Raw genomic sequence first — 576,716 nt, forward strand, 5'->3', positions numbered from 1 at the left:
CCAGCTTTGACTACTTACCACAGTGAGGAGGGGAAAATAGTGTGGCATCTTCAAGCTCTAAGGCTCACCTACCGACGTTTCACTATTCACTTTTCAAGCCCTAGTGAGCCCCGCCCTCCCGCTCTCCTGTTCTCCAATGGTGAAGCGAGCAAACTGGGGATGGGGTGGGGGTAAGGGTAACATCAGAATCAGAATAGCAAAAAAGCGCTTTGGGCAACCCCTGAGTCCCATAGAATACTCGGTGCTTGTTGTGAATTTGTTCCAGAACTTGTGACGAGTGCCGAAACCGACGAAGCATTTTCTCTTGCAGGGTGGCGTTGTGACTCATGCAAGTTCTAGCAAGTGTAGCCAGTCCCGAGCAAGCGCTGAGTGCTGAAACATTTTCTTCTCATCAAAACGCGGCGAGGACCAGGTTCCATGAGTTCCGAAGCCGACGAGGACCAAGGTAGGACGGTAACAGAACAAGGCGCAGTATGAAATGAGTCAAGAGAGATCTAATGACTCCAATTCTACATATAATTCTGCACATATAGTCATTCTGTGCTGGGAAAACAACAAAGGTTTTATTTGTTTCACCAGCAGCCTTGGAAGTAAGCAAACTTGTAAAACAAACAAAAGCAAAAACAACTTTTTTTAAGAGAGAAAAGCACCCCCAAATAACCCAAAAGTCAACCTTGACCTGGACTAGGAAGTAGTTTTACATGATTTCCAAAGCTATTCTTACTTTATAATAAAATATGTATTATCCATCATGTCTTATTTTATAGGTGGAAATGTATGTAAATGGTTGTGTGTGTCATGAATATGTATGGGTAATGGTTTTCATAATGGCCTCTTAACCATCATGTCATTTTAAATGGACAGCAGAACGGGCGCATTATAGAACCCTGCACCCGGTTCCAGCAGGTGATCCATCTGGAAGAGCTGATGCTCCCAGAGTAGCTGCTCCCCAGGCCTGGGAGAAGCGTAAGCAGAGAGCGGCCAGGGTTTACAACTCAGGGGTTGGATTTTCACTCTTTCGGGTCGCAGGCTGCCTAGTCTCTGTGTGGTTCAGATGCGGAGGTGTGCGTGCGAAGTGACCAGGGCAGAGCCAGATGGGTGGGGGCTGCAAAAACACCTTGCGTTGTGTCATGCCTGCCACCAACGAGCTCCCTGGGGTAGCTGGAGGGGCAGGGTGCAATTAACCCTGACCCGGATTTATGGCTGGGGTCGGGGAGAAGGAAGTGGCCGTCATTCTGCCACCACTAGAAGCAGGCCTTTGAAATCTCAGAGCACACAGCTGTGTCCCTGGAGTCTGCAGGCTCCCCGCTGCCTGCGTGGATTTACTCCTGCGGAAAGGGAGCCGCCCCCTGGGGGGATCCTGTGTGTGTCTCTGAGGCTGAACCAGATTCAGGGGTCCTGTTACTTCTTGATCACTTGAAAGGAGAAGTCTTTTGACTCTTTCTGCAGTTTAAACAAGGTTCACCACAGTTTGATGTCCCCCAAACCAGAGAGAAGTGCGTGTCTGAAATGTTCCATGTTTGAGGATGTTTTCTTTGGGAAAGTCTGAGCCTGCAAGGAATTGTTTTTGGAAAGCTTCCCTCAGCAAGGAGGCAGTAGGGACTGTGGCTACAAAACCCTCTTGCAACTTTTACAATTGTGGTATAATATACTTAGGTAACATAAAAATGTACCATTTCAACCATTTTCAACTGTACAGTTCAGTGGCATTTACATTATTGTATAACCGCCACCACCATCTGTTTCCAGAAGGCGTTCGTCTTGCCAAACTGAGACTCTGTCCCCGTTAAACATGGACTCCCTGTGTTCTCCCCTCCGAGCCTCTTCCACGTTCTGTCTCTGCGAGTTGGACTCCTCCTGGTCCCTCCTAGGAGTGGAACCATCCAGTGTCTGTCCTTCTGTGACCAGCTCATTTCACTCAGCACAATGCCCTCGGGGTTCATCCACCTTGCAGCCTGTGTGAGAATTTCCTGTCTTATAAACCTGAGTAAGATTCCATTGTAAGATGGAACACATTTTATCTCCCCATTTATCCATCAGTGGACCTTTGGGCCACTTCTCTGGCACTTTTAAATGAGATATTTCCCGCCAGCCTTATTTCCTTTCAAATAAAAATTTCAGAAAATGTTATTCCCATAGCCCTTAACATATGCCAGCAAAATGATGTTTTTCTTTTGTTTTGATAAAAATAAAAATTAAAACCCAAACGGGGTTAGTCATTGGATTAATACTTTTAAATGACTTAAAATCTTTGAATTTTACATCGAAACCAACCCAGGAAACCCTCCCCTCACTTCTGCCACCAGCAGCAACGTGGAGGGTGGGGCACAATGGAAACCGGAGTCCCCGGGGATGTTCTTTAAAGAAGCAGGATAAGATATGAGAAGGGTCAGGCCCAGGATATGCACAGATTGAGGAAGGGGCAGGGGCAAATCTGAGAGGAGCCTTGGGACTAAGACGTCAGTTCATAGTGGGAGTGAGGGAGACCAGAGAATCCAGGAAGGCTCCTTTGTGGGCACCAGGAACCAGGTGTTCTAGATGATTAGAAAGGCATCAAAATAGGTGAGGTTAAGGGGGCTCTTCCTAAGCCTCCAAGCAAGGTGCATGCCTCATACAGCACACAGCCCTGGGGCTTTTCGATAAAATAAAAAAAACCCTGGATTTTGTGACTTTCATGTTGGCTGCTAAGAGCTTTTTCTTTTTTCCTTGCTATGTCCTGGTGTTATGCTGTTTTGGAAATGGTGGGGTTAAGAAATAATTGTTAGTTGGTTAGGGTATTTACTCTGTCTGCATCTGTATATTACCACCTCTTATACTACATGACACACTCTGTCTTCAAATTCATCCTAGACGATCCATTTACTTTATATGCAATGATATGTAGTACAACACAGCGTAGAATTTTCCCCATCGATAATGTAAGTGTTGTGTGAGTGAAGGCATTACTACGGCACTAATGAAGCTAAGTCTTCAACCTCCCTCACTTTCTCCAATCTTTCCAAGGCCCTGAAAAGGGACTTAGCAGTTTTGTAATTATAATTTTTTATTCTTTTTTTAAAAATGAGGGTCCCCTGAGTTTTATATGCTTTCAGCCCTTCAAAATCTGGATTTGCCCTCTCTGTGAGTCAGGGCTGAGCTGGAAGGCCAGGAGCCTGAGTCACTTTTTCCCAAGGGTTTCCAAAGGCTTTTCCATCTGATAAACGGGAGAACATTTGCCATTAAGTCAATGGTTCCATTTACTACCAACCACCCACCCACCCTCGATACCCCCAGTCCCCTTTCCAAATCTTTTCCACTATTTATAGAACGCTTTTGAAAAGAGGTTTGCTGAGCAAAAATGAAAACACAGCACCACCATAACTGAGATGATTGTCTCAGTTGAGACGACTATCTGTGGTTGGATTTTAAAATTTTGCTTAGTTTTTCCTGAAGTCGCCCCAATTCTGGTTGTCCTCCCTACTCTCCCGTCCTGTCCTTCACACGTGCTCACACACCACCCTGGCAGGGCCACAGGTGCGCCGCTGGCAATCCGCAAAGACGTGAGGATGAATCGAATCATTCTCTTTACAGAGAAATTGGGTTCTGAGCAGCAAACCAATGGATAATCCATGTGCATTTTTAATGTCCTTTCCTCCCTTTTAACACCATCCTTCTACCCAGACCCACTCCTCGGAACAATGGGAAACAAAAGCCCCTTCCCCTTGCCCCTGCTGGTTGTCTCCCAGCAGTTGGGCTCTTCAGGGGACTGGGAAGAGCAGCTGGCAGAGACAGACAGGCTGGGATGGGGGGAGGGAGACTAAGCCCTCCCCCCAAGGGATGGAGGCTGGATTTTGGTGACAGATCACCATAATCACTGCCCGCACAGAGAAGGAAGGGCAAACAATAAAAATCTATATTTTCAATGAATAAAACATGGCCAGATTCACGTGGGGAAAGTAAAATAATGAGGGAGTCTTTGGTGGGTTTGCAAACGGATGTGTTTCTCTTTCACGATTCTCTGGAATCACTCTGAGTTGCCCGGTGATATGAGGCCCTGGTGCTGATTTTTAGAGTTGGGGTGGTGCTTCCCCAGCGTTAACTCCCACAGAGCCCAAGAGACATTTGGAGGAGGATTTTGTACTTTTGTATATCTAAACATTGAACAGCCCTGGCTGGTGTGGTTCAGTGGATTGAGCACTGGCTGCGAACCAAAGGGTTGTTGGTTGAATTCCCAGTCAGGGCACATGCCTGGGTTGCAGGCCAGGTCCCCTGTAAGGGGTGTGTAAGAGGTAACCACACATTGATGTTTCTCTCCCTCTTTCTCCCTCCCTTCCCCTCTCTCCAAAAATAAATACATAATATCTAAAAAAAAATACATTAAAAAAAACAAAAATTGAACATAGTTTTTCTTAGGACAAAAAATAACATTCAACTCTGTGTTATAACTTTGAAATTTTTAATTAAAATAAAAGATACATAAAGTACACAGATCATAAATATACAGTTTGATAAACACTCACAAAGTCAGAACAGCAGAGAAACCATAATAGTACACAGAAAAGTAAATAAGAAAGAGAACCTGGAGCCCTCCCCTGCCCGTCTCCCAGTCATTTCTTGCCCCCTCACCACCCAGCCCTAACTTCTAATACCTCAAAGTAGTTTTGCTTTTTCTTGAAATTTATCCAAATGAGGCCATGTTATGTGGACATTCTTATTTCTAATGTGTTGTGCTCATACTGTATTTGTGAGATTCCTCTACGTTTTGCACATCACAGTAGCTTAGCCCTTTTCCACAAGTGTATAGTATTCCATTGGGTGAACATAATGGACTTTACTTTTCCATTCTATTGCTGTTGGGAATGTGACTCATTTCCAGTCCTGCTACAAACATTCTTATCCATATCTTTTAGAACATAAATAAGCATTTTGGAGAGATATTCCTAGGAATGAGATTATTGGATCACAGGGCATATCTACATGCAGCTTTAGTTAACACTGAAAATCAACCAAACCAACTTGTTTTTCAATAAGTTTTTGTCCAACAGTTCTAAGAATATAGCACTCTTTTTGACTATGAAAGAAATACAAAAAAAGAAAGAAAGAGAGAGAGAGAGAGAGGGAGGGAGAAGACATAGCCCCACCCTCCCAGACTTACAGTATGGTCAAGGGACCTGCCGTGAAAGAGTGAGGAAATAGGACAACTTACCTGCCTGGGCACCACACTGAGGTTATAGATTGATGCCAAGTTCCACAAGGCCAAAGTCACAGGTGGAGGAGAACACCCAGGCCTCTTTTCCCCTAACGATAGTAGGAAATCTGTCTTTACAGGGAGGTACAGGCGTGGGTTTGTTGAGTTCATCCATTTTGTGATATCTACTCTGTAACCCCCAAAGGGGCTTGCTCTTGTACCTACTCTTTCTCTGCAGCAACCTTGCCTCTGTGCCTTTAATTCTTACCCCATCCCATAGACGGCCACGGTACCTATGGATGAGGTACCATCACATAGAAAATCAATAATAATGTAGAGATTTCTCCTTACGGAAAGTTCAGCCAAGGTTTTTTGAACTGACCTTCCTCCCCAAAGCAATCCACATTTTCATATTCAAAACATCCCCTTATCAAAATGGAATAACTGACAAAATAGGAAAGACCCAGCAGACCAAAGCTTCCGGTGAAAGGGAACTTGGACTCTTAAGAGGAGTGCTGAGGCCGCTGTGGCCCTTGGTTCTTTGCCAAGGCAGGAATGCTGGGGCTTCAGATTTGGAAGCTTTGAAGAATGAGAAGCCAGAAGTGAAAGCCCAGAATTGATCCAGGTGGGCAGGCTAATAGGTCACTTTCTCCATATAAACTGGGATCTATGGCTTTGGGGTAAATGTGAACCAGAAATAAAACCACCCCCACTTTCCACCTCTCAGAGACTGCAGGTAACATTGTCTTGGTGCCAAGCAGAGCACAGGGAAAAAGAAAAGGAAAAGGAAAACAATGACCTGCCCTTCAGAAGTCTGATGGCAAGCTGACTCTCACAAAGAAATGCATAGTAACCTCCTGCTGCCTGGGTGGTACAGGAAACCACGAGCCACGAATTTATTTTAATGAGGTTCTAGGCTGGTAATGCCTGGGAGCGGCCTGGGAGAATCAACCACAAATCCTTTTTGTGTAAATGTTTCCTCTACATTGGCTCATAAACACTTTCACGGGAAAAATGAGCAGCACGCAGTCAGAAATGACCAGGCACACAGGGAAGGAAGGCATCATAAGAAAACAAACAAACAGCAAAACAACAAACGGAACAAATATGCCTTTAGTATTTAGATATTGGAATGACCAGACGAAGCTTATTAAACAACTATGCTCCCTGTGTATAAAGAAGTAAAACAGATGTGAAAATATCTTCAGGCAACAGTAATCTATAAAAAGTGACCCAGTGTATTTGAAAAAGAACCAAATAGAATGTCTGCAAATAAAAACACAATGCCTAAAGTTTAAAATTCCTTTAGTGGGTTTAATAGCAGGTGAACAGGATTGAAGAGAGAATGATTAGATTTTATAACATCCAAGATACCTTAAGATGCGTCATTATTTTATGAACACCAAGAAAGACAAGAAAGAAGTCACCAACTAAACCGTGGCACTCCTTTCACCTCTTAGAATTTTAAATTTATTCTTACTGAAAGCACTCTTTTAGGCATATATTGTCCTAAAAATCTATACTAACGTATCCCATAGAAAGGAAAATCTGACTGAAATAATCTGGTTAAAAATGTTCCTCAAACTTCTTTGCAGTCAGAGTCTGATTCTTCTAGGTCATTATAGCTCAGGCCTTGGCTGTGCTCTTCCCAAGCTGGTGATGCAGTGTTTCTTATAAAGTGTTTCTAGGATCTTCTTCCAAGCCCTTAAGGCCCACCCTCTTTTTTTATTCTGGTGCTTTCATGTCCTTACCAGAAGTGATCAGTTCATAAACGGCTTTTCACTGAAGTTCAATTCCACGCAAAGCTTTTAGATTCCTTCCTCAAGTCGCCTTGCTCGTTGTCTGGGACATAGACGCTCTTCAGCGGCCCAGTCCTACCGCCAGGAATACCCATCCCGTTCATACCAAGCCAGACAGTGATTATACAACACCATCACTAATAACACACAGCCCCATTTCAGGATGTTGCAATGTGCAAAGAGCATGAATCTCAAAGGGATAAAATATGGTAGGTGGAGAGCTGTTTGAAGCCAGACTGTAGGGTTTGGGGACCCTTTTGCTTTATATTCCCAGCTCCCCATTCTCACCTCCATGGTTCCTCTGGACCTGGGCTGAGCCTTGGGCACTCTGAGTAGAAGCTGTGTCCTGCTGCGTGGAAGAAACCCAGCCCTTCCTCTCCTCCCTCACCCTCTCCCACACCTCCTCTTGCTCCTCTTGTCAGGGCTCCTTGCCATCTGGGCTCCCAGCTGTTGCCATTGCCCAAGCCGCATCTCTTACTCTCTGTGGGCGATGCTCCTGTTCCACGTTCTCCACAGCACCTCCTGCCCCCCACCAGTACCTGCCCCTTGTGAAGCTTCGTTAATGTCTTAGTACTGAAGACCAGAGTTAATGCGTAGACACACGTCTTATGAAGCGATAGTCACAGACGTGCCTTTGAGCCAACAAATACTTCTGAAATTTCTGCTCTCAGGCCCTGTGAACAGAGCTCCGGAAGGCACCATCGGGAATTCAGATGCCTGGACCCTTCCTCCAGGAATGGCGGTTCGAGTGCGTCCTGGACCATGAGAACAGGGAATGCTGGCCTAACGGGGCTTTGAGAACTCCTAGTGAAATGTTTGAAATGCATCTACATTTTAATACTGCATGTGGTAGGTCAGAACAAAACAATTCATAATTGAATTTCTGTTGGACATTTGTGCCCCCTCACCACGGACCCAGGCTTCATTTTTTTTTTAAACATAGGACAGTTTATCATTTTATCTTATTATAGATCCTATAGAACTAGGATCTCAAATGAGACTGCTTTGTGTAGAATTATACATCTATCATAAATTGTGAGGATTTTTTTTACATATCATTCACACGTCATTTCTATTCAACCAAAGTTATTAAAGAGATTCATTCATAATCAGGGAAGGGAAGCGTGGGTTTCCCATTGGCCAGCCCTTTCATAAATAGCAAATTTATTTGTAGATTCTCTCTCTCGAGACAGCTTCCTTAGCCGTGAGCTCACTTGGAGTTTGATGGTTTTGCATGGATGAAAGTCTTAAGGTTTGTGTATTCTTTTCCTACTCCTGCTGCAACAAATTTTCTCAAACCTGGTGGCTGACACAATAGAAATTATTACTTGCGGTCCCAGAGGTCAGGATCTGATACAGTTCTTACCAGGCTAAAAGCAAGGTGTCATTCCTTCTGGGGGCTCTTGAGGACACACCATTTCCTGGCCTTTTCTAGTGTCTAGAGGCCACCGACACTTCTTTGCTCGTGGTTCTCTTCCTCCGTCCTCAAATCCAGCAACGTCCCATCTCTCTGACCCTTCTTCCGTCGGTTCATCTCCCTTTTCACTTTTAATGGCCCCTGTGATTACATTGGGCCCAACCAGACAGGGCAAGACACTCTTCCATCCTAAGGTCAGTTCATCAGCAACCTTAATACCATCTGCAAATTAGATTCCCCTTTGCCACAAAACAGGACGTATTCATGGGTTCTAGGGGTTAGGACGTGGATTTCTCTGGGGCCATTATCTGGCCTCCTTCAGTCTGGATACCATGTGAACGAACTGGCAGACCATAAAGAAGGGACCCTTGACCTGAATTGCTTCCTGACCCAAGCACCACACGTGGGGAAGAACTGAGCCTCGAGAACCTATGTGAGTGACAAGAGTTGTAACTGTCGGTGATCTTTGTTGGTGACAAGAACACCAAGGCCCCATTGGCCCCCAAAATGTTTCTGTGGCCAACAGATGTACCACCTAAGTGTGGATTATACTTTCGGCATAGTTTAGCATTTAAAGCATTTTTTCTGTGCTTGCAATGATTATTTTTTTATTATATTTGATTGTTTATGCTATTACTATTGTTCCCACTTTTCCCCCTTTGCCTGCCTCTATCCAGCACCCCCACCAGGCAATCCCCATATGGTACGGGTCATGCATACATGTTCTTTGGCTAATCCCTGCACCTCCTTTCATCCAGCCCCCCACACCCTCTGACAGCTGCTGTGGAGAGGTCCCCCTGGATCTGAAAAGGGGGTAAATATTAAGATTAGTGGGAATTTTTGAAACTAGGAAGGTAAAAAGTTTACAAGCTCTCTTTTATCATTCAAATTCTGCATAAGTTCAGCACCTTACCAAAATTACCTTGGGCCTCCATGCCATCCTATTCAACATGGAGCGAAGACGGCACATCCATTTTATTCTCTGTATTAACCAGTGACGAGTTGCAGAGAAGACAATGCACCCTCACTAGTTTAAGCAGAGGACTTTTGGGGGTTTGAAATGGTTTGCTAAACCATTAGGAGAGCTAAGGAAACAGACTGGGGCCTCTACTTCTAGGAACCACCCCCAAAGTTGCACTGCAGAACTGGCCACCCAAGTGGCTGCCATTGCTGCTGCTTTTGGTGATGTTGCCAGCTGAACCAGGACGCCACCCCCAGAGCTGCTGTTTCTGGAGCTACCCACTCGTGCCTCAGGAGAAAGCCACCTCCAGGAAATCAGGAAACTGAGTGGGCCGTGGCTGCACCCTGTACGACCATGATCTTTCTGCCACCATGTCGTATCTCAGAGCTGCCTGCTTTGTGTCCAGCCTCTTGCCTTAGGTAACTCAGCTCTGAAGTCAGGCCTTCCAGAAAGGACTTCGCTCAGACAATCCCATCACATCTGGAGCCCCAAGCCTGGGAAGTGTGGGTTTGAGCTTTCTAGGGCCTGGGTGAAGGAAAGCTCTCTAGGAGAGCCGGGAGAGACACTAAGGAATGGGCCTACGGTGCCCATCATCACCATCAGGGAGAGGGTGGAGAAGATTCAGTCCCTGGAGACCCAAGAGGACCACCATGGGAGGTGATTTCCTGCCCTGACGATTGCCGGTTTGGAGTCTGCTTCATCTTCTTTTCTACCTTCAACATTTGCTGGGCTTCTGTTGGTTCCGTGTTTGGATTGGTTCTTGTTTTAGGTGAATGAATTCACTTTCTGCAGTGTTGTGGCTGCCCCATGAAAAGCACACATATTTTGCCTGCTCTTTTTTCCTTTTATCCTTCAGGAAAGATACACCAGCGTAGATAGAGCCCTTGGCACTGGTCCAGACGAGACAGCATGACAACATGGCCGCCGGCGGCAGAGCCGTCTGGCTGGCTCGAGGGGATGGGGATAAATGACCGAGTGCAAACAGTGGAGTGGTGCCAGCGGAGGCTGTCTTCTAGCAAGCAGTCTCCTGTGACATGTGAGAGAAGAGGCTGGGAAAAGCCCAGCTGTGGGCACCTTGCCATGTGCTGCTGCTAGCTTCCTGCCAATATTACCCAGGGTGCAGTGAATTCTGTTTTCTATAAACAACCCTTCCTTGCTTGTTTTTCTAATGGCCTCCCTGTGGTTGGGGGTCACCTGTAAGGCACAGGCTTCCTCCACCAGTCAGGCTTAGGCCTATTTGCCACATTGCAAAAGGGTTGTCAAATTCCTCACCAATGAGAGAGGACACTCTGGCATCCCTACAATGCTGCTTTTACTTCCACATGCTCACCAGCAAGATCCTCAGCTGATCTCCCCTGACCGATCAAAGATAGGTGGTAAATAGGAAGACAGATGAAGGACAGACATGGTAGATATAGAGATATATGATATGAGAGAGAGAGATGAAAGCTAGGTAGGTAGATAGATGGATGATAGATATATGACAGATAAATGGGTAATAGATGATAAATGGATGGATGAATAGGTAGGTCGATCAATAGATGATTGATGGCTGGCTAGATGGATAGATGACAGATGCACGGATGGAGGGATAGATAGACCGACCTGTGCTCACCATCAGGCACCATCTCATACCTCAAAACCTTCTTCTCTGGCCCCTGACAGGGTCCTCCACTCATCAGTTGCCAGAGTCATCGGGGACTGTACAGGGATGCTGCAGCCCTTTCTCCCCACTGTTAGTGCCCTCTTGGGGCCCCATCTCTGAGTGTTCCCGAAACCGAAGAACCTCCACGGCACCGAAAGACATACCATCTCCTGCTAGTCTCTCAGCCCCAGGGGCTGTGTCCCATTGTAAACGTGAGGAGGATGCCCCTTCTCCCAACTCTGTCACACGTTCTCAGCTGAGCCCTGAATCAAGGTGGCCTGCGCCCAGAATCTTGCAAAGAGCTTCCTCAAAACAATCCACTTCACACCGCCTGTGGCTCCTCTTTCCATGGCTCTGACCATGCCCTGGACACACGTGAGCTCTTAAGCAGGGGTGCTGGTCTGCAAGTCCAGCACCCTTCCATCAAATCTGGCCAACCCACCTGCAGGTGTGTGCACCTGTGAGTGGCGTGTTGAGCATGCTTGTGTGCTAACATGTTGGAAAGCCCAGTTTAGGCTTAGTTGGAAGCCCCTTATTTGCTTAGATGGAGGAAATCAAGAGATTGAAGACTCTTGGCAAGCTGGGGGAGCTAGGAACAGCTGTAGAGGGAAGAGCTCAGTTTAAATGACAATAGTCTCCAACCATGCCAAATGACATTGCCACACTTTTAGGTTCCTACTCTTTGGAATATCTTTTCTGAACCCCAAATAAGACCCTGGGCTGTTCCTGGGACCATGATATGTGGTGACTCAGGCCCTGAGTTTGGCTGTAGGACCAAAGGGGTCAAGAGTGTTTCCAGCACCAGCTTAACCCCCAGCCCCCATAGGTGGGTGAGAGAACCCCCACATGTCTGCCGGTCCCAATATGCCAGAGGACCGGTCACTTAATCAGAATGGAAGGGAGGAGCCGGTTCAGGAGAAACCAGCACTGCGCAGTCCTTACACACCACTGAGCGCGTGGTACCACCTGAGATGAGGGGGCAAAGAAGACCAGAGGCAAACAGGAATATTTGCTTGCCCATCAGGTTTTTGTATTTTTCCAGAAGGTTACATTAAATATAAGGCCCCGAGTAAATCTCAAGTGTGGTATGAGTGCATGAACCCAGGGAAAGTTCTAGAGCTGATGTTGTAACCATAAAAAAGCCTTTGCTCTTGCTGCTTGCAGGGGCCTGGGATGGACCAAGCCCTTCTAATGTGCAGACCTAACCTGTGGATCAGCTTCCACTGGCCCGGCCCATCCTCCATCCACACCTCATAGGCCACGGCAGTGGCTTCCCATGGGTTGGAGCTTCCCGTGGGGACACCACCTCACACAGGCCTGCTGGGAATCTAAGATGCTTTGTAAACACTATATACCATGAGTAGCAAATGTGTGGGGCCAGCAGGCAGGACAAACACACAGAATGACTAAGAAAACATCTCTCAACCATTTTGTTTGTTTGTTTTTCTTTTTGGCTGATTTTCGCTGCTTCTTCTGTGCGGCTGCTTGGAGATGAGGCCACACATCAAGCAGAGCTAGTGACCCATGCTTCGGACACAACCCCGTCATTCTTTTCCAAGTCCAAATCCAGAATTTACAAAAAACAAACAATAAACCCCAGCTTCCTTGTGTCCTGAGAGGAGAAACAGCTTCCTTGTGTCCTGAGAGGAGAAATTCCCAATATGAACTGTTTGGGGTTTTCGGGGTTTTTTGTTTTTTGTTTTCCTGGAGGTAGAGGATGGGGCAGACTGTGTTATGCACGAAGTCTTCATATCCGCTTGTAGCAGCCTAACGAAATACAACAGTATTTCAACAACTGCTATGTATCGCTTGGATGCCTGAGCCTCCTTAAAGTTAGAACACGGTTATGTTAGGGAGGCAAAGAAATACACTCCTATTTCCATCACAATGATAGTCTCCCAAGTCAAAACAACCCTCATTCTGGATTGCCAGAATGTTCTCTTTCTCTGCACACTCCTATTCCCACGTACAATTTTTATAGCTCGGCTAGATGTTGACCAGAATTGTCATTTATAGTCATGGCCTTTTTATGCTAACTGGTTTTTCGTCAAGGAAGGGGTCTTTTATCACTTTGGGAGCCTGGGCAGTGCTCTCCCCTGTGGCCTGCTGTTAGATAATGATCTCATGCACCTCAGGTGGAAACAGCCTGGCTGCTAGGATGAGACCAATCCCCACGCGACAGGGTCTGAGCCCTCAGCACACAAGTGGGGTGCGAGCACCCAGAGCCCATGGAGACAAGAGAGGCCTCCGACTTTGTGGGACTGAACTGGCCACACCCACTGCGCTGCCTGTCCAGGAGTGTCCTTGAGGACGAGGACACCACAGAGCAATGACTGCAGAGTGGCTTTTAAATCAGGCGTCTGTTTGCATTAACAATAGCTCAGGAGGTCGCGGAGAGCTGCATGAGGCAGCTGTTTTGGAAGCAGAAAGAAAGTGGGCTCCTTGGGCTGGCTGCCAATGGCCCTGCATAATGATTCTTCCATCGGCCCCACAGGCTGAAGCTGAGGAGTCAGCGTGTGCATCCAAGATCCACGGTGCTTGTTTTCACTCTTGTGTGTTTTCTAAATATTCCACAAGGAGCGTGTCTTTCTTTTCCTCTCACCCTGAATCGGCCCAAGTTCTGGATCATGGGTGGGTCTGGCGGCTGGAGTATCCCAGAGTGGGTGACCCTGTGGGGACAGGTGGCACACCTACTTCCAGACAGTTTAGTCCAAGAGCCTGTGGGGGTGTGCCTCCCAGCCACCGTTCATCAGACCCCAAAGATAAATGGCCAGAAGCTGCTGCTTTACCTTTGCAAGCTGGACTAGCTCTACCTTAATGGCCCCCAGAAACACTGCCACAATCTCTGGCCTCAGGGCCTTTGCACTTGCCCCTCCCTCCTTCCTCTGCTGGGCCAGTCCTCCCCAGATATTTACAAGCTCCGCCCTCCCCTGCAGGCTCCCTGCAGCTAGGCCTTCCTGACATCCCACCCCGTCTCCACTCCTCATCCCACCATCCCACCTCCTCTTATTTTTCTCTCTAGCACTTACGCCATCTCACGTCCTCTCCAGTTTCCATTTCTGTTTCACCCCCACCAGACAGCAGTCTCCTTGAGGGGAGGGATTTGGGCCTGTTTTCCGCACTGCTGCGGCGTCCTCAGCAACGAGGCCAGAGTCTGCACTCAGCAGAGATCTGTTTCTGTGCCGTGGAGATTCAACTGCATGTTCTGCGTCTCCATGCAGCCTTCAATCACATCACGTTTCCTATTTCCACACATGCACTGGCTACTTCAGGAACCCGAGAAAAATCCATGGACATGTGTAACAGCCTCACTGGGCAGAGCGTCTGCATGGTTTGCGGGAGTCTAGCTCTTCATCGCGTTCCGGTCTAGAGCCCTGAGGAGCGATTACAACTATGGATTATCTCCCCCGGAAAAAAAAATGTGCTCGTGCCTCAACACACATTTCCTACCCAACTTCAGGGAGGTCCCAGACCCCTCCTGCCCCAGAGACTAAGAACCCTGACTTCAGGTCAGCGACCCTTGTCCCCTCACGTCATTCCTCCCCAACACAGACACTTCAGGATTGGTGGGGATATCAGTAAAATGATGTTTCCTGTCTTTGTGTTGAATGGTCTGCCACCATGCCTACCTCAATTACTCACTGAGGGAATTTCCCACAATCCTCCTGCCTGCCCGCCCCACCCTGTTGGAAGTATGAAAATACAAACTATTTTTCCTTGAAACAACCTGGAAATAATAGCATCTGTTATGGACTAAATGCTTGTGCCCCGCTAAAATCCATGTGTTGAAGCCCTAACCCCACAATGTGACTGTTTTTGGAGATAAGGCATCTGAGGATGTGACCAAGGTTAAATGAGGTCACCGGGGTGGGGCCCTGATCGAAAGGGCTGGTGTCCTTTTGAGAAGGGGAAGAGACGCCAGTGCTCTCTGCCATGTGGAGATGCAGGGAGAAGGCGGTCGCCTACAAGCCAGGAACCGGCCTTGCTGGACCTTGGTCTTGGACTTGCAGCCTCTGGAACTGTGAGAAAATGAATTTCCGTTGGTTAAGCCATCCAGGCTGTGGTCTTGGTTATGGCCCCCAAGCTGATTCATACAGCACCCTAGAGCTCAGAGAGTGTTTATTTGCTACCTCCAATGATGATAACAGGGAAACTGAGGCCCTGAGAAGGCATTTTAAAAGCGAAGCTAAAGCCATCTCAGCAGACCTGTGAAGGAAGGGGGCTTTGTGTCTGGAAGTCTGGGAAGTTCCCAGGGAAAAAAGCTCTGAAGGGTAGAGTTTGTTCAGGAGGCCTGAGTGCCTCCTGAGGGGATACCACACGCTCTTCAGACACCCTTGTGCCCGCTCCAAAGACTCTGTCCAGACAGGGCGGCCGAGGTTAAAACAGGGACAGCAAGGTCGCCAAGGTCTGAAGCCAGACACAGGTGTTGGTCTGCACAGATTGGGGGTTTGCCCGAGGAGGGGAGAGGGGGTGGGGCAGGAGCAATGGGTGGATTGTTTTTGTTTAAATAAATTGCATAAAAATAGCTAAATAACTGTTTAAATGAAAAGAAAGAAGCACCATGAGACACACCTGGGGCATGGGGTTCCTCAGCGTGTCGGGGCCCTCCCCTGGGGCTGGTGCCGCAGGAGGGGAGATGGATGCCACAGGCAGCCAGGACACAGCATCAGCCATCACGTGTGAGGCTTTGGAGGGACCTAAGGCTGAACCCGGGGCTGAGCCAGCTAGCAGGCAATCTGCGGGAGCAGCTGAGCCCAAAAGAATTGCATCTGCTGAGATTCTGCTCCCCTAGGAGGGGAAGACAGCATCTGAGTGTTCCCGTGACAACCCCCCTTGCTTCCTTCCGTGCCTGCATCAACTTCAGAAACCCGCCATGTAAGCATAGACCTGCGCCATCCTCCGCAGCACAAAACGCAGACACGGCAGGGAGGCAAAGTCCAGAATGTTCCACGAGAGACTGGAAACCTGGCCAACCGGAACCCCTTCTGGAAGAAGGCAGGTGGTAAATAAACACACATGTGCAGAGGTGGGAAAGGAATTTCTATTGTCCAAATGCCCAGCAGTTTAGAGTTACAGCAGAACTTCAGGGAAGATGACTCCCTTTGGTCAAGAGCGGGCTTGGGGCTCCCCTGAGGAAGGACACCTGCTCACCTGTGCCAAGGTCCCTCCTTTTGCCTGCTCTTTCCCTGCCTCCGTTTCCTCAGCACCCACTGCCCATGAACCCCTTGCTGTCAAGGTCACGTCCCATCATTTACTAGAAACCTTGGAGCAGTTGCAAATGAACTTTTCGTTGCCAGACACAGTTTTTAATTGGATTTATTGGGGTGACATCGGTTAATAAAATTATATATAGGTTTCAGGTGTGTAATTCTTAATACGTCATCTGTATATCGCAATATGTGTTCACCACCCCTTGCCAGATGCAGTTTTCAGTGCTCTGTCCTTGAAAGCTCCTTCACTTCCCATTCAGTTCTATGCCCTGCCGTCCTTGCTCTTCCCCTCAATGCAATATAAATGCTTTACCAGGTCCTTGGCCCTCTTTTCCCTTTTCCCTCTTCTGTCTCCTTGGTGATTTCATCCACTCCAGAGGCTTCTCTCTCACAGCTGGGAGCCTCCCAGAGGACCTCCCTAGGCTGAATACCCCTCCCAAGTCAGAAGTCTGCATTTTTGACCATTTGAACATTTCTTTATACATCCCCAAGTCACTGCCCAGCATTTCTCTTCCAGGCAGCCAATTCAAAAGCTTGGTATTTTGAAAAATCTCCTTTATTCTGAAGAAATACAGTGTGGGACAAAAGTAGGTGTACAGTTGTTCATTTGGAAAATAATACAGTCATGAATAAATAATAATACAAGAATAATCTCACTTCTGACTGTGTCAGAGTAAACAAACAGGAATCCGAGCCAAATATCTGAAACAGCTGTCCTCAGACATGAGCCAACAGGCAGGAGAAAAGCTGTGGTCTCCAGTGGAGAGGAGGCCAATGGGCTCCCCAGCCTTCTGTCTGAAGGTGCTTTCTGCGCGCAGCTGATGGAAAGGACCCAAGGAGAGATGAGACCTCGAGAGATCAGAATACAAGGAGGTTAGGCCAGCTCTAACTTGTGGGGGCAAGGGACAGGAGGGAGCTGCAGAGAAAGAGTCCACCCATTGGTTACAGAAAATGTAGAAAGAACTCCATTGACAAGGCGGAGAATCCCAGCGGTGCTGTAAACTGAGCTCACCCAGGCCAGGACGTATTCAAACCCCAACCAGGCAGACAGGAGAGACCTGTTAGTCCTAGAAGGTCTTCGGGTGCTGTTTCTGCATCTGTTGAGTTAAATGCACTGTCTTTCACACAATATGTTGCTAATATGTTGGTAAAGATTTTTTTTACATCTTTGTCCAGTTTCGGCATCAGGGTGATGCTGGGTTGGCGACACTCCCTCCTCCTTTGCTTTTAGAAAGAATTTGTGTAGGCTTGGTGTTCCTTCTTCCTTAAATGTCGAATATAATTCACCTTGGAAACCTTCTGCGTCTGGAGTTTTCTTTATGGGAAGGTTTAATTCTACATTCAATTCCTTTACTAGATCGAGGTATATTCAGTATTTCCATTTCTTTCTTTTCACAGCTTTGGTACTATGCCATCTTTCTAAGAACTGGTTTATTTTGTTTAAGGGTGGAATTTATTGGTGTAAGTTGGTCATATTACTCTCTTGGTGTTCTTTTCTAAGTTTTTTCATCTTTCAGTTACAGGTGACACACACTATTATGTAACTGTCTAACACATCTGCTCCCTCCGATTAGTCGAGGACCCGCCTGGCTCCACACATGATTACTACATTACTGACTACATTCCCGTACTGTCCTTTACATCCCCGTCACTATTCTGTAACCACAGTTTGTACTTCTTAATCCCCTCCCGTCCTGCACCCAGACCCCACCCCCCTCCCACCGGGCAACCATTCCATTGTCCTCTGTACCTTCAAGTGTGTCTGTGTGCGTGCACATATCTTAACGCAGGGGGACGTGCCTACTCTATGAACAGTGTGATCTCTGGGTGGTGAAAATAGAGCATTTTATCATATTTTTATTTTTTTAACTTAAAAAGCGTATTACTTAAAACACACACACTAACTCATATAAAAAATAATGTGGTTGGATTTGGGGGAGGGCTCTGCTACACATAGTCGCTTCTTTTTTCTTGGGGAACCACCAGCCCCAACGCCTGGCCTTCCAGGTTATAGCAGAAGGGGTTTAGAAGGAAAGAGTTTGAAGGGAGTTGGTTTATGGGCCAGACTTTTCTAATAATGAAAGGTTATTTTTTCAAAAAAGGCTTTTATTCCAGCCACGCTCCTGTGTTCTTTTAGTTAGTCCCTAGTTCGTGCCCTCACTCCACCTTTCTCAAATACTGTGATAGAACCCCCCCCTTAGCATCGACCCACCTGTGCCCCTCCCACAGATCGCTTCATATTAATTACTACTCCTAAAACGGAAGTGTTGATTGGGCGATTCCTGTGTTGAACAAATTTCAGTGGTTCTCGCCTACACTGTGAAGTCCTAACTTTTCAGCCTGATGGGCTCAGAACCGGGTCCCGACCCACATCTCTAAGCTTAGCAACTAGTGTCCCCTGTGCTCTGCTTGGCCTACTTACCACCTGACTCCAGCTTTCCCAGCCTCTGCTCACAGCCTTGCTGGGACACCACCCCAGCTGCTGAAATCCCACCTGCCTTCCCATGCCCACCTCCACTTCCCCCACGCCCCATCCCATAAACGCCTTCCTCTGAAGTTTATTTATAAGGTCTAATGTCAAGAGTAATGTGTATGGTCCGTCCCCCTCATCAGTTTTAACCTTTTCGAAAGCGGAAATTCTTATTCAGCTTCTTATCATTCATAGAACGAGTTTCATTTCCTGCATCGAGAGTTTATTCCTCTCCCTCGGAGCCTGAACTTGGGGTGCTGACAGATAAGGAGGGCCAGCAGGTTCTCAGTAACATTGTCCCTTGTAACTATAATGCTGCCAGGCTGCCTTCCCGCAACTTGGCAATCCCTTCAGCTTTAGAGATAAGGGCTTACGGGGCGGGGAGGGAGCCCAGCCTCAGTCACAAAGTGTCCTTTTTCCTGTGGAGCAGACTGAGAAAGTGGACCTGCTGGGGTGCACTGGTAACAGGAGTTGTGGGGGTGGGGCACTAAAATATAAACTCTTAACCCCAGGCAGGCAAATACAATCTCTCTGAGTTCCCTTTGGGGGGGCGGGGGGAAGCTGAGACTCACCTGCTGGAGTTGTGGCTACACTCAATATGAATCCCAGACAATTATCCAGAACATTCTGCCCTCAGGGCCAGACCTGCAGAGACAAAGGGGGTAACTGCCCCCAATATACCTACCTAAGCAGGGACTCCAGGGCAGGGACAGGTATCTGGATTGATAATGTCACATTAGGAGTAGGGTGGCCGCCTGGGTAGGCACTGAGTGATGACTATTTTGCAGATGGGAACAGACTTAGAGAAGTACTGTTAGGGGCTGATGGGTGTCCTCCCCAAACCCAGTACCTGAGAACTTGACTGTGTTTGGAGACGGGGTCTTTAAAGAGGCAACTAAGGTAAAATAAGCCCCTGAGAATGGGCCCTAATCCGACCTGACTGGCGTCCTTATAAGAAGAGGAGATTAGGACACAGACGTGCACAAAGGGACGACCATGTGAGGACACAGGGAGGAGATGGCCATCAACACTCCGAGGCGACACTCCAAGTCCTTGGAGGAAACCAACCCTGCCAACACCTTCATCTTGAACTTCCAGCCTCCAGAAGGGTATGGAAATCCGTTTCTGCGGTGCAGGCCATGCAGCCCCAGCAGACTCACACAGCACTAAACGCGGGGGAGCTGAGAAAGAGCCTGCCCTCTGACCTGCACCCGAGCTTTTCCCGGCCAAAGCCCCTGGGTCGTAACTTAGGAGGTGCGGCCTCGCTCCTGTGGCTTTAAGAAACTCCCAAGAAGTCTCGTGAAGATGGGTGTAAGACTGCCTCTCTAGGCTCCTTTCTTCTGAGAATAAACTCAGTAGGTCGAGAGACAAAGGAAAGCCCCGGGGGACACAAGGGAGGAGACACTTCTATCCTCCTCTTGTGTTGGGGCTGCACCAGCTATAACTGCTCTGGCCCGTCTTGGCCCCTGTGCATCTCGTGTTGCCTCAAGGAGGCATAACTTCATTTCATGGGTAAATGTGGGTGGGGAACCGCATTCTCCTCTCAGCGTCTCCAGTGCTTCTTTCCCGTAGAGCAAGTGGCCTGCCGGGAATGCATGATCTTACCCTTCCATGCCCAAGTCTTGCCCCTACCATGGGGGGAAGCCTGACCTGGCCTCCCCATGTCTGAGACTGGCCAAGAAAGATGCCTGTTTGTGACATTCAATGAGCGGCACATTTCACTCTTGCAATCAAGTGAAAGCCCCGGATGAACAGTCCACATATGCAATAAGCCCCCAGGTGATGGTGCACGTCAAAGTTTGAGAAGCCCTGTCCTAGAAAATATGCGAGTTCTTTTATCCCAGCTCATTCCCAACCACTGAGAGAGATGCTAAGCAACACGGTTTAAGAATAAAGTCCTCCTACCCCTCCGGCCCTGAGAAGCAGCTCAATGACATTGTCCCACGCCATAAGCTCTCAGAGTTTCTTCAGCGGATTTTCCTTCCACTGGGAAACCTTCAGTTAAGGTGTTGAAGGGTCTTTCTGCTGACACTCAGAGCCTGGTCTCCAGCGGCAGCGGCAATTTCTGAGGCACAAAGCGTGCAGACACTAAGAAGGCACCGTGTCCTTTGTGTGGCTCATGATTTCATCGGAGAGAAGAGAGAACACATGGGAAATACAGGGGCAGGGCAGTGTTGGCCAAGACCGGAGGGAGTTACACACTATAAGCGCTCCCTGAGGGGAGAAAGAAGTCCAAGGATACAGCGGTCTGGGCAAGTTCAAGGAGAAGACAATTAGCCATGTAGGTCAATGTCATGGCCCTGGGAATGCTTTCTTACAGAGACAAGGAGAGAGAAAGGGGTCTCCTTCTGCACAGCCACCCCTACCACCTTGAGTCATGCATTGCTTTAGTTTCAGCTTTTGATAAGAAAAAAATTCAACCACACCCTTGCAAAAAGCTTAAAATACTTAACATTCTATCGTCACTTGGTTTTCCCATAGCATATTTTCCTTTGATTTTTGCAACTCCCATGAATGGGCAGGGTAGGGGAGAAACGCCTTACGACAGAGAGAAGCTATGGTTTCGGATGACGTGCAGCTCAGGACTCCCGGGCACGGAGATCACACCCACGTCACAGTCTGGTTCTCTGTCTCACCAGCCCTGGATCCTGCTCAGCAGCCCCAGTGGAAAGTTGTGGGACTCACCAATTCCAGGTGTTCCTTGGTGGCATTCAGAGATCCAGCAGAACTCTTTCTTTTTTTTTTTTTTAAAAGATTTTATTTATTTATTTTTGGTGGGGGTGGCAGTGGCGGAGAGAAAGAAAGGGAAAGAAACATCAGTGTGCGAGAGATACATGATGAGTTGCCTCTCACATGCCCCCAACTGAGGTCCTGGCCTGCAACCCAGGCACGTGCCCTGACTGGGGATCAAACCGGCAAACTTTCCGTTCACAGGCCAGCCTGAGCCACAGCAGCCAGGGCTCAAGGAGAACTCTTGAAGAACTCAGAATCTGTTTGCTTTATACTTTGCGGTGCCGGCTCCTCCTTCTTGGAGGAGAAGAGCTGTTTCCCCGCACAATCCCTAGCAACCACTGGCAGGAGCAGCCAAGCTGAGGCAGCTCTGTCGCCATCAATCATCATTATCATTCTCACAATCTTATCATCATCCCGAGTAAAAGGGGCTGTATGTCCTGTACCAGCTGACTGGCAGATCCGTTTACACGATTGTCTAAACAAGACCAAAAGGAAAACACTCATTAGCTTTGAACAGAACCAGAAAAACCTCAGACTTCCTAAAAGGAGCTGAGCTGCCGATTTTCCTATTAACATTTGGAGTTAATGCTGTGAAGCCTGGGTAGGGATGACATATGGCGTCAAACGGAGGGCCCCCAAGGGGACGCCCTGGGGTCATCACGATGAGAGTGTGAGTTTCTTTCTCCATTGTCTTTTAACTTATTCGTCCAGACCCAGATGTCTTTGATTTCTCACACCCGTCATTTGCACATGAATAGAGAGTCTGGGCAGCGGAGTGACCTACATTAGACACACCCAGGCTAACACAGGGACGGGCAGGACTCAAAACAATTAGGAGGAGAGGGTGAGTTTACAAGTCCTACAACCATGAGTTCCTGGTCTTCACTACTCATCGTGAAACTTCCTCAGCAACTTCCAACCCCAGGAATTAGGTAGAACTCTTCAAACAAGGGTGGGTTCCTCCTTCGGGGCAGTGAAGGGGGAGATCAAGGTACAGAGAGAGGAGGAGGTGTGTTAAAACTCTCAATGCAAGACACACCTGGATGGGTCTCACTCCTTAGGATCCACTTGGTATTGGTAATCTCAGTAGGGAGCTCATTGGGTGAGTGGCAGTCTGGCTTTGTTGCAGAAATTTATCACAAGTTCATGAGTACCTCACAGAAGCCCTAGGAGGGCTATACCAACAGGACACTGCCCAAAATACAGCACAGAATCCCACTAGTGAAGTCACAGTCTGAGCTTTTAAAGAGATAAAGATCGGTGGAACCTTAGACAGAATAATCTCTTTCAAGGAGTGAGACCCCATCCTTTACTCCAGTGCTCCAATCTGGACCACTCCTTGTCCCCACAGATCTGGGGCCCAAACTGCCCCACAAATTTTGCCTCTCACTTTTGTCCCACTTGACTTGATTTTTTCCTGTATGGTCACCCCTGGCCATGTCTTCCAACCTCATCCCGGGCACATACCCATGCTGGAAAGGCTTTGTGTGAGCTCCACTGAAGTCCTCCATGGTCCCTTTGGCCCTCCAGCCCAAATTTCCTTGGTCACATGGCTGCTCACATTGCCCCTGCCTTTTGACAAAACCCAGGTGAGTCCTCAGAGTCCTGTTCTTGGGACTATAGGTTCTTACTGCGATTTCTCTCAAATAACATGTCTCCAAAAATAACCTGCCTACAAAAAAAAAGGGGGGGGTCACTTGGAGCCTAGAATTACTTGGCTACAATAGTTTGGGATTTAAACTAGAGGCAGGCAGGTGAGTTTCAGGCACACAGGTAAGTTTCTCAGGTACAGCAGCTACAGAACCCATGGCTGAAAATGACATAATGCATTGTGGAGCTGTACAAACATATCTTTTCTCCTACCGTTAAGTTCTTCTAGCTGGGCTAAGCATCAGATTAACGGGGAAAAGTGTCCAAAGTTTATTATACAGATGTGCATTGGGGGATGTCATAATGAGACCCCCCAAAGAGGCACTGGGCAGTCACAGCTTATACGCAATTCTGGAACTAAGGAGGCTAGAGATCAGGTATTTAGATGGGAACATCAGCAGTTCCCAGGTAGCCAAGAAAGAGCAGAACACCTGGTAAAAAAAGTTCCTGCTAAGCAGCCGAGAAACAATGGGATGGAGGGAAGAGACGGGCTGTGCTGAATTTCTTCCTGCCTGGCTCATCTGTGCTAAAGCGGGTATGCTAAGGTTCCCCTCCCGAAGCAGGTTTTTCTATCTGAATCTTTTTAGGCAGAAAAGGGGGAGATACAAGCCCTCTCTGAAGTCTTGCATTTCTTCATAACCAGCTTAAAATCAATCTCTCAAAAACCACTGGGGATGGCAAAACTTTGGTCTCTTTCATTGTGGGTATAAGAAACGTCCAAACCTGTAGAGAATTTTTGTAAGAGTTTATTTGAGTCAAACAGAGGAAACGCTGGGATCTCAACAGGCGCAGAGACACGCTTCCAAGAAATGACAGTTCACAGCACTTGGAAGTAAGGAGGGAACGTAAGGAAGACTCCAGGAAGGTGGGAGGAAGCTGCTGACTTTGCCACTGAGCATCGTGTCCTCAGAGTTCGTCTACTGTACCACGTGTCTGGGTGGCCTCTGGGAAGAGCGCTGCTATCCACACGGTGAACAAATACCTCCGGACCCTGCTTTCCACTCCTCCGAGCACAACCCAGAAATGGAATTGCTGGATTGCCGGGAATTTTCTGAGCAACTGCCATACTGTTTTTCACAGCGGCTGCACCATTTTACATCCCCATCAGCAAGACACCAGGGTTCCGATTCCTCCCCTTCCTCCCAGGACTTGTCATTGCCTATGTAATTCGGGGGGGCGGGTTAAATTTTATTTTTTGTTCTTGTTGTTTGACAGCAGCCATCCTAGTGTGTATAAGCCTCCTTTAAAGCAGGAAACGTTTAAAATGATACAAAACATGTGAAGTTAAATTTCAAGTGTTAAAATTTTTCAAAATGACATCTTTTTAACAGTTGGAAGTTTATGGAATACTTTAAGATACATTACCTGATTTTTATCTTTATAATACCACAAAACGGGTTTGGTCCTTATCCCATTTTACAGATGAGGAAACTGAGGGTCACTGAAGGAAGCCAATGGAGGAGACACCGCTGAGATCCGAATCCTTTCTCCTTCGTGTTTCTTGCAGGAGTGCATTAGCACAATGTTCCATGGGTCTCCGAATTACTTCCCTGAACCTGAACTTCAACCTCAGAGGCCTTCGGGCTTCAATTCGTCCTTGTGTCTCCTACCTGTGAGCTCCCTTCTGTCTTCACGCCCTTCCCCGAGTGCCGGCGGGATGGGTGGGGACTCGGGCTTCAGAGGAGGCCCACGGGGTTGGAGTCTGACTTGGACTTGCCAACTGGGTAGCCTCCAACATGACCCCGCGTCCCCGCAGCGGCAGAACTGCGGTCATAAAAGCTTCTCTAGAGGACACACGAGGCAGGGAGATGTCAGTGCCCTGCTGCCGTGTGGGGTGTCCTCGCTGGCTCGCTGCCTGGTCCAGCCCCACCCGGGAACAGAGCAGCTTCCCTCTGCCTGCAGAAATCACCTACTCAGGCACACCTGAGCCTCTGCCCTGGGGCTCGGCCTAGACATGACCCTTACACGTCACCATGGCTTTTGCTTATCTCTCAAGTGCTCCTCCACCTCCCCCTGCCCATCCTTATCCACTCCATACAAATCCCAATGAGCGCACTTGCAGAACGGCTTTGCTACCAGATATGCGGTCCAGGCCCCCACCCCCAGTCCTGTGCCCGCAGACATGAGTGCCCGGGCTGGAGGGCCAGACCCACGCATGTGACCCGGTGGTCCACTCATTCACTTCAGCTCTTACAACCAGTGACCTCAGGCAGGACACTCAGCCTTCCCAGGATGGGGTGAAGATCGCACGGCATACTGTTCTGAGAGTACTCTGTGCACTGCACCACCTTGTACGAACCGCAGGTGCTGTTACAGACAATCCAGGCTTTGACCCCCGTGCAGGTGACATGCTTTTCCCCGGGTCATGGCCTCTTCAGGAGGGTCTGTACTTTGTACAGAAACAGAGGGAACTCCCCATCAGCGCTGCGCAGATGCCGCTTTCGGGGATGGCCACGTGTGTTAACTGAGGAGACGGGCCAGATACCATCTCTTCTTTGCCAAGGTGCATAGAATACGAATATCCAAAACCACGTTCTTGTGATCATATACACAGCCTTAGATATGGAAACACGTATATATTTGAGCCATCTGTTAAATCCTGATTCGTAAGCAGGAGCTGATGAGGATGTCTGGACCATACGTAATTTTATAGCTCTTTCCGCCAAATGCTCGGACTTTGACACTCTCGGGAATGTTTTCCATGCTGACCCGGCCCCTGGGGTGCGGGTGGGGGCGGCAGTGAGTCCAGTGCACCCCAGCCAGCGGGTCAGAGCTGTGCGCATGCTCCGGACCGCTGACTGTTCCCCGTTCTTATCAGGAGCAACTGGTACCTCTCTCCCTGTGTAAACAGTCAGGGAGAGGGAAGGAAGAAGCGTTAAATATTTGCTTTCCTTTAAGAGACCACCTACAAACTGTTGTGGAGACCCTGCAGGCCAAATAATCTGTCACGATTCCAGCGCTGGGCGAGTATAAACACCTGGAGTGTTTTGCAGGGAGCAGGGGGGTTCCAGATGTTCTCACAGGTTCCGTGGGGGAGGGGAGGAGGTGTTGCCCTGCTCTACTTTTCCTGGTCTCCTGTTCTTCTCCTCCTTCTTTTCTATTTTCTTCTATTCCTTGGGGAAATACATGGCCCAAGACACTTTGGATTAGAGATGGTATACGTGGACCACAGAAGAAGGTGGCTCTTATTACAAAGCTGGGTCCCCTTTCTTTTCCCGTAAAGGACACCAATGCTGAAATGGTGGCCTGTGTGGCTGCAGGAGGCCGTCAGAGGGAGAAGTCCCAAAGCCTCAGTCTTCACGAGTCACCTGAGGCCGGGTGGGTGAGCAGTGGCAGTGGGAGTAAGGTCCTAGGGCGCTGCCGAGCCAGAGCGCCCCTCAGCCTGCACCAGGTGTTCGGGTCACACTGGAGACCCCAGGGCAGAGATGACTCATTGGAAAATATGTCACAAAATGAATCTGTGCTCATTGTTGCCCAAAGCATTTTCCTCTGGCTCCCTGGTGTGGCCTGGTAGAGTGGGAGGGCTGGGTGCTCACGGGGGCTAGGCGGTGGGGAGCTGGGGAGTGGGGTGCTGGGGGTGGGGGTCTAAGGGTAGGGGTGTGGGGGCTGGGGAGCTGGGGGAATGGAGGGATAGGAAGTGGAGGGGCGGGTGCAGCCCCTGAGGAGGCTGCTTCAGGCGTGGTTTTCAGACTTCGGGGTGTTAGTTTCCTCAACTTTAAAGTGTGAGGTGGCCGCGGGGGAGTCTTGCTTTTTCTCCACACCCTTTCCCTGCACAAGTCACAGCTTTCACTGAGGCAGCGATGGAGAAGGTAGCCCTCTTCTAATCGGGGTGTAATTTTGACTTGCCCTGTGGAGTTTACCAGGGACTCCAGGAGCAGGGAAAGGAGAAGTGACCTGCGAGTTCTCTGTTTTAGGCCCAGCTGCCCTGCGGGCTCCCCTGCGGTCCTGGTGAGGGCTTCCCTTCACTGGCTGTGAGGGGCTGTGGGAAGGAGAGGCCTCTGCCAGGGGACCGGGGCACAGATCACCCAGTGGGGGGTGGGGAGGGCAGGGTCCTGCCTGGCCTGGCCTTGGTTGGCAACCCCACCCGTGTCCTCCCTCCTCGGATCCAGATCCCTGAGCAGTCTCCTCCTCTGGTGGCTTCCCAGGAGCCTGCCCTGACAGTGGCCTGTGACGGGGGCCTGGTCCTGGCAGCCCGCTCTGCTCAGGGACATCACCCCTGCAAGGCCACCTCAGGGCCTAAGAGCTTCATTTGTGGACGCTGCTTGAGACAGGCAGTGAGCAAGGGTTATCACGCTCGAGCCCCAGTTTCTCAGTGTTAAAAACTAAACTATTTCACGTTACAAGCGTTATGGTAAAACTAACCATTCAGAATGGGTTATGACAGGGGAGCACTTAGCACGGTACTGGCACCTGCTAAGTACTTGTTCAATGTTAACAAGGAAAACCAACCAGCCAAGTGAACAACTAGAAAGCACTTGTCGACATCAGCATCTTTGAGAAAGCTTGGTCTGAGTTTCTCATTTTAGCAGATCACCACCCCATGGAGCAATTATGGGTTTGGTTGGATTTTATCCCCAAATCTAAACCCCGGGTCTGTTTTTAAGTTGTTAAGAAGGATTTAAACATCAGGAATATGGTTGGAATACAGTCAGCTAATGGAGGGTTTTAGGTCCCCCGTCCAATTTCCCCACCACAGGGGACTCCCCTATAATCCAGCCCCAGCCCCACCCCCACGCCCATGGCCGGCTGTGTTTTTATGGAGGAGCTCAGAGGGCTGGTGGTCAGTGCTGGGCCAGCCAGCCAGCCTCCCTCGGCAGAGCTTGGATACAGTCTGGCACGACTCTTCCCTGAATGCTGCTTCCTGGGGCACAGCCTCACACCTTTGGGCTGACCCGAGTTTGTGTTCCTGAGCTCAGCCCTGGGGAGCAGGTTTGACAAGCAGAACTCACTAACCAGGAGCACAGCCGCTACTTGGACCACCCACAGGACACAGATGCCCCTCTGAGCCACCACCGTGTCTTGCGCACACCTGAGCCCCTGTACTTGCCCTGGCCACAGCACTGGAGGGTGACTCCCTCCTCACGCGAGCTCCTTAGAGGAGGAAGCAGGCCTCCCTGAACACAAAAGCCCCAGGCTCGGGCAGAGTGCTGGGCACGCTGGAGGGACTCATGAGATGGCTGCCGTGTGGAGAAATGACTGGAGGATTAATCTGTGCAGCCCTATCTCCTTGAGCTGCGACTGCCCACTCGTGCCGCTGTCTCCTGTGTTAGGGGACGGAGCCGGAGAGAGCAGGGAGGTCTTGTCATCTTTGCCCCTCCTGTGCCCCGACAGCTGGCCCTAGACACTTGTTCTGGCTACTCTGGTATTTGGACAGCTTCCAGCCACCTTTTGTCTGATGTCCTAACAGCCAGCGACAACCTCAGGGAAAGCTGGCAGAGAGGGTTGGGGAGCCCAGACTCACTCGCCTGACACCTGATTCCCCACTTCAGAGGGACCTGCCAACAAATCCAGGGCTCAGCAGAAAGGGTGGGGGAGCCACAAGGCAGGTGTGCGCCCCTCGTGGAGGCTGTTTCCTGGTTGTGCGTGTGCACATGCTGGGGAAGGGAGCGGGGCTTCTGGGCGGCTGGGAGGGTGAGGGGTCAGCACAGAGCAGACGTAACAAACAGGCCAGTAGGGCCTGGCAGAGAGCACGCCAGCTGCCGGGGGTGGGGGGCAGTAAGTGCAGATCAAAGCCCGGGGCTCAGACCCTCAACAAGCTCCCGTCCAGGCCCCAGCACCAGCCCTCTGAGCTGGCTGTGTGACTCTCTTACTCTTTGATAAAAAGAAAAGAGACTAATTAAAAACAAAGTGAAAGCTTCCGTGCTCCATCAGCTTGTAGGGAACCCATGCAGTCACCTGCAGGAGTCAGAGGACTTTCCCCTCCCAGCCCGAGGTGAACTTGAGGGTCACTACCAAAATCTTGCCACAAAAATGTGTGGCCCGAACCTTCGTCTGCTGGAGACCTCACATGATAACTGGTGGAAGACTGAGCCTGGAGTCCAAGCCCTGGCCCATGGCGACTCAGTTTCCTCCCCTAGAAAGCAGCCGACCCCTTGTTCCATGAGGCAGCACCACCCAACAGAACTTTCTGGGGTGAGCAAAATGTCCTAGATCTGGGCTGCCCAGTAAGGTACCCTTGTCACATGGGACTTGAGCGGTGCAACAGAGGACGTAATTTTTAATTAAGTTGATTAATTAATATTTACATTAGCGTTTAATTAACTGGCCCGTGTCCCTCTAAGATCTAACCTGGCTCTGACATTACGTCCCTTCCCACAAGTCCACCCTTTCTCTCGTTCTCATGGCCATTTTCTCCACGGAGCGGGAACGGGGCTTATTCATTCAATGGGGTCTGTAGCTATAGGACTGGGGTCAGAATGGGCAGCGCTGCCAGAGAGACAGTTCCCTTTGAAAATTAAAGACAGCACTGAAAAGGATGCCCTGGACGTCAATGCCACAAGCCCAGTGCTCCCCTTTTTGATGATGCTGAGACAACCCCGAATTGTAAGCCAAGGTCAGCTCTTGGGCAGGTCTGGGCAAGAGCACACTTTCCCTATTTTCTCCCATCTGCGGACACCCTCCCCGCCTGCCCCTTGGGATCTGTCCTGATGCTCGTGATTATAGACGTGCTAAGACAGGTGGCCTCCCAGGACAGGGAGCTTCGGGACCCCAGAGACGAGAGCATGCCTGGAGGACCCAGAACTCCAGCAGGCACAGGCCCAGTGAGAACAGAAGAGCAGGACTAAGTCCAAATACGCCTGCGCCCGGGGCCCTGCATGGCCAGCTCAGGCTTTGCTGTGCCCCCACCTACTTGGCCAGCACCAGTGATTGATTTACGGATCCAGAACCGAGGCAAGAATGCGGTCAGTTGACTTCTCTGCCTTATCAGTCCAGCAGGCAACCAAGGTAACGGGGCTGAATCCAAATTGCTTGATTAGGCTTCTGTGGCTGTTCTTACTACGTACTACTGACTCCTATATCAGAAAGCTCTGTGGGGAGAGCCACACTCCCGGCAGATCCTGCTCCCTGGGACTGCAGAGATTACACGGAGGGAGGTGGCGTGAACATTACGCAGCAAGCACAGGACAGCATGCCATGTCAGGGCAAAGCTCAGGTACGCGGTGTGAAGAACCAGTCGGATGGGAGGGTGCATCGGGGCTGGCAGCCAGGACACACCTGTTCTTCTCTGCGTCAACAATTCCTCTCGGCACGTGGCCTTTCTCTTCCAGCTGCTCTAGATGGAAGAAAAGTGCAGCAATAGCGTCTCGGCCTCCTGGGCCAAATGGGGTCTGATGTGGGTCAGGACGTTTGAGTGCCACACGCACTCAAACAGGGAGCCTGACGGCTGGAATCGGCTCATCTTGCCGCCCCACACAAAGCCTGCTTCTGGGTACTGCTGTCTCCCACCACCCCCAACCAACCCACACACCCAAGGGGTGGGTCCCCTGTGGAGGGGCGGGGTCACCTTATCTCATCCCTTCTATTCAGCGAGTCCTGTGTTGGAGTCCAGAGACAGAGCAAAAGGAATCCCTGATTCTTGGGGTGACACAGGAACCCTCTGGCCCTGTGGTCACTGACACCTCCATATGGCTCCTTATGTCACTCATAGCTGACCCAAAATGGGATGAGGTGGGATTTGGAAGACCCTGCCTAGACGGCTAGCCATCAGCAGTTTTTGGCCTTGTTAGTCCACCAAGCACTGCGCATAGCTCGCTGAGAGGCAAAACAGGACGTGCAACACCTACGCTCAAATGAAAGTGCGAAGTGGACTCAGCTACCTGACTTTGTCCCCGAAGACCACTATTCCCTGACGTCTCTGTTTTTCTGATTAGACTCACAAGTACAGCCCATGCCGATGCACCGGCTCGCATTAATCCTGCACTGGCTTTTCACCACGCCCGTCTTTTCTACGCACCCAGGCCCCCTGCTCTGGAACATCTGCTGTCGTTACTGGTGGCCACAGCTTTCTTTACGCAGGTACCTGTGGTGGCGATGACCACTCTGGTGAATGAACAGTGAACAATGAACGAGGAGCTGGGGGAGGGGGCGGGTCAAGCGGATCCCCAGGCACAGGGATGACGGCTGAATACGTGTGACGGTCAGGACTGGCTTCATGAACTGCCCCAGATAAAACCGCAGGGCCCCTTGCTTGAAAGGCAGGATAAAACCGCTGCTAAGGGTACTGAAATACCGTAGTCCCTCCTGCCCAAGGTTTCACTTTCTGTCGTTTCAGTTACTCGTGCTCAGCCTCAGCCTGAAAATATTAAATGGCAAATTCCAGCGATAAACAATTCACACATTTTAAACGGCATGCCATTCTGAGCAGCGTGGTGAAATCTCTCTCCCCCCCCTCCCCTGGACATAAATCCTCCCTTTGTCCAGCATCTGCACGTTATACGTATAGCACAATAAGATATTTTGAGAGAGAGAGACCACATTCACGTAACTTTCATTACAGGACATTGTTATAATTGTTTTATTTTGTTAGTGGTCGTTGTTAACCTCTTACTGTGCCTAATTTATAAATTAAACTTTATCATGGGAATGTATGTATAGGAAAAAGCATAGTCTATATACAGGGGTCAGTAAAATCTGTGGTTTTAGGCGTCCACTGAGGGTCTTGAAAGGTATCTGCTATAGGTAAGGGGGGGCATTGCTTGCAATAGCCAAAAGGTAGAAACAGTCCAATGCCCTCTGTGCACGAATGAATGAATGAAATGTGATGGGTGTGTCCAGTGCAATGTTATTCGGCCTTAAAGAGGAAGGAAATGCTGAGATGCGCTACCACATGGGTGAACCTTGAGGATGTTATGCTGAGTAAGCCAGTCACTAGAGGACCAATATGGACGATTCTACTGATAGAAGAAACCTAGGAGCCAGGCACAGAAACTAGAACGGTGGGTGCCGGGGCTGGGGGAGGGGAATGGGGAGTTAGTATTTAATGGGGACAGAGTTTCAGGTTGGGAAGATGGAAAAGTTCCAGAGATGGGGCGGGGAATGGCTGCCCGGCAATGTGAATATCCTTAATGTCACAGAACTGTACCCTTAAAGACAGTCAAACTGGTAAATTTTACATGTATATTTTACCACAATTTTCCAAAAGTAAATAATTAAAAAAAAATCTTCCACTTTTTGCTAACAGTTACTCATGATTGAGGGATTTCTATGTGCCAGCTGGGTGCTTTTCCATCTAGTCTACCTGTGCTATTTTGTTTAATTTCCATAATAATCTCATGAGGCAAGTACTGCTTTTCAAGATAAGAAAGCTGAGGCACAGAAAAGGTAAGTACTTTACCCAAGGACGCAGAGCTTCTTAGTGGTGGTGGATCTGAGGTTTGCATCCAGGCGATACGATTCCAGACTCCTCATTGTAGCCACTGTGCAATATTACTTCCAAAACGAATGAGCAATGCGAATGTTACATGTCATTGTTGATTCGATCTTGAGATCGTCGGTCAGTTGCTTTGCAACCCTCTCCTCGAATATAGAACTGGAACTCCGACCTCCGTCGTGTAGCTGCGACCTTCCTTCACAAAGCAGCAGTAGGGGTGGCGTGGCCAAATCCCAGTGAAATAATCTCCCAAATAAATGGTGAGTCCCATACTCACCCGCTCAGAAGGTCTTTTAAGATTGCTTTCCATGACATTCAAAGTCTCATTTGTTCCAATGCCAACTCTACTACTTACTTGCTGTGTGACCTTGGACAAGTACTTTGACTTCTCTGAGCTTCTGCTTCCTTATTTAAAAAATAGAGATCGTAACACTTTTCTTGCAGGATTGTTGTGTGACTCAAATGTCCCGAGCCCTCCCTGGCCTGTGGATATAAATGCAATCACTTCAATGTTAATGTGAGAATTTCCCTGGCTCGGGGCCCCACCAGCTCATCACACAACTTGAGCTCTGAATGCATCTCACAGTCAGCAGAGACCGCATATCTCAGGATGAGACACACACAGAGAAGATCTATACAACCATATGTATGCTAAGCAGATTGTAGCTATTATTTTGATTGCTTTAAATAGCACATCATGTCAAGGCGGAATAATGTCTATATTAACAATTTTCTGACTAATCCTCACCCGTTTTGAATAGGAAAATTAGGGGAGCCATCTTTGAACTGCAGCATGCATATTCCAGGGGGAAAAGGAAGACTTCCCAAGAACTACATAAGCATGGAATCATTTTAAAGGACTCTATCTTTTCAGACTCCCAATTTCCATAAGTACTCTTCCTTAAAACGGATCTGCCTGAGAATGTGCGTGTAGGGGAAGGGGAGGGGCCTCTTTTTCCATCATCTGACACCAAGCTGCCCTTCTACCATCTTATCGTGGTGCACGGTTTCCAAGGAACATAAATTTCCTAGGCACCCAGGAGACCATTTAAGGGAATGACTGAGAAGGCTGGGTGATGGAGTGAGGGGAGCACGCACATCTTTTTTTTTCTAACACAATTGAAAAAGGATCTTATCCTGTATGCTCCTAGGTCATTAAAAATAATTTTGATGGGTTAAATTATGCAATCATTGGCATGTCACTCAGAAAGAGTGCAAAGAATTGAGGGACATTTCCAACTCCATTCTCATCCATTTATATGATCAATGTTTGTTTCTCCTTACTTGTATCAAGAAGAAACTTAGGAATAGATTTCATGCTGAACTGTGCCTCATTCTAACATAGGACCATGCCTGGATATCTGATCTAACAATATTTTAGATGTTCTAATCTTTTATGAAGAAAAATATTTTGCATTACATTTTAATACTATGTTTTCTTTAAATTTGTCAAAATGTGCGCCCTATTACTGTAACAAGAACACAATCTAGAAAAGGGAAACATTTAACCAACAGAGATTCATGGCCACCAGGATGCTAAAATCTTTACATTTCAATTTATATATATTTGTCAAGGAACTCAGGTGGGGTGGTTAATAAATTATTATAATTTTAGGATTAGAATTGCAATACAATTCTGTTTGGGAAACTAAAGAGAAATAGACAAAGAGAAAAGTAAGCAGTGTAAAATTTCCAACTACTGAATAAAATTTGCTCATGAATCCATGAAGGTGGATATTGGGGATTATCTAAGAACTATGATTACACTGGACCCCTTTAAAAGAATGATGTAATAGTTGTATTTTAAAATAGTTGTATTTTAAAATAACATTTATAATATGTTGAAAACCTCCTTTCTCAAAATTTCATGAAAAAAAAGGTAAGGAGTATGTGAGGAAAAGATTTGAAGACTGTTGACCTAGAGCTGTTCTTGACCCAGCAAATGACCCCAGAAGGATATAACTGAATTTGCATTTAGTCCATCTTTACTGTTAAAAGATAAACTGAAGCATGTTAAAGTTTTTAAGAATTACTTTGAGTGAAAATTGATTAGAATCAAGCTGTGCCAAACAAGAAAGGGTTGACCATTCTGCCAACAGGAGCGAGGGGCAAGGCTTCTACAGAGAAGGTGCAGAAGCAGAGAAAGGAAACATTTGATTAGCTACGGCTTAAAGCCTACTTGTCTGTATGTGGTTGGTTGTCTTGGGTTTTGATTTAATCACCTTTCAGGCCTAGATTTTGGTTTGCTTAGTAAGCTGCTGTAGCATCAGACTCACATTAGTCTAATGGCTTCCTTGTTTAATTAATTTTACACCACCCATGGCCCCCAGCCAAGGAAACGGGCCAGGGAGCCTGGCTGGGCCTCAGAACAGTGCATAGAGTATGTGTGTGTATGCGTGTTGGGGGTTGTTGGGAGGTGTGTGTGAGTGTGTGCTGGTCAGCGTGCCGGTGTATGGCAGGGGCATTGCCATCCTGTACCGTGGCTATAACTGTCCCCGCACCAGGCCCCCCGGCCTGCCCTGCTCCCTGACCAGCCTCATGTCTCACCCGCGTGCGCATCGGGCCCAGGCTGATGTCTGAGTCCCCGTGCTGACTCCGGAAGTCAGGTCTGGGCGTGGCAGGGAAGGGAAGATGATGTGGAAATAGGGCTGTGGGGATTGTTTCATCGTCACTTCACAGCTGCTGGGGAGAACCGTGGCTTCCCTTGAGGTGAAAGCAGGAAAGTATAAAAATACCAAAACGCAGAAAGAGTTCTAAGTGACGGAGCTGTCTTTAATCCACTTTGGTGTAATTGCACCTCTTGAAAATACATGATGGCCGCATAAGCCGTCTCAAGCATCGTGGAGCACGGGAACCCAACGTCGTCCTCGTTCGCACAGCTGAAGCCCCGGCAGGGCAACTGTATCTTTAAATCCTCCTGGGGTTAATTGAGTCAAGAGCAGCATTCCTTGTAGAAGAGGATAGAAAGAACTGCCCTGGGGATTTAAAAGCCTAACAAGAAATCCTTTAAATTAGCAAGGGGCTGTCACGATTGTGTAGTTGATGTCACAACAAGTTTTGTTCTTGCATCCAACCCCTGCCACCTGGGTGGAGAGGAGGCGGCCTTTACTACAGATTTCAGAGAGGAAGGAGGGAGACCGGCAGCAGATGGCATCTGGATTGCGACAGCAGCTCTCCCTGCACGCTGCGTGCACAGCCACCACAAGAACATCTGATGAACCCATGACACAGAACAGGTCAAGTCACCTTTTCAACATGGCAAAAGCGTTCTCCGCTTTCCAAGGGATTCCCAGGAGAGTTCATTTAAATAGAGAGTTCCTGGCTAGTAATCCCTTTCCATTCCAGTTTTTAAGACAAGAGAACCATAATTAGACATTAAATGCTGACTACACATAGGAAAGTATTCACTCCACTAGATGGAAATTCCTTGAAATGCTCGCTTTTATTACTGCAGTGGAGGACAGGGCAATCTAAGGATGGTGTTCTCATACATTAATCAATACATGCAGAATTTAATCTATAGCATGTATTATGTATATAAATAAATTGCACATACCAGAAGGTTTAAAGAGTTCAGAATCTACACACCGACTACTGAAACGGTTTCCATGTTAAATGACAAAATTGTAAAACTGGAATCCTCGCTCATTGCAAATTTTTCAGTCTGTTAGGTAGAAAGGTCTTTAGTAAAAGAAGGTCCTACAAGTTATATGACAAAAGTCGGCTCAGATATTCGGCTGTGACTATGGCAGAAGAGAGGTCACATGGGAACAAATGCGCACATTGCTGCTGACCCTAAAAGAAAAAACAGGAAGTTCCTCTGCTGCGTGTACACAGCTTCTGCTCATGAAATATCCACACACAGTAAAACCCCGGTTCCCAGTTTTGTAAACTCAGTGAGACCCACTGATGCTCAGTGGGAACCGCTGGGTCCTCACTGGAGATCGCGTCTTTAAAAGACAGGGGTGGGGAGAACCAAGATGGCGGCGTAGGTAGACACACTGCGCCTCCTCGAACAACCAGAACTGACAGAGAATCGAACAGCAAGGGGGACCAACACCAAGGAAACAGAAAATAATCATTCATCCAGACTGGTAGGAGGGGTGGAGACGGCACTGGGGTGGAGAGGACTCGCGTGGCTGTGGCGGGACTGAGACTGGCGGAGTGTGGGACAAATGGCGCAGGCAGTCCGAGCACTAGCAGACCCTGCGGTCCCACATTTGCACAGATAAACCCAGAGGGCCGGACCCAGAGTGGCAGAGAGTGGGGCAGAAAGAGTGGCGGATAGCACCCTGCGGCACCACATTCGCCCACAGATAAACCAGACGAACGGCGGGCAGAGAAGCAGACTGCACAACCCAGGGCTCCAGTGCGGGGGAAATAAAGCCTCAAACCTCTGATTGAAAGCGCCCCTGGGGGTTGGGGCGGCAGGAGAGACTCCCAGCCTCACAGGAGAGGTTGTTGGAGAGACCCACAGGGGCCTAGAGTGTGCACAGGCCCACTTACTCGGGAAACAGCACCAGAGGGGCCCAGTTTGATTGTGGGTAGCGAAGTGAAAGACTGAAATCCGGAGGAGAGTGAAACGGGCGCCATTGCTCCCTCTCGGCCCCGCCCACACGTACAGCATCACAGCGCAGCGACCAGCATTACCCCGCCCCGGTGAACACCTAAGGCTCCGCCCCTTAAAGTAACAGACGCGCCAAGACAAACAAACAAAAAAAATGGCCCAAATGACAGAACACTTCAAAGCTCCAGAAAAAATACAACTAAGCGACGAAGAGATAGCCAACCTATCGGATGCACAGTTCAAAGCACTGGTTATCAATATGCTCACAGACTTGGTTGAATCTATTCGAAAAACAGATGAAAAAATGAAGCCTATGCTAAGAGAAACAAAGGAAAATGTACAGGGAACCAATAGTGATGAGAAGGAAACTGGGACTCAAATCAATGGTATGGACCAGAAGGAAGAAACAAACATTCAACCAGAAAAGAATGAAGAAACAAGAACTTGGAAAAATGAGGAGAGGCTTAGGAACCTCCAGGACACCTTGAAACGTTCCAACATCCGAATTATAGGGGTGCCAGAAGGAGAACAGGAAGAACAAAAAATTGAAAACTTATTTGAACAAATAATGGAGAACTTCCCCGATCTGGCAAAGGAAATAGACTTCCGGGAAGTCCAGGAAGCTCAGAGAGTCCCAAAGAAGCTGGACCCAAGGAGGAACACAACAAGACACATCATAATTACATTACCCAAGATTAAACGCAAGGACCTACGTCCAAGATTACTGTATCCAGCAAAGCTATCATTTAGAATGGAAGGGAGGATAAAGTGCTTCTCAGATAAGGTCAAGTTGAAGAGGCTCATCATCACCAAGCCCTTATTATATGAAATGTTAAAGGGAGTTACCTAAGAAAAAGATCAAAAATAGGAACAGTAAAAATGACAGCAAACTCACAGTTATTAACGGCCACACATAAAACAAAAACGAGAGCAAACTAGGCAAACAACTAGAACATGAGGGTTGTCAATAAGGGAGTGGGAGGGGGAGAGGGGGGTAAAGGTACAGAGAATAAGTAGCATAGATGATAGGTGGAAAATAGACAGGGGGAGGGTAAAAATAGTGTAGGAAATGTAGAAGCCAAAGAACTTATAAGTATGACCCATGGACATGAACTATGGGGGGGGAATGTGGGAGGGAGGGGGGTGGGCAGGATGGAGTGGAGTGGGGGGGGAAATGGGACAACTGTAATAGCATAATCAATAAATATATTTAAAAAAAAAAAAAAGACAGGGGTGGGGGCACAGGATGAAGCAGTGAGTTTTAAGATGATTACAAAGAAGGCCAATAGATCTGCCAGGCAAGGAATCGCAGTCGGTCATTTAGCCCAGAGGGACAAGGGTGCGGGCAGGCCACTCGGGGTGGTCCTCACTTGTATAAGAAGGAGGTGGGAGCTGTTACCCGAATCCTGCTTCACTGCATTCACACCTACCCCTTCCTCGTGCCTGTGGTCCAGGTGAACAAGGGCACCTTGGGTCAGGTAGAAAGAGCCGACTGCCCAGGCTTCCCCCAGTATAACCAGAGCCCGAGCCAGCTCATATAAAACCCAAGAAAAGGTGCTTTTTCCATGAAAGTGCAGTTTTATTAAAATAAGGATATATGTATCTACGACAGCCACGCCTGGGAGCTTTCCTATGTTTTACAGCGAATGCGTACCTCGGGAGTCTAAATGTAAAGGGGGAAAATAGAAATTCTATCTCGCCACTCTGACACACACTCAGAAGGAAGGTATTTCGTGGTTTAAAACATGTAACCGAGCCCCTGCTTCTGGTGACCTGGTCATTTCAATGCTCTGGCTGGCTGGTTGTTGTATAGCTGAGGGAAAATCCCTTCAAAACTGTAGGACTCCATAAAAGGCTGGTTTTTTGCTCCTAGGAGACCCCAGGAAGAACAATTTGGAAAGCAGGGAGATGTGGGGGTGGGAAACAGTGTCAGGCCTCCGCTCCTGAGTGAGCTGGGAGCGATCTTGCAGATTCTGGGGTAATCCGAAAAAAGATTCTCTTCTTTCTCATAAGCGTTATCTCAACATGGACTGAAGTGCTACCTTTCCAGCTTTGTAGAAAGGCAGCCTCACACCATGGGAAACACACAGGCGCTGGAAGGGTGCACCCTTCGGAGGACAGGCCGAATTTCTCTACACCCACAGCAGTTTCCCCGGCTGATAAATGGGAGCCGTAGCCATCCCTCCACCTTGGCCCATGCTGAAGATTACATGAAATAACACTCTTCTCATGTTTAGCCCAGGACCTGGTCAATAACGAACACAGTCTGTGGCCGCTGCTATTAATAGATGTTGTTATTCATAGGAACATGCCCCTGCTAATCTTCACCTGTTATTTGTTATTCTTCCATCTGTGCGTGGTTTCAGTTTATTCGCCTTTCACTTACTTTCTGTTCTGTTCATTGCCTTCCTGCCTGTCCCACTTGTCCTTTGGGCCTGCACCTTTTTTAGCAGGAAAGAGAAGGGCTTTCCCCCCAGGCAAGCTCCTCTCTTCTGGAGGCCCTGCTGAGAGTAGTTTATCAGGGGAGGGAGGGACTTTCTCACCCCAGGCTCTGTGTCTTGAAACTGACTTGAGTCACCCACTGCAAGCACTTAACAAGAAAGGATGTTGTCACTCAGTTTTGCATTTTTCCATCAAGTCCAAAAACTTCCTTCAGAGGGAAGAGGCCTTTCCTTTAATGGTCACTTCAAAACATTTGAATAAAATAGTCTTACAAATAGAAACCAACCAAACAAACAAACAAAAAAGTCATTTTATAGACACAGCCTGGAGAGCTAGCTCTCTGTGCCACTATGAAGTTTGAATGGTGTCTGTGGGCAATAGGAAGCTACAGGGGGGTTTGATCAGGGGATTGGTGGGATCTGTTTCATGGAAGGGGTGGGAAGGCAGGGGACCTGTGGGGGGATCTGTGAGGAGCTGCAGTCACATGACAGAGGAGGCCAAGGGCCACCCGTGCAGGCAGGACCTGAGGCTTCACAGGCAAATTCCACCAAACATTTAAGGGAGAATCAATACCCAGGCTTCTGCAACTATTCCACAAAACTGACGAGGAGGGAAAGCTTTCAATCATTGTACAAGGCCAGCATTAACCTGATACGGAAACCATATAAAGACCTTACAAAAATAAATAAAATTATAAAATTATAGAATCATACCCCCGATGAACTGCAAAAGTTCTCAGTGAAATACTAGCAAAATGGATCCAGCAATACGTTACAAGATGATGTACCACGATCGAGTGGGATTTGTCCCAGGATGCAAGAATGGTTCAATACCTGCAAAATAGTTAATGTGATACATCACCTCAACAACACCAAAGATAAAAATGGTATGATAATCTCAATAAATGCATAACAAGTCTTCGACAACATTTAACGATCATTTATGATAAAAACTCTCAACAAAGTGGGTATATGAGGAACTTACTTCAGCATGATAAAGGTACATCATTATACTCAATGGTGAGAAGCTGAAAGCTTCTCCTTTAATGTCAGGAACAAGACAAGGATGGCCACTCTAACCGCTATTATTAAATATGGTTATTGGAAGTCCTAACCACAGCGATCAGACAGGAAGAAAATGAAAGACAGCCAAATTGGGAAGGAAGAAGTAAAACTGTTACTATTTGCAGGTGGCATGATGAAATCATAGAAAACCCTAAAGAATTCATCAAAAAATAAACTTAATAAATGAACTCAGTAAAGTAATAGGTTACAAAACTGATATACAGAAATGTACCATGTTTGTATCCACTAATAACAAATGAGTGGAAGGAGAAATCAGGAAAGCCATCCCATTTACAATTGCATGAAAAGGAATAAGATACCTAGGAATAACTATAAGCAAAAGGGTAAAAGACCTCTGAAAACTACAAAGCATTAAAGAAATACATTGAAGAAGGCAAGAATAAATGGAAGGGTATATCGTGTTCATTGAAGTGATTACTATTGTTAAAATGTCCATCCTATCTAAAGCAATCTACAGACTCAGTGCCAATCCCTATGCAAATACCAGTGGCAATCTTCTTGAAACTAGACTCAATAATCCTCAGATTTACAGAAAAATCACAGACAACCATGAATAGCCAAAGAAATCTTGAGGAAGAAGAACAAAGTTGGATGTATTTTGCTTCCTGATTTCAAACGACTACAAAGCTATAATAATCAAAACATGGTTCCGGCAGAAAAACAGACACATAGATCACTGGAACAGAAATAGAGAGCCCAGAAATAAGCCCTTCCATGTATGGTCAAATAATTTCCAACGAAGGAACCAAGAATGTAAAAGGGACAATTAACAGTCACTTCAAGAAGCGGTGTTGGGAAACCTGGACAGATACATGCAAACAAATAAAACTGGACCCCTCTTTTAGACCACATACAAAAATAAACTCAAAATGTAAGACCCGAACCATGAAACTCCTGGGAAAAAAACATAGGTAGTAAACTATTTGACATCAGTCTTTCAACACCTTTTTGGATATGTTCCCTCAAGCAAGGAAAACAACAGCCAAAAACCCCCGAATGGGACTTCCTCATATTAAAAAGCTTCTGCAGTGAAGAAACCCATCAGCAAAATGCAAAGCCAACCTACCACATGGGAGAAGATATTAGGAAATGACATATCCAATAAGGAATTGACATCCAAAATATGTAGGGAACTCACAGAACTCAATACAAATAAACAATCTGACCAAAAAATGTTCGGAGGACAGACGTGAGAGATGTTTCTCCAGTGAACATGTACAGATGGCCGGCGGACCTATGACAAGATTCTCATCCTCACTAATCCTCAGGAAAATGCAAATCAAAACCACAAGGAGATACTCCCTCGCACCAGATTAATGGAAAAGCCTCATAGACACAGACAACAGTATGGTGGTTGACAAAGGGAAAGTGGGTGGGGGCGGTAGAAGAGGGTCCTGGGGGAATAAATGGTGATGGAAGGAGACTTGACTTTGGGTGGGGAACACACAATAAATATACAGATGATGCATTATAGAATTGTACACCTGAAACCTATGTAATTTTATTAACCAACGTCACATCAATAAAGTCAATACATTTTTTTAAAGTCAACAGATAACGCGTGTTGGGCAAGATGTGAAGAGAAGGGAACTCTCGTGCACTGTTGGCTGGACTACAAATTAGTGCAGCCACTATGGAAACCATAGACTCCTCGAAAAACTACAACTAGAACTAGCACATGACCCAGCAACTCCACTTCTGGGTATGTATCCGAAGAAATCCAAAACACTCCTTAGAAAAGAGAGATGCTCCGTTATGCTCATTGGAGTATTATATTTATAATAATAGCCAATAGGGGGCAGCAACCTGGGTGTTCACCGATAGAGGAATGGATGAAGAAGATGTGGTGTAGACACGATGGAATACCGTTCAGCAATAAGGAAGAATGAAATCCTACCATTGACAGCAACACGGATAAACCTAGGGGGCGCTTTATTAAGTGAAAAAAGACAGAGAGAGACAAAAACAGCATGATTCCACGCACATGTGGAATTTTTTAAAAATCAAAGCAAATGAACAAACAAAACGAAACATAAGCAGAGTCATAGAAACGAAGAACAAACAGACGGTTGCTGCAGAGGAGGGACGGGTGAAAGGTGAAGGGGAATATAGGCAATAGTAGTGTGATAACCTTGCATGGGGACAGATGTTTACTGGACGTGGTTGTGTGGTGAGCGCCTCGGAAGACGCAGAAACGTCAGAGCCTACGTCGTACCCCTGCACCTAATACAATATGGTATGCCAACGACACTATAATAAAAAATACAAGTAACAAAAATATTTTTAGTTGAGGAGGAGGCTGTATACTCTTATAGTGTGGGCGCTTTTCCTAAGCATGAAGAAAAGATCAGACATATAGGATTAAGTACAAATGACAGGTTTTTCTATGGTTTAAAAAAGTAAACTAAGATAATAGTAAAAATTATTCTACTGGGAAAAGACTTCCAATACTTAGAGTAGGAAACTGTTGAGAATGTCTACTATTTAAGGAATTCTACAAATTCAGAAGAAAAAGACAAGCTCACTGAGAAAATGGTGACAAGACTCACAGGTTCCCACAGAAGATTCCAAAAGGCCAGTAACCACCCAGAGGAAAAGATGTCAACTCCGCTGATGGTCAGGAAAGTGTAAAATAAAGGGACGTGACAATGTAAAATAAGATAACATTAAAATATGCAGCTGACATTTAAAAAAATAAAGCAAAACAGTAACACCGAATGCTTTCAAGAAAGCAAGAAACAGGTAGTGGGGCACAGTGTTAGGGGAGTGGGGGTTACTCCAATTTGGGAAAGTAATACATCAACCCATGTCCTAAAAATTGCCTATATTCCCTTACAGATCTATCTCATCTTTATGAACCTATTCTACAGAAATAAAAGCACCAATATATAAGTGTGTGCACAGGGTACTGAAGACAGCATTGCTAACGGTCGCTAACCAACGAGCGGACACAGGCTAGAAATAACGGGAGGAAGGTTTTGAAGCTGGGTCCATCTGCACGATGAAACCATAGATGACCTTAAAGAGACCTCAGCAGTGCCATATGTTAACCTGGATGTCGGGACAGGAGAGGAGAGCCATTTGCCGAGTGATCTATACAGCACGATTTCATCTCTGTGAAAGTCCGCAGTAGGACTTTCTCTGTATCTGCGCATCTGTGCTTGCAGCATGGTGGAGAGGGAAGTGGCCAGATGGGCAGCACCCAAGTGCTGGGTCACTTGTGTGATTTTAAAATTTATAAATCAAGTGTATTCTAGAGACAGTTTTTCCTACCTTCCCCCGCTTCGCAGGCCCCGTTCTGTCTGAGCAGGTGGGCACGGAGCCTGGGAGTTGGGGTGGGCGACTGGGCAACTTCCCGGGCGCGATGGGCCCAGACTGCGATTGGTGACACGTGGTATTGGGAATCCAAATTAGGTTGCATCTCCCCGCCCCCATGCCCCCACCATTTATTAAGTGCCAGGTGCTGTACAAAACACTTCTCATCCGTCAACAACGTCTTGAGGGAAATATTACCACATACCCACTTCCGGACAAGAAAACTGAAGTTCAGGGAATTGGAGAGCTTTGCCCAGGGCTCCGTGTTTGTTGGGTGAGTGGCTGCACCAGGACTGGCATCTCCACCCGCCCATGAGAGCTCAGCTTCTCTCTGCCACCACCAGAGAGGGTGGGGTTGGGGCAGGCCGACCGGCCTGGAGCCCCAGGACCAGGGAGAAAAAGCCCTGTGGGTAATTACAGCTGTTTGTCTTCAGGCACAACGAACAGACTGGCCTCAGCCCCTCAGACTGAGCTGGTGGGACTTTGGGTCTTTCTGGCACCTTCCTTTCTCAGCCTGCTGCCAGCAGCTTTGTGGACCCCACTGACACACCATGTCACCTTTCCGCTTTGTTTCAAGACACAGAGCAAAGCAGGGGTCAGGGCGGTGAGCCAGGCTCCTCCCCAGAGCCCCAGGGCATGGTTGGGAGCTTCCCAGTTAGACCAGAAAAGTGGGTCAGTCAGTCCTCTCTGCTCTTCTCTCCTCCCCTCCTGCTGGGAGAGCACTGTCCCTTTTCCCTGTCTGTCCTCAGCCCAACCTTAGGGCAGGCAGTGGTCCGGGCCCTGGGCCTCCAGCACAGACCCCAGGGCTGAGAGGTGTGCGGGTCGGGGGCAGGTTAGTGGGGGCTCGCCCAGGACGACTATGTGAGGACCTGAATTTCTTGTTGAAGGAAGGTCTGAGGGGGGGAGAGTAGAGCCGAGGTGTGTTCATCTTCTACCCTTTCATTCATTAAGCGCTGCTCTGCGCCCGGGTTCTCAGGTGCCGGGGACACACCATCCACTGAGAGAGCTCACTCTGCATCCCCAGCCTGAGGGACAGTGTGTGACACATGCGGGCTCTGGGAAAACATCTGTCAAGGAAAGGAACGACAGGCCTGGGCCCAGCCCTTTCAACACAGTCTGGAGAAGCAGACGCCACACAAGTCACCGCCCAACTGATCGGCCCCCAGTGCGGGAACGAGTGGGAAGGATTATGACGTTCAGGATGAACTTGCAATTATTTCGGAAAGCTGGAAAAATGCTTTCCTTGAGTTAGGTGTGCTTTTCAGGGTGTTCTGTTTCAATGGGGACAACTTTCTTTCAAAATTAGCATAAGTCTTAGGCAGAATTGCAGCTGTAGAATGGAAAAATAAATTCTCATTGGTGGCAAGAACGAAACACAGAAAAACAAATCAAAATCGGTTGTGTGTGTTATGTGTGTGTTTGGCCGTCCAAGCCTCCGCATCTGCACAGAGAAGGGTTCATGGGCTTCTTCAATGGCATCCCCTAGGGGTTCTGTGTCAGGTGTTTACCATCTATAACTTGGTCCCTCCTCGTGGAGTTATGGAATGCTTGACAAGCCTTTTGGTTAAGATGCTCTAAAGTGTCACTCCTCCCTTGTCCTCATTCCCCAGTCCCATAGTATGGTACGAGGCTGTCTCACAGAGTCCCTGTTGACCCCAGGCACTGGACCACTTTCCGCTGGGGTAGTTCCTCCCCACAGGACGGGCTTAGCTGTTTTCCTCTTGTCCCACAAGCTCTCTGTGAAGAGCAGCTGGCTTTCATGGCTTGATCGCCTGAGGACCTTAGTCAGTCCCTGATCATTAAAAAAAAAAACAAAACAAAAAACCCAAAACAAAACAGCAGCCCTGGCTGGTGTGGCTCGATGGATTAAGTGCAGGCCTGCAAACCAAAGGGTCGCTGGTTCGATTCCCAGTCAGGGCACATGCCTGGGTTGAGGGCCAGATCCCCAGTAGGGGGTGCTTGAGAGGCAATCACACGTTGATGTCTCCCTCTCTTTCTCCTTCCCATCTAAAAATAAATAAAATCTCCATTTATTTTATTTATAAATAAAATCTCCTCTCTAACAATAAATAAATCTTTAAAAAAATGAAAAAACTAAGCAGCAGGGGGTGGCCTCAGTGAGAGGTGACACACTTTGCAGCAAGAAGACCTTAAACCTCAGCCTGTCTGTTTTGCAAAATCATAATCTCAAACAAGTTACTTACCCTTCCTGACCCTCTGTTTCCTCATCTGCAAACTAGGACTGACAATGGTGTCCACCTGACCTGGTTGTTGAGGGGTAAGAACAAGTGAGATCCAGGGCTGTCCAAACTTCTGGCATCTCTGGGCCACGCTGGAAGAAGAAGAGTTGGCTTGGGCCACACATTAAATACATTGTGACGTGTAATCACAAAAGCATCTCATGATGTTTTAAGTAAATGTACAATTTTATGTTGGGCCGCATTCATAGCCATCCTGGGCCGCAGGTTGGACACCCTAGAAATAGCTCAGGTGTGAGGGCAGATCATGCCAATAACCCGAGGGGGCGTGCCCACCTCGCCCCCTGCCTGGGCCGGGGCAGAGCGTTGATAGCAACGTCCAGCCCTGGGCCCCAGGAGAAGGCTGAGATCGCCTCTTGTCCAAGGTCCTCCTTTCCTGGGGAAGGGTCTGTCTGTGAGGCCACTGTGAGTGTGGCTTAGTCCTTTGCCATTGCCATGAAAAAGCACCACAGATTGAATGGCTTATAAACAACAGAAGTGTATTCCTCACAGTTCTGGAGGCTGGAAGTCCAAGATCAAGGCAGCAGCGTGGTTGGGTGAGGGTCCTCTTCCTGGGTCATCGTGGGAGCCTTCTCACTGTCCTCACGCAGTGGACGGGGTGAGGGAGCACCGTGGGTCCTCCTTCAGAGGGGCACGGATCCCGCCCTCATGACCCGGTCACCTCCCACAGGCGCCGCCTCCAAATGCCATCATCTTTGGGGGTTAGCACTCCAACATACGACCTCGGAGGGACACAACATTCAGACCACAGTGGTGGGAGTGGATTAAAACAAACGAGACAATGGAAGTGACTGGCCAAGCTTGGCCCAGGGTGCCAAGGCCAGTCTGGGACCCTCCCCGAGTGTGGTTGCTGAGGCTGGGAGTGGAGGCCCGTTCAGTGTTTTTGTCCAATTAGAGCCTAGTTGCCACTCAGAGAATCCTTTAAACTCTTGAATGAAAGCAACTGGGTTTCTTTCTGCCCAGGATTCTAGAACCCTGAACCCGCAGGACACACCTACTTTTAAATCTCCCAACAAAAGCGCACAGACTGTTTATACCTGCAGAAGGGTGACCAGAACCGCCCCTTCCTTCTGATGGCAGAGAGGCTTCAGGTGAATGTCACTTGGTGTTGTTCTCAGAGGCCAAGAGCATGAGTCACCGACCTGTGAGGGAATTTTGGCTCCAACGCAAAGCAAACAGAAGCCTGATTCATAGATACAGGCAAGAAGTGGAGGGAAAAGAAACAACACAGCTAAGAAGCCAGAAGCAGCGGCCCCGCCCTCTCGCTGGGGCCGGGCTCTGTCACAGTGGCCCTGGCTGGGGCCGCTGGCCACCACCCAGGCCCAGCACAGCGATGGCACGAGGCCTTTGGACTGTGTGTGATGCAATCCCCACAGCTCAGCAGTTCGCTGGAGGAACCATGAAGCTGCTGGTGAGTAGCAGATAAGCAGAGGATATCACGGACATCCCGGCCCGTGGCCCACCCCCACCTCCCCCAAAGTCCCCTGTGGTCGAGGGAGCACCCCAATGTCCGGGCTGCCCTGGGAAGGCATCTGAGGAGGAATCACTGCGGCAGAGGTGCTCAGCAAGTCTCAGGGAACCCCTGTGGGTCAGCAAACAGAAGATGGAGTTTGGCCTCACTCTGGGGAGCAACATAGAAAGTGGTTTACGTTCTGTGAGAAGGCTCGTCGTTCAATTGTTTTTGATGAGAGGCTTTGCGGGAATTCCTACACTTGAACGTACTGGATCCTTGACCCTGCACTAAGCCATTCTGAGGTGACACCTGGATAACTCAGAAGCACAGTCACTCACCCAGGCAGCTCAGGAAGTGCCGGGCGTTCACAGGCCATTTTCATTCAGGAAAACACATGAAAACACCACCCCAAGCAATTTCAAAAGCCACCTCTTCAGGGTTAAAGTGGTGGGTGTCTGTGCCACTCTTGACCATATTTTCCTTTCTCCTGTTGGTACGGCTTACACGATGCACAAAATAAACTCCAGCCTGGAAACGCAGGCTCATCATTTTTTGTTCTAAACAGGTGGAAGCTTCTCACTGCTGCTGTGTGGTCCTGACATTCCCCCCACTGCCCCGGTGAAAAACAAATAAAAACAGAAACGACCCCCTCCCCCAACACCAAATGAAACACCACACGTCTTTGTCTTCGTTGGCCCAGTCACCCCATCCGACACAGGCAAGCGATGGCTGTCAGCACCTAGGCCTCCTGGATGCTGGGTAACGGGAGCAGACCCCAGGCTGCCTGTCCCTGCCGCTCTATAAATACACTGAAACCCGAGGAATGAATGCAGGTCTTACTCTAGGCATATTCTTGCCCGGCCTTGATCTGCGCTCTGGTGCATTAGAACGCTGACGTCGCCCTGTTTATCAGGGACCTCTGAGCTACAGAACACTCTCAGAGGCTGAGAGAAGACACAGAAGACATTTTTTAAAAACTGCATTCCTGCCCCGAGGAGTCTTCCTTCGAAGGAGCAGAAGGCGGAGTAAACCTAAACAGATACTATGTGGCGACGTGCAGGAAGGAATGCAAACTCGCCAAAGTGAGCGACCCACCCAGTCGTGGGATCAACGGAAATTGTGACCAGGGGACTCAGCGGAAACTGGTTGGGTGGCAAATCCATCACAGGTCATCAAATAAGATCACAGGTTGTTGGCTTCCAGACATTCTGGTCAGTACAGGTCACATCCTCCAACATGACTAGTAGGTGTAGGCACGCAGGTAGAGGAGGTGTCAGCGGGCTGCCTGGGAGCAAAGTGTGGGAAAGGGACATCCTGGAAGATGAGCCACGTGGAAGGACCTCTCCACGTGGACAGCCGATGCCATGCACATGTCTGTCCGTGAACTCACGTGTACTGGCGCTAGCCAGGGCCCTTCCCCTGCACCCCTTCCTGCTGAGAAGGCCGGCCAGCTGTGACAGGCAGGCCGGAACCCACCCGCAGAGCCGCATTGGAACAAGAGAATTTTGGGACCAAGTGAAGGATTGTTTATAGCATAATAGAGGCTAGAGGGGAAAACACATAAAATAACAGGACTTAGGAGAGTTTTATTTAGGAAAAAAAATAAATCTGTGACACAAAACTTGTAGAATTTTGGCCTCATTGCCTTGGGATCATTTCAATCCAGCCTAGAAAGTTCACAGTATGCACCGAGCATGCCACCACAAAAACAGAGGGATAAGGTGGGTGTTCACGAATGTTATTTGGTCAAAGCCATTATTTTCCATCAAATTCAACAACATCAGTACACCAAACACCGGGACACCATGGAGTTCAAATACTCCTCCCTGAAAACGGTCGGAGATGCCACAAGCTTTCCATCCACCTACCAATTCCCCCTCCTTGTCCTTCAAACAGGCTAAAAAGCTAAGGAAACAAAGACCATAGCTACTGGCCAACAAAGGAGCCAGGTCTAGTGTTTGGGCCTGGTACTGCGCATTCAGAAGAACCTCCAGGCCCACGTCTCACAGCACTGTGTTAAATACCCTGGACTCTTCTCTCAGAGCTCTCACAGCTGGCTTCCTACAGCCTCCTTTCCCTGCAGGTGAGCTGAGCTTCTGGCTCCCCACAGGCGCAGGTATGCTCCAGGCCAACCCCTAGCATCAGCTCCTGCAGGGGTGGGGGGGGCGGTTTGCCCCCGTGAGGCGGCCTCTTCCTGTCTTTGTGAGCTGCTTCTTCAGACACTCAAGGGTGCCTCTGTTCAGGCAGCTGCCTCTCGCCCCGTCTGGGCTGCTGTGTTCTGAAACAGGCTGGCCAAGAAGCAATATACTCATAAATGTCTCACGGGGTGCCATGAGCTTGCAAAATGCAAGAAAATACAACAATATTTTAACAGGCTAGCCAGCCAACAGGGGTCCTGGGACTTTTATATTAGGACTCCAGGACTAATCCTGTCTAAACTAACACAGGGTAGAACAATATTTAGCCAGTGAAAACTGCTGAAAGATGCTAGTGTGTGGTCCTCTGTTTATTAGAATGGGATCGAAGGGCCGGCTAATAAAGATTTCTCGGGTTATTATGCTGGCCCTGGGTTTGGGGAGGAGAGGGCAGTTCGGAGAATGTTTACCTTCCATGGAACAATTCCTGAAGCATTCCAAGAAAAATCCCATTACTGCTTTCACACCCCCAGAAGCTGGGCTGCACATTTACAGGGCTCTTTCAGGCACTCACTTTGCAAAAGGCCAAACGAGGTTTCCCATATAACACATTATTTTTATTCTTATAGCTGTGGGGTTGGCAGCTTTCTCTGTATCATCTGCCAAGATCCTGAGATTTCTCCCTGAAGCGTGAGAGGGAGGCCAGCTGGGAGGGGCTGCGTGCGCAGCCTTCCCCTGCCCCTGGCAATGGCCCCTGCAGATAGAGTCCCCTCTGAGCTCTTGGGGCCAGGGTCAGCTCTCCAAACGTGACCCTCAAGTCCAGGTAAGTCCGATGGGAGCTCTGTCTGACCAGTGCACCCTCAGACCTCCTTTTCCACGTTTTCTCTTCTCTGTGTCACATGCTCGCGTGCTCTGAATACACACACGTGTGCACACACTCACTCAAGCAAACGCACATATCTGCATACATACATACTCACACAAGCACATGCACAGCCCTGGGAAAACGGCAGAGGCAGACACAAGCTCACAGAGCTGAGAAGGCGGAAGCGGAGGGGTGGGTTGGGGGCACGAAGCCATATTTCCAGGCAGCTCAGGTTGAGATCTGGGGTCAGAGGATGTCAGAATCCCAGCTCCACCCCTCACCAGCTCGATACTGTTGGGGTCAGAACTTAATCTGAGGCCTAGTTTCTTTTTCTCCAAAATGAGGATAACACCATCTACTCAAGATTTTTTTGTTTTTCAGAATTAATGAAATGATACATACTCAAATTCTCTATAAGTTGAAATGCCATGAAGAGTCATATAGGAGCAAAGAAAAAAGAAAATGTACACCTATCAATATACTCACTTATTGTGAATCAGGGGCAAAAAGTTAATTAACGCTCTATGACTAAAAATCACGACTCCATCTAAAGCCACAGCGTTGTCATTGTCACCTGTGTTCATCTCCTGTGGGGAAGACGGGACTACCCGGGCCTGAGGGCCCCGGGCTGATGGGTAGCCACTGTTCCGCTGCACATTAACAGATTATAAGACTAACAATTTATATTTTTATTTACAATTTTGATATTTTGTTCATCATGGATTCGTTGCATTAAGTTTCAAGTATTGCATTGAATTATTATTCATCTGGACTACTGAGTTCTTCAGTGTTCTTTGGCAGGGGTTGCAGGGGGGACTGTCTCCCTTGCCCCCAAGCTCCAGCCCCAGGAACCTGGAAATAGATGTTACCCGTCATTGTCATCGGTGGGTCCGTTGTGCATTCCTAGCCGAGCCGCTTTAGCTTTCCTCCGCGTGTGCCCTATCTAGAACACAATAAAGCTACCGTAAAGGCTCTAAAAGAAGTCACAAAGCTGGTCCTTGATGTCAAGGACCCTTCAGTCTGGGACCCCAAGCCAATACAGTCTGGGGATGGTCTGCACTGCCGAGTGACACACGGCAGGGTGGCACATCCTGTTGCGGTAAGTCCTGTAGGAATTCGGAGGAGAAGGAAGACTTCTGGGAGCCACGACCCCTCTTCCAAGGACTCATCAATGTGAACCTTAAGTGAAAGAAAACTCTGGATTAGCACAGAAAAAAGAAGAGACATTTGCAACAGAGGAGCACTGCACGGGTCGTGGTGGTGCGTGTCCCCTTCCTTTTGTCTGGCTCGTGGGGTGAACCTCGGGTCTGAGTAAGCGAGACACACAGGCCCCATGGGAGTCGCAGCTGTCTGGGAAGAAGGGTTCCAATCCCCCTCCCTCCACCATTGCTCCTGAAACTCATAGCACCTGACAGTTGACCATTTTGGCCATTTCAGCACCAAATCTTAAAGTGGGCCTTAATGACATATTTATGGACAATACCAAATATACAAATTCAAGGTCATCAAAAACAAAGGAAGTCTGAGAAACTGTCACAGCACAAGGGAGCCTGAGGAGTCCTGGGTGGCATACTGGCACAGAATAAGGACATTAGATGAAAAATGAGGAGATGTGAATGGAGCCCTTTAGTTAGTGATGTATCAACATTCGTTCATTAGTACTTTCCTAACATAAGGTGTTAGTAATAGAGTAAGCTGTCAGGGCACAGGAGGGCTCTAAAACTATTCTAAACTAAAAGGTTTATGAAAGTGAGGTCTTTATGGTACAGTCAGATTAGAGTCAGGAAGAGAGATAAAGATAAAAATCTGACTATGGCAAAGGTCAAAGTCACCTGGGCTGCAGGTTCTTTTCGGAATGTCCTCTAAGGGGCAACACTTGCGAGGGCACATGGCGAGGCGCTGAGTTCCGATAAAAAGGTCGGAGGAGGAGTCCAGAGGACTCTGTGTTCCTTCAGCCAATAAAACCTCCCGTCGGTCACCACAGCCTGGGCGTTCCTCGCTGAGAGCAACTCCTATGAACATCTTCCTGGCAGAAGCACCAGGCACCAGAGGAATCATGGTCCAGGTGGCTGGGGCTTCCTCTGCCCCCTGGGCCTCATCCTGGATAGCTCTGTGATTGGGGCCACCATGGCCAGGCGCCGCTCGAGAAGCTGGGACTCCAGGCCGGTCCTTGTCTGTCCGGTGGCTCCTCCATGGTGGTCTGGACTCCCGTTAATCAGTCTACTGCTGACTCCATCGCCCAATCCCAACGCAGAAATGCCGGTGCCGAGAGGATGAGAGTAATGGAGGTTACAGTGCGGCCCGGGCACAGGAAGTTCTGCAGGCACAGGGTCCCAGCCCCTGCTTCTGGTCCCCTTGTATTCAGCTGCTCTTGGGAAACTGAGGCCAGTGCAGAGAATGAAACATGGGAGGTCTTCTTAAAAGCACACCCTGTGTGTATGTACACACGTGTGTTTTGCACGCACTTGTACACTTGTGCACACACGCACCCACTGCCAGGCCCAGCACTCTCGTTTAACGGGGCCAGACAAGCAGGAGAGTCCCGTGTGCCCACAGTCCCCTCCGGGGGCTGCCTTCCTCCCCCCGCACAGAGGGTCAGCCCTTCTGGGCTCCGCTCACACTTCCAACCCCAGGTCAGATAATGGCGCTTCCTCTGCATTTGCCTCCTCATTTTCAAAACCATAGAGACACTGCAGAGTTCTTTCCTTTTGACGTCTGTGTTTCTGCCACCTGCCTGGGAGAATTCCTGCACTCCACACCAGGCAGTGCGACCTCTGGAACAGTCAGAGGTGGGGATGGTGGCCGGTGTGGGCACAGAGCCCCACCACCCTGGTGACTTCACAACAGCAGGACTGAGACCAGCCACCTCAGCAGGGAGCCTGGCCAGCGGCCCATGCATGGTTTGCTGATCCGGGTGCAGACAGCCAGCTGAACTGTCCCCAAAGTGGGCACTTTGGGCACCATGTGGTCAAGACCTCCAGAACTGCGTTCATTGGGCCCTGGTCTGGCTCTGCCAGGGTCCCACTTCCTCATTTTGGGGACACAGTCTCAACAACTTGGTGTTGGTGGCTCCGTCTCCTTGTTGTCACCCAGCACGTGCCTCCCACGCCCTCCAGGTCTTTCTCCGGCAGTAACCAAAGCTTTCCTTGCTGACTTCCCGGAACAGCCAGTCCTTCATTTCTCCAGCCCGGCTGCACTGTCGGTGAGCATGTCACATACAGAATTGCCACGACTTTGTTAAACTGCTGTGACCTTGAGTTACCAGCATCCCTCAAAGAGTAGTACTCTGTTGTCAAGCACAGTCTGGGGTTTGGAAAGAAATTACTGGCAAGCTGTTTGATCTATCCGTTTCTGACTTTTTCCTTTCTAACATTATTGGGTAACAATTTCATTAGAGTGTTCAATACTTTTCTAACTCTAACAGTCCTTCTACCTTTATTGCCTAGCATTTTTCTGCAAGGTAGAGCCTTCCTTTATCAACTGAAGCTGCTTGGCCAGCATGACGGGCGAAATGAAAAAGTACTGTGTTCTAATGACCTGCAGATAGGATGTTGATTCTTTGCTGCAACAAATAGTGAAAGTGGAGGACCTCCCTGCTTGCCCCCCACCCCACCCTGATCATTGTAAGTTCATAGATCTTCTTCATTTCCGTTGAAGAAATAAAGCCCAGACAAGTTTCCTTTTTCAATGTTACGTAGCTAATAAGTGACAGAGTTAGGACATCTTATACCCAGTCTATACTCAGACCAAGCTCCTATTATACTCTCCTGCTTTCCTATGATCTATGGTTTATTAAAGTTTCCAAACACTCATTTTGAAAGCACAGATTCTTGCAGCTCCCTCAGTTACTCCTAGATTCAGACAGTTAACGTTGCTTGGTGGTCTCTGCCTGTCCTGGGATTTGACTTGCTCTTAATCGTCCTTCTACTCTTCCCTGGTGTCAAGCTCGTTCTCACTCATAGAGACAATGGAAGCAACACGCGAACTGAGGGACTCTGTTCTTTGCTAACATTACAGTTCTTCCCTCCGCAGCAGCCTGCCCGTTTATCATTCATCTTTTTTCTATAAACAAAGCTATAAATGTCACAAATACAGTCCAGAGAGCTCCGAGAACTTCCAGATGAAATACATTTTCTTCCTTTTTCCTGTTATTCTCATCCAAGTATTCACCACCGCAATCTCACCAGCCGTTTTGTGTTTTTCCTAGTCCCAACCTCCTTTTCTCTATTCTGTTTACATTTTTTGGAAGTAGGTACATCCTCCCTATTTGGCTCACTTTGTCCTTTCTACTTTGTCTTATCTATAAACCAGAACCCTATCCCATTCGGTATCCGAACATAAGATACACTATCTCCCAAATAAGTAAAGTCAATGTATGTATTTGTGGGTAAAGTGAACTTTTATTAACTGACATAAACCTATCATTTAGGACGTTGGTGTTAAAGAAGAGCCAGCAGTTTTGTCTTCTTTCATCACGTGTTAGGGAGAACACGGAGTCCTTTACTTGCAGGATCTCCTCTTATCCTTGCAACACCCATCTAAGGTGGGTATTTTATCATCTTCATTTTACAGGTGAGGAAACCAGGGTTCAGAAGCTGAAAAAGTGACCCATGTTAGTAGGTGGCAGAGCCAGCATTCGAAGCCAGACCTGTGCCTTAGGAGCCACACTTCCCAGCACTCTCTGTGACACTCGGAATCCCTTTGCTACTTGAAGCATGCCAGCCAGTGAAGGGGCGGCTTTGACACCAGGTCGCTCACGTGCCTTACTGTCACATGAAGTCTGAGAAGCAGACTCCCACTTTCAGGTATGATTGAGAACCCTGAGATAGACCAATGTTCCTGCCGAAAAGAACTTTAAAAGCTGAATAAAACAATTTAAAATAATTTCCCATGCATCAGACAGCCAGTGAAGCAAAGAGGGAGAGAGGGTCTGAATTCCAAGGACGAAACACCCATGAAGAAGTGGGCTGACTTTGTGTTGCCTGTTAGCTTTGGGGGCATTGGCCGAGTCTGAGAATCAGAGCCTGCCGGGCTGGAGGTTGTTGCTGAGGACAGAGGCTCAGCAGAGCTTGGGGACTTGCGGTGAACATTTCAAGGACCCATTATTTCAATGAGAATGAAGGGGCAAAGACGGGGCACTTCTTTGCCCCTTCAAGAAATTTTCCTCCAGAAATTTCTTGAAATCTGAAGTTTCCCTCCAGAAATTTCTTGAAATCTGAAGTTAGGCAAAAGAGCAGGTTCAAAGTAAGCAGACGTCCAGGAAGATGGCCTGGACGTCCACTGAGCTTTTATTCCCACTAAAAGCCTGGGCAGGATTAGAACACAAACCTCAAAGACATCGAAAGGCAGAGAAAGGAAAATAGGCTGGGGGCCTCAGGGCCTGGCAAATGGCAGGGTGATGAATTCTCTAGGTGTGTTTACTGGTTTGGGTCTGCTCACCTTACAAACCCATCACTGGGGCTGAAGAAGCCAGTCCCCTGGAGGCTGCCATGGATGCGGACCCAAAGAAGGGTCAACAGAAGCTTGCTCCCTTTGGCCAAAGGGCCAGACCAAGGGGCCAGGGCAGCCTAACAAGACAGGAGACTTTTTTAAAGCAAGATTTTATTTATTTATTTTTAGAGAAAGGGGAAGGGAAGGAGAAAGATGGGAAGAGAAATATCGATCAGTTGCCTCTCGTCTGTGGCCCGACAAGGAATTGAACCAGCAACCCAGGCACATGCCCTGACTGGGAATCGAACTGGTGACCTTTCACTCTGTTGAACAATGCAGTTACACCGGTCAGGGCAAGACAGAAAACTTATAGGCTATAAATGTCCTGCTCCAGCCAAGCACTGCAGAAAAGACTGTGGTCTCATCCCCACCCACACCAGGCAAGGCCGAGTGAGGAGCCTAGATCATGTCAACCCAAGGTCCCAACACCCCTCAGGGTAGTGTCAAAGAAGGCCAAGTGCAGGGCTAGGAACTCGCATCCACACCGGCTGGTGGGAGGCCTCCTTCCCTGCAGTGTGCCTGGAGACCACGTGGGGAGCCTGGACTTCCAGCCCCACCAGCAGTATTGAGACAGAGCCCCCTTCTGCTGCCAGAGCAAAGCCAGTGAAACAGCAGATTTAGGGAGACCCACAGTCTCATAACATACTAGGAAGCCGTGCAGGTTTCCGCTGAAAATCCCTTGTCACACCTAGAACCAGGGCGATTTCAAAGGGAGTGAAAACAAGGCAGTCACTAGATGCCAGCACGGAGGTGAGAGACGTTCGCGGCGTCTGACGAAGACTTTAAAGCAGCGGTGATAAAGTGCTTTAATAAAGCGCTGCAGCGTGAGTGCACTTACTGCTCCCCAAGTGCCCATTTCCTGGCGGGTAAGACGGTAAATGTTACGTTATCTGTACCTTATCACAGTTAGCAAACTTTTAAATGTTTCAACAAGCAGTTATGAACTTGCTTGAAAGAAGTTGTGTCAAAGCCTCGGAGACAGAAGATATAAGGAAGAACCAAATGGCTATTTTAAAACTGAAAATCCAATAGCCCAAATGAAAAGCTCAGTAAACAGGCTCAAAACAGAATGGAGTGAGGAATGAGTCACTGAACTGGAAGGCAGACAATAAATACGAAGTACTCAATCTTCACAGGACAGAAAATAGGCTGGAAAAAAAAACAATGAACAGACCCCTCGGAGACTTATAACAAAATATCTAATGTTCACGTCATTGGAGTCCTGGAAGGGAAGTCCAAGAGGGCAGGGCTGAAAAGACACTCAGAAAAACGAAGGCTGAAAGCTGAGCCAACTTCAAACCAGATAAACCTGAAGAAACCCATACCGAGACGTTTCTAATCAGGAATGAGGGAGGCCGGGAGGAAGCGGCGCGCTATTTTTCAAATGCTGGAAGAAAAAGACTGTCAAACCAGAATCGTGCCCATCAAAAACAGCCTTCAGGCTTGGAGGGGAAATCGAGATACTCGGGCTGAAGGAAAACTAAGAATTTGTCACCAGTTCACCTCCCCTAAAAGAATGGCTAGAGAAAGTTCTCTAGACAGAAAGAAAATAAAAGAAGAAAGCTTAAAACACCAGGAAGGAAGAAAGAACATGGCAAATAAAAATATTAGCACATATAACAGACTTTCCTCTTCCCGTGAGTTTTCTAAATAATGTCTAACAGTTGAACGACAGCAACAAAAACAAAATGGCAAACTTATGCTTTAACGTATCAGTAATTAAAGTAAATTCAAATGGTCTAAATACACCTATGAAAAGACAGATATTAAAGGAATGGATTTAAAAACAAGAGCTGGTATAAGATGCCTACAAGAAATCCACTTCTAATACAGGCTCACCTCAGAGACATTGCAGGTTCAGGCCAGACCACCCCAGCCAGGGAAGGTCACAACAGAGCCAGTGTAATCTTTTGGCTGATGAAGAGTTGTGCCTTCCATTTGTAAAAACGCAGCATCTGCAAAGCACCATAAACGGGGTGTGCCTGTAACACTGTGAAGCTTGAAAGTTAAAGAATAAAAAAAAGGTAATCGTGTAAACATTAGTCAGAGAAAAGCAGGAGTGGCTATTTTAGGGTCAGATAAAGGGGACCACGGCACAAATGAAATGACCGGAGACTGAGAGGGGGCGTTATCTAATGATGACAAGGTTGAGCCACCAGGAAGACATAGTGGTTCCAAACGTACATGCGCTAAAGCAGCAGAGCTGCAACTGATGGAACAAAAAGGAGGACCATCCCTGGCTGCTGTGGTTCAGTGGATCGAGTGCCAGCCTGTGAACCAAGGGGTTGCCGGTTCGATTCCCAGTCTAGGGCACATGGCTGGGTTGCAGGCCCGGTCCCCACTAGGGGGCGCACGGGAGGCAACCACACAATGATGTTTCTCTCCTTCTCTTTCTCCCTCCCTGCCCCTCTCTCTAAAAATAAATAAATAAAATATTTTTTTTTAAAGGAGGAATAGACAGCCCACACTCATAGCGGAAGACTTCGACATCCCTCTCTCAGCGATTGTTAGAACAATTTGGTGGAATGTCAGCGAGAGTATGGAAGAACTCAACCACACCATCAATCAAGAAGATCTTTTATAAGTGGCAATTATTGACTCTCCATCCAACATCAGAATACATGTTCCTCCCAGGTGCTCATGGAGTATCTACCGTGATAAACTAGATCCTGGGCCAATAGAACAAGCCCCGGGTGAGCTGTAAGAATTACAATCTCGTAGCATGTTTTCTAACCATCCTGGAATCAAACTGGGGACAGAAGCATAACAGGAATCTCCTCAAACACTTGGAAACTAAACAACATACTTCTCAATAAAAATAGAAATTAAAAATTGTGGGGCACAGCCACAGCACTACCTAGAAGGAAATTTGTAGCACGAAACATATACTGTAGTAAAGAAGAAACATCTCCAATCAATAAAGTGGGCTCTCATCTTAAAAGCTGGAAAGAAAAAAAGCAAAATAAACCTAAACCCACCAGAAAAGGGAAACAGCAAAGATTAGAGCTGAAGGCGATGAAACTAAAAACAGAAAAAATAATAGGGAAAAATAAGTGAAACAAAGATCTAGTTCTTTGAAAAGATCAATAAAATTGACAAACTCCCCATAACACAGACAAAGAAAAAAAGGGAGAAGACACAAGCTACCTCATATCAAGGATAAAATGGGGGGGGGGGGTCAACACAGACCCCGCAGATGCCAGGAATGCAGTAAGACGCTACACACAAAAATTTGACAACTTAATAAAATGGACTAATTCCTCGAAAAATACAAACTACCACAACTTATCCAATACAGAATAGATAATTTCAATGGCCCTATAAATATTAAGGAAATTAAATTCATGATTTAAAGTCTCCTAAAGAAGAAATCTCTAGGTCCGTACGGTTTCTGTAGAGGATCCCACTAAAAGTTTCTAGAAAACTAACACCAATGGCACGAAATTTCTTCCAGAAAGTGGAAAAGGAAGGAACGCTTCTGAATTCATTTTATGACGCTAATATTACCCAGGTTCATAATCAGACAAAGGCGGTACAAAAAAGAAAACTACATACTAATATTCCTTGTGAGTATGGAAGCAAAAATCCTTAACAAATATTAGCAAATAGAACTTCTAAAACTCCACAGTTGAAAACAAACGATCCAGTCCAAAAATGGGCAAAACACATAAGGAACTGTGAGGCTGAGCCGCGTGACTGACTAGTTTTGCCCACAGGGCTCTGGGCAGAAGTCACTGCCAGGCAGAGGAGCAAGGTGGTGGAGTGAGCTTTTCATGCTGTCTCCCTTCCCCCTTCCTGGGAGCCCTGCGTCAAGGGGCGGTGGCCTCAGTCGCTGCTCCACTGCCTGGAGGGGAGATTCTTGGCAAGTTAGTTGCCTCACATCCCACAAACCAGAGGCATATCTTCAGTGTGTCGGATACTGCAATTTCTGGAATTATTGGTTGCTGAGACCATAACCTGTTCTGTCTGACAAATGTGGTAGGTGAGCTACAATGTAACAGTTGAATACCTGATTCACGTTGCTGACGTTTCTCTGTCACAGAGCGATGATGCGGCTTCCAGTCATTTCCATCTGTAGTCAAGGACGGGCAGTGACTCTTTGTTTATGTTTTCACTTCACTCAGGATTTTCTTGGAGTAGGGTAGGGGTGAAGATTGTTTCCCAGAATATTTCTGAAAGCGGTATTATGGGACGAAAGAAAAGAAAGGTTTCTATTTTCTGTAGAGTAGTGCCTTTCTTAGCATCTGCTACACAAAATCTGGCCATCGTAACTTCGATGAATGAATCCTTTCTAAGACTTGCCACCGCCAATCTCGCCAACTCTTACTATTACCACGGTTTTGGCAAAGTGAATGGCATAAAGGGTTTCTTTCCTAATATTTCAGCTTGCATGGTGTTGGTTAGAAGGGAGGTTAAGCATCTCTTCGTACATTTGTTTACTAATTGTGATTCTTCTCTTCTGAATTCTAGACATGTTTGTAATTGAGGAAAAACACAGTAGCTTTGTCTGGTTGAAGCCCTTTCTTTGTTTCTTCCCCCAAATAGCAATCAATTACACTGAGAGGTGAAAAACACACTATCCCTTTCTCTGACTGCAGTTCCTTGTATGGGACAAACTCAGCTCAGCTGAGATGAGCTTTAACTAACCCTTTCAAGCTGAGATTCTCAAATGTTTTCTCATTCTGTTCAACCAAATGTTTAATGAATTTCGGTGATGATTAATTAATAACCACCATTTTTGCCATCTGGAACCAGCTCCCTCTACCTCCTGGCCGTATCGTCTCTCCAGCTCAGTTAAGAACTTAGTGAATGCATGTGTCCCCTTATTGTATTATGTTTCTTCTTTTCTCTTTGATGAGTAGTGTTACAGGGAACTCAAGTTAGGAAAATTGCTACAGGAAGCCTAGGAGAATTCACTTGAGTTTTCTGTACTCATTCTACAAATTTCTGTTGCATTTATTTGCTTCTTTTGTCTATAGCAAGTTGTTCACTAGCAAGTCAGATAAAACACCCCCAAACCCGGAATAACAACAGGGCTTTTCAGGTCTGGCCACCGCGGACTTTCGCAGTCCCCTTCCACACACAGAGCTGGACACCCTTATCGCACTAAAGGGCTCACCCTCCTAGGGCGGCCCCTCCTCCGGCATTCCTGAGTGTTACTGCCTGAGCGTTCCTTCGGCCTGGAGTGACCTTTCCCAGCTTTTCCACCTGAGAGCTCCTCTTCTCTGTTCTCACCCTGTCTGTCAGCCCGTCTGGGGAGGCTCCCCTGCCACCTTGGGCAGGAGCTCATCACTCTCTCACCTCGTCTCCTCCGCAGGACACGTCATCACGGTCACACCTTCCCCATGGCAGGGCTCTGTCCGTCCCCCTTTGGATTCGGAGTCCTCCAAAACACATCTCTCTCTTTTTGTTCCGAGTATATATTGCAGTGGAGAGTAAGATGTTTTTGTTCAGTGGGTGGCACTGGGTCAACCCATTTAGCAAAGCCTTTTCCTTCCAACTACTGACCGGGTCCCACATCATTCCTGATTGGTCATCAGAAGCGAAGCTGCAGCGGCTCCTTTGTGCAAAAGCATCCAGATGAGCATCAGAAAGCCAAGGGGCACATTGTAAGTGCTGTTATTCAGGTCTGAGTATTCCAGACCCAGTGGAGTCCTCACTCCAGCCACCTCCCTCACTCACCGTGATCTAGGGCTGTGAAATACTCTCGATATACATGGGGAAGGGGTCAGCACACAGGTTCACAGTTAACTAGCATTTGACATGGGAGCCAATAAAGCTTAACGGATAAAAGACAGTCTTTTCAATAAATGATGCTGGGAAAACTGAACATTCATATGTAAAAGACTAAAACTAACCCCCTACCCTATACCACTCACAAACATTAACTCAAAATGATTAAAGACTTAAATGTTAGACTGGCAGCCATAAAACTCCTAGAAGGAAACACAGGAAAAAATTCCTTGACATTGGTCTTGACAATGGTTTTTTGGACAAGACATCCAAAGCAAAGGCAAAAATGAACAAGTGGGGCGACAGCAAACTGAAAAGCTTCTTCACAGCAAAGAAAACCATCAGCAACATGAAAAGACAGCCTACGGCATGGGAAAACATATTTGTAAATCACGTATCTGAAAAGGGGCTAATATCCAAACTATCTAAAGAACTCACACAACTCCATAGCAAAAACAAATGATCCAATTTAAAAAGCGGGCAAAGGACCTGAATAGACATTTTTCCAAAGAAGATGTACGAGAGCCAATAGGTGCAGGGAATGTGCTCAGCGTCACTAATCACTGGGGAAATGCACACAGAAATGCTCACAATGAGATATCACCGCACATCTGTTAGAATAGCTATTATCAAAACAACAAGATAACAAATGCTGGTGAGGATGTAGAGAAAAGGGAACTCTTGTACACGTGGAAAACAGCACGGAGGGTCCTCAAAAAAATCAAAAATAGAATAAACCATATGATCCAGCAATTCCAGCTCTGGGAATATTTCCAGAGGCAATGAAAACGCTATGTCCAAGACTTGTCTGCATCCTCACAGTTATAGCAGCATTTTTACAATAGCCAAGCCAAGGAAACAACAGCGTCCACCGACACGGACGGCTGGATAAAAGAGGTGAGATGTACTCCCAGTGGAATATTACTCAGCCATAAAAAGGAAAGCCTGCCATTGAGGGCACTATGCTAAGGGATGTAAGTCAGAGATAAAAGGACAAACACTATATAGTATGAGCTCACTTATATGCAAAGTCGAAGGGAAAAAAACAAACTCAAAGATAAAAGAGATCAGATTTGTGGTTGTCAGAGGTGGGGGTTAGGATAGGGAGTTGGATGAAGGTGGTCAGGAGAATGAATTTCCCGTTTTAAGATAAATAAGTACTGAGGATAAGCAACATAATCACTAGTTAACACTGCTGTGTGGTGTATTTGAAAGTTGTCAAGACCCTGGGCGGGTTGCTCAGGTGGTTAGAGTGTTATCCCAACACACTAAGGTTGCCAGTTTGATCCCTGTTCAGGGCAGATACAAGAATCAACCACTGAATGCATAAATAACTGGAACAACAAATCGATATTTCTCTCTCTCTCTCTCTCGTTCTCTCTCTTTCTCCCTTTGTTTCCTCCCTCCCTCTGTTTCTCTCTCTCAAAAAAAAAAGAAGTTGTTAGCAGAGTAAAGAATTCTCAGAGTGAAGGGAAAAACATGTTTTCTTTTTTTTTGTATCTATATGAGATGAGGAATGTCAGCTACATTTATTGTGGTCATCGTTTCACAATATATGTAAGTTAAATCATTATGCGGCACACCGTAAGATTCCGTAGTGTTGTATATCAATTATATCTCAATAAAATGGGGGAAAGAAGTGCTAGGTCCAGGGTTGGACTGATTTCTACCACAGGTGGTAATTCTCACACACCATGAAGAGTTTTCTAAAAGGTAAGGCTGATCTTACAAAGGCACACCTTGGAACACATAATTGCTGTTTTCAGTCAAAATTATACTTGTCGTAGGACTTTGAAAACTAGAGTGTCTATCTCTGATGAACTTGGTTGATATCATCGTTCCAACACTGGTACAGCCCGAAGCCACTTGGTGTGACCTGCATGTGGGCAGGGCTTTCATGCTTGAAGGTCCCCATGCTACCTGCTGGGCCCCGCTGCTTGAAAGGGACAGGTACAGACTACCACTCAGTGGAGCCCATTAACTGCCTGGACTCCCAGGAAGACAGTATCAACGATGGAAGGGGGACTGGAGGAAAGTAAGCAGGGAAAAGGGTGCCATTTAACCCCTTTGCAGGGAACAAAGCTCCACCTAGCAATAAATGTGAAGGTCATTTTCTTATGAGCAAATCACCATTAGAGATCCAAGTCTCAAAAATGATTTCACATCCTGAGTAGTGTCATCAAAAATCCCCCTTACAAGTGGAAATCTTCAGATGTAGCTGAAGACACTGCCTTCCAGTGGCCCCACCCCCAACAGAGGACTGCAAAGGGCAGAGGTGTCTCCCTGGAGACTGGGTTTTGTGGCTCCTGTCACTGGGAGTGACACTTCCTGGAGCCTTCTGCTGGAAATGGGGTATGTTAAGTTCCAGACAGTTCAGGTCAATACTATGGACCATTACTCCATGTTTTTGTTTAAAGATGAGTCAGAATTAGTAAGCCATATCCTTCAACCAGAAAGTTCCCGGAATACAGGGTGCAAGGGGCGTTCAGAGCCATCCCAGCCGGGGACACATGTAAGGCAGCTTTGCTATGTCTGTTCCATGGTGGGCTTTGGGTTCTGAAACATCTGTGGCCTGAAGCATTCATGGCTGTTGTGGTAGGGGAAGAACATATATTTTTTAAAAATCCTCACCTAAAGTATGTTTATTGATTCTAGAGAGAGAGAAGAGTGGGGGAAGAGAGAGAGAGAGACAGAGGGAGAGAGAAACATAGATGTGAGAGAGAAACATCAATGGGTTGCCTCCCGAATGCACCCTGGCAGGGATCGAACCCACAACATTTTGGTGTATGGGTTGATGCTCCAACCAACTGAGCCACCTGAACAGCACTGACTGAATGTGGGAGAATCTGATGACAGGACAGACTTAAATATTCAAGGGCCTAACCATGTCACTGTTCGAATCTCAGATGTTTGGATACCAGGAAGAACATGAATCTAGCCACCTTAAACAAAAGGCACATGCAAGGGTCCAGTTCCCGGAGAAGAGGGTCCTCTGTCTCCCCACCCTGTCTCACTGCCGCATTCTTCCCTCACGCTGCATCTCAGGCCCCACTGGGCCAGCTGTGACCCACACTTGCCATAAACACCCCATCTCCCTCTGGAATCCCCAGGGACCTTCGTGCATTACTCAAACCACGGTCTTAGCTTCCTTCCCACCTCCCACCTGGGCTGAGTGTGAAAAGGACTCCCCGGGGCAAGGGCGCCCTCGGGAGTGTTGCTGCTCATTCCAGGAAACCTCTTTCCCGTCTAGCTCCGCGTCCAGCACACAGAAGGAGCAAGGCCCAAGCTGGCAAGCTTTCCCCCAGGGAAGTGGCTGCAACGTCGTTCAACTTGAACCCACTTCTCCGTGGCACAAGGTTAAGAAGTACTGTTGGCTTCGATTTATAGAGAGTTTAGAGAGAGCAGGGCGGTTTTTGGCTAAGAGTCTCTTAGCAAGAGAGGAAACACAAAAGTGGCTTGGACACTCTGACGGTGTTGACCAGAGAGGCCAGCTTCACTGCATTACAGAGGCACTGAGGGAGTGGGCCAACACAGCCAGGGGAGTCTGAGCGAGTAGGCGCTCTGCCGGGCTCTGCTCTTGGGAAAGCCCTCCCCTCGGGGCACAGCAGCCCAAAGGGAGAGGAGAAAGGGATTAAGACATCCTTTTGTTACAGGCAGACAAGAAGACCAGGGCTGGTGGGGAGGAGGCCAGAATGTCAGAATTTCTAAATTTTTTCTTTGTAAGATGGCCTCCAAGCCTAGACCCTAGACTCACATCCACAGCTGCCTTCTGAGAGGCCCAGTGCCACTTCCCCAGATCCCTGCCGCCCCCCACTGGCCATCCAACCCGCCCCCCCCCTACCGCAGAGGGCCCTGCTGTTTGTCTCAGGGGGGCCGTAAGGCTGGGGACTCACTGGGCGTTTCTGCTCTCCTGGGCCCACCGTTTCTTAAAATGCTGCTCCTCTGTGGCGGATGGTGGTGGACGAGGCTGCCCGCCAGCTCCCTCGTGGCTGTTATCTGTGGACCTCTGGCCCTTCGGCCCTTCCTGAAGACTTCGACACCTGACTCACAGTCATCCTGTCCCTCTCACCCTCGTACCAGCCTCCCCGTTGCTGCCATTACCTTCAGTGACTTTGCCATGTGTGATGACCTCAGACTCTTGACCTTTGAATCCTCACCTTCACCACAGATGCCCACATACCATGGACATTGTGGCCACGTGGGCAGCTCCACCCCCCAACTTCAGATGCCCTCTTTCCTCCTCCCTCCCCCTCATCCTCCTGTCTTCATCTCCCTTCCCAACTGGCTTAGATGCCAGTGCCCATCTCATCGGCCATCCCCTGCAAACATCACCACCCCGCTGCCCTCTGTAGCCTTGCCTGGGGGGAGTGATTACATTGGGCTTCTCGGTGCTTGGCCCGAGGCTGCTTGAGGAATTCCTCAGCCTTCAGGGTAGCTGTTTCCTGCAGGCATGGGAGAACCCGACACTTGCTGATAGTCCCTTGGCTGCCCTTCACCCATTCCTGCCTTGAAAACAGATGTGAGGCCAGCATCCGTGGCAGCTGGAAAAAAAATACCCTGAGAGAATGGTCCAGATGTGAGCTCTGACATCACTGAGCCTCTGAACTAAAGGCAGGCCCTGCCTCAGCTGGAATTCTGATAGCGTGCCACATTTCCTTAAGACATATATATTTCAAATGGGTGCAGGGATCTCTTTAAATTCATTGTCGTCTGTCTGCCTTGAGTCTTCATTCAACAATAAATACCTGTTTATTGGGCCTCCAAAACAACTCTTAATTATCTCCCACCTTACTTCCCCAACCCAGGCCACACGATGCCAGCATTTACCGATGCCGACCCTAACTGGCCTTCCTACTTTCTCTGTGTCCTTCTGGGGCCAGCAGAGCCATCTTCCTGAAGTGTGAGTTGACTCATATTACACCCCTGCTTAAAATGCAATTGTTGTTCATCGACTTTAGGGTAAGTCCAAACGTACGCCATTTCCTTTGCCTCTCTTGCTTTTCTATGGAATGAAAGTAATAGTACTGGACTTGCATGAAGACAAGAAGCTGTGTCCCATAATTTCTTGACATTCCTTCAGACTCAGAATGGATGCCTTTTCATTATCTTCCAATCACGGGTGGGAACTCTTCCCTCTAGTTGGGCCTTTGGATCTTTCCCCCTCTCTCATGCTGTCCTCCCCCTCCTGCTTTGCTTTCTCGGCCTCTTCCTCTTCATTTTCAACCAACTATCTTCCTTACACTCTTTCCAGAGGAGCCTCCTTCAGTCCTCACTCATCAGTCAAACAAACGTCGTTGGTTAAGTATAAACGCTTGCAGAGCTAGTCTTAGGAATTGGGGAAGCCTTTCCATTTGCCAAGCACTGTGGTAAAAACTTCACATGTGTCACTCCTTTGAATTCCCACAAGGACAGTATCTTTCTTTCTGAAAAGAATAATATAATCCACATGTTATAGATGAGAAAACTGAGGCTTAGGTAAGTGGAGTGATGTGCCCAAGGTCAACACGCCAATAAGTCGCCACCACAGTTATGCACCGAGCTCCGTATTTATTGAGTTTCTGTGTGCAGAGGCTATGTATTGGCTGTGGATGCTGCCAATCACATATCTTGTGTATGGCCTAACAGAACCCAACAGTATCAGTGAAATACTGCCTCCGTTTTTAGTTTCCTTTCTTATCAGAAGGAGTAGTAGTCAGAGCTTTCCACTGAAACAGAACCAATAGGACACACACACGCACACACACACGCACATACACATATTTAGGAAGAGATTTATTTTAAGGAATTGGCTCACTTGATTGTGAGGCCTGGTAAGTTTGAACAGGGTAGACCAGCAGGTCAGAAATTCTAGCAGGAGTTGATGTTTCTCTTAGAAGGCTGCCTGGGTGCAGAATTCCTGCTTTCTCAAGGGACCTCAGTCTTTTCTCTTAATGTCTTCAACTGATTGGATGAGGCCCACCCACTTTGTGTAGGGTAATCTGCTTTACTCAAAGTCCCTGCTTTAAATGTTAATCTCATCGAAAAAGTACCTTCACAGGGATATCTAGATGAGTGCTTGAAGCTGACACATGAAATTACCCATCACAAAAGGTTGGAGATAAAACCAAACTAACTCTCTGGGAGCCTGAAGTAGAAGGACAGCACTTTGGCTGGAGTCGAAACACAGCACCTTCACTGATGCCCTGCACTCAAGCCCGCTCTCTGCCCTGTCCTGCTGAACCATGACAACGTCCTAACACCCATGTGCTTGGTGAGTGGTTGAGAGCCTCATCCCAAATTAGGCATTCCCTCCCTCTAGCAGTACCTACCACCTGGCACAGGAGTGCTCATAGGTCAGTCTGTAAATGTTTGGCATGAGCCCCATTACAAAAAACACTTGTGGCTCAGAGGTACCTACTCTACAGTTCAACAAGCCACTCTAGAATCGATAGGTACAATTGCAATATGTTTTGTTAGCTTCTGGTAAGGCTACCTCTTGCTTCTTTGAATCAAGTTAGGGAATGACAAGGTGGTATTGGGCTAGTGGAAGCAACTGGAGAAGCAAAAAGAGAAAAAATTCTTCTAAGATACTAAGCCACCTCAGCTAGCTCCTGCTAGTTAAATGGGTATGTCTTGATCCTACTCCAGGTAACTGAGATGAGCAGGGTTTTTGACAGACAATCTCATTTCCTTCTTGTCCATTGGCTTGGAATTTGGGGAACATTCTGAGCCTGCTTCTTAGAAGCTGTCTGTCCAATACAGGACAGCTTTGTCCAGAAAAAAACTCACTTTATCTTCTGTTGGGATCAGGTTCAACTGTATATAATAGAAAACTTAAATGATAGTGGCTTAAACACACAATGATATATTCTACCACATAAAGGAACTCTGGATGAAGCAGCCTAAAGCTTTTCTATCATCCTCAGCACTTGGCTGCCATCATCAGGGTGATTACAAGGCCCAGCATGGCTGCTGGGGCTCCAGACATCAAATCCGCCTTTGAAAAAAAAAAAGAAAAGTAAGAAGAATAGAAGTTGTCCTTAGATTTCTGGCCCTCTTTAAGAAGCCTTCTAGAAGGACTTCTCAACAACTTTCACTTATGTTGTGCTGGTGAGAACTTCATCATACGACCATAACTAGCTGCAAGGCAGGATGGGTATATTACCATCCCGAATGCCACAGGAATTGTTTAAATAATAAGGAAAGTAGACATGGATGGATGCTGGGGAGCAGAAACTGGCAGCCTCAGCCATACTTTCCTTCCTTCATTCACCGCCAATGAACCCTACCTCCCAGTCCCACGATACCACTTTCATTTCCACCCCTCAAAGCGTCCCATTACTGAAATACTGTGAATGAAATGATATAATGCCAGGTGTTTGCCTAACAACGAACACCCAAGGCTGCGGGTTGGTTGTCATGAGTGAGTGTACAGAGGACACAAGAAACAGAGTTGGTCCTTGTTGAGCCTGGATGACAGACACATGGAGCCGTATCTTACTGTACTATCTGTACATGTGTTTGAAATTTTCCATAATAAATAGTTGTCATAAAAAAACATACGTTCACCACATTGTCTTGCTTTGTTCATGTGCCGACACCGCATGTTCCCCTGCTCTGCGAGGACTGAGTCCCTCTCTCTTTTTGCTCACCTTTTACCTCATAACGAGGGCCTCATACCTATTTGTTCAATGAATGAACTGATGCTCTTTCTTCTTTCTGAAAAACCTCATCCCCCATCTCATCTGGTTGAAATTCTTCATCCTCTAGAGCCCAGTACAAATGCCACCTCATCCACACAGGCTCCACTCATGCGGCAACCCAACACAGACTTACCCGCTCCTTCCTCTTCGGCTCCCTAGCGTATTACCTCATCGCTCCGGCATTTATCCCATGGATTGTCATTCCTAAATCATGGGATCATTGCTGGCCATCGTTGGGTTGTCATACTTAAGTTCATTGGCTACTGTGTGTCTGTTTCCCCAGCAAGTGAATTCTTCAAGGGCGAACACCATTTCTTAGCCATTTGGAGGCTCCTTTGGCCAGCACACTGTCTGGTCTATACAGAAGCCTCTGATAAATGCCTGGCTGGAACACAACACCTAAGATTTGTTTGGGCTCTAAAGTTAGTCCAATCTGTAGACACAATGCATTTGTATTTACAGCGAAATTTAGAATTATAGTGCAGGGCCCAGAGGCTTTGCTTATTTAGTTACAGACACTGAAATGAGGCTGAAAATCAATCATCCAAAGGAAAAGGAAAGAGCACATAAGAGAGAGGCAGTCAGCCAAGAACTGCCAACTGAAGGAGGGAAAAGGGCTCTTAGAGTTCTGGGAACAGACGGCGTCATGAAAAAGCACAGAGTAAAGACAGAGAGAGATGGAGCCGGCCGTGGGTAAGTGATCTTTTTATTGTTTCAGGGAACACTTCATGCCTGAGCATTCCAGTAAAATGCATCAACGAGACCAAAAGGGATATTGATGTCCGGCTGGCCACTCGGCACGTTAACAGCTTACGCTGCACCTTCCAGGAAGCAGTGTCTCTCCGTGCCATCCACAGCACCATGGGTCTGGGGCTCTGATTTCATGGCCATGACCTCCTTAGAGCTTCGCACAGATACTCGCCTTCTGTGAGAGAGACTCGAACAGGCTCCTTCTTCTCAGGGAAGTCCGGAGTCCTAAGTAAGCTTCTGTGGCTTTACCCCAAATGTCTGTGGTTAAGACTCTTGGAGTACCAGGATGGGCAAAGGAAAAAATAAATAAATAAAGATTAGCCCGAAGCCCAGCCCATGTCTATGCAATGAAGCCAATCATCCAGCTCCTTGTTTGGACCCTCCTCCCTCCCTCCCCACCGGAGACCAGGACAAACTAACCTCTGCAGCGGGTCTGGCTCTGCTGACTTCAGGTGGCACTTAGGACAGCGGGGGATGAAGGAGGACCCAGACAGGGGGTGAGCACCCACGCAGGTATCGAGGTGGGGAATGGAAGGGGGAAGAAGAGTGAGGAATAGGAGTGTCGGCACGGCACACCTTGCAGCTGGCTTGGGTAGAACTGCCTGAGAAGCAGCAACACAAAGTGACTTCTGGTGCGGGAGAAGCACCTGGAGATACTTCCGCCCCTCACTTCTCTCTCATCCTCTAAACCTTGGTGGCAATGCCTTCAGACCTCTAAGGAGAAAACGACTGTTATTTTGGTGGATGGGGACACTCACCATCACAGGCAGCCCTGGGACAGGTGCGTCACTCAGCTCACAAACAGGTGACCTCACAGGGGCAGCTCTGATGAGCTGGAAGAGAAGGAGGCATCATAAAGCCACCTGACTCTCGGTTATAAAGGACTTTTCGCTTGCCTGTGTCAAAACTCACTGCTCTGCTTTGGGAAGGAACCCAGGTCCTTCAGGTGTCTGCCCCTGAGGACAACTTGTGAAAAACACAGTGTGTTCAATTAGCTCCTGACCCTGAACTTGAGGAGGGAGGGCTGTTCACTGTGATGGGGTCCCTGTTGTCAGGGCACATGGCTTGTCGTTCCCAGTGCAGGTGTCAGCGGATTTGTTCAGGACGAGAAGGCAAACTGGAGGATGGAGACAGAGCTGTGTGCAAACACAAATCATTTCTCCTCTCCAGAAAGCAGCCACTTCCTCCCTTTCCTTCCTCCCAGTGCCACCTACGTCAAGCCGTGGTGTTGCCCGCCTTGTTTTTACTCCAAGCAACAGAAAGCTGCATTTGCGGGGAACAGTCACGGTGAGGGGAGCAGGGAGCCAGCCCTGTGCTCTGATCACGGGGCAGCCCAGGTCCAAAGTCAGGGCAGCCCTGAGCCGAGGTGCAGCCAGCACAGTTCAAAGTGTGCTTTGCTGTGTGGACACGAGGGGCAGGGGTGAACGGGGGCGGGGGGAAGCTGCCTGACTGTGATGATAACCTCATGGGGCAAAAGTCGCCCCGCACTGATAGAGAAAAAGGTTTCAAAGCGGTTTCTTGACGGGGTTCTCTCGGCACGGAACAGAGCCGTGTTGCACAACCCACTTCAATGCCACCGAGCAGGCGAGGCCTGAGCCTGGGCTCTCTGGCTCCCTATCTCATGGGAGGAGGTGTTTGCTCCACCTCAAAGCCAAAGTCACAAAGCCCCGTCTGGGGGATAAACGGGTCAAGTGGCTCCCTGAGGTCCCCCAGGCCCAGAGGCGGGTGGGCAGATGTGAGAAGGTGGGACAGCTGTTTTCCCCTTTGAAAAGCAAGATTCATGCTTCTTCAGTGGGTGTTGTTTTATCCCGATAAGCAAACAAAATGTCACGTGTAGAGAAGGACTCCCAGGCTGGGTATCAGGAGGCTTTTCCCCTTTCCCAGTCATCTCTGGAGCACGAGGCAGTGAAGCCCGCGAGGCCTTAATGACAAGGCCATCAGCCCAGTGCGCTACCCTGAGGTCTGGCTACACCGCCCATTCTCAGATGGACCTCTAGAATTGGGGAAGAGGAGAAAGGGGGGTTACTTATTAGCCCAAAGGTCACAGACAAGGAAAACACACACTCACACACCTGGCAAGGGTGCATGTCCTCACGGTCCTCCGTAACCTAAATTTCTTCCTCAGCATCTGCCCATCTCTTTTCTCTCTTTGCACAGGCCTTGCCTCCAAACTCCCCTTTTCCCACCAAGGAAAGACTAGATTGCAGAGGTCAAGAATTGCTGTGGGCTGACTGTACAGATCAAGCCAGAGGAGACGGTTTGTTGGGAGGTAGATAAAAAGTGGAAAGATTTTAAAGGTATAAACAATACAAAATTCACAGGGCTGGTGATTGTGGATGGAGTCAAATATTCAATTGCTTATTATTTGTGCGTTCGGTATTTGCGAATTTGCCTACTTGCGAAAATTTACCGTGTAACCCCAACATCAATACTTGCTGTGTTGACTCAAAGACAAGGGCACGGTGGTGGGAAATTTGAATCTGAAGACACTCGGCATTCTCTTCTCGGCTCTCAGACAGTAAACTATCATGCTTGTCACGGTCTATTTAGTACCACGTTAAGGTACTCAATATTTATGCTAAATTTTTATGCTTTGTGCTGGTGATTTAACTATTTAAAACGGTCCCCAAATGGAGCACCAGCATCATGTGTAGGGTTGCTAAGCACGAGAGGGCTGCCGTGTGCTTTACGAAGAAATCGTGTGCTTCACGGAGGCCTGAGTCATAGAGTTATTTGGTGCTAATGAACCCGCAATGTACAGGGGTGGACACATGTGGGCTTACAATTGTCTGTAAGGAAAACAATGCAATAATTAATACATGATACTATGAGAATAAACTCTGTTGCACATAGTCACAACTGTCAACCTCCTTCTGCCCTACGCTGTCTATTAAATAAGGTGTCTTCAGCCCTGCCCAGTGTGGCTCAGTAGGCTGGGTGTCATCCTGCAAAGCAAAGGGTCACTGGTTTGATTGATGGTCAGGGCACATGCCCGGGTGGTGCATTTGGTCCCGGTCAGGGCACGTTCAAGAGGCAACTGGTTGGTGTTTCTCTCATCGATGTTTTCTCCCTCTCTTTCTCTCTCACTTCCCCTCTACCTAAAAAGAAATAAATCTTTAAAATTTTTTGAAAAAATAAGATGTCTTTAAATAGAAATGAACATAATACAAGATTAGGTATTAATCGTTTGACAAAAATGTTGTGACTAGAGAGCCTAACGCTGTATTTCCCCAGGAGCAACAGGTCAGGGTTCACAAATTCAGCATTCAGGGCAACTTCACAGAACATCCCTGCGAATAATGAAGATCAGCTGGGACCGCCTCCCAGGCTTCTGGCCTGAAGAACTGGGTGGACAAGGATGACATGTGCTGGCCTGGAGGCCTCATCGGGGAAAAGCACGATTGCTGGGCAGGGGACAAAAATCCCTGGAGCCTTCCTCTTCTTCTGTGCATTATTTTGGTATCCTGAGCTGTGGGTGGACAAGTGTCACCCTATTTTGTGAACTTACCTGGATCCACTAAATCAGCAGACCGTTCAAGGCACTTCCTTCGGTCCAGAGTTCCATATATTTGCTTCTGAGTTCCCTGGGTATTCTGCAATTTAATCCACTCATCTAATTATGGCATCTCTTTCCCTAAACTGTGAAGTCCTCATGGGCCCGGTGTAAAGAACCTGTTTCTGGCTTAGTAGTCGTCCCAGAGTGGAAGACTACTGAATGTGTTAATGTTTCCATGTTTATATAAAATTACTCTCACGCAACAATTTTATGCCGATGCTCACTGCTTTCTTCTTCACACTTGCCTCCTCTGGCCTCTGGCCCCCCTGCTTCCCTTGGCCCACGGTGGCCTTAGTAATTGTCTCTCCTCATTCTCCTTCACTGATTAATGTTGGCATCACTGAGAGGTCAATCCTCAGTCATTCTTCCCTTTTTTCTACCTCACTTACTACCCCTTGCACAGTGATTTTGGCCATTCCCCTCTGTGCTTGGCTTCTAAACGCACTTCCCTGTCTCTTGTGAAGGCTTTGCCCTCTGCCCGCTGGAAATCACTGCGCAGATTTCCCCACAGCACTGCATGCCTAACATGTCAAAAACCATTTTCTTCTCTTTGTCCTTTGCTTATTCATCTGGACAGGCAGGGTCCCTGGGCTGAGTTCTTGAAGCCGATGCAGGGCACAGGGAAGCGGAGGACCAAGCCCGGCAGGAGCTGGAGGCATCTCAATCAAGGGCATCCAATGTCAGTATCCAGAGGGGAGTTGAAATGGAACTTCCATTCAAAAGGGCTCAGCGGAGATGCGGAAGCCAGACATGAGACCCCAACCAGCATGCCAAAGCAGGCTCGGAGGAAGAGTCTTCCGGGAGGGAGGCCGTCTGTGGGACTACTGCGCAGAAACACAGACATGAGCACGTGGAGATGTCACTTTGGATAACATCCACTCCTTCTACGTTTCCTTTTCCCTTTTGCTCAGCTGTCTGAACTAGAAACCTCAAAGTCATTCTTGATCCATCCCTTGCCTGTAGCCCACGTGAGTTAGCAGTCTTGAAGGGAGCTCCTGGGGACCTCCCTCCAATGTTTTCATCCTACCCCCGTTATCTCTGGTCTGAAGCACTTTGAAGGCCTCCGAAGCAAACTCAGTGTCTACAGCCTCTTCCCACATCAATCACTCCCAACCTGCCACCAAAATTCAGATCTGCATTAAAGTCGTCAATGGTGTCCTTTTTACCTCTAGGATAAAGTTGGAACTCCTGAGTAGGACAACCGATGTCCTACACATGCCAATCCTCGCTTGTCCTCAGCCTAGTCTGCTGCCAATCGCTCTTGCTTGAAACCCAGGCCTGCCGGAAACAGGAAGCCCTCAACACACCACGTCACACTTTGGAACACATATGCTGCCTTGCGTTTTCTACCTGCAAATTCTGGCTCATCTTTGAGAACTCTTTCCAATGGCACTTCCTCCCTCAGGGCCTTCACCTTCTGGTCAGTCCCCGTTTTCTGGGCTTGGGTATGGCTTCACATTCACCTCCTTGATCACGTACCCCAATATTCTCGGATGCCCGTTTCTACACCCACACACCCTGCTAACCCAACCAGTGGCTTCTTACGTACAACGCTAGCTTCTTACAAACACTCATGTTCCTAGTGCTTGGCTTAGTGTTCACATTGTGGACACTTCAGTATTTGTTAAAGAAGCTGTCAGCAGAGATGACGAGAACAGAAAGAAAGAAAATATGTTATGGTAAGACAGGCCCCTGTGACTCCATACCTCCCTGTCTTAGTGTAGTCGGGCTGCTATAACACAATGCCATCAATTGGGTGGGTTGTTAACAAAAGAAATTTATTTCTCACAATTTTGGAGGCTGGGAAGTGATATCCCACTTCCTCCTGAACAGCCTGCTTCTCTCTATGACCTCATGTGTTGGAGGAGGTGAGGGAGCTCTCTTGGGCCTCATTTTTATAAGGGCATTAATTCCATTCATGAGGACTCTGTCCTCATGACCTAATCACCCCTTCAAAACCCAATTTTCTAATACCATCACCTTGGGGGTGAGGATTCTAACATTTGAATTTGGAGGACACACACAGTTAGTCTATTGCACTCCCCAAGAGCTCCCATTGACTAACCACCCGCACTCAGGTAGAGAAGTTTTCTTAGCTTGTCCCGAAAGCAGGGCAAGAGGACAGGGGCTGAATAATTCCTGTGCTTTGTCGGGGGCTGGGCGTCGAGAATGACACCAGAGAAACTGACCACGGGTTGATGAAAAACAGGAGTGTGGCTCCCAGTTCATCAGAGCTGAGAGATTCTTAGCTCTCACCTAGTCTATACCTGTGATGTATAGATGAGCAGACTAAGGCCCAGAGAGGGGATGTGATTCATCCGAAGGAGTGACAGTTGTGTTTGTTACAAGGCAGATGGGGAGATAAAAGAAAGCAATGGCTGGACAGGGAAATAGATGGAGTCATAAGCAAAACTAGGTAAATTTAATCCAAAACACTGGTGACGTCTTTCCTCTCCTCGGTAGACATCTATTCCTTGAGTGTCCATAGAGTTCACAGCGTGTTTGCGTTGCTTTAGAAAGAACTTTTTTGCCATGTGCATGTTCCATAAACAAGGAAGGAGCTTGGTAGGTTTTATTGAAGATACAGCCATCCTTCAGATTTCTGGAAAATAGATTCAAAGGGATCAAAACAAGAGACAGACCAGGTCTGAGGCTATCAGAACAGAGAGGTGAGAGATGACAAAGTCAGGTCCAATACCAGGGCGGAGGGTACGGAGGGGTGGGGGGAAATGGTGAGGAAGAGAGAAGGCACTTGCTAGAAAAATATTTGGGAGGTAAAGAGTGTCTCTGAGGAGTGAACCAGAGTGGTCCAAAATAAGTGGACTTTATCATCTGAAGCTGCCTCGGAGAAGGGAAATTTTGGAGTATTCAACAGGAGGAGGGCAGTCTCTATCAAGAAATAGGATTCTGCGCCCTCCCCTCACCCAGCGAACAGATCCCACTGTGAGAACCCCCCTGAGGGAACAACTTGAAAACTGTTTCCTCCCTGGAAACAGATGATCTTTCCCTCCGCCACCTTCCCATCTGCCGCTCACTCCCAGGAGGGAGTGCCTGTGTGCCAGGGAAAGGGGGAGGTACAGCTTAAGTGTCCAAGTGCTGGGCCCTGGAGGTAAAAGGGCTCCACGACTTACTAGCTGTCCGACCTGCCCACCCCCAGCCCCGGCCTGTCGTTGTTTCCTCCCCGGTGCAGAGCCCTTTCGAGCTCTGCCATGTTTAGGGCTCACGGGGGGTGGGGGGGAGTGGGGGGGGGACGTGCGGGGTCTGTGCTGGGCTCTCATTCTCTCCCACTGACCCTGGGCCAGATTTTCTGGTCTCCCCCCACCGACTGCAGTTTCTACTCACTACCTGCCTGCCTTTCCAACCTCCAAATGAACCCCGATTAGAGAAGAAATCAGATTGTTTTTGACTCCAGCTTGATTTCCTCGTACAGACCTGTCCTGAGACCTGAGATGCTAGGGAGTGAACTAGAAGCAGGCTGCCCCACACCGAGGCTCTTACGTCTTATCCTTATGGTTCACACTGACAGCAGTAAAAATGATTGTCCTCCTTACTGCGGGAATTCCTCAGGTTTAGTCATAGGAATGAAGGAAATTCCAAGAGTAATTCAAATCAATTCACTACCTTAGTGTTTTACATATTTTTATGTTGGGCAATATGAAATTGTTGTTCTTTGACCATTCTGACCTACAAAAAGACAGATTCTTCTGGTCCAAGTTAATATTTAAACCACTGATGGAATTCCTACTAATGCAGATGGGCTGGGGAAAGAGTTGTTGGCCAAGAAACCAAATAGAGTTCTCTTTGGAGGGAACTATCTTTCCTCTGGGGAAATCCCTAAATGGAAGACTCGATAAAATCCTTTAATAAAAGATTTCCCTTAATGAGAAGACTAAAGGGAGCTGAAGCTGCTCCACTTAAGCAAGCTGGGAAGTTCTTCAGGTTTTTTGTTTGTTTGTTTGTTTGTTTCTGCTGTCTCAGACAGAGGTGGTTCACTTTTTGTTGCAGGGAGAGTAAGATTAGGGAAGCCTAGACCCCTGGAGAGCAGACCCTGGCGCTAAGGAAGAGACTGAAGAGTAATGGACTTAACCATGGCACTTGGGCTGGGAACATCAGGTGGAGAAATGCTCCACGGTCAGTTTGAAGGTGAATGGCTCTGTCTGCCATCTCCGCCCAGAGCCCGCGTTACTTACCGGCCTTGTGTTAGTGGTGTTTGGAGAGCGTCCAAGCCAGAGCCCATGTGCACAGGAGCAGAAAGGAAGGTCCCCTCAGGGTCAGGAGAGAAGGGGAGGGGCTCAGGCCCAAACCACCTCTTGAACAGAGGTGATGGGGGCACACCCAAATGCAGGCATCCTGTGGGACCTCCCAGAAATACTGCACAGCTGGGCAGGCGTAGGTGGTCCCGCAGTTTCATGTGTGGGACTTGAAGTCTGGAGGGTTTGGGGGCACGAGGAACGCTTCATTCTGAGAACCCACGTCACGTGCACCCTTGAGGCTGACTGTCCACACTAACACTCCTTTGCTCTTTCAAACAGCTCTTGCCCAGGAAAGTAGAAGTTCCAAATAACTGTGTTTCGGGAACTTTCTAGAAAAATCCATTCAAAGGAACCCCACATTGTTGGACTTCTCCATAGATCGCGTGTGTGGCTATTTTACACCCTCCCCCCTTGCCTCAAAACCCTCACAGCGCTGTCCGTGTTCGCCAATCCTAAACCCCAAAACTCTAATATCCTGAACTTTACCCAATCTGAACTAGCCCTCCAACCCTGCTGTATTGAAAGACCATCTTGCCCTAGCTGGTGTAGCTCAGTGGATTGAACACAGGCCTGGGAGCCAAAGTGTTGCTGGTTCGATTCCAGTCAGGGCACAAGCCTGGGTTGCAGGCTAGGTCTCCAGTAGGGGGCGTGTGAGAGGCAACCACACATTGATGTTTCCCTCCCTCTCTTTCTTCTTCCCTTCTCCTCTCTCTGAAAATAAATAAATACCATCTTAAAAAAAAAAAGGAAAACCATCTTAAACCCACCCCCAAAGCCTCATAAATGCTCCAACTTTGATACGTATTCTGAGGTGCTATTAAAACGATCAAGGTCGAGCTATCCTTGACCATGATGAGCCATGGACATGGTTTATCAGCAGGTTATGTGGTGGAATTTATTCAGAAGAGCTGTGGTAGATGCTGGGGGTACACAGGTCAACAAAACTCATCACAAGGAACTTATTCAATAATTGATCCTGATTTTTAAAACACAATTGTGGTAAGTACAACAAAAAAAGAAGGGCAGAGCCCCAAACAGGTGCCGCCGGACCCAACTCGTGGGAGCAGGGGTGTGTGGAGGAGCCACAAGGGCCGGGCCTGCACAGGAGCTTAGCCCTGCACTTTGCTGCATCACTCACTTTTCGTGGCGGGGCAGGGCAGGGTCTCAGGTTTCCGAATAGGGGCCTGAATTTATAAACTGAGAGACGTACACCCTAACCCAGAGTGAAGGGATTTCAGAAGCTGGCTGTGCACAGCAGCACCTTGATTAGGACAAGGAGAGGGCAAGGGACGGGGTGGGTGCTGCTGGGGAGTCAGGCAGCAGATGGGAGAGAGGACTGGAGGTGAGCCATTGAGAAGTGTGAGGAAGACGTACTCCAGAGCCCTCGCTGATGTGGCTCAGTAGCTTGGAGCATCGTCCCACACACCGAAAGGTTGGGGGCTCAATTTCTGGTCAGGGCACACACCCAGGTTATGGGTTCGGTCCCCGGTTGGGTTGCTTGTGGGAGGCAACCAATCGATTTCTCTCTCACATGGATGTTTCTCTCTCTCTCCCTCTTCCTCTTTCTCTAAAACCAATAAACACGTATTTTGAATTACTTTTAACAATGTAATTCAGAGACCTGGTTGGGGAATGAATGGCTGAGGGGGTTGGTTCTCAAAGCCAAGTTGGGGGCCTGTCCTGTCCTTCAAAGAAGACTTCACAGAATCCTGACCTGGCTGGTGCCGTGGGAGGAGGACTCTTGAAGAGGGGACAGACGTGTGCCTCCTGCTGTCCTGGGATGAGACATGGGAAGACAAGGGCAAGGGAGGGAGTGGTTTTTTTTAAGGGACCTTAAGTCAGGTCTAGAATCCAGACTCCAGATGATTATAAAGGTAGTGCCTGGTGCCCTGGAACCTGAGGCAGCTATCGCGATGGCATACCGCTCACCCCACCACACACTTACACGTGTAAGTAACCCTCCTGCCCCACTGCAAAGGAAGAGTGTATATAAGCGAGCCCACCAGCAAGATGAGGAGTTTAACAACTTCCCCAACAAAAAGCAGCAGAGCTGGACTTTAAACCCACATGCCTGATGCCAGAGATTTTGTGCACTCCTGGCTGTGGTGCTACCCGGCTCTGAGTGGGCAGGGGGAGGGGGATTGGGGCAGATCTGAAAATCCCCAGAACAGTGCCATAGCAAAGAGAGGGCTCGCCAGCAGGGAGAGGCAGGAAAACAGACTGAGAGCTGACCTTTATGCACCTCCCCTCCCCCTCAGGGGTAAAAGAAGTGGGAGAAAATGTAATTCTTTCCTCTCTGTTATCCCCACCCTTCATCTGCAGGACCGGGACTGAGTGAGCTATCTCACTCCTTAGGAATTAGATCCTTAAAGGGGCCTCCAAACTTGGAAGCATTATTGAATTCCTATCCCAGATGACTCATCAGGGCCCTAGGATAGTCAAAGTCCAAGGTGCTGAATGCTAATTTGTTGAACTTTTGAGCTTTGAAATGAATGACAATACATCACTGTTCCTACGGAGGCAATCTCCCAAATGTCTGTCTACACACACACACACACACACACACACACACACACACCCAAGAATTCTGGGAGTAATGATCAGGGGGATAAGAAGTCTCCTGGCCTCTGGGAGGAGCAGGCTTCTATCTCTGAAATACAAGTTTGGTTCAGGATTTCCAACCAGCCCCTTGTTTTCCTCTCCTGGGGACATCGGGTCTTCAGGCAATTGTCGGATGAGCGGTTGCCTGCCTCAAAAACAGATGTCCCGGGCCACCAGCAGCATGACATGTAGGCACAGCTAACCGCTCCTAAAGAACGGAATGAACAGCATTGGGGCCCAGTGAGGATAAAACCATGAAACATACCTAAATCTCCCTTCGTTCCTGTCTGTGCCGCTTAAGTCACAACACAGAAGCTTGCTTAGAACTAGACAGTGGCTCTCCCGAGGAGTCTCGCTCCATTTTACCCCGTTTCCTTAAACACTGGCTTCTCCCAGGACTGCAGGGGCGTGGAGGGCGGCTCACAGCTCACCTGGCCTGGCCTGGCCCCGGCAGGCTGCGTCCCTGGAGAGCTGACATTCTTAACAAGTACAGCAGCTCATCCGATCAGGTTATTTGACACAGAAGAGGAGAGAAACTTCTGAGACACAGTAGGCTTTCTATGGAGACAAAGAGCCTTTTGTGCTTTGTGATCTGACTCTAATTTGGTCAGTGTTTTTGCCTCAGTCTACAAGTGACCTCTAAGAGGAGCTGACGTTTGCACAGGTCCACCTTGTCCATGTCAACAGCTTCCTCCTGTTTTAAAACACAGCCTCAGATTGTATCTTCTAGCTACCTGCCTGCTGACTACACATTGCCCAATTAGGGAGACACTTGTCGTCAGCCCCGCCGAAGGGAGGGACCTGCACCCCTCAAAGGGGACTCAGGGCACAGGAGCAGGATCCAGGGACACGCGGGCATGGGCCATGCTGGCAGCTAGAAACCCCTTCTTTTCCACCCCACCCCCTTTTGCAAGAACGTCCTGAGCTGACCCCCAGACATGCAGGGCTGGTTTTCTGGGTCATTGTTTAAGTCTCTGCTCTGCCTTGGTCTCCCCGCTTGCATTTGACATACCCATGCAAGCGTATGAACAGGCTTGCTTCCGTTCTGGTTGTTTTCTGTTCGTCGCCACCCAGCTTGCCTCATCCCACGCCCCTTCAGCTCCTACTCCATGTCCAGCTCCTTAGAGCAGGTCCCCCAACCTGGACCTGAGTCCATGGGGATTCAGCACTTCCTTACACGCCAAACGCCCCTTCACTGGATTGCCCCCTGAGTCTTCACTCGCAAGGGTTAGAGGAGGTCCTTCAAATCACGTGATTGAACTTAGTAAGCAGATTTTCCTGAGTTCGCTCAGAGTAGAATGTTCCACAGTGAGGACCATGGAACAAAGCACCGGGTTTTCCTTACGTGCTTGTGAAAATGCGGATTCCTGGGCCGCACTCCAGACTTCCTCAGGCAGCACTCCTTGGAGGTGAAACCAAGGAAACTGAATTTGTAAAACACACACGGTGTGTCTAAAGCCTACTGAATGTGGGGACAGGCAGGGCAGAACGCGGTGAAGACTGTATCTCGGGAAGCCTACCCTGTTGAGGAAGTGAAAAGCGGACGTAACTGAAGCAGACAGCAGTTCCTGCTACTTCCTCAGCGGGGATGCTGGGGGGCCCTTCCCTGCCTCAGGGCTCCCATCTCGACGGTCCCTGGCTTCCAAGTCATAGGCGGTTGCCAGCATAGGTGTGTGATTTTCTGCTGCTGAGAAAGAATTATTTCCCGTACATCATTGATTCATTCATCCCAACACTTACTAAATCCTTATTGTTTTAAGCTCCTGCTTCACTCCTAGAGCAAAAAAAAGGGGGGGGGGTGAGGATTGGAGTTTCTCTTGTCAAAACTTCTCATTTTATAGAGAAAACCCCCCAGAAGTCCAGAAAAGGAAATGACTTACCCCTAGTCATATAACCCTAGGGACAGACCAGGTCTCGTGGCTTCCAGGACTGGGAAGAAGGATTGGTTCAGAATTGGGGCTCATGACTCAGAAACCTGGGTTCAAAACCAGGCTTTGGCAACAAGCTTGGTACCTAAAGCCTCCATACCTCAGTTTCCTCATCTGTGACCGGGACAGTAACTTACCTGTGACGTAAGTTTGCTGGGGGCGTTAATGAGCCCATGTCCCTGAGAGCGAGCCGCGGCCTGGCTATGCAGAGCCTCGGTCAGTGTCATTCTGGGTCAGCTCGGGCCCCAAAGGGCACCTGGCTCGCAGCTCTCTGCCTGAGCCTTCTCTCGGCTGGGCCCTGTCACGGGCTAATTATAATTCATGCCGTTTTCAAGTGCAGAGCCAAATCCAGACCTGCACCCAGGCTCCCTGTGAAATCCAGCTACCACTGTCCCCACGCAGTTTTCTAAGACCAGGCATTTGGAGCACAGCCAGGCCAAGAACCTGTCTCTGTGTCCACGTGGAAAATAATGTCAAGAATCAAGGGATGAGCCCTGGCCGGTGCGGCTCAGGTGGTTGGAGCATCCTCCAGTACACGGAAAAGTTGTGGGCTCCATCCCCAATCCAGGCACAGACAACCCGTAGGTCTGGGTGTGTACGAGAGGCAACCCATCAATGTTTCTCTCTCTCTCTCCCTGCCACCCCTCCCATCCTTTCTCTCTAAAAGCAATGAAAAAATGTCCTCCAGTGAGGATAAAAACAGAAAAAGAATCGAGGCACAAGTTCATGTCCTGACCACTGCTTTCTTTTCTCTCATCATTCCCATGTTGCAGATGAAGAAGAACCCTTTGAACTGCGGACAAGTCGTCAATCCAATCTTCCATTGTACGGGACATCTGTAGAAAACCAGAACGTTTCTTCCCTGGGAGGTGAGCCTCAGAGATTCGTAGCTGAATTTCCATGTCTGGTTCTAACCATATCCATGCCAGGCTAACGTTATTCACGTAGGCAGAGAAGCCAGAGGTGACAGATGAGGCCACTGCAGCCCAGCCCTCTGAGAGACAGGCTGGCAGGAGACCGTTCTCAGGGACAAGGGCCCTGGGCATAGGGGTTCGTCACACAGCCCGGGAGGCTCTGCACCTGGCACCTGCCACCCAGGCCCACACAGACACAGGACCAGCTGCAGTAGCCTGGCTCAGACCAGCCTCTGGCATCTAAATACACAGAATTCTGATCGCTGAGCAAACACAGACAGCCCTCAGCATAGAACCTAAAGTCAGAGAGCTGCGGAGAAGCAAAGGATGACCTCGGGAGACTCTCATTCGGGCTCAAAGCCACTGAGCAGACAAAGAAACTGTGAATTTTGAGATCAACACAAGAGCCCCCAGTCTATCTTCCTGGGGCCAGATCAGGCTGGGGCTAGAGGTGAACCAGCGTGAGGCTCTAAAATTGGTCTCCCAGGCCGGCAGAACTGTGTAGCCAGCGGGTGGCTAGCGAATCTGAGCCAGCAGATCAGGCAATTCAAATTCAGAATATCCCCCATTGAAATATTGCATGCTTCTTACCTAAGTTAGTTGCAATTATTTACACAATCACTCTATGTCATTACTTAATGACCTTCGTGTACAGCACTTTTGGCTATAGACTTATCCAAGCAACTTGTCCCTAGGAACTCGATGATTCAGGAAGAAGAAAGACGGGGCCTCCAGGAAGCCCATGTGCTCCTCGCCAAGGTGAGTGTGGCCCTAACCCTTGACCGGCCACGGGAGAGTCATCCGTCCACTGTGAATATCGCCGGCACTTCTGGCGCACACACGTCTCGCCTGTCTGCGGCTGGGACACGGCTGCTCGAACAGCAGCAAAACCTTAATGTTGTTGACATTCTCGATTCCTGTTCTTATCAAAGCAGTACACGCCCACAGTTTTTACATTTAAAGGGCATCACAAGCCCTGCGATAAAGAAGGGGGTCCCTGGACGCCTTCTCCTTACCACTGAGCCTCGGCCCCCAGAGGTGGAGCTTGGAGGTCTTCTTCTGGACCTTACCTCTGTATTTTGAAATGATACACGTACATAGCTTTTTAAATTTTTTACAACTTTAAATATCACTTACTGATTTCCTCTTACACAGGACTGGACTCCAGCTGTCTTCGGCCAACATCACCCCCAACCTGCCTTCACTCTCCCACCTGAACTCCTGCGCCCCCATCCCAGGATGGTTATGTCACAACTTCTGGCCCAATCAGCACTTAATGGTTATGTTATTCACAACCATGTGACTACAGCTCAGGGCTGGGCCCTGTAATACACCATGGTTACATTTCATTTCTACTGCAACATACTGTTTTTCCGGAGGTAATAAGTATACCCCTTCTGTTTGCATAGTTTTCTATCTACCTAACACTTAATCAAATTCTCCAAAAAAAGCTACAGAATTCCTCTTATGTAGACAAGAACATTAGGTAGTGTATCTGGGTTTTTTTTTTTTCTTTTTGTTTCTTTGGCACTATCCCCCCTGAAGCCTTCTGTCCCCGTGGCCTGCCCAGAAGGGCAGCCCTCCAGCCTGGCTCCACCCACCTGGGCACCTTCCACGCACTGTGGAGAATTCGGGAATTCCTGGTGACTCTCTCTTCTGCAGGATCCCCTGTTCCTTGAATCCCAAATCATTTTTCTTGGTTTGCTTCTTCTTTGGATTGAGTTTCTCAAGAAACGGTACGTGGGAAATACATATTTTTGAGAGCTCGTTTATCTGAAGTTGTCTTCAGAATGCCATAGGACTATACCCCAGGGGACTGTATTTAGAGTTCTAGGACAGAAGTCATATCCCCTAAGCAGGTTAAGGACGAGCTCCACCATTTTCCAGCTTCCACCTGGACAGCTGAACACTGAGCTCTCACTCTCTGTATGGAAACTTCTGTTCCCCCCCCCCCCCCCCCCGTAGGCAGCGTTAGCATCTTCGCTCTGCCCTCAGCCCTGAAAAGACGTGCTGATGTGCCTGGTGGAGAGTGTTTCTCCTTTGCCGTGTGCAGCACACGCAGACCCTGACGCCTGTCTTTCAGGCCTGAGCTTTTACTTAAACGACGCCTTTGACAAACCCTTCTCTCCATTTGCCTCATTGTCACGTGGAATTTAGTAGGATGTGGGGCCTGCAGATGGATCGTGGTCTCTTCTTATCTTTTTCACTTATTTTATTTCTTTGTATTGTTATTCCCCAGAGCAGGTATCTTTAGATATCCCTGTTTGTGACTCTCCAGTTCTGGGTGAGTGGAGGATAAATGGCGATGGTCTGACATTCACGCTCCTCGTGGAGGAACAGGAGGCTCACCCCACGCAGACAGTCCTGCGTGGCACCTAAGAGACACCTGTTGGTAGGTAGTGATCAGAGACGTCATGGGCTCCTCCCACACAGGAGACATACCCCACGCGGGCCCAGAGGGGAAGCAGTCTCCTCCCAAATCTTTCCTCAGGCGCTGTGCACACCTCCCGCTGAGACAGCTTCCAAGTCCAAGGTTAGGAAGAGAGACAAAGGCCGTTACACTCGCAGAGCGAGAACAAACAACAGGTCCATTTCCCAGTGTTCTTCCTATTAATCAAAGCAAGGGCAGCGCCTGCCTTTACCTTCTCTGTATCATACTCCAGTCAAGAGGGCTTCCCGGCTCCCTCCATTTCTCCTGATTTTGCTGAACTTTCCAGCTGGCGAGCCCACGAGCAGGTAGGGTCCCGCCCGGGGAGAGAAGGCACTGGACTCTCCTCAGGAGACGGGTGGGCCAGGCCAGCCAGGCCCTTTTCAACTCAGGAGCAAGAGCAGCACACCTCACCCCCTCCAGGGGGCAGGCCCAGGCTTCCTGCCCCACTTGCCTCCTTCATGGGTTGTTGCCAGGAATTTCAATGAAATAATTTATGTGAGTAAATATGCTCTCTCTCTCTCTCTCTTTTGCTGAGAGGTTGTTTCCTTTTGTAAACTTTTGAGGTGCAACCTGTTTACAAAAAGGTACACAACTCGCAGCGACCTAATCCCAAGTGAACAGGCTCTTGTGACGCCCTCCTGGGATCAGAAGCAGGCCGACACCAGGACCCCACATCCAGCGTTAGGCCGTCTCCCCACCACGAGCCTCGCCGATAACCACTCTCTGACCCCACAGGTCGGTTTGCCTATTTTCTCCTCGAAGTAAATAAATCATATAACACACAGTAATCTGCTGGGTCTGGGTTCTTTTGTTCAGCACTATATTGGTGAGACCCACCCATGCTGCGTGCAAAGCTGTCTTTCTGAGTGATTTTCAACTGTAAAGCAATAGACAAAATTAGGCTTCGGCTGAGCAATTCAAATGCCATTTGGGGCAATTCTTTCCTCCACTTGTCTTAAAAGCTACCAACAGAGAGAAGAATTATTTGTATTTGAAACACATTCACATAATGGATCTAAAATCCTTCCTTTTATGAAAAAGAAATGACAAGGGATCCATAATTCGTCTATTTTCTTCATAGCTTGTCAAATTCTCCGGTGTCTAATGGCTTTTGTCTGAATGTCTTCTCTGCCAGCTCCATCGCCACAGGTATCAGGGAGGGACCCCTTTCTGAAGGTAGAACCGCCCCCCAAATGAGCACCCTCTGATTACCCTAAGAGCAGAGAGGAGGACAGCGACAGTATCCAATCTTAGATGTTACTTTTATCTATATTTATGCATTATGTAAATTAGCAAGGCCACGCTGTCCATCTCCAGGGGAAATATGAACAATTAAACCGAATGCAAATAGGGTTACTACCTGCTCACACAAGAGCCTATCACCTGGCATAATTATGAGATCACTAAAATTAATGAAACTTACTTAGCTAATGAAATAGCCTGTGGCTTGGATCACATACCAATGAAATTCATTAACTTCTAATGGTGGAAGGAGGAAAGCCAAATTGAACTTTACATGTTAACGTTCTCTCAAACAAAGCAAAATCAAGCCAACAGCAAGAAACAGAGATATTTGGAAACTTAGCGAACTGCCAATGGTTCTTCTCTCTTTGCCCTCGCATTACGCACTGTGCCTGATCCTCGTTCACAGTCCGATTCTCCATTGACAGAGAGCCCACAGAAGCTCTTCAAATCTCTGTAGAGGGGGATATGGTTATCACCTAAACCATAGCAGTTTTTCAGCATAGGACGCAGCTGGCTGAGCACAGGGCCTGGCTGCTGTGTCTGTACATCTGGGGGATCCTCGCAGGACAATCCCCGCTCTTGTGCCAGGCCCTGGTTGCTTCGTGACCCAATTCCTACTCCCCTTTACCACAGTAGCTGTAGAAGTCCGTGCATCCTGATGGCGAAGACACCAGCTCGATGACTTCCTTTCGTGAAGCAGAAATCCCAGCCAGTGGCCGCATCGGAGGGAATGAGAACCCAGTGGCCCTGACTAGAAAGCCGACAGGGGCACGGCAAGCACACGCTCGGCTGCCCGGCCCCACAGACGGTGGTGTCGCCCCGCAGATGCAGCAGTGCCATTTGCAAACGGGAAACCGGCTCCGAGCCCAGCCACTAGTCCGTCGAAGGCACAGGTGACTGTGTGCGCCACTCGTGTGGGGCCAGGTTGCTTTGAGAGGAGAAGAAGGGAAGATGAGGGGGATGAAGTGCTCCAGAGAAAATCAGAGGAGAAAGAAAGAGAATGGCTCTCCTGGAGGAGTTATAAAGGGACGTCTACACAGTCGCCTCAGGGAAACCGCCCTCTCACCCATTTCAAGAACAGATGGTACGCGAGAGATGAATGCATGTTGGAGTTAACCCACGGTCTTTTTAATGACTTCTTATTGTTTTGCGTTGCAGCGTGCCGGTGGTCCTTTGAATGCGTGTGAAGAATGCCTCTCAGATGATGACTTCTAAGCAGTCTTCGACATTCCTTCCCGAGCACCGTCATTGGCTTCCTCCTCCTAGAACAAGGCCCCCACCCAACACTCAGCCAGCGATTCTCTCTACTGGCACAACGCAAGCCCGTCTGCTGAGTGTAAGGGACCCTCCACCACCAGCACCGCCTCCCTCCAGCTTCCTCTTACCCGCTACTTCCCAACAAAACTTTCCGGGGGGTCCTTCACTGAGCCCCCTGCAGAACCTGCTTGGTACTGCGCTTACTCGGTTCTGCTCTGCTCCCCTCCTCGATTCTGCTGAGTTCTGATGACCCATCACATTTCAGGTAGGATCTCTGGCCAGTGCACTCCTGGGGCCAGGCGGACTTGGCAGGAGAAGGGACTTCGTGTTCTGGGAACCAGACTGGACCTAGGCAGATGTTCATTCAGGGTGCGCAGAGAAAAAATCCAAATCCTAGCCCTGGCCGGTGTGGCTCAGTGGGTTGGGCATCATCCCTCGAAGTGAAAGGTTGCTGATTTGATTCCCGGTCAGGGCACCTCCTTGGGTTGCAGGTTCTTGCCCTGGTCTGGACATATCCAAGAGGCAATCGATGGATGTTTCTCTCTCGTGTCAATGTTTCTCTCCCTTTCTCCTTCCCTTTCTCTTTCTCTAAAAATAAAGAAACAAAATCTTTAAAAGAAGATCCAAATCCTAGCCTATGAGGAACCCGAGGATGGAGGAACCTGAGAAGTGGCACTAAGCTTCAGATCCAAAGGGCAGAGGGGGTACACCCCCTGGACACATCATGGGACTACAACCTCCATCCCCTCCCCTGTGGGGCAGCGATGGCCATGAGGCTGGCCCCGGCAAACGAAATGAGAGTGGAGTGACAATTCTGAACAGCGTCATCGCTCTGCACCGTTTTCCTTTGTTTCACGGAACGTTAGCATGTACCATTTGACTCGAATTCCTTTCTCCCTCTAATCGCAGCTGACACATGTATAGGTCACTCCTGGCCACAAACTATTTCCAAGACTTTTCACTTTGTTTAGTAATCCCATACTGGTGCCGAGTGACAGTGTCTGAGGGGTACACCCATGTGGCAAGCAGCTCTGAGTTCTTGGCTGGATTTTGTGACGGGAAGTGACATGCACCTCTTTTTGTTTCATTTAAATAAACTTTTTACTTTAGAATACTATTCAACTTACAGAAAAGTTGCGAAGAGAGTTTATTGAGCCTCCACATGTGCCTCCCCCGGTCTCTCCTATTGTTAACATCTTACGTTAACACGCCCCATTCGTCACAACTAAGGAGCCAACCTTGGCACGTTACTATGAACTAAATGCCACCTGCTCTCAGGATTTCACTAGCTTTCCCTTAATGTCCTTTTTCTCTTCCGGGGTCCCATCCCCAAAGCCACATTTGGTTGTCCTGGCTCTTTTGCCATCCTCTGGGCCACGACTCTTTCTGAGACTTCCCTTGTTTTTGACGATCTTGATGGGTTTGAAGAGTCCCGATCAGGAATTTTGTGGAATGTGCTTTAATTTGGGTCTGTCTGGCGTTTTCCTCATGTTAGACTGGGACTGTGGGGTTTGTGAGGAGGACCAGAGAGGTGAAGCAGCCTACGCATCACACCATAGCAAGGCTACGTGCCACCAACGTGACTTATTGCCAGTGAGGGTCATTACTGGTCTGGTGGGGTGTTTGCCAGACTTCCCCGCTGTGAAATTGCTTTCCACACTCTTGGGAGGGAGTCGCTGAGCCTAGCACACCTCCTTGAGGGAGGAGTACTTATGTATAGTGTTTGGAATTCTTCTACGCAAGAGCGTGGTGTCTTGTCCCTTGTGCCACTGGAACGGAAGTTCCGGCTGCCAGGGCCGGCGTTGCCACGCTCTCTCTTCCCACTGCTGTGAGGACCATTAGTGGTGGTTCCATAGCCAGGGCCCGAAGGGAGGACAATGATGGCGTGGAGCAGTGTCCCCAGCTGACCTGCGACAACCTGTCAGGTGAACCAGAAAGGGACCTTTATGTTCTAGGCTGTTGAGGTTACAGCACAATCGCAGAGCCTTTTCTTTCTCAGAGAAGGATCAGGGGAGGTTGGATCTAACAGGCAGGAGTCAGGAAGGATGGGCGGTGCACCGACTATGGCTGAAGACTGGCGAGGACATTGCAGGTCTGCTCAGGTGGGATGTGACTTGGGAGCCAGATGTGACTTGGGGGCCAGATGGCACTAAAACCCCCACCAGAGGGTGAAGCTCTCCCTTCTGGGTCTCTCCTAGCCACTGCAACATACATGGGTTTTGTCATTCTGTAACAGGGTGCAGCCAAGGGGGAGTCCAAATAGGGATTTGTAATGGGGTCGAGAACTTGGTGTCCAGGAAATATTAGGAAAAAATATATGGAAAAAAATATATATAGGATGTCCTCACCCCCACACCTGAGCTGGGGGATGGGACGCATGGAGCAGGGCCATTGAGAGTTGTTTTGAATAGCAACTGTTTTGCAGCTAACCTCTAGAATGGTCATTTAACTTATCTGTAACCTTTAACGGGTTTCATAGATACGTTAAACAGCTGTGGCCATGCTTTGAGCCAGGGGGATGGGAATGACTTCAACCCATTGTGTAACTGGGAGGCAATTCCCCCTGGTTACAGAGCCTGTGTAGGAGCTTGGAGATGATTGGCTCCACACCACAGGCCCACACCTGCCCGGACTTACTATGGCAGCCCAGTAAAGCTGGAAAAAATACAGGAATTCTGGCATCTGTGGCCAATTGTGGGAGGAGTCGGAAGTGGTGCGGCAGAAGAAGATGGGCGCTAGGATTTAAACCCAGGCGGGCAGCCACACGGCGTCTTTTTGGGATCAGGCGGCTTGGGCAGAGAAGAACCACAGACTTCTATTTCTTTTTCTGAGATACGGTACCCCAGACCGGGCAGAGGAGGAAGGAAGGACTGTGAGTTTGTGGGTATTCTAAAGGACTTTGGGATCTCAGTGAAGACATTAGGTTATTACTCTTAAGTTTATACAACTCTTTAAATAAATAATCCCTTTTTCTTTTCACCAGTCTCTGGCATTGAGAGACATCTTTCCCTGGTGGTGGGCAAGGCGAACCTAGTACAGGGTGGGAGACCCCCGGAGCACAAGGGTGGGTCCATTCGGTGATAGTGTATTGTTCACCCCGGCCCCCGGGTCTGTTCTGTAACAACTCTCCAAATCCCAAATCAAATCATCATCTCCCCCCACTCATAGCCAAATTTTCCCTGCTTAGTATTTCTGTATGTAGCTGTCTGCCCTTTAGGGTCTTCTCTTTGAAATCTCAGTGTTGTTGATTTGATTTCTCTCATGATCAATTGCTTGTAAAGGTTCTACCCCACCCTGTTACATTGATCCTCAACTTCTCATTCTCGTGGCCACTTCTGTAGCTCAGACCTTCGTCACCCTCTGTCTGGACCACTGTGATAGACCCAAATTCATGTCCTGGTCTCCCTTCACTCTCCCCTTTTTTACTTCCAGGCATCTATAGATACCTGGCAACAAATCAAAGACTGCAACTATTTCTGCTGTGTCAGCTACTGTCTTCTCGGTCTGGCAGTCATAGTCTTGCACAGTTTGGTCCCAGTCTTCCGCCCAGGCTCATGTCCACTTAGTTCCCCACATCCAGCCTACACCCCTGACATGCCTGATGGACTCATTTCCCAAGGCCTTATTTTTCTCTGTAAGAGTGTCCCTCTGCCTGTACGCCTCACCCTCTTTTCTCCTTCACCAATGGCAAATTCTGGTGCCCTCCAAGTCTTGGCTCAAGTATCGTCTCCTCTATGAAATATTTACTGACTCTTTTTTCATTCCAGACAGAATTAATCATTTCCCCCTCCTTTTGCAATTTAGAGAAACTATATTCATCCTTCGAGGTTTGATTCAAAATTCACCTTTTATTAACAGTTCTCTCTTTTTTTTCACCCTGCCCTCCCTCCCTCACTCCCCCTCTGTCACTTTCTTTCTAACTTGCCATAAAAAATAAGTTGACTCCTGTACTTTTAGTAGAAATACAACAAAGAAGACATGGTCCTTGTCCTCAAGCTGTATCTGGTCTATCAGAGGGGATGGACGCATAACCGAGTAAGAGCCAGCTCCCTTCAGAAGGAACCGTCAGCCTCCTCGGGTGCTGTCACTCCTACACCGTTGACCTTCAGGGGGACGCTGTAGGCATTTTAGACCCATAACTAAGTCTCTGAGGCACGAAATAGCAGAAACAAGACTTTCCCCTTTACGGTCAAGTCCAAACCAATGTGGAAGTGAGAAGTTTCAGTACAAAACTGTTGGATTTTTGTCTTAATGTTAGTACAGTCGCAGATTTTAGCCTGTCCTTTCAAGGATGGCACTTGCCTGACGTCCGTAGCTGGGCCCGTGATTCAGCTGCCTCATGCGTGTACTGAGTAGACAGCATGTCGGCACACTGCCTTTTGATCTGGTAAAACAGAGGGGGTCATAGGTCTCCCGGGTATCGTATCTCTCCTGAAAGTATCTGTACAGATAAGTTTGGACGCAATCACCTCGCGACCTGCCAGACCGGTGGGGCTGCTCTTTGCTGACGCTTGCGTTGCCAGCTGCTGCTTGGCGGACTCTGGCAGGGAGAGGACAGCACTCTCCAGCCAGTCTCTCACTCGGCCGCCTGCCTCCAGACGTTCTGCTTCCAACAGTCCCGTTCTCTCTGGAGCACTAACCGCGCTCCCTCATGGGCTGCGAAGCCACATGGCAGTTGGGTCATTCTGGGGGCTGTTAAGACACATGTGCTTCCTGACTCTTTTGCCAGGTCCCCACGGAATCCAGGCTGTGTTTTGCTGTCAGCACGACTACATTCTAACAGCTCACAGCACCTTTGGGGTGCCGGACGGGATGTAACACAACAGCTGTCCCCAGATACGTCTTGCCTCAGCCTCATGGGCCACTTGCTCTCTGAGGGCTCCCGTGGTGGGTGCTGAGTGAAAGCTCAGCCTCTAAAAGGAGCCTCATGAAAGGCTGAAGTTCAACGTGGGCTTTCTAATGTCTGTGCGGGAGCCAGTGTTATAAAGCTGCTTGAGAATGGAAGCAAGGGAATAGAATCTGCTGACATGTCGAAGGTTTGCCAATTGTTTGTGTGGGACGAATGACACCCACCATTAACAGAAGGGTGTGTGGGGGTCATACCTGTGTGGAGAACCTTCTAGTCAGGTCGTGGTGCAGTTTAGGTGGGAAGTCCTTGGGCCGCTGGCAAGGACCTGCCATACAGCAGGATGTTCACATACAGGGGAAACTGAGGACAGGGAGGCTCTGGCCTGTTTTTGGATCAAACGAGTGTGAAAGATTAAAGAACATGCACGAGACAGAAATCAGCGATGCTTCAGCAGAAGCGAGTAGTGCAAGTTGAAAGTTCTGAGTCAGTCAGTCCCTAAACTTCCAACGGATGTAGGAAGGAAGTTTAAGCTGATCTTATCAGAGCCATAAAGGGCAGGCTGGCCCAGCTGTCTCTGGGGAACACCTGCTTACAGAAAGTGCTGCTGATTAATGGGAGGGAGGGGGTTGGGGAAGGGAAGAACAGTGAAGCGGACTAGTGAGTACATAAAGGAAAATACTGGAGCAGAAATACCAAAATGTTGGGTAATGGGACTACAATTCTTTTTCTTCTCTTTTCTAGTTTTCTAGTTTTTCTCAATATTCTTATAATGAGAATGTATTGATTTTATGATTTTAAAGTATTAAAATAGCCCTGCCTCAGTGGCTCAGTTGGTTGGAGTATCATTCTATACACCAAAATATTTCAGGTTTGATCCCCAGTCAGGGATCCCCGTGGGGGTGCATGCAGAAGTCAACCGGTCGATGCTTCTCTCTCTCTCTCTCTCTCTCTCTGTCTCCCTTCCTATCTCTCTAAAAAAAGAAATCAACAAATATATCCTCAGATGAGGATCGTAAAAAATTCAAAAGCACTAACATAAACCGTTGTGTTTTTATATTTTATTTATGATTTAAAAATTCCTATTATATTTTCTTGTTGATGCAATTACAAGCCGTTGTTGATGGCGGTTTCCACACACAACTTCTCCCTACACATGCAGTTCCCGTGACTCATCCCGTTCTCACCACTCCACCGCAGTCCCACAAACAGTAATGGCTTTTCCAATGTCTCTCCTGCGTTAAATCGTCTGAACGGATTTATTGGGCTCGGGACAGCGTTTCAGGGATAAAGGTCCCCAATGAATAAGTGCAAGTTGAGGAGTCCTGCATCTTTGTCAGTTGATGCTATCCTGATATGTTTAGACTACGGCATACTTGTGGTTGGAGGCTAAGGTTAATTGTTAAAAAGTTAATTGTTATTGCGGCAATAAGAGATAACTCTGTCTCCTCGGGAGAGACGAATGAACTTGGGAAAGTTCAGTGAGAACAGATCAGAGAGGGAGCGTATTTATCTCTGTGTGACTTTCCATATCAAGCAGAACAAGACCGTGAAGGGCAAGGACTCTGCATCGAATAGCCCGTGGGCATTCTTACAGAGGTTGCATAATAAGTTCTTTTCTTGGTAACAGCCAGCAGACTCTTGTGGCAGAAACACATGTTCATCAGCTTCATTGTTTTCTCTATTTTGTATTATCTGAGTCTTCTTTTAATTTCTCTTTTCTTCTTTTTCTTTACTCTTTAAAAGTTTTTATTATTATTATTTAATCCTCATCCAAGGATGTATTTATTGATTTTTTTTTAGTAAATTCTTTTTTTTTAAGATTTTATTTATTTATTTTTACAGAGAGGGGAAGGGAAGGAGAAAGAGAGGGAGAGAAACATCAGTGTGTGGCTGCCTCTCGCATGCCTCTTGCTGAGGACCTGGCCTGCCACCCAAGCATGTGCCCTGACTGGGAATTGAACCAGCAACTCTGGTTCACAGGCCCACAATCGATCCACTGAGCTACAACAGCCAGGCTATTTATTGATTTTAGAGAGAGAGGAAGAGAGAGAAAGAGACAGAGAATGAGATAAACATTGACGGGAGAGAGAAACTTCGATTGGCTGCCTCCCACACGCACCCTGACTGGTGATGGAACCACCAACCTAAATATGTGCCCTGACTGGGGATCGAACCCACAAACCTTTTGGTGTACGGGACAATGTTCCAACCAACTGAGTCCCCCACCCAGGGCAGTCTTTAATGGGTTTTGATGAGTGAAAAGACCACTCACTGAACTGCTCATGCGTCAGAAAGGGAGAGGCTTTCTGTCTTCCTGTCGAAGCCTACGGTGACCCAGGACGTGACCTGCCGTGCCCTTCCTGTTGCTTCTTCCACGTTTGTGCAGAAGCGGCACACGGAGCAGCTGAGCCCAGGGATCTCAAGACATAATTGTCTGGACCAGGGTTTGGTAAAAACTACTGATTTATTAACTTGCTATTGATTTTGCTTAAGATGAAAACTCCTAAGCCTGTGGAGATCAAAGCTGAAAAGAAGCGGGATTATCTTAAAATTATAGAGAAAAGGCACCATGCCGGGGTCACAACTTCAGCTCCATGTGAGGTGGAAGAAATTATAGCCCAAAGAAATGTAATTCATCCTGTAAATGTGTAGAGGTCGGTGGCAAAGGCAGGACAAGGCCCCGGGAAGCCTGGGATAAATCCTGGGGCTTCCCCCAGCTGGGCCACACAGGGCTTCATCAGGGCATTGCCCCAGGGCAGGCACTGTCGAGTAAATCCCATGAGTGGGCGTGTTACAAAGTGCTTGGGACAGAAAGGCAGGCGAAGGCCTCAGCAGCGGGAGCTCGTGCAGAAGACCAATGAAGGATGGCTAAAGTCCGATGTTGCATCCTAGGGCATGACCACCTATGAAAATGCCTTTAGGGACGGAGGGGGCATAAAACCAGCTGTTTTGTAAAGCAATTATTTTGCTTTGGGAAACGGGTTCTTATCAGATGGTTGAGCCTAGTTTCAGTTTCGTGTGGAATAGGCTGCTGCTGATCACACCGCTAATGGTGATAGTGTTCACCCAAGGTTTGTAAAAGGGTTTTACCTACTCTGGGCTCTAAATTATTGTATTTGTCTAGATACAGCAGAATTCTGTCTGAGTTGCTGGGAATGGAAACATCCAAAGTCTATCTCATCCCGCTGTCTGTGTGCCCAGCAAGGCGACAATTTTCACTCATTTTAAGCATGTACTTACCCCCGAAAGAAGGAAGATTCAATGGAGCGTTTAGGCAACATATTGTGTCAGCCACTTGAAGAGTCAGACCCTACTTAAAATAATACAGGTGATGAATGTACCTCTTATCCCCGGAACTCCTGGCTGCTGGACCCATTGTGTTCCCCCACCCCAGACTATAATATGTACGATCCACCTCTCTCTCTCTTTTAAAAAATATTTTATTTATTTTTAGAGAGAGGGGAGGAGGAGAGAGGGAAACATCAATGTGTGGTTGCCTCCTGTGCACCCCCTACTGGGGACCTGGCCTACAACCCAGGCATGTGCCCTGACTGGGAATCGAACTGGTGACCCTTTGGTTCGCAGGCCGGTACTCAATCCACTGAGCCACACCAGCCAGGGCCGATCCATTTCTCTTTATCCAGGATGGACACACAAGCCCTGGCAGCCTCAGAGCCTCCTCCCTTTCCCGAATTCATCCACCTGGCAGGTCCAAGTAAACACACCTCCCAGCGTTCACGCGCCTGTGCAACAGCCTCCCCCTTCTGGCCACATAGTCTGTGAGGGGGGCTTTGGGACTTGCTTTGATCCGTGGACATTCACCAGCACAGGACAAATTGGCTCGATAAACCCTTGCACACTGGAGCGCTCTCTCTTGGCACACTCACCTGTGCAAGTACGTCTCCACGCTGCAGAGAAACTCAGGCACAGGGAGAGAGACCCAGGATTTCTTCCAAGTTCATCCTAGTCGAGCTCCTCTACCTACATGTGATGTCAGCAGAGCTGCCCAGCTGGGCCCAGTCAGCCCACGGGATCCCAAGAACAAACCAAACAGCCATTGTTTTAAGCCACTAAATGATGGGGTAGCTGGTTATACAGAAATAGATCATTGAACTAGAGCGTCTCTGCTGGAGATTTTGTAAGCCCCCTCTATGTCTTCCATAAAGCGTAGAAAGGGAAAAGGGAAATGCAGTTTTAAAATACTCTCGCTGAACAATGATTCTACCAAGGAAGAGTCTCTCAGCCAATTAGTCTTTTTGTTCCTCTCTTTGATAAATGAGGATAATAGCCAACAATCTAATACGCGTCTGCCATGGCTGGTGTGGGGTTGGGAGAAGTGTCGTATTTATTTATTCATTTATGGCGCAACCTGATCTCCAGAGAAGACCGACACAGGTTAGGACAATAAGTGAAATATGTTTCGTGAATGTGGCTCATAAATTTTAGACATCGTGCTGTTTACCAAAACGGTTTCTCCTTTCGTAAACTCTTCCCTAGTCACCTCTAGTAACATTTTTATAAGAACATGTTTTGTTGTTTTACCTAAACAGTTGTTGACCTAATCAATAATCAATCCTCTTCTTTTCGCATTTTGAAATAGACACACTAGATTTTCAGCAGCACCAAATCAGTTTTGGGGGGGTGAAGGTGAGATCACCTTGATTAGGGTCCTGGTGACCCGTCACACAGGACACTGTCTAGCTTTGGGTGAGTTCTTGGCAACCCAGGGCCAATTTAAAAATCTATTGATGGTTGGCAATAACTACTCATCTGATGGCCCCACCCCCATGCTTATCCGTTAGCTTCTGAAATAAAGTGACAAGGGAGGTAAATTGTGTGGATCAAATAAATGTGTTGAAAATCCACTTATTGTGACTGTCTGGTTTAGATTATTAGTGAGTAATAAAAGTCTGTGCACAGTCATCTTAGTTGGTGGTCTGGTCAGAGATTTCCTTCCAGAATGAAAATTAGGAACCCAGGAGGATCAGGGAGAGAGAAGAGACACGGAGAAGGGGGTCCGAGTGGAGGGACAAGTTTAGGGTTTGTGCGTGATTTTTGTATCTGATTTTTCTGTATTTTTACCAATAAAACCTTTAATAAATAAGTGACTATTTCTGCTGTCATTGGTACAGTTGATGACATTTTAGACATCAGAGTTCAAAGTCCCTAACAAGAAATAGCCTAAGGAAGAATGTTTCTCCATCTTCTTCAAAACCAGGCAAAGACATAAAACATTTTCATCCGCATTTTTAGTACATTCACTCCCCAGTGTAAACAAGGCAGGAATCTCTGCAGGAATCTCTGTGCTCACGTAATATGAGAAAGCACTGTTGTGGGGAGGGAGACACAGGCAGTTGGTATGATCACGGCACTCTCTCCTTGTAGGGACCTTCCTGAGATGCCAAATCATAAACAAGCTGTTTATAGTGTCTTGAAGAATAAGGAGAGACAGGAGATTTGGCTGTTTAATGATATCAAGGTAAGACATGATTTCATTCGTCTCAGAATGGATTTGTTTTTGCCAATGAGACCAGAAATACTCAAAGTCATTGACCTTAGTAGCTCTCATCCCCACTGGGGGTGACCTGGCACATCTGTCCCCGGTCAGCCAGCAAAGCCAAGAGGGGCCCTGGCAACATGGGCCCAAGGACCCCTCTGTATTCCCACATCTGCTGCTGTGGACTGCTGCGTGGTAGCCGCTGCACGAGGCCATGACTGCGGGCAGATGATCACCAAGCCCTGTCGACCTTGGAGCCAGTCTGTCTCGTTGGGACAGTTTGCCCAGCTCCACTCTGTGTTTATCTGATCATTTGCCTTGGGTGTGAAGGGGACACTTGAATTCCCTGACATTCGCATTCCTGGACAATTTCTTCACCCTTCCCTTCTACTGTGGATGACCGTAGATAATAGTATCCCTGACAAAGGCACGTACACACACACACAGACACACAGGACTGTCTATTGGTTTTCAGTTTCATTCTGCTCTTGCTAACTATGTTGAGCAGGGAGAAAGCAGGTGTTCTCCACGTGCAAATGAGTGGAGAGGAGAGCAAAACAGAAGGAAAAGCCGGTGCACAGGAGTGTCCTGGGCCCCCTCTGAGTGGAAGAATCACGTGGAGTGGACCTTCTCTGGAGTTAGGTAGAAAGAGAAGTCTGAAGTGAGCTGCAAGTGATTGCTTTTGAGAGAGAGAGAGAGAAAGTGTCATTTTGCAGAGAGACTGGAAGAAGCCCCCATGTTTGTTGGGGCATTAGAAACACTTCTCAGAGAAAGTGACATTAAACCGGAGATGCAGACAGAGGGGTTTATTGTGCAGCCACGTGGGAGAAAGAGCTTCCACATTCTGGGAACAAAGTGTACCGAAGGCCAAGGACGTGGGGGTGCAGGGTGCATTTGGATGAACCAGGTAGAACAGGGGTAGGATATTAAAGGCAGACAGGAAGTAAGATCCAGAGCAAGAAAATCTTTGCAGGCCGTGCAAACAGAAATTTAGGTTTTCTTCTGCAGGCCTGTAGTTCCCCAGCTGGAGGCCACCCCCCGCCCACCCAGGAAGCCGTGGCGTCAATGACAAATGTGAGGATGGACAGAAGCACCGAGCATTACTTGCAGAAGAATGTCACTCACGTGTACTCCGATTTTTCAACGCTATGTAGAGGCTTTCGTGATTAACTTAATACCGACCGGAAGCATTCCCAAACATAACATAAAGTGAAAATTACTTTTGCATTCACAAAGGCTTTTATTATCGTTCTCAACTAATGGGAAGGTGCGATTCCATGTGGCTTTTTCTCATTGTGTATTTTAGTGAAAATAGTCCAAGTCCAATTACTCTCCTGGGGAATCTGCAAGATTCGGAAGCATTGTCAAATGTTTGGAAGTCCGTGTTAGGGGCGACGGAGAACCACTGGACATTTTTTAGAAGCAAAGTAGCTGACACGTTCAAAGCAAACGAACAACAAGCCCTTGGCAGTGTGGAGGAGGAGACACGGGGAAGGCAGAGAAAGACAAGGTGTACCTGAACTCCTGCCGAGGTGTGGCTAAGGAGGAGAAGCACAATGAAGGTAATGCCCACCCGTGGGACTGGTAACCGATTAGATGTGAACGTGCAGGACAGGAAGTCTGGGCTGATGACAGAGTTCTGGTCTGGACACGAACACAGGGGTCAGGGTGTGTCCCCCGCATTCCCTCAGAAAAAGAGCACTCGGGGACACAGGAGGCAGGTGTTGGGGAGCAGGGAGCTGACCTCCAGGCGAGCGCTGTGGCCTGCAGAAGGAATGACCCCCAAAGATGTCTATGTCCTGTGCCTGTGACTAAGTAGGACACAGGGCAAAGAGGAAGTAAGGCTGGAGATGGAATACCAACTTCTAATCTGCTGACCTGCGTGGGGAGGATTAGCCTGAACGCTGTGGGTGGGCCAGTGCGATAGTAAGGATTCTTAGCTGTGGAAGAGGACATAGAAGTGTTAGGGAGCTTCCCTGTGAGAAAGACTAGACCAGCCACTGCTGGTGGGGGAGGATCAGGAGCCAAGGAACGTGGGTGGGCTCTAGAGCAGGAAGAAGCAAGAAAATGGACCCCCCACTCCTGAGCCTCCAGAAAGGGACACAAGTCTGTCATCACCTTAATTTTAGCCCAGTGTCACCCACAAAACAAACTCAACTGAGTATTCCATCAGCAAAAGGCTTTATTGGGGGGAAAAAGAAAGGACTGCAATCCAGTACTGGCAGCCACCACGTGCACACACTGAGCTGGGGGGAGAGGAAGTTCAGGGAGGGACAGGTACAGCCCCTGGAGCTCTGCCGTGAACACTAGTTCTTCCTGTAGGGTGATAGCTCCTCCCACAGGTCCTAGCTCCTCCCACAAACCCTCTAGTTTCTGTCCCAGTTAAGGTCTCTCTGGTAAACTTTATCACCAGTGAGACCCATTTTAGATTTCTCACCTCCAGAAGTACAAGGTAAAGAAATTTGTGTTGTTTTAAACCATTATGTCTGCGGTTACTTCAGGGATAGGAACCTGATGTAGCGTGTTCAATGCTGAGTCCCTGCTGGACATTCAGGGGGAGAATTCAGGGAAATGTGAGATGCTGCTCCAGGGTGTATCCTCCTCTCAGAGATGAACCTCGGGCTCCCAACCACGTGCCTCTTTCCTATGCAAACTGTGTCTCTTCAAGACGTGGCTTAATTGTGGGGATTGTGCATTTTATGGGAGATGAGGCAACTGAGGTTGGGTGAGTCAGACTAATAAACAATGCCACAAATGGCTCTAGATTCACAAAACCCAGAGATGCTAGACTGAAGCAAGAACTTCTTTCATGAAAGGAGTCAAGGGAAACCCTAGCCGAGGGCTGGAAAACACAGAGATCCCCTGACTTCCACACAATACTCACTTTGCTGCCTGGGCCGCACTCCCCAAACCACCTTTGTCTGCTAAAGCCAGCAGCTAAATCCAATTCGCCATCTGGGACTGGCACAGTTTCTCCTAATGGGCAGGTGGCCCCCAGCAGTCCTACCAGCTGAAAGAGCAGCATCTACTCCATAGTCAGACTGTGGACTTACTAGAGTAGTTTATATTATCTTGCTCTTGTTTTATAAAAAGGAGCAGCAATGAAAAGAAATCAGTGTGTTATTATCCGTAAAAAACAAATGCCTCGTAAAATTTGATAGAGTTGAAGATGAAAGCCATTGGGGGCCAATAGCAAGTCCATCAACTGGCTGTCCTGCTGGGAAAGGAATGAACAGATCCTAGCAACAGGGCCAGCCCAAGTGGACACTTACTGAGCGCTTACGGTGCACAAGCACTTTCTAGCCCCATCAGCCCTCTGGGGTAGGTGCCGTGCTCATTCCCTTAATAGATTTGCAAGTGTAGACACAGGGAGGTTAAGAGGTTAAGCAGCTGAAGACATCACAACTGGTAAGAGGCACCCCAGGGATTCAAGCTCCAACAGCCTGAGTCAGGATCCTCTCCTCCCCTTCCTTCCCACTGTCACCACCCCCTCCCTCCCTGATATCATAGTCTCCCTGACCTCATTGCTCCCCTCCCCTCCTCTACTCCCCCACATCATTGCCTCCCTGGTGTCATCCCCTCCCTGGTGTCATCTCCTGCTCCCCGCCCCTGCGTTCCTGTCCTGTCCACACTGGCTTCCAGGACATGTCAGACATCCCTCTGCCTCAGGACCTTTGCATCTGCTATTCCTTTCAGAAAACTTTGTTCCATGTACTTCTTATCCCCTCACCTCCTCCGGGTCACCTACACACCCCCATGAAGCACTCTGAGACCTCCTCTGGAGGGATGGGGCCCTCTGTCAGTGTGTCCTGCGAAGGCCTGTCCGGGATATGGGAGGCAGGACTGGGGCTGGGTAAGGAGGAACCTCCAGGTGCCCCTGGGCTGGGATCGGGCTGCCCCGAGGAGGCCAGTGAGGGCAAGCTGGCTTTTCACACTTCGGGGCGGGAGTAGGTGGGTTGTAGTTGCTCCCTGCACAGTATTCCAGGGCATCATGCTTCCATTTGCATTGGGTACGAAAGTTGTCGCTGGGCCTCAGAGGCACTGTGGGGAATAAAGTGGACGGACTCACTCTTTACTAAGACGGCCAGGAGCACAGTCCACCCCCGTGAGGCTGGAGGGTGGAAAGAGGCTAACACTGGCCCCTCGGAATGGTCCAGTCCCCGGGGCCACATTCCCTGCAGCCCTTGGTATAGGGCTACATCTGGGTGACGTGACAACAAGACTGACCAGGAGAACCTGAGAACGAACACACATAGCAGACAAGGGCGTCTCCCAGCGCCGCTGGCGATGGCGCACCCTGTGCCCCGCTGGTCTTCACCGTAAAGATGGGGGGCTCGTGGCACCTTTGACCTCGAATCCCCTCCACGGCCAGTAGAAATCTGGGACATTCACCGGCATATACAGATGTTTACCTGTGCATTACTGTTTACACACAAGGAAACTGGGGCTCAGACCTAGTAATCCCTCCCCCTCATCCCACACCCAGTGCTCCTCTGAGTCCGGGCTCCCGGCCCCAGCAACCGTGCTCCTGCCTTACTCTGGGGCACCAGCCCACCACCCATTACAGATGAAGAGCCAGAGAGTTCTCATATCAGGCTGTGACCCCCGAATTCTCAAAACCCCATATTGAGTAAGCGTTTATTGCTGGTTGGGGCTGTATTCCCAACATGCCCCTGGGGGTCGTGCACAATGCTTCCCGGCCAGCCCGCTTCTCCGTGTGGCTGAACTTGTATTCCCTTCCAGTGAAGCTCTTTTGGAGGAGAGGCAAATGCGGTTCTATCCGCAGGTCAGAATTTATTTCACACCAGCTTGTGCACAGCATTTGCAAGGACAACGCTCTGCTCGCTGTCATTGCACTTGACACGTGAAAGGACAACTTGGTAAGGCACCAGGGGACCACTGTCTGGGCAGACGACTTGCCTTCCTGTACAAGACCCGGGCGGTTTCTCTTAAGTCTGTGAAGCACAGAGAACGTCCCCAAGGTTCGTTTCCACACACGTGGTAAAGAGATATAAGACAGTTTGGGAATATATTGTATTTTTAAACTTTAGCCAGCCGACCGCGGCAAGCTACAGTGGCATTTTCCAAAGCACAACTCTGCTAGAATCTTCGCCGTGATACCAAGCTTCGAGTTTCACAACGTTTGAGCTTCGGAGCACAGCAGGTCTATATTTAACTCAAGCACATACTTCTCAGAGCATTCCGCCCGCATCTCCATTTTTCACAGAGAAATAAGAATGGAGAAACCCCATGAGGATGATCGATTGGGCCTTTCGTGTTTCCTAAAATGCTGCAACGTATTACAAACTGTTGGGTTTGAATGTCAGTCCCCGAGGTGCACAGGTTGTCCTGAGCTGGGATAAAAATAACCCCCTTGGAAAGCTCTCAGAACTGGGCCACATAGGTGTTCTTCGGTAACCACTTCCCACCAGGGCTCCGAAAGGCAGAAGTTGCCAAAGCCCCGCCCAGGGGGACCCAGGGGGGCCCCCGCACGCTATCGTATGCATACAACTTCAAGTTTCGTGTTCTCACTTCGAAAGTAATTTGCATTGGACTCCGTGACATTTGCTTAAATATAAAATCCTGTTTAAAATGACTCGTCAGTCAATTAACTACCTCTGCCCACCGCGGCAGCCACAGCGTAGCCCGGGAAGCTGGCTTCCCACCGATAGGTGAGCCAGGCACACCAGCTAGGAATGCATCTCCTCAGGTCCTTTGGTGGCACTTCCACAAATACAGACATTTTACTCACTCAGGTTATAACTAAACGTTTTAGGAACTTATGGCAGCCAACAATGTCAATGTATCGAGAGAGAAATAATAATGAACAATCTATGTATTTTCATTTTTAAACAAAGAAATCAGTTAATTTTATTTACTAACAGAAATAAAAGAAGCCCCTACCCTAAAAGTGTAACCTAATCTTTTACTTTGTTCTATGGAAAAACACAAGTTGGCTTTTTTTTTTAAACAAAAAACACAAGGCCCACAGATAAAACTCTTCTGTCCACTGGCTCTACAGAAATGTGTCACTGGGTCGGTTTTGGTAAATCTGCTTCACCCACTGCATCTGTGGTGTGGCAGTTTCGTCGTCCAGAAGATTAAGCCCTTAAAATCTGCCACCTTGAAGAATGCGGATGTTTCACAAATACGTGGTTTTCTGACTGCCTCAAAGTGAGGATGCAGCACAGCGCAGGAGCTGCGGTCCCAGCACACACCCCGAGTGGGCGGGGGGCGCAGCAGCAGGCGCCCTGGCCCCCCTAACCCGCTGCATTGCTCTTCGCTGTCATTTCCCCCAAAGACTGTGGATTCAACTGGTTGTTTTAACAGATTTTAAAACAGGTTCTGAGAGATGTTTGTGTTTTGTTTAAACATGGTATCAAAAGCATGTTCAGATTCCCTGAAAGTCACAGGGGATGACCAAAAAGAACTCTATTCCAAAAAGTGTCAACCAAAAGAGGAAGCCACGGGCCCTCGATCTGCGTTTGTGGCCATGCTTTCCCCATTCACTGTCTGAACATCTGAATCAGCAGCAAATGCGGCCATATGCGTGTACATGTGTGTGCGTGTGTGCGTTTGGGCTAAAGAAAAAGGTACATTCTGTGCCCCACAAACATTAGCTGTGGGCTTTTCAAAAGCGCTCACACCCTGCAGAAGGGACAGCTTCAGTCTGGAGGTTTGAAACCAGTTCAGACAGGTGCTCCCTAATGCTCAGGCGGTTTGGTGCGTGTATATTAACCGCTCACATCAATTCTGACCTCAAGATGAATCACTCCCTAAAGAAAATGTCCCTGCCACTGGCTGCCACTGGCTTTAGTCCACACGAGGTACAGCCTATGTTTATACAGCATCCACAGAAATGGTCTCAGGATGGAAAAATCCCACTAAACTATGTTTTCTTTTTGGTCTACCCAGTGCTATAGAGTTAGTGGGTTGGTGGTGGTGGTTACTTTTAAATCTTCAGCAACCGAATACTAGCATAGTGACTGGGTTGAGGTTTCGTAAGCAGAGGTCTCTCACATTTTCTGATTTTTGCTCCTTAAAAAAAAAATAATAATAATAAAAAGTGTGGAGTTTCAAAGCTAAGAGTGGCTCTCCCGATAGCTGGCCTGTGTGGGGAGTAGTCCTCGATCAGAGACAGTTAACCAGGCCATTGCATTCTGTACGTGACAATGCAGCAAAATTTCATTCCTCACACCCAGATTCGAGGCGTCTTTCTCCTATTAGATACAAATGAATCCAAAGGTCTAGAGCTCTAAATTTCCAACATTATGAAAAATGCTTAACTTACTTCAAAAATACGTTGCATAAGAGTCTCATCCCTAAGCTCAGACAAACAACGAGAAAGTCAAAGGCAAGAAAGAATACATACATGGACAGGCCCCCCTGGGGTACCTGCATGGGTTCTCTAAACAGGGGGCACACCGTTAAAGGGGTCCTTGCAGGTAATATAGCTTCTAATATTGATTTCATCTGAAAAGTCTTTCTGGGTCCCTTGCCAGCATCATACGAAACAGCAATACTTCTTCCACCAGGACTTGGAGAGGTTTTTCATTTTGTCCGGAGTCCTGCTTTTGGACTTCTTTGGCTGTTGCTGTGTGTCCGAGTACTGAATGCCAGCGACGATGGCCGCGTCAAAGACCTCTTTGAGGTTTTTCTGAGTCAAGGCCGAGCACTCGATGTAGGAGGCGGCTTTGATCTCCTCGGCACACAACTTTGCCGCGTCTTCGGGCACTGGTTTCTCTTTGCACTTGTCCAGCTCGATGAGGACTTTGACATCTTCTCTGAGATCCGACTGAGTTCCGACGAGGATGATGGGGGCTTTGGGGCAGTGGCGCCGAATCTCGGGCACCCACTTCTCCACGACGTTCTGGAAGGAGGAGGGGCTGACCACACTGAAGCACAGCAGGAAGATGTCCGTGTTGGTGTAGCAGAGAGGCCTGAGTCTGTCAAACTCATCCTGCAACCAAAGCATCCAAAGGTATTTTAAAAATGCATCTCATCGGCAGAAAGAACACCTTAAGTTTTTTGTGAAAAGGTCTGGCAGGTAATAGAAAACCCACTGGTTATGGAAAGAAGAGCCCGTGTCTTAGAAAGGACCCTGCTGTGCTCACCTAAGTGGGGCCCACGCTGCCCGAGGTACAAAATCTGCAAGTGTGTTCAAGTGTCCAACGGTGCACGTGACCTACTGGCAACTTCCCATAGGAAACGTACTTAGATGAATTGTAGAGGTAAAATTCTGGGCCAGAGTAACGGAGCTACTCTTCTGAAACGTAGACAGCATATCCACCTGATCCCCAAGAGTCCCACCGACCCCGGGGAGACCCCGTCTAGGAACACGGCTCCTGTCTGTATGAACTCAGCCCAGCCCATTCTCACGGCGCCGGTGAGCCAGGCCCACTTCCTGCCGGCTGCACTGTGCCCACCAGAGCACATGCTGCCGCGCAGGAACTAGAGCTAACCAGACCCGAGGACGGACCCAGAACGGAGGCTGAGGACCCTGTCAGGCCACCCTCTCTGACAACTCGCAGAACCTGTGCCTCCCAATGTCATTTCCGATATCGGTTAATACAGCCTCATTTTTGCTTGATACTCCTCTTTCTTCTTGCTTTATCATCTCTTTCCCCCTCCTTCCTTCCCTTTCTGTTACTTCCTTTGCCCTGGTCTCTCTGCCAACACCATAGCTGTATCTTCCCAAAGCCTCCACACACGGTGCTTTGGGAAGATAAAGGACCAGAGAGAAGGCTTACACACCTGCCCTCAGGGTACAGAGACTCAGGCCAAATAGGTCAGAGCTGGTCATGCGGAGCAACCGTCAAGCTGCTGCAGTTCCCTTCCTAGGAGAGTCCAGGCTCGACCCCAGGCACCGTGCGGGGCCGGGGGCTCGGCTGGGAACACACAGACAGGGCCTCGGCTCTGACAGAAATACGTGTCTCCCCATCAGGGTACTTTCCCTACCAAACTATACTTCCCCGTGGTACTATATTCAGCTAATTGAAAGCCTTCCCTCAACTCTCTTGTAGGGAAATGTTTGCATCACCCCATTCCCACTGAAAATTTCTATCTGTGGGTACTGACAATTCTCAGGTGTCACGTGGCATGTATTTCCCAGTGGCAAGGGAAAGTTCAGGGCGTGCTCCGATTATTGACAAACTACTACGCATGTGCACGTTATTCTGCATGCATTCTTCTCCAGGCATAAAGGAAACCTGGGCGTGTTTTATTTGAACACACTTTCTTCGTCCAAGGCTCAATATTTCCACTGCGGCGCAACCACCACCCAGCAATATTAAGGTCGACCAGCTGACGGGATCAGGAGTGACTGTGGCATTTCAGAATGCCACCGCCCCTCGTCAGTCTTCCAGAAGCGAGAGTCAGCAAAGAACGACTTGGGTTTCTTAGTGCCAACTTTGTGCTGAAAGAATAAACACAGGAGAGTTCCAGGTAGACGACGGCCTGGCTCGGCAGCTCTATTCATGAAACGTCTCTCTGTTCTCCGGGGCCTCAGAGGAAGGAGCATAAGAACTGAGCCCAGGGTGAGGTCAGCTCCCTCGGGCAGCTTGCACTGCACTGTTGGGAGGCAGTCACCCTTGGCCGGGCCGGAATCTGGGGTTGCATTACCAATAAAAAGAAAGGTAAGCCCAGGGGCCAGGCCTTCCAACAGGGTTTTGGAAATCTGGCTGCCCAGACCTCTTCTGATTCTGACTAAGGGGTTCGGGAAGCAAAGCAGAAATGAAGCCCTCCTGCTCCCTGACCGACCAGAAACCTTAGATATTTGCTGAAATAAACACACACACGTGCGATGAGACCAACATCCATGTGCCCTCCGGCCCCGGCATCTGCATGCCTTGGCCAGGTCTGCGGAAGGATCTGGTTTGGGGGCAGGCAGGCAGGCGGTGGGAGAGTAGTGCAGTAGTGCGGGTCAAGCTACAGTCTGATTTTTTATTATTTTTTTTCAGTATAAAGATTTTCCCAAGTGCCTCATGGGTCAAAAGGCTGAAGAATTTTCAGCTCCTATTGGCAACGCTACAATGAACTAGTCTTATTACGGCGATACCCCTTTCTCTCGTGCCAAAGGCAGGTTTCTCAAAGTGCTCAGTCTCTGATCAATTTTCACTGGGTGAGACGGAGTGCAGCATTACAAACTCCTTTTAACATCTTATAGACTCACCTACCGTCCCTCACGAGAAAACCCAAAGGTATAAGAAGCAACGTTAGTGATTTATCCAGCCAGTGGAGCTGTGTTCTTGCTCTGAGCTTCTGTGAAACCCGCGCTGGGGCCCCAGGTTATGCTGCCTGCGCTCACATTCTGCTGCAGGTGGAAGTGGAGATGGCTTGAGTCACTGTAAACCATGAGGCTATCAGGAGGACTGCCTGGAGGCGGGGAGTTCCATTGGCTGAGTCAACACTAAGTCAATATGGCTGGAGTCAAATCAAGTCCCTTAAAAGGTAGTTTATCAGCTCTGGAGTAAGGAGTTAGAAAAGGACAATGGCCAGCTTTGCTAATAGTCAAAAGCAATACTAATTGATACTTGGGAACAGGAAAAAAATAACCTTTATCCCAGTTGTGTATTTTTCATAGGGAGTTTTTAGAGCTAGTTTTCGATAAAGCTTTAGATAGTAGCCTCATTCATTACATAATTGGGTATACTTCACTAACCAGTACATGAGGCAAGAAATATAATAATCTCAATGAAAACATTGCTGGGAGATGAGAAAAATAAATTCCAAATAAACCAAAGCTTACCCACTTAGCACGCAAACTCTATTCCTTAAATATAAACATCTTTCATGAAAATATTTCTAAAATGATTCTCACGTTTCTCTGACTTTTAAATAGCCAATGATAAGAAAAAAAATCACTCTTCCTTGAAAATTCAGGATCACTTCTACAAAGATTTTTTTTCTTTCTTTCCTGGTAAAAGCCCTATTCCTCTTTCACAACTGCTCTGAGGTTTTCCTCCTGGATCCACCCATCCTGCACCTCAAGCCAGCACTGCTTTCCTATTTATGGAACTTCTCTGATTTCTTCCACAAGGTCCACTAACTGGTTTGTCTTCCCTACAGACTGTAAGTGTGTTGAGGGGCAGGCCCGTGACTAAGTCTGCAGTCCCGGAACCTAGCGCTCCATTCATTCACGGTGATCATGCCTACTGTATGCCAGACAATGTGCAGGCCCCAGGTGTAACCCCCCACCCAGGAGAACCAGCGCATCCCAGGTGATGGGCTGCGTGTGCACAGCGCTGCTTGTTCCACCCCTAAGGGGCCCCTGATAACCAGGCCTTTATTCTCAGGCTATTAAGTTGCCCCTTCTTGCTTCAGTGGGGAGATCGCTATTTATTGGTTTATTTCTGCTCCTGGTGAAGGGGAAGCTGCCATGCTCCAGCGGCAGGGTAAGGCCATAACAAGGGAGGCTGGATGACCACTCAGGACGCTGTGGCCACCGCCAAGGCATTCGTTCAGTGGTGGAGCCAGGCTACCCAGGACATGTCGCCTTGAGGTTTGAGAAATAAAGCTCTGAATCAGCTGCCCCAGAGTCGGTTGGTACTCAGCTCGGCAGCCCTGGCTTGGCCGAGGCTCAGGACACATGGGAAGCCAACTTCTCAAAAGGTGATCTGGGGTGGGACAACACCCCAGAAAGTGAGGCAGGCACTCTGACCTGCCCACAGAGCGGCGCCCGGCACTTTCCCTAACTCTAGCGAGTCCTGGCTCTCAAGCACTCGTAATGACCCACAGTGTCACTTAGGCAAAGTCAGGAGATGGCAGCTGGGTTCTACAGAGAAGAGAAACTTCAGTGACTTGAGCTCCCTGCTGGGGGGTGGAGGCAGGGCAGTGCTGGGTGATGATGGGCCCTGGGGCTCTTGGGGGTGCCCCAAGGGGGACTTCACACCCGTGTCCTCCCTATCACTCCCTGGCTGTCTCATCTAAGTGCCTAGCCTTCCAAACAGGAATGGAATGTTCATGGTGTGAGAGAGCAAGTTCCAGCTCAGTCATTCGGCCAGCTCAGGTCGGCTCTGACCACTGCATCTCTGCTTCAGGGGACAGGCAGCAGGAGCCCCTGTGAGTCAAACCACAGCATAGGAAGGGAACTGGTAACACTTACTGACACGGGCTCCCTCTTTTTCTTGAGTAAATGTCTTAAGCATTTGCTGACCTTTCATGAATCGATTATAAGATATTGCCAACTTATTTGAGCAATGATTACAAAGGATCATTGATAGTTTTTAATGAAAACCAGAAAGTAAGTAAGATCAGAAACTCTTGTGAGATAAGAACTGTTCTTGACCTACTTTCCTGCCCCTGCCAAGCTGGCCACACCCCGTTTTATTAGTGCGGGGCAGCTTCCCCCACCCCAGCCTGGGAGAGAGGGGCCAGTGGGAGGGGCGGGGCTACTTCATAAGGCTGCAGAACTACCCAGTTATTGAGGGGGGTGATCTGGAGACTTTTCCAAGGCCGTCCCCTTTTCCAGCGGCGACGTGATACTGACCTGTCCTGCGGTGTCACAGAGCTGGAGTCTCACCGGCCGCCCATCCACAGACACCACAGCTTGAAAACAAGACCAAAACCAGGGTCAGGGGCACGCCTCTTCACCACTTTCCGAAGAGTCGTAGTTTTAGCCTGCACTGCCATTCTCACCCAAACCCTCCGGCGCCCAGTCTGGGTCCCCTAAGGAGGTAGAGACTGGCCTAAAACAAGGGGGCCCCCGCAGGCATTTTTGTAAACCCCTCTCCAGGGCTGGCAATTCCCCCCACCGCTCCTGATGAGGCAGAAAATCCCTGAGCCTTTGATGGGCCCCGGAAGGGCCTGAGTTTGCCTCCTGGTTCAGAAGATTTATTTTCCTGTCACACTAGTTTCAAAAGACCTAAGAACAACCCCGGGGAGGGAGAAGGGGTGGTAAGTGGGAACCAACCTTTCGGATTTCAAATCGGTGGAAAACCTCACAAATGATTGTTTTCCCTTGGGAAACAGGCTGAGACTTCAGGGTTTATCATAAAATTGTAGCTTGTTTTGAGAACATGTGCAAACACTGGCTGCCTGCATTGTCCTGTTTATGGAAGAGGGCACCGCTTATCTCTCCCCGTCCCCTCAAAGGGGGGATTAAGAAAAGGAAGAGAAAGCAAGCACGCCCACCTTTCCACCGGGAGGGGGTCCCTGGGGAGGGACCTGCATGGGGCCAGGCTTGGAAGGTCCTACTTGAATTAAACAGTCAGTTCTGTCCCAATAGAACTTTCTAGATTGTTTATGCATATTTATACTAGTCAGTGGAACAAAAAAAAAGGTACGAAAACAATGCTATTTAGGTGGGAAACCCATTAGCATAGTATAGCTTATCTAGGGAACTTTGAGAGGGAAGAAAGCAAGTTGTTGCTGTTACGACTTTTTAAGACATCGAAAAGCATCCCCCAAATTGAGAGAGACGGTGAGAGATTGATTCGCACTAGCTTCTGTGGATTTTAACTTTTTCATAAATTTCAAAAAGACCTGAAAAATCAAGATAAAGGATTCCTTTATCTTTGTGTCCACCAAACTAAATGAAACAGCACCCCGATGTAAGAGCTTCAAGTAGCTTGAAGAGATAGTGAAAGATACTAAGAATCGGAAACAGCCAACGGAGGCGGTGGACGTGGGGACAGTCGGGCAGTGGAGGGGGACTCAGAAGAAAGAAATCGTGTTTCCTCTCCAGGCTTAATCCGAACCTAAGCCTTCACCAGGGCCAAATAGTACTATTCTCACTAAATCAACTATTTTTCGCTGCCTCCGCGGCTCTTTAAAGTGGAGAAGCCCTTTCGAGAGGAGTCGTGTAAAGGAAAGGAGCTGACACTAAGGGCCACAGGTAATGGCACCTGCGCGTCACCTTCCTTGTGAAACTCAGCAGCAGCGCCAGCTTACGTCGACCTGACGCAACTTTCTTTACAAGCAAATTGACCGGGCAACCTGAACTCGACCTGTTTGATTCCTGCTCTGCCCTTTTCCTTTGGCTCAGGCTCTGACTCCCGTTCCCACCCCCTCCTCGGGCTCCCGTTTTAGGGTTCTCCATTCTCTCCGCGCTCGCCCGCCTCCGAACTCGGGGACTGTCCCGCACTCCGCACTTGGTCCCATTCCCAGCCGGAGCAGGGTCCGAGGTTCTGCAGCCCCCTGGCGTCCCCGCGACCCTCGTGCTGCCCTCCCTCCTCTCCGCACGGGGTCGGTCAGCACCGTGTCCGCGGACCGCTGCCCCGCGCCCTCCCCGCCAGCCCCCGCCCCGCGGGCCGGCTCACCCGAGAAGTTGTCGAAGGCGGTGGGGATGTACTCGGTGGGGTAGCCGTTGGTGGTATAGCTCACCACCAGGCTGGTCTTGCCCACGGCGCCGTCGCCGACCAGCACGCACTTGATGCCGCGCCCTTCCGCGCCGCCCGCGCGCCCCCGGCCCCCCGGCGCCCCGGGCCCGCGCCCCCCACGCCCCCCGCGCTCCCGGCGGGGCGGCACAGGCGGCGCCTCGCAGCGGCCGGGGAATGCGGGGTCTCCCTGCTGTGGGGGCATCGGTCCGGGCTCTTGGATGTGCAGGCGCTGGCGAGCAGGGCAGGGCGCAACCGCCCCTCCGTCCCGGAGCCCTCCGGGAGGGAGGAGCTGTCACCGACCGCTGCGGGCGCGTCCCCGGCCCCCGAAAGCCGCGGTTCCAGGCCTCACGGCTCCCAGACAAAGGCGGCCGGGGAGGGTCGCGGTCTGTGCTCCGGCGTCGCCAGCCGGCTCGGCTCCGCGCGATCGGAGGAGTGCGGGCCGAGCGCCGTGGAGCCTGAGAGCTCTGTCTCCTCCTGGCTTTCCGGCGACACGACGCGTGGGGGGCGGGCGGGGAGGGGAAGGAGGCGGGTCTGGCTCGCAGGCTCCGTCCCCGCGCCGAAGCCACAGCGCCACCCGCCTGTGCGCCGGACGCCTGCACCGGCTCCGGAGGCAGAGCCGCGCCTGGCTGGCGGGGACTGTGGTCGCTGGCTCCTGAGACTCGGAACACCCGTGCCCGGGACCGACCCCTCCCCACGAATATTGCTCCGAGGTGCGGCGCTTGAAGGAGCCGTGCTGTCCAAGGGCAGGTTTCTCCTCCCCTGCCCGCGAGAGCGACCCCACCGCTGGACTGACCCGGGTGGTTCCGCCTCACTGCGCCCACGTGGGCGGGAAGCTTGAGGTTCCTCCTGTTCCCTCCGCCACTCGTCCCCCTCGCCCCCTCGCCCCCTCGCCCCCACCTCCGCTTCCCTATCGGAGCCTGTGCTGCGGGGCCCATCGCCGGCCACAGCGCTCCACCCAAGGGTTGGGGGAAGGGGAGGATGAATTCAGTGTCTGGTGGGAACATGTGGTCTTAAGGAGACGGAATTAACTAGCAACTTAAAAAAAAAAAGTCCATCGTGTGATTTTTTTAAAAAAGTCATCGTGTGATTTTTCTTCTTCTAAAATAATGTATTCTTTTAAATTTGGGAGCAAAGGACGACAAGTCCATTGTTCATGCTCATTTGACTTTCTCTTTCCCATGCCATAAAAGAGCACATTTCTTTATGGCCCCAATTCCTCCATTGGCCTAAATGCAATGTGGCGACAATATTATCTGGCAAAAGAAAGCCGATTTCTGTTTGACGACTTCCTGTCTACCTCCTCTTACCTGTAGGCAACAGTCCATTCAGAAACCAGGGACACTTCTCTGAGCCTAGTTGGGACACAAAGTCTCCTTGGGTGGGGAGTGGGGGGTGGCGGTTGCGGTGGGTGAGAAGAGGCGCATACCTTGAACACCAGTACTAATACTGCAACTAATAATACAGATGACAATAGCTAATACATATTGAGGTTTTATTATGTGCCAGACAGATGCAAGCGCTCTGCATGCACTAATTCCTCTAATCTTAACATTGCTTACACCCACGCTATGGGTGTAAGACGAGAAAATCTGAGGCACAGAGCTATTAACTAAGGTGCTCCGGTTCCACAAACTAGTAAGCGGTGGTGCCAGCATCCAAACCCAAATAGTCCGGCTCCAGAATCTAAGCTCTTAATTCCTGAAAGCAAAGATAAGCCCTTAGGATAAACTCAGACTTGAAAGTATCTGGGTGATCCCAACACAGAGGTGGGTGGGTTTATCAGAAGCTGCTGAATCCAGAGCCCCTCACCTGCAAAGAACCCCTTCCAAGGCCCTGGGGACCCTAGCAATGTGAATACATGGTTCTGTTTCTGTAAGTTTTGCAAAATAATGTAGTTTAATCATCGTGAGTTAAGTCCACTGTTTCTTTCCACCCTAACTTCCCCTCAAATTGAGTGGCTTTGAAGTGGCCATGTTTATTTGAGGGATAAGCCAAGAAAAGGGAAGTTAGGGAGGCATTACCTTAGGGTTTAATGGATACAGAGCCAGGTCTAGGGTGAGGGAAGGGAGACACCACGGGAGCAAGATTGAAGGGACCAACACTGCATTTGCCTGGCCCCCAGAAGGAGCACCCCTTTAAGTGGTGAATGAGCACCCCAGGCACCTCGCTTGCTCCTCCCTGGCCCTGACCCTGAGGGGCTATAATTCTATGATTGCCAGTTCCGGTGTGGAGTTCGGTGATGGCCAGCCATCCAGGTGTAGGAGTGGCTACCAGTGACACGCCTCCTGCCCTCTGTGAGGTCGTGCTGGTGTCCACCTGAACCGTCCCGCTTCCCCAGCACAGCACGGGTTCCAGCAGCCAAGAGGTAAACAGGGTCTGAGATGGAGGAGCCATAAGCTAAGTGTGTGGCAACTCTTTCCATCGTAAAACACATAGCGTTGTTAGAGAGGGTTCGGCTGTGTGAACCGCACCTGGCCCACACGGGAGTTCCCTCCCGACAGGGATGAATGCAGCATGTGCGATCAATCGTAAGTGCGCCATACAGTTTGGGAGGAAACCACGTGCAATAGAATGGATGTGAGTTCCCACATCAGTGAGGACACAGGCCTGTAGTAGTGACACCTGGCGAGTTCACTGGCACGTGAAGCGCATTTCTGTTCTTCTCATGGAAAACATATCACACAATTACAAAATTGAAGGAGGGGTCAAAGGGCGTGCGGCCAGGGGGATCTGAGGGGGTGTTCAAGGGGCGTAAAGTTTCGGTTGTGCAAAATAAATTAGGGTTGGCGGTTTACTCTACAATAACGGGGCTACGGTTAACTGTGTTATGTTGTGCCCCTGACATTTCTAAGGGGGTAGAGCTTAAGTGTTCTCAGTACACACACTCACACACAAGGAGATGTGAGGTGTTGCGTATGTTAATTACCTTGATTGGGGTGAATGTTTCACAGTGTATGTACGTATCAAACCATCGAGTGGTACATCTTAAATACGTAAAACTTTGAATGGTCAACTCTACCTCAGTGAAGTGTGGGGGGGTGCAGTTTAAGGGTGTAGAAAAGAACAGGCTTATCAAGGCATATCAGGCAGTTTATTAAAATGTTTTCCTGTGGAGTTTTTGAAGTTTACATTGTTCGTGTAAATTTTATAGCTTGTTGGGATGTAGTTCTCATTTTTAATAGATGTATATACGTTTGTACCTAATTTTCTATTCTTAAGTTTTTATTGTTTCTATTGCAGAAAGCCCCCAACTTTGATAAGCTTTGGGATCTGCAAAATTTAGCTCTGCGTTGCCATCTGGCCATGTGTTCATTTGTATTCTTGCTTTATTTTCTTTTTTAAATGCTGTGCTTTTTATGTTGAATTTCAGCCCATCCCTGCTCCTTTGGGTTCATCTTTCTACATTGTTTCATCACCTCCCTGCAGCCTCCTCCAAAATGCCCAGAGCTAATGCTCCCCCTATTTATAACAATCTTCTGTGAGCCACAGAGGAGAGCAGACCCGTGCCGCCCTGTGTGGCAGCTCGTTCAAGCCCAGAAGTGGAGAGGTGGTCTCCAAGTGCAGAGTGCCGACAGCAGAGGCTCCTCGGGGACCGGGTTGCATCCATCCCTATAGCCCACACTTGGAATTGTGCGGGGCAAATAGTAGGGTACTGTTTTTCCTTTTTAGGCATTTGTAAAATATGTTCAGAATGCATGAGTCAAGTTGGACTACTTCTTACAGCAATTAATCCTAAACACCACTCTGCTCTCTTTTAAGAATGTATTACATGGTAACTTCTGGTCAGGATGGCACAGTAGGTACACGCACTGCTCACCTCCTCCCAGAACCGCATCAAAAGTACAGCTAAATTATAGAACCATCACCCTGGAGAGCTCTGTGAAGCCTAGCTGGAGGGAGCTCCTGTAGCTAAGGATGTGAAGAGGAAGCCACCTGGAGACTGGTAGGAGGGGCGGAGCTGTGAAGTGGGCGGGTCCCACGCGCATGTGTAGTGGTTCCGAATCAAGAGTGTTAACTCCTCTGCGGAGGACCTTCCTTAGGAATGAGGGGTTCCAGCCCCAACCAGACTGGGGAGTTGTGGGGAGTTCTCCCCCCATGCCAGAAAGAGGATCCCCACAACATCTGGCATCGAAAATCAGCAGGAATTCTGTCCAGGTGAGCTGAAGAGCTTCTGGAAACCCAGGTCCTCCTAAAGGGCCCCCCCACAGACTCACTGGCTCACAAACGGTCACCCTAAGCCCCAGCAAGGGGACAGCACCAGAGACTTGTGGCTTCAAAACAAGGGCTGGAGGGGCAGCCACTGTTCGTCCTGTGTTGAGCCCTCCTGCCACACAACCTGCAGCCACAGGAGGGCGCCAAACCTGAGTCTGTCCACCCTGGTGGCAACCTGAGACCCCGCCCCACCCACCTGGTGCACCACCTGCCTCTCTTTCAGGGGCTGTTCCTCACAGGCAGCTGGCCTCAGCCCATGCAAACTTCCCGAAAACTCTCAAAGGTTCCCAGGCCCCAGGAAGGCAGTGGCCGGCCTTGGTGTGCCCTGTGCTTCTTGCTGAGTGGCTCCAGGCCTGGCACTGGTGGCTGCTGGCCTCGGCTCTCAGTGTGGCCTCTCTCCTGTGCCTTCAGAGCCAGCACAGGCAGCTGCCAGCCATGAATTGCCTTGTAGCTCCTGACACGTGGCCCACACCCAGCACAGTCAGTGGCTGAACTTGGGCTACACCCGAGCCCCTCCCAAGAAGCCCCAGAACCAACACACCCAGTGCCTGGGTGTTATGTTTTACATTCACTGATAAACTAAAAGTCCATGTGCAGACGTTTCTTTCCCTCGTGCACGCATTTGTTTTATTAGCGAGCAGAGCCCTTAAAGGGCGCTTCCCCTAGTCCTCAGATTCAGGTTCATCTTCATCTTGACTAACCCGGAAGCAACGATGTTTGCGAGTCTCCTTGTCAGGTGCAACCACACAGAGCCAATTGCAAAGACTGTTCTCCGTAAGGTATTTCCTGGTAAGTGATTTCCAATATCTTTTAGAGAACTGTTTCTCAGAAACCACCATGCTTTTATTCTTGAAGCATTCCATGGGAACAACAGTCCCAAGATTCTCAGTTTTTCCACGGACTTCAACCTACTCCCATAGAAACTGTTCAAGTTTTCCAGAATCAAAAGTTCCATCTTCTACTGAATGAGCAAGGTCCAAACCGAATGGCCAGGCTCTCCTCTTCGGCTTCTTGACTTTCGGCGCCATGAAAGGTGGTCTGTGTGGACAGAGAGCCCAGGGCCTGGCTTCCAACCACAACAGAGCACCACCAGTTAGCTCTGCAAAAGGCACGCCCATAGGGTGGTGTCAGCCGGCACCAGAGCTCGCCACTGTGGCTGTGGTCAGTCCTCACACCCGGTCAGCCTGGGGGTCACCCCCACCCACCGATGACGTGCCTACAACAATCCAGGCTCAACTATGACAAGAGGGCACACAGGACCCACCCGAGGGACAATTCTAGAGCACTCTTAAGTAAGACTTAACTAGGATGTGATTGAGCAGAATCCTGTGTCTACAAAACTCTTCCATATCGTGAACTACTACTGCGCATTACTTACATCTCCAGTGTTTACTGTGAATATGTGTATCATCTTCCACAGGGGCTACTCATAGGTGGTGGTGTATTTTTAACAAACCGAATTGGTCCTGCAGGATTATTACAAAAGAGACCATCGGCAAGGTAGATACATGAGCTCCTGGAGGAAAACGAAAGCAGCAGCGAGGGCCCTTGGAGAGGCGCCGGCAGTTCGCACTGAGGGCTCGCCCGAGAGGGAGGGCTGGAGTCGCCGCTGATGCTGAAAACAGAGGCCAGGCAAGACGGCTGGGCTACCCAGCAGGCACCTTTCCCTGTATCGGTCTTTCCAAACCCTGTTCTGCGTGTTCCCAGCTGTTGCAACTCTGCCACCTCTTTTGGATGAGACAGGCCACTTCCTGCTTTGCTGTACTGCACACCTACCCCCCCACCCCCAGCTGTTCTGACCCTTCTGATAGAAAAGCCTCCTTCCCAGATCTTGGCAGCAACAGATACACTTCCCACTTCCGTCCCGGGCACACATCCTAGAGACTCCCCAGGCCCAACATTTTCCAGCCGCCCAAATCCTCGCAGATGATAAGAAGTCTTTAGAGACCCCTCATAGCTATTACAACACCATGGCCTTCTCTAATTTGTCAGCCACCCTACGAAGATAAGACCTGGCCACATAGTTATTTCCCAACAACTGTAAGCACCCTGGCCAGAAATTCGGAAATGACTGGACTCTCCTACTCCCTTCCAGAAACTGCGATCATCTCTCTTTTCTCAATCTTTCCAGTTAAGGGCGGGGAAGCACCCACAATCCTTCAATGGGAGGACGAAGGAATTTCCACATCCCTCGAGTTGTCAAAATCCATCACTGGGTTTGCAATGCCCCAGAACACTTTGAATGCACATGCATCCGAATGCCTTGCAAAGCGGCCTGAGTCCATCTCTGAGCAGAATCAGTGTCGCAGGAGGCCCGTTTTCTCCGTCATACGCATCCTGGAACAATGTCTTAAAAGGTGAACGCTACTTCTGCACAAGGAAAGAAATCGTGACCTTGGTTTTACTTCGGAAGGGAAGGAGTGCAGTGGTCGGCTGTGTTACTGGAGAGAGGGATCCAACTCATGAACTTAGCGTGACTAAGCAAGAGTGAGGGAGACCAGCACAGATGTGCTTAGAGCCGACACCAAGGAGTTCATAATTCTAGGAAGACAGAAAATATTTGTAAAATCACTGTAGTTCAGGACAGGGTACGATGGTTATTGGGATGTGTGAAGGGCAATCAAAAGTCAGCAGATGCCTGCCATGGCCGGTGGCTCAGTGGGCTGGAGCGTTGTCCTGTGCACCAAAGGGTCTCAGGGTCGATTCCTGGTGAGGGTACACACCTAGGTTGTGGGTCTGATCCCCAGCTGGAGCCCGTATGGGAGGCCACTGATCAATGTCTCTGTCTCTCTCCCTTTCTCTCTCTCAAATCAGTGAAAGCTTATGTTTAGTTGAAGATTTAAAGAAAAAGTCAGACGATGCCTGAGAGCAGACTTCTGGATGGGAAATCTGAGCATCCTTTCTTCAGACAGGTGAGCAGACCACTCAGACCAAACCTGCATTCCCAGAAGACCCTGCTGGTAGAGGCTTTATTAGTAGGCTGGCGAACCAGCGGGGAGCGTCATGTTCCAGGGAGAGTTAGCAAGGGAAAGACTAAGTCATTAAAGAAATGGAAAAAAAGAAAGAAAGAAAATGAATGTAAGTCACAGCGGAGAATGTGCGTGAGCCTGGGAGCCACTGGCGTTGAGTTGGGTAGTAGCATCATCTGACTCAAGCTCCCAGGATGCCCTGGGCTGTGGATGAAAAGCTACTGTCAGGGGCAAAGGGAGCAGGTAGGCCAGTTAGGAGATGAAGGAGATGAAGGTTCCTGGCCAGAGACGGTGGGGACTCGACCAGGAGTGGCAGAGGTGGTGGTGGGAAGAAGTTGGGGATAAGACATGCCTGGAAGGTAGAGCCAGCACCATCCACCTGGTGCTTTGGGTCTTGGGTTTGGGGGTACATGAGGAGGCAAGCTAATTCCAAGGATCAGGGCATGACCAACCAAAATTGTCATTAATTGGGATAAGGACAATTCCAGCAAGTCGCAGGTTCTGGGAGAAAGACTAGAAATTCAGCTTGTACACAGGAAGTTTAAGTGGCCTGTGAGGTGTCCACGAGGAAATATTGGGTAGACAGTTGAATATATACATGTAAGTCTGGAATTCAGAAAAGGGCGGGGGTCAGAGATGTGAGGTAGTGTTTCATCAGCTCGAGGACGAAGGGTGGAAGGGGATTAGATCGTCAAGTGAAGAGTGTAGACTAAGAAGAGGAGAGACCCAAGGGCTGAACTCCCGGACGCCAATGTTAAATGAAAAAGACAGACATTTAAAATGCTAGAAATGGGCACACAGTGCAATATGCAAATCAAGTACCATAGAAATGCACACCCACAACCCATTTGCCCCATGGACCAATGTCACCCCGATACATTTAATACAAATAAAAAGCTAGAAATATGAAGTAAAGCCAAATATCAGAGGCTGGGAAGGGAGAGAAGGAAACATAGCAGCCAAATGCACCACCTGTGTGAGTAAGAGCTACCTGATCAGGTGCCTACCGCCTGACCGCACAGTTGGCCATTTGGCCCCTTTTGAATCTGAAGCAATCCTTGTGTCCTTTGCTTACAAGGTGGCCAATAATGAACCCGATATGGCACTGGGGCCACCCTACTTACAGACCGAGTGCCTCATTGGTTTCTGGTGCCGGGTTGAGTTTCAGTGAGGGGGGGAACCCAAGGGTGCAACAGAGAAAGTCAGGGAGGCCCTGGGGGCGTGTCCTCAGCACACAGCCTGAACCGAACAGTTGGTTTCCTCTGTCCATCACACCCACTGGACCTGGACATTGAGCTGGCCGGGTCGGTAAACAGACCGGCCCCAAGGTGGTTTTGCCTGATAAAGCCCACATGTGTTCCAAGCTTTCTAGAACTAAAGAGCTCCACTTTCACCAGCAGTGAAATGCCAATCATCACTTTCCTTTTAAAAGTACGTACGAAAATATCTTATTTATGATAAGTGTGTCTTAGGAAGAAAAACGTTCTCTTGGATTTGTGCAAAGCTCTTTGTAGTTACTGATTTGAGAGCCACGGGACGATTAAATTCTCGTGGCCCGTGGTGGGAGTCCAGAGGCCGGAGAAGCCACGGAGGGACCAGGGATCTGCTCTGCAACCTGAAAACGGCTACGAAGAGGATTGGGGGTTGGGAAGAAGCGGGGCGTGCAAAGAGGTGGGGTATAAAGTGACTTCATTAGAGGAAAGTGCTAGTTAGTGTTTCTTTATTTCCCTGGAGCATATTCTGTTGGCAGTGGGGTGTGGGAGATGGCTTTCTAGCCAGGTGAGCTCACACCTGAGCCTGCTAGCGCCACACGCTGGGGCAAGTCATTGTACTTCTCTAACCTCAGTTCCCCGCGTTTGTAAAATGAGTGTATTGGTTTGCTGAGGCCATTACAGCAAAACATCACTGACGGGGGGCTTAACAACAGACGTGTCTCTTCTCACCGTTCTGGAGGATAGAAGTCCAAGGTCAAGGTGTCGGCAGGCGTGGTTTCGTCTGAGCCTCTCTCCTTGGTGTTTAGATGGCCATTTTCCTCCTCTGTCCTCCACAGTCTTTCTCGCCCATGGCTGTGTCCTAACCTCCTCTTCTTATGAGGGCACCAGTCATGGATTAGGGCCCCTCTAATGACCTCATTTTAACTTATCTCTTAGGGACCCTATCACCAAATACCGTGACATTCTGAGGTCCTAAGAGTTAGGACTTTAGTCCACGAATTTTGAGAGGCTCAGTGCAGCCCATCACAGTGTGGACAATGCTACTTGTGGAGAGTATTGCATTATGCTTGTGTTACAGATTAAGAATGTATTTAGTGTTATGTATACGTAACTATATATTATCTATTGATAATTATGGTATATCTAATAATCCAAGTTCTGTTTTTAAATGTTTATTTATGTCCAGACATTTTGGCTTAAGTGCCCAGAGTCTAATTCTTATGATTACAACGTGAGGCTAATATAGACGTTTACAAAAAAGTACTTGTGTCTAACTTTTTTAAGTTACATGGATATTGTAATGTAATTTTCTTTGGGGTTATTTCAGGTAAGCTTAGGAACAATAAAGTGTCTTATCAAAAGAATCAACAACAAATGAGGGACTTGAGAGAGAGCTACTGTGTTAAGGAAAAGTTCAGATATATCATTTTAGGAGAGGTGACCCAAAGGGCCTAGACAGACTGGCCAACTTGAACTTAGCTAGTTGCAGTTTTACCATCTGTCAATTGTGTGACTTTCGTCCCCATCAATCATAAGCTCTCTTCTCCTTGACTGGTGCGGAAGCATCCTCCAGAAACAGAATATTGTGGCAATGACTATTGGAAAACACACACTTTTATAAAATGGAAAAAAATATGTTTTTTCCCTAGAGAATCAAGAGACAAACTGAATGATCAATAAACGTAGACTGGATGGATGAGAGGACAGATGGATGGATGGACGGACAGATGCATGGGGCAACAAAATGATACAGGAACACGTGAAGACGTTGTTTTGAGTCTCACTCGATCTGAAGCCTAGCCACATGTTGACTTGGCTGGTGAAGCCAACAGGAAATCTCCCTCTTCCTCCTTCTGCCCTCACTTACTTCCTCAAGGTGCTCTGGAGTCAGTGCTATTCAAGGTTACATTTCTCTTTCAAAGCCACGCTGCCCTTTGCTCTGCCAGTCATGCAGCCGAAGATTATTTGGGTTGGCATTGCCACCACGTCTGGTGGGACCATCACTTCCTCTGAGAAACCTGTTTCCCCATCTACTGAAAGACCAAATCCCTCCCGCAGTAAACACCCAGGGTCATCGCAGTGTGACTGTCCCCAGGGCATGTCCTGGGCAGAGATGTTTATATCACTGAAGGGCCATCCTAACCCTTCCAGCTCACACCTCATTCTCTAAGTTCCCAGATGAAAAAGGCAGTTTCTATCATCTCCCAAACATTCTACATCTGCGTAACTACTCTGCATACTCCTCCTTTCCCTGCTTTCGCAAAGTTCCCCGAGATTCTGGGCCCCTGGTTGTCTAATACTTGTCCCAGCCCATTTCTTCATCCAGTTGACAAGGCAGTGCTTACCTTTAGTGAATTGCAGCTTTTTCTACTCTTGGAGGCCGACATTGGGCGTAACCATTTGTGGTGGCCGGTCCCAATGGTCCCACCTCCTGGAAGTCACACCCTGTGTAGTCCCCTCCCGTACCGAGTAGGGGTGACTCATATTCTCAATAAGATAGTGCAGGAAAAATGGACTGTGACTTTTACCTGTCACAGAGCCAGTTACAACGCCATGAGAACTCTGAAGCGTCCCTGCAGGGAGAGGCCCACGTGGCCAAGAACTGACGATTCCTGCACGTGAGTGAGCCGTCCTGAAGCCAGGCCTTCCAAAAACTGCAGCCCCAGCCAACACCCTGATTACTGTCTCTTAAATCAGAACCACCCACCTCAGCTGCTCCCTCATTCCTTCTCATGTAACCTGGAAAATGACACATGCTGTTTTAAGCCACTGTGTTCTGGGTTAATTGGTTAGGTGGCAGGCGATGGATGACTCCTAAACCTCCCAAGCTGCTCAACACCTTAATAGTGGATTCTGTCTGTCCCTGAAACTTATGTGCATCATCCTAACAACTTCCCCTCGTGTCTGGAAGCAAATTCCTGGCTCTTCCTGTCTCAAAGCTCTCTTTCCTCTTCCCCCATCTACCAGAACACAAGGGACGGATCAGCATTTTTTGTAGAGGGTGAGGGGACTCAGGGTGTCATTCTCTCACTTCCCCAGATTCTCATTATGATTTCTAATTTAAGTGATTGCAAGAAAATGGTCTTCTAGAGTCCTACTTTTTAATACAGAATTTGTGTTACTATAGTAAATAGTCAATATTCTATGCAGAGAATAAGCACACACATGATTTTTACAAAGGAATTTAGACCAGGGGAAATGACCGGCATGTGTGGCCTGTAAGACATTCAGTCACGACACTAATGAGGGACATGGAATTACCCTGAGTGGCTGGATTCAAGGGTGGTGTGTTTGGTCCAAGAACCCAGAACTGATTTATACTGAGACGGGACTAAGACACTGCTCTCATTAACTGAGATGTCTGCTCACCAACCAACTCTGGTCTCTGATAGGATCATTTCATGAAAGTTGATTCTCAACTGTTTCTTACTACAAGATGCCAGAGGGCATGTCTCCAGTATATCTGTGATACAGCCCACCTGGACAACGGCTTCTCACAGTGATGGGCTGGGGTGGCAAGTGAAGGATAATGCCCTTCTCCCCATCCTACCTACCCCCTCCACAGTAGAACTAAATATACTCTAAGGGGGTGCGGAGTTCGCAGGTGACTTGGATACTCTCTTGAACGATCTAAGAACCTCTGTGCTAAAGTGATGCCGGCACACCCCAGGGGCCCAGAAGCAGAGAGGGATCGTTTTGGTTCTGGGGAGTCTGTTGCTGATGAAGAGTTTGTGTTCTGACACTTTCTGGCTCCATCCTTGCAGAGGGCTCTGTTCCTTTTGGCACCCAGCTGTTAGACACACCGGGTTTGTCACAGAAACAAAGAGAGCAATTCCCGGCACCCTTTCAAAGCAGATATCAGAAAGGTATTTTTAGATGGTTTTAGAGATCTGATTTTTTTTCTTCTTCTTCTAAAATACTGCTGGACAAGGGTGCGTGACAAGGCTAACTCCTCACTTCGTTTCCTTCCGGCTCCGTCATCCTCTCTGACAGCGTGTCCTCAGCACGACCCTTGGGGTGGACCATCGCCATCCTTTCCAGGACGCCTGCAGGGGTGCCAGCTGGTTCCAGGCTTTCTAGTCCCTGGATGAGAAAACAAAAATGAGCTCACTCATCCAAAGGTGAAAATAAGGAGAACTAGAATGTTTGCCTGAATGCCAAAGCGGCCCTCCCTCTCTCTTATGATGGATTTCAGGCTGCACCCGGGTGAGAGAACTTCGAGTTGAGCTGAGAAAGTAAATCTACATTTTTGTGTGTAGTTGTAACTGTTCTCCACCAGTCTGGAATATACAGTATATACATAAATATGACAGACCTATGGATTTATTTAACACATGCTTGTCGAATGCCAACTCTGTGGCGCCCACTGTATCGAGTGCTGGGAGTTTAACACTGAACAAGACAACGCATGGCCTCTTTTCTCATGAAGGTTACAGGAAATAAGTGAGTGCAGAAAAGCATTCCAGGAAGAAAGCAAAATGGGCTGTTTCAAAAGTCTACTCTTTCTAAGCTGAAAGTCACAAGTCACAATGGAGCAATTTCCATTACACATGTCTACACAGCAAATAATGCAACAAAACCCCCCCTTTTAAAGCAACAATGACGAGATGCCAAGCCCAGACAAAAGCACATTAATAATGCGAAACTTTGAAACATCGCTCAGAGCAAGACAGATTTAGTGAAACGAAACAATGAAAACGTAAAAGAGCTAAACAACATAATAAGGGATAACATGGCTAAATATTAAACCTGTCACTCTAATAATGGAAAATAGGACTCCTTCTCAAGGTATAAGAATTATTCGCAAAGTGGGACCTTGTAAGAGGGCACAAAGAAGATATCAGTAAGTCAATAAAGTAGAAATAGTACATGCTGAGATATGTCGGTTCTGGAGAACTGGTATGATGTCACTTATGTGTGGAATCTAAAAACACCAAACCTGTAAAAATCAATAAAATGGTGGTTACCAGGGAGTGGGGTGATAAGAGCGATAGTGTTTAAGGGTAGAAACTTGTACTGGATAGTAAATAAGCCATAGAGATCTAATGCAAAATATAACAAATGCAGACAACATAGCGCACTGTAACTACCATAAGGTGATCGACATTGCTACAATAGCAATCATACTACAGCATGCAAGCATATCCGATTAGCATTCTGTATACCTTAAGTTTACATAATGTTACACTTATTCACAATATTACATATCAAAGGGGCCCTGAGAAAGACCATTTTTAAAGATTAAGCTGAGGCTCAAGCACTTTCTATAGAAAAAAATTGAATTGTAAAATACGAGGGTTGTTTTGAATGTTCTTATACACAGGACCAGCTTTAAGAAGAGCTGGAAGAGGCCCAGCTAATGGGGCAGAATGCATTATTAACCGGGCGTGTCTGCTAAGAAGGGATGAATCATGGGCACTGCCAGTGGCTGACGGAGTGACTGTGTAAGCTGTAAGTGCGACAACGAAGGACTTGTGAACCTGGTAAGTGACCAACATGCTTACATTTGTGAGTAGAACAACCAAAGTATCAGTTAAACTCTAGTCAACATCCAAAGTGTGCTGGAAAAAATCTAAGATGTTCCTTGTCTGAAGACTCGCTAGAAGGGACCCTCAGAAGGACCATTTTTAAAGAAATCGAGCTGAGGCTCCAGCACCTTCCATAGATACTGCAAAACCATTTCTAAAATTTAACATCCATCCCTGGTAAAAATACATGAAAGTAGAAATTAATTAACACCTTCTTAATCATAGAGAGGTAGCTATAAATGTGTATCTTCATCCTAAAAGTCCTGCGGCCAGTATCTTGCTAAATGAGAAAATGCGAGCACCAGAAGCATTTCTGGATTAGGAACAAGATAAGGGTGGTCCGCTATCACCACTCTTTCAGTATGGTACTGGAGGTATGAGCAACGCAGTTAGGCCAGAGAAATAATGACACATTGTTGCAATAAGAAAAGAAGCAAAACCATGTCTAATGACAGAGGATAAGATCCTGCATCTGTAAAACTTTAGATAATCAATAATAAAGCAAACTCAAAATAACTCAGTAGAGCAACAGGATATAACACTGACATACACAAATCGTTAGCTTTTATACACACAAACATAACCAGTTAGCTGATAAAATGTTAGAGAAACCCCATTTACAATAGCAACAACAACAAAAAAAAAGGTAAAATACCCAGGAATGAATTCAACCAAAAAATGTGCAAAACCCATATGAGAAAAACTTTTTCAAATTTCCGAAGAACATAAAAGTAGTCTCGAACATACAAAAACACATCAGTTGTCCTTTGGAAGGAAGATTCAATTCATAAAGAGGCAGTTCTACCCAAGTTACTTTAGTAATAAAAGTAAAAGAATTTTTTGTAAGGCGATTTTTGGTAAGATAATTCCAATAAAAATGCTAACAAGGTTTTCATTTTTTATGGAGTTAGACAAACTTATGCTAAACTTCATATGGAAGAATAAAGGTATAAGAATAGACAGGAGCCCAGTTTTTAAAAGTGTTCATGGGGATTACCTCTGCCAAATATTAAACATACTCTAAAGCCTCTAGAATTAAAACAATGTATTACTGGTACATGAGTAGACAGACCAAAGAGAAGAATAGAATAGATAAGCCCAGAAATACACTAGACCCTTATACATAAGGAGCGTAGGTTATGTGAAATGTGGTGTCTCAAGGCACTGAGGCAAAAAAAAAGGGGGGGGGGCTTTTCAGTAAATGGTGCTAAGACAACTGGATAGTCTTTCAGAAAAAGATAAAACTAGATCCATATCTTACACCATACATAGGGATGAATTCCAAATGAACAGTGGAATTGAAGAAACCACACCAATACTGGAATAAATTATGAATGAATTCCTCTTTAGCCTGGGCATAGGGGAAAAGTACTAACCCAATGACTTCTAAATACAATATTGGGAACATGTGCCCTTGGACTCATGTGAAAAGGTTTTCTTTAACTATGAATCAAAATCTAGATGGAATAACAAATAAAGAGTGACACATTTAACACATAAAATAAATAAAAACTTTAGCGTGGAATTTAAACACCCAAGCCAAAATAAAGTTAAAATACAACTGTCAATCTGGGAAAAAATATTTGTAATCTGTACCACTGTTAAAAGGCTTCTGCATATTAAAACATACTTTGAAAAGTAGAGGAATGAGCCCTGGCTGGTGTGGCTTGGTGGATGGGTGCCAGCCTGCGAACCAGAGGGTTGCTGGTTCAATTCCCAGTCAGGGCACATGCCTGGGTTGTGAGCCAGGTCCCCAATAAGGGGTGCTCAAGAGGCAGCCACACATTAATGTTTCCCTCCCTCTTTCTCCCTCCCTTCCCTTCTGTCTAAAAATAAATAAATGAAATATTTTATTTCTAGGAATGAAAAAATTAAAACCCTGAAAAAAATAAGCAAACAATATGAGTCTGGCAGTTTATGAAGATATAAATTTGGTCCCGAAATATACAAAAAGAAAAATGCAAACCAAAAACTAAACTGAGATCCACTTGAAAGGGTGAAAAAGATATAGAATATACCCACTAGTCAAACACTAATCAAAAGGAAGCAGACTTTAGAACAAGGAAAATTATCAGGGATAAAAAGGAACAATATAGGAATAAATGTTTGACTTCTGGTCAAGATGGCTGAGTCCACAATCACACTAAAATTACAACTAAATTATAGAACAAGAGTCATCGAGAACTGGTCACAACTTGCATTGTAACTCCCATTCGGTGGCCCCAAGCCTGGCACAAAATAGTGTCCCGTCTTGGCCTGGAGCATAGCTACAGCCAAGTGGTCACAAGCCTGGCACGAGTGGTGGCTGGCCTCTGCTTGCGTTTTGGTGCCCACCGAAGGGTGCCAGTCCCAGCAAAAGTAGCAGGTAATGGGGGTTCACAGTGCAGCCTCTGCCAAGCCTGACATGAGTGGCAGCTCACCTTGGCCTGCACTTGAGCCCCGACCACCCTGGGGGCTGGCTTCAGACCGCTCTGGAGCACCACCCAACTAGCTCCACAAGTGACACCCTCAAGAGGTCATCCCCCACACAGTTCATCTGCGGTAGCTGCAGCCAAACCCTCGCAGCCAGTCAGCTTGACAGCAAACCCCACCACCTTTCATGACATCAGCCGTAAGGCCCAACAACAGGGGGCATCACCACACACACGGGGGGCCCCTAGAGCACCAGGCTCAGGTGACCAGAGGAACTACCACCGGGCCCACACAGGACACTGTCTGCATAAGCTCTCTGCCAAACCCTGTCGAAGACCGGGAGACACAGAGATCTACTGAAGGCATAGAAACAAAGATGGGGAGGCAGTCAAAACGAGAAGACAAAGAAACATGTATCAAGTTCAAAAAACAGACAAAACAACATAAAAAGAAATGAATGAAACGGAAACCAGCAATCAACCAGATACGGAGTTCAAAACACTGGTTATAAGGATGACCAGTGAGCTTAGGGGAAGAATAGTTAAATCCAGGGAGAAGTTCAACAAAGAGATAAACAAAGGACATAAAAAAGGAAGCAAAAAGTGTAAAAACCAGCCTGTCAGGAATGAAGAATGCAAAAATGAAACGAAGAATACGAGAGGAGGCCTCACCAGCAGATTAGGTGGGTGAGAGGATCGAATTGACAATCCTGGCGACAGGGTGACAGAAAACAGCCAATCAGAAGAGCAAACAGAAATAAGAATTCACAACCATAGGGACAGTTTATAGGACTTCCAGGAGAACATCAGATGTACCAACATTCACATCACAGGGGCAGCAGAAGGAGAAGAAAGAGGAAAAGGGATTACAAACCTACGAGAGACAAATAATGACTGAAAACTTCCCTAACCAAGCAAAGGACACAGACACACAAGTCCAGGAAGCACAGCAATCCCCACACAAGATGAACCCAAAGGGCCCACATCAAGACACGTCGTAATTAGAATGCCAAAGATCAAACACAAAGAAAGAATCTTAAAAGCAGCGAGAGAAAAGCCGTTACTCACGTACCAAGAATCTCCCTTTGGACTATTAGCTAATTTCTCAAAAAAACAAAAACAGAAACTTTGCATTCCAGAAGCGAACGTCACGAAATAGTCAAGGTGATAAAAAACAGTCTTGGAATCAAGAGTTATATATGCAGCAAGGCTATCATTGAGAATCAAAGAAGAGATAAACAGTTTCCCAGACAACAAAATACTAAAGGAGGTCATCACCACTAAACCAGTATTACGAGAAATGTTAAACAACTTCTTTAAGTAGAAAAGAAAAAAAAAATCAAAAACATGACTAAGAAAATGTAGGAAAGAAAAAAATGCTTCCTGACAAAGGCAAACGCTTAGTAAAAACAGTGGATCAACCAACTATATATAAAGCTAGTATAAAGGTGAAAAGGCAAAAGTAGGAAAATAATTTGTAATAAAAACAGTCCACTGAAGGACACACACACGCAAGACGTAAATAAGAATGACAGAACCATCCCTGACGGGTGTGTTTCAGCTGGTGGGGCGCCATCCTGCAAAGCCAAAGGTCGCCGATTTGATTCCCAGTCGGGGCACGTGCCAGGGTTGCTGGTTTGGTCCCCGGCTGGGGCACATACAGGAGGCAACCAACTGATGTTTCTCTTCCCCTCTCTCCCTCCTTCCCCCTCTCTCTAGAAATAAATAAAATAAAATAAAAAGTAAATAAAAAATAAGATGGACTACTATAAACAAACTAATAATCTTTAAGACATAAAAGACATGAAGAAAAAAGAATCCAAACATAACACTGGAGTCATCAGCATACAGGAAAAGAACAGATACCATAATGTTTCACTCATATGTGGGATCTAAAAATCAAAATACACAAACAAAACAGCAACAAACTTACAGACACAGAGAGCAAGTCCATGGTTGCCAGTGGGAGGGGTTTGAGGGCTGCGTGAAAGAGGTGCGGGGATTAAGAAGTACACACTGGCAGTTACAAAATGGTCACGGGGATGTGAAGTACAGCATTAAGAATATGGTCAATAATATCGTAGTAACTAATGCGATACAATGTTGTATTATAATATTGTATGTCAAGTGTAATTGAAAACGAAATTAATTTTAAAAATTTAAGTCTTCAAACACCTAAAAATAATCTAATAAAAATGTGAAAGACTTCTACACAAAACCGTATAAAAATGATGGGGAGGAGTAAATGAAAACCTCATGAATAGGGAAGAACGGTGTGTGCTGTGCAGAAGGTTTGAGACAGCCAATGGGGAGAAGACCACACTTGTCTGGAGGCAATGCAATCTCAGTTAACGTCCCAATAGGCTTTGTAGGGGTGGGGGCATTTAACAGTGCAGAGGAGACAAAAACAGGTGAGGAAAGGTGGACAAGAAGGAGAAGATAGTTGTAGGAACATCGCTGGAGACAGATGTATCATAAAGACACAGCAAAAACACCCCCCACACCAGTGTAAGCATGGTCCCGTGGACGGACCCACGCAGAGGTTCCAGAACCAAGCCTGTGTGCTCACAGGAACTCGACCGAGCAATTTAATGAATGACCTTCTCATTAAATAGTGCTGGTTCAATTACACAGTAATGTGGGGGGAACGAAACTTGATCCCTACTCAAATCATACATCACGAGCATATCGCTGCTGGTGAACGACAGATCCAAATGTGAAAAGTAAAACAACATCGGTTTTTAGAACATACTACGTGAGACTATCTCCATGACTTTGGGGAGGGAAATAATTTCTTTAAGGATACAAAAGGCACTAACCACTAAGGGAAAGATTTACAAATTGGGCTAAATTAAAAGTCAGAATGTCCGAACATCCAACAATAGCAGTACGAGAATTAAATGAGGAGTAAAGAGAGAATATGTTTGAATCACAGAGCTGACAAAGGAAGACGATAAGAAAAGACAAAGTAACAGAAAAGGGAGCAAGATAATCCCTTCACAAGAGCACATTCAAATGGCCCGTAAACGTAGGGAAACGTGCTTAATTCCACGTTTATAGAAGAAATACTTCTATAAACCACGGAAAAGCCAGCTTTGGCAAGAATGTGGAAGAACTAAAACTCTCAGAGGTTACTGGTAGGGTTATAAGTTGGCACAACCTCTTCTGAGAAATGGTTTGGAAGAATCTTTGAAAGTGGAGCATGCAGGTTCCCGCGGACCCGGGAACGCAGCCCCTGGTGTGCACAAGAGAAGTGCATTCCCGTGCACGCCCAGAGACACAGGCAGAGTGTCCAGGCAGCAGTACTGGGGGCAGCTTAGAGCTGGAAATAGCCTAGATGCCTAAGCCCCATCGTGGTGGGATGAAGGTGCATGCTGTGTGACTCCACTCCAGCAAAGCTGAAGGGCAGACAGAACCAACCTGCGGTTTCAGAAGTCAGATCGGTGGTTCCCCTCGGGAAAGTGGTCGGGAGGGGCTCCTGGAGAACCAATAACATGCTGGTTCTGGATCCAGGGGGTAGGTACGGGGCGTGGTGTTTATTTGTTTGTTTGTTTTAATCGTCACCTGAGGATATGTTTATTGATTTTAGAGAGAGAGAGGAAAGGAGAGGGAGAGGGAAACCGATGTGAGAGAGAAACATAGAGCAGCTGCCTCCCACACGCGCTAGACTGGGAATCAGTCCCACAACCTAGGTGTGTGCCCTGACCCAGGATCAAACCTGCAGCCCTTTGATGCACAAGACGACGCTCCAACCAACTGAGCCACCCGGCTGAGCCAGGGTGCAGTTCTGTACCAACTTGTCATGCTCTACACTGGGAGTATTTCGCAATTTGGGAGTATGTATTTCAATCACAATTTTTTTAGTCAAGTAAAAATGAAATTGGAAGTTGAGACCACCCTGGCCAATTGGGGTCCTTGGTGCCACTGAGCAAAAAGCAGAGAATAAGCCGAGGTGATTGACTGATCGCCAGGTGGAAACCCTGCCACCGACACCCACTGGGGTGCCAAGCACCAAGGCCGAATGCCAGCCGGTTCCCTGGGTGCTCTTTAGACGCCCTGACCTGTAGTACTTACTGGTCAATGGGAAACTGTAGCCCCGCAGGAAAGACGGGCCACTAAAAAAGGGTCGCGTGGGAGGAAGGTTTGGGGTCACACCACCTGGTAGAAACTCCGACCTCCTGGGGCAGTGGCGGAGCTGAGTTATGAAAATGGTGCATCCAGGTGCTTTAAACTAATGAGCCCCTCCCACTGCTGCATTCTAAACCTCGCCGTGCATCCCGTTCCTCCAGGGAAGGCATCTCCTTCTTCTAGTTTTCCTGATCACTTTTGACTTAGCTACACAGGTCAGTCTGACCTGGCCTCGTTTCTGGCTTCAAATTTAAGCGATGAAGTTAAATTTGCGCTAACCAAAGTTATTTTTTAAATATGAAATACCATTTTATTGAGACGCGGGCCCTAGCATTCTTGCTCTGTTTTCTAGAAGAACATTTCGTCAGTGTAAGTGGATGCAGTGACTTGCAGTGACTTGAGCTGAAAGAGCTCCTTTAACACAGGTGTGGCGGGGGCTTCCACTTGCCTGATCTCACATGGTTGTAGTTTTGCCTTTGGTACACGCTCACCGGTGATCACCGTGTTAGAGTTGAAGATACGAAGTTTAAGGGGACTTTTGCTGTGTATTCATCTCTCCTGTTGTCATATTTTTAAATTTATGTTTTCCACATTGCATAGTGACAAGAAACCTTATCCCCTCTCTGTGCCGTAAGAAAAAGACGAGAGCACACCCGCGCTGGCAGTGAGGAAAAAAGAAGTCATCATAGGGTCTTCCAGAAGAAGGCGGACCCCGACGGTAAGTGGCGATTCTCGTTGCCTGTGAGCCAGTTGCTGCCTCAGCCTTTTCCTAAGGCTGGACCCGTCCTGCGGGAGAGGCCCCAGGGGTGAGAGCTCCTGTTCTCTCTCCGGTTTTTGTTTGTGTGTGTGTGTGGTTTCTGCACTTGTGAAACGTGGATGGTAATGAAAGTACCGAAATCCTGAGGCTGTGATAAGTAAGCTTAAAGAGATTACAACATGCATAGTGCTAGGCCGCGCCTGGCACCTGGGAAGCACTTAAGCATCATTTACTTGAATAAAAATACAGGTCCTGAGACAAATGGCTTAGGCTCACTAACAGCATGACTTTATAAGTGTCACTTAACCGCTGTAAAATCAGGGCAGAAACAGTACCTATCTTGCAATGTTTTCACGAGGGTTAGACAGGTTAGTACGTCGGTTATTAAATCTTGGCAAATGAACGCACACCCGTGTTGCAGACCCTCTGAACCGCATTCCTGCAGGCGATTTTGGCTGTGTGGGGTAACGCTGCCCTCTGCTGGACAATTACGCATGTTGTCAAAAATTGACTATTACTCTTGCTCCCAAAGTCCTAATCTCATCAAGCGACTGATTAGCCAATCACCTTCAACAAGTTTGTTTTCTCTGAAGGCATTTCTTTGGCTGCTGGGATCAAACATGGCTTCAATTAAACCACCAGCTGTGAGTGGCTTTCTTCACGTGGCAAACACTTGGCAACTTACTTTGGTTGCAGCCCTATTTCCAAGTTTTATTTTTATGAAGAAAATTGGCTGTGTTGAGATATTCCTGTTTACATTTTCCAATTTTCCTGATTGTTGAGTTGAGGCTTCCTCTGACTTGAAGATGTTGTGTGAGCACCTAGTCAATGTGATTTGGTCAATGTGATGCTGGTCAATGTGATTTGTTCATAGGATTTTATTCATAAACATTGGGATTCAAATTTCACGTAATTTTCATATGCTACCAAATATTATTCTTTTTAAAAAATTCAGTCATTGATAGCAGTAACAGTCATACGGAAAAACACGTGCTGACCCATTTGGGTCTGCAGTCCATGATTTGCTGACCCCCCCCCCCCCATCTAGAGTTATCCACCAGGATTCGCCTGCTCTGGGGACCACACTGTGAATTACGCGGAGGTATGATGGGGACGCCATCCCTGCGTAGCTCGGACCGGGGAGGGTGGCACTCCTCTCTGTCGCTGCCTCGGGGCAGCAGTGTGTCTTACTTTTTGGCCACCAATTCTCTTCCCTTTCTAGGGTGAATTTCACCCCACAGGGCAAGGATCCAATATAAGCTGAGATTTTTTTCATCGATGTTCATAAGGCAAATTGCTCCGTAGTTTCTTTTCTTGTAGCGTTTTTGTCTGGCTTTGACACCAGGACTGTGCTGGACTCCTAGAATGAGTTAGGATGTAGCTCCTCCTCTTCAGTGTTTTGGAAGACTGTGAGAAAGACTGGTGTCCGTTCTCTAAAAGTTTGGTCCAACGCCCCAGGGAAGCCAGCAGATTTGGAGCGTTCCTTTGCCGGGAGGTTTTTGACTTCTGACCCAATCTCATCACCAGCGATAGGTGAGTTCAGATTTTCTTTGTGATTCAGAATTAGTAGGATTCCTCTTCCCAGGATGTGTCTATCTCATCCAGGTTATCCAGTCTGTTGGCATACACCCATTCGCAGGATTCTCTTATCACCCTTTTAATTTCTGTATGATGGACTCTTCTTCAGTTCTCATTTTAGTAATTTGGGTGAGGTTTGTTTCTTATTCGGTCTCGCTGAAGGTTTGTTGATTTTGTTAATCTTTTCGAAGAACTAACTTTGGGTTTTTTCTCTATTTGTCTATTCTCTATTTTATTCATCTCAGCTCTAATCTTCATTATTTTCTTATTTATGCTGCTTTGGGTTTAATTTGTTCTTTTTCTCTTTTTGTTCTTCTTGTTCTTTTTCAGTTGTAAAGTTAGGGTGTTTAGTTGACATCTTTGGAACTTTTTTTTAATGTAAGCATTTAAGGCTATAAATTTTCCCCTTCACACTGTTTTCACTGCATCCCATAAGCTTGCTTTGTTGTATTTTTACTTTCATTAATCTTTGACTATTTTTTTATTTCCCTTGTGATTTTTTTATTTGATTCATTAGTTGCTCGAGAGTGTGTTGTTTAATCCCAGAAGTATCTGAATTTTCCAGTTTCCTTATGTTATTGATTTCTAACTTCATTCCACTGTGGTCAGACAAGATGCTTGGTGTGATATCTATCTCTTTTAACTATTGAGGAGACAATTTGTGACCTGACATCTGGTCTATTGTGGAAAACGTCCTATGTCCACTTGAGGATACGCATGCTGTTGTCGGGCAGAGTGTTCTGAATGTGTTTGTTAGACTAGCTGATTTATTGCGTTGTCCAAGCTGTCTATTCTATTTCCTTCCATAGCCTCTGTCTGCTTGCTCTCTCCAGTATGGGCAGCGTGGGGAAGTCTCCAGCAATTACTGTAGAATTATCTCTTTGTCTCATCAGTTCCCTCAATGTTTGTTTCTCAGGTTTTGATGTGCTATAATTATAAATGCTTATAATGGTTATATCTTCTTGCTGTATTGAATCTTTCACTAAAATATAATGTCTTTCTTTGTCTAATGTAACCTTTGAAATTTAACATCGACCTTTTTGGTATTAGGATAGCCACCTCTGCTCTCTTTTTACTATTTACACAAAATTATCTTCTTCCATTATTTCACTTTCAACTTCTTTGCCTCTTTGGATCCAAAGTGAGGCTCTTGCAGACAGCATAGAGTTGGATCCTAATTTTTTAAATCCATTCTGCCAATCTCTGCCTTTTTGACTGAGGTGACATTAGCTTACAACGCCCTAGGAGGTTCGGGTACACGACGTTGTAACGTGACATCTATAGACCCGACAGCATGCTGCTCAAAGGACTAGTTTTCACTCGTTACCGAGCGTTGACTCCGTTTGCCCACTTTGCCCTCTCGCATCAGCCTCCTCTCTGGTAACCGCCATTATGCTGGCTGCAGGTTTTCTTGGTTTGTTTCGTTTGTTCATATTTTTATTCCAGATAGATGGACAGACGAAGGAGGAAAGGGAGACAGAGGCAGAGTCTGGGAGAAAGATAGACAAATACTAGGGCACAGACCATCAGAGACAGAGCCCCAAAGATGGAGATAAAAGTGGTAGGTTGCAGGAAAAGCGGAATTGGAGAGAGGAGCAATATTAGTGAGCTCGTTCTGCCTGGGAAAGCAAACATTGCTTCCACAGCCGGGCGATAAGCTTTGTATACCATGAAGACAACCAAAGAAAAAAAGTGGTTGTTTGATTATTCATTGCAGCTCCTGTATTCTTTCAAACGGAAGGCTTTGCAAAAGCTCCGTTCTTCGGAAACAATTTTGCCTTTGAATAATACCACCACTAGGGGGCGCGCTTGACACGTGGCTTTGCCGTTCCCGGCTAAAACGAGCGGGGCTGGACTTGGACGGGCTCGGCAGTCCCCCGGTCCCCGCCGCTGGGCTCCCTGAGACAGAGTGGAGCCGGAGGCGGCGCCTGCCGGGGGCTCGGGGGTGGCGGCCCGCAGGACCCGAGGCCAGCCCGCGGGAGGCAGCCCAGTGGCCGCCGCGTGTGCACGGAGTAGGGCTGCGGCCGCGCCGGCCTCCGGGACCACGGCCCTGGGTCCTCAGCGTTGTTAGTAACAGCGCTGGTAGCGGAAGGCTTTGCTGTGGCCCAAAGGACCCCAGATGGACAAACGACTGGGATCGAGCACACTCCTGCCACCTAGTGCGACACTGGGGCTCGCACCAACGACAGAGGTCACTGTGCTTCACCTAATTATCCAGACTCGCATCCACCACACATCTACCTTGGGAAGCTGCTCCTCGTCCAAGAAGAGCGTTGACCTTTGATAAACATTTTAACATAGAACCATCCTTGGAACGTGGGTTTGATCACCTGGACGTTCAAGCAGGGACGTCCGCTCACGTGGGTTAGGTTTAATTCTGATGAAGAACGTTAAGGACTGGGACTTCGAGGAAATTATTTATTTATCCCAGACCCAGCCTTTACTTACCCAGGAGGCGTTATAGACCCCACCCCAGACTGCCAGTCTGAGCTCTCAGGAGCTGATGGAGTAGTACGTTCCAGTTGGTTAGGACAACAAATACAAACAAAGCAGTGGTCTGCACACCCACAACTGAAGCTACTCCGAAAGCTAAGTGTATTAGAGATTCCTAAACTATCAGATGGAGCACGCCAAAGAACGCAAGAGAAGCTTCCTTGCACTCCGTGATGGAAGCAGTTCTAGTGACAGTCCCAAGGCCGAGTTTTGCAGCACTGTGGTCAATGATGAAATGCTTGAAATAGGAGTTGGAGTGATGCGAATGTGGGCGATGAAGGCAGCTGTCTGGCAGGTTTAGAATGCTCTTCACTTCCTCTGTGGAGCCTCGGCGCACAGGCACCGCCTTCTTTGCTGTTGGGGGCTGGGATAAATAAATACTGCCCTCCTCTATATAACTCCCTCCGTTTTGAAATAAATTTGCAGCTTGATCAGAATCCTTTGTCTTGCTGCCGTTCTTTCGCGCCTCCTGTCCCATCCCTTTTCATCCGTTGCAGGTATATCGGCGGACCCCGTTGACTGCCTCGCAGGCCGAGGCAACTGGCGCCCAACGTGGGGCTCGACTGATCGCCTGTGCGGACCGCTGTCCCCTTCGATCGCAGCGTTTCGCCCGGCTCGCCGCCAGCATTTCGCCCGGCTCACCGCGACTACCCGACCGCGCGCCGGCATTCCCTGACGACCCCCGCTCCCCGACAGCGGCATTTCAAAGGTAAGACCCAACCATGGGACAGGCATGCTCACAACATGATTTGTTCGTTGCTCAATTAAAAGAATCTCTCAAGGTGCGCAAGATAAGGGTTCGTAAAAAAGATTTGAATTCCTTTTTCACTTTCGTTTTAAAATCTGCCCATGGTTTCCTCAGGAGGGTAGCATTGACTCCCGCCTCTGGCACCGTGTAGGCGACTGTCTAAATGACTATTATAAAGTTTTTGGCCCCGAGACTGTCCCTATAACTGCCTTTAACTATTATAACCTCATAACAGACATCCTTAAAAACCACAATAATTCCCCTGACATACAGCGCCTTTGCAAAGAAGGGCAAGAAATTCTCCGTAGTCACTCCCCGGCCCCTTCAAAAGCCCCCTCAGTTCACGGCCTCCCCGACGCTCATGCTGACTCGCTTTCGCGACCCCCCTCACGAGCGCCTTCAAATTGCCCTTCTGTCTCCATCCAAATAGATACAGACCCTCAGGCCCCTTCTCTGCACCCTCCCCTTCAGGAGTTCTATTCCTCTGCTCCACCCCCCCCCCTCCCCCCCCCCCCCCCCGTTTCTCAGGACTCCGGCGACCAGTTAGATCCCTCTGAACAGGCAGAATTAGAGGACGAGGCCGCTCGCTACAATAATCCTGGCTGGCCACCACTCGTGGCGGCAGTCCTTCCGCCATTCAAACCGCCTCCTTATAGTACCTCTCACGCACCTGCCGCCGCCATTTTGCCTTCAGCGCATGGCGCGTCCGCCATTTCACCCGCGGCGTGCAAGGCACCCATTACCTTGCCCCTGGCGGCCACCACCGCATTCACTCCGCTTCCAAAGCCTTTCCTTCAAGAGACCCTCACTTTCATCCGAGATATTAAAACCATTGCCAAAGAATTCTCCGCTTTTACGATCAGTCCCCCTCCCCACGAGACTTTAGCATTCCCAGTTACTAGATCCCAGACTCGCCCAGATAGGACCGAGAACGTAAATAGTTCAGCTGCGGCTGCAGCTACCCCCCTTCCTGACAGTGACAACCCCGAGGACTCTGACAGCTCCCCTTCTGATATAGACGAAGCAGAGCCCAGTACAAGAGACACTGCGGCCCCCCAAACTTATTTCCACACATATAAGAAACTTAGTCTTAAAACATTAGAAAAGGTCAAATCTGCTGTAACACACTACGGGCCCACAGCCCCCTTTTCCCTCGCCCTAATTGAAAATCTTAGTGAGCGCTGGCTCACACCCAATGATTGGTTCTTTCTAGCGAAGGCAGCGCTAAGTGGAGGTGACTTTATTCTTTGGAAAAGCGAATATGAAGACACCGCTAAACAGTTTGTTCAGCGTAATATGCGAAAATCCTCCTCTAAAAATTGGACCATACTTAAATTTCTTGGTTCCGCCCCCTACCAAAGCAATGAGAAACAAGCTCAATTTCCCCCCGGACTTCTAACCCAGATCCAGTCCGCGGGTCTTAAAGCATGGAGGCGCCTTCCACAAAAGGGCACCGCAACCACTTCTCTTGCAAAAATAAGACAGGGCCCAGATGAGCCATACAGTGATTTCATAAGTCGCTTACAAGAATTAGCTGAGAGGCTCTTTGGCGCGGGTGAAAGTGAAAACGCTTTCGTTAAACACCTAGCTTATGAAAATGCCAACCCCGCTTGCCAAAATGCCATCCGCCCCTATCGCCAAGGAGAGCTCTGTGACTATGTTCGCCTCTGCTCCGGCATCGGCTCTGCCCATGCTTTCGGACTTGCCATTGGTGCCGCCTTACAAAATTTTATGCCCCCACAGCCGGCGCGCCCCCCTAATCGCCTTTGCTACAACTGTAACCAACCTGGACATTTTTCCCGAGCCTGCCCCCAGAAGAGCCAAAATCAGACTCAAATTCGGATCCAAAACCCAACAGGACCTAGTACTAATAGTCCAGGAGCCCCTGCCACAAAATGCCCTCGCTGTAAGAAGGGTTTTCACTGGTCCTCAGAATGCAGATCTAAGACAGACATCTATGGACAGCCCATTCCCCCGAAGCAGGGAAACTCCAACAGGGCCCAGCCCCAGGGCCCCATTCCAGGTGTGAACTCCGGGGCTACACAGTTCACCCCCCAATCACTCCACCCATGGATCCCTGCCCTCCCAGTAATCAATCACGCCGCCACGTCACAGACCTGTGGAGGGCCACAGCAGGCAGTGCAGGACTGGACCTCTGTGCCGCCACCGACACAGTACTAACTTCAGACAACAGTCCCCTAATAGTCCCCACCGGCGTTTTTGGGCCCCTACCGCCTAACACTTTCGGGCTTATCTTCGGCCGAGTCAGTTCCACCCTACAAGGGATACAAGTCCTCCCTGGCATTCTAGATAATGATTTCGAAGGACAAATCCAAATTATCCTTTCCACCACTTTAGATTTAATTACCATCCCCAAAGAAACTAGGTTAGCCCAAATAATCATCCTCCCCCTTCAACATCTTAATTCCAATTTTCAAAAACCTTTTCGAGGGTCAAGCCCCCCTGGCTCTTCAGATACATATTGGGTACAACAGGTCACCGAGGGCCGTCCCTTACTCGAACTCAGAATTAATGGTAAAGCTTTTTCAGGTATTATTGACACAGGAGCCGATGCCACTGTTATTTCTGAGTCTCAATGGCCTCGAAATTGGCCCCTAACCATAGCTGCCACACATTTGCGTGGCATAGGACAGTCTACCAATCCACAACAAAGCTCTAAAACCCTTAAATGGGAAGACAATGAAGGAAACCAGGGCTTCGTGACCCCGTATGTACTACCTAACTTGCCCGTTAATCTATGGGGGAGAGACATTCTCGCCCAAATGAAAGTAGTCTTGTATAGCCCCAGTAACGTTGCTATAACTCAAATGCTAAACCAAGGATTCTTACCCGGCCAAGGGCTAGGGAAAAACCATCAAGGCATCACTCAACCCATTTCTATTAATCCAAAGTTTAATAAGACAGGTCTAGGATATACCCAAAATTTACCCTAGCGGCCATTGACAGTCCTGCACCCCATGCAGATAAAATATTATGGAAATCCACTGACCCTGTATGGGTTGATCAATGGCCCCTTACTCAGGAAAAAACCCTCGCTGCTATTACGTTAGTGCAGGAACAGCTTGCGGCAGGGCACATTGAGCCTTCTAATTCCCCTTGGAATACCCCTATTTTCATCATTAAAAAGAAATCTGGAAAATGGCGTCTTCTGCAAGATCTCAGAGCCGTCAATAAAATTATGTTCCCCATGGGAGCCCTACAGCCTGGTCTCCCTTCACCTGTTGCCATTCCTGCCAATTATTCTAGATACCCAAACGACAGACATTTTGACAGCCACCCATCGGGCGCTAAATATTTCCAACCCTACACTAGCCCAAGATTGCTGGTTATGCTTAAGCCAAGGCACCCCCATGCCTCTAGCTGTCCCCACCAACATATCAGCCCTGAATATCACCGAACAAAATTGCACCCTCAGCATACCCTTTAGAGTTCAGCCTATGCTTTTTTACTCCTCCCCCTGCATCTATAAGAAATTACAAAATAATTCTTTTGATATTTCTGTTGGTTTCGCTAGTTTTACCAATTGTAGCCACACGCTTAATTATAGCACATCCCTCTGCCCTGGTCCAGGATGAGCATTCATTTGTGGTAATAATTTAGCTTTCACTGCCTTACCTGCCAACTGGACAGGGCTATGCGTCCTAGCTGCCTTATTACCTGACATAGACATCATCCCAGGAGATGAGCCTGTCCCCATTCCTGCTTTTGACCACTTCGCAGGATGACACAAGAGAGCCTTAGCTATTATTCCCCTGCTTGTTGGTCTAGGAGTCTCTGGAGCAGTAGCTACCGGAACTGCAGGATTAGGAGTTGCAGTTCACTCCTATACAAAACTTTCCAAACAACTTGTCGATGATGTCCAAGCCTTATCAAGTACTATTACTGACATTCAAGACCAGTTAGATTCCCTAGCAGAAGTAGTCCTACAGAATAGACGAGGTCTAGACTTACTCACAGCAGAGCAGGGAGGCATTTGTTTAGCTTTACAGGAACGATGCTGCTTTTATGCCAACAAGTCAGGCATCATCCGGGACAAGATCAAGACCCTTCAAGAAGATCTGGAAAGACGACGGAAAGCTCTGACTGAGAGCCCTTTCCTTACAGCCTTCAACGGACTACTCCCCTTTCTTCTCCCTCTCCTCGGGTCTTTAATAGCTATCAATCTCTTCCTGACCTTTGCTCCCTGGGTTCTCAGGCGCACCACAAACCTCATCCGAGACCAACTTAACTCCCTTCTTGGCAAACCTATCCAGATACATTATCACCAGCTAGAAATGAATGAACCTGGCACTGACTCGCAGCGTCTTCTCCGAGAATGTCCTCGCGCATAAGCTCCTTTTTGCACCCCCACCTCCTACGAGAACAGTATAACTCTTGGCATTATACTTTACATATAAATTGTAATGGATACCGCTAGGTGCAGAGCAAAGCATCGCAAGGAGAAGCTACCCCAAAGGTGGCCCTGCCATGTCTCCTGAGAGGCAAGTCGGCTTGCATAGAGGTCAGCGCCCCAACCCTCTCCTCCGAAAAGGGTGCTTCAGAGCTCGGGACGAGCTCAGGAGGAGCCAGACCACTGCCTCCCCTAGCCGGTTAATGTCCACTCCTCACCTTAAAAATGAAAATAAGGGAGGAGATGTTGGGGGCTGGGATAAGCCTGAAACAGGCTGATACAATCAGACCTGAAGGTTGCACCGGAATAACAGGATGCTGCGGTCAGGAGCCATAGAAACCCCCCCCCCCTGGACATGCAGCTGGCACACCAATCAGTGCCTTGATCACGTGCCCGCCATGCACCCCCCGGCCAATCGCAGGCTAGAGCACGCTTTGAAGCCACCTATCCACTGTACTTCCTCTACTGCCCTCCTCTATATAACTCCCTCCGTTTTGAAATAAATTTGCAGCTTGATCAGAATCCTTTGTCTTGCTGCCGTTCTTTCGCGCCTCCTGTCCCATCCCTTTTCATCCGTTGCAGGTATATCGGCGGACCCCGTTGACTGCCTCGCAGGCCGAGGCACTTTGCCATAGCAACATATGCAGCAATAATTCCTTAGTCTGTAATGGTGTGCAAAACTGTGCACACCGTTGGGATGGATGGCATTGTAAAGAAAATAAATAAGCAGGACTGTGAACAAATCACTAAAGCTTGTGGAATGACGATCAGCATTACATCAGGGTCTGTCTTGGTCCCTCTCATTATTTCTATTTTAGTACAAGTGAAACAGCCTCGAGGAAAGGTCACGGCTTGCAAAACTGCTTTTACTAAAACTGGATTCCAAGAAGTGTTTGACTCTCCTCATTAGGAGCTGTTCTCGCTGCGGGACAAGGAGACTCGCTGCTGGACCTGGAGGACTTGCCGGAAGGAACTGGGAGGGGCTCCCAAAAGACACGCAGCTGCTCCACCACCTCCCGCTGCGTTCAGGACCATCACAGCCAGGTTGCAAAGCCTCTGGTGGCAAACAAACCTCAGTTCCATGGAATTTCCTTTGAAATGACCTTGTACAGCCACAGCCAATGAAAACACTTAATAGCACTTTCAAAAACGAGTAGCTACCCTTTCAAACAGGTGCACGGGTGCCCTGATCAGGCCCTGGAGGGCAGAGTGATGGAGGAGATTCCCTGTGACCTTGAGGTCAGAGGCAAGGAGATGCAGCACCAGTTTCCATATCCGTCCACTTTTAATCTTCCACTAAAGGTGACGTTAATTATTAAGTGTGTGTGTTAGACAGGACAAGGGCTTTTAGACCTGGGCACTTCTTACTAAATGCTATTCTTGCTAAATATTAAAGTGTAGCAGAACAGCTGTAGACGGGCTGAGTTTGACAGGAACCCAACCAGAGAAGTGTAGCCAACTGCAAAGAGGAAATCAATGTGTAATTGACCAAACAGTGGGTATAAACAATGGCTAAGGCTCCCTTCCTGAGACAAGAGCTTTGGGAATGAATCCCCTGTCTCCTTTATGAGCTGCAAGGAAATAAAACTACCTCGCAACAGCCATGTCTTATTTTTTAACAGAACATCCCAAGGGGTGAACCTCTTGAGTTCAGAAACATACATACGCAGCCTGCAGAGCACCCTGTTTTCAGCAGCCAGCCTTGTTCTCATAAATCAAAACTAGGAAGGCTTTTGTTTTCCGAGAACCTAAGGTAATGGTGAAGTTTTTATTATCTCAGATAGCCTACATGTGTTCAACCAACCAAGGAGCTTACTCCACTTAGTAGAAAAAATAATAATTATCTATTACCTGGTGTCCTATAAAAAAGCCCGCGTTAAATGCCTCCTTTGAAGAGGGGCGTGTGTGTGACGAACAGGTGCGGGCTGCCTGCTAGTCTTAGTTAGCAACAGGAATCTGCTCTTGACTCACGCCGCTTCAATATTTTGATCACACTACAAATTTAAAATTAAGATCTTTCTTTACACTCCTTTTATTTTTTCTCTCTGAATTTAATTTGTTTTGTGTAAGCCAGCAATTTTACCATTTCATTTTCTTTCATAGATATAAGGGGTTAATGTACCACACATATCTCCACGTTGGGCATTTGCTCTGGAGTTTCTGAAAATATGATAGTTATTGTCTTAAGTTCCAATTAAGACCCAGAGTTATGCTTCATCCATCTGTTTCTCCTAATTTTGATACCATCACCTTTTAATTACTGCATCCTTAATCTTTATTTTCTGTGAGAAGTAGATGCTGTGATTGATCACCTTTAAATCATATTTTGTCTTAGTTATACTAGAAAATTTCATAATTCTGGGATGAATGTACCATTGTCAGTTATGACCTAACACTTGAAAAAGATGAATATTTCAAGAAATCCTTTGAAATTTCCCAAATTTGGTCATATTCAGTGATAGCCCCTTCATGCTTCTGAACAAAGAGTCATTTAATTCATTTTTAAGGAGGCCTGTAATTATGCTTATTTTGCAATGTGTCTCTTCACCAGATGTGTTTTATATTAGTTTTTATGAAAAGATTATTTAGCTTCTTTGTATTAGTGTATCTTATAGCATATGGTAACCAAGGTTGAGTTAAAGGAAAATTCCTAAGAAACTGTATAAGCCTTTCAGTTGCTTCTTATGTGGGACAATACATTTTTCCGGTTCTTATCAAGACTAACAACTATGTTTTATAAACTGACCTTTTGACCTTATGTTTTTATGTAATATAAGCAATAATTTAGAAAAATGATTTAAAAATTCACTATTTTAGACTTTTGATATTACTTCCTACTGTGCAAACTTTACTAAATCAAGATTAAAGACCTACATGACAGGTTTCTTTGTGTTTACATTAGCAGCTTTGCATGTAAATATGCTGTGATGGAAATGGACACTGTAACTTATTGCAAAGACCTTGGTAACGTGCACACAAGCATTCTGCTTTCTTTGATTACTGAATTTGATTTATGGTAATTTTTTCACTGATATTTGTTCTAAATCACTACACAAATCTCGTAGTAAAATATACATTGTTGCATGATTCTTCAATCCTGTTATTTATGGCACATAGGTTTTGGGTCTTAACATACATATTGGAAAGAAATCGATTAATTGAATTATAACTGAATCAGACATGGTACTTAAACAAACAAAAAAAGACTGCCCCTGAGGCCAGAAAGCCAATTTTTTGTTTTCTTTTGTTTGATTGTTTGTGGGTCTGTTTGCCCATTCCTTCCATTTGTCTCACTTTAATAGATTTTTGGAATTATGGTGTCAAAATTGCATGACAATGGATTCTTATTTTACACCGAGATATGGTTTCAAAAACAGTGAAGAAGACATCTGAGGCAGATGAGCTCCGAAGGACAAGTTCACGGGCAGAAGGAGCCTCCAGCATGGCCACAAGGGGGAGTCCTCAGCATCCCAAACGCATTTCTTTAAAGGGACTTTTTGAGACCTGAACACGTCTTCTGGTGGTTGCCCGAAGTTTCACAGACATTGCTTAGGAGAGAAGCCAGTGGTTCTCGTTCTGCCCCCCATAGTGTCCCTGACTTGGACAGCCTGCTTCTCTTTGGTGGGGGTGCTGCTTCTCGGCCAGAAAGGCCTTGAATCCTCTGGTCCCAGAAATACTAGGAAGTGCAGACACTCATCTTCGGTCAGCTCCAGGGTTGTATCGAAAAGCTACGTAGTGTTGTTTGATTATATCAGAAACTTCAGTGAAAAAAGAGTTGTGAGAAAAAGTACACAGATACGCTCACTAACACGTCAATATCTGCTTCTGCTTTGACTGTGCTATTCCTCGTTTCTCTATTCTTCCCTAGAGTGCTTCCCAAAAGAAAAGTCAAAGCAGAAATACATAAAACAGAGATTAAAAAGACAATAGAAAGGATTAATGAAATAAAGAGCTGGTTCTTTGAAAAGATAAACAAAGTCGACAAACATTTAGCAAGACTCACCAAGGAGAAAAGAAAGAAGACTCAAATAAATAAAATCAGAAATGAAAGAGAACTTATAACAGATACCACAGAAATTCAAAGGATTATACAAGAACACTCTAAAAGGTTATGTAACACCAAACTGGGCAACCTAAAAAAGGGAAATTTAGACAGCTTTTCTAGACTGAATCGTGGAGAATGAGAAAACCTGAGTAGACCCATTACTGGTAAGGAAATTCAAAAAGTAACCAAAGTCCCCCCCAAAACAAAAGCTCAGGACAGGATGGTTTTACCAGTGATTTCTACAAAACATTCAAAGGAGATGGAATACGTATCCTCAAACTCTTCCAACATATTGAAGTGAAGGCAGTGCTTTCTAACTCATTTAATCAGTCCAACGCTACCCTGATATTAAAACCAGGCAAGAATATCACACACCAAAAGAAAATTATAGGCCAAGATCTCTGATGAACTTCGATGCAAAAATCCACACCGAAATTATAAGCAAATCAAATTCGACACTGCATTAAAAGGTATATACTCCACCATCAGGTGGGTCTTATCCCAGTGGTGCAGGGTTGGCTCCACCTTTGCAAACCAATCAACGCGGCACACCACATTAACAAAGTGAAAAAATACACTATGCAATTATCTCAACAGATCCAGAAAAAGCATTTGACAAGATAGAACATCCATGTGTGATGAAAAATCTCTCAATATATGGGTGTAGAAGGAAAGTGCTTCGACAGAATAAATCCGCCTATGCCAAAACCAAAGGTATCATCATCTCCATGGTGCAGAACTGGAAGCTGTTCCTCTAAGATCAGGAATGAGACCGGGGTGCCCACTCTCACTACTTTTACTCAACATTGTACTGGATGTTCCAGTCAGAGAAGTTAGGCAAGCAAAAGACATGAAAGGCATTCAAACTGGAAATGAAGAAATGAAACTGTCAGTCATTATTTGCAGATGATTTATATACAGAAAACCCTGACTCCATGAAAACTATTAGAAATAATAAACAAATACAGGAAAGTGGCAGGATACAAAATCAATATACAAAAATGTGTTGCATTTCTATATGCTAGCAACAAACCATGAGAAGGAGAAAGGAAGAGAACAACCATTCACAATCTCAACAAGAGAATAAAATACCTAGGAGGATTTAAGAAAGTGAAAGACCTGTACATTGAAAACCATAAGGCATTACTGAAAGAAATTAAAAACACAAAATAATAGAAAGATATTATGTGTTCACTGATTTGAAGAATTAATATTATCAAACTGTTTATATTACCTAAAGCACTATAGAGATTGAGTGCAATACCTTTCAAAATCCAAATGGCGCTTTTTTTCACAAAATAAAACGAAACCCCCCCAAAATATGTATGAGACCACAAAGACTCTGAATAGTCAAAGCAATCCTGAAAGAAAAATAAAGAACCAAACAAACAAAAAACCCCAAAGCCAGAGATATGATACGTCCCAATTTCAAACTATATGGCAAAGCTGTAGTAATCAAAACAATACGGTATTGGCCAAAACCCCCAAACATACAGATCAATGGAACAGAATTGAAAGCCTGGAAATGAACACACACATATGGGGGGAACCAATTTATGAAAAAGGAGCCAAGAAACACCATGGTGGGACAAAACTCCCTTTAATGAACGGTGTTGGGAAAACTGGACAGCTGTATGAAAAAGGGTGAGCCCTTTTTTGTGAATTTGACTGTAAATGCAAGGGGAACAAAAGCAAAACTATACAAATGGGCCATTTGTATACAAATATATCAAACTAAAAATCTGCATAGCAAGAGAAACTACCTACAAAACCAAAAGGCAACCAGATGAGTGGGAGAAGATACTTACAAATGATACTTTCGTTAAGTGGATATGTCTGAAATATATAAAGAACTCTTACAACTCAACAAAAACAATATCAACAACAAACCCAAACTATTAGATTTTTTAAAAAATGGGCAGAGGATCTGAACAGTCATTTGTTTCCAAGGAAGACATACAGATGGTTAACAAGCATTTGAAAATATGTTCAACATCACTCATTATTAGGGAGATGCAAATCAAAACCACAATGAGATACCACCTCACACCTGTCGGAATGGGTATTGTCAAGAAGACTAGAAATGACAGGGGTTATAGGGGTGGAAATTGGGACACTCATACACTGTGGCTGTGACTGTGAATTGATGCAGCTTCTATGGAAAACAGCATGGAGGTTCCTCAAAAAATTTAGAATTGGACTACCATATAATCCATAAATTCCTCTTCTGGGTATTTATCTGAAGAATATAAAAACACTAACTCAAAAAAGGCATGTACACCCTATGTTCGTTGAGGCATTATTTACAATAGCCAAGATATACATACAATGTAAGTGCCTGTTGACAGGCGAACGGGGTACATATTTACAATGGAATACTATATAGCTATTACAAATGAAAATTGCCATTTTTAACAGTATTGATGGATCTCGAGTGTGTTATGTTAAGTGAAATAAGTCAGAGGGAAAAGAACAAAAACCACATAATGTTACTCATAGAAGGAATGTAAAACAAAAAAGTAACAAACTAGCAAAACAAAATAAAAAACTCATAGAGACGACATAACAGTGGTTAGCAGAGGGGGAGGGGGTTGAGGGGAGGGAGAAATGGGTAAAGGGGGTCAAATATATGATACTAGAAGGAAACGAGGCTTTTGGTAGCGAGCACAGAATAGGACACACAGATTTCAAATTATAATGTTGTACGCCTGAAGTTTATATAATGTTATTAGCCAATGTGACCTCAATAGTAAACAAACAAACAAAACCCTGCTTGAAAAATTAGGGAGTGATTTGCTCAGGTAGAGGAAATGTGGTCAAGGAATTGACCTTTAAAAAACGACAAGGAGAACTCACTCTCACGTTTCTCATTTACGAACTTTGCTTTTCCTTCAGTATTATGAACTCGTTTATTGCACATCTGGGACCATCACTGCTTTCTTGAAAGAATGTACAGCACCGGCCTTCTTTCCAGAGTCAGTGCGCACACTTCACGTTTGAGCACCGTAGCGCCAGGACATGGTGCCCACTCGTCGCTACTTTTCACCGCTGCCCCTTCCTCTTCAGCCACGGATCACCTGTTGCAATACTTCCCACCCCCCTCGGTGGCTCCATTCCTATCTGTGCCCTTTTCTCGGCTTCCCCTGCTTCCTATGGACTTGATTGGTTTGGCAGCGGGGCGCGCTTCTGACCCTGCAGCCTCCCACAGCCGGCTCCAGCTCGCTGCTGCCCAAGCCCATCTTCTGACTGCAGGCTTTGTTTCCCTCGCCCACCCCCGGGCTCCAGCCCTTGTTTTGTATTGACTCTCCTGCTCAGAACTGCCTCCCACTAACATTCACAAACCTCCTTACTGTGATTGCTGACATCACTTCCCCAGCAGGGCTTTCTGGCCCGCCAGCAACCCGGCGTTTAAGTCTTCATGTCACACTCACTTGTTCCTGTCCCTTTTGTGGCGATTTGCTTGTCTTCCATGAGAGATTGTATTTGGAGCCTGGATTTTTTTTTTTTTTTTTGGATACTTTAAGAAAATAATCAGAGGCCCTGGCTGGGTAGCTCAGTTGGTTAGAATGTCATTCATGCACCAAAGTTGTGGGTTCAATCCCAGGTCAGGGCACGCACAGGAATCGACCAATGAATGCATAAATAAGGGGAACAACAAATCTCTCTCTTCCCCCCCTGCCTAAAATCAAGAAATAAAAAAATATCAGAGGAACTGCAGCATATCCCATATTAATTACATATTACATAAACATCCATAATATTTATTTTTAAGCCAATTCTGCAAACGCAGGAGCAGAAGTAATGCTACTGCCCAGTGACCACATGGTACAATGATGCCAGAACCACACTTTTTCTCACACAGGTGGGACTTACATCGTTGCCTTTACACTTTAATAACTACTGAGATCAGACATTTTTGGACTTTTTAATAAGGCTTCCAGATGGCCATTGAAAAAACTGCCTTTATTATAGACAAGAACACCTTGTTCTTCGACTCCTTGAGTAGCTCGTTCTGTACAGTAGGTAAGACTTGAATGAAGTTGTATATGCCTTTAAAGCTCTGTGAGAGCAAATACTATTATTGTATCTTTTTCGACTACGGCACTTACCAAACTAGCTTTTGGAGGAAACATTTGTCATCGACTTGCCGCATTAAAACTTCAGGCAGTTCCCCCCAGATGAAATTCTCTTTGTCAAAATTCCCTGTGATTAGATATGGACGAATACACAAATATTAGTACTAATCAATAGAAATGACCAGCTGTGGTCTCGTCGCAAACAAAGGTCGTAGGGAAGGCTGCCCAGGCTCTCTTCAGAACGATAGCTGGCGGTCTGGGAAAAGATTAACGCTAAATGAGCAGTTCGCTGCCTCCTGCCGAGGCTCAGGAAGAAACTGCGGAGGTTCGAGGTCTTCACTTGGTGTTCTCCAAACACACCACCCAGCATGCTCTCCCCTCTCACTGATTTTCCATCGCTCTTACACTGTGTCATTTATTGTCAAGGTTAACTGTCTTTCCTTTCTCTTTGTCTTCCTGCCACATTCTCGTGTGAGCTCGCTAGAGACAGGGACCGTCGAGTGTATCGTCTGTGCCCGTGGCTTCAGCATCAGTGCAGTGTCAATGGGACGTAATGTATTCCACAAGTATTTGCTGCGTACCCGTTATGTTCCGGACACACAGAGATACGGTGGTAAAGGAGACGAGGTCCTGCCCTGCTTCTCCCCCAGAGAACAGAAACCGCGCCAGAGACAAACAAGCACCACACAAGGTGATGAGCGCGATCCCTGAAGCCAGGGTGGGAGGTCCCGGGAGCACATTGGGAGGCACCTGAGCTACTTGTAAAGCATCCAGGATGAGCTCTCCGATCAAGTGGCTTCTAACCGGCAATCCGAGGTGAGTGGGACGCAGCACAATAACCAGGAGGTGGGGGAAGCAGACACGTTTTCCCGACAGTCCCACGTGGACCTCCCGCGGTGACACACAGCAGAGCACATGGAAGGAACAATACCACCGCGGCAAACTTGGAGTTTATGTAGTGGGGGATAGGAGACGGGGATGGAGGTCTGGAGATGAGCAACGCCTCAGAGATACGAGAAGTCTGGTCTTGCGTCTTAGGATAACGAGGGGTGGCGCAGGTGTGATCACGGCTGGATGTGGAAAGGCCTGTCTGACTGCACTGTGGAGAGACGGAGGGAGGGAGGCTGAGCGCCAGGGCAGGGATCAGAGGCACAGCAGGGGGGCCGTCACCAGGTAGTGTGGGGGGGTGGAGGCAGGAGGTCGCCTTTGTCCTTCCTTGGCGTGGAGAGGGAGTGGAAAGCACTTGGTAGGTGAGTATGTGTGAACGATGTGGGGCAGAGAGCTAAGAGGGCACCCGTGTCTCCAGAACAGTCAGCTTGAATGCCGGCTAATGAATCTAGCAGTTCTTAAGGTATAAACCAGACGCGTTTGCACCGTCGGGGGGGCTGATTAAAAATGCAAATTCTCCAGTCCCACTCCAGACCAAGTGAATGAGAAACTTCCGGGGGGGGGGCGGGGGAGACCAGTGATCTGTGTTTTAATAAGACTTCTGGGTGATTCCAACCCATAACCAAGTTTTGAAAACAAGTGTTTTAGTCATAGGTCTTCAAATTACAGGGACCAGCACAGATAACACCCCTTGTTTTTCTGCAAACTGTTTTATTACAAAATCAGAAGCATGCAATTCTATAGCATAACAATATCACACTCAAGCACATCATATGATATTTTAGGTGAAATGTTCAAATTAAATCTATAAATTATTAGACTCATGTTATTGCCCCACCAGCCACACTCGAACCGGCCTTACTTCTGCTGGACCCTGTATTTTGCCCAGTACCCTAAAAGTATGCACCAGTCCTCCATTTTAAATTTTACATAGTTGCTGAAGATTTAATTTCCAACATATTAAAAATACTGCATCTTCTCAACACACTCAACGGGATAAAAACTCTCTAACAATTCGGTGCCCAGCATCACACACTAAAAAAATGAACAAGCTCTTTCTTGTTTAACAGCTAGAAATTTTATAATTTACCTTTACATCTTAGACATTTATATCCTTTTAATTTCCCTAACTGAATTTTATACTACGTTCTATTAGTCAACTTGCCATACTTACCGGCAACAAAAATATGAATATAATAAAACATTGTTTAGTTATAATTGTTTTAGCACATAATTCATAAAAACAACTTAACTCTTTTTATAAGTTTGGTAATAACTATTAAGGGTAAAACATAAAATATTTTTGAAATCCATTTCCTAATGAGATGAATAGGGTTTTGTCAATTTAGTTCATGTGTCTGTGGGTGAATATTACATGTTAATAAAATTACACAAGCTTCAGCATCCATCAGATTCAAAATTTTATTCATGTAAATATTTTTTAAAAACCCCTAAACACTGTTTATATTATAAGTAGAGGAAATGAAAGTAGTTTTACTACAGCAATTCTACTTAATTCTCTTTCCTCCTTCCAGGAGACACGCCAAAATACCATAGAGTCACCCATCACGAGTGATCTTGGTCCCCTGCTCCTGCATGTTTGTTGAAAGCGAAGAAGTGGAAAGAAACTGGCTTGCAGTGAGATGGGCTGCTCAGTCTCCGGACTTATCAGAGTTCTTCGGGAGAGACTGAACGTACAAATGGACAATGGCCAAACTACATATGACAACAAGAATCTGACCCACAGCCAGCCCAGGAAGAGCCCACACCTCATCTCTGCAGAAACTGGCCCGGAACGGTCAGCCCTCAGAGCCTGGGTCTCTGTGCTCGCTCCCCCATTGGGTTTCAACTCAGGGCCAATCAGAGAAAGGCAGGTGAGCTCCTGAACCGGGTCACATCAGACGCTCACCTCCGGCTTCCCCAGGTCAACAACCTCCAATCGGGGCACAGCTAAAGTCTTCCTTTTCATTTTTAATTTTTTTTCAATATGGAGTTCTCCTCCTCTTCTGCCTGACTGTGAGTCACCAAATGCCAGTGATGATGGCTGAGTCCACTGCTCTTGCAAGTTCTGAGTAAAGAGCCTATTTGTTCTCACGTGGGTGTTGGATTAGTCAGGGATTTCCAGAAGAAACAGAACCAGTGGGATATGTGTGGATATACAGAGAGGGGTTTATTGTCAGGGATTGGCTCATGCAATTCTAGAAGTGAAGACCCACCCCCTGCCATCTGCTAGCAGGAGACCCCCGAGAGCCACAAGAGCCACGGGGGCCACTCGAATAAGTTCCAGTCCACACCTGAGGGCTGACACCAGGAGCAGAGATGTCTGTGGACAGGGCACTATGGATGTCCCAGTTCAAACACAGAGAGGGAACCCGCCCTACTCTGCCTTCTTCTCCTATTCTCACCGGCAAAGGCTTGGAGGATGCCCTCCACCCCCAACATTGGTGAGGGCGACCTTTTTTACTGCATCTACCGATTCCAATCTAATCTCTTCCTGAAACACCCTTACAGACACCTGGATACCACACCTTACCAGTTATCCACTAGCCCCGTTGAGCCGACCTATAAAATTAACCAGCACAGGTGTTCTCTGTTCTAGGGTGAAAAGCCCTGTAAGGATTATGCCCCTTGGGTCTAATGTGTCATTTCGGGTCGACATTTCCCTACTGACTTTCTGTTTGGATGATCGGTCTACCGCTGTCAGTGGGGTGCGTGGGGCCCCTACTTTCCTTGTGTTTTTGTCAGTTGCTCCCTTTAGTTCCATTGGTAGTTGCTATATGTGTTTTGATGCTCCCCAGGTGGGTGCATATATGTTAATGTGCATGTCTTCTTGACCTATTGTACCCTTTGTCTGTAAAAAACATCTATCTTTGTTCATTGTTGCCTTTTCCGGCCATACCTGCTTTTCTCTGGATGCCCTTTGCTCGGAGAATTAATTTCCTCCCTTTCACTCCGAGTCTCTGATTGTCTTTGCAGCTAATTTGCGTCTCCCGAAGGCGGCATGTAGTTGGGTATTGTCTTTTAATTCACCTGCTGTTCTGTGCCTTCTAATTGGTGAGTTCAGTCCATCTACACCTAGGGTGACTATTGATGTAGGAGGAATTGTCACAAGCGTTTTATCTTTCGTTTTCTGGTAGCTCTGTGTCTCCACTGTTCCTTTCCCCGTGTGTTTTGTCAGTTTTGTTAGTTTGGCGGCACTCAATGATTTTTTTCCCCTCCATTTCCTCTCTTTTATGTTATGTATCTCCATTCTAGACTTTCTTTTTGGCTAACCACTGGGTTTGTGCAAACAAAGTTTCATATGGACAATAGATCTTTTTCTTCTGATTGCATCTCTGCAAATTCAGCCTTTCTTTCCTCACCTTTAATGTTTTTCTTGTCAAAAGTTATCCCGTTATATGCTGTACATTCATTTCCAAATTGCAGTAGCTACTGTCTGTTTTTTTCATTGTTTTCACCTCCGTTAACCTTTATGTTATATTTAAGTGTTTAATACCCTGTTCTCTACAAGAGTTTGGATTTCTTGCTTCTGTCTGTCTGTTAGTCATCTTACTCTCAGTTTTGCTCTGTTTGTCTCTTTGCTTCAGGTAGAAGAGCGCCTTTCAGCATTTATTGTAATGCAAGTCTTGGGGTGGTAAATTCCCTCAGCGTCTGCATGTCTGGAAAAACCTTTATTTCTCTCTTGTCTCTAATGAATAACTTTTCTGGATTATTTTTGGCTGGTGATTTTCTCTTTTCATTAATTTGAGCATTTGATTCTTCTCTCTCCTAGCTCGTAAAGTTTCTGCTGGAAAAGCTGATGTTAATCGGATGGAGGTTGCTTTCTAGGTTAACAACTTCTCTGGCTGCCTGGAGAAGGCTTTCTCTGTCATTAATTTTTGACAGCTTTAATATGATGTGCCTCAGAGAAGGCCTTTTTGGATGGAGATAATTAGGTGTTCCGTTAGCTTCTTGGATTCGAGGACTCAGTCCTTTCCATAGGTTTGGGAAGTTCTTACTGATTATTTGCTTGAATAGGCTCTCTGTTCCCTTCTCCCTCTCTTCTTTTTCTGATATACCCATTATTCTTTTTTTCCCAAAATAATTTCTTACCTGATATTTTTAAAAATTATATTTTATTGATTAAGCTATTACAGTTGTCCCAATTTTTCCCCTTTTGACCCCTCCACTCAGCACCTCCCACTGCCTCAGCCAACCCCCACACCTTTGTTCATGCCAAGGGTCATGCGTGTACATTCTTTGGCTACTCCATTTCCTATATGGTACTTTACATCCCATGGCTATTCTGTAACTACCTTTTGGTGCTTAACCCCCTCATCCATTATGCTTACATTGCTCTTTCTAATGGTGTCAGCTAGTTCTCATAGAACTTTTTTCTGTTTCTTGTTTACTCTCGATTCTCTCTCTTCTTCCACCTGAATTATTTCTTTTTTCTTTGTTATTTTTTATTGTGCTTTATCCAGCACCGTTCAGTCCCCTCCTACCCCCCCCCTCCACAGTCATCATGCTCTTGTCTATGTCCATGAGTCCTTTTTCCTTTTTGCAATTATTTCCAGGTTTATGTGTTCAACATCACCAATTCTTTCCTCCATCTGGTCTGCTCCATTTCCTAAGCTTGCCAGTTCATTCTTTACCTCGTGTATTGAGTTCTTCAGCTCCAGAATTTCTGTGCGTTTCTTTTTTGTTGGTTTTCTTTTTTTTTTCTTTTTGGTGGGGATGCTGGGGATCAAACCCAGGACCTCACGCATTGTTTGTTTTTTTAATAGTTTAATTGGTTTGGTAAAGTACTCCTTTTGTTTGTTGATGTTATGTCTGAGCTCACTGACTTCTCTGAGTTTTCTTGTACTTTGCTGTCTGTTCAGAACTGTAGTCCTGCGTACTCTGTCGTTTAACTCACAGTCTTCCATGTCTTCAAGTTTATTGTTCTGGAGGTTTTTAAATTTTCTTTCTGAACTTCATTGTCACCGTGGTTATTTACTGCACTTGATGGAGTATTTCTCTGCCTGGGCATTTGTGTGAATGAAAAAACAAAAAGGTTTTTAAATGGTTGACCGTTCACTGGTTAGCAGGTTGGTAGGTAGAAGTCTTTCTTATTCCAGTAGGTGGTGCTGAAGCACAAGCTTTATTTTCCCTTACCTGCTCTACTGGGACTCCCAGGGTCTCTGTGGGGCAGTTCTGCCTTGGCTGTGGAAGATGCCCCATGTTCCCCAAAGGGGTGGGTATCCCCTTTATGGCCCTTTTGACTCGGTTTTGTGGCACCGCCCCTGTGTGTGGCACCACCCCTGGGTTGGATGTGGCTGGTGTGGGTCTCGTGGCCTCTGTTTTCCCAGTGACACCTTCTGTAGCCAGAAGCTCTGGGCAGAGCCTCACTGTCTGAGTTTCCAGCTGTCCCTACCAGGCTGCGTCGTGATAGGTGGGGTAAGTGGCTTCATGCATCTGCGGCTCTCTTCTTTCTAGTGGCTTTAGTCACCATGAGTACAGAGTCCTTTGGCTTGAAAGCTTTTTTCCAGCCCTTTCTCCATCCGCCTCGTGAGGACTTTTCTGCTGGTTGGGCCACAGGAGGATGGGGTGGGCACGATCCTGCCTCTGTGGAAACCTTTGTCCCATGATGGTGAAGTGTGGGTTGCTGCCACCCTTTCCCCTACTTCTCTGCCCTTGGCCCTGGGCTCAGCCTCAGTGGGTGCCAGCCACTCAGGTTCAGTCGCTGTCTCTGCCCTTCTGGTTAGCCCGGTGAGGGCTGCACCTTGACCCTTTACTGCTGTCGCTGCTGTGAGCACCAGACTGCGCCTGCATCTTCAGTCTCTGTCCTCCCCGGATCCTGTCCTGTCTCCCCTGTTCACTCTCAAGATTTTTATTTATTTACTTCCCAGGAGAGGGGGATGGAGGGAGAGAGGGAGAGAAACATCAATGTGTGTGAGATATATCGATCGATTGCCTCTCACATGCCCCCAATTCAGGACCTGGGCCACAACCCACGCACGTGCCCTGACTGGAAATCGAACCTGCAACCTTTTTTGGTTTGCAGGCCCGTGCTCAGTCCACTGAGCCACACCAGCCAGGGCTCCTCTTTTTCACTTTGATTCGCTTGCCTGCAGGTATCTCAATACACAAATCACTTAGGCATGTTTGTGTGGTGAACAGGGAATCCTTCATTGAGTTATAGCTGCCCAACTTATTGTAGCTTCAAGGGGAGGGACTTAGATGTCCCCTCGTGCCACCATGCTGCTGATGCCACCTCTGAAATTATTGAATTTTACTACAGAAAATGAAAGTGCATGCTGGCTCAGAAAATGTATTCTGGGGAACCTCCCAGCTACAGAAAGATCTGGTGTACCAGGTGGACTCATGTCTGTCCTTTGTTCTGTTGGGTCATTCTTGGATAAGCGTCCTTTCCCTAAAGTGGACTCAAAGCTCAGTCAGCCTGAATTTTCTGCTTCGGAGGCCTGGGGATGCTGCCGCGGGGCTCAGTCACTTCTAATGCACACTCTGAGGCTGCGGTAGGTGAAACCCAGCATTGCAGAGCAGTAAAACCCCGGACCAATCAGAAAAGCACTCACCCCTTGGCACTCACTTAAGGGTGGCATACCATTGCTTGTCTCATACCCTTCGCTACAAAAGTAATTACGCGGGCCAGATAGTTCTTAAAAGGTAGTAGGTCGTTCATACTGCATTCTGTGATATTGAAAATAGGTAATAAATGGAAACATAAAATATTAAGAGACTTCCCAGGAACTTAGATGCTGTGAAAGGCAGATCACAGATTCTGAGGCATGAAACTACCTCATCAGTTGCTTTTACCAATAAACTACCCAGCTTTCTAATCCCGATTCACACACTTTCCTCTGCCCACATAGTTTCCTCAGGCATTTTGCTTGCTTGAATCCTTCTCACCTCCATCTTTGCAGATTTTAAGAGTTGCTTCTCCGAGAGATTTTCCCTGACCATCACTCTAAAATAGGCTGTTCCCACTCTTAGACAAAGCACTTGTGCTAACCTCCGGATTACAATTTTTAAATACGCAGTTTACTGACTTGTTCATTGTTTGGGGGAAGGGAATAAGTCAGTTTTAGTCACCACTCTATAGTACCTGCCTGCTCATATACTGCTTAGCACTTAAAGAATCTCAGTGAATCGTTCATCACATCTGCAGCACATCGGAGGGGAAAACATTTTGTAACTAAATGATGTGATGAATGTTAGCTAAACTTATTGTGGGAATCATTTTGCAACATATACTTATGCCAAATTGTTATGCTGTATACCTTAACCTTTTACAGTGTTTTGTGTTGATTATATCTCAAGAAAACCAAGCAACATAAATGGAAATAAATTAAAAGTAAAAAAAAAAAAAGAAGGAAAAAGATAAGGATTTAAGCAATGCCTTTCAAACCCACTTTTAAGTTTCTTAAATAATTGGGGGGCAAAGTAGGTTTACAGCTGTGAGTACCGGAAGCACAGAGTTTTTACTCTTGTGTTTTATTTATTAATTATATTACTTTCCACACCAACAACTGTGAACCTACTTTTGCCCCGCCTTGCATTGAAGGGAGTTGCCTCTTTCTGGGAGCTGACACCTGCTGTAGACCAGCAGGTTGCTGGGCTCACAGGTCAAGCCCTGACCTGCCCACTTCAGCCTCACAGCCGCAGCCGAGACTGAGCTGGTTGGAAACTCCCTGGCCCATCACTTCCCGAAGCCCATACTGCTATTGTCTTGTTGGAGACAGGTTAGTTCATGCCAGGCCTTTCCCTCCAAGGCACCTCTGATTAGATAACTTCAGATAATGTAAAGAATTAACACTCAACTGCTAGTTGTTTTTGTGTGTGTGTGTGTGTGTACCTGCTTTAAATGAAGTCCTGGGGAGTCAGTGGGGCAGAGAAAGAAAAGCCTAGAAACTGTTTCCTCTCCCAGGAAGCATCTAGAAGATGAGATGAGCACTTAGCCTGGGAGGGCTCCACCAGGCTTTAATGTGGTATCGCAGATTAGGAAAGGCAGGCTTTCAAATTACTTTTCCTTTCCTGCCTCCCTAACCTCTGCAGGAGGAAGGGGTTGAAGGGTTGTGGTATATACTCATAAATGAATTCCTAGCAAGCATGTAATGTCATCGATTTGCCCTGAAACTCTGGTGACAGCCATTTCTGTGCTATTACAATAAAAACTAGTTATGTTCTCAAAGGTAAAATTATCCACTGCCCCGTGAGCATCCTGAGGTCAGGTGTATGAGCGTCCTTCGGATTCATTTCTGATCAAAGTGAATTCCTCTTCGTGTCTGGGTGGAAGTGCAAAGGTTGTACGTGGGGGTGTCCAACCCGCGGCCCACGGGCCACATGCAGCTCAGGATGGCTATGAATTCAGCCCAACACAAAATTGTAAATTTAACCTTTTTTTGTTGTCATTTATTTATTTATTTATTTTTAGAGAGAGGGGAAGGGAGGGAGAAAGAGAGGGAGAGAAACATCAATGTGTGGTTGCCTCTCACGTGGCCCCCACTGGGAACCTGGCCCGCAACCCAGGCATGTGCCCCAACTGGGAATTGAACCAGCGACCCTTTGGTTCTCAGCCCACGCTCAATCCACTGAGCTACACCAGCCAGGGCTAATTTAACCTTTTTTTTGCTCATCAGTTTTTGTTAGTGTTTGTGTATTTAATGTGTGGCCCGAGACAACTCTTCTTCTTCCAGGGTGGCCCAGAGACACCCAAAGGTTAGACACCCCTGGGCCATTTGTTTCATAATGAGCAGGCAAACCCTGCCCCTAAAATAAAATATTTATTTTCTCTTCTCCTTTTTTGGCCTTGTTCCATATTGTGATAACTAGCCAAATGGACTCTTACATTCTAAGGGAAAGTGCTGATACTTAGAATTCAATATGAAAGCATATTTTAAAATCTGTAAGCAGGATTTCAGGGAGCTGCATGGTGTAGATCAATATTAAGATCATTTTGTGGAGCATACACGGGCAGACTAGTGTCTGTTAGGAGAAGCGTGTGTGCGCATGCTACTGGCGGTATCTTGGCTTAATGAAAATCCCTGTATTTGGCCTAAGTCTTGCGAGAGGCCCTTATTTTAGTAGTGAAGGCAGAGAAAAGATGGCTACAGCCGAGTAGTCTGAAAAACCTGAGGCTAAGCCTGCGTTGTTCAAGAAGAGTAGCCAGCCATTCAGCCTGCACGGCTAGGGGGCAATTGAAATGTGACCAGTCTGAATAAATGGAGGTGTTGCTGTTATTAGAAAATTCACACAGTCTCTCAAATGTTTGGTATATATAAAAAAAATGCAAGGTATCTCCTTAACTTTTATCAATGGGCTGTTGAAATATTTGAGACATTTTAACTTCATCTGTTTCCTTTTACCTTTTTGATGTGTCTCCTGGAAAATCTGAAATTACTGATGAGGTTCCTATCACATTCCTACTGGAGAGGCTAAAATTGGCTTCCTCCAAGTTGACTTCTTATTGACTCTGTCTTCAGAGTGCTTTTTGTCACTTCTTATCACAATGTGCCAAAGCACTACAAGGTTTAAAAAGGAAGTCTACCAAGGTACTTATGGGCTGACTCACAGTGGGCTATTTGAGATAATTCTGAATGGTTGACAACTCATTTAGGAGTCCCCGAGTTGTTCCTTTCAGGTATGTCAGACAAACTGAGAAAGAGCCCAAGGCTTGGCTAGAACTAAATGATAAAGATTTATTCAAGGGTCTTAGAGTTTGCAAACTGGAAACCCAGCTAAGCAAAAGAACCAGTGTTCTGAAAAGGAAAGAGCTCTGATAGTAAAAAGAAAAAAAAAAGTGCACTCTTAAGGATAATCAGCCCTGCCTCCTTTGCTCTGGGATTGGTCCAGGATGGTATCATCAGATGCGAGGTGGTCTGGACGATGAAAGCAAGGTGAGCTGGGTCATGGACGTCAGGTGGTCTGGGTTTGTGAGTCCTGCAGGGGGTAATCAGAGGGTTATCTGGAGGCCCGTGTATGTCCAGGTATTGATGCGGGACTGGAAAGTTCAAAAGTTTACGTTTTCAGGTGACAGGACAAGAATAGAATTTTTTCCTCAAGTCTCGACCTTCACAATGTTAATAATTATAGCAGCTTAAAGTGACTCCATTTTATACATTTCTGTCTTCACTCCTTCCTCAGGTAGAAAGGCCGCCTTCACTCAGAAAAGAAGGGTATGCCTGCAGACTCAACGCCAGAACTCTTTAGCTTTAAAGAGATTCCTTGTGATGTAGGAACAAAATGCGTGTTTTCGTTTCTCCCGTTATTTCTCAGTCGCCAATAACCCCAAGCCTCTGGGCTAGTGAGTGATGAAAGCTGAGGCGTGCCTACCTGTCTAGGAGGGAAGTGTGTATTCCATCTGTGTCGGGGAGGGCCACACGCCATCTACAACTCTTTGCCTTTACCTTTTTTCTGGTATAGAAACAAATCTGTAGGGCATCCTCTCAAATACAGTAGTATTTGACTTTGTCTTTCTATTTTGTAAACATTTTATTGCCAGGCGTCGCATTGGGGATAAAACGGAACCCTTTTTATCCCCAATGCGACGGAACCCTTTTTATCCCCAACCCTTCAACCCCTTCCTCCTGCAGAGGTTAGGGAGGCAGGAAAGGAAAAGTAATTTGAAAGCCTGCCTTTCCTAGTCTGCGATACCACATTAAAGCCTGGTGGAGCCCTCCCGGGCTAAGTGCTCATCTCATCTTCTAGATGCTTCCTGGGAGAGGAAACAGTTTCTAGGCTTTTCTTTCTCTGCCCCACTGACTCTCCAGGACTTCATTTACCCAGATACTTCATTTAAAGTATCTGGGTAAACAGAGCTCTAGCAATTCTCTCCTGGTTATCCTAACATTTCTGGTAAGAGCAAGGGCTTTTATAATGCTATCGAGTGTGTGCAGGGTTGTCATATTCATACAGATGCATCGTTTGATGGAATATGAATGCGTCAGAGAAACCGTAATTCCTCAGTTAAGAGATTTGGTGCCGTAGATAAAGTATTTAAAACCTTATTTGTCCTGTTGGGTACTGCTTTCAAGTTTCTGACTGAGCTTGGTTAAGTGAGAAGTGTAATTTTGAAGGAACTTTTAGCTTTCACTCATTCAGTGGACATGTATTGCCCTTTGGCTCTGGCGAGAGGCTTCACGATAAAGCCGGTGTCTCAAATACAGCGTTGTCGACATTTTTGGGCTGGGTCCTTCTTAGGGTGGGGGGGCTGCTGTCTAATACATTATGTTTAACAGCATCCCTGGTGCCATTAGCCTCCCCCCTCTCTTTTCGACAACCAGAAATGTCTCCAGACAGTGCCACATTTCCCCTGGGGAGCAAACTCATCACCCCAGTTGAGAGGCATTGATGATAACAAGGGAGAGTCGTGAGAGTTGGAGGTGGGGGTGGGGGAAGCATGGGAAGGGCAGTTGGGATGGGAAGTATGAATGGGTTTGAGAGACATTAAGGAAGAAGAATAGAGAAATCTCCGTGACTGGTGAAACGTGGGGACTTGGGGAGAGGGAGGCGGCAGCAACAAGCCCTGTTCAGGCAACTGGAGAGATTGTGGTGCTTTTACTGAAGGAAAGAACAAAGCAGGATGAGGTATATAGGAGAAGGTGAGCTCCCTTTCAGACACGTGGGGTGTGAGGAGGGGGCAGGACGGAATGGATACCTAAAACGCAATCTGATTGTTTTGTTGGAGATTCTCAAACAGTCCACCAAGGCTAAGTAGAGAAGAAAACTTAAAAAACAAGATTCGAAAACATTTCAGGATTGAGACATACCGAATTGAGATGGTGGTGGAGGAGGAGGAGAGCTGAGAGAAGAGAAAAAGAAAGACATGTAATTCCGACAAACAGGCAGGGAAGAGTGAAGAGAGGGAATTGCTTATTCATTTAGTGTTTATCGAATGCCAATAACCGTTCCGCGATTTTAATTTCAAAGAAGCTGGAAAATTAATAGTTTTTGCAACTCGCTTTCTTACACAACATTTTAGCATAAAAAATTTCAAACATACAGAACAGTTGAAAGAATGTTACAGCAACACCCACAGATCTGTCACCTAAATTATATAATTAATATTTTACTATAATGGCTTGATTACAAATCTGTCCATACTATCATCTTATTTATCTGATGCATTTTAGAGTAAGATGCAGAAATCAGCCATATGTACTCCAACCATGTCCACATATACATATTATGAACTGATGTTCAACATTTGTCTAAAGTCTGCCAATCTGGTTCTTTTTAATATCATATTCAAAGTCCCTGTCCAATTCTCTTGGTTGGAAAATGGGTAGCTCCACATTTTACTTTATATAAGTTTTCGTGACCTCTTTGCCATGCTACTACTGAAGACCTTTGCCAACAATGATGCTAGGTTAGATCCTTGAACAGAGAGGCTGGCCACATTTGCATACGTCCCTTCTGTGTCTGGGACCTCCTGTGTAGCTGGGTACAAATTTGGATCTCTAATTATTTGTTCAACGTGGTTTTGCCATATGATGTTCTTTCTCGATTGAATAGAGTTAAGCTTAAGTCAAATCCCAGGCATCTGGGGATGACTAACTTCCAAGGAATGCTTTGCCAACTTTTGTCGTTCGCCTTCGTGATGCCCTTAAGAGTCCGTCAAAGAGTAAACTGTGCAGCGTTTGTTATAGAGACTTTGGATCTACATTTGTAGGTTCAAGTGTTGCCTTTGCTGTTCCTTGACACTTGGGAATTTCACATAAGCCTTTGCGTGTAATAGAGCTTTGTCAACTGTGACCTGGTCCACAAATGTCGTCTATTGTTTGACTCTCAAAGGATGTGAAAAAAAAAGCAGCAGTCTTCATTCTCCTTTCCTCCTTCCTTGCCTCCCTTTTTCTTTCTCTTCTTTTGTCTCCAGAACTTGTAGAGTATATCACAGAAGAAAATAGTAAGGAAACAAATAGTTCAGAATCAAAGATATCCTGTGAAAGACAGAATAAAACTCAAGATTCACACCATGCTGTCTCAGTACAGAAAGCAGCAGAAAAGTCTCAGCCTCAGACGGATTGTGCTCTTGGAGGAGCCTGGATTCGAGAAGAGAGCGGTCTTGTGAAAGGCGTGAAACAAAGGCCTTTCAAGCACTCCGGAATGGCGCAGAGACCAGAGCACACCCTGGCAAAGTTACTCAACTTGATTTCCCCAAACTATTTCCCCAGAAGGGCCGCCTGAGGACAACTGGCCACCTGCCCTTATGTTCTCTATTTTAAAGAAAGTAATTAGAAAAGAGGCTAGTAATTAATTAATATTGCTATACTTTAACATGGCTTATAGGACCATTAATTTTTTTTTTGATAAAGATAGTTAAGGGGGGAGGTTTAAAAATGCTAACATGCTGGATAGTTATTCCAAAATTTCAAAGTGGCTAGCAATGAAATTCTAACTTCAATACTTGGAACATGATTGAATAATGTGACTTTAATCTTGTTTTAATTTACTGCCTGGAACTTTTACAAATACCGATGATGTTTAAAAATGCTTCTTAAATATAGGTAACTAGATTTCCTAAGTAATGAAAATAGCAACAAGATTTACAATGAGGGAAAATTTAATATTAATATTGAAGCCAGAATGTTGACAAATTTCATTACAGTGAACTGTTGCTAACTTCTGAGAAGAAGAAAGGATAGAATTTGCCTTCAAGCGTTTGCTTGGGAAAGTGGTGATTAATAGCCTGACATCTGATTTCGTGTGTGTGCCAACGGTACCTCCTTTCTTCTTCCTTTTCATAGGCAGTGACAATAGGGGGACATGTTTAATATTGATGAGTTTGACCTCCTGGGAATTATAGTATATGCACCCTTTTAAAATACAAAGTCTGCCTTATTTATATGGTAAACACAGAATTTTGGAGCTTAGCATTTTAATCAACTCTAATCTCTCAGTATTTTGTGGTTCCTCCACCTCGCCATTCTGTTAAAAAAAGAAGTTAAAATGAATTGAAGGCTAATATTCTCCTGTGGAGGGCGAGGTCTACGTGGAATATAAAAGCATTAGTATGTGTAGTAACCCTTCCTAAACCATGTGCACGTAAGTGTTAAGGAAAATCAATGATTAAAGAAGAGTTCATTCATCCCACAAATATTGATTGACAAGCCACGCTTCCGAAGGCAGGTGTGTGGGTGGGTGGGTGTGTAAGTGTGTGTAGCTCAGCACCTCTAAATTGAAATTTGGCTTCCGTGTTTCCCTGTTTCAACTTTCCCTTTCTGTTTAACTTTCCTCGGGCCTGTCCCGGAGCTGGGAAGTTCTGCGTGCACCTTCCAGCTCTCGGGGCGGGTGCAACGCATGCAATCCGCCCTGGAGATCCCAGTGGCGGAGAGAGACGGAGGGAACGTTTTTTTGCGCCCGGCCGGGGCGAGGAGCCCCGCGTGGGCCCCGCGGGCGGCGGGCGGGGAGCCAGGCCCGGGTTGCGTCCCGCGCAGCCATTGGCTGGTGCCGCGCGCCGCACTGAGCATGTTCGCGCCTCGCGGTCCCGGGCTGCAGCCGCCGACGCAGCCGCCGCACATTGTGCAGAGCGGCCGCAGCTGAGAGCGCGGCCAGCGGGGCTCGCGTGGGCCTCCCTTCCCAGCGGCTCGCCCGGCAGCCTGGCTGGTCTGGGAGACTCCCGGCGCCCGGGCCGGGGGCTCCGGAGGCCCGCGATGGCCTGAGTGCCCGAGGCGTGGCAGCCGGAGTGCGACATGGGGAACCAGGATGGGAAGCTGAAGAGGAGCGCAGGTGATGCCACCCACGAAGGCGGCGGCGGCGCGGAGGATGCTGTTGGGCCCAGGGATGTGGAGGCCACAAAGAAGGGGAGCGGGAGCAAGAAGGCTGCGGGCAAGCACGGCAAGGGGGGCGGCGGCGGCGGCGGCGGGGAGCCCGGCAAGAAGAAGAGCAAGTCGGACTCCAGAGCCTCGGTGTTTTCCAACCTTAGGATCCGGAAGAACCTGTCCAAGGGGAAAGGCGCCGGCGGCTCCCGCGAGAATGTGCTGGACTCCCAGGCGCTGCAGACCGGGGAGCTGGACAGCGCTCCCTCCCTGATCACCAAGACCCCGGACCTCAGCCTGTCCGCGGACGAAACCGGCCTGTCGGATACCGAGGGCGCCGACCCTTTTGAGGTGACCCGTCCAGGTGGCCCTAAGCAGGCGCAGGCCAGGGTCGGGGGCCAGGCTGTCGCCGAGGATTTGGAAACTGCGGCGGGGGCGCAGGATGGACAAAGGACCAGCTCCGGCTCGGACACAGACATCTATAGCTTCCACTCGGCTACGGAGCAAGAGGATCTGCTCTCAGACATCCAGCAGGCGATACGCCTGCAGCACCTCCAGGGCGCCCAGGAGCCAGCGGTGTCCCCCGTCGCCGGCTCCCCACAGCCCGGGGCCTTCCTGGGCCTGGACCGATTCCTGCTGGCGCCGAGCTGCGTGGCTGGGGAGGCCCCGGGCAGTCCCGACACAGAGCCGGCGCTGTCCGCGCTCTCTGACCTGCGGGAAAGCCCGGTCGCTGAGCCCCCGGTGCCCGAGCCACCGCCGCCCCCCAGCGGCCGCCGAGCCTCGGAGGCGCCCGTCTTGCCGGTGGCTCAGCCCACAGCCGCGGACTCACCCTCGTCCACCGTCTTCCAGTTTCCCGAGGCCGGGCCCGGGGAAGGTGCGGCCAGAGCCCCTGTGCGGAGGGCTGGGGACACGGATGAGGAAGGCGAGGAGGATGCTTTTGAGGATGCTCCCCGCGGCTCTCCGGGGGAGGAGTGGGGCCTGGCGGTGGAAAAGGCCTCGCAGGGGCTCGGGGGAGAGCCGGGGGAGGGGGCGCGAGGGCCCTGCGCTCCCGAGGCCGCCTCCCTGCCCGGCAGCCCGGCGCCCAGCCCACGCTGCTCCAAGCCCTACCCGCCCATCACCCCCTGCTACATCAAGACCACCACCCGGCAGCTCAGCTCGCCCAACCACTCCCCGTCGCAGTCCCCCAGCCAGAGCCCCAGGATCAAGCGGCGCCTGGAGTCCTCACTGAGCCGGGGACCCAGAGCTGCCCTCGCCTCCGCGGCTGCCCCAGCCAAGAAGCACCGGGCGGACGGCGGCCTCGCGGGCGGCCTCAGCCGCTCTGCCGACTGGACGGAGGAACTGGACGCCCGTGCGCCCCGGGTCGGAGGCTCCGCACACCTGCTGGAGCGCGGGGCGGCCGCCGACGGTGGAACGACCCGGGCGCCTGGGGCGCAGGCGGCTGGGGAAGGCTTCCAGAACGTGTTCACGGGTGAGCTCGCCCCGCCGCCGGGTCTGCAGGTCGCAGGTCGCCTGCCAGTTAGGCCCTCCCCTGCCACCCACCCTCTCGGGCTCTGAGAAGCCGTGACCTGCTCGTGGCGTGTCCCTTCTTCGCAGGGATTCACTCCACGTCCGGCTCCCCCGCTTAGTGAAATCTTTTTTCCTTACGTTTCAAAGGGAACAACTCAGTCGTGTCTGTCCTAAGTCATCTCAAGAATGGGCTGCTCTGTCCATTTCTCCAAAATATCTCTTGTTCTCTGTGTCCATTTCGACCAGGCAGATAAACACTTTTTTTCCATCGTTAGCTGACCCATCATCCTCTTTCCTTCCTCATGCCCACCCACAGCATTAAAAACAAACAAACAAAATTGCTCACGGTCCGTGTGGAGAAATAAAGCATTTGTTTGGTGTGGTCTGCCTGGAGGTGGTGTCTCCCTGCCGGGATATAGGTTCGTATCTGTAGGTGAGTGATGGCTTCTATCTCGCCGCACTCCTAACTAGTGGACTGCGTGGTGGAGTTCCTCCTGCTTCGTGATGCAATCAAATCCAATGCATAGCATTAGGAACTTAATACATAATGCAATAGGATGTTAGGGGTAATTTTCATTTCCCTAATATTCTGGTTTCATGGTCATCAAAACAGGGGGGAGGTTGGAGCTAGTGAAGGTGGGAAGGCCCCAAGCACCCCGTTATCCAGCCGGTACCTCTCTTTTGCGTTTGCTGTAGACTTTTTTAGGCACCAGAAAGCCCAGCTAACGGGTTAGTTTACTGCGGTAAATGCCTGGGGGTACTATGAGGTTATCCTTTCTTACAGCCTCGTAGACACCAAGGGCTTGCCTTAAGAGCCCACTCAAGCAGTGCCAGTTTGCTTCATGCTCACCGCCTTCTCCTCTTACTGATTAAATGGAATACTGAATGTAAGAATTCAGAGAGTAGGAAACTAATGAAAACTCGTGCCGGTACTGATAGGTTCGGGATAAATATTTAAATACTTTAACTTTTCAAAATATAATTGGAAAAGCTAAAGTCATGTGTTGTGTTGTTTTAATAAATAAGTCATAACATATTGCTTAGATGACATTTCTCAACGAGCGTGGCTACTTCTTAGCTCACTAATGGTGTCAATATTTTGGTATTTTATTGATTGACCACATTTTTATTTCAATGTATGGGCTGCCTTTTATTTTATATTTATTGATTCTTATACTTAAGTGTAATATTTTACATGCTTTCTCTCTCCCTCTCCTTTTTACTTCTTTTCCTTTCTTCTTTTTATTGCATATGTTAAATTTAAAGAAATATTCCTAGTCTAGTTCCCACTAGGCGAATTGTAAACAAACAAACACAACCTCCCAAAAGACCATTTTTGAAGGAAGAAGATTGGAAATTTGAGTTGATTCCTGTGAATTTAATGTTGGTGAGAAATCATGTATTTTCTCTGTATTTAGGTAACATTCTTTTCTTTTTTTACTGTTCCAAGTCCTTTATTTTTTATTTTTTTCACATTTTTTATTGTCGTTCAAGCACAGTTGTCTCCATTCCCCCCCCCCACTCCCCCCACCAGCCATCCCCACTTCCCACCCTGGATCCCACCTCCTTTGGTTTTTTCCATGCGTCCTTTATCCATGTTCCTGAAAACCCCTCCCCCTTTACCCCCAGTATCCCCGCCCACCTCCCCACATTATTTTTCTAAAAGTGAGAATGTCACCATAATTAAGACTATCATTCATGAATATTAACTGTTGCCCTTTCTAATAACATTAGATTTTGTAAATATAGTCATTTCATTCATTTAACAAATATATATGTATGTGTATGCACATGGCAGCCATATGTACCAGGCACTATTTTATATGTACATATATACCATGGTTCTACCTTTCCCAGGCTCACATGGGAGCTTTGAGGGATGGATGTGCAGAACCATGCTCTGGAAATGTCAAGGATGCAGTGACTTAGCCCCTTGGCAGGGGCTAAGGGAAGAGGATTTCATGGAAAGATTGGTCAGAGTCCTGGAGGTAATAGAACACCAAATAGGTCAAAGTTTTGCTTTCCTAAAGGCAAAAAAGTATACTCTTAGAACTTGCACGTTATGCGAAGTACTTCCAGTTTTGCAGTTGGAACTCTGTTAAAGGCATCCTGCTCAGGAAGTACCTGGGTTTTGTCGACCTCTCTCTAGGCAAAACTTTTTTTACTGTGCAGTTAGTTGTTTTAATATGGACATCGCCTACTTTGTATTTGACAGGTGGAGATATTTGGTCAGTGACCACTACGTACTTACATCTCAGCTTCCATAGAGTTTTATCACTCACCCACTTTCTTTCCATAAAAGAAAAAAACCCACAACAAAGAATCGGTAGGTTTCACCTAATCTTGTAACCGGTGGGGATATGGGGGTAGAGAAAGGGATGAAGTAATTTTCTTAAGGTCAGACTGTGATTCATTCAGGGCCAGAGCCAGAAATAGAAGCTGCCTGGACTGATTCATGTCTCAATGTCCTTGCTTGTTACTCATTCTTGGATGTTCACCGCTGTGAGACACCATAGACATAACATTAAAAACAAATATGATAGCATTTAAGGCCCTCACAGCTGAGGTTTTCTAGTTGCTGTGTTGAAGTTTGGACATGGTCGACCATGTGGCTGGACTTGGGCAGGATCAGAGGTGATTGTGGGTTGGAGTGAGCTGCGTTTTCTGAGGCAGCTCCCGTGGAAGCTGTTCTTGCGGTGGTAGAATGAATCCAGATCGACCCAGGCCCCTGATTCTCAGCTGTTGTCTGTTTTCTTGTCATCTGTCATCGCATTTGGTTCTTTGCCATCCTTCAGGATTTTATGGGTGTCTTGGAAATTGCCAGAGGCCCAGGGAGTACCAGCCTTGTCCGTAGGGAAATTGTGTTTTGGCCTTTTTTTTGCCTGTCTTCCAGTCAATTAATTGCCAGCTGCCTTTGGAGCAGGTGATCATTAATACTCCAAATTTCCATAAACATCTTTTATTTTTAAACCATAAAATGAGGGTTGTCAGCTCTGCAGGAAGGGACAGATGTTTTTTTGCTTTTCACTGACTTTCAAACGTGGGGAGAAAATTCAAGGGGAAGAGATCTCTGCGACATGTTTGTATTTGTTTGGTATCTATGTTTGGTGTATAAAAAAAAAACATTTATTTAGCAACGATGGAGACCAAAGCTTTCCTTTCTTTTTAGCTGTGAAAGAACCGATGACATCTTAGACCACTGCACTGAAATATTTCACAGTTAATTTGAAATATATCTGCTTCTGTGTGTGGAGAAAAAAAATTGCTTGTGAAGTTCGAGAGGTTCCTTTGCACAGGAAGTCTGACAGAAGCTTGTGAAGGGAATTTTGCAGTTCATTAACGTTTAGGCATGGAAGTGGTTAACGTTGTAATGCTCAATCACTTTTGATAGGAATCCCAAGTCAATCGTGTGCTTGTCTGTCTTTTTAAAAAATCATGGAATAAAAGTCTGGTCTATTTTAAAATGGATTTATGTCACCTTCGTGCTCATCGTTGTTCCATCCTGGGAGAGCCCTTGCGATACCCTAACAGGTGCGGAAGTGTCCCGCTGGCTCCAGCGGCTTGTTTCGGAGTTTCCAGATCTGTGTAGTTTGCGCGAATCCTTCCTTACTGTCAGCCATGGGTTCCTAGAGCTGTCTCTAGTCTCTTCTCCCTCCACTCCATCACTTCTAATTTGATTTTTCTGATTGATTTGTCACTGGTTTCTAAATCCAGTAATTGTGATACTAGCTATATTGGCTACACTTCTCTTAAACGCCAGGCTCTGCGTTGCTGCATTATGTAATTATCTCGAATCATTACCCCAGTCTTGAAGTGGAGCTTTTTATCCTCTTTTTTTTTTTTTTTCTTTTCCCATTGAGCAAACTGAGGGTCAGGCAGGTGAAGTAACTTGCCTAGGGCATTAAGCTAGTAAATGGCCCATGTAGGATATGTATTCAGAAGACCATATCTGTCGTTAATGTGTATAAAGTAAAACCACGGCCTTATTGTGTTTGTGGATGACTAGCTAGTTAATAAAGGGCTTGGGCTTTAGTATTTGGATTGTGTGATTCTCATTTTGGCTTTTCTAAAGTTATCTTGATTTCTATGTCAATAGGATTCATATAGCTTATTAATTATTAAGCTGAATTTTTAAAGGCCAGGAGCGGCCTTATTTCTAGCAGTACCATTGGACAGACTGCAGATGGCCACTTAATGTCCAACAAATGAATGAAGATCAGGACTCATTCTGGTGTAAGGCATCTGTCCTACTATAACAGGAATGCAAAAGGAAGGCCGTTGTTCTCCCTATGCCTTGCCTTACTGGGTTCCATATATCTAAATAGAATTTAGCAGCATAAGCTGGGCCTGGGATCACTGTTTTTAAATCATTTTAGTTTGGTCGGAAGCATCCTTTCTCATTTTTTGTTTTGACTGTGGTTTGGACTGAAGTCAAGTACCCGAGTAGCTTCAGTGATGGGTTTTAATTACTCCTTTATGAGCAGAGGACTGGCCTAGTTTTAAGTGCATTTAGGCTTTTGGATCTAAGCCACGTGTATTTGAAATTGAACAGGGGCTTTTTGAGCTGCGTTGCCTTCTGATTCTATTAAAGAGGTGCTGAACGCACATGGTTGGGTGAAGGTAGCACTAGTAATTAGAATTTAACTGCTATTATTCCAGGTAAATTTGCATCCTAGGTTTGCTATTTAGTTAAGTGACTCTCAAGTAATTTTTTCTCAATGTACGAGAGAGTTCACATTAATAATGTTAAGATTAACTGAAATTCTGTCTATAAAGTCTCTACAACTCTGCCTGGTACATAAGTCCTATTTGCTTTCGTGTCCTGGTTTATTGCTTTAATAAACTTCATTGTTCAAAGTGGTCAGAACCAAATTATTAAAACAAAGTAGAACAACTCTAAGATATTTGGCAGGCTATAATTAAGTAGTAGCTGAGAATTAATATTTCTAGTCACTAGATTTTTTTGCACATTATACATCATGTTTTCTCGCCCCCCCCCCTTTCTATGATTGCAAGCCTGTTGGCTTCTTTACCAGAAATTCTGGTTTACTTTCAGGTTTGAATAAGACCAGCATCTGGTGGGGGTGTGGCTATGTGATGGGGGTGGTGCTGAGGGGTGGGGAAGAGGAGGTCACAGTACACATGCTCAGTATTGTGTTCTGCACAGCATCTGGCTAAACATCTGACTTTGTAGCCTTCACCTCCCACAGTTTCCTTCATAAACCTCCTACGTCAGTCACGTTAATCTGCTTACTGTTGTATGAACATGCATTTTGTTTTTCTGACTCTGTGCCTTTGTCTTGCTGTGTTTACCCTCTTGGAACACCCTATTTGTCTCTGTTGATTTAGCATCTGAAAAGGGCTGGTTAAATTCCCATTTCTTCTTCTGTATCTTTTCCGGCCAGACCTCACTGGCAGCCACCTCCATGTCCCTGTACCTACTGTCTAGATCACCTTTTACATACCTCTTGGGTTTAGGGGTGGTGCTTTTGGTCTTCTCTCTTCCCTCCTTGGCTTTTCCTTGCTTCTTGCCTACTTGCCTGCTTCTGTTCATTCACTGTCCTCTCTTCTATCACCCAGCGCATACACATCTCCTCCGTGCCTGCGGTATGCCGGCCACTATGACAGGCACCGAGCCTGCTGAGGTGTCTGGAAACACTTGATCTCTCTTTTTAAACAGTCAAGTTGAGTCTCTTGGCTTTCTGTTGGTAACTAAAATGAGTTGAATTTAAACTAGAAAATTACTGTTTGGGGTGGTTGAAATTCATTATTTTCATGGAGGTACGATTGAACCCCGGGTGCGGGTGCAATGCTACTCTGATGGAACTTGCATTAAGGGAACATCTATTCCTGTTGTCGTCAGTTGATGTTAAAATAGCCATGATAATATAATAGCTCCAAGCTTTCAAATATAAATTTTATTGGTAATGAAAAAGAGGTAAAGGCAATAGAAGAACTTCTATTCCTCTGCCCTCCTGCTTCTGCATTACAGGCAATAACCTGGTGTTAATGAAATTCAGCACTCAGGGAACCCTAGGAAGACACAAGTAAGTGCTGCCTTGTGACTTGATAGTTACTGGATATAATTGTAGTAACTCAAAACTTTCTAAGGATTTTTATCTTAATATAAATACATAGAAAATATGACTTCTAATCAATTTTAAATGGTCATAAAGCAAGCTATTTTAATGTGAAAATTATTAGAACAAATAATAACAGTTATTGGGTGATAGAAGAGGATGCTAACCCTGCTGGAGTACTGTTACCCTTTTATATCTGCTCCACTGTGAGTGAGGCAGAGGGAAAAATGTACGTCTTCCTCCTTTCCAAGGATGTACGTGGATGTGTTGAGGGCCTAGGAAAATTACCGCTATTCTGCTGTGACCTGGTCAGTCACCAGTGTACCCTGGACTCCCTGGCAATTTTATTATCTGTTACACCGGAGCTGCGATGGACTGAAAATGGTCCTTTTATTTGCTGGGGTAATGGATAAGTTTTTGAGAAAATTGAGGCTTTATTGTGTTTTAAAATTATGTCTAAAGAGGCTTAAACACTACTCAGTTGGCTCTCTTTTTATACTCTAAGCAGGGTTCTTTGTTCTAGAATTCAGTGATACAGTGGACATGTATGGGAAACAATTCCCTGCCATTTAAGTTGTTCCTTACATATATACATGGGAAAAACTGCGTTTATCAGTAAATTAGGAGTAGCGCTATGGCAATAGACATGTTGAGAAGTCTTTCCATCTGCCTCCCTTTTAAAGTATGCTGGTGATGCTGGCAGAGGCCATTGTTTCTTTGCTGCGTCCACCCCTCCCCCGGCCCCGAGTCATATCTGAAGGGTTCATCTTGTTTGGGACACCATATCTGAGTCTCCGTCAACCTGGCTGACACCATGAGCCCCACTCTGATGATTTCCTGAGACCCCACCCCACCCAACCTGAAGGCCCACACAAGCTGCTTCCAGTGGTTTTCCACACAGACGGCCTGTCTTGGCTCATGCTGTGGACCTTCCTAAACTCTCTCAAAGGTTCACAAACCCCAAACAAGCAGCATCTGGCCACAGCATCCCCGGCACTTCTTGCTAAGCAGCCCCAAACTTGGCATTAGCGGCATCTGGCCTCAGTTTACAACACAGCTCTTCCAGGCAGCTCCAAGCCCAGCATAAGTAGCAACCATCGCAGATCACTTCGTAGCTCATACCAGGGGGCCCTGGGCAGGGCACAGGCAGCAGCTGACCTGGGCCTACAGTAAGGCCCCTCCCAAAAGGCCCCAGAACCAGCATATCCAGTGGCCAGCTGCAGACCACACCAGAGCAGCACCCCACCATCTCCACAAATAACACACCCAAGGGGCAGATTCTGCAGGCAACAGAGCCCAGCTAAAGCGAATCCCGTTACAGACGGTCACCCCTGCACAACAGCTCCTCCACTGTAGTCATGGCCAGTCCTCACAGCCAATCAGCTTGAGGGTCAACCCCACCCACTGATATGCCAACAGCAATCAAGGCTCGATTGCAATAGGAGGGCACACACAACCCATAGGAGGGGCACACCTGGAGCTCCTGTGCCCCACAGGTCACGTATTATATAAGGCTACTCTGCCAAGACTGGAAGACATAGCAGCTATATCTAGTACAAACCAGGGGGCAACCAAAATGAGGAGAAAAAGAAACATGTCCCAAATGAAAGCATGCAACGGAACTCCAGAAAAAGAACCACACAGAATGGAGACAAGCACTCTACCAGACGCAGAGTTCCGAACACTGGTTCTAAGCATGTGCAATGAGCTCAGTGAGAATTCAGCAAAAAGAGGGGGAACATAAAAATGGAGATGGAATCACATCAGAAAGAATGAGTCAGAAGTGAAGAGCACAATAACTGAAGTGAAGAATGTGCTTAAGAGGGAATCAAGAGTAGGTTCGATGAAAAAGAGGATTGAACCCACGATTTGGAAGACAAGGTAGCAGAAAACACTCAATCAGAACAGCAAAAAGAAAAAAAGAATCCAAAAAAAAATGAGGATATTTTGAGGGGCCTCTGAAACTACATCAAGCATGCCAATATTTGCATCCTAGGGGCCCCAGAATGAGAAGAAAGATGAAGGAAGTATGACAGAAAACTTAACCTTAACTTGGCAATGGAAATAGACATTCAAACCCAGAGAGCACAACGGACTCCAAAAGCCCATACCAAGACACGTCATAATCAAAATGCCAAAAGTTAAAGACAGACAGATAATCTTAAAATCATCAAGGGAAAAGCAGTTAGTTACCTAAAGGGAGCTCCCATAAGACTGTCAGCTGATTTCTCAACAGACACATCACAGGCCAGCGGGGATTGGCACAAAATATTCAAAGAAACAAAAAGAAAGGACCTACAAGCAAGATTGCTCAGCAAAGCTCCTGTTTAGAATTGAAGGACAGGTAAAGAGCTTCTCAGAGAAGACAAAGTTAAAAGAGTTCATGCCCACCAAACCAGTATTACATGGCATGTTAAAAGGACTTATTTAATGAAGAAGAAGAAGAAGGAGGAGGAGAAGGAGAAGAAAAGATGAAAATATGAATAATAAAATGACAATAACCACATATATAGCAACAATTACTTCGAATGTAAATGGATTACATGCTCCAATCAAAGGACGCAAGGTGGCTGGATGGGAAAGAAAACAAGACCCTGAACACATGCTGCCTTCAAGAGACTCACTTCAGATTGAAGGACGCACACAGACTGAAAGTAAAGGATGTAAAAAAGTTATGTCGCGAAAATAGAAATAAAAAAAAAAATCCGGGGTAGCAATACTTATACCACACAAAATAGACTTTAAAACAAAGGCTATACCAAGAGACAAAGAAGGACCCAGCAATTCCACTTCTGGGCATTTCACTGAAGAAAGTGGAAACATCACAGTGATAAGACATACTCATCTGTATGTTCATTGCCGCATTATTGACACAGTCAAGATACAGGAGCAACCTAATGTCCACCAATAGATTAGTGGATAAAGAAGATGTGGTGTGTACAGGGGAGAGGGCAGAAACCCAGAATTATCTTCTGGAGGGTGAGCCCCTTGTGGTACAGGCTTCTCCTGCTAGGAACCCATCTGTATCACTGTACCAGCTGGCGTTGTTGTGAGAGGCGGCATTTGGCTTCAGTAAATGTTTTTTTGAAGACTCTTCTAATGCGTTTGCCCATTTCATGATGGGTGATTTACGAGCACACTGGCCCACACTGCGTTGGGTGTTCAGCATTTTTTGACCAAAACCTGCATGACCCCTGTGTCCCACCCTCCGTATTCACCTGATCTTGCCCCAAGTGACTTTTTTTTTGTTTCTCCAAGATGAAAAAAGTCCTCAAAGGGAAATGTTTAGCCGATGTGGGAGAGGTGAAACAAAAAATGGCAGAAGCGCTAAAAGGCATCAAAATCGACGAGTTCAAAAACTGTTTTGAACAGTGGGAAAAAATGTCTGGCTAGGTGTATTGCATCAAGTGGAGAGTACTTTGAAGGTGACTAAAGTTTAAACATGTAAGAATAAACACAGTTTTTTATCATTGAGTTCCAAGGGTTTTATTTTTAGTTCTGTCTTGTATATGGGATATTACTCAGCTGTACAAAAATAAACTCTTGCCATGTGCAACAACATGGATGGACCTAGAGTGTATTATGCCAAGTGAAATAAGTCAGACAAAGACATCATACATGGAATCTCGAAAACAAAATAAACATAACAACAAACTCATAGATCCAGAGAACAGTTTGATGGTTTCCAGATGGGAGGGTTGGGTGAAGAAGGTAAAGGGATTGAGAAGTACAAAAATGGTAGTTACAAAAGAGTCACAGGATGGAGGGTGTGGCGTAGGGAATATAGTCAGTAATATTGTAATAACCATCTATGGCTTCAGTTGGGTACTAGGATTATCAGGGTAATCAGTTCTTAAGTTATATAAGCACCCAATTACTATGTTGTATACCTGAAGCTAATATAATATCGTGTGCCAATTCTAATTGAAAAAATTTAAAAAATTAAAAAACATAAAGTATCTCATTGAGTTTTTTTTTTTTTTTGGAAGACCAGACAATACTCTCTTGCTTCTTCTTAGTTCCCTAGTTTCCCAGGTTGCAAAAGAGAATGCACTCTTGCTGGGGAGCTGGTTCTTCCAAGTCTCATCCAACCCTGTGATTTTATAGAGGCGATGCTTCCAGCAATTAATTACCCTTTCTCCTAATAGTGCTATTCTGCATAGTTAGATCTTCTCTTCCTTATTATAGCTGGAGAAAATCCCAATGCTGGAGGGAGGATCCATTTATACCACGGGTAAAGATGCTTTGTGTATCTGTAATGATTGGAGAGCAGCGACGTTTTGACCTTGAGAGTTTGATGAATCGTTCATGGATGTCAAAGGAGATCTGTGTTGGTTGGACTGTCCTAACCTGATGTGAACTTAGTTCTTTGTGGTTTTGAATGTTAAGGTAGTAACTGTATGTGGTGAGGGTGTTATCAAACCTCAGAAATGCACAAGAAGGGGTTTTCAGTGGAGAAAGGAGTTTGTTACTTTAGAACTGGCCGGTCCAGAGGATGTTCGAGACCATATTCTGAAAGACCCGACTCCCCATTGGCATGTAGGTAACAGATTTTATAGGGCAAAGTCACATGACACTGTGGGGTAGGGGTTGGGCCCGAGTTAGGAGCTGGTTGATTGGAGGTGAGGTAAGAGTAATACATCATTTCCTTAGGTCTTGAGGACGGTTCGGATGTCTCTTCTGTAGAGTCCCTCTGTCCAGTCTCATGGGAAAGTAGCCAGGGAGCTGTTCCACCTTAGGGCTCAGCTGCTGAAACATAACTTCGGTCCAGGTGTTATGTTTAGCCTGCCAGAGGTCTGACCCTGTGGCCATGAGGTCTGGGCTGTTGTCTTTTGCTGCCTCAGGGGTTAATGATTATCAAGGGGAAAGGCTAGGGCTCTGGTGTGTGTGTGTGTGTGTGGGGGGGAGAGAGAGAGAGAGAGAGAGAGAGATTTCCAAAGCTGGAGTCACAAATCAAAATCATGAAGACTCTTCGTTTCAAATGTTTGACCTATTCCACAGTAATATGCTAGGGTCCAGCAGAAGTCATGCCTGCCTGAGCATTGTTGGTGTCATAGCATCGTTTTAATTTGAACATTTCACCTAAAGTGTCATATGGTGTGCTTCAGTGTGACATTGTTATGTTACAGAAGTACGTGCTTATGGTTTCACAATGAAAGATTTTGGAATGAACTGAGGCGTTACTCGGGCCGGGCCCTGTGTGGAGGGAAAAGCTGTGTTGCACGATGAGTGACCCGAGGGTTGGGTGTAAATGGGGTGTGGCTAATACTGGTGACACATGCGTCGTCGAGCAGGGCCTTTTGCATGTAGTATCTACAGTGTAAGTCAGCTGTTCTTGGGTGGGTTATACTTTGCGTTTTTCCCTTTAGTTTCAACTGCTCAACCGAAGTAGTAGTTTTAATTATCTTTTTTTCCAGTAAACTTTAATATATTCGTTTTTGTTATGGTTTCAATTTTCCCTATCATATATGCTTACTCGCATACTTTTTATGAGCTTATGATATTCCATTTAGAAGTTTGCACCAACATTAAAGATTTCTTAGAGACTAGAAGGCTAAAAGGTTGTAAGAGCTGGTAGGTTTTTTACTTTTAAAAAAAGGGTTTTTTGGCTTTAAACAAGTGCAGCTTGCTTAGGCTCATTAAGAAGCAAATGGACTATAATAGATCTATTTTTGGATCCCAAATAAATGCATTCAAATACTCTGTGGAGAGTTTTGTATGCAATGAGTCTCTTCCTTACTGACACAAAAGTTTAGCTTTTAAAAGAGTAATAAGAACAATGAGAAAACAATGGAGAAAGGCTTTTGTGACTCATTTTTTCACCTGTACACTTGCAGCTAATTGGCCCCTCTTCCTCATTCTCCCTCTTCCCACTTTCAAAGCTGCAGACAAGTCTCTGCCTCTCTGGGGCGGTGAGGCACAGTACAGGAATTCTCTACGGGAGGGGTTGCATTTTGCAACCACCCAAGATGTTCTGCAAGCCCGTTCTCTGTGACTGTCCTTGCAGAGCTGTTACACGGCTTTGAGGGCATAAAACGTTTGGAGAGTGCCCTGGCCCTTTATGTCAGGATATAGGGTTTGATGTGTCCCTAATTCTGGTCTTCAAAAAAATCCAAAAGTGTGTCAACTCTCTTGGATCCAGTACATAGGCCTGAATAAGAACTGTGATGATTTAGGTGGAGAGGCGTCTGGGCTGAAAATAAGTGGTACATGATTCCGGGAAGCCTTTCGTGTCTGACTTGGAGTCTTTCTCCAAGGAGCCTCGTTTGCATCTAAATTGACAGATTATTTTTATTCCCATATGCTTTGGGATAACAGAAGCCAGGGAATGTGGTGTTAAGTTTAACTTGAGGCCAAACCAAAACCGAGTCACCAATTAATTTCCTTTTGTATGTACCTTCTTGGTTTCATTACCAACTAAAGTTTCCCATAGACTGCTGAGTCTATCTCTGTAGCCCCGTCTCTCACCTGGGCATCGGGCACATCCGCCTCACACACCATGAGTCTAGGAGAGTCACTGTGTCCAATCTATACTCATTATTTTTCCCACCCTCTAAGTGTTACAGGTACAAGTTCCTGTACCCGATGTTTCAAAAGAAAGGCCAATAGTCAATACATCAGAGAGCAGAGTAAGAAAAGGTTTACTGATTGAGAAGGCCCAGCTCGAGAAGATGGGGTTGCCTTATGGCTTCTGCAAACCCATCTTAGGAGAGCCCAGAATTTATGTGTCTTTTATTGTCAAGGGAAGGGAGGAGGAGTGAGGCAGGAGGTGAGTCTGGACCTCAGACAGCTAGGCTCTACAGTTATTCATACGGACAATAATACAATAATTAATAAATAATACAAGAATAAACTTTCCTGTACTCTGAACTGTCAACCTACTTTTGCCCCGCCTTGTATTTCTTTACTAAGTCTTCCTGTTTCTGTTTCCATTGCTTCTGCATTTCTGAGAACAGATCACTCAACGTTGAGATTTTATACATTCTCCCTCCGTACAGTCTGGCTCTTCTCTAATAATTCTCCACAAGGCAAGAGAGGAAGCTATTTAAAATGCTAAGATGAATTAGCCACTCCCAGATGAGAAGCATTTCAGTGATTCCTTATTGCCCTGAGGTGACATACATATATATGTGTGTGCATATACACATATACACAGCATATGAGATATAGAAGATTATATATATTGGTCAAATTCTTTGCTTCTTAATGCTTGCTCTGTAATATTCCAGGGTAAGAACTTTGCTAGGCTGTGTGACACCAGGGGGCGCTGTTCACATTTCTTGTGTGTGAGTACTGCCCGCCCCGCAACCCGAGTCCTGTGATGTGGTGGGTGTGGACCTTGCTCACTTTTCATTCCAGCATTTGCTCGGGGAGGAGCTGGCATGTCCCGGATCTCCTCTGCCACCCCAGGCGACACTCCGATGAGCGTTCCCACCGTGTGTGAGAATTTCCGATGTGTATTCAGCACTGAGACCGCTAGGTCATACAGTGGAGATTTTCTTACTTTATCTATGAGCGCAAAATGCTTTCCCCAGTTTGTACTCTATGAACATAAAACATTAGCATTTATCTATATTTTGCAATTTTACCAAGCCAGTGTAGGAAGTGATGCCTCATTGTTTTGCTGTTTACTTTGTATTTTGTCTGTTGCTAAAGCCTTTGAGAAAACCTTCGTGTATTTTTAGCCATTTGGTTTTACCCATTTTGAGTTGCTTGTTCATATTCTTTTACCTTTTTCTATGAGGTTTACTGATGTTCCTTGTTTATTCACATGGGTTCCTTGTGCATTCCTGATATGATTCTATTACCCGCGTTAGGGGTGTGACGGGTTGCCGTTAACCCTCCCGCTGGTCTTCTTTCCCTGTGCTGGCGGCTACTGTAAGAGTGGCATTTCTCAGAGTCCCTTGCAGGTTATGTCTCAGCTGTGGTTTAGGTTCGGTGAATTTCTGCCAGGTTTGGAAGACTTACGCAAGACCCAGGACTAACTTCCGTGGTCTGCCCTTGTAAGCCCAGCCATAGACCCATCCGCTTCTACCGGGGCGGGTCAGTAGGGCAGCAGGGTCCAGTGTCCGGACAGAGGCTCACTGAGGCGGGGGTGGGGCGTGGCGCTTCCCTGCCGCTGAGTGGCGGAGCACCGTCTGGGCTGGCTGGAACCCTCAACCTTTGGGAACATTCGGGAATGAGGCTCCCTGATCGTAGCCGCAGGTGTGTGCCCGGGGCTTGGGGCCCAGCACCTTAGCTCAGACAACAGGCCGCCGCTTCTTTGGTGGCCTAGTTCTACACTGTGGCTTGGTGAGTAGTTTCTAGAATGTTTTTCTTCAGTCCTTCCAAGATTCTATAAAATCAGTAATAACCCAAGGTGTGTCTCTCCTTACTTAAAGTATCTGCAGTGGGTTCGGTTTTGTGGAATCATTGAAATCTTACCATATGGAGTCAGTTTTACGTATCATAAGTATCTTCCCCAAGCCTTTGGTCTTTCTAGAGCCCCCTCGAGTACACGGTGTCATGTAGGGGTTTGGTTTTATTTTTCTTCCCGTAGTGAGCATAGTTTTTCAACACCATCTATTAAATAGGTTTTACTCGTTAATTTTTTTAAATTTTAATTTTTATCTTTTAATCCTCACTTGAAGATATATTTATTGATTTTGAAAGAGAGAAACATCAACATGAGAGAGAAACACTGATCAGATGCATCTTGCATGCGCCCCGATCGGGGATGGAACGTGCAACCTAAGTATGTGCCCTGGTGGGAATCGAATCTGTGACCTTTCAGTGTGCAGGACGCCCCTCCAGCCAACCAAGCCACACCAACCAGGGCAAGAAGCTTTTTGAACACTTGGTCTTACTGTGATATTTTGTTATAGATAATGTCAAGCACATTATTTACTAGTCTTCCAGCTATTTGCAGTGTGTCAGGTGGCAAAAATGCATCGAGTGTGTGAGTCCAATTCACCACACAGAACAGTCAACTTCTTCCAAACAACGACCAGCAAGCACTACGGAAGGACTGCAGTAAGAAACTAGCAAATCTGCGCCCGATTGGCACGTGCTTTATAAAGGTCAGAATATCTCAACATTCCTTTCTTACCTGGAATTTTGACCCTGCCAGCGTGCTCAAGGAAGGGAGCTTCCAATAGCCTTGTCTAAATCAGTACTATTTATAGGTTCACGGAGTCCTGATTACGCCAGAGGGAGCAGACAGCTTTGTCCTCCTTTTCGTCCGAATCCCTTCATACCCTGTGGTCATTTTCTCTGCAGCTGGGGCCCGGGGCTGAGTTATCCTCCTGTGTCCTGTGCTGCGTGTTTTAATGGTTCTTCTAGTCATTCGACTACACGTTTGTCTTTTCCGGAGACAACCCTAGATATCTATGCCAGTAAGCATCTTCCCCTTACTGAAAAACTTGCAGCATTTTGGATCGGAAACTAGACGTGTTAAGCTCTGTTTGGTTGTAATCGGCCTTAGCTGATTTTTTTCTTATTCATCTAGGACAGGCCATCAGTATGAGGATACATATATGTGATATCTCTGTATTTGCTCGCATGAAACTGAAGCAATTGCCATTAATGTCTGACTCTCGATGTGCTTGTCAACAACCTCATTTCTCATTATCATTTCAACTGATAGGTAATGTGGGATTCAGAGGAAGTTTGTTAGATAGAAGTGTCTGAGCTATAACATCAGAAAAAAGTTTAACATAACGGGATTTCTGTTTAGTTCTCATTTTGCACAAGATATGTAGCTTGGCAGAAAGAAAAACTTACGTTGACGCCTTTCAAATACTGCGCGTATATTCTCTTCATCTTTCTACCATAAAAAATACACAAAAGGAAAAAAATTGATGATGTGTTTGCAAGCTCTAAAATCTATACATTTTAAGCAGATGATTAAAAGTGAATGATGCCCTAGGACATGACCCTACAGGAGTGATACCATAAAACAACGCAACACTCACACTTTGTCCTCCCCTCCGTGTGTGACCAGGGGTATATTACTGAAACATTTGGGTCTTGGTTTCTTTACAGGCAAGATTAGAGGATTGAGCGAAATAATCACTAAGGTTTCTTCTGGCTCTAAAACACAGAACATTGAGAGTTGTTACTGACTTAATAACAGCAACAAGTTATTATTATTTGGGTTCAATAAAAACAAAGTTACGTGCTTCATCAAGGCTGGTGGGAAAGTCTGTTGTCTGCATGGGAATGTTCTAGCGTTGATAGTTTCTCTTCCCGTTGGAGACTTTATTGTCTCCAGAAAATGGAGAAAAAGCCGGATCTCTACTTTGTTGCCATCTGGGAGCCGGTACTTCGCATCTCTTCTACAAGAGCACCTGCCAGCATTTTCCTCGTTACTACATTATTATTTATTACAGACAGGGAGCGTGTTTTCTTCGCGATGGTGAACCTAGGCCATTCTTTGGCAAATGATAGACTCCTAAGTGCTTTGTTATATCTTGTCTTTGCCACCTTCTCCCCTCCCCCAATTCCACTAAGGATGTTTAATTAAGATAGCATGTTCCAAATAGCCTGCATTTTAAAAGTGTTCCCTCTTGAATGCTGGTCATTGTAACTAGATTGTTAGTCCCCGCAGAGCACAGACCGCGTGGTCTATTTCTTTTATATCTCAATGCAGAATGTTGGTCAGAAGCTTTCCCCAAAGTTGCTGGCCCACTTGGAGGTGGAAGACCCATGGAATAAAAATGAGGAGAGTGGCATGTGCATCCAGTTTGGGCTCTGCCACTTTCGCTCAGGGAGGCGCCGGAGCCCATTCATCCCTCAGTTAGTGTCTTTGAAGTTGTGATGATTAACCCTTGCTCGGCTTCACGGAGCTGACAATGGGTGTGGAAATGACTTGACTTTGTGTAGTTCTGTCCAAAGGGGAGCTATTCTGGTTTTCATAGTGTCACTGCCCCCCTGCCCAAGAGAACTCCAGTGCAGGCACTGATGAGCGTGCTGCTTGTGTGTGCGAGAGGCTCACTGCATTCGTTGTGATGGTGAATTGTCCTCACACAGCGTCCCTCTGGCTGCTGTTGCCGGGTTTATCTTGCCCTGTGATTTCTGCTCGGCAGTGCGGAAGGGGCATTTGTAGACTGTGTGGGACTGCAGAGCTGATTCTGCGTGGTAGAGGTAACACTCTTTATTAATGAGGATGGTAAGTGTGCCTGGGAGAGGGGATTAGTGCAGAAATCACTGGAGAATATTAACCATTAGTAAGTTCCCTCACTGGCATTGGATGCATATTATTTTTAACATGAATTTAATAAATGTAGTAAAACAATGAAAGCTTAAAAAAAATAAAGTAGAGGTTAGGAATTATAGTAAGCAGAGTCTTAAATACTATATTACCTTGGTGATATAATTAAAATCTATTGCATATTAAAAAACACCTTGGCTAAAGATATTTTAATTTGTGTTTGCCTTTTCAAATGCCTTTATAATCATACTTTTTCTAATTCTTTTAGATTATGGATACATATTGATGATTTTATCATTTACTTATGATTTTCTTCCTTTTGGTTGAACCAAAATTTTATGTATCCCATTTACAAGTACCGAGCCCTTGAGCTATATCTAGATAAAAGTAATAATAGGTGACAATTTGGGGGCACCATGTTAAACCTGTGTCAACCCATGGCCATTGGTGCCAGTTCAAAGCCAACAGGATCCCCCACTGGGGGTGTGGTGAAGAAGGAAGCTGTACTCGGCGCAAACAGAACTGAGTGTGCTATATCCGCGCGTGGCTGTGGACCAGCTCAGCAGTGTTTCGGTTCAGTTAGGACGCAGCATGGCTGTGAGGTGGCCCTGGGGCACAGTGGCACTGGGGCGAGGCAGCCCTCAGGTGAGTCCTCTCTCTAGCTAGACAGCTTCGCTCTGCTCATTCTGCCCCACTTTGCATGGGTCTGCTCTGTCCTGCCCTGCGCTGGTCTGCCTTGCTGTGTTCTAGAGAGACATTTTTAGTATTTTAGCTTCAGCTGCAATTGCAGCCTTCAGTGGAAAGGGAAACAGCACACTCCCTGAGCCAGAGGGGAGCTGACTTTTATAGACAGAAGTCCCCACCCCTGGTCCCCTGATTGGTCCATCCTCATGTAAATGGAGAATCCAAATCCTAACAGTTTGATTGGTCCAAAAAGCACGGTCCTGATTGGTTAGAATGGAGCCACTCTGACTGATTGGTGAAGCTACTGATGGGGATATAGCTGCATAGCTCTGATTGGATGGGGAAAGCCTCAGTCCTATTGGTTGAAATGCAATTCCAGGAACTCCTTTATTAGTGAGGGCTGGCTCAGATGGCAGGAACACAGTTCCGGGCAGAGGCAGGCAGTTCAGGGTAGGCTTCTCCCTGAGGTGTGGTTTGCATGAGAGGTCCCCATTTAGAAATGCCTGCTGGACGCTGCTTTTAAATTTGAGCCCAGATAGCCACTAGGAGCCGTTCTCGTTAGGTTATCATTTTTACTCAGGGTCCACTTCTGTTATAAGCTTATTTCAGTTAATCCTCACAACCATCCTCGAAGGTGATGAGGATGATTATTTCTAGCTACAGATGAGAAAACTGAGGTCCAAGAGAGGTTGAATAACTTGTCTATGGCCGTAGCTATGTCGATGTAAGAATGTCCAAACCTGTAGAGGATTTTGGTGAAAATGTGTTTGACCCAAACAAGATATGCCTTAAAGCAAGCTCTCCACTGAGAAAATGCTTCTTAGAATAGCAGTCTGCAGCTTCTATTTTTGTATGTAGAGTGGAGGGAATGGAAGGAAGATAATAGGAAGGCAGGAGAGAGCAAGGTGGAAACTAGATTACAGGATGGCTGCAGCCATCTGAAGCTGATGTTTTTTTCAGTGAAATCTCTCCATTTTGGTGGGCACTTACAAGGTGAGGGTCCACGCAGACTGGACTCTGACCGTCGCAGGGCTTGTGAACCTTGGAGGCGTGATTACCCACGTGAATTTTAATGTTTCTTGTGAGTCCCTTTCAAAAAGCTGAAATTAAAAGCAGTCACATAGGAACAGCTCAGATAAGGTCAGGAACCTCTCCCTAAAGCAGGTAAGTTCGGCTTCCAAGAGAAAACCCTCCCAAGTTCATCCAACGAGAAGTAGGGAGCTGGTGGAGCACGGTGGGCCCAGCTGGGACCTAGCAGGGAGTCTGGTTCGGTGGGGTGGGCCAGGGTGGGCTTTTCTGGAATCCTGCTGACTATACCACGTCAGTGCCAATGCGGGAATGTCCAAACCTGTAGGGGATTTTTATAAAAATGTATTTGAGTCAAACAGAGAATACATCTGGAAGCAAGATCTCCACAGACTGAGGCGGAATGCTTCCAAGAAATTACAGTTTGCAGCTTCTTGTATGCATTGGGAATCGAGGAGGGAATGCAGGGAAGATCACCTGGAGGCAGGAGAAAGCAAAGCAGGCGTCCAGTGACCGGAGAGTTATCAAGGCTGTGTGGTCTCCCGAGGGTGGCCATGCTTCAAAGGGAGGGGTGTGAAAGGGGGCAGGTTAAGGGGCGTGTTAACCCAGGCACTTCCACCATTCCGTTCTCCGGGTGAGTGTAAGGTGCACTGGGAACCCAGGGAGCAGGTGGCCCCGGGCCTCCGAGGTCCTCAGCCACTTCTCTTCTCTTGTCCCTTTTAGAGAAATAATAAAAGAACAAGTTTGGACCTACTCTACAGTTAGGGGTCTGAGGTGCACAGGAGACGTTTTTGCGTGTCTCTCCATCACCTTTGTCTTCAGGGGGGCTGTTGTCACTGGTCGGCTCCCTCCTGCCTCCCTGTCTCCTCTTCTCCGTCCCCCCCTCCCAATGTCACCCCGGTCAGCCCCTGACATTCTCTAGGCAAGTGGTGGTGACTCACTGCTTCCTAGGAAGGAGGCTTTCCAGTGACATCCGAAATCTCGGGGCCCTTCTTTAGATGGGAGAAGATGCGCGGCCCCTAATGTGGCCCATCCTCTTTTGCAGCGGGAGGTATTGGGGGGGATGGGAGGGAAAACCGGAGCTGACCTTTCCCACGTGGTGGCCCAGGCCTCGGCTGGCAGCGCTTTCTGGGCGAGTCTGAGAAGCTGCTCTCTGCACCTGGGTGTAGCTGTGGCAACTGTGTTTACCCGTGTCCCCTCCCCGGGGAGAGCTCTGAGGCAGGTGACCTGTCAGCGCTGCCTTCTAATCCCCGTTCCCTCCGCAGGGCGGACTCTGCTGGAGAAGCTGTTCAGCCAGCAGGAGAACGGACCTCCGGAAGAGGCGGAGAAGTTTTGCTCCCGCATCCTCGCCATGGGTCTTCTCCTTCCCTTCAGTGACTGCTTCAGGGAGCCCTGCGGCCAGAGCGCCCAGTCAAGCTCGGCTCCGTTCGACGTAAGTAGGACCCAGGTCTGTCCCTGAGGCAGAGTGCTGTCGGACCAGCGCTGGTGCGTGTGTTGGCCCCATCACCCCATCATTGAAACACCAGCGTGCGGTGCGAGATGCCTTCCTCCTCCAGCCTCCCCCCCGCACCCCAACAGCTCAGGGTGCCTGTTTCTACGCTTGCTTTTTTGCACTGGGGTATTCCTTCTCTATTTTGTCTTTCAACTGCAGTTTACATTTAACATTATTTTGTATTAGTGTCAGGTATACAGTGTAGTGGTTGGACAATTATAAAATTTACAAAGGGATCCCCTGGTATTTCCAATACCCACCTGGCACCATGCATGTTATTACAATATTGGGGACTATACTATTCCCTGTGCGTTACTGTACATCCCTGTGACTATTCTGTAACTGCAAATCTGTGCTTCTTAATCCCTTCACCTTATACACCCAGGTTCCCCCCCACCCCGCGCCCCCCCCACCGCCGAATGCCATCAGGCTGTTCTCTGTATCTCGGAGTCTGTTTCTATTTTGTTCGTTCATTTGTTTTGCTCTTTAGATTCCACATATAAGTGAAATCACATGGTATTTGTCTTCCTCTCTCCAACTTAATTTTTTCACTGAGCATAATGCCCTCTAGGTGCATCCATGTTGTCACAAACGGTGAGATTTCTAGGGTATTTTTATTGTATTCTTTATTTGCTAAACCTCCTGCCCTTACCAGAGGGCCACTCCGGACAGTTATCTAGCCTGCTTCAATCGGTGATGATATCAAGTGGCTCTGATCAGTGTTCCTGACTTGGCCGGCCACAGGCATTCCTCCAGAAGCAGCTCCACAGGGCAACAGGTTTGGTCCCGGGGGGCCGCAGGTCTCCATGGGCCCAAGAATGCTATTTCAATGCATTCATTACTCATCTACGTACAAAATATTGACATGAAGCAGCATTGTCTGCTTTTTCCCCCAGCTCCCCGCCACCAAGAGAGTTAATACTGCGGAACAGTAATTCCAAAGAGATATTCACAATTCATAACGAATATCAGCATAGTTGGATTGGATTATCATTTTCAAGCCAGAGTATTACTAACCTTTCTCAGGTATGTGGTACATGTATGATGTTGGTTGTGATGAGTATATGAATTTCTCATAAGAAAATTGAAGGTCCGGTTGGCCCACGTGTGCTGAGGTTTGGTGAGGCGGAGTTCTCATGCGGATGGGTTGTAGTTCCATTGCTTCCATCTATACCCCCTACTCTTGCAGACGTGTTCAAAATGTATGTGCTTTTGATCAAGGAGTGAACTAAGGTTGAGTTTTGAAAGACAATGAAAATGAGTCCTGTCCGAGATCAAGATGCAATGTAAATAGTAAAATGTCTCTATGTGCCTGTTTTCCTTCTTTCTCTTCTTTACCCATTACAACCTGTGGTCTTCTGAGTCTCTCTTCAGTACTAGGAAAATAGATCACATAAAATAATTGTGAGACCTTGCTGATAGCATAGGTAATACTATGAAGGAAATAAACCCAAGTAATAAGACATGAAAGAAGATTTCCCAAGGATGTGCTGTGACTTGGGAAGCTTCCTTCTTAAGGCTTACCTATTTATGTATTTTTTTAATGACATGGCAGCTAATCACTGCCAGGTAGATCTTTTTCTTCTATGGGAAGAATTGGATAGTTTACATTTTTTCTTCCCTTTTCTTTGTCTTTTGTGAGAGTTGTGTCTTATTCCTAAGAGACAGAACCCAGGGAGTGTGCTGGGCCAAAAGTGTTGCAGAGCTGTGTTCTAGAAGATATATCAATTTGCAAGGTGGAATTAAAATAAATATGGTGCAAACAAAGGCAAACACTAGCTATGTCTAATGCTTGCTTTTTGATTAAAACTATTCCCAAGTTGACTGCACATTGCTCCTTTAAAGCTCAGAAGTACAGTGTTATCATTCATTAAATGCAGAATTGGAATAAACTGAAAAGAGTAAGATAATTCTAATCTTTTTTTTTTCTATTCACTGAACTGGCTGCTTCTTATCCCCTCCCTGCGCCATCCTTGTGTGTTAGACTAGTAATTCCTCCCAGCCTTGTCATTTTGGAGGGCAGCAGCCTGGCACAGAGAGCAAAAAGCAAACAGAAAACAAAATCCCTTAATATGATAAGAAATAATTTCCTCAGAATGGATGGTTTCTCTCCAGTCACTTTATGATTGTATTTCCTCTTACTGTATTCATTGCTATCTCCCTGCACCCCTTGCCAAACTGCACACAGAACAATTACAAAATTAAAGGTGCTCTATTAAGAAATCTTATTCCATATACTTCAACAGCACTCCAGTACCAGAAGTGTGCATTTATTGTATGTACGGTCTAGGGTTTCTTCAAAACTCGGAAGAGGTACCACTACAGGGGGATGTGCAGACTGAGGTGTTAGTGGGGGAATGACAAGGAATGCACTTATCTGTGGAGAGAGGTTTCTGATGATTAGTCTCTCTGCTGAGTCATAGAAAATCGCTGGGGAGGATTGCTAACGAACGGTTCTCTCGAGGACAGTTGCCCTTCAAGACGGGACACCCTTTGAGAACAAGCTCATACCTGTTACTGTTCCCACCCCTGACTTTGCACCCTTCCCTAAGAACACTCACCCCCTCTCCCCTCTGCCTTTCCCCTCTCCATTCCCACATGTGATTAGGGAAGTCGAGGTTTGATTGGGGGTCTTGCTGATTGATGCAGCTTAGGGATCAGCCTCCTTCAGTCCACCCTTCTGACTTCATCGAATTGTTTTTATACATTCAAAGAGCCTGATATTTTGCTTTAGAAATGCTATCCAAAAGAAAGTCACATTTTTCTTACATTTTACCTTAAAGAAGAATACTCAAAGGCAAGGAGCTTCGAGTGATTATGTTAATTCATTTGCAGATGTTTACCAGATGCATTCTACAGGGTGGGCAATGTTTTAGGCTCCAGAGATATGTTAGTTAACAAGAGAAATAAGATTCTTGTTTTCCTGAAATTTCTATTCTTTTCATGGTGGGAAGAGACACACACACACACACACACACACACAAATCAAAGCACAGGTAATGGTATGAAGGAAGGAAACCTAAGTGGCATGATAGAGTGAATGGGGCTGGGGCAGGTGAATGTAGAGGGAAGCCTCATTCAGGAGTCATGAGATGAGGTCTAAGGGAGGGTCATCCTAGGAAGCTCAAGTGTCAAGTTCAAAGGGCCTGGGGAGGGCACAAGCTAGGCACAGAATGAGGGCCTGTGCAGATGAAGTTCCGTGAGAGGAGGACAGAAAGGATTTAGGAGCCATGCAAGGAACATTGACTTTAAAAAAAATGTGGGAGCTTTTGGAAGGTTTTATGCAGGAGAAGAACATACTCTATATTTCACCTGGATCGCATAGCCTGGCCTTTGAGTACTAAAGTGTAGGAGGCAGAAGTAGAAGCTGGACCATGAGGTGGGGCATTGTAGTAGTTGAGCAAGAGGTTGGGGTAGGATGAAGGTGAGGGAGTTGGAGCAGAGGCGGTAGGTGTGGGATGGATTCCGGAGGTGGAGCTGGCGGCCCTTCTAGTGGGTTAGAGCAGGGACAACGAGAAAAGGAAATCAAAGACGACATCATGGTTTTGGGATTTAAGTAGTTGGGTGGATGGTTGTGCCGGTTACTGAGATGGAGAAGCCAGATGAGTTTTAGGGGGAAAATGCTTTAAGGACAGAAGTGGTACTCATTAAATTCTTGAATAAAATTCTTTTTATTTAGAAACCTAACACCTAGCCTATTACCTGACAAGCGTGAGAGTCTGATTTTTGCTGAGTGGAGCATTACTGACTTTCTCTGCTGATCAAAGTTAAGGCCGTGAGGCTCACAGTTATGTCAGCCATCCGCAGGGCGGACAGCCCTTCTCATAGCTCTGTCTTCACAAGCCAGAAAGAAAGAGCGAGCGCCAAGTGCCTAGTAGTATTTATTGTCTGCAGTCGTTTTCCCATTTCCGTTCCTAATCTGGGGACCTAGGAACTCTGAACCTACTTCTTATTCTCAGTATTCTCCCGTTTGCCTTCTGCTTTTGTTTGTTGGTTTGTTTCTGCTTTAGATTTCAGACAGAAAGGATCCTAAGCTAGACCGATTCTAAAGCTAGCAAGAGGAATCACAGAGAATATTTCTGCTTGTGATTTGGTAGATTGTATTGTTGAGGGGAAGATCATAGTGATTCTTTGTGGTCTGAAGAGAGATGGTTTTCTTCTAGAACCTGTTTTAGTCATTTGTCTGATGGGTGGGGGGGGGGAATCTCTCCTGAAAATTTTGCTCCAGTCTCCAACTTCTCAGAAACAGCAAAACCTTCGCTTGTGACAGTCACAGAATTGGAAGTTTGGGGGCCCTGCCCTGCCACCTGTGAGAAGACAGGCGAGTGCCCCACCTGTTGCAAACCACAGACCTGGCTCATTGCCTGTTAGTTGTGAACAGGGGTCGTTTTGCAAGAACAAGTCCAGTATGTGGCCCTTTAAGATCCCTTTTCCTTTAAATGCCTTTATTCATATCGCGACCCCTTTCCTTGGGTCATATTCACCAGCAGCTGTTTTCTAGCAAACCATGGTTATCTGACATAATTGTTGGTGATGCACAAGCAAGCTCTTCTAGGATTTCTTCTGTCATAACTACGTCGGGTGTCATATTATTGCTTTACAGGCAAAAAATAAAGCAAGCTTACGTGACTGGAGGATTTGGGCAGGAGTGTATGGTTGTACCTACTCAGTCCTTTGTAAGTGATCTTAAATGTCTTTTTCATAGAATGTTTTTGGATGCATGTTTTTGGATGCTGGGCTTTTTTTAGTTTGGCAGATCTGCTGATTTTGCTAAATAAGTAGTGATCTCCATTCTTGGTGTGTATTTAAATGGACATAGATTTGGATGAGGATATTAGTGAGGCTAGAATTTAAGAGGAGGAAGACATGAAAGTTCAGTCCAAAAAGGAATAAAAGAAACAAGATCTTGAACCTGTTGAAAGGTAGGTCAGTAATGGTTACCAACAGCAGCCGCTAGCAGAAAACTGATGAAATGTGCTCTCTTCATTGTTACCAGTAGTCAGAATGAATATTCAAGCGAACACGTAGAATCGGTCATTTGTGTTGGAATTAATTAGTTTTCAGAGCAGGAGGAGTACTAGATGCTATTTAGTCAAACTCACATAAATCTTTTTCTGAGAAGCAGTAAAATCTATGACATTTTGCAGCTCTAAGAGAATAAACATGTTTACTTGCTTATTTTTATTTTTGAAACATCGCTCATAGTATTAACTTTCAGAAAGTCATTTTTCTTCTAAATTAAAATTATACTCACTTCGCAGGCCAGTTTTTAAAATTATTTTAGCCGAGTATTTCTTTTTCTTGTAAACGTTTCTCTAATCTCAGCACAGAAGCCACTAGTAAAATGCAAGATTTTACTCACCGAAATTCATTCTGTAGCCGTGTTTTACATCGGTTTCATTAGCCAGGTAACCATTGCATGAATCCATGATAAGGAGGGTAACAAAAGGAAAGATACTTTTCCTTTGGACAGATACTTTTCCAAGGAAGATATACAGATGGCCAATAGAGATGAAAAGATATTCAACATCTCTAGTTACTAGGGAAATGCAAATCAAAACCACAGTGAAAGAGCACTTCACATCTATTAGAATGGCTGTTATTAACAAAACACGAAATGACAAGTGTCGGAGAGGATGTGGAGAAAAGGGAACCCTTATACACTGTTGCTGAGAACCTAAATTAGTGCGGCTACTGTAGAAAACAGTGTGGAGGTTCCTTAAAAAATTAAGAATAGTGCTGCTGTATGATCCAGCAATTCCTCTTCTGGAGATTTACCCTAAAGTATGAGAACACTTATTTGTAGAGAGATACATACCCCCATGTTCATTGCAGTGTTATTTGCAATGACCAAGATGTGGGAAAAACATAAGCGTCGGTGGCCAGATTAATGGATGAAGACAACGGAGTACTACTCAGCCATAAAGAGGGGAAGTATTGCCAACTGCGAAAACATGGATGGATCATAAGCGTAGTTTTCTAAGTGAAATATGGAAAAGGACAAAAACCATATGATTTCATCCCAATGGGGATAGAAAACAAAAAGTAACAAACGGGATGACAAAGCAAACAAAAACTCATTGATACAGACAACAGCATGTTGGTTGCCAGAAGGGCGAGGGGTTGGGGGTGAGGCAACGTGCGGAAGAGGGTCAGATACAAGGTCATGGAAGAGGCTAGACTTCAGAGGGTGAGCACGCAATAGAGAGCTCCAGTGTTGAGTGTTAATCTTGTGCACCTGAAAATTGTATAATGTTATTAACCAACGTTATCCCAATACATTTAATGTTTGAACGATTTCGGAGAGGGAGCTGTTACACTGATTCTGAAATCTAGTCTGTGGAGAGGAAGGCCCTCTGTCACTCGAGTTGAGAAGCTCCGCGTACTGGCTGGGACTCCAAGGCCCGCAGGACTGTGGGGGGCAGGTGTTGAGGGGAAGACACAGGCCCATGTGACAAGGAGCTTGGTGAGTGTATGGCCGAGGCGGTCAGTCAGTGTCTGTGACGAGGAGGGACAGGTGATGACAGGGCTGGATGATGGGGGCTTCACGGGCAGAGAGGATTTTGCACAGGGCGGGCTTGGAACATTCTCTGGATGACCGTGGGGTCTGGATTATGAGGCCATGTATATGAGAGGAATAGGGACAGTCTCCTTGCAGTTCAGCCATCACTTGCTTGAATGTGATCTTTTCTTTATATACAATTTAAAATTTTTTTTTGTCCGTTCCATTACAGTTGTCCCAATTTCCCCCGCTTTGTCCTCCTCTGGAATTGGTCTTTTAAGTTACCTTCTTAGGCCTCTCCATTACTGGTCTCCTGCCCAGCCTCCTTACTCTGGCCTTGTGATTCTCTGTTCGAGGCCGTGCTCCTCTCCAGGGTCTATTTGGCAAGGTCTGAAGATGGCTTTGTTTATCATAATGGGGGGCGGGGTGCAGCTGGCATCTAACGGGTAGAGGCCAGGGATGCTGCCAAATGTTCTCCAAGACCTCCCTCCCCTTCCCCGACAAAGCTTTACCCAGTAGAAAATGTCAATCGTGGAGAAAACCCGGTGATGTGCCTTCTACATAAAGCCGTCAGAAAACTGCCAATTCCTCGGACCTCTGTGACCTGCCTCCTGCCTTCAACACGTGCGTGCTTGTCCAGCTGAAGACCCACACCCCTCTCTGGGCCTCCAAACTCATCCTTCACCTGCAGAAATGCCGTCGGTTTCCCCTCGGGGGCTCTGCCAGTGCTGACTGCTTCTGTCCCCCTGTTATTTCCAGTTACATGTATCAGCCTAAGTAGAGAGGGAAACTGTAGCAAACTTGAACGACCAGAAATTGAGTTCTTTTGGAAAGAGCGGAGGAATTGCCGTTTCTGGCAATGCATGCTGTAGCAAGGCCCAGGAGAGCCTCTTGAGGGTGTAGTTGGGAGGGAGTCTTTGGCCTGGAGTTTTCTCTGTGGACCTCTGCTTCTGGGCTTATTGCCGTTCCTTCTTAGTCTGTTTGCTACTTGCAGTTTTACTGCTCTGATGGTCAGGTTTGCGCCCCCAGCCCCCCAGCCCTTTCTGGGTGGAGTAGAATGTGAATGGAGAGAGTAGGAAACGCTAGGAGTGAGGCGAACGCAAATTGTGAAGGTGAATCTGTCCGTCCCACTTGGTGCCTTGGCCACGGCCGCTCCACAGGGACGACACGCTCTCCCCGGTGCTGAGAAGCACATAACTCCCGCATCTGTAGCTTTAGTTCTCTGTGTTCATGTGCATGAACGTTTGGCTGTCCGGAGAATGTGGCATGAATGAACGAAAGTCCCACTTTCTGTAACGCCTCCCCAGAGGACAAGGACGGCAGTTGCATGCAGAGCTCCTGAGCCAGGGGAACCAGAAAGGGCGACAGGTTGGTTTGGCCCACGGCGTTGCCCTTCTCTTCCACAGACCTCACCGCAGGGAATAAGTCGGGTTTTCCTGGTTGGCTGCTTCTCGTGGGATAAAAGTTATTGAAGGGAACAATCAATAAATGCAAACACAAAGAACACTCTCTACTATTCTTAGTTAAAAGGGGCATTTTCATTTTTTTTAAAATTTATAAAATAGATTTATGGCCTAAGTGGCTATGTATCAAGAAGTGCCAACTCGGTTTCCTTCCTCGCAGACCGCTCACTTTTTCGGTTTCAAAACCAATCACCCTGCGTTAGTGACCTGTCTCTAGCACAGGGCTGAGTGTGTGGTGGGTCACATTACATCTGGAAGGCTTTCCAGGTATATTTTAAACATTGTTACTTCTCTAGACTCCGTCACATTTGTCATTATCCCTGCGATGTATAGTAACTGGTCCCAGGTTACTGCTCAGTGGGGGGGGGTGTGATTGGATCCTGTAGTAATTGGTACCCAACTTTTTACACACAGGAGTCTAAGAACATATGTTCTGGGATTATTTTGGTTTTTCTAATTTGATGTGTGACTCAGTACATTTCTAATATGTTCCACTTTTTATGTATTTGATTTTCGAAGCCAGAAGAGGTGATGTCTTCCCCATTATTCTGAATTCCAGAGTATTGTTGCAACAGTAGGGTTCTGATTGTAATTCTCTCGTCGCAGTTTTCTGAGCTTAGAAGAAATGCTACTTCTGTGGATTTTAGAATAATCCCCAACCATAAAGGTAATCGAAGTGTAGAAAAATTGATATTTATTTTTATTTTTTATTGTTTGTTCTATTATAGTTGTCCCAATGTCTTTTTTCCCTTTTGTGCCCCCCTACGCAGCCCGCCCCTCTCTTGCGGTCACTCCCCTCTCCGTTGTCCACATCCACACGTCACTCATACGTGTTCTTCGACCAGCAGTCCCTTCCCCTCCCTTCTGCCATTCCCCCATCCTGCCTCCCCTCCTACAGCTATCAGTCTCTTCCTAGAAAAATTGCTTTTTAAAAACACATTAGTGGCAGTCACACTGTTCAAGGCCGTTCCATCCTTCCTTCTTTGCAGTATCTTTTGTCTTTCACCACCGGAACCTTTCATCTGGCCAACAGTGCCGGGCGACTCAGAATTCGTGTTGCATTTATATGATGGACTTTTACGGAAACGGGCGACTCTGCCCAACTTGTCACGACTTTTCTGGTCCTTCTCCTGAAGGGGCATTGAATACTAATTAGTGCCGTTGCCGTGCTCGCCTTTCTGGTGGCTTTCCTTGTCTTTTCTCAAGAGCCCGGAGCTGCAGAGAATCGTGAGTCAATGGCGAAATGGAGACTCCTTGGGCTGAGTGACCATCACCCAGCCAGGAGCTTAGGGGGTTAGTGTTTCCTCCTGAGTTTTACAGCACTTTGGAAACCTGACAGATTTATTCCCTTTTTATTAACATTATCGTCTAGAGCAGGGGTTGGCAGAGTTTTCCAAAGTTAGCCAGCTAGAAGGTACTTTAGGCCTTAGTAAATATTTTACGGTCTCTGTCGTAGCTACTCAGCTCCGCCGTTGTGCTGTGAAGGCAGATGTGGACACTGTGTAGGGAATAAGCGTGGCCGCGTGTTCTAGCTAAACTTAGTTACAGAAACAGGCAGCTGGCTGGGCTTGGCCTGCGGGCGCTAGTTTGCTGACCCCAGGTGTGTGCTCAGGTGAGGCATGTAAAAACTGAGTGTATTGTGCAAGTTTGACTTTTCTTTCTGTCCCTAACCACGTGTGGTCAGCTGTCAGTCACACACTATTGGCTGAATTTTTCCATGAAAAATGCAGATGCTCTCCTGTGCTTATCTGCTTACTGTCAAAAGGATTAGCAGACACAGTGGCTCGGTATTTTTTTTAATTTATTGATTTTCAGAGAGAGCCAGAGAGAGAGAGAGAGAGAGAGAGAAAGAAAGAAAGAGAGAGATTTGTTGTTCCGCTTATTCATGCATTCATTGGTTGATTCTTGTATGTGCCCTGGCCGGGGATCAAACTTGCAACCTTGGCACCTCGGGATGGTGCTCTAACCAACTGAGCTACTGGGCCAAGGTAGTGGCTCAGTATTTACTGGAGGTGATAGAAGGCTTCTGAGCTGTTTAGTGGTCGTTATGACCTGGAGCGTAGAGGCTCAGCATGAGGAGGCAAGAAAAAGGGGGCATCTTAAGAAAAAATGCTAGATGGCCCCCAGAGCCATTTATGAAGGCTTCTTAAAGAAGGGCTTAGGAACTGGAATTCAATCTTGAGGGCATTAGGAGCCACGAGAGGGTTTTAGGGGGAGGGGTGTGAAGTGATCAGAGTCTTGTTTTAGAGAGGACATCGGGGTGTTTGTGGAGTATGGACTGAGGGGTGTTCTGTGGGTATGGTTTGGAGGCGGGAAGATTCTGAGGAAGATGTTGCAATAATCTGGGGGTGGGGGAGTGGGTGTTGGAAATAGCGCCTGCAACTACATAAGCGGAAATGCGGAATGGAAAACATGTAATTCTAACGGTACCTAGAGGAGTGGTTGGCAAACCCCAGCGGATATTGGGATCACCTGAAGGACTTGTTAAACCACACATTGCTGGGCTCCACCCACAGACTTTCTGATTTTTTGGGTCTCAGGTGGGGCTGGAGAACTTGCGTTTCAAGTCGGTTCCCAGTAACAGTGATGCTGCTGACCCGAGACCACACTTTGAAGAGCGCTGCTTTGGAAGACAGAGGTGGAAAGACTCAGGGACCTGTTGGATTGCGTCAAGGTGAGGGGGAGGGCAGACCCAAGGGTAGCCCCAGATTTCTGGCTTGCGTGACCCGGTAGAGGGTGGCACCATGTACTGTGTATAACGCACAGGAGCAGGCTGAGAAGGTGGTTCAGTTGAGGTTTCACTGAACCTGAGCGTGCACTGAAGGATAGGCAAAAGTGATCGGTTATTTGTGTCTAGGGGTTGGGAGAGAGATTGAGGACTTCAGCGTGTAGGTGCTACCCGAGGCCATTATGTACTGGACAGTGCCCGCAGAGTGAGAAGCAAGAAGCTTCCGACACACAGGCGAACATTTATGCAATGAACAGGGGGAAGAGCTGCAAGGAGAGTCACAGAGGTAGAACAGAAAAAAGGAAGATTAAAAATAAAGTGATATACAGTGTTGCCAAGAGGTCAAGTAAGGTTAAGACTGAAAAGCAGTCACTGACTTTATGAAACATTACTGTGAATAACCTCACGGAGGGGGATCCGAGCAGGGTGCTGTGGCACTGAGGATTGGGTGGCGGGGCAAGGGTGCCTGTGGGGAGGGGGAGGGGGATCAGCTGGGCACGTGATCGGCTCCAGGGGTTCTGTGTCAGGGAGAAGAAACACAGGGTGGGTGGGGTACGAGTGGGGAGTGAAAGCTCATTCCTGCTTTTTTTTTTTTTCTTTTTCTTTGTCTCCTTTTTTTTTTAAGCATGGGGAGGGAGTTAGAACACGTGTAGGTGCTGATGGAGAGGGTAGAGAAGGAAATGCTGAAAATTAGGGAGAGAAAGGAGAGTTGATACTGGTTGGTCCTGAGAAAGCTTGAAGAGGCGGGTTGTGTTAGCACAGGTTGGGGGGCTTGGCCCGGGACAGGAGTAGGAACACCTGTGTGAACACAGACGCGGGAAGAAGGGTCCAGAGGGTGGCGGGCTCTTTTAGGTGGGTGATGGGAAGTAGAGGGAGTGCTGCTGGCTCCCTTATCCTGTGTGAGTTAGGGCTTGTCACCTTCTGCACTGGAGTAGGTGAGGCCAGGTGTTTAGAAAGTAGAAGGCGCTTCCTGGGATGCTACGGAAATGGGGCTGAGAACTGGACAGAAGGGCGCAGGGGTGTCTGATGAGGGCGGGCGGATGTGGGAGGTAATGGCTCCGTCCCAGCACTCGGGGTGGCAAAGGCAAAACGTTGCACTGGTCTGAGGTTAGCACTTTGCCCAGGTGGGTGCATCTGGATGGTTAGTGAGAGTAATAGCGCCTGGGTGTTGGTGTGGGAGAGGCAGAAAGAGTGGGCTACACAGGTAGAAGACACCACCAGAGAGAGTGGGTGGTAGGAAGTCGGGGAGTCAGGATTCTCAAGGTCTGGAAGAGAGGCTTCAGATAGGGTGGCTTCGTGTATCTTTTGACAGGTAAAGTGGTTTGTGGTGGTGACGAGGTGGAGAGTGTGGCCTACAGAGTGCGGCCAGGTGAGTGGACTGCTGCCTGTGAGGTCGGGGTGAGTTCAGGGTCAAGGGTGGTTCATTCACACAGCTCTGGTGCCATCCAACATTATCATGAAGGGTAGACTTTAACTTGGGAACAGTTCCAGAAGGGGTCCTTCAGTCGACGATACATGGATTGGTTTAGAATGATAACTCATGCATGGAGTGAACTATGAGCATTTACGATACAAGCAGAAAGAAGGATTGCATTCACGTCTAGGTGTCTCTATTTTAATGTCAGTCCTTTCTCAGCAGGAAGCGGGGCAAAACCTTGGGCCAGGTCTGGCTGGCAGATGCATTTCTGTTCTTGCTGTGCGTGTATCCACTTCACTCCCTCGTTGCTGCCTCCTTTGTGAGTTATTTGCTAGGCCTGGGTCCCTTTCCAGTCTGTGACCAGTCTGCTGGGCATGGTCACTTCCTTCCACTGGTGCCTCTATTTTTTAAAAATTAGCTTTAGAACTTAAAAACGCATTATGGTTATTACATACCAGACACTGTCCTAAGAACTTTACAAATATTAATTCATTTAATCTTCGTGACAACTCTGATGAGATGGATTTTACCCCCATTTCACAGGATAATGAACTTGAAGTTCTGGGAAACTATGCGCATGCTCTTTCTTGCTTAAAGTTCAGTGACCAGCACAAAACCTGCAACTGCCCGGGGGTGGGCAAAAGTAGGTTTACAGGTGCATTGTGATGTTTTTAGTTAACAAAGAAAGCTGTTGTAGTAACCTGCGTGTCTTTTCCACACACGCGCCTGGGTTTTTGCAGTTCCGGCTGTCTCTGACAGTAACCCGTCATAGGGTAGACCCACGCCCAAGGCCCTTTCCTTCCTTTGGGTGCGTATTCTGTGAAATGGTCCCTAGGGCGCTGTTTCGGTGGAAATGACGTTTTTCCCTGTGCTGTATTCTTTTAATTTGTGATGTTTCCAGGATTTCATATGTAGAACAAACTGATGTACAGCAGCTTCTGGGTGAAATGCGCTGGGAGCCGTCTCTCCCACTTGGCAGAAGTTACTGATTTCTGATGCTTCTGGTTCACATTACCCCACATGCTCCCAGGCTACGGGAAGGATTTTCCTGTTCTTACTGTTTCAAGCCACGCATCTGTGCGTTGTCCACACCTAATTGGTCTTCTGCTTTGCAGTGGGACAGTAAGATGTCAAAGCCGGAGAAGTCCTTAACGATGATTTAATTTAGTCCAGGTCTCCCAAGTTGACAGATGAGGTCCGGGAAGCTCAGACAGGTGCAGTGGCTTACCTGTGGTGGAAATAGTTTCGGCAGAGCCAGCACCTCAGTCTGCTGACACCCAGGCCCATTTGCTTTCCTGCGGGCCACACTGCTTCTCCCCCCTGAGATGCATTCTGGCCTTCCTCATGTTCTTGGTGGTTAACGGTCCCTGTGCCTTTATTAAATATAGCTGGGTAACGAGCATTCGTTTAACTAATTGCATTATTTCTGAGTCAGGTGAATGTTAGGAAGAATCTTGGACATTTGTAGAGAGCACTGAAAAAGGTGCTGGGGATACAGCCTACCAGGGACTCAAAGATGGAAGACAGCCTGAGAAAAGGGTGGCGCTTAGGGTTAGCAGCCCGAGAAGGCTGCATGGCGAGAGAAATCTGCCCGAGAAGGAAGGACCAGAGAGTGCACTGTAGGTGCTGTGGTGGAGAGTAGACCTCAACAATGAGAAGTTTTCTGTGATACTTCCAGTGGAGAACCTGGCAGCACCAGTGCCTGAGGGCACAGGGCAGTTTTGATGGTTGATGGAAGAAGGCACCGACCTGGGGTGCAGATCAGAAACTGTTAGCCTCCTGCTCTCTTTGAAGTTGGGACAGAGCCCGCATGTCAGCCTATGTGGGAGAAAAGGGACCGAGTTCTTGCTGTTTTCTGATGCTCAGAGTCTCAAGGTACCCGTTGGGCAGTGTTGAAGATCCTCTTGGAAAAAAGTTACCTAAAGCAGAGTCAAGACAGACTTCTGAGGTTAGAGACGAGAATAATGGAACTGCTTTGAATCTGAAAATGGCATCATGTTTTAGTAAATAGGGACTGTGTGTTGATTGTGTGCATTTATTGGAGCTGGATGGGGAAGAGGACATGTGAGCAAATGAAGAGCTGTGCTCCTGGGATCACTGGATGTGGTGGAGAAAAGCATGTTTTTAGTATCATATTAAAAATGCAACCGATATATGCTACAGTATGAGGTGTTTTTCAGATTGGAAATAGATGGCAGCAGAAGCCACGCTGAAGTTCCAGGTGGAAATCCCGTTAAGTACCCGAGAATTCTACAACTCTTGACATAGTACCTGGCCAATAGGGGGCGCTCAGGAGACAGGGTCTGAGATCTGGCAGGAAGTCACAGAGGGGCTGACCTTTGGTGCTTCCAATTACTCACTTTTCCCCGGGGTAGACTGGGAAACAGAGACACTGGCCTATGTATGCTGCTTTTCAAAGTAGTTTTAAAAAGTAGATACTCAGGCATATAATGTTTGACTGGCTACCTGATAAAAATTTTGCACTCCATATAGGCTGCATTGATTTGATATTTAAGAACTCGCCCCTGAATTAGTGGGCAACAATCTGGTAGCAATATAGTGTTATTTCAATTCACAACTGCTATGGGGCGCGTCCTTTATTTTTAATTTGTTATTTTCAGTATGTGACTTTTTTTATTGCGAGTACATCCTTAAAAATGGTATCGTGACAAAGCAGGGATTTCGCACCCCTTTTGGAGATAAGGCGGTGAGGACCTGCTGGTGGGTGCTGTTTTCCTCGGTGTTGGCAGGAAGGTGGGAGAAAGAACACATCCCGCGGTGAATGCAGGTCAGCGACACCCTTGGGTCTGTTTGGGGTCCCCCGGTCTAGTGGTAGGAACGGAGGGGAGAGTCAGAAAATTGGAACTTATTCTTGTTTCTACGACATGACATCGTATTCGGTAATGCACACGGTTTGTAGCTCTGAAGGTCCTTGCAACGAAACTAAATTGATTCCTTACTTAACATTTCTCCGTATGTTTTTGAGAAAAAAAAAAGTCCTTAGCAACAGTTACGGAAAGCTGCGAGTGGTCTTGAGTCCTTATGTTCAACATTAGGGGAGCTTTTTTCTCTCTTTAACAATATATTTCCCCAGAGTTGGTCTTACGGATTAGCTTTTTACAGCGCTGTTAACCACAAAAAGCACCGCTAGCAGCCAGCGTTTGCTTACTAAAGGCCAAGCGCTGTGCTAGTAAGTGTTTATCACTTCAACTGATTCATTTACTTTAGCTAATTGTATTTATTTAATCCTACTTCTGTTTTCTGATGTGAACACTGAGACTAGGAGAGGGTCACTTGCCCTGTCAAACAGTTTTGTAAGCGGCAGAGAGGGAATCAAAACCCAAGAAAGCTGGCCCCATAGCTTGTGCCTTCTCTTCGCCCTCCGTGGCCAGTGACTGCTGTGCCCTGTGGCTTCAAAGGTTCATCTAGAATCTCTGGCCTTTTTTTCTTTCCTGCTGCCGTCACTGTGTGTAAGCCGCCTTCGCCCTGCGTCTGAGATCCCCCTGAGTCGTCTCCTGGTTCCTCCCTGCCTCCCCGTTTCCTTCACACAAGGACTATCGATGGTGGGTCACTTGCTGGAGATGCTTCACCCTCCGATTAACACCATGGCCTACGAGGCCCTCCGTCACTTAGCTGCCTCCTGGTTAAGCCTGTAGCTTCATCCGATATCCCGCTCCAATGCATCAGATGCTACCAGGGGAGCTTTCTAAAATTCTGGCTAATTCCTGGGCTCCAGTTCCAGGAATTAGTCTGGATTGACTAGGTCTGAGGTTGCTCTCTGGATGCTGGGGTTTCTGATCAGCCAGGCTTAGGAAAGCCTTGTTCTAGAAAACGTGTTCTGAGAATATTGTGGCTTAGACGTGGAGGCCGCTCTGGGCCTTTTGTCTTTAACTCCAAGGAGGTCCTGCCTTCGAATTCTCAAGGGTCTGAGCTTCACTGCTGTGCTAGAACTAAGCTTAACGATGGAACACTTTCCCCCGGCTGCTCATTAAGCTTTTGGTTCACTTCTTGTGTGCAATTGAGAAACTGCTAGGGGAGAAGGGGAGAGGGAGGGGCTGGGGTGCGGAGTGGGGGAGGGAGAGCAACTGGGGAGAGAGATACTGAGATTGAGATTGAGTTGGTCTCCAGGCAGTTAACAGAATCGTCAGTGGAAAGAATGCTGCCTTTCATTTCTTATGGGGACTTGCTCCGTTTAACTTTTTCATTGTTTTTGTTTGAAAAACCTTAAGAAATATAAAATGCAGATATTCAGACTTACAAATTAACTGAATAAAACCCTATCTTAAAAAATAGTAAATTTAATCTTATATGATACTTACTGTAACATCAGGCAAATATCCCCAGGTATTTCTCTCCCTTTGCTTCTTCCTTTATGTATTTATTGGCATGTTCTTTTGAAATGTACTTTTGAAGTACAAGGGGTTATATAGACCATTGAAATTATAGAGTTTTAAGACTGAGGATAAGATCAAAGTTTCAAATAACCCCATAGAAAAATCTTAAAACCTTTTCAATGATCTTGTTTATAGGGTCTGCATTCTAGATCAAGAAGTTATTATGGGATGCATGTATGGATATAGATAGAATTATTTTCATAGATTTATTTTTACAGATATTTTAACCTCTATTCTCATCACACATACCGAACATGTCTGATGTTACCTGTAAGCTATTTACTTGTGCATATCACGTGCCTGCATGGACTGAGCAAGGTACCATGAGCATGACATCGCTCCCTTTCTTTATTCCGTTGAGTCCACGCATTTCCACCACTGTGATTTATTCTGCCACAGGGTTGATTTTTATTCCCACGTTTTTGCCGAAGAGAATATCAGGTTGACATTGCTTCTTGGCCTGTCTCTAAGCTCAGCATATATGCAAATATAGCAGCTGAGGTGCTGCGTTTTCATCAGAAATAGAACTCCTGAGCCTCTTTTTGTAATTTCTTCTCATTCATGCCCAGGGATCCAAGCAGGAAGTGTTTAGCTCTGCCCTCTGCTGGTTACTTTAAATTATGGAAGGAAAATTCTCTGAATAGTATTAATTTCCAAGCTTACAGAGTGGCTGGAAGACAATTTCAACAATGCAGAATCCATGGTCATACTTTTTATTTATTTTTATTTTAAAAATTATTTTTATTGAATTTATTGCTGGGACATTGGCCAACAAAATCACATAGGTCTCAGGTGTGCAATTCTATAACACAGCGTCCTCACACCGCACCGCGTGCCCCCACCCCAGGGCAAGTCTGCCTCCACCACCGTGTGGGCCCCCTTTCCCTCCGGCCACCACCAGCCTGTTATCTGTCTGTAAGGTACTGGGGTTTTTTAAAAATTATTTTTATTTTGCTTAATCCCTTCCTCCTTTTCACTCAGCTCCCCAACCCCTCTCTGTACCTATTAGCCTGTTTCTATTTTGTTAGTTTATTTCATTCATTAGATTCCACATATAACTGAAATCATACGGTCTATGTCTTTCTCTCACTGGCTTATTTCACTGAGCATAATATTGACCAGGTCCAGCTATGTTGTCACAAAAGGTAAGATTTCCTTCTTTAAAGAAAATTTTTTTTTTACAGCTGAGTAGTATTCCATTGTGTGGATGTACCATAGCATTTTTATCTACTCATCTACTGATGGGCAGATGGGCTGCGTCCAAATCTTGGCGACTGTAAGTATCACTGCAGTGAATATAGGGGAGCATCTATTCTTTCAAATTGGTGTTTCAGGTTTCTTCAGCTGAATACCCAGAAGTGCCATTGCTGGGTCACAAGGCAATTCTGTTGTTAATTTTTGAAGTAACTCCGCACTGCTTTCCACAGTGGCTGCACCAACCTGCACTCCCACCAACAGTGTGCCAGGGTTCCCTTTGCTCCACATCCTCACCAACACTTGTTGTTTGTTGATTTATTGACGATGGCCATTCTGACAAGTGTGAGGTGACAGCTCACTATGATTTGAATTTGCATTCTCTGATGATTAGTGACGATGAACATCCTTTCACATGTCTATTGGCCACCTGTAATTTTCATTTAGAAAAAATTTTAAATCCAAGAGAAATGGAAGAAAAGCTAATGCTCAAGAAAATAACATTTGTGGGTTTTTTTCTTCCAGTACAGATGAAAACAAATATGGATACAGTTAAGGTTACAATTGCATTAGAGAAAATAATCAAGTGTTTTAAATGCTGATATAGATAAAGTTAAAGGATTTTCTTGTACATTTCTGACAGCATTTAGTTAAAGCTCTTGGTAACTCCCTTGAGTTTTAGGTTAAAAGAACACAACTTCCTTTTAAAAGAGATTTTTCATTAAGTTGAATTTGCTAAACAATGATCTCCTTTAGCTAAAAAATGAATCTCCTTGAAACATTCTTTACTTTTAAGGATTTGCACAGAATGTTGCGAAGGAGCGTCTGTCAAGACACAAAGCTCATGAAATGCTTACAGACAGCATAGGCTCCAAGTTCAAATTCACAGTCACAACTTACAGGTCACTGGCCCCTCAATGTAATCAAGCAGACACCGATGCATACTGCTGGTGGAAAACAGTCTCTTCCGCCCCCAGGAGTAAAACGACTCTCCATTAAACAAGTCGTCAGTGTATCCCACATCCTCCGTAGCTATAACAAGCAGCAGCGTCTGTCAGCACGAGGAACGTTTTCACAAAACAAGACCACGCAAAGCACGAGAAAGGCACACCCTGCTCAGAACCTTACTGATTAGCGGCTTTAATTAAGGTCAACTTGAGACGGAATAATAATTTGAGACTAAAATGCAGCTAAGGAGTACAGAGCTTGGTGACGAGAATTGATGTTGTTTCCAGACTCTGTTACTAATTATGCTGCCTCACCAGCACACAGAAGTCCAACTCAGGGACCTCTAATGGCCATTTGCATCATAATAGTTAACCACCTTTTGAGTCCTTACTTCGCTAAGGATTTCAAATGTTACTTGATTTTTATAACACCCCTGGGAAGCATTAGTGTGTCTGTTTTAGAGAGAGGGAGACTGGACACTTTAATTGGCAGAGAAATGCTTCCCATCGACTGTTGAGCTCTCAGGTGCCTGCTCTTGACCATCGTGCCTCTTACGCAGAGGTCTTTGAGTCTATTTTAGAATGCTTGTTACAGGCTGCGAGTACAAACATGTTAGCATAGCCCCAGCATGGTCAAAAGCAAAGGCAAAGATACTGCCAGGAGCCTTTCCCTTGTGAATTGCTTCAGAAAAAAAGTAGTGTTCAGTAGAAACAAGATTGAGCTAATAAACTGTCTTCCCACTGGGCCTATACATGGAGACGGTGTGGATACATTTGTTGGTTTCTAAGTCCCAATTGTTCCTTTAGTATTAAGCACTTGGTCTTTAGAGATGGCTTGTCCAAAGTCACTGCTTTATTTTGTTGAGTTGTATTTGAGTTCTGCAGATCCAAGCGCTGCTTGCGAAGGCAGGCCTCGGTTTCGGTGATGCTGGTAATAGCTGTAGCCATTCTACTGGCTACTGAATTCATTTTCCCCTCTGAGCACCATCCAGGGGTGTCCAACCTGCAACACGGGCTGCACACGGCCCAGGATGGCTGTGAATGCAGCCCGACACAGAATTGTAAACTTACTTAAAACGTTACGAGATTTTTTTGTGATTACCTGTTGCAATGTATTGAATGTGTGGCCCAAGACAACTTTTGTTCTTCCAGTGTGGCCCAGAGACACCAAAAGGTTGAACTCCCCTGAGAGGCTCTCGAGTCTGAGTAGCAGAGCTCATTACAGATCTTCTCCTCTCTTCCGGCTTCCGTCTGTGCGGCTGGCTGGCTTGGTGACACATTTTAAGGCTGAGCCTTTATTTTAGCTTCTCTTCCTGTGAGAAGAGACTCAATAGGCAGCTGTAATATATGTGCTAGTTCTGCTTCGTATGTGTTTTTCTGGAGCAGATGATCAAACCTCACCTTCAGCTAATGCCTTGGAGAAAACGTAAGCTCTGGTCTGGACTCGGAAGGAGGGGAGCCCTACAAAGTCGAGGATGCGGCCTACTGCCGGACTTCCTTCTGGTTGGGGAAGTTTCTCCAGAGGCATTTAGACTCTCCCCCTCAGCTGGAGACTTGTCGGTGTCTGATTTTAAGAGTGGGTTGCTAACGAGTGTGATCTGCTGCTCATTGAGCAGAGCTGTGTAGCGCTGGCCAGGGGCTGTGGACTTTTGAACGTAGCACTGGTCCAGGTTCGCCCTGCCCTCAGCCCCCTTTCCTTCCCGTGGTTCATTGTCGCCATGGGCTCTGACTTACAGTTCACACCCCTGTCCCCCTTCATCTAAGTCAGGCCTGATTCTCTCTCCTCGCCGGGCCCAGTCTGAACGTGTGTGCCCTTCTCCAGGCCCGTTTGATACTATGAGCTCATTTTAAAAAACAAGTTCGCCCCACCTCACAATGTATCTTTTACTGCTTTCCTTAACTCAAACTTGGCTGTCTTTTATCAGACCATAGTTTCTGAAATCCACTCCTTTGTCGTTGTTCGCTTAGGATCTTCTAATCCCATAGTGCCAGGGGCCAGGAGTGTGTGTGTGTGTGTGTGTGTGTGTGTGTGTGTGTGTGTAAGAGAGAGAGAGAGAGATCCAGCAATGATGTCATACAGTAATGTCTGCCAGCCTCCTCTCTTCCCCGCCTCTCCCACCTGACTGGTGTGCTCAGCACCATGGCCCCGTGTCCTGTGTCTGCTTCTGGTGTGAGCCGGAGGGTCAGGCACACATAGCATCCCTAGAAACTAACGCCCTGCTAGAGCACCAATTTAGGCAAGTCTTTTTCTGGAACTGTCTGCTTTCCTCTGCAGATCTGTGCAGAGATAAGCTTGCTACTGTGGGATCATTTTTCAGCCTTTGACTTTCTGGAGTTTCTGCCCTGCTCCTCACCACCTCGTCTTCTCCCACTCAGCACTCACTGGAAGGGGCCACAAAACAGTGGCCATGAGGCCCACTGAATTTTTTTAAAATTTTACACCCCAGGATGTGTTTACTGATTTTAGAGAGAGGAGGAGAGAGAGAGAAAGGAAAATATTGATTGGTCGATTGGTTGCTTACTATACATGCCCTGGCCAGTGACTGAACCCACAACCTACCTATGTGCCCTGACCTGGAATTGAACCCGTAAACTTTCGCAACCTTTTAGGGCAGGAGACAACACTCCAACTAACTGAGCCACTCAGCCAGGGCCCACTGAATTTGTAGGAGGCCCAATCTGAGCTGCCTACTTCCTCTTTCCTGCCCCCCTGCCTGACTGGCCTCTCCCTGTTTCAGATGCCTCACTTCTCAGCAACTGTGCAGCGTACTCACTCCGAGGTGGGACCCTTTCTGGTTTTACTGGGAAGTTTCCAGTTTTATGGGAACTTCCTCAATATGAACTAACTCTTCTTGCAAAATGTTTGTAAAAGTTGCTTCTACTTTTCTACCACTATTTGTTTCCTTTAGGATCCAATTTCCAGTCCCATCAAGTTATTTGAGATATTTCTTAAAAGCTGTCTGTACCCCTTAGTTTTGAGAATTCACCTTCCTTTACTTTTAGTAGGATTTGAGGTAATTAATGCATACTTCCTGAAAACTCTTCCTCATTTGGCTTCTGCAAAACACCGTTTTTTTTCCCCTTTCTTTTTCTTGCTGCTAATATGTGGATGTTTCTCAGGGTAAAACCCTTAGAATTCTCTTCCCAGCCTCCTCCCCTTCTCTGACTTTATACATATGTGCCTGCTACTGACTTTCGTGCAAACTTCCAGCTCCAGCCATGTTTGCAAGCTGCAAACGTCAGCCTGCTGAAAAGCTGGCATCTTCCACTCCACATACCTGAAATCAGACTCCTTTGCAAAATGTCAAGTGGTCTTACTTCCTCAGAGCGGCGTTACTGATCTCCCTTTCTCCCAGGGACAGAGCCTTGGGTGCACTGATGGCATGTGGCCCCTCACCTGTGTGCAGCCTGCTGCATGAAGAAGGGCCAGCTCTCAAGCCCGGGGGGAACCACCACCACTCCGAGTTTGCCTCTTGCCTCAATTAGTCCCACTATTTCCTGTCCCCATAGTTATTGCGACTCATCTTGAGTCTGTGAGGCTGCTTTGCATCTCCTGGAGGCGGCGTATAGTTGGGTCTTGTCTTTTGATCCAGGTCCCTCCTCTGTGCCTTTTAATTGGTGAGTTTAGTCCATTTACATTTAGGGTGATTATTGACATACGAGGATTTCCTACAGGCATTTTATCTTTTGTTTTCTGGTAGCTCTGTGCCTTTCCCCTTGTGTTTTGTCTGTTATGTTAGTGTGCTGGTATTCAATGATTTTTTCTTCTGTTTCCTTTCTATGTGATGCGTCTCAGTTCCAGAAGTTATTTTTTCATGTGGTTACCATTAGGTAATATGCAAAAGAAAGTTTCATACGTAAGGTAGTCTTTTTCTTCTGATTGCATGTTATCTCCCTTCTCCTGTGGAAGTTAATGCCCCCACCCTGTATGTTGCATCGTCGCAAACTGTCTTTCTATGCTGCGCATTCATTTGCAAATTGCAGTAGCTATTGTCTTCTTTTATTTAATGCTTTTACTCCTTTAGCCCTTATATTATATTTAAGTGTTTAATATCCTTTTTAAAAATATTTTATTTATTTATTTTTAGAGATGGGGAGGGAGGGAGAAAGAGAAGGAGAGAAAGATCCATGTGTGGTTACCTCTTGAGCGCCCCCTACTGGGGACCTGGCTTGCAACCCAGGCATGTGCCCTGAATGGGAATCGAACCAGCGACGCTTTGGTTTACAGGCGGGCACTCAATCTACTGAGCCACACCAGGCAGGGCTAATATCCTGTTTATAGTTGTCTTGATCACATTTTTGTATCCTTTTGTCTCTTTGTTTCAGGCAGAAGAGCGCCCTTCATCATTTCTTATAATGTAGGCCTTATGGCAGTCAATTCTTTCAGCCTCTACAGTCTGGAAAAACTTTTATTCCTTCATATCTGAAGGATAACTTTGCAGGATATTACTATTCTTGGCTGGTAATTTCTCTCTTTCAATAATAGAATATTTTATTCTACTCTCTTCTAGCTTGTGGGGTTTCTCCTGAAAAAAATCCAATGATAATCTAATGGGGTTTTGCTTATCGGCTACTGTCTTCTTTTCCAGGCTGCCTGGAGACTTCTTCCTGTAATTCATTTTTGACGGTTTTAACGATGTGCTTTGGAGAAGACCTTTTTGGATTGAGATAATTAGGTGTTCCGTCAGCTTCTCGGATGTGAGGATCCCGTTCTTTCCATAGGTTTGTGAAGTTTTTGTTGGTTGGTTGTTTGGATGAGCTGCCTGCTCCCTTCTGGTCTTTTCCTTCTTGTGGATCCATTATTCTTATATCACTCTCTCCAATGGTGTCTGATAGTTCTCATAGAGTTCTTTCTTTCTTTTTTAAAATTCTCAATTGTCTCTCTTCTTCTGCCTGAGTCATTTCTAGATTTCTCTTTCTTTAAAAAAAGATTTTATGTATTTATTCTTAGAGAGAGGGAAATGGAGAGAGAAGAGAGGGAGAGAAACATCGATGTGAAAGAGAAACATTGATTGGTTGCCTCTCATTATGCTCGGAGCAGGGACGGAACCCTCAAGCAACCCAGGCACGTGCCCTGACCAGGAATTGAACCGGCAACCTTTTGCTTTGTGGAACAACACGCAATCAGCTGAGCCACACTGGTCAGGACTAGATTTCTGTCTCTGATATCACCAATTCTTTCCTCCACCTGGTCTGCTCTATTTCCTAAGCTCACTATTATCACATTTATTGAGTTTTTCAGCCCCAGAACTTGTCTCTTTTTTATATTTTCAATCATTTTGGTGAAGGTACTCCTTAACATTCATTGTTTCTATTTTTGAGCTTGTTGAATTGCTTTTCTGAGTTTTCTTGAACTGAGTTTTTTTCAGAACTGCAATCTTGAACACTCTGTCATATAAATCAAAGGCTTCCCCGTCCTTAAGTTTATTCCCTGGAGAGTTTTCATTTTGTTTCTGAATTCCCCTGTGACCGTGGTTATTTACTGTTCTTGATGGAGTATGTCTCTGCCTGAGCATTTGCAGGGAGGCAATCTTTTTCCCACGTCCTTGACACTTCACTCGAGCAGGTGGGTTAGTAGAGGTCTTTCATTCTCCAGGAGGTGGTGCTGAAACACAAGCTTTTATTTTCTCTTACCTGCACTCCTGGGGCTTTTGGCATCTCTGTGGGGTGGCATTGCTTGGCTGTGAAAAATGCCCCGTATCCCCTGAGGAGGGGACCTGGTGGCCTCGGTCTTGACGCCACCACCCCCGTGGGTTGGAAGGGGTGGCCTCTGAGCTTCCTGGCCTGTGCATTTCTGGCGCTGTCTTCCTGTAGCCAGAAGCCGCCAGCAGAGCCACTCTGTCTGAACTGATCCCGCTGCCTCTGCCAGGTGGCACCACGATGGCTGGTGCAGGGGTGGGTGGGCAGGGGGAAGCGGGTTTGTGTGTCCACGGCTCTTTTCTCTCCAGTGGGTTTAGCCACAATGAGCTCTGACCTTGTAGGTTGGAAAGTTTTTGAAGGCCTTTCTAGATCTATCACGTGAGGATCACTTTCTTGGGCAGGCTGCGGGAAGTTGGGGTGGGCGGGCTCCCGCACCTGCAGACCCCTTTGTTCAGTGCTGCAGGGCTGTGGAATGCGGCCGTCCTTTGTGCCGCTTCTCTGCACCTGACTCTGGGCCCAGCCTCAGTGTGTGCCGCCCCCCCCCCCCGCCCCCCCCCCCCCCCCCCCCCCGCTCCGCCCCGCTGCGTCGCCATCTTTGCCCCTCCAGTTAGCCCAGTGGGAGTTGCTCTCCGACGCTTTGATGCTTTCCTGTCTTCTGGTGCCACAGCGAGCACTGGGCTGTGTGTGGCTTCCATCTCTGTTCTTCCCGCCCTCCTGTGTCCCTGGGTACACCCACTTTCAGATGTCTTTATGCACCGATCTCGCAGGCCTGTTTGTGCCTTGAGCAGAGAACCCTGCGATGAGTGACAGCTGTCCATCTTGAGGGACCTGGAGATCTTCTTATGCCCCCAGACTGCTGATGTCACACTTGGGAGATGCTTTATCGGATAATTTGTCATTCATCCTCACACATATTTTGATGAACAATTAGTCCATAAAGGGACTCCTTAGCTACATTATACAAAATGCTGACCGTCTGGACGCGGGCACATCAAACCTAATCAGGTGCCTTTTTAAAATAGTGGCTAAAACTCTGGACTTCTCTGAATGTGTATCACTGAAAAGAGGCCAGTGCCAAAGGCAACATTCAGCTACGTTGAGGCAGATCAAAAACATTTGTTTAAATTCCAAGCCAGTCACTGCAATTTTATTTTAGGATACGTAAAATGTATTGATTACCTTCAAATGTATTGATTATGGATTCATTGAAGACACAAGTCTCTCCAGAGGAGTTTCATTTTTAATTCATCCATGTTGCACAGGCTGCATTTTCAAGAGAAGTGCTTAGCGATGTGCTGAGTCAGGAAATTCGTTCTTGTAATGGATACGTTTATGTCTCTGAAATAGAGACCACGAACTTGCTTCAAAGCAGGGATTTTTTTTTTTAACACTTTCAGCAGCAGCAGCAGGCTGGAGCTAGCCCCAGGATGGTGAGAGGACTAATCCACTCTTGTACAGGAAGGCCTTGAGTGAATAGAAGAGGTGTGTGTCAGGGCCTGCCTCCAAAAAAGAAGAAAGCAAAATGTTTTGACAAAGACGAAATTTGAGCATCTGCAGGTTATCAGGAATCACTGAGCAAGTGATCTGTGTGTTAGATTTAGAGATGCGATTGTCAATTACCTGAGTAGTAACATACAGGAGCAATGAGAAGACGACAAATAAGGTCTAGAAACAAGCAAAGTATTTATTTTGTACTTGGGAAGGCTTTAGAAAGAGCGGCAGAGCAATAGACATCTTCAATTTTAAGTTTACTTTCTTGTAGAAATGTTTTATTTTTCCAGTTTCATTGGGAAATAAACAGACATCATGGACAGACATCACTGTGTAGGTTGAAGCCATACAACATGATGGTTAATTTACATATATTGTGAAATGATTACCACAATCGCTTTAACTAACACCCATCATCTCATAGAGATACGATAAAAAGAAAATAAATTTATCCTCGGGCTGAGAAACCTAGTGTTTCCCCTTATTGTACTTGCTGACCTCTAGAAAGTGACAGCGAAAAAGCCCTTTTTCGTGCTAGAAGACGCGTAACTATCGACTTTATAAGCCTGAAGACTTATCTAACAGCGTGCACGTTTACTAGGTCAAACTTTGTTTTCCCTCACACCGCTGTACTTTCTAAAGCTAATCCTTCATAGGAGGACCATCTTCTGAAGCTGTAGGGAGGTGGCTGGCTGGGTCACACTTCCCAGTGTACCCAGCAGGAAGCAGCCACTCACAATGAATTAGCCCTGAGAGCTGAAGCGTGTGGGGGGCAGGGGGCAATCCGTGGGAGTGGGTCGCTTCATTCAAGCAGTGGTGTCTCAGTCACCAGCCATTGGTTTCGTGCTTCCCTTCACGGCAGTAATAGCTTTTGCACGTTATACTGCATGACTTATTTTTACCTTTTCCCGAAGGGTTATAATAGACAGTCTCCTGAATGTGAAAGTAGCGAATGAGTATAATATCTGCTACTCTTAGTAACTGTAGGTGGTGCTATTTATGGAACCCTTACGAGAGCCCAAGACACTGTGATTTGCAGACATTATCTCGTCTTCCTTTTACAGAGGGAAGACTATGGCTCAGGGAGATTACCTTGTTCAAACTCAAGAGGAGCAACTAGGGATTAAACTAACTTTTAAACTTCAAAAGTATCTTCTTCATTGCTGCAAGGTTCTACCTCTTCTATTTCTTTCAGCTGGAGAAAGCTAGAAAATGTGTTAAAGATTTAATACAGCCAAATGATACTCAACTTTGATACATTTTTTAAAAACATGTTTTTTAAGGTCTGAGAGTATAAGCTCCATATTACAGGAAAGCATGTATGTTTAGTTGGATGTAGGAAAACCTGGCTTTCTTTTCCTGCATTTGCTGTGACCTTGTGTGGTCAGCTGACCCCCTCAGGTGTGATGTTCAGAGCATTAATGATGTTACGTAATAATATTCTTATCAATGCCACCAACGAGGTGGTTTAGACATGTTTTCTCCCTAATGTATCATTAGGAAAGAGACATCTACCTTGAGTAATATTTTTTTTTCTTCATAGAAGATGTCAAATTGAACAGAAATGGACTTGTAAATATAGGTCAAATACTTACAAAAATCCCATAACTGCCCCTTTTTCTCAGGACCACCTTGGATCCGTCTGCTGAGAGGATCTCCCACGGCCCCGGCCAGCTGTCCCGTGAGGGCCCTGTGTGACCAGTGCACCCGTCCAGTGCCTGGGCCTGGTTCATTATTAATTAACTTTCTTCTGACCCCCTAATGCACCCTGTTTTGTCCACATTCTCTTACACTCTCTAGTTGAGGATGTGATAGACTGAATATTGCTAATTTATGGCTTTCAATTCAGATGTAACTTCTCTTGAGAACCGAGCTAATTAATACCACATTTGTGTGTTTAATATTATATTTCTTATGTATTCTTTGGATTCTTACTTCTTTTTCTCATCCTCATGTGATTACCCCAAATTCCCCAACCAAACCCTGTGTTCATGGTGCCTGGCAAAGAGAATTCATGTGGTCATTTTTCCCCAACTGATTTCATCAGTATTTGGATCAACAGTGTTCATAGTGTGGCTTAATAACATCCTCTATAAAGATAACTGGAAGAAAGAGAGCAGTTTTACGTATGTCAGATAAAGGCCATGTTTTATTATCTGTCTCTAGAGGTGAGCGTCTGGTGTTGGATCTTTACTCCATTGTGTGTCTGTGTTTTGCTGCAGGAAAACGAGGGTGCTCCATTGGTGGGCACTGTAGTACGTCTTCATATCTGCGGTGGTGTTTTTACTGTGACTTTAAAAAAGATCATCATGGCCATTTTAAGCCCTTTCCATATAAATTGTAGAATCAGTTTGCCATATCCAATAAAATGCACATTGGGAGGTTGCTTAGATTTGGCAAAGGGAACAAAACTGAAGTGGGACATAAAACAGAGCCAGGAGAATGGCCAATCGAAGACATTGTCCTCAAGCCCTAGGGTGGCAGGTGGGCCACACACTTATTTCAGATTTTCTGATAGCCAAATCCAAAAGCAAACGCAGCGGTCCCTAAGACTCGAAAAAGCACAAATAAACTCAAAATACCATCCAAGTCTTTAGTTCTTCAGATGAATCTTTGAAGTTCTAAAGTCAGAAATAAATTGATCTTCTGCTACCCAAATACTGTGTGTATAACAGGCGGGCATTTTCAGCTGTCTCCTTCCAGGGGACTTAGTAGCCTGCCTTCCAGGGCCCAGCCAAGCACAGCTCAGCTGAAGCAGTTCCAGGCCAGGATCAGCAGGTGGCGCAAAGAGCCCTCTGCTGGTGGCCACATGTTTTTCCCTGTGCATTCCGGGGATAGATTTCAGAGTATCTGTAAAGAAATGGGCAAACTGCATGCTTTTGGGCATTTGTTCAAAAAACATTTTTCCCTTCAGGCAAACTTTTGATGTTTGACGGGAGATTGAGCTTCTTGGATTGTCTGAGATATAGTTACCATATTTTACTGCTCAAATATAGATTCACTGGCCTCTGAGCTGGGGCAGTTCTGGCAGCTTACTAGGGAGTGGGAAACCCACACTAAGACTTATTCCCATGAGTATGAACATCCCGTCTCCATTCATTGATGAGTCAGTCATAGGAACAGCAAAAAGAAGGGCAGCAGTCCTCCCCGGGAGTAATTGTGATTTTGTTTTATCACACAGACCAACGGGATAGCACCGTCAGAAGAACGTTAGCCTGAAATGCCTTCAGGTGATGACCAGACCCTCCACTTGGCTCTAACAGTCTCAGTGAAGAGCTCTTAGAATGCCTACCTGTGAGCGTTAGTGTTTTCTAGTGGGCCCTCGAGAATAAAGTATTTGCATACGGTAGCACTGAGTTATTTGGGGGATTATTATTTATAATTCAGTTATAAAGATGAGAAAATATTTGTTGAAAGTAACATTTTTTTCCTTTTTATTTTGTGGTCTATTTATGCCAGTTTTAAGTTGTGACTTTTTTTTAAGATTTTATTTATTTATTTTTAGAGAGGGGAAGGGAGGGAGAAAGAGAGGGAGAGAAACATCAATGGGCGAGAGGTACATCAATCGGTTGCCTCTCGCAAGCCCCCTGCTGGGGACCTGGCCTGCAGCCCAGGCACCTGCCCTGACTGGGAATCGAACCACAGATCTTTCAGTTCACAGGCTGGCACTCAATCCACTGAGCCACACCAGCCAGGGCTTAAGTTGTGATTTTAAATCTCCCTATATGCCTTTGTGGAAAGCCTGTATTTGTTTTCTTTAATAGGAGTAAATTAGCTACTTCCACCAAAGTCAAAACAGACCTTCAGAATTTAAGGGAGTGGCGTATTGCTATGGAAAACACATATGTTTGAACTGAGATATAAAGCTACAATTTGATTTGTTATAAGGCAGCTTTTATTGACCATGATTCTTGTAGTTCTTTACTACTCACTGTGTGTCTGTTATAATATCCTAAAGAAAAGGAGGGGACACAGGATATGGTAACTGGCAGCAAGGAGCTTATATGCACCCCTTGGGAAAATAGCAGAGGCATTCCCGAAATGTTACACAGCAATGCCACAGAGAGAAAGATGTTCCCGGACAGTTGAGGCAATGCCGCAGGGCGATTGTTCATTGAATGCCAAATGTAGCGACAGTCGGCACACAAGCCAGGAAAACTCCATTGCTCTTATGGCATTCTGAAATGAGACCACGCATCCTACCGTGAAACATGTTATTCATTCTGGAATCTGAATGAGCAGTTTTCTACGGTGTTTATAGGGCCTCAGAGCGGCCTCCTCTGTGGGATTTACACTTTGCTCCTTGGCAGTAGGTACGGTGCCGAGACTCCCCGCTCTGCCCAGATCCTGCTGGTCTGTGGCTGAGAAGACCTTGCTTTGCCAGCAGATCCCTGTCCAGTTCTTTCGGTCTTGGCAGCTTCGCTTCCTTTTTCATGGTTTCCCTCCCAAACAGTTCCCAGTCTGGACCCCAGATAAGTTGGTTTCCTGGGCCTTTGGTGTTGAAGGCCAGGAAGCTGTTATGTCCTGTGATGCCCAAGGACAGCCTGTCCTTGGACTTTGCCTCAAGTGTTTAAACAGATTTTAAAGGGACAGCGTGTTCGAATGGATTGAAGATGCTCGTCCAAGAAGTTCTCCTGTTAAGTGTCTGGATATTCGGATTTTACAATTCCCCGCGGGCCCACGTGGCATCTCCACATCCAAAGAAACTTCCATTTTACTATGAAAAAGAAACTGAGACAAGCATGGTTAGGAAATGAAGTGACTGTGAAAGAATGTGTGTTACAACTCTGCACTCTGAATAGGATTTGAGGTTTTATATGTATATAAACGGGGTGGGCGAAAGTAGGCTTACAGTTGTAATACAAATACATAATACAATAATTAATAAATAATACAAGAATAAACCCTGTTTCATGTACTCGGCACTGTAAACCACTCCTGTACCCACACATCCCACACATATGTTTATGTGAGAAATGATGTTGCAATATATCAGTCAAGATGATGTCATTTTTGTGATTGAATTAATAGCTTTAAACTTTTTTTTTTACTTTTAAATTTAGCAAGATCAACTTTACACCTGGGCTGCCGTCAGTCAACCCACACACTCGCTGGACTACACAGAAGGGCAGTTCCCCAGGCGAGTCCCGTCTGTCTGGCCACCACCCGGCGCTCCTGACGAAGAACGCAGGCCCCAGGATGCTGAAGCAGGTAGGCCCCCGGGGACGGTGAGTGTTCTCACAGTGAGGGACAGCGTGCTCCCTGGGGGGTGAGTTTGCATTTCTCTCCAAGGTGTTTCTTAGGTTACAATCTGCAGATAACAGGGGAAGTCCCTGGGGGGCTTGTGAAACAGAACATTCTCATGCTCCACCGTCCAGGCTGCTGAGATGGAATTTGGGGGGATAGGACCCTGGAGCTGTCCAGTTACTACTGTGTATACTGAAGTGGGGGACCCACAGCATGCGGCTGCAGCCACCCCCTGAGGCTCAGTGTTCACGTGGTGGACGGTAGCTCCTGACAGCGACCCCACGTTGGAGACGGGGTGTGGGAGACATCGTCTCACGCGGGACTCTGAGGGTCACTCACAGAGGACAATCGATCGAGGGCCAAGACAGACTTCCTTAATGCACAGATAGTCGGAGATGAGGGGATTCTAACTTAACACCTGACAACAAAGGCAGCACCTGAAAGCATATTTCGTTTCCAAAGGAAAAGCACAGGACTAAAAGTACGGATCCCATTAAATACACTGCTCTGTTTATGTTAAAAATTCATTCCCGGTGGGAAGTCGCCAGGTGCTGATACACAGCCATGCACACAGTGCTGTTTCAGTCCGTGACGGACCCCACACAGAGCGGTGGCCTGGTGCTGCAGCCGAGAGGGTGCGGGCCTGCAGCCCGCGCACCACTCCCACGCGTGTGGAGGTACAGGCAGAAACAGACCTGCTGCGCTGCCTCCTGTGTCAAAGTACAGCCCAGATGGTGGTGTGCAGTACGCGGTACTCATGACAGCGACTGTTACTGGTTCCTGTATTTACCACTACGCCAGGCTGCTTGTCATCATTTAATTATTTCATTTTCGGTTAATTCGCCTGGGGCAACACATAAATTTCAGGTGCACAACTTTATAGTACTTCTGCAGAGTCCACGGTGGGCTCGCCACCTGAAGTCAGGTCTTCTGCCACCTGATACTTGACCCTCTTCGTGCATTGTGTCCTGTCCCCACCCCGCTGGCCTCTGGTAACCACCGTTCTATTGTCTGTGTCTATGAGTTTGGGTTTTTAAAACGTATTTATTTTGTTGCTTTTTGTTTTATATCCCACATATGAATGAAATCATACAGTTTTTGTTCTTTTTTTGTCTGACTTGTTTCACTTAGCATAGTAACCTCAAGATCCACCCATGCTGTCACAAATGAGCACACCTCACCTTGTTAACGGCTGAGTAGTATTCCACGGTATATGTGTACTGCATCTTTATCCAGTCATCCACTGAAGTGTGTTTGCGTTGTTCCCGTTACTTTGGCTACCGTAAATAAGTTTGGCTTCACTGAACATAGGGGTACATATTTCTTTATGAATTAGTGTCTTCAAATTGTTGGGTAGGTACTCGGAAGAGGGATTGCTAGGTCATGGAAAGTTCTCATCAGTTGGAGTCTTGGAAAGTTCCCATCAGTTGTTATGTGGAGTAGGTTCTCGGTTCTCTTCTCCCAGTTTTCTCCTCTTGGTATACCTGCTGTCCTTAGGTTGCTCATTCTAACGTAGTCGGATAGTTTTCGTAGTGTTTTTTTCATCTTTCGTTCTGCTCTCTGTCTTCTTCCTCTTGGGTCATTTCTATGTTTCTGTCTTCAAGTTTGCCAATTCTCTCTTGCACTGGGAATTCTTTGTTCCCGGTGCTCTCCGATGCATCCCTCGTGGCATTTATTGAGTGCTTCAGCTCCAGAATTTGTTTCTTCTTTATGCTTTCAGTATCTTTGTTTAAGTACTCTCTGAGGTGTTCATTAATTTTACTCCTGAGCTCTTTGAACTGCCTGTCTGAGTTTTCTTAATTCAATCTATATAAGAGTTTCTTCATAACTGCAATTTTGACTTCTCTGTCTCCTAAGTTGGTCTTCCACGACTTTGGTTTCTGGAGACTTCATTTTATGTCTGTGTCCCAAGGTTCCCTTGCCTGTTCATGGTATCTGAGGGATTGTGTACTTGTCCGTGCATTTGAGGGACTGACTTCTTGTTTGTCTGCTGTTTCGCTCTTGATGATTCAGCAGGTTGACAGGTAGGGTACTTTCTTTTGTTTGTCATTAGATAGCGTCATAGTTCGTTTTTTTGGTTTTCTCTTACCTGGTCTCTTTGTGCCTCTGGGTTTGTGGTGGAGCCGCGTCGCTTCAGTTAGAGAAAGTGCCACATAACCCCTGGGATGATTGGTGTCCCCTCTGTGACCAGTGACCTTGATGATGGAGCATCAACACTGTGGTGGCAGAAGTCGGTGCAGGGCAGAGACCCGGTGTTGCAGCTCTCAAAGCGACCTCCTTTTCCTGCAATGGTTTTGACTTGGCTAGGCTATTTGGGGCGTGTTTTGGGTGGAGGAGGCAAGACTGCTGTCTACGGCTGCACCCCTTCCCATCATGGCTGTTGATGGCACTGCTGGTTGTTCGAGCCAGCTCTGCCTGGTTCTGCCAGGATAGGGACGTGGTATGGGCAGTCACCTTTCCAGGAGTAAAACTGCTTCTGCCCGTCTCATGCTCCAGGCTACAGGGTGAGGGCTGCAGCTCAGCTTCTGTCCTGCTGCCTCCGTCACTACTGCCCGGGCAGTCTCCGAAACGCATCTGTGGCTGCCATCCCTGTCCTCACCCTACTTCCCTGCTTGTTCCAATGGGCCCTCCTTCAGATGTCCTGACTCGTGCATCTTCCCGCCACGCTTGCCTGTTGAACGAGGGATCCTTTATTGAGTGATAGGTGTCTGACTTGTTGTAAATTTAAGGGGAGAAACAATGGAGTCTCCTCCACTGGCCGTGATGCTGATGCCACTTGGCGTTGTTTATGCACTTTTTTCTACTCACAGAAGACACCTGTGCTGTGCAGCGGTGGGCTGAGTTACACTGGCCGCCACCGCACACATCCCATGTCACTGCGTGCGTGATTGCATCATTTTCTCTTGTGCCTGATTTAGTCTTGCGTTGTTTTGTGCGGTGACGCGCTTTGCGGGCTCACAACCGACCAGCAGTAGGCTGTCCCTTACAGCCTAGACTGCAGTGTGCTGTGCCATCTAGGGTCGCTTAAGTTCTGTCGGCGACAGCACAACAGTGAAATCACCTACGCACGCATTTCTCAGAGCGTGTCCCTGTTGCTAAGTGGCACGTGACTGTGGTCGGTTGATCGATTGCACTGAGAGTTCGTTTAATAGTGGTTCCTGTCTCATGTTTCTCACCCTTGCTTAGGCTGATATTTTCATTTTCTCTTCCCTAGGGTGTCTGTCTTTCTCAATTTTTCTAACTGAAACATTTATATTATTGTCTACAATTTTAGGGCATTTAAAAAACAGCTAGGAGGCCGCATTTGAAAGTTAATCAGCGATAATCTGAATTTTTGTTTGGTAAATGATGATAGTTGGAATTAATACCAGGAGGTTTGTAATCTAATTTGTATCATTGTTTGATGTAGTTTGTAAAATGCCAGAGCAAATACTTTTTAATATAATAACTTCTCTCCTTTTAAAATATGCATTCTTGAAGAGGATGATGGCGGTAAGTAAAAATAATTTACTGCGGTGACTTGTTTTACTCCAGCTGATCTGTCACCAACTGCAACAGCCGTAGAGCATTCTTTGTTCTGCGCCAACTAGTGGCGCTTTCTAAACATTTCCTGCTGGGACTCCGGGGGGCGTCCTCATTCTGGGGGGTCACACCATCCAGCCAGTTGTAAGAGTGAGAATGTTCGTAACATAGTGAAAAACTTGTCTAGAGTCTACTGTTTTTTTAAAAAAATATATATATCAGTGGCAAACTTTGGTAACATTTATTTATTACTAAATAAAGTACTTGGCAATGCACTCAACAACTTACTGCCACACACTGTTCTGTGGGGACATATGGTTAAAACTGCCGTTGGTGACAGGTAGCCCCTTTCAATTTTAACTTAGAGTAAAAGAGTCCACTGAATTTTTTCTCAAAGAGGAAAGGCTAGTGGTTCTATTTTAGAAAATTGGGAACTTAACTTTTAGCCTTTTTTTGGGGGGGGGGCTCTGCTGGCTCCTCCTAATAGTGTTTACTATTTCACACGTCCAACCAGTTGAGATTCGTGGTGCTGCCTCTTCTGTTTTTCTTGTAGATCTGACGTTAATTTTTTCATGATTCCTTCTGTGAAGGAGGCTTTTCTTCTTCTTCATATATTGACCGAGATACCGACCCGCCTCTGTAGGCATCTGAAGTGCAGAGGCCAAGGCGAAGCCTGGTGGTCCTCCCACCAGTGAGTGGCGGGAGGGCTGCAGGTTCCTGTGCATCTTTCCCTCCCACCCTGACCCCCTGCACAGTTGGCCTCGTCTCCGCAGCAGAGCCTGAGGTGTTAAAATCGACCTTTTGTAGAATATGGAATGCCACCTGGAAGGTTAAGGCTAGTTGGAGAGGAAATTAGGGCATGAAACACTCCGAAAATGGGTGGCAGAAACATTTATAAGAAGAAACCCTTTTCATGTATCTTGTTTTCTCTTAATCTTTTCTCTCTTCACTTACCTTTATTTGTACAATGCATGATTGATTGTCCTTTTTTCTGGAGTCTCATGGCATTTTATTAATATATCTATTACTTGAATTTTTATGTCTTGTAGTTTGTCTGTTTGTACATATCTGCCATCTTTGTAGACTCCAACATTTCAACATGTTTGGACACATAGAATACACTTAAACATTCGAGTGAATAAATGAAGATTTTTTTGGAAAAAGACCTAAGTAATAAATGATCTATTCAGCCCATAAATACAAACATTTTAGGGAGAGTTTTTTGCGTCCAACACACACTCTCTGAAACAGCCTGTGGAACATTTTAGAGACTCAATACTACGTTTCAAAGGTTATTCAACAGCTTTACACAAAATCAAAGAAATGATTAACTTTAGTTTTCAGACTTATGGAGAACGGGAGCTAGATGTCTACATATGAGTAGGGACTAGATTATTCTTGTTGCATCTTTGAGAAATTGCGTCCCTTATCTTTCTTTGCAAATATGAATGGCCAAGAGAGTGAACATAGGAATGATTTTTGAGAAAGGCAATTTGGGGACAGAAAATTCTGGAGAAAAATGTATGGATGGGGAGCTGGCAGAGTCTTTTTGTATAAAAATTCTAAAAAGTGTATTTACATGCTGGCTGAAAGAACTGTAACCCAACTTTGCTCCAAAAAAGGATTTGAGCCACTCATAAATACCTAAGGTGTGGAAAGGATTACAAATGAAAACAGATCAAACGGAAAGGAATTTCAGCTGGAACAATAAAAAGAAGCTGAGGTTAGCTAGCATATTGAAATGTATTTCAGCAGGACCCGCAGTTTTCAAAGGTAGTTGGAAATATACCCCCCAGATTTAAAGGAGACAGTGAAGTGGGAACGGTTAGTTCTACATCACCTCCTGTATCCACTAGGCTGAAGGCAAAAGTCCCTCAGAGAAGCACTTTCCTGGCCTCTCGTGTTCTGAAGAAGTGTTTCTAATGGGTCCTAAGAAAAGCGATTCCGTGCAGTGTGGTGCAAATATAGTATCATTGGCTCATGTGCAGGTTTAGTCCACCTATTTTAACACACATTCGACGGAGACCACGCGGAAGTTACACGGGGGAGCGTTCCAGAGCATCCTGTGTCTGGACATCTCACTCGGTCGAGGCGTAAATGTGCTAGAATAGCTTGACTGGGTCTCCTGTACATAATTCACCATTTTCTTTTTTGCTTTTGTTTTTTGGAAAGTCTGCCTGCATTTCCCCCTTACATCTGTGAGCTAAAGTGCGTGTGTAGTTATTCTTGTGGGCATGAGGGGCAGATCCGTACCGTTAAATAGTCAATAAACAGAGCGAGCGTTGGTCCCTTTTAGGAAGATTACATGTTTAACCCCTGTCTCCGTGTGTGGAAGGACCTGGTTGGTGTACTGGAAATAAAAACATCGGCCACTTATTAGGCAGCTAATCATAAGTCATACCATTTAAATGACGTTTAATGAATTATCTTTCAATTAAATTGACTACATTTAAATAGAATTGATGTATTCCATTAAAGAAGCTTTCATTTAATAAGGTTATAAGTAAGTGCGTTTTAACTGAAACCATAAAAGTGTTAGAAACGGCTTAATTCACTTTTAGAAGGACTGTTTTGTGTATTTGAAAGGGTCTATTGGAGCTATTTTTCAGTCAAAGCAGAGGGCCATAGCTTCCTCTCTCTGCAAATGTAAAACTCACCCAAGTGTATTTTGTTTTAGGAGCCGAAATCTTATTTTGTGACAATAGGTCATTTCCGAAGTGCATTTGGCGAATGGCGAGGAGACCAGATTTTAGGTTATGCTTCGATTCTGCGAGCTAACTTTAACAAAATGGAGCATTTAAAATTTTGTCAGGAATGTTCTTTTCCCAACTCTGCTTCCAAGAGATGTTTTCTAAAACAGTCTAGTTGCTAATTCTTAAGAAGAGTGAGCACAGTTGGCAGTTTTAAATGTACCCTTGAGAGAGCTCTCACTGGTTCCTCTTTAAAAACAGCCACCCCAGTTGGTGAATACTTAATGAGAATGGTCTGGCAGTCCCAGAACTGAGTAGAAGGCAGTTCCCCAAAAGTGTCCTGGATCCTGGGAGAGGAGTGTCGGTAACACACGCCGCCAAGTTTGGATGGGGGGTGATCATTCTAAGGCGGATGTTCACACTAAGCGGATTTCTCAAATACACCTGCCAAGTGGCTATAGACTTGAGCCAGCTCAGAAGCCAGCGATTCCTCCAAAAACTAAAACTCGATATACCGTATGATCCAGTAATCCCACTTCTGGGTATTTGTCCGAGGCAACGAGACCACTAATTTGAAAAGATATACGCACCCCTATGCTCACTGCAGCATTATTTACTGTAGCCGACATATGGAAGCGAACTAGGTGTTCATCACTGACAAATGGATAAGGATGCGCTACATGTACCCGGTGGAATATTATGCAGCAATGAAAAAGAATGAAATCTTGCTATTTGCAACAACATGGATGGACCTAGAGGGTATTATGCTGAATGAAATGTCAGACAAAGACAAATACCATATGGTTTCACTTATACGTGGAAAACAAAACAAAACAAAGCAAACAAAGCTAAAACAGACTCATAGACACAGAGACCAAAGAGGGGGTTACCAGAAGGGAGGGGGTGAGGAGACCGGTGGAAAGGGGAATTTAGTCAATAATATTGTGGTAAACACATGGTGACAGGTGATTGCTAGAATTAGTGGGGTGATCACACGGGAAAGTATAGAAATGTTGGGTCACTATATGGTACACCTGAAACTAATCTAACTCGTATAAGGTTCTATACCAACTATTCTCACATAAAAAAGTAAAAGATTGCAAATACTGGAACAGAGAGAGAAAAAGAGAGGACCAAACAGAAGGCAGTTTACTCACCATGTGCTCCACGAGCTTTCTGCTCAAACCGTGTTTGCCTTCTCAGGCTTCGCTCTCCTATTGCTCTTTCCTCACTTCCTTTTCTCTCGCGTGCTCACTTTTATTCTCTATTATTTTCCTTCCTAATGTTCATTTCTCTTTCTGCTCCTAACCGTTCCCTTTCACCGTCCTTGATTTTTAGTGCAGTTACTCTGTGCATCTCATTCATCTCGAATCCTACACCCTCCACAACGTCTGTAGTGTGGCTTAGGAGTTCGAAGAGAGCATTTTGATACGTTTCCCTTGGATGTTGTAACGCACGGATTCATGGGAATAAAAAGTCTAGTGAAAGGGATCGGGATGGGAGAATGAATTCGATTCCGCTCGCCATTGAATGAGCTGAGAGTTGAGGTGTAGTGTTCAGAATACTGACTGAGGCATCTTGGGAGCTTCTTGTTCTGGTAAACCGCACACATTCTTATTTACTATCAGAGCCCAGAAGGTTGCTTTTTGGGGCAGGCAGCCAGGTCTAGGACTATGGAAAAAAGCTGGGAAATGTGTGCATGTGTAACGTGAAAACCTGCTCGTGTTCTACCAGTTCTGTCTAGATAGCAAAAACAGTAAGAGAATTTTCTCCATCGATTCAAAGCCCCAGGCTCCTGTCTTGGGTCTGTTGTATTTGGGGGCGTCGGAGGTTGGTGGTGACTAAGAGCAGAAAAGAAAAGCGTTCCAGAGTTTGCTTTAATACTGTTGGCTTGCTTTGACATTGAAGATATTTATTCAAAATTGGCTCCTCGGGTGTTAAGGTCAGAGTTCAGATTTGTGAGCATAAGACAGAATTCCATTTGGATGAACTCAGTGGCATATACTATTTGGGAAAATGGTTGTATTTTAAGGCCACTTGTTAATACTCTATCATCACAGCGATATCTGTTGGTGATTAATTCACGCTATTCTCAATGATTTATTTTGAAAGATTTACTCTCAGCCGAGGGGCAGGGAGTAGCTAATGGCAAAGTGGTGTCTACGTTGCCTGTTACCAATTCTCTCTCCTTCCTCCTCAAATCACCCACTTTCGTGGTTGGGTTGTTGTCTCGATCACTTCTTTTATTCCCTCCTACAATACCCGTATGGTAAATACCTACTGTGTGCCAGGCACTATTCTAGAAGCGAGTCCCCTAGCTTAAAAAGAAAACCTTGGGCTGGGTTATCCCTTAGGTTTTTCAGCGTGAAGTATCAGCAGGCTCATAAATTGCAGAGCGATGGACCTAAGGATCAAAATCCCTTATTACCCAGTGCCTCTTAGGGACAGTGCTCATTATCCCTCACTGAAATCAGAAGGTAATTTGTCAATAAACAGATAAGCATCTGAGATCCCATCCTTCAAGGTTGATGAGCTGGGTTCCGTCCTTGTGCAGACTTAAGCTAAGTGAAGAATATAAAAAATGAATTTCTTAGCAGGTATTTTTCTGGTGCAAAATAGAAACTAGCAGTTGAGAAAAGTAATTATGACTGATGTGTCAAGAAGGGCATAGGTCTATTCTAATTTTAAAATAAGTAACGACATGAATATTAGTCACTATATACGAGTTTTGTCCAGAAAATATCCAGCCATGTGCTATGAAAAATAGAGACGTTTATTGAAGAAGGTACAAAATACAAGAAACACTGTACACAGGACAATGATGCCTCAGTCCCCTTCAAAGCAGGACCTCACACAGTTCTCCCAATCACCACCAGCTGCCCGTTGAATTTTCCTGAATCTCTTTGACGGTCTGAAATCTCTTCCCTTTCAAAGGTGATTTTAGTTTTAGGAAAAGCCTGAAGTTGCAGGGCACCAAATCTGGGCCGTAGGGGGGCTGAGTCATCCGGGTGATTTGATGGTTCACCAAAAACCTCTGCACGAGACGTGATGCACGAGAGGACCTGCAGTTGTGATGAAGCTGCCAGTCAGCAGTTGCCCGTAGCTGCGGCCTTTTGAGTCACTGAATAGGTTCTGTGGAGGACAGAACTGGTAGAACACAAACAGTTTTTCACGTTACACATGCATACATTTCCTAGCTTTTTTCCATAGTCCTAGACCTGGTTGCCTGCCCCAATGTTCAAACTTAATGCAACATTTGATGCAGATTTGTTGCTGTACTCAGTCATTTTGAATGCAGTGGCCACACAGTACACATGTTCACTCAACAGTGTCTACTGACCCTCAATGACTAGTACAGTGAAGTCACCATTGTTCACACATGTGCATTCCAGTCCACTCTCCTTGGCTGCCGGGTGACATTAATGTCATGCAAACTGTTCTTGTCATACTAACAATGGCTGGACTTTTCCTGGACAGACCTCATATGTGTTTTACATACTGAAAAGCGGTCCTATTCTCATTAGACATACAAAAAGTATAATTGGAAGATAAACTGGGTGGTTTTGGGTACTTAGGGTTAAAGATATTAGTTCATTTTGCTTTCTGATTGAAGAAAGGGAAAAATTTGGTCTTTAATATATTGACTGTCTTCTTCCTTTCCAACCCAGAGTTGCAGTCTGCTGTTCCGGAAACTCTGAAAAGTTGTTCAGACGCCGTTCAGCAGGTAAGGAGATCTCATTAGGATGTCACATCCCTTTCTCTCTTATTTGTTTCAAAACTGTGACAGGCCCTGGCTTATTTTTATCTGCCCAGCTAGCCAGGTCACACTTGCTGGGTTCTCTCAGTCTGTCCAGGGATTCCGTCTGGCAAGAAGGGATGTCTTCTTCCGTTTAGACTCTGCACAGAAAATCACCCTTGAAGTGGAACTGAGAGCAAGCTTTGCAGAAGCTGCATCGTTCTATATCCATCCTGAGCTGGGCCTCCGACAGCTGGCTCTGGCAGGACACGGTGGCCCCCCAGGAAATGTATGTGGAGATGGGCTTGGCCAACCTCATAGTCACGTGGATATGATTTTTTAAAAAAGTCCATCAGAGGGTTTCTAAAATCAAGTAATATTCTTCAGTTGCTTTGGTGGATGAAACATTAGCTAGCGTCTATTTAATTTGCACAGAAACTTTTTTTTCAGTTACTAAAAAGGCAACAAATTGTATGGGTTTTTTTCTTGTACCAAAAAGGACTTACTACTAAAAAAATAAAAATAAATAAACAAACCAAAAACCCTTCAAGAAAGGAAACGCTTATATAGAATAATAATTGTGGATAGCAATTGCTCTTTTGGACAGAAAACCATTTAAAAATTGTATTTATACATCCTTCCAACTATGCTTTTGAAAATAACTTAGGGTTAGACATTGTAAGGTAATTACTAAGAAAGAAGAGCGCCGGTTCTCTCAAATGTGGTCTAGCAGTTAATAAGAAGACCCGTGCCTGGGTTCTAGGCTTAGTTCTGTGTCTAGTTGGTGTGCACAACATCACAGGCTATTTGGGGCTGAGTGTGCTTCTCTGTAAACTTAAAGAATCTGATGGTTTTTGAGAATTTTCTGAGCATAAAATGATTTCCCTTTTTTTTTAAAAAAAAAAAAAACAGTTGTGAATCATACATGAAAGTTGTGCTCCCCCTGGAGGACAAATGAGAATATAACATTGGTCCGGAAGTTCATTTTATAATTCACTGGTGCGTTTCAAAAACTAGGTTGACCATTATTGCAAGAGGAAAGATGTTCTTAAGGATAGTGTCATAAAACAGGTTTTCCCAGTTTTTTCCCTTTTTTTGTTGTGTGGTGGACTCAGCCAATGGTCATTTAATGGGACTTGTGGTGGTTAGCCAATGGGAAGAAGAAGAAGAGAGATAAAAAGAGGTAAAGAGAAATAAAGTCAGAAATAATGAAGAAAAATAGCGCCCTCAAAATGTTCTCTAGTTGTTTTTCAGCTTTAAAAATTTTTGGTGAGGGGTCACAACTACGTTGTGATTTAAGATACTGTGTTAGATGTTTCTAAATTCTTATTTCCAAGGCATATGTTGCTAAATTCTTTGCTCCGCGAGGCTTGTCCAGAAAGTATCCAGCCATGTGCTATGAAAAATAGAGACATTTATTGATACAAGAAACATCGTACATAGGACAATGATGTCTCAGTCCCCTTCAAAGGAGGCACCTTGGGACCTCACATGGTTCTCCCAATCGCCATCAGCTGCCCCGTCGTATTTTCCTGAATTTCACTGATGGTCTGAAATCTCTTCCCTCTCAAAGGTGATTTTAGTTTTCGGAGAAGCCAGAAGTCGCAGGGTGCCAAATCTGGGCTGTAGGGGGGCTGAGTCATCTGGGTGATTTCATGTTCCACCAAAAAACTCTGCACAAGACGTGATGCACGAGCAGGCACGTTGTCGTGATGAAGCTGCCAGTCAGCAGTTGCCCGTAGCTGTGGCCTTTTGAATCACTGCATAGGTTCTGTGGAGGAATGTTCAAGCTTAACACAAAATTTGGTGCAGATCCGTGGCTCTACTCAACTCAGTCATATTTTGAATGTGACGGCCACACAGGACACATGCTCACTCAGCTGCATCTACCACCTCCACTGACCAGTGAAGTCGTCATTGTTCATGCATGCTCATTCCAGTCCCCTCTCCCTGGCTCCCACGCTACATCGATGTCACGCAAACCGTTCCCATTATATTAACGGTGGTTGGACTTTTTCTGGACAGACCTCATGTATGATAGCACCAAAGGAAACCTGGACAAGTAATCTGTGCTATCAATAGTGATAAAACATGGACAACATTGCTCTATAAAGTAATATTCCAGCTGTAATGTAATACTTTAATATATATATCCACGTGCATAAGACTGTAGTGACTTTCTGGTTTTGGTGAGCTGTGATAAGCAGAAAACTTGATGAGCTGAGTGATTTTAAGACATTTGATGTTACGGCTTAGACACTGAAGCATCAACGAATCTATTGATTTAAGCTTTATATCTTCTTTTCTTGTTGTCACCTAAGTGTCTAGAAGCCAGGAAATACAATGAACTAATTGAGGGGTAAAATGATTGTAAGCCATTGAGGTTAAGCACTCAGCAATGACGTTATTTACTTTTGGAGTTACTGACCCCTTTGTCCTAAGTTTATTTCATGGTCCACTTCTTTCGTAGGTGGCGTGTGTGTGTTTTGTGAGAGTAACTGGCCATAAAAGTGATACAGGAAACTAAAATTGATTACCAATCTACTGTACACCTATTCTTATTGTATTTAGCAATTCTTATAACAGTTCCTTAAGGTAACTGTTATAACTTATATTTACCTGATACAGAAAATCCTGTTTATAGAAGTTAACTGGCTTAATGTCTACAAAATAGATAAAGGGTAAGAGGGAGGATTTGAACATAGCTCTGTTTGGTTTTATACCTCGTGTTCTCTCCACTGTGAGAAAAACTATACTTTCATGTGGGTAATTGTCCTATGGCTCCTTAATCCTATCTCTCACCAAAACTGTCAGGTGGACGAGATAAGAAGTTTATTTGAAAAGTCATTATATTACATTTCAACTATACCATTTATAAGAATCAGATGTCAAGATACATTTTAGAGGCAAAGACTCGTTAGTTCCCCTAGACATTTTGAACTTTTCCTATACTTTGGTGTGCTTCACTACTATTCTAAAAATAAAATTACAATTTTATTTTCCACGCAATTCACCTTGCTATTTTTCTTCTTCGCCGCTAGATGGCAGTTCTGTATCTCTGTAAATCACCACTGCAGCGGGAGTGGTGAAAACGGTGGTTTTCCTGGTCCCTCTGAGGCCGCCTCGTTTCTCTGCGGTGGTGCTGCTAGATTCCGGGGACTGCTTAGTCAGAGGCGGCGGCAGGGCTGGGAGGCGCCCTCTAAGTTTTCCTTCAGCTGGGAGTTCAGGCACCTGCTCTCTCCATCTGAGCACCCTGGAATGCATCGAATGAGTTTTGCCTTCTACTCTCTCCCTGTAGTTAATAATTCTGAGAGCCCTCTATCCCTAGAAAAAACACATGACTCAGAAAGCCTTTTCCCAACTACGAGGAGTGGAAGCCTGTGGGGCTGCCAGAGAGTCTGATGCTTAAAGCAAATGCAGCTGGTGGACCCGAAAGAAGGAAAGAAGGACCTGGCGTGGCCCCTGCAGTGCTTTGTGGTCGGCCCTATGGAATCAGGAAGCTGTAAAATAAAACTGCATTCCTTAGACCTCACTTGCTGATCATTGTCATTTCAAGTAATATGCTCTGAAAATCTGCTGTCTAAAGAATTATTTTATAAAACCAAAGTAGGACTGTCTTTCCACTGACTTTTTTATTCTTTGGTATTCAATATACTATTTAAACTGGAAATACCTTTACATTCTACAATAAATAAATAGCCAAATATCGTGTATGTTTTTTCTAATAATACTTGCTTCTCCTTCAAGATTAGTATATGGTAGAAAAGCTGGTTACCGCTCAGTTTTATAATTTTTTTGCTTTTGAAATTATATGTAAAACATGTGTTTTGAAGTATTTTCTTAAAACTCTTGACATTTTTTCTAATGCAAATGGACTAGTTGATAGGTAAATAGAATAAAATTTGATCTTTAAGAACACTAGCTTTGGGTAAGAAGTAATAATATATCAGGCAATTGAAAGCTGGATCTCTAGACATTATGAAATGTACTAATTGTGAATAGCCATGTACATTACAAAGGGCTGGATAATAAAAAGGAATACAGCAATATCAGCCATCTTGTCCGTATGTTGTATAGTTCATATGCAAATAGATGATCAAAAGTCAGAAAAGTGTTTAAGATTTGAGATAACTGGCAAAATCCTATCTCAGTCCAGTTTTAATTTCCTTTGAAGTTGGCTTAAAACTCTCCCCTTAAGATCCTGCTCTCACCGGCCTTCCTGGGGCCCCTCAATGCCCCATCGGCTTGCAGACTTACTTGAGAAATCGAATATTCCTTTCCATTGGTTCTCTGTAAAGTATCTGGTATAGTGCTCTTTAATCAGTGATCACTCACTATAATTTATTATTAGTTTCAGAAACATCTTTATTTAGCAACAGATCGCGGAAACAGATGTGAATAGTGTGGAGTAGGGCAGCCGACGGTGCGTGTGAAGCAGGGCTGGGCGTGACATTTGCTTGGAGGATAAGATGCGTTTTCAATTTAAGGAAAAAGTAGGGTAATCAAATAGCAATGATATATGTCAATTATACCTCAGTTAAAAACGAGATAAAACTGTAGCAACGATAGCTAAGCAGTCCCAAAATGGAAGTGAGGTATCAATGGGAGAGGGAAGCCTGGAAATCATTGGTGCAGAGATGAGAGATTGAAGATACAAAACTGGATGAGCTCTCCGAGGGTGTAGACAGAGGACAGTGGACCAAGGACACTCTTGGCAGTCACTATGGGTTTGGTACCCTATCCCCTCCCCACCCCCAAAAAATCCAAGGAGGGAACAGAAAAAGACATGGTCAGGAGAGAACGTAAAACTAGAGAAGCCAGCCGGGGGTGGGCAGGATTTTAAGAAGGAAGGAGAGATTGGGGCCTCCGATTCGTCGTGGAGACCGAGGCCGGAGTGAATTGGGCGGTAAGGAAGAGCTCAGGTAGTCCCTGCGACAGCAATTCCAGCCGAGCGAAGTGGGGTCCGCGGCGGCAGCTCCAGCCTTTGCATGCCTCGTCCATTCCACTTCATGTTTCCGAGGCTTTGTCCTCTATGAAGTTTTTCATGGGGTTTGTGTTAGAGAATAGTTGGGTGAAAAACTGAGTTGCACCGTACATCCATAGATTATTAACGGAAGTAAAACCGTGATAAAATAGTGTTCCCCTTGCACGCACTGGGACAACTAAAGAGCATATTGCTTTACAGCATGGTATAGGATCTTGCCACACTGTAGCTCAGATAACTAAGGAGAAAACAGAAGATATGAGGGAGGCAAAAAGGCTGTTTATTTCCATTTTTGGAGGCTCTTTCCCCAGACACGTCCTGTATTACTTCCATTGTTATTTGCTAATGAAGGCTGACTTGGCCCGTTGGTCAAATGACCAGTTACGATGTTGGGAAAGAGACTTTGAAAGTGATGCAGGGGATTCTGATTTCTAACTTACCCTGTTCCCCATCACGGCCCATTGCTCGTCAGTGCGTTGAAGGGACCAGAAAACCAGAAGAGGCTTGTCATATTCTTTCCAGCTCAAATAGACCACCATTTCAATAATTATCATCCGTTTCATTGGGAGGATTCTAGAGAGGCCATTTTTAGTCTCTGTGTGTGAAACTTTTCCCCTTCATAATGGGTTCTACTTTAAGGAATCCTAAGTAAGTTACTGAACGCCTACCATGTTTTCTGATAGTCCCTTCTTTCTTGAAAATCCCTTTCAAACTTGAAATTGATTGTGCTTTGTATTTGTATATGATCTTATTTAAAATCTGCATTTCCTTTCCTTTAGGATCATATCAAGCATGTGCTGTTTTATCGAAAAATCTGGAATGCTGTTGATTTGTTCCAAAACCTTGGAATGTGTTAGAATGCAAAATATGACAAATAGAGAATTTATATGCTTCTGTGAAGAGCAGGATTCAAATTTTACAAACATCTAGAGGTGTTCTAACTCGCCAGTAATGGGGCCTTAGAATTTGGCTGAACTTGAAAATCCGAATAGGGTAGAAAATTAATTACGTATCTTATTAGCATTTACAAAATAAATTCTCACAGTGTTAACTGACCAATAAGCGGTTTTTATATCCTAGGCTCTGAAAGGATCCCGCTTATGTAATATAATAAAGTCTCAAAGATGAACGAATTAACTTTTCAGCAAAAGCTTTACTTGAGTGTATCTTGGCTTCCTTTCTGCGTTTTAGCCTTAATGTTATGGTAATGTTTTCTTTTCCTAGGAATCAGATAATCTTGTATTTAATAAAAATATTGTTGGCGAACATTTTATTTTTCAGTGGCAACTTGCATTTCTCGACATGCAAATGTTCGAACAATCGGTGAGAACTAACCATCGCCACCCCCAGATAAGACTATCCAGGAATGGAGGGGTTTTCACTGACTTATTGTGTATATTGTGCAGCCAAAGCCGGACGGCAGCCTCTACCCCTTATCGTGATTTAGATGTTTGATTTTAAATACAAATAATGTTAAAATTGGCAACATACAAAGTGTATCATATCCTGTGTTGACTGACTATGCTAGTTACGTCTCCTCCATTTGTAAGGATGCGCCCACGTAAATTCTGTACAAAATAACAAAGATCACTTTTTTCCTCTCCTCCTTTCAAAAACTCACTTATTTTCATTTTTAAGAGCGAGAATTACTAGCGTGGGGTAAATAAAACTCACACAATTACTGGAAATTCTGAGAGTCTTTTTGAAAAGTGTAGAAAAAAACAAAAGCACATTTCTCTAATGTTAAGTCCTTAGAGAATCTGATAGGCATCTGTCTAGTTGGACCCTGAAGAGATGGAAGATTAAGTACCAGGCACATGCCACAGGGGACCAGGCTCCCAACCTGAGGTCTTTCTGTGGACACCAGAGTGCCTGGCAGGCTCTTCGAGATTCAGTCGGCTCTGTCTGTGGGTGGGCCCCGAGGGCAGGATGCTTGCTGAAGCGGCCAGAGAATAGACAGCATTTTTGCTTGATAATATTTACCATGTAAACTTTTTATAAACCTCTGAAAAAAACGCATATATAACCTGTGTAGAAATCAGCTCTTACTGTTGACAAGCAATGCAGCTTTCTCTAGAGAGCTCTGCAGATAAGGCCTCGGGGACTGTAAATTGGCCTCTCTGAGAGCCAGCCAGCCCTTGTCTGATGGCCCTGGATAAGGAAGGCCAGATAAGATTCTTTGAAGACTCTTAACTACATTCAGGACCCCAAATCCTACATACATTTGGCTATTCTGTAAGAATGGAGGGCTAGCCTTACTTTCCAGGCTAGTCAGTTAAGATCTGAGATGAACTTAAAGGCTATTTTCCCCTGGAATGGAAAAGGCAGATTGTAATGTTGATTTAGGGCTGTGATTTTGCAGGTAAAGATAGGGTCACAGAGAAGAATAAAGATTTTAGCAAATTCAGTTTTTGTTGTCTACAGTCGGAATAATGTAAGGAGTAGTCTCACTTCAACTTTTTTTTTCCCTGTGTTTTTGATATAGAATAATTATCTTATAAAAACAGTTTTCTATAAAAACTCCAGCCTTTTGCCTTTGCAATCTGTTTATTATTATCTTCATGGAGTCTTCGACTTTACCAGCTTCTTGGTATCACAAGGCCAGCATTGCTGTCTCTATTATAGTTTCAGTTTCTGAATTTCGTTTTCTTATCTATGTCCTCTGCCATTTCTTAGTTCTAGTTCTTACTGCATATTGCACTTGAAAACCTACGAAGCCTATGGAATATGTCAATTCTTTATGTTCTAACTTTTTATTCTCTAAGTGCCCTCAATCGTCACTTGTTCAAAAAATGAGTAAAATACACAACAACATACTCTAATAAACCGACCACTTACAAAATTAGGTACAACTCCAAGTTCCTGTGCATTTAACAGTCTGTCTGTGATTTCCTGCATGGTTTAGGTGGGGCAGGGGCAGTGTATCAGCTACTTGTGGAAGTTGTAAACCACACGCTATAAATGCAGTGAGAGGTGAAATTGTTCATCTTGCGGAAGTTGTAGAATGACCTGACGTCAGGGAAGGCGTTTGTACCGGAATCACATGCAAAGCCATGAATGAGCACAGGACAGAGTTAATTTGTTAAGGACGATGATACGGCAGACATGTTAAAAATTAATTTGCATATCGAAGAATTGGCAGAGGCCACTGGGGAAATTGATGAAGTTCTCAAATGCTACAGAAATTGACCATCTTTTCATAAAAGATGCCATATATCATGACATTTTATACTTTTGTTGGAAAATCTGCAGCGATGAAAATTAATGAGTCATTTTAATTCTAACAATTTGTTCTTGTTTGCCATTATAATTAAATTTTTAGAATAAAGTGTGATACTTAATTTTTAATATCCTTTTAGGGAAAAAATAATCCTCTTCCCACAGTTTTTAAGAAGTTCTATTTGCATTTATTTTATGCTACACTTACTCCTAGGCTACAAGTTTTTGTTCCTCATTGAAAGATTAAAAAATTTTTTTTAGAAAGAGGGGAAGGAGGGGAGAAAGAGAGGAAGAGGAACATTGATGGGTTAGTTGCCCCTCGTATGTGCCCCAACTGGGACCAAACCCTCAACTCGGGCATGCGCCCTACCTGGGGATTGAAGCGGAAACCTTTCACTTCTCAGGGTGCTGCCCAACTAACGGAGCCACTCCAGTCAGGGCTGCTGCTCATTTTTACTGGGATATATTTTTCTTCAGTCCAGTCTCCTGTTCTGCTTGAGAAAGTCTGTTCTTTCACAGTAAGGATCATCTCAGTGTTGCAAGGGCAGCTCATGGGTGGGTTTGCTGACCTGGAGGGCTGTAAGCCTGGCAGCGCATGCTGGGGCTTTCGTTTACCTGGATGTGCTCAGTGACCAGAGAATCTACAACTTACTCCTTAGGTTCAGTATTACCCTCTGCAGTTTTAAACATGTGCAGCAAAAAATTAGCACTTTGGGCTAATTATCTCTTTGGGCCGTTGATTCTGTGTCCAGCCCGGGCACACCTACCAGCTCCACCATTGCAAAAATGTACTGGCACTCACTGCCTCTATTAAGTGACATCTTTCAGATACTTGGTGGCTTTTCCCACGTACATTCCCTTGATGGCAGTTTCATGAATGTTCTTAAAGTGAACGTGACTATTTGAACCTCTTGCTTTGCGTGATGGTGGTGGGTTTTCTAGGTCAAGTGAGCTGTGAATCGGTTGAGACCTCTCTGCAGGCTGCTTGCAGAAAGAGCCTTTTTTCTCTATAATTGATTCTGAAATATCAGCACGTGGTTATATCCGTCAGTCTTTGTTGAAGGAGCCAGGAACCATGGTAGATAGAATCACCAGAAAGGCTTACTGTATAAAATTTGTTCTTTCATGGAAAATTTAAAAAGTTTGAAAGATCTACTTCTAGGCTGAAGCCTTTCTGAAGAATCATATTCAACTAATATACTAGGAAGGCTAAAACCACTTAACCTCCCACTTGGCATTGGAGAGCAGCGTCACGTTAGGGTGGCACTGGTCCTCACGAAACAGCGAAGGCTCACTGGAGTATTGTGCCCCGACCTCTTTCCACTTCCAAAATCTCTGTATGGCTGCATCGCATGGGAGGAACCCCGCTACGAGGGGGTCTATACGTGTAGTTTTTCTTCCCACTTCTACACACAGAAGGAGAGGGAGCTGGAGGTTGGGACAGCCAATCCAATGTAACTGCCAAATGGTCTCAAGTGGATTCCACTTAAGAAGTCTCTTTCTGCCCTGGCCCAGTCAGCTCAGTTAGTTGGAGTGTCATGCTGTCCACCAAAAGGTTGCGGGTTCGATCCCCTGCTGGGGTGCGTATGGGAACATGCCAGTAGCAAACGTTACTAGGCAGGAAAGAGAGGTGATCCTGCACGAGAAAATCCTCCGGATTTTCCTCCCTGATATTCTCAGTGGTCTGCTTGTCTTCAGTGATGTCATTTAAAAAATCGGAGAAAGCACAGGCTGTAGGATTTTCCAGTAATGTGTGTAAAACCCCTTTGGAATTGGAAGGTGGAGAGATCTTTCTGGAAATTAACAAATCTGTTTTCCTGATTTTGTGTTTAACTCTGTCTTTGTTGCCCTTTAGGAAGTTGTGGACATGAAGTCCGAGGGACAGGCAACTGTAATTCAGCAGCTGGAACAGACCATTGAGGACCTGAGGACCAAAATCGCCGAACTAGAGAAGCAGTACCCAGCTGTGGACACGGGCGTGGCCAGCTGCCAGCCCGGGGTCCAGAACGGAGTGGCGCCCTCGGAAGAGGTCTGCCTGGAAGCTCTCAGGTTAGGACAAAAGGATGTACAGCCTCAAAGGCTTTTACGGGCACAGTCGATCCAGACGTCCCCAACAGGGGAGGGGGGGCTACCGGCGCTGCCTTCTGCTGCTACACTGCCAGAGCATCCCTCTTGGCCACCAGGGGCTGAAAGTGGAGTCACGGCTGCGTCATCCCCACCTTCTGGACCTCAGACAAAATTCTGTTCAGAGATTTCTTTGATGGTGTCTCCAGGGCAAATATCAGTACAACTCAGTGCACATCAGTCCACTGGGCCTCCACCGCCTCCGCCCCTGCCGCGGTCAGACGGTCAGGCACAGGTCACGTCGGGGTCTTCCCAGCCTTCTCTTCAGACTGAGCTTGACACTGGCCGCGGACAGTCTGTTTCATCAGCCTTTGAGGACGGCCTGAGCATCCCACCCCCGCCGCCTCTGCCTTGCACTGGGTCTTCCAGCTCCATGCCTGGCCTCGGCGTGGTGCCTCCCCCGCCCCCTCTGCCTCCCCTCAGTACCACTGCAGCCCCTCCACCTCCGTCTGTGCCCAGTACAGAGATGCTGCCACCCCCTCCCCCACCTTTGCCCGGTGAGGGGATACCTCCTCCCCCTCCTCTTCCCGGAGTGGGGGTACCCCCTCCCCCACTTCTTCCCAGTGTTGGAATACCTCCTCCCCCTCCTCTTCCAGGAATGGGGGTACCCCCTGCCCCACCTCTTCCCAGTGTGGGAATACCTCCTCCCCCTCCTCTTCCCGGAATGGGGGTACCTCCTCCTCCTCCCCCTCCTCTTCCTGGAATGGGGGTACCCCCTCCCCCTCCTCTTCCCAGTGTCGGAATACCTCCTCCCCCTCCTCTTCCAGGAATGGGGGTACCCCCTGCCCCACCTCTTCCCAGTGTGGGAATACCTCCTCCCCCTCCTCTTCCAGGAATGGGGGTACCCCCTCCCCCACCTCTTCCCGGAATGGGGGTACCTCCTCCCCCACCTCTTCCCGGAATGGGGGTACCCCCTCCCCCACCTCTTCCAGGAATGGGGGTACCTCCTCCCCCTCCTCTTCCCAGTGTGGGAATACCTCCTCCCCCACCTCTTCCTGGAATGGGGATACCCCCTCCCCCTCCTCTTCCCGGAGTGGGAATTCCCCCACCTCCTCCTTTGCCAGGTGTGGGTATTCCACCTGCTCCGGCTCCTCCTCCGGGTCCGGGAACAGGCGTCCCCTCACCCCCACCCCCACCCGCTCTGCTTCCTGGATCTGGCCCTCCGCTCCCCGCCCAAGTTGGGAGTAGCACTTTACCAGCACCGCAAGTGTGTGGATTTCTTCCCCCTCCGATGCCAACGGGCTGGTTTGGATTAGGGATGAACCAGGACAAAGGGAGTAGGAAGCAGCCAATAGAGCCTTGTCGACCAATGAAGCCTCTGTACTGGACGAGAATTCAACTGCACAGTAAAAGGTAACACGAACGGGAGCTCATCTTTGCAAAGTTTGTCAATAGGAGGGAAGCATGTTCCTTTATAACTTGGCAGAATTCCAATTTAATGTGTTTTTAAGTACTGCTCTAAAATATTTAGTGAAACAAGCTGTTATTTAAGATTTTACTTTTCTTCAGAAGAATCAAAAGTATAAAACAACTGACATATATGGGCCAATGCAGATGATGTTCAGATATCTGTCTAAGTAGTTACTGATTGATCTTTCAAAGGCAGAGGAATACACAGGGTCCGGCAGAAGTAACATCTGCTTGAGTGTGGTTGCTGGGGTAATACCAGGGGTATAGTAATTTATAGTTCTAATTTGAACATTTCACCTAAAACACCATATGGGGTGCTTGAGTGTGATATTGTCATGTTACAGAAATACACGCTTATGATTTTGTAATACAGGGGTATTATTTGTGCCAGACCCCGTATTTTTATTAGCGTGCATGCCTTACCGCCTAGCAGCAGAACCTCACTGATAATAGCTTAAAAACGTCAATCAAATCCTTGGCCACACTGAGTCCCGAAGGTGTCTGCATCGTTTTGAAGGCACAATCATGTGTTGCTCTCGCATTTTGTTTGCAGGTGTCCTTCTCTACGCAGATGTGTTCCACAAAAACACACACATCCACGCCCTAGATGTGAAGCAGTTTTGCCTTGAGAATTTTATGCCACTTTTACAGAAGATGGGCAGCACAGTGTGAAGTCTTAAAATCATAGTTGCGAATGATATTTCTGAAAGAATACTTCCCCCCCAGGCGCCCTGGTGCCGTATTACTTATCCACGCATTTTCCGTGGGCTGCGTCCCCTGATCCCTGGGACAGTGCTGTGAGACATGGCTGTGGGACGTGCCAGGGAGACAAAAACACGTGCCCTGTTTATGCTTTTTTTGAATTTTGTTTGTGTGCTGTGGCATGGATTCAGAAGCAGGATGTTCACCAGCTTGTTCTCATTTCTCATATCAATATTTTCTCTCTCTTTTTAAAAGATTTTATTTATTTTCAGAGGGGAAGGGAGGAAGAAAGGGAGGGAGAGAAACATCCGCGCGTGGTTGCCTCCCATGGCCCCCTACTGGGGACCTGGCCCGCAACCCAGGCATGTGTCCTGACTGGGAATCGAACCAGTGACCCCTTTGCTTCACAGGCTAGCACTCAACCCAGTGAGGCCACACCAGCCAGGGCAATATTTTTTCTCTTTACTGAATCATATTGGGGGGCGAATCTATATGTTTACTCCTAACTTTGTCACTCATTTTCTGTGTAGCTACTGTTTACCTATGTATGTTGATGCATCATTTTAAGCCATGCCCCCAAATAAGTTTATCCGGATGTATTATATGAAGTTATTTTGCTGCTGCTGTTGTTTCTGCATGGATCTACCCTTTGGAGGTGGCATTACCTGAACCTGTAGTTACTGTGAAGTCAGGTAACACCGGTGCGATGGGAGCGTAGGGAGATGAAAGCTGCCTGATCGTAAAATGATTTCCTTTAAAGACATACGTAGTGTACAGTGCTGATGAGCGAGGCTGGGATCGTTAGATATCAAACATTTCCTGCCTCCATCTTCCACATGGAGAGGGTTCTCTCTTTCTTTTATGTTTTGATACACTGACTTGATAATGGAGAATTCCTGGAAATTATTCTTTCCCGGCAAAGGTTTCATTCCATATTGATAATATTTTAACTTTCTTATCAAGTTGCTAAAAGAAATGGCGGTCTTAGAGCAAAGGAGTATTCTTCCCCTTTTCCTCCTTCCTTCCCCCCCCCCTGTTTGCCTCTCTGTTCCTTCCTCCAATGCTCCCTTCCTTCCCGACTTCTTCTCATCCTTTTTTTCTCCTCTGCCCTTCTTTTCTTCCCTTCCTCCTTCGTGTTTATGCTGAACCATGCTCTCTCACAGTTCAGTTTGATGGTTTTTTTCAACTGGCGTTCTGCTTAACTTTAGAGACTCCAGTGCTTCGCTTATTTGGGAGAAAATTGAAGAGCCAGCCATAGATTGTCATGAGTTTGAGGAATTATTTTCTAAGACTGCTGTGAAGGAAAGGAAGAAACCGATTTCTGACACCATCACCAAGACCAAGGCTAAACAAGTGAGTACTCGTGTGTTTTCTAAAATCGGACCGTGTTTCGAGTCCAAGTGTGAACTTTCATTAGAAAAAACTTTGAAATCATTTCCTGGGCTGGATGAAGTCCACAGTCCTTAAGCAGATGGTAGAGGTTGGAATCATATAACGTGTGGATAAAGGAGAGTATGCCAAATAGATCAACCAATAATCGTCACCAGGTGACCCTTTCGGCCATTGCTTGTTTCCAGAATTACTCGTCTAGACATCTGTTGTCATTTGATTGACATCAGCCCGAGATGCCCCGTTATGAATGGAAAGAAAGGAAAGAGCGGGCTAGGAGAGACAAGCCAGAAGGCCGGGAGTTTGTCACTGATGGTGGGTTTGGTGTTCTGCTGTATTATAACAGCAGCAGATGCCCTGTGGAGCCCAGCTACGCAGTCCCACTATACTTGACAAAGGGAAGAAAACCTTGTATCCAGTTCCAGCCTCTCCATTCCATGCTGCCCAGCCCTTCCATCTGTCCTGTGACTCTTGAGTCATGAAAAGAAAGAGCAGTGCCTTTGGAGAAAAACATTCCCAAGCAGTATTTTCATCTGGTCCACCCCGCGGACTTGATCATAGAGGATGTAGTAAATTTCTCAAGAGAGGCACTCAGGAAAGTAGAGTGAAACCCTGGAATAATGAGGCCCAGATAGAAAGTGCTGCTCTTGGTGCCCGTCTTTTACCCTGAAGTAATGTAGGGGGTAGCTACATTTCTTAACATTTTTTGGGGGGACAAGAAAATGCATGGAGACAAGAGAATGGCAAACAGCTCAGTCTTGTGGGGTCAGAGAAGGAGAGACAGGAAACCCCAAGTGTCCAGTGTTTCCCTGGAGCAGTCTCCCCAGATGAATGGTACCTAATGGGGTGATTCCTTAAATGTTGGCCTCTGACCTGGAAGTTGTAGCTAGACGTATGACCCAGAGTCGTTCCCATTGACATGTATTTCTGAGCAGACAGCTCCCTCCAGACAGGAGTGGCTTGGATTTGAAAGGGACAGTTGGAGCCCTGGAACTGCTAGTGCGTGGGTGGGCAGGCTCACCCCGGGGCCTTTCTATTGGTCTGATGATGCAACCCCAAACGTTACACGGGTGAAATTTTCCGAACCACTTAATGGCATTGCGTCTGGTGGCTGGTGACCTTGGGCCGGTGGCTCTGGTAAACTGGACAGCACCTGGCGCATTGAAGGCACCGAATAAATATTTGTTCAACAAACAAACCAGCTGACCCAGGGACGGAGGTCTTATAAAAGTCAGTGACTATGCCCAGTAAAGATGAACAACCAGAAAAGCATTCATCTCATAATAACCAGTTTGGCCAATGTGGCAGCGTTGAAGGGAGCAAAGGTAAATGGAAAAGCACATGTTCTCTGGCAGGTGAATATTTCAACAATCGTTTCCACGGTATATCGGCATATAGCACACTCAGGCGGAGTCATTGCTCTCTTCTTGTGGATTCTGTCAGAGATGCAAACTCTGTCTGGGAAGGAATTTGGGAGGAGGGTGTGGCAGCCATGATTTACACTCGATGAATGGGAAGATGGCATGGGATGTCTCTCGTTCAGGGACCAAATACTCAGGAAAGTGAGCCATGCTCTTCCCACCTCCCATCACCACTTTGTTCTTCTAAGTGAAAGCAGGAAAGGAAAATGCCTCGTATGTTGCTTGAGACCATAGGGTTTCCCAATTTATCGGACATAGCATTCAGGCTTGAACTGACTAAAATAAGACTCGGCCCTGGCTGGGCAGCTCAGGTGGTCAGAGTGGCATCCCAACATGCCAGGGTTGCAGGTTCAAGCCTCGATCAGGGCACGTACAAGAATCAACCAATGACTTCATAAAAAAGTAGAACAACAAATCAATGTTGCTCTGTCTCTCTCTCCCTCCCTTCCTTTCTCTCTCTAAAAATCAACTAATACATTTTAACAAATGAAAAAATAGGTTTATATCTAGCTCATCAAAATTTCAAATTCAGTCCGTCGGCATGAGCTGGGCTCTTTGCCTACGAACCGTGAATCCATACTTAACGTCACCGGAATGCAATCACCTGCCTCCTTCATTAAGACATTTCGCAAGTGGGCATTTCATAAACTGTAGGCGGGAGACTTTGCCAATGTGATCATTTACCCTGTTGATGGCGATGCTACTGTTTGCCTTCAGCTTCAAGCAGGGTCTAGGGCACGGTCTGCATGGTGACTCCAGATGAGCTTGTTAAGCATCTTCTCAGCCTGGGCATTCGTACTGAGCTCTGCATTTCAGGTCTGTTTCTAGAGGGATAAAGTACATTTCCCTGCATGTTGGAGAGAGAAAAATCTGCTTCCAAGTGAAATATTGCTGAAGAAACCGCCTTTTATTGAATGGCGTTGTATTCGGAGGAAAACCCTATCTGTTCCGTCTACTTGAGGCATTTAACATTCTGCTTGAGGAAAATGTATTCTCAGGATGCATGCAAATCATTCCCCCTTTTATGGGAAACGCATACTGATTGTATGTGCAGACATTTTGGTACCTCATGATTCATTTCCAGTGAAATTAATAGCCTTCGAGGCTGTGGCATATGTTTAAGGAGGTATTTAAAGCAATTTTTAAATTCACTGGAAGCTAGAAATTCTGTTTTTCTTTAAATATCTAAAAATAGCCAAGTAATTCTTCTGTGATCTGTCTTTTTGAAAGTTAGGCAGTGGTCAAACGCAATGGTATTTGATGAGGTGCATGTGCTCTTTTTACTCTGTCAAAAAAGACTTTTTCGTTGTGATGCTGGAAGATTCCTTAGCTGTGCACCTCGCCCTCTGACATAAAGAGAAAGAGGGTTCTTCTGTGCACACCTAAACAAGTACTATTCATGAATATCTTGTATTTCTAAGTGGTTTTTTCCTCCCAAAACTATATCGTGAAGCATTTCACTTTTTTCATGAATCACGTATTTAAGTTCTGTGATGACTTCTTACCCTCCTTTATGTTGAATTACATTAGAAACACAAGGAGATTAGCTGAGAAGGTAAATGGGAGTCTATCAGAACAGGATGTGCCCCAGTCCTCCTCAACGAAATGAGTTTGACACATAGACATCAGCATTAAGTGTCAACCCGATAACTTAACACAACCACCACCACTCCATCTCTTAAGGAATCAAGAGGAAAATCGAAAATAGTCTCCTATGAGGTCAGTGTTTCAACATCAATTCCCATACACACTTGTTCGTTTTTAAGGAATACTAAAGAGGTAGTAAACACTCAGCCGAGTCTCCTCTTTATTGTCAGGGTAACTCAGTGATTATTAGCATTGAAAATGACTCTTGTGTGTGTTCAAATAAAGGCTAAGTTTAACCCAAGCAGTAGCAGCATCAGCAGCAATACTAGTTATAATCAGGGTAATTATGAAGACAATGGTAATAGTAACCATGGAAACCACATGCCACGTTGTCTTTATTTATCATATGTCACTCATTATTTTTGGTCCCTTATACTGACTTTTTATAAAATTCTTTTTACATTTTACTGTTTTTTTTAAATTATTTTATTTTTTTAAGATTTATTTATTTACTTGTTTTTAGAGAGGGGAAGGGAGGGAGAAAGAGAAGGATAGAAACATCAATGTGTGGTTGCCTCTCGTGCGCCCCTTACTGGGGACCTGGCCCACAACCCAGGCATGGGCCCTGACTGGGAATCGAACCAGCAACCCTTTGGTTTGAAGGCTGGCACTCAATCCACTGAGCCACACCAGCCAGGGCCATTTTACTGTTCTGATTGATGATTTCCACTCTTCTGTCTTCCAGATCTCTAATCTGTTCTTCATATTAACAAATTTGTTGTCAATTCCTTGTAGTATATTTTTCATGGCGGTGATTGTGTTCTTCATCTATGATTGGTTCTTAATTATATTTTCTGACTCTTTATGGAAATGCTCTCCGAGTTCCTCTGTTCTCCTCTCCAGATTGTTAAGCATCCTCAGGGTCCAGTCTTTGAATTCTTTATCAGGCAAATTACTTAATCTTCATTTCATCAGAGTTGTTTTCCTTCATTTGAGGCATAGTTGCCTGTCTCCCCATTTTGTTTGACTTTCTGTGTTTGCTCCTATGAATTAAATGAAATCTCTCTCCCGAACTTGAAAAAGTAGTGTCGTATAGAAGTGGCCTCTGTGTAGAACATGCCTGCCAGTTTGGTGGGTTGGTGGGAGTCAGGGTGGGCACGCGTATTGCCAGTGGAGCGTCCTTGCTAGCAGGAGCTGGTGTGGGGCCAGGCTGGTGTGCTGGTGGATGTGGCAGCTGCCTGTTGTTCCAGCTCTCTACAGAATACCTATTTTCTGTAGAGGAGTTGAATTTGTATTGATTTACATACATTTTCAGTAGTTAAGTGACTATAGTTATACTTATGAAATTGTATGTAGAGACATTTTTAAAGGCTTTTCCATATTCTAACAGATTTTTACAAGTGCATAAACTATGATGCCACCAAACAGGACACTTGCTCAGCTAAACAAAACTGTACCTGAGTAATGTGAGCTTTAGACATATGACTTTCTGTGAGTAGCAAAAATAAGGACCATTGGTTTGCATGGCAGGTAAATAGGGGCTGGAGACGTACCACCGCTGACGGCAAACCTCACCAAACGCCATGGGATGACACTTTTGGTTCACCCCAGGACAGAAAAAGGAACCATCTCTGTAAAATATGCCTTAAGCATATAATGTCTAGTCATGTTTTAAAAATCGGTAGGGCACCCTACTACCCACAGCATAAATCTGCACACAGAAGTTAACAAGAGAATAAGAAGAAACTGTGCTGCTTTTTAAATACGTACCTGATATTTGTGCCTCTATTTAATGCCACGTAAATGAACCTCTTATTGGGTTTCTTCTGCTCTGTTGAAATGCCTTACCCACAGAGTGGGGGAGAAAAACAGTTCATGATAGTTATGGGAAATATTTCTTGGACTTCATTGAGCCTCTGGAAGTTTGATTAGGAAAATAGATATCTGAGTCGGCTACTTATTATAAGGGGAGGTAATAAAAGGAATTCTGAGAATTCCCGTTTGGTACAGATGTAATTGTTAAGGAATTAAGACGTTTGGGATCCTGTTCAATCTTTCCATTGCGTTTGCTTATCCTGACCTGTAAAAAAGGGCCTTTTCTGCTGTTTTGTACAAATTCGTAATCACAATGGGAAAAGCAGCATTCGTTATTCCAGTGTTCCTCTCAGGGCCCATATAACGTAATGCCTCCAAGTGTGTGTACATGAAATAGTAATTGCCGTCCAGAGAATTCTCCCCGGTCCCTGTGGGCGTTGGGGTGACCGGTATGCTGTTCTGCAAACAGTGTTTGCTTCAAGTAGCAGTCGGCCGAACGGGAAACAGGGGTGTGTGTTTTACTTGTGCATCTCTGTTTTACTTTTCATTGATTGTAGATAATTTGTTTGTCAATTAAAAGTGCTTTATCACAAGTGATAGATAACCTAAGTTATAATCTGAGTAGCAGAAGTTTAATTTTTTATATTGGTGTTAATTTTTCTAGTTGTCGCTGGCAAGGGTGAATTTCGGTCGATTTGCACATTTATATTCAGTCTTTTAGACCGAAGACGATAATTTCTGAAGCATCAAATATCTTATAATAATACAATTTAGATTTGCTTTGGGAGTACATAATAAACATTTGGTACTTTGTAACATTTAGTGTAACATCTGTTTTTAATAGACTACATTCCTATTGCAAGCCTTAAAAATATATTTACATAGAAAACCACATCAAAATACAAAGCTATAATTAGACATCGGTTTTGTGGAATCTGGATTTGTTTTAGATGTTAAAAGATTTATTATTTTTTGAAGATGCTATTCCTATAACTATTTGTAGAACATACCCAATCAATTCAAATAATGCAACAATAATAACCTCTCCTTTCAAAATTTTTTCAGCCAGAGTATTGTTTTTTATACTTCTAAGTATAGGGCTTAAAAATAAAACTTAATGGCATAATAAAAAGGAAGTATAATTATACTAATGATTTTTGACCGTGGTAGATTATATTAAGAAAATTATATTTGATTCATTGCACACTGAAATTGCACAAGATTCAGTCATGTGCTGAAGGTTAATCCTTTTGGACTTTATGTATTGATGTTAAGATTCTTGGGCTATGTGTACAGAAAGGGGCAGTGACTTTTAATAGCTCGGATGTCCTGGTTATCATGACCCATAGGCATCAAAGAAAAGGTGGTTTGGAAAGTTGCTTTAAGATTCATTACTTATTAGGATCATCTTTGTAGACTAGATCTCATTCTTGCAAAACCCTAAGGAAAGGTTTTTGCTCGTTGATGGAATCTCAGTTCTATTTGGAGCAGAGGGTGGGAGCGTGTTTTCCCAATTCTGCTGCTGTGGATGGAGCAGCTACTCAGAGAGCCCCGCGAGGCTAAGTGGAAGAGGGACCCCGATTACTTCCAGTGTTGCGCCCCTTTCGTGGTCTGATGGGAGCTGGGTTATCCGTGTCAGCAGAGAGTACAGCAAAGAAAAGAAGCTCTATTCCAGGTACAGCACCGAGGTTTCTAGAGGGCTCATTATTAGAGAACATCCTACAAGAGACACTATTTTGATAATTAACTAATTCTGTCGGGGCAAGTGCTGTGGGTCACCCAGACTTGGCTAGAGCACTTCGGCTGGACTTAGGGGGAGGCTGTGTGGAGGAGGTGATATTTAAACTGGGCCCGAGTAGTTTATTTTGTTTGCATATGTGGAGAGGATTAAGGGAAGAATTTTGAAAATAACGGCGCATGCATCGATTCCCTTGCATCGCATTTAAAAGCACAATAAATCAGTCAGTGTTGTAGCAGGCTCTCCAGTGTGCCGGAAGCTGCCGTCTGGGGTTTCAGGAATGTGAGTGCAGGCTGCTGAGACTCACTCCCCTTGGCTGAATGTGTTTCCTGCTCGTCCTCCTAGACAAAGCCTCTACCTTTGTTACTAGACAGAAGAGTGAGGACTGAGTTTAGATAAATTAGACCTGAAGTTGATTTTGATGTCTTGGTACTACATAGGGGCATGTATGTTTCTTCACCATGGACAGCAACAGGATTTTGGATTATTCCAGAGCAAGGGGGAACTGTATTCCTTATCGGACTTACATGGTTGGCGAGCGCCTACCTTTTGCCTGTGGGAAGTGATGCCGGTGGCACTGGTCAGCTTGCTCACAGGGAACCTCTGTGGGACCGAAGCTGAAAAATAGTTCCAATCCTTTGAGGACACACATTTAAGACTTAGAAGAAAAATTAATGTTCTTATATTTATATAAGAACATTATATGTCTTATTATATGTCTCTAATTTTCTTTTCATTTTAAATGTTTTACATTTAAACCAAAATATAAACTTGTTCCATTTTCAAAGCCATGTTGATAATGGAAATTTTCTGACATTTTTGCTTAATTTTTGGTTAAACATTAATACGTGAATTTAAAAAAATTACTGAATTTGCAACTTGAAACTCTGTCTGAAGTACTTGAGCAAGATCAGAGGTGGACCTTCTAGATCGACAGAACAAGCAACTGGGCAGATCCTCTTCCCAGTAAAGCAACCATTTAACTGGTGGAAATTATAATAAAAAAAACATTTATTTAAAAAAATCTACTAGAACTCAGTAGGATCAGTGAGTCTATGGCATTTGAACCTCTCCCAGTACCAACCAACCCAACTGTGTGTTGTGGTAACTCTACCCCAGGCCTGTGCCACCAAGAAGACAGGGGTCCCTCTCCTTCCAGCCCTATCTCTGTGGCTATGGCTTTATCTTGGAAGAGGCAGCTGCTGGCATTCCTAATTTCCCCAGTCCCTTGTTGCAGAAGCTGTGTTTCAGGCAACCATGGAGAGCTAAGGGTGGAGGCAGAGAAGGGCCTCCATGGATTGCCGTCAACTCTAGACGTCAGGAAGGCTGTGTACCTCGTACCTTGCACACACCCAGGAGCAATCAGAGCAAGACATGGGACACCACGAAGGCGTTCCCCAAACCTCACAGACTCATCAAAGTCAAGTGGAAGCTTCACTGGCCCAAGAGTCTTAAACATACTCTTGTCCAAACTTTTACTGGCCAGTATTCTACTTTGACGCAGGGACAACTCCTAAGCCAGGCTTAAAAATAGTATCAGTCTTTTCTGGCAGCCTGGAAACTGTGTGCATACCAAGGCTATACCCTCTTGGGAGAAATTAGGGAAAGTCTATGTTACTAGTTCTTGGCTGAATCTGGGAAAAAATTCTGTAAATTCCCTCTAAGGCCTGACCTCCCCCCCCTCCACAAAATGGCTAATTTAAGGGTAAAGCCCCAAGTAGTTAAGAGGACTGAGGCACAGTCTTTGACTAATAAGTGGCTCCTGGCCACCCAGGGGTGACTTCTAAATTGCCAACCTAAGAGATAAGAGCATGGTGGGAGAGTGCACGCAGGAGCATCGCATTGCGCACTGTAGCAGGGACAGACTTCACTGGCCCAGTCTAGCTGTCACTAAACAGATCAGCAAACAGTGAGAAGAGTGGGCTCTGGAGCATGCGTGGGGAAATCCAGGTCAAGAGTTGGGGCAGTATATTTTCTGAAATGTCAGCTTTTCAGCAAAATAAATATGAGATATAAAAGAAACATGTGTGATTCATACGAGAGAGCAAATAAACAAAAACACTATTCAAGGGTCTCCTATATTGTACTGACAGACGTATATTTCAACACACCCATTTTAAAGATCTCCAGTGACGTAGGAAACTATTTCTCAGAAATAAAAGAAGGTCTGGTGAGAAGGTCACATCACATTGATAATATCAGTAAAGAGGGAAATTATTTAAAAATTCTGGAGTTGAAAAGTAAAATAAAGTGAAAAAAATCTCTAGTTATTTTGACAATTCATTTTTGATGGCAGACAAAACAACAAATTTGAAGATAAAATCAGTAGAGACTAGGGGAATAAAGGAAAATGGTGAACTCAGAAAAATATGGATACTATTAAGTGACCCTTGTCTATCCCAAGTGAGTGCCAGAGGAAGAGAGATTGTACGAAAGGTAGACACATATTTGAAGTTATAATGGCTGAACACTTCCCAAATTTGATGAAAAACATTAATATATACATCTAAGTTCAGTGAACAATAAGTAGGTAAACATGAAGAGATCCACACCTGTTTATAGTTTCGTCAAAATGCTGAAAGTCAAAGATAAAGGGAGAACATTGGAGGCAGTAAGAGGAAAATGATTCATCACATCCAAGGGAACCCCCGCAATATTAACAGCAGACGCAGAATTAACAGAGGCCAAGGGGCAATAGGGTGCCATGTTCAAACGCTGAAAGCGCAAGTGATTCGCTGAACATCTGATATGTAGCAAAACGATTTTTCAGAAACGAAGGGAAAATAAAGGCAGTCTCAGAAAATCAAAAACTGAGAGAATTTGTTGCTAGGATACAGGTCTTCAAGAAATATTGGAGGAAGTTCTTCAGGCTGAAAAATAAATGAGATCCCACAGTAATATGAAGTCACGTGCACAGAAAAGAGCTCCGATAAACATCATTTTACCTACAAAAAGATAACATAACTGAATGTTTCCTCTTTATTTGTTTGACTGACTTTAAAAACAACTGCACAGAACAACTGTAGTAGTATCTTTGAGAATAACGAAGCAGAGGAGACCGGTAGAAACGAAGCTGTACTAGAGTGAGGGAGTTACATCATGTGATAATTTAGATCTGTAGGAAGAAATGAAGAGAGCAATAAAGGATAAATAAAAGGGTTAATATAACAAACTAAAAATACATATATTTTTCTCCTCTGTGAACTTCTTTAAAAGGCATAAGATTGTATAAACTCATAATTATAACCCATTACACCATATGTAGATGGTGCTCACACAGTATGTGTAACGGTCATAGTGCAGAAAGGTGGGAGCAGATGGAACCGCAGAGAAGTGAGGTTTCTATATGTCTGGAATTAAGCCAGTGTAAATCTGAAATAGATTCTGGTAAATTAACACACCTTGTAATCCCTGGAGCAACCACAATGGAAACTCAAATATAAAATTAAATGAAAGGTAGTTAAATATCCAGTTAATGCCTTTAACACCCTTTCAGTACAAAAGAAGGCAATTAAAGAGGAATAGAGAGATACAAAAAGACATAGCACATACGGAAAACAAAGTGACAAATAGCAGCTGTAACTTCAACCATATTAATAATAAAAATAGTGTTAAATGTTATTCAAAGGCAGACATTGTCAGATTAGGTTAAAAAAATCTTAGTATTATGAGACAAATTTTAGATTGAAAGATATAAATTAGTTGAAGCTAAAAAAAAAAGAGAAAACCTTAAACAACCATAAAAGAGCTGGAGTAGCTATACTAATATCAGACAAAATGAATTTTTTAAAAGATTTTATTGATTTTTAGAGAGAGGAGAAGGGAGGGGGAGAGAGAGGGAAAGAAACATCAATGTGTGGTTGCCTCTCATGTGGCCCCCACTGGAGACCTGGCCCCCAACTCAGGCATGTGCCCTGACTGGGAATCAAACCGGCGATCCCCTGGTTCTCAGCCCGTGCTCAATCCACTGAGCCACACCAGCCAGGGCCTGACAAAATAAATTTTAAATAATGTTAGTAGAGATAAAGAGGAACATTCCATAGTAATAAGAGTGTCAATTAATTCCCCAGGAGGGACCATTTGGTAGGCTACAAAACAAGCCTTAGTAAATGTAAAACTGTTGAAAAGCCAAGTGTGGTTTCTCATCAGAATGGAACTGAATTAGAAATAAATACCAGAGAAATGTGGAGCACTCGCAGATATGTATATAATATATACATATATATATAATAGCACATTTCTAAATAACCAATGGTTCGCAGAAAAAACCACAAGAAAAATTAGAAAATACTTTGAAATGAATATGAATGAAACGAAAACTTAGGACATGCAGCCAAATCAGTGCTCAAATTTATAACTGTAAATACATGTATTTAAAAAATTAAAAATTCCAAAATCAGTAATGTAACCTTCCACCTTTGGAAACTAAAGAAGGAGAGCAAATGAAACTGAAGGCAAGTGAAGAAAGAATTAGTAAATACTGGGTGGAAATAAATGAAACGGAACATAGAAAAACAACTGAGAACATCAGCGACACAAGAAGTTGGTTCTGTGAGAAGTTGAACGAAACTGACAAACCTTCACAGACTAAACCTTTAGCCTGTGTACCCACAGACTGACCAGGGGAAGAATGGAAGATTTTCAAATTACTAAAGTCAGGAGTGAAAGAAGGCGCATTACTCCTGGCCTTAGAGAAATAAATAAAGGAATATTATGAACAATTGTAGGACAACACATTAGATGACTTAGATGAAATGACTAAATTCTTAAAAAAAAAAAACCTGACTTACAAGAGGTAGAACATCTGAATAGGCTTATAGAAAGTACAGAGACTTCCTTAGTAAAAAAATCCAACCAACTAACCAAATAAAACAACTCACAATGAAAAGCTCAGTCCCAGATGACTCCACTGGGGAACTCTACCAAAGATTCAGAGAAGAATTAGCACTAATCATTCATAAAATCTTCCCCAAAATAGGAGGGACCCCATCCCATCTCATTCTGTGCGGCCACCTTGATACCACAACCAAACTCATCACAAGAAAAGGAAGCTACAGACTGATGTCCTGGAGGGATACAGATGCAAACATCCTCACCAAATACTAGCAAAGTGAACCCAGCAACATATGCAAAGGAGTACGCACTCTGGCCCATTGGGATTTATTCTAGGAATGCAGCATTTTAGATATGAAAATCAATGTTATGTAAAATACAATAAAGGACCAGAGCCACGTACACATCCCCATAGCCGCAGGAAGAGCCGCTGACCAAACCCTATACCCTTTCATGACAAAAGTGCCCGACAAACTGGGACTAGAAGGGAACTTCTCAGGCTGCAGGAGCACCTGTGAAAACCCTCCCATCGGGACCGAACGCTTTTCCTTTCAGACCAGGAAGAAGGCGAGAATGTCTCTTTCCACCACGTCCTTTCGCCAATATGCTGGAGGAATTAAGACTTTGAAATAAATCATCCTTTTATGGTTTATTAATTTTTGACAATGGTGCGAAGACAGTTTCAGGGCAAAGAAAAAGTTGTTTCAGTATATGGTTCTGAGACACTGTATACACACATGTGAAAAAAGCGAATTTGTACCTCTTCCTCATACTGGGGACAAAAGTTGACATAGTCCTGAATGTAAGAGCTGAAATAATAACACTCAGAAGAAAACACAAGAGTAAGTCTTCCTGACCTTAGATTAAGCAGTGGTTTCTTCGATATGACTCCAGAAGCACATAGGACAAAAGAAAAAGGTAGGTAACAACATCAAGATGAACAATATTTGTGGTGCAAAAAATACTATCAAAAACATAAAGACCCACAGCATTGGAGAAAATATATGCAAATCATGTATCTGATTATGGGGTAATATTCTGAATAGATAATGAATTCTTACAACTCAACAACCAAAGAGCCTGATTGAGAAATGAACAAAGAATATGCATAGATATTTCTCCAAATGTACCACTGGTTAGTAAGCCCCTGAAGAGATGCTCCACATTGTTAGCACCAGGGATGTGAAAACCAAACCACGGTCTCACGCTGCTTCACACGTTGTGTGGAAACAGGAGCCTTTCCGCATGGCTGGTGGGGATGAAAACTGTGGCACAGCCGTTTGGGTCTCACTAGGAATTCCACCTCTTAACTCTACTCATTCATGCATTTCCCAGTCAAAGTCTCTTTTTCTTAAGAGGAAGCACATATTTTTCTGGTGGCTTCAGTTACCCATAGAGAATAATCATGACGTCAGCCTATAATATTCCAGAGAAAGATCTTTTTCAAGCTTAAAAACTTTGAAGATAAACTTTTTCCCACCCCAAAAATATATTGTCAAAAGTGTGGGCTTTTTTTTAACTTACAGAACAATAGAGTTTTATAGGCTTTAGGGGTTCCATGAACTTCTGAAGGAGAAATTTATAGCTTTTACTTTGCTTTTGATGAAAAGACGCAAGATATATGGAGTGTGGTTTTTCTCTTTAGGAGGATGGGCCCTGGAAATAGAACTAAACTACTTGAGAGACCCCACTGGACTTTTCTTGAACAGAACCACCAGAGTGCTCCAGAAAACAGATTTGCTGTGTATGAAGGTTATGCCCACTGTTGGTTTAACTTTGACTGTGAACTGCTTTTATTGCCTTTTTCAATGAAAGCTTCAAAGAATTTTTGCTCTCTCGAATCCTCGTATATGGAAGAGAACTGAAAGCAAAATCTCAGAGCCTCTGGGTTGTTTGAAAGTGCATACTGAACAGATGCATGCGGCAGAGGAGGTTTGCATTATGGAACCTCAGTGCAAGTGCACGAATTAAAATGAGCCCATTCCGGCCCTCTTCAGTGCCCTGGCTCTCTGCCCGTCTCTCACACGTAACATTGGATGTTCTCTTGGGAACCGGCCTTGCCCAGAGCGGAGACCAAAAACTGTTGATTTTTTGATGGCACAGTTAATGATGCCTTCATAATTTAAGATACAAGACTTAATTTACTGCTAATTATAATATCATTGTACTACTTTTGTGTATGTTTAGCCTAAACACACACACACACAAATAATCTTGAGCTTGGTGGTTGTACTGACTTGTTTTATATGACATTGTATCAAGATTAAAAATTCATGAATTGTGTATCCTTCCGTGATTGATAAGTTTTAGCTAGGGTAGGAAAAGAGACATAAAAAAAAATCAAGTTTTAGGATACCTGTGAATAAAATCTAGTAGAACCCTTGCCACCTAGAACTTCCTGGGAAAGAAAATGTCAGTAGTATAAATGAATTTGAAATGAGAGAAGGGAGAAAAATGAACAAGGAAGAGTTAAGGTCAGCTAAGGCATAGATTCAGAGTATTCGGCATATTTTTGCTCTTTCTCTTTCTCTCTCTATTCTTCTGTGTAGCTATAAAAATCACTGGGTTCTGGGATGAATGTTAGCAGGAATGTAAGCAAGGTTTTTCTTTAATCGATCCATTCGGCAATCTACAGTTTTGTGTATTTTTCCCCATGGATTCTCTCATTAAATGTTTTCATAAAGCATAAACAGGTTATTCTTTATAGTTTCTTAACTCTAGGTATAATACAAAATAACTTATATTTTTAGTACTTTATATATAATCTTTCTCTTGAGGTCCCTTTTATTAAGGTCTCGTATACTTTAATCAATTACTGTTTTAAGGAAAGTTTTGCACAATCAGGATGGAATCTCTCCTGTGTTTCTCTAGTGCCAAACAATCGAAACTAGCATGTTCTCCAAGCAGCACTCGAAGCTAGAATTCGAGTTGAGATCCACCTGACACTGCGAGCTTTTTAAATTATCAGCCTTTCTTTTACGACCTAGATCAGCATAGGGCTCCATAAAAATTGGCTTTGAGCTGGTCTCCACCCTTTGAATCGGCAAGGAAAGACAAAAATCACATTTTTTTCCCTTTGAAAGTAGGGTTGCAGTGTTCCCCCGGGGAGGCCAGACAGACTTGGCTGGGGTTTTTTTTTTGTAAGTAAACAGTTTCATGAAAACTTCCTTTGGAATATCGCTACACGGGAAGCAGGTAGAGAACTCTCATCCCCAGAACAAAACAAAAACTCTCCCTTAGACTGTCTTTGGGCCTTCCACATTGTCTTCTAAAAACAAAACAATACAAAGCAGCCAAATAAAAGACCCAAACAAATCTCCCCTTCTAAAAGTGAGAAATATTTCCCCACTCTTCTGTCAGGTGTGGAAAAAGTGTGGTTTCATTTCAAAACTTGGTCGTTATAAAACAGACATGAAGAACATACTCCAAAGGCAGGCGCTTTGTTTATTCTGAATGTGTCGGTGACACAGAAATTGAAACAGGAAGGGAACAGGTGCCCTTCTAAACTATACAGCATTCATCAAAAAATTAAAAAAGCAAAGTACACTCTCGGCTAAATTAGAATAGTATATATAATCAGGAGAAAAACACAGCTTCTGAAGAGACATGTGAAGTTGGAGACACCCGGCTGTTTAGTCCAGAGTGACGTCAGAGGCTCTCGGCGTGGTTACCGTGCTGACTTGAAATAATAAGTGAACTGATGTGGCGGTTTGCCTTTTCCAACTGAAGACGTTGTTTATTGAGAGATTTTCTACCTTCACAGAGTAGAGCCCTATGTGAGGTGATCGCCTTTGGGGTTAGGTTATTGCAACCAATGTCTCCAAGGACCAGAAATCGTGGTTAGCAACGAAGTCCTCCTGTAAACGTACCAGGTGTTCATTCTTCTTCTGAGTTTCTTCTTTTGAAATCGTTTCCCTTCTCCAAAGCTTTTCTAGGTGCTTCTTGAATTCATTTATACTCACCGCTTGGTTTTCTTCCTGGTAACATGTTCCGTATGTTTCCTTCCCTTTGGCAGGAAACATTGTTACCTACATCTGGATTGAGCACAAGCACCCTACCCTTTATGTTACTGAGTCTCTCCCATTTGCTCGTTCTCTTACCTAATTGGAAATCATGCAACACTATGGAATTAAAGGCCTGCTTTAAAAATCTTTTTCATATATTTATAAACATTTTTTTTTAGCCAGGCCACTATTTGAATGTTTCTAGAGGAATGAGTCCAGCTGTCTTCACTGTACTGAAAATTTCACACGGTTCAATAATCGGTACTCTTTTCTACGTTCCATGTTGAGGTGCAAGTAGCATTCCTAGTATTGCGACCAATATCGCACGCAGAATTGTAGAACGGGTGCTTACCACGTGGCTCACACCACATAGTAATTTGTTGTTTGTTCTTGGTTTGCCCTCTTTTTTCTTAATCCAACTTCACAAGTCATGCTTGCCATCCCTGAACATACTAACATGGTTTTAGAGATTTCACTGCCCTGTTTTAATAGCCGTCCCTTCCCTTGCACGTAATAGCCTGCTATAGGTTTTTCTCTGGGCTGGGCCGCCCAGGACTGTGTTGAGTATGTTATCGTCATCCCTGTGTGGTCTTGCTGTTTTGCTTATGTATTTATTGTATCTCTTCTGCATCTCCTTACACAAATTTGTAATTTTAAAATGTGAGCGTTCTAAAGTGTCAGTGGTTTAGGTATTGCCCATACTTCTTCTACTCATTCAGCTTTCACAGACACGTAATAAACTCAAGCTAGTAGAAAACTACTGAATGTGGTTCCCTCTTCTTTTCAAGTTTCCTTTGCAAAACATGGGAAACCATCACTCTTGCTAAGATTATTTTATTGATCTTTCTAACTGCACAGAAGTCACTTGAAGGGATTAACGTAGCATCTTTATGAAGACTCATGCTAAGGTTCCCAGAAAGGTTGACATTTGAAAAGATGTAGCTTGCTCTGAAAAACTCAATAAAGTAATCTTAGGGGGAATGGGACCCAGACTCCCTTACTACTTAAATAGTGGGGTAATACCCCACTCTTCCGTTCCTCCTCTTTCTGTATTTTCACACAAAGAAGCAGCAGCAGGGAGCAGATCTTTGACATCACCCATCGATCTCTTCCCCACTCTGACAACCAAGTGAGCTGTCCTGATGGTCTGCAAACCAGACATGGGGGGCTTCGGACAGCCACTGCGATACCTGCTGGCAGCAGCCTGTGTGGGTCACAGTCCCTTTAAAGTCTGGGGCGTGTGTGGTTCAGCCTTTCGCATGGATGAAAGAGATGCGGGCGGGGGTAGAATCATTCCAGGGCCTGAATTCCTTCACCCCCAAATCCTTTTCAGGAATAAGGTACTTTTAACAAATCCATGGCTGTGATACCGTGGTTCATGACTTTTCATTCATTCCAGTCAGACTGTCCTTTTGCCCATAGTGCCAGTTACTTTCTTTTAGGGGGAAAGTGGGGGGGGGGGGGGGAAGGCAGAAAAAATTCAAACAAGTGATTGAATTTTTTTTGCATTGACAACCTCCCCAGGTGACACTCCTCCCCCCTACCCTCGCCATGGTCCTTCCCTTCTTCCCGGTGACCCCTGAAAAGAGGAGCAAAAGGTGAGGAGGGCCAAAGAAATTTTGCACACTGGGCAGAGCCTGTGTCGGAGAAGATGTCAAGTGTGTAGAGACCTTCCAGAAAAGGGCAAGCCCAGTGCAGAAGAAAGGGGGAGAGGCTCTGGAAGGGTGAGTGTGCCGAGCATTGTCTGTGAAGCTGCCAATCGGTGTCTCTTTCAGCCCAAATCCTGTTTGAGTTTGCATGTCTGGTTTTGTCCCCTTACCACAAATAGACATAGGTCACGCTTGTCACAATTGTACTGTCGGAGAGTAATCATATGACTTCTACTTTAGGAGATGTATAAAAACTTTCTCTTGTTTCCCAAAGGCTATGGGTGTGTCGATCTCTCCACAGATTAGTTATAATTAGAAATAGCGTTGAATCAGATGAGTGTAATACCTGTATTCCCTGTGGTCCTTCTGAGGAAATAAGGGGTTATTGTATCGTGGACTAGCTAGCTTCCTGACCTTATTCCGCAGTCACGTTTCATCAAAGCAACTGCACAAACTGGAACCATGCTCTTTCCTGCCTCTACCACAGAGTTACCAGTTTTCTGGCTTCTAGTTCAAAAATTGGAAAGGGAAAAAAAGAAAATGCCTGAGATATTGCAATAAATCAGCCTGAGATATTGCAATAAATCAAGAATGACACCTTACTGTCCTGGGGTAACCCCGTAAACAGAGCCCGGATGTCATTCTTGCATGATTAGAAATAGAGAGACTTCCAGGCCGTACCAATCGGAGATGAAGTTACAGAGTCTCTAAAAAACTCAGAGAGTTTCTTTGAGAAGCGTCTTTTCATTTAGATCAGTTACTGGTTTGTTAAACGTATAATCGTGCATCAGTGAACCCTCAGGGTTTTCTGGTCTTCGGATGGTTGAAGTTAACCGACACCTCTGAGAATAAGGATCCACCCCTTTCCCCAGGTATCACAGGTGGGATGGCAAAAGGGATTGCACTCCAAAAGTCTGCTAACTTATTCATAGTCGCTCCTGATTACTCATATATTCTCTTTTTAAAAAATACTTTAGGGTGTTTATGTCTACCCTATTGTGTTTGCAGTCCCTCTCCTTCCTGCCTGGGAGATTGTTTCTGGTCTAGAATGAAGTTGTTCTTGCTGTGGATGGCCATAAAGAAGGTGGGGTCATCGCGCACACCCAAGCAGATTTGGTCCATGAGTGATCTACTCTGACAGGCGTGAGCTTCTATTGAGAAGTAAGGCTTTTTTGCACAGCCTCAGTTCTTGGCATTCACGTAGTTCCATTGATAGAAGAGTTGATTTCCTTCCAGGTGGTTACTTGAAAATGGATTTTTCTCTCCCCTCACTAGCATTCATTATTCTCTTAGAATGGCAGCTTTAGCTTCAGAGAATCTGGCAGGCATTTAACTGCATACTCCAGGCCCCTAACATATGGTAAGACATCCGTGGTCTGGGATCGTTACCAGTGTTAAAGGGGATGTTTTCTAATCATCAGACTTTTTGAAAATGCCATAGAGAAATTGAACTGTTCTAGGGGGGTTTTCCCCCCCCAGGGGCTTTATTTTCCAAATAAACTTGTTTGTTACTTTGGAAGTGCCTTTGTAAAGTTAAAAGTGACTCTTCTTTTCCATGTCTTCTAAAATTCAATATTGCTTCCACCAAGAGTAGCAGAGGGTAGGAAAGATGTGATCCTTTAGACAAATGGACCAGAGAGGGAAACGATTAGGATTTGGATCTGAGGTCATCAGGTTATATCATAAAACCTCTTATATCATAAAACAACAACAAAAAATGATTCGAAGGCTGTTTTTTTTTAATAAGAGTTAATCCATCTATTTTACTACTGATGATTTCTGTTGATGGATGATTCTTGAGCAGATAATGAACAGGTATTATTAGCTAAGTTGCCACCAACTTCAGAAATGTCAAGAGATTTTTACAAGAGCCCTTCTCTGTCGTTCAGTCTTGGCTCAGCTGTGCACATCAGCTGCTGGAGCCCCTAGCTCACCCCTGTGACAGACCATGTGATTTCATGTCTGTGGTCCTGCCCATGATCAGTTTCCTGCCCTGGGCAATTGTTACTGTGCATTTGGTTTATTGTTCTGCATTTCCAGTGTCGTTCCCTTCTTTGGAGTTTTAGAAATAGACCAATTCAGTACTCCATCTGGCCTTTTTATCTTGGGATGGAATCGCTTACAGATTGGGGCTCGTGGCTTCCCCTCACATTGAGTCATTGAGCAGAGACAAAAGGGAATTGCATAGAAGCAGTGTGATAACCAGAGGCCCCATGTGGCATTCATTCTCTCCAGACCCTTTGGTGACTGCTAGCTCTGTGTGAAGCACTGGACTCAGTGCTTTAGCTTTGTGGGGCAGGGTAGGGAGATTGCGGAATGAGCCTGGGCCATGAGAAAAGGTCAGCGTTCAGTTATCCGTGTAGAAGTCTAGAGGATACTCGAGTCTCTTTGCTTTCTTACCACCCCAAATCAAAGAGAGTGGTGCTGAGCTGGGAGAAACCAACTTTCAAAATCCCAAATAGCATCTGATTCTGAAATTGCTTTTATTTGACTTGTGAATGAATTTTTTAGAAAAGGTGATCTACTTTGTTATTATTTTGATCTGACTTAGTCTGTCTTCTGTGAACATACTACCCATGCATTCTAGGAGTGATCCAGCATGAAGTGGCCGGACGAATCCAATCCAGAAATAAACATCGGCCATGGCACTTTCCAAGGATGCTTGTTTACTTACAGATCATTCACAACTGTTTTTAATGGAACATCTTTATGCAGCTGACCACAGTATTGACATGATTCAGTTATCTGTTAGAAATGTATTCAAGTCATATATATTTAATAGTTATAGCATTCAATAGATATGTTTTTAAATAAACATCTTTATGCAACTGACTATAGTATTGACATGATTTAGCTGTTAGAACTTTATTCAGTGGTTATATTTATGTCTAACTCTGTGTGTTTCTATACTCACTGCTTCTAAATTCTCAGCCTGTGGTCATGGATAAAGGGATTAAAACTCATTTGGTGAATATCAAACTCACTCAGTGTGGCTGTCCTTCCTGTGTGTGTTTCTGTAAACGTTGTATTGGAGACTGTTGACTGGGTGACTTGTTTAATGTTCTGATTTTGCTCTGAGACACTTAGTAATTTTATCGCAACTATGTTTGTAAATCTCCAAGAAAATTATTGAAAAGCATCAAGTTTTATTGTTCATTGCATTAGTTAGTACGAAAGTTTCACAGTTCCAGTAGTTTTGCTGTCGTGTGTGTGTATGTAAGAGAGATCAGTTCGTGTGCCCAGGAAAATATGTGTGTAGGACTGCTTGTGGTAGCACTGGTTGTTACAGTCCTAAACTGGACACATTCCACACAGTCGTCGTGATTCGAATGGGAGACTAAGTTGTGTCATACCTGCACAATGGAATAGAATACAGAAACGAGAAATAGTCAGCTGCCATTATACTCGGCAATCGGGTGGATTCCATACACAAAGGCAAACACGAACCGTGTGAGCCCATTTACATGATGTTCAGGATTCAGCAACAGAGTCTGTGGCAGTACAAGTCAGAATGGGACTTCGAGGGGAAGTATTGATAGGAAAGAGGTAGGGATGGAGCCTTCAAGGATGCTAGTGATGTTATATATAGGGACCTAAGTGATGATTACAACTGTATATACATATGCAAAAATTAACTAAACTACTTACTTGCATTTTCTTCACTTTACTATAGTTGTAAGTCAATAACAGTATTTAAAAATTGTTTTAAAAAGTAACCACTTCAGAAAAACCATGTATTGAAAAGCGAAGCACTAACTTGATGCGCTGGGACAAAAGACTTAAAGATGGCCTTAGGTGTATGAATAATGGGTGGTTTGACTGCTGTTGGATGAGAATGTGACAGAATTATTTGGTACACTGTACGTTTCTTTAAATGCAATTGTTGAGGAAAGGAAAATGCGAAGCCCACAGCCCTCGAACATGGTGCCATTACAAAAAAGGCTATTTGTCTTTAAAGACTTCAAGTCACATATTGAAACTTTTATTCTCTAAAAATGAGCATCATAAATTAGATCACTGACAAGTCAGTGTTTGTTTCTCTTTTATTTCCAAACTCTAGGAGGTCTTTGGAAAGTCCACCAGTTGCTTAGTCAGTATGTCATTTCCAGAAATAGATTGGAGACTTGCAAGAAAGCTGGAATTGTGTTCCCCTAAGGGGTAGGATCAAAAGCAATTTTCACCCTTGTATCTCTTCGCGGTGCTATAAGCACTGTGCTCTCCAGTGGGCAGAGCCAGAGATCAAGCTTGTGTCTGGAGAGGGGCCAAAGAGCAACAGCACGCTGCGGGCTGGAGGGCAGGCGGGGTGGGAACCGGCCGCACACCCGGCAACCGAGTGACCAAACTGTGTTATGCCATTCTATTCAGTAAACTTAGGCTAGGTGGTCACTCCTGTCCTGAATATTTAATTTCTTCCTTCTAACACTGGCATTTCTTAAAATCTAAATTAGCACTGGTATTTCGTTGTATTGTAACTACAAAGGGTGAGAACTATTTTGGATGTTGTTTATTTTTCATATTTTTCCCTGAAATTGTGTAATAGCTAAGGCAGAATATTCAGACAGGAATTTCAATCTGAGGTTTGCTTGTTAGCTAGCAATTTGACAAATAAATGGGTTCTCTTTATGTCTCAGCTGTCTTGAATTATGTAAGATAATGCAGTATAGTGAGGAATAGTGGGGAAACTGAAGCACAAGGTGTGAAGCTCCTGGAGAAGTGTGCTCTTCATATGGAAGGGTAGAGGTGGTGCAAGGGAGTGGCTCAGAGTGTGAATTCAGTGAGTGTGTGGCTTTGAAGAAGTCACTTTAGCTGTAAAATGTGGATGGTAATAGTCACTACCACATTTGTCTCTTTGCGGTGATTACAAGAATCCATAATATAAAGCCCCTTGTTTTATGTGCCCAGTAACATTCTTGTAAAACATGGTTGTCATAAAATAATAATAATACCAGTGAAAGTGGTCTCACTAAGAATCTTACTCATTTAAGGTTGTCAGTAACCTTGTTTATTTTATCTGTACTGTATCTTTCCTTTGTGATAATTGACATTACTCATCAGAATACGCTGCTGTTTCCATTCTATACACACGTTTGATATCTAAATAATTTTAGCAATATCATGAAACATTTAGATGTCATACTCACAATTTAGTGGTTTTCCAACACTTTACTTCTCCTCGTAGCCTATAAGTGATCCCAGTGAATTTCAAATGCTAAAATACATAATGTTAAAGTTGCAGTTAGGACAGCTCTCCAAAACCAGATTTTGAGAAGGAATGCTGAAGAGAAAAATACAGCTGAGCCAAGTTGCATGCTATTGGACAGATGAAACATTGTCTTCTGATCACCGAGATATTTGAAACGGTGACAGACTAAATTATATCGTGCATATATGTATTCACCATGACAAAACTGGCAAAATGCTATGTCCAAAGACTGTAAAAGAGAAGATTGTGTATTGTTTTAAATTCAAAGACTTTAAACATCTCTGTGTGTTTTCTCTGTGCTTATGAAGTGGAGAGAGATGGGTATTTATGATAGTTTGTTTTAATTAGAAAAACGTTTTCTTTTAAGAGCTTAGTGGTATTTATTTTCCACTTTTTATTCCGTGTTATTATAAGATTTTTGAAAATGAAATGTGAAATTTGGAAATGCAACCTATTAGAATAAAAATTTTATTGAAATATAACCTAATGCCATTTTTTTCTTCATCTGTTTATGATCGCTTTACATTTTTTATTGATTTTGTTTTATTTTGTTAGTCCAGATCATCCTAAGTGCTTCAGTGTAGTCTAAGAAAGAAGTTGATATGTATAGAATTGAATTTCTAATTCATTTAAACTGATCCCTTTAAATAAAAATATCAACAAGCTCAGTGTTTTTTCTTTTTTTCATGAGTGGATTTTGGGGGTATATCTGGTGCCCTGTTGTGTACAGGACACTGTGAGATGTGTGGGGGGCAGGGTGGGGCAGCTGAGGGGCTTGGAGTAGGGGCAACAAGTGAGCTTTGGAGAGGAGTGGAAATTCCGGCCCACCCCCCTGTGGTCACGTGTCCTTCGGCGCTTTTCCACTCTTAGCCTTGCTGTCTTCTGAGCATCGGTACATAACAGCTGTGACTTTGGCAGGTGTGATTTGAGAACATCATATGCACTGAGCTAATAGGCCGGCCAATGACTTTATTCAGCTCAAATTTATTTCGGACGAGCCTGTGGCTTTGCTCTGTTTCAATAGCAGGCATTTTTCTAAGGTACAGGAGAGGGAAGCCACTGGCTGGGTGAACGTGGCTGATCTCGGAGGCGAGGTCGATGCCGCTTTCTGCTCGAGAGCCCCTTTCTCAACAGGAGGGACAGCGCGTGTTTCTTAGAGTCCATCCCATCACTTTTATGTGTCATGTATTTGCCTTGTTTAAAATGGCGTGTTTTGGGTCTGAGTCGATTTCTGATGCAAGAATGAGATACCATGTGTGTTGAATGGCAAAAGACGGGGCAGGCAGGTGTGCTCAAGAAGCCATGGAGAGCCAGACGGACGGCTTTCATTTGGGGAGAAAATGTCCCACAGACTTGTTTGCACTTACTTGACGTTTATGCTCCTAACTAGTTGGGACGACTTGGGATACGGAACCAAGAAACTCCTATCAGGATCTTGGGCTGGAAGAGAATGAAAGCAAGAATCACGAAGGTGGTGCCAGGAGAGGCTGGAGCAGTTAGCCCATTCCGTCGAGAAACAGCGCTCAGGTCTGTCAGAAGCGAGAGACACAGCTTTTTAAAGTGAAGTCGGTAATTCGTGTTAACACAGCCAAGTGGGGGGCATTGAAAGCCCGGGAGAGCACCCACAAACAGATTCCTCAGGAGTAACCTTACCAAATTCCACAGCTGTGCCACCCCCTCCGAATCTGACTTGGACTCAGAGGCAGGTCTGGCAAAGCAAGGTAACTCCCACCTATGCCAAGAGGGTCTTTGGGGACCCAGTTAAGAAGCAGGCAAACCTTGTCAGAATAGACTATGTTTTATGTCCGGGGTTGACTTCTCGCTTCGTAATCAGCGAGGGATGTCAAGTATCTCCCCAGTCAGCAAACTACCTGTTTTGTTTCCCAGATTGTGCTGAGGCTGCCCAAGCAGACAGGATGGTCTGGTGCCAACCAGATGGTCTGGAGATAGCACGCCTGGGTATGGTCAGTGTCAGTGCCTCCTCGGGTCTGCAGAGCCTTGGAATGCTGCAGGAGGCCTGGGAGGCCGGCCACCCTGCCCCGAGGCTTAACAGCGATTGGAGTGGGAGAAGGTGGTAGTGTAAATAAGACCGCAGTCCCCCTGTCTTCTGTGGGTAGACTTAAAAAAAAAAAAAAAAGAAAGAAAGAAGACAACGACGAAAAAGCCCTGATAACCTCTTGCTCTGCAAAATCCCATACAAGCATTCTTTTGAGTGTAGAGTAGTTAAGATTTAAGATGTTTGCTGGTTTCATGAACCAGGATCAGACAGTACCAAGAAGCCTCTCGTTCCTGATTCTCATCGGATTAAAAATCTAGAGATGACCCTATCTTTCCAAAGGAAAAATGTCTGAATCCAAATCAGAGTTGTGTGGTGACCGACAGCGTGTATGTCTGAAGAGATCTTAGAGAAGCAGCACTTTGGAAATATGCTGCGTGGTGCAGATTGGCCACTGTGTGGGTGGTTCTCTCTTCGTTCTAGAATTCACCAAACTTTATTTGGTTTATTTGTTAGCACTTTTTTTATTGCTTGTCTTCCTGTTGGTGGAATAAGCTCCGGTGCTTTTACAGCACTATAAAATACAATTGTAGTTATTGGATTGCTACATTAACACCAACACCTCGCATTTGCAACATGTTTTAGACTTTAAAAATATTTTACATTACATACGGGATTGTCTCAAGTTATGGGAGTATTGCATATGGATTATAATTATATTCTGCAGATAGGGGAATTGAGATTCATTGGTTAAAGAACTTGTCTAAAGTTACTCACATAGCTGCTCATTTAGGCAAAAGTGTGGGCCAAAATACAGGTCTCTCACCTCCACACAGGTCACGTCATTGGAAATTCTGAGTCTGGGAATTATACCCTGTCTGTATCCCCTTCCATTCGTAAGCCTCTTGTTTGGCTTGGTTTTACTATTTCATATTTGCCCATATTCTCCTGTTACTTTCTCATTAGAGAATTCTTGGCTGTTCTTTGCATTGGTTTCTCTGTGAGCGCATTATATACACCACGTGATATACTGCCTGTGGCCTAATATCCGTGCGAGAAACAGCGATTTTTACATTGTACAATTCCGCTTTGGAATGTACTTCTACCTAATCTCTGTAGCTGACTCTTCTTACCTTACCCTACTCAGAGAAGGATTTGCCTTATTGGATCCGGCCTCTTATCCCTCTGATCTAATATTCAGTTTCCAGCAAAGCTGTATGTGCCAAGCCATTTCAGAGGAAAGCAGCGTACTCTTCGTGACCGGGAATTAGGAAACAAAACCCGTGTTGCGATCCTGGCTTTAGGCCGTGAACAGGTTGGGTAGCTTCTTTCTTCGGTGCGTGACTTTACGAGATTGTAAGAAACTTTGAGTTATCTGTTTATTGGCTATTTAATGTGAAGCCCTTTGATGCCTTAGCTTAATTATTTAGTATTCCTCGTGACAAATAGAATGCATACTTTTTTAAAGTTCTGAATTAATAACAAACACCGTAGTTGACTGATTAATTAAATGCGGTTTTGCTTACTTACGTGATACGTATAGTTCACACCAGCTTTCTACTATGTTTTAACATGACTGAGACAAGTTATATAAATTCTCATGTTTCCGTTCTCGACTTGAGTTTACACGTGAGAATTATAGCGCAATCATTACTTGAATACTTCCTCGTCATTGACTCCCACGGTTGCATCAGCATTAGCTGTGGAGGTTTTTTTTTTTACAGCCTATTCCAGAACTCCACTCTAGAGAAAAATGACTTTTCAGAGTGGAGAGTAGGAACCTTTATTTAAGCAGGTGCTTCTGATGTTTAACCAAGGGGGGGATCGCTTTTTGAAGGTTACATGGGGGAGGAAGGCGTCTGAGGTGAGCAAAGGGGTTTAGACGGGGCTCACTTAGTCGGCAGACGTTTATTGAAAGGTGTGTCCATCAGTGTGCTGGGGGGTGGGGCGCCCAGCCAGGTAGTCTCCGTCTAGGGGTGCGTGTGCTATACTTCCGTGAGAAGCACCCCAATGACTGTTGTGGAGTGCGCGTATTATGTTGGACAATGTAGAGTATTAAGAAGAGGTCCTAATTCAGCCCTTCTAGGACTAGTGTGGGAGGTGGGGGCGGAGGATGTCCGGGAAAAACACCCCAGAGGGATGATACCTGAACATTCTTGTCCAAGGAACAGTCAGAATGTATCCTTTTGACAATAGAAAACAGCGCAGAAAAACCACAGGTCATTAGGTGTTTGCGAGCGAGGACTGATGGGGTAAAAGCAGCATTTATAGGGTGCTGGCCGGAGAGCAGGACTGGGATCCTGGGGGCAGGAGGCTCTTTCCCTCCAGCAGGTGATAAGAACTTGCACCACGTCCTGAAAGAGAAGAAGGGGTGATGACGAAACGTGAATGGAACTGACGTGTGACTAGGTATGGGGCGTGATGGGGAGGAATGAGTCATAGGCTTCCATCCTGATGACAGCGGGCAGTGCTGTCCTTGACTGAGATAAAGGGGTTGTAAATAGAGGCGCTTGGACAGAGGATGATGAGTTTCTTGTCTTTTTCATCTTTTGTGCATTTACCCCAATGCCTAGCAGAATGCCTATGCTTAGTGATGTTTTAGTTAAAATGTAGTTTGGCTGCCTCGCTGTGACTTACAGAAGATATAAGGTTAATGTCCCCTTTCATGGCAGTGTCTGGGCAGGTGAGTATCCAGGGCGGTAGAGTGGCTCTCTTCCAACAGGTTGTCCAGGGATTCATTTCCTAGCTCTTCTGGGGCTTCCCTGTGCCAGGGTGTGGGATGGGGAGGACGGCTCACCGCCACGCCCTTGCCTTGGAACCTGAGAGCAGAAGGAAAGAGGAGTGGAAGAGCCGCACTCTCTTGCTGCCTCCTTTCCCCTGCCTGTCACTCGCTCACCTAGGTGTAACGTCAGCAGTGAAAACTCCTGCTTTAGCTGGCCAACCCTGCACCCAGCTAAAACTCCGAAGTTCCATTGCTAAAAGGATGAGCAGGACTTTGTGGCGTAAGTTCTTAAATGTGGGACCTGCTACAGAGTTCCTTAGAATTGTGCTTAGAATTTGGTCACGTTGAGTTGAAGGAGGAGGAAGAGCTAACACACAGCAGTGCGGGGGAGGTCATTAAAGGCTCAGAATAGTGGCTCAGAACTGTGAGCCGGCCGTACAACGTAAATACGTTAGGTCCTTCGAAAGGCTGCGGATATACTTCTCAGACCGTGGGGAAAAGCAAGACATAAAAATAAAACAAACAAACGAAACAAGCAGGAGACAGTGCTTATGGGTTAGGTGGTAGGAATTAGAGGAGAGAGAAACCAGGGAAATAACTGGAAACGTAACCACCTAAAGGTACTGGAAGATATTGTTTCCTGAGGTAGGAAGATAAAGGGATGAAATAGTATTATAGAAAGGATGAAAAGTTAAAGAGGACAAAAAAAAAAAAAAAGGATGCAGGAATATGTGTGAGGAGAGAAAACTGACTTAAATAGGACAAAGCAGTTTAGCTACGATTTATAGCTTGCCGACATTAGGCTCCCTTCAGAGCGTCAGATCGAATGGGACAGTCTGCGGAAAGAATCTGGTCTGTGGCAGCAGGAAATTGTTTGGAAGACGATTCAACAGAGGAAGGGTTCCCTTAATGGTATGGCCGTATGTCTGCCAAAGCTCTTGGTGGTGGTGCATCTGAGGGATGATATTATGATGCATTGTTTACTTTCTACTGTTTTGATGCCAAAATCAACACTTATGGAGAGATGAGGAATGATTTCCTTAAGCAGTCAAAGACGTTATTTTAATTTCTTAATAGCTCTCTTTAGGTTAATTTTATCATCAGGAAGTAGTGGGAACCACATTTAGTGACTAGGAAAGTTCAAGTCCCTTCTAAAAGGAACGGATTTCGAATACGGGGTATTTTGATTCTCTAGCGTATCGTCACATGGCGGAAAGAAGAATCTTTCTAGACTCACTCAGGACCTCGGTGTCCGGCATCTGTGTCACGTCATTTGTCTAAGTATATTTCTGACATGTTTGGCTTATGCTAATAGGGGACACATTTGGCATGTGGCATGCAAGGGTTTTTTTAATGACCTGGGTGTGAGGCCTGCTCAACAGCCAAGGAAGGGACTTGGACACAGATGTTGCCTTTATCTCCCTTTATTTTTGAACTTCAGAACAAGAAGGAATTCTAGGTCTAAGCTCGACGGGTTCAGTCATTTGTTTGAAGCTGTTTGATCTTCTTGTGGCGCCCAAGAGAAATACAATGAAAACTACATATTAATTTTTAAATGTTTAGTAGCTATAGAAAAAGCATAAGGGAACAGTTGAAATGAATGTTAGTAGTATATATGTTTAGTATAAAATATCTAATGGAGTGTCATTGGACTGTATAATCAGTATAAAAAAAGCAGTGAGCTATTTTGCATTCTCTAGCAAAACCCAAGTGTTTAAGTTTGTGCGTATTTCAAAGGTCTGATTAGCCACTGTGCCTTGTCCGGTATCAGGAAGCTCGGTTTTAAAGTATTCATTAGTACTGTCTTGTTCTCTGCTTATTTCCGTGTTGACCGGACTCTGTTGCTCACAGGTCTACCATTGGGGAGTTCATTAAGGGTTCCCCCTAATGTTGACTGTGGGAGTTGCACTGGGCATTACTGCTAAGGGGGCATGGTTAGTGAATTAGTTTTATACTGTTCTACTTTTTGACTGTCAGGCAGGAAAGCACGTGAATGGGATCTCATGGCCTTCCTTTCCTTCCCAAAGTACCTGGCTTTCAGTCATGACCTGAGATTTCTTGATTGTATTTAAAGTTCCTGGTGGGCAGATCAAAGCTCTTCTTACCCTTTACATTTCCTTTCAGTAAGTTGACGCTGGCTGAAAGTCACTCTGCCCTCTGTTGTGAATTTTTTGAGGCTGTCACTTAAGGGAAGTTGGTCTTGGTGGAGGGGGGACATTATCATTATGCTATCCCACTAGATTTAGATGCACCTTTGTAAAAAAAAATACATTTTAATTGTATTTCATGGTGGTGATTGGGTTATTATCCCTTGCTGTTATCATTCTGATGAATTATTGAATCTTAAAAAAATTACATATCTGAAGGAGTAATCATTCTTTCCCTTAATGTTTTTTTACCATTTAGTTCTTTTTTAAAATATTAATTCAGAGGTAAAAAGGAATAGTTTACCTAAGATGATAAAATCACCGCTGTTAATTTGTTTTTCTTTAAGGTAAAAAGAAGTTGATTTTTTTTTTTTCTGGATGTGTTGTTCTACATCCCCTTGCTTTGGTTTCCTCACATTCATTTCTTTTCCTGACTTATTTTAGAGGGATAATGCATAATTTAAAACAGCTTAAAGCAGCTTTAATATTGAATCTGGGGCTCTGCCTAGGATGCGGTGGGCGAGAGGCAGCAAAGCAGAATGGCCTTTCACCCCGGACCCCTGGGATCCTCAGTCTCCCCAACAGCTCTGTAGCCCTGAAGCTGTAGGGGAAGGCATGGGGGATGATGAGTACATTTTCAGTTAAAGTTTCCATTCCCATTCTGCATTTGCTTCCCCAGTGCTTCAGTCTGTTCAGGGTGCTCTAATAGAATCGGCCCTGGTCTTGGTGGTTTATGAATAACAGAGATTTGTTTCTCACAGTATGGTGGCCGAGAAGTCCAAGATCAAGGTGCTGGCAAACTCAGTGTCTGTCGAGGGCCCTCTTCCTGCTTCATAGACATCTGTGTTTTTACTGCGTCCTGTAGTCTGCAAGGGGCGAGGGGGCTCTTTGTGGCCTTTTTACAAGGGCACTAATCTCATTCATGAGGGTTCCACCCTTATGACAATCCCCAACTAAGGTGCCACCTCCAGATACCATCATGTCGGGCATAAGGTTTCAACAAACTCACTGTGGGTGACACAGACATTCGGTCTGGAGCCCCTAAGGACTGTCCTTTGTGGCTGGAGAAGTACTTTGCCCTAGAGCCCTCAAATGGTCCTTGTGAAGGATCAGTTTTTAAGTCCCCAGTCCATTATTTTATGATACTCTTGTAAAATAGAAGTACATTCCTGGAAAAATGAACATAGAGAAAACCCCCCAAAAGACACGCCAATCTAGGTTCAACAGATAAAACATTTATCCATCATATTGCTGTAACATTTCTAACACTCTCAATTTCTGTAGGTATTTATTGCTTAATGGGCAGGTAACGCACAGGACTGGGCATAGGCCTGTGATTCACAGTTTGGGGTGGGAGCACCCCTCTGTGCCTGTGTGATTCTCATAGCAACCTCTCTGTGAAGTATGTCCTCTGTTTTTTAGGTCAGGACCCAGAGATCAGAGCAATGAAGTGAGATGCCAAGGGCATGCCTGGGCTGGAGCTGGAATTCCAACCAGAGCTGCAGCTCCTCTACCAGGGTCTTTGTTAGAATCAGAGGGAGGGATCACTTCCCCTGAACTGGCTGGCTTCCCACCTTCACTCTGTACCCTTGGGTAGAATGCATCATAATGGGTAGAATGAACTGCTGTAGGATGTGACCCTGTTCCAATCTCCCTGTGCTCTCCCGGCCTCCCTTTGCTAGGAGGGGAAGGGAGTGGGCAGAGGAAAGAAGGTAAGTGAAGACTAAGAAACTGGAACTCAAGTTAGTGAAGACTGCTGGTTCTCAGTATTCCTAATGCAGGTTGTACTCAACCTTAAGCTTTTGGAGAATCTATGAACTTAATTACTGTGTACTGTCCTGGGACTCCCATTATGAGAATTTCCATGTATAGTCAGTCATGTAATGGAAGGTCAAGATAGATAGAAAAATAAATTAATACTTAATGATCTGCACAAATACTTTCAATATGTCCTCAAAATCCTTGCTGTTTCTATTATCATACTTCTACTATGAGTTCCCAGTACTGGCTTCATTTATAAATTAAATGAAACAATAAAAAATATATATACAGTGGAAATAAGACCGAGGCTATCTCCTTGACGTGTATTCCTTCAGACCATAATTTAGTTAATATTAACGTTAACCATATTTCTCCTCATGCTGCATAATTATATGAACTATGTCAGGTTTCTGGAAGTTTTGTTTGGGGTTGTATGTATGATTTTTATCCCCTCCCATGGCCTAATACTGTGTCCGTTCAAAGCAGACGTGTGTGATTGGTCACGGGGGATTCCAGGGAAGATAATGAAAACTTGTTTGCAATCACTAGACTATGATGCTGCACTTCTCGTTAATAAGGGTTTGAGTTTCTTAGGAAAAATTACGTGGGAGGAAGGAAAAATAATTAATTCTCTTGTAGAATTAAACTCAGCGATGAAAAGTTGACAGGTATTTCACTTTTGAGAAAACATTTAAAATGCTTTTGTAAGTATTTACCTTTTTATAGGTATTATTGAAATCAATACACTGTTTGCTGGGTATATTTCTAAGATTGGCAAGTACATTATCATGCTGAATATCTATGACAACCTGTTGATGCTGTTTATTTATTTTTTTAGATGGGAAAACTTAGGCTCACGATTCTAAGTTTTGAGAAGCAAAGCTAACGTAGGTGTCGTTTCTTCTTTTGAGGAAGCTCTGCCTCTTGCGGGGTGTTGCCCCTTTTCACAGGTGGCTTTCAGAAATGACTGGGAGTGCTTGTGGGTGGTTCTTCCGAAATTATTTTCTGTTTTTCTCCACCCCCATCCCTGCCGGGGAACCCAGAATGCTATTATTGCTGTTGGGAATATTGTTTCACGCTGTGAAATTGTGTGGCAGCTGGGCACAATTATTTTATTAGTTTCCTGATTGACCCAACTTAAACCAAAGAGGAAGACAAGGTCAACATATGTGATAGCTGTTGGAGGAGCTGTCGGTTCTGGTGATTTAACCGTAACCTTTTTCTCCCCTTCCCACCAGCGTTTTTCCCAGTGGGTTTCTAACAAAACGCTGAGGGTGGATGGAAATCGTTGCCCTTCACAAGACGGGAATGTGGAGCCACAGTCTCATAAGCAGGACATATCAGGGTGTGTCAGTGTTTGGAAAACACAGTTTACACGTCTGTTTCGCAGCAGCGTGCCCACCTCTATTTTAGGAGAATATTTGGTGGTGGTGTGTGACTCCTCAAGACTCTCTGGGAGCAGGAGGGAGACTGAGCCGACACAGCCCTTCGGATCTGAGGCTCACATCCCTCTGTTAACTGGCTGGCATGTGGGCCAGATGCAGAACGAGAGGGCCTGCCGGTAAGCCAGTGAGCTTTCTAAGCGACCCGAAGAAAAGCCCTTTCCTGCTGTGCAGCCGGCCTGACCTGATCTAACAGGTTCTCCATGTGTGCACCTCCTTTCGCCCTGGTTGACCAGGTTCAATGCCCCACCGTAAAAAAGGGGACTCTTTCTAAATCTCAGGCTGCAAGTTATCACAGGTACAGTTGTTATTTTACAAAGCCCTCGCGGATTTCCTAAACTATTAGAAACAGCACTTGTTGGCAGAGCAGGCGCTTACAAGCCGGGTAAAGCGCACGACATCGAGGGCAGTGGTGGCTGCTGGGGAGAGACGGTGGGGTCTGAAGTTTTCACAGCATAAAACCCCAACGCTCTTGGCAAACCATTTTTGAATACTTTAATTAATGATTTTATGTGTTCTTCATTTAGGATTCAAAATAACATGTTATTAAACGTATCCCTGGAGTTCAAATTAACATTTCCCCCCTTTCTTTCTCGAGCAGGTTGTCAAGTTATTAAGCAACAAAAGGTCACAAGCAGTTGGAATATTAATGTCTAGCCTTCATTTAGATATGAAAGACATACAGCATGGTGAGTAGAAAAATAAAAGTTCAGCTTTCGAATACTAATATTTGGGCTGAAGAGTGTGATGTTTGGTGGTCAAATTATTTCGGAGTTTTTGTGTGTGTTGAGGTTAGTATATTTCCCGGAAGTGCTACCAAACTTTCTTCCATGCTGGAAGATTTTTCTGTTATTTCTCTGTCTTGTTAAGAGCCTGATTCTCATGTGACACATTTAGTCTGCATTAATAAATATTTACATTTTAATTCTTTACAAGTACCGGTCGCACTGTGTTCTGTTACCGGTTAGACTGGATCTGAAGTACTTACTTCTGGATGCCAGGGTAGAAGAGTGATGGATGAGCCGTAGAGAGAGGCGGGGGTGGTGGGGTGTGTCTCAGCCACTGAAAACCTAAAATTTTCTAGTAGGTCAGCTTCAACCAGCGTAAGAGTTACAAGGAAGCTTGTTTTGATTGTTGGTTTAAGAGAGTTCTGATGATCAGAGATATTGAATAGAAGACAGGACTGCCATATTAAGTGATTAAATGAAAGCTCAAAACTGTTCAGGAGGCCGACTGAGCCTTCGTCTCAGATGTTTTAAAGCATTGGATGGGGGTTGGGGCATGCTGTCCTGGTCCCCCATTCCAAGATCCTGAGATGCTGGAAGACTCACTGAAGCTGATTATTATGTACAACTTTTCAGGGTGAAGAACTGGTCCCCTCTCTTCTTTCAGTTATTTGGGGCAGCTATGGTATACACCACCGGGCTTTTCTATACGTAGACGGACTGAATTATTTTTTCCTAATAACCATCAAAGATAGTTTCAAAGTATCCTTGCCTACTTATATTATTGTTCGTGGTCCAGACACATGGAAGCAGTAATATGCATGGTCTTTTGTGATTTCTTTTATGTTGTTGCTCTAATTTATGTCTTCAGCCAGGCCGATGCAATATTTTTTTACATTTGGAATCAGGATGATTTTTAACATTTTCATAGTGGCTTTAGAATCAATATTTTAATACTTGAGTTCTACCCTACAACTGACAGCCGTTCCTTCGCCTTATCCTCTGATCGCATTTATGCTGAGAGATATTGCCTGAAGGTGAATAGAGGAGCTAAATTTATATCCAGAAGGTCCCGTAAGCTGTCCAGAGCCTTAGAATAGGTTTAAAGCAGATTGAATTATCCAATGGAATGCCAGTTTACCTATTAAAAAAAAAATGTGGTTTCAAGTACAACACAGACCTTATAAATCATGAAAACCTTTAACTGACTTTCTAGCTTACCCCTTTATGAGTGTGGATTGTATTTGTTAGGCTTAAAATATTGTGTGGAATAATCCGTAAATTGCACACGCTTGGTCTGCCTTGTGGATCGATGAGTAACTCTTAGTCACAATTGAAGTTTTTATTAAACTGGTTTGGTGGTGAGGAGCCTTCCTCAGGCTGAGGAAGTGTTGGGGGCAGTAGTCATCGAACAGGACACCGAGTCTGGCGCCGAGAAGTACTTGGCGTCTCTAACGCTGGCAGATGCAGCCCAGTGAAGTCATAGAAAGAAATCTGAAAATAATGATATGGTCCTTCCTGCAGTGAAATATTCAACTCCGGTTGAGTTAATAATGAGAACCGTATGAACAAAGGAGTCCACCTAACATCTGTGTCTGTGGTCACGCCAGCAAGAGTTCATTGAAAAATTTGCAAGCTTAACATGCAACACGAACAATAACGTAACGTGAATGTCAGTAGTTGAGGGGTCACACAGAATTATGCATAAACCTTATCCTATTAGGATGTACAGGGATGGCTTGAGTCACTTTGAAACCCGGCACACGGTTTTCTAAAAAAGGGTTGCATTAAAGTCTGAAGAAGCAAGCAGTGTGGCTTTGAGTGGAAAGAGCCTCGTTCTGCCTCAGTATCTTGTCTGGAATCACGACTTAGGAGTGTGAATCACCTGTGGTCTGTAGAATCAACTTGACTTCTTCAGGGTATGCCTGCACTGAGAACTCCCCAGAAGCATAAACGTCATTGATTCTGGACGTTGAAGCAACCACAGAATTTATCCAGACCTCCGACGTCATCTTACAGAAGAGCAGCAAACTGAGACCTTTCAGCGGTCAAGTTTCTTTGTCAAGGTCACGGAGCTAGTTAGTGGAACAGACTGAGGGTGCACCAGCCCCGACTTGTTTATATGCAGATGAGATGCTTCTCTAAGACCGTGCCTTTCCTGCCGCCAGCACTGGTATCTCTAAAACAAGATGTATGGAAGATTGTCTCTAAAAAGGCAGGAATTAGTTTCTCTCTGTCTCTTCTTCCCCATTCAAACTCTAGGAAACTGACTTTGTAATGTTTCTGCTTTAAAGGGCCCTGTGAGAGTCATTAGTGTGGAAGGTTTGGATTATAGTTGCCAAAGGTCTAATTGTGGTCTTGCTGCTACATCCACTGAGCACCAAGTCACACCCAGACTTGAAGGGACACACAGGCTATTTCCTGCAATAGCGCATGTGGAGGCCTGGCTGGTGTGGCTCAGTGGATTGAGTGCCGGCCTGTAAACCCAAGGGTCGGTGGTTCGATTCCCAGCCTAGGGCACGTGGCTGGGTTGCGGGCCAGGTCCCCAGTAGGCAGGGGCACAAGAGGCTACCACACATTGACGTCCCTCTCCCGTTCTTTCTCCCTCCCTTCCCCTCTCTAAAAATGAATGAATTAAAAAATAGCACATATGGAGTCCTCAGTGTCACATACAGTGGAAGGATCGGTCTCTCGATTAAGTTCATTACTTCGACAAACGTAAGCGAGGCAGCCCAAACTACGACAAACGTAAGCGAGGCAGCACACAGAATGTGTGTGTGTGTGTGTGTGTGTGTGTGTGCGCACGCACATGCGCAAAGGTTACAACGTTACAACAAAGGCCTGAGCTGCTGGAATACAGATGGGAATGTGCCTGGTAACTTCTGGATTATCATGCAGGTTATGACAGTTTTTCAGTGGGAAGGGTGGAACTGTGGTGTGCCACCTCTGAAGACCCCACTCCAATGGTTTAGAATAACTTAAAGTCTAGGCTGAAAGTGCCTTGCAGAGAGGATTGCGCTGGTTTGTGCTGGAGCTTAGGGGTGCTGTGGGGTTTAGCATCCCCTTAAATCAATCTCAGGTGGTCCCTCCAGGCACTAATGGCTCATCCACTGATGAGCTGGCACTCCTGAGTCCCAGCTTATTGTCAGGGGTGTCTATACTTTGGTCGGCCCCCAGCTTTAATATTTGTCGCCGGCCCCATGAAGCTGTCAGTGGAAAGCTCGGATTTGTTGGGAGGGATAAATACTCCCCTGGCCAAGGCCGTTTCTCGGCTAGCTCATTTTTCTACTTTCTCTCCTCTCTTGTTTAACATGGTGATTCCCATTCTGTGAGCTCTCTGATGCCTTTAAGACATTTTACAAATATATTGTTATCCGACATCTTAAATTGTTCTCAGCGGGAAGGAAGATTGAGTCAAATCATCTAGACCTATTCCTAGAAATAGGTATTATGAGAGTACCCTACCGCTTTGCAGTTTAGTTTTGTGAAAATAGGTTGAAATTTCTACACATCATTTTGTCCATATTTCAGGGGTCAGTATGGTATTCACAGCTTGGTAGAGATAGTAGCAGTGACTAAAGATTTTCAGATTTCGTAAGGCTCAGCTTTAACGCTCACAGTGGCACTGCTGTGTAGAATATCCACACAGTTTGTCATCCATGCTGAATAATTCTGAGAGCAGAAGGCAGTGCTATGAATAATATTGCTTCAGCAACAGTGCAAAGTGGGAATTTCACAGGTACGTGGGGAGTAGAGGGACCAGCCCCACTTTTGGATCACGTGGAAGTCACTTTCTAATTCTCCTTAATGAACAACTATTTATTAAAAATATCTACTGGGCTCTGGCTGGTGTGGCTCGGTTGGTTGGAGCATCATTCCATAACCGAAAGATCGAGGGTTCGATTCCTGGTCAAGGCACATGCCTAAGTTGCAGGTTTGGGTACATACAGGAGGCCACCAATCGATGTTTCTCCTTTGCATCGATGCTTCTGTGTCCCTTCTTCTTTTTCTAAAAGAACAATGAAAAAATGTCCCCAGCTGATGATAAATTGTTTTTTTAGTTGTATTGGCCAGCAGGGGCTAAACAGTGTGAAAAGCCTGCTTTGTACACCTGAAGTTGTCCAGCTGTCTGGCTTTACAGGTACTCCCACCAATATCTTCTCTGGAAGGTTTGCTCCAGGCTGATGCAAACACATCCTGGAGGAATCTCTTACCTTTATATTCTGCACCAGGCAACTGGAAGTCCAACTCAGCCAGTGGCTGCGCCCTGGACTATTTAGGGACTAAGCCCCAGGCAGCCTCCTTAAATAACCTGGCGGTAGCCCTCACTGCATTCTTCTCATCCTCTGTGGAAGGCAGCAGGGTGGAGCATCTCTAAGAGATTTTAACCAATCCACAGGTCTTACAGACTTTTATTTCACCAAGGAAAGTCCACTTCAGATGTTAGTACGCTGATGAGCAGAGCTTCAGTTACTGTTGTAGCTAGGACTAGCCGAGGAGCTTGCAGCAGCCGCCTCTGGAGTACGGCCTCTCTTACACAGTGCTGGCCAACCCCCCGGGCACGGAGGTCCTCGTTATCAGGACGGCAGACTGCACCTAACGTTAGAGCTCGAACCAGCTCACGTACACTATTGTATTCCTGCTGTATACCTGTTTTAAAGTGGATTACAGATACTGTAACAAGGGATACCTAATGTGTGTTTAATGACCCAACCATGGAAATAACTCTCTCTGTCCTCCCGGGATTGGCCAGCCAAGGGAATTAATGGCCCTGTTACTGTTTCTTTTTACATTGTTCCTCTCTAAAACCCAGCTGGCATTGTGGGCCCACGGGCAATGGGTGCTATATTATGTCCTTGTTGAAATTTCTTGCTCCTTAAATCTAATTTATCAAAAGCATGTGCCTTGAAATTAAATGATAGAAGGACATAAACACCTAGTATTCCATCAGCAATACAGTGGATAGGGGTAATAAAATTGTGGTTATTTTTATTCATCTCTAGGCCTAATAATTGTTTCTTCCCTTTTTATTTTAAAAAAAAGGTGGTTACGGATGTCTTGCAAGGACTATAGCATGCGTTCCGATTTACATCGGAGAGTCTGGAGAAGTGCGCTCACATGTGACTCCTCGTGGGCACCTGCTTCGTGCGGCTGTTCTTTTTTTTTTTTTTTTTTTTTGTCACTGACTTCGCTCAGAGGGGCTCAGAGCTGGGGAGGCTTACCTTGATTAGGAAGAAATGACCTAAGGTGTCAGGTACTTAGAAAGAGAATTGGTTTTGGCAAGCAGGGTATATATTCTAATATCTTTCCTAATAAAATCTTTTTATTAGCATCTAAAGAAATGGAATTGAATATTTGTGTTAACCGGTCCAGAAGAAGGGAGTTAATTTTCATTACAGTGGAGAAAATTTATTTACATTGCTTTAAGTGACATTTAATACAAATCCCAAGTTGCCTTACTGACTCTATTCCTTAGAGAAATGAAATGGATTTTGTTGTCACATCTGTGAATTAAATGAAGAAGAATGTTTTAAAATACATTTTAAAATATTTTGAATATTTACAAAATGATTAATTGATGGAGTTGCCTGCTCTCGCTTGAACCAAACAAACATAGACACATTTCTTTTATGGAAAAAGCAGTCTGGGCTAAGCCTGCACTGTAACAGGTTGCAATCACCCGTGAAAAGCCTGGGCCACGTGGAACTTCCTGTGTCTCTTATCTAGGATACCAACTGCTCGGAGAGGATAGAGGGAAACACTGAATTTCACCCTCCTACAGTCTTTGGGGATGCTAGCTCTCATTTTGTATTCACTCCCTAAGTGGAGGTGTTTCTTCCTGGCGTCTCTCTAGTCTCTACACTTTCCTGGGTCTTCCCTCTCCTCCCAGGTGCAGTCCAGCAGTGAGGGAGGGCATGAGTTCCAGAGCCACGCTACTTGAATTTGGTTATGGACTAAATGTTTTGTGCCTCCCTCCCAAATGCATATGTTGAAGTCCTAAATCCCAGGACGATGGTATTGAGAGATGAAGGCTTTGGGGAGGCCATCAGGTTTATACATGGCATGGTGGGGGTCAGGTCCCCTGATGGGATTAGCATCCTTATAAGAAGAGAAAGCAAGCCAGGAAGAGAATTCCTCTTTTGTAAACCACCTGACCGTGATCCTTTGTTACGGCAACCCAAACTAACACGGATTTGGATCCAGCTCTGCCGCTGGTTAGCTGACTAGACCTGTGCTAATTTCTTCATATCCCTGTTCCTCAGTCTCCTCATTAGTAAAAAGATTGTCAAGTGAGTTATTTCCTGTAAAGGGGTGTGCATGCACACGCACACAAAGGAACACACACATCATATTAAGGACTCAGTCAATATCATTTGTCCGTGCCGTGCTCTTTGGGAAATGAGCTGTGTTTATTGCCTTTGGAGGCGGTTGAAGCTTTGAGCCTGGCCAACCAGTGAGGAGAGAGGACTTAAAGTTTTTATTCCTCCTTTTCTTAGTCTGAACAGGTTCTGCTAGAAGCCTTTGCCACGTGATGAGGGAAATAGTAGAATGCAGAAGCTATTTGTTCCAACGGAGCTTAAGGGTAAGATGAGATTGGAATATGGGAGTTTAAGTTCAAGGGGAACGTATCTGAGACAGATTTGATTGCCTGGGTTTTCTGTCAGGGTTCCTGAAACGCTGATTTAGTACTGGGCTGTGTGTCCCTTTCTGTTTTCTGAATGGTGATAAAGAGGTGAATTATTTATACTAGCAGCTCTTAGAAGTTGAGCCTGGCTACATCTTTGGACTATGCTTTATCTGCAAGGAGAACAATTTGTTTTGGAAACTTGAGAGGCCAGGGTCTCCCATAATTGTGTGGTTTCTTAATCATTGTCTCCGTGCTGCGGGAGTCGGCCGCATTCCACATTCGTCACTCACTGTTGGCTCTGGGTGGCACGTGACAGTGGCGGTGAAGAGTTGGCCTTTGCTGGTGAAATGAGAATCTTGGTGAGAGACGTGAGTAGAATCTGAGTGGAGACATGGACAGATGCTTGTCTGCATTGCTTTGATGTGATTTTCCTGACAGTTACACTAGTTTCTCGCTATGCATGTAAAGTATAAGAATACTTTACTCTAAGGCTCTGCAAAAGCCCTTTCGAGACTGTAGGAACTCCGAGGCTGTTTCGTGCTAACTCTTGCCTGTGTATTTTGATAGTCTACACATGGGACAGTTCTTCCAGCCTGCTGCGCCGCCACCGAGTCATGTTTTTCTGATGAAATTTTCTGCCAAACGTGTTGTAGATGACAAACTTTGGGTCTTTGTCACAGTGTATCTGGTTCCACTCTAGGAAACACAAGCTTTTTTCACTTGCCTACTAGTTACCATAGAAAAGTTTATCCACAATCATTTGTTTGTTTTTATAATGTCCTCAAACATTGGCATCAGTGTGGGCGCTGTTGGTTTTTCCCCAGTGCCTGCTTTCTCTACGAAACTCAAGTCTACGAGGCTCGCTTAGACATCCCTTCATGCCCCCCGTATTTTAAATGTGTTTTTCACATGGGATATGGAATTTTAAGACCTGTTTATTATATTTATGGAGACATTCAACATGTAATAAATGCTGATGAGAGGGGTAGTGAATTGTTTTCATTGAAATGCAGAGTCACTTAGAATTAGAGAGTTGAGAAGAAAGCGGGCTCTATTCAGCATGTCGCGTGACCTTGCCATCCATTGCAGCCCTGTCGTGCACACGGTATGGGTACACTTCCGTTAAAGCCTGCTTTCAGAAATTTGCCCCGGCTGGTGTGGCTCAGTGGATTGAGGGCCGGCCTGTGAACAAAAGGGTCGCCGGTTCCATTCCCAGTCAGGGCACATGCCTGGGTTGTGGGCCAGGTCCCCAGTAGGGGGCACGTGGGAGGCAACCACACATTGGTGTTCCCCTCCCTCTCTTTCTCCCTTCCTTCCCCTCTCTCTAAAAATACATAAAATCTTAAAAAAAGAGAAAAATTTAACATCACAGTATGTTTTAATTTAAAATATGAATTCATTACTTAGACTTTCTTACTAAAAAAAAGACCTCATAAATCATTTTTAGCCACACATAGGTCATTAAATCAAGGTAAAATGAATTGTAAGTTTTGCATTGCAGAGTTAGCAAAAAAACATGGGTTAAACTCAGCTTATATTTTCATAACATGATTCCAAAGTTGGACTTTTTGATTGTACTTTTATGGGCAGGAGAAACATAATACCTGAGACCGACCTAAAGCTGTGAGCTTTGGGGGTGGGAATTTTTTTTCCTTCATTGCACTTACCATCTGAATTATGTGTCAAGTATTCGTTTGTGTGTGTATTTTTGCTGCTCTCCCCAAGTCCCCACTAGAAGGTAAGCTCCGTGAAGCCAGGAGACATAGCCCCCTGCAGCTTGGCACCAGATACCTCCCCCGCCCCACCCCGTAATGCTGAGTCTGTTCTTTGAGTGATCGTGAGAGGAATTACCCAGGTCCACCTGGGGCGTGCGGGGAGGGGCAGTCCGAATTTCAATGCAGCCGCTTAGGTGAGCACATACTTAATCATATCAGCTTTGATCTTTGAATGACTGTGTGAAAAAGATAGGATTTTTGTGAAAATATTCCTTTTGCACAATCCTTGGGAGGAGTGGAAATGTGACTGTTATTTTGGGGAAAAACAAAGACCCTTCAATAACTAGAATCATGTTTGTATTTCGGAATTGAAGTCCTTATGAATTAAGTTATGAGATCATTTCCTAATCGAGCACAGTGTTCAAATAAGTTCTCTGCAAAGTCTAATTCTAAGATTTTATGATTTTAACTTTAAGATGATCCAGTTGTTGATACTACTACTACTACTAATAATAATAATAATAATAACCGACTCATAGAGTTGTTACTATAGGACCTGCAATAACTGTATCAGGTAGGTGATCTTATTATCCCCATCATAGAGATGAAAAAACTGGGGCATGGAATAGCTAAAGAAAATTAAGCAGCAAGTGGGGGGAGTGCTGTGATTTAAACAGGGCCTGGGTGAGTCTGCTCTCCGTACTTCCCAAGCACACTCAGTGTTAGTCATTGTAACAGTGACTTAAGCTGGCACAAATGGTGCATGGTGTTTTTCCATAACTACGAGCCAGTCTCCTGGTTAGCAACTACATTGGCTATTCACAGCACTGACCCCCAATGTTGGCCAATCAGCTCAAGTTCCCATTTATGCTGTGTATGTTGGGGGTGGGGAGGGTTGGCAGTCGAGACACACGGAGAGAAGGGGACTCCGGTGAAAGAGGTTACTTGAGGGACACTGGAGAGTTTGCTTTAGAATTCCTTCTGTTGCTCCCTCTCCTGTCTGCTGTCACTTCTGTGAATCGGGTGATGCTCGGGTGAGCTTCACCAGACAAAGCTGCAGAGGGGAGGGCACCTCTGCGTGGCCGGCTTCTGTGCCAGTTAGAGGGATAAGGCAGAGAATGCATGCAGAGACCTTGGTCACCTCAGTAGTATATTTTCATGAGTGGCAGAAGGTATTAGAGCGACCAGTTTTTCTGTTGTAACCACCAGCCTCTGTTCTCACCACAAATAAAGATGTCAGCATTGGTATTAATATCAGGGAGATCATTCAGGGAGATTCATTCATTCCTTTTGTCTTCTTTTCTTCCTTTCTTTTTTCCCCAATATTTAATATTTATATTTATCGATTTTGAGAGAGAGACAGACAGACGGACAGATAGGCATCAGTCTGTTATTTTACTTATTTATGCATTCATTGGTTGATTCTTGTATGTGCCCTGACCCAGGATTGAACCTGCAACTTTGGTGTATTGGGATGATGCTGTAACCAACTGAGCTACCCAGCCAGGGCCATTTCTTTCCATATTTAGTTATTTATTCACTCAGATATTTGCTGAGTCCCTACTGTGTGCCATGCTCCATTCCGGGCACTGGGATACAGAAGTGAAGACAAAGGAGATAAAAGCATCCACGCCCGTGTGGAGCTTACGTTCCAGTAAGGAAGGAAAACAAAAAGCTTTAAAAAAAGCGAAATGTATGGTATACCCAGTGGTGCTAAGTGCCATGGAGGGGATAAACAAAAGCAGGGGACGGAAATAGGGGGCACAGAGTGAGAGGTGAGGGGGGGAGTCAGTAAGAACGTGACATCTGATGGGGTGAGAAAAGAAATCCCAGAGGAAAGAGCTTGCTGGGCAGAAGGAGCAGTAATGCTCAAGGACCCTGAGGGGGCAAGGTCCTGGCCTCTTAAAACAAGTTGCTGAGTGTGTCTGCAGAGAGCGAGCCAGGGGGAGGGCAGTTTGAGATGTGTTTGGATAAAGGATGGAGGTGGAGTGAGGTGTGTTCAGATCACAGAGAATCTCGTTGCCTTCATCAGGACTTCTCGCCTTTTACTCTGAGAAAGTCGGGATGCTAGTAGAGGGTTTGGGCAGAGGACTGATTGGTCTGATTTATGTCTTCAAGGGACTCCTCGGCCTCTCTGTAGAAAACAGGAGTCCAGGGAGGCAGGCAAGAGGTCCAGAAGGGGGCTGTGTCGGTGATCCAGTTGCAAGGTGGTGGTGCTGGACCGGAGTGGCAGCAGTAGACGTGGTGAGATACAGTCAGAGTTGATGTTTTGAAGGTGGAGGCAACAGGATTTGCTGATGGCTTTGATGTGGACTTTAAGAGAGGACTCCAGGATTTTTGGCCCAAGTTAGAATATATACAGTTGCCATTTACTGTATAAGGAGCAGATCTGAAAGGGGATGATCAGAGGGTCCATTTGGGGCATGTTAGTTATATTTGAAGTCCCCATCAGACATCTGCGTGGCGGTGTAGGACCTTGGAAATCCACGTTCAGGGTTAGAGAAGAGGTTCAGGCTGGTGGTACAAAGTGGGGCTTGCCAGCATCTTGCTGACAGTTAAGCAAAGGCAGTCAATATAGATGGGGAAGAGCAGAAACCTCAGTGTTGAATCCCGGAGTTCAGCCTGAAGAGGTGGCAGGGAGAAGAGGATGAACCAACAGTGGCCGAAGAGAAGTTAGGAGTTCAGGTAGGGGAAATACCAAGAGAATGTTCGGTCTTGAAACCAAGTCGAGAAAGTTTTTCAAGGAAAAGGGAACTCTGTCAGATCAAGTTAAACTGTGATTGTCAGACCTTCACAAGAGCCGATAAGCTAAAAACGAGTAATAATTGTAGTACCTAGTAAATATAAACAGAAAACTTGATCTCCAGTATAGTGGACTGTTGCATAAAATTGAGAATTTTTCATAACGTCCGTTTGGAAGATAATACTAAGTGAGTAATTTATGGTGTTCAAGTTGATATTAACTATTTCCTTTGGAAACAAATACACGTCTTTCAATTCTTGGAATTTTTAAATATTTAGAATCCTGTGTAATCAATCTGTTTTTAGACATATAAGTCCCCACACTCTTTGACTGCTGTGTTTCAATGGTATATGATGTCTTTCTGCCTTTTAAAACAATTAATAAATGGAGAACCGCAATGTGTTCATCAAGATTATGCCGTACTCAGAATTGCTTTACAGTCTTGAAAATCTCTTTTTTCATCTGGGGTTAATAGAAGACAGCCAGCCTCATGTCTGTGTCTGCTCTCGTTCTGGTGTTATACGTTGTTTCCGTTGGAATGTGTGAAGAAAATCTGGCTTTTCACAGATATGCAGTGAAAAGGGAGAAGTATTTTAATAGTCTTTTCAGATTGCGGTAGATATTATTCCTAATACTGCAACAAAGCTCAACCAATGGCCGTTTCCTAATGGTGAGTGGCAATGTGGAATTCGAAAGGCGCATCAGTAAACTTTTCATAGTCTATTACGTTAAAAAAATTGTCCCTCACTCAACACGAAGTCCTTGGACCTGCTACCGTTACATTATTTGACTAAGTTAAAGCTTTTGAATCATTGAGATGTTCGGTAAAAAAATAAAGTAAATTTTAGAATATTGAGTTTATTTAAATGAAACTCAACAGACTTTGCCATTTTTAAAAAAAGATTTTAATTTATTTATTTTTGGAGACAGGAGAAGGGAGGGAGAAAGAGAGAGAGAGAAATATCGATGGATTGCCTCTTGCCCCTGACCGGGACTGAATCCGAAGCCTAGGCGTGTGCCCTGACTGGGAATTGAACCTGCTACCTTTTGCCTTGCAGAACAACACCCAACTGACGAAGCCACATGAGTCAGGGCAGGCTTTGCCATTTCCGACATGGAAGTGTTTTGAATCATTCTGAAATGCATACTTTGTAATTTTGAGATGAATTAATTATTTCTACATCTAGTTCACTCGTGAGTGGTCTTTTGTACCCTAATTTCTACTCTAATATACTTCTGCTAATGTTTGTTGGTCAGGGCCCACTTATTAAGTTTCACTTAGAACTTTGTAAACAGGCCTTGGGGATCCAGGCCTCAGTAGTGGGGTGCTGTGACCTGGCACCCAAAGGCCATGGACCTTGTCTCGGCCATCATCTCTGGAATGCGGTATTCCTATCCTCAGCTGCACTGAGCGGAAGGCCTGGGTGTCATAAAGAAATGACCTCAGCTTCCTAGCATCTGTGACATTCCTGAGTAGTAATTTCAGAATCCTTAGTGAAAAAGTATTGCAATATGATGTAGCCTGGGGAATTAACTTTTAGTGTCAACCTTGAACTGCTCATTCTGTGCCAAAAAAGAATTCTGGAAGACAGCTGGCATCTTCCTTAGTTGTAGCCTGGCAAGTGAATCTCCTTCCTATCCTCTCTCCTCAATAGGAAGAGGGAAATAGGAAGGAGATGTGGGATTTTCTGGGAACTCTAGTAACAGGAAATTGCTTCTTGCTGAACATTCAGCACCATGGTTTCAGTTGAGACTAAATTGCTAAGTGCTTTGGCAAAGTGCCCTAGTCATAAGCAGCCCATTCCCCTACACACATACATTCAGGTGGACTTTGTGATTTCTCTCCAGTGGCGGGGAGGGGGAGAGATGAGGCTTGGAGCTTACGTGGTGGAGCAGACGTGCAGTGGGAATTCTTGGTGTCCAAGGTAGGTCACGAGTCCCACCGATGCTTCCATGGAGCGCTTTTCTAAAGCCTGCCCATCCTCTGTTTGACTGTGTGCGCACATTGGCAGTGATAAAAGGCTATCAGGGAGCTCCGACAGTAAAAATGGTTTGTAATTTAGAGAAGGATAAGTTAGGAGAAGGATGACCGCATCTTACTCAACTAAACAAAAATCCGTGGTGCGTTGTAGCTGCGGAAGCGCTGAAAGTCACTGGATACTGGAAGTAATGAAGGAGGAAGGAGGCTTGGGAGGAGCAACATCAGTTGGTCCTCTCCTGGTCGAGGCAGCTCGGAGCAGCGGGTGGTTACTGAACTGTGCACGGTGGAGCCTAAGAACAGGACTGTGGGTGGAAGGAAGAGCCCTCCCGCAGTGGGCTCTCCATTCACCAGATACCTCTCCGAGTTCACTTAGGCTAAAAAACCTGAGTGGGTGAGTTAGAATAGAGGCCATTCTGTTTTGTATTTGAAAAAACTTCTGTTTTATTGAGAAGCAACTTTTTCTTCATTTAAAATGATGTCAGAGAAATCCTAACGTTTGAGACTCCTCCCCATATTTAACTGACCCCTCCTTCCTCTGGACAATGACACACTAAACTAATCTTTGTCTACTTATGTACGTTGAAAGGAGACAGAGAAAAATCTTCATTAACTGAGCAAATGGCGAGGTATGACTTCATATACACAGAAACCAGTGCATTGCATTTTTGCACATATCAACCACGTGTTGAGTTAAGTAAACCATAAAATTATTCCAAGGGGATCGTGATGATTACTGTGGTTGTTCTTTAGATTTGTCACATTTTGTAGAAATTTTGGAAAAGTCGTCACGGGGCAAGTAGTTAGTCAGCCATCTCTGTAGTACAATGGAAAGAATGAACCATAACGTGTCAAGTTTTCACATGTGAGCTCTGTTCTTCTCTAAGAACTTTTATGTTACAAGTTCACAACTAAGTTGTCTTTATTTTTGGTGCATTTTTAACTTCCTGGTTCCTTCCCCTACGTCTACGTGATTGCCAATATGTAAATGCTAATGTATAGTATACTAAGGAAGCTATTTAAGTGCTTGTTTAGATGAAGTATTTTAAAAAGGGAATTAAAAAAGCAGAGCTACAATCAGGGTGTTTGTGTTTGTAAATTCGAGCTTTCTGTTTTGTGTTTCTTTCAAAGTCAGACGTGTTCGTATAGAATTACACCAAAAAAAAAAAAAAAAGTATGATTAGTATCTGCATGAAAGTTATTTTGGAATAAGGCATTTAAAAGTTCTGGCAGATTCTGTACTTATGAAGCAATATATATGCTTACATTAACGATAACATTGAATACTATCGCCCCTGTGAAATATGCATTAGAAAATAGTGACAAATGTGACCCCCCCCCAAGTTAGGGCACTATTTCCAGGGAGACTCACTGAGCTCTATTTCACAAGAACGTAAATGTTTACCTAAGCAAGAAGGTGAAGTCCCTCATGCCCAATAAAGGACATTTTGCAGCGCTGGCTTACGGAAACCATTCAACAGAAGTGGATGTTATATACAAAGTACAGTGCGTTGTTTGAAACGATGTGCTGCTCTATACACTGTGCTTAAAATAAACACTATCTGGGAGTATGCCAGTCTTTTTTTTCTGCCCCCTTTGTTCCACACCCTAGATTTTTGTCACCTGCCAAAGTCAAATAAACTTTATCTAAACAGTTGAGATAAGCCCCGAGTTGTACCAGTATGGTCAAATCAACAAAGCTCTCCGAAACCAGAAATGAAACACAATATCGCTAGATTAAACAGTCTACAATGGCGATCGTGTTTGCATTTAAAGATTGGCTTCCAAAAGGATTACAGTCTTGGTATCCATTTGCTTCCCCCTGCCTAGACAAGAAGGCGACACGCTGACTCAAACAAAATGCATTTGTTCTCCAACCATTTAACTTGTACGGCTCTTATAAACAAGGCGCATAGGTGTAGGAAGCCTACCGACTTAATCAGTAACATGTCGTTAACCTTGTATAAGCAAGTACGCTTGAGATGTACCAGTGGCGGAGTGGCTAGGAGATTTATTTTTTCTCCAACAGGAAGGCCTTTTTTTATACAGCCTAAGTACAAAATCTACGGCATCCTGGTATTTCATTGTCTCCACCTTCTAACAAAACCCCACCCGATTAAACTGCCTGAAAAGTGGAGCTAGTGCACACAAATGTGATTTCTAAATTGTAGGATATTATAATAGTTCGATTATTGTCTTTCTAGGATGTAGAGCATTTTCATTGTTTGCTAATAAAGTATAAACTCTACAAGGGCAGGAAGCGTGTCTGTCAGGTTTGTACTGTATCCCCAGGGCTGAGGGCGAGTGTCTGGGGCACTTAGAAAACCCTGAATATTCTTTCAATGAATGAATGAATGAATGCATGAATGAGTGATGAGTTCAGGAGTTACTCTGTTTTCTTTGTAGAGGGACACAAATGTTTCGTAGTTATTGCATCCATTGCTGATCCCTAAAAGCATGTTTATGAAGTGAATGGATTTTGACTTGTGGTTAAATGGTTCCCTTTTAACATCACACTGCTTAATTGGCCACTTTTTATTTGTATGTAATGACAAGTGTTATTATATCACCGAGTGTCACTTTTAAGAAGAATACCTCCCATACACGGCATTTGCGCGAGTCTTGGCCTTAGAGTGATTTATACACTGCCTGCTGATTGGAAAATAGCCCACTTCCCACTGTTGTGTAAGCGCATTTTCATGTGCTTTACAGTTCAGCCTCCGGTACGGCTGGGCATTAGCTGACTGAATATAGATGTTTGACACTGCTGTGCTGTCCCTTATATTTTTAAGGCCCAAACAATAACATGCAACATGCATACTTATTTTCTGATTTAAACTTTATAAGAGCAATTAAATCTACAAAGGCATATATGATGTTTAGACATTTAGAGAGAACGAAGAACCTTCTGTGTTTGAGTGCCTGCCATGCCCAGGATTTTAACAGAGGAGTTACCTCTAATCCTGTCAATAGTCATTTGAGGGAGGTATTGCCGTTATCATTACATGCCCATTTCACACGCGAACAAGCAGACTCAGAGGTTACCTCGTCTCTCCGAGAGACGCACGCTAGATAGTTAGAGACCCGTGTTATAAATTCAGCTCTGTGCATCCCAAAGCACGAGGTTTGAAGTTTTAAATAATTTTGGAGAAAAGCAAGACTTTTGAGATAGTCAGGTAAATTAACACGAAAAATATTAATTTAAAAACCGGGAACTTCAGTGAGCAGTAATAAAGAGCAGTAATAAAATTTAGAAGTCTTAGGAACATAGGGAATGAAATGCCACTATTTTAATTGGGAATCAAGAAAAGAATCCTATAGGACCTAGAACTAATACAAAATAATACCGACTGCAAATGGTAATTGAAAAAAAAGAATGTTATTTGTATATATGCCATTTAATTCATTATGGTCTTCAGATCATTGAGAATTGGTTGAAATATTATGCAAGAATGTGTGTGTTCCCCACGTATGTTAAAGGCATGTAGCAAGATGTCTTCCGGCAGGTGCCCCGCAGTGTGGGCATGTCTGTGATGTGTGTGTGTGTGTGTGTGTGTGAGAGAGAGAGAGACGAGCCACACTCGCAGGTGCTCAAGCATGTTTGGTGGTGGCAGGTGCTGGGATTACCAGTGTGTGTTTCCTTTTACCTTTTTATCAAGTGTGAAATGTCCAGGGGCTAGGGTGGCAAGTGTCTTTCTCTCTCTGAGAAATGTTCCTTTTAAGACATCGTTGGATGTGTTCTGTTAAGCCAACCCAAACGAACACAATTTAAAAATTGACCTTTACAATTTGCCTTACCTCTAGGCCTTTTTGTTAAGCACCACATTTTGACGGTTTTTAAAGTGACTCCGGAGAGGTGCAGGGTTTCGGGCAGGGACCGCCAGAGCAGTACACCCTTCCTCAGGAATGCTCTAGGTTTCTTGACTCCGTGGTCATCAAATTGCACAGGGCGTGCACTTAGCAAAGGTTTCTGTGCTTTCCTGAGTTTCAAATAAAAATTTAGGGATGATCATTCTAGGCATTTCTTTCGAACTGTTTTTTTTCTTTTACCTTTTTATACCTTCCCAGCAGGAGAACTAAGGCAGTGGTAGAAACTCCTGAATGAGTAAGAACTAACCATTTGCATGGACCACAGATGATAGATGTGCAGGAGAAAGAGGAACTGTCTTCCTCTAGAAATGTGTGTTTTTTTACTCTCTGCCTCAGTTCCCTCCTTCATTATCATGCAGTGGTTATGCTAATGTAGTTCTGTTTGCAGAAGATCTTATTGTCCCGCCAGTCCCATCTTCCGCTTTTGCTTTCTCAGGTGTCGCTGCCTGCAGGGATGTATGGGACCAATAATGAAAATACATCACTTGTAGTGTCTCTTTCTTTTTTTTTTAATTTTAATTTTTTATTGTTATTCAATTACAGTTGTGTGCCTTTTCTCCCCACCCCTCCACCCCACCCCAGCTGAACCCCTCTCCCTCCCCCACCTCCACCCTCCCCCTTGATTTGGTCCATGTGTCCTTTATAGTAGTTCCTGTAATCCCTTCTCCTCACTGTCCCCTCCCCACTCCCCCCCTACCATTGTTAGATTGTTCTTAACTTCAGTGTCTCTGGTTATATTTTGTTTCCTTTTTTCTTCTATTTATTATGTTCCAGTTAAAGGTGAGGTATATTTACACAATGGAATTCTACGCAGCAGAGAGAAAGAAGGAGCTTATACCCTTTGCAACAGCATGGATGGAACTGGAGAGCATTATGCTAAGTGAAATAAGCCAGACGGTGAGGGACAAATACCATATGATCTCACCTTTAACTGGAACGTAGTGTCTCTTTCTTAAGGTTAGCTTTTATGGCTCCTCTCTGAAGGTTCAGTCATGACTTTTGTTTTCTGTACTAGAAACTTTTTTAGTTTTCTACTATGGGTAGAATGCTCTGGTGTGAGCTGATGATATTTAAGACAAGATCCCTGCTTATCAGGCTTTAAAAAATCTACTTGGAGGGACAGAATACCTGCTTACATACAAAAGAAGGAATACCTGAAATGTGCCAGGTGACTTGTGTTTATGTTAAAGGGTGGAATCGAGAAGCCAGCAAAGTCTGACTACCATGAGACATGGTAGGTAGGTAGGGAGTGTTTCAGGGATTACCTGGGCCAGAGCTGGAAATTGCTATTTTGTTAGAGATAGCAGTTTGTCCCCATTATTCACACTTTCCAGCCTCATCTTCATTTTAGGTGACCATGGAAAACTATTTTGGCCAGTGAGACATAAGTAGAAGTCTGCAAAGAATTAATAATTAATAGTTACATCACATACTTCCTTGTTGCTTTTTTTTTCTCCTTCATTTTGCCTGGAATGCAAAAGTGATGGATGGAGCTGTGGCAGCTTTTTTTGCTACATGAGTAAAAAAAAAAAATTTAAAGACCATTAAATTTTTTTTGGCATTAACCTTTTATTTTAGCCCCTAAATTAATGCCAACCTACTTAGAGTTTGCTTGCCATTATTTACTCAGATATTCTTTTTGCAGCTGAAAGCAATTTTCAACCAGTACAAATATATTTAATAGTTTTGCCATGTTGTCAAGTGACTAATTGTCAAGAATTGATTCATATTTCAAATATTTTTGTTACCGCACTTCAACTAAAGAGCTGACATCATTCCCTACATTAGCCTAACGTGAGCCAACCTTTTAGGTTGTTGGGAAGACTAAATTATAAACAAGCATGAGTGAGTAACTTCCCCCCTCCACTTTGTTCCTGTGTCTTTCATGTCACTTCCTAATAAATGAAAGGTTTTGGAAATCAGCTCAGATTTATCTTCGATTCTACCAGAATATATTCTTTTTAGAAATCTCCCTCCACTCTTCAACTGTCTCTACCGCGTGTTGAACACCCTTGCATTTCTTCATCCACCTATGTAAGTATTACTCAATACTTTATTGTTCAGTTTTTTAAAGTCTAGAGGCAACCACAGTTTTACTTGGGTAAGAAGAGGGGAATAGTTCTATTGTTAGGTAAAGGCTTAGAAGAGAAGCTGAGAATGTTTCTAAGTTGTGATCTCCCTTCTAGTTGAAGAGTCCTTGAAGTGTTTAAGAGCCTTTTGTGGGGAGTTGGCAAAAACATCATGAGTGCGTTCTGTGAGTGTAGGGACACCAGGAAGAGGGCTTTGACTGGGCTGGAGTGTGGGCCAGATGCCATGTGTCTGGCAGAAATATGGTCAGAGGAAGCATGTGGCTCTGTAGTTTCTGTTGCTGAACTCACTGGCATCTATTTTCTCAGTAGCTGGTCAAAATTGATTTTTTTTTTCCTCCTAGAACTTCTAATAATATTGGGATGTTGGCCTTCCACAACTGGTCTCATTTTCTTAACTTTTCCACCTCTTTTTCTTTTTGATCTACTTTTGGGAAATTCCTTCACATCTATTTTTCATGTCTTCTATTCAGTTTTCCTATTTCTGTTACCATGCTTTTGTGTTTGAAGACCGTGTTTTCCAGTTGGGGTATTGTCACCATCTGGTAGCAGTTGGCAGTGTCTGGGAACAGGGTGGCAGCAGTCAGTGGCGAGATGAAGTCATATCTGCATGTATTTGGGGTGTAGAGCCAACAGCGTTGACAATGTATTGGGTATGGAATGTGAGAGAAAGAACAGACTTAAGGATGGCCCGGCTCAGCACCTGATAGGTGGAGTCTTCCTGTGAGACAGGGAGAGTGGGCGCAGAGCAGGTCTGCCTGTGAGGCTTCCAGGTGTGTGTGCTGAGGAGGCCGTTGGTTCTACGAGCTGTAGTTTAGGAAGAAGGTTTTAGGCTGGAGAGGAAAATGTGGGAGGATTTCACACCCCCCACGAGACTGGATGAGGTCACCAAGGGTGTGAATGTGGACAGAGGTAAGGATTAAGCCCTAGGGCACTCCAGAAATGAGACTGGGGACAGAAGGAACTAGCAAAAAGAGACCGAGAGTGGGGAGCATGACAAGTAGGAAGAAGAGAAGTCATATCCTGAGAGCCCAATTAAACACCGTGTCAAGAGGAAGGAATTATTAACTGGGTCAGATGCTGCCAGGGACTGAGAAGTGTGCGTTCGGAAAACACAGGATTGAAATTGCTAGTGACTCAGTAATCACAGCAGAAGCTCGATGGGGTGGGATTAAGATGAAAAGGGCAGAGGAGATTGTGGAGGCAGTAGGTAATAAAAGCCCTTTGGAGGATATAGAGGAGTTTTACTGATTTTTTTCCTTCTGATTTTTTAGTCTGTGTTAGAGGCTTTCTGCAAAAGATTTGATGGTTGACTGTCTTGGCTTAAAAGTGGGAGAGGCAAAGGCCGATGAGAAACTAGGGGCCCCTTGTCAGGCCTTTTGACTTTGAGTTCAACGTAGCATTATCTGGGTGCGTTATTTGTGGGGCAGCCAGCAAAATCTTTATCTTTTGTTCTTGCCTCATGGTCATGGGGTTATCAGATGCCCCGAGACACCCCATTTCTGGGATGACCAGGGCAGTAAAGGTCTGTCTGGCAGCGTTCTGGTCCCCAGGGTAGCAAAGGGGACTGGCTGGCGGTGGAGGTTCTATATTCAACAGTCCTGCAAATGGTACGCTCAGTTGGACAGGCAGCTGGTGCTGCCAATCCTTGACTTCCGGTTGGTTCTCAGTGCTCCCACGGACAGCTGTGGAGTCGTTTGGGGGCAGCTGAATCAGGTACAACTTGCTTCCAGATGTTGCTGCTGTCATCACCTCTTTTCTCTGTCTGTCTTCACGAGTTCTGTTTTGAAAAAAATCTGTTTACTGTACAGTTTTCGTGGAACTTTAGGACAGAGCAGAACTGGACCGTGTAGTTAGTCGGCTGTCTTAACCAAAGATGCTTCCCATCAAAACACACACACATCACAGTTCAAATCAAATGAAGCCCTTTGAAAGTCAGGTGATGCTCTTCGGATTCGGGCTATCAACCGAGAGTCATTCTACTTTGAGGATCTTTCCCGCCCGCTGCTTCCACGCCCCTCCCATTTGCACACGCTCTCCCTTGTGTTCACGTTGTAATTATTTGTTGATGTCTTTCCACTCACACTATTGTGAGCTCCTCTAGGTAGGAAGGCACAAGCACCGTATCCCGAAAGTGTTTTATATCGCATTTACAAAAGAGATAACAAATATTGTCAGATAAATTGAATAGCAACAACTTCCCCCCAGAAGGTGAAATTTTTTGTCTCACTGAATATCGAGTACAATAGACATTAACCTCAAAAATATTCTTTCTCTTGACTTTAAACTGTAATGACAAGCTGCTTTCAATTCCTTGAAGAGATCTCTTAGGACATTTTCCTTCTTCGTGGCTACGATATGATGACAAGCCTGGCAGTGTATTAATGGAGAGATGTTTCTGATCTGTTACTTAAGATGAGTTTCTACTCCAACAAAGACCTTCACTTCTCAGCAATTTGCAAGGCTAAGTTCATCTTAGCTTTTCCTGTGGCTTCTGAATTGCAAGTGGGGTGAAGTTGGTTTCTTGAAGCCCTTGCACTCTTTCTTGCGAGGAGAGGGCATGAACTGTAAATACGGGCTGATTTGCACTCATTTTGTGTTTAAGCTTCTGCTGACGCTGTTCGCTTCCCATGTACCTTAACCAAAATTAGTGTTGACGATTTCACTGTGGCTGCTTGTTTAGTTTCCCACGTTACCATCAGTCCAACCGACACTGTCGTGGTTCTTTTTTTCCAAGAATGTTTTCAGACGTAGTTTGTCTAAAAATCTCTCAATCAAGATACTGATTTGGAGAGATACTAGTGAAAGATTTCTCGTATGTGAATGTTGAGGGTGGGCTTAGGAATGATAACAACGATGACCGATTATTTCCTGTGTTGGCTAGGGGTCTGGCACTCCTTCCGGGTGTTTGACTTGTATAATTTGATCTCCTGCTAACCCCCTGTTGGGTGGGTGCTCTTCTTAGATGCATTTTGCAGGTGAGGAAGGTGAGACGCCCTAGGTTACACTGATAACAAGCAGTGGAGAGGTTTGACTTCAGAGGCCACTGTGTACCACGGCCTTCCCAGGCTATTTGGCAGATGATGGTATGATATCGTGTATTTTTTCCTCTGTGTTTTATGTTTTGAACTATGAAGTTAGCTAGAGTGAAGGTGGTTGTTTATAAAAGGGTGATGTCAAGGAATGTGTAGTTTGTTTAGTGAAAGTAGTTCATTTTCAGGAACACTAACCTCAGCCTTTTGGAACCTTTACCACGGAACAAAGCTGTTTTTCCAAAGCCTCCTGTGTACTTAGGTTCTTCGAGATGCAGTGAATTAGGCACGATCATGTAAATGTCCATATTATTTCATGCCTCTGTGTATCTGTTCATCGTATCTCCTGTAATCTCTGTCTCAGAGATTACGAGCCTTATCTGATCTATAGGCTACACCTATACAAGAAGTCAGCTTTCCCAACTAGGGCATTTCATCTTGCCACTGAATGATGATGCTTCTTTGTGTCCTGTGTGGTTTTAGAGCCTAACAGGAAAGCAAAGCATCACTAAAATTAACAGAGGTAGAGAGCAGTAGAGAACCACTAGTTGAGATTTGAGGCCCACGGGACAGAGAGCCATGACTTAGTGACGTGGTGTGGTGGGCAGACTCTCAGGTGGCCTCCACCAATCCCCCACCTCCTGTATCCATGCTCTTATGTAATCCCCTCCCCTTACGTGTGGGGTAGACCTAGCAATGAATAGACTATAACAGAGGTCACTTCCAAGATTAGGTTACAAAGCGAAGGGGGCCCTGTCTTGTGTGCCCTTTCGCTCACTCTGAGGGAAGCTGGTTCCCTTGTGAGCTGCCCTATGGAGAGACCCACCTGGCGAGAAACTGAGCCAGGCTTTCGGCCAACAGCCAGTGGAGAGGTTTTGCTCTCGGTGTGAGGGACTGAATCCTGCAGACAGCCACGTGACCTTGGGAACGGCGCCCCCTGCAGAACCTTCACAGGAAATCTCAGCCCTAGTCAACAAAGGCACCCAGTTAAGCTGCACCCAGATTTCTGACCCACAGAAGTTGTGAGATGATATACTTAAGACCCTAAGCTTTAGTATAATTTGCTCTGCAGAAATGGGTAACTCATACTCTTGGTCATAAATGCCATTAGGTCTTCTACCTTTGGGGATCTCTACCTCTAGGTTAGCAAAGGACCCCAGAGGGAAAAGGGATTAAGGCAAGACGACACAGTGCCTGGGTGGAGTGTTCAGGGCTGATGGAGGGAAGGGGCCCCGAGGCCGCTCTGGTCCTGTCCCATTGTGGGAACCCCAGATTTCAAACAAATCAAGATTGGAGTAGGCCAGGCACTAAGAGAGTGTTCCGTGACTGCCAATGCTGCGCTCAACAAGAGTGATATCATACCGAATCACAGCGATAAAGCGAACTACTTTTCTGCGTACTCAGAATGCATGAAACATTTACAAATTTGACCATTATTTTGTGAACTCTTGTTTTACACGAGTTTTCTTTTAACACAAGCTCTTCCAGTGTGGTCCCGTCCCTTCTGCGCAGTTCTTTAGTGGGAATGTGGACACAGGATTCTGTTTCTCATGGAGACATTGAGACAGATATGCTATGTGGCGCTCTAGTGTGTGGGTGATTTAATGTTAGGATAAGAAACATGTTTGATACACCAAGGTTGCGGGTTCAATCTCCAGTCAGGGCACACGCAAGGATCAACCAATAAATGCGAACCTAAGTGGAGCATACCCCGAGTGATGTATGTTTCTCTCCCGCCCTCTCCCCTTTCTTCTCTCTCTCTCCAAAATCAATAAAAAATTAAGAAGCACATCCCACATTTCTGGTGTTGAAGAAGGTGTCTACGGAGAACACTTTCACAGCAAAGACCAAATGTCCAGGGAATGTGAGGTGGACATATGCCTGTCACCTGCTTGTGGACCTGGCTGTACAATGCCATGTGTGTGGCACACAGCTGTGTCCTGTGTTGGGTCTCTAACCCCTGGCTGTTTTGAATTGCTCTTTGTGTAACTCTTTTTGTATAATGCGGTATTTTAAAGTCAAAAGAAAATGGATTGGTCTGTTTGAATATTGTATTTTGAGACTTTTTTAATACCTTAGGTTAAATCGACTATGTGAGTGTTAGGCAGGCTGTATCACTCTGCATTTTGTAACAATACGGTTTCATGAAAAAGGCATTGTGTCTCAGTGAGTGTGTACCAGTAGGGTTCATGGGGAAAAAAGCTCTTTATGGTTGCAAGTTTGAGTGGCTGAAAGCAAACGTTTAATTCTGAGCCTACTTTTAATCTAGCACATTCTCAGCCCAGTCTCTAGTTTCTAACCAATATATTTGCAGATAATACACATTTTAAAATTAATTACCTAAATTATTCCAAGGCTTCTTGAATTATCCTTTTTACTGTAAAATGGCTTATTCTATCCACGTGGTCAACATATGCTAAAGGAGTTATTATCCCACTTGACAAAGCCTCAGAGAAGCTGTGTTTTCATCAAAGACACACAGCATGTTGATGGAAAAGCCAGAAAGAACACTATATTCTTCTTCTTCCTCCTCACATCCTTGGTGCTGTAAAAGCGTTTTAGGCTAAAAAAATAAAATTGCTGTCTATTTAACCCTAGAGTGAATATTAACACATGGTCACTCACAAGCTTTTAGAGAAAGTGTAAAAATCTCCATGTCTTTTAATCCTGGAAAGTTAGAATACTTTACAAATAAATGAATCATCTCTTTAATGTGCATTAAAAAAGTCCAAGTTTTCTCTCAACACCTTCTTCATCTTTGCACCCTTCCCCCTAAAACAGAACAGATACTCCTGAGTTCATTAAAACAGCTCTATACACCTGCAGGCGGATGGAGGGGTGCGAGTGGGATGCATCTCAGACAAGGACGCGTGTTCCTGAGTGTCTCAGAGCCACGAGTAGGAAGTGAGGGTGAAACCCTTGGCCTCTCACCAGAAGTATAATCACATTAGCATGCACTTGAATATCAGAGAATAAGGTAATGTGAATTGAAGATTCATTACTGACTTTGGAATTTATTTATGTGCTGCAACCTAAGCCTAATGCTTGGTAGTTTAAATATGAAGTACAGAAGAAAGAGTATAATGAAACACCCCGTGGCAGTAGCTCCGGCCGTATGCTTAGTTCTGATAGTTTTTCCCTCGGGCTAAGAGTGCCGACCCTTAGGAGATGCAGTTGGAATTTTCCTCTCTGGTATGGGGGGGGCACTAACACGCAGATAGAAAAGAAAGAACCTGTGAAGTTTGGGTTAGATAATGAGGCGTATTAAGGAATATTAACCAACCACCTGCCAGGTCCTTCTCACAGCCTTTGGTCCCCACAAAAATCCAAACATCGCTAATGTTTGTTACTATTCCCTTCTCTGCTCTCCCCATGAAGAAACTAAAACTTGCCAAGTTAAGTAACTTGAAGTAAAGTAGCAGCAAATAAAAATGTGAATTTAAACCCAGTTGACTTTGATTCCATGGTCTACGTTTCTTCCACTTCAGGAAACTATTTCATGAAAATCATATTCCCTTTTGAGGGGATAGAGGGACTCTCTCACCTTGGTATAATCTCAGTACTCAGGTGTCCTCTTAAAGAAAGTTGAAATATTGAAAACCTGAGATTTCTGAATATCTTTTTTCTTGAATCCCTTGCCACCTTGAATTTTGCACACGTACATATTTATATAAATCCCTTACCATGGCCGTAAGTAGAAATCTGCATTGGGTGGCCTGCACCCATAACCAGTGGTTTGCAGCTTTTCAGGGCTGGGTAATTGAGTGTATCCACCTCCAATATCTCCCATTCCAAAGCATTGTACTCAAAAACTGTTAACTAGTCTAGTGAGCTAGGATAGTCGCCGAGTTATAAGAAACATCTTATATTTGTTGAATACATGAGTGCATGCGTTATATTATTTCCTTGATTTTGGAATTTTAACAGTTAAAGCTGTATCATCTACCTCATCACAGATTTTAAAGTGGGGGAGGGGGGCGGCCAGGAAGATGCCACTAAAAATTTAGTCACGTGAGTTTTAGTCTGAATCCTGATTTCTAAAATATTAAAATGTGCTTTGAATACTGAGGCAATATAGCACCTCAACACTCTGAACTTTTCCCAAATTACATCTTTCACCTTTACTTCCCATGTAGAACTCTACCCCTGCATCCATTCATCAGCCAGCATCTAATCTTCCTTATTTTCAGCAACATAAACATGACTATATTGTTTCGCCAACGCCCCTGATTCTTACTGAGCTATATCAGCACCTCTCAAGTGTAAAGTCAACTATAGGAAAATTGTATGGAGTTGCTTTCTATTGAGGTTTTCTGTGGATAATTAAAAAACGAGGTTTCGTGGATTGGAAACTTGGGGACTTGCTTAGGACTGTATGCCATTTATTAAGGTATTCTTCAGCATCTGATGCTACCTGAGTTTAAAAAATGAGAGGCCTCAGTAGATTCACAAGTAAAGTTTCACGTGGGGAAAACTTGTAGGATTAATATTATGTTTTAAAATGGTGGATAAAGTCAGAAGACAATTGTATCTTTTGTAAGTTTTGACTTGAGTATGAATGATTTTATTGTGTCTCTTTTTCTTGTTCTGAGAATGAAATTGCTTGCTAAGTTGACTACTAGCATTTCTTGTATAGTTTTCCCCATCAGTCTCTTGCTGGATTGCCAGAGGGATGCAGAAATACTGGATGATTAGCTAATGAATTTTGAAATAAGACCTTTGGGTTCACTCTAAGATTTTCTTTAAGGGCTAGACCCTGTTCAAATCTGAAGGGAGTAATTTCATACATGAACTTGCTATTGGTATTTGGGTTTTAGGCATTTTGTTATATCATTTATGTAATGAAAGTCATTTGTTAATCACTTTTATTTAATTTTTGAAGTACTGTTAAAGTTAGTTGGGCTGTGTTTTTACTACTTTGAAACATTAGTTTGCCATATGTTTGCCTCATCTGGTCTAAAGAGTGAAAAGATTTGTCTGCGAATCTTAATCAAATTCTTAGATTGATATTTGAGACCTAATTTTTTAGAAATGGAGATAGCAGAATATTATTGGGATAGAAGTATCATATTCTACTTGCTATAATATTTGTTGGTGAGTCATGGGCTCTGTTCTCAGCTTCCAGCAGAAAAGCTGGATTATCTTGGTTAACATTCTCACCCATCGTACGCTTCAGTTCCCCACTTGTCTGTCTTAATTCCTTCTTGGGGTTTTGCCAGAGTCGACTAGAAAATGGCTCGTGTACTTAAAACTTTGAGAGAAAAGACAATGTAAAATGCCCCAGTCACCAAAACACACACAACCAATTTGCGATTGCCCACTTTGTGAGTTTTCTTCCAAAAATCTTTAATCCCAAAAGAGCTTCGCTGGTTACCCGACACATACCTGATCACGGCAACTTCACCTCATTTCTAACTCACATATATGTAGGTAACACAGAAGGCTTTCACTTTACTTACATCCAAACCGAGCTATAAAACACACTGACTCCAAAATCCAATACGATTCTCAGGCCAAAAAGGGCATTTAAGAACATACTCCCAACTTTCGATTATCAATTCTGCTTCTTCCCTGGAGAAGCACGGGTAATTTGTACACTAAAAGCGGATTTTTAAGAATGCACTGTGCTAATCTCAATACCCCAAGCCAAGAATCGTTCTTTTAGTATGACAATTTTAAAATTATAACAGGAAATGCGTGTCTCATTGTATAATAAGTCCATCAGTTTAATGATTAGAATGAACCTTTGTCGTAAGTCTTTGGATAAATAGGCGGGTGTGAACAGTGGAAAACTAGGACGGGCGAGTAGCAGGAGCGATTTGCCTGATTTTCTGGTATTAAGCACATTTTCCAAATTCAGGCAGTTGGTCCTTGGAAGACACTCACATTTATCTTTGCCATTTGACTGGGCCATATCCTGAGATTTTGTATTTGCGGAGCAAGTGGCAGCTCTGACCCTTTACCTCTGCCCCCGTTGAAAGTCCTCGGGCGTGGTCTTTGTAGTGGACACTAGAGCCCCACACCCACTGCCCCCTGGTCGTGAACCCTGACTATTCTAGAGACGGTCCCTGCTGCTCAGGATAGCCAGATACCTTCTCACAGCTGCCTTATGCTAACTGACTTATATTCTTTCACCTTCTTTTTTTTTTTTTCCACAGCTGTTGTGAACTTGGACAATTCTGTGGTCGATCTGGAGACTCTGCAAGCTCTCTATGAGAATGTGAGTAATAGAAGGAATTTTAAGTGTGAGTATATAATACATACGCAATACTTGTCCCTGTGAGCATCTAGGCTCGTTGCTTTAAGGAGGAAATTTAATCTGAGTGTACTGAATTTATGTAAGTATAGATCTGTTCAAATGTTGTCTAGGACCGTATTGGACAAGTGTGCGGTTCATAGTTTTAAAGATCGTGATTCAAAGCATGGTGCACGTGAGGTCATTCACGTTCCCTCTTTTTAGCTGTGATAATAGGGAATGCTTCCGTGGAGGTTCATTTGAGCGGAGTGTTGTCCTGTGCACTAATGTATTTAACCTTCCCATGAACACTCTAGGTGGGTACCATTATGTTCTCCATTTTACGCAGAGGAAATCTAGGCATGGGGAGGCTGGATGACTTCTTCAAGGTCACATGGCTAGTGCTGTGCTGTGGTTGGAATTCAATTCTTTTTGGTTCCCTTTCTCTAAACTCCCACCGTTTATTTCACTGAATGGCAGGGCATTTTGGCTTCCTTCTAAGCAGTAGGCAGGAACAGTGGAAGGCAGCAGAGGAGAATTACCATGGCGTGGTGTCTTCCAGGCCTCTGGTAAGGGTGGTCTGTTCAGTGATGTATGAAACTGTGTTAGCTGGGACATGGCATTAAATAACATTGACTTACGCCATAAGAAAGCAATTCCGTCTTCAGTGCTTCTGCTTATGTCTGTGAGAAAGTCTCAGAATGGCCCTTTTTCACTCTCGTTACGTTGGGTCTTTCTCCATTGTGTTTCTGATCCCCTCTGTGCTCCGCCCGGTTTTTAGGTTTCTGTGCTCCTTGGGAGCATGGCCTCGGTCAGTCCTTGACTTTTTCTTTGCCAAGTCAAAGAATCCTGGCTGTGGGAGACACATGTAGACAAAATGCAGACTGTCTTCCCTGAACATTCCCTGTGGACAGTGTATTCACCCTGCTTGCCACCCTTGGCTTTGGTATACGTGGTTTCCCCTGTGAGATTGATACCTTGAAAAGAGAAAAGATTTCTCATGGTGCACTTCAGAATCTATCAATCAATCTTAGAGTTGCTACCCAGTCAGTGAGCCCAGGCTGTCAGACCGGATCATTAATGAAGGCCGAGAGGGAAGGGTTAGATGGTTTATTATGTAGTTTTTGCTTCCTGATGGAAAACTGGAAAAAAATACATTATGTATTCCATATATTAAGAAGCCAGTGAAATGGTTATTTCAAGCATAATCATTTAGAGGTACAGAGAATTCTCATTTCTCTTGAATCTTATATTAACCCTTTCCCGACCAGGAGAGTCATATGGAAGAAATGAGGAAATAACAAGTAAAATAATTTCTTCAGCGGGGCATAGTAATGTATGATGTCAGTGTATATATAATATTTTTCTTGCTCATGCCTTATACTGGGGTTGGCAAAAATAGGTTTCCAGCTGCGAGTATACAAAACAGTTTATTTTTGTATTATTAGTTATTATTGTATTATTTATTTGTATTACAACTGTAAGCCTACTTTGCTCATCCCTGTATAAACATCTATACACGTGTCTCTGTATATACATAATGTGTGTATGTGTGTATTATATAAAGATATATGAAGGTCTTATTCTAATCTGGTACATTCATGTGCAGAACTATATACTGAAACAAATGCAGAAACTTAAGGACAACTGCATTTATGATGGAACGTTAATTTGCAGTGATTTAGAGTATTTTATTTGGGAGTTATTTGCCTTTCACAGTGAGTTAGTCTCACAACATATAAATTTCTGAACAAACTAGATAGCTACCCAGAACTTGGGTCTCCTTAGCCTCACGCTCCATGAAAATAGAGGAGCGGAATTGCTGAGTCCTGTGGTAGATCTGATTTTAGCTTTCTGAGAGCTCTCTATACAGTTTCCCATTGTGGCTGCACCAAAAGTACACAGGGGTTCCCTTTCCTCCACATCCTCGCCAACACATTATTTGTTGACTTTTTGATGATAGTCGTACTCAGACTGGTCTAAAATAGACTGCTGTACATATATATAGATATATATTAACCTCATGATAACCACAAAGCAAAACCTATGTAAAACACAAAAATAAAGAGAAAGGAACCTAAACACTACAGAAAACCAGCAAATCAAAAGAAAAGAGGTCAAGAGAAGAAAACAACCAAAAAATTAAGAAAATGGCAATAAGAACATACTGGTCAATAACAACTTTAAATGAAAACATACTAGATGTTCCAATCAAAAGACATAAGGTAGCAGAATGAATACAACCCCCCCCCCAAACAAGACCCATTTATGCTATCTACAAGAGACTCACTTCACATTGAAAGAAAGACACACCTGAAAGAAAAGGTGTGGAAAAGGATATTCCATGAAAATAGAAGGGAAAAGGAAGCTGGGGTAGCAATGCTCCTAGCAGACAAAATAGACTTTAAAACATAGAATGTGAAAAGTGACAAAGAAGACATTATAGAATGATAAAGAGATCCATCCAAGAAGAGGATGTAACCATTATAAATGTCAACATACCCAATATAGGAGCATTTACTTATACAAAGCAAATGCTAATGCACGTAAACACAGGTATTACCAGCAATACAATGATAGTAGGGGACCAACTCGATGGAAAATCAGCCACGCAGAAATTTGGTAAGGAAATGATAACCTTAAATGCCACATTAAACCAGCTCAACTTAATAGACATTTTAAGAACATTTCATTCCCAAAATGCAAGATACACATTTTTCTCAAGTACACTTTGTTTTTGATGTCACATTTTGTATCTTTTTGTTTTGGGTATCCCCTGTTTATTCTATAGTACTTATAGTGAAGTTTGCTGTTGTTAGGTTTTAACCTCCATATAAGCTTTTTAATGATAAACATACTGATTGATTCATTATGTTTACTATATATTTGCCCTTACCAGTGAGTTTTTTTCCCCTTGTATTTTCTTATTTCTGGTTATAGCCTTTTCAATTCTTTATAAAGGAGACCCTTTAAAATTTTTGTAAAGCCTGTTTAGTGATGGTAAATTCCTTTAGTTTTTGCTTGTCTAAGAAACTCTTTTATCTCTCCTTCAATTCCAAATGATAACCTTTCCAGATATAGTATTATAGGGTGTAGGCTTTCTTTCAGCAGTCCAAATGTTTCCTGTCACTCCTTTCTGGCTTATAAAGTTGCTTCTGGGAAATCAGGGGTAGCCTTAAGGGGTTGTCCTTGTATGTGACTTGCTGTTTCCTTCTTGTTGCCTTTAAGATTTTCTCTTCATCCTTAACTTTGGCAGTTTTAATTCAAATATGTCTTGGTGTGGGCCACTTTGGGTTTATTTTGTTTGGAACTAACTCTCTGTGCTGCTTGTACCTGGATGTCTGTTTTCTTTCCCAGACTAGGAAAATTTTCAGCTATTATTTCTTCAGATATGCTTTTTGGCTCTTTCTCTTTTCTCCTTCTGGAACCTCTATAATGCAAATGTTAGAGTGCTTGGTGTTGTCCCAGAGGTCCCTTACACAGCCCTAATTTTTAAACCTTTTTTTTGCTCTCCTGACTATGTGATTTTCACTATTCTTACTTTCAGGTCACTAATTTATTCTTCTGTATTAATTGATCCACTGCTGATTTCTTCTAATATATTTTTCATTTTAGTTATTGTAGTCTTTACTTTGATTGTTTTTTATTATGTTTTCTAACTCTTTTTTTAAGTGTTCTCAGTTCTCCTATTCTACTCTCAAGTTTGTTGAGAATCCTTATGACCATTTCTTTGAATTCTTTATCAGGCATATTATTTATCTCCATTTCATTAGAGTTTTTCTGCAGTTTTTTCTTGTTGTCCTTTGAATATGTTCTTCTGTTTCCCCATTTTATTTGACTGTCTGTGTTTGTCCCCATGAGTTAGATGAATTAGCTCTCTCTCTCCATCTAGAAAAAGTTACCTCTATAGACTGTGTGATGAATGGTTTGGGCAGACCAGTTGCAGTCAGGGTGGGTATGTGCACAGCCTGGGTTGCAGCCTAACCAGACTGAGTGACTTTCCTGTGTGCCTTTCTGATCTGTGGGGGGTAAGGGGGTGCTGCCCGATGTACATGTGGCTTGCCCTGCTTCTTTAATTGTTGCAGGAGCCGAGTCTGGGCAAGGCTGTGCTGAGTGCAGGTGTTATAGCTCCCTACTGCTTCTGTACTTTCTCAACCTCGGGGTAGCCCTATGAATTTTAGATTTCTTTTTTTATTTTGTAAAAAAAAAAAAGTGGGATTTTGGTAGAGATGGCAGTGAATCTGTAGATTGTTTTGGGTAGTATCACATCCCAACCACATTACATCTTTCCATCCATGTACACAACATGTCCTTCTATTTCTTTGTGTCATCTTTAATTTTTTACCAATATTTTACAGTTTTTAGTATACAAGTCTTTCGCTTCCTTAACAAGCTTATGCCTAAGTATTTTTTATGTTATTGTAAATGGGATTGTCCTCAGACTTCACTGAATTAATTTATTAGTTCTAGCAGGTTTTTTGTATAATTGTTAGGGTTTTCTATGTATAAAATCATATTAGCATCAAACAGAGATGATTTTACTTTCTCTTTCTGATTTGTGTTCCTTCTCTCCCCTCTCCTCCCTTTTCTTCCTAATAACGCGTCCAGTATTGTATTGAACAGAAGTGTTAAGAGTGGGCATCATCACCTTGTGCTGATCTTAGTGTAAAAGCTTTCAGTGTTTCACCACTGAGTATGTTTGCTGTGGACTTGGCATATATGGCCTTTGTTATGTTGACTAATTTCCCTCTGTTGCTAGTTTATTGAAAGTTTTTATTGTGAAGGGGCATTGAATTTTCTCAAATGCTTGTGATGACACATGATTTTATCCTTCATTTTGTTAATGAGATGCATCACATTAATTGATTTTTATATATTGACCCATCCTTGCATCCCATATTTACATCTGTTTGAATTCAGTTTGCTAGCATTTTGTTGAGGATTTTTACATCTAATGCTTATCAGGGATATTGGCCTGTAGGCTTCTTTACTTGTGGTGTCTTTGTCTGGCTTTGGTATTAGGGTAATGCTGGCCTCATAAAATGTGTTTGAAAGTATTTTTTCCTCTTCGGGTTTTTGGAAGAATTTTAGAAGGATTGGCATTAATTCTGTTTGAAATGTTTGGTAGAATTTGCCAGTGAAGCCATCTGGTCCTGGGCTTTTATTTGTTGGGAGGTTTTTGATTACTCGTCATTCTTCTTAGTCATTACAGGTGTGTTCAGACTGTCTTTTTCGTTTTGATTTAGTCTTAGTAGGTTACATGTTCCTAAGAATTTATCCTTTCTTTATAAGTTATGTATTTTTTCGGCTTATAATTTTTTATAGTTGTCTCTTACAATCTTTTTTATTTTGTGGCATGAGTTGTTATGTCTCTCTCATTTCTGATTGTATTTATTTGTACATTTTCTCTTCATTATTCTAAGGGTTGTCAATTTCATCTTAAAAAAACCCAACTCTTAGTTTTATTGATTTTTTCCTTTTGTTTTTCTATTCTATTTTATTATTTCTGTTCTAATTTTTATGACTGCACTTCTGTTTGCTAACTTCAGTTGTCTCAAGATGTTCCCTAGCTTCTGATTTCTTCTTTGACCCACTGGTTATTCCAAAGTGTGTTGCTTAATTCCCACCTATTGGTGAAATTTTCAGTTTACCTTTAGCTATTGATTTCTAGTTTCATGTAATTTCATTAGCAAAGGTATTTGGTAAGATTTTAGGTTTTTTCAATTTGTAAAAACTTGTTGCTGTTTTGTGAACTCCAACATGTGATCTATCCTGGAGAATATTATATTTTGCATGTGCTTGAGACGAATGTTTACTTTATTATTGTTGGGTTGGAGATTCTGTATTAGTCTGTTTGGTCCATTTGATCTACAGTGTTAATCATGTCCAGGGTTTCTTTGTTGATGTTATGTCTGCTTGATCCACTTGTTATTGAAAATGGGCTGTTGAAGTGTCCTATTGTGATAGTCAGATGCTGCATAATGGTGTTTTGGTCAGCACCTGAGCTCACATACAGTGGTCCCATAGGATTCTAATGGAGCTGATAAATTTCTGTCACCTAGTGATGTCATGACTTGGTAGCACAGCACATTGCCCCATGTTTGTGATGATGCTCGCGTAAACAAACCTACTGTGCTGCCAGTTGTGCAGGCCAGTGTCCTTGATAGTGGTAATAAATGTCTATGTTAATGGTTTGTGTATTTACTATATTTTCATTGTTCTCATAGAATGTACTCTTTCTAACTTAGAAAGAATTGCTGTAAAACAGCACATTGCGTTATCCCAACAGCAGCCTCAAGCATCTTGTGTTCACCGTGTCTCTTGGCTGCACTGTTTTTCTTGTGCTAGACTTAGTAACAGGCTGCGAAGGATTCTGTAGCCTGGGAGCAATGGGCTGGACCATCCAGTCCAGGTGTGTGGCAGGCTGTACCGTCTAGGTTTGTGTAAAGGCACTCAGTAATTGCACAACGGGAAAATCACCTAATGATGCGCTTCTCAGAACATATCCCTACCACGTCTTGGCACGTGACTGTATTGCATTTCTGTCTTTCTTTCCCTGCAGAGCTATCAGTGTTTGCTTTATATATTTAGGTGCTCATATTGCTATTGGGTGCACATGTTATATCTTACTAACTGACCCATTTTCATCATTATCGGATGACCTTCTCTGTCTCTTAGTGGTAGTTTTGGACTTAACGTCTACTTTGTCTGATGCGAATGTAACTGCCTCTGCACTCTTGGTTACCGTTTGCATGGAACTGAATGCCTTTTTGCATGGATTTGCTTTCCGTCCATATATATCTTTACTTCTAAAGGTGGGTCTCTTGCACACAGCATACAGGTAAATCTTGGTTTTTTTTTTTTTAAGGCCACTTAGCTACTCTATGCCTTTGGATTGGTGAGCTTGTCATTTACTTAAAGTAATTATAGGTAGGAAAGTATTTATTGCCATTTTTAAAACTCTTTTCTGTTTGTCTCACAGTTTTGTCTTTTTCTTTCTGTCTCCCTTTATGTTTCATTGTTTGTTTCTTAGGGGGGTTGTGGAAAGTTTTATTCATATACTATAATTCTTTTCTCATTTTCCTTTGTGTGTTATTAATTATTATAGTTCATATTTCTAATGCTTTATCTTTTATGTTTTCTTACCACTAGAATTAAAAGTGATTTTCCTACTACTGCTTCAGTACTGCGGTCTTCTCTGTTTGCCTAGGTATTTGTCTTTACCAATGAGCTTTATACTTTCTCATGTAATATGTTCTTGTTTGGTGTCTTTTCATTTGAAGTTGAAATACCTTTAGTATTTCTGTAAGACATTTCAAGTGATGAGAAACTCACTTAGCTTTTGTCTGTCTAGGAAGGTTTTTATTGCTCCTTTATTTCTGAAGGGCAGTTTTGTTGAGTATAGTTTTTGCTGTTACAGTTAAAACTATTCAGGTTAAAAGTAAAGCTCTCAGAGTAATAATACATGCTTAATTAAATGGTAATTATCAGGTGGGGTGGCATTTTCAACTGAATTCTTTCTTTGTTAAATTATTAATGTAGTGATCACAACAGTATAATAGAGTTTGGAGAATGTTACCATTGGTTACCATTGGTGCAGTTCAAATAAACTCAGACTTTCAGAAAGATACGTATTATATAATGCCAAGGAAAGTATCTATTATATACTTATAACTTAATATTGTTACTGTTTTGCCTTTTACAAAATTATTGAATATATAGCCCCTTTTATGTATTTTTTTCCACTTATAGTTCTTAGCATAAGAATTATTCCATGAAAATGTCATCCTAGTATTTTAGGGCACTTAGTATAATAATTGTATATGAACCACTGTTATAATAATTCATTATAATTTAAAGTCCTTCAACAGCATTTTCTAGAACAGATACATTTACATATTTTTAAACTATTCTGTGCGACACAAGAAAAACATCAATTTGAGGAAAATGGCGATTGCCCGATGTGGTAATAGAATTTTTTAATATTATTTAAAAGATGGCATTTTCAGTATCAATTACAGGAGATGAGGACACAGCGCCACATGCACACCTCACAGATGACACCTGCCTGAGGTGTGAGCAAGCCTGAGGTATTGAAGGAACAGCAGGAAGGCCCAAAGGAAATGGTGCAAGGGAAGGACATGTAATCGGACACGTGTGGAAGGGACCAGCCCTGCTGGAGCCTTTAAGCCTTTGTAAGATTTTGACCAACTCTGAGTAAAATGGGAAGTTAACACAGGGGATCAGAGGATTCATGTTTTAGAAGGAAAGCTTTGACTACTGAAGAATAGATCACGGCCAGGCAAGGTGAAACGTCAGAGACAGCAGTGGAGCTGGAGAGAGGATTCTGGAAATAGTTTGAACAATAGGTCAATAGAATCTGTAAATAGTTTGCATGTGCACTGTGAGAAAACAGCTGAGGGTGACCCCAAGGATTTTGGCCGGAGCGATGGGAACCGCGGGGTGCCATTAACTGGTATGTGGAAGTGATGGGAAAAATCTGCCGTGGTCAAGTTTGGTTTGAGTTATCCACTCATTCAATCAATGTGTGGAAATAGGAACTTCGTAGGCTCAAGACAGAAAGTGGGACGTGGGTCTCTGAGTGTTATTAGGAGGCTCTGGTCTATCGATCTGGTCCCAGTAGGGGGACAGAAACTACAGAATAATGTAAACAGGGAGGTGTATTATAATGAGTGGCTTCTCTGTGATGGGAACATGCAAGGATGTGAAGATAACTAACTGGTACCCTAAGGCTGAGGGAGACTAATTGAGGAAGGATAAACTTGGCAGGGGGCTCCTAAGGGAGAGTCCCTAAGGCCGCTGTGCAGCGCTTCCTGGAGAAGGTGTGGCTGCAGCCCGCTGGCTTGCCTGGGCCACGGCCAGTCCCCAGTCCTTTGGCAGCAGGAAACAAACTTCTGGGCAGCAGGTGTGCCACAGCCTGCGGGGTTCACGATGCTGCATGGGGCATGAAGCCCACCGCACAGAAAACAAGCCACAGGGTACAGGTGAGCGATGGCTGGTGCTGGTGTACAGCGCACGGCATCCATATAAGGAATGTAGAAGTCACCAGGCCTAGGCTAGGACTTCAAGGCTGCCGTGAGGTTCTGCACACTCTGGGGGTACTACTGTGGCTGTGGCTGGGACAGAGGACCCCCAGATGTCCTCACTCAGCCACACTTCTGAGTCACTGTGTAGCAGGAGGAAGAAGAGGCAAATAATTGCCCGCCACAATCTGGGATCAGAGCCCCCTTGCTTCCTCAGTGTCCTTCCAGCACCTCCTACTGGAAGAACCTAACATTGCGTTCATTATAAAGGAAGAAATTTGAAGAGCCCATCCATTACCTACCTCGGAGTAGGTTCAATGGAGTAAATTGGGCACTGAGAGTCAGTAACTAGTTCAGACCATAGGGAAGGTAGAGGACTGGAGAAGTTTGCTTTTATTTGGCATGGAATTCACAGATAACTTGTCACCCCATATCATGTGAGTCTTGCTCCTATAAAGGCATCTCCAGAAGGAAAAAGTGACACGTGTGTGCTTGGACTTGGCTTGAGTTCTCCTTGGAAATGTTTCAAACTTCATTGTGTTGGCATAACTAGCTATTATTTCATGTCTGAAATAGTATTTGGGAGGTATAGGAATGGAATCTTAATTTTGCCTTCACTGTTTAATAATGGTATTTGAGGGAACATTTAAATTGTATCTAGAAAATTTTATCTAGAAAAAATAAACGGGAGTTGAATGTTTAAACTCAGTTCTTTGTTATGAAATACATGAGGAATAATCTTATTTAGCATTCCACTGCTTCTCCTCGAGGACAAAGCAGCATAACTAACCTGAAGCCTTTCCCATACATGCATGCTTTCCCTTTTGCCAGATGCTTAGATAGCATGGGCTGGCTTAAAGTAGTTGTATTTGATCTCTGTGAAACAGATGGAAGTATTTGTTATACAAACCTTATTTAGAATATAACTTTTTTTCTCCCCTAATTGCATATGTTTGGCAGGGAGCTTTCTCTTCTAGATGTGAATGAATTTTGGGCAGTCTCCAAATCTAAACACACCCTAATTTCAAAAAGCACAATCCCGAGGGCCCGATTCCTGTTTACTGAGGAATCAAAACCTAGTGAAACTACATAGTTACTAAACACAGTACAAACTTCTAAGTTTTCAAAACCCAGAACGTTATAGTTTATTCAGGGTGGTTGACTACTATTGAGTTCAGATAGTAGAGGCTCCTTATGAGTAGTATATAACATATACAGTTAGTTAAATGTGTCTTTTGCTTCTGATTTTTAATATACGTGGACTCTCTACATGTGGCACAGTGAGTTTGTAAGTGGGTGGGAAGTGATGGGCTGTGGAATGGGGAATGGAGGACTAGTTGAGGTCAATTCCTGTTTCTTTTTAGTGTGTTGAATGATTCACATCAAGTCAAAATATGTGTCTGAAAATGTCCACGTATAACAATGAGTTGAGTTGTGATTTTCAAATAATAGTTCAATTCTTCCCTTATTTCATATTCAAGAAACAAAAAAATATCTTAAATATTAAAAGAAAACTAAACCCTGGAAGTGAATCCTATTGGAAGTTCAGTAGAAGAAAAAAAAAATTTGTAAAGGATTGGAAGGGGGAAAAAAATTCCACACCCTTTTGGAATTAAACAACTCTAATCCAATTAGGAGAAAAAAACCCCAGGTAGGGCTGAAAGGATGAGAGGCTTACATTTACACCTCTCAGGATTGGATTTCACAGGCATCCTTTATAGTCTTTGTAACCTTTACTTAGGATGTAGTTGAGGTACCACACACTTTAATCTGGGAGAAGGACAGGACGCAGGTCACACGATAGCACCCTCAAAAGCGCATACCGTATTACATTAAGGAAAGTGAATTGGATTAACCATCTGTGTTCCCATAACTTCCTAGAGGTGTTTAATTGATTCATATTTTGAGCAACATTTAATGATTCGTTTCTTTGAACAAATGTGAGAGGAGTATCGACTTTTTTCCACACAGCTGTTTTAAAACGACCATGCTCGCCTGTCTCATTGTTTTATTGAGTTGCTTCATGGAATCCCGGCAGATGAGCTTATTTTCAACTCTACATGAGCTTAAGGTGAATTTCAGAATTAAAAATGAAAAGCTTTAGATCTTGAATCACTTACAGATTGACTCCATAGCCTTAATAAAAACCAGAAATTACATTTCTTCCTTGTACATCGAGGATGTGATGCCGCCTGCCAAGTCGTAAAAATCACTGACTGACTCTCACAGCCCTGCTCCTTTTAGATGGGGCGGCTATCTCCAGCGCGTTCCCGACAAATGAAAGTTAAAAGGATTAACACCGCTGCCCTGGGAATAGGAGGAAATAAATACCACATGACTGTTCATGTTCATTTTTCATCTTGTTTTAATATGAGATTGCAATTTGGTGATATTCAAAAGGTCGACTTGTTGGAGAACAGTTAACGTTTCTATGTTCACCGTCAGCTTGTACAGCGGATGGCTATTTACTGTGTGCAGGTAGGTTCTCTGAGCGCTCCTTTTTCACATTTGGTTTTCGTTTGGCATGGTCTGGCCTTGCGAAACTGTGGCCTCTCCACTACACCATCTGCAGCAAGCTCCCAGCTGTTTGCCCTCCAGCCACCTGGCCTCTCTGCTTCTCAAACTCTCCTAGATCCCACCTCTGGAACAGGAGCATTGACAAAAGCTGTTCTTTCAGACAGGAAATTTCTACTTACCATCTCCTCCTCGTAAACATTACTGAACCTCTAGTTCTCATGCCCTCCCTCCTTAGGAATTCGTCTCTGTCCTGAATTCTCCTGTTACAGGCTCTTAAAGACCTTCCCTTTAGAGCATTTAGCTGAGATATTCCATGCATACGCACTGTTCTTTATTCTCGTCCTTTCCAATATCACGAGAGTTCTTTTTTCCTTAGTGTTATTGCCTTGGGACACAGTAAGCAGTACAAAAATTATTTATCAAGAGAATGCAAACAGTTATTTATGGTATTTATAACACTAGCCTTGACAAGTGCTCTTGAGTAGAATACCTTTTAAAATATCAAGGTTTTGATTGTTATTTTTTTATTTATTGGGGTGACATTGGTTAATAAAATATTACAGGTTTCAGGTGTACAGTTCTATAACACATCATCCGTGCACCGTGTACTGTGTGTTCCCCAGCCCAACACAGGTCTCCTTCCATCAGCATCACTTCAATGACGGCATATGTTTCAAGGACAAAAGAGTAACTGTGATCAGATGTTCCACGAAGTTAAATCCGAGGACCAGTTTTTCCTTTTTTTGAACCACCTCTTCCTGCTCCTGACCCCTTTTCCCCAGCCAACTATTCATCTTATTTTAAATTACTAGATCCAATGTAGAAATGAATCCCCAAAAGTTACTATGTCATTTAACATTGCAACATTTACTTTTTAGGCTCTTTAGACTACCATTGTTATCACCTAACCTTTCCTTTTGGAATCTCCTTACTAAGTGAGCGGCCTGCAGAAGGATGAGTCATCCTGGGTGGGGACCGTTAGACCAGGCCACTAATTCTCAGTTCTGGGCATCCAGTGCGTCCTTATTCTAACAGATATTTATAAAGTTTTCTTTGCCAGCCTGAAAAGAAATCAATGGGTAATTCAATCTACATATATAACTTAAATCATATAATGTCTGCAGTATAATGTAAAGTAGAAATCACAAAGTAATATATAATATTATCCATTTAGTTATGTAAATGCTTAGACATGATTGAGCTAGAAGATACAATGAAGTAGACAGATATTTGTCCTTTTATTATAATCACCTTGAAATGCACTACAGTAGCTAAAAATGGCGTAATAGAATTTTCCAAAATGGCAAACACTTGGTCAAGTTGAAATATGTTTTTTTAAACATATGTCTGATGACTCCATTTCTGGAAATCCCATGTGTATTAAAATATAGTATTTAATATTTAACTAAATATTTAAAATAATATATAAAATTATAGTCTGTATTAATACCTTGAAAAATACTTCATGCTTACATGTTTTCTTTTCCAACTCATGTCTTTGAACATAGCGCACATCTAGGAAATGTGCTGGTTCCCACCCCCTGCTCCCAGAAGGAAAATATACCTTTGTTGGACAGCTAAAATATGCATAAATATTTAATTATTATATAAGAATTCAAGTGCTAACACTTAATTAAATAATAATCGAACACAAAAGATAAGGCACTTTAAGTCCCATCCCCTAAAAAGACCATGCAGCTGAGGTGTTTGGGGGAGGGGAGATGTGGCATCCATCTGTAGCTGGGGGCACAAATGTTTATGGACTGGGTCCACTGCAGGTTGTCACCACCGATCAACACGAAAAGGAGTCCCCAGTTTGGGGTGCATGAGGGAAGAGAGACTTTATTCAGTACAAATAGCTCAATTGTGGAAGAGCTCAGCTGTGGAACAGCTTAACTGTAGCACCGCATAGCTATGAGACAGATCGATAGTGAGGGCAATTATGAAATAGCACGGCTGTGGAAGAGCTCAGGCCAGGTGGCTCAGGTGAGGCCGCTTTGGTGTCGCAGCTCAGCTTTGGTGAGGCAGCTCTGTGCTGCCATGGTGTCCCAGCTCAGGCTGGGGAAGCGCAGTCTTCCACGGAAACTGAAAATGCGCTCCAGCAAAACAGAGAAACTGGCATAAATAGCTAAGAGTTCTTGTCCACAATTCCTGATTGCTCTGTTTTTATGCAAATGAGGTCTCCAAATCCTCTCAGTTTGATTGGTCCAAAAAAAAAAACACTGTTCTTATTGGTCACAATGGAGACACTCTGGTCAGTGAAGATGCAAATGAGAATATAGTGTACAACTCCAATTGGACAGGGTTAGTCTGTCCTGTCAGTTGATAAAAGATCCTAGGATCTCTCCTATAAGGGTTGACTCAGACAGCGGGAGCACATTACTGCTTTTCCCTGAAGCACAGAGACCATGAAAGGCCCCTATTTAGCAATGACTCCTAGACTCTGTTTATGAACTTGAACCCAGTTAGCCTCCAGGAGCCTTTCTTAACAGGCCCATTCATTCTCAGGGTCCACACATGGAGAGATGCCTGTGCCAGATTTCACACTTCCCTGAGAAATTCTGGTCCAGCTACTGACCTACTAAAAATCACAGGCCTGTCTTTAATATGCATTGACCTGAACCTAAGAGATATCCAAGCTTTCTACTGTTTGGAAAGAGAGGAGGGGAGAAAGAAAAAAAATCTGCTATTATTGCTGTCCTCAAATCACTTATAAAGTAGGTGGAGAATAAAATCTTAATAGATAAAAATTGTTTTGGGAATGACTTTTATGTTGGCTTAACTGTAGCCTTGATCCCTGCTGCTATTTTTTCTTGTATTTTAGTTCTAAATGTAAACCTTGCTTGATAATGAAAACACTTGTTTGCCCCTCCTTTTAATGCAGTTTCTTTTAGTCCCTGAGGAGGTCTCCCCTCAAAAGAACATGAATTGCACATTCTCGTGTGTGGTGTCGAATTGTGAATTGGCACCCAGTCTGTCCATATGAGCCATTTTTTTTATATTAATTCTTCTGTGACCTGCCTCTTATTTCATGAACACACCGTTTAGCTTGGTAGAGTACAGCAAGTATTTCTTGCACATTTGCTCTTTAATAACTAACTACTCAGCTCTCCTGGGAGGACGGTGTCTTCGGACACATGTGTCCTAAACATTTCCCAGTAATTTTCCAGGATGGCAGGCAAAGCCCTGGAGAGATGGTGCAGTTGGCTAACAACCCTGATAAATGATTCCATCCTGACGCCATAAATGTTCACTCTTCCTCCTTGAAATCCCTGTATTCTGCTGATGCTAGAGGAATGTACTTATGGCTAGGAATACTGTAGTTCCTACAGAAGACTTTCAGGTTTGGCCTGTGTGTGGTCATACTGGGTAGAGATTTTTCAGTGGTAGTAAATATTGATTGTTGTTATAAGTACATGCTAAGAGCCTTGGTTTTTACTAGAGATAGGGCGTGACTTGAAATTATGCATGAAGAGTAAATAGCATTTGATGTTTTTGACATCAGTTAGCTTGAGAGGGTCATCACCTGTCCTCCTTGATGCCCATGACTGCAACAACTAAAATGTAGTGTGCAATGAAGTTATTAAAGGAAAAGTCCATTCTTTTAAGGATATAAAACTCCTATCAAACTTATTTAGGAAGTTGAATGATTCCAGATGGTATCTCATGTGCATTTGGCTCGGAATTTTTTTGTTGTTGTTGTTTATTTGCATGTTTGCCAATATATGGTTAAGTACTCAAGATTTTAGGTCCCTGAAGAGCCATTCAGCCCTTAGACATACAACTTCAGTTTGGTATGTGTGTGCAGCCACCATTTTGTAAATTCCCCTCAGCCCTTGGCATTTAAAGAAGCTCAGCTTATTGTACCTGGCAAAGAACGATCTGGGGGCTATGAGATGTGAATCTATGGACCATAAAAAGTGGATCTCTTGAAAAAAAAAAAAGCTAGTTTTCAAGATTAGAGGAAGTATGCATTAACAAACAGTATATAGACCACCCATAAACTCGTGAATGTGTAATGTTCCAAAGAATATTTTAAATTGTTTTTTACATAATGCAGAAGCATTTCCCCTTAAAATGGCTAAGAAATTCCCAGTTCAACACAGTAAATGCTCTTTCATTCATAATGTACCTTACATACAGATCTTTCCCCCCAACCAAATGATGGATGTCAAGTATGTAACTAAATAATTGCATATGATTAGTGCTAGCAGAGCGTTCTGTGCAGAAAGCAGGATAGCTGCGGAAGAGCGAACAGTTACTTGGTCTTGGGGGAGCTGGGATAATCTGCATGGTTGGAGCTGTTCTCCTATGGTGGGAGGCAGGATGTTTGCGAGAAGAGTTGAGAAGATGTTCCCGGAAGATGGAGCAGTTCGAGCAAAGGTATAGATGTGAAAAACTATAATGTATTTCTGGTGAGAATTGCTGTTTCTGGAGATTAGTACATAGGGGAATTGGAGCTGATGCTGGGGCAGGGGATGATCAGGCTTCGTGGCTGTTGTTGTTATTGAGTTGTAGGAGTTCCTTATATATTTTGAAATCAACCCCTATGGGATATATTCTTTGCGAGTATACAAGGGTGAGCAAAGGTAGGGTTACAGTTTATATGGAAAACAATACAGTAATTAATTAATAATATAAGAATAGACTGTTCTGTGTACTCACAACTGTAAACCTAAGTTTGCCCCACCCTGTTTTGCCCCATTCACTGGGTTGCCTGGGAAGGCATCTGCTCCGGGACTTTCATTTGTTGGGAGTTTCTCGATTACTGATTTGATTTTGTTAGTAGTTATCAGTCTGTTCAGATTTTCTCCTTCCTGATTCACTCTTGGTAGATTGGATATTTCTAAAAATTTATGCATTTCTTCCTGGTTGTCCTATTAGTTGGCATATAATTGCTTGTAGTGTTTTCTTATAATCCTTTGTATTTCTGTGGTATCAGTTGTCACTTCTCTTTCACTTCTGATTTCATTTACTTGGGACCTCTTTCTTTTTTCCCTGATGAATCTGGTTAAACAATGACCAATTTTGTTTATCTTTTAAGGAGCCAGCTCCTGCTTTAATTCCCTTTAACAGGATTCTTGTAATCCTGGTTTGGTGGTGAGGGATTCCTTTGACTTTTTCTTGTTTTAGAAATTCTATCTTTCCTTTGATTCTAAATAATAGCCTTGCTGGGTAGAGCAATCTTGGTTGTAGGTACTTGCTTTTCATGATGTTGAATATTTCACGCACTCCCTTCAGGAATGAAAAGTTTCCATTCAGAAATTAGCTGAGAATCATAGGCAGCTCCCTTGTACATAACTAATTGCTTTTCTTTTGCTGCTTTTAAGGTTCTCTCTTTGTCTTTAACCTTTGGCATTTTAATTATGATGTGTCTTGTTATGGGCCTCTTTGGGATCATTTTGTTTGGTACTCTCTGTTCTTCCTGGACTTGTACGTCTACTTCCTTCACCAGCTTAGGTAAATTTCCAGTCATTATTTCTTAAAATAAGTTTGCAATCCCTCTCTGTCTCTCTTCTCCTTCTGGTACTCCTATGATGTAAATGTTGATATGATTGATGTTGTCCCAGAGATTTCTTAAACTGTCAACATTTCTTAAAATTACTTTTTCTTTTTGTTGTTTTGTGTGATGGAGCCTTTGGAAGAGTCTTGGACCTGGTGGGTGAGTTAATTATGTCAGGGTCTCAGGAAATCACCACCCGGGGAAACAGCATTAGCCAGGGTAACAGAGAGCTCAGCTTTGGCACCTGCTTGTGCTGACCTGGCTGGGTTGGGGGGCGGGGGAGCTCTACAAAGGAACAGCGGCACCTGCCAGCACTTCTGTCCCTGGAGAGAGGTGATCTGACCCCTGCCCCTCTATCCCTTGCCCTTAAGTTATTCAAATTAGTTCCCCCCTGTATGCCCTTGGTGCTCTTTGAGCTGCTGTCCCTTCCCCAGAGTTGAGAGCAAGTAGGTTTGTGAACTAGTAAATCTCTGTGTGGCCTCGTAAGAGCTTAGCCTTAGTCTCCAGCAGCCCCCTTTCCTTCTTGGATGCAATCCTCGCTGGCTTTCACAGCCACGTGTTGTGGTGTCTCCTGTTCCTGGCTCTGGTGCCCAGGTCTGGGGAGTCCAGAGTGGGGCTGGGCCCCTCATTCAACAGGGGACGTGCACAGCAGAGATATCCCTCCCAATTCTTAATTGCCACACCGTGGTTTTGGAACCTGTTCATTCTGCATCGCTACCCAACCTACCAGCCTTGATGTGGCTTCTTCTTTAAGTACTTAGTTATATGAGTTTTGTTCAGCTAGTCTCCAAGTTCTAATTGGTGGTGGTTCTGTAATTTAGTTGTAATCTTGATGTGGCCATAGGAAGACATGAACACAGCCTTTACCTACTCCACCATCTTGAGTGGAAGCCAAAATAATCCTTGTATTACGAGAGACTAAAAGATTTAATCTTATAAGGGATGTTTGACCTGGAAGGAAGTGAGACTGGAAGAGGGAAAGTTTATTATTTGAATGTTTGGAACTTGGAAATTTCTTTGTTTTATTAGTTGATGTGTAAACATGTAGCTACTTTGCCCTTATCTTTGGCCATAGGAAGAATCAACCTATTTTTCCAAACGACTCCCATCACCGTGAATATGGTAGTGTGATCACTAGCATCCTCTTCACATACAGAGAGCTGCATCCAGGTTTAAAAGGCTGTGGAAGAGGATGACTGTACAAGGGTTATGAAATAAGAGTGGGGTTATAAACAACTTACTACGTCGTAAGGTCGGTTGAAGTCTGACATGCGTCTTTTTATCCGTGGGGTCCGGTGTAATGCCTGGTAAATGATAGACCTTTAAATGTGTGGATGAATGAATCCCTGAAATTCATCTTTTTAAAAGCCTGACCCTGTTGAGTACCTGAAACTTGTGGACCAGAGAAGGACACTTGAGACTAAATTTACTTAGAAGGCCAAACAGAACAAACATTATCCACGTGATTGCTGGAACAAATTTGACATACACCATGCGGCTGCTGATAAGAATAAACGTTTGTGTCCTGAGAAGGTGGAAAATAATTGACTTTTGTGTGATCCTTCATGTTTTGCAAGAAGAAAGTCAAGATGATGGGGTAGAAACAGTTGGTCGTGGTGTGTTAAGGAACAGTGGAACCTTGCAGATTTGATTCATGTTGCTTAAAAAAACCTGTTATGTTTTAGACCTACTTGTTGTACCCTTGTATTCATAAGTATACCTGCATGTGAGATGTGTGATGGGTGCGTGAGAGAGGTGTGTTGAATGAAGGTAAAGATTAGTGGAAATGTGTGTACCTTCTCTGGGCACAGCTTACTTCCTCCTTCATTTACCTATTTGTGTCCTAGCACGGAACAGACTAGTTTTGTCATATGCACCCATAGCTTTCTATCTTGGAGTTCAAGTTGCCTCGTGAGGACCTCTGTTGTTCTCTAAGGGTGATGAGAAGCAGTTGGCATTCTCTGCATATCATTATGTTCTCAGTATTTCTTCCATTGTCCTGTTACTAGTATCCTTCCTCTTTTCACCTCTGTCTTCTACCTTGACATGGGAGGCCTTCTTTGCTCCTACTTAATTACTGATTTATTTTTTTCTATGAGAAAAATTACTACTAACTGTATATCATAAATTATATTAATCTGGGGCCCACTCTAATGAGCGGTAACTATAAATGAGGTGGTGTTTACTCTCCTAAAATTCATGGGCAGGGCCACAAGGAGGAAAAAAAAAGTAGGCTTACTTCTCTGGCCAGTGTGGTTTAGTAAGCTGGAACTTCATCCCGTACACCAAAAGGCTGCGGATTTGATCCCTGGACAGGACGTGTGTGGGAGGCAACCAATTGATGTTTCTCTCTGACAGCAATGTTTCTCTCCCTCCCGCTTCCTCTCTCCCTTCCTCTACCTCTAAAATCAATAAATACATTTTAGAAAAATGTTTAAAAGAACTATGTGATTGCAATTCTAAATGAAGGGTCTGAATTTCTAAAGTTTTTGAGTAGCTTAACATATTTTCATTAAATGCACCCCCTTTGTGTCTTTATATCCTTGTGTTCTATCATATTCCAACAGCAAAATGTATCAAACCCACAGGAGATCCGCTGATCTGTCTTCAAATCCTCTGCCCCTGTTAAAAGAAGCTTCCTTTGAGGAGCTTGTCTTCGTTAATCTCGTCAACCGAAAACCTCCATTTCAAAAACAGGGAATACAAACAGAACATGGCTTTGTTAGATGAAATATAGAGAGTCTCTAGGAATCTATCGGGTTCTGTCTTCTACAGCAACTCTTGGTTGAAGTACTTTTCTGTGGAAACAGAAAATAATGTTGAAAGGATTTTAAGGTCTGACGACTAGACTGTAATTCAAGTTATGGTAGTTTATTCACACCTGTCCATGCCTTTAGAAAAGGTAGTATTTGATTGCTTTGCAACATGTTCGTGAATTATAAAAAAGGCAAGATTACAGATAAAAATCCTCCATAAAGAAGAATAGATTTGTGATTCAACTACCTTAAGTTGAAAATGCAGAAGATCCTCTCTGTAAAGAAACAAATTTAGACTGACCCATTTTTAGCTTGGTATTATAAAGGGTTGAAAGAAAACACTTTTAGGAAGAAAAGAAGTCTGGGGCCCTTTTTTTGTATCATAAAGAAAATTCAGCAAAAGGATCAAACCCTTTTATTTTTGTTCCATGACTTAATAATTCAATTGTATTGTTCTTTCCCCTAAGCAAAAATAGCCATAAACAATGATCGCAATAGTTAAATAAGTATTTTTTTCCTTTAACAATCTTATAACAACCTTCAGATCAACTTATTTCCAAATTTAATTGATTCCTTTATAAGAAATACCACTTTAAAATGAAATTCTTGCATTCTGGAGAGTATTATAAACAGCCAAAAAGCAAGAGAAGACCATATTGTTTTAAAACATGCTTGAATAAATAAATGTTTTGCAGATCACTGATAGTCAATAACATTTTTTGAAAGATTTCGAGATGGTCTGGTTTTCATTAAGCATATTTATACTTTAATGCCTCGTGAATGAAGTCAAGCCTCACTATAGAGAAATGCTCAGAAATGTGAAAATGGATACAGTTTTGCTGTATTACGATCACCATTATCTAAGGGATTCAATTGACCTGAGTTTGAAAATCAGCTTGGCTTTTGATTTCCAGAGGGCACAGTCGGATGAACTGGAAAAAATTGAAAAGCATGGCCGGTCCTCCAAAGACAAGGAAAATGCAAAGTCTCTGGACAAGCCTGAACAGTAAGCACACCTTACGGATCTGCAGTGGGCGTCCAGACTGTGGGGGGCCCCCTCCTCTTGGAAAATTCAGTGTCTTCTGTTCATAGTTCTCATGAATGGTAGGAGGTATGAGGTCTGTGTTTTTCCTCTTAACTTGGCCTTATTTCCTCAGGTTTCTTTATGAGCTGTCCCTCATCCCCAACTTTTCCGAGCGAGTCTTTTGCATCCTGTTCCAGTCCACGTTTTCAGAAAGCATTTGCTCAATTCGTCGCAAACTGGAATTGCTGCAGAAATTATGTGAGGTGGGTTGTGAATGTACAGAGAGCCGAAGCTTGGATTCTGGTACTTAATTGGGATCAGGCATGTTCATATTTTAAACAAATCTTTATTTATTCGAAGTGCTCATAAAATTGCAAGCATAGCAGACCTACAGAAGAGCCCATACTGTGTTTGAGGTTCGAGAACAAAGTAGATGTATAGGTAGGCACGCTGGTCCTCAGGGGACCCCTGTGCCCAAATGTGGTCATGCTGATTCAGACCTCTGGGGACTTTTTGTCCCTTCTGCTTTTGCCAAAGCAGAACCTTCATTTTTCATGGCCCTCTCATACACCAAACTTCCAGTTAAATGCAATTTCTGGGCATTTTCTTTCCTTTCCTTCTTATTTGGAAGGGTCCCTCAATAAAACGTGCATGATTTCAACCACATGATTTAGGAACAGCTGTATGATTCCACAGATCAGTATTCTTCTGAAAACAAAGAATAAATTCTTGGCAGAAATTAGCAATATTAACATTGAAAACAATTTGTCACAAATCAATAGGACTGTTCCTTTTGGTTGTGGCAAATCATTTTGAAAAGTTGTGAGAAGTTATCAAAGGCACATTTTTCAGAGGAAGTGACATGCAAATTCGGGTTAAACTTTGTGTTTTGGAGAAGTAAGTATGAATTTTTCAGGGATAAATCTAAATTTGGGCATTAATACTTAAAACTGTGTTTCTGTTTACCACAACTATGCCAAAAATATCTGTTGCCCCAGAGGCGGGTACAATTAGGATGACAGCAGTGACATTGTTTTGTAGTAGTTGTCATGGTATAATGTCATATGTTTCTTAGAAATGGCCTAGATTATTTTTACTTGGAGACATTGCTCTGCAAATATAATAATGAACAATAATAAAGTTTGGATATGACCCCAAATGATTAGCATAATGTGAATATCTACCACTGACTTACGATAAATCAACCAAACTTTGTGTAAGAGCGAAATTGTTCTTTGTTCTGTTTTACAGACGTTAAAAAATGGCCCAGGGGTGATGCAGGTGCTGGGTTTGGTTCTTGCCTTTGGCAACTACATGAACGGTGGAAACAAGACTCGGGGACAGGCGGACGGTTTTGGATTAGACATCCTTCCGAAGCTGAAAGATGTCAAGAGCAGTGTAAGCATTTTGTGTGAGTGGATGTAGGCACAGGGAGGGTCAGACGTCTTGTTCAGGAATAAGCTTGCCTCCAACCCAGTTGTAATAAATACTTCTTTAAATGCCAAGGTCAAAAGTTTCTTTATGTTCTGAACTAGGTCAAAGTCACGGCCATCATATATTTGTGATTTAGCGAAGGATAATGTTTCTTAAAGTGAGCGGTTTTGAGTTCTATGCATAATGAATAATTAAGTAGACAATATTTTAAAAGAAAAATATTTTTTTCACTCCACCGTGGGTGCTAGTATTTATCTTTTTGGACCCTGAGGGCTAATTAATTTCCATAAATTAGACAGTATATCCATCACTTTCTTTTTTTCCCTCCATTTTAAGCAAAACAAAGATGAGCGAAAATAGTTTGTAAATAGAAGATGATTGTTTTTCTACATATAATCTCCTTGATGCTGGTATGTATTGGAATGCCTGAGTCCTCTTGCAGCCTAATTACTTTTTGGCCCCATTTCAATAGTTGTGTTTCTTTAAAATTAACATCTAAGAGCTTGTGAGAGTGTCAGTAGAAATACAAGTTCAGGGAAACAACCGTGGTGGCAGGAGCTAAGGTGTGAGACTGTAAACTGTGAAAATAAAAGAGTTCTGTTTCTCTGGGAAGACGGTGTCCACACAGACCTGTATAATGAAGGGAATCGTGGATAGGTTGTTTGCGCTATTGAACTTAAGTAAACAATTGGCTTATAGAGATGAAAATACACAAAATTGTTCTTCCTAGATAATGAACTAATCCCCCTCGTAAGAAAGAGGCAGTGCTCCTTTTTTCCTGGTGGCCAACCACTTGTTTATTCACTCATGCGTCCACTCAGACACACACTGTGTGTTTCCAAAGTTGAGGAAAACGGAGTCCCTGCTTGGAACACCGACAGCATACACGTTTTTTGATTTTCCTGATTGTATTTGTTCAAATGCTATTTTATTTGTATGACGTGTACTTTCAGAGAGACCTTCAGTATGTCAACCTTATAAATCACATTCGCTCCGAAACAAAAGCTCTCTAAACACATGGTAGTTCCTCATTCGTTCTTAGCAACTGCTTGTTGCATTGAAACAGTAACTTTGGGAAATAACGTAGGAATATACATAACATTGACCTAATGTTTAACTTTACATACACATACATGAAATGTAGAACTTTAATGTTTAACATAAAAACGTATCTGGCCCTGGCCGGTGTGGATCAGTTGGTTGGGCATTGTCCCACAAACCGAAAGGTCGCTGGTTCAATTCCCATTCAGGGCACATGCAAGGGTTGCGGGTTTAGTCCCTGGTTGGGGCACATACAAGAATCAACCAACGACTGCATACATAAGTGGAACAAAAAAATCAATGTTTCTTTCTCACGTTGAAGTTTCTCTTCCTCCCTTTCTCCCTTGCCTCCCCTCTCTGTAAAAACAAATAAATAAAATCTAAAAAAAAAATGTATCTGAAGTAATTTTCATAATCATTTTATATATGAACAAAGGATTATTTTATTTGGTTGACATATCTTATCCAATTCCCCAGTAAGTTAAATTTGATTAATTTAAATCATTGAGGACTAATCTAGATAAAAATCAAATAATAATTCAGGAAGCAGGAGTTTTTAAAAAAGAATTTCACTCACAAAAGCTATGCAAACTCTCCCCGACTTGGTTCTTTTTCTGTAAAACAAATATAACTGTATTCTTTAATAGTATCTGTAAACCTGCCTCTTACTCAGGTCACTCCGAATTTCCACTCAGCATGCCATCAGCAGGCATTTAATAAATGTCTTGTTAATTGATTCAGATACTGCTAACTATTTCACTGATTTACAGCTTAGAAAAGTAAGAGAAGGTCAGGTAGCTTACATTATTTCACAAGCAGATCTTGTTTCGAATAAATATATTTTATTAATATTGCTAGGTATTACTGGGTGGTAGATATTATATTATTAGTAATCCTCACTACCACTACTGCTACGCATTACTATGAAGGTCATCTCTAATAGTTGTGTTACCATCTCATGTCAAGCTCAATTATAAAGGGATGTTATTCTTTTTATAAATATGGGGAAAGTTATGGTTAGGTTGAACCTTCTAGGGAATGTAGTTAGTATCCTAGGGATTTATTTTATTTTAATTTTTTATCATTAAAGTTTGAACACAGTTGTCTCCATTTCCCACCACCACTTTCCCCCGCCCCACCCACCCCCACCTCCCACCCTCAATCCTACCCCCCTTTGGCTTTGTCCATCGGTCCTTTATACATGTTCATTATATAAATATATGTTGGGTCTCCCACATTCAGATGATCTAGTATTAACTTTGAGCCATGCAAAAAAATAATTAAAAAGCAATGCTTCATAAAGATAGTAGTTACACCTCTTAATAACAAAATGTGGAAGTTAATAAACTGATTTCCTGGCGGAGGAGAGGGAAGACAGGAAAGCGTCTATACTCGACACTCCACCCTTCCACAGCTGTGCTCAGCGCTCGGAGCTGAGACGGGAGCGCTGGGAAAAGCAGGGTCCTCCACGCCGTCCTCAGGTCCAGTCCCTAACGTAATTTAAAGTACAGAACTTCACGGTTCATCCTAAATGTTCTCATCTGTACACACTGAATCCCTGGAGTTTATTTTATTTAACAGTGCCTATGTAAGAATTTTGAAAAAATGCATTTTCACTTACTTTGCTTTTTCTGCCTAGGACAATAGCAGAAGCCTTTTGTCCTACATTGTGTCCTATTATCTTCGGAACTTTGATGAGGTAAGATGACTTTTGCATAGAGGTATATTTTGTTATTCTTTGTTGAATGACTTGACTTCGTTTGTTTTTGTTGTTTTGCCATGGCTGCTGTTGCATGATCCTTCTTTATATTAATGCTGATTTGTTTAAAAATTATGTGTTTCCTGCTGATCAGGATGCCGGCAAAGAACAGTGTGTTTACCCGTTACCGGAACCTCAAGACCTGTTCCAGGCATCACAGATGAAATTTGAAGACTTTCAAAAAGATCTCAGAAAACTAAAGAAAGACTTGAAAGGTAACTTAGTGTCTTAGAGAAATTCATGCTTGTTATTTATGCTTTTTTTTTCTTTTTTACCTTTAAACCCTAATGGTATTTATTGAAAGGGAAAAGTTGTCCACAATATATTGGTGAACATGCGTGTAAAATGCCATGTGCGCAAGGGTCGACGCTTTTTTAAGGAGAGAAGACCAACTTCTCAAGGTCCCTGGACAGAATGTCTTTCACAGACTTGTAGAATTGAAAATTGTTTGGCGTGGTGAGGAAATCTTATTCCTTTGTTATTTAAAAAGCGATGTGTTTTAGAAATTTAGTTTTGGAAAAATCTTGGTTATTTGAATAGCAATCTTTTTCATCAGGAGGAAATTTGATTGTCTTGTTTTTACTTTATAGCCAAGAACATTTGTACATTTATCTTGTCATTTGTGAAAAGATGACTAGTCCTTCCCAACCCTCCCTTTGTGTACTTGCCCAAGATTTTGAGGCTCGTGGACTTTCCTGGGAACAAAATCTCTTCCTTCATGCATTTGGTCAAAAAAACCAAACATCTACGTGTATGTTTTATTGTTAGTTGAGCAGCTTTATATCAAACCATTTTTGAAGAAAGTCTAAAGTTCTTCAGATTTCTGAATTAAAAGTAACATTTATGCAAAAGCAACTAGTTTACACTTTTAAAAATTATTTCTGTCAGTAAAATCCCTTTTATTCCCAGTTATGGAGCCAAGAACACCTCAGCTATCAATTTAAACCTCTATCTATTGGGTTGGCCAAAAAGTTCATTTGCTTTTTTCCGTACGATGGCTCTAGTGGTGCGTAGTTGTCTTTAACTTCATTTGAAACAGCCTTGTTAGATTATAGTGTGACAGCTGTCCTATCAGTGTGCATTTTAAAAAACTTATCAAAATTGGTGAGTTTTTGTGCAGCCATTTTAATATTGAAAATGAAAGCAGATACGCAACATTTTTGGTGCATTATGCTGTATTGTTTCAAGAAAGGTAAAAATGCAACTGCAACGCAAGAAAAGATTTGTGCAGTGTATGGAGAAGGTGCTGTGACTGATCATATGTGTCGAAAGTGCTTTGTGAAGTTTCCTGGTACTATTGACATTTTGGCCAAACAGTTCTTTGCTGAGGGGCTGTCTGATGCATTGGAAGATGTTTAGCCGCCCCCCGGGCCTCTACCCACTAGAAGCCAGTAGTGGGAGAGAGCCGACATACTCAAAATGTCCAAATCAATAAAGTTATTCATGAAAATGAGAAGTATGTCTTTTATTTTATGGAAGAAAGTAAATGGACTCATTGGCCAAACCAATAGCTCTGTTAAGCACAGACAGGGAATGAATAAATTTACATGAGATTTTCATTTGATGTGTTTCTACAGGAAAATTACTCTTGTTCAGACACCGAAAAAGTTGATGCAACTTTTTAAGTGATTCTACCCCAATTTTTTTTTTTTTTTAATAAGTAACTTTTTATTTTTTTATTTTATTTTATTTTTTTTATTGTTATGCAATTACAGTTGTATGCCTTTTCTCCCCATCCCTCTACCCCACCCCAGGTGAACCCACCTCCCTCCCCCCTCTCCACCCTCCCCCTTGGTTTTGTCCATGTGTCCTTTATAGTAGTTCCTGTAATACCCTCTTCCCACTATCCCCGCCCCCATCCCCCACCCCCGCCCTGGCTATTGTTAGATTGTTCTTAACTTCAATGTCTCTGGTTATATTTTGTTTGCTTTTTTCTTCTATTGCTTATGTTCCAGTTAAAGGTGAGATCATATGGTACTTGTCCCTCACTTCCTGGCTTATTTCACTTAGCATAATGCTCTCCAGTTTCATCCATGCTGTTGCAAAGGGTATAAGCTCCTTCTTTCTCTCTGCTGCGTAGAATTCCATTGTGTAAATATACCATAGTTTTTGGATCCACTCGTTTGCTGATGGGCACTTCGGTTGCTTCCAGTACTTGGCTATTGTAAATTGTGCTGCTATGAACATTGGGGTGCACAGATTCTTTTGGATTGGTGTTTCAGTGTTCTTAGGGTATAATCCCAGCAGCGGAATTACTGGGTCAAAGGGCAGTTCCATTTTTAGTTTTCTGAGGAAATTCCATATTGTTTTCCACAGTGGCCTCACCAGTCTGCATTCCCACCAACAGTGCACAAGGGTTCCCTTTTCTCCACATCCTCTCCAACATTTGTTTGTGGATTTGTTTATGTTGGCCATTCTGACTGGTGTGAGATGATACCTCATTGTGGTTTTAATTTGCATCTCTCTGATGGCTAGTGATGCTGAGCATCTTTTCATATGTCTCTGGGCCCTCTGTATGTCTTCCTTGGAGAAGTGTCTGTTCAAGTCCTTTGCCCATTTTTTAATTGGGTTGTTTGTCTTCCTGGAGTGGAGTCGAGTGAGTTCTTTATATATTTTGGAGATCAGGCCCTTGTCTGAGGTATCGTTGGCAAATATGTTTTCCCATACTGTTGGTACTCTTTGTAATTTGGTGCTGTTTTCTTTAGCCATGCAGAAGCTTTTTATTCTGATGAGGTCCCATTTGTTTATTCTTTCCTTTATGTCCCTTGCTTTAGGGGATGTGTCTGTGAGGATGTTGCTGCGTGGAATGTCTGAGATTTTCCTGCCAATGTTTTCCTCAAGGACTTTTATGGTGTTACGGCTTATATTTAAGTCTTTTATCCATCTTGAGTTTATTTTCGTGTATGGCGTAAGTTGGTGATCGAGTTTCATTTTTTTGCACGTAGCTGTCCAGATCTCCCAACACCATCTGTTGAAGAGGCTGTTTTTGCTCCATTTTATGCTCCTGCCTCCTTTGTCAAATATTAATTGATCGTATAGACTTGAGTTTATTTCTGGGCTCTCTATTCTGTTCCATTGGTCTATGTGCCTGTTTTTATGCCAGTACCAGGCTGTTTTGATTACAGTGGCCTTGTAATACAGTTTGATATCAGGTATTGTGATCCCTCCTGCTTTGTTTTTCTTTCTCAAAATTGCTGCAGCTATTCGAGGTCGTTTATGGTTCCATATGAATTTCTGCAATGTTTGTTCTATATCTGTGAAATATGTCATGGGTACTCTAATAGGGATTGCATTGAATCTATAAATTGCTTTGGGTAGTATGGCCATTTTGATAATGTTGATTCTTCCAATCCATGAACATGGTACATGCTTCCATTTGTTTGTATCTTCCTTAATTTCTTTCTTCAGTGTTGTGTAGTTTTCTGAGTACAGGTCTTTTACCTCCTTGGTTAGGTTTATTCCTAGGTACTTTATTTTTCTTGTTGCTATATCGAATGGGATTTTTTTCCTGATTTCTGTTTCTGCAGTTTCGTTGCTGGTGTACAGGAATGCCTTTGATTTCTGGGTATTGACTCTGTATCCAGCTGTTTTGCCAAATTCATTTATTAGGTCGAGTAGTTTTTGAGTGGAGTCTATAGGGTTTTCCATGTACACTATCATGTCGTCTGCAAACAGTGACAGTTTCATTTCCTCCTTTCCAATTTGGATGCCTTTTATTGCTTTTTCTTGTCTGATTGCTGTGGCTAGGACTTCCAATACTATGTTGAATAGGAGTGGTGAGAGAGGGCATCCTTGTCTAGTTCCTGATCTTAGTGGGAAAGCTCTAAGTTTTTGTCCATTGAGTGTGATGTTGGCTGTAGGTCTCTCATATATGGCCTTAATTATGTTGAGGACTGCTCCCTTTATTCCCACTTTGCTGAGTGTTTTTATCAGAAATGGGTGCTGTATCTTATCAAATGCTTTTTCCGCATCTATTGATATGATCATGTGATTTTTGTCTTTGCTGTTGTTGATGTGATGTATTATGTTTATTGATTTGCGAATATTGTACCATCCTTGCATCCCTGGGATGAATCCCACTTGGTCATGGTGGATGATCTTTTTAATATATTGCTGGATGCGGTTTGCTAATATTTTGTTGAGAATTTTAGCGTCTATGTTCATCAGCGATATTGGCCTGAAGTTTTCTTTCTTCGTTGTGTCTTTATCTGGTTTTGGGATTAGGATGATGTTGGCTTCATAAAAAGAGTTTGGGAGTCTTCCATCAGTTTGGATTTTTCCGAATAGTCTGTGAAGGATAGGGGTTAGTTCTTCCTTAAATGCTTTGTAGAAATCTCCTGTGAAACCATCTGGTCCAGGGCTTTTGTGTGATGGGAGTTTCTTGATGACTTCTTCAATTTCCTTTGCTGATATTGGTCTGTTCAGGTTTTCTGCTTCTTCTTCATTCAGTTTTGGAAGATTATATTTTTCTAGAAATGTGTCCATTTCATCTAGGTTTTCAAATTTCTTAGCATACAGGTCTTCATAGTAATTTCTTACGATCCTTTGTATTTCTGTGGTATCAGTTGTAATCTCTCCACTTTCATTTCTAATTCTGTTTATTTGGATCCTCTCTCTTTTTTTCTTGATGAGCCTACTTAAAGGCTTGTCGATTTTGTTTATCTTTTCAAAGAACCAGCTCCTGGATTCATTGATCCTTACAATTGTGCTTTTAGTCTCTATGTCATTTAGTTCTGCTCTGATCTTGGTTATTTCCTTCCTTCTGCTTGCTCTGGGCTGTCTTTGTTGTTGTTCCTCCAGTTCTTGTAGGCGTAGGGTTAGGTTGTTTGTTTGAACTGTTTCTAACTTCTTAAGGTAGGCCTGTATTGCTATGAACTTCCCTCTCAGGACTGCCTTTGCTGTGTCCCATAGGTTTTGGGTTGTTGTGAGTTCGTTTTCATTTGTTTCCAGGAAGTTTTTGATTTCTTCCCTAATCTCATTCTTGACCCATTCATTGTTTAATAGCATGCTATTCAGTCTCCATGCTTTTGAGTGTTTTGGGTTTTTACCCTTGGGGTTGGATTCTAGTTTCAGACCCTTGTGGTCAGAGAAGATGCTTGATATGATTTCAATTTTCTTGAATTTGTTGAGGCTTGCTTTGTGTCCTATCATGTGGTCTATCTTTGAAAAAGTTCCATGGACACTTGAAAAGAACGTGTATTTTGCTTCTTTGGGATGAAAAGCTCTGTATATATCAGTTAAGTCCATTTCCTCTAAGGTATTGTTAAGTGACACAATATCTTTGTTGATCTTTTGTTGGAAGACCTGTCCATTTTTGATAGTGGGGTGTTAAAATCCCCTACTATAATTGTGTTGCTGTCAATATCTTTCTTGAAATCCTCCAAGATTTTCTTTATGTATTTGGGTGCTCCTATGTTGGGTGCATATATATTTACAATGTTTATGTCTTCTTGGTGGATTCTTCCTTTGAGTATTATGAAGTGACCTTCTGGGTCTCTCTTTATGGCCCTTCTTTGGAAGTCTATTTTGTCAGATATGAGTATTGCTACCCCTGCTTTTTTTTCCTGTCCGTTTGCTTGGAAGATTTGTTTCCAGCCCTTCACTTTCAGTCTGTGTAAGTCTTTTGTCCTGAGATGGGTTTCTTGTAGGCAGCATATGTGTGGGTCATGTTTTCTTATCCATTCAGCTGTTCTATGTCTTTTGATTGGAGCATTTAATCCATTTACGTTTAAGGTTATTATCGATAGGTAGTTATTCATTGCCATTATTTCCTACCTGTGTTCCTCTGTCTTTCTCTTTTCCTTCCTTTCCTTAAAGCAGTCCCTTTAGCATCTCTTGCAGAGCTGGTTTGGTGGAGCTGTATTCTTTTAGACTTCTTTTGTCTGGGAAACTCTTTATTTGGTCTTCTATCTTGATTGAGAGCCTTGCTGGGTAAAGTAGTCTTGGTTGCAGGCCTCTGGTTCTCAGTACTTGGAATATTTTTTGCCATTCTCTTCTGGCTTGGAGCGTTTCCATTGAGAAGTCAGTTGCTAACCTTATTGGGGCTCCCTTGTATGTTACTTCCTTTTTCTCCCTTGCTGCCTTTAAGATCCTCTCTTTGTCTTGGAAATTTGCCATTTTAATTATGATGTGTCTTGCAGTGGGTCTCTTTGGGTTCCTCTTGTTTGGGACTCTCTGTGATTCCTGGATTTGGGTGACTTTTTCTCTTCTCAGATTAGGGAAATTTTCCATCATTACTTTTTCAAACAGGTTTTCTATCCCTCGCTCTTCTTCTTCTCCTTCTGGTATTCCTATTATACGGATATTGTTACGTTTCATGTTGTCCTGCATTTCCCTTATTGCCTCTTCATTCTTTCTGAGCCTCTTTTCCTTTTCTTGCTCCTTCTGGGTGTTTTTTTCTACTTTGTCCTCCAGCTCGCTGATCCGATCCTCTGCTTCGTCAAGTCTGCTTTTAATTCCTTCTACTGTGTTCTTCAATTCAGAAATTGTATTCTTCATTTCCTCTTGGCTCTTGTTGATATTTTCTATTTCCTTTTTCATGTTGATATAGTTTGCAGTGAGTTCATTGTAGTTTCCTTGTAGTTTCTGGTAGTTCTCTTTGAGCTCAGAGAGCTCAGTGAGCTTCCTGATGACCATTGCTTTGAACTCAGTATCTGATAGTTGACTTGCCTCTTTTTCGGTTAGTATTCTTTCTGAGACTTCCTCCTTTCCTTTCATTTGGGAATTGTTTCTTTGTCTTCCCATTGTTTGTGAGGCTCTTCTTGTTGGCCTCTGCGTCTTAAATTGCTTTGTTCTGACTCCCTGGATTTATGATATGAACTTCTATGGTAGAATGCCAATGGGATTCGGTGGTGCTGTCTCCTTACTCTCCTGTGCTCACTGGTCTTGAGCTGACGTTTATGTGTTTAACACGGTCTAACTCTAGTCTTTTCAGCACTCCAGGTTTTGTTGTCTCACCTGTGGGAAAAAGAGAAAGGGGGGGCAAAAGAAAAGAAAAAAAAAACACACACACACACACAAAACAAACCAAAACAAAGATGGGAAGGAGGGAAAAAGGAAATAGGAAAGGAGGAAAGGAAGGAAGGAGGGAAGAAGGAATAAAGAAAGATCGGAGGCAAGATAAGAAGGAATTTTAGCAAAAATTAAAACATAGAAATAGATAAAAGAAGGCAGGAAGAAGACATAAAAATGGTAAAGGATGGGAGGAAGAAGGAATGAAAAAAAAGAAAAAAAGAGAGAGGAAGAAGGAATTCAGGGGGAAAGGAAAAAAAAGAAAAAGGATAAAAAAAAAAAAAAAATCTTCTGTTGGCTTTAAACCGGTCAGGTTATTTCTGCTGGTGTCCTGTCTGTGCAACGGGAGGGGGTGGTTGGAAGGATTGGTTTCACTTTTCTCTCTTCCTGGGTCACACTCTTCGCTGTTTTGTAGGTGTGGTCCCTGGCAGTCAATCAGTCCGTTGATCAGCCAATCCAGCCGCTTTGGCTTGTGACGCGTGCGCTCGCAGCAGGGGAATCCAGCCGCTTTGGGTCTGTGACGTTATTTTGTGCCCTGAGCGCGCAGCCGGCGGACCAATCGAGCCACCAGGGCTTGGAACGCTGGCGCGCAGGTGGCGGATTCAGCCGCCTTGGGGTTAGGACACTCGCCAGCAGCTTTGTGTTTGGAAAACGGGCACCCAGCCGGCCCTGTGCTTGGTGAGCGCGCGCAGCCCGCTGAGCCACAGGCTCTGTGCTTGGGGGCCCGATCCAGCCGCCCTGGGCTTGAGTCTCTCGGGCGGGCGGGGCCGCCCTGGGACTGAATCACGCAGCACTCGGTTCCCAGGTTTTGGGCCTGTGGGTGGAGCAGCTAGTCTCTGCTCCAAATTATCTCGGAGGTTTCAGGTGTGGGCGCCCCTCCGGGGTTTCAAGTGTGGGTCCCGTTCGCTAATCTGCTCGCGCGCGCTCGACCGGACCTCAGGTGAGCGTAGCAGTCCAGGGGTGGAGGGGGAGGGGCGCCAGGGGCCTCGGCTACTACCGAGAGTTCTCTAATTAGCCCCTGAGTGTCTCTATTTTCTTTTTCTTTTTGAGAAATTCCTCCTTTTCAAGCCCCCCTGGTCTAATCAAGCACCTGGCTGCTCACAGCGCAGCCTGGCCCTCTCCCAAGACTCCTGCCGCAGCCCCTGCGCCAGGGCTGGCGCTTCTGCCGCCCTTGTACCGAGCGGTCCTGGGTCCCGTGGACCTTATTGTCCTTGAGCACTCTTCTTACCGTCAGATCTTTCAGTGTCCTCTATCTTTGGTCTCTGATCTTCGTGTATGCTGGAATACTGTTGGCTGTTCGCTCTGCTCCTCAGATCAGCTAGGTATTTCCCTGGCGTTGAGGAGAAGTGGACTCCGCTCCCACCTATGTTGCCGCCATCTTTACTCTCCTCTACCCCAATTTTGAAACGCTGATCCATATGGGTCTATATAGATCACATAATCAACATAGTAACGTTACATAGTTTGCTTGTAGTTCCCACACACTCGGCACCATTTGTCATGATCCTGAGCGTGTGTTCATTTGTAGTGCTGTGGGTACTCTCAGATGTGGGTGGTCACTTCCTGAGCCCAAGGATGCCTTCCGTGTTTTAAAAATAAATAAAAGTATCTTATGTTTGTATAACACTTACTATGTATGATGATTTTTAAAACCAATAAAAAACTATTCATATATACTATTTATCATAGTTCAAAGTTACAGCAGGTATATTGGCTTATTGGTTTGCCAGCATTCCTGGGGTGTCAGAAACGGTTCACACTTGGATCAACGATTCAGTCTTGCAAAGCAGGATCTTACAGTTTCCAAGTGCTTTGATAGGAGAAGAATGGTCGTCTTACTACCAGGGGATTTATGTTCACCAAAGAGTGGAATGTTGCCGCATTTATTTTTCATACCTATAGGCTTTCTTACAATCATTAGTAAATATACGTGTAGCCAGGAAAACAGCGAGTTCTCACGAGACTTAGGGAGAGAGAGAGAACTAACAGACCCCACCTGATGGGTTTGGAAGGACCAGTAAGCACTCCATTGTTGTACATGGGTCCTCCCGAGCAGTGCTGTGTCGGCTACAGAAGGTTAAACACCGAAGGGGTGTCTTAGCAATGTTCGAGTGCTCCCGAGGGGTGAGGCGGTAGTGATTTTAACTCAAGGGGTTTACTCTTTATATGTAAGAAGGCAGACTTCTCTGAAACGTCTGTTTCCTCAACTAGCACCTACAGCATTTCCCTCCCATAGTATTTTCTCGAGGGTGCGCACAGCTTGTGAATATTTGATGTCCTAGAAATGGGGTGTTTCCATGACCAAGTACGTATAAAGAATTCGCAGTGTTCTCTGGAAGAAGGGTTAGCAGTTCTGCGATGTATTTGACCAGGGAGTGCTTGTTTTTCACAGAGTATCCGGGCGGTTCTCTGGTTGGTGGAACACATTTCAAGAAGCACAGGCCCGGTGCCACGTTAGTAACAGAAGCAGGGCCCGTGCCTCCGACAGGCTGACAGAGAAGGTGGGGAAACGAAACTGCGCTTCATGAAATAATGCAATTATGTCTTGCTGTTCTTGTCAAGTGTGAACAGCTTGAGCTACTTAGGAGGCTGAGGTAGCCTTTAAACACTGACAGAAAGCGTAATTTAATCATACCTCTTATTTTTTTGCTTTTCCAAAATTTGAGATTTTATGTAGAAAAGGAGATGTTTTGCAACACAAGGAAGGAAATCTCGTGAGCCAAAACTTAATTCAATTCAATTTCTGGGAAGGATTCAGCATGAATGTAGCACTTCCTACTGACAAGGCATAAAATAAAACTGCCTCATGGCCCTTTTTGGAACGAGATGGGTCTAAATAAATGTGGTACGTGCATTTATCTGACTACATGGAAGTCAAATGGGAGATGATTGTATTATGTTATTTTGGATATAATTAGTTTAAAATAATGTGCATTTTGGTAAATGTAGCCTAGTAAAAATGATTCCGAATGATTAAATTAGGTGATTCATTTAGAAAAGGTCAAGCACTGGCTGGGTGGCTAAGTTGGTTGGAGCATCATCCCACACACCAAAAGGTCGTGGGTTCGATTCCTGTTCAGGGCACATACCTGGGTCGCAGGTTTGATCCCTGGTCAGGGTGCTACAGGAGGCAACCGATCGAGGTTTCTCTCTCACATTGATATTTCTCTCTCTCTCTGTCTCCCTCCGTCCCCCACCCCCTTCCTTCCATTTCCTCTCTCTCTAAAATCAATGAACATGTCCTCAGGTGAGGATTAAAATCATTGGAAAAAGATTCAAATATCCTGTCCACATTTTGCCAGAAGCAAGTCGTCTTAAGAAGGTTTTTAAAAAAATGAGATCATATATGTAAAGAATTTATCCCCATACTTTCCATTTGATAAATATCCAGTAAATAGTCTATTCATAATACGGAAAAAATGGAATAAAGAGTACGGATTAGTTAGACAAAGAGATAAGAAAAGCCATTAAGACACTCATTTCCTGCCTGAATCATTTCTTCTGCTTCAGTTCAGAGACGTGGCTTATTTGTAAGGAAAGACTGGGAAATAATGTGGGGTGGCTCAGATGTTTTCATAAGACAACCGAGTCTCCCGTTAACTCTGTAAGAGCAGAGCATCCACTGTTTGGTTTCTCTCCTTGTTCCTGAGATTTCCAAAGGGCGCCCCTGGCTCTCGGGGCTCAGTGACATGCAGTCTGTTAGCAGCCTGATCTGCTTTGATCTCTTCCGCTGTCAGCAGCTCTGCGTGGTGCAGTCATGCCAAACGATGATTTCTGGTCCAGTGCCCTCCTTCTGTAGAAACTGTAGCACTTGCCACGTGACTTCAGTCAGCTCAACACGTACTGAGCATTGGGTACTTAAGTTACCGGAACTGGGCGAGAATGTTTTCCTGCAAATTCTTCCCTACACCCTCGATTCCTCCCCTCACCTCCAGTGCCTGACTTGAAAATGTTTAAAATTAATTAACTCTATCTTCAAGCTGAAGTAATTTCAGTATCCAGAGATATGGGAAAACAGGAGTCTTTAAAATTATTTGTATTGATTTATTTGTGTTGTTGCCAATTATTTTTACAATTGTAAATATCTGATATTTATTTTTTGTTTGAGGAAAGAAAAATGATGTTATAAACTCAGTTCAAATGCACTAACTTCTTTTAAAATAACTTTTGGCTACAATTTAAAAATGAATATTAGTGCAGCATGGAAGATTAGAGAATACTGAAAACCGTAGTGTAGAAAATATATTTACCTATAATCCCACAGTCCAACGGTAAATAACCTTAATGTTTTGGTATATTTTTATCTGGTACATGTGTGTTGCACATGTGTGAATTATACCATTCGAGCCATAATGGGTATAATTTTTGTAATTTTTGTCACTCGTATATTCTCTGCTTTATAGTTGGATAATTTAATCTATCTACACGCACATCATGTCTTCCTTTTTTTTTAATTGTCTTGGCAAATTGTTCTGTGTTCTCTCTCTGACTCCTCCACTATATTCGGGAAGCTATAGATAGTGTTTCCATTAATTTGTTGGCTGGCCTTCACTGTTGACATATTTTTGGTAATTTATGTAATTTTATAACATGCTATGCATTTATTTTGTATATTTATCTTCCCAAATAAGGTAGCTATTTTAGCACATTCTAACTAATAATTAAACTACTTTTCATCTTTCTTCTAGTGATTTTTCAGTTTTATTTTAAAAATGACTGATACGTTTATTCATTAGGTACTATTTATCGGTGTATTTAATCAATCTTTATGCTACCATTATTACATCCTATTTTTGCCCTTCTCATTTAGTTGTTGCCCCAGGGACGGCTGGCGCATGTTAAACTGTTAGTCCAAAAGTGATGAAAAAAATTTCCTCCTCATTTCTGAATGATTATTTTGCTGGATCAAGTATTCTAGGTCAACTTATTTTTTATTAGTATTTTCAAGAGAACTTATTTTCCTTCCGCCATCTCTTATCACTGATAAGTCTGTTTCCAATCTAATTGTTATTCTTTCATGAATACTCTGTCTTCTCTTTGTGGTGACTTTTATCATTTTTAAATTATTTTTCTCCATCTTTGGCTTAGCTTTAATATGTTTAGTATGAGTTTATTTAATTTATTTGTTACTTTTCTATGTACATAGTAAGAACTTCCAGCTTGAAAACTAGTGTCTTGTAATGTCTTAAGAATTCTCAGTAATTATCTATTCATGTATTCATTTCTTTTCTCCCCTTTTTCTGAAACTCACTTTATATGTACACAAAAGCTGCTTGGTCTAACCCTCCATGTCTCCTAACTTCTCTTTCCTGTTTAAAAATCCACCCCTTTTTGCTATAATCTCCATGCATTCTTCAACATTGCCTTCCAGCTCATTAATTCTCTCTCTGATTCTGTCTAACCTGGTGTTTATATCATCAATGCAACTATTTTTAAATCATAATTTTTTTGTTTCTGAGATTTTTTAGTATGTTTTTTACCATCCTATTTTTACCATTAAATTAATTTTGGGGTTTTTTTGCATATTATTTTTCCTTTATCATTTTGAAGTTTACAAAAATATATTAAAGTCTTTTTCACATTTTCTATAGTTTTTGTTTCATCTGAAATGAATCCATCTTTTATTTGTTAATATTTATAAGATGTCATCCTACTCATCAGTTTTCTTTGTGGTATTTGAATGTTAATTGGAAGCAGCTGTTAGCAAATGGCAGCCTGGGGGCTCAGTGAGGCCTCCTTTGTAAATAAGGTTCAGTGGGAACATAGCCACACACACCCCAGCATTTCTGCATCATCTGCGATGGCTGTTGTGTTACCACTGAAGACTTTAAGGGCTGTGACAGAAACTGCCAATCTGCCTGTCTTTTGTTCTCTCCTTTCTCCTAACCCCCCAAAGCCTGCACTTCCTTGGTTTTCCCATTGCGTTGACTTGGCCTTCCCTTGGCCAGAACCAAACCTTCCATCAGCAGCCTGGGCTCCTGCCTGGTGGGTGTGGTCGGTTCATTGCAGAGTCGGTCTTCAGGTTACTGAAGGATGTGGCTCAGATCATGCCTGGATATCCGTGTTTGCCTGCCCTTGCTGCCCCAGCTGCATAGGGGCTGTTGCTGTTTTTACCCCCCTTTCATGGCTTGGGGAGCCCATGTGAGCTCTGGGTTTTCAGTAGGGAGACCGGTGCCATTCCCTGCCTTCTGCATCTCCCATTGGTCGTCTCTGCGTAAGCCAAGATCTTTACGTCTCCTCCACTCGCGCACTCAGTTACCTCCCACTTGGGCACTGCTTGTCAACTTGCGTCTCCCTGCTAGTTCTGGTCCAAGGAGATGGTAATTTTTACTGAAATATATTGTGTCTGTTTTGTTTTCTTGTTTTATGTCCTCGTTCATTTCTATGTGTTTTCAACAGAAGGAAGTCTCAGCCTATTAATTAATTTATCATTCCAGTTACGTGGACATCTGTATTCACTTTCATATATATTTTTCCCACTGAAAATTTTAATAACATTTCCCAGGTCTCTTGGGAAGAAGGTCTCTTAATATAATTTAAAAACATTTAAGATGGTTTCATAATAATCTCTTCTAGTTGTGCCATAATTTAATGAATAATTTTTTGTAATTTATTTATTTATTTTTATTCAGTTACAATTGTCTGCATTTTCTCCCCTTCCCTCCACCCCACCCCAGCCAGTCCCACCTCTACCCTCCCCCTTGATTTTGTCCTTGTGTCCTTTATAGTAGCTCCTATAGACCCCTTTCCCCACTATCCCCTCCCCACTCCCCTGTGGCTATTGTTACAATGTTCTTAATTTCAATGTCTCGGGTTATATTTTGTTTGCTTTTTTCTTTTGTTGATTATGTTCCAGTTAAAGGTGAGATCATATGGTATTTGTCCCTCACCGCCTGGCTTATTTCACTTAGCGTAATGCTCTCCAGTTCCATCCATGCCATTGCAAAGGGTATAAGCTCCTTCTTTCTCTCTGCTGCGTAGAATTCCATTGTGTAAACGTACCTGATATCAAACTGTACTACAAGGCCACTGTAATCAAAACAGCCTGGTAGTGGCATAAAAACAGGCACATAGACCAATGGAACAGAACAGAGAGCCCAGAAATAAACCCAAGTCTTTATGGTCAATTAATATTTGACAAAGGAGGCAGGAGCATAAAATGGAGCAAAAATAGCCTCTTCAGCAAATGGTGTTGGGAGATCTGGACAGCTACATGCAAAAAAATGAAACTCGATCACCAACTTACACCATACACAAAAATGAATAATTTGATTCTTATAAGAAATAACTTCTACCAATTTTTCTACTTGTCAGAAATATTGTGTTGAACATCTTTCTTTATAACCTTTTTACTATATTTCTTATTATTTCCTTAATATAGATTTTTGGAATCATAATTACTGGATTAGAGGCAGTGAACATTTGTTTTTTTCAGATTCTTGATATTTCCTACCAAAATGCTTTCTAGAAAGGCAACTGAACTATTTAATGGGTTGGTTATCTCATCAAATAGAATAGAGTAATAAAATTTATGAATTTTAGATTAGGAAGGAATCAGAGATATTATAGACTAATAATTATCATCCGAGCAATATTTATCAAATCACTAGGAAATAAAAAATTAAGACATAGCCTTTCCCCTTGTAGCTCATAGACTAATAAGAAGACCAGCGGTTGTGGGTATGTGTGTACTTATGCACACACATGCTGCTATATGGTATAACAAGCATTTTGTAGTTCTATAAATAAGATACTGCAGAAACCCAGAGGAGGTGATGACTAGATATACTTGGAAAGTTATGTTAAAATGGACTTTGAAAGATCAGGAAAGTTGTGTTCAGGAGGAAGAAAAGGGGAGTTTCAGGCACGGGCAAGAACGTGAGCATAGTCGCCAGTTGCTACTGTGTGCACTTGGACCCTCTGTTGATCCATGAGGCCAGGGGTTTGTTTCTCAGGTTTAAATCTGCGGGATACCGAATATTCATGTATGACGTTTGGCTCATGACAGCAGAGTTCATAGCTAAGGTCAGAATTGTACAGACTTATGGTCTGGAAAAAAAAAACATACCCGTAATTTTGATATGCCTTTTGCTATGCTTCACCCGCTTCTGGTGAGTTCCATAGGCCATTTTTGGTTAAATTGAGAATTACTATTCCCTCCTGGAAATCCAAGGTCATCCTTAGCGTAAAAGTGATACAATTTAAAAATTCCCATTCTAAGATAGATTTTAATTAGAAAATAGGTAAGAACAAGAATCTTTCAAATTACAGTGCACTTTAGCCTGGCTTATGAAAGAGTGGAAGGGGTGCTAATAGAATCGTTCTTGTCGGGCTCAATTTTTTCTTTTATGTGGCATTTCTATGTGAACCTGTCTTCTATTACGTTATGTGTATCTGTCTACTGTAATGTACATTTAATTTTTTAATATATTCATTTTAGAGAGAGAATAAGGGAGAAAGGAAGAAACATCAATTTGTTGTTCCACTTATTTATGCATTCATTGGTTGATTCTTGGATGTGCCCTGACCAGGGATCGAACCCACAACCTTGGCGTATCACAATGATGCTCTAAACAACTGAGCTACCTGGACAGTGCTATAACGCACATTTTTACACGTAGTCTATCAAATTTTCTTTATCATCATATTCTCATCTAAAACAGTGGAGCTGTCTTTTCAATGCACGTACTTCTCCTCGTTGGGATTGATTTTCCATCAAGCATGTCTATAAAGTACTGAGCCTGGTCTGCTTAAGTCAGCAAAGTTTAGCCAAATATGTGTCGTCCTTCAAGGGAGTACAACTCAGAATTGACATTTATTGAGCACTTTTTATTGTCAAGATATTTTGCTTGATGCTTGGAGGGAAAACATACAAGTGGATAATTACACTAAAATATAGTAAGCCCGATGCTTTACTTCATGAATACTTTACTGGTGAGAATGGAGCCATGAGATATGAATACTTTACCAGTGAGAAAATTTACTGAAGACAGTTTTAGCAGGTGAATCATCCAGTTCAATGGCATAAGATGAGTGCATTCTTGACATTGTGAACAATCTTACATGACTCAAATACAGGCTGAGTGCAGGGGACTAGAAAGCAATAAAACCACAGGGATATGTACCAACCAGGTTCCAAAAGTCAACTTAGCCCTGCTGGGCAGGAAGACTCTAAATGGATGAGGGGTCTATGTGTGTGTATTTGGAAAAGGTGGGAAGGACACTGAAGGCTGGGCAGGGAAGCATTTCAGGCAGAACAAAAGTCTAAATACTCCTGTATTCTTGGACATTTCAGGACGAGATGGGAGAGCTCACATAGTAAAGTTTATACACTGTATAAGGACATTACATTTTATTCTAAATGCAACATCCAGCCACTAGAGAATTGTATTTAGGAAACTGGAGTGATAATGATTTATGTTTTGAAAATACTTTTCTAGCAAGCATAAAACTTGGGAGACTTCGGAAGGAACTTAAATAAAAGATAGTAAGGATTTTGACCCAGAGGGAGGGAAACAAAGGAGATGGAAAGAACTAAACATATGTTTCTAGTTTTTAGGGGTAGTGAGGGTGGCATAAAGTAATTATTTAGATGTCTCTGTGTATGAGGTACTATGTAAGTACTTCTTTAAAAAATTGTATCACTTCATAATTTCCATCTAGGCAACGCTATGTTGGCTACTGTAATGCTTTTCTGTTTGAGATGCTTACATTTCTTTACATCAGCTTTGAAAAAAAACGTTTTGATTTGTGGCATTTTTTTCCCAAAGTCAACAAGCTTCCAGTGTCCTTCTCATTGATCTTCCCTCCCACAGACCAGTATGTAGTGTGCTTGTACTGGCTTCCGGTGACCATTTCTCAGGATTCTTAGGCTTTTCATTAATTCAGTAGTAGCTTTGTCTTGTGGATGGGAGAGTTTATGAGAAGAAAATCATGCCATTAGTCATTTAATTCTAAGATGTGATGCCATTTACTCATTCTAGAAAAAAGCAGTAAAGTTGTACTTTCTTATTTTCCCCAGTTGCATACTTTTCTGACCCAACTTCCTTGTAAAAACCATAGTTAATCAGAGACAATTAGTTCTCTGACATTTCAATTTAAGATTTGTTTTATAAATTCATGATTGTATTACAAAGTACATTGTGCAAAAATGTTTTCTTTTTGTGCAATAGCCAACTTAGATTCATTCAAAGCCACAAGATACTATTTCTCACAGAGACCCTGTATAAGCAAATTATCACACAAAAGCATAGTCTTCAAATACATAATACACAGTCACCGTGGGATTAAAGCCATTTGTGGTTACTCTCCAAGGGAATGTTTCATTCTCCATGCCCAAGGTCCTGCAGTTACTTCTTCTTTCATTTTCAATTGCAAATGCCAACTGATCCTTCTATACCCAGCTAAAATATTCCTCTCCAGTGACGCTGTTTGCATGAACTTGCTGTGTAAGGGACGTTGGTAAAGGTGGGCTACCTAAATGGGGATTTGCAGAGGCACATGCCAACATGTTAAAAGTTACAGAGTAAATGCCAATGACTTTTCAAGTTACACCTAAAATTGGAACCCATTTTCCAGTGGGAACACATGAGAGACTTTTGTTCTTCCTATCCACTAGCTAGAGTTTTCTTTTCATTTGGGGGCCTCACTCATACTTTCCAGTATCAGCCCTTGGACACAATACAAAATCTTTTTGGATTAGGAAGGTCTTTAAATTAAACAAAAGTCTACATGTTTGGAATTACTCAGTTATGCCAACAGCCTTTAACACTATTTTTTTTAAATATTTGAATTTAATGGTAACACAATTTTCCAAGAACTCTATCTTATGTTATGTTTTTAATAATGTTACTAAATGACCCTTCAAGTTTGTGAGATTTCAGTGTTTGGTATTTTTTAAAAGATAAAATTCACGTAGTCACATGCCAATTTTAAAGGTGATAAGTAGTAGCCAGGATGATGTTAGGCACCAAAGTGCACGACAGATAAGAGAAGAATGGGGCTCAATCTTGTAAATTTCCTTATTCAACATATTTATATGTAGTATTGAATATGTAAGTGCATATGTAAGAAGTATACATACATAAGTACATACAAACTCTAGAATTTACCTTTTGTTTTTAGAGTTATCCAATAGGTATTTCCTTCTGAATGTAATGAATAAAGTCTTCCACAAATAATTGCACTTGTTATACATCACAGTGAACACCTTTGTAATTTGTATTGGGATTTGGTGCGCTTGGCTTAAGATTTACATGGTATTATATGTGACCCACCCCTGGACGCTTTATATCCAGATTAAGGAAAGTCACGGTCATTGGCATAGTTGAAAGTACATTTTTTTTCCACACAAAGTCTTAGTGCTTCCTCTCTATCTCAAACACGAGGCACACAGAAATGAACGCACGGTCCTTGACTTCAGGGAATACAAATTATAATCAGAGATAAATACATGTAAACAAATAAATGTAATAAGACAGTAGCATTGACTGCTGTCATTTTTTGAGAGCTTCTTAAAAGTTAGGTCAGCACTTAATGCTCAGCTGCCCTGCCTTCATCACCCCAATTTCTACTTGAGGAAGTTGGGGCTCAGATAATTTCAGGACTAGCTCAAGATCACATAGCTATTCGTAGAACCAACCTTGAATCCAGATCTATTTTACTGAAATCTTTCCTGTTACTTTATTTCATCCACACATGTTCTGTAGAATAGGGAGACACAAAGTTCAACAAGATGAGCGACCCTCCTGGCTTAGGGTGAGAGTTAAACCTCGCTGCAGTAGTTGTGTATAGATTGGTAAGTCCAAGGTCAACAACTGATCATACACGGTAAGAGTATTTCAAGTGGATGAATAGCATGTATAAAGCATGGGGAAATTTCAGTATATATGACATTTTCCAAATTGATAAGAAGTTCACATTGACAGGAGAATCCAATTGGTTCTTCCATTTATTCCACTGATAATTGTTGAGTGCCTGTTGCCTGCGAGGAAATGTTCCAAGTACTAGCAAAAAAAAAAAAAAGTGAAGTGAGTAAATAAAGATGAATGTTCTCGTCTGTCCTCAAAGAGAGTGTAATTTTGTGACTCACTAAAGATCCAAACTATCGGTGGTGGACTTAATTTTTTTTTTTTACTTTTTAATTATACAAGTCGTTATGTGAATCTTTCTGAAATATTTTAAAAGCAAACTCCAGATATGTCATTCCACAAGGGTATACTGGGGGGGGGGAGATTGAGAGATTGATTTCTACTCATTATACAGGTGAGAAATAGAATAATTAGAGTATTTTAGTAAGGAAAAAACTGCCTGGGAGAGATATGAATGCACATCACTAGGAAAAAAACCCAGATACCTGACAAGCACCTCGTGTGGCCTTCTGGAAGGAGGATGGAAATAAGGTGGGGCTGCCAGTAAAGGACCTGAGAGGTTTTTTGGATCTAAAATTCTACGTGGTTCCCCGTGTGTACAAGAAAATCTATACGTAAAAGGGAAAAGATGGAAGAAATAGAAAAGAATCGTTTTTGCTTGCATTTTTATTAAGAATACAGTTTATATGAATGGGCCAAGGACATTTATAAAACAAAATGAAACTTAATTTAAAATATTATTTTTCCTTGTTAAAATATTTTATCCTACCTTTTTTTTTTTTTTTGAAATCCGCTGTATACTTTTTGTTTAAAGGTTCCTAAGTAAAAATGAAGGCCTAGAGAAATGTTGGCACATCTTGGGAGACTTTGGCATGGCTAGTCTGCAATCCAGGTCTGCTTCCCTAACCCGTGCAGTCGCCCTTTGAGGCACCAGACCCATTGGGTTCAGTTTGGCGCGTGTCTACTGCTAGGGTGTTCCTGTAGCTTCATAGCTCTCCAGGCCCGCGGTGTAGCATCATGAAGGGAAGGACAGTTTTTACTTCCATTTTCGAATAAAAAGTGGCAAATTAAACAATTGTCACCAATAGTCAAAATATTAATCCTTCTCACCTCAGGCTTTTAAGGATTGAAAGTCATACCAGGTTAGAGACTGAATTTCCCCTCTTCCCCCATGCTGGCCTAAGCTACCAGACACTGGGCTACTAGTGTTTTCCTTTTCTCATTGGGATTGAAAAATAATTAAAAACTACGTGGAATAAGGCAAGCTTCCTGAGGACTTGGGTTTTTCCACAGCACCTCTGTTCCCGGCAGTTGTCACAGGGTCTGGAATAGCACCTTGAGCGCAGTAGGTGGTCAGTCAGTATCTGTCTCATACAGGAATAGGTTGGATAGCAGTTAGAAAGTACTCAGAGACCCTTGGGAATATTTCTTCATGTGATTTTGCCAGACGTAACTCATTGAAATGATAGAAGGGCTGATAAATCTACCCTGTCTCCTGTAACTGATGTATCTTGTCCCCTCTTATATACTAATTTATATACTTTTAGAAAACCCCCCAAATTAGGGTATTATCAGGCACATCTTCAAAAATACATCGATAGCCATCAATAAACACAGTGTTTCCAACTACATGGGGCTGTTTTTGTAAGGGATGCATGCGAAAGGAAGCTGGCCGCGAGCGTCTTCTCACCGGCCCCACTTTTTACCACGTTTCTGACTAGTAGTCTCCCCTTTTCTGAGTAGTACTGGTGATGAGGTGCTCACCACCTCACAGGGCTGCTTGCTTCACTGTGGGAATTCCCAAAACAGTAGCCATTCGCTGTACTTAGCACAGAAATCCCTTCCTTCTGCTGGTTTAGCCTCCACCTTCCTTGGAATCAACATGGAGTGAAGTCCACACCCTCTTGTCTCTGGGCCCACACTCCAGCTCTTTGAAAGCAGCCCTGTGACTTCATCTTCGTCTTCTCTAAGCTAAACTACACCTGGTTGTATACAGACAACAGCATCAATAGTTACCCATTTTTACGCCCCTACTTACATGGATCCAAGTTTGGTTACAAGGATTTTCCACGTCATTTAGCTGATAGTCACACTAATGGTAGAGATTTTATTAAACCGGTTAGATAAGAAAACAAAGATCCCGAGAGGTTTGATAACTAACCCCAAATCGCAAGGGTCGTTCAGTGGGAGAGCAGACTGGAATTTAAACCATAGCTGTGAGATTCCCAAACCTGGAATGTTATTTCTACTTCACTAGCCATTTACCCAGCCACTAACCCATCCAACAACGAAAATTCAGGTACTGGGAATACACATGGGAATTGGATTGCCTCTCTCTCAGACGCTCAGTCTAGGGGAACAGAAGACACAACTGCAAATGACTTCAGTACAAAGTGGTAGTTGTTACTGCATCCCATATCCTCGACTTACACGCTGCGTAATGTAGCCAGTCTCTCTGCACTTCAGTTTTCCCCGATGGAAAGGAAGAGCAGTATTACTAGTGTGCTTCAAAGGGTTTGTTGGCCGGTGTCTGAACGAACACATGTAAACTATCCATGTAGAGTCCTTGGCACATAAAAACAAGTAATATCTTTAAGTCTAAATGCACACGGTGCCGTGGGATCATGAAGGAGGGACAGCCAATCCTTCCTGGAGACAGGTGGCAGGGAATGGAAAACGGGAATACTTCGTAGGGGCAGCTACAACTGCGGTCAGGCATGAAGTACCAGTGGGAATCGGTGAGTTAGGGGGTGGGAGTAAGGGGAGGAGCACTCAGGTAGAGGAGCCAACGTGAACGCGGGTGTGGCGCTGAGGCTGTGCACTGAGTCTGCAAAAACTATCCGTAGGCATAGACGATTTGAGCGTTCGGTGAGCCCTAGACTGTGGAAAGTGCCGCACTTCATATTAAGGCTTTAAAATTGTTCCTCTACTCAGGATGTGGCCATGCAGGTAGAGGTCATTGAACACTTTTACACAATGGCTCAGATCTCTTCTGGATGGCTTTTCAGGCTGTGAGAAGGAGCAAGGGTTGGTAGAGGATGTGAGGCAGGAAGCCCAGTTAAGAGGTTTTAACAGTAGCCCCTGTAAAAACAGTGAGGGCCTTTGTACCAGAATAGGGCAGGGATGGAGAGGCTAGGCTGGCTTAAGAAGCATTTAGGAGGTGATATCTGTAGGATGTTGGGATAAAAGGAGAGAGTCAAGAATAACACTCCTGGTTCGGTTTGAGTTATTTAGATTGGGTGATGATGGTACCACCGACAGAGGGAGAATAGAGTAATGGCGGTAGCAAGTCCAGAGATGGCAGCTGTGAGTTCTGCGTTGAAAGTACTGAGTGCTTGGTATCTGCAGAAGTTTGACATATGACTCTGAGGCTATGAGATACCCGGGCTAGAGATGTGGATTGGACAGTGAGAGACTGCGCAGGAGAGAGGGGGAGTGCAGGGAAGATGGGCGGAGAGAGCCCTAGATGTGCGTGACTGGTTTTAAATTTTCCTACACTGAGCTGGGTTCTCCATTGGATGGGGGGAACGTGTTAACAAAATCCAGCCGTCCTGTATTCTCATGCTTAGAAAAGCTAATGACCTGGAGGGGAGGGAACAGGGAAATACGGTTTTATAAGATAAAGAAAATATTTTCAAGGGTGCAATGACAAAGTTTCCTCGAAGAATTGGCAACCTTACCTTAAGAATTGCAGGGGCAGTGTGTTTCCCTGAGTCAGACATGCGTGCATCTGCCCTAAGTCGTGTCCTTCAAATACGTGCTTTTCAGCGTTGAATTATTTTTTTTCAGGCTGACGTTGCTCACTGCCACCATAGTGGCTGAAAATTCTTCAGACATTTTCATAGAAATACTTCTTAATTAACCCCGGGGAGATCGGTAGGCTACCCAGGCACTTAGGATGGCACAGGTCTGGGAAGAGGATGCAGTTTGGAGTCAGATTGGGCTTTCACCTGTGAATCTGCTGCTTAGTGTGCGTAGAGCCTTGAACAAATTGGTGTCCTCTCTGCGACTTCCTCTCTGCAGCTGTAATGAGTTCATAGTGTCCCCTTTACTGACTTACTCTAGATATGAAGTTAAATGATAGGTAAAAAGGTCCTGACTTGGCATGAAGCTCCATATTTATTGGTTGCTCTCCTAACATTAGCACCGTAGTTACTATTTGTTCTCTTTCAGAAATTTCAACTTCCACTGGGGATAAACTTGTATTAGAAGTCATTGATGATGATGATGATGATGATGATAGGAAATAATAACTGTGTGCCAGGCACTCTCTGAACACTTTCCATCTGTTAACTGATCTGATCCTCATAACGACACTGAGAGGCAGGTGCCGGCCTCACGCCCACTCTCCAGATGAGCCCGAGGCTCAGAGGTTAAGTTGACACACTTTGGAAGTGACTGAGCTGGAGCCACAGAGCCTTAAGAATTTACAATCCCCTCAAATGAAGTCTTGATTATGGGCTTCCCACATCAGTGTTTGGACGCTTCCAACATATATGTAGAACATATGTCGACGACTGTGGGTAACCAGATATGCTGACATTAGCGAATACGGTTTTGCAGTTGTTTTTCCTGCTCCATCAGCAGCGTTGTAAACAGTGTCTCTCTGATTGCAGCCTGTGAGGTCGAAGCGGGGAAAGTGTACCAGGTATCCTCAGCGGAGCACATCCAGCCCTTCAAAGAAAACATGGAGCGGTTTATTGTTCAAGGTAAATTCTGCAGCGATGTTTCGCACTTCCCTCCCTTTTCAGCAGAGGGGGAGAAGGTTTTTTGGTTTTTTTTAAGAAAACATACTCATTGGTTTAAAAAGGATTGACATCCTAGAAAAATAGATTATGTTTAATCATGAGTCATACCGTTGCGAGAGACTAGCAATTTGCTAAACATGCTATTTTGTGAATAATATTCATTGTTACCATTTTTCTGTAATGACAGTAAGTATAATAGATATTGGTTAAAATAGCTCTGAGATATCCTTCTAAGTTTTAGCTCTGCTATGACCTCAGTTCAACTTGATCCCCAGATAGACTATATTGATGTTTTTCAGATCTTCAAAACATTATATGCTGTTTTGTAAAGGATGCATGCGTTCCTCTCGATACTTAACACCATTTTTTTCCCAAGGAGCCTAGGGAGGATAAGTGGTGATGGAAAAAAATAAAATTAAAAACAAAAACTTTACCAATATTATGTCATTGGCTTTTTCTATCTTCCTTTGAGTTAGGCAGAGATGAAAAATTTTCAGAAGATATTAAAGAAACAATTTGTGTAAAGAGAAGGAAACCTGTTAAAAGTCTGGCTATTTGAAATCATTGAAACTTAGAATCGTTTCCACGCATTCACTACTCAGAACATTTTACTTCTGGAATGTTCCATCTCTTCCGTAGATCAGATCAGATTTGCGTTGTGCAATGCTTTGCGACAATCCTTGCTGTTCCGGAATTCCCGTGGAACCTGGCATGACCTGAGACTGAGGCCAAGTGCCCCTTTGTCCTCTCTTAGGCTACGGCTTTCTAGGTTGTTCAGGTGTCATTAACGATGTTTGAAATGAATGAGACACACTGGCATTTAATTAAACCTTAAGCACCGCTCTTTTTGGGGGTGGAAAAACACTATTTAATCATTGAATATAATCATGAAGATTGAAATGGAACATGAAACGTGAAATGTAGTATGAAATAGATTCATAAATCAAAGTGCTTGTCACTCCCAAATTTTCAGGGCCTCGTGACTTCCAGTGACAAATAGGTTCACTGATTCCCAAACAGTCCTTTGACTGACCTCACGCTCCTGTAGTGACATGTTAGAGGACCCTGTAAACTCACTCCACTCTAACGGTGCATAAAAATGAGCCTTGCTTTTTCCATTCAGTGTGGTTTTAGGATCAAGAATGTGTAATTTTAGAAAACGATGTAGGTAAAAAAAAAAAAAAAAAAGGATTTTTTTGTTTGTGGGAAGAAAGGAGCCCTTAATTCTATGACTCATTAAAAAAGAAGTCAAATAATTTGCTGGATTTCATATCTGAAATGTTGATGCGTATCACCCATATAGTTGTTCACATTATATCTGGCTTATTATTATTATATCATATTCTGCATCTGTATTTTGGAAACCAGGCATTGAAATTTTCTTTAGGCCTTAACTCATTTTTTGAATGAATAGCGAAGTTTTATTTTGAAACTCAGATGGAATTTCTAGATGTGGGATTGGACATCATATAAGAAACATCATTATTGTGTGGGTGTGGTCACCTAGGAAGGGAAGAAAAACAGACCTGGGGTGGACTTCTGGGGGAGGGGGACACTTCCGGTGTGGACACAGAAGCCCCCACAGATGTTAGGATTTAGACAAGTCAGAAAAAACCAACAGAGGCTGTTGGCATCGTGGCAGCCAGAGTCAGGAAGAGTTTCAGAAGGGAGGGAATCATTCTGGTGGTACCTGTTCATGGGTGGATAATATTCATTGTTACTTATAGTAGGAAAAGCGTTCTTAACGCCCCATTCTGGGGGGTTGGCATGGGCAAACGTCAATTTTATGAGCATTAAATATTTAAGAAAAGTGAGGAAGCGGAAGGGCACAACTCTGCCACAGTTCTGGAAGGTATTGCGGGACGACTGTATCTGATGTGTAAGTGTTTAACTCTTCAATCAGAGTCGCTAGAGTTTAGCCATCTCTAACTTAGGTCAGCATGTGTGATGATTGTAGTTTTGTGCGTGTGTTATGAGGAAAACTAATCGGTCATCTCTAGATGGTGATTGAGTATTTATTTCTAGTTTTTGTTCGATTTTCTTTGTGTTTCTTGCTTTTTAAGTTGCTGATTCAAGGCAGTGAGGAAGACGAGACAAATGGGACCATGAGAGAGCATCATGCTTTGCTAATATTTCTCTCAAAACTTGGCACACGCCCTCCTCTTCCTCTTTCTCTTTGAATCCAAGTTGCACTTTGGACATATCAGTGTTCATGAAGGATGCTAGCCTTTGATTTTCTTGACTTGTACTGTTTTCGTCTGATTTGGGTATCAGGGTAAATACTGTCTTCATAGAGTTAGTTCAGAAGCATTTCCTTCTCTTTGATTTTTTAAGTTTAAGAACTCTAGGTATTAATTCTTTAAATGTTTGGTAGAATTCACTTGTTAAACTGTCTGGTCCTGGAGTTGTATTTGTTGGGAGTTTTTTTTTATTAATGCTTTAATTTCCTTACTAGTAATTGCTATTTCTTCCTGGCTCAGACTTGGAAGGTTATATGCTTCTAGCAATTTATCCATTTCTTCTAGGTTGTCAAATTTGTCATTATATAATTGTTCATAGTAGTCTTGAATGATTCTTTGTATTTCCATAGTGTTGGTTCTAACCTTTCATTTTATATATTTGGGCTCTTTTCTTCTCATTGAGTTTGGCTAAAGGTTTGTTAATTTTGTTATCTTTTCAAAAAACCAGCTCTTAGTTTCATTGATTTTTTTTTTATTTTTTAAATTTCTATTCTATCTATTTCCTCTCTGATCTTTATACTTTCTCTATAGTTTTGCCAAAAATATAAATGGTAAACATTTTATTAGTTTTGCAAGTTTATGAACTTCATAGAAGTGAAATTGTAACTGAACTCTTGTGTGACTTGCTTTTATCTCCACTGAACATTGTTCTTGAGATTCTTTCATGTTTATGCCTGTGCCTGTGTGTTGTTAGTGTTGACTTCATTGTAGGTATATACTACACTGCAATTTACTTCTCCTATTATTCCCTTTTTTAGTTAAAAGGAAAAATACCCCCAGTGTACATGGCTGTTCTTTTTGTGTGGTGCAAACCTAGGAGAACAAAGATTTGCTGGGCCATAGGGTCTGTGAATCCTTCGCCTCATGGTAAAGCCAAATTGTTAAACAGTGATTCGTTGCAAGCTGTACTTATACCAGTAGAATTTCAATGTATCACATGCTTGACAGTATTTGGTTCTTAGATTGACTAATCTAATATTTAAAATGGTACTCCCAAAAATACCCCAATACACTGTGAGCATAAAGAAAAAGATAGTATCCTATTACAGTTTTAATTTGCATTTTTCTGATTATTTATGGAAACAGGTGTATTTTCACATGTTTATAGTTTTTCCTCTTTTGTGAACTACCTGTTGAGTCTTTTGACTAGTTGATTTGTCTTTTAGTTACTGAAAAACCAGTAATTTTTACATATTCAGGATAGGAAAACATAGTTAAATTATTACAAACCCTTCTCCCACTTTGGACCTTGCCTCTTCATTTTTCTTATGTTGGCAATTGATAAACAGAAGGTCTGTATTTCCACGTGGCAAATTTTATCGACCTTTTTCCTTAATGTTTGCCTTATTTAAGAACGCTTTCCCCACTATAAGTTTATAAATACACTGCCCTCTATTTTTCTGTGAAGATGTCTTGGTTTTGCTTTTACATTAAAATTCTTCAATCTATCTGATTTTGTGCATGTAAATATTTGAGTTTTATATATAGTCTGCAAAAATGAAATTTATTTTTTTACATAGATGTTGTTTTAGTTGTTTAGTACCGTGTAATGAATATGCCATCCTTTCTATTCTAAAATGCAGTGCCATTTCTGTCATTTGTAAATTTTTAATATATGTAAGTTTGGTTGTTTCCTTTACTTTTGCTTCAGCCTATTTCCATTACTTATCCTCAGAACAAAACCTGTCACTTTCTTATTTCACGTGGCCTCCTAGTAAGTTTTGAAATGTGGTGAGATTAAATTCTTGTCTCCTTTAGTAGAGTTATGCCTCTTCTTGGTAATTTATTTTTCCGTGTCTAATTAATTCTTCTATATTCTCATTTTAGAATCAAGCTATCAAGTTATACCAAAAAATATCTACTAGAAGTTGGACACAATTACAAAGAGTCTGTGGGTCAGCTTGGGAATAACTGACATTTTTATGATACTAAAGCTTTTTATCTAGAAACATGATAAAAACTGACATTTATTCATGCCTCCTTTAATGTCCGCCTAAATAATCTTACAAGTTTTTATTAAGGTCTTCAGATAACTTTTATAGTTGTACCCCTAAAGACCTTATTTCTTGCTCTAATACATTTTGTGAATTACATTTACTATTATTCTTTGAAGATGTGTAAAATTCAAATAACTATTGTATCAATCTGTTGTATCCTAGAAGCTTGCTGAACTCTTATTAATATAGTAGCACTTAGTGGATTTTTAAGGAGTTTTCTCTTTGGGCATCCCTGCAGACAATGGATGTTTCATTTCTCAGTTTCCTTTTCCTTCCATTTCTTTATCTGGCTGCACTGCACGGACCTGTACCGTCAGTGTGATGTAGCGCGGCAGCGCGGGAATGTTTTATTGCAAATGAGCACGATTGGAAGCATGTAAAGAATTACTTTAGCCATCTTTGTAAACAGATTGCCACAGATGGATTTTTAGATTTTCTTCTTATTCGATTTCCACCCTCTACTATTTTTTAAAATTATGTTCCGTATCTTTATTCTTTGAATGTATGCCTTTGGCATCTTAACACAATTCTTTCACAATATAAGGTTTAAAACACTAGAAGTCTTTAGAAGGCTTTAACTCTAACCTCACCTGTTTATACCATATTCTTTGCCAGTGTTTTAAAATTATTGTACATTTTTTTTATAACCAATACCATTTTCTTTGCTCACCATACCTTTATCTTATGCCTTCTTTCTGTGATGATTTTTTTTTTTCTTTCTAAAGTACACTCCTTAAAAGTTCCTTGGTATGAAACTCTGGATTGAAAACCTCTTTTTTTTTTCTGTGTGAAAATACCCATCAGGCTTGTTTTGGGGAGATAGGTTTGCTAATTATAAAACCCTGGGTCGCGAGGAAATTCCTTTCAGCAGTCTGGATGCCTTGGGCCTTCCTTACCTTCCTTTACTGCCTTGGCAACCGCGCTCTGCTGCCATCTTTGTTTTGTTTGTAAACTCAATTTCTCTCAGACTGTTTTATGTTTTTCTATTTCTATTTCTATTATTTGTCTTGGCTCAACATCAGAGGGCACTGCCAACCAAGAACTATTTTAAAATTCCTTCTTGCCTTGTGGTTGAGGGTCCCTGATTGCACATTGAGGCTTCGTACAGTGCCATCGCCCACCCGGGGGGATGGATTCTTACGTGAGAGGGTTTCTCCTTTTACCCAGGGCCACCGAGTGGAAGGACACACTTCCTCAGTGACTCTCGTAGTGGGGTGGTGCTTTTCAGTGTTCTCTCCATTGAGGGATTGTCTTTGGGGGCACCCAGGAGGATCCTGGGCCTGTTCAAATTTTCCTGTATGGCTTTTCAAAGAAAAGTTGTAGGATGCCCCCAAGGCTGCTAACTCCTTCTGGAGCCTTGTTCCTGTTTGTTTTTACTGCTTCAGAGAATTTCCTTTATTTTCTAGCCAACTCGGTCATGCATTAAGCTTTATTTTATCCAGTACCTCCATGCACTTTGTTGTGAGACTTTTTGATGTCTGCCTCTTCGTACGGATGAAAATGGAGCCCTCTGTTGGATGTTTTCAGTTACAATAGCTTCGAGGTAACTTTGTATCTTGACACTCCTTCTTAACGACTTCGTAGTCTTCCATGGTAAAAATACACCAGAACTTACTTGCTTATTTACTTATAAACCTGTCCTCAGTCAGCTATTCAGAAAGCACCTTGATCTAGGAGAGAGGTCACCTGGCCCAGTGGCAAATGGTCCCATCTTGTGCCAAATCTGATAGGTGGAGAGTGGCTTCCTGGAGCCTTTGTTGGAGCATGATTATTAGGACTCCACTGGATTCTTGAATTTTAAAGAGGAATTATGGATGTCCGCCATGGGATGGGGGAAGTTGAGTAGTAGCAAGTATTTTTCCTCCAATTCCTTTTATTCCCTGCGTGAGAAATAATTTATATTTTATATAAGAAATATTATATAAGTACCAAAAATATATATATAACATTTGAAGAATTTTATTATATATTCAAGGAGAAGTCAACTTAAAATAATTTTTATGGGAAATATTCCACTTATTTTGATGTAGTTTTGAAAGCTTTAGTAATAACATGTTGCAGCTGGGACAAAGGGGAAGATTACAATACATACCAAACAGTTCGCAGCAAATTTATGTACGTGTTCATGTTTAATTAAAGGATTTAGGCTTATTTTTTGCTATAACCATTAAGCTAACACTCACTTTCTTTGGTTTCCCAATTTCTATCCATTTCTCAATAGGAAACTTTAAACACACTCTTCACTCTCCAGTTTTTTTCTCTAGATTATCTTTCACGTGCACCTTCCTATTCTTCCTTTGTCTGTGCCCCCCCCCCCATTACAACAGAATCTGAACCGAGGCCTCTGTTCCCCGCAGTCCATCCCACAGCTGCAAGAGGGCCCTTTCAGATGTTTGCGCCTTCCTGTGAGAGCCTCTAGGGCTTTCCCAGGGCTGCCCGCTCCTCCATACCCGTGCTGAATGGTGTATCAGTTACTGAGCAAAGAGCGTTGAAGTCTGCAGTTGACATTCTTGTTTATTTTTCCTTGTACTTTTGTCTGTTGGAGGTTTTGTCTGTTTTTCCTTTCAGTTTTATTAGTTTTTGCTCCATGCGTTCTGAATCTCTATTTTGGGGAGCACACATAATTAGAATTGTAATATATTCCTGTTGAATTTATTTTTTTATAGTATGGAAGGTTTGTCTTTTTTCCAGATCGTGCTTCTTCTTTGAAACTGTAATTAGCTTTATTGTAGTAGGAGTTTGCACAGTAAGACGTTTTTCTATTATTTTACTTCTAACATAAGTGCGTGTCTGTATTTTAAGTGGGTTTCTTTTAGAGAGTATATAGTTAAATCTTCCTTTGTTGGAAATCTAATCTGACAAGCCTTGCCTTTTAATTGGAGTGTTTCGATTATTTAAGAATTAATGAGAATTACTTAATATCACTATCAGTATGGCTGTACTTAATTCATCATTTTTTTATTTGCCTTCTATTTGTCCTGTTTTTTCTATTCTCTGCCTCATGGATTATTTACTTATTTATTTATTTTAGCGTTCCATTTTATTTCTGCTACTGGCTTATAATCTAAACCGTTTGGTTTACTTTTAGTGGTTTCTGTAGGGCTTACATTGTGGCTCTTCAATTTATCACAGTCTGTCTTCGAGTCTATAACTTCAAAGATAACACAAGAACTTTGTCACAGTAAATTCCCATTTTCCTTCCTGTTTCGTATTATTATTGTCATATATTTACTTCTACATATATTATAATCAAGACAACATATCGTTCATACTTTTGTTTTTAACCAGTATCTTTGAAGGACATTTAAAACAAGGAAACATTTATATTTATCCACCTATTGGCACTTCTAGTTTTTTCATTCATTTGTATAGACCGGAGTTTCTATGTGGTATCATTTTCCTTCTGCCCGAACAACTTTCTTTAACATTTTTTATTATTTAGAACTTCAGGAGCCAAATCTCTTAGTGACTGATGGCTTGAGCTTTTCCCCCCCAAATTTTAGCTCCATTTTTGAAGGATATGTTCACTGGATATAGACTTCACAGTTGATGGTTTTTCTTGCCACCCTTTAAGATATTCTTTTCTTATCTTTTTCTTCTATGGTTCCTGATGAAAAATATCTATTCACTTATTGTTGTTTCTATACCAAATGATCACAACTTTGTTGGTTTGAAACAACACAGATTTTTTGTTACAGTTTAGGAGGTCAGAAACCCAAAGTGAATTTCAGTAGGCTAAACTCATGGTGTCCCCAGGTTTTACTTCTTCTGCAGACTCGAGAGTAGATCCATTTTCTGGCCTTTCTCAGATTCTAGAGGTTTTTCAAAGTCCTTGACTTAGGGCCTCCTCACAGCTTCAAAGTCAGCAATGACTGATAGAGTCTCATATTGTATCATCTCGGTACTGACTTTCTTGCCTCCGTCTCTCACTTACAAGAACACTCGGATTACTTTGGGCCAATATGGATAATATATGATGAGCTCATTTCAAGGTCTGCTGATCAACAACATTAACTCATTATGCGGCCTTAAATTTTTACCACGTAACATATTCTCAAATTCTGAGAGTTAGGACATGAATGTCTTTGGAAGGCCATTGTTCTGTTAGCACAAAATTTTTGTTAATTTTTCTTTGTGCTCCTTGTTATAAAATGTGTTCCCCTCACATCTATTTGGCTGTTTTTAAAATGTCCTGTTTATTGCTGGTTTTTAGTATTTTGATTATAATGTGCACGTATATTTATGTTGTTTGAAATTACCTGATCTCTTAGACTTGGGAGTTTATAGTTCTTATCAGATTTGGAGAACTTTTGGCCATTTTTCCTTCATTTATTTTTCTGCCTTGACTCATTTTTTCCTAATACTCCAACTATACATATGCTGGACCATTTACTATTGTTCAACGTCATTAGGCTTTGACTAATTGTTTTGGTCTTTTCCTCTGTATTCTTCAGTCAGAATAGGTCCTGTTGTTATCTTCAAGTTCAGTCATTGTCCTTAGTTTCTGAAATGTCTTTTCTTATGTTATTTTTATAATTATGTCAATTTTTATTTGCAACTCAAGTGCATTTTCATGTCAGATACTATATTTTTCATCTCTTCAAGTTCCACTGGGTGGTTAGTTTTTATATCTTCCATCATCATAAACTCCATGTCTGTGTCCCCCTCAAATTTCTGCATTGAAACGCTGCCCCTCGGTGTGATGGTTGTGAGAAGTGGGGCCTCTGGGAGGTACTTAGGTCATCGGGTGGACCCCTCATGTAGGGATTAGCGTCCTTCTAGAAGGAGACACAAGAGAGCTTGCCTCTCTCTCTGCTCTCCACTGGGTGAAAATACAGTGAGAGGCTGACCACCTGCCAGCAAGGAAGAAGGCTCCCACCAGATTCCCGACCGTGCTGGCCCCCAGAACTGAGACTTGCAGCCTCCAGAGCCGTGAGAAATGAGTCTTTGTCATTTAAGCCAAACCACCTATGGTACTTTGTTACAGCATCCTGGGCAGACTAAGCCATGCATTTTTCTCTTCATTGTGTTCATTTTGAGAAAATATTTAAGCATAGTTATCTAAGACCTGCTTTAGTTTCAATGGTCTAATTTGCTAGTTCATCTCTTGTCATTCCTGGGTCTGTTTTTATTGCCTTATTCATCTTCTAGTAATTGATTCCATTTTCCTGATACTTGGCTGGCCTACTTTCCATCAGATGCCAGGCACTCTGGTTGTTATGTTGTTAAATTGTGGATTTTCTGTATACTGATAAAGAATATTTGGCTTTCTGTGGGCAGACACTTCAAATTACTTGTGATTCAGTTGGATACTTTAAGAAGTGTTTTAAATTTTTCTGGGACTAGTCTAGAGTTCCCTTTATACTAATCTAGGTCCTGCTAAGAAGGCTCTTACCCTCCCCCCACTGGGCTGTCCAATAATTATCCTTTCCTAGGTGGTCAACAACAGCTCTCCCTGCTGGCTCTTCAGACTTCAAGTTGCTCTTGGCCCTGTGTGAACATGGGGAGTTGTTCAATTTATATAGTTCCATGGTTGGTCTTGACTTTGACTTACAGAGTTTCACGCTACACGTGGGCTGGCTAATATTCAGCAAAAGGTCAGCGACCTCAAAGGCTGTTTTGTCTCTGGAACTCTGCCTCTCATACTTAGCGCCTTCACAGCTCTTGAACTCCTCTCTCTCTTGGTCAGCTCATTAGCATGAGTTGGCTTATTTGGGTTTCCCTCCTAGGTAGGGCCGGTGGTCAGGAAACTGCCTTCAGACAAAGATTCAGGAAGTCTGTAGGACTCAACCAGTTTGCGGACCTTCTTTCGGAGATCAGAGTCTTGTGCTGCTGATTGTCCAGTATGTGAAAACTATTGTTTCCTATATTTTACCCAGTTTCTGGCTGATCACAGCAGGAGGGAAGTTTGGTTTTTATTCGTAAAGTCTGAAGTGGAAATCTCTTTCCAACGCAGTTCAGTCTCCTCTGCTTTGCTTGTTATAAAGTCACATCGTAATAAGCTGGACCCGCCTCTGTCCACAGCTCTCGGGCCAACTATTTCCCGTTATATTCTCCGTCTGGTCTTCTGTATGTTCTTCCTTCTTGACATTACCTGGGAATATCCTGGACTATGGTGCACTTATACTTCTGCACTGTTTTTCCCGCTGTTTGTTATTTAAATGCCCTCGCAATCTCTCGATCTTTTTTCACTTGATTAAGACTTGTTCACTATTTTAGTATCACCTCAGTATGTTCCTCTCTACTTTTCTTCCTGACGTCTCTCTCAGTAGGTAAATGTTTCTCTCAAGTGTGCTTACAATACATTTGAACGTATGTCTTTGGAGTCAGATTGCATAGTTTGTATCCTATCTCTTTCTCTTAATATTTTTGGAACCTTGGGCAAGTTATTTAATTGCCAATTTTCTCCTTGTAAAGCGGGAATAATTGTAGTGCCCTTTTTATAGAGTTTTACTATTGTGGGTTATTAAATGTGAATAATTAGAATAGCAATATAAATATTTATATTAGCATTCCCATTAAAATACAGCAGGTCCTTGAATAACGTCATTTCATTCAGTATCATTTGGTTAGAGTGTTGATGAAGGCCTTTTGAGCCGGACGCTTGTTTACATCAGCCACCTAATGGTAACATTGGGTTCATTATATGTTGTTTGACTTGAAGTTGATTACATTGAGTGAGGACTTACTGTATCTCTCTAACAGTTATGTCCACATCTCTCTCCTCGTCTTAACATTTTCTTGAAGGGAAGACTATGTAATATTTATCTATATGTAAGCCCTTAACAAAGTTCCAAAACATATGGAAACTCGATGTTCGGTTGAAATATTATCACATTAAATTATGTAGTTTTTTGTTTCTGGGATTGGAATGCTCCAGCTTACCTACTATAATTCAAGCATTGTTTTGGCAAGTAAAGTTAGGAAAAGAAAGCACATCTGACAAGATTTTCTGGTTTTCCGATTCGTATTTCAAGCAGTTTTGTGTTTTCATCATTTGCATCTACAATATAGAATTAATCAGTATCACACTTAATATGAAAAGCTTGGTCTTAAAACAGGCACTTGTGTATTTGTAGTTAAAGGGACATAGAGATTTTTGCTTCATCTTAAGTGAAGTTCAGCATGGATTAGTAAGAAGGTGTGCTTGACTTGCCTTCTTCAGTAAGGAAGCTGTTTACTTGGTAAAGAAAAAGAGAGCAATCAACCTGAATGTGTCTTTATTTTTATGCTGCCTCAGTAAAAGAAAGTCCATGAGAGATTGGCTTAACCTGTGGCTGGCGGAATAGGTAGGTTTGGGGGATGATTGATATAAACAATTAGGTAGAGGAAACAAGTTTCCAAAAATCAGCAACTTTTACTCGGTAATGTCTGCAGAATGTAAAACTCATGTATACACAGCATGTTTCCCCATGTCTTTCCCACCTAGAGTTCAAAGTGAAGATCTAAGAAGTAGTGTCACTGCGGGCCACTTCAATATGCACGTCACACTCGGTGGTAATAGCACCTGGCTTTCTTGGATTTTATGTTTAGCCAGAAGCCACATACAGCACATTTTTGAGGGAAGCATCATTTACATTGTTGTGTGTGTTTCTTGAGGGATTTTTTTTAGCAAGCACCTATGTTTTATGTTTATATATACCTGTATTTCTAAGGACACAAATGGCATATGATTTTACACACAAGGTTGAAGTAACTAACCCTTGGTTGTGAATTATTGCAAAGAGTAAGTTGTAGTTTTACGCTTGTAAATATTGGCTTTCTTCCTCCACAGCATTGGTTTTATTGTGCTGAGAACATTTGCAATATCAACAAAAGACGACACTGAGACTTCGGGTCTTTATTTTATTTTATTTTATTTTATTTTATTTTACTTTTTTGCTATCTAAAGAAAGAAATTCTGATATCCATTCCCTGTCTGGACACGTATAAAGTGCCGAAATTTACTTGACTTCAAATTCGTCGTCAAAGAGGCGGTGTGTCAAAAGTCTGAAAGCCAAAGCAATATATCTGCAATGAAATGACAACTTCAAATGACTCAGGAGAAAGGCACTGCGTGTGTCTAAAAAATAACCCATACTGGCTGCACTTAAAAGCAACTGAGATGCACATTCTTCGATAATTATAAACAAAAACTAGTTAACGCTTTAAATAAAAAGATAAATAGCAAAAAGATTTAGAGCCTGGACAAGCAGATGAAAGGGTTCGAAGGTGCCTTCCATCTGATGTTACTCAGATGCAACTCTGTCTCCAATTACCTGGGAATATGCAGTATTCCCTCATGAAAGCTCGACCAGAAAGGGCGTCCGTTCCGTGCCTCTGCTTACTCACGGCCATTTGGAGCAAGTTCAGCAGAAACACTTAACATCGCAAATGAGTCCGGAGCCAGACAAGCGACTGCAGACACTAATCATTGGGTCAAAATAGTAACTTAGTAGGACGGCAACCCCCAGAAAATATTTGTGGAGACAGAGATTTGGGGAGGAAGCATTCACGCTGTTGGGGAAGACAAGCTGAATGCCAAAGGGCTGGAGCGGAGTCATGAAGTCACTATTTTTAACCAGTTGCCTGTCTAGGGGCCTGGGCCTGTCCTTGCCAACAATCGCTGGCAGAACTGGGCCTGAAAGGTGATCTTATGCCCTAACCCTAAAATAAAGATGTAGATGAAAACAAAATTTAACCAAATAAGTAGTGGCTGCCTCTGAAAAGTTTCCGTGTTCCTTTTATTATATGGTTTCAACCACAGGCTTTCTCGGCCTCAAATTTCAGATCTGTTGCTCCTAAGATTTGGGAGGAACAGGGGAACCATCCCTCTAGTAGTAGCGATATTCTGATTAATGTCTTAAGACTTGGTTTGCCCCTGGGATGCAGGAATTGATTGACTAGCTTCTTCAAGGCTCATTATTTCTTTAATTTTATATTTAATTTCTGTTCACGTGAGTTACTGATGTTCTCGGGAATAGTCAATGCAAACCACTTTTTTCCTTTACCCTCTTTTTTAATTTTTCTTATATTTTATTTTTCAATTTTAGCTTACATTCAGTATTGCTTTGTATTACTTTCAGGAGTCCAGCATAGTGCTTAGACAGTCCGATACTTTACAGAATGGTCCCCCAGTATTTCTAGCACCCACCTGGCACCGTACATAATCGTTACAATATTATTGACTACTTTTCCTAGGCTGTCCTTTGCACCCCTGTATCTTCTGAAAGCCACATTGCTCTCTCCTTCCCTTTAGAACCAGTAGAAAATTGCTTTATTTCACCATCTTGTTTTCTTACTCTTCTGAACCTCAAACAGTTGTCGGTATGTCCAGTCTCAGAGCATCCTCTCGCTGTTGAACCTCAGACATCAAGAAATGCGCAGTTACCCACAGTATGTGTGGACCACAGGTGGTACGCTGTAGAAGAACACGGCAGACTTTTCAAAAGTCATTTTATCTTTTGGATTTCGGTGGTTTCTTCCTAAATGTACAAATGCTACTCTTGTCACCCTGATAGCAATTTCATTTACTGCTGTGTCTCTCAAAAACAAAAAAAAAAGAAAAGGACTAAGAAACACTTACCCTCTGCTTCTGCTGTAAGCGTCGGGGGTTCATTTAGGCCTGTGAAAAGCACAACACACACAAATTAAGTAGAAATTGAAAAAAGAAAAGCTATTAAACATAGTTTAGACTTATTCCTTGATTTGGTAAAGGTCTACCGTGCTATTCCTTGGCCTTTCGTGTCATGTGCTGCCGTGAGGACGCAGCCTGGTAGCGGTGTGCAAGCCCCAATCTGGATACGGATTCTGTCTGTGGGAGAATTACGATACCTGTGGCCCCTACAATGAAAAACTGTTTGCATGTGAAAGCAACACATACCAGTTCTTCTTTATAGTCATCGGAACGTGAAGAGGAGAGGAAGGAAAGAAGATTACTGCTGGCATCGGTTGGTTCATGCAGGCACACCTCAGAGATTTGGAGGGTTCCGTTCCAGGCCACCGCGAGAAAGTGAACATCACAAAAAGCGAGTCATAGTCCTTTCGGTTCCCCGGTGCAATAAAACGGGTACTTGCACTGTGCTGTAGTGTATTGTGTACAGTGGTATTATGTCTGAAAAACAATGTGCGTGCCTTGATTAAAACTACTTTATTGATAAATAAAAAATGCTAACTGTCATCTGAGCCTGTTGGGAAAATGATGCCGATAGACTTGCTTGATGTAGGGTCGTCGCAAACCTTCAATTTGTAAAAAACAGTGTCAGCGAAATATAGCAAAGCAAAGCACCATAAAGTGAGATATGCCCGTACCTTATTTACTCTTCCTGGAAAATTACTACCCTGTTTTCATGATCAAGAAAAGTTATTAAATCAAAATGACTATCAGAGTTATTAAAATCTACCAGAGCTTAGTGGCTGACCTAGAAGTCACACCTGGGTCTGTGTGACTTTGAATCCCATATTCGAACCCCAGACACTGGCCTTGGTGGGCTCTGAATATGAGAGGCACAGTAGTAAGGGCGGCTTTCCAAGGAAGTGTAGCCTTTCCATATGAGGGGTGGCCGAGACAGTTGTTCCCAGAGATGCGAAGCCAGGCAGGCCTTTCCTTGTCACTGGGGTTCTCTGTTGAAGGTGGCCGAGGCTTTCGGAGAGGCTGTGGCACAGAGACCCTTTGCTGATGGGGTGACAACTTGAAAATCTCCACAAACCAAGACTGGTGCCTCTTCGTCTATTTTAAATGCTGTTTGGCTTCTGGATGGTTAGCAATATTGGGAAAACAAGAGGCCGCCATCTACGTGCTTGAAAGAAGGGGAGAATGATCTTCCTTGAAGCAGCAAGTTGGAATTTTCTATGTCTTCTCCTAGAGTTTATTTAGCCTATTTTATTACAATTAAGATTATTGATGGCAGATTCTCAATCCTAGGAAACTCGTCAAATGTGGCACTGGCTTTCAAAACAGGTCACAAAGCTGTATGTGCCATGAGACATTAACTGAAAATACCTCTTACAATTCTGAAAATACAAGTTAGGGAATAAAAGGATTAATAAAAGTATTTACATATAGAAAATAATCTTATTTTTTATGTCATCTGCAGTGAAAGCTGAGAAAGCTGTGAATATAACACAGACAACCTAAGTTTCTTTCCAACTGGAAAACACAGTTGATCTCAGAGTTTGGTCCCTGCGTGCGTTTGGCCTGGGTACGCCCCAAATGAATGGCAGAGTTAGGCTCATTGTATTCCTCGAAGGTCTCAGTTTTCACTAACTTATTTACATTTTATCCCAGTTTAGTAAGTTCCATCCTCACTCACTGACAAAATCAGATCCTGCCGTGTGTCCTAAGTTCCTGTCAGTTCACGTCGTGTGTTTATAACGACTGTGATGACAGTGCGGTGCTGCGTGACGCTTTGTACAGATGTTACGTTGGAAAACGGTACCTCGTTGTTCTCAGAAAACTGACTTGCACCCCAGCTTCTCAGGAAGTCTTTATTTCTAAGAGTGCCGTACCAAGAAAAACGTGCTCAACTCCTTGATTTGTTGATGATTCTCCTTCAAGAGTTGAAATATGTCCTGTAAGGCACTGCCCTTGATCTTGCATTTGCCTGTTTATCAAAGTTCATTGCAGTTTGAATACCTATATCCCTTCCACTTCAAAATCATGTAAAAACCATGGATGACAGAACATTGTAAAGTATTCTTTGCTATCCCAATTTGGTTTTATGATTGCAATATGACTATGAGGTTAGGGAAGGGAGTCTGTTTTATGTCTTATTCCTCTGATAAAAAAATCAATCTTCAGAGGGGAAAGAGAAGGGGAATAATGGGGGAAAGAAGGGGAAGGGTCGTCAAGGAACATGTATAAAGGACCCATGGACAAAGACAGCAGGGCAGGGGAGGACTGAATGTGGGAGGTGGGGGTGGGTAGGCCAGGGGAGAGTAATGGGGGGAAAGACGGAACAACTGTAATTGAACAACAATAAAAACTTCAATCTCCTGCCACTTTGGAGTAAAGTTTTTTTTTCAGCTAAACTTGCTCCTACAGTGAAATGAGCTTTATTACACAACAGAAGGAACCATTACGAGCAAGTAAAACTCATTGCGTTCTACTCACCACATTTTAGGGGCTTCTGGTTTTTGAAAAGCTGTAAGCATCTGCTTTCTTCATCTGCATATTAATACTGTAATAAAATAGCAGCCGATATAATTATGTATTATATCACTTCAAGAATTTCAAGGGCTTGAAGTGCAACATTTTTCAAAGGACATTTATTTAGTCTCTGCTCATTCCTGGGGACACTGTACTAAATATTTTATGTGTTAACAGATGAATCTATTTGTCTATTATTACATAGTTAATTTTAGTGCCTTGAAGAGGAATAGATCTCTGGCATTTCATTCCAGTGTGTTCTAAATGTCATAAATCATTCACTCGATTCTTTTAAAATAGTCCCGAAATTTTCTTCCAATCTTAGTCTTAATCTCTCTATTTTAAAAAAGAAAAAAAAAAAAAAAAAAAAAAGGACATGCAAAGGCAATCAGAAGCACGTCCTTCCTAAAAATGGTGTGCATCGCGGTGCCTTGTTGATGTCCCTTCGACAGGCTTGCCGTGGCTCTGCGATTGCTTCTGGAAGCAAACCATTGCTATGCGCCAGCCCAGGGTAGATTACATAAGACGATCTGTTCCGTTGGAGCTTTTTCGAAGTATAAGCATGGAGCATTTATTCTATTTTTTAGTATGGCTAATGATTGCCTGGTAAGTTTATGTCAACAATGTAAAGTACAAAAAGGGAAAGGCCGGGGGAGGGGAAAACAGCTCAGATGATCCCTTTAAAATTCTTAGAATCCTGGCAAAGAGGGACAGCGTGACACTCGATGATGGCTTTGCAGATACTGCCCAGACCTTTGAGCAAACACTCTCTTGAGATTGTAACACATTAACCAGCCCAGGCTGCACTACTGTGTTCAAAGTAGTGATAGAGACACTTTGACAATTCCCAAGTGGCCATGGGTTTGCCTTTATGTATAGGTCCAATTTTTTATAATTAATTTGCTCTGTTCTACTTTGTCTTCTAATTTCTCCCGATGGCCACAAGTGTGACCCAAAGGGGCATGCTTATCAAAAGACAACTTCTGCTTTCTCTAGTCCAGGGTTGGTTTTTTTTTAATTGTTTTAACTATTTGTCCAGAGCTCAAGTGATTTTCAAAATGTGTCACAAACCATCAGTGAAGCATGAAGTCAATTTAGGGGGTACAATTAACATTTTAAAATGTAATAGACTAAAAATATTAGAGAGCATTGCATGAAGTAAGAGTATTTTTAAAGCTTTTGTGTCCAAAATCCTTATGTGTATGTGTGTGTAGAAGTAATATATAAGTTTCCAGAATGCTTACTGATCAAGAATGTGGCGGTCACTGCCATACCCACTTTATGTGGTGGCGTTCCTCTGCTATTGTAAATAATTTGAAAACAGTGATGTAAGATCATATGGTATCTGTCCCTCACCACCTGGCTTATTTCACTTAGCATAATGCTCTCCAGCTCCATCCATGCTGTCGCAAAGGGTAGGAGCTCCTTCTTTCTCTCTGCTGCATAGAATTCTATTGTGTAAATGTACCATAGTTTTTTTGATTCACTCATTTGCTGATGGGCACTTAGGTTGCTTCCGGCACTTGACTACATAATCAACAAAAGAAAAATGTAAACAAAATGGAACCAGAGACATTAAAATTAAGAACAATCTAACAATAGCCAGAGGGAAGGGGGAAGGGATAGTGGGCAGAAGGGTTTTCAGGAACTACTATAAAGGACACATGGACAAAACCAAGGGGGAAGGTGGAAACAAAGGAGGGAGGTGGGTTTGGCTGGGGTGAGGGGGGAGTGGTGGGGAGAAAATGCAGGCAACTGTAATTGAACAGCAATAAAGTAATTAAAAAAAAGAAAACAGTGATGTAATCTCTTTTCCCAATTTGGTCTGTGGGTTTGTATCTGGTTATCATTCTTTATTTTGGGACAAAATAATAGCAAATGAATGGGTAACGACCACCTTCCCACTTTCAATTCATGGCAAATGTTAGTGTCTCATCTCACCCCTTTGTTGAAATGACTCTGCGTCTGCTCCACTGTGGTGTGGGGCACGTATGAGGGTCACATTACCATTTCTATTGAGTTTTTTGACTTGGTTTTTGTACCTTTCCTTGAAATAATTATTTTCAACTAATTATTGGTATTTAATATTTGACAGGTGCAATAGATATGCTTATGAAATCAGCTAGTGCCTTATTTTCTCAGGTTAATCAGACTGACTTAAAGGAATTACTTAGAAAAAAGAAATTACTTAGAATCTAAAAATTTGAATGGGCGGTATATTTCATTTTATGTGTCATAATATAATAGTATAAACTTAATGAGAATTAAATATAATCTATTCAATTATATCTATTCATGTATTTAAAATAAGCTTCTGACTAGAGTACATTGGGATTAATAATGACAAATTATAATATACTTTATGTCACTAGGATCATATTGCTTCAGTGAGTATAACTACTTATAATTCATCTATTTACTTTCTTGTGTTTTCAGCTAAAATCGACCAAGAGGCAGAGGAGAACTCACTAACAGAGACTCATAAATGGTGAGAAATTCAGTACTTTTCTTTAACATTCCTTTTCAGAACAGGCTCATAAAATACTTAGTATGTTTTATCTCAAGGAACCAATCATGAACTCAATTTTTATTCTCAAGCATAGAAGAAAAAGAAACTAATATAATGGACTTTGATTCCACATTGAATTTCTGAATTTTATTTTTGTGAGTCTCAATGATGTCTAATCCTGTTAAGTATCAAACTATTGGGAATAGTTTAGCACCTTCACTTTTGAAGAGGATTTGAGACTGGGGAAGTACAAGAAAAGGGGAGGTGGCAGGAATGTGTTTTAAGGGAAAAAGGGGAAGAGTTTGGCTGGAGGAAACAACCGCATTTCCGCATTCCTAAGTAGAGTCCGGGAAGGGTGCCATGGACTCGACTTGTCTACACCTCACCTTCCGGAATGGAGGTTTGCAATCGTGGGGGAGCATGGAAAAGTGTCTCAGGACTCTCCCTGCTTCCCTGCCTCAGTTTTCTTCTCTTCTTTTTCTCTGTATCAGTTAGGGCTCACCAGAAAATAGAACCAGAAATGGATGTACATGCATGTATACATGTGTGTATGTTGGTGTGTGTGTACACTCAGGAGGTCGTAGGGAGAGAGATGTTAGGGAGTGGCTCGTGGCAGGCTGGAGATTGCGGCTGCAGTGGATGTTATAATCTTCAGCTGAAATCATTATGGAGACAGAACTCCTTCCTACCGGAGAGGGATGGTGGAGGGGGGAACCAGTTTTTTTCTTAAGGCCCTCAACCGATTGGGTGGGCCCATCAACATGATGGAAGGTAATCTACTTTCCTCAAAGCCTACTGATATACACGCTAATCACATGTAAAAAATACCTTCACAACAACACCTAAACTGTGTTTGACCCAGAACTGGTTACCATGCCTAGCCAAATTAACACATCAAATTAACCATCCCACTCTCTAAACAAATATGATTACTCTCGAGGGAATATTTAGATTAAAGAAATTCTTTTCCATTACTTATTAGGCCAGACCCTGTATAGCCGATGAACAGATATCACATAGATTGAAGTGGTTGATTTGCTATACAAATGTGCTCAACAAATTGGTAAAAGAATTAACCTGTTTCTATAAAAAGCAAAAGCTGAGCCCAAGACCTTAAATTATAGCAAACAGTTGCAGAAAAGAAATACTAGTTAATAACAAAATTATTAGTAAAAGAGCAACATTTTACAATGAAACAGTTACCTCTGAAATTCAACCATAAAAATAAGGATAATGGGCCATATGACACATCCCCCGGAGACATCGGTCTCTGTGCCATCTTCACAGCCTCCCTGTACGATGGGCACAGCACAGTCAGCAGGAGCTGGGGAGGGGGGGCTGTGTGGTCCACCGCCTTTCCAGTCAGAGTCCTGCCTCTCGCGTGATAGCTCTGCGATCTTGTAGCAGTACCATAACCCCAGGATAACTTTGTAGGTCAGAACTGAGTACTTAGTAAGCGATCAATAGGTGTTCCTTGCTGTATTATGTTTACTTCAGCATCATGACCAGAAAATACAACATGTTTGGTGGTACCAGTAGAATCCAGCGTCCGATTGTGGGCTCTGGCCGTGTATTTCTTTGTTCATTTCATGTTCTTTGCCGTCTGTACTGAATGCGGTAATGGACAGTCTGCCAGGTTGTGGAGCATAGATTTTGGTGTCAGCTCTGTATTTCTGCACCTGCCCCAAACTGCTGGCATTGTTGCTCCGGAGAGTCACTGTGACTTTTAAATCTGTGTCTTTATATCTGTGTGCAATAAGAGAAACAATGCCCACATTGTTAGTGAGTGGAGGTAAGTTCACACTAGTTAACTTAAATGTAAAGTACATATGTAGAAACACCTACCTCATTTAGGTTTTTCAGAATCTGCTTCCATTGTATTTACCAAAATCCTTGAGCCTGGGGGACCGACTTCCAGAATGAACTCACTTCCCAAGAAACAACCATTTACCTGGAGAAAATTATATGTAACACTCACTTAACATTTCTAGAAGATGTTCTAAGGGCTTCCAGCAGATGGAGAATCATTCATTCAAGAAAACCTACTAAATGGTAAGAACCGTGAGAGTCTGCGGCCTGTGAACCATGGCCCATCCTTCCCAGCAGCTTTCCTCACGGAAACAACTCTACGAGCTCCCGTGCAAGCAAGGCACCTTCCCCTGAGTTCCCAGTCTCAGGCCATCATTCCTCCCTGAGTCAGCAGGCTGCCAGCTTCGCTCATCCCTCCAACTGCAGCTTATCTAGAAGTTCTATTCCAGACCGATGATGTTGAGAGGAAGCCCTTCCTTGGGCTTCCTCACCCCAGCCCCTCTTGCAGGGTGGAACTCCTCTCCAAGTGTGGCAGACCAAGAATACTGGGCCCCAAAGCTTCTCTCCCAGCTGACTGTTAGGGGCACATTCTGTATCAGGACGGGCAAGCCAAGAATGGGCTCTGCCCCCAAGCTGCATGCAGATCCATCAGCAAGATGGCCTAGACCTCCTTGGTTCTGGGGGCTTCTGAACAACCTTGACCAACCAACGGCTGAACAATAAGCTCTTCTGACACAGGGGCAGCTCCTGGGAGGCTGGGCTTTAAAATAAAACCACACACGTTCCTGGCTGCCGGGAAGACTGTGTACCTACCCACAGTCTATCGGAGAGACACAGAATAGCGACATCGCAGCACCAGCATCAGCTAAATTCACCGCTTCTCCTGGGATTTTGTGCTTGAGTAGACAAGAGCTTATTCCTGACACACGGAGCAGTTTCACTCTGCCAGGCTGGCTGGCTCCTGTCAAGCAGTAGAGGGAAAGTGAATTTGACCCAGATTCTAGAGGTCAGGTCTCCTTCCCAGCTGTGAGGCCTTGGCCATTTACCTATCTATTTTTATTGATTGATTTGAGAGAAAGATGAAGGGGGGAGAGAGAGAGAGAGACATCGATTTGTTGTTCCACTTATTGATGCATTCACTGGTTGATTCTTATATGTTCCCTGACCGGGGATCGAACCAACAACCTCAGCATGTTGTGACGATGCTCTAACCAACTGAGGTACCCAGCCGAGGTGAGGCCTGGACCATTTATAAACCTCCCACCTCTACCCCCAGCAGTATATCACCAAACGCTCCCTCTATCTTCGTCAACTTCTACGGAACCCAAAACCCTGGGCTGTTACAGAGTTCCTCTCTGTGCTTGGATTGGCCAAAAATCCCTTGACCCACCCCCAACCCCCTCCAAACGAAAACAGACTTAAAAGGAAGCACATACACACTCTCACGCTCTATTTGATCTCCAAACATTTGAGTTGTCTCAGCTAGGCCCTGAGGGAGAGGAGAGCCAGGAATACGCACTCAGGCACATACCTTCTCAGTCTTTCATTCTGAGTTTTATTTTGACTTTATTATAAATTATTACTATGTTCTATGTATCATATTATTAAGTCAGCTGAAATCCATTTTGGAGGGAGGACGGCATATAAGCCAGCTGATTCTACTTGGTCTGCATGCTTAAGCACCGGCAGAGGTGACCTTCCTCGGTTTCCAGCCTTTTGTCAGCCCTTTGACCTTGAGGTGGCAAATACACAGGGACATTTTAGTTGTTTGAATATTTTGGAAGCACCCTCATCAAAAAAACATTCTTGTGAGGTCGTTTTTATCTCAGTGATTCTATTGCAACTCAAGACATTTTAGTTTTTGTAAGACCCTGTTGGCAAATTAGTAACGAATGTGAGTGCTTTAATTCTTAGACCTGCTGCAAATCATTTACAAATAATGGTGAGAGCCATGGTGGGTTACAAGTGTCTTCAGGATCGGCCAGGGACTGAACAACCTTTTGGAGACCAGAAGAGGTTTCGCAAAGGTTTTGAGGCAATTCAGTGTTCTGTGTGCTCACAGGGTTACTGTGAAGGAGGCCGCCGGTGGGGCGGGCAGCGCCCTGCGAATCCCAGTCCGGAGTGTGGTGGGGTGAACAGCGTGGCGTGCCTGCACCTCAGCCTCCTCGTTGGTGAATGGAATATGACCCCATCCTTCCTTCCATCTTCTAGGGCCATGGGAATGTCATACGTTGTTCTTTGCTGTCGGCAAATCTTCTTCTAGGGTGACTCGTTGAGGCCTTACTCATGGGAAGATGTTTGGGAAACTGTACCAACTCCTGTTATCAGCTTTCTTTGAAAAGGAATAATAACCGTTTGTCTTTATGATCGAGTAATTGTTTTTAGAGCTTTGGCTCTTAGTCCATTTAAAATGGGTACGTGTAGCCCCGGCCAGGGGTGTGCAACGCCGTCCTGTGCACTAGCAGGCTGGGGTGGGTCCCCAGTCAGGCGTGCAGGAAGCAGCCCAGCGATGTCTGTCTCTCTCTCATCCATAAACATATCCTTGGGTGAAGGTTAAAATGCAATTGTATCAAAAAACTAACTGGAACTTTTTTTAAAAAAGAATTCATTTCTATAGTAGAATATTGTGTTTCTCAGGTTATTTCGTGATTTCCTAACTAAAAAGCATATTCAAGAGAAACAATGGATAGTGTGTGTGTGTGTGTGTGTGTATAAAATTTAAATAATGCATTTTTAACCAAATATATATTTTAATCAAGTCAGATCTTTTTCCATATTCCACTCGTTAGTATAATAGTTTTAGGTGCTAATTTTGTCTGTTTATTCACACATTTGTGCTATTAATCTGAAAAGTGGGACTTTGAGCTCGTTCCATCTAACCAAAAAGAGATAGCTTTTGGATAACTACTTTGAGCTCTTTCATTCTCCCAGAAAGGAAGGCGGCTGAGCAGATGAGTCTTGAACTGTCCCCCAAACCCAAACACACACCAGGGGAACATGTTCTCATCCGCAGACGGTCTCGCTGGGCAGGCCAGCTGGTACACCGTGTCGGAGCGCAGATTTCAGCAGGTGTGGTGACGGCCGGCTGCGCCCCCACCGTATGTGTTCATCCCAGCCTCTGCTTTTATTTTACGTTTAATGAGTGTACGTGCTTTCTTCAGTTGTGGAAAAGTGTCTTCAGACCGAACAGGATCATTTTCATTTTCCCACAGAATTGCTCCGAGTCTGCATCAGCTCCCAGGCAGAGAAGGTAGCAATGTTGGATTTGTCTAATAAATGGCCATTTCTTTATATCTACATTTAAAGAATGATGAGAATGGAAGTTAGAAAATTGACTTCTGACACCCAGAAGTTCTTATTTATAAGTTGTGGCTACCTTCACATTTTTCTTAGAATTTCTTCTGTTTCTTCCTTTAAATTCCACAGGTAAAACCCACATTTTATAGTGAAACTGACTTTTGAGATAGAAAAAGAACAGATTTAATTTTGATGTGCATAAAGCTGATAGAATGGCTAAATGTACATTTTGAATGATCTACTGTAATAGTTTTCATATAAGTGTCTTTGCCAGTTAGTTAACTTTTAGGTGATGCTACAGATAAAGGAAATCAGGCTGACGAAGGTATAATAACTTGATACATTTTCTGTGAGTAATGAAAAACAACTTTTTTGTACCACTTCGATTATTTTAAAAGAACTTTAATTTTTCTAGGAAGTTTGTGGCTTTTCCTACAGATTAAAACATTGGTTCAGACATGTTTATGTATTTTGACCAGACATATGCGACTGACATTTTTTTTATAAAATTCTGTTTTTAAAACATCTCAGAATGGAAGTCTTTTAAAAAAAAACTTTTTTTTCAGGAGCTAAAGACAAACAAAATGATTAGATTGTAACTAATCTTTTAATCATAAGACAATAATAAATTTGTTGAAAAGAGAAGCAATCACCACAGTCATACTGGCAGAATTAATAAATGAATGTTATTTATTTTGGCATATGCTGTGATAAGTGTTTGAGTGTGTAGTTTTACAATATACTTAATGTACCTCATAGTATCAACTTTCTTTTAACTTTTAGAAAGAAGACATTAATTCTCCCCTCTCTTCCATTTAATTAAAATAACAGCAAAAGCAATTTCAAACAACCACTAACTAGTAAAAGGCAAGAAATAGTAGTGGAAGAAAGCACATTTGTAAAAGAATTTTAAATCACACATTTAAAAACATGAACGCTGCTTCTGCGTGTGACATTGCTTGAGTGGTATTTAACCGAAGCCAAGATTGCATAACAAATGAGTTGAAATGGAAAATTTATCTTTCATGCAAAATCAAGACAACATCAAGGAAAGAAACAAAGGGATGTTGATTTCCAATTATTTCATATAGTATGTAACTGCTCATTTGTCACGGGAGAGAAAATATTTCATCGGTCCCGAAATGATGCGCACGTACTTTATCATGTTTAGTGACTTTCAGAGTGTCAGTTTGTGAAGTGTTTATCCAAGGAATGGACTTCTGGAACATGGATAAAATGAAAAGTGAAATGTTTAGTTCACAAGAGACATATTTTCCAGAGTCCTTCTGAGTAACAATCCGGAGATGAATGGAAAGACTACAGGTCTGTTTATCTGGCTGATGCTGGCAGACCAGGCAGGCTCCAGCCGGGCATTACAACTGAAGCGACACAGAATTGTCTTCGCAGAACCCCAAACAATGACATCACTCTCCTCGCCATATTGATAAAGTAAAACACAGTCTAAGTTTGTTGTTGTCCAGTTTGGATTTCTCGGTTAACTACTTTGACTCCCTCCCCAGAAGAGTTAGCATTGGGAGGCCTCAGGGAGGAGGGTCAGGGGAGGGAGCTGCATTTCCCACCTTTTGCTGTCAGGCCACGTGGGGAACCTGCGGGACAGCACATACAAAGGGATCCTCTTCTGCAGCTGCATTATTTAAATTTTTATAAAATCCGTGGACTTCCCACAGTGTGGGACCCATCAATACCCTTTGCGGAGTGGCTGGCCTTTGTCAGCTCTAAAAAATCTTCTTAGATGTGGTGGCCTGAAACATTTTACACGTAGCTTCTGTGTATTCTGAATAGAAGGACGTCAGGACCTTCTGCTTCAGAGAGTTTGGTATGTTTCCTTTCAGTCTGGGTTGGTAATTGTAAAGGTAAAAAATTACATCCAAGAATTTCAGTGCTTCTGCAAAGTTTTGTTTTAAAAACGGAAACTTTTTTTCCTGTTGTGTGGTCGTTCGGTGGTCCAAGATTGTTCCTCCTCCTCTCTTGCTCCTCCCCCAAATAACATCAGCCCATGTGGCTGAGACCAAGGTCACGTTCTTACTCTTGCTCACGGAGTCCCCTAAGGAGAAACATTGGCATATTTGCAATGAAAATGTGTTTTAAATCCTCTGGTAATACTGTGGTGTGGAAATTTGTACCTATACTGATTTTTGAAGAAGAATATGATTGGCGTACCCTAGGTTAGTGTGAGTACATGCAAGAAAAAGGCTTTTAAAAATTGTCAAACCATATTGTATATTATTTAACCCACTAAAATTTCCCGAAGGGATTGGGGATTATTTTTAAATATCATGAAAATATATACTTACCAAGTGATTCATTAAGTCTTTTTTTGTTTGTTTTCGTTGGTAGTCTTTACACTGTTTAGCAGTAAAAGCATGAGTATCTGGGAGGAAATTTATGAATTGATTGAAATTCTTTGATTTGAAGATATTGCAATCAAGTTAAAGAGAATGAGAATATTTGACATAGTTTTCAACATTGAGCTAAAAACTGTGTGAGAAACTAGTCCAGAAGACTCTTGCCTTTGACCTACAGTCAAGAATTCACCAGAAGAGCATGGAATAAACAAGGCAGTAAAACATCGGAAAATAATCTGTGTAAAAAGTGACCTGGAAATAGGATATGATAAAAGCAGTACATGTATTTTCTTTTTCTTGTATCCCAGGGTGTTGTAAGGATGTATGATATTGCTTTCTTTTTCATGTCCTGAAATTTAGACTACACCCTTTTGAAGCTGATTTTGATTTCAAGCATTAATGATTGTTGAAAAAGTACGCACTGATAATACAGATACTCTGTAGTCAGTTATTTAGAGGACTTAAAATACAGGCCCGTTAAAAGTAAGAGCCAGAACATTATTGCCTCCACTATTCACTCAGACTTATAGCCAGCCTGCTGATTAACCAAAAGGAAGACGATCAAAACCCCCTGGAACCTCCAAATCTACCCTCTAAACCTGAGCTGCTCTTGCTTCTCTTAAAGCCTCCCCAATCCTGCCGCGATGTCTCAGGAGAAATAGTGCCTTGTAGGTTGACATACGTATTTTTAAAATCTGTATTAAGGACTTTTTACATTTCTACCCTTACCTATGAACATAAATTGTAGGTCTGCTTGTTTTCAAAACTCATGCAACTTATCTTTCCTTTTTCCTTTTAGTGATACGCCCTATGTTCCTGGTTAGATAAGGAGAAATTAAGATAATATTCCAAACCTCTCAACTTGATTTGAAATATGTGATTTATCAACTCTGCTATTTAAGCGGCCAAGCCATGTTTCCAGATACAGGCTTACAGAGTCTCAGCCTCCTTTTCAAAGCAACCTCTGTATATTGTCAGAGGCTGTTCTACGTGGCCCTACTGTCAGAAGTGCTGTCCGTACCTAGTGCCCACAGAAAGTATCAGGTCCTATTTAAATGGGTCACGAGAATTAAGTTCCTAATAACATGCACACGCACAGTTATTCGGAATTGCAGTATTTATATAAACTTCAAAAGTTATCTTTCATTGTAGTACTTTAGTAGAAATGCACAGATAAAAAGGAGGACACGTAGCAAGAGGTTAAATAGTGATAAATTATTGGCTCGCTAAATCGGCAGCTGTTAAACAGCGGTTTCGGACAGTGGCAGTTTTCATAGCCCATTATATAGTTCAAGGTCAAAATGCACTCGGAGTGTAAGGAAATCCATACCTAAGTAACCTTTATGTGAATATGGTTTTTAAAAATATAACCAGAGACATTGAAATTAAGAACACTGTAGCAATAGCCAGAGGGGAGTGGGGAGGGGATAGTGGGGTGAGGGGTCTACAGGAGCTACTATAAAGGACCCAAGGACAAAATCGAGGGGGAGGGTTAGAGGTGGGGGAGGGAGGGAGGGAGGACTGGCTGGGGTGGGGTGGAGGGATGGGGAGAAATGCAGACAATTGTAACTGAATAAAAATAAATTAATTAATTTAAAAATCAACAACCACAAATAAAATGTTTTTTAAATCAATAACCACAGATAACCACAAAATAATACTATTTTGACAAAAAATACAAAGCTAAGTTTAAAAGGAAACTAAATTTAAAAATCAAGAACTTGATAGCTCAAGTAGAGTGTTTAACATTTAATGTAGAATGAATTCAGTGGTTGTAACTGTAAGGTTTCTAGGACAGTGGGAAATGATAGGCTATTCTGGATCTCAGATAACTACATAAATTAGAAAACATAAGAAGGTTTATAGAAACAGAAGTATAGGTGTAGAAAGATATCGGCATTTAAAAATTATTAGTTCTTTTTAAAACTTTATCTTTTAATTACAATTGACATTCAGTATTAGTTTCAGGTGAGCAGCATAGCAGTTAGATCATTACATAAAAACTCTTAACTCTTAATTCCATCCTTAAAAAGCCGTATTTAGGTCCCAGCTCAGAAGTAAAAAATCACCATTGCCGTTTTCTGTTTGGAGTTTCTCACTGGGTAAAGCTAGCAGCCCAGACCGTTGCCAGTCGATGACAGGCCAGCAAGGGAAGACATTCGGAAACAATGAACCAAGGGCTCCGAATTCGGAGGGAAAATCAGCTTCAGGGTGATGAGGTTCTGCTAGACGTAGATCTAGGTTTCAGGCTCAGGCTGTCAACCAAATAAACTGCAAAGGGATTAGATAAATAAACATTAAAATGGGAACTTTAGAAGCGAATATTAAGACGCATTTATAGGGTTGAGAATGGGAAGCAGCTTTGCACGCACATAGAGACAGAATATTAACGTTTATTTCTATCTTTGCTACTTTTTTCTAAGTGATTCACTGTTTGTTGGTGTTCTACTAACAAATCCCTTAGGGCACAGAGTAGTCAAGTTAGTTTGGGAAGGTTTTTGATTTTGCTGGTATCCTCGTGTTGTTCCACACATATATTGCCTCTGTAATTCATTTGACTTTTTAGTAATTTTTATTTCTCTCAAGGTTATAACTGTAGACATAGTTGAAAAAGTCAGAACCATAAGGCTTATAACAAAAACAGCAGCCTCTTGCCCCGTCCTTTCCGACTCCTTCTTATCTGTCCCTTAGCTGTCCCCTCTGACGGTGTCTGCCATATTTGTCAACAGCGTTCTTGCATGAGATCACCCAAGGGGATTCTGTCCGCAGATGATCAGTGGCCTAAGAATAAAACCATGGAAGATACCACATTTGCGGTGCTACTACTAGAGAAAAAGGGACGTAATGGAGAGAGAAGTCACCTCAGGGCAGTAAGAAGTAAAATAAGAGTATCGTGACAGAGGTCTAGGGAAAGCGAAGGCACAGAAAATCCCGACAATGATTATGATGCACCGCTAAAAACAAAAGCTGTTTGTTCTACTAATGGGAAAACAGTTTGCACCCTGATCAAAAATAGTTTTATGTTAGATTTGACCCAGTATAAGTAAGTGGGTGAAAAGCGATATCGCAGCGGGCTGGAGGAAATAAAGAAGCGGACACTCTGAGGGTAGGCTGCCTTTTTGGGGAAGGACAGAGAGAGAGAGTGGATGCAATATAGAGGGAAGTGAGTGGTCAATGCTTCAAATCACTTCTGATGGCTGCACCTGCAGACAGAGCTACCGTAAAAGCCACAGCTGGGGAGATAACCTTCATTTTAAGACAGACAATTACTACGGCCACGAAGCAGAAGAAAGCTGTGATGTAATTGCTGGCGGCCGTGAGGAAGTTAGAACCATGGGAGGTGTTGAGTTGTAAGCGACGTCATGAACTTCAGAAAAGGTGCAGCTCAGTCGTGGGGAAACAGCGGTCGGGAAGGACATCGGAGGACAAGACATAGTGAGACTCCCTTTCTTTACTCCCTGAATTTGGGAGGATAAGAGACAGGGAAATGTGAGGATTCACTGGTCAACATCATGGGTGACAGGGTGTCGTCTCGTTAAAGCCATGCTTTTATTAAGAAAAATAACAACTGATGATATTGGAATAATGAAGTACGAGGCTATAAATATGTCTCTGCAACCCCCCAGACAGGCGGGAATTCCGAGGGCTTAAGAAAGGAGCTTGTGGAGGCAGTGGGAGCACGTATGTCCAAGGAGCAAAGAGGGAGTTGAGTTGGGAGGGGCTCGTACGTGGGAAGACAAGCGTGCCTGTGCGTGAGGAAGGGTGGTGGGGAGGGGGAGGGCCATCCCAGTAGTACAGACCTGGAGAGACTGTTGGCCGAATTGTTTAATGATGAATGAATGCTAACAGGTTGCCAGAGTTCACACATTCATCGTGGACCGCTGCAGCTCATCGCTGCAACTTGGCCTCTTGGGTTTGTTAGGCTTAAATGGCTGGTAGTTCTGATTGGCATTATCTGGAGAAGAAGGACATATTTTCTTTGAGTGACAAGGACTGGGAGAACAGATAGTTGAAAAAAGAAGGTATCTTCAGGCTGAAGAACCCAACAGAGGAAGGCCATCACAGTTGCCCAGGGGCGTATACCGCTTTACGAATGGTACCTCCTTGCTGGCATTTGTTTGCATGTTCAAAAAGCGTACAAGAGAGTCTCTATAGATATGGACCAAAAATGCAATAATATTTATGTTTCAGACTGCAGTAGCGTCTTCAGAAATGTTAGGATGCTTAAGAATCTACTTAGTCTGCAAATATGGCAGCTCTTGTATTCCCCCTCAACAGCTGGCGTGAGGCCCTTCGCTCGCTCTTGTAAACCAGGTGTTCCACTCAGCGTGGCAGCGCTACACAGCGTGAAGTGTGCCAGGAATATCTTACAACTGTCGTTGGGCTCGTGAAGCAGAGACTTATCCAAGCACTGAAAGTATATTTTTAAAATGCCAGATAATGTCCTTTTTCCAGCCTCTGATCTCTGAATCGACCTCACAGGGAAATTAGGTTTCCGTAGACGTGGTTGTGATCAGCCGCAGCTACATTCCTGCTGAAGAGAGCCCTGTAACACTGCTAATTGCTATTGTCCCCAAAACGAAGGTTTGATCTTCTATGCTTATTGTGTCTGCATCTAAGATGAGGAGTGGGAGGGCTCTGGGGGACCATAGTCAGTTCTTGCAATATCCCTCTGAGAACTGGGTGGGGTGATTCGTAGTGCCCCTTATGGAGATGAAGCCAAGGAGAACATTTTATTTCTGTTAAATTACTTCCCCCACCTCAGAACGTGGGGTAGCTCAGAGCCAAGAATGGAATTTGAGCCACCTTAAGAGTTGAACATCAGGTGTCTACGGTGCGACTGTAGGATTCAATCGTGACATTTTAAAGTGAAATGAATGAGGTACTGGTACTTGTGGGGATGCTTTACTCCTATTTAATTCTGCCAAATCATAACTTATAACGCATTTGCTACCATGTTTCTGCCACTCCACAGTCATTGTCAGGATAAAACTAGCAATAAATGTTCAAATACTTTCTAAATTATATGGTAAGATATACATATTAATACAAGATATTTATGATGATTTTACAAGTGTATGCAGCTCAGTGAGAAATCAGACAAAAGCAACAGGACAGGACTTTTGTACTTGTACCAGTCTGTCGTTTTGACTGTGTGTCCAGAAGACCTGGCAAATAACAGTGGAGCCCACGTGTCAGATATTTAAAACCAGCGGGAAGTCATCGGTCGTCTCTATGTCTGTTTCATACGTCTACTGTAAGCTACAAATGCACGGGGTTAGAAACGCCATTGTCGCCCTGAGAAACAGCATTAGCACCGATGCAGCATAGCAGGCTTAGGCTGCAGGGACCACGAAGAATCCTGCTTTAAAGAAATGGCTGGGAAAAAAGTTTTGGCACTGAAGGTTCTACCTGACCTGGGAGATGTATTCATGCAGTTGTTTTTATGGTATTGACTCTTACACAGTGTCTCCACTGTTCATGTGGAGCCGAAACTGTGAGCATTTTAGGTGGCTTGGCTTCTATGTGAAGTGTTAAGCATGATGCCCCTAGAATGTGGTGATGATTAGCATTTAATTAGAAGTGGGCTTGAACTTTGCAGTCAACACTCGAGTGATTAGTGTAGGCAGACTGTGATAACTGGTGTAAGAGCTGCAAAGTTTCCTGAAGGTACATGGCTGTCCTCAAAACAGCTCCAATCTCAGGCACCTGAGATTATCCGGTACCAGTATCCCCCGAATACTGTTTCATAGTTTCTCCCGCCTCCTCAAACTTCTGCGTTCCCTCTTCGCTGCTCTGACCCAATTTTCCTGCCCACTTGCTATTTCATAACTCCAGACCCTTTCTCCCTTTGAATAGGAGAGCACGCCTGTGAACACCTACCTCTCTTCTCCTCTCCTTGTGTCTGGAAGAAGTATCCCCTCCCATGAGATGTCTCCTCTGGGTCCTTTTCCCTTCTGATTTCACCTTCTCTCCTAAAGCCATTAATAAGCCCTTTTCGGTACCATCGTAAAAGAAGCCGGTGAAGCAAGAAACGAAAAGCAAGAGCCCATATCCCCCCACTGTAGTCTCTATCACCATCCCCCTCCGCCTCACTCGATCTGTAATTATATTTCCTTTTGTTACTGATGTCTTTCTGCGTCTTCTCTTATAACTTTGTGGCCAGTCTTACAGGAAGTTTGTCTGTTTCATCAGCTTTTAAAAGAAGTAGGTATTTTGTTTGTTGATGATCTCCCCTTTTGGGGAGGGGGGTTTGTTTGCCTTGAACTTCGAACATCACCCCTCTTTAATTATCATCTTTCTACAACCTGCGTGTGTGTGTCTGTTTCTGGCTTTGTAATTTGAGTGACTAACTCATTTATTTTAAGTTTTTCTTGATTTGATTTATTTTTATTGAAATATTATTGGCACAAAATATTATATTAGTTTCAGGTGTACTATGTAGCGATTTGGCATTTATATACCCATATTTGCCATGTATGGCGTGCATTTTTTTGCCCAGATTTTCGAGGGAAAACTAAGGATGCACACTGTACATGGGTGTAACAATTACATACCATGGGTGTAATGGTGGCTGTAATAATCCCGTGTACAATGCGCACGGAAACATGGGTGTGCAGCATACATGGCCAAGTACGGTACCTTATGAAATTATCACCATAGTAAGTCTAGTAACCACCCCCTTATTCCACACAAGGTGATTCTTACATTATTACTGTGTTACCTGTGCAGTACATTACATCCCTGTGACTTGCTCATTTTATACCTGGAGCTCTTTAGCTCTTCATTCCCTTCACCGACTTTGCCTATCCCCTTACACTGCTACCCTCCGGTGACCAGGAGTTTGTTCTCTGTATGTGTGAGTCTGTTTCTGTTTTCTTAGTTTTGTTTTTTTTTTAGATTCCTCATATCAGTGAAATTGCATGGCATTTGTCTCTGTCTGACTTATTTCACTTAGCATAATACCCTCTAGGCCCACCCACATCATTGCAAATGGCAAGATTATATCCTTAGTGAGGCTGAGTAATGTTGTGGGGGGGGAGGGGTACCTGTCATACATCTTTTTTACTCATTAATCTATTGATGACCACTTGGCTTCTTTCCATATCTTGGCTAATGGAAATAACGCTGCAGTTAGCATAAGAGTGCATGTACCTTTTTTAAATTAGTGTCTTGTTTTCTTCAGATCGATACCCAGAAGTAGAACTGCTTTTTGATTTTTGGAGGAGCCTCCATGCTGTTCCCTCGTGGCTGCACCAATTTGCATTCCATCCCGCAGTGCATGAGGACTCCCTTTTCTCCTCATCCTCGTTGGGACTTGCTGTTTGTTTTCTTTTTGATAATAGCCTTTTCTGACAGGTGCGAGATGGTATCTCATTGTAGGTTTGATCTGCATTTCCCCGGTAATGAGGGAAGTTGATTATCTTTCCACGTGTCCGTTGGCCATCTTTGTGTCTTCTCTGGAGAGATGTCTATTCATGTCTTCCACCGATGTTTTAAACCGGTTGCCTTTTGGACATTGAGTTGGGTGAGCTCTTTATATTTTGGATATTAACCTGTTATTGGATGTATCACTTGCAAACATCTTTTCGCATTCGGTAGTTTGCCTTTCGTTGAGCTGATGGCACCAGCTCTTACTAGAGAAGAGTGCGCTGTTTCTACAAATTCTCCAGAGTGTCAGCGATCCGTAGGCGTGACCCTGGGATGTCTCCATCCCTTGTTTCGGGATCCCAGGTTTCCCAGCCACGGCTCTGACTTTAATACAGCAGGCCTGCGTCCCCCGAGCGTTCAGATGTTGCTGGAGCTCTGCAGTTCCAATCGTTGGATCTTCTTTGTGTCGCTCAGCTGTTTCTGTCATTGCACCATGGGACTCAGTGGCCTCTTTCCAAACTACCGAGGAGGCCGTGGAGCCATCTGTAACTGCTTATTCACGCCCTGGGCTTCTCATTATCCTTGCGCAGAGCGTCAGTCCATCTTAGCTAGAGTCAGCCAACCACGCTGTGTATGCGGGATGGTCCTCACTGCGTCTCCAGTAGTCGGAATTGTCACATTTGCAAGGACGGATACCCACCCTCCCCCAGGACACTTTCTTAGGCTAACTCTGGTGATGTCTTTAGCAGCCCCTGGCCTCCGCTTTGCCCAGGGTCTGTCTGTGCCCCACACACCACTGAGGAATGTGGGGTGATAAGTGAATCTGCCCCAGAACCCCTTCTCTCTGCTCATTTTCTCAGGTCCCTCAGGGCCCTACTTATGTTATTTCAGGTTCTCTGAGTAGCAGGTGCCAACATTGGCTTTATTGGGAAAAAAATGGGAAGGGAGCCAGAAGCAGCTGGGGCAGCTGTGAGTCCTGGATGCAGGTCCAGCCACCGTGGAGGAGAGGGCAGGGAGACGAAGCCGCAGACTGCAGGGCAGTTACAAGAAGGGCTTGGCAAGGCCGATGGGGAGTCGTTGAGACAAAGTCACCCTTCACAGGAGTCTTGTGTCTCCTAGTCTTGCGCCTGTGCCAGTGTCTCTGCGGTGCTCACTCGCTAGCAGGGAGCAACCCTGCGACTTTCCGAAAGTGAAGGGGTTGACTTCAGAGCAGAGCAGCTGGAGCCCTTGGCCATTTCCATTCTCTGCAGATGGAAATCTGGGCGTTTGTAAAGATGCCTGCCTGTTCATGGCTGCCACAGAAATGACCCACTGATTTCTCTTATTTTTAATACCTTTCATTAACAAGTATTAATGTATTTATTATCTTTGCCCCTTTCTGAAATAATATAACACCATCAAATTATTCATGTTTTCTCACCACCATTCCACAAGTCGTCAATCAATGTTTTAGGGCTGACTTTAGGGTTTTTTTTTTCTTTTTTTTAAAGAGATGTGATAACTTTATGTTTTTCTTTGTGTTTGTTTTTTTTTTTGCATATTAACGTTCCGTTGTTCCAGTACCATTTGTTCAAAAGATTGTCCTTTCTCCATTGAGTTGCCTTTGTTCCCTTGTCAAAAATCGGTCACGATGTTTGTGTCAGTCTACCTCAGGGCACTAGGCTGTTTCTTGGATTCCGTGTCTACGCTTCCCCAACCCCATGCCGTCCCGATCACTGCAGCTTTCCAGCAAGTTCGATATTGGGTAACGTGAGGTCTTCAACGTTGTTTTGCTTCTTCAGTGTGGTGATGCCTGTTCCAGGTCTTTTGCCTCCACGTATAAACTTCAGAATCAGTTTGTCAATATTCACAAGATAAGAGTTAGGATTTTGATTGGGATTACAAGAAGCAGATCAAGTTGGGAAGACCTGGTGTATTTATGATATTGGCTATTCCTAACCATGTACACAAATATCTCTCCGTTTATTTACATCTTCTTTGACTTGTTTTTATCAGACTTTTGTTGCTTTTCTCACATAGATCATATATAATACCTACTTCGTGATTGTGTGCTACAGTGATGCACACGTGTGTGTATATAATTTAATCTCAGACTTCAGTTGTTCAATACTGCGGTACAGGAGAGCAATTGGTCTGTATACTGACCTGTGTATTTCAACATGCTTTCCTTGTTTATTAGCTCCAGGAGATATTTTGTAAATTCTTTGGCATTTTCTACATAGACATATTCTTCTGCAAATAAAGACAGATTTGTGTCTTCCTCTCCCATCTGTATACCCCTTATTTCCTTTCCTTGTCTTACTGCATTAGCTAAGACTCAGTATGATGTTGAAGGGGAGTGGTGGAGAGGACTCCCTTCCTCGTCAGTGCTCGGAGGACAGCACCCAGTCAGTCATTGTTAAGAATCGTGTTCTCTGTGGGTGTTTTCGTAGATGTACCTTCAGTCAAGCCAGTTCCCTATTCCTAGTTTGCTTAGAGTTTTTATCGTGGTGTTAGATTTTGTCAAACGCTTTTTTTCATCTCAATTGATAACATCATATTACTTTTTTCTTTAGCTTGTTTATATGGTAGATTAAATTGTTCTATTTGAATATTAAAGCCATTTTGCATAACTAGAATAAACCACACTTGGTCACTTTTTTGATTCATGTTGAATTCTATTTGGTAATATTTTGCTGGGGGTTTTTGCATCTATGTGCAAGAGGAATATTGGCCCGCGTATTTTCCTTCTTGTGTCTTTACGTTGCTTTGGTGTACGCTAGTGCTGGGCTCATAGAGCGAGTTAGAAACTGTTTGTTCTGCTTCTATTTTCTGGCAGAGATTGTAGAGAGATGCTACCATTTCTTCTCTAAAAGTTTGGTAGAATTTATGAGGGTGACCACCTAGGCCTGATGATTTCTGTTTTGGAAGGTTATTAATTACTGACTTAATTTCTTTAACAGATGTAGGTTTAGTTTATCTATTTCTCCTGTGACGGTTTTGGTCGTTTGTGTCTTTCAAAGAATTTAACTACTTTATCTAAGTTATCAAATCTGTGGGCATAGAATTATTTATAATATATATGTAAATGCCCATGGTATTAATAATGATAATGGTTCTTTTATTTTTTATATTACTAATGTGTGTGTTCTCTCTCTCTCTCCCCTCTCTTGTGTATGTATGATATAGCTTCCACTTCTAAGATCTTCGTTATGTCTTTTTTTCTTCTTCCCTCTCTGTGTGTCTGTGTCCTAATCTAGTCCCAGAAGGGTATCAGTTATATTGGATTAGAGCCAATCCATACAGCCTCATTTTACCCTCGTCCCTTCCTTCCATCCTTTCCTTTTCTTTCTTCCTTCTTTCCTTCCTTTCTTCTTTCCTTCCATGTGAACGTAAGTTATTTTTTCTTTTCTTTTCTTTTTTCTATAGTTATCCTGGCTAGAAATTAATCAGTTTTCTCAATCTTTAAAATAAAAAACAGTTTTTGGTTTTGCTCATTTTCTCTAGTTTTTTTGTTTTCAGTTGCACTTATTTCTGCTCTAATTTTTATTATTTATTTCCTTCTGCTTGCTTTAGGCTCAAATTGCACTTTTTACATTAGTCCTCCGAGGTGGAACCTTATGTTATTGATCTTAAAGCACTTTTTTTTTCTAATATGAACACTTTATGCTATACATTTTCATCTAATTTCTGCTCTATCTGTATCCCTCAATGTTGATATATCATATCTGCAGCTCAAAAATTTTCTAATTTCCCTTGAGAGGTTCTCTTCCATCTATGAATTCTTTAGAAATGATTTGGAAATCTTCCTGTTAATCTTTCTGTTATTGATTTCTAATTTAATTCCATTGTGGTCCAAGAGCATACTTTGTCTGATTTCATTTCCTTTCTCTCTTTCCCTTACCCCCACATAATTGTGACACAGCACAGAACTTTTATGTAAATTAAAACCCGTGTCGGTGTGTCGGTCTCGGAGGGGCCAGTAGGCAGGCCCCAGAGCGGGCTAACCACCCTTACTGTTTCCTCTCACTTGTCTGTGCAGTCCATCTCACTTCACTGAAGAGAGTTGGCAGGAGCTCCTGCCAAAAGAATCCCTTCGCTGCCATGGTATCAATGTTAAGTTCTTAGCTTCGACAGTGCGCTGCCATTGTGTAAGATGCTGATATTCTGAGAGGCTGAGTGAAAGCTATATGGGAATTCTGTGTCTTATCTCCTGAACATTTCCCTAAATCTAAAATGAATAGAAAGCGGAGCTCTCAAGTAGATAAACCAAAGATTCCATAATTGAAACTTTTATGTAGGGTAAATGAAAATAATATATTTAATTCCATTTATATCGGTCTGACCTAAAGGAGTTAAAAAAAAAAAAAAAAGCTCCGTTAATGATTTCTTACTTTCAAGTTCAGATAAACAGCTCAGTACTGGTTCCATTCTTTAAGGGCCTAAGGATGAAAATTGCTAGAAGTCATAGGTTTAGATCAGGGACCCCTGACCTAAAAACAGTGGGAAAATAGTGGAAGGGTGGTCTGCGAAGCCAGTTTGCAAAATGAGTGAGGACAAAGAAGCATTGAATTTTAAACCAGCTCTGCATCTTTCAATGAGTCTCGGTAGCCGAGCGAAATATTTTTGAATGAAGAAATCAGGAGAGTAAGCCAATGATAAGAGATTTTAGATGCTGGAAGTAAGAGACAATGGATTCGTTACTTTCCTGGAGAAAGTAGTTGTGGCTAGGATAATCCTGCTTAGGTGAATAGCTTAGTATTGATTTACAGGTGATGAATGGTTTTGCCCCCTTGGAGACGAAGGTGCAATGATGGGGTTCTATAGAGAGAAGAAATTTTAGAGAGGTGCAAAATTAAGGAGATCAGTAAAGTGAGATTTTGTTGACTGGTTCCTTATTTTAGGGATCGGCACGAGTCTCAATTTAGATTGTCTCTTCAGGGCCAAATTGTGCCTGAAAATATGTCACTTGGATTTTTAAGCTTCTCTTTTATATGAGCAGATGATTGTTCTTATGCTGAATTACCTCCCCCCCCCCCCCCCGCAAGAACAGTTGGCTGTTTTGTGATCACAAGTACCCTGGAAGTGGAAACACCACAGTTCTTCATTTTAAGAGAAAAGAAATACCAGTTTATCCTCTTCCCAATCTGAATTCGTCTGATTTTCTCTTGTTTGGAGCAAAATGGTTGGCCTAAGAGTTATCCTTTGTGCTTTTTGAAGATGTAGAAGACCCCTCAAAGGCCTTTTAATAAGGAACGAAAGGATTTATTCTTCCTTACTGGAGTAAAGAAATGTGTTATACTTCATATAAGTTTCTCTGGGGGTGTAGGAAGACAGTGGAAATGAAGATGATGATTTAAAATACCAAAAACTTCAGTTATTTGTAGAAGGCTTTCACTGAAAATAGATCTTTCTCTTGAGACTTTAGTTTGTTCTGAAGAACAGTATTACAAAACCCAGCATTGCACAATAAAAATGGCAAAAGCAAGGAAGATTTATGATGATGTCCCTTGGCAGTTCATTGAAACTGCTACGCTCTCTTGGCCTCGTGCTCCATACGGAGATGCTTTACGTTCTCAGTTCTGACTGTATGAGCTAAATTAACTCACACATGGGCAATTCTTAGTGTGTCTAAACTCTCATTTAGTACCTGATTTTTTTTCCCTTAAGCTCCAAAAGGATGATGCTTTTGACAGAAGAAAGGAGGGACAGTCATAGAGGAAACAGGGTGGAAGTCACCCCAGGCCTATGACAGGTCCAGGACTGAACTGCCAAAAGGCCCCTTGAGTCTACCTCCTCAGACCCTTCACTTCCACCCATCAAATATAGCAATATCTCAGGATAGCCTGAAACGCCCTTGGCAGTTGAGCCAGGGAGGGAGAACTTTGGGCCCAAGGCTTGTTGGTGTATTAGCATTAGAGAGAAATTAATAACTGGCCTGAGCCTGTCTGCACAGAGCTTGGAGCTGCAACAGAACATCAGAACAACTCAGATCTGAATTGTGGTATTAGCTTTACTGATAACTCCAGCTCTGTTTGTGGTGGGAGGAAGGGGACCTGAATTAAATGGATTTCCTTCTTTCAGCAGGCCTCTTGGCGTAGCTGTTGACGGTGATATGTCTGTTAAATGGGTGCCGGAAAGCTGCCTCTGTGTGTGTGTCTGTTCGTGTGCATGAAGCACAGGTCATGGCACATGAAACAGTCGTATGAAATTGAATCAAGAATAACGAATGTATCCTGTTGTTGCCGTTCACCTCTTCTATGATACTAGGGCAAAAAGATACGTTTTTTTTCTTTCTACATAAATGAAGTGAGAGGAATTCTCTTGGCTGGAGTTACTGTAAACTTTCTTCTGAGCCAAGGGAGATAAGTAAGGAGGAGAGGGTAAGGGTGGCTAACCCACTCTGGGGCGGGCCTGCTGTCCCCAAGGAGACTGTCATACTGACATCAGTTGTGTAGTCTCATAACGCGTATGGGAAAAAGAGAAAGGAACTGCTCTCCTTCACTGTTCCGTGCGGAGAATGAGTGCCAGGTCTTTCTACTCTCTGTGAACACACAAGGAAGACCCCAGAGGAATCTTTCATGCCGCTGTCACCAGTGATAAGTGATAAGGACCATTACCTAGCAGTCTTATTACGTGCCTGGCAGCTCCATGCGCTAGGTTACATACCTGGCCTCATTTAAGCCTCATGATAATCTGATTAGGTAGCAAGCATTGTCATTCTCGTTTTAGAAATGCGGTAACAAGCCCTGGCTGGTGTGGTTCAGTGGATTGAGTGCCGGCCAGTGAACTCAAAGGTCACAGTTCGATTCCCAGTCAGGGCACATGCCTGGGTTGTGGGCCAGGTCCCTGGTTGGGGGCGTGTGAGAGGCAACTGGTGGACATACCTCTCACACGTCGCTGTTTCTCTCCCTCTCTTTCTCCCTCCCTTTCCATTTCTCTAAAAATAACCTAATAAAATTTTTTTTAATTAGAAAAAAAGAAATGAGGTAATGAAACTTAAAGTTAACTAGATCAACACAGGTCCAGTGTGGGTGGAACTAGAACGAAATCTCGGTTTTTCAGGTTTTTTAAACCTCAGGCTATTGAGAAGCCTAACAGATTTCCTCTACCACAATGTTCCTAGAAACTGAAATTTTTGTCCCCAGAAGTGTCTAGTGTAGTTACTCAGTAGAAGTCACTCTTTAAAGAAATATCCCACAATTCCTGTATGCTGGCGCACAGTTTGGGTGCTGAGAATAAAGCAGTGAACATAAAAGATAAAAATACCTTATAAAGGGTAAATTATACCAGAGGAAGTCAACCAATAAGCAGGTAGAAAAAATCTCTAGTATTTCTGATGGCAGGGAGTGCTGTGGAGAAAAATCCAGCAGGAATATTAGGGGAATCTAGTGTTGTGATTTTACTCTGGCTTTTCATGGAAAAACTTGCCGAAGAAACATTTGAGCAGAGATTAGAAGAGGTGAAGGCACCCATGTGGATTCCTGGGTGAAGAATATTCCAGGTAGATGAAGAACAAGGTACAGAATCAGAACGTCGCACCCTGCGAGGCCGGAGTGATAGGAGCAAGAAGCCCGTGGATTACGATAGGGTTTGATTACTCTATTCGATGTCAAAGTCGCTTTGACATCAGTCAATAAAAAGGAAAGTAATAATACCGATGATCCTGAAGATTAGCCCATGTTTCTATCACTCACGCCAGGTTGCTTTTGTGGGTACATCCTTTTATCTATAACCACGGCCATTTCTGGAGCGACCTGCCACACATCAAAAGTCCTCTCTCCTGTCGTCATAGATACGCCTTCAGGTCGTCGAAGAGCCCCCATCCAAACCTTGTCGTGGAGACTTTACCATTCTCGAAGCATATACTTGAGAGCAGAGCAGTAATTTTTCTGGGGATTCAGTCCTGCCCACAGCAGTCAGTGTCTGGCAGCCCATAAATCAAGACATAGCACAGCGAATTGCTTTGAATAGCGGTTGTATTTTTTAATTGCAGTTATTGGGGTGACATTGGTTAATAAGATTATATAGGTTGCAATTCTGTGGTATATCATCTGTATATTGCGTTGTGTGCCCACCTCCCAAAGTCAAATCTTCTTCTGTCACCAAATGTCTGACCCCCTTTACCCTCCCCTCTGGTGACCTCCCTGCTGTTGTCCGTGTCTATGAGTTTTTGTTCGTTTGTCTTGCTTGTTCATTTGTTGCTTTCCATTTTATATCCCGCACGTGAGTGACATTGCATGGTTCTTAGCTTTTTCTGTCTGAGTTGTTTTGCTTCAGCGTGATGTTCTGGAGATTGCACTTTTCGTTACCTGTGCCTTGTCATTCCTGGTGCCTGGCACACCCGCTCACTCATGAAGTAAATGACAGTGGTGGTGTTGTCCTCTATGACCTCAGCAGAGTAGGTGCCAGCAGAAGGGCTAGGCTCGAATGCACGGGTTTCCATGGTGCTCGGCCCAGGCTAAATCCTGTGCATGGATGGGAAACAACGGATAGTATTATCAGGCAATACAACAATTGTAAAATATTTCGTTCGTTTGCAGAGAACATGCTTCTCCCTACAGATCATAACTTGTGGCAAGAAAATGCTATTTTAGGATGCTTACTAGGACCTTTTTGGTTGTAATAAAAACCAAGTTTTGAATCATTCTTTATGTGCACAGTTTCCCGGCAAAGACTGCCTTAAAAACAGATGACAAGTTAAAAAATATATAATTCTTTTTGTGTTATAATTCTCATTGTGTGATAATTCTCAATTCTCACTTTTCAAATAAGGAGATCAAAGCTATTTTAATTATCTGTGCAATGTAACCTGCAGTCAGAAACAGCATCCAGTAGAGGTCTTTCAAGCAATGTTCTAGCCTTTAGAAAATATTTCTAGAAAGCCATTTTAAAAGATCCTTCTAGCCGTTACTTTTTTGTACTAACCTTGTATGTGTGTACATTTGTAATTTAACCCATTCTTTATTATGGAAACTTTAAACTTGTGCAAAGGTAAAAAGAATGTGCAATGTGACCTTTGCAGATCACAATCTGGGTTATAGTATTGTTAACTTTTACTGATTTAGTATTATAACTAGGCTTTTCAGTGGACAGAACTAGAATAAAAGAATACATTATTCTTTCTTTATTTTTTAAATTTATTGTTGTTCAATTACAGCTGTCTGCAATTTCCCCCCCACCACTGCCCCGCACCCCAGCCAAACCCACCTGCCTCCCTTGCTTCCACCCTCCCCCTTGGTTTTGTCCATGTGTCCTTTATAGTAGTTCCTGAAATCCCTCCCCCTATTGTCCCCTCCCCACTCCCCTCTGGCTATTGCTAGATTGTTCTTAATTTCAATGTCTCTGATTATATTTTGTTTGCTTTTTACTTTTGTTGATTATGTTCCAGTTAAAGGTGAGGTCATATGGTATTTGTCCCTCACCGCCTGGCTTATTTCACTCGGCATAATGCTCTCCAGTTCCATCCATGCTGTTTTATACTGGCGCTTCCGATTCAAATTTAGGACAAGAGTTAACTGTAAGATTCGACCTTCTATTTTTTTCCCCATGTTAAGAATCCTCATTTGCTAATCCGTTCATCAATGTCTCTGCTGCCGTGTGATTTTCTCATACAGAATCTCATTCTGTAGTAGGTGCTCAATAATTGACCATTAGAACAATATTCCTTGAATTATTTCACACTGAATGTCCTTCACACTCGAAAGTCAGTTTGCTGGGCTATAAATATTTAGCTCACACTTTGTGTCTTCAGTACCTTAAATATGTTGTTGTACTGTTTTTCGACATAGGGTATTATCTAAATGTTTGATAATAAGATTTGTTTCCTTTATAAGGATCTTGTTGTTGTTGTTTTTTTGCATAGTGACCAAATTTTTTCCTTATTATTTTTAAATACAGTAGTTTTACTAGAATACGCTTCAGGTTTGGTTATTGGAATGGGCCTTCAACATGTAGTTTCAAATATTTTTTTTCAGAAAAATGTTCTTCAATCATATTATTAAATGTATTTCATTGCTTTGGTTACTTTTTGTACGGACTTGTATAATACACATGGAATTTCTTGTGTCCTATATTTGGAACTTCCTCTCAAACGTTTTTTAAAATATCTCTTTGATTTTTAAAGGTTTCTTTCATTTTATCTTCTATTTCTGTTAAGAAATTGTGTTTGGTCTTATTAGCTCTTCTGTTACTCAGTTTGGTCTTGGTATGTGAAGTATTTTAAATTTTATGTTCTTTACTAAATTCTGTCACTTGGTTTCTGAGTCTTTTTCTGATCTCCAGTTGCATTTCGTTGCAGCCTCTTTCCTGTTGTCAACTTCTTTTAGCGTATTTTAAATATTAGCCAACAGTTTCCGTCCATTTCACAGACGCCGCTCTCTTGCATGTTCTCATTGGTCTGTAGACATTATGTTGTTCCTGTTTGTTTTTTTGTGTTTTGTAATAATCTTGTTTAGGGCTTCATCTTTCTTCCTTCTCATGTCTTTTTTGTTCCTTCTTTCCAGTTCTCTGCTTTTTCTCTCCTGTTTTCCTTCTCTGTTTGTTATTGACTTTATTGGGGTGACGCTGGTTAATAAAACCACGCAGGTTTCAAGTGTACAGCTGTGTAGACATCGTCCGCGCGCTGCATTGTGCCCTTACCACCTAACTGAGGCATAGCTCACGCAATAAAACGTGCAGCTAAGGTCTGTGCGTCCCCCAGTGCCTCCTCCTGGACCGATGATGCCACCCGTGGGTTTTTGCGCTACCTGTGGCTTCTGTCACCTGTTTGCATTTGGAGGTTTGTGGGGATATTGGACACAGTGTTTTGGGGGCTACTTAGTATCTTAGTTGCTCTCTCTATGGGTGGGGATTCAGGGAAACCCCAAACAGTCCCGCACTGAAAAGCCGTGTTTTCAGAACTCTGTGGCTTCTCTTGCTGGCGTTGTGAGCAGCATGTTTGCACTGTTTAATGTTTGTGGTGGAAAAGTGCGATGCTGATCTTTTACAGAAACGGGCATTGGAGCACCCAGATGAGAGGCTTCTCTGGAGTTGTCTCTTACTGTGACCTCTGCGTTTTCTTAGTGTTACAGCTGCAGCTCTTTTCACCACCGGCTCTTAGTGTCTCAGGGTTATTTCAGGAGAGTCTCACAGAAGAGCCTGTGTAGCGGGGAAGGTCCCAGATAGGACATCTGTCCTTTTTAGTGACCTGTTTTGCTCTCTGGTGGAGGGCACCCACTTGGCTTCAGATTTATCCGAAGGGGACAATTCAGAAAGGCTGGAACCTCTCCCTACCCTCTGTAACCTCAGTGGGTATCTTTCATGTCCCATAAATGACTTAGCTGAACGCCGATTACCGTAGAACTGAAAGTGTCTCTGGAATTCCAAGTAGCTCGATAATTTGTAGAAATTACTGCCCTCTTATTTGCTTGGTTGTTTCGGAAAAGTGCTTATACTTTATTCTGCATGTGAGGTGGCTGAACACAGTTGGGATAGCACTCCTCCAATAATTCTTCACTCTCCGGTTACCCTGCTGGGTGATGACGCTTGGTCTTTTCCCACGGCCACTTCCAAAGAAATGGCTGTGGACTTAGGTTCTCGTCCATGAGAATCGCACTATTTGTCAGTTTTACACATTCACCCATTTGTCTTACAAATTCATCAAGTTTTTCCCAAAGAGCACTTTGAGTGAAAACATGCTTGCGTCTTATGAATTGCATACATGTATTGCTATTTCAGTTTATAACTGGCAAGGTATTTCTCATCCAATCTTTGTAACCCCCTTCAAAAAGAGCAGGTACATCTTCCCCTTCACAGACGAAGACACTAAAGACACCTTCTTAAAGTGATGTGGGCAATTTATGACAAAAGCGAAGAGGCAATTATTGATTAATTAGACTAATTATTACTACCATAGGAAGCCTGTCTGCATGCCAATAACTCGAAATATCTATAAGAAACACAATCACCTGTGTGTCTATGAATAAATCAGCCCCAGTTAAATTAGTTACAACTTAGAGAAAAATTTTAGGAAATATTTATATTTTTGAATGTGTAATATGTAATATACATAGTATAAAGTAATATGCAATATTACATACATTTACCTTATGTTAAAATAGTCAGTAAACACTGTGCAAATTTATTTATTTTTCCATTGAACTTCAGAACAATTGCTTATGATACTCTGGTGTGTGGGTGAAAAAGCTGAGTCACATTTAAATAAATTTACCTTATGTTAAAACAGTCAACAAACACTGTGGAAACTTATTTATTTTTCCACTGAACTTCAGAACAATTGCTTATGACACTCTGGTGTGTGGATGAAAAAGCTGAGTCCCAGTGATGTTAAAGGGTTTGCTCACACAGCTAGTCCAAGAGTCAGGATTCACTATCCTATGTCTTCTTATTCTAAGTCCTATATTCTTTCCTTTCCACCTGCTACCTTGTGATGGGACCCTCAGAGTGTTTTAAGGCGCTGAATGAACCAGCTGTTACAATTTAGAGAACTGCCCACATGGCCGGGCCTGGTTTGTAATGATCAATTTTATAAAGCATGATTACTGGAGATGAAAAAGGCTAAAAGGACAGTCAAAAGATCTCAGACCTAATTTCAGCCATACGGGTCATGAAGAGCCTTTGGGCAAATAAGGGAAAAGACTGGGTTTCCCAGGAGGGAAGCGTATGCACACTTTATCAGCTCGCGTAAGATATGACTGAGATATGTGTTGGACTCCTTAGCTCTCTGCCATCCACTCCCCGGCAGTCTTCACGTCATCAGCACATTCTGCGGACGCAGGTAATGTCGTTTCCACAGCCTGTGCCAGCCGAATTCTCGCATACCGCATCCACTTCACGGCCTGACTCTACTGTGTCATTCTCCTGCTAGGCGAACTAGAAAGAAATATAATTTCCACAAGCCACGCGTTTGATCAAACTGGCCCGGTCATCCGTCCCCAGAATCTCAAGGCTGGTTTCCCCGGCCGCCTTGCTGCTCAGAGACAGCCACCAGGCAGAAGCAAAAATATCCGGAGCAAGCCTGCCACACACGGTGACCCACAGTCAGGGTGGCCGGGGCGTTTGGATTTTGTATGGGACGCTCAGTCTCCTTTACCTTCTGAGCAAATCACCTTACACATCTCACTTTTTAAATTAATTATTCTTCATCTCACCTGAAGATATTTTTTTATTGCCTTTAGAGAGAGGGGGTGGGGAGTGAGAGAGAGAGAGAAAGATTGATGGGCTGCCTTCTTGTACATGCCCCAAGATCGAACCCACAACCTGGGCGTGTTCCCTGACCGGGAATCAAAACTCTGACCCTTCCATCCGCGGGGCGATGCTCCAGCCAACTGAGCTACCTGACCCGGCTGCACATCACATTTTTCAGGCCCATCTCAGTGAGATGCTTTTCTCACAGCAGGGATTTGAAGTCAGCTACATGACAAGCCACATACATGCACAGATAGTGTCCCTGTGTGTACGTGTGTCCACGCTGGAAACCAACAGCTCCACACGGCAAAATCAAATTGCCTTAGACATTTTTACTTCAGATTAAATCAGACTCGAGTTTTCTATGGCAGAAACAGTGCTGGCCTTAGGGCAAAGGGGGAGAAAAAGGAGAAGGGGACCAGGGTTATCGAAGTGCCACTTCTTTTTGCAGGGACTCTGGCCACGTGCGGCACAGCTGCCACGACGTTGTCAGCTTTATCGGCCTAGGCCCTTTCCGAGACATTGTTCATGCGGATGGAAGACTTTTGTTAAGTCGAAAACCTATCGTTTACCTGCTGTATGTTCTTTGACAAATACCCGTTTGAAACTCTTCTGAGCTTAACGCAGCTGTAATACGAAGTAGCCTATCAGCAGCGGCACCTTCTGGAGGCCACGGGTCTGTTGTCACAGGCTGCTGCCACATCGTAGCCACTCACTGTCGGGAGACTTTGTTGGCATCTCCTGGGACTTTTGCTTTTTCCTCTAGCTATGTAGGAAAACCAAATGGCAAATAAGCAACATAATATATAACATATATTAGCTTGGGGGAAATGGCTGATATTTTATTTGTTTAGAGTGTAGAAAGAAAGTATAGACCTTCCAGCCCCATATGTCTCAACTTGACTACCGGTTCACTTCTGAACTATGGTGGACACACAGTGTTTGACAATGGAATTGGACCAGCGAGACTTCTCAGTATAGGGAGGGTTTTGTCAGTTGCCACTACCTGTGTCCAAAACCCTAACACGAAACCGTCAGAGAACTAGCGTTGGTGCCTGAAGAGTTTGTGTCCTCTTGGTAATAGTAAGTGTGCGTGAATGAAATCAGCGTTTGGATGGAGAAGGACTGTCCCATATTGGGAAGTAATCATGGTTTTTATACTCTGTGTGTGTGCTTTGGCAGCTTCCTGGAGACTGCAGCCTATTTCTTCATGAAACCAAAACTTGGAGAGAAGGAGGTGTCCCCAAATGTTTTTTTCAGTATCTGGCATGAATTCAGCTCTGACTTTAAAGACTTTTGGAAGAAAGAGAACAAACTCATTCTACAAGAGAGGTAGGCTTTTTTCATTTGTACGATGGCATTTTGAAACTGGTGTTTTATTAGGTGTGATACCATGAGGGTTGCCAACTTTTATAGCCTGAATGAACAATTAGATGGGCCTCGACCTGGGGTATCAGGTCTAAGAGGGTGCTGAGATTTGGCAAAACTCAGAGTTTGGGTAAAAGAATCGGCACCGAGGCTGTGATGCTACCGAGAACAGCGGGGTGATAGTTTGCCAGGACAACCGTCTGGTAAAACAACTTTTCTGATGAGGAAACAAGACAAAAGCAGACTGTGTAACAGGAGTGGAGCAACCCTGCGGAGGTGATAAACCCACTCACCTCCAGAGACCAACAGCAAATAGTATAAAGGTAAGAAAAATCGGTTTTGCCTTGGTTTTGCTCAATTCATGGGGTATTGTCAAAATTTCACCGTTGGCATAAAAATTTCTTCCAGATGTCACCAAGAAAGAGATGACCAGTATATGTTTTAAAAGAGCTTTCAGATTCTTGTAGAATTATATCACATTTCCTAAAGCAAAATCTTTTCAAGAATGAAGGGAAATGTCTCCTCTTAGGCGTTAAACCAGAGTCTCTGTCGCTATGATTACGCAATTCCATGGAGGCGTATTAAATGTTAATTCAGGAAGAAGGCTCACCCTCCCAGGCCAGCATCCCCAACTCGCTGGTTCTAGAAGGAGAACGGAAAAGAAACACAATCTGCACTGTGCACCAAACACTAGTATTGAAACCACTCAGTCTCCTTACCATCATCCTGGCGTTGACAGTGACTTTGCTTTAGATCTCTAGAAAGCTCACATCCTAAGGGACTTTGCTCACCACCCCACTGCATTCCACACTTTTCTGCTTATTATCTTCATTTTGGTCTTGCTTGCATGCAAAAGCAGGATCATCCACCCAGTTTGCATTTGCAAGTAGATTCTCATGCATCCTTAAGTCAGGTGAGATTAGTTGCGAAGGTCTGTGGGCCACACTCTGCCCGGCTTGTGCTGACTCATGTAATCACTCAGATCCCACAACTTCGTCATAGAGGAAGCTCTGCGTCAGTGAATGTAGGCGGGAAAGCAGAGCAGTTTGAAAAGGAGGAAAACATTTGAAACATCCTCTGTAGAGAAGATGAGCTTATTGTACTTGAAAACGCATCGTGGAGGTCAACGTGAAAGATGATTGTAGTTAAAAGTCAATCAAGGCAGGTAAGATAGAACAGAGAATCGCTTGAACATAAGCACACTTGAATTGTCCATTTCTTGCAGACTTAGCTGTGTGTTGTCATTTTTGGACCGAGCAAGGCTTGCTCAGTATAGAAAATTATAAGAAGGAAACTCTTTTTCTCAGCTTCCATACAACTTCCATTCATGAACCTTACTGGGTTCCCACAAGCCTTTTTTCCTGTCTAGTCTAAACCTGTCCTCCCAGAAAAAGGGCCTGCAAAGCAGTCGCACTTAGGTGCAAAACCAAAAGATTAGTATTTCACCTTTCACAGTCATGATATTTGGGATTGGAGTCTAATTGGGGGTGGAAGTGGTGAGAAATGAGGCATCAGGGGGAGACTGATGAAGCTGTCGTTTGGGAGGAGCTGTTCCGGTCAGGTAAGTGAATTGCACAGAAGCCAGGGACCCTGGGACAAGAGCATAGGCAGATACTCTAATCTTTTCTACTGCATACACCAGCACTTAGCTGCTGATACGCCATCTTGGAGGAAATGTCGAAATTGACTAGTTCAGAGGCACAGTCCCCGTGGGACAGAGTTATGTTTCTATGTAACACTAGCGATAACAATCTCGTATTTATATGTTATGCATTCGACATGACCAGAACTTGCTTTTTTTCAGTCTCTAAGTATCTTGTAAAGTCCAACACACACCTCCCCCTTCTTTTCTACTTTATCCTGTGCTGTCCTGTCCTAGAAATAAAATATACTATGGGCCTTTTGAGTCACACTTGGTGGCTTGCCTTCCATTTTGGCCGAGTTGTGCATTGGCAGATTCCAAGTGCTCCCCACTGCAGACTTCTCATTCTTCTGAGTCATTTCATTTCATTAAAGGGCTGAGGAGGAACATGCAGAAGGTGAGAGCGCGCTCCTTTGCCCTTTGGCTTCCGAGATATATCATGTCTCTCGCCAAATAGGCTGCTTGGAAAAGCAAGGCCGCTGTTCTGAATTGTTTGTAGAAAAGCGTTGTCCCTTTCCTTCGCGCAGGGCCCGCTGTACGGTTTCCAGGGAACGGCACAAGGTGGAAATGCTGGGCCCCTTGTTCAAAAATTGCTAACAATTTCAAGATGGCAAATCATGAAACCACGTGGAAAGCCCTTCTGAGAGTGGGGTTTTCTGTGATTGCAGATGTGCTCCCCCGTGGAGCGGGCCTTGCTCAGTGCGGGCTCTACGTCAGCCGGGAATGCTTTGAGTGGCATGGGACATTGGTAGGAAGCATGGGTGTGGTCAGTTAAGGGTGTGGTCAGTGGAGGGGGCTAACCCTCTAGGATAGTCACTGTTTCTGGGAGTAGAACCAGAAGTAGAAATACAAGGATCCGGCACAAATATTGCTGCTTTTTTTATTACAAAATCATGTGCATGTAATTCTATAACATAACAACATCACACTGAAGCACACCGTATGACATTTTAGGTGAAGTGTTCAAACTGAGAGTGTAAATTATTACACCCATATCATTACCCTGTCAGCCACACTCAGGCAAGCCTTACTTCTGCCGGAGCCTGGAGATGCTGAGAACGGGATGCTGTTTCACAGTGTGCTGTTCCTTCCTCCGTGTTCCCGCAGCACTCACTCTCTGCATAACCTTCTTCACTAGTTAATCCCATATTGTCTAGTGACATGTCTGTTTTTATTTGACACCATAACTTAATTCTTCACATTTGCATTGATCTTTATTTCCCAATGGCTTCACTTCTGGTATAGTCCTTACTATGCTAAAGCCACCGTGCCTTTCCCTTCTTAGCGTCTGCATAAACATCCGCTGATTTCACTTGTTGTATCATTGTATTGAACAGCCACGGAAATCAGAACTGAAATTAGTGAAGTAGTGAAGGTGGGGTTTGTTTTTTTTTTTGCATAACAAGTTTATTATTAAATTACCGTTGTACTAAATTAGCATTTAATTATTATTAAATGATCATTATGTGCAGTGGTAATAAAAACCCTACTCCAAACCCTGTAAGCAGAAAGACCCCTTCGTTTAGACAGACAGACCCCACACGGGAAGATGGAACTTGCCCGAGCACCGGCTCTAACTGCGATCTGTAGGGTCAGTCAGCTGCGTGTCTATGTTTCTCCCTCACTGTCTGTCTTTTTGGATGTCCTCACTCCTCCTCCTCCTTTCTCTTCTCTGCTCTTTCTCTCCCTCTTCCTCTCTCTCCCCTCCCCACTGTCCTCTGTAGTTTAGCTTAATTTCCAAGCCAGGCTGTTCCTTTTAAGGGCGGACCCTTGGCCATCCGGCACAGCCATGGCTTCCATTCTCACAACCCCGAAGGAGAGAACAGACTTCACCATCTACAAAATGCCAAGGAGTAACTTCAGATGAGTTGTGCCCACCTGTGGGTCCACAGTGGCCTCAGGCATGGGCACCGTGGTTAGCCGAGCGGTTCATAGCCCAATTCTGCAGCCCAAGGGGACTGTCATCCTGACTGACAGCTCCCTTCCTGGCAGTATCATTGGAGTTGGGGAAAAGCACTTTTCCATAAAAAGTAAGCAATAATCTACTACCCCTAACTTATTAAGCCTTTAAAAGTAACCTGATGGTTTAATGGTGTGGTTGAAATTTCTCTTTCTAATTAAGTTTTCCTTGCTCTAATTTGGAATTTTTCATTGATTAAGGTATTTAAAGTTTTAAATATTGCATACATTTTTCTTACTCCATTATTTCTAATCGGTGCCTGGTTATAAAATGGTGGTAATGTATTTTCTGGCTTTGTCCTAATGATTCATATGATTTAGTAGATCCATTTCTTAAACTGGTGCATGTGTGTGCATCCATGTTGAAAAGGAGTGCTGTCTAATTGACGTGACTGGAAAAATGTGAGGATTGTTGCGTTAGGTCTTCCACTTACCAGCTGTAGTCATGCAAAGTCATGCTTCCTAACCTGCCGAACGGAGCTGGGAATGCCTGTCTTGCCGTGTTATTGCTAGAGTAGAAGCACTGTCTCCGCGCTAGCTGCTCAGTGGCCGTTCCTCCGTCATTTGGCATAAATGATATCCCGGCCACGACCACCTACCTCCAAGATCCTATAACACAGTGTGATAAGGCATGCGAAGTATCTTAGGGACATATTCTGGAAATGCAAGGTATTGTTGCGACTGAGTTACTTTCTCGGTCAGGTAAAATGTCTTGATTCTGATAGTGAGGATCAATTTTTGTTAGAAAATGTTAAGGCAGGCTATCTCCCCCTACTTTTTTTTTTTATTATACTTTAGGAGGAAACTCCTATTTTGGTGCTTTAGACAACTGAGCCTTTGTGTTTTTTATGCATCAGAAAAAAGGGGTTTTTTCCCATATACTTGGAACTAGGCATTTTCAATTGTTAATAAGAAATCACCTAAAAAGAAATGCAGGCTTGTTATCACTGAGCAGCACAGAACATATGAAAAATAATCTCTTAAATACATTTCAGCTTGACTGTATCCAGAAGGCAACGGAATAAGCTAACATTTACTCTGCCAGTGTGGAAGGCAATAGACAGGCCTCATCTCTTCCTTTCAGGAAGACATTGGCCACTTATGAGGCCCGTGGAGCTAGGACAACGAGAGCCATATCACTCAGAGGAAAGGAGCACAGATTGATTGTGAATACACATGTTTTCTGATCCTGTTGAAAGGATTATGGTCCCAGGAGAAGACTGTGGGAGCCCAAAGCAGCTTCACTTCTCGCTTTGGCTCTGTTGTAAGCTGAACTCAGTATTCAGGCAGAGCCTTCTGCTGTGTAACTGCATAAAGTTATCTGTGATTGTAGTCTCATTCCATATGGGGTGTTTACTAGGCACAGGAGACACTTGAGTGTATTTGATGAAGACTGTGGCTCCCTGAGTTAAGGGTCTAGCATTGGTGTGCGATAACGTGCATGGGGGAAACTGGGGCTGGGGGACGTATCCTGCCCGGAGAACCTCTGACAAGGAGCCTGGAGTTAGAAGAGGACTTTCACAAGCAGTCCCGAGAGAGAATGGCATTCTAGACCAGCAAATCTGGCTCTGGCAACAGCGACGCAAGCCCCTTAGTGTGTAGTGTGGTCTACCATGATTTCATTTTTTTATTGGCTCAAGACATTGAATTTAATAGATCAATTGTGACATCAGAAAGAGTTATGTTTAAAGTGATGTCTAACTTAATTTACTGGTTTATTTTACTTTGAGACAGGTAGTCTTTGATGAACCAGGAGACAGGATAGCTGTTCTTCTATTTAATTGCACAAACATGTGGCAGTCAAGTCTGGTTTCAGCCCAACTGAAATCTGTAATTAGAGGAAAAGAATTTGAATGCTTGGCGTCAGGAGGTTATGCATTAATTTGGAGAGTACCACTTGTCATGGGGGCATTTCTGTTTCCAGAATTTGTATGCAACTGAGTTGTATATTCAGATTCAGGTACGGCGTTATCAGAGTAGGAGGAAATAGAAGAAGTGGCCACTTTCAAAGCAACTGAAAATAAATCTGAGAAATGAAAATAAGGGAAGAAGCTTTATTATGGGATAATGTATTTATTGGGTACCTAAGTGAGGGATCGCCTCCTGCACTGGGAGCCAGCTTTGTTGCATTGCATCAATAAATTAATTTGGCCATCCATTTACCTCTTTAATTCAGGCATCAATTTCTAGAGAAGTGACGACCCCCCCCCCCCCCGAAAAGAATCCTTTTCCTGGTTCCAACTTCCAGTAGGAAAAGCTTTGGCAAGACAGTTGACAAACAAGATAGAATAGTGGCTACTGGAGTCTGCAAATTTGCAGGTAAAATGTTCCACATTTGTTAAAGGTGTACTTCGTGTGCATTAAGGCATAACAGGTAATTATTTATTAGCTCATTCGACAATTATTAATGTCCTACCATGTGACGGGCAAATTTCCTGGTCATGTGGCTCTTACTGTCTAGTGAGAGAAGCAGACAATAAAAAAGTAAACACATTTTTAAATTACGAGTCGAGATTAGTACTATGACAAAAATAAACAGTGAGCCATGTTGTCAGGGGAAAAAGCAGAGGAGGTTAATTTGCGTCGTGTGGTCAGAGGGTGGCTTTCTGAAGAGGTAACAACATTTATGCTGACGCCTAAAGGGTTCAAAGGCACAGGGTGGTGAGGGACCAAAGCGGTACAATGAGCCTGACAGGTAGAGATGTAGCAAGTTCAAGACAACGTGGCAGAAAAGATTGAGTGCACGCGAGGAAGATGATGGTCATGAGATGAGTCTGATGAACTAGGCCCCTGATCATTCAGGCCCTTGTTGTAGGTCCTGGTAAGAAATTGACTTTTACTGTGCATGCAGTTGAAAGTCATCAAAGGTGGGTTTTTTTCTTTAAAGGGAACAACCTAATGGGATTCCTGTAATGAAAAGATGGTTGGCCCAAGGGAGTCGTAAATTGGACAGTGGTGTTGAGGAACAAGTTGGGAACTTACTGTGGTAGCCCAAGTGAAAGATAAGAGGCTTTGGACTGGGGCGGAGGAAATAGAGAGGACCGGAAGTGGGTGTGTGGGGTACACACCTTGGAGGCAGACCTAGAAACACGTGCTGTTCGCTGGTCCTGGCTGGGCCAGTTTTGGACATCAGAACATTCTGAGTCTCAGCTCAGATACCGAAAGTGCATGTTAGCCAGCGAGTTAGATCAAGAAAACACAATTCCTCTTTCTTCTCCTAAAAGGATTTATGAAAAGCCAAGGTTAGGGAAAGATCAGAAGCTCTGGATATCAGGAAATTCACTTTTCTAAAACTTAAGTTCTCCAAGAATTAATAATATCCTAAAGTGAAAATTAGGTGGGAAAGATTTTTGCGTTTGTGTCTCTGTCTTGCCATGTTCCAAGAGATGTTCTTTAAAGTCTGGAAAATCCTTTCTCTCAAAAGCCTCATGTTTAAAATGGAAGAAACGAACCCTTAGAGGTTCTGGTTCAAGGTCCCCGAAAGAGAATCTGGACCAAGAGCCAAGAAAATAGTCAGTCCAAAGGCCCTTTGACTTTGGAAAGGATTTAACCATTGTTGCACTTTCTAGTGAGTTTGCAGAGGCTTGCAGAGGCATCTGAGCAGGTAGCAATTTCCCTTGAGCATTTGCTGAAAACGGTTTTTGGTGTCTTAGGAAAGTTTGTAGTAAAACCATCTTGCATCAAAATAAACTTCCCAGAGTAAAGATATTTAAAATTACCTCTTGAAAAGTAACAGTAGGTAGCTTATATGGGCTGAAAACAAGTTCCTATGCAAGCCGTCCCTTTGAAAGCAAAATGTTATTTTGAAGCAGTTAAGTTAGGTTTCTTTAGGATAAGATCAAATAGTGGAATGGTTATAATCAGCCAGAGGAGGAGGACCAGATCTGTCTAATTTGTGTAATGTCAAATGAACAAATTCTTAGGTTTGTGTGGGCTTCCGCTGCAGCCTGGATTTTCAAGAGAATGAAAAATGTACCAAGTCAGAGGCTCCCCACAGTTCATTTCCATCTCTGATTCCCCATGCCAACTCTGACCCCTTGGGCGGAGGAATTCCACCCGCAGAGAATTCTTCCTCCCGCTCTGTTTGGGATCCCACTCTCAGACAGCGCCCCTGCTCCCGTCAGTGGGAGAGACGCTTTAGAGAAATGAACAATGTTTTTTCTGCCCTTAAAAAAACTTGGGATCCCAGGTAATGGCAAACATTAGACAAAGACATGTTGGTAGTTATTGTATTTGACAAAGGACAATTAGCCCACTTGGTTTTGCCGGCTGACGTCTGGTTAAGATTTAGAAGCCGCTGTGATGGATAAGGCACCAGATTCAATTTTAGAAGGGATCGTTTGTGAAAGCATGTGCTGAGTGCGTATGGGCAGTGGTAGCCGGGGGTATGTGGAGGGAACCAGGAACGGAGGATGGTCCTGAGGCAGGCTAAGAATGTGTATCTCAGTGGAGGATACAAAAAGAGAATAAGGTAGTGTTGGTGGGTCTTGGGGTGAGGGGTTAGAGTATGACCCTAGGAAAGTAAGTAGAACCCAAACCGATGCTCTACATCACGAGCCACCAGGTAAATGCAAATCTAACCACAGTGGCATACACTACGCACCCACTGGGACGGCTGTACGTCATACACCGTGTAACGGTGGGTAACATTCTGCGAAGTGCATTGTTAGGTGATGTCGTTGTCATGCCACTGTCACGGAGAGCACTACCACTTAGACGTATAGATGGTCTAGCCTACAACACGCCTACGCCCTACGGTAAAGCCCGTTGCTCCTAGGTTACAATCCTACACGGCACGTTGCCGTACAAAACACCAGATTAAATCAAGCAACGAGAAAACAACGCCATCCGGAGATGCAGTAAACGGAGAGCATGAGGCTGTTGCCCACGTGGCACACACAGCATAATGTCTATAGCAAGCTGCTTTTCTGTAAGTAGGGGGAGTGCACGGTGAGATAGCAGTAAAAAGTGCGGTACAGTAAATGCACGAACCTGTAACCTAATCATTTCTTATCATTATTAAGTATTTGGGACCGTACACATTGTATTATACTAAGGGGCCCAACAATTCCCTCCTAGATACACGCCAAAGAATCGCGAAAACACATGTCCACACAGACACTGGCACACATGCGTCCACAGCAGCATTGTCCGTAATATCTATAACACTGGAAACAGCTCACGTGTCCATCAAACGAGGGTGGGTAAATCAAATGACTGCATGAACACTCTATCCACACAATGGAAGAGTGTTGGGTAATAAAAAGGAATATAGTTCTAATGTATACTGTCACGTGGATAAGCCTTGAAAATATTATGCCAAGTGAGAGCAGACAGTCACAAAAGACTATATGTTGTATGATATGATTTATATGAATGTCCAGAATTGGCAGATGCAGGGTGGGCAAAAGGGGGTTTACAGCTGTTCGTATGGAAAATACATAATGCAAGAATACACTCCGTGCTTTATGTATTCACCCCTGAAAACCTACCTTTGCCCTCCCCTACATATAGGATCCAAAGGTGGACCCTTAGCCACCACGTAAATGCAGATCCAACACTTGGGGGGAGACAGGAGCGACTACTAATGAAGCCTCTTTTGGGGAGTATGGAATGTTCTAACATTGCACGGTCGCACAACCCTGTGACAATATGTTTTAAAAATTGAATCGTCCACTTTAAATGGACATATTTTATAATATGGGAACAACATCTCAATAGAGCTATTAAAAAAAAAAAAAAGTAGAGTTCTCACGTTAGGGTTCCGAGACCACAGAGGACCACACCTGGACGTGCTGACCCCGTTTAGTGACATGGTGAGACTGTCCATGGTTTCGAAGTCCTGCCCCGGTTCCCTGCGCTCCCGCCTGGCACACTCCCGGCCTGCCCCCTGTGCTCCGGTAGTTCTGTACTCAAGCATAGTGAATCTCTCATCCACGAGCACAAATATTCGCTAAATCAGAATCTGAGATCGAGATCTGCTGGCAAAAACTGTAAAAAAAAAAAAAAAGAAAAAAAAAGAAAAAGAAGAAGAAATTGCACTTCTTCCAAAGTCAGAAAGGTCTCCGAAGGTTTCGAGAACTGGTGGATTCGAGCAGCCGGCTCTGCAGCGGTGCAATGAGTCAGTGCCCGCCCCGTGTAAGCCCGTTTCCGGAAAGCAGAAGTCATATTACAAACACCACGAAACTATTCATCTGTTGCGAAATAAACATTTTTCAAACCTAATCAGATTGTCCAAGTTTTCCTAACTTGTGTTTCTAATGGAGAAGAGATAAATGCTTAGAAGAGTGGATATAATAATGGTCAAAATAAATGAAATAAAAGGAAGAAAATCCAACTGCATTTGCTACAGGGTAAAGCCTCACATCTTCCACCCTCTCCCCAGAATGTCCCCACCTGGCTTCGTGGTCCCCAGCCCTTCCCTGCCTGTCTGGGTACTCATTCCGGACCCTATACCACAGGCTTCTGAGCTGCTGCTTGGGGTTTTTCTTCTGCTGGTCATGAACAGTCAGGCTTAGAAACTTTGAATATGGTCACGAGAGGACCATATTCAAACCCATGGAAAGGAGACTTGAACCCATGGAAAGGAGACTTTTTTTTTGAGGCAGACAGTAATAGGGATAAACTTTTTATATGGTGCTTCCTAGTGTATAATAAGATTAATTCAATGAAGATTAACCATGCTGAAGAATCACACTGTGGTCTTGGATAGCGGATTCTAGTAAATTCGTGTCCATCAGTTGAGTAACTACCATGGCAACATAGCTTCCTATAGCTTGGGTTTTTTGGTTTATAGGGAAAACTACTGTTTACAATTTGTTTCTCCTTAAAATGACCTTTAAATTATTGTCATCATCGTCATCATCACTTAAATTATGTATGCATAGTATTTCTCATATGCATATTATAAAAGTCATTTCAAATTTTCATACTCTTAGAGCGTTAGGGCCTAGGATTTTGCAAGTTTTCATAGTAAAGGCATTGCAGAGCCCCAAAAGAAAATCGCATTGCACCTAATATAATTCCTAAAATGATATAAGACTCCTTTTGCAATTCGGGCTTTCTCATTATAGCTATAACATTATTAATATGTAGATACACCAGAAGTTTGTCTGCTCACTCTTTTTTAATATTATCTTATATGAATCCTCTGAGCCTTTTTGTTTTATTTAATTTAATTGCATTATGATTTATCATGCATTTGTTTTCTGAGTAAGAGGCTGCAACAAAATACTTAGGATCCCTGATAGCCTGAATATCTTTCTGAGTTTGAAAACGTTATGTAATCAACTTCATCTGTCATTTTATCTTCTTGAGTAATGTCAAACATTCTCTAAATAATCCATCCGCTTTGCCTCTATTTTGTCCCACGTGGCCCTGGCCGCGCTCCACCTCCGATTGATTACAAAGTGTGCCCCTTACACTGGCACCGGGTGTCGCACCCCGCGTCTGGATCAAAGGCCGCGTTCCTGGCCAACTTGTCTCCACAGCTCATTGATCTCTCTCTGGAGAAAGGCTGGTATGTCTCCTTACAGATTCCTCCCCCGAATGATTTAAAACTTGATGCTGAGCTGTATGAAGTCCTGTCTGGAGAGCTGTGTCTTACTTACAGAGGGAGGGTCACGCTGGAAAGTACCACTCCTGTGTTTGCAAAAAGGGCACGCGGTCCTCCTCTTCCTGCAGCAGCCACGTCCACCGTTGCCTCCTGCGCCGCACAGCATTAGCCAGCCCCGGCCCCGTGAAAACCAAGGCTCAGAGGAGAAGGAAGGTGTTCTTGTGCTGGAGTGCCCTCAGGAAGTAGGCTTGCCCTATCCTTTAGAGAACTAGGCAGAGCCAAGCTTTCTGGCTTTTTAAAAGGGAGTCAGTCCCTAGTAACTTTCAGAAAGTACTAGTGTTGACGAGGACAGAATTTTGGCCGTGCCGGCGGGGACTGTGGTTGTTTGACTCTGAGCAGAATGAACCAAGGTCATGAAGTCACCACCGTCACGTGATGATGGGCTTCATCAGGTTCTTCTGGCCCTGCAGTGGTTCTGGACATGACCTGGGGGATGAGACGATTGAAAACTGGGAGAGGAAGGCAGCATTCGGCATTAGAGAGGTCCTCCAGCTTGCTCACTGAGAGGGCCCTGACCCCCTGGTTCCATCAACCCAAAGACGACCCTCGTCTTCTTCACACGGGGGCAGTGGGGCAGTAGGAGAAGACAGGACGCGTGATTTCATATTTCATCCTCAGCTTGTGAAGAACCCAACAGGGAGACATGATACAAGGGCGATGTTGTTTTTTAATGAATGAACTAATCTGTAGTCATATTAATGGATTAGCCTTTTACATTTAAGCCCTGTTGAAATTTCTCTGTTGTTTTACGATATGGGCATCTAAGGTGGCCTGCATTTACCATCACTTTGAAAAAAGATAAAACTTAAAGTTTGGTTAAATTCTATAGACATTTGCTTTTTCTCAAAAGAATATATTGAATACTTATGCCATATAGGCAGTGGGATATTATGGTTTATAATGAGAAAATAGATGTTTGGTCCTTGATCTCATTCCTGGCACAGAGCTCCTAGAGCCCTTCCTATGTGAAAGAGCACCAAAGGTGTCTGTGCTTAAATTAACGAGGTGACTTCAGAAAGCCTCTGGGTCACCTCACATGGGCCAGTGGGACCAAGCCACTGCCCTGACCCCTGAGGAGGAGGGAGGTTCTGAACCAATCCCCAATGACCAGAGGTTTAATCAGTCTTGGCCATGTAGAGAGGCCTTCAGAAAAAATAAAAATAAAAACCCAAAGAATGGGGTTCAAGGAACTTCCAGATTGGTGGACACGTGGGGATTCGGGGAGGGTGGTGCACTCAGCGTGGGAGCTCCGCACCCCTTCCCACCTGCCTCGCCCTGTGCACCTCTTCCAGCTGTCTGTGCCTGGGTTATATCCTCCTATAATAAACCAGTGATCCAGTAAGTAAACGGCCAGAGTCCTGCGAGCTATTCTACCAAAGTAATCAAACTTGAGGAGGGTGTCATTGGAACCTCCTGTCTCTAGCCAGCTGATCAGAAGCATAGGTGACAACCTGGGCTTGCAACCGAAGTCTTAAGTGAGCTGGGGCACCTGGTGGGACTGAGCCCCGAACCTGGGGATCTGACACCGACTCCCAGTAGGTGATGCCAGATCAGGTTAATTGTTTGGTGGTGTGGGAAAAGCACATATAGAAATTGGTGTCAGAATCGGAGACGTTCATTTAGAATTTAAAATTGCCAGAAGTAGAAGTTTGCATTGAGAATCCCCAGTCCTCTAAGCTTTAATTTGTCACAAAAGTGGATGGAAAGCATTGTCTAAGATTTGTTGGATGAGGAAAAGGGAGGAAGGTAGAAGCTTTAACTCTCATCTTTAAAATATTCTAATTATGGTTATAAATTTATATAATCCATATTCTACAAAAAATACAGAGCACATCAGAAATAAAAGCATATTTACAGTAGGTCTGAATTTTATGAGATGGAATTATTTTTAAAAATTAACCTCTTTGGTTCAAATTCCTATGGCCTAGGGGTGAACATTTTTGGAAAGTTTGATAAAATTCCATTTGGCCACTTTAAAGTGTTCCAAGTTTGTGGGGGAGGTAATAAGATGAGAAATAGTTGGAAAAAAGTATATTTCATCAGTTAAGAGAATTTAAGATGCTCACAGATAACTCAGAAGCCTCCACGATAAAAGTCAGTCTAGACGTGGCTATTCATGTATTCTTAAATTCCTGTTTTGTTTATAGAACAGAAGCACTCTTAATTCTGCGCTGAGCTTGTACACGCGTTTATTTCCTACAGCTTAGGACTTTCCTAAGTTTTTATTTTACAAAGGCAAAATGAAAGAACTAGGAATAGAGTACTATGGCAAGAACTTGAGGCTAGATGGTGCTGATGGCGAATTAGAGAAAAAAGGGCAACCGCATTTTTTTAAATATCATGGATGGATGGATGGGTGGGTGCATGGGTGGGTGAACGGACGGACGGACGGACGGACGGATGGATGGATGGAGAGTTATTCCCAATCACTCATAACCATTCAGAAAAAAATGCAAATACAAGTATAAGTGAAAGCGACATTATTCTGAGGAAAGCTTATTATTAATAAAGAGAAAGAAAAGGATCTGCAACCACTCGCCCATCGCTGCCCTGCTTCCTTGTCCCAGTCATGCGGATAAGAGTCAAGGACCACGCATGACCGCTGACCTTTGCAGAGGTGAGGACGGGACTGTCGGAAAGCTGGTGGGCCACAGTGAAAGGAACAAAAATGTCCGACTTTCATAAAGTATAAATTTTACTCTTCACGAGTCATTATTCAAAACCAGCTTTCTAATCATGCTGATCAAAGACAATCTAACAACTCAGTGCTCACTTCCCAATTCCCAATTGTTCGTGGCCGCTTTCTATTTCCTGCCTGAGGATTTAACGACTTCTCTAGTCTGAGAGTTTAACGGAGTTCACAAACTAGGAGGAAATGATTACAATACATACAGTTGCATTTATATTTTTATAGTCCAGAGCCATAACCACGTGTCTACAGTTTGGTGATGCGAACGCCTCTGAAACCAGAAGTTTTTTCATAAGTTTGTGGCAACCTGAACCCACTTGAGGCTCTCCATAGTTTCTACCTGTCCACTCAGTGTGAACATCTGTACGTTTACAACAGAAATTGTAATGTGTTTGATTTCCTCATGCTGTGCCCAACGCTACACTGGAGTGTTAGATCCCATTTTTCAGTGTGAAATGAGAACAGTTCCGATTTCTGCAATCCATGGGGCCCCCAAGGTTTGGGGTAAAGGATTAGAGAATGAATGAATGGATACCTGGCTGAGCGCACCCTATACTCACTGGCCCAAGTTCTTCTCTCCCTGGAACCACACCAATAAATCCAGTCCCTGTCTCGGTGATGGGTGTGCAGGTATTTGAGCTTGTCTGTGAAAATGCTGTCAGGTTGCCCATTGCCAGGTCTTTTATTGCTCTAGAATGGCTTTGGACTTCTTCGATTCCTGTAGCTTCCCACTCAGCCTGCACTGCACTCTGGAATTTCAGCCTTGCCTTCCCTGAAACCAGGTCAACACAACAGACCACACTTTTCACCACTCCCAGCATCAGCAAGGCCATACCCTTCCCCTTTGTTGCTCTGGGAGAAACTTTCCAAGCTGGACTATTCAAAAATCAGTTTTCTCCCACCTAAGGTGGACTCTCTAAGGAACAGCTATTCTGAGAAAAATCCTGGGACCCGTGAGAGGAATGGAAAATCAAGAATGCTTTCTATTCAACTTTTCCTTTTTATTTATAATCATTCCGCAGAGTGCGTTCTTCCACCCTCTTTCAACCCCGCACCCCACATCTGCATTCTTTGATGTGAATTTATGAAATTATACACATGCTTTACTGAGGCCATTCAGCAAGTATTAAGGAGCTGCTATAGAGCAAGGATCCAGTGAACAAAACGCAGCCCCCCCCTGCAGCTGACGTTATAGTAAGGAGAAACCGATTGACGATAAATATGCCCTGGGTGCTGGCGTGGGACCCGACAAAAAAATAAAGTAGGACAAAGGGCAGAGCATTGTAGGAGGTGATGGTGTCGTATGGAAGCTAGCCAGGAAGCATCTCTCTGAGAAGTGAGGTATAGCAGGGACTTAAAGGAAGTGGGGGAATAAACCGATGGATATATAAAGGTGGAATATTCCAGACAGAGGGGGGCAGCAAGTGCAGAGCCTGAGGAAGGAGTGTTTAGAAGGGAGGTCCGCGTGGTTGGAACAGAGTGAGCAAGAGGAGAGAGGAAGCGGATGAGTGTGGGGGGGGATGCTGGGGCCAGATTGAGGGTGGGGGTGGGGAAAGGGCTCCACAAAGGAGGAGCCTGCGTGAAGGAGAGGCAGACCGAGAGCTGACCTTGGGATTTGGGAACTTGGAGGACTCGGTGACATCCACAAGAGTAGCCTCTATCCCATGCTTAGGGACAAACCCTGGATCAGGGGGAGCAGAGAAAGTGGGCACTATAGGCAACTCTCTGGAGGAGTTGGCACTTCCAAAGCGTCACAGGGGAAAGGTCTAGCTGGAGGAGAAAGTGGGTTAAGGAATGTTTTTGTTTTGGTGCCGGGATAAACAACATGTTTCCATGCAGTTAGGACTAACCCAGCGGAGGAAAAAACGGTGACCCTTGTTCTCCCTTTGTGCCTGTTTTTCCTTGATCCCATTTCTGCCTCATATCTCCCACATCTTCCTCCTTAATTAAGCCGTTCTTCCTCTTACATAACTCTAAGCCTTGATGATCTAAATAGCTTTGTTTTACGCTTTTATGAGTTTTACAGGGAGGAAATATGATCAACTCTGTGTAAACTTATTCCTATGTCTAAAAGCCCTTAATCCCCCACCAAAAGAATCTTTCTGAAAACATAGGATCTCAGCTATTCATCCATATTGTCCTTGGTGGAGAGGTGTCAAAATAGAAACCATAGTGTAAGTAACCAACGGTACTCAATTTGATATCTCACTAGCTATCATCAAAAACTTTTCTGACCCAGATGTAAAATAAAAATCACTGAGATTAAGAAAATAGTTTAACACAGGTGGAAATAGTAAAGGTAAAATTTAGTAAAGGTAAATAAAAATGGATGTTTGCATGAAAAACATCAGTTGTAGTAACCAGCATTATTTTCCTGTAACAAAATATGAACATTGCCATCAAATGTGGTTTTATAATCGTTTTGACCATCATGTATGACAAAGTCATTGTTACTGTCATAAGTCTGTGGAACCGGGATTGTCATTTCACCATTTTATTGAGAACATCTAAATATCCCCAGTATACCCAGAAAGAACATGGTCGTTCTTAACAGGGCTTTTTTAAAAAGGCAATTCAGCCGAGCTACTTTTGTAAATTCCACCTAAATCCACATTTAAGATCAAATAAAAATTGTCACTGCTCCATGATCCAGGAGAGAAACAAACATTTTTCTCCTAAGTCAGAGATTTAAATTAGCAGTGAAAAATATGTTGATCGGAAGCTTAAAATTTCTAACATGTGTATGAGCATAAATATTCCTATTAAAGGGACTATTAAAGGCCCATCAGCTAAGCATTTTTAAAAGTTCTAACCAGCACATTCTACATTTTTCACCGTTTTTCTGATACCACGTGAAATTCCTGTGGGAGATTATGAAAGAAGATTACTCTTGGTTTGACAGAATATAATTCAGGCTCTTTATTTACACGCTGGAATGTGAACTCGGCTGTTTACTCATCCGGTTCACAAGGCAAATTTTTCCCCTTCTTCACCAGCTCGGAATTGTCAGTATTTCCAGCACTAGCCACCTACTCACTGCTTTTCCGCTGAGACCATTGCGATTGGAGATAATTGAGGAAACACGCCGACTGCCCTCGAGTTTTCGGAGTTGTATCCTGGTATCAGATTTGACACTAAAAAGCACCAGGACGTGCCCAAAGTCCGTGTTGATGTCCCTCTCCTGAGAAATGTCTTCCCCGAGTTCCAGTTGAAAAATTAACCCCAGTGTATATTGAGGATGTGTGTTTTTAAAAGAAGGCCACTGGAGAAATGTCTGTGTCTTCCGTATTTTTAGGTTTGTGCTGACTGCATTTCACATTTCTGATTTAGAGAACCATGTCAAAAAGCTGCTCCTAGGAGTTGGAATCAAGAAACTGGCGGTAGCTTTGTTTCCTCTGGACAATCTTACTGCCGTCCTTTTCCAAAGATGAGCGCTACAGCACAGTGTGATTCCATCACCGCTTCTCCTCGAATAGAGTGCTGAATTTGCCAGTTGTAGTGCTTCTGCCCCCGCATCTGACAAAACACGGGACTGTTGTTTCTAAATAGTTTCTCTTCAAAAGTCATTTTAAACTGCCACAATTTATATGGCCCGAGTTTTAAAAGATTTAGGATCAAATATTTCTAAATAAATAGAAATTAAAAGAATAAACAATATAATATAATGAATGTAAATATATAAATATGACCAAGGCAAATATAAATATACCAATGTAAATGAGGACATGAACATAAATGAATAGAAAGAGGAGGTACTGATGGTTGTCTGTTTTGTCTTCCCCGGGCATTTGCACTGTAAGAGGCAGTGTGGGGCAGTGGTTAAAGCCAGAGCCATGGAGGTCGAACGTCTGTGTTTACTTGGGTTTGAACCACAGACCTGTCACAAATGGGTGTGCGACCCCAAGCAAGTCATCTGACCACTTTAAGTTTCTGTTTCCTCATTGTAAGAGTTGGGGAGCAACAGGATTTAAAGAGAATAGAATCTGTAAACCCTCTTAGCCCGGCGCTTGGCACAGAGTTCTTAGGAAGTGCTAGCTGCTGTTTTGATGAGCCAGGCACTCGGCTGGGCGTGGGGTATGGAGAGAAATGGTGCTCCATCCTCTGCCTGCAAGGAGCTAACCCTTTAGTGTCTTTTAAGATTCTCATTTTGTGGAAGCTCTCTAAAGGGGAAGAGATACTGAACTTGGGAAATAAATTTTAAGATGATCGACTCCGTGATTTTGTACCCCTTCTAGTGGGAAGGATAGGGAAAGGGTACAGGCTCTGAAGTCTACCGGATCTGGCTCTTCTCCTTCATTCTTCTATAGTGTGACCTTGAGGACCCCTTTGAGTCTCGGGCGCCTCGTCCCTAAAATAGCGTCGTGGCATCTCTCATGCTTGGCTGCCAGGTTTTGAGTAAGTTGGTGCCCAGGAAATACCCACTGTGTAAGGGGCACCCCACTGGCTCACTGCAAATGTTAATGTTCTTCGAATGAAAAAGCAGGCCAGTCAATTTCGAACACCTGTGGTTGCTAGGAGAGTTTTCTCTGGTCTCAGATGAAAGCAGCCTTTATAATAAACTTATCCGTTGATTGTGCTCTGCACCTCGTCCATACTGAAGTCACCCTTTGTCCTCCTTGGGCATATTTGATGACTGTGAATTCATCTGCATACCCTCTCGTCTAGCCATCGTTTCTCTGTCTGCTCCACACACATCCAATTAGAGATGCTTTGGCTGCTTTGCTGAAATGAAGATCTATTACATTTATGTAATTTATCTTTTCTACTAACCTAGGAGTTCATAAAAGTTAGTGAAACAAGTTTGACACAATTGCACGTGGGATGCTCTAGGCCACTAGTGTTTCATATAGTGTATCCAAAATTAGCTTTTCTGTAAGATGGGCGAGCGTGAATATGATAATCTAGAGTTTTCCCTAACTTTACATTTACGTATAGTTCTTCAAACCAAATTGTTGTTTATGGATGGAATTGCAACAGTAAATCTGTAAATTCAATGTCCAAGTCAAATAAAAGCCCACATAGGTGACCCAGAATGTGAATTGAACATCCGGACTTATTGCTGAAAAGTTCACCAGAAGGAGAAGGCAAAAAAAATGAGAGATTTAGATCTCAGCGCTAGCTGTTTGCCCCAGTGTATCCGTGGGATCGTTTGGCTTAATTTTAATTGCCCTATTCATCATCATCCACTCATCAGGTCTGTTATTTTCCAAACCCCTAGTGAATACTCGTGCGGGGTTTATTATTCTCGGGAACGTAAAAGTGAGTATACAAGATCCCTACTCTCAAGGAGCTTCCTGTTCACCAAGGCGGGGACAGGGGGGTGAACGGCCTTGCCACTTGCAGCAACGTGGGTGATCTAGATGGTGTGATGCTAAGTGACTTACATGAGGCAGCAGAGAAAGGCAAATGCTGCATAAAACAACAAAACCAAAACCGAAACAGGGACGGAAGGGTTGGTTACCCGGAGGGAAGGGGGATGGGTCAAGGGGGGGAGGGGAATTTAATCAATAACATTGTGATAAGTTTCCATAGTGACAGGTGATACTGGAATTAGTGGGGTGATCCCATTGTAAAATATAAAAATGTCAAATGACTATACTGTATACCTGAAACTAATATAATCCGTATAAGACTCTATACTAACTATACTTCAATAAAATATAGAGTTGAGAATATAAAATAAAACTTGGAACCAAATTATGCAAAAGCAAGCCTGCCACGGTCAGACGCACTTTCCATAGAAAGGTAATTGTGCGCCGAACTTGAAGGACCAGGGGAGCAGATGCACAGAGGCCCCCCATGGGGTGGCCCAGGGAACAGTGCAGACAGCAAGGAGAAGTTAGGTTGGTCGGCAGTGGCCTTGAATAGCTCACTAAGGAACTTAAACCCATTTTTTCTTGGCAAATGAACACACGGGCCGATGATTCCCGTGCTGAGGGCGTTTGTGAAGGGCGGGTTAAACCTAGGCAGGATGCGGCGGCGGTCCAGGTGGCAGGAGGAGGAGGTTTGAAAAGAAAAAAATCAGGGACAATGGAATTAGAGATGTTGCGACAGATTTTAAAATCACTACAGAGGAATAATTAATCACAGAACTCGTTAACTGTGTGCATATGCCCGGCGGGGGGGGGCGGGGGGGGGGAGGAAGAGGGAGAGAGTGTATTCAGAGGGTGAGTGACCCTTCTTCACCAAGGCCCGGGTGAGAGAGGGGAGAACAATGGCCCCTAGGCTTGGGAGCAGGAGGTGGGGGGCGGTCAGAGCCACAAGTACGGATCTGAGAGTCTGCAGTGTAGAAATGATAGGCAGCGTCGTGGAGTGGAGATTTCCTACGAAATCGCAGTCTAGATCAGAGTCGAGATTACAGCCCTGGGAGGAAAAATAACATTTGAGGGGAAGTTTGATAATTAACCAGCAGCAAAAGAAATTAAGAAAGCATCTCCAGAAAGATAGTTGGAAAACTGAGACGTTCTCTGAGAACCAAAGGGTAAGCGAATTAAAACGCTAGTTAACCTGTCAGCAATGAGCATGGTGGGGGACCGGGAAGCTGGTGGGTACGCCTGCTACAAAAGTACTGTCAGCTCTTGGATCAGCAGAGAGGCTGCTGGGAAAGGGTGTGTGTGTGTGTGTGTGTGTGTGTGTGTGTGTGTGTGAGAGAGAGAGAGAGAGAAGGTTTTGTTTTATTTGCTTTGAAATGAGAGCCTAACATACAGCCATACCCATCTCTCCTCATTTATAGCCCTTCCAAAACCATGGGGCAAGGGGGGTTTTCTGAGAGAGTTTACCCATGAATTATAATGTCCTACATTTATAGACTCTTACACATTCACTCATGAGCTCGGACGATAGGGAACGAATTTGTTTGGTGGAGTTTTCTTAAAATTCGTCTCGTTTCACCCGTGGATACATCACCCGAAACAGTTTCAGGAAATACTGATGTCGATCATCTGTATTTATTCGCTTTATGTTCGATGTGTATTTGGAGTTTTTAGGATCTAAACACAGAACGTGTTTCTGACTGTCATGGAACCCTAGATTTCAGGCCGGGGTGTTCCTTAAAATTCAGCTCATGTTGTTAACCGAAGGGGCAGGCTTGCATCGTGCCTCACCGTGAAGTGAGGCCCTTGGGGCTGCCTGGCGAGTCCTTGTCCATCCCTGAATGACCATTTTGGAGTCACAGTCCCGTCACATCAAGCAGCTCAAAGGTGTTTTCTTTAAAAAAAAAAAAAGAAAAAAGAAAAGCTTGGTTTCCTTGTGCCAGGGGCTACTTTGTGTTCATCCCGATGGCCCCTGTGCGTGCGGGAGGTGCAGACGCAACGTTCGCTCTGAAAAGTCAGACACAGTCAGTGATGAAATTCAGAAATTCAACTCAGACCCAGAAATACGTGCCTGAGGCCACTTATGTTCTTTTCACTTGAGATAGTAAGTGACGTTTTAGTGAGTGTTTCCATTGTAGCTTCATTGTTTCATTGTAGGTGGTTTGTGGTTTGGGGGGGGTGGTATTTATTTATTTATTTATTTAAAGTCACTGAGGTTAATACAGGAGAAAAGACAGAGCCAGGAGTAAACTCCCCCAAATCACCTTTAAATCCCCAAGGTGTGTAATGCCTGCTGTCTTTACCTGGAGCAAGACCCATGGCTTCAAAGCTGGCGCTCCTACTCCTCACCAGCCTTTGTCTAGAATCTCTACCCGCTCTCTCCCTCTCTCTTTTGGGTTAAAAAAAGGTAAAGTAGTAGGCAAGCAAGATGGTGTTGTGTTTCAGCAAAGCACATAGGGGGCTGGTAATAATGATAATTACTGCTACTCTTAGCTTACTGTTAGAAGGACCCCCCCCCCCCCCCCCACTGTGTAAGGACCTCAGACATGTGACATCCCAGCGCTGGGCTGCCCTTGAACCTCTCATGGGCTGGAGACAACAGTATTGCTCAGGCTTCTCCCAGCAAGCCGAGTTGGAGCCAGCAGGAAATGAATCCGTCTGCCACAGATACTTATTTAGACAAAATTATTAATGTTTTGTGGCAGAGAAGTGGCTCCGTTTCTCATTCGATTGACTGATGGGAGCCTATCTGTTTTCTTGATAAGATTGTGGCCAGCCTGCCTTTGCTCTAGAAAGTAGATAAAAATTACTCTGCCTGAAGGCTCCAGGGACATCTGGTTTCTTGTCTCTGTGTCTGTGCCAGAAAGTATCTCCCTTGTTCATCTCAGAAACTGTCTTTAAACTTAATCACACTGAACTTTTTGTATATGTTTGCAGGACAATGAGTGGGGCTGGGGCTCGGGAGGGAAAGTACCGAGAAAAATGCATCTTTATTAGGACAGAAATAAGAAGCCACACTCCTTGTTTAGATTAATCCTTCGTGCAAATGAACCCAGCGCTACTAAGGACAACATTTGAGAAACTTTTCATTTTGAAAAATGCCAAAACAAAAATAGTCATTGGAATTTAAACTAGTGTCAACAAATTGAGTGATAAAAAGTAGTTTTCATTCTATCGCCTACCTGTCTTCTCCATAATATAAACCTTAAATTAAAAATATCCTCAACAAAAGTATTTTTCATTGTATCACCTACCTCTGTCTTCTCTATAGTATTAGCCTTAATTTAAAAATATTCTCATTCTTTTGGACTCAGATTTTCCATGATTAATATCTTATTTCTAAACTTAATATCTTAAAACCAAATAAAGTTGTTACAATTTAGAATATCTGTATGTAAGGAATAAAAAATCTACATTGACATACCAATATTGAATTAGTTTCCTTCAGGTTACATATACAACTTTAGTTTCAAAGGGTAAGTTTCATACAAGAGTTTTTAAAAGTAAATTGAAGCTTTAATTCTTAGATGTTTTGTTTTTCTCTGGTCATTTCTGCCCTTTAAACAATTGCCCCTGAGGGATGGCCTCAGTCCTATTTCTCACAAAATGCTTCACTCCTTATCCTGAGGGTGGTTCTCTGTGGCATCACAAATTCTGTGGCACTGCCCGTGGGTGGTGCCACACTTCTTTGCCTTGCTACACTTGAACTTCAGGTCTTCCGGTCATTCCAGCATCACTTTCCACCTCCGTGGACACACTGCTGAGTAAGCAGGTTGGCTGGTGCCATCTGACTCAGGGATGCGCTATCTTAGAATCTTACACCCCTAGGCATGCAGAACAGTAAAGCCCTGTGTATCTGCACGTCAAGACTGCTGGCCTCTGTCCCCTCCCACTCAGCTGTGAACCCTGAAGTATGTGGGAACCGGGGAATGAGGGGAAAGCCCTGCACCGGCTGAAATTACTTACTGCCTCCAAGTCCGGGAAGCCTGCTCCTTTCGCCAGGACTGAACTCAGAGTCTCGGCTCTAATTTGAGGTGCCTTTAAATCCTCGTTATCTGGTTCTCCCCTGTAAAGAAGATACAAATTACTAAAAGAAGATAGAGGCCGCTGCCTGCTGGTGCTAGCTGGAAGTGATCACAACCTGCTCTCTGGGAACAAAGAGCAGACTTAGAAAGTAGACACAGGGTGTAGTGCAGCAAAGCGCCCAGTGCCGGGTCGACGTGCGGGCGGGCTGCTGTGTACATATAACCCAGGAGGCCTTCGGGTGGCCCTCTGTGAGCACAGGACAACAGTTATGTGAGTCCTGGCGGTCACTGGCCATCAAGTATAAGTTAAATTGTTCCATTTATTGAAGAAAGAGAAAAGTTCAACCTGGAACTAGTATAACTAATATAATGCACACCATCTATACTTAAAATTTCAAAAAGCAGAGGAAGTTCAATTTTTTCTTTCCAAAAGTCTTCATTCCAAATTGGTTTTTACAAAGATGGGCCCGTGCAGGGAGCAAATTTCCACTTCCTGGGCATTATGCATGTTTTTTCTCAGCCATTGCCAGAGCAAAACTTTGCTCGTGACAAAAATCATTTTGCTCAAATTGGTCCCCTACTCTCTTCGCCAAATCTGATTCCGTCTGTTTTTTTTCTATTTCCCATAATTGAATTAGGCCTTCAGAGGTAATGCCTTGTAATTCGTTGATTACTTTTGGTCCTCCATTTAAGAGATAAATTACATACTTTTGCAACTTCTTCATGTAGTTTTGTTTCTGCAGGTTTAGAGACAATGAAAGATGTTACAGGGAAATTTATAGCCACGCTCTACCAGTTAGCATCCTTCCATCTGAAAGACCACGCTGCATTTCTGGTCTTCTAGTCTCCGCTTGCTACGTTGTTGCCGTTTCTCCAAACTCACAGAAAGTGCCGAGGGAAGCCTTTCCATTATGACGGGATTTGGTTCTGTTCGTATTTTCCTTCTGTTGTCTAGATTGCTGATGGGAAGTTTCGGATGCCATCCGAAAATGCTTACTTCCCTTTTTAGTTCTCAGATAGGGTGAAGTGTCTGATAACACATGGCCTGGCCATCGCCTTTGCACGAATGCAGCCACACTAAAAAGAACGCATCTTTGTGAATCGTGCCAGAGAGCTACGTCTGTCTCTATACGCCACCCGCAGACCGCACCCAAATCGGGGTTAAAGCCCTAGTATAGGCACCATTTGGAAGCCGCGGGCTGAGTTCTTCAAACCAGCTATGTTTTCCTCCTCCTTCACGTAAACAGAATGTTGTATTTCTTTATAAATGAAGTATTGCCCCTCCTTTCCAAACAGAACATGTTGGTCATTTTTGTTTATTATTTGAAATGTCATCACTACCATTCCTTTTCACTTAAAACCTTTGATGTCTAGTTGTGAGATGAACATCTTTTTCCTGCTGGGTTTGAGGAGCTGGAGGCATCGGAGAATGAGGGATGAGGCGGGAAGGGAAGAGGATGGAACACAGACAAGTTGTTACTCAATAGGCCTGAGCTTGCCGCTGACACCCCCCACCACCATCGCCCAGATGGAGAGGCCAAGGAGGAGACGCTGGGATGGACGGCCGGCTTGGGGCCCCCACCCTGGCTTCTCCCTCATTATTTTCCTTACTCCTGCCGACTCTGGCAGTGTGCCTCCCCTCCGGGGACCCATTCTTTTTTTTCCTGCCTAAAGTATGGAAAAAATTTCTTGTCGTCAGAGTTTTGTTGAAATGAAATTGGCACTTGGAAGAAGCAACGTTTGTTTCGGAGGGGTGGAACTGACACAGCGCTGAAGTGAGCAGTTCCTTGTGGTTTGGGGTTGTGACCCCTGTGTTTACAGTCTTTCTGTGAAATGGACAGGGGTGAGGAAGTGTGCTTGTCCGGGGCCTCAGTGTGGTCACCCAGTCCAGGCTTCAGGGGGAATGCCCGGGTTCCAGAGACCTGTCCCTCAGAGTGCGGCCTGTGGGACTCCATCAGATTATTCTGGGTGCTGCTTATAAATGCATTTACCAGGGACTAAACCAAAATATAGAAGAGTAGACCTGGGGTACTGAATTTCTAAGAATGTTTTTTTAATTGATTTTTTCAGAGAAAGAGAGAGGGAGGGAGAGAAAAAGAAACATCAGTTTGTTGTTCTACTTAGTGATGCATTCATTGGTTGAGTCTTGTATGTGCCCTGACCGGGGATCGAACCGGCAACTTTGGGGTATTGGGATGACGCTCCAACCAGCTGAGCTAGCCAGCCAGGGCCCTGCAGAACTGCGTTTTAGTAAATTCTCAATGACTCCTCTCCTAACTCTGAAGAGTAGCTGCTCCAGATTCTGATGGTCAGGCTTCCCAGCTCCCTAGATCACATGCGTTTCTGGAGGTGTTCTCGCTGCAGGGACCGACCAGCCATCCTACACGTAAGAGACCAAATCAGAACCCAGGAAGCCAGCGGGTTCCTGGCCTCTGAGTAGTGTGGGGATCCCGTGGCAGTTCTCGGCTGTCAACCTGCTCCAGGAAGATTCCCATAAGCTCCGCCCGCCACCCCCAGTCACCTCCTCTGGGACACAGCTGGACCTCTGCAAACCGAGGCGGTTGGGATCAGCGCACCATTGCCATCTACTTGCTTACGTGTGTGTGTCTCTCCTGTTAGACAGTGAATTTCGTCGTCCTTATAAAACTGAGCCGGACCCAGGGCCTGACCTGGAGTTACTTCTGCGTAAGTGATCATCAAATAAATGGAGGAGCTCGAAGATCTTGTGAGGGCTCGTTGATGCGCATTCTTTCAAGTTGCCGTCATCTGTGCTGGGAGGAGTGGCGCCGTTTGTTTCTGTGTAAAATAAATATGTGTGTGCGAGCCTCGGCTTCCTATGATCCTCACCAAAAAAATGGGTTTTAAGAACCAGATAAATAAGATAGTGAGAAAATGAAGATGCTTTGGTGACCTAAATACTTGCGAAGTAGATGTTTATAAATGTCACAAAATGCTTTAAAGTGCTCCGAGTAAATTTAAGAGGAGATCTACTGGATTTTGGCTAAGTGCTAAAAAAGAAAAGTTTCCTTAATTCCTTCTCCAAATACTGCATCTTAAATTTACTGATAGCTGTTTCAGGGCAAATGGAGTCTCTGCAATCCTGGAAAATATTTTTGTCTTCAAATGTTTGGAGGGAGGATTAAAGGCAATTTATGGGTAGAAAGTAATAAACATGTTAACAATGGAGTGTCTTCTCGATTGTCATCATTTTCGGGAATTACTAACAATATCAGTCCTGTGGTCATTTTATGTCCTAAAGGAATTGCGTTCATTTGTCACTCTGCAAGGTCATAACATCGACCTCGTAGCTCCTTTACTGGATTAATTGTTCCGTTGTATTATTTAAAAACAGGGATTCACTCAGCTATGTAGGAAATGAATTCTCTCATTAGCTCTTTTGCCACAGGGCTCAAGAAATGTATTTGTAATTTATTTCTTTGAGGAAATAGGCTTCAAGATCTATATACAAAGTCTTTTATTAAGATGTCCTGGCCTGTTTACCTTCTTCAGAAATACTCCATTTTTACTTCCCAAGATAAATCATAATTACAAAAATATAATTAACCTGAGAGGTTGCTTTCCTTTGTATGGGACCTCCTTTTATTAATAGAATTCCAGTTTGTAGATTTCTTGTGACATATTGAAAGTAATCATGATAACTGTTTATCATACTTGAAATTTTAGAAAAAACGTTCTTAAATCATGTGTATCTCTGCGACAACTCTGCAGTAATAACAGCAACACTGTTATACATATGCTCCCTTCTTCCACCCGCGGGGATACAGGGGTCAGTGGTGTCAGGGTGCTACCCAACACCACGTGGCAAAGCCAGAACTCCATGCAGAACTTCACCTCCAAATGATACCCTCTTTCAGCTCTGCCTTTGGCAAATTCAATACGGTTTTCCTTGGGGTGTGTGTTTAAAAAGAAATGCTAGTAGTAGTAAAATGTTATTATCGCTTCCTCTCTGTGTTCAATTAAAGGATTGGTTCCCACGGTTGATGAAGGTTAATTTTTTAAAAACTGCCCAAGTACTCGTTGCAAATGACTTTCATGCATGAAGAGGTGTGATGTGGAAAGTGCATCTGAAATCATTTTAAACAAACATTTGAGTTTTTCATTAAAAAAACTGGTAACGTAATTACTGTAATGTCTCTGATTTGTGTTATAGCGCCCATCCTATTTATGTAGCAGAGCCAGTCCCAGCAGGCTCACCTGGAAACGGGGACTATTTCTTTACCTTCTTGTCTCCAAGACTCCTTTAATATAGGATGAAACGGACACATAAAAATGTTTATCTGTGGTATACTATTCCCTTCTACATCCTTGGATTTTAAGAACCGCTGGGTGAATTTGCCCCTCGCTCTAACATTCTGTGTTTTAAAATCAAATGTCAGATAACATTTCCATGTATTCTTTTCTCCAGTAAATCAAATCCGTAACGAGTTGAGCCTTGCTCACCGACTGTAAGGTGGGTTGATGTGATCTCTGTGGGTCTTTGTTCAAATGCATGTGTTTTCCCCCCACCCAGAGTAAAAGAAGCAGAAGAGGTGTGCAGGCAGAAAAAGGGAAAATCACTTTATAAAATAAAACCAAGACATGACTCTGGAATTGTAAGTATCAAGCTTTTCTGTTCTTTAACCTGTGATTTTCTTTGGCTTTTAAATACAGTTTTGTCCAAACGTACAACATTTTAATTATTTTCCTATTACATTTGAATACATAATGAGCCTCTAACTTAAAGAATTTCCTCTCCCTAGTGCCTCGAATTAGGCCCAAAAGGCTAAAAGAATCCCAGTTTTGAGCATTCCAAGCTTAAGAATTAAGATACATACTGAGTGCTTATATGTGGATATGGGTGTGTAGGCGGGATTTGAGGGGATAATCTTTCACTTTCTTCATTACACACAGTCACAGCATGGGGCTGAACTTGGACCCCGAGTGGCTGTCCTAATTGCATTAGTGCCATTGGGATCTAAAACATGACGGGAAGTCCAAGGGCAGAGTTGTCCTTTGGTAAGACCAGCGGGCTCAGACCTGGTCTGTACCCATACATGGCTGTACACAGGTGGCCGCTTCACAGCTGTCAGTCAATAAACTGAGTTTAACAAGCTCTGCTCAGTTTCCTCCTTGCGCACTTCTTCCTTCAAAACAAAACGCCAGTTGTTGCGCCCTGGGAGGGAAGCGCTCGGTGAAAGTGACAAGACTTTCACTTCCTACTGTCAGTGTTGCATTGCGTGTTTTGAGGGATTAGTACTTGGTGCCAGAGAGTAAGTAAATGATACTCTTTTAAATGAAAAATTAGGTAGGGTAGGCTTTAAAATAGGAGGATTTTGAATTGGATTTGTCTAACATAGTCTAAATGGAAAAAAGAAGGAAAACAACCCAAATTTGTATAGGATTAAATAGCTGTCTTTAGAAAAAGTTAGGAATTATGACTTCAGTTAAGAGCTGTTTTCCCCTCAAAAGCCCTGGACGGGATGGCTTCACAGGTGAATTTCCCCAAACATTTGGAGAAGAACTAACACCTCTCCTTTTCAAACTATTCCAAAAAATTCGAGAGGAGGAAAGGCCCCCAAGCTCGTTTTACAAGGCCGCCATTATCCTGATTCCAAAACCACACAGACATTACCAAAAAAATTAAAATAAAAAAATTATTGGCCAATAGTTCTGATGAATGTAGATGTCAAAATCCTCCACAAAATATGAGCAAATGGAATTCAGCAAGACATCGAAAACGTCCTACACCACGATCTAATGGGATTTACTCCTGGGCTGCAAGGCTGGTACAATCTCCACAAATCAATTCACATGCTACAAACATAAACAAAATGAAGGATTAAAATTCAGACACAGATAACATAGGGTTTCGCTGACATGCAGAATCTAAAGAACAAGCCAAATAAACAACAAAACAGATTCGTGGGTACAGAGAACAAACTGGAGGCTGCCAGATGGAGGGAGGGTTGGGGGGCTGGGGGACAATGGAGAGGGGAGTAAGAAGCACTGATTGGCAGTTATAGACCAGTCACGGGGATGTGAAGTACAGCCCAGGAAACGCAGGTAATAATACAGCGGTAACTATGCGTATTGCCCAGCAGGTGCTGGAAATGCCAGAGGGGTCGCTTTGTGAATTGTGTGGCTGTCTGACCACTGTGCTGCGCACCCGAAACGAACACAAAATGATATTGAATGTTATTGAAAAATAAAACTTTAAAAAGAGATAGGATGGCATGAGAGTGAGTGCCTGGAGCTATGAGCTAAGCCCAGCAACTGACTAGCCAGCTACCTAAGGGAATAAATAACCGAGTGCAAAAAATTAAATAAAAGCTGCTTCCCCTTCAGTGTCTCTGTCAAAATTATTCTTAACTCATGACAAGTAGTATATTGTGGTTTACTTCATATTCTGTCTTCTTGATTAAAGTATAAATTTAAAACGGATTGAATGAGGGGGAATAATTATTTAGTCGTTCACCTCAGTGACGCTGTTAGAAGGATGGAAATGAAACAGCGATCCAGTTTTTATAGTAATGGATTTGTCCATAAAACTGAGAATGAGAACGCTGAGTTGGCACTCTTTTACAGCAGTTAGAAACTAAAGTTTAAGAATGTCTTTCCCTCAGAAATATTTACTGGTTTGTCCTGGTGACAATTCTAAAAGATGAAATATATTCCACTTGTATGTGTTTTCTCTATAGGCTGGTTGATCTTTAACCTTTCCCAGCGAATTTGGTCCAAATGAAAAGGTCTTGTTTGGGCTACTCTAAACTCCACACATTTCTTAACTTCTCGTTTCTCACTCTGACTCTTATCTGGTGCATTTGTTTTCAGAAAGCAAAGATAAGCATGAAAACCTGAACACAGAACAGCAGAGGAAAACGCGTCTCTCTAACCACTTACAACTCGTTCCGCTGACCTGAAGGCGGGGAGGAAACTACATCATCGCGATCATTTGTTGTCTTTCCCTCGTGCATAATCTTTGTGTTTCCTAGACAGTTCACCAATGGCTGAATTTTACTGTACATTCACACACAGATGCAAAAGCAGTACACCTGTGAAGAATCTGACGCCTTTCCTTTTTGTAAAAGTTTTTGGTATTCTACCGGCAGACCGAAACAGCATGTATGAGAGGCGGTACCAGCATTAATTCTGAACATGCTACACGTGTACCTAAAGGTTACCTTTGTGAGAATATTCCACATACAGCAAAATTCTTTCCTTTCTACTGACAGCCAGTGCTCCACATCGCTGCACTTAGACTCATGGTTAAAATGTTATTTCTAGTGAATTATATCAGTTTCACATCCACGCCTACACTTTCTATTCTAAAATTTAAGTACTATTTATATGTCATAATTGAGGCTTTCCCAACTTTTTGAGTTGCTCTCCATAATGTGAAAGAAGATGGTCATTTTCTAACTCGTCAGATAATGGGTAGAAAAAAATAGGTAGCAGAAGGAATTCCCTTTCCTGTGAATCATTGAATATAGGCAGAAATCAGACTTTTGTTTATCGAGGGCTTTTATCAGGCTGGCGTTGGAGACCCCACATAAAACGAATCTGTAGCAGAAGGAAGTAGAACTAGAGGCGTGTGTCTCTGTAACTTCGCCATTGCTTTGCACAAAGAAAATGTGATTCAATATTTTGAAGGAATTTTACTAAATGATGCTCCTAAAATTGCCAAACACGACTAATTTTTGGCCAGGGGAAAAAAAGTAACTTTTTGGATAGATTGGCATCTACTTAGAACTTGTTAGCTAAACACGCCGGCCTGAATATTTCGATACCATGTCCTGGGGCGGTCTCTGGGTGCTACGGCAGGTGGTTAAAGGCTGCAGAATGAGTATGCAGTGATTAAGGAGCCTGGGGAAGAATGTTATTTTATGTTGTGGGGGGAAAATGAAATCTCCTGCTCTGCTGAGGATCCTTGGAGTCCGCTTATGAGGCATTGTGAATGGTTTTATCTGACGTCAATAGGTGTGGTTTTTAAAGATTACTTTCATGATATTTGCTGGGGGTTACGGTGGTTAATCAAGGGGAGGATTTACTGCAAACCAATTATGGAAAGCAACTCAAAAAGAGAATGTTCCGACTCCTAACCGTGTATTTATGTAAAGTACGGTCACTTACCGTTTAGTTCCTCGTTTCAGTGCTGAGAAACAGCAGTGGGGGTTTTGGTTGTAGTTTTTTAGTCTTCCTGTCCTCTTCCCTCCCTCCGATGTGTACATTAATATTCTTCAACGAAAATAGAGGGCATTTAACAAAGATCGCTATGTGCAATACTGTATTTAGTGTTTCTATTTCAATTTTTTAGAATGTTAATTTATATGAAAATAAAATGAGTAATGAAAGAGTTCTGTGTCTGTTCATGTCACCTGAAGGTACCTGCAGCATGAAGCCATCGGATTTAAAACTGGGAGGGAACTAAGTTAGACCATCTGGGTTGGAAGATTTTTAAACATTTTTCTTTCAGGTTTGACAGTTGTTGGTAGTGAATTATTTGATGAATGTTTGTTTTTAGAGATAAAATAATTACTGTGCCACATCAAAATGTAGTTTGAGAAAGGTTGACGTTTTCCTAATGTAATTTTAAGGCAAAAAGTTTTTCCCCTTGTGAACAACAACCTATTAATGTTTGAGAAATCTTTTAGGAATTAGATGCAAACATTTATTTGATACAGACTAAGTGGCGAAGGGCTATTCAAAGATAAGACAAAGGGATAATTATGGGGCCAAGAGATGGACCTGTATCCTCAGTGTGCGCTGGAAACGAAGCGTGAGGCTAATGGAGAAACATGAAAAGGGTTTTTTTTTCCCCATAAAAAAGCTTTGTGTTGAGGTCTATTCTAATTTTTAATATAATCTAAAAATCACTTTTTTCACCACTGCATACTGGCTTACCATCTGCTTTATGCCAAGACACAGTGCTAACAGAACTGAATGTTATCGATGTTTGAGAGAACTTCCTCTCAAAGAAGCAATGTTGGGATACTCAATAAAGATTTATTAAGTTAGTGAATAAAAAAATGAATGCGAGGAAGAGAAAGAAAAAGGTCAGGCGTTAAAGGGAATGAAAAATCTACACCATGCACTGAACATCCAGTTGGACACTGGTATCACGTTGGGAATAAAAAGAGTGTAAAGCAATGATTACAATTCATTTAACATCCAATTCAGAGCTAAATGTTGAGGGGTTAATAGGGGTTAGACAAGGGAAGGGGGGAGAGAAATGACAAATGGAAACACAGGCCTCAGACGCCCAAAGAAGCGTCCTTTCGTTTAGGAATTGTACGTAACTAGTTCAGGCGAGATGGGGAAAGCAGAGCGTAAAGGGGAAGGAATGGAGGAAGACGTTGCTTGGAGACATAGAAAGGGAATTTGTGGCAGAAACTAATGTAATTTCACTTTAGTTTGGGGTCAAGAGCACCTTAGAGCCACCGTGGAACAGCAGCACTGACCACCAGTGAGCTCATTTGGAGGGAAGTCCTTTTTTTTTTTTAAGTTAATTAATTAATTAATTAATTAATTTCTTAGAGGGGAAAAGAGGGAGAAAAAGAGGGAGAGAAACATCGATGTGTCATTGCCTCTTGTGCACCCCCTACCGGGCACCTCGCCCACAACCCAGACATGTGCTCTGACTGGGATTTGAACCAGCGCCACTTTGGTTTGTGGGCTGGCCCTCAACCCACTTAGCCACACAAGCCAGGGCATGAAGGGCAGTCTTAAAAGCTTCCAAATGGTTGTTTTCCAAATGTTTGGTGGGAAGGGGCTGATGCCACATTTCTAAGAGAGGTAGCAGGGTGAGAAAGAACATGGAAAACAGGGGCAAAATGGTCTGCACGCCGGCAGAAGAATGAACTCTACACACGTACTAGGAGGTGGGGTACAAGGTAGAGCAAGCGGCGTGGGCAGGTGATCGGGGACCCGGTCCTTGAAGACTTCATTACCGAGAAACTTCATCAGTAGCTTGTGAAGGTGATAAACCACTTGAAGTTGTAACGTGACCCATTTTGTTTTATTTAATGAAGCGCACTCTGGTTCCATTGAGGAGGACAGAGTGGAGGAGTGTAAGCCTAGATGCCAGAGAGCTTTACAGAGCCTACTGTAATTTCAAAAGCAGAGATGGGAATTATGCGAGGTATTACTAGCAGAGATGGAGACTTGGAGCTGAGGAAAAGATATGTGAAGGGGGTTAAATATCTAAGGGTAATTCTTGAATCTTTAGATGTGAGAAACAAGAAAGCAGATTGAATTTAAGATGACAGTTGGTTTCCTGACTAAGTTATTTGGGGAAGAGCGACTCCCAAGCATTAACAAAGGTGACACAGGGAAAACGCTTCAGTAACTTTTTTTTTATATGTATCAGTGCTTCAGAGAAACCTTTTCTGATAAGCCTGCCAAGAAAAGCGACCACCAAGTCTTCATCCCCTTAATCAGCTTCATTTTCTTCATAGCACTTATCAGCAGCTTATATAGTTACAAGGTGATTAGTCTATAGTCTGTCACCAGCGCAAATGTAAATCCAGAAGGACATTTTTGCCCCTAGTATTAAATGTGTAACATTAGAAGCAATGCAGGACATTCAGTAAACATTCATTAATTTAGTGAATAAATAAATGAGAGGAAGAGAAAGAAAAAGGTCAGGGTTATGAGAAATCCACATGTACTGAACATCCAGTTGGATATTTCTAGTAAATGGAGGGTATGGGTCGGGAATTCACGAAAGAGGTTCAGTTCTGGAAATTTCGAAGTAAGAGTCATCTGCTTTTAGGTGGTAGTTGAAATCAAGTAGGTGGCTGAAATTTCTCAGGAAAGTAGGCATCAATTTTTTTAAATGAAACCAAAACACTAGCTGCAGTTGGGTTGAAACCAATGTTTAAAGGAGAAACAGAAATAGGTCACAAAGGAAACCTCAGGAAGATGAACCAGCAAATTAAAAACCGGTGCCCTGGCTGGTGTGGCTCAGTGGATTGAGTGCTGGCCTTCTAGCCAGAGGGTCACCGGTTCAATTCCCAGTGAGGGCATATGCTTGGGCTGAGGGCCAGGTCCTCAGGAGGGGGCACGTGAGAGGCAACCACACATTGATGTTTCTCTCCCTCTCTTTCTCCCTCTCTTCCCCTCTCTCTCCCTCCCCGCCCCTCTCTCTAAAAATAAATAAATAAATAAATCTTTTTTTAAAAGCTGGGAAGCACAAAGAACTAAGATTACAGAAGTCAAAATAAACAGCACTTCAAAAAGAATCTCCACTAACACCTTCTAACTGCCCTTCAAATATACTATTATTGTAAATAAGAAGTTTATAAAATATATGTAATGACTTATTTAGTGTTCTATTTAAAAGTCTGCTTAAGGGAAGCAGTGGAGAAAAGAGGTTTAAAATATGTGTCCTGGAGTTGCACTCACGGTGTGGCTGAGTAAGCTTCTAACAGACCAACCTTCCCACAGGTAACAACTGTAAACCATGAACAATAAAAAGCAACTACTTAGAGGTTCTGGGGAGGGGGCATGAGAAAAGCAGGCCGAATCTCAGGTGAGAGGGAGCTGAACGAGACGAGAATGGTCTGGGGGCCGAGGGCAAGCGTTAGGAACAGGGCTGCGCCGGACAGCTAAAATCCCCAAACCAGTGGTCTTCTTGGCCAGAAGACAGAGGGACAACATCCTTAAAGTCGTTGGAGAGTAGAGACCCTGTCAACCAGAATCCTGTGCCCTATGAAAATATACTTCAAAAATAAAAGGGGAATAAAGACACTTGGATGTATGAGAAAACTGTGAGTAATTGTCACCGGCAGACCTGTATTATTAGAATGTTAAAGTTCTTCAAGTTCAAGTGAAATGACACTGAAGGAAAACAGGTCTTCAGGAAGGAATAACGGGCATCAGAAATGATAAATACCTAGGCAAATATAAAAGGCTACTTCTTTTGCTTTTATTTTATTAAACACTAATAGTTTAAAGCAAAAAATATATACCATCATCTTGAAGAGTTTATAACATACGTAAAAGTAATGCATAAAACTATTATAAAGATGACACAGGGAGGGGGATGAAATTGCAAAATATTTATATTTTCATGAAGTGGCACCATATTAATTCCAAATAGACTGTGAGAAATTAAGGATGTATACCCTAACGGTACATAGTATAGCCCTTACTGCAATCTCTAAAAAGGTATGGGAAGAAGTATAGCTAAAAAGCCAATAGATATTTGCATAATTCAAAAGAATATGGGAACAGGAGGATCAGGGACAACACAATTGGACAAGACAAAGGACAAACAGCTGGGTAAGCATAACCATATTAATAACTATTTTAAATGTAAATGGACTAAACATTATGTAAAAGGCAGAGATTCTTAGACAATTTTAAAAGGCAAGATTACGCTTTGTACAAAAACTCTTAAACACAAATCTACTCATAAATGTGTATGCATTGGCAACCGCTTTAAAACAAATGAAATACAAATGGACAGAATTAAGGAAGAAATAATTCCATAATCACAGCTGGAGGTTTTAACATTCCTTTCTCATCAACTAGTAGAATAACTAGAGAACCAACCAGTACAGAAAGAGAGAAAGGGAGGGAGAGAAGAATCTCTCTCCAGGGTAATGGGAACCAATCACACCCCATTCGTGGAGGGAAACCAAACCAAGTTCACTACCTGAGACGTGACACTAGTGTGGGACTTACCTACCAGTGAGAGGCAACTACGAGTGGCTCCAGTGGCTGTCATAGAATATGCAGACAAGCAGCCTGTGGGGGCAGGAGAAGGCAGAGGAGCTCAGCAGAGCAAACTGGGCCCATGTCTGCACCTGCGATACCTCCAATATCCCTGCCACTTGGGAGCCTGGTGCCACCCAAAAAAAAAGCCTGGTTCTGGACTGGGCGTGGGTAGAAACCACCGAAAAGGACTAGATATGGAGAGATCACGTGAAAAAGAGCATGTCCACCCTCTCAAGACAAGTCCGTAAAACACGATTCCCAAAGCACATGGGGCAAAAATGGTCAATAAGAAAAAATAAAGCAACTCAATAAATGAAAATGAACTCATCTCTACAAAGGCAAATAACAGGGCAAAACTTAGGTGATTTAATAATAATACTTAAACCCTGCAAAAAAAAGGATAAGAATTATTGAAATAGGAAAAAATATATATAAGCATGTCATTCTAGATGGACACATTAAGAGACCATTAATAATTTGGAAGATAGTGCTAAGGAATTCACTGAGATCGTGTCACAGAGAGAGAAAATGTTTTTCAATGTGTAAAAGAAGCTAAAAGAAATGCAATGGACTGAGAAACGCCAATTTGAGAGGCATGTCATAAGAAGCAACTGAAGGAAATGGTGGGGGAGACAGAGAATCACTTAAAGAAAAAATGGCTGAGAATTTCTAGAATTAAAGCAAGCCATAAATCCACTGCCTGAAAACGTATAACCGGTGCCAGGGAGGATAAATACCAATAAATTTGCACCTGGAAAAGTCAAAGTGAATTTCTGGCCAGGTAAAAACAAACTTCCCAAAGCCCAGAAAGGACACGTCACTTGCAATGGAACGTGGGTGGTACTGAAAGCAGACTTGTCTTCAGCAGCAGCGTGTCAGCCAATTGTAAGTGGGAGCTTCAGGGTGCAGGAGAAAAAGCAATGACGCGAGACCATTATACCCAGTTGAAGCGTCACTGACATAGAAAGGGAGTTATGTATGTTCAGCCATAACCAGAAGAGTTTATGACCCCCAAAAAACCTCACTGAAAGATTTGCTAAAAAGCATGTTTCAGCAAGGACAACAAGATAAAGAAGGTTGAGATGTAAGAAATCCCAGAAGACGCAGAAATTTGCGACAAGAAATTAACTCTAGTGTGTAAACAGTAACAACTCTAACTTACATTTGTGTTTGCAAAGGAGACTACAGTTTTGATAATCACGAGTGGGAGAAATTCAGAGAATAACTCAAGCACGCTAAGAATTCCTTTATTTAATCCAGAAAACGTTTATAAAGTGGTTAGGATGTGCCAGGGGCTTTTGTGGCCTTTAGAAGGAATGGACAAACGGAAAAATGTCTTATCCTCATGACGGACATCCCAGTGGGGAAGACAGACAAAAACGCATGTACAATAGTGTCAGGTGCTCTGATATGGTAAGTAGGGTGGCCAGTAATTTAGTCTTCAAATCCGAATCCTCTCGAGAGTGCAAGGCGTACTGGCATGCCAGGAAAACCCCAGACACCGAGGCTGTCTCCGTACCAACTCTGGTCTCCCTACATTGCAAAGGTGTGCTGTGTAAGCTTTGAGAGCTGTGAGGAAAAAAGAGAGAGTGTTATTGAATATGTTTAGGCTTTGTTGCAAAAATAGGAAACATAAGTTAAAATGTCAAGGGTATTCTTTAAAAGAATGGAAATAATTCAAAGCAAAAAAGGGAATTTAAACAATCAACTCAACTAAAGGCCAGAAAAGTCAGGAAAACCAGAGTAAAACCAAGTATGGTAAAGAAAGACGCGACCGCGGATGGGAGGTAAGAGGACTTGGGGAAGAAAAGGAATTGTTACCAACAAGCTCTGGAAATCCTGTGAGCCATTCTTTGTATTACGCCAGCTTGTCATTAACATTTCCATTTGCCGGCCAATTAGTGAACTGAAACTTTTTGAAGACTGTATTTTTGGGGTTTTGTTTCCCATGAAATACATCTTCAATTATATAATCAAAAGCAATGGGAAGAGGTTTAAGGCTTTAAAACAGTGTGAATAAAGGGGCACTCACCGAGGCCTTCCCCTCTCAGAAATCGTCCCAGAGCAACAAAGAGCACAAACGCAAACTTGAACTTTGATTAAAATTAGAGGTATCAGTCATTCAAATCACAAAGTGGATGGAAGATCCTCCACGTGTGTGGGTCTGGGATGTGGGTCTGGGGGGAGGCAGAGGGAGGGTGTTCATGGAGGCCAATTTGAGAGAAAGCCACGTGGGGTCTGCTTCTCCACAGGGAGGTCACACCCTCAGGTCCTAGGTTTGCAGCAACGGATGGACCTTAGTGCACCAGTTGGTATCAGAAGCTTCCCTGTGTGGGGTTACTTGTTTTTTTAAATAGGGAAGAGACCTAAACGAGGAATCAGACAGACAGGTCGGATTGGCAGGAAAACATCTATCCATAGAACAAGGGTGAGGAAAGAGACTTTGACCTGGGGTCGTGAGCTCGAACAAGGCACACTCTCCACCCTACCTCCTCAAGGAGTATTCGCTAGATTGAAACACAGCCCTCTCCTCTCCCTAACGCAGACCGCCTGCAAATATCTGGTGAGCGTAACACTGCTACCGAACCAGCACCGATTATTCTACAGAGAATACGGTAGACCACCTCATCTCTGAATCGCACTGCAGAAGCACCACGCAACATACCAGCAAACACCACCAGAAGGACCGTGAAAACGTGGGGCTTATTTCTGGAATGCAGGTGTGATCCCATGTGAATGGCCTTGCATATTAGAATGTGTTGATTTGAAAACAATATCAGTGGAGAAAAATTATGTGATTTCCTCCAACTGCTAACAACTCATTTAAACAATTCAATGTCAATTTGTCGAAAACATCTGAATTATAGGAGTATGTCCTTCAATGGTCAAACACACAACGTCAGCCTGGAGCAGATGGGGGCATTAGAAGTATTCCCATTAAAACTCAGGAACGAGACCAGGACGTCCAACGTCACCATTGCTAGTGATCACGGAGCTGACAGCGAGAGGACAATGGTACAAAATTGACACAGAGCAGGTAAAATAATTTCTATTTGCTGTTTATTAGAGTATGTACTCAGAAGACAGAAAATAATTAACTAAAAATTATTAGTGACAATAACAGAATGTAGTGAATTGACTATGCAAAAGAATAATAATAACCAGACATTAAGAACCTTCGTGTATACTATGTCCAGTTAGAAAACATGATTGGGAAAAGTTCCCACTTAAAGTAGCAATTAAAAATAGATGAGTAGCTCAAAATAAATGTAATAAGACATGTATAAAATCCTCGTGAAGACAGTTGGGAGATACAAGAACGTAGCAAAGCCTGACACCAGCAATGCCAGTAATGCCGAAGTGAATCTATACGTTTAACGGAGTCGAGATGATGCCAACAGAATATGGTTTTGGGGGGGAGATGGGGAGAATGATAGCAGCTGACTTGAAAGATCAGGCACAGAGATGAAAACTTTCACGACGGTCTCGAGGGAAAGCAGTGCAGAGAGGAACCGCTGCAGCTGTATGTCAGGCATATTAGAAAGTGACACGTGTTTGTGACAGCAAACTATTGGAAATGTCTGCATAATGAGGTAACGTGCACGCTTTTAAAAAGAAAGAATGAGGGGCACTGAAATAGAAGTTGCACAAGCTTTTAAGGGGGAAAATCCATGAAAAAGCTTTATCTTTGTCATTTTTGTGTTTTAAAAAAAAAGGAGCGAAGTAGTTATGTATAGTGCACCCCTCTTTATGCAGAAAGGAGGATGCTTTGGTTCCTGAATTCAGACGCGAACACACAGGATGTCCCTGGAGGCATCACGAGGAACTGCTTCTGGAGAAGGGAGGTCGGTAGCTGTGGGACAGAGGAGAGAAAGATTTCCATCACGGTCATTTCTTGTGGTCCTCTTGGAGTTTGCAGATCCTGGAAAAATAAACTAATGTAGATGTATTTTATAACTAACCTTTTGGAATGTATCTCATTGCAAATATCAAAGGACGCCTATCAGATGGATTATGTTGAATCAAGGAGAGATATGCTTTGGGTGGTTGAGGATGCTTGCACGTTACTCTGGCAACTCCATCAGGAGTCTTCCCCAAGGAGGGCCAGGGAAGTTCTCACACTAGACCACTATGGGGGTTTGTAAAGGTGGGAGGCCGACCCTGCCTGTCTGTTACAGGAATGAAAAAAAAAAAAAAAAAAAAAAAGCCAGGGTGGTCCGTAGGCCCCTGGACACATTTTCTCCCATGGTGGTCTGATTGTTACAGTAACATCGGGCCTTTTGTTTTACATTGGCCTATTTCGGTAATCCTTAGGCAAAACCCCCCTCACCTCAATTTTCAAGTTATTTCATACTGTCCTCATTGACTTTATGTAAATGTTTCTCCTGTATGGCTATAATTTTTATCAGATACTGTAAAGTTTTCCAGAAATTAGCAACGATTTCCATGCCATGCAGCGGATCTCAGGACCAACCCACACCTTACAGGCTAATCTACAATGCGATTCTTACGTTGGTTTTAGGCTTTTGGAGGGTGGAGCTGGCAATACATTTAAGCAATTCTATAATAAGCGATATTATAATAAGGTTCAATGGACCTAAGCTGGGCCCCACAATGCTTTTTCATATTCATAAATTTTACTTTGTAAATGCTAGCCGTAGCTTGTCAGCATACCCTTAAATGAGGGAGCTCATTTTTTTTTCCAGCAAAGTGAGAATGACAAATTTTAATATTTAGCTTACAAAATGCCAGGACACATCCAGAAATCGACCCCATCAACGGAGTGCCTTCTAGCACATGGGGACGGCATGCGGTGCCTATGGTAACATGGGTTGTATACTCTTCGGCTCCTCGACTAAAACAAAAATTTAAAAATACACGTAGACCACCGCAAAAACAAAAACAGCAAAAAATCTACAGATGTAAATATTTGGATAACTCTCAAACCTTTCTGCTAAACTGTCAAACATGAAACTTAAGTTTCCAGCCGCGATCAGGCTCCCAGTTTATCAGTCGGTATCCAGTACCTCCTCTCTGTACATCAGCCACAGCGCCAGAGCTGTGGTCTTGTGAGGTGCAGAATGTCCTTACAGCGGAACGTAAAAAAATGGTTTTAATCCTCACCCGAGGACATTTTTTTGTTGCTTTTTAGAGAAAGAGAAAGGGAGAAAGAGAGAGAGAGAGAAATGTTGATGTGAGAGAGAAACATCCATTGGTAGCCTCTCCTAGGCTCCCTGACCGGGGATTGAACCCACAACCTAGGTATGTGCTCTGACCAGGAACCAAATCTGCAACTTTCGGTGCATAGGATGATGCTCTAGCCAACTGAACCACACTGGCCAGGGCGCTGTGGCAGAATTTTAAGGGTGGAGTTCATAGTTAGAAGACGTCACATGTGCCTAATTTACGAAATGTGCTCTCCTTCCCTGCAGGAACTGGACTCCGGGGTGGGGCTCAGGCCACTGGTACTTCGTCAGGAAGACCGGGCACTGCTGAGAGAGCAGAGGGTTACCGGGAAGCCAGGCTGGGTGAGAAGCACCATGCAGTTTGGGAGGAAGGACCATAAGGCCCCGTTTTCTCTCTGGGGCAGTGAGCAGACGTTGGCTGAGAAATGTCACTCGTTTCTTCTTCCTCCTGTCTTTCTGAGCAGTGTCTGAGGTTGGAGAGTGTCTTCCATCCACTCATTCTCTGCATCTTTTAGAAATCTCACCTGTGTTCATGGGTTTAGGCGCGATCTTTTTTTTTTTCTCAGTTTCTCCAGGTCAACTTCAAACTTAAATTCCAGTCCTTTTTTTTCAAATGAGACAGATTCATTTAGAGGACCTCGCTGTCACTGCAGACACATCTGTAAACACCCAGACCCTCACCCCCAGACACCAGGTGCTCGCGTGTACTGGCCTCCCCGTCTCTTTCACTAACACACTCCTCTTTGCCACCAGATTCCGCAACTTTGTCACAGCCCTGTCTCCTCCTTTCTGATCTAGTTCTACTACCTTGTCTGGCCCTAATCTTCAGTCTGAATTCTTGTGAGAGCCATTGAGCTGGCCTGTTCCCCCCCAGTCGCCTTGCATGTTGTGACTAGAATAATCCTAGTCAAATTTGTTGGAATGTTTTTATTTCTCCTTATCCCATGGACCTGTCTTTGCCTCCCTTTCACGGTGAACCATACACAGTCTTCACTCACTCTCCTCCCGGCTCCCAGTTCCACTGCCCCCGCCCCTGACACACGTGATAAGGTGAACGTGATGGCTCCACCCACCCACTGCTCTTCAGAGCTGACGTGCTCATCTCATCTCGCCTGTGCCCCCCACCCCCGCCACTGACCCACTGAGAAGATTCACTGCTGATGGCTCCTGGCTGGTCCCTCACTGAGAGGAAAATGCCTGCCCCCTCCTGAGGGCTTCCTGGAGCCAGTGGCTAAGTGATGTGGGATATGAACGCCTATCCTCCTTGCTTCAATTTGGGACAACTCTAAGGTGCCGTCCCAGCTTCGGAACTCCCCAAGGGATCAGATGCCTCAGTTGCATCCCGTTTGCTTTTCCTCCACGCAGCCCTCTTTTCCTGACTTCCTATAGGTCTGTGTTCTCGCATCACTCCCCAGTCCATCTTCTGCACACAAGCCTTTGTGCAGCTTAAGACAGGCGGCCCCAGGAGTGGTCCAGAGTATTCCCTAAAAAGGGGTTTGGAGATAGGGCACTCACCGCCCCTTTCCGGTTGCCATGACGACCTCTAACTCTCCGTAGCAGTGCATTGCTAATGTTTTCCCAGGGATATACTGAGACAGGATGCTGGTGGGGGGACTCCTGGCTGGTGCTTCGGAGTTATGAAGGGTAGTTATAAGGAGTTTGGAACTGGGTACCAACGACCAAGTGGCATGCATTTGTTGATGAGATTTGTAAAAAAGGACTCAGGGTGACTGATCATCGGTTCCATACTAATGTGAAAGCTGCAGGATCTCTGGCAGCATTTAATTAAGTCCTCGTGCCCTGCAGTCTGGCGGGCTCAGCCGAAGAAGGAGTGCTGCATCAGGAAAGCCTGCAGCAAGTGTTCTTTGCCAAGGTGAGGGCCCTAATCAGGACGGACTGAGACTCCTACAGGTGCGATCAGAATACCTGGGTAGATGCAGGTGAGAATCTCAATCTCCTCAATTGCCCTGAACCTGGGAGACCTGTTATGAAGCCCCCGCCCCTCCTCTGAGAATTGGAGAAAAGACGGCAAATCTATGAGGAATCTCAGGACTCAAGGAATGAGGTAAGAGTGGCTCTGTTATTTTCTCTTATGTTGTCCAGAGTGAGCACCAGAGAAGCCAAGCAATCCAAAAATGCCAATGGATACAGACAACAAGAACAAAAACTGTGGATTCCCTCATTTCCCTTTTCATAAAGGGCCTCCAATGTCTGCCCTGCTTCAGGGGAAGTGGTAGGAGTGGGGGGTTGAAAGGGATTCAGAAGATAACGCGATGATCTACAAGTTTTAATTACATTACTTATGATTTGGTCTTATCGGTTACCTCCCATGCAGCTATTAATTACCAATAGTCATGGGTCCCTCATCCGAAGCTTGCTAGGAATATGTATGTTCCAAGTTCACTCAATAGCTAAAAACCCATTTACATTGACTTTATAACTTAAAAATCAATCCTCTAAGTTCAGAAACAAGTGAATTGGAATGTCAGAGTCTCGCTGAAGTGGAGTATGAGGTCCCATTTAATAAACGAAGGTGGATTATTTATTATTATTAAGTTCAATTAAATTCCTTTGAAGCCCAAACAGTAAATCAACCATATGCAGTTTCATTTAAGTTTTCATTTTTTTATTGGTAGTTGAGTTTCTTGAATGGTAGGTAAGTCAATCTGTAGAAAAGAAAAACCGAGACACCATGACACTAACAAGTATTTCAATTAGGAAATGCCGAAACTCGTGAGAAGCGAATGTGAAAATGTACAACACTCGGGGAAAGGTCTGGCTTGTGGAAGAGCCGAGGGCGGTGCACCGGCTGCAGGCGGGAAGGCGAGGTTTACGGCAGGCTTCTCCTGGCAGCCGTTCCTCGAGGCTTCCGCACGCAGTGTTCCTTACTCAGGGAACACAGCGAGAGTTGGTTAAGAATTCTGTCTTCAGCTGTTGGGAATCTGTAAGAATCTTGGAAAATGCCCCCAGACCAGGGTTGAGACCTATCCCCACCGCCTCTGCCCTTTCCTTGGATGCCTGGTGTTGATTCTCTTTGCAGATGCCAGACCCCAAAGGTGATGGATCGTGTGCTGTAGGCTAGGGGTTCAACTCACCACGGCTGGACAAAAGCCCTGGTAACGCACGGTGTTCCTGTGCTGCCCTCTGCGTCAAGTTCAAATTTCACTCATGGCACATCACACCGGGATCACGTATAATCCTAGAGTAGTTTTATTTGTTCTATAATTTAATAGTACCCCTATAAAATAATTACATTATACTTATAGCTTTTCTTCATTTATAAACACACACACACACAAAACAATTAAATACAATTTGAGCCATTATAAGGTAAACTTACATACAAGAACCCCGGAAGGAGCTTCCCGCTGCAGCATATCACATTGCTTCCGTTGCTCTGCCCACGATCGGGTTCAAGGAGTGAGCTCGTGTCTGTATTCTGTAAGTTCATGGTGTTGTCTTTCCCCTATCTGTTTGGGTTCTGTGTTCATCAAATGACAGGGGCTGGCTTGCCAGCCGCCGGAGACTCCTCTCTCTTGGCCTCCATCACAATCACGTGGACCTCTTTCCCTCACAGCTTTGCTGCTGTGCGTTCTTCCTGAGTCTGACTTGAGGTTTTCCACTAAATGCAAATTTCCTGACCTAGGGCCGTCTACACCCCTTTCTGAAGCCAAGGCCTCCTTTACAGCTGCACATTCTGCTCAGGTCTCGTGGCGTCACAGGTGTGACAGAAATGAAACCTGCAGAGCGAGGGTTGTAAATGGATTCCCCGACACGCCATAACCCACCTGCCTCCTTGCTCCCTTGCTGGATGTCTCTAGTCCCTCCATCACTGCCTAACGTCAGGAAGCCTCAGTTCCCAGAGAAGCCTGTAGAGGGTTTCTCACACACCCGGAAATCAGGCCTTCCTGAGCCCCCTGGGCAGAGAGCACTTAAGACTGAGTGCTTGGGAATTATCAGTGAAAACTTTTCCAAGTGTGCTCATTCCCCCCAATCAGATCGGACTCTCGTTCACACTCATCAGATGCCATAAACATCACTCACAACGAACCTTTCAGCGGGGCAATTTAGCAAAGTAAGAATCATTTTGCAGGAAATTAAATTATGTCAGCTTCCTTCTGTCAAGAGACCACAACATGAAAACCTCAACAATTCATTATAAAAATGAAAGCTGACCTAATGGTACCCATCTTTTTTTTTTTAAGTCCATTCTTTGAAAAGGAAGCTGGTTGCTTTCTGTAGGACAGTTCAACTAGATTTCCATTTGATATATTGTCTCCTTTATTTCCTCCTCCACCACAAAGTGACCCGACTCCTTATATTTTTAAATATTTCTCTCTTTTAACAGGAAATTGCTTTTGCTTCGTGCCATGGCAGTGAAATAGTATAGCTTCTCATTCCACATATGCATATTAAATATTATAGGGGCTTTTGAGTTGCAGGTTAAAATCTTCCCAATGGATCTGCTTCCCTATACCCATCCATCCCAGCATGGGTCCTACATTGGGCTGCGATGCCTTACTAGCTTCAGGGAAATACTATTCAATGTGAAATCGCAACTCCTCCCACCCTCTCCCTTCCTAATCTAAGAATAGGTGCCTGTCCGCGGAAGGCAGCCAGGCATTACTTCTGAGTCGAACACCTTCTGGGCAGGTCATCCTCTGCTCTGGTCCTTACTCAGGATGCTGCTGCAAAGCCAGACTCAAAACCCATGACACAAAACAAGGATAGGTCTGTAATACTTCTTAACAGCTCTTTACAATATAGGTCAGTTATAAAACCAGCATTAATATGGAGACCTTTGTGTGAGTAATATTCTAATTGCAGCAATAATAGCATGCACCCCAGAGTTCATCTTTAGTCTGTAGAAGGGGGTGGGGGGAGGGAGGAAGGGGGTGGCAGCTGGGGGTGGGGAGAGCGTGGCCTGCTGTGAGCGATGTCCCCGAGGAAGCCCGTTTTGCCACCCAAGTGGCTCAAGTCCTCTTCTTGGTACCAGGTTAAGAGAACCTCCCGTCCGCGGGCACCTTCTTTACCGCCCTTCTCCAGATCCGCGGCTCAGCAGCAAGAAGACAGCCCCAGAATCACTGAGTCTGGCCGGGCTGCTCTGCAGCCTTCACTTCAGGGAGGCAGTGGGCAGCTGAAGTGTAGGGCAAGGCCAGGGAAATACTCCCCTTTCCACACGGTGGAAACATCCATGCCTCTCCGACTGCTGGGTGGTGGTTTTCCAGCATCTTCCTTCCGGCCTGAAACATCCTGGTATGGGAGGCTCACTGGAGGCCCAGGGTCGGTCAAGAACACATCGGCGAAGCTCCACTTGCGGCCTGCGCTTAGGACAAGGACACCATCAGCCCCAAGAAACGTGCTTGCTGCTGAGAGGGCCCACCAGGCAGCATGAGTTCCGGGGACAGGGACAAAGGCGGCGGCGGTGCGACCCAGCGGACAGGTGCGCGGTACGGGGCTGCGTCCGGCCCGGGGCGCTCAGTGCTTGTCTGAGTCGCTCAGGTTCACGGACATGCACCGGCACTGCTTGACCTTCTGGATTTTCTTGAGTCGGAAGGGAGGGTCCAGCCCAGGACACTCGAGCTCCACGAGGACCGAGGTGACACGCTGGGGCTTGCAGAAGGCGCAGGACTGGAAGGACTCCTCCTCCTTCCTCACGTGGCGCGGGATGTAGAAGGAGTTGCACTGGCCATAGCAGAAGCGGTTGAGGACCGTGCGGCTGCGACAGCCCTCCTCGCTCACCGTCTGCCGCAGCGGCTGCGTCTTGCACCAGTCACTCTTCAGGTACTTGCGCTCGGTGACCACCAGGGCCTCCTGGCTGGAGGCCAGCACCTCCTTGATTTGGTGCTGCCATCGCTCCGAGTTGTTGCTGCTGCCGTCCTTGTAGGGCGAGGGGATGGCCCCGGCCGGCCGGTTCTTCCTGGCATCTCCCGCTTTTACCAGCGCGGCCACCAGGAACAAGGACAGGCAAAGCTTCCAGAGCATCCTGCAATGAGAAAAGAGTTAGAGGGGTTGGTTGGGAGAGCTGATAGCGTGCGGCATCGCTTACCTTTTTTATTTTTTAATCCTCACCACAGGGTATGTTTATTGATTTTAGAGAGAGAGGAAGAGGGAGAGAGAGAGACAGACAGAGAAACATCAATCGGTTGCCTCCCATACCTGCCCCACCAGGGATCGAACCACAATTTATGTTTGCGCCCTGACCTGGGATGGAACCTGCAACCCTTTGGTGTAACTGCTCAACGGACCCAGCCACCCACCGACTAGAGCAGGTTTTTCCTTTTCAATGTTGTATGGTTTTATTAGGAGGCGCTGCAGTCAGGCGGGTGAGGCTGGCGGCTGGGTGCCCAGGGGCAGGCCGACATGGGAAGTGGTTGGTAAACACTCAGAGACAGCAATGGAGAGACCCTAGACACTGCCTGGAAGGCAAGGATGTGGACAAACTCATACCACACTTGGAAAACACACACTCGTTGAACAACTATGGAGAATTGCAAAGCAAAGTCTGTTAAAATTAGCTCAAGCCAGTTTGCCCAAGTACCAGTGACAGTCCCTACCCAGCACGCACTGCGTTTCAGTATGTCGTCCCAAGTGCCCTGCGCGTCTATCTCATTAGATCCTCCAAGCAGCCTTCAGTGGAAGGGGTGTTGCTTTTTATCCCCATTTTATGGTGAAGGAAACTGAGACCCACAAAAGTTAAGGACTTTGCCCAAGGTCATGCAATTACGAAGTAATGGCCCAGGATGTGGAGCCAGGCATCTGCTTGCAGAGCCATCAAAATAAACCACTAGACACGGATTTGCTCAGGAAAAGTAATAAAAGGCAAGGGCAAGATGAGCATGGCTCACAAGTGTCTAAAAATCAGTATAAAATTTACAAATGACACAGCTTAGGGAAATTAATATTTGCACATCGTGGCTCTGTTTACAAATAATAAATAGCACTCAGCACCTGCAAGAAGATAGTCAAGCAATTCAAAGGAGTCGTGAGTTAGATTCTGGCAGTGGAAACCGCCTCCCAGCTGTGAGTTACGAAATGCCCACGGCTGTCTGCGAACTGCCCTCGGCCCCTGCAGCGCGGACCCACTGAGTAGTGGGTTACGCTTCGTCTGTGTACTTGGGGACCAGGACGCAAGTCCAGCAAACACTTGATGGTGGGAACTAGATCGAAGCTATTCTTACTCTAAACCACGTCTTGGAGGGAGCAGAGCAGCCTGACCAACAGATGGACCTCAAAGTTTAATCAGCGGTTTTCACAGGTACATTATTTTCATGAATACCCTTAAGGGACAACAATACCCTCAACAGAGACGATCCTTACCTCTTTTACAAGTGGATCTCTCACGTTCACCTTGGAATCCTCATCACCATCACATTCACATAGTCATTCCCGCCCTGTGCATTTTACCACTCACAGAACGCATGGGACTCTGACATGTGCACCCAGAGCAGCATGTAAAGTAACATTATATATGGAAAGCATATATAGCTATAAAGTGTATATTAGTTATAACGTACATAGCAGGCATAAACATACAGAACGGCGAACATTTAATATTAAATACATTAAGCTCCTCGCATTATTAAGATGTCTTAAATATATTCACGCTAATGGTGACAGTTAATGTGTATTGGTGCTCACAATACATCAGACACTGAGGCAGTTTTCCTTCCAAGAATAAAAATCACTATCAGTGTTTTATGACCTAGGCATTATTATTTCCTTTATTTTATGGAGGAGGAAACCAAGGGATTGAGAGGCTACCTAACATTCTAAGATCACACAGCCAGTGAATTGGAGTCCATGCACCCTGGCTCCAGGTGAGTAGAGTGAGTTGCTCCTCGGTTAAAAATATTTGGCTTAAAATATCTAAGCTACATAGATAGCTTGCTAGCTAGATGGCCCAAAGGTGTAAACTTGCAGTTATAAGATAAATAGGTTCTGGGGATGTAATGTGCAGCATAAGAACATCTAATCTAAACCATTTCCCTGTGTCACTGTCAGTCCTCTGAGACACAAGAGGCTTTTGCACGTCACCAGCAGATAATTCCTTCGTCAAGCATTTGTTGATACTTAATCTAGAGCAAGCCCTGTGATAAGCCTCATGAATTCCAGCACCTCCCTCCGAGACAAAGTTCTTCCAGGGTCCGAAGAGCCCTTCCAGGATGTGCCCTCCCCACCCTCATCTCATGGGGCCTTCTCACCCACTCCGCCTCCTTGCTCACACTGAGTGTGCTCAGCATTCTTCTGCTCTAGAGCCTTTCGTTGCCTTTCCCCCAGAAGTGTATGCCCCCACCCCACGCCTGGCCTCCTCCCACACAGCCTTCAAGTCCTTGTTTAATTGTCACCTGCTAGGGAGGCCTGAGTGGGTAACTTCACCACAACCCTGACATTCACTGACTCCTTCCCTGCTTTTTTCACTTTTTTTTTTTGTATTTAATGATCTCTTATTTTTTTCTTTTTGTACTGCCTGACCTCCCCCACTTACAGGAATCTAAGACCCAAGAGAGAAGACTGCCTCTTTTATTCATTGTTGTAGCCCCTGCAGTTAGAACAGCCCTTGGTACGTAGTAGGAACTCAGCAAATATGAGTTGAATGAAATGTGAATGCCACGTGTTCACGGCCTTCAACAAGCTTGTGATTAAGAAGAGAGAGGAAGGCATGCCAATGGCAGTGGGACAGTTACACAGGAACAGTGGCTTGGCTGTTCTGGTGGTGACCCTGGGTCCAGTAACATCTGCATCACTTGGGGTATCTTAGAACGTAGATTCCTGAGCTCCACCCTGCAACATGCCGAATCAGGAGAGTTGGGATGGAGTTTCAGATCTATATTTTAAAGAAATGCTTCAGGTGATTTCCATGGGTACCAATGACCCCAGGGGATAGTGAGGATTCAGAGAAAGAGCATCAGTTCTTCCTGGAGAGGGAGCAGGAGATGCCTGAGAAGCATCTCTTAAAGTCCGAATAGGAGTCCTCTAGGGGAAAGAGCAGGAGTTAGGTAAATGGAGGGGACGTGGGCAAGGGAAGCCAAACAACTGAGAGCAGTAGAGGAAAAAAAAAAAAAAAACAAGGGAAGCTTTTCTTTTTCAGAAACATTTTGTCCAACACAATTATTGAAATTTTAAGGCTGAGTTTTTAAAGGGCTGTTCTCATGCTTCCTTAGTTCCACACACGAAGTGTCACATAAAAAATGGCCGTGCTTCCAGCCGGCTCATGGCAAGCATCGGGTATTGGACCTGCTCAGTTTACATGGCTTATTATATTTGCAGAATGATTTGTGATCTCAATAGCCTCTTAAAAAGAAAGTATGTTGGTTCCATTTTAGTAATTTCCGAGGTTATTAACGTTCTGAGTAAACACAACCAAGAAATTTGCAAGTCCCCGCCAGGAAAGATTTACAGAATCAGCCTGTTCCTCAACTCCGAGTTCCAGTAACAGCTTCGCATGCATCTTTGATAGGTCCAGAAATGCATGCCTTCCCTCAACAGTCCCTAGGTGTTGTCAGGGAGAACAGAGCTGAAACACGTTCAGATCGATTTGGGGCAAAAACTCTTGGAATCAACAGTCTTAGATGTGGCGATTAACAGCATGCATTCTCCGAACGCTTTAAAACAATTTCAAAACATCTGGCAGTCACCCTTAGAAGTCATGCCTTGTAAGAACCTAAGCAGGAAAGCAAACTTCCTATTTTCAGGACCCAGAAGGAGGCTAATGGAAGCTAAATAGGGAGGCTTTCTCTCTTTCTCTCCCTACATCCTGTTTCTTTTCTCTCTCCCACACAGCGACAGTAAGGTTGCCAAGGATCGGGCACCTCGGTGTCAGGAAAGGTATGTGGGCAAGAGGTATCTCGCTGCGGTGACGGTTAGGGCACTAAGGCTATTGAGCCCTGAGTCGTGTGGGGTTCACCTAAGGAGAGAATGTGCGTGCCTCTCTTTTACTCACCCATCACCCATACAAAGGTCAGCGGCCCCACCTCAATCACGCTGCTACTCAGAGAAACAAATGACATACAATGAACCCCTCACAGACACTGTCACAACTGCCAGTAATGACAGCAAATAGATACTTCACTCTACCTTCCTTTCTTGTGTTTGGGTTGTATCACAAGAAACTTGTAATTAAGTCCTGTTGGTTTTATTAAATATCTTTATGGCCTAACAATCTTGTGAATTTGCAAGGGCTGCCAGGGCTGTAAAAGCTGATGGGCTAAGCAGACGCGGTTGGTCAAAGTTGGATGTGCACAGAGAGAGGTAGTGGAAGCACTTTCCGCCTAAGCGCACGCCCTAGGCCTTTGTAGGTACTGGAACAAGGGCTGCACAGGCCACAGAAGTCTAGTATTTAGGCAGCTGTAGAATAACTGTCCCTTTCTGTCCCTTCTTAGAAGTGTCAAGGGGCAGGGTCTCATTTCTAGGAAAGAGTATGGCAGTGCCAAACCATCCTGGCCAAAGATCTATGTAAGCAAGCAAAGGCCAGGGGTACAGCCAAACTGATGAACTTGCTCCAGAGGGACCTTGTTGAGTTGTAGAGGTCAGGTCAAGGCAGCACTGGGCATGCATGAGTGGTGGTTGGGAGGGAGCTCAAAGGTGCTCTGTGACCTGAGAATTGTAGGGCATCCGTGGAGGGTTGACGGGAAACACCCAGGGCTGATGAATGGCAGACATATGTGGGATAAACTTGTTCCCACAGCCCAAGTGAAAACAGAATCAAAATCGAGTAAAAATCCCCCAACAAAACCCCCAACAGTGTTAGGATTCAGAGATTATATATATATGTATATATTTTTACTTTTACTACTAGAGCCTCAACAAGCAGAGGTCCTTCATTCATGACTTGGATTCGTGGAGGGTGGCAGGCTAGCTCCGGATCTGCATGTGGATGTTCCTGAGCCCCTGCATCATCCTCTTTGCCTGAGATTGCTTGTCTGCTGAAGCCACTTACCTTTAGCAATGGCAGACTACGGTCAGCTATGAGCCACAGGCTAACACCAACCCCAGGTCTGTTTTTCTACATAACGTATTTAACACAGCCACGCCCATTTACTTACATTTTTGTCTACACAGTGAGTAGCGGGGACACAGACCATATTGCATACCAAGTGAAAAATATTTAGTGTCTGGCCTTTTACAGAAAATTTGTGCCAAATCCTGCTCCCGACTGTCCCTGTCCAATACAGTCATGTTTCCAACGCAGTCCGTTTAGCTTTGAGCTCTTTTGCTCGAAAAGGAGCTTTGAGTTTTAAAATCTCTAACAATGAAACACTTCAACCATAGAGCAAGACAGAACATACAACAGACCCCATGTACCCGCCACCAAGATAAACACAGTATTATTATTTCGCGTCTTCCTTTTGCAATCTCCTTCTGTTTTGAAACAAACAACACAATACAGGTAAGGCTACGGTTTCACTCTCCCATCACTGCCCTCACCTCGCGGGGATGACCAGCATCCGGAAGCTGGTAAACGTCACGCCTGTGAGTGCTTGTCCACTCTTGCTGCTTATGTGTTATGTGTGAGGACGTGTGTGTGTGCGTGTGGGTGCGTGTGCATATTCGACCTTCAGATAAATAGTACCATATTATTCTTCTGCAGATTTTTAATTCAGTAATAGGTGTTTGAGATTTTATACATGTGGATATTTTTAGAAGGAGGCTATCCATCTCCACTGCCGAATATTAAAGCACAGAGTATGCGTTCACCTTACTGAGGGACAGCTGATTGCTTCTACATTTTCACTATGGCCAATGATGCCACACTGAACTTTTGTTTATGTTTATGCCCCTGTGTTGGAGTTTTTCTAGAGGAGACCCCCAAAAGTGGAATGCTGAGTCATAGGGTATGTACAACTTGAGCCTGGCTAAGTTTCTCCAGCTTATTTTCCAAGTGTTTATACCAGTATCCTCTCCCCGGGGTGGTATCTGAGTGGCCACCGCTGCATATGCTTGCTCACATTTGGTGTTACCACATGTATTTCTTTTTTTTTTGCCTTTGTGAAAAACTGTTAATAGCATCTTCTTATTATTTTCATTTGTAGCTCTCTAGCTACAAGGGAGTTGATCACCAAGCTCAAATGCAGGAGTTGTGTGCTGAGAAAAAATGATTATAACTTATTTGAAGTTAAAGAGAGAAATTAAAATACTAGGAAAGGAAAAATAAGAAGTACTAACCATAAATCTTCTGAACTGTCAGGAGAACAGGAAGTAGCTTGCAACTTCAAAGCAGAATAATCAGGGCATTCCACGTGACTCAGAAGTTTGAAATGCAAAGGGATTCATTTACTTTTCCAAGGGGCATGCCTGAGTGGAACATCGACTGTCATTTTGTTCCAGAAGTTTATTTTCATCTGGAAAAATTATGTTTTTCTAAAAAGGTTTTCAACCAAAGAAGAAGTGATACTATCATTACTTACTTTGACTTCTGGATAGCAAGTATATCATTTGGGAATTTGTAATCAGAGTTCTTAATCTTTGGAGAGATCGTTGGGGTAAATGCAGTCTGGGAAATGTAACACTGAAGCAAAATGGCAGCGAAGCATTACGTTAAATAAGAAAACCAGGGATGCAAGATAGTGGCAGAGTAGGTGGAAGCTACACTAACCTCCTCCCAGGACCAAACCGGAATTACAACTAAATTATAGAAAAAAAATCATCCTGCATAACCAACTGAACATAAGCTGGAGAGAAGCCTTGTAACTGAGGACTTATGGAAGAGACCACACCACCACAGTGAGACTGTGGGGAAATGCGGAGGTGTGAGAAGGCTGGCTGGGTTCCCATGGGTGGCAGCTGAAGTTTCCAAAGGGATATTTCAGTGGCTGGGGCTGGGGGAGCTCCTCAGCCTAAGGAAAAGAACCCAAGTAACATCCAGCTGTGAAAAGCAACACAGTTTCTGCCCACCAGGGAAAGGCAACTAGAGACACAGAGAGACTCATATAGGGCCAACACACAAAATTTCATTTGCAACCACTTACTCTGGGCTCCAGCAGAGGGAAGGCAGAGCAGACTAGAGATATGGGGGGAGATTTTGGGGTTGCTGGCTCTGGAGAGAGAGCTTGAAGGGTCAGCCGCCAGGATCCCTGTGCTCAGTCACTTCCCATACTGGAGAAGTCATCTTACTCTGGCAGAGCACTCCCCTCCATTCGGCATCAGCCCTGAGGGAAGCAATAGCCCCACCCACAGGAATGCCTCTCCCTCAACCCTGTGGAGCTTAAGCTGAGCTGCTGGAGCACAGCTGGAGCTACGACAGTGGTAAAGCTGAACATAAAGCCTGCGAGAGAAGGAGTTTCCCTAGGAGCTCTGAGATTTTAGCTGACGCTCCCCTGGGCCAGGTGCTGGAAAGCCAATCTTGGTGCACAGCATTGTCCTTTCTGCACACACCCGGGCCCAGCGGAGGAAGCCAAAAGCTGTGGAACACTGATAGCTCCGAACAGGTTGTTCAGGGCCAGTCACAGGCAGCGTCTGACATGGGCTGCACTGGAGTTTTTGCATATCTACCTGATACATAGAAGCAAACACGAAGAGGCAGCCAAAATGAGAAGACAAAGAAATAGGCCCCAAATATAAGACTAAGAGAATTTTCCAGAAGAACCAAATGAAATGGAGGCAAGCAATTTATCAGATACAGAGTTTAGAGTAATGATTATAAGGATGCTCAACAGCATGAAAAAAGCCACTGAAACCATAAAAAAGAAACAGTCAGAAATAAAGAATACACTATCTGGAATAAATGATACACTGGAAGGAATAAACAGTGGGTTAGATGAAGCAGGGGACCACATCAGTGATTTGGAAGACAAGGTAGAAAAAAACACCCAAGCAAAGCAGCAGAAAGAAAAAAAGAATTAAAAAAAAATGAGGAGAGTTTTTAAAAAACCTTTGGGACAACATGAAGCATAACAACAGCCACATGACGGGAATACCAGAAGGAGAAGAGAATGAGCAAGGCATTGAAAACCTATTTGAAGAAATAATGACTCAAATCTTCCCTAACCTGGGAAGGAAAAAGACACAAGTCTGGGAAGCACAGACTCCCCAGCTAGATGGCCCACACCAAGGCACATCACAATTAAAATGACAAAGCTTAAAGACAAGGAGAAAATCTTAAAAGCAGCAAGAGAAAAGCAGTTGGTTAATAACAAGGGAGCTCTTATTAGATTGTCATCTGATTTCTCAACAGAAACATTTCAGGCCACAAGGGATTGCCCTGAAATATTCAAGATGACGAAAAGTGAGGACCTACAACCAAGGCTACTTTACCCAGCAAGACTAGCATTTAAAATTGAAGGAAAAATAAAGAGCTTCCCAGACAAGGAAAAACTAAAGGACTTTGTTACCACCAAACCAGTACTGCAGCAAATGTTAAAGGGCTTGCTTGAAGAAGAAGAAGAAGAAGGTGAAGGAGAAGAAGAAACAGAGGAAAATAGTTTAAAAATAAAATGGCAATAAATACATATCTATCAGTAATCACTGTAAGTGTAAATGGCTTAATTGCTCCAATCAAAAGATATAGGGTAGCTGAATGGATAAGAAAACAAGACCCATATATATGCCATCTCCAAGACACCCACCTCAGAACAAAAGATACACACAGACTAAAAGTAAAGGGATGGAAAAAGATATTCCATGCAAATGGAAAGGAAAAAAAGCTGTTGTAGCAATACTTATATCAGACAAAATAGACTTGAAAACCAAAGCTATAAAAAGTAACAAAGAAGGACACTACATAATGATCAAAGATATGACCCTAGGACATAACAAGAGGATATAACCCTAGTAAATATTTGCGCACCCAAACTAGGAGTACCAGGATATGTAAAGCAAATCCTGATGGACATTAAGGGGAGATCAACAGAAATAGTCGCAGTAGGGGATATTAACATCCCATTTACTTCAATGAATAGACCTTCCAGACAGAAAATCAACAAGGAGACAGCGACCTTAAGTGACACACTAATCAAGTGGATTTAATTGATAGCTACAGAGCATTTTACCCCAAAGCAGCAGAATATACATACTTTTCAAGTGCATACGGGGTGTTTTCTAGTTTAGACCATATGTTAAGACACAAAACAAGTCTCAATAAATTGAAGAAGATTGAAATATATCAAGCATCTTTTCTGCCCCAAATGTTGTGAAACTAGAAATCAGTCACAAGAAAACTGAAAAAATACACAAAGACATGGAAGCTAAACAACATGTTACTAAACAATAAATGGATCAACAATGACATCAAAGAAGAAACCAAAAGATACTTTGAAACAAGTGAAAATGAAGGCACAACAACCCCAAATCTGTGGGACACAAGAAAAGCAATCCTAAGAGGGAAATTCATAGCATTACAGGTCTACCTCAAGAAACAAGAAAAAGCTCAAATAAACAATCTAACTTTACACTTAAAGGGACTTGAAAAAAAACAACAACAAACAAAGCCTAAAGTGAATCAAAGGAAGGAAATAATGAAGATCAGAGCAGAAATAAAAAAGGTAGGATTTTAAGAAATGACACAAAAGATCAATGAATCCGCCCATGCTGGTGTGGCTCAGTGGATTGAGTGCCAGACAGAACTAAAGGGTCGCCAGTTCAATTCCCAGTCAGGGCACATGCCTGGGTTGCAGGCCAGGTCCCCAGTAGGTGGTGCATGAGAGGCAACCACACATTGATGTTTCTCTCCCTCTCTTTCTCCTTCCCTTCCCCACTCTCTAAAAATAAATTAATAAAAATTCTTTTTTTAAAAAAGATCAATACATCCAAGAGCTGGTTCTTTGAAAAGATAAACAAGATTGACAAAGCTTTAACCAGACTCATCACAAAAAAGAGAATCAACAAAATCAGAAATGAAGGGAGAGAAATAACAACTGACACCAAAGAAATACAAAGGATTGTAAAATATTATGAACAACTACATGCTAACAAATTGGACAACCGGGATGAAATGGATAAATTCCTAGAAACATACTCCGAAACTTAATCAGGAAGAATAAGAGAATCTGAATAGACAGATTATAGCAGTGAAACTGAAGCAGTAATAAAAAAAACTCCCAACAAACAAAAGCCCTGGACCCGATGCCTTCACAGGTGAATTTCACCAAACATTCCAAAAAGAATGAACACTTCTCCTTCTCCAGCTATTTCAAAAAATCCAAGAGGAGGGAAGACTCCCAGGCTCATTTTCCAAGGCCAGTATTATCCTAATTCCAAAACCAGATAAAGATACTTCAAAAAAAAAAGAGAGAGAGAGAGAAAAAATAAGAGAAAAGAAAATTATAGGCCAATATCCCTGATGAACATAGATGCTAAAATCCTCAACAAAACATTAGCAAACTGAACCATTATACATAAAGACTTATACACCACGATCAAGTGGGATTTATTCTGGGAATGCAAGGGTGGTACAACATTCACAAATCAATAAATGTGATGCTCCACAAAAACAAAATGAGGGTTATATACCACGTGATCGTATCAAGAGAGGCAGAAAAGCATTTGATAAAATCCAGCAACCACTTATGATAAAAACTCTCAGTAAAGTGGCAATGGAGGGAACATACCTAAACACAATAAAGGCCGTATGTGACAAACCCACTGCCAGGATCATACTCAATGGCCCAAAACTACCAGCGTCCCCCTTGAGATCATAAACAAGACAGGGATGTCCGCTTTCACTTCTTTTATTCGACAGAATACTGGAAGTCCTAGCCACAGCAATCAGACAAGAAGAAGAAATAAAAAGCATCCAAGTTGGAAAGGAAGAAGTAAAACTGTCTTTATTTGTGGATGACATGATTCTGTGCATAAGAACCCTAAAGATTCCACCAAGAAACTACTAGAACTGATACATGAATTCAATAATGCAGCAGGATACAAAATTAATATCCAGAAATGAGTAGCATTTTTGTATGCCGATAATGAACTACCAGAAAGGGAAATTTAAAAAGCCATCCCATTCTTAATTACTTCAAAAAGAATACCGTACCTAGGAATAAATCTATCCATGGATGTAAAAGGCCTGTACTCAGAAAATTATAAGACACTGAAGAAAGAAACTGAAGAACATGCAGGTAAGTGGAAGCACATATGGTGTTCATGGATAGGAAGAATTAACATCATTAAAATGTCCATTCTACCCAAAGCAATCTATAGATTCAATGCAATTCCTATCAAGATATCAATGATGTACTTAAAAGAACTAAAACAAATATTTCAAAAATTTATATGGAACCACAAAAGGCCCCAAATAGCATCAGCGAACTTGAGAAAGAAGAACAAAGTTGGAGGAATCACACTACCTGGTATCAAACTATATTATAAGGCCATAATAATCAAAACAGCATGGTACTGACATAAAATCGGACACATAGATCAATGGAACAGAACAGAGAGCCCAGAAGTAAACCCACACTTTTTTAGTCAATTAATATTTGACAGAGGAAACAAGCACATACAATGAGCTAGATAGTTTATTCAATAAGTACTGTTGGGGACACTGGACAGATGCATGCAGAAAAATGAAACTAGATCACCTTCCTATGCCACACCCAAGAGTAAATTCAAAATAGATTAAACATTTAAATGTTCAAACCAAAACCATAAAAATCCTGCAAGAAAACATAGGCAGTAAAATGTTGACCATGGCTTATAGCAATATTTTATTAGATATATCTCCCTAGGCAGGGGAAATAAAAGAAAAAATAAACAAATGGGACTAAATCAAACTAGAAAGTTTTTGCAAAACAAAGGAAATGATCAACAAAATAAAAAGACAACCCACTAAATGGGAGAACATATTCTCCAATACATCTGATATGGGGTTAACATCCAATATTTATAAAGAACTTATAAAACTCAATGCCAAAAAACAACCCAATTACAAAATGGGCAAAGGACCTGAATAAACACTTCTCCAAAGAAGACAGACAGATGGCCAGTAGACACATGAAAAGATGCTCGATGTCACGAATCGTCAGAGATATACAAATTAAAACCACAATGAGATATCACCTCACAAATGTCAGAATGGCCGTCATCAATAAATCAGCAAACAACAAGAGCTGGAGAGGATGTGAAGAGGGAACCCTTTTGCTCTATTGGTGGGAATGCAGACCCGTGCAGCCGCTGTGGAAAGCAGTATGGAGATACCTCAGAAAAATTAAAAATGGGTCTGCCTTATGACCCAGTGATTCCATTTCTGGAATTTACCTGAAGAAACCCAAAACACTAATTTGAAAGAAGATAAGCGCCCTATGTTCATTGCAGTGTTATTTACAATCACCAAGCTACGGAAGAAGCCCGAGTGTCCATCAGTAGGTGAGTGAATTAAACAACTACGGGACAATTACACGATGGAATACTACTCAACCATAAAAAAGAAGAAAATTTTACTCTTTGCAACAGCATGGATGAACCTGGAGAATATTATGCTTAGTGAAACAAGCCAGTCGGAGAAAGGCAAATACTGTATGTTTTTACGCGTATGGGAAATCTAGCGAACAAACTAAACTAACAAGCAAATTAGAGACAGACTGATAGAGAGCAGGCTGACAGCTCTGGGGCGCGAGGGTTTAGGGGTGGAGGGATTGAACAAAAAGGAAAAAGGACTCATGGACATGGACAGTAGTGGAGTGATTGTGGGTGGGGGTATAAGGGAAATAAATGGTCATGGAAAAAAATACAATACATGTTTTTTAAAAAGAAACAGGACAGAAAAGCTCCTGGAAATCTGTGGGATTATGCATGAGCAGCTGCTTTTCTAGAGCAGGGCCACTTAGGAATAGGAGTGAGAACATGGTCAGTGGGCCCCGAGCTGCCCCTCTCACGACCTCACGTGACTCACTTCCAGGCCCCTCCAGGTTCCCCCTCGGAAAGTTTGTTCAGGGCCCTTGCCACCCTCATTCCATGTTGCTACCATGAGGAATGTAACTCTGAGATTAAGTCATAGTTTAAGGCGTCTCAGGGAAAAGGACCATGAGTTTTATTTGAAAGAAGGAAGAAATTATGAATGATCCATTAAGGGTTTTATAGCCAGTGGTGTTGTCTGCAGTCGTTAGGCAGAGCCTTTTGTTTTGTTTTCAAACAAAGATCTCAGGCTGTTGCTCAAGGAGGTCCCCTTCTTCATCCTCTCTGGGGTCAGCCTTGTGTGCGCAGGAAGAGCTGTTCTAGAACAACAGGCTTGCACTTCGCAGGGAGCAGGGTATAGATTTTCTCTCTATGTGTACATGAAAATTAGCGAGGCTTGTCTAAAATGCTTTGAGCAAGATCAAAAGCATCCGGCCCCGGCGCTCCATTTTCCCGTTCATTCTCTACTTCTGGCCGCTTGGCTTCACTCGTATGGTACACATGGGAACGGGGACAGAGCTCCAGCACCACCTGACAAAACTGAGCACCCCCTTTTTCTTCCTCTGCAGTTCATGACAAAACTAATTTTTCCTTTTCCTCTTTACTCTTTCCATTTCTTTTCCTGATTTTTCGTTTCCTGGCATTCTCTGAAAGATTGGTGTTCCCCAAGGATTTTTCCATAACCTTGTTCTCTCATTCCTCACATTCCGACTTAGAATTTTATGGGCGCCAATGACTTCAACCACCAGCTCTCTGCCCAGGACCCCAAGACCCTGTACTTCACTGCCTACTGACCATTTCCTGGATGTCCTGTAGGCCCTCCAAAGTCAGTATGTTCCAGTCTTACCAAAATTTCTCACCCCCTTCCTGTTCTGACCATTTCTACCCCAATGATTATCACAACATTTATCTTTTCACCCAAACCAGAGGACTGAGAGTTCAGGCAAATCCTGTGCATTTAGTATCTAAGAGCCAGTATCCTCGTTACCCCTTGCTAAAGAAGCATAATTTTTCCTTCTTTTTTGTGGCCAAGTAGCATTCCATTGTGTAAATGTACAACACACAGACGATATATTATAGAATTGTACACCTGAAACCTATATAATTTTATTTAATCAATGCCATCCCAGTAACTATAATAAAAAACCTTTAAAAAGAAGCATAATTTTATTCAGGTATCTGAGTCCAATTTCTTCATCGTCTCTTCTACATAACATGGAGTAAAAAGCTGATTGGTCCAAGACAATGGGTTAATTCTGTTGTTTGCAAGTGACTGATTTAGGTATGGGCAAGGGTGCTCTGTGACCACGAAGGTACAAGGAGCAGCCTCGTGCGAAGGAGACATTCCAGGAGAAAATATTCTGGTTTTTGATTGTAGTTATGCAAGGATTTGGTGACAAAGGCTCTGGCCACCACCATGAGGGTATAACATGAGATGAAAGTCAAATCTTTGCAGCATAGAGTACAAAATGAAAAGTAACTGAAAGCTTGATTATGTTCTCAAGACATTGAATTAACCATACACTAAAGAAATACGTTCACAGAAATAAAATTTAATGAAAATGTGTTCTTTAATAGCAATGAATGTCTCAATTTAAAAAAAATTTTCACACTAATGTGAAAAGTCACATGGTGATCATCATAAAAATTATTTTTGGTGGTATACCAGCTGATAGTTTAATTAGATCCTCCTCCAATTTAGATTTAAAGCAAATTCTGGAAAACAAGCTAACTTGAAGAGGGATTTGCTGATTAGTCGTTTACTTTTCAGTGAGAACACCAATATTTAGAATTGTCCTTTTGTTTGGTGCCCTAGGGCCTTTGTGGTACCTCTGACAATGCACCCCGGTAAGAGTGGACTAGATGGGAGCATCCCTCCCTCTTGTCAAGAGGAAGAAGGAAAGCTGAAAGTGTCAGGGATGGAGAGACTTCCTAGCCCACAGTAAACACCTTCGTAGGCAGATCTCTTAGAAGAAAAGGAACGAATGGAGGCTGAGGATTTGAACATTGACTTTAAAACTACCCTTGAAGATTTAATCCTTGGAAAGCTTTTCTGTAAATAACAAGACTGTACCTATGCCAGTCTGAAGGCCATGTACCAAGAAGACTTGTTAGAGCACTTGCGGTGAGAGATGACGAAGAACGTATTTCTCTACATATATACATATATATTACATATACACATATATTGTATACCTATGTACATGTATGTCTTTTACTTATACAGTAGAAAATTTCTGTTGAATCTTGTCTCTTCCTGGCAACAAGTAGTTCATTTATGGAAACATAAACAACCACCAAAATCTCTATGTCTGGGGCATCTCTTTAGGAGAAGTAAATAATTGCAATTTACCATTTTCTACTTAATAATATTTACTAAACTTGTGACATATTTATAGTGGTTTGATCAAATACTATTTTTCACTCTAATAGGCAATCAATCCAAAGGAAAAATTTAAATACTTAAAGGTTTATAGCGACAGAATTAAAAATAAAATTTATATGCATACTTTTTGTCACAGAAAAGAGTGATAAATAAAGGCTTTCAAGTGTGAAACCTATTATGTTAGGGAAAATTCTGTGGGAAGAATTATAGTGAAATATGAATTGAAAGTAAAGTAATCTGTTTTTTATTTAAAGAATTATTTCTACATGTGTTTTTTCAAATGTGTGACAGGGACCATAACATTTTAGCTATCGATATTATGGTATTGAGATTCCCATGGCGACATTAAAGAGCATTGAAACCATTGCATTTCACAACATCGACGTTGCAATATTCCTTAAATGACGTCCATGACAAAGTTTAGATGTCAATCGAAAAGTCTGTGAGAAGTTATATAGATTAAGAGCTAAAAATGTTGAGAGAAGAGCACAGTAAAATATTGAAGAATGCTGTTGTATCATTTCTGAGCATGCGCATTTTGTATATGATGCTGGGCAAGGAGAATCACTCATCCTTGAATTCTTTTGTGCGTGAAAACTTCCTGGGCACAAGTAAATGTTATGAAGAAATGACTCGGGCGTTCTCCCTTTCCTGTTCCCACACTCCACATTAAGTAATTTAATTGAAACAAGAAGTTGGTTCAGTGAGTGGTAAGTGTTATGTACTCTGGCTTTTCAGGTGAGGTACTATTGACAATTGATATTGAATTCAGATAAATTAGAGGGAAAATTCAAGACTCTAGACAAAAAAAAAATCAAGCATGACCAGAGGCAACCAAGAGACTTAGAACATGTCAATGGATGTAGTAGAGTCACGGAAAAAGTAAAAAGAAAAAAAGTGTTGAAAACCATTATTAAGAATGACTACCAATACCAAAAACAGTCTCCATTTACGAGTCTTTACTGGGCAGCGTTTTTACTAATAGTGAATGTAAGCATTGACTGATTCATTCATTCATTGTACATGTTCCATGCACTTTCCTGGGGCTTTAAATGCAAAGACACATACGTCATTGACTTCTTTCCCGGAATGAGATAAGTAAATAAAAAGTGACCTTAACCCTAGAAGCAGGAGACTGGTTAAGGGCTATTTGAGTAAGCCAGGAAAGACGGGATGTGGGCCTCACTAAGGGCCAATAGCCTAGAAGGAGACACTTGAGGTATTTGGGCTTTAACATGTTGAAGTGGCCAATGGATATAAGGATGAGAGAAGGGGGGGTATCTCGCATCTGGGGGGGGATGAGCCTGGGGCTGGCATTCCCTCTGGTAGAGAATATACGAGGAAGAACAGTCAGGGGCAGGAGCGTCTCTAGGGCAGAAGAAAACAAAAATGCGGGGTAGAAGATGGGCCTCAGATGGGGGATATGAAGTGATTTCCAATGTGGGGGTGGGGGGGTAATAAGATCACCTGGGGTTAAAGGTAAGGGGAGAAGTGGGCAGAGGATGGAACTCTGGGGACACAAGCTTTCAAGGCCATAAGGAAAGGAAATCTGCAAAGGTGTCAGAGGAAGGGCAGGAATAACCGAGACCGTGAGAAATCAGGTGAGGTCAAGAGTAAAACGTGTTCACTGGATCGACGGAGAACATCGTGGCCGGAGGACTTGGAGAGATTCGCTGGGGGCGTGAACAAGATTACAGCGGGGAAGAAGTGAAGACACCACACAATGAATCATGTTAATGATGCTCTTATACATTGCTGGTAAACCATAACTCAGCAGGCTTTCCCAACAAGGGAGGATTCACTCTGAGGAAGATAAATGGAATAACTGCAGAGGATACAAATTACTTTCTGAACCGCAACCTCAGTAGCCCAAGCAACATCCCCCTGAGAAGCTAAACATGCAGCAAGTGGCAAGTGGATGCCTGGGTTTGAACTTCCCCATACTTTTTTCCTGCGATTTCCCTTGGTTTTCAAATAGTTCATCTGCCAAAACACTAACTTACTAGTCCTCCACGATGGAGCCCAAGTCCGAGTGGAGCCCAAGTCTATCTTATCATCGCCATATCCCTGAGACTTTACTCAGATCCCTGCCCGGAGTAAACGACTAATAAATATCTATTGAATAAATTAATGAATATCTAATAGTTTAAAAGCATTTGCAGCTGTGGTATTTGCTAGGACTTAAATAGCAAGAATACAACCACTATTTGAGAAGGGAAAAGCCTGGGAGGTTAAAAATCATTCCTTTGCCTTTTATTTGGGAAACAGAGCAAATTGAAGTGTGCCACTCATGCAGCAAATATTTACTGAGTGCACATGTGCTCACGATATGTTCGGTGTCCATTCTGCGCTTTATAACTCTCTGTTTAGATCTTTCCTTGCATCGGCCTAATTATAAATCATGTAAACAAAAAGGGCTTCCCCTGAACTTTTGAAGTATCTGTAGGGAATGCTTCTTGTTAACATCAAACAGAACTGGTCATACCTTAAGTCAAGCTTATCAAGTATTTTCTAATATATTGTTTCCAAATACATTTTTTCCCCATAGAGCAAGTTCTATTAACAATATCTATTATTTGTATTCAAAACAGATTCAGTACAGGACTCTTGCTCTTTAAGAAGTTTTCCTCAAACTTCAGAATAAAGGAGATACACCTGGAAGTGTGGTGAAACCGAAGATCCCAGGAACATGCTTCAGGAATTCTGATTTTGAGATTTGGGCAACGACCTGAGAGATGGCATTTTTTAACAAGCACTTCACATTCTCCAAAGCACAGCCTAAATTATTTATGTAAAATAGAATAATTTGGGCTCTGGCCCACTGCCAAGGGCCAGCTCCATTAATTATATCCTCATGAATAAGGATTGGAGACTCCACTCTTCTTTCTTGGAGCAATTTCCTGATGTTTAGAGTACAGGCTTTCTTGAACTGTTTGTGACAGTAAGATGCGAGGAAGCTGATTGGCAAGGACTTGGAATGTGTGTTTCCAGTTAGGATGCCTCTCTTCTCAGGCCCGTGAGCTGCGGCTTCTGCAGCTCGGAGGAGAGCAGTATTGGGGAGATCCCTGCCTAGAGCCCAGGGGGTCAGAGCTTGAACCCGGGGCTGGGCCCATGTAGAGTAGGAGGGTGCTCCCGTAGACGCAGAGGCCTGCTCCGGAGCCAGATGCCGCCTCTCTCTCCTTCCTCTTCATGGAGGAGTTTTGGTCTTTCGGGCAACACACGCTGAGCGAGACCTTACAAAGTTAAAGATGATCCACAGAGGGTATCAGTTACGATAAAGGAGCCAGAACAGGAATTCTGTATGTTTAATAGGAAGAAAAATCAGAGGTGTTTGGCAAAGGCACTCAGTGGTACAGTGTGGTGTTCAGGGTTGCCATCAAATATTTGAATGGCTATCATGTGGAAGTCACAGGTAAGCCCCTCCTGGGCTACTCCAGAGCAGGTGAGAGCCGGGGAGCAGGACAGGGAGAGGTCCTCTTCTTACTCACTACGTATTTAGTACAAACGGAATGGGATCTAGAACACATAAATCCCCAAAGCCAGAGCCAGACGGGAGGCTGCCAGAGGCTGGGCGCCTGGGGAGAAACGGGGAACTACTCTTCCCTGAGTACGGGATTTCCTTTTGGGCGTTAACAAAAATGTTTTGGAACTAGATTGAGCTGGTGATTGCACACTCTGTGAAATACGCCCATAAAAATGGATAGTTTTATGGTAGGTGAATTTTGAGTTAGTTAAAAAAAACTGACAGAGAAATTAATATAAACCTATTATGAACAAATTCAGTGTATGGTTAAGATCTCCATCAAGAAAAATCAAATATTGTTCTGAAAAACAAAAAAAATGTGTGGATTGATTCATAACACATTAAGTCCTTTTCAGAGGAGAAAATGAGGTTTTCTGCTTACTCTTCAAGGATGTGGTTAGAGAGACATCTGTCTTCGGTGGAAAGTGCCACTATGTTTGATCCAGGTGAATTGCTTTTCTTTGAAAAACTTAACCTTTTAATCCTTAAAACGGTCATTCACTTTTGCTTACAAAATTTCTGTTCACTATTTGTCGAAACTTTGGAGATTCCAATGGCATTCAAGAGAAATAGAAATGGTTTTCAGTGACTATAGAATCTCCTAACACATTATGTGTGTTCAATTGATAACTATTCTTCTCTCTAGGTTGTGACGGTCAACTTTATAAGTAATACGGATATGAACACGTGCATGTTAATTGTGAAGTATAATATTAACATAGAGCTCTGGAAATAACATTACTTTGTTGCTAAAAGACCTTTGAGTTAGATTATTTGTTTCAGTAATCAAGCGTCTCTGGTCCAAGGGAAGAGGGACGAGGTGCGTGCGGCAGGCGTGATGAGAATGAGCGAGGAAACCGAGACTGCCGAGCTCCCGACCGGGCTGGGGAGCCCGCAGCAGGGATGGGGTAGAGTAAAAGCTGAGGGAGGAAATCAATCCGCTTTACACCTTCTCAGTTCACTGTGGGACACTGTTCTCACAGTCATTTGTGTTTGCTCTGGCGAATGATTTTTAAATACAATGGACTTTTTGGAAGACCCAGTTACTGGTTCTATGCTCGGAAATAGTGAGGGACAAACGCTAGTGAGGGAAGGTTCTTCTCTAAATAAACACAGGAGAACAATTTTAGTGAAGGAAATTTGTGACTGGAGCATCAGTATGAAACATGTAGGTGTACTTAATAGATACTTAGAAGTAAAGAGAAGTTTTGATGTCAAATGGAACAGTAGACACATATTAATATCAACTATAAAAGTGATTTTTCTAGATAACTTAGTAGCTGGCTAGTGGAATAATTCTGGAGGTTATGATTGAAATTTTCTCCCGTTTTACTACTGGCCTATTAAGGCCATTTCCCTCTATTCACAATCAATTGCTGATTAATTTTGATCAGAGAGTCTTAAAATAGGGTTCCCTGACCAGCAGCATCAGTATCACCTGGGAATTTATTAGAAATGCAGACGTTCAGGCCCCTCCCACCCGCAGATCTACCAAGTCCGAAACTCTGGAGAGTTTGTGAAGCTCCATGCTCTAGATGAGTCCGATTTTTTGGTACCTGAGCTTTCTGTTAACATAACTTACAGGCAGAAAGTTCTGATGACAAGAATTTTTAATAACTGAATGCAATCCCGTTGCTCCTTGCTAACTGCAATACAGTTCGGGCTTCTCTGACACATTGATTTAAAAAGCAATACCGCATCTGAGCTGCTACACGTTCTAAGCACTGGGTACAAAGAGGTGTCTTAAGAATCATCCCATAGGAAGTTTTCACATAAAATACTCAGATTCATAGTTCATTGTGTTAATATCATTTGTTATAATTTTTTTCTATTTTTTTTGTTTTAAGATTTTATTTATTTTTTAGACAGAGGGGAAGAGAGGGAGAAAGAGAGAGAAAGAAACACTAATTGGTTGCCTCTCACATTCCCCCAACCAGGGACCTGGCCCGAAACTCAGGCGTGTGGCCTGGCCGGGAACTGAACCTGCGATCTTTGAGTTCACAGGCTGGCACTCAACCCACTGAGCCACACCAGCCAGGGCAAATTTTTAAGTTATTATTTAAAAAGCTAAGGCCCTGATAAGATATTAAGAACAATTTAATAGGCTTCATAACCCCAGTCACTCTCCCTGAGCTCTCCATTAAAGGGACCCCCTCCAGCATTTTCACCTGGACACAACTTCATTCCTTCTCAGCACTGACCACTGCGAACCTCCCCTCTGCCAGGCACTGCTGTGGGCACCAGCATCCATGGATACACCAAACGTGGTCCTGCTTTCCCGGGAAGTTACACTGCAGTGAGGGCATGCAGATAATAAGCTAGTAAGTGATTGAAAACTAAGATATTTTCTGATAGTAAGAACATCCATAAAGAAGATAACAGGACGGTGGAGGAGAGAGTGCTCTGGGCTTGGGGGGTCATGAGATTGAGGGGTTAAGCAGGGCCTCTCCGTGAGAGGTGCACAACCTGAGACGTGAATTGCGAGGAGTGATACTCTGATTTCTGGGAAGAGGAAATAGGCAGCATGGGAATGAACTGGGACGAGGACAAGTTGTCATGTTCTTAAAAGATAAAGTACAGTGTGGCTAGAGCTGGGTAAGCCAGAAGGACCATATCAAGGAAAGGAGATAGGGACCAGATTATTAGGACCTTATGAACTGTGATGGCGTATTTGCACTTGACTGTATGTTTCAAGAAGCCAGCACATGGTTTAAAGTAGCAAAATGATACAATATAATGCTATGTCTCAAAAACTTAGAATTCTTACTGCTCTGTGCAAAAGGAGGCAATGTGGGTGAGTACGTGTGTGGAAGATTATATAGGAGGTTATCGGAATAATCTAGATGACAAATATGGCTGTTCGGGCTAGTGTGGTAGTGATGGAGAAGAAGGGAAGGAAATGACTTTAAGACCTGTTTCAAGGATTAAAACAGCATGACATTTATTCCATTAGATGTGAGAGTGAAGCAAAGTTTTTGAAATAAGAAAGACTAGGGCAAGAGCAATTTGGGGGCAGAAATCAAGGATTCGATTCCATGTCACGTGAGATGTCTGCTAGGTATCCAAGTGGAAAAAGTCCGTTGTTAACATGAGTCTACGGGTGAGGGGTGAGAGGGAAATGCACACACTGGGTGAAAGGCGATATTTAAAGCCAGGGGCATGAATGAGCATATTTAGACAGACACTAGAGAAGAGCAAGAACTAGGAAAACAGCTCTGGGGCCCTCCAGCCTTACAAAGTCGCGCAGAGGAGGAACCAGCAGAGAAGATTGGAAATGGCAGCCAGAGGTAAATAAGGCAAATGAGGAAGGGATGGTTTCACATAATCATGAGATGCTGTGTTTCAAGGGTGGAGTAATCAACGCCTTGGAATGCGATTGAGATCAACCAGGTGATGAGGGGAAAGAGGGGGTGCACAGCTTTGGTACCTGGAAGTCACTGTCAACTGAAAAAGAGCCATTTCCATGGAGACATTTATAAAGGAAGCCACATTCAACAGCAACAAGGAGACAATGAGAGGTGAGGAGGAAGCAGAAACATTTTTGGAGACAGCTGTGCATGAGTGCATAGGAAGCAGATGGGAGCTGGAACAGGGCGGGGTGCAGACTGGGAATTTACAGGGGTTGTGGGTAGTGTCAGTGGAAGTGATGTGCCATCCAGCTTGTTCTTCAGTGAAACGGCAACAATAAATGATCCCAGCAAATCCTAAAAACAGGGCGTCCAACCCACGGCCCACGGGCTACGTGAGGCCCAGGATGGCTATGAATGCGGCCTAACACAACATCGTAAATTTACTTAACACCTTTTTTGGGGGCTCATCAGTTTTCGTTAGTGTTTGTGTATTTAACGTGTGGCCCAAGACAATTCTTCTTCTTCTAGTGTGGCCCAGAGATGCCGAAAGGTTGGACAAATCCTCAACACCTATCACACTCTCGTGAGTCCACTCAATTGAATTTTATCTTTTCCTCCACTCAGTTCTGATATATTAAATGTTTTTTATTAAAGGGGTCTATTAGTCCCACTTCTTTCTCCTCACTTTCCTACTCCATAACTTAAAATATTAATCTGTTACTTCCTCCCTGTAGCGAGGTCAGAATACATTAGAATTAGAAGATATCTCCAAAGTGCTTTAAGTGTCTTGGAGGTACTCTATATCAGCAAGGCTTTTATTATTTTTCCTCATTTCCTCATTTCCTTTCTCTCTCTGGGAGGGCGCTTCTGAGATTCTGTGAGGTTGGAATTTATGAGTTAAACAGCACAACTACTTAACAACACCAGTACTAGCACTTCAAGCAAAAAGGATAGGGGTCATTGCACAATATTGTAAATGTTGGGACTGACAATTTTGTCTTGTGGGTTTTCTTCCTGCGGCTGTGTCCCAGAGAGGGCAATAAAGGGTAAAACTCATTAGTGCATCATTATCTTTTGTCTGAAGGAAACAATGTGTGGTTTGGCGGCAGCCCACGTGGTGTTTGCATTGGTCCTGGATGGATTTCAGACCGACTATATTGTTTGAACAATTCCCCCTACACATGAAAAGAACCACCCCACTAAACCGCAGAGCCGATGCTAAATTACTAGGTGATGACTCTTCTGGCTCCTAAAAGTTTCTAGATCTCAGTCACCAAAATCATGGATCTTTCTTCTAATAAGAAAGATCTAAGCCTTTATGGTAGACCTCCCGTGCAGTCTCCCCCTCTCCTGCCCCCAGCATGCTCCACGGACTTCTGAGAGGTTTGGTTTGGAATCGAAGTCATTGAGGTCTCTCCAACCCTGGATCTTAATAGCAGTCCTTTACATACTGCAAAGTATTCCCAGGTCAAATCTGCCATTATCAGCAACTGCACGATCAATGAATACGTTTGATAATGAAACTCCAGTCTGCTTTCCTTTCATCAAAACGAGGCATTCCATGGACACTGGTGATTTTATTATTATTCTGTTATTCCCTAAACTTACTTACTTTCCTTGGGGATTTCATTACTTTTTTTTTAATGGGTAATATCAGAACAGCATCTATCAGGAAAACTTAAAATATATTTTAAGGTTACCTGGGGGAAAAATACCTTCCATAGGGGTTTCCATTAAGTGTGGTGCCATATGCTATGGCCCCACTATGTAACTCCCTGACTTTCAAAAATCCAACTCGTGTGTAGCATCAGTCAACGGCCGTTCGAAGATGCCAAGTTAGTTAAAGGAGCACCTTAGGAAATAGCAGGTCTTGTCATTGAAGTTACTTCTATTCACTTACACAGTAAGAACAAATTTCATAATTCCTGCAAATCGTGCCTATTAAATTCCTTTCATGGAATCCGAAGAGTTGATTTTCATATATCTAAAGATGTCGGATTTTCTCAATTAATTCAGGCTGTAATTGACTCGCTTGTGCTTTGCCCAGAAATTTATATTCTTGGAAAAGCAAGGGAACAGAGATGCTGGTGCAGAAATGAAAACTGCAATTTTAAAGTGCTGTCATGTATTCAATCCCCCGTCAGTGGAGAGACAGGGTTAATGAAGTCATCTGTAAAAGGCAAAATCAATAATTTTCTTGCTAAACGTTCTTGCTTTGGGGGGCAAAAATTCTGAAGAGAAAATATACTCTTAGTTTACATTATGTGGAAAGAAATGTGTTCTCCCCTTTTTTCACTTTTTTAACTACTAATTCTTCTGACGTCTGAAGGGCAGAGTTGACAACGGAAGCCTGAGAATTTCTGGATTTGCCATCTGATGAACTCATTAGAAAAGATAACTCCATTTGAAATTTAGGCTTTTTTAAAGATTTTATTTTTATTTAGTTTCAGAGAGAGGGAAGCAAGGGAGGAAGAGAGGGAGAGAAACACTGATGTGTGAGAGAAACTTCAAATGGGTTGCCTCTCACACATCCCCTAACTGGAGACCTGGCCCTCAACCCAGGCATGTGCCCTGACTGGGAATCGAACCAGCAACCTTTCAATTCGCAGGCTGGCACTCAATCCACTGAGCCACACTAGCCAGGGCTGAAAATTATGTTTTGATCAAAGAATTATATGTCATTCAGAAACATTCACCTTAGAAAGAGAAACGTCCTTCTCTAGAGCAACAAATTTCCTGTCACCTCTGTCCCCAAATGTCTGCTTTTGGTCAGAAGAAGCTTTGAGCGAATAGTTGCATGTGTGGCTTGGCACTACTGAGCTCCACTACTCGGAAAACAAAAACTCTGAAAGTACAGATTGTCTTTCTGAAGGGCAGCATGTTTTTATTTCTTGATGAATTTACTTCTTGACAGAATTTCAGTTAATTCTACAGACCAGTGTTCTTGTGGGTTTTCAGCAGGCGATACATTGTTGTTGATGTTGTGTTGCTTTTACAAATTTTCCTGAGTTCTGGAGAGGACAAGAGCTGATGGTCAGCTTCAAGAGATGACAGTGTTGACGGAAGCCAAATTTTAGGAATTGACTTATTTTAAATGTATTAGGGTAAAAGCTCATAACTACGTGGAGGAATCTTACGATGGATTCTTTTAAAAAGCAGATATTTTTGGAAGTTGAGAAAACATTAACCCTTAAGTTTCCCAAATGTATGTTTCACCTATTAGTTTAAGGAAAACCAAAGGCTAGTGGTGTGTATAGACCCATTTGCTCCTACACCAAATGGATTAGGAGGCATAATTGTAATTGGTATTTTTCTTGCCTTGCCCATGATAATGGCTTTTTGCTAATGTCAGTGTTTGGACTGATTTTTCTGTCACCAATTTCTTCTAGCTTCTTCAGTCTTTTCTTTTCTTTCCTTTTCTCTCTTAGCATCTTTATTTTCTCATGCTTATTTTTGTTCTGGTACCAGAACAGAGCTTTTACGACCATCATTTTCCAAAAATAAAATTGCTTCTCGTCGGCAAACCTACTAATCATACCAAATTTCTGTATCCGTTTTTGAACCTTAGGTCAAAGTAAACTGAATATTGGCATACATGGCATTCACTTAACACTTATATTTTTAAAATGTGAGGCCATAGTTGGATTGATAAGAGATTAAGATTTTCCTCTGTCTTTTTCTCAGTCTCCTGACATCAATCCTAGGTGTTTGTCTAGTATGTTCTGGGAATACAAAGACACGATTCTTGTTCTCAATGTATAGTCAATTTAGTTCCATTTTTCACAAAATAAACTTAAGGCAACATGAACAAGACTTGAAAATGGTGTGTGAAAAGGTCAGAACCTTTCAGAACTTGTCAGAAGTTGCTCTCCACTTGTAAAAGCCAGGAAGGCAAAGAGAGAGAGAAACATTTGACTGTGGATCAAACCTGCAACCTAGGTGTGTGTCCTGACCAGGAATCAAACCCATAACCTTGTTGGTGTATGGGACAATGTTCCCACCAAGCCACCTGGCCAGGGCCAGGAAACGTTTTTGGTGTAGACCTCAAGCTCATGCTTCTCCCTCTTTCTTTTTACTGGGTAGGGGCAACTCATCACTATATTTGCATTTTCCTTAGACTCCCTTGCCCTAATCAGCTCTGAAAGGCTGAGCATAGGAATCATGTCTTCGAGGTGCGAGGGGCCCTGGTGGTTCTCGTCCATTCTCCTTCAAACACAGGGATTCAAGCTGCAGGACACAGTAGGTCAAATGCCCCCCTTGATCTTGACTCTGTTCTCACAGCGACAGACTGTGGGGGAGAGCGGAGTGTAGACTGCTTGCAGACAGGCTGTTCTGAGGAACAGCTACAAAGCAGATGTTTCAGGAGAGTATTTTTTCTCCCATCTAGATGATAAATTCATTGAGGACACAAATTATATTTTTTCATATATATCTATCTTTATATTTTTTGTCTAACACTTTGTATGAGTGGACAAAAAAGTCTCTGTTGGCCAAGTTTAGCCTAGAACCAACAATTTGGTTCAATATTCTGTCCTTCATATTTTTTGGAAAGCAAAAAAACACAGAATAAGGTACTGACATAAACATTGAACATAACTGTGTTTTGTGTAAAATTTGCTTTGTATCCCATTAAATGCCATCGTTGAGTCCTCTACTTTCTTCCAGTTCCTTTGCCCTAAGGTACAAAGGCTTCCTATGTTCCTGTCTGTCTTGTGAGTGGTAGAAAAAGCTTATAAATGTCCACACGTGGACACATTTGTATCCTCTTGTTTGTGATTGCTTGTTTTTTATATATTTTAAACAGGAAACAGGAAGAGGCAGTAAGTGTCCCAAAGGCAGCGCAAATGGTGGGATATCACGTGCTAATGACATCTGTTAGGATATTATCTATTCCTATTGGAGAGGTCCCTTCAGTTTTCTTAGATCAGCCTTCGAGTGTCTGACTCCGTCGACGGGGGAGGCCCCCCAAATTTAGTATATGTTGGTGTTCACATAGGTGATGTGGTTTTTTTTAGTAATGTGTGTGTTTAAAGGTAATTTTAAAGCTGAACCAATCATTGAAATGTCACAGAAAACCCTGAAATGGAGAGAGGGATTGAGAAAGGGTTGAAATTAAACTAAAAGAGTAAATACACAGCAAAGACTCTTGAACACCGTCACAGGGAAAACCATCAATAAGACAGGCCAGAGTCTGGCCTTGCCCACAATGAACTTGGCTTTCATTCAAGGCCCTGCCGAATGCTTTACCTCAGTCAAGTCACTTTGGAACCATGGTAATCAAGAGGGGGGCAGAGATTTAGTGAGCTATACAATTTTGCTACCTTTCTGTCAACAACTCCTGGCAACATGGAGCAGGCATTCCTACGAATGAAAATTTACAGTAGATTTATGATATGATTCCAGAGAGATCTTTAGAGGTCCTTAGGCTTCTAAAGTCACCGCTGTCAGGAGTTCTAATCAAAAGGCACCTCTGCACTATCAGTTTCCTTGTATAGGGGTGCTCGTCCTTGCCTCTGGAAAACACTGACTTACATTATTTGTGAGCGCTGGTGATTTAGGTTACCGCGTGCTCTGCTGTTTGCTGACAGCAAAGCCTGTTGGGTCAGCAAGAGCGTATTGCAACCTCATTCTCCTACTTTCCTCTGTTGTTTGGACCACCTTTCCGGGAGGCAGCGCTCTGTGTACATTGAACAATCAATATGTATGTCCTTGAGCTTTTCAAGAGGTCAAGGAGCCACAAGGAAAAAACCAAAACAAACAGGGAAAGTCGAAGATTTCTTCCTCGCACCCCCTAAAGACATTTTTTTTGAAGATTAAACAATGTTATTTTGAAAAAAATGAATACAGGTACCTAAATCAACAATTACTAAATAGAATATCTAACCCTGTAAAGTTTCTACCAATACCTGTCCCTGAGCCCAACAGGCATGGAATAGAATTAGTTTCTGGTCATTAGCCTGAAGTTTCTCAACCTTGGCCTGGATGGCATTCTAGATTTCAATAATTCTATAGATAATGAGTGTGCGGGGGTGGGGGCGGGTCCTGTATATTATAGGATGATTCGTAGCATCCCTGGCTTCTACCCACTAGACACCAGTAGCTGCCCTTCTCTCCCTCCCAGATGTGACACCAAACATGGTCCCCGACATCCCCAAATGTTCTTTGGGGAGAGATTGAACAATAAATCTAGAAAAACGTCATACCAGTGCTTAAAGAGAGTGCTCACTCTTTGGGGGAGCCGCATCATAATTCACTACATGTATTGGGAAAATTTACTTAACTAATACCTTATTGATAATCCTTTAGACTTTTTTTTTCTGTGTTATTTGCAGTTCCAGGCAGGGTGCCAATTAAAAATGACTCCTGAGAATATGCCATTTCAATACAAGTAATTTTCCCTCTAAATTCTTAATATAAACGGCTGGGTCAAATGCTATGTGTGTTTGTAATTTTAATGGGTATTTGTAAACAGCCCTCTTTAGAGGCCGTACTAACTTATATTCTCAGTGACTATATATTTGTGCCAATATCGTGTGTTATTAACATTTGGATTTCTGCCAATCTCATGGGTTAAAAATGGTGTCTCACTGTTGCTTTAATTTTCATTCCCACAGTGAGATAGAGGTTAAGTAACCTTTTATTTGTTTAAAACCTATTTATAGATCCCCTTTTAAGAAATGTCTGTTCATATCACTTATTTATTTTGATTGATTTTTAGAAGCTCTTTATATAGTATACCCTTTGTAATATGTGTTGCAATTACTGACTTTGTTTTAATCCAGTTCATTGTCTTTTGATTTGTTTATGGGACAGAATAGGAAATTTGCAAAAAAGGCCCAGGCACAAGGTTTAACTAAAGGGAAAAGTATCAGAAAAAGTCACAGGGGGAGTGTTTTTGATCGTGCGGGCTTGGAGAAGGCCTTCCCGAGCACGAGCACGGCAGGAAACAAAACACCTGACTAGTCTGAAACATGTTTACTTTTTGATGACCTTCCTGGTGCGCTCGTTTTTCCTACCATGAGGTTCTGAACTAGTTCTAAGGTCAAAAGAGGCAGCCCAGTAGGGCCTCAGGTCCTTGAGTACAAAGTGCCCTTCTCACTATCACGGTGTTGAAACAATGGGAGTCTTTGACCTTGAACTGACTGCTCTGAGTCTTGGCTTTCTCCACTTTGCTGGGGTTAGTGATGGTGTGGCAGACAGAACCACAGTTCCCTTCTTCTCTCTGGAGTCCTTCCTTCGGAGAGAAGCCCACCAAGCCCCCAGGATGATTCTCAAGGCTCTCCAGGCTCTCAGCCTGGAACTGTGAGAGACTTTTCTAGAATGAAGGGCCAGGGTGAGGGCCATGCACTCTTTATCTAGTGCTGTCATAGCAAATTGCCACCACTGTAGTGGCTTCAATCAACACAGATTTATTCTCTAGGTTCTGCAGAAGTCTGACATGGGCCTCATTGAGCTAAAACCTAAGTGTCTTCCAGAACGTGTTCCCTTCTGGAGGCTCTGGGAGAGAGTCCACTTCCTTCCCCTTTCCAGTTTCTAGAGGCCACCCAGTCATTCACCCAGGGCACCTTTGCTCCGTCCTGCCATCTTGAAAGCCAGCAGTGTTGCATCTCCCTGACCACAGTCAGGAAAGGTTCGCCTTTAAGGACTCATGTGGTGATATTTATGAAGGACTCATGTATTGATATCTACGTTGGGCCCACCTGAATTATCCAGGATAATCCCCTCACCCCAAGATCCTTCACTTATCACCGCTGCCAAGTCCCCTTTGCCTTTGGGTCAACACATTCACAAGCTCACAAGACATCCTGGGGAGGACGTAATTTGTCTACCACGCCTCTCCAGCAATGATTCCAAGATCCAGCTGCTGAACAGATCATCCTTGGGACGTTAGGAGTCCTATTTTATAAACAGTACCATCATGATAAATGCATCGGCTAGGTGGTTTGGCGTGATTATTTTGTCAAAATTAAGGCCCTTGTTATAACCAGCACATGAGTTCGATATGCTGGTTTCTGCAGAAACCAAAGCAACTCAACCTCCTCTCTGCCTCTATCGCTAATCCAGGGAGCACTGAAACCCGTGTTGTCCCCGGCTTGCTCAGCCATTCAGTCCAGCAACCCGAAGGGCCCTGGGCACAGCTGCTCCGCTATCCTCATGCCATAGCCCGGATCGGGTTACTCAGGCCTTCTTCTCTAACTTGGCTCTCTCCCAAGAACTACTTTGATTTGAATATTCTATTCCTGATCTGCCAGGCACTCCCTGACCCCTGTCTGTCTTTGAGGCAATTCCAAATCTCTGTGCGTACATGGAAGCCCCCTGAAGAGCATCTAATGGACAGACGCACATTGTTCTTCCCCTGCTTCAAAAAAGAAAAAAAATCTGAGCTCCAGTGAAAGTCTCTCCATACTGACACACAGCTTTGGGGGGGAGGAGGGGAGGATGTGGATGTTGCCAGGTTAAAAATTGCACTTCAAACCTGCTTTTCTGAGCACATGAAGCGATGGCCCCAGTGCCCGGGCTGGGGAGAAATTTGAGCCCCTAGAATGGGGTCAGTTATCTTGTTACCTTTTAACCCTATTAGCTGATGTTCCACTAGGTAAGCAATCCTCACTAAGAGCAACCCTCCAAGCCCCGTCTAGTGGGATGGGGACGTGGTTGAGAAGTCAAGGCAGGAAAACAGACCGGGAGCTGGGGAGCAGGACACAGGGATTAAGACCATGTGGGGGAGAGGGCTCGTCTTTAGAGTCACTCGTCTGTGTCCACGTCATGTTGATTCATCTTCTTCCAAATCGGTTGACATTTTCTTCAACTCGTCTCGGCAGCCCAGATATGAAATGCCGTTCATTTTTATTAAAGAAAGGGAAATTTAACTCGATGGGTTTCACAAGACACACAGTATCTGTACGTGTCACTCTCTATGTGTAACTTGAGACCGTTTACACATCTCACGGACAGTCTTTAAAATAATACTGCATACAGATAATTGGGGCAATTTTATATCATTAAAGAAGATTAGTGTTGATCTAGTGTCTTTGCTTTTGGACCAGCTTCTTAAGGTATACTCAGATTTTACAGAAAATGCTTTGTTTAATACAACCAAAGAGAACGAGGGAGAACATAAAAATATCCCATAATACCACTTCTCCTGTTCATAGCAGAAAGTGTTTTGAATGCGTGTGTTGGTGGGTTGATGAGATACGTTTAGAAGGAGAGAAGAAAGGGAGGAAGGTACAGCAGTGGAGGGGGAGAAGAAGGAATGCCGATCACCAAAGCATCATTTATTTCATGCCTGGTGTACAGCTGGAATAAAATGTCATCCTCTCTCACCCTGACCACGCAAATGTGCTACTGTTACTCCTGCCTCATAGATAAGCAAACTCCGCTTCAATCACTCGTCCAAGACTACACAGCCACTAAGAACAGGAGACAAAAATTAAGTCCAAAGGTGTCTGAATTCTAAGTCTTTGCTTATGCCACCATGCAATGTGTAAAATTACTGAATCACCTACAGGCATTTTGTGGTTTCTTAGTACTAGGGGAATATGAAATTACAGAAGGAAAAAAATGTTAAGGTAGAATCCTAAAAATTAGTTTAAATGGTACAGAAAAATTATGTATTAGCTAATATAGCACTTGTAATAGCTCATTTTCTTTTCTTTAAGTATGTTTTATTGATTATGCTCTAAAAAGTTTTCCCAATTTTTTTCCCCTTTGCCCTTCTCCACCTGTTATCCCCTTCCCTCCCCTAATCCCCTCCCTTAGTTCATGTCCATAGGTTATATGTGTAAGTTCTTTGGCTTCTCCCTTTCCTATACTATTCTTAACATCCCCCTGTCTATTTTGTACCTACTAATTATGCTTCTTATTCCCTGTAACTTTTTCCCCATTCTCCCCCTCCCCCTCCCCACTGATAACCCTCCATGTGGTCTCCATGTCTGTGATTCTGTTTTTGTTCTAGTTGTTTGCTTAGTTTGTTTTTGTTGTTTTTAGATTCAGTTGTTGATAGTTGGGAGTCTGTTATCATTTCAATATTCATAGTTTTGATCTTCCTTTTCTTAAATAAGTCCCTCTAACATTTCATGCCATAATGGCTTGGTGATGATGAACTCCTTTATCTTCACCTTGTCCGGGAAGTGCTTTACCTGCCCTTCCATTCTAAATGATAGCTTTGCTGGATAGAGTCATCTTGATTGTAACTAAGCTTTTTATAACTTTGAATACTTCTTGCCTGGAAAGTTTCTTAAGAGAAATCAGCTGACAGTCTTATGGGAACTCCTTTGTAGGTAACTGTCTCCTTTTCTCTTGCTGCTTCTAAGATTCTCTCTTTATCTTTAACCTTTGACATTTTAATTATGATGTGACTTGATGTGGGCCTCTTTAGGTCCAGCTTGATTGGGATTCTCTGTGCTTCCTGGACTTGCATGTCTATTTCCTTTGCCAAAATAAGCGAATTTTCTTTCATTATTTTTTAAATAGATTTCGGATTTCTTGCTCTTTCTCTTTTCTTTCTGGTGCCCTTGCGAGGCAAATAGTGGGCCTCTGGAAGTTGTCCCAGAGGTTGCTTACATTACCCTAATTTTTTTTTTGATTCTTTTTTCTTCTTGTTCTGATTGGTTGTTTTTTACTTCCTTATGTTCCAAATCATTGATTTGATTCTCGGCTTCATCCACTCTACTGTTGTTTCTCTGTAAATTGTTCTTTATTTCAATTAGTGAGTCCTTCATTTCTGACTGGATCTTTTTTATGCTGTCAAGGTCCTCACTAAGTTCCTTGAGCATCCTTACAACCAGTGTTTTGAACTCTGCATCTGATAGATTGCTTAACTCCATTTCGTTTATCTCTTTTTCTGGAGTTTTGATCTGTTCTTTCATTTGGACCATGTTTCTTTGTCTCCTCATTTTGGCAGCCTCCCTGTGTTTGTTTCTATGTATTAGGTAGAGCTGCTTTGACTCCGTGTCTTGGTATCATGGCCTAATGTAGTAGGTGTTCTATAGGGTCCAGGGGCACAGCCTCCCCTATTACCCAAGCTGGGTATTTGAGGTGTACCCTTCATATGGGCTGAGTATGCACCCCCCACTTGTAGTTGAGCCTTGGTTGCTGTTGGCAGATCAATGGGAGGGGTTTACCCAGGCCAACCAACTACAAGGATTGGCTGTGACCACTGACCACCGACCTTTGCCCTCTGTGGAGGATCAGCTGTTCGGGGGCAGGGTGGTGGTGCTCTGAAATGGGTTGTTGCTGTCCACTGGGCGTGCTGGCCCTGGGGTTTCCCAGGTGGTGCAGGCCAAGGTCAGCCCGCACCTGCATTTTGCCCAGGGCACCCTGCCTGAGCTATAAAGCAATCTGAGAAGGCTGCTACTTGTGCTGGGCTTGGGGTTTCCCAGGTAAAGCCAATTTGTGTAACTAATATGGCTGCTGCTAGTGCCCAGCCAGGAGCTCACTAAGGCCAGCTGCTGCTAGTTTGAAAGGATTTAGGAAGCTGTGAATCATGAGTCAAGACCAGTTATTCGTATGGAAAAGCAGCTTGGGTGGGCCCATAAATTGGGTGGGGCAGAGTCTCCGGGGATCTCCAGTGTGGGGCAACAGTGTTAGCCAGGTTGATGGAGTCTCAAATATGGCACCAGCCTGCTGGCTCTGTGGGGGAAGAACTCAGAAAAGGGACAATGGCCTCTGCTCGCCCTGATACCAGATATCAGCCTCTCCCAGCAAGCTACTGGTGCTCTTCAAGCTGGAGCTCAGAGGGAGTGAGTCTGAGTAGGTGAGTCTGTGTGTGGGTTTTTTAAGAGAAACTGCTTGGGGATCCAGAAGTTTCTTCCACCAACTCAATCCCCACTGGTTCTTGCAGCTAGAAATTGTGGGGACTTATCTTCCTGGCACTAGAACCCTAGGCTGGGGGCCTAGTATGGGGCTGGGACTCCTCGCTCCTGAGACACTCGGGTGAGACCAGCCTGTTCTGTGCCTTCGCCCCTCCTACCAGTCTAGATTGATGTGGTTTCTTTAATTCCATAGTTGTCAGACTTCTATTCAACTCAATTTCTGATGTTACTGAGTGATAGCTGTTCTATATTTTAGTTGTAATTTTGATGTGGTTGGGTGAAGAGGTGAGCCTCGTCTGCCTACGCTGCCATCTTGACTGGAAGCTCTATAGTGCTTGCTCATTTTCAGTGCTATGTGCCTGGGACAGTGCTCACATCCTTACATAACATCACCTCATGCTGTGCCTACAGGGACCTCCAGAAGTACAGTAAGGGTCTCATTCCTGTGTTATAGCTGAGGAAACAGAGCTCACAGAAGTTTGAACTCTAAATGTCTGAATATCAAAGTTTTACTCAGGAGCACACAAAGGATACAATTGTCTTTTCAATAATGAGGTTTCTCATGGAATTTTGACATTTCTGGGATTGCATTTTACTATGTGACTTTAGTGAAGGAGGCGCTCAATAGTGTTTGTTAAATTACTACATGCAAACCCCTAATCGACTATGACTCTCACTAACCACTCACTCTTTTCTTCATTCACCTGTCTCCCATCATCTCAAGTATTTCACAAATGTCGTTGGCCACAGGGAGGAAGTTGCATCTGGATTAAAAAGGAAATATGTTTAAAATAGAATGCACTATTTTTTTCTGGATAAATCTAAGAGCCACAAACCCACTATGTCATTATTTAAAGAAATTAATTACATAATTAATACCAAGCCCATCCTCTTGGTTCAGTGAGCAGCTGGGACCAGTCTGAGTTGAAAGCATATCTCAGCCGCCCCCTCCATGCGTGTACATCCTCAGTGTCTGGCTGTCAGTTCCAGCAGGACCTGGGGCGCTGGCAGGGAAATGACAAATAGCCTGCTTGGATTTTATGACTTTCTAGCCTTGGGATAACCCTTTATCTTCAAGTAGAGCTTTGGATTCAGCACAAGCTTGACCAGAGCCGCATCAAGGAGAGCCATTTCACCTGAGTAATCTTCCATCTCTGTCTCCTCCAGCCCAGTGAGTGGGCTCTCGGGCCTTTCTTAAAGGAAGCACTGAGGAATCCCCTCGTTCCTCAGCCAAAGTGGTCCTAAGGTGAAACGGGATCGGAATGGTCTGGATTCAGTTTCCTTTATTATCTGACCACGTCTGACAATGACATGAACCGTTCGGCCTTAGTCCAGGAGGTGCGTGAGCGTGCTGGGGAGATTTTGTTTCGGAAGGACTTGCTGTGAGCTGAGGGAGGCCAAACTGACGGGTTCTCATGGAGTCGCGATCCCGCGATGCCGCTGTGATCTGTCTGTGCCTTCTTGACTGGCTCACTTGAACCAGTGTGTAGCCTTTTTTTTCTCTTACTAAAAATCGCCTACGTCTTTTCTTATACTTTGTCACGCTGCCAATGGCGTGTTTACATTGAAGGATTTAGGAAGATGACAACAAGGCATGGACATCCAGAACCAGAATGAACACAGAGAAGGACAGCTCATTCACTGAAAGAGCAGATCCCTCCCTGCCCCTACAGTGCTGTTCTCACCGCCCCTGCTAAGGAATCCCCTCATCACGAAATGACTTCCCAGCAGACTAACCTCTGTGGGCTTCTGCTCTACGGCAGGATGGTATGGATATCCACCTGCTAGATCTAAGGTGCACAATGGTGAGTAAATGAATATATTAGGTAAATGGAAAATTAAACAGAAAGCCAGAAACAACTTAAATCTGGTCAAAACTCTGCTAATCAATATATTCTGGGATTATCAGAAAGTCCTGCAAATATATTTAGTGATTCAGGAAAAAACAGCCATGAAATGAGTTCTGTACCAGTTCTGTGAATTTCTCTCAACTATTCCCAGAGGAGGCATCTCGCCGATGCACTTCCTGTGTGGTGTGTCTGTGCTATGAATCCCTCCTAGGTTTGCATCTCCCAGGTTTCCCTGCGTCTATGCTATGACACTGACATTCCTGGGCTGATAAAAACAACTTAAAAGCAAACGCAGAGTCAGCCCTTCCACTCACTACCCAAGGACTTTGACAAGGTATTCTTAGGGCACAGGTTACCCCTCAATGCCGGTTCCAGTTTCAATTCCAAGGTTCCAGCTTTAGATACTAATTGACCATTTGCCAACCTCATTGGGCCCCAAGTTTCTAAGAAAAGGGCACTGCTCAATGTTTCCTAAAACATGAACTTCTGAAGGCCAGTTCCATGGGATAATAGAGTTCTGTGACCAAATAAATTTCAACGAGCAGGGTTAGCGTAGCTACAGCACCCTCTTTTCTGATGACTTAAATGTGACTAAGGGGATATGTGAGTCTGTAAAAGAGCGTTACAGTGTGCAGCATTTCCCGACTTCTAGGATAATGGAAACTCCGGAGAAGTATCTCACGGGATTGGTGTTTGTAGCAAGGGACGTGCTTCGGGTCCTTTCAGACAAGATGATTTCTAAGACTCTTTCTTGTCCTGAATTCTCTGATAATCTCTGGTTCCCATGAAAACCAAGCTATTCTCCAGATACTTCCCATACACCTAGCTCTCAACATTCCTTTGTAAAATATATGACTCCTTTATGAGCATAAGGATCGCACGTGGCTTCCAGTGGGGAGCTGGGGGGTGGGGGGTTGTAGTGCATAAGAAGCATACAATTCAAGAAGAACGTTATACGCCATTTTAAATAACAGGTGTTATTACTAATGACTCTGATGTGGAACGCCAGTGAATAGAAGCACATAGGCAACACAATGGTAATCTCTACGAAATGCAGCTACCACCCAAACACCTAGAGATTCTTTCTACAGTAGCCATGTCTAAAAGACTCCAAGTCCTATGCTTTTCTTTCTCTCATGATTTTCCTTGAATATCAACGACAAAATTGGGCCTCGCGGTTGGAGAGAGTGACTCATTTTGTCTAGCAACTGGATGCTGGTGAACAAATGAAGCCAATGGATAAACACAGTGATTTCTAGGGCTAACGTTGGCTCTTTTAAAGAAATGTCACAGCACAACCAGACAATCCCATAAACTTTCAACGGTGACAGACACCCAGGAGCCTGCATTATTAAGGGCTTTATTTCATGCTATGAAGTCTTCAAGCAGATGTGGCGACAAATAATTGGGATAATTGAACTTATTACCGAGAAACTCATGAAATTAGGAAACTCCCTTAACCAAAGACGATTCATTTAGAAGCTCCCTTCTGGATTCCTGTAAGAAGAACAAGTATTTTCAGCCATATAGCACTTTTTTCCCCCTTTCTGGCACAAACTGATTTTTTTTCTCATGTTCTCCCAGTGGTCTCCATGTCTATTGATGGAGGGTTTCTTTCTTTACCTTACCCTACTGGAGTACGTCAAATGAACTGGTAATAGAATTAAAAATTGGATTTTTCTGGAAGATACCTTAATGGCGAAAAGGCAACGTAGCTAAACGTAGACAGAAATGGTGGAATGAAACCCGCTCAGAGCTGCACGCCAGCCCTGGGAAATGCGTCTGTCTCTTCTCAGGGTTTATGGTCACTGTACTTTTCATCAGATTTATGTGAAGTAATAGTCCATAATTTTCTTCATAGTTCTTCCTTTCTTTGGAAAAGGAAAGCCTCCTGAACAAATGAAATAATGGCACAGGCTACAAGCCCTCTTTTCCTCCCACTTGGCATCTTCCTTCTCCCTGCCATGGACTTAAGAGTCTCTAGGTGTTCGCTGTCTTCTTAAAGTCTGATAGTCACGTGGTTTCAACAGTCCAAGCAAGTGGAAAGGATATACTTTGACAGATACTTTGGTTCTAGTCCTGGATCTCCACTAACTAACCTCTAACAAGCTACATGAACTAGATCTTAATCTTTTTAGACCATTTCCCAATATAAAAAGTGAGGGTTTTGGGGAGGACTTTGGGAATGGGAAACTTGGTGAAGCCAGACATGCAGCTATCAACGGAGAAAGGGAAAGAATACAGCAGGGCGAGCGAGTCTCGAGATGAATGGGACTGAGGTATGTGTGCTTCTCCATGTTGTGTCTTCGGGGTATATCTGAGTAGAGACATCCAATAGCTGCAAGATAAAACTGAACCCCAGTGGAGAGCGCCAGGCCAAAGGCGAGAGGTTTCGGAGTCCGTAACTATCGGCATTTTAAAAAATAATTACAACAGCAATGATATTAATACAAGTATAATTTTAAGCACTTACTATGTGCAGGCGTTCAGTTACATGCACTTCACATTTGCGCCTATGTTATCTCCACTAATACCCAAGATACCAGTTTGATATGAACACTTCCCGTTCACAGAGGTGGTAACTAACAGCTTATGTAATTTACCCAGGGTTATGTTGTTAGTAAAAGTAAGTGTAGGAGCTGAGATTCAAACTCAAGTTTGTCTTAGTCTTCAAAACTAGTCTTCTGTCTGTTTTTGCTTGTTAACTGCAACACTTCCGAGAATTCGAAAAGAAGAATGATTATAAAAAGGAAAGGTCCTAAAAAAAGAACTCAGGGACAACAAGAAAGACGCCCTTGGGAAATCCATGTTGAAGGGACAACTGTGCGAAAGAAGCATTTGCACGGGAGCCTTAGGGCAAAACGAGAGAAAGCAAAGCTCAGCCAAGGACCTCTCGGAATCCAATTGAAAGGGAATATTGAGAAGGAGGGAGGGACCTACGGTGTCAGCTGTGGCCAGGAGGAGTAGGATTAGGACTCAAGGGCATCCTTTGCGTTTGGATAATGAGTGATCCTTGTCAGAGCAGCAGGTGTCACAGGGGCCTCATTTCAAGAGACTGAAGGTTGAAAAGGATGTGAGAAATTGGCAATAAAGTCCAGGCTAGTCTTTCAAGAAAGTAGATTAGGAAGGGAAAACAAAAAAAACAGACCTGAATTTGAGCGGTTAAAAGAGAGGCAGCTCTAATGAAGATACCACATTACTCATCCGTTTATTAATTTGAATGAGACTTATGTACACATGTGTTTTTTAAACTGTAAGGGAAAACTAGCAGAATACGTGAGGTTTAAATAATATAAGTGAGCGAATATAAGGAATTGAGTACCTGCAAGGTTTGTAAAGAAACAAGGATTTGGAAAGAGGCGGGAAAGAGGGGGCATGCAGCCAAATGCACACAGGTGGATGTGCTCTCCTTGGATTGGTCCGTGGTTCATTTGCTTCTGACCCCAGAGAAAACGTGTAGGGGTGGAAGAATACATTGGTACGCTGGTCGGAAGAGCAGTTAATCCTTGTGCCTGAGCAATTCAAGGTTCTCGATCTAGTAGGGGCTGTGGTAGTTTCTCCCAGAATAGGGAGGTAACGTGTTGAAAAGATGCGTTGGAGTTGACGAGAAAGTCCCAGCTGGCGCTGGATCTGGAAGACATCTGTAGTCACATGCACGAGGGTACCATCCCCAGGAGCAAAGTGGGTTTACAAGAGGCAAACATCGAACCTTGGAGGAAACTGATATTTGGGATGAGAAGACAAAATTCCTTCAAAGGAGAAAGAGAGGTTTGGAAGGAGGAGCACCAAGAATCCAAGCTCAGCAGAAGTACCAGGGATTGGAGGGCTAAACAAACTGTATTGCCACATGTTAGAGAAGACAGAATTGGAATGACCAATCAATTCCTAAAAAGCAGATACCTGAATTAAAGCAGTTTTGGTTATGCTGTGGTAGAAAAAACAAATAAAGAGCCCCCCTTTCCCCCCCCAGACCAGAAAGCTAGAACAGGCTTTGGAAAGTACAGCCAGCCTCCCTCCCTCCTTCCTTTCTTTATTTACCTCTTTCACGTGTTAAAATTAAATGGAAGCTATTTGAATATATTTAAAATTGAGAGCAAAAATAGGGTGAGTATGAAACTAGAGGAAAGAAAGAAAATGTTACACGTGATTCAGAGTCTACGTCCTGAAGTGGGAAGTGGGGAGAATTGCTAGTTGGGGAGGGAGGTAAACTGTAAGCGTGAGGGAATCCGTGCATGGCTGCTGCCCTGTTCTCGGGCACTGTCTACGAGAACACAGGTAGTGGGGAGAGTCTGAGAAGCATCATAAACACAGGAAACAACGCGGTAGAAAAAGGGCAAGGGAGCTTATGCCCAAGGAAACAGCGGAGTTCAGCAACCTCTACAAAAAGTGAGGGTGGACTTTTCTGTTGTCAAAATGGAAAAACATCAATAAAATAAGTGCTGTCCCTGGCTGGGTGGCTCAGTTGGTTGGAGCATCACTCACACCAAAAGGTTGTGGGTCACCATTGGGCATGTATGGGAGGCAACCAATAGATGTTTTTCACATCTCTCTCTCTCTCTCTCTCATCCCGTCAAAGCAATACCAACATATCCTCGGGTGAGGATTAAGAAATAATAATATAAATTCTGTAGAATACGCATAGTTTATGCGATCACTTCCGTAATGTTTCTCTACAGACTTTTGCTACAGGCATTGAATCCTGAAATGATTGACAGACTGCAACGCCCCAATAAAAAGACCGAGTTCTGCTTCATTAAACTAAGAAAACATTAAACCTCCCCAGATTTCATGTGTTTGAAACAATGGAATTTTAAATTCAATAAGGAGAGAGAAGAACAATTTGAAGGAGAATTGTCTAGAAAGTAAAATTCCCTGGCCACACTGACCCTAAACTTACTCTTATTTCTTTTTTTTTTTTTTTTTTTTAATAGTATTTTTTTTTTAATATATTTATTGATTATGCTATTACAGTTGTCCTATTTCCCGCCCCACTCCACTCCATCCTGCCCACCCCCCTCCCTCCCACATTCCCCCCCTATAGTTCATGTCCATAGGTCATACTTATAAGTTCTTTGGCTTCTACATTTCCTACACTATTTTTACCCTCCCCCTGTCTATTTTCCACCTATCATCTATGCTACTTATTCTCTGTACCTTTCCCCCTCTCTCCCCCTCCCACTCCCTTAATGACAACCCTCATGTTCTAGTTGTTTGCCTAGTTTGCTCTCGTTTTTGTTTTATGTGTGGCCATTAATAACTGTGAGTTTGCTGTCATTTTTACTGTTCCAATTTTTGATCTTCTTTTTCTTAGGTAACTCCCTTTAACATTTCATATAATAAGGGCTTGGTGATGATGAGCTTCTTTAACTTGACCTTATCTGAGAAGCACTTTATCTTCCCTTCCATTCTAAGTGATAGCTTTGCTGGATACAGTAATCTTGGATGTAGGTCCTTGTGTTTAATCTTGGGTAATGTAATTATGATGTGCCTTGGTGTGTTCCTCCTTGGGTCCAGCTTCTTTGGGAGACTCTGAGCTTCCTGGACTTCCCGGAAGTCTATTTCCTTTGCCAGATTAGGGAAGTTCTCCTTCATTATTTGTTCAAATAAGTTTTCAATTTTTTGTTCTTCCTCTTCTCCTTCTGGTACCCCTATAATTCGGATGTGGGAACGTTTCAAGGCGTCCGGAAGGTTCCTAAGCCTCTCCTCATTTTTCCAAGTTCTTGTTTCTTCATTCTTTTCTGTTTGGATGTTTGTTTCTTCCTTCTGGTCCACACCATTGATTTGAGTCCCAGTTTCCTTCTCATCACTATTGGTTCCCTGTACATTTTCCTTTGTTTCTCCTAGCATAGGCTTCATTTTTTCATCTGTTTTTCGAATAGATTCAACCAAGTCTGTGAGCATATTGATAACCAGTGCTTTGAACTGTGCATCCGATAGGTTGGCTATCTCTTCCTCGCTTAGTTGTATTTTTTCTGGAGCTTTGAAGTGTTCTGTCATTTGGGCCATTTTTTTTTTGTCTTGGCGCGTCTGTTACTTTAAGGGGCGGAGCCTTAGGTGTTCACCAGGGCGGGGTAACGCTGGTCGCTGCGCTGTGACGCTGTACGAGGGGGAGGGGCCGAGTGGGAGCAATGGCGCCCGCCTCACTCTCCTCCGGATTTCAATCCTTCACTCCGCTACCCACAATCAAACTGGGCCACTCTGGTGCTGGTTCCCGAGTAAGTGGGCCTGTGCACACTCTAGGCCCCTGTGGGTCTCTCCAACAACCTCTCCTGTGAGGCTGGGAGTCTCTCCTGCTGCCGCCCCAACCCCCAGGGTCGCTTTCAATCAGAGGTTTGAGGCTTTATTTCCTGGAGCTGGAGCCCTGGATTACGCGGTCTGCTCCCCGCCGTTCGTCAGGTTTATCTGTGGGCAAATTTGGTGCTGCGGGGTGCTACCCGCTGCTCTGCCTGCCCCACTCTCCGCCACTCTGAGTCCGGCCCTCTGGGTTTATCTGCGCAGATGTGGGGCCGCAGGGTCTGCTAGTGCTCGGACTGCCTGCGCCATTTGTCCCACACTCCGCCAGTCTCAGTCCCGCCACAGCCACTCGAGTCCTCTCCACCCCGGTGCCCGTCTCCGCCCCTCCTACCAGTCTGGATGAATGGTTATTTTCTATTTTCTTGGCGTTGGTCCCCCTTGCTGTTCGATTCTCTGTCAGTTCTGGTTGTGCGAGGAGGCGCAGTGTGTCTACCTACGCCGCCATCTTGGTTCTCCAACTTACTCTTATTTCTAACCTACAAAGTTCAGGAGTTCAGCTTGAATCTGCCCCCCAATTACTCAGGTCTGTGGCTCTGTCTTGACTCCTGGACATTTTCTTCTCTTGAGAATGCTTCTTCGCTGTTTATTGATAGATTATTCCCCTAAGCATGGCAAGCTGTTGAAGTGGATCTAAGAGGAGGTACCTTTCTTAACTTCAGTACCTGGGAGATGTTTCTGAGAGCACGGGATCTTCGATTTCCCCCCGCCCCCCGCATTTGTACTGAAGACGTGTAAAGGCCCTTTAGAATGGAGTTAGGTAGACAGCCTGTACTCGACACTACCTTAAAAAAATACGTATGAAATTGAGTGAAAGACTCTGGGTGTGTGTCTCTCCAAAACTGAATCTGAAACTTGGCACGCTGGCAAGAAGTGCTTTGAAACATCTCTCGAATGAACAATTTTTAGATATTGCATTTTAGAAATGAAATAACAGTATCAGATAATTGGCAGCAAAGTCATTTTCCCAAGTACCAATGCCAAGCGCATGGCAGACATCCATTAGGAGTTGACAGAGATCAAAAGGGGCTGAGACACCATCTCATGCTTATAGAATTTCAGAATTAGAGACACTTGGAAGGGAAAAGTTAGCATCATTTGCCATGTTAAAGCCAAAGCCTGCCTTTCCTGACACGGGGCCCCAGTCATTCCATCCTCATTCACCGCTCCCTCTGGGTTTCTTACAATGCCACACTGGTCAAAACCGAATGCCTCGGTCCACTTACAGAGGCTGACTTGGGCTCTTCCTATCACTGACAAGTCTTTTTGTATGTGCCTGGCCAGCCGGGATTTCTTCCCCTTCTCCAGACCCATTCTCTGAGCTTGCAAGGGTGAGCCATCTAAAATAACTCAGAAAAAGAGAGAAACATATCTACCTACGACTTCTAGAAGAGAGAGTTGCCGAACACCTCTCTCCTTCCCTGGACCCCTACCCAGAGCCCTCATGTCTTCTATTTTTGGATCTTACCTCATCTCTGATCATTCAGAACACAGGCTCTTGAACAGAATGAATTTATGAATTGATGCGTGGTTTCAAAATATGCGTAAGCACTTCTAGGACCTTGGAAGACCTTCCTGCAATAACAGAATCAGACTCCCTGGAACGCAAAACTCACATGTACACGGTGAAGAATGACTTGGAGCTAATAGCAGGCTTTGAGGACGGATAGAGGAAAAGGGCAATTGACTTGTCATATTAAACTCCGTGTAACGTGAATGAAGTGGAGCTTTTAAACTGCAGTGTTATTGTGAATTTTCCAGTAATCTCCATCTCCGAATTGCAAATACTGGAAACTCATTCTGCCTTCCTGCTTCACACTGACGGGGACACTTGGCTTGCCCACATCTGAGATCTTGTGGCTTTTTTTTTTTTTTCATTCTGTTGTGGATGCCTCCTCTTTTGTTTTCTCAGAATGTAAATATTTGCTCTGTCTGCATTCTAATTGCTAGTCCTGGGTGTCTTGTTGAGGATGAAGGCTGCGGTCACTCAGATGCCTCAGGAACCCTTGCTATGTGCTGGGATTTCGTGTCTTATGACAGGAGCTTGGCAAGCCGGCAGCCACCCGGTTCTGTGCCCCTGACTAAACTGCAGTTATGGCTCTCATTGAAACCCGGTATTATTTTATTCCTCTCTGCAGAGAGGAAACCCAGAACTATCATTCTGTACACACACCAAACCACAGGAGCCTGGGTGAGGGTCTATAATGACAAGGGCCTCCTACACAGCACATTTGCAAGCTTTCTGCTAATTACATTAATTTTCTTTGTCTAGACTAACTTATTGCGTTGAAGAGCTCCTTTTCTAAGGAGGGGGGCGGCGGAGAGCAGGGCATCGTAAGTCCTGCAATTCCTGCCAAGTGAAAAGGAGAGAAAAACAAGAATAGAACCAAGAAAACAAAACAGAACCAGAAGATTTGCCCTTGAATGGGCTGTTTCCTAGAGCACACGCTGGTGGCAACTCATCTGGGAGTCTGTGTTTTAGAGGGACTGGAATCACTACCGTTCATACAATAGCAGAGAATGCCTTAAACAACATAGGAGCCTACAGACGAAAGATGCTAAGAGGAGACAGTTACTAAGCAGGAAAATGGCTCTGGTCGGTCTACTTCCTACATGACCAGCAAGAACGAGAATTCTCCTGTTTTGTGCAAATCTCCCCAGTTTGTCTTTTCAGATTGAAAGAAAATAGACTCGCGTGGAATGTCCTGGCTTCTCCTTGGCTTGTGCCTGCGATGAATAGTAGGGAAATTGAGTATCTACGCCATGAGCTGTTTTGAAAACTTTCCTCGGACAAAAGGGTGGGATCAGCTGAAAGGGCAGAAGGTTGCAAATTTTCTCCATTCTTAAAAGCCTGCTGTTGGTATTTCCCGGTAGCATGGCCTGAAGGCTAGGGAGGCTGACCCCAAAGGGGCCCACAGATTGCCACAGTGGATTGAAAGACCATAGGGCTAGCCTGGCCCCTCCTGGGCTGGAGCTGTGCCCTTAGTGGCCAGCAAGCCACAGCCTTGAGGACTCAGGTCCTGGCTGGGAGCCTCAGAAACTCTCTCTTCCTGTGAGACGTTCTTTTCAGCCAGCTTCTCTAGTCCCTGCTGGTTAACTCCCTTCCTACCTCTTCTCTGTTAGTTCCATTGCGTTTTCTTCCCCACTTGCCACGTTCAAGGACTTACTGGTTTCCTGGGATAATGATAGTATGTTTCACTTCACTGCTGCCTTTTGTCTCCATTATGTTTCCCGCGATGGATCTAACTTTGAGTTTGTTCAAACTGACTTCAGTGGGCCCAAAATAGGAAGGTGCCGTATCCCTCACCTCTTTATAAATTGTGCACAGTAAAGGCAGTTTCCTTGAACTGGCTACACTGACAAATCCTTAAACTGGGTGTGAATTAAAGTAGTGCTACTGTATTCTTTCCAGCAGGACAAGGAAACGACTTGAGTTTCTGTTTGTAATGACTTGTCAAGATCAAGGTCATTGACGGCCCACAGTGTGCTGTGTATCTCTGGCCCTGGGCTGGGCGCAGATCTGCCGCTCTCCTCGTCACTTCTTTCTGCAGGTGCCTGCTCTCGGCCCCATTTCTGGGAGAAGACATTATGCATTATTTAGATCAGTGGCTTTCAGCCGGGCATGGCTTTCCCCGCGGGGGACATTTGTCAATGTTCGAAGCCATCTTTGGTGGTCACTACTGGAGAGCGAAGTGCTCCTAGAATCTAGAGGGCAGAGCCCAGGGATGCCATGGAACATGCACAAAACGGCTTGTCACACAAAGAATTATCTTGTCCCCGACATCAGCAGTGTCGGGATTGAGGAACCGTAAACTCAGTGGACTGGTTTGCCTCTCACTCACGTCTCCCCACACGTGTGGGATTCAGAGCTATCCCTGTCCACTCTCTACAGCGATTGATTCAGCATTTTCATTTCTTAGGAGTATTTTTTCTTGTAGTGACCAATAACCATGTATTATTCTCACTCAGGTTTGCCCGAGTTGGAGTCATCTGAAGCTTTGGCATAAGAAGACTATGAGTAAGTTAATCTGTAATAAAACTTTGTTTATGCTTTTGATTTGGGACAAGACATCATAATTTATTATGCTTTGTAAGTTCTTATCTTTATGTGCATTCTAGTAAACTGGAGGTTCTTGCCAAATTATTCATCATCTCTGAGGGAAGAAAGATCTCCCTCTACTCTTATAAATTCTACAAGATCCAACCCAAAATTTGCCTGCTCTGTGCAGCCCCTATTTTTCCTGCCTGTACATTCTCCAGCTCGCAGTAAAACATCAGTTCCTCTGTGGAGCCTCCCAAAATGTCCTAGACTGGTTTCCTGCCAGGGGTTCGAGGGCATTTTCTAGATGACTGAATCACGATTATTTGTCTGTAACTTATCTCCCCCACCAGACAGTGAATTAGCTGAGGCTGGAACAGGATTGCCGCACCTCAAGGTAGCTCTATAGCCCAGGAGAGTGAGTCGAGAAAGCACACTGTGAAACACGTTGGATAACAAGTCCAGTGATTATCACATATAATCCATGTCAGTTTTAGGGACAAAGTGTTCCTTTCATAAAAAAAATTATTTGCCATAAACACAAAATACGTCATCAAGGGTAAATTGTATAATGTTAAACCTACCTTGACATTGATCTTTCATAGGAATAACGAAGTAATTACATTTCAAAAGGCATTGATAAATACACCTGGCGCTATTGTTGAAAACTGATATCTTAACAGAAAAACCCACGTAAAATTAAGACTATTATAACTTTAGAAGAATATTATATGCCTTTCTATGGAAACAACAGAACTAAAGGTGCTTTATGTATTCAAAATTCTCCAACGATGACTTAACAACCTTGTGAGATCAACCAGTGCTACGTGGTTTCTAGTATTAGAAGGAAAAGATTTCATTCCTGTGTTTTTGACCATTTCCAGGGTTGTCTATACCCCTTCAAACATCGCTTTCACTGTTTTGTGATCTCTGCAGTTTAAACATATGTGTTTTTAACACCCTGAATGCTACCACTCTGTTCTTTTTCTTACCTAAATCGCCACTGTTGCTTTAGGTATGATTCGTGTATGTGTCGTGAGAAATGAAGCTACCAGAAATCTCTGGCTCTTCTATTCCTTCAGCCTATAAAAAGCTATTCAATTCTCGAAGTTCAAAGCTAACATTGCCCATACTGATTCATTTCATAAAGAGAACATAAGATGGAATATTTTTATGTTAAATGAAATAAGCCAGGCAGAGAACGACAAATACCATATGATTTCATTTGTATGTGGAATCTAAAGAACAAAATAAACCAAAAGACAAAAAGACATCCATACGGAGAACAGGCGGACAATTGCTAGAGGTGAGGGCTTTAGGGGCCTGGGTGAACAAGGTAAAGGGACTAGGAAGTACAAATAGGTAGTTACAAAGTAGTCGTGGGGATGTAAAGTACAGCATAGGGAATATAGTCAGTGGTATTGTAGTATAACTAGGTACGGTGCTCAGTGGGTACTGGAAATATCGGGGGGATACTTTGTAAAGGAGATGACTGTTTCAGGTGTGTTGCTGTACACCTGAAACAAATACAAAATCATACTGAATGTAAACTCTAATTAAAAAGAAAATGTGTAATATAGATTTAAAAATAAAATAAAATACAGTGCTTTCAGAACACGCCTGTGCCGCATAAAACTAAACAAAAAACCATTGACAAAGTTGTTCAAGTAACCAAATAATTCTTATTAACCAGTTATTATTTTAAGCCTCAAGACATAATGTCTAAAACAGAACCAATTCATTAAAAACTGTTCATTTCCTCCCCGATACCTAGACAGACACCTTCGGTTTCTCTAAGCAGAATCTGTCACTTCATCACTTGCCCACTGTGTGCTTGGCTGTCATGACCACTCATTGCTGGCTCCAGAAGGTAGGAACATAGGCACGTGTCCTTCTGGGACCGTAGCTCCTCGAGGGGGAGGCTCTCATATCGTCTCACCCATCCCACAGTACCCATCCCAGAATTTTGCACATAATTCACTGAATTCAGCAGAGGTGCGAACCACAGAGAAGCTCGCGAATGATATTACTTGTATCCATGTTTCGGAGCTGTATGTCCTTGGTATAGATTTTAAAAACATAATGTGGTACTTTGGCACTGTCCATGGTATCTTTGGGGGAATGGAAAAGTGAATGAAATCTTGATGTGGTGGGAAGAAGTAGTTGTTAACACATAATTATTAACCACCTGCCTTGTCTGATTAGGGTTTTTAAGTACCACCTTAGATGTTGGTGATACAGTGAAGTATCTCATCTTTCATGGGCTTATCATAGGGTTAGGAAGAGAGGATGCACACATATATGTGTAAAAATACCTAGCAATATAGGACATTGCGTGGAAGTTGCTGTCGGAGGAAGGGAATAGGTGATTAGTGCCACAAACATTCAGACGAGAAAGAATACACTGAATACTGAGGTCATTGCAGACGGCCTAACGAGGGATGTGGCAAGTGGCCTGGCCTTACGAGGAAGAGAGGGGTTAAAGGGAGGCTATGGGGAAAGGTCTTCTTGGTGACGAGTGTGAAGGAATGCTCCGGAAGCTGAAGGACATGTAGCATGGTCACAAACCAAGGAGGAGATGGGCGAGGATTGCTTTCATGCAGAAGGGTGAAGGTGAACAGCCTGTAAGGAGAGGGTAGTGGCGTTCAGACTTTGGGGATTTAGATTAGATTAGATTTGACCTTGAAAAATGACAAGTTTTGTAATGGAGCAGTGAGGGCATGAAGAGGTGTTTTGGGACTAATATGGTACGGTACTTAATGGGAAATTCTGGGAATGGAAAAATCTTTAGGGGGGAATTATAATTGCCTACTTATTGTATGAGAAAACACCAAGGAGAATTCAGCATAGTAAATGCCAATTGGCCAGTTCTTGAATAAATGAGTAAACAGATTAGCGAATAATAAAAAGTATCTGACAGAAGAAAGAGAAGGAAAGTAAAGATGTTAAATCATTGTAAAGAAAATCTCAACAGGATTTATTTAGTAATAAACTTGTTTTTTAAAGGGAAGGGGTTATTTACAAATTTTTATTTATGTTTATGTGAGAGATACCAGAAAAGATTTTGGCCCTTCATTCTTACTAAATATCTCAGATTTCCCTCTGAATCTTCTAAATCTTTCCTAATTGCTCAAATTTAATTTATTACTCATAGTTTTTTTTAGACTTTGCATATAGTTTTCTTAAAGGTCCTATACTCTGGTCTATGTTGTTTTTGTATAAGATGCTAAAGCTTTAGGCTTCAATGTATGGAAAAATGTTGTTTCCAATAATATACATAAAAGAATAAACTATTTTTGGCCCAAAATACATGAATCTAGTTTAAGATATAAAGCATTTGAGGTAATTACAGGACTTTTAGCAAGAGGTACCTAATTGACAAAGATGAAGAGTGAGTTGAAGACTGAAAATTTGAGAAAGGTGTCATTTGAAGCCATGAGAATGGATAAACTTCCCAAAACAAAAGCGAAAAGGTTGGTTAAAAAAAAAGAACCTTCAAAGAGGAATGAGGGGAAGATGTGAAGCTAATAACTTTCATTTAAATGGAAACTTCAAAGGTAAAACAAAAACTAGGTCCACAGAGAATCATCGAAACTAAAGTTAAAATAGTATTTTAGAAGAAGATACACAGAAATCTAGGGGGAAGAAATGACTGCAAGGCTTGGTATTTAAGAAGTCATCGGTAACCACTGGTGAGGGTAGGCGGGCAGCAGGGGGATCCAGCCAAAGAAGCAACCGAAGTTAGATCAGACTATTAAGAAGGAAAGCAAGGAGTGTACAGATAGAGAATGGTACCAGACTGAAGATAATAAGTGAATTACTGTCGAACTAAAAAAGAGATAAATCACAATAGGGTAAAAATCAGTGTCTGTGTGTGTGTGTGTGTTTTAGGATGAAACTGGGCAGATTTGCAAGGTGAAAAACCAGAGCAGTGTAAGAGTAAAGACACAACAAAATCAGTGTGCATTTGAGCATCAGAGAGTGTAGAATTGAAGAGCACATGGATATTTATAGGACTGAGATGACTAGAAAAGGGACTTGCCTCATGAAAGAGGAGGGGAAGCACCTTCTCTGAGATAGGATGAAAGAAGGAGAGATTCAGGAAGCTCTGGATATGTGGTTTTAGGCCCCAAGTCACACAGAGGAAGCAAAGTAAAAATGGTAGAGAGTTCCACTTAGGGAAAGAAGTGAGGCCATTGGAGGAGTAGATGGTGAGAACACTCCATAGGCAACATAAAGCATGACTAAGAGATGAAGTAAAACCGTGACAACTCAGGTGAGCTTACAAATAAAGTGGTAAAGCAACTCACGGCACAATTTCATGTCTTTCTCCAGCAATGCCCAGAAGACTGAGTAGCAACAGGTCCAATGGCAAAAAGAATAACATATCCACAAGTTTATTTAACCGAGGAGGTAAAATACCCGTTCTCTGAAAACTGTAAGACACTGAAGCAAGAAACTGAAGAGGACACAAATAAATGGAAGGATATAGCATGTTCATTGATTAGAAAGATCAATAACATTAAAATGTCCATACTAACCCATGGCATTTACAGATTTGATGCATCCCTATCGAAATACCAATGGCATTGTCCTCAGAATAGAAACATAATCCTCAAATACACATGGGATCACAAAAGGCTATAAATAGCCACAGCAACCTAGAGAAGGAAGGACGAAGTTAGAGGTATCACACTTCCTGATTTCAAACTATATGACAAAGCTGTCGGTAATCATCAAAACAGTATGGTACCGGCACAAACATAGACCCATAGATCGATGGAAAAAAATAGAAAGTCCAGAAATAAACCCTTGCTTGCATGGTCAGTTAATCTTTGACAAAGGAGGAAAGAATGTACAATGGAGAAATGAAGGTCTCTTCAACAGGTGGTGTTGGGAAATGGACTGATACATTAAAAAAAGAGAGAACTGCTCTCTGGACCACTTTCTTATATCATATATAAAACTCGAAAAATATTTAAAAAGACTTAAATGTAAGACCTGAAATGATAAAACTTCTAGAAGCAAATGTGTGTAGTAAACACTTTGACATCAGGCTTAGTAATATGTTTTTAGATATATTTCCTTGAAGCGAGCGAGATAAAAGCAAAAATAAATAAATAAGACATCATCAAACTAAAAAGCTGCACAGTGAAGGAAACCATGAACAAAATGAAAAGAAAACCTATTAAATGGGGGATTATATTCACCAATGATATGTCCAGTAAGAGGTTGATATCAAAAATATATAAGGAACTCATAAAACTCAATAACAACAAAAAAAACTCAATCTGATTTTTAAAAAGGGCAGAGGACACAGACATTTTTCTAAAGAAGTCGTAGAAATGGCCAACGGACATGTGAAAAGACAATCATCGGGGAAATATAAATCAAACCCGCAATGAGCTACCCCCTCACACACACCAGTCTGAATAACTGTCACCAAAAAGGCACGAATTAGCAAGCGTTGAAGAAGACGTGCAGAAAAGGGAACCCTGTGCCTTGCTGGTAGGGCTGTAAACGAGTGCAGCCACCGTGGAAAACAGTACAGAGTCCTCAAAAATCTCAAAACAGGCCTGCCACATGGCTCAACGATTCCACTCTCATGGAGAATGAAAACCTTACTGTGAAAAGATATATACACCCCTATGCTCACTGCGGCAGAGTTTACAAGAGGCAGGCTACGGAAGCGCCCTCGGTGTCCACCCATATATGGGTGGATAAAGAGGATGTGGCACGTATATACAAAGGAATATTACTCATCGATAAAAAGAATGAGATCTTGGCATTTGCTACAGCATGGACAGAGCTAGAGGGTATTGTTCTAAGTTAAATAAGTCAGACAGAGAAAGACAAATACCACATGGCTTCATTTATATGTGGAGTCTATAAAACAAAACAAATGAACAATCAAAGCAAAACAAAAACAGACTCATAGAAACAGAGATTAAATAATGGTTGCCAGAGGGGCGGGGGTGGGAGGAGTGGGTGAAAAAGGCAAAAGGGAAACACAGGGTGGACAAAAGTATGTTTACTGTTGTTAGTGCACAGAACACGCGGTTTATTCTTGTATTGTTATGTATTAATTACTGTATTATTGGCCATACGGACTATGGTGAACCTACTTTTCCCCACCCTGTGTAGCCAGTAATAATAGGATGACGATTGGCACAGGGACAGCTGATGGCCAGAGGTGGCATGGTGATGGCATTGTAAGGCATCAATGTCAGATCACTATTTATATGCCTGGCACTAATATAACAGCCTATACTAACTACACTTATATACAGAAAAATAAAATTAATTTAAAAAAGAAATCTACATTTGAAAAAATGGACTTCTGCCATTTCTGACAATATAGATGGACCTAGAGGGTATTATGCTAAGTGAACGTAGAAAAAGACCAATACATCTAATGGCTTCATTTATATGTAATTTTTTTTTTAAATCAAAAGCAAACAAAAAAAAACAGACTCTTAGAAACACAGAACTGATGGTGGCCAGAGGGGCGGGGCGGGGAGCAAGGGTGGAAAAGGTGAAGAGGAATGCAGTGACCTAGTGTGCCGATTATATTGTCAGATACATAAATGTTGACTCGCTTTGTTGTACACCTAAAACTTATCATAGCTATTGTAAATACATTAAAAATAAATACTGAGAAAAATGCTGTGTAAACATAGGTATGACTCAGGACTGGGAACAACATAACCAGAGACCAAATGAGGAGATTTGCTGTGTGTCTGTAGAGGGGTTTGGTTTGCAGGGGTGTCCAACCCATGGCCCAGAATGGCTGTGAATGCAGCGCAACATAAAATCACAAATTACTTAAAACATTATGAGATTTTCTTTTGTGATTATATGCCGCAGTGTATTGAATGTGTGGCCCGAAACAGCTCTTCTTCTTCCAGTGGGGCCCAGAGATGCCAAAAGGCTGGACACTCCTGAAAACTTTGGAGAGTCATGAGAACGAGCAAGAGATGTCCAATCAAAAGCTAGAAAGGACTGCTCTCGGTTAAAAATAAAGAAACTACATCAAAATCTACAATATCCAGCTTCTACTCTTTGATTTCTTGCTTTAAATGGCACTTATTTTTTCATACTTACATTGTACATTGATCTCTTCAGTCAGACTAAAAAAGATTTTAATAATATTTTTGTTCGTGCTTACTCACTCAAAACGGCTCTTGTTGCATGTTGCAATGTTCTGAATGGTCAAAAGCAACTATTGCACTGATGTGTGCAATACGTGGACATGTTCAAATCACATCCTTCATACATGTGGACATATTGCAATTATGATGGCAAGACCAGGAAAATCAATTAGAATGGAAACTTAAATTTTAAAAGGAATGATCATTTTGAAGAAAAATGACTTCCATGGCCAAAAGAACCTACGAAAAGTGTCCTGTGATGGACTGAAAATTTCGAGATGTTCCTTCATTTGGTTTATTCTGTGGCATTCTGAGATTGGGCTGGTTTGCATCGCTCGCCTGTGTTCAGTGGTCGTGCTCACCCAGCACAGAGCTGTCTTTGACACTGAAAGAGACTTTGCATTTGGGTCTTCTCCACAAGGGTTCACAGTTAGAAAAGCCTTGGCCTTGGCAATCAAATGATGGTGGATCTTAAATCCTCGACTTCTGAAAAAAATCTGGTTGATTTGTGTTGAAACCTGAGTTCAGTGAAGAATGTATATTTTGAGTCTTGAGGTCTAATATCATTAAACATATTTTTAAATGAACAATTGAATGAGGTACACTTCAATTTTAAGCACAGGTAAAAAAGAAATTTTTTTAAACCCACAGAAATAAGATCTGTTTATTTCTTTTTCTCTCCTTAAATGCTGAATCTGGCATTAGAGAAAATAGTGATAGCAAACACTTGTTGAATAATGGAGACAGAAGGAGAAATCACTCCAGAAAATCATACCTTCTTAACATCAGAAGGGATCCTTAAGATGACGACATCCTTCCCTACAAATTTTGTAAGTGAGGAAAATTGTGACCTCAGAAATAGCATGATGTATCCAAGCTCCCACACCTATTTAGAGACTAATCAAAACATTAAGCCAGAGCGTTTGGTTTAGTTAGCGCCTTCCACTGCTGCCTCTCACAAGTGCTTCTTTGCCCACGCGACTAACCGGATGCCTTTCCATGGAGAGCATAGATTTTGCCGGTAGCAATAGCATTCGAATCCTAGGGCAGTGATTGTCAACCTTTCTCATCTCATGGCACACATAAACTAATTACTAAAATTGCGTGGCACACCAAAAATATATTTTTTGCCAATCTGACAAAAATAGGTATAATTTTAATTGATTTACCAAAAAAAAAAGGAATTACCTATGCTTTTGCTCCAAAGTGAGTTTTTAAAAAATCAGGTGCCTACACTTGTATAGAAGGATTTCTGATACCGAGGATTAACCAATCAGAGGCAACCTTATCATGTGATGTGACCAATAAGATGCAACCCTATTCTATAACCTATATATTTGTGGTTCAAGACAGGGCATTCACACCAGAGGGCTATTGTTGTGTTGGCTGCTGTCATTTTTTTAATTTGACAATCTAAGGGAAAAAAGGTCAGTGCCCCTAATGAAATATTCAGGTGGTGCATGTTTTTAAAATTCTTGCGGCACATTGGTTGAAAATCACTGTTCTGGAGTATAAGTAACTGTGTGATATCTAATTTAGTTCCCTGCCTTCAGCAATCAGCTGCATTTAAAGTGCTCCGCTGGAGGACGATATCTAATAGTTATCTTTAAAAGTGATTCCAGTTTTTAGTCTTCACTTTTTTTTTTAAGATTTTATTTATTTATTTTAGAGAGGGGGAAGAGAGGGAGAGAGGGAAACATCAACATGTGGCTGCCTCTCGCATGCCCCCTACTGGGGACCTGGCCTGCAACCCAGGCCTGTGCCCTGCCTGGGAATCGAACCAGTGACCCTTTGGTTTGTAGGCTTGCACTCAAGCCACTCAATCCTGGCTCGAGCCACACCAGCCAGGGCAGCAGTCTTCACTATTTTAAAGACGTCTTTTTTGAGCAGTTCTAGGTTTCCAACAAAATTGGGAGAAAAGTGCAGAGATCTCCCACATACCCCCAGTCACCATACTAACACAGCCTCCCGCACTATCTACACCCCTCACCAGAAAGGTACCCCTTTTTTAAACCAAGGATGGACCTACACCGACACATCATGACCACCCAAAGTCCACAGTTTACCTTAGGGTTCATTCTTGGTGTTGACGTTCTCTGTGTTTGGACAAAGTATGTAATAAGCTGTATCCATCATTATAGTATCGTACACAGTATTTCCCTGCCCTAAAAATCCTCTGCACTCTTCCGATTCATCCGGCCATCTCTGGAAACCAGTTCTTTTTTTTATTGTGTACATAGTTTTGCTTTTTTCAGAATGTCATATAGTTGGACCCATACAGTGTACAGCCTTTTCAGATTGGTTTCTTTCACTTCAGAATATGCATTTAAGGTTCCTCCATGTCTTTTCGTGGCTTGATAGCTCATTTCTTTTTCATGCTGAATAATATTCCGCGGTCTGGGTGTATCACAGTTTATTTATCCACTCACCTATTGGACGACATCTTGGTGGCTGCTGAGTTTTTGCAATTGTGAATACGTTGCTATAAACATTCTTGTGCAGACTTTTGCATAGTTATAAAATTTCAGATTCTTTTGTTCAATACCAAGGAGTGTAATTGTTGGATTCCATGGTAAGAGTGTGTATTTAGTTTGGGAAGAAACTGCCAGACTGGATTTCAAAGTGGCTGCACCATCTTGCATTCCCACCGGCAGTGAATGGGAGTTCCTGTCGCTCCACAGCCCCGCCAGCATTTGGTGGTGTCATTGTTTTAGGTGTTGGCTATTCCAATAGGTGTGTGGTGGTATCTCACTGTTGTTTTCATTTGCATTTTCCCGATGACATATGAGGTGAAACATCTTTCTCGTTTGCTTATTTGCCATCTGCATATCTCCTTTGGTGGTAGCATCAGTTTCTTCCATGTATTTCTCTATGTAGAAAGGCAGCTTTTGGTGGATCCTCATGCGTTCTAGCGCTGGTATCAGCCGAGTAGGTCTTGTGGATCTGCTGACTACAGGCCATATGATTCAAGGCCAAGGCTTCCGGAACCTCAAATCCACTGGCAGTAAATGCAGAATGACAAAGTTCTAGCCTACTGTGATGTAGGGGTTCCTCATATGAGATGTTATATAGGCATGATCTCAAAAATTGCATATGTAAAGTACTATAACACATTCTTTCCTACTTATTAAGCCTTCTTCACTTGTGTAGTGTTCCATGGATATTAAGGGTACTTGGTGACCACATTCTCTATATTTGAATATTTTAAAGCTCATTGTAAGTATTTCTTCTCTTTTTTGTATTTCTTGTCTTAAGTACCAGGACAATATCTTTTAAGAAAGATATTTAGTAGTATTTCTTTCAGATGCTAGGTATTAGAAATTGTATATAGCACCCTGATCTCAGCACGCTTTGTTACCAAAGAGTACTGGAAGTCTCCTGAAAATCACAAAGGATTTGAAGTGTACCCTGACTGTTGAGCCAAAAAGTGACCAGTGAATCAACATCTTATCATTTGTGACAACATAGATGGACCTTGAGGTCATTATGCTAAGTGCAATAAATCACACAGAGAAAGACAAATACCGTATGATCGCACTTATATGTGAAATCTTTTAAAAAATCAAATTTATGGAAACATAAGATTTGTGGTTTCCACAGGTGGGTGGAAGGTGGGGGAATTGGGTAAAAAAGGTCAAAAGGTACAAACTTCCAGTTATAAGATAATTAAACTCTGAGGATGTGACGTACATCATACTGACTATAAGAAACAATGGATTGTGTATTTGACAATTTCTAAGAAAGTAGATCTTAAAAGTTCTCATCACAAGGGAAAAAATGTAGCTGTATGAGGTGATGGATGTGAACTAAATTTAGTGTGGTAATAATTTTGTACCATATACATCCATCATTATGTTGAACACCTTGCCTGCATTATTCTTCCTTTCTGTTAAATGTACTGGGCTGACACTGGTTGACAAAATTGTACAGACTTCAGGTGCACCATTCCACAGCATCATCTGTACCCTGTATTGCAAACACCTTACATTTATACAATGTCACATCAATTATTTCTCAGTAGTATTGAAAAAAAGAAGTGAGAGAGCTGGCTTTTTCAGGTATCGTGTAAAGTGAGACAAACTCGATGGGTCTTAGTCAGAGGATTGTGTGGATAAAAGCAAAAATACTTTCCAGCTTGGCCATGCTACTGCTTCGAACGGGAGGCTAGCCTGAGTGTGGGAGGAAGGCTAAGCTATTCTTGAATTCTCCTGCAGCTAGGGTATGTGTAGATCTCAAGATGTCAGGGCACATGACACATGCAATTTTTGTTGCCATTTCCCTGCTCCCTGGGGGTGAGGTTATCTGATTTCCTTTTGACATCTTCACTAGGGCCCCCTCCATACCTGACAACCTGTCAGATGTACAAAAATCTTGTAAGTTCAACGTGAAATACCGATGTTGACACAGTCGGACAGGGCTCCGTGTGCAGTCAGTCAAAAATTCCCACTTAGCCATCATACACACGCTCGCACAATTTAGACAGTTACTACTTGAGGTTAAGGTAGTGTGAAGTCTCAGGCTTGCCACTGTTTATTTGCACAGCAAATATTTCTGAAGCCTTTTGAAATAAACTGTATATGGGGAAACACCAAGAAATCCCTGTGCACGTGTGTATATGTACCCTAAAGCAGAGTTCATATTCCCCAATGACTAAAATCGAACTCTTATGTTCTTCATTGTACTGAAACAGTTCCGTGGAAAACACCCCACGGATCTGTAGAGAATGTGAATCTGGTTTAGAATACACTCACCTACAAGGAAAAAGTGACCACAAAAACCAAACTCCAGATATAGATGGATGAACTCTTAGCCAAGACTCAAACCAGCATCCTGAGTACCTGAATCATGACCTCAACTCAGATGCTTAAATGCACTAATATCTCCCTCTTTGTGTCACTTCTTTTTTCTTGACCCCAAAGAAAGCAGTGACCTGTGATCTATCACTTTCTAGGTCTTTTGGACCAGTAGCTAAGTCGGCACCTCTCCATCGATACTACTTATGATCCCAGGAGGAAGCAGATGCTCCTTGAAACTTGCTTGGAGTGGCTTCCAGAGCAGGGACGACAGCTGCCTTATACAAAAAGAGCTACTTTGAACCTATGGCATTCTGTCCACAGATTCAGGGATGCCACCTAATGTCACAAAATGGAGTTGGGAGTTTTGAAATTCCTTTATTTTACTTCAAATTAAAGAGAGAAGAAGGGATGTGTTCACCTGATCCTTATTTTGCAAGTGGGGAAGTTAGGACAGTTTTCTTTGTAAATTTGCTCTAAACTGAGAGTTCAAAGACACTTTAGTACATGAATTACTACTAGAATTGGGCATAAATTCATGTACACGGGAACAATCTAAAGTAAAATGACATATTAGGAAAGCTATCTCGTAGGTGTTTTCCTGTTTCTCTTCGAAGTCCCTGTCTGGACTCCTCCTTTCCAAAAAGTGGAACTTACTGGACACTTAACCCCTTGATAAACAACAACAAATCAACCAACACCTGAACTTCTATCTGATTCTGCTATTACCTATTCTTGTCCAAGTAAGAATGAACCAGCCCAGATCTATTGGGTTACATCCTTCCTCTCTGCGAAGAGTGTCCTTAATGAGTGTGTTTCCCCTTCCTGTTAACTCCTTTAGATTTTAGAAATAATTCTGAGACAATAAGATACAACTAACAAGAATTTAGTGACTCTGGAAGAGCAGTGGGGAAGATATAAGAGGTTGAATAAAATATTAAAAGAATGAATTTGTTAATTCAAAAAAATATTGGTTGATCACCTTCTCTGTACCAAAATTATGCCAGACACTGAAACTACCCAACAGGAAAAAAAAAAAAAAAAAACATGTATGGTTCATGGCTTCATGACCTACAGTCTATGAAAGACATATAGTACTAGGAACGGCAAACAACTTCTCTGTCTGGACCAGCCCGAAGACGCTGGAGTGGACTGCCTCCTTTGCCTGGTCACAGAGTGATTCCCTTGCCCTGTGCGTCTCATTCGAAGTTGATCATCTTGTGCCTTTTCTTATAATAATATATAGACATGTTTTCTCCCTTCTCCACCCAATCTTTCTTTCATTTGATTTATGCTTCATTTTAGAGCATCAGCTGGATCTGATTGGTTTTTATAGCTCTTATAATTTTCAAAATGTTTTACAAATAGTGCCACAGGACCTTTTTCTTTTTTTAATTGAATGTGCTTTTTCTTTCCTTTCGGATCAAGAATGAGAAGTTGGATGCAGAAAAGCTTTTTTTAAAATTGAATTGATTGGGGTTGCATTGGTAAATAAAATTACAGGGGTTTCAAGTGTATGGTTCTATATTATCTGTACATTGTATTGAGTGCTCACCATCCCAAATCTATGTTTACCTTCATCTTCCGTCACCTCACACCTGTCAGAATGGCTGTCATCAATAAACCCACAAATGACAAGTGTTGGCGAGGATGTAGAAAAAAGGGAACCCTTGTGCACTGTTGGTGGGAATGCAGATTGGTGCCACCACTGTGGAAAAAAGTATAGAGTTTCCTCAAGAAATTAAAAATGGACTTGCCTTATGACACAGTGACTCCAGTTCTGGGAATATATCCAAAGAAACCTGAAACACTGATTGGAAAGCATATAAGCGCCCTTATGTTCACTGCAGGGTTATTTACAATCACCAAGATTTGGAAGCAGGCCAAGTGCCCGTCCATAGGTAAGAGGATAAAAAAGCTGTGGTACATCAACACAATGAAATACTACTAAGCCGTAAAAAAGAGAAGGCTTTATTTTTAAAAAACCACTTTTTTAGTTCTTTCTAAAAATTTTTGGTAAGAACACACATTCTACTCTCAACAGATTTCACCTATACATGACATTATTGCCCACTAAGTCACCATGTCATACCTGGTGAGATCTTCTTATACTTGAAACTTCAAACCCTTTAACTAACCTCTTCCCATTCCCCCTACCATCCAGCTTTTTCTATGATTTTGGCTTTTTTTTTTTAAGATTCCACATATAAGCGATACCATGAAGTATTTGTCTTTCTCTGTCTGGTTTATTTCACTAGTATAATGCCCTCGGGGTTCATCTATATTGTCAGAAATAGCAGGATTTCCTTATTTTTTAAGGAAAATAAATATTTTTCTTTTTCCATAGGAATGGAAACCAACACAAGTTGTTTCCCTCGGCTTTTGTGCATAATGTACCAATGTACATGGGGCTACAGATACCCTTCAAGATAAAATTTCACTTTTTTTTTTATATACATCCGGAAGTGGAATTGCCGCGTCATATGATAGTTCTACTTTAATTTCTTGAGGAAACTCCATACTGTTTTCCATAGTGGCTGTAGCAGTGTGCATTCCTATCTTTTTCTCTACATCCTCAAAAGCCTTGTTAATTGTGTCTTTTTGATAATAGATGTCCTAACAGGTGTACAGTGATGTTTCATTGTGGTTTTAATTTACATTTTGCTGATGATTAGTGATGTTGAGCATATTTTCATGTACCCGTTGCTCATCTTGATGTCTTCTTTGGAAAAAATGTCTATTTAGATCCTTTGTTCTTTTTTTAATTGGTTTATGATTATTTATTATCCTTATCATTTTGCCATTGAATTGTATGAGTTTCTTATATATTTTGAATATTAACCTCTTACTGGATATGTGGTTTGCAAATGTTTTTTCCCAACTCACAGGTTGGCTTTTCATTTTGCTGATGATTACCTTTCCTGTGAAGAAAGTTTTAGTTTGATTTTAGCGTTTGTTGACTTTGCTTTTGGCGTCAAATCTAAGACATTATTCCCAAGACCAATGCCAATTGTCAAGGAGCTCACCCTTTATGTTTTCTCCTAGGTGTTTCACAGTTGCAGGTCTTACATTCAGGTCTAACCCACTTTGATTAGATTTTTATATATGGCATAAGATAGAGGTCCTGTTTCATTCTTTTTTATGCGGCTATCCAGTTTTACCCACATCATTTATTGAAGAGACTGTCATTTCCCCACTGTATATTCTTGTCTCCTTTTTGGAAAATTAATTGACCATAAATGTCAGTTATAGGGTTTATTTCTGGGCTCTCTGTTCTGTTCCATCGATCTATATGTCTGTTTTTATTCAATATCATAGCATTTTGATTACTGTATCTTTATAATATAGTTTGAAATAATGAAGTGTGATACCTCCAGCCTTCTTCTTTATCAATATTGTTTTGGCTATTTGGGGTATTTTGTATTCTATACAAATTTTAAAATTATTTTGCCTATTTCTATAAACAAATGCCATTGGAATTTTGGTAAGGGTTGCATTGAGTCTGTAGAGTTCTTTGGAGGACGTAGATGTTATGAAAATAGTAATTCTTCCAATCCATGAGCATGGGGTATCTTCCCATTTGTATGTGTCTTCCTCAGTTTCTTCCATCAATGTCTTATATTTTCAGTGCACTGGTTTTTACCTTCTTGGTTGAATTTATTCCTAAATATCATATTTTCAATGCTGTTGTAAATTGTATTGTTTTCTTAATTTCTCTTTCTGGTAGTTCAATGTTAGTATACATAAATGCAACTAAACTTTGTATATTTATTTTATATCCTGCAATTTTAGTAAATTTGTTTATTAGTTCTAACAGGTTTTTGGTGGACTCTAAGGTTTTCTCTATATAAAATCATGTCATCTGCAAATAGTGACACTTTTGCTTCTTTCAAAGATTTACATAGATTTTATTTCCTTTTCTTACCCAATTGCTCTGCCTATGACTTCTGGTACTGTGTTGAATAAGAGTGGTGAAAGTGGGCATCACTACACACAAGAATGAATTCAAAATGATCAAAGACTTAAATGTTAGACCCAGAACCATAAAAACTGTAGAAGAAAACATAGGCAACAAAATCTTGGACATTGCCTATAGCAATATTTTATTAGATGTATCTCCCCAGGCAGGGGAAATAAAAGAAAAAATAAACAAATGGGACTACATCAAACTAAAAAGTTTTTGCACAGCAAACAAATCATCAACAAAATAAAAAGACAACCCACAGAATGGGAGAACATATTCACTGATACATCTGATAAGGGGTTAATAGCCAAAATTTATAAAGAACTTATAAAACTCAATACCAAAAAACCCAAACAATCCAATTACAAAATGGACAAAGGACCTGAATAGACACTTCTCCAAAGAGGACATACAGATGGGCAAAAGACATGTGAAAAGATGCTCAATGTCACCAATCATCAGGGAAACGCAAGTTAAAACCACAATGAGATGTCATCTCACACCTGTCAGAATGGCTGTCATTAATAAATCAACAGACAACAAGTGCTGGCGAATATGTGGAGAAAGGGGATCCCATTTGCACTGTTGATGGGAATGCAGACTGGTGCCGCCACTGTGGAAAGCAGTATGGAGATACCTCAAAAAATTACAAATGGATCTATCTGCCTTTCAACCCAGCTATCCCCCTACTGGGAATATATCTGAAGAAACCCAAAACACTAATTTGAAAGAACATAAGCACCCCTATGTTCACTGCAGCGTCATTCAGAATTGCCAAGATATGGAAGTAGCCCAAGTGTCCATCAGTAGAAGAGTGGATAAAACAACTATGGAACAATTACACAATGGAATACTATTCGGTCCTAAAAAAGAAGAAAATTTTCACCTTTGAAGTGGTATGGATGGACGTGGAGAACGTTATGCTAAGTGAAACAAGCAAGTCAGAGAAAAACAAGTACCATGACTTCACTTCTATATGGCATCTAATGAACAAACTGAACTAACAAGGAAGATGGGGACAGACTCAGATGGAGAGCAGGATGACAACTGGGGGTGGTTATGGGATGGAAGGGTTGAGCAAAAAAGGAAAAAGGACTCATGGACATGGACAACAGTGTGGTGACTGCTGGGGGGAGGAGGTATACGGGGACTAAATGGTAATGGAAAAATATAATAAAGATTAATTTTAGAAGAAAAGAAAGAAAGTGGGCATCTTTGTCTTGTTACTGATCTGAGAGAAAAAGCTTTCAGCCTGAGTATGATGTTAGCAGTGGGCTCATTTTTTAATCATAAAATACATTGTTTTTTTGTAAAATGCATTTTATGTGTCTATCCAGATAATCACATGACTTTTACCCTTTCTTTTGTTAATGCGTTGCACCACATTTGTTGATCTGTATGTGGTGAAAAGAGTTCTACTTGATCAGGGTATATAGTCCTTCTAATGTTCTGTTGAATTTGTTTTGCTAATATTTTATTCAGGATTTTTGCATTTACGATCATCAGAACAATCATATTTTTAATTTGGAAGCTTTCAGTAGCTAAACTCAAAATTCAGACTTTAAGAATCCCTAGTTAACTTCAAAAGAAATGTAGGACTGTAGGTGATCACTGAATAAGCTTTTAAAAAGTTACCATGTTCCATAATGTTCAGCTATTACATAGTTTCTGAGTTCTACTTATTTAATTCGGAGAGTCCCTTTAGTATATTCCTAAAAATTGTCAGACTTCAGCCCAGGAATCCTAGGCAGAAAAGTTGTTAAACAGACAAATGTTGAATCAGTTCAAAGTACAGAAGTTTATTTGAGAATGCTGCCTCCCGAGACATAGGTGCACTGTGATAGGTTTTCTTTTTCGTAGAGTCTACAGTATTTGGTTGTAATAGTGGTAGCTCCCAGCCCTGGCTGAACTTATCCAAGTAAGTAATAATTTTCATGACTAAATATTGGCACAAACACATTTTCACAGGCAGAGTACCAGCAATCATTAAATTGTTATAAAAAATGGAATTTTTACATTGTCACACATACACACACACACAAAAGGACTGGGAATTAAGTTTCACAACTTGCACAATGGATTTCACATATTCTTAACAGTCATATCTCATCCCAATAATTACAGCATTTTTTTTTGTTTTGGAATTGGAGCTGGCATATCTCGTCCCCCTTCCTCCACATGAGTTATGTTAATGACAAGAATCAGTCGTAGGTTAGGAATTACGATCATATACTGGGAGGTCATATTTTGCAATGTTAGAAAATACAGAATTTAGGGGCAGAACAGAACTGGGTTCAGGTCCTGGCCTCTTTGTGCCTCTTAAAGAATGGGTTGTTGTTACAAAGGACCGGATATGACTGATACACGCAGAACGCTCACAGGGGGCTGCCACAGAGTACAAGGCTAAGAAGTATTAGAATTATCTAGGGTTATTGGCAGTGAAGATGAGGAAGTGTTGGTTCATAAAGTGGTATAAATAATTTAAGGATTCGTACAAAACTAATAAATAAAGATGTTTAGGGCCAAGATAAATCTCAGCTGAGTCCTGTCCGATGAAACTGTAACAGTGTTTGGGATGCCCCACCTGCTGCCTCAGAAGATGGAAATGAAGGTTGTCCATGAACTGGAATTGAGTGTGCACCCCAGGGAATGTTGACATCACCCATGTTTTGGATGCCGATGATATGCCGATGGAGTTTATCGATGGATCAATAGATAAGTATAAAATGGCCCTTTAATGATTTGAGAGTTTTCAAAACTTGTACTGGGAAGATATTTAAAGTATTTTATTCATTAACTACTTACCCCTGCTATCCTCGGAGAAAAATGTGTTTAAAACAGATGCCAACATGGCAGTTAATTCACAACGTCCACAGACTAGATAGATTTTAATTGCCAGGACACTTCGGTCACTTTCAATTTACTAGCCCTTGGCTCTTCTTTTCCCTGTCTTATCTGTTCTAGGGTGTGATAAAAATTAGCTTTGGGACACCTCCTTCTACTAGAGCATATCCTAATAGTGTATATCCAAGCAAATCTTGTTACAAATAATGAAAGATTGAGTTTAGCTATGATTTATTAATCAACTTCATTTTTCTGTCATTGGATTCCATTATCCATATGTGGCTTTATATAATATATTCATTTATGTTTGATGCTTGAAAATTAAATAAATATTCAGCGGATGTTAAAAATCAGGTCAAATTTTAATAAAATCTTTAAAATTCTTTATATTCTCTGTGAATGCTGGGATAGAAACTATTTGACAATTCCTGGAAATCTTGCAATAAAATTAAAGTGGGCCTTTAGTGAAAGATGGCAAATTGAATGCGCACAAAATCTGCCGCTGCTTCCCAGAAAGCCACTTAAATGACAGTTAAGATATTAAGAAAAGGAGAAGTGTATTAGGTTAAAAAAGGAGATGTTAACCAACATGGGTATAAATCCAAATAGGAGAAGAGATGATGGCAACAACATTTAGTAGGCTGCCAGGATTCGGATTGCAATTCTCTAGAGACTGAGAGCCAGCAGGGAAGCAGTTAAAAAGCAATTGAATGCACAGGGAATCTTGCAAACAGGGGTGAATTTGGGCCTAAAAATAGGAAGTTGATTGAGGGTCCATTTGGGAAGGAAGCAGGCTTCCAGCACCTTTACATCTCCATATAGAGATGGTCCTACCCCAGAGAGTGATACGTATTTATGTTCCGAACTTGCACACCCACACACATATGCACACTAATTCCATAGCGATGGCCAAAGCAGGTAGCCTCTGGATTACAGGACACCACTTAGAAGCGAGGACATGTGCTATAGAGAGAGCTTTGGAGTGAAAGTTTGAATACAGAAATCTCCAGGCTTCTTCCCCACTCCAGTCCCCAGAACTGTGTGCGGCAGCTGGGGGTATTACTGCCCCAGCCAGGATGGAAGAGCCTTTCCTAGGGAGTCTGCCAAATCACTGGAAATTTTTAAAAGGCCTAAAGAGCCCTGGATGGTGTGGCTCTGTGTATTGAACACCAACCTGTGAAGCAAAGGGTCGCTGGTTCGATTCCCAGACAGGGCACATGCCTGGGTTGCAGGCAAGGTCCTCAGTAGGGGGTGCTCCAGAGGCAACCACACGTTGATGTTTCTCTCCCTTTCTTTCTCTCTCCCTTCCCCTCTGTAAAAATAAATAATATCTTTAAAAAAATTTTTTTTAAATTAAAAAGCCTAAAGATGCTGGCTTTGGGGTCTCCCCAAATAAAGAACTAAGTTAGAGCCCTTGATCGCATATTCTAGAATCAACAAGCCTACTATGGGTATTGTGCTGCAGGTCAATTTTTTAGTGCTCTGATTTTAAATACGTACCACTAACTGCCTAGCATTTGAGGAAAGCCTCCAACAGTAAACACAGAGTCCCAAACAAGCCACCTGATGGGCAAAAGAATTCAGAGGAGAGAAAGAACCATTCAGGGTGAAAAAGATTCGAAATCCTCAAGTCAGAGAAGTGCTGCATCAATGGGGGAGAAGACTCCACCAAGAAAGGACTCTTCAGAAAATGAAAGAGAGCCCTTGGAAATGAAAAGCACTATAGAAAAAAAAAATGAAAAGAAGAGTAAAAATAATGTAAGGGACTCTTCACAAATTGAAAAGAAAATAACAAAAGTTAGAAAACAAATGAGAAACAATTAAATAAATAAACAAAAGGACGAACTCAAGAAGTCTAATATGAGGGAAAAAAGTTACAGAAAGAGTAGAAGGGAGGAAACCCTCTAAAGAAAATGCACATTGGAATTCACCAATATCTAACATAATGAATGAAGAATGCATCCCTAAAGCACACTGTTAAGAATTTTTTAAAGTAGGAAGGGTGAAAAATTCCAAATTCTTACAGCAAGGAAATGCAAGGAAACAAATAAGAATTGTTTTTGCACAAAGAACCAAGGGTAAAGACAGTATTGGGACTTCTCAACAGCTCTACTGAAAGCAGAAGATCACAGAGGGAGGGCTTTGCACTCCTGAGGCAAACTGCTTTTCAAACTGAAATTCTCTTTCAAATTAATAACTATTTATTAATTTATAATTCCTTAATGCATCTATTTTCAGACACACTCTAGGAAAGTTAATCTCTCGTGTACTTCCTTTGGAGAAGCTAAGAGTGTGCCGCATCAAACTAAGGAAGAAACTAGGACAGAGAAAGACATGGGACCCCCTGCGTAACTGAGAGCTGGCTGGAGAGCAGTCTCCCACCGCAGAGAAGGTCGGGGTGCTCAGAGACACTACCTCAGGGACATGAAAATCAAAGATATCTAATGTGGTTAAAATATCAACAGAGATGACGCAACTAATGGAAAGTTTTGAACTTGAAAGGCAGTAAATAGAAAATGAAAATGACATTAACACAGGAAAAAATTTTAAAAGTATGCAAGAAAGACAAATTAATAATAGTGTAATATGTTGCTCAGTTATCAGATGCATTTTTATGCACCAATAACAAACTACCAGAAAGAGAAATTAAGAAGACAATCCCATTTACAATTACAACAAAAAGAATAAAATGCCTAGGAATAAGTGTAACCAAAGAGGGAAAAGACCTATATTCAGAGACTGTAAGGCATTGAAGAAAGACACAGAAGAGGATATAAGTAAATGGAAAATATTGGAATAATTGATTGGTATAATTAACATCATTAAAATCTTCATATTACCCAGATTCAGTGTAATCCCTATCAAAATTCCCACAGGATTTTTCTCAGAACTAGAAAAAAAATCATAAAATATATATAGAACCTCAAAAGACTCTGAATAGCCAAAGTAATCTTGAGAAAAAAGAAGTTATCAAGCTACCAGGTATAAGACTATAATATAAGACAATAATAGTCAAAACAGCATGGTACTAGCATAAAAACAGGCACATTAATCAATGGAACAAAATAGTGGCCCAGAAAAAAACCCAGACCTTTGTGGTCAATTAATCTATGAATAAGGAGGCAATAACATACAATTGAGTAAAGACAGTTTCTTCAATAAACAGTGTTGGGCATGCTGGGCAGATACAAGCAGAAAGTCAAAGTAGACTACTTCCTTATGCCACATGTAAAAATAAAGTCAAAATAGATTAAAGACATAAATGTAAGACCTGAAGCCATAAAACTCCCTAGAAGAAAACAGAGGCAGTCAACTCTTTGATATTGCTCTTAGCAATATTTTTTTATTATGTCTCCTCAGACTAGTGAAACAAAAGAAAAAAGTAAACAAATGGGATTATATCACACTAAAAAGGTTTTGCACAGTGAACAAAACCATCAACAAAATGAGTAGGCACCCTACTAAATGGGAGAAGTTTGCCACTGATGCATCCAATATGGGGTTAATATCCATAATACTTAAGGAACCCATATGACTTAATACCAAAATAACAAACAACCCAGTTAATAAATAAGAAGAAGACCTGAAGAGACATTTCTCCAAACAGGGCATGCAGATGTCCAATAGACATATGAAAAGATGCTCAACATCACTAATCATCAGGGAAATGCACATTCAAATCACAATGATATGTCACCTCACACTTGTCAGAATGGCTGTCATCAATAAATCAACAAATAGGTGTTGGCGAGGATGTGGAGAAAAGGGAACTCTCATGCACTGTTGGTGCGCATGCAGACTGGTGCGTCCATGATGGAAAACAGTAGGTCATTTCCTCAAAAAATTAAAAACAGAACTACCTTATCGCCCAACAATCCCACTTCTAGGTAGATAGCTAAAGAAATCTAAAAGATTAATTAAAAAAAGACATATACACTATGTTCGATGCAGTATTATTTACAATAACCAGATATGGCAGCAACCCAAGTGACAATTGATAGACAAATGGAAAAAGAAATGGCGCATATATGCAATAGAGTATCACCCAGTTGTTAAAATAATGGAATCTTGCTGGTTGTTACAACATAGACGGATCTCGAGGGTGTTACCCTAAATGAGTTAAGTCAGACAGAGAAAGACAAATACCATAAGATTTCACTTATGTATGTAATCAATAAACAAACAAACAAACCGGAAACAAACTCACAGATATAGAGAACACCTGGGTGGTAGTCAGGTGGGACAGGGGCTCAGGAATGGGTGGAAATGATGAAGGGGATGAAGAAGCACAAATGGCCAGTGATAAAAAACATCACAGGGGTGCAACATGCAGCACAGGGAATATGGGCAATAATATGGTAATAAGTATGTGTGGTGTCGGATGGACACTAGATTTACCAAGGCGATCACTTCATAGGTATATAAATGTTGTATCGTTGGTTGTACACCTGGATCTAATATAATATTGTATGTCAACTGTAATTTAAAAATAAAATTAGAAGTTTTAAAAATTCATTGGTCTACTGTTCCTTTGAATGATCTTTCACTCACATATGATTTTATGAATACGGTGCATTGGCACACTGAATTGCTCAGATCTGCAAAATGTTGTCTGGTTTATTATACAATATGAAAAAAATCAGCCACTACGTCACCACCAATCTCACAGGGAAGGCCTTTGAAACTCTGTCAAGGAACTGGTGGCAGAGAAAATATTCCAAACTTCTGCTATTTGGTTGAAAGCTCAACTTTATTTCATTGGCAATAAATATTGTCGGTTGCTTTCCTTGCCGTGAGAGGTGATTTTGTTAAACTTGGAGAAATTTTCTTCCAAACACTGATGTTGGACTGACCCTTGTTTGCCTCGTGGTCTAGTATGAACGTGTTCCACACGCGTGGTGTTTAATGGCGCTCAGTGGTGTGTGCTTTACCGTGAAACAGGTGTTTCAGTGTAAGCAGGAGTGCTTCCTGTGTTTGAGATGTAATAAAATTAGTAATTTTCACCACTGTATCAAGAACAGTCTTACGTGGAGTTGGCGATTGTTTTTCAGTGAGCGCATGCAGAATACGACTCCCAATAGCTTGCAGCCGCTGCCCCTACGAACTGGAGTGGAGACACCAGCAGTTTTACCCAGCACTGCTCTGTACGGGGAGGGCCAACGTCAGTACGGTTGAAAAGACAAAAGACATCTTAGGGCGACCATGACCTTTTGGACCTTTTGGACGGCCAGGAACTGCCTCGGGAGCACCTTCTGGGCTAAAGCATAAGCTCCTTGAGAGTGGAGATTCATTCTTGTCTTTGTTTCTCTAGACCTGTGTTTAGCACATAATAGGTGGTCAGAAAACATAACGACTTGAACTGAACTGAATGAAGATGATAGTCAAACAAGATAGTTATTCATGTGGAAAAATAGTAGATAAGTTAATGGGAGAATGTCAAAGAGGTGGACCCTTGAAAACTAAAATTTCTATGACATTACTGTGTTTACTATTCTTCTTGAAACACTTCTTCCAATTCATCCCCCGTCGCCCTGCTGCTCCTCCCCACCCCGCCCCCGTACTCGGGCACAGTATTAGCCTACAGAACAAGATAAACCAAAGCCACGCTTTGCATTAGAGCCTTCTCCACCAAGCTGAAACCAATGTCTCTATCCGTAACTTCTCCTTGAACTCAAAATAATCATCTGGCTCTTTTCAAATAGCTGATGATTCAGTCCCTGTAAGTAATAACCTTTCACTGTTTCCCAGCCTCTATTGTTTTCTTTGTCTGTTTTTAAAATGAATTTATTGGGGTGACATTGGTTTGCAAAACCATACATGTTTTAAGTGTACAACTCCATAAGATACCCTCTGCCCCGTGCATGGTACGCACAGTACTCCAAGCAAAGACCCTTTCTGTCCTCATCCCCCGCTCTGCCTACCTCTACCTACGCCCCTGCCTCCTTCCCCTCTGCCTTTCACCCCACTGGTGTCTGTCCATCTAAACTCCAAGCACTTCCATCCTGTACTTCCTGGTGACCTGACCCCATTGATATACCCCACCCCTGGACAACTACTTGGGAAGTTTCAGTCACATGACTTAATTTGCAAGTAGGTAATCACCAATGCTCGCTAACTGATTCATGTGGATTAATCTTACCTCCCTAAATACCAAGTGCTTGGAGGGTAGAAAACATCTCTTTCAAGGTGAGACCAAGGAGCAGGAGACACGTTCTGTGTGTGGCTTGTGAACCAGGAATTACTACATAATTTGCCATCATTTGCCATCATTTGCTTTTCCCTTCCAGACCCCATATGGTAGAGGCTCACTGAGGTCTTCAGTAAACACTGTGGATTAATTGAATGCAGAAAGCAAGGGCTGTTATTGGGGAGAACGAGTCCTCACAAGGGAGTTAAAAGACTTGAAAGATTATATGTGGCGAGGCTGAACAAAGCCAAGCCAAGTAAAATGTGCACAATTCCAATTTTCCAATTGATTTCCATTACATGTTGTCACCCTAACAGGCCCGGGCAGGGATGGAAATGGAGAATGCAGTTATAAAAAGAATAAGACTTTGGTTCCATATAGAAGTATTTCACATTACGTAGCTCTTCTAATAATAATAATAAAATAAAATTTTCTCATAGTCAATCATTTTAAAGCCTTGATAAGAAGCTTTCGCTGAAAGGCTTCTTTGAGGCACTTGCTGAAAGATGAGAGGATTTTTCTCATCGATCACATAAAATAATGCTACACTTTAAAAAATTGCTATAAGAAATGTGAATATATATTATGTACCTATTATTTATCAGATACATAGATTATGTCACCTACTTAGTCTTCCCAGCAAATGTTCAAAATAGGTTTTATTATCCTCCTTTAGCGAAATGATAACCGATATTTAGAAAGAATAAGAAACTTCTCCAACATCACAGAATGTCTAAGATGTGGTCCCTCATTGGGAATGATTGTTGCCTAAACCGAGAAGTTACGTTCTTTCCTCTCCACCTTGTAAAGTGAATTCTTGTTTTAATAAAATGTCAAACGAATGAAAAATAGTCTAATTAAATATATGGCAAGCTACTCTGTGACTATTAAATGCAGTACTATGCTTCTTGTTAATTCAAAGGTTCTATACAGGAGAAAAAAACAAAACCTTTTGGAGGAAGAGTGTATTGGGGGCGCTGCTGGCTGTCAAGAGGGGAGGTGGTGTAGTTTACATGCTGCTCACCCTGAAATGCAGGACGGTGGTCAATATACCCGGATGGTCCCAAAGCCCCATTTTTTTTTTTTTGTAAACTCCATGACCCTAGCTCAGCAAATCTACAGTTGTGGCTTTGGACGTCCTTTTACCTTGTCAACCTAATGACGTGACTGAAATTGAAAAATGACAGGGCCACTTGTACGCTTTGGAAGCAGCTCCACCTCTGAGCTGAGACGCAGTCGGTCTGTGCCCGGAGATCAGGGTTCTTCCTCCAACAGGTGGTGTCGGAAAGCAAACCCTAATCCCCCAGGGGCTGCCTTGGTGTTGGGTTTCGCCTTTCACTGTAGGTGTAATCCATGCCATTAGTTTAATATTTCTCTGTGGGAAAGACACCAAGAGACAGGATACTGGAGAAGTGTCCTGGGATTTCCAGTATCTCTAGAGGAAGTTATTTATATCTGATGCAGGGCTTTCCCTTTAGGGTTCACTATACAGACATTTGGAGAGCGACGGGGTTGTAGTGTGTGTGTACCTGTGCGCGTGCACACACGTTCCTTTTTCATTCAACATCTCTTTACACACCTGTTGCAGTGTGCTAAAAAAAAAAAATGCAAAGACTTGAGACTGGAGAACAGAAGGCTCCTTGGGCTAAATTCACGGTGGATGGACTTCCGTCTGTTACTGCTTATTAACGGGGAAGAAGTAGGTTAGCAAAAATTGCTGATGAATATATTCTGTAACATAATGGCGTAACAAATTGATTTAGACAAGAACAGAATAGCTGAGCATGGAAAAATGTTCTGTGCCCAGCTATTAATCCAAGTATGGGATAGGATTGCTACCTTTTGTCTGGGTTTCCCAGGACCTACGTTAGTCAAGGGGACTCATGGGAACTTTGGGCAGTCTCCATAGCAACTGCTGAGGAGCTCGGGGACTGAGTTAGTGGGTGGAGCTCGCATGACCAGGTAGACCTGGAATCCCAGGTCATTTTGTAAATCTCTGTACTCCAGGACTGTGTATCTAGATGGCCTTGTCTAGCCTGCTTCCCACATCTCACCCATGTGTTTCTCCTAACCTTCTTTCCTTTTCTTGTTCCTGGTTAAACAAAAGACGTAGGCAGACTTGTCTCCAGTGACCTTTAAACTTTCAATGTTTAGGTTTATATATATAAAGCAAGACCCCTATGAGTACCCAGTGTTGATGCGTCTCAGATAACCTATGTGGAGAGAGGTGGAGGTGTGACAATTTTAAGCTATGTTAGTCTGTACTTCTGCGCTTCCTTCCCGTGGAGGTGAATTTAGGAGAAAAACCTCAGGGCTCTTCAGGGGCTAGCAGCATTTTCACAGGATTCTAAGGCACTGTAACATTTGCAAAGGTAAAGTATATTAGCTGCAATTGATTAATACTGAGTATCTTCCTATTGCAACTTGCCCCCTGCATGCTTTCTCTTCTGTCAGGTTGAGCTGGCCTGGCCATGGGCCCCCTTTAAACTTCTCATCTCTAGAGGAAGTGGATTGGAGATACATTCAGTTTGGGTTGGGTAGGCTGTATTTATGTGGTTCACACTCACTCTTGTGCATGAGTGAATGGACCTTCAGTAATGGAATACCTTTAAGGAATACTGTGTTGATTTATTTTTTATAAGAGTTCCATATTCATTAATTTTGAATTTTGTTCCTTAAAAAAATGTTCCCCAAATTATAAGTTTTTAGGACCCACCAAACCTGGACATGCCTCTGAGTTTATTTTGGTGTTTGCCATATGTTACGATTTTATTCTACATGGATAAAGGATACCCTGTTGTTGAATATAAAATTGTTTAATCCTTATTTCAGAGTTATGTATAGTCTCTCTATATTTTAATGTTAGATTATCATTTACTTATGACACGGCAATGTCAAATTAGTAATATGAATCATTAAATCAGATGCACCTTCTATTTGCCCAAATTTGACTATATTTTCATTGTACTTTATAAATTCATATAAGGAAGACTTGAGCTATAGATGGTTCTGTGGGCTATGCTTTTAGCAACTGCAAAAAGGGTCATTAATTAAAGCAATGTTTTAGGGAATTCATTATTTTACCTGTTAGGTATAATCACTTCAAATAAGTCCACTAAGATGTTATCCCTATTTACTATTTCCCTATAAACTTAATGTCACTAAACTACTTTGTAGTTCAGGGAATAGTCATCATTAGCCAATAGAAGAGACTTCTGTATGCTCACATGAGATTTTTCTTTTTTTTTTTTTTTGCAATAGTTTGCAATAAAGCCACAGATGGACACAAAATCATTTAATCTTTGAGATTTTGTGTTTTTTCTTGGAACCAGGGGCTTTTTTTCCTTGATATTTTAGCATGAAGCTTTAAATTATTGGTTAAAGATACTGAGTAATACAAATACATAATATCTTCTCAAAAAAATAAGCTGGTTTAATAATAGGTTACAAATTAAATTGAGGGTCTCTACTTCTGGCCAAAATGAAGGGACAAAAAGGACTGAATTAATAGTGTTCCTGCCTGAACCTACAACCTAAACCTAAACCTAAAACAAAACCAAAACTAAAACCAAACCAAAACAAGACAAAAGTATTTGAAACATGGTTTTCCAAACACTGAGCACAAAGAATTAAAAGACCACGATCCCTGAGACATGGAAAACGGACAATGTGAACCTCCGACTGCCCCAGATTACGGCTTTGAGAGTTTCTCGGTTGTACCAGAGGGAGAAGGAACACAGGTACAGCCCCAGGGACTTCATGATTTGAGGAAATGAAGCTGAGAGTCTGGGGAGATCAAGCCTAGAGTTCCCAAACCAGAGTCTAGAGAGCAGCACAGAAAGAGAGCTCCAGACACCTTCACAGGGTCACCTTCTAAGTGCTCGGCTGAGCACCGATCAGATAATTCATGCGAGGAAACTACACAGGACCAGGAAAAGAATTATCCGCATGGAGTAGCTGCCATGTAACTTCACTGCTCCCCAGAACAAATCTGAGGAATGGTTAAAGGCTTACAGAATTGTCCAGGACTCAACGAAGTAAAATTTACAGTCTGGCAGTCAATCAATTACTAGGCATGCAAAGGAGTGAGGAAATATAAACCACAGTGAAGAAAAGCAGCAATCAGTTGAAACCAGCTAAGAACTGACACGAATGATAAAACTAATTGAGAACTACAGGGTGAGAGCGTATTTCTCTTTGGAAAGAACACAAATGACAAGATAGTGGAGGAACATCTTTAAAGAACTGAAAGAAGAAAAATCCATCAACCTAGAATTCTATACCCAGCAAAATGGTTTTTCAGAACTCAAACAAAATAAAGACTTCTTTAGATATACAAATGTGTAGTTGAAAGAATTCATCACCACAGACCCACACTATAAGAAATGTTAAAGAAAATTAAGGATTTTCTTTAAGAATTTTCAAGAAGGGAAATGACACTAGGTGGAAATATGCATCTATACAAAAATGTACGGCACCAGAAATGATAATGAAATGAGTAAATACATGACTTTTTTTCTTATTATTTGAATCACTTTAAGAGATAAGTGATGATTTAAATAACAAATAATGTCTGTGTAATGTATGACACATAATAGCATATTATACTTACCTACAAATATGTATTAATAAGTATAATGATACTTATTATTATAAGCCACAGACTAGGAGGGAACATTTGCAGAGCACGTATCAGATAAAAGACTTATACCCAGACTATGTCCTAATAACTCACAATTCATGAAGAAAACATGGGCAAAAGATTTAAATCACCACTTCACTAAAAATATATAAAAATGGCAAATAAGCACATGAGAAGATTCTCAACATCGTTAGTCATCAGGGAAACAAATTAAAATCACAATGATACCACTGCATACCTATTAGAATGGCTACAGTTTCAAATGCTGACCATATCCAGTGTTGGCAAGTACGTGTTGAAATAGGAACTGTTACGGCTGCTGCAGATGTAAAATGGTGCAGCCAGTTTGGAAAATGGTTTGGCAATTCAAAAAATAAAAAATAAAGGTAAATAAGTGACCACTGTGTGATTCAGTGACTCCACTCCTCCTGCTGGTTTACTGGCTGTTACGTCATCTTTTCTGATCTCAGCGTTCTTAGTTTCATTGGAAATCTCTTGTAGTCTTTGGATGCTTCCGGTCACAGATGGACAAATGAAGATGTTTATTAGATTTCCCTAGACATTGAAATGCTTTCACTGGAAAGCTTCGTGTTGCTACGTCCATGATAGTGTCATTCTAAAACTAAATTAATTCATATATCAAGGTTTTGTGAACTGGTTTCCAAAGGTTGAGGAAACTCCAGCACAGGACAAATACACCTTGTTTTAATAAAAGGCCCAAAGATGGAAATGTGTTCTATACAGAGGATCTTTACAGTGTCTTCCTGCAGAAGATAATTTGGTACCGACAATTCTGTTTCACACTTTCACTTCTTAATTTATCCGCCCCAATACGGGCACTCCAAAAATGAGGGTGTTAGGGGATCTGAGCAATCGTGTTTGTGTAGGTCAAGTCTCACATCCATTGGAAAGCGTACATTACTAGAATGTGCGTTGATGTCATCACCTGCTTACAATACGATATTGAATCCCTTGCTCCCTTGTGATGTGAATCGTCACTGTACTGAGCTTAGTGCTCCACACCCTGTAGGCACAGAATTAACCAAAGCTGACTCTGTGATTTACGCAGGAAACAGTGTGTACAGGAGAGACCTGGCACATCTAGGTGAAATACCTACATATTGCCAAGTTGAATCATACAATATTTCAACATTCAGAAACTGTTTAAATCAATTAAGTACGATTTCAATATAGAACCAGCATGTCTATAACAGAAATATTCAGACTCTCTTTATCTAAAATTTATGCAAATATTTTTTCTACTTTGTGTGAAAAATATTCCATGATATCCTTATCTATATTCCACTTAGCAAAGAGCGTTCCCTATAAATAGGCAGAATTAAGAACATTGGAGAAAGTGGTCTGTATATCTGAGTTCTATTCTACGTGGTCGGCTGAACTCCAGCAAGTTTCATTATCTGTAGAATGCGAGCTGTTTGAATTGTCTGATTTCTAAGATTCCTCCCAATGCTAAAATGTCTGATTCAAACTAATCTACAGAGAAATATTCAGGTCAATTTCTTATCTGGCCTGTACAGTAATTCCTGCCCTGTGATAATCTTTCAGAGGTGGGCCCTCCAATGGCACTACCAGTCACTTCTCAGTGTTCAAATTTAAGGCTCAGTATTATTGATTTTGCTTGAGCACTGAAGAAATAAAGAAGCCAAGTGCAAATGTTGAGTTCGCCACCCACTCTCCAGGTCCTGAGACGTTCTGTGCCAGGACCAGGCACCTACGTCAGCATTGCCACTCAGAACTGGCTTACTCCAGGAAGGAGTCCGATTACACCCTCCGGGCCCCTGAGGATTTTGGCACCTTTCGATCCAAGATGTAATTGACCCTGAACTAATGAGAAATTAGCTTATTCTTCCCTTTCCCTTGTTGTCTTCTCTAGCTTTAATTATAGCTGGAATATTTCAATAGATTTATTAGGGTCGAAGAAAACCCAGCAGTATTTTTTAATGTTAATAAAAGATGTGCTTGCGTGCCGGTGTATTCAGACAAATCCTTTGCATCGCACGTAGTTTGTAGAGGCATTTGAAGGAGCAGCTACTGAGGAAACGGGTTGGTCTCAGGTGTGCACTCCGCTTCCCCACCCCCACCCCGCTTTAGCTGCCTGTGAATTGATGCCGTGAGCCTGCAGCTCTAGACAGTCATGAAAGTTAACTTCTCCTATCATTGCTCATCATTACTACTTGACAGATACGACATAGAAAGCCTTTTCTAAATCTTATCGTTCTGCATTCAGTGTAATTAGACACACCACCGCTAACTAAATGGCCTTGAAGACTATGTCTTCCCCACCAGCTGGCAAACTGTCTCTCTGTCCACACGGGAGAAAACACTGCCAATATCTGGTCCATGCTCTCTCCTGCTGGACTTCACGTCTGAACTAATGATCATGCGGCGCTGAAAATAAAACTATTTCTTCCAGTCATGAGGCTGTCATCTCTCCTAATTCTCTTGCCTCATAGATAAGGCCCTGTTTTTCTTAGTGCATAGATTGTAGGGCGAACCATCATCAGCTCAGAAATGCTGACTGAAGAGCCTCAATACTTAGGCAAGCAGTTGACCGAAGCGGTGAGTTGGGTAGAGTCACTGAATTAAGCACTTGTTTTACTCACACGCCTAGACAGGCGTCCAGACTGACACCCCACGGTGAGGCGTATGCAGGGAAACACTCGCGAAAACTGGACTGCGACTAATGCTCAACTTGCTTCCCTGGTAAAATAAAATAATGTTTCTCTTACCTGAATCATCAACTCATTCTTCTAGTAGAGGTAGCCACTGGCCTTTGGAAACGACTCGATCACAACAGGGTTCAAGCGAGGGCAGCACTGGCCCAGGGTGGGACGAGTAAGGCCATTTCTTACACCCCAAATTGTAATGTGAGCAAAAGCAACTCAGTGATTACGGTGCAGAATACTCCAGTGAAATGCTAAGAGAAAAATTTTAAAACGTCAAACAAAAACCCACATCAGTGTGAAGAAAAATCCATGGTAGATAAAAACATCCAAATTTTAAGTAAAGATAGGATCATTATTGTCTGTGTCTCTGGGTTTGTTTGTTTGTCTGTTTGTCTTGTTTGGTGATTTGTTGCTTTCAGTTTTATGATGTCTGTCCAGAAGGAATCCAGCCACGTAATATGAAAACTAGACACACTTATTGAAGAAGACACAAGGTACAGGAAACATTGTACACAGGACAATGACACCTCAGTCCCCTTCAAAGTAGGCACCTCGGGACCTCACACAGTTCTCCCAAATGCCATCAGCTGCCCTGTTATATTTTCCTGTATCTCATCGATGGTCTGAAATCTCTCCCCTTTCAAAGGTGATTTTAGTTTTGGAAAAAGCCAGCAGTCACAGGGTGCCAAATTTGGGCAATACGGGGTGCTGAGTCACCTGGGTGATTTGATGTTTCACAAAAAAACTACATGAGACGTGATACCTGAGTAGATAGATGTGTTGTCGTGATGAAGCTGCCAATCACCAGTTGCCCATAGCTGCAGCCTTTTGAATCATCTGAATAGTTTCCAGAGGATGTTCAAGCTTAACACAAAATTCGATGCAGATTTGTTGCTCCAGTTGCTCAGGCATTTTGAATGTGACGGCCACACAGTACACATGCTCCCTCAAAGGCATGTACCGCCCTCACTGACTAGTACAGTGAAGTCATCATTGTTCACGCATGTGCACTCCAGTCCACGCTCCTTGGCTGCCAGGCTACATTGATGTCACACACACCATTCTCGTTATACTAACAATGGCTGGGCTCTTTCCAGACAGACCTCGATCTCACATGTGAGTGGAATCATATGGTTCTTGGCTTAGCATGGCATTCTCAAGATCCATCAGTGGAAGAGGGTTTGACTGTGAGTGGTAGGCATACAATGTTGACACCATCTTTATTTCAATTTTGTATATTGTGTTCATCATGGATTTTTGTGCTCATCTTGATTATTTAAACTATTGCATTAAAATATTATTCTCATGATTATTTAGATATTTGATACCCTCTTAAATGTTATACCAGCAGCATTCTCATCATCTCCTCTTCCCAGCCCTGGCTTTCCTCAGTCTCGGTGACAAATGTGAGGTATCAAAGTCCACGGTCACACAGTCCATAAGTGGTGAAGTCTGGATTCGGGACCAGACCTCACCAGGCCTTCCTTCAAGGACTGTACTTTTATGCTTCCTAGAGTGACTGTGGAGTCTGGAAGAACTTTGTCTTTTTCAAGTCTGGGGACTTCCACTGGGTGAGTTGAGTGTAGGAGATGGTGAACGCTGTGCTAGAGATCTTAGATCTGAGAATCAGCTTTAACAGGAATCCAGGAATGAGTTAAGGATCACAAATAGGAGAGATATTAAAAGAAATTTTGTTGTCATTGGCTAGGGTTCAATATTAAAGAGAGAGAAAAAGAAACTGGGAATGCCAAGCATTGTCATCTACGCGGTGAGTTCTCAGGGAAGAGCCTCGTCCTGTTTAACCTGACGGCAGAACAGTAGGTCCTCTACGTGGTCCTGGTTCTTTTCTGACGTTACCTCACTATTTATTGTTGTGATGCGATCAAGAGTTCTGGACACAGCTTAGCCCTCGGAAGAGGAAGTCGTACTTATTCTCTGAGACAGGACAGACGGAGGAATCAATAGGTAAAAATAAGGGGGAACGTTTATTTGCAGATAAGAAGAGGGAGATCAGGTATATGCAGGTAGGGCTCCTAATGATAAGGAGCTCATGGCAGTTAGATTAGAACTTAGAGAAGTAGGGCCCTGAAACTACTGGGAGCGGGTGGTACGGGTGGTGAGGGTATGGAAAGAAAGGGCAAGGATGAGTGGACAGTTCTGGAATAATCTTCATGGTATGTCCTATAGTCAACAAGATACAAACAGAGACAGGGGTTCTCTAAAATACAACAAGAGCTGTTGATATATGAGTCCAAAATCAAGCTTCTATTTTGATCATTATGCAGCAATTCAACTCCACAATGACCTGTCTTCTTTGCTTTATTTAACTGTACCAACATTCTCCCCTTTACTTATCTAGCAGCCTCGGGGTAGATGTTGGTTCTATTCCCACTTTAATCTTTCACAGCTGAAGTTAGCCACAAGTTTAGTTCCTTTGGTTTCTAAGATGGAGGTGGCAAAGCCAAATCATTCCCAACTGTAAGGCAGGTAAAGTTAAGCAGGTGAAGGTCACTCTGATGAGCTGGAAATCTTTTGGCCTAGTGAGAGCTGTCCAGCAAGACTTCCAGAAAATGGAGAAAAGCGGACCTAATTTTTTTCAGATCTGCTGCTGGGTGGGGAATATTTCTGTTGGCCAAAGTATAACACTTAGAACCTCCTGTGTTTATTCTCTCTCTCTCTCTCTCTCCCCCTCTCCCTCTCTCTCTTTCTCTCTCCCACAAAATCTAAATCTGCAAGGTCATACTCGAATGGAAAGAAACCAGAGACTGCACAGTAGAAGTAAATGTGAACCTAAGGTTTACTTCATAGCGACTCAGTATATAGTAACTTTTGTTGGGAGTTTTGAAAGGGTAACTCTTCTCCCACATTTACTGTGTTATTTCAATCACGACGTCTGAGCTTGGGTGATGAATGCGATGTTGGGGGGAAAAAAGAGGCATGATCAAAATCATTTCTATAAAATCATAGATGATTATCAGTGGTGAAACCCAAAAAAGAAAATATACCTGCCCGAAGTAAGAAGAAAGGTGAATCAAATTGCTAAGTGGCCACTGGAAGTGATATTTTAACATTTTTCCATTTTTCCAATGGCAAACAACCACACAGCTTAGGAAATGAATTCTCTGGAGAATACAGGCAATAAAGAAAACCTACGAGCTCAGTGATGTACACCGGCAAATTCATCAAGGCCTCAAGAAAGCTGAACCAGAGATTGGAATACCTAGGTAACTCAATTTGATTTCCCGGGGACAACAACAGAATTGGCTAAGTTCTCTTTGCATCTTAGTTTGCCCCGCCACCTCCTTCCTCCCAAACGTAGTCTCTCACTAGTCTCGCAAACTAGTCTTCCTGTTCTTGACTGAGCTTTCCGGTTTCATTTGGCGGTGGTAATGAAGGCTTTATGACAGCTGCTCACGTGGCCGCCTCACCAGGCCACATTTCCTGTTCGGATTTCAGGCAAGCCACAAACCCTGGAGGACCACAGTTTTGATTTGGTTTGGTTTGGTTGGGTCACAAAACTTTTTTTAAAGAAACCATGAAACCACACAATGAACCCAGAGTCCCACAGGCTGCCAAACACCCCTGTTTGACCTAGTTTGGATTGGAGTGGAAATGGGAGACGGAGTGAAAGTCAAAGATAGAACTCTAATTAAAATATTCAGAAGCCTTTAAAAAAATTTTTTGACTTAACTCTTTGGAGCAAAAACAACGAAATATATGGACCCAAGGGGGAATGTATCAAAAATTATTTCAATTTTTTCTTTAAATTTCAGGTACTCCATTTGGAATTAAGTTAGACTCAATGAGTTTACACTATGAGTTTAAAGTAAACTTTGTGAGTTGGGATTATTAAGCTCTGCCAGTTACTTTTACATTCATTTGCAATATATTTTTTTATTTTTAAAACATGCAATATTGCTGAAAGCAATACACAATAAGAATTTACTTGGAAAGATTTTTTTTTGTTTCTGATGTGTATTTCTTAGTAAAATGCCACATGGTTCTCCTTGCTCAGTTTCAGTACTTAATTAATAAGCAGATCAATGAGATTCATATTTGAAACATTTACGCAAATTTTCTGGATGAATTATTGTTTTTCCATATTTACAGTAGGCACCGCAAATAAGTCTTTAGTTTAAAGTAGATCTTTCTTATTGTCCTTTACAAAGTTATGCAAAGCCAGGATCTCTTCTTTAACATGCACTTTAATAACATTCAAGCCCTGGCTGGTGTGGCTTAGTGAATTGAGTGCCGGAATGCAAATGAAAGGGTCGCTGGTTCAATTCCCAGTCAGGGCACATGCCTGGGTTGTGGGCCAGGTCCCCAGTAGGGCGCCCACAAGAGGCAACCGCACATTGATGTTTCTCTCCCTCTCCTTCGCCCTCCCTTCTGCGCTCTCTAAAAATAAATAAATAACATCTTTAAAAAGAAAAATTAAAAAAAAAAAAACATTCCTGGCAGTGTCAATATCAAAACAAATAGAAGTTCCCTTCCAGAAAACGAACATGGAATTGAGTTGGCTAGGAAAGTGATGTTGTCGCAACTTATTTCAACAAAGAGAGGTTCTAAAATTAAAAACATGTTTCTTCTGTCATATGTCATACCAGAAAAAAAATAGACAAAAAAAGAGGAAATCTTAGTGTGTTCCTAATTTAGATTCCTCTTCTTGACTATAAACACAACTTTCTCCAATAACTACGCACACAAATATGTCATGCCGCCCTTGAGTAGCGAAGGCTTTCTGTTTCTTTCTTCAGTTTTGGTTCCCACCCCTTGGACACTGCATCTAAAAAACGAAGTCTATATGCGCACAAGCACAAGTGATGGGAAATGGGCCTATTTACCCAGATGGTCTTGAACCTGGTTTTGGTCCTAACCTGAAAGCCAGAGCATCATGAAACATATTTCTTGGAGAAATCACGGTTTGGGATGGATATTAGTCCTTAAGGTCAAGTCTGACCAATTCACAAACTGTTAAATTGACTAGTTAACAACATGAGCAGTTTTAAAATCATAAACTTAGGGTGTCCTACGTGTATATTCTGTATAATGTATTTTGTAACGCTAGCCAGGAGATGTACGGGCATTCACAATGACGACAAACCAGGCACAGGCTAATTACATGTGAGCACATTTACATTTTTAGAATAATCCAGCTAAGTAAATCAGCTACTTTCTAAAGAAAAAATATTCAAGAATTCAAGGTCAACATTCCTTGAGAGCAATGCAGTAAACTTTATAGTTAGGGGACATTAAATGCGGAGAGTAGGAAGCTAGAGGTGTTGTCTGAAGACTGGGGGTGGAGAAGACGGGCTTCCTCTTTTCTTTGAGGCTTCTACACTCCATGCCCATTGGCGAGGAAATGCTCCTTCCTTAGTTTGCTCAGGTAAAGCCTGGGTATTAAAGCACCTGCTACTCCACTGTTGGGCCTCGTAGCAGCTTTCTGAACAATGCTGCTAATTACTAGGTCAAGTCTCAGTCAATTATTTTGTTTTGATTTGTTTCTAACCTGCCTCCACCCAGGCTCTGAGGCCTCAATTTTACTGATGATAAAATAAATGAAACTGGAATTCTTTACAGATGCTGCACCATCAATTCTGATGGGCCGCAGCCAGACACACAGCAAACTTGAAGGGCGCTGATGAGAGTTAATACAATGATCATCTTCTAAAAGGGTCTTGGGAGAAAGCGGGAGAGTAGAGGATCACACAAATGGCCCACAGGCCAGACTCACAGACACACATTGGATCCCTTTTTTGTTCAAATTGTGATCTCTGAATCATTTTTTATTAGAATGGCCTGTGAGTTTACTTAAAAAGCAGATTTCAAGACTCTTCTGTGGACCTGAATGAATCAGAAGCCTCAGGGCAGAGATCCGGCATCAGCATTTCCAAACAAGCTCAGCATGAGTTGGCGGGTGGGGTGTATGTCCTGTGAGAACTTTCTGTATCAGTCTTCCTGTATACTCTTCTCAGCTCCTTCCTACCCTGGTTGGACAGCTAGTTTACAGTTCTCAGCTGAGATCCCCAAGTCACATTACTGCAGTGGAATGACAGGTCATTGATGACTGCAGTAATGTTCTCCAGTATATAAAAAAAAATAACGTATTGGGTCCCGTGAGAAGGATTGGGATTGGAAGGGAAAAATGTTTACACTCAGGAAGGGATTCACCTGCTATTTGACACTTTCTAGACTAGGAGATTCCTCTCCTTTCCCTTCAGACACTTTCAGGGGAAGGGAGGTGAGAGGTCCAGGCCACGGATATCAGATGCTACATGGCGGCCACGATCCCGTAGTCGCTCTCCCTGTCACCACCGCCGTCTAGGAGCAGCTTGGAGATTTGAAGACAAGTCCAAAGAGTTGTGGAGAGGCAATGGAAGGCTGTAACGTCAACTTGGCAGGAGGGTCCCTGGCTCCCTTGGGGATTGATTAATTTATTTTTGTGACTTGTCGATTAATTTGACAAAAGTTTTGAAGATAGATGTGCCTTGGAAGGAGCAGAGATTTGGAATCAGAAGACCCAGAATGACATCAAACAAAAACACTTTCTCAATCTTTCTCTCAAGTTCTTTATGAGGAACAAGGAAATAATAACCATGCCTACTTCACAGGGCAGGCATGAGAATGAAGAGATTTGCAGTGAAGGCAGGTTGTGCGCTGGAATGGGTGAGCAAGTTCTTATTTTCACGTGCAAGACACTGTCATAGGTAGGGGGCTGCAGAAATAGCTAAGACATGTTCCTCAAATCATCAAAGTGTCCTAAAAGTGTAGACATCTCTACCTCAGTAACTACAAGATGAATACCATGTGAGCGGATGAAATGCGAAGGGAGTTTCAAATCATTTTGTTTGGGTCAGCAAACAACAGTCGGCAGACAGCACGATGACATATCATTCGGGGTTTAAAGTGTGGTTACGCTCTCAACAGACAAGTAAAGCCAAGTGACAAGTAAACCCAAAGGCTATTTCTGGGGAAGGGGAGGACGTGAGCAATAGCACAGAGCTTCAGGGATGGGAGATGTGCTTGGGAAATGATACAGATGTCACTTTGTCCCCAAGTCCATCTCTATCTTGAGACTACCCCCTTTCATGGGCAGTGTGAGGGAGCAGCTGTAAGTGCAGAGTTAGCTAACATGGACCACCCACGCTCCAGTGCCCTCCGTGACATCCGAGCGGAGCACACCTCTGGAAATGCAACGTTCTCTCTGGGACGCTGAAAGCGCCACAGCTTGAAAACGTTACAAAAAGTCCACATCGATGTTAAGAGATTTCACAGTGATATGTACACAAGAATGGAACACGAATAGGTAAATTAAGATTTTGTTCAATTTCTTTTCTGAGCGTACTGAAACTAAAAATGGTTTGAATTTATGATAAGTGATATTTATGTAATAAACAGCAACTGTATTATTAATTTGTATTTTACTAAAAGTACAAAATTTTCTGAACTTAATTGTTGTAGAATTCAGGGAAACTTTTCGTAGTATGAAGTATTCTTTTATCTAAAAATTAAGCTTTCTCTGCTGTTGGAATTTAGCTTTGACATTTCTATCAATTTAGATATAAAAGTAGCTGTTTTCTGAATGTAGGTTCAAATTTTCAATACTCAGCTTTCTCCCTTTGATCTGTAAAGAAATTGTTAATTACAGAATATACTACTAAGAACAGATATTTGATGTTGGTGTTTCTCCAAAACTAAAGTCTTTATATTAATAGTTTAGTGCTCTGTAGCAGATTTCTGTCTGGAGTTGACATGGAGATTCTTTAGTGGCGGTGGTTGCCAAACTTCAGAATCATCTGAAGTTCATTACAGCACAGATCGCTGCCCTGGCCAGTGTGGCTCAGCTGGTTGAGCATCATCCTGTACACCAAAGGGTTGCGGGTTCTATTCCAGGTCAGGGTACGTATCTAGGTTGCAGGTTTAATCCATGGTTGGTAACCTACAAGAGGCAACCAATCGATGTTTCTCTCTCACAGAGATGTGTCTCTCTCTCTCTCTCTCTTCCTGCCCCTTCTTCTCTTTCTAAAAAGCAATGGAAAAAAAATGTCCTCTGGTAAGGATAAAATAAAAAGTTAAAAAAAAAAAAAAGCACAGATTGCTGAGCCCCACCCACAGAATCTCTGAGTCAGTAGGTGGGGGCCGGAGGCTGAGAATTTGCCTTTCTATTGTAACGAGTTTTCAGGAAATGCTGATGATGCTGGTCAGGGAACCACACTTGAAAACCACTGGTGTAATTCATCACAACAATTAAAAATATTAGATTCTTACTGTCTGATTCAAATAAAACTTTATTAAGAAATCTGTTCTACATTTTTCTTCTCTTTGATCCAAAGACCAAATATATATATATATATATATATATATATATATATATTTGCCCTTTGGAATTCAAGAGCTATATACTTTAAAAATATGCAGCTCTTGAATTCCACAGGGCTAATAAAATCTAGGAAAATCCAATTCTCAGATAACTGTCTCTGGATTCCAGTGCTGATGTTTTTTTCACATTAGATTTGCTCCATTAAACCCTCTTGTATTTTATTTCCCCTCCTCACCACACCTTCTTATTTCGACAGTGATGACAATCTCCTTTTACGGGATTTTAGGATTTTGTTTTGCCTGGGTGAGCCCTAAAGAAAATAATTTCCTGTATCTACTAGCACATTGCCTCGTAATCTATAATTACATTGAAGAAGCGTTTGAAAGCACAATTTCTGAAATGTGCAACTTTGGAAATAATCCTTAATTGAAGAAGAAGTTGCTTATCCGGCATAGGATATAGGATGTGTTTGTTAATCTCGTGCAGGAAATGAAGCAAAAGAAAATAAGAGTGTGCTCAGCCCAAGTATCCAATCACACACCTATGCAGACACGGTCTAGGAAAAATGAAAACATGTGACAAACCCCGAAAGGGAAGTTGCCAGTGTTCCTGTTTCATCAGACCTTGCTGCGAGGCACATTTATGCGTGTGCCGGTCCCGCCTCTGCTGAGGCCAGTACTCCGTATAGCGGGGCTTGACTTGCCTGCTCTATTTTCGCTCTGGTGGCCAGAGAGGCTCTGTATCAAGTCCAGTTTCTAAATCACCTTCTTCGATTCCTTTCCTTCCTCCTTCTGCCTTCACCTCGCTCATCCCCGTTTGATTCTGTGTCACGCCTATTTCGGAAGCTGCGCTCTGCCACTTGAGTGCTTCGGAGGCGTGGCTACCCCCTTGCCCCTTGGGACTGGGAAGAGGATGAGCAGTAGTTCCTGTGTGGCTCCTCGAGCCCGCCCTGCTCCTGTCTTTCCAACCCCTCCCATTTTGGTAGTGTCCCTTCCATGTGGTAAAACAAAGAACATGGTTTAGTAGAGATAGTATGGCATTAAAATAAGCTCAAGGCTCCAGTCCATCTATATCACCTGCAAGACCTTTACCTGAAAATGTAGGTTCCTTACTACTTTGGGGTGAAGTCATCACACTTGCTTGAATTGATAAGGTTGCAGTGAGAATGGAATCGGACAATCTGGGTGAAAGTTCTTTGTCTGCTATGCAAACATGACCTATGTCAGGGCCAGGACTAGGGTGAAGCAAGCTAGGGTATTGCCTGGGTGCCAAGCTTAAGGGGGCGCTCACTGTCCGGGCCCTCCCTTGCAGGGTGCAAGGACCGCCTTCCCTTGTTTCGCCCTTAACTATTGTTGCCATCTGCAACTCAGCTGTGAGCGAAGGGTGAAAACCTTAGGTGCGTGGCTGGCATGAGATAGACTAATACTCTTCTTTCAACCTGGGGAAATGTACTTAACAGAGACTGCAGTTTGGGGATTAAAGAAAAAGAATGAAGTTCCTAGGTGGTAGAGGCCCCTTAAAAGTTTGCGATGGATACATGGTCACCTAATCTACCCATGAATAAGGCCAGTCCTTGGTTTGAAGAAGACTGAACCTAAGAGGGCTAGCAGGGAGGAAGCTTGCACTTTTGGAGAGAATTGCATATGAGGGATAAAAAGACAGAAAGCAACAATGAACACACAAGAGAAACAAGCAACAACTCATAGGCACAGACAGCAGTATGGTGGTCAGCAGAAGGAAGGAGGTAGTAAAGGGGAAAGGGGGTCAAATTACATAGGGACAGACGAAGATTTGACTTTGGGTGGTGAGCACGCAATGCAATATGCAGAGGAGGTATCATAGAATTCTATGCTTGAAATCTATATAATTTTACTAACCCGTGTCACCCCAATCAATTTAATTTCAAAAAGTTTTTGCAGCTAATGAGCTCCTTCTCAGAACAGTTTTCCCACTTGGGCCCTAAAAATAAGTTTTGAAAGAATTTGACTATTTAATTCAGAACCCACATTAGAAACAAAGAAACAAACACACAAAACAAGACAACCACGCACAGTTGGCGGAGCAAAGCCCTCTCTGTGGCTGCCCCGGGCGATGGCTACACTTCAGGAGCAGACTTCAGGAAAACTTCTGCTGCCCCAACATAACATTACCAAGGATGACTGCCTAGTGACAAAGCTGAATCATCTCAGGAGGACAGAGATCCTTGCTCACTAATGATTATCGTCTGCCAAGAACCGGCGTGCTATTAATACCCATGAAACTCCCTGGACTAGAAGTCCATGACTAGCAAAAGTCCAAGTCCATTTTTATTTTAGGTCATTAATCTGAGGTTCTTCTGATCGCTGCCGAACAGAAATGGGTCCTGACTTCTTCTCTGTGAAGAACAGAAACTTCTTCACTGGCTGATTTAATTTTTTTATTTTTAAATATTCACAAGGATATGTCTCTATTGATTTTAAGAGAGAGAGAGAGAGAGAGATAGGTCGCCTCCCCACCGGGATTGAACCCCCAACCTAGAGATGTGCCTTGACCAGGGATCGAACCCATGATCAAACCCTTTGGTGTAGAGACGATGCTCCAGCCCCCTAAGCAACCTGGCCAGGACTCACTAGCTGACCTTAAGCATAGTTCTCCCTCTGAAACAAGCCCTGTCTGCGTTCAGTGAATTCTCCAAGCTCAGGAATCATCCTGGACTACATTTGTCAGCAGAGGTGATTCCTGTGCCAATGGCTGGTATGGAAGGAAGGAGAAGAAACATAGGAACCAGGCTCCCGATCCCAAAAGAAAGCAACAAATAACCAAAGTCCACACACTCATGGTGATTTTCCAGGGGATGCAGAAATGGGGTCAGTCAGCTTTGATCCTTTCACCGTCCTCTTTTGGTTGTTTCCTTCGAAGAGATCTGAGAGAACTTCGATCTCACGATAAATAAAATGGCTCTTAAAAATGAAGTTTAAAAGTGTGGATTTCAGGGCTTTACCCGACCTCCACGTATGATGCCTCTGGTAAAGACACTACATTTCAAACTAGAATTCTAGCCAATCCTATTCTTCTAGTGAAAGTGAATTAAACCGGAAAAATCAGAGAGCAAAGTGAAGAAAGGTCATAATATACATCAATTACCAAAGCAATCAGTGGAGAATTCTGGAAACACACACAATCTAAATTATAGATATTTTATGATTAAATGGATTGTACTCTCTAGTCTGTTTAATTATTGGACTGATCCTACTCTTGGGTCTGATTATTTTTCCCTATTCTGAAGTTAAGTCTTTCTAGGCCATACACACTAGAGAAAAATGAGAAAATAGATATAATCAGAAATTAAAATCAATGAGAAACCTATCGCTCAAAGATAACCACTGATAAAATTTACGCGGTACATATAAATACTTCCTAATACACTTCTCTACATACTTACATATGTATACTTTTTTCAAAATTTTTATACCTTGTGTTTTCACTTTCATAAGCATCTTTCCATAGGAATAAGTCAGCTTTAACACATTATTTTCAGCTGCAATATATTGCATTGCATAGATGTAATATAATTGATAGATGCTAAGGTTGGATTAGATTGAAATATATCATAATGAGTGCATTTCATTATATTATGTGTATTATGTAATACATCATATATATTATAATGAGTCTAGCTGGATGGCAAAATGCTTCATTTTCTTTTTTTTTATTGTGAAAAAAATACCTTACCTATGCTGGATATGATCTTTATTTTGAAACTACTTTGGCCGTATAATCTCTAATGTTTGACCTGACGCGGGGCCTGTTGGAGTAGCACCTGTCAGAGCTCCAGCACGTTCTCCCAGCCCCCCTACTGTTTCCATGCACCCCGACCTGGTTGCCCAGGGCTAGCCCCTCCGTCTGTACTGGAAGACGCCTATCCAACTGCCGTGTGGACTTCACTACCTGCAGGGATCCTTAACCAAGGCTGGACAGGTGCGGGAGGGAGGGGGGGTATTAATACAAGATCTCAGCTCTGTCACCTGTAGGCAGGGATGATTCTGAGGTGTGTGTTTTACATCATTTTTCCATGTTGCCCCCCTGGATTCAGAGCCGCTTGCCCGTTGTGGTTTCTGGCTTAGAACACACCTTTTATCGACTGCCTTCTCCTCCCCATCACTTCGGCCACACCCTTGCTCCTTGCACTTCCCAAGACACTGGTTGCACTGGAATCCTTGGCTCGGTGTCTGCGTCCGGGGATACCCAAACATCAGCACCTGTTAGGGTCACTGCAGCAGAGCTTCTGAAGGTGTGGCCTGGCCTATGTGTTGTTGCAGGGGTCCCGTGAGGAATTCCCCCGCTCACCAAATGGGAGTACTGTTCTCCCTTCGTATCCATATGACATTTTACGCACTCACAGAAAAGCAGAGCACTTAAAGGCACAGCAAAAAAACATGGCCACATTTATTCTTCATCTAGAAAAGCTGTAGACGCTTTGGGGCTAAGCCAATTTTGTACAAGGTCACACGACAAATTAGAAGAAGAACCAGTGCCAGACCTATGTTTTCATACTAGACAATCGCCCCTCTACAAAATAGCACTCATGTGTCAAACATGAGGTTGATGTGGGGTGAATACATTGCCTGAATTAATTTTAGGAAACCTAAATCATAAAATATAGTATACTGGAAGTACTTTGAAAGAATAATTATTTAATAACTATGTTTCATTCTCAATCTCAGTCTCCACTTTTTGTCTTCGTGTCCCTTGCCCAGCGTCTCTCCCACTTTCTTTGTCACCTAAGGGTGAACTGTCTCTACCAGGCACTATAAATAGTCAAAAACCTATACCTGCCATGGAGCTGGACTTCAGCGGATGGGCTCATGGGGAAGAGTGATGGATGTACACGCAGTCGAGGCAGTGTGTAGTAAGTACTCTAAGAGAGGTGGAAAAGTCCTTCGGGGGGGTGGAGGCAAGAAAGATAAACTCTGGCTGAGGGCAAGGGGAAGGCTTGGTGGAACAGGTGGCCTCTAAGCTGGATCTGGGAGGATGGGGATGATTTCAACAGGTGGATGTCAGGGTGGGAGTCTGGGGAGGAGAAAGGAGCAGCGGAGCAAAGAAACGCGCAATACGTATTCAGGCAATGCCGAGTGGGGTGGGTAAGTGGCTCACAGAGTGCATGGGGGGAGACGGAAGAGATGTGTTTAAAGTTACATCATGAAGGACCCTCCCCTTGACACCTGGGAGTTCCCATTTTATTGGGTCAACAGTGGATCTGTGAGCAGGAACGTGTCAAAACTACATCAGTATTTTAAGAAAACTTATCTGAAGATACTTTCTTTTGTTATTAGGTACTCTTCATTGTGATGAACTCTGACGTTCTTTTAATACACACTAAAACTCATGTAGAATAACGTCAGAGCTCTCCCTATGGCTATGGCACTGAGTAGTATGTAGCCCCTGCCTGCTTTTACACCTTACATTGTGCCGCTGTCACTTCCATACTCAACTCAGAGCACAATTGCCTTTAGAACTTTCTAGAAAACACTGGTCCTGCTCTTCCCTGGCCCAGGGATTTTGCTCTTCCTCTTCTCCCAGCCTCCATATAACTGTTTTCTTCTTAACCAACATTTCCTCAAGGGAAATTGCCCTGCCTACCCAACCTAAAGCAACCCTCACTCTATTTCCCACCTAGAAAGCAACACAATTCTTTACTATTTATTTCTTTACTTTTCACTCTGCCACTGGAAATGAGGGCACAGTTCCTATAGTCACGGTCCTGCAGGGTATACCCAGGCCTGGCAGAGCGACCAGCACGTGTAAGAAGCTCAAGACACTTGTTGAATGAGTAAGTTCAATGAACTCGAATCAGTGTTGTTAGAAAACTGGAACGATGCTGGTAAAAGATACACCTGAATACGTTACTCAGCATCTGAGTACGGGGATGTGTACCAAGAAGTCGGGAGCCACAGGTTCAAGTGTGCAGAGTACCTTACAATTCTGGCATTCCTCCCTTACTTCTGTTAGTCGGGGCATTGTTTCTAGGTGGAATTTCCTCTCAGGACATTTGTTCCTTCTTCCGCACATCTCCCACCTCCAACATTTTTCTGGCCATTATTTCAACTAAGTGCTAGGCTTGGTAATTTTCCTAATGATCTGGAAGTGGCCTGCTCTTTCACAGATGGCCATGGATTGAGTTGCCCAAGACCTGGTCATAAGTCATGACTTGCTGAAAAGAGAGGGAGTTTTTTGAAGTGGAAGGGGCCTTTGGAGGTCATCCAGCAGCTTTTGAAACAGCTCCAGCAGCCAAACTAGTAGGCCCAGTACCTTCCCTGGCAATCTGGTTTCCTGATTTACTACGAGGTATGGAGCTGTTTATGATGCTTTTGATAGAAAATAAATGACTCTTAATTCTACCGTATGGTAAAGTTCATATTTAAAGTGTTCGAATAGCTTTTTCAGACCACGGTTCTACAATTGGCTATAAAATTTTACAGGCTTGTTCCAAGGATATAAAAGTCTGTGTTTGGAGTCTCTACTCCAGGCTGAAAGTGGAAGAATTATAAAGGCTGAGGCTATAGCTGAGAGATCCTCCTTTCTGGCTTTGGAACCAAAAGTACATTGAGCTAAAGAGTTCATGTATAAAAATAGGTTTGATGTGAGAGCACTTCTGAAGTTAAGTTTCACAAGGAAGGCAAATAAAATAATGCTAATGAACACATCTCATGATTTCTAGAGTGAAACACAATTAGAATGGTAAGACACAATTGACTCTTAATCCAAGTTCATATGGAAAGAGATTATTGGCCTTACAACCATTTTTTATTGGGCCAGTAGACACAATGAGATACCCAAAGCAGCCTTTTGGATAGATTTTTGGAAGTTCTGTTGTTTTACCATGTTGAACTTTATCCTCAAACATCTTATTTGTTATCATAGCTCCATAACGTATTAAAACTCGTTCTCCCCACTTCAAAGTTACAATAACCCAGAGAACACATCTGAATTAATTGTCCAGGGCTATACAGAATTTCAGCATACCTGGCTCTGAATGGACATTAAAAGTCTGTATTTCTTGTACCATTAAAGTAGCTCTTCACTTACCAAATTATCATTGATCTGACATCTTTGAACGCAGTCAAGAACTGCAAACCAAGACAAGATGATCTCTGAATAACCAGAGCAGGTGGTGCGAAGTCCATGCACAAAACCCCATGCATTTTTTCCAGAAGACCCTCCTCTCCATCCTCCCCACAAACTTGTGTACTTATTTTTATTGCACACTTAATTGTCATAACCTGAGTTATTTGGTTTGCCGTTGCTCGTACAGCAAGTTCACCACGGTAAGGGTAAGGAGGGAGAAACAACGGCACAGCAGGGAGGAAAGGCATGGCGTCCTCACGTGACTGAACACAGAGCACATGGGTACGAAATGCCTCCTAAGGATGACGTACCGCATTGGGGAGCATCTGTAATAGGAGCTGGCACAGGGCAAGCATTCTATAGATGTTTATTAAATAAATATTAATAAGTTTGTATCTCAATAAAAACATGAGAACTCAGAGGAGGAGAATTGCTGTTCTTCGGGATGACTGATTTATGAAGGGCAGCTTCAGTACCTTCAGTACGCCATGTTTAAGAGAGCAGGAAAAGAAATTCTACTTTTGGAAATTTTATTATCTCTTTCCCTAGGAACAAAAGTTGAAACTTAAAAAGGTAGCATCTAAAACAGCACACTTTAGTTATTTTCAAAATTCACTTCGGTGGAGCTCCAGCCCCTGATGTCATCTGACAGGGTCTGCACAAGTCGCTCTGTTCTTGACTTAGAGCTCCACATGAAGACTTTATAAAAATTCTCCAGGGAGATACAAGCTACTTCTTATGGAGAGCACTGTCTCCACAGTCAATTTGCCATGTGGACAAAAGAGCTCACAAAAGGGCAGAGTGTGGGCTGAGGTTCGACATCCAGTTCTGGCCGTGACCGTGATCCTAAAACAGCTCTGCAGGCAATCACAGGCTGAGGTGCCTCCCGAAGGCTGTGGCTTCGGGCCCTCCCCTGCTCTGCGTGGCAGAGACAAGCACTTCCACCGCACAGGTGCTGGCTGCCCTTTCCGCACTGTCGTTTGTGGGGAAACTTGCTCCCCAACCAAGCACTTTGCCCGAGAAGTTTCCATCCAACCCCTCTGCTCCTTGATGAAATTCTAGTTATTCTTCAAGGGTCAGCTCAAGGGTCACCTCTTTCGTGAAGTTTCCCCTCCTTTTGTGCTCCCCATGCACCCCAGTTAAAGGTAAGAGGCTTCTTTGCGGCCCACCATCACTTGGCTGTGATCTCTTAGCATCCTGTGCCGGAAAGCAGGCAAGTATGGTGGCTGTGAGCTCAGGCTTGAAGCCCGGACACACTGAGGGCTGAACCCAGTTTCCACATGTTATATATTGAGAGTTCTTGGACACGTTCACCTCGCTGAGTCTCTGTATCTTGATACGACCCAGTTCATAGGACTAGGTGAGGGTTAAGTGAGATGATGAACGAAAATCCAGCAGCGGAGTGTATGCTGTATGGCAAGTTCTCGGTAAATGTAGGTCAGCATTGTTACTCTTACTAACGTAAGTCACCTATGGGTCTTTTTCCCCCCACTGGACTGTAAGAATGAGTCCTTAATAGTGCCGAGCTTAGTCCTGGCACACAGTAGGTCCTCAATGTTTGGAAACAAATGGCTGCGATTGTGCTCACCGTCAGATGACACAGGTGCTCCGCACAGGGCTATGGTATCACAAAAGCTCATACGCCCGTAGAGACCAAGCCACTCTTTTTCAGGCCCTGTTTGTCAGGCAATGGCCAGGCTTCCGCCTGCTGTTCAAGCGTCCTTACTAACAGCACCCCCTTTCACTATGAAAAGCATCCTGTTTGGGACCATACATTTTATGGTCATCTTAGTGTTTAGAGGAGGCTCATCAGCTGTATTCCCAGAAGTGACATTCGTCATTCTGCATGGCAGCACCCCATTCGACGCTGTGGGGGGCCGTCAATCCGCTGCCGCGTGGAGTTGAAAGTCTGTCATACGCAGACCACGTGCAATTAATCAATGGCTGAAGATTCAATGGCTGCAAATGGGGTCCTTCTTTACTCTTTCATTTTCTTGAAATAAAATAGGGGAGACTATTGGATGTGAGCCTAAGCAGATAGAAAAATTAAACCGAGAAACTTTCTGCCATGTACAATGACAGGTGGGATAAGCTCATGTGGGTAGCGCACCGGAGAATTTATTAGTAAACCCAGAACAAAATTTAAGGGCAAAACTGAAGAAAAATAAACCCGAGTTAAGGTTATACGAGCTCTTTGACCTCGTATCTACTTATGAGTAACATTGTCAGGAAATCTTACGGCGAAATTTAAAGAGAAACCCTAGTTCAGAGTCTTTTCCCTCTTTCTCTTCATCCTCCTCCTCTGCCTCACCCTCCTCTGCTCCTTCTTCCGGTAGCGGATGATGTGGCACCCCGATGGAGCCCTCAGCAAAACGATACAGTACATGTTTTCTTCATCATCGCTCAGGCTCCTTCTCTTGCCTTTTCTGGCTCTCCTGGCACAGTGCCCCATCCCTACCCCATGGACCCTCTCTTCTGGTGCCCCATGCCCTGTGCACCTGTGCACCAGCCTCGGCAACCCAGAGCTCTTTGGGTAAGTCTTCAAATATCCCATCAATATTTTTCTTTCCAACTCATATTCCAAATTATGAAATAGAAGGTGTTACTCCCTAGGAAGGGAATGTCAGACACCAGAAAGCCCACTGGGAAGGTGACCTGGAGGTGAGGAGAGCGTCTTAGAACACGTCTGGAGGCAACATGGGAGTGGATGGAAAACACCGGCTTTGGAGTCAGGCCGAGCTGGGTCGGAGTCCTGACTTCTCGCTTTGGCAGTGTGGCTCTGGGTGTTTGTTCGTACGAAAGGAATAATGAGACCTGACTCTAAGTTGCTTTAAAAATTAAATATGATTGTTTTTCTAAAACACCTAATAATGCGCCCGGGTCACAGTGGAACATGAAGGTTGTGAGTTAGAGCTTTGGCGGTGGATAGAAAGCTTAACTTTTGCTCAAAGGGAAAGAACTTGACTCTCGGGCCTCTGGAGAACGGAGATAACAAAGCTTTTCTCAGGACTGTGATTGAGGCTTTAAATGCATGGAAAAGCCTCACTCCAGTACTGGGAACACAGTGAGTCCTGAACAAGGCGGGGCTGCCGGTGCAACGGTTCCCCCTTCTCTGTGGCTCTGCTTTCTGCACTTTCAGTTATCTGTGGTCGGCCACGGTCTGAAAGTATCAAATGGAAAATTCCAGAAATAAATGATTCATAAATTTTAAATTGTGTGTCGTTCGGAGTAGCACGATGACATCTCACACCATCCCCACTCTGTCCCGCCTGGGGTGTGAATCATCCCTTCGCCCAGCGTATCTGTGCCCCACACTATATTACAACGAGGTATTCTGAGCAAGAGAGAGATCATATTCCCCCAGCTTTTGTTACAGTACAGTATCATAGTTATTGCATTTTATTAGTAGTTGTTGTTAATCTCTCATTTTGCTTAATTTATAAGTTAAATTTTACCATAGGTATATATGCATAGGAAAAACCGGTATATAGAGAAGTTTTGGTATTATCTTTGCTTTCAGGTGTCCACTGGGGACCTTGCAACATATCCGCCCACACAGAGCGGATATAATGAGGTTGTTCTGCCACGGCGTGGGCTCGGGGAATGACAGACATTATTCTTGCCGTCATTATAATTGTGACATTGGCATTCTGATTTCCTTTGGGAGAGGGAAAGCCTTTCTGTTTAAACATAAGGCAGAGAATCCTGAATCTAATCAATCATCTTATATAATGATATTTATTTTGGAAATATCATTATATTTATTTTGGAAACAAGGACTAAGGGGAAACTTAGTCCTTGTTTGAGTGATCCATTCTAATTTTTCCCAGAGGAAAGCTAAGGAGATACAAAACTGTAGAAAAGTCACTTAACCTTTTCTTTCCCCGATTACTGCTTAACAAAGGTCATTGGTGCGCACGCACCTGATGTCACCTAGTGACTGAGTCTATTTCGAATGTCATCTCAGCTGCAGAGAACAGTTTACAGCACATTCCAGGTAAGCCTCTGTTATGAAATAGGATTCCAGGTGAGCTGCCTCTAGTCACGTAGCTGTACCCACACTTCTGCTCCGATAGAAAAACAAACATTTGGTTATCTCCTTGTGCATACTTGGGGGAGAAGAAAAAAAAAGGAAAAAGAAAACTATCTGACCTTCTGATGTGCGCTTTCTCCATCCTGTGTTCTGGCCAGCGCACAAGTCAATAAAGGCTGGAAACTACAAGTCTGTTTGCCACTCTCTCGCTCGAGCTGAAATTCAGCCAACGGCAGATAGGAAACCAGAAACGAAGAGAATTACTACTCTACTGAGGCCCGTCACCCTCTGCAGGTCATGTTTTTCCAAAGGACTACACCTGAATGTGGCTTCCTCGGATTCCAGTAATCCTTGCTTTATGGTTATGGTTACGATCCTTTCGGAAAAAGCCAGGAATGAGACCACTGTCTCTGGTGTGCAGCAAAACCCAGAAGCCAGAGCGTCCAGAGGGCAGCGTGCCAAAGGAGACTCCTAATCCACAGGCGGGCAAACCAGCTGGGTAGTTCGGATACCACAAACTCTGTGCATTTATTCATACGTGAAGGGACCAGGAAAAAGGGGCACAGATGATTTATTGTTGTCACAAGGGCGAAAACAAAACAAAACACAGAAAAACCCCAAAACAAACCAAAACCACTAAGCAGATGATGTGTGAAAGTTGTAAAGTGCCAAGTATAACAAGCACCCCGTCTCCTCCAGTGCAGTGAGTGCCTAACACCCCCTCCCAAGCAAAACTAGTGATTCACGTGCCCTGTTCCCACCTGACTGCTCAGAGGTAGCCCGTGCTGTTGAATTCTGTTGTTTCTTCGAGTGGACTGGGAGCTAGCTGCTGGCGGACCGGACCACATCTTAGTCTTTTCTAATATTGCCTATGTGGGGCACAGTGCCAATGCTGAGTAAGTATGTGCTGAATATACATAAATAAAAATTCTGACAAAATAAAGCTAAACATCTAAGCCGATGGCCAATTGGCTAGCATTATCTGTGACTTTGTTACATTTAAACAATTACAGATCCTTACTTTCAAATGCACATGCTCTAAGTTATTCTTTTTTTATGCACTCCCAAAACACGTTGCAGGCACCCATCCTATGCCAGCTACTGAGGGGGTTTACGCTGATGGAAAAAAAAAATTTTTTTTTCTCCTCCTTTAGTAAGATTATTGAGCCTGCGTAATGAATGAGCCACAGCCTATATATTCAGAAGCCTCCCTAATAAATATTTTTGGGTTTATTTGATAAGTTCTGGCTGTCACTTGAAACAGCAAATCAGTTAAACATCATAGCAGCTAATACTGACTAAACAGCTCCAAACCTCAGTTGGCCCATGTTTGAATCATATGGAGACAATCTGAATTTTACTGCCATCGAGAAACAACAGGAATATCTAATGCAAGAATTAGGGCTGCATGGAAATTTTCACCGTGCAGTTTGGTCATCACGAACGAACACTGTTTTGTTGTCCGTAAAAGGGCTTCCTGGTAGCCGAACTATTGTTCCACTGTGGTGAGTCTGAAGTCTCCACCGGCCTCTCTGCCTTCGATCTTGGTGAATTTCCAAAGTTTGTGGGATTTTGCATGCCACCCTGATAATCCGGGAAAGTGTACAGTCACTATAAAAGGGAATTTTTCTATTCGCCTAAGAATAATCATTATCACAAAACCACCTGACAGAAACATGTGTGCGCATATCATCCTTATGAAGACCAAGGGTATTTTTATAACTGAGGATTATTTTCTTCCCGTTGTGCAAATCCACATGGCGCCTATTCAGACTTCAGTCATCAGCAATGCCATCTCATTTGACCCCAAAAACAGAGTTCACAATTTGGGCTCCAAATTTGGATGAAAAGAAGTTTTTATTAGGGGTTAGCTGTTATATCTCCCATAGTTCAGTGACTCAAGGTCAATGGCACGTAAACTCCACAGGAGTAGGATGGCTAACATAAGTGGAATAGACATGGATTGTGGCTTTTCTGTCTTGGTCACACCCTGCTTGATCTCTATCCTGCTCCCTGCTGCTGTCGCTCCTGGAAACAGACATCTGCTTGATTTGCAAGGAACGATCCCTACCCCACGACAACAGTCCATCTGTTGCTGATGCTCACTGTTGCACGGGAGCAGCATGGATAAGAACTGCTGTACCTCATTCATTCATTCGTTCGTTCATTCATTCATTCCAGAGAGGGTAAGGGAGGGAGGCGCCTGCTATTTATTGACGAGTCTGTGCCACACGGATGTCTGGATGTGTGCGTGTCTGGTTCCAGAAATCAAGGTGTGTGCAGGCAGAGGAGCACAGGGCCAACGTGACCTGACTACAAAACAGTAGGCAGCTTTCCCCTGGCAGGCAGAAGGTGACAGTCCTACAACACAAGCCCCCTTCTTTCACTGAGCCCTGTCCCGAGGGTGCATTTGTTGGTTAAAGTAATTCTAAGCATGACCAAATAAACCAGTCCAACTGGAGAATTTGGACTAGTAAAAGAACTAGTGTTGGAGATGGAGAAAAAACTGGAAAAAAATCCCATATGTATCCCAAAGGAGATCCACCCTTAGTCCAAACAGAGGGAAGTTAATGTCCCTGCTATTGCTTCAGGAAGACAAAATGCACAATAGCACTCGGGAACCTGGGAAGAAGCATCAAAGGCTACTTTTCCATTCCTCTGACTTTATGTCATTTTCCATTCATTCATCACGTGAGCTGAAGGCATTGCTGAACTTCTATAATGTTTGGGATTATTTTAATGGGTCTCAGTCCTGGGGAGCTCAGACTCTGGAGTTCAAATATTTTGTAGTGCAGAGAGCAGGAGAAAACTTTATTTAAATTACATAACAACAAAAAACTCAACTGCATTTCTGCAAAATCCTTCCACCGTCGGTCCCCAAAGCAAAATGACTTCCCCCCAACCTTTGCTCATAGCCTGTAGGCTGTACCTTGGACTTTTGTGCAATCTGTCTTACAACACCTTGTGTACTGTTGACTTAGCCTAATTGTGGAGGGTCATTGGAGAGCATGCTATAGTAGAAAAGGGAATAGGCAGGAAACCAGGAAACCTGGGTCACAGGTCTACTTCCACAACCAACTGGCTTGTGGTCTCTAAGACTCTGTGAGTTAGGAGGCATTAAATATATAGCAGATGTCACGGGGTGGAGAACACAGGCAGGAAATGATGGAAGACGACACAGTGTGGTTTGCGCAGGGCTTTACCAGTTCTGCGAGGTTCTATCCTGTGTCCCCATTGCTGACGCGTGCGCCTTGTCTTCCCCAGTAGCTACAAGATCCTTGAAAATACAGTCTATCTTTTGATGGTCTGCCATCTTCTAGCTCTAGCTCCATAAATATTTGTCAAATGAATCAGTGGTTCTGTTGAGTGTTCAGCTCTTCCTCCAGATAAGTATTATTTTCATTAAAAAAAAATAAAGTTAAAATCTAAACCCCTTAATTTATTTATCTCACTTTGCAAAATTGGATGTGAACTCCCAGTTCCAAAGTATACACCATAATGAGCTGTTCTTTTACCAAATGTTCACAGATAGTCATTCCAAAGACCTTTGCTTTTTTGCCCAAATCCACTAATATCAAAATTCTGCAAAAAAAAAATGGTAGTAGTTCCATTTTTGTGCCTGGGTTAACAGCATTATAGCATGTAATCCTTATCACAATACTATGGAATTTTAGATGAGGATTGATGCTAAGTAGTAGTCCCACATAGTTAAGAATGGAGCCAGACTGAACTGACTCCAAAGTTTATGCTCCAAACCTCGTGCACTGCTTCTGTGTTTTATTATTCAACCAACACAATCCACTTGGATTCGTATCTCTATGGGTCTCTAATATGAAACCTAAATCGACGTGAGGCAATAGAACCAAACTTCTTGAAGGAAAAGGCAGGGTTTTAGAACTTTGAGGTAGTGAAAAGGGAGTGAATTTTATTCTGCATCCTTAAACCCTTGGTTTAAGGCTTACTGAATGACTCCATGGCCCTGTGAACTTAGGAAATTCACTGAAGTTCAATGTGCCTTCGTTCTTGGTTGGTAAAATGTGCACAACAGCACTCACCTCAAGAAGCTATTATAAAAAAACTCAGTGAAATCTTGGAGGTTCAGCTCTCTGGAATGCGTAGTAAGTGCACAATAAATCCTTCGTTGTCCACCTCCAAACTCTCCTCTCCAGCATGCGCCATGCCGTCCAGAACAAGTTTCGTAACCAGAGGGGGATGAAGCACACCCTTGCAGGAACCCTTGGCATCCTCTAACAAGGAGACCTTCACTCCTCCTCAGCTAAGTCCCAAATAAAACACTTTACCTCCTTAGAAACTACCAGAGCCTGCCAAGGTCCCAGAAATCCTGAAAGCTCTTTGCTGTCAACACGTCCATGGAGCTGGGGAAGAGGTTGCTCGCTTTACCATTAACAGGATTCTGTCTGAGGTTTTTGTTTGTTTACTCTGTGGCCAAGAATTTAACTGTATGTCATAGGATTAAGGTTCTCCCTGAGCCCATCCTGCAAAGGCACTAACATAGAGTACAATCGGAAGTATTTGTTCTCATTTTCTTCCTTAATTTATTTTTAAAAAGGGGCCGTTGGTTCTGCAACATAATGACTGTACAGGGGCACTCATTCATTGATTCATTTCTTTGCCAAACATGAAGCATCTGGTACGAGAAACGTAGACAGAAATGATCGTTGTCCCTTGATTATGTCAAGTACAGCCGAGGAAAAAAGAACATGAAAAGAGCACCCCAACGCAGCATGAAACTATGATTAGGAACCCCATGAAGAAAAGAAGATAGACTCTGAATCTTCAAGGTACCAGCCACACCTGATCATCAATGCTGGCCCTTAGCCATCCAATTCATTCCTCTAACAAGTCATCACCTGTTAGATGATATTTGAGACCATCCCGGTTACAAGCACAAGGATACGCCCCTGGGAGTTCTTCCCTTTTGAAGGAAACCAGGTGGCCGAGACCCTCACGTATTCAAGTTGAGGAAAGAGACGGACCTCTCCTCATCTCTTTGTCTCAACCACGCTAAGCCTCAGTGTTAGGGGGTATTAGCAAGGCCCAGCTCCACGTCTGATGTATGACTCCCCTCGATTGAATTCCATTCAGCACACACACCCCTACCCCCACCAGCTCGGGTTTTCTTGGCTCACAGGTGGGTGATTTTAGTTGTGGCAACTTCAGGTGATAGAAAGGTCATCATCTGATACAAGGCCTGTCCAGAAAGTATCCAGCCATGCCCTATAGAAAATAGAGACATTTGTTGGAGAAGATACAAGACACATGATACACAGGACGATGACGCCTCCATCTCCTTCGGTGTAGGCACCTCAGGACCTCACACAGTTCTCCCAGTCACCATCAGCTGCCTCATCAACAGTCTGAAATCTCTTCCTTTTCAAAGGTGGTTTTAGTTTTGGGAAAAGCCAGAAGTTGCTGGGCACCAAATCTGGGTCCTCGAGGGGCTGGGTCACCTGGGTGATTTGATGTTTCACCAAAAAACTCTGCACGAAACATGATGCACGAGCGGGCGCGTTGTTGTGATGAAGCTGCCAATCACCGGTTGCCCATAGCTGCAGCCTTCTGAATAATTTGAATAGTTTCCATGAAGGAATGTTCAAGCTTAACGCAAAATTTGGTGCAGATTCATTGTCCTACTTACTCAGTCATTTTGAATGTGATGGCCACACAGTACACATGTTTACTCAATGGCGTCTCCTGCCCCCACTGACTAGTACAGTGAAGTCGTCATTGTTCACACATGCGCACTCCAGTCCGCTCTCCTTGGCTGCCAGGTTGCAGTGATGTCGTGCAAACTCGTCTCGTTATATTAACAATTGTTGACTTTTTCCAGACAGACCTCATAAGCCAAATTCACAACCCTATAAAGTCCTTTTTTTTTTTTACATTTTACATGTTATGTTTTTTACTTTCCTATATACTCATTTGGGTCTAATGAAACCAAGGATGTCATTCTCAGAAAAAATGTTTCTAAATTCAGAAATACACAACATTACATAGGAAACTACATACACTATGTATATATATTACACAGAAATAGGTAAATATATCAATATATTTGAAAACAAAAGTGTACTATGGAATTATGTGGCCCTCTCTATAATAATAATAGTAAGATCTAGAAGCAGGCCCAAAAACTGCCATGAGTTTGGAGCAGTGATCCCTATAAGTGATACGGTGAGACATCTGTATCAACAGAAATGGGATAGGAAAGTAGCTCTGATTTCTATCAGTGACAAAGCCACCATTCTGCTAACATTACGGCGGTTTGTTTCTCACATCCATAACTAAAGGGAATGTGATATTTCAGCTACAAAGTCGTCAAAGTAAAGATGCAATGATTTTTTCTCCACCTACATTGATAGATTCCCCTGAATTCTCATAGACTCTCCCAAGGTTAAAAGCAAACAAACAAACAAAAAACTTCCATTATAGAGATTTTTTTTAATCTGCTTTTTGCAACCCATTGAGCTGTAATTTTCCACCTTTTTCATCTCATGGCACACATAAACTAATTACTAAAATTCTGCAGCACACCAAAAAATATATTTTTTGCCGATCTCACGAGAAAAATAGGTATAATTTTGATTCATTCACACCGGACGGCTAATGTGTTGGCTGTTGTCATTTTTAAAAAATTTGACCAAGGGAAAAGAGGTCAGTGACTATTATTATTATCACCCTGACTGGTGTAGCTCAGTGGGCTGGGCATCCTCCCGCAGACTGAAGGTCACCAGTTTGATTCCCGGTCGGGGCACATGCAGGTCACCAGTTGGGGAGAGCCAATTGATGTATGCCTTGCTCATCAATGTTTCTCTCCCTCCCTTCTCCTCTCTCTATAAATAAATAATTTTTTTTTTATAAAAGAGACAATGTATTTGATTTTTTTTAATGACAGTTCGTTTTCTTACTGAAGTTGTCATTTTAAAGAGGGATGTGTAGCACAAGGGATCAGTAACACAAGGCTAAAAGAAAAGCATTTTTCCAAGACAAATGACGGAGTGTCTCATTTAACATACACAAGACATATGCCTTTCAGCAGGTAAGGAGAGCATCTGATCTTAGCTCCACCTTAGCTATATCTCAATGAGATGTGGTGGGATCTTGATAGCGCCACCATTAATCAAGCACCAATTCTGTGCTGGGAATATTTTTTATTTGAAAAAGAAATTAACTGCCCCTGGCTGGTGTGGCTCAGTGGATTGGTACCGGCCTTCGAACCAAAGGGTTGCCAGTTCGATTCCCAGTCAGCACACATGCCTGGGTTGCAGGCCAGGTTCCAGTAGGGGGTGTACAAGAGGCAACCACACACTGATGTTTCTCTCCCTCTCTTTCTCCCTCCCTTCCCCTCTGTCTAAAAATAAATAAATAAAATCTTTAAAAAAAAAAAAAAAAGAAATGGACTCTTTCCTAAAGAGAACTAAAATTTCATGAAAGATATAAACACATTACAAAAATAATCATAAAAGGAAGACTAAAACCATGCTATACTGGAAGGGAAAAATACCTGAAATGCTGGAAAGAGTGGATCTGTGCTATTATAGTGACTTATATTGTCAAATGGCTCTGTCAACAAGACAAAAATAACACAGATTTCCAGAGCACCCTGTGTTCTAATACTCAGCAAACACCATTCTATTACTAAGTTACTCTTGGTCCTTCTCACTAGTCTTGTCCTTCTCTTCACTTCTATACCCTATAGCCTTGCACTGTGCCTTGAATAAATATGTATTGACAGTATCTTCTCAATACATATTTACAAATAAGTGAATGAAGGCACAAGATACTATGGGAAATGTGGAAGGAGAGGGTTCGAAACCCAGTTCTGCAACTTGCTTGGCTGGGTGACGTGAAAGCTCTTAATCTCTCTAAGCCTTTGGTGTCTCTCAAATGAGGGTGATAATAGTAATATTGGGATTTTGATAAAGTTAGATGATACCTGTAAACTATTTAGCAAATAGTCATCCTTCAAGCCATGTCAGCTATTGTCACAGAAGGAAGCACGCAGAACCGACCTTTAGGGCTGGAACGAAATACAAGGAACTACTTCCGCCTGCTCGTGGTACAGAGTGAACTCCAGGGCTTGTAGCCTGTCCCTAAGGTCACGCTTCAAGTGTGAAAAACAGGAACAGGTGCAAACCCAGATCTGTTAACCTCTTAGGTCAATCAGTTTTCATTAGACCAGATAACCCTCTTCTAGGTCAAAAAAGAGTCTGTTCCCTCTGAAGTTTACATTCTCTGAGTTCACAGAAGTGAGATTTCTTGAGTATTTTTTCCATATTACTTGTCAATTGGAAAAAGTCTTGGATATGCATGTCTGAAGCACCCCATTGCTGTACTGCTCCAAATATTTTGTGAGGAATGATGAAGAGGAGGGCTGTCTTGCAGGCTTGACAATGTGGCCCCTCGACGTAAGCACAGCCTTAGCCTGGCACTATATTGGCACAAGTCTGTTCTTCTCAGGTATCAGGCTTTAGGGTGAATATTTTCCATGTGTGTATACCCTGCCAAGTGAGATATTCCTGTGGATCTCAACCTAAATTGAGTGATAATCATTTGAGATTATTTTCATACATGTCATCTCAATCAGTCAGTGACAAGACAGTGCCATAGAAAGATGTTTTCCTTTTTTCATTTTTGCACGTGTAACTAACTTATATGGGAATTAAAAGCAACTATGTATATGAAAATATGATACAAAGAGCCATACCAGTAATAATAACCATAATATGTTATTGTTGTTGTTGCTGTTGCTGCTGCTGTTGTTATAGGAAAAAGCTCACTAGATATCTGTTGAATGCAAGGCCGTACGAATCAATTGCTATAAGATGTTATGGTTACAACCTATTCTCTTAAATAATAAAACTTACAGAAGATAAACTCCCAGGGTTGTGGTGAAGATTAAATCAAATAATAGGCATGTAGGTGTCTAGCATAACCTAGGACATGTCAAGGATTTGACAAATGTTAAATGAGTCTTAATTTTTAAACTAATTAACAAGGGAAAATGAAACATTGCTTGAAAGCCCGATGAAATTTAGATTCCCAGCAAAAGCACTTGGCAGGGAATCTCCTTAGAGAGCTGCTTGATTTTTATTAACTATAAGGATGATATCGTATATCTATCAACTTTCCCCAAATGCTGCTGCTATAATTAGAAAGTGTACTGCCTTACCCAGCGTTTGTGCTATTGTTGCATAAAAGCAGAGCGAGGTGGCTGCTTTCCATAGATGATAAGATTAGCTTCCCCCCAGCCTTTGGAGCCGCAGCTTTAGGGCCAGGTTGAATAATATTTTTAAGGCAGACAATGTTTGCACTAGACAAAGTCAACTCAGCATTTCACGGGAGCTAGTCAAGTGTTCCTCTGCGCAGTGCATTCTCTTTTTTACCCTCTCCCACCGTTCACATAAATTATAGGAGAAAATAATTTTAGCACAAAACTGCTACTAATCCATAACATGAAAGTCACGTTTGGGAAGCTTTGTGTTCTCGTGGCATCACGTCCTTCAAAAACTCCCCTTCAGGAGAGTTTTTCCATCAATCATATATTTTCTTTGTTTCCAATGCCCTCGTGTTCATAATTCAGGAAGGTTTTCTTAGTGTAACGTATCCTCAAGTGTGTCTTCCTGTGGAGGCCATCATATCTGCTGGGTACTATGATTTACTTATTGTGCTTTGCCTCTCACCAGGTTGAGGCCTTCAAAGAGAATTCCCCATCAGCCAGGAGATTTCTTGATTGGAAAGTAGAAAATCTAGAAAAGAGAGATGGAACCTAAAACTGAAAAACCACAGTGGAGATTCTTGGTCTTAGACTTTGGGAATCAATCTTATTACCCCCCCCCCCACCTCCATCTCAGCCTCTGGGATTTATTCCTCCCTCTCTTATTAGCGAATACCTTGCTACTGCGGCACTGTGTCTCGTCCCATGGTGACCCTGGATGAATCTTCCCCTTGCACCCAAACTTTCCAACACCATGGCACTACAAAGAGCCAGACAGTAAACAGTGCAGCAGAGGCTAATCTGGCTGAGAATGGGGAAGATCGCACAGTCACCTCCCTTCTCTCCCAACGCCAAGAAATACGTACTTTGTCCTTGAGAAAACTCTTTGCCGAGATTCAAGGACATCCCATCCCCTAGCAGGGCACAGTGGCGCCACAGGGAAGTACCAATCAGAGTATCCTAGGCCTCATTCGAGCCCACGGTGGGCAGGCTGGGATCCTTCTAGGATCCACAGCTCCAGGAGCCTCGGAATCAGTCTTTCTTGACACAGCTGTCACGCCTGCCCCTCCCCAAGGTGCTTTTCCTCAGACGACGTCCCTTCTGTCTCTTAGCTCTGTCACCCAAAATGCTTTTACTCTGGCACTCAGACATTTTCAAAGCCCCTTTCCGAGCTTTCTCCTAGGGCCCTCCTGATTAGTAGCAACTTGAGTGACATTTGAATCAAAGGTGGCGAAGGGACAGGGCGTCCTCAGGGTAAAATCGCCAACCTAGCTAAATTAGGATTAATCATACAGAAATACCGCTGCCAGTCACAGCCCACTTCCGGAGTGACTCTTTCTTTCCTCTATGCACATTTATACTATGACTTTAGAACAGAAGAGATCTATGACAGTACCGGCAGTGCAAGGAGATACCTTATTAAAATAGGTTGGGCTAGGTTGATGACGGACTAGATCTGACCAACTCTCAACCTCTGGGAGGTAGATGTAAAGTTCTTGTCTGTGAGCACATGCGTTAGATCCGTGATACCACTAAGAGAAGCTATGCCAGCTCCTCTGCTCGGATGCTGGAGGTCCTGTTGACTGTCCTGCTCAAAATGTATCCGTGTGGCCCGGAACTTATATTTGAGACATGCTGAAAATGAAAACTAGGTCTAGTCATAAAGTAGCTCATAAACATTTTCCCTGGAGGACAAACTCAAGAAACCCCACTCTTTCTTTCTCCCTTTTCTCTGAATCCTGCTTCCCTTTCTCCCACCCAATTCCTGACACAGTCAAGATAAATATCGCTTGAGTGGCCTTGCCCGGGTAGCTCGGTGGTTAGGAGCATCGTCCCAATACACCAAGTTTACACTGGGTTTGCACCGGGCTTAATTTCTAGTCAGGGCACATACATCAATCAACCAATGAATACATAAATAAGTAAAACAACAAATCAATGTTTCTGTCTGTCTCTCTCTCCCTTTTCCCTTCCTTTCCTCTCTAAAATAAATTTAAAAATTAAAAAAAAATAAACACTGCTTGAAGTAGCTTCAAAGAGTGAAGCTAATGAAAAGAAAGGGACGTTGAGTTCTGTTAAAAAGGCTGATTTCCTTATTTTGCCAGGCGATACCATGTCTGGAGGTAAAAAATAAAAACAAACCTTTCCGAGTGGTATATTCTTTAATAACTCCAGTCTCTGCTTCCAGAGAGAGGAAGGGGCATAAAATTAGGGACACATTCTTGTAGCCATTTGGAGACGGAAGTCTCCCCCTGGTCAAGAGGAGACACCATTTTTTCGGAGTTTGCACACTGCCCTCTCCTGGCCTGTGTGTGTATAGCACTGTTCCCCGCACGTGGGACAAATTCATTTTCACCCCACACCTGCATGAGATACATGTGTGATCATGAGAATTTGTTTAAAATGCTCAGAAAATCTTACCGTAAGCTTATACTTGCAGCTTATTTGAGGAAATAAACTTTTATTCCTTTGGCTCCTGGATTTCCGTCTAAGGGTGCCAATCTTTGTATGGTCTCACTTCATATACCTGTCATTTCATCCTGTCACTCTTTATTTTCTTACTGTAACAAGGCTCTGCAGAGCAGGGTGCTCCACCCCAGCCGGGCCCTGTGGCTGAGCAGGCCAATCAAAGACGGCTTCCCAACTAGCGTGGTGTCAATAGGAAGTACCTGCATTTAGATTCACGGTTTGAGGACCCTGTTTTAGCCTGACACCTGATCATAATTGATTCCACCCACCCTAGGTCAGCATGTCCAATGCATAAAAAAGAACAAACAAAACCCAGAATGCTGTGGGAGAAATAGCGACACCAATGCAGAAGCAGCTGGCACCAGAGACCTAACTTAAAATTGCATACTTTCCCCTTCAAATCAACATGTCTCCTTTATCGGTTCCTTGTGTGGCTTGTTCCAAGCCCAATACTCGGCACATTTCCCCAGTTTAAATAATTTGTTACTTTTCTCCTAAGTACTTAAAGGACCCCAACACTGAGAGAACACCTGGCACCTGGTGCGTTAGCTGTGGCCCCACCCGAGTCCAATGGGGGGCTGGTCTAATCTTTTCCTGCGCCTGTGTCTCTGCAGTCTCTCCCTGTGTGCCCTTGAACTAGGCTGGCCCGTCCTCTCCATATCAATGACGGCTCAAAGTCTAATCCCATCCTTTGCTTTAGGAGGGCTAAGGAAGAGGCGCTTCCTTTAAAGAGACTTCAGGGCGTGTACCTTGTTCAGACGGTAGCAGACTTCTAACCTGAGGGTGTCCAAAGCTCTGGCTGGCTGTATTGAGATCACGGAGCAAGAAGGGTTGATTTCCTCTCTCATTGAAGAATGATAGCACAAAACAATGCATAATCAAAGCATTGTTTGTATTTATCTTTAAAAATCCATTGATGTCTCTCAGTCCGTATAAAGTCTGTATATTCAGCCTCTCATTCACTCAGTTCCTACCAACACGCCCAACATGGTTTTAGAATTTGAATGGTAAGAGGGACGTGGGTCTCCATTAACTTCAGATATCATATTTATAGAAAATTGATGGATGTTTACAGTGATACAAAGCTACCCTATTAACTACAAATAGAATTTAGTTGGTTCGATTAATAGGTATTTATTTGAATAGGTAAATTCTTTATGTAAAGTTCCTTGTGGTGTAAAAAGAGAAAACTGTTCATCTATAAAATCAGAGTGCTCTCTCCTAAATGTAGTATTTAGTTGCCATATCTATTCTTTGAGACGCTTTCAAAATCACCTCGTTAAGTCATTCAAATCTGGGAATGGGCAAAAATGTAGACAGTTTATATTACTTATATTATTCCTCCACGGTATAGCTGAGCATGAATTCCCCTTAACGACAAAAGAACGAATTCATCCGATTAAAACCAGGGCAATGTAAATATTCACCACTGTGATATGGAAAACAAATACCTTTCTTAGAACTTTCTTATCTTTCCTGGCGAGGCACGTGCCTTGGGTAAGCACCGCCCTGTAAACCAGCCGTTACTGCGGGATTGATTGAGAGCTATCAGGGGACGGCTTGGATATGACCTACTCCGAATCCACTGACAGGATGCTATTTAGACTTAAAATGACATATTCTATGGTGCCTGCACCTGCTGCGGTGTCTTGCTCTTGCTGACTTGAGTCCCGATCTGTGTGTGTTCTTCACTGCAGGGAAAGCTCTTCCTATAGAAATTTAGAGCAGTTATATACCCGTCGTACTTGAGAATTGCCCAGAGCAAGACTAATCTTTGAACTGAGCCTTTACCCAGTCCCCTCTGGCTTTTCCAAGGGAAAGACTGAACTCATTAAGCGATGTTAATTTAATCACAAGTAATCAACGGGGGGGGGGGGGGGCAGGGGTGGAGAAGAAGTTATATAACCATCTTCAAAATTCAAAACCAGACATGGTAAAATCTCAGGAAATAGATTAAAAATAATAATAATAATAATAATAAAACTGGTGTCTCAAAAATAAAAGGAATCAAGAAAGGAAAAGAAAGAAATGGCTGGCTGTGTACCAAGTTTAGGATCAAACAAAAATCAACCCCCAAACTAACATCTCCTTACAGGTATATTGATGACAGGGTTCCAACTCATGACTTTTCAGTGCAGTTACACTGAGGTCCTGCAACTCCCCCAGCCTGCCGATGCAAAACTACAACTGCATTTTCAACTCCCAAGGCAATGCAAAAATAAACCAGGTACACAGCAAGGATGTCTGACAATGACATCTTAAAAATCTCTCTCCTTTCCCTCCTCTTCTGCTCCCAGCATAGATAGCATAGTGATGCAGTGGAATGTCACTCGTAAGCCTCCTCCACCTTGGCCTTAAGCTTTAAAAATAAAAGCCAAGCCCAAGTCCACCGTTGTTCCCTTGCCCACGGGGAGGATATTCACCTGGTAGGTAGGTAGGTGGGAAATGTTCAAAGCTGCTTTCTAACAATCGCTGGGTGTTTGCCTTGCTATAGGTCATAACTATAAAGGAGGTCACGGAAAGGTATAAATGGAGAGAGAGCATGACAGCATGCAAGTACTGAGGTTATTTAAAACAAACAAACAAACCCCCCCCAAAAAACAAGAGAGCACGGTCAAGTTTGAAGGTCCTTGCTTTACGCCCACGGATAATTCAAAAGGTGAATAAACCTTGTAGCCCCAAAACGCAAGGCAAACAGCCTGAATTTTCGGACTCTGGCGACACATTCACCCAGCACTTCCCATTCCCACCAGCCAGGGAACAATGTCAGTTACTTGTAAGTGTCTTGTGAAGGTAGAAATCAGAAACTGCGCCAGTGTCAGATTAGTCGCGACAAGCTCCTACCTGCAGTGACGTGATGGAAGCCTCCTGCTCGGGTCCCTTCTCTCTGTCTCTGCCCGTCCCTCTTTCTCTGGGCGCTACAGTCCGCCACAGCCGGACCCCAGCAGAAGCGCAGAAGCGCCGCGCGCTGGCGTGTGCAGCCCAGGGCGGTCGGCGGCAGCGCCTGCACAGGGAACCCAGCCGCAGACTCAGCTGTGACTCCTCTCTCGGCGCTGCACGGGGATATTATCGCAGTCTGGGATTTCTATTGGCTCTGAACACCAAACAAATCACACCGGCCACCCCCCTTCTCCGTTTCACTCAGCGCTTGTTTCTCATCTAACCCACAAACATTGCAGCCACACACACTTCAGTCGCTTGCAATGTTTCTCTTTTCCTCCTTTCAGTCTGTGGATTTACAACCTTGTGGTCAGCTGTAACATTTTTTTTTTTTTTAAGCAGACTTGCAATCCAAAGCTTCTTGTTTATGTAGAGAAATTCTCCATCCCTTCAATCCGCAAAAACCACTCATTTGCCTCAGCTCTTCTTCCTTCTTTTGTTGATGGGTTTGCAATGTGAAGAATGCACGAAGCATGTGTGATACGTCTGCACTCTCTCTCTCTGTCTCCGTCTGCCCCCCTCCCTCTCCTCCTATTGTTTTGAATAACTGAGGCCAGTGAAATTAAAAGCAAGCTGAGCCTTATAACCTAAGTTAGAGCTCAACTAATAAAATCTTGAATGAATTCAGTGGAAAACACTCATTGCCTGGGTTTGTTTTCTGTTCCAAACAGCGCTTTGGTCGTCATATTCCTATTTTTGTTTATTGACTGCAGAGGTCTCTAATGTAATTCAGACTCCAGCATCCAGAGAGCCGGGAACAATGACGTCAGACCAATCCTCAGGCTGCGTGGGCTCTGGGTGTTCGTATCAGAAGGCTCCGGCGATGCCGGTGAGCTTCCTCTTTTCATCATTTTTTTGGTCTTCTCCCCATTGATGGTCTGCACACTGAGACTCTCTTAGTGTGATTCACTAGCCAAAGAACACGGATAAAGTTTCCTGGGTTAAACATTTTAATCCGTATATGTCAATAGAGACACATTGGCCCCTCAGAGAAAGAGCCCAAGAAAAATCTTCCATTCTACAAACTTGGCTGGGAAAATTGGGAATAAAATAACATTTCCCTGTGTTTTATAAAACAGATCCTTCTTTAGTCATTCCCCCCAAACCATTTTCACCGGTGCCTATGGAAATTTTAATGACAGTTATTCTTGACAAGAAGTCATCGCTTCTGAAATCACTGATCTCTACTTTGATTTTTGACTTGAAAAAAAATGTCCCCAATATTATTCTGTTTGTATGTTATTTGATATTTGATATTCTGGTTCCAGTTCAACTCATCATATTTTTTTGTCCCAAAATCACAGGACAAAAACAATTAGTTTTTGAAATGTATTATCACCAAACAGACTACCTGCTTGTTTTTCTTCCTTCGGCACATTCCAGGAATTCTGAAATGAAACCTATTTTCAGAATGGGCCAACCTGAAAGCAACTGAAATTGACAAAAGAAATGCAAAACAAAACCACATCTGGCTGTTGGTTTCTGCCAACCAAAACCCCACTTCAAATGGCATCTCCTTCGTATTTTAACAATTTCAATCCGTCCCCTTTTTAGGTAAGCAGTTAAAAAAATAACACGGTCATAAATCCTTGACTGTGTGGAGTGCATTTCCTCCAAAGGTCTCAACAGTCTTAGAAAGAAAGGAGACTAGCTTTTCCAGGTGGAGGAGCAGAGCTGGAGAATGATAAAGCGACTTTCCTTAGGTTATGAAGGTAGATAGCAAACAGAGCTGGGAGGCTGGGTGGCTGTTTTCCTTATCTTTTCTGGAGATTACCTTTCTATACAAACTATTCAACTCAACAAAGAGAGAGAGAGAGAGAGAAAGTGGTGTTAATACAAGTGGCTTCTGAGAGACCTAAAATTCATGAAATCATCTGACCAAAGGGATAAATACTCATTTTACACCTTATTCCAGGATAGATTATATGTTCAGTTAAAAGGTCAATGATTTGTACTTTCTTATAACTGCCTTTCTCAGGGGGAAAAAAAAGTGATGAAAACAAGCAGGTGGACATATTTTCATCTTGTTATTTAGGGGGCTCATTATAGCTCTTTATATCATTCCGGAGACAGTGTAACTAAAATCATGGATAATTTAAAGTCACAGATAAATCTTCAACTTCATTTAAGACAGTAATTCAAGCCCCTCTTCCCTTCAGTTAATGAAGAGCAAAACTGGATGAATAAGGAGTTGCCTCTGGTACTCAGTCAGTTGTGTGATTAAGGAGAAAATGAACATTAGAATTTATTCTTCTACAGTTATCCTTTCGATCACTTTGCTACTTTTAATAAGTTTTTCTTCCAAAGACAGCTCTCAAACGCTGTAGCTCAGTTAGCCCTTCGCAATGACGGCAATAGTGATAGTAAGAAAGGTGTCTGCATCACAGCAGGCACAACCACGGCCTGCCCTGCAGACCATCGGCAGAACAGTCCTATATTTACCCCCACACTCAGCTACATTGGAGTCATCCCGTCTCATTCAGTGCGGTGCTTTCCATAGGAGACATTTGTAAATGGGCGTGTAGCCAAAGGAGTAGATAAGACGATGATCCTGGATATCGTAATTTATAAGAGAGGATGGAGAGAGTTGGACAGTTTGTCTTTCAGAAGGTACTCGGGGCGGAGATGATAACACTTTTCAAATAATAAATGTGGAAGAGGAAATGTGTTTACCATCCATATATGCTTCAGATGTATTGTCCTTTTCTAATTTGAATCTTTAAACAACCCCATGAAGAAGATAGGGTAGAGGTTATCAGCCTAATTTTATAGACAAAGTTTGTGTAGTAAACTAGCATGGTTTAGTTATGGTGCTAAAGGATGGGGGGAACTTGAAATGAGTTCCAAACCCAGTGCTACTCCAGCGAGAGTTAAAGGGGGTGGACAGAATTCAGGATCGGGAGGACTTCTCATAATTAGAACAATCGAGGAATTGAGTAGATTTCCCAGCAAAATGATGATGTCCCTGTGACTGAAGTGGCCAGGAGAAGGGCTCGCAATCACTTAAAGAGATTAGTTAAGAATTGCTAAAAATGCCAGAGGAGATGATCCAGGGTTTGATTTTATTACAGGCCGTTATAACACTATAAAAGAATTTGTAATTTAATTGAATGATCTTCATTTTAATAAGTAAATGAATGAATCCTGAATGTTTTTCAGTTTATTAAGTAACAATTCAATCTATGTTTATGATGTAAGTACATTTCTGGACTAAAGATGATTAGAGATGTTCATTTAACCTTACTGTGACGTATATGCATATATATGTTCTATGATGAGTATGTATCATTTATAACAAGGAAACCCTTTTCAAAATATAGAAGAAAAAGTTTGAAAGGTCACACCTTTTTCTACTATTCAAAGATACAAGATTTCCACAGAACTAGTATCCTGAAGTCTAATTCCATTTCTAGTATTGTAAGTATCACAGTCTTGGTCTTCTCTATACGTATTCATTTATTTTCTTTCCAACTTAGGCTCATTGCCGTTGTAGTGTAAATATTCTTTCCCTGGTTATTTCCATGTTTATCTTAGTAGTATTCTTTTAACCTATCAACTTATTGATAAATCCATTCATGCTTGTTTAGTTCTATTGTAGCTACAATCATTTTCCTTAGATTATCATAGTGGTTTCCATTTCAAGCTATTACAATGATGTTGACACATAAAATTTTAAAATTTCAATTTAAATATATATTCTTCCATCAGATAAAAATCTTTGTCTTACATAAAGCCAAAATCAGCTCTGTTTATTGTTGCTGTATACCTGTATCAAAATCTCCAAGTGATACATGTATTTATGGTTTACTGATATATATGAATCTATACTCTTGCTATCTATACATTTCGACTGTTTCCATGTATGAAATAGTATTTACCTCTCTTTTGTCACAATATCCCTGCCCAAAATACATAACATTGATTTAGAAGAGTTTTACAGCAAAAAATATAGCCTCGCTGTGGCGCAGAATAAACTCCTTGGCTGTGAGAGTGCCATCTGTCAGGTGCGTGTCATCCCACTGGAGCAGACAGAGCATAACTCACAGAGGAGCTGGGGAAATTAATAGGAAAGGGAATGACCACATATTCAGCTCAAACCCTATATGTTCCCTTAAGACCCAGGGATCAGGTGGCTTGGGTTTTTTGATTCATTAGTTCATGCTTATTAGATGTCAGCAAGGCCTCTGCACTGTACTCTCAGCTCTGAGATATGGATGGGAAGAGGTGAAGAGGGCAGAATTGGAGTGAAGGGAAGATAGAACCACCTTTGACCTAACTGTGGTTATGATGGAGAGTAGGCAGGGAATATAGGACATGGCTAAAATAAGATTTAATAATGACAAAGGGAGCTGAGGTAATAGCCAGGGCACTCCCGTTATGGTGGCAGCCACTCCCACAGCTCTTTCCCCCACGTGCTAAGGAAGCAGACCTAGACAGTTCCATAGATGAGTGTATATGCATCGTATGCATTTGTTCCCATGGCAACAGATACCAGACTAGACTGGGCTCATCCAATCTCCCATCCATGCAGAGGTCATGGTGGTTGATCTCAAGCAGATTTCCTCTTTTGCGTATCTTGACCTAGGACTGACTATCTATCTATCTATCTATCTATCTATCTATCTACCTATCTATTTATCATCTTTAATCATCTGTCTATCTCTCTACATTTCATAGTTGGCAACTGACAGCAATGGCATTAGCTTAAAGAATGCGTGGAAAAGAAGGTGTGGAAAATCAGAGGAGAATGAATATCCTAGTTATGGTCATGTTTAGAATGGTCACCTATAAAGTTCTCATGCAGGAGAAGACGAGGTCCACTTGTTCGATCTTGCTCAGCTTCCGTGGGCTCTGCTTGTTTTTCTCTTGTTTCTCCGTGCATTCTTGCCCTGAATCTCCCAATGCTTTAGGGAAGTTGGGTGAATCTCTCCTCCTTAGAAAGGAGACTGAGGGAGGAACAGTGGAATATGGGAGCAGCTCCCATGATATGGGAAGTCTGAAGCTCAACCTCAGGCTGCGTTTCAGGTGATGGGCACAACCGCCTGTTGTTTGGTGCATGGCCTCCGATAGCAACCCTGGGTTTGAGTCCTGAGCCACTTACTGTTTGGGAGTTTCTGCTTTTCTTCTTGTGTTTCAGCTTTTATATATATACAGGGTCCGGCACAAATAATGCCCCACGTTAATTACAAAATCTTTCATTACAGAATCACTAGTATGTAATTCTGTAACACAACGATATCACACTTAAGCACACCGTATAACATTTTAGGTGAAATGTTCAAATTAAAACTATATATTTATTACACCCATATCATTACCCTGCCAACCACACTCAAGCAGGCGTTACTTCTGGTGGACAATATGTATGTATATATATATGGACTAAAACTACCTGCAATATAGAGTTGTAGGAGGGTTACTTTAGCTTTTGCTTCAGAGGTATTACCCAGTGCTTGGTCCGGAGAAAATACTTAATAAGATGAGGGATTCAAGCTCAATAGATCAGGCATTTAATACTCGGTGGTTAGCAGGGCCTGCTGAATTCACTAGTCATTATTTGAATGGGAAGGAAAAGGCCTATGCTGTTCAAGATGGATTCATGAGCGTTCTCTCTGGGATGGCTGTCGGCATCCACTCGGCATCCACAGCATGGTCATTCAGAGCTATGGCCTGCGGGGAGAGGCCTAGCTGGCTCTTGTCATTTTAGAACAGATTAAGGCAATGTACTATGACGAGTCTCTTGACTTTATCCATCGCCTACCACTATACCTGGCATGTTACTAGCTCTCAGCATGGGTTACTGGCACTCAGTGTAGGCAAATTGAATGTTATTTTATAAATAAATGTATTAAAAATAAATGATTGATTAATTAGATTATTAATAGAAGGAGGACTTCCTTATGCAGATTATAATAAATTGGTTTGGAATATAATTCAAAAGAAGAGGTTCCAATTTGTTTTGTCCAAGAGAAATACTGCTTGAATTAAGTGGTTGATAGTGGTTGATTGTATTGTTCAGAGCATTTCTTTCCCTGACCTCCCAGACCCATGCATAAGAGGGTGTTATATGTGTCTGCTCTCCTGACTAAGGTGTGGCGATTGGCTCCTTGGGCTATTAGAATACATCCAAACGTTACAGTTACGTGTGTACTTCCAAAACAAAGCTTGAGCGCTTTTCCATGACCTACCACTTCCTCTCTTTTTTATTTTCCAGAAGACAAGCAAGGTCCTTGGGTCCCTGAATAAGGATAGTATGAGACAGAGACAGGCATGAGGGTGAGGATAAACCTGAGTTGTCATAAGCCACGGAGACTTTTTGTGGTCACTTAGTGACTGTAACATAACATAACACAGCTGACTAATAATAGACATTTCCAAGGTCACTTTCCACAGAACAGAACTCTTCTGCGTAGATACGACCCAGCGTGTTTGTCAATAGACAGATGCCTACTTGTTTTACATAGACTGGATATTATACTGTTGTGAATGCTATGCAATAAAATCCCACTAAAAAACAGTGCTTCCGGTCCGGTGCCTAGTTCTCCCCTCCGTGCTCAGTCTTTCTGGATGTAAGTCCCGTGTGCACCCAGGAATCAGTCACTTGGTGACTGTTGCTAAAGCTTATTTCCCAATTTATGGTCCCAGAGGACACATTAGGTTGACGAGCATGGAGGTGTGGAGCAGTGGCAGGAGCCCAATCTTGCTTCCCCCCTTTCTTTTAGACCAGTTCTCTAAGTAGACGTGTGCCCCCTGGGAAGGGTCCTAGCAGAAGGAGGCTCCGAATCTTGCCAACCTTAATGCCTCATCAGCCTTCTTGCAGAAGTCAGTTTCCACCCCTGTGGGATGGAAATGCTGATGTTTATCACCCAACTCTGTGTAAGAATTGGCCAAATATAAGCAAAGTTTAGAGCGGTGCCACACACTGTTATGTGTCTATGCCTCCACAGTTTTCCACAAGCAGTTTTTATTTCCTAAAGTACTTTCCCTCCTTGAAGCCTCACGCCATTCCTTCTAGACTCAGCCTCACGCCACGTTCTCCTTCACTGTTCCCCATTTGGAGTGAGTCAGGCACTCCCTCCTCTCCATAATCTGCATTATATCGATAGGAAGTCTCTCTTTGTCTTGCGGTTCTCGGTGAACATAGTCCCTTGCTTCCGCTTGATTGGAGACTCGCTGGAAAACATCATCAGTACCACAGTGGGTGATGGATTAGCTCCACAATTAAGACGGAATATCTGGAAACCTCCTCTGCCTCCGTTTCCACATTTCCTTATTTTTAGGGATATCAGTAATGCCTCCTCTTATGAGATACCAGGGCATTTTTGAAAGACACCTACAGCAATAGCTAGCAGAGTTCTTGGAAGTAAATGTACAAATAAACTTTCTGAAATGAACAAAAGGTCGCCTGTGCCATTGCAGTAATAAATGCAACTCCTCAAGTATATTCTGTTTCGTAGACAAATCGCCCAACTGATGAACATCTATTGACTACATCTCCCCGTCGTTTCTGGAGAAGCAGGCAGAAGATAAATACTCCAAGGACATTATTTCCACCAGTTATGCTTATCATCAAAAGTTTCTATTTTTAAGACATTTCTCTTAAGAATGGCAATGCGCAATAAGACTATTTCTTAAACTCTGGTCCAGGCTATTTACAGAGTAGATCTGGTCACCCCCGTCCGGTCCGGAGCCAGAGAGAAAAGGAAAACAGTCTTCACTGTTGCTTCTGTTCTCCCCCCACAAATTCCGGTCGGAAAGGACCAGAAGCGGGCGTCCCTGATATATTTGGAAGGGAACAAAAGTCAGTACAGAACAGCATGTGACCTCTGTCTTATATTCATGTGAATCTCAGGCTGCCCCACACAAACTTCCGAATGTGACATATCTCCCTGTGGGATCAGTGACATGGGGACAGCTGGCCAGCCTCAGAATGGGCCTGGCCCCATAAGGACTGCAGGGCTGTCCTGCTCCTCCCCAGCTGGTGCTTTTGTGGGGACTTTCTCATCGAGAGTTATTTCGTAGCCGGGGTCACGGAGTCACAGATCTATGGGGATTCGGTAACAATAGGATTATGTTCTGTTGGTCTCATGAATTCAGAGGTTCATGAATATTGAAAAATGCATGTGGCTCGCCATAAAAATATATCAATTAAACTTCAGTACCCAAGTGTCAGCATATTCGGAGTTGATAAAGCTAATCAGATTGGTAAGTAACATTGCCCTCTAACTTAGGCAACAGAAATAGACCTTGTGCAGGTAAAGAAATCAAAACCACTAAAAGCACCCTTTGCCCTTGGGAGTAGCTTTGAAGTCAGGGTCTGTTCTTTGGTGTTACATTATCAAGAAGATTCTTCAATTTAATTAAATTGTGTGTGTGTGTGTTGTCTTGGCAATCACCCCTAGAGAAGATGCAGGAGAGAGCTGAGGTTAGTGCAAGATCCAAAGGCATTTATATAAATCCCATCATAGGCCCAAGTGCCTTGGTCCTCTGAAATCTTCTTGAATGGCTGTATTACCAAATGACTCCTACTGAATCTTCACTTGCACTGGGATAAATTAAGAGAAAGAACTAACACCCCTCAATATTTCCCCTACCCACCTAGCTGTACACCTGAAGCTAGTCAAAATAATGACAAAGTAATATTGAACATAAAAAGAGAAAAGAAAGTGTATTAAGCATATTTTGTGAACACAGTGACATGAAGCTAGAAATAAATTACAGGAAAAAAACTGGAAAAAGACACAAATACATGGAAATATTAAGCAACATGCCAATAAACAACCAGTAGATCAACAAAGAAATCAAACAAGAAATCACAAACGACTTATAGAGAAATTAAAATGAAAATGCAACTTTCCGAAATGTATGCAGTGTAGCAAAAGCAGTTCTAAATGCCAGATTCCTAACTACAACGGCTTACTTTGAGAAACACGACAAATCTCAAACAATCTAATTTTACACCTGAAGGAAACAGAAAAGAAAACCAGAGTAAGTAGAAGGAAATAATAAAGATCAGAAACAAAATAGAAACTGAAAAATATATATATAGAGAGAAGTAGATCAATGAAACTAAGAGCTGGTTCTTCGAAAAGATAAATAAAATGAACAAACCTATAGCCAGACTCATTAAAAAAAAAAGTCCAAATAAATAAAATCAGAAAACAAAGGATCATTAAATAATACTATAAAGAGTGATATGCCAACAAATTGGATAACTTAGAAGAAATGAATAGACCTCTAGAAATTTCTAGCCTTAGAAACAATCTTCTAAGGCTAAACCAGAAAAAAACAGAAAATCTAAACAGATTGATTACTAGCAATGAAATTGATGCAAGAGTCGGAAAGCTCCCAATGAGCATAAACCAAGAACCAGACAGCTTCACAGGTGAATCCTACCAAACATTTATTTATTTATTTATTTACTTACTTACTTACTTATTACATTTATTTATTTATTATTTATTTTTTATTGTTATTCAGTTACAATTGTCTGCATTTTCTCCCCATCCCTCCACCCCATCCCAGCCAATCCCACCTCCCTCCCCCACCTCTACCCTCCCCCTTGATTTTGTCCTTGTGTCCTTTATAGTAGCTCCTGTAAACCCCTCTCCCCACTATCCCCTCCCCACTCCCCTCTGGCTATTGTTACATTGTTCTTAATTTCATTGTCTCTGGTTATATTTTGTTTGCTTTTTTCTTTTGTTGATTATGTTCCAGTTAAAGGTAAGATTATATGGTATAGAGAAAACAGCATTAAAATGAAAAGAGAACCAACAATATGGGAAAACATATTTGCCAATGATACCTCAGACAAGGGCCTAATCTCCAAAATACATAAAGAACTCACATGACTCCACTCCAGGAAGACAAACAACCCAATTAAAAAATGGGCAAAGGACTTGAACAGACACTTCTCCAAGGAAGACATACAGAGACATATGAAAAGATGCTCAGCATCACTAGCCATCAGAGAGATGCAAATTAAAACCACAATGAGGTACCATCTCACACCAGAGTGGCCAACATAAACAAATCAACAAACAAATGTTGGAGAGGATGCGGAGAAAAGGGAACCCTAGTGCACTTTTGGTGGGAATGCGGACTGGTGAGGCCACTGTGGAAAACAGCATGGAATTTCCTCAGAAAACTAAAAATGGAACTGCCCTTTGACCCAGCAATTCCGCTGCTGGGATTATACCCTAAGAACCCTGAAACACCAATCCAAAAGAACCTATGCACCCCAATGTTCATAGCAGCACAATTTACAATAGCCAAGTACTGGAAGCAACCTAAGTGCCCATCAGCAAATGAGTGGATCAAAAAATTATGGTACATTTACACAATGGAATTCTACACAGCAGAGAGAAAGAAGGAGCTTATATACCCTTTGTGACAGCATGGATGGAACTGGAGAGCATTATGCTAAGTGAAATAAGCCAGGTGGTGAGGGACAAATTCTACCAAACATTTAAAGAACAAAGAATACTGATCCTGTCTGAAATACTCCCTAAAATTGAAGAGGAAGAAATGCTTACAAACTCATTTGCTGAGGCCAGCATTACCCTGATACTAAAGCTAGACAATGAAGCTACCAAAAGAGAAAGACAGAGACAGAGAGAGAGAGACAGAGACAGAGAGAGAGAGAGAGAGAGAGAGACTTATAAGCCAATATATATTCCTGGTGAATATAAATGCAAAAATTCTCAACAACATACTAGCAACTGAATTCAACAATACATTAAAAAGATTATACATCATGATCAAGTGGAATTTGTAACAGGAAAGCAGAGATGGTATGATATTCACAAAACAATTAATGCAATATATCACATCATCAAAAGTAAGGATAAAAATCATATGATTATCTCAATAGGTGCAAAAATAGCATTTGACAAAATTCAACATCCATTTCTGATGAAAACTCTCAATAAAATACATATAAAAGGCACTTACCTCCACATGATCAAGGCTAGATATGACAAGCCCACAAATAACAACATAGTCAATGGTGGAAATCTGAAAGCTTTTCCTCTAAGACTAGGAAGAAGACAAGGATACCCACTCTCACCGCTAGTACTCAGCAGGGTACTGGAAGCCCTAGTCACAGCAATCAGACATTGAAAGGAACTAAAAGGCATCCAAATTTGAATGAAGGAAGTAAAACTATCCCTATTTGCAGACGACATGATACAATTATAGAAAGCCCTAAAAGATCTACCATAAATTAATTAAATTAATAAATTAATTTAGCAATGTCTCAGAATAAAATTAATATGCAGTACCATCACATTTCTATACACTGATAATGAATGATCAGAAGAGAAAATGAAGAAAAAATCCAATTTACAATTGCATCGAGAAGAATAAATTTAACCAAAGAGGTGAGATACCTGTACTAGTAATACTGTAAGACATTAAAAAAAGAAATAAAATAGGGAACAAATAAATTGAAGAATATATGCTTGTGGATTGGAAGAAATATTCTTAAAATGTCTATACTACCCAAAGCATTTACAGATCCAAAACTATCCCTATCAAATTACCAATAGCATTGTTCTCAGAACTAGAACAAGTAATCCTAAAAATGTGTATGGAATCACAAAAGACCATGAATTGCCAAAACAATATCTAGAATGAAGAACAAACTTGGAAGTATCATTTTCCCTGATTTCAAACTATACTACAATGCTGTAATAATCAAAACGGTATAGTACTGGCATGAAAACAGACACATAAATCAGTGAAATAGAATAAAGAGCCCAGAAATAAGCCCTCGATTAAGTGTCCAATTAATCTATGACAAAGGAGCAGGAATATTTAATGGAGAAATAAATCTCTCAAACAACTAGTGTTGGAAAAACTGAACAGATACGTTTTTTTAAAAACTGGATCGTTCTCTTACACTTTATACAAAAATTCAATGGATTAAATACTCCAGTGTAAGACCTGAAACCATAAAGTCCTAGATAAAAACATATGTGATAAACTATTTAACATCAGTCTTAATATCTTTTTGGAACTGTCTCCTTGAACAAGGGATACAACAGCAAAAATAAAGAAATGGGCCTTCATCAGACTAAAAACCTTCTTCACAGCAAAGGAAACCATCAACAAAATGAAAAGACCTGGGAGTATTATGCTAAGAGAAATAATTTAGACAGAGAATGGCAAGTAATGCGTGATTTCAATGATATATGGAATTAAAAATTTCAAAGCAAATGAACAAAGCAGAATAAAAAGACTCATAGAAGGGAAGAATACATTGATGGCTGCCAGCGGGCACAGGCCTGGCTAGACGGGTAAGAAACGAGGAAGGGGAATGTAGTCGATGACGGTGTGATAGCTTTGTATGGTGACAGATGTCACTAGACTTCGTGTGCTATTCACATCATCAGCTATATAAGTGTAAATTCACCATGTTGTACACCTGACACTAACATAATATGGTGTGCCAACCATACTTTAATGCGAAATCAATACATTCTAATTGTAAAGCACATTAGAATATAGAAATACACAGTTGAAAGAATGTATATCTGCTATAATCCCACCTCTCACCTTTTAGTATTCTCTTTTTTGCTTATTCATGTTTTGCTTGAGATCAAATATCCGTATTGTTTTTAAATTTAATGTTATATCTGAACATTTTAGTGAAATCATATTATGGTCATATAATATTCTGATTACATAAGATTATGGATACATTTAATGGACTGTTTTTATTGGACATTTAAATTATTTTCAGAGATTTGCTATTGTAAGTAAATTTATTAAACATTTCACTATGTAAAAAATCTTTATATTCTGACTATTTTAAAGATAAATTATGAGTGGTGGCCCTCGATTTTTGTACATTCAAGTTTTTTAAAATATTTGTATTTTAAAAAATTTATTTTTATTGTATTTTTCCATTTCCATTTACCCCTTACCCTCTTCCACCTCCTCCCACCTCCCTCCTCCCCACCCGCCCCCCACAATCACCACCCTGTCTTCCCTGCCCCCGAGTTCTTTTCTCTTTGTTTTGTTTTGTTTTTGCTCGATCCCTCCACCCAACTTTTAAATAACACTAATTTCCTCCTGCTGACACCCTTAGGCTATTCAAAGCTAAATTTGGAATTTCATTAAATTAACCAACAGATATTTCAAATTCTTCAGTTCTGGCAATATCTTCTTTAATGATATCTATCTTTCTTGAACACTTATTTATGTGTTTATTTGTTCACTTATTTATTGGAGACCAACACTTCTCCGAAAAGATTTCAGGCAGAGCCGAGCTGAGTGTGAAACCCCAAGTACTCACCTAAAAGCACAGAAGCCTGAATGACGCCTTTGGTCTCTGCAACCCTGAACCCTGGCCCCGCCCCCCCACGCATCTCCTTGGCTCGAAAAAGAAATTTCAGGCATTTTCCAGGCCCCAGCATATTTAATGGGAACTTGTATTTGTCTCTAGGACAGGAAGTATTTGTAAATAATTTAAATATTTTATATTTATCCTGTTTATTTTACAAAATAATGGAAAGTGAAAAAAAAATGAATACTGATACAGGAGGTAGAAAATGAAAATTCTTCAGTATAGCCAAAGTGAGAAATTTTTGCCTTTATTTTGACCCTCACACATTATCCTTCAGCTTTTCTCGGGTTGTGTGTTCAATAATGAAAACAAAAAATTAAGAAACATGTGAAAAGAAAAAAAAAGAAATGTGTGAAAAGTGAAAAATAGGTTGTGAAAGATGGTGTCTAAAAAGTGGGGAGAAATTAGGGATATTGTAGCGGTTTTAGCAATGTGGTAACAGAAACTTCCCCCTTAGAACTGTTTCTTACTGTTTCTTAATACGTGGCCTGCGAATTGTTCGCATCAGCGTGTCCTGAGGTGCTTTCAAGAATGCAAATTCCTCTGCCTGGACCAGGAGCAAGGGCTGGCTCTGGAAACGGCGTTTCAATAAATTCCTCGGGAGAATCTCAGCCACTTCAGAATCTGAGAACAACTACCCTTAAAACTTATGGTATTTTTCTACTGGGCAGCTTCCACGTTTGGCATCCGCGTGGGTTTTCAGAAACATGTGATAAATTCAAGGAATGTCTGTAGTACATAATACTGCTGTCAAAGACTATTCACACATCCCAAATGGCTTGAAAACTTCTTTCCACACACTGATATTTCATAATACGTGAGTCTGCCAGTTGCTTTGTAGCAGTACCAGCCATCGAAATGATAGTTCTTCTCATCTGTCTGAATGGCAATTTGTTGTTACTTGTTTGTTGGTGGTTGTTTCCTGTTTTTAATGGGAATGACAGGACAATTTCGGGGGGGGGGTGTTTTAAATTATCAAGTGTGTTACCAATTTATTTGCTTACAGTTGCCTTGTGCCACTCACTTTTGCCATCTGAAAGGCAGCGGAGCATGGTGGCCTGGAGAGCGTGGGGGGGGGAGGTGAGGCCACTGGGCTCAGAGTCGCCCCCTGGCACCCACTGATGGGGAAGACCGTGGGCAGCCCCAAGTGGGGTGCTTTCATTCGCGTAGTCGGAGCTTTTTCTCCAAAGTTTCTTACAGCTATCCGTGTTTGCTACTCTGTGAACTATTTGTGTACGTTCTACTCCCTTCACTTTTAAAATCTTAGCATTTTCCCCAAATCCATGCCGTGGCTCATTATATAATTATGAAATTAATCCTTTGCCCTGTTTATCATAAATACTGTTTTCCCAGTATATTGCTTCCCTGTACATTTACCCAGGCTGCTTAGAAAACACAGTATACAAGTTTGACTGTATGTTGTCACTACATCATTATATTTCTTTGTTATTTC

At 43.6% G+C, this 576,716-nt stretch overlaps 3 protein-coding genes, 2 long non-coding RNA genes and 2 pseudogenes across 6 annotated transcripts; 4 read left to right on the forward strand and 3 right to left on the reverse strand.

The window, feature by feature from the left end:
• Positions 1 to 205: 205 nt before the first annotated feature.
• Positions 206 to 84,962, forward strand: LOC112306074 (uncharacterized). The gene is made up of 4 exons (XR_002974898.4): positions 206 to 445; positions 83,309 to 83,404; positions 84,145 to 84,208; positions 84,605 to 84,962. It is a non-coding gene; the product is annotated as an uncharacterized lncRNA (long non-coding RNA).
• Positions 54,849 to 71,557, forward strand: LOC123479858 (uncharacterized). Its single transcript, XR_006655636.3, has 3 exons — positions 54,849 to 55,347; positions 66,571 to 68,015; positions 70,166 to 71,557. It is a non-coding gene; the product is annotated as an uncharacterized lncRNA (long non-coding RNA).
• Positions 84,963 to 100,892: 15,930 nt separating the features above from the next.
• On the reverse strand, positions 100,893 to 113,548 carry RHOU (ras homolog family member U). The gene is made up of 3 exons (XM_053912976.1): positions 112,987 to 113,548; positions 111,216 to 111,274; positions 100,893 to 106,688 (listed from the first exon to the last, which is right to left on the reverse strand). The coding sequence occupies exons 1-3, from the start codon at positions 113,246 to 113,248 to the stop codon at positions 106,233 to 106,235; spliced, it is 777 nt and encodes a 258-aa protein (XP_053768951.1). The 5' UTR covers positions 113,249 to 113,548; the 3' UTR covers positions 100,893 to 106,232.
• Positions 113,549 to 117,920: 4,372 nt separating this feature from the next.
• Positions 117,921 to 118,286, reverse strand: LOC112305879 (ribosomal protein eL22-like; annotated as a pseudogene).
• Positions 118,287 to 120,486: 2,200 nt separating this feature from the next.
• On the forward strand, positions 120,487 to 152,327 carry LOC112306116 (neuropilin and tolloid-like protein 2; annotated as a pseudogene).
• Positions 152,328 to 166,983: 14,656 nt separating this feature from the next.
• On the forward strand, positions 166,984 to 433,896 carry FMN2 (formin 2). Of its 2 annotated transcripts, XM_053912937.2 has the most exons (19): positions 166,984 to 168,710; positions 188,995 to 189,161; positions 220,061 to 220,208; positions 223,725 to 223,736; positions 230,125 to 230,180; positions 240,251 to 241,872; positions 243,840 to 243,984; positions 276,940 to 277,027; positions 305,275 to 305,336; positions 326,086 to 326,177; positions 326,329 to 326,458; positions 327,447 to 327,593; positions 330,310 to 330,369; positions 330,524 to 330,644; positions 353,927 to 354,019; positions 372,859 to 372,910; positions 402,124 to 402,273; positions 430,083 to 430,164; positions 432,383 to 433,896. In XM_053912937.2, the coding sequence occupies exons 1-19, from the start codon at positions 167,177 to 167,179 to the stop codon at positions 432,407 to 432,409; spliced, it is 4,788 nt and encodes a 1,595-aa protein (XP_053768912.1). In that variant the 5' UTR covers positions 166,984 to 167,176; the 3' UTR covers positions 432,410 to 433,896. The 2 variants fall into 2 exon arrangements, with proteins under 2 accessions (XP_053768912.1, XP_053768913.1); XM_053912938.1 differs by lacking the exon at positions 223,725 to 223,736.
• Positions 433,897 to 446,644: 12,748 nt separating this feature from the next.
• Positions 446,645 to 562,148, reverse strand: GREM2 (gremlin 2, DAN family BMP antagonist). Its single transcript, XM_024561623.4, has 2 exons — positions 561,817 to 562,148; positions 446,645 to 449,443 (listed from the first exon to the last, which is right to left on the reverse strand). The coding sequence occupies exon 2, from the start codon at positions 449,440 to 449,442 to the stop codon at positions 448,936 to 448,938; it is 507 nt and encodes a 168-aa protein (XP_024417391.1). The 5' UTR covers position 449,443; positions 561,817 to 562,148; the 3' UTR covers positions 446,645 to 448,935.
• Positions 562,149 to 576,716: the final 14,568 nt, after the last annotated feature.

This window comes from Desmodus rotundus, chromosome 10 (genome assembly GCF_022682495.2).
Source record: "Desmodus rotundus isolate HL8 chromosome 10, HLdesRot8A.1, whole genome shotgun sequence".
Classification (NCBI taxonomy): domain Eukaryota; kingdom Metazoa; phylum Chordata; class Mammalia; order Chiroptera; family Phyllostomidae; genus Desmodus; species Desmodus rotundus.

What these genes read in the sequence shown, in the direction of transcription:
- GREM2 (XM_024561623.4), bottom strand. Translation starts at nt 449,442, where the DNA reads ATGCTCTGGAAGCTTTGCCTGTCCTTGTTCCTGGTGGCCGCGCTGGTA.
- FMN2 (XM_053912937.2), top strand. Translation starts at nt 167,177, where the DNA reads ATGGGGAACCAGGATGGGAAGCTGAAGAGGAGCGCAGGTGATGCCACC. An exon ending in ATTCAACTGCACAGTAAAAG is followed by an intron (nt 241,873 to 243,839) that starts GTAACACGAACG and finishes GCTTAACTTTAG; the next exon opens with AGACTCCAGTGCTTCGCTTA. An exon ending in CTAACAGAGACTCATAAATG is followed by an intron (nt 372,911 to 402,123) that starts GTGAGAAATTCA and finishes GTGCTTTGGCAG; the next exon opens with CTTCCTGGAGACTGCAGCCT.
- RHOU (XM_053912976.1), bottom strand. Translation starts at nt 113,248, where the DNA reads ATGCCCCCACAGCAGGGAGACCCCGCATTCCCCGGCCGCTGCGAGGCG. An exon ending in CGCCTTCGACAACTTCTCGG is followed by an intron (nt 111,275 to 112,986) that starts GTGAGCCGGCCC and finishes CTTGTTTTCAAG; the next exon opens with CTGTGGTGTCTGTGGATGGG. An exon ending in TCTGTGACACCGCAGGACAG is followed by an intron (nt 106,689 to 111,215) that starts GTCAGTATCACG and finishes CTTTGGTTGCAG; the next exon opens with GATGAGTTTGACAGACTCAG.